Source organism: Aedes aegypti, chromosome 3 (genome assembly GCF_002204515.2).
Source record: "Aedes aegypti strain LVP_AGWG chromosome 3, AaegL5.0 Primary Assembly, whole genome shotgun sequence".
NCBI lineage: Eukaryota > Metazoa > Arthropoda > Insecta > Diptera > Culicidae > Aedes > Aedes aegypti.
The window spans coordinates 316,564,961-317,021,393 of NC_035109.1; the positions used below are offsets into that span (position 1 = coordinate 316,564,961).

The window sequence follows — 456,433 nt, forward strand, 5'->3', positions numbered from 1 at the left end:
GTGGATTCTAAAAAAGGCCCCCTTATGAAGTTTTAATATGAGTTTATGATATTTTGTTCTTTGATTATGATTTTTAATGCAGTCTAATGATTTCAGCAGCATTAAGAAGAGCGGATCTCGCCTCCCCAGTCTCCCCTACAGTGTTCACACCAAAGTTGGGTGCGGTTGATTGTTTCTCTGCGAATTATTGAAGGCTTTGTCGCCTCTTGCCATTGCTCTATGGTGTTTGTATAGCACCTCGATACCGTTCTATTTAGGATGGATGGGGAGATGAGGTGATCACACGATGATGTGAACTCTTGACGAGGTTCTGTGAATCAATTCTCCGGGCTTCATTCATCGGCTTCATCCCCTTCAGTCATCCGTATCTGCTCTGCTGCGTCCTTTGCGTCCTACCAATGATGAATGGGTCGAAATTTCAAGCTCTCGTCTCGGATCTGGCTCACTCATCATAGCAGGCAATCAGCGTTGATGTTGTTATGATGAGTGCTAGCTTTAATTTGCAATGTATGTGCTGGATATTGCTGATAAGTAGGCGAGAAGTACAGTTTTATAAGAGATGCGATGACTTGGCTTATAATTTACAAATTGATAAATCGATGAATCAAATAAAGGAAAAATATGAAAACGTTTATAACTCAGAACTGCTTGTCAATATAACTAGTCAATATAGCTAGTGCAATATAATGATAAATTTTCATGACCATTGCTTCCACAGTCGCCTCTCCATATCTCAATATCGAAGGAACCATTTTATTGAAAACTAGATTGAAAAACACTCCGTTAACAAGAAAATAATAAACAATCAGACGTCATTGCACGTTCCTTATTTACTTTGAACTCCAAAAAATCCGTCTAAAAACCTTCTATTTTGGTCATATCGACATACAGAGAGAAAATTGGGAACAAAAAATCAACAGAAACACATCAAGATATGGAGATATCGAGATAAGGAAGACATCGAGATGTGGAGAGAGATATTGTATACCAAATGAAGGGACTTATAGAGAGATATCGAGATATTGAACATCGAGATGTAGAGAGTCGACTGTATTTGAGCAAAAATCTGGTATGGAAAATGTGTAAAACCATGATGGTTGTTATCTAATATTTCTGTACAAATTTCTTTTCTAGCAGAACGCTAGAATCAATTTTCGACAAAATTCTCAATTAGATTTTCTAGAAACTGTCAACGTACACTTTGATTTTTCTTTTTACATTTTTTTGTTTACGAAATTTCTGGAATGTTTTTTTTTAAAGACACCCACACGTTAATGCTTCCAGTGGGCATTTTGCCCTTTGAAGGAAGCACCACACTAGACAACGGACTAGCATGCAACGCCCAATGGTACAGTCAGAGAACATTTCTCACGAAAAGTTTTCCGGTCTGCAGCGAGAATCGAACCCACAATCCCTAGCACGATGTGGCTTAATGCCTGGTGACACTAACCGCACGGCTACGAAGCCCACCTACTAATTATTGAAGGAAGCATCTTTAAAAGATTTCGTGAAAATTTATCAATGGATTGGATTATTTGAACTGGCATTTCTATGAAAACTCCTACAAAGGTTCCTAACGAGTCTTATTAGGGAACTAGTGCGGTACTCCTCAAGATGTCTTTCGCAGAAGAACCAAAATACTTACTTCAACACACCCACAACATGACTTTCTTTCTGCCAAAAGAAAGTGCCTAGTTCTTTCTGCTAAAAGGAAGTGCTTGGCTAAAAGGAAGATGGTCAATAAGGGTATTTTTTTTCTTTTAAATTTTAAGTAAAACAAAAAAAGGTAATTTCTAAAGTTTGTCCTAAACCCCTCGATACAACGTTTCCATTTAGCACCTAATAAAAGGCAGATTCGTACTTTCATTTAGTTGTTTTAGAAATGCTCTTGAATAAATTTCTTTTGTTTTTTTTTTTGGTTCTAGTGAAATATGCATAGGTACATGAACCAATTTTATTAGCTCCTTTTTCAAAATGTTCTTTTTTTGGTATGTTATGCTTATACCTATGCATAGTAACTTTAACATGACTAAAAAAGATTTGAAGAAAACTTTTTCATTAAATAGTGAGAGCAAAAAGGGACTGAAAAAATCAGGTCAGTGCCGCATATTTTTTTTTTTCGAGGACTCTCCTCAAGTAATTTTTAAATGAAATACCAATATTTTCTTGCATACATTTTGACGGATCTTTTTAATAAATTCCTCGTAAATTATCTGTTAACTTCTGCATCCAAATGCAGTTTTGAAATCTCTACCTTAGCATTGTTGGCAAAGCTAATGAAAGAATTTCTTGAAAATGTTTCGATGTGAATTTGTTCAAAATTCTATCAGAACTCCGAGAACAGTTTTGTTTTTAGCGATTCTTCAAATAGGTAACTTTAAAAATCTTCTCTGAGAACACTCCTGGTGAAAATATCGGTGAATATCTTGTTAGAATAGATCATTGGAGGTAAATCTTTCGACACTCACCGCATCCAAACAGCGGTGACATTAAAATTGTTAATTGTGAACGCATTGATGTTCTGTCAAACACACAAGACTACGGTGACGCTATCTGTGCTTTTTACAACGGCCATTTTGCTTTCGATGTTGATCGGTTCGATGGCAGGAATCGAGTTTATACATCCTTATTAGCTCACTTTCTGGGTTATTAGCCGATTCAAACTTTGCGAAGGTCATGCGAGCTAGAACGCATTCAAGCCCTCCAGAGAGAGAGATCACAGAGCAGAATTTAGTAAATAGAGAATTTATAGTGACGATTGCGGGATTAATACGACACACCCGATTCTCGCGTAAAAAATCTAAAGGGCCAATGATAAACAAATCTGGTGTTGATACCATTCGATAGCATCTCCCAACCTATGCAAATATTTTCAACATAATCATAAAACTTACCGATATAAACCCAATTTTCAAAACGGCCAACAACCGCTTTTTTCCAAACCATTCATTGGCCCCCTGTTGAAAAGACCAATGATCAGATCTCTCTCCATCAAGAGGGCCTACAATCGGATAATTTCGCAAACTGTCATTGGCCTTAGCATGGTGAGAGGCCAATGACTCTCTCTTGTTCATTCGTTGAAAACCAAAAGGGCCTAGCCCTGGTCCAAGGCAAGCTACCAAAATTCAAATTGGCCTATGAAAAGGCAAATGCCCGAAAGAAAATCATAAATGGGCCAAGCATTTAAACTCGTCAATTTTTCCACATGTTTGGCAATGTGCAGAATAAAATCGATTATTACGGTGTAGTAATAGTAAATCACCACTCAACGAGCAAGAAATGACATTGATTGATTTCAATAGTGAGAACTAGGAATTGAAAATGTGGCGAACAATATTCACATCTGAGGTTTGGCCCTTTTGAATTGTTACGAGAGATTTTGCAACAAGAAACATTTCAAGATTTGCTTGAAACAAAAAGTGGCTCAGTTCGCAGTACCCAGTTTCAAACTTATATCTTGAAACTTGGTTGAGGTTGGCTTCTAGTATCATAAAGGCGTATTAACTGAGCTCGATCGATCTTCTCTTTCGATTATTACACGAAATTTAATCGATAGATTTTACAGTGCAGCACGAAAATTGCCGATGAAAGCTTCCTTCTGAAACAAGAATAGCAAGAGAAAACATTTGTCTAATTGCACATTTAAATTGCCTAATTCTAGGTTATTCCAGCCTAAGAGAGTATAATTTAATAACAATTGTCTAGTTAAGTTATTAACGTAAGAGAAATCCGATACAATGAAAACGTTCACTGTAAGTACACAATTATGATACTAAACGTGAAAAAATCATAACATTTGGGAAACCGCACACTCAGAATCGAATTTGGTTCGTAACCCGTACACAACTTTTTTTGGACCCACAGTTTGCTGACTATGGCGTGAGTATTACATGAATTATTTTGTAAACGCTTTTTCTTAGGATTTCCAAAGAAATTTACAATCTGATTCGGCAATTTGTAAAGTTTATGTGGGTACACAAATCGGGGAAAACAATATTCTGTACTATTCGGGGAAATAACAATCTAGATAATGTATTTATGAGAAATTTTGCAAGTGGCAGTGTGCTGAATAAAATCGATTATTACGGTGTAGTAATAGTAAATCGTCACTCAACGAGCAAGAAATTACATTGATTGATTTCAATAGTGAGAAATAGGAATTGAAAATGTGGTGAACAATATTCACATCGATTTTTTTTTTCAGAATCAACGTTTTGAGGATTGGTCCTTTTGAATAGTTAGGCGAGAAATCGTTACATGAAGATCAAGATTTTCCTGAAAATAAAAAGGGGTTCAGTTGGCAGTACCCGGTTTCAAATGAACTCTTATCTAGAAACTTGGTCGCTTTTAGTATCATGAAGGAGTATGGACCGATGCAGCAGTTCACTAATCTGACGTTTGAGCGGTGCCAAATTCACTCGTTCCCATGGTCACGTAAATAACACTGCACCGCTCAAACGTCACTGGATGAACTCGTACACTGGTCAATGGTCCAATGCACGAGTTCACTATTTGACGTTTGAGCGGTGCCGTGTTATTTACGTGACCATGGCAACGAGTGGATTCGGCACCGCTCAAACGTCAAATAAGTAAACTCGTGCATGGATCACTGCTAAGTAGACATATTTTTGGAAAGCTAGCGGTGGTAATCCTTCTTGGACACCGTCTTGGGAAAAAAACCTCTCGAAGGTCACGTCTTTCTCGTTTATTAACTAAACATGGTATCAACAACTAACAAAAGGAAGGGTGAATCTCTGAATTCACTACTTCCTTCCAAAAAAGTGGGTTTTAAAACTGTCACTACACGTGGCAAGAATGGAAGAAAGGACGCTTCCCCGGAATGCGAAGTTTCTTCCAAGGGTGAAATGAATAATTGTATCGAAATGAGCAATCAGTTCGATGCTCTAGTCAAATTTTCCGAACACCAAATCGAAGCAGCCTCTAGCCCAGGCTCTTTGATTCAAGTGAAGAAGCAAAGAGTGCCGCCCACGGTGTACTAAAATTAAGAAGGTGATATACTCCGAAAACTGACAGCTACTTGACGACGTCATTCCTATCCACCTCGAACAAATTTGCGAAAAAAATGATCTAGTGGTCCGGAAGGTATATGGTACGATAGGAGTGACGTCACATGTTTATAATGAAACTCGATATTTACATCAGTGAAGAGACTGCCTTGTTAATTTTTATGCCGTGGTGCCGCCTATCGTGGTCAGTAGTTCCGAATTTGGGGGATTTGGGCAGGAGATCTTGAACTCCATTAGGGGAATCAAGGTCTCCTTCCAAATCACAAAGAAAGGAGACTGTCGAGTTTTGCCGGAAACTCTTAAAGATCGCGAACTTCTTCTCAAGCATCTTGAAGAGAAGAAGCACAAGTTTTTTACTTATGACGAATAAATTGAACGTTTGTTCAAAGTTGTCATGAAAGGTCTCTCAAGTGACTATAAGTCACCTGAAGAGATCAAAAATGGTATAAATGATTTACTTGGATTTCCTCCAGTCCAAGTAATCATTATGAAAAAGAGAACCCAATCTGGCATTGTTCGGAAAGGGCTTTCTCAAGAATATTATTTAGTTCACTTTAACAAAAAAGAACTAAATAATATTAAAGCTTTAGAAAAAGCAAAACTTATGTTCGATGTCCGTGTGACATGGGAACATTTCCAGAAACCTGGAGGAAATTACCAGAACCCCATTCAGTGCCGTCGGTGCCAAAAGTGGGGTCATGGTACAAAAAATTGTCGCATGGATGCTAAATGCATGATTTGTGGATGTTCTTCTCACGCGAAGGACGTCTGTCCAGTGAAGGAAGATACCACCAAGTTCATATGCTCTAATTGTGGGGCTAATCATAAGTCAAATTTTTGGAATTGCTTTTCACGCAAAAGAGTCATTGAGGCTCGTGCCAGGCAGATGAAAGATAATATCCGTTACGATAACGGTCGTTTCCGGAATTTGCCTGGTAGAGTATCGAACAATGCTCATTTTTCAGTTAACGATCGCTTGATTAGGAATCATACCCATCAGGAAGATCATAATCATGCTCATTCACAAACTAATTTTAATCCGTCGGGTAGCCGTTCGAATCTTTCAATTTCGAATGTATCTACCCACGGTAAATCCTTTGCCGATATCGTAGCAGGTAATTTGAACTCTTCCCCTATTCGTTCCATGAGAACCCATTCTACTTGTTTCAAATCAAATGAAAAAAAACCCTACCGCCACAGGTAACTCCTACTCAGATTCTTCGTCTACCGAAAATTCTAATGGGAAATCATCAAATGTACCCACTTCAAATGATATGTCTGCCTCAGATTTTAATTTTCTAACTGAACAATTGAATCTAATGATTGATGCAATGTTCAAAGCCACCACTATGACTGAAGCAGTCCAAGTTGGTGTAAAATTTACTAATCATATTATTATTGGATTAAGTTTTTCTAATGGATCCAAAAAATAATTTAAATATTTTAAATTGAAATGCTCGTTCTCTGAATGGTAAAGAGGACGAGCTGTTTAATTTTCTTACAATTAATAACGTGCATATAGCAGTTATTACCGAAACCTATTTAAAACCTGAATCTAAACTCAAAAGAGATCCTAACTTTTTTGTTTGTCGTAATGATCGACTTGATGGGGCATGTGGGGGAGTTGCAATCATCATTCATAGGCGTATAAAACATTAACTGTTTACGTCATTTGAAACTAAAGTTTTTGAAACTTTAGGTGTTTCTGTTGAAACACAGTCTGGTAAATATACTTTCATAGCTGCCTATTTGCCTTTTCAATGCTCTGGACAGCAAGTTGATTTGCTCCAAACTGACTTGCGAAAATTGACTCGCAATAAGTCAAAAATTTTTGTCATTGGTGACTTTAATGCCAAACATCGGTCATGGAATAATTCTCAAAGTGATTCCAACGGCAGAATTTTATTTGATGAGTGCTCTTCAGGATATTTCTCAATTCAATACCCTGATAGCCCTACATGTTTTTCCTCTTCTAGAAATCCATCTACGATTGATTTGGTCTTAACCGACTCTAGTCATCTTTGTAGCCAATTAGTTACTCATGCTGATTTTGATTCTGATCATGTCCCTGTTACATTTCAAATATCCCAAGAAGCGATTCTAAATCCTATCAGCTCCACTTTCAATTATTTACGAGCCGACTGGAATATATATAAAACGTATGTTGACTCTAATCTTGAAGTTAACATTTCTTTAGAAACTAAACTTGATATTGACAATGCTCTTGAAACTTTAACAAATTCCATTGTTGAAGCCAGGAGCATTGCAATTCCATAATGTGAAGTAAAATTTGAATCCATGTTTATAGACGATGATCTCAAACTCTTGATCCGTCTTAAAAACGTGAGGAAAAGGCAATTTCAACGCACTCGCGATCCGGCTATGAAAATTATATGGCAGGATTTGCAGAAAGGAATCAAAAACCGTTTTTCTCAATTAAGAAACAAAAATTTTGAAAATAAAATTTCTCTATTGAACCCTGGCTCTAAGCCCTTTTGCAAATTATCTAAAATATTGAAAAAACCTCAGAAGCCAATACCGGCATTGAAAGAGGAAAACAAATTATTACTAACTAATAACGAAAAAGCTCAAAAACTTGCTATGCAGTTTGAAAGTGCGCACAATTTTAATTTAGGACTTACTAGTCCAATTGAAAATCAAGTTACTCAGGAGTTCGAAAATATTCTCAATCAAGAGAACGTTTTCGAAAATGCCTGGGAGACTGATTTGGAAGAAGTGAGAACTATTATTAAAAAAATTCAAAAATATGAAAGCTCCTGGCGATGATGGAATTTTCTACATCCTCATCAAGAAACATCCAGAAAGTAGCTTATCATTTTTAGTTGATATATTTAACAAATGTTTTCAATTAGCATTTTTTCCTGACAAATGGAAAAATGCTAAGGTTGTTCCAATTTTAAAACCAGACAAAAATCCTGCAGAAGCTTCTAGCTATCCTCCAATCAGTTTGCTTTCCTCCATCAGTAAACTTTTTGAAAAGGTTATTTTGAACAGAATGATGGTCCACATCAACGAAAATTCAATTTTTGCCAATGAACAGTTCGTATTCCGCCATGGACATTCGACCACTCATCAACTTTTACGTGTAACAAATTTGATCCGTTCCAACAAATCTGAAGGCTACTCTACTGGTCTTGCTCTTCTAGACATAGAAAAAGCATTCGACAGTGTTTGGCATGAAGGTTTGATCGTAAAATTAAAAAAAACTTTAATTTTCCAACATACATTGTTAGAATAATTCAAAGTTATCTGTCAAATCGTACACTTCAGGTTAATTATCAGAACTCCAGATCTGAAAGACTTCCTGTAAGAGCTGGTGTTCCTCAAGGCAGCATTTTGGGACCAATATTATACAATATTTTCACATCTGACTTACCTGAGTTACCTCAGGGATGTCAAAAATCCTTGTTTGCGGATGACACAGGCCTCTCCGCGAAAGGACGAAGTCTGCGTGTCATCTGTAGTCGATTGCAAACAAGTTTGGATATTTTTTCTTCATACTTGCAGAAATGGAAGATTTCTCCTAATGCTACCAAAACTCAACTAATAATATTCCCACATAAACCAAAAGCTCTTTATTTGAAACCTTCAAGTAGATATGTTGTCACGATGAGAGGGGTTCCAATAAATTGGTCAGATGAAGTTAAGTATCTAGGGCTCATGCTAGATAAGAATTTAACTTTCAAAAATCACATTGAGGGCATTCAAGCCAAATGTATTAAATATGTAGAATGTCTCTATCCTTTTATTAATAGAAAATCAAAACTTTGTCTTAAGAACAAGCTTTTGATATTCAAATAAATTTTCAGGCCAGCCATGTTGTATGCTGTACCAATATGGACTAGCTGTTGTAATACCAGGAAGAAAGCTCTGCAGAGAATTAAAAATAAAATTTTGAAAATGATTCTGAAGCTTCCTCCCTGGTATAGTACCAATGAGTTACATAGAATATCCAATGTTGAAACATTGAAACAAATGTCAAATAAAATAATTAATAATTTCAGGCAAAAATCGTTACAATCTTCTATTACCACGATTAATGCGTTATATGTTTAGGTTAAGTTAGGTTAAGTATACAGTCAACCCTCCATGAGTCGATATTGAAGGGACCATCGACTCATGGAAATATCGAGTCATGGAACAGCAATGCAATGCAAAGCTATCTGAAGGGACCATCATAGTAACCATGAAATTTGGTTTTTAGTATGGTTCCATGAGTCGATATCGAGTAATGGAACATCGACTAATGTAGGTTTAACTGTATAAAAAACGGTTTTTTTTTCTCTTATAAGCAGGTGAAATCAACTCACCTGTAAAAAAACTGAACTGCTACGGCAAATGAAATGTAATATGTTGTTAACAAAATGTTAATAAAATCTTAGATTTGTGTTACCAAATTAGGATGATAGTGTTGTCTAATAACACAGAACACCTTGATATAAGAAATAATGAATGTAATGTTTAGAATGATACTAAAAAAAAAAAGTTAACCTCCCGATTTCTTGGCAATCTGATCGATTTCCGAATTTAAACGTATTCTAAGGATTTTTAGGAAATAAATTGGATACATTCAATCGACAGCTTATTTTTTCACCCCGAAAAAATCATTTCATGAGCAAAAAACGAAACATTTAAGGATGAAAGTTGCTCATGACAGGATTTTAAAGATTGAAAAAATGGATTTGCATTTCATGACCATCACCTTATGTTTAATACAATGTAATGAAATCACATTCAATTGGAGCTTCTATTAGATTTTTTAAATATTCGTTTAGTGGTATAATTTATAAACATAATTTCTAGATGAAATTTTACTATTTTTTTACATAAAAATCCTGATTAATATAAAATATTGAATTGCTCGAAAATATCGAAAAACCGCGTTTTGAACAAATTTTCATAGAGTGGATAGATTTTGATACCGAGTACCCCCGTTGGTTTGACCACATTTAATCTGAACACTTTTCAATTAGCACCCCGCTAATTTGCACATCGTTCAGATTAAAAATGGTTCAAACGTCATTTAGCTCATGGAACAGGGTAAAGTGAAATGGAACGTTGTTGAACGGAACGCAGAATTAGAACAAAACAGTGAAAGAGGTGACCAGAAACACGTTTCTAGGGTTACTAGATGTTCAAATTAAAAATGAACCCCGATGGTTTGCATGTGGTATTGTTCAAATAAACCGTGACCCAACACTTTTAAGGAAATCCATTGGCCTATCAGAAACTTTATATAATTGTAAAGATTTGTCAGGAAAAACAAAACAAAAAGATTTATTTAGATCGATCGATCGATCGTTGTTAGGGCCTGCAATCTAGATAAATCTGGTGCATTATTTTAAACAAAACTTGTTTTTGAATACTGAATTTTATAATCTAAAAATCTTTGAGAGACGTGTTGATTGCTTTACCACGGTTTATCAAAGGCTACTTAATTATTTGATAGTCCATGACATGAACAGTTGAGAAAATAATATTATGTTCTAGGCTACCATGATGTTATGTTTTCCATTTAATCCATTCAATCCAATAATTCCTCCCACATCAAGCGGTGACGAATTCACCGTCGTACAATCCAATTTAACTTTTTGTTTTCAGTTGTATCGACATTCCTATCAGTCACGTCTACGATGAGCTAAGACGTAGCAAAAGCAGAAGAGCACTCCGCAAAGAGATACATACTCCCGTTAGCACTGTCCACACATGATCGTCTTCAACGCTCATAATATCTAAAAATGAATATCGTACAATATAATATTATTCGTCGTTTTTTGCTTCTTGTACTCCCCATCCCTCGTTCGCTTTTGCTTGTCTTCGTCGTCGTCGCATTCCTGAGGAAACCTCAGCCAACCAAACCAACCAAGCAAAGAAGACAGAGACGCTTGGTGGAGCTTCTTTTCTCGTGAGTGAAAACATGGATGGGACAAATTCCTAACCATACCCGACCACCGTGTTCGGTTACGCTACGAATTCGAGAATAATAATGTAAATAATTACATTGTAGCCGGTTGGGGCTTCCACCTTCACTACCATCATCATGATGGCAGACAGCTTTCGACAGCTTCTCTCCGGTATCGACTCTCCGGATTGAGCTCCAGTTCGGTTGGTATTTGTACTAGCGTTCCCCCCATTTGCTCCCCCATTAAACCACCACAAGTCCAATCGGTTCTGTACATTATGCTGCGCTCGAACGAAATCTTCTCCAACTCTCCCAAAATCGGTGCGCTGTCTGGATCTAGCGGACACATCATCATTTCGGGGCATCATTTTGGGGCTACCGCATGACGGCGACTGTTTGCTTGGCACCATATCGCAGTCGACCGCGCGTCTCGCTAGAAAACATCGGCAGTTAACAAAACCATCATCTCGTAGCATGCCATGTGTTAGCTTTACTCGGGCCAACTACTGGCACCGCTTCTTGCTGGCTGCTTACTTGGATCGATGATTGCCTTTGTGTGCGAGGCTCGTTTGGGGAGACTTGGCGCCGTGTACGGATACTCAGATCCCGGCTTGGGGACTGTAGTGGTGGCAGCAAATCCTGGTCCCCCATTGGCTGATACGCACCTGCAATGCGAAAAATCGGCACCACTACAGTTGACCGAGCGAAGCATGTTCTGGGAAGGTCGCAGCTTGGGGCCTTGGTGGTTAAGGAATGGATGGTTGTGGGGGGAGGGGGAGCAGATTGGGGCACGGCTGAAGTAGTTACTTTACTGGCCTCTTTGTAAACATGTGTGCAGTTGTGCTGTTTGCCGGCTTGCTCGGTCGATTCTGAGTCAAGCACAGCTATTGAGCAACCTTCAGTAGTAAACAATACTTGCGGTACCGAAGGAGATGCTATCTCTTATTTGATTAGCGTTATTATTTCTATCGGCACACTTGATGGCATGGCCTGCTTTCTGCCCCACTTTATCCTCATTGCCCGCCTAAGAATACGCCAATCGGTGCCTTACAAAAGAAACACTTTCGAGGGTGTTCGACAACAACACCTGATCCTGATGTGATAAGACGTCAATATACGGGCAACGGTTACAAGTGGACGAGCTGGTGATAACGATTATTCAACTGTCAATTAGCCAATAAAATATGGTTTCTATTATGGTACCCGTTCTCCCCGCATAAATTGGAATCAGGAACAGAACAACGGCAATGAACTAGCGGCGGAACTGCAGCAGCAGCAATCGTGTCGAACATGTGCGGAGAAAAGTCCGCAACAGGTCGATTTCGTCGCACTACGACAGTGGTGGATTTGCGAAAAATCGACTCATGAGACCACCAATACCAGCCTGATGCGGGATGATCACAGTAACCGTTCGCGGAAAAGAATTCTCTTCATACAAAAAAAGCAGTCATGGCTAACTACGCGACGGTAGCTTGGAGCGATGACGATGATGACTCGATAACCTCGATATGTACCAGCACAGCACGCAGCATTTCCAGGGTAACCCCCAATCACCGGCCAGGCTGGACTACTGCGAGTCATCATCTGGGGCTACTGCAGCAGTGCATGCGTTATACGCATACATGTCTCATGTTACTTTTTGTCGTTTTCGACACAAATTATGTCAAACCAAATTTCAACTTTTATGAGCTCCTCTCCCCACACTTGGTCACGTTTTTTGTATGAGACCTCCAAAAATTTTGTATGGCTTGCCACGCTCGATCTTCTCCTCCCCTTTGGAGCAGGACAAAATCTGTGCGGTTAATGGACAAACAGTCGAAAAACAAAAGGTCGAAAATGATTTGCCTGGTGGGAATTTTTTCCTTCTCTGAAAAAAAAAAAAAGATTTTCGGCCTCTGGTCCCTTATTTTTTGTTCTTCGATCTTTTGTCCTTTTGACCTTTTGTCCTTTCGACCTTTTGTCTTTCGACCTTTTGTCATAGATTCATCTTCGTTACGACATTCCATGGAAAAGCTAACAAGCTTTTCAAAAAGGTTTTTTTACTGAATTTGTCGAGGATTTTATTTTGATTGAACATCAGAATCAAATAATTTCAGAATTTACATACAATCTATTGTTCGCTGAAATCAGCAAATGTTTGCTGAATCTTACAGAGATACAGAGCATTTTTCACATTTTATTTTGGGTAAACATTGTTTACGGCCCATAAAAAAATAATAATATGTCCAATTTTCCTGAAATGTAAATTTCAAATGTAAATACTACAAAAACGTATAATCATTGATGAAGAAAATAGTAACATGTTAAAAAAAATAAATCAATACTCGATTACTTTTTCAAATCGACGTAAGTGATTTTCATACGGTTTTGAGAAAATTAATTAAGAAGAAAATTAATTAAGAAGAATCACAACCTGTCTTCTAAAACTGTTTTAAAATTAATCCCCTTTTTAACATTTTTTCATCGTGTTCATCGCTTAAATTTTGCATGCAATCATCTTAAAAAAAGTTATTGGCGAAGCAATAATACTGATAGTATCATCAATGCAACAGTACTCGCTCATGTACTAGAAGCCCGTTTACGAGTTTGAACAGTAAGGCTACTCTAGTAAAAACATAAAAGATGACATGAACATGAAAGCAAACTAATATGTCGGTTCAAAATCTAGCGGCTATAGTTTACAAATTTATTTGATTCAAACTTATCTGTTTGCAGCATGAGCAATATCCCGCTCATGAGCGAGTACAGGTCGGACTCGATTATCCGGAGACTCGATTATCCGGAATTTCAGACTCGATTATCCGGAATTTGTTTTTTGATGTTCTTGTTTTTCAATTTTTATGCATAAATATGAGATAATTTCCTATTGCAATATACAATATGAATGGTTTTGCAGATTTGAACGTATTTAAGAAAAAGGGTATGAAAAAGTGGATTTTTGTGTAAGCCGATATTTTTTTTCTTGTAAAGACCCCTACTAGGGGCCCTAGGGGCCCAAATAGCCGTAGCGGTAAACGCGCAGCTATTCAGCAAGACCAAGCTGAGGGTCGTGGGTTCGAATCCCACTGGTCGAGGATCTTTTCGGGTTGGAAATTTTCTCGACTTCCCAGGGCATAGAGTATCTTCGTACCTGCCACACGACATACGCATACAAAAATGGTCATTGGTATAGCAAGCTCTCAGTTAATAACTGTGGAAGTGCTCATAAGAACACTAAGCTGAGAAGCAGGCTCTGTCCCAGTGGGGACGTAACGTCAGAAAAGAAGAAGACCCCTACTGTTTCTTAGAAATAATTTTCGTCTACGCCACCGCATCATATAAATAAAACGACGAAAAAAGATAATATTTAAGTTCGCTTATAGAAGATTACAATTTTTTCTTAGTGATTCGATTATCCGGAATGAAAAAAAAAAACGATACTCCGGATAATCGAGTCTGACCTGTACTTGTGGACTGATGGTAGTACACAGTCAGTTTTAAAGTGATTCAACGTGTAATTTGCAATAAAAATTTGAGAATTTCGAGAAATTCGAGAATTCTATAGAAAGGTGGTAAATTAGCTGCATAACCATATTTTTGAATCCGTTGTGAAAGTTCGACTGTATAAGCTAAATGATTCACTTAACTACTCTCTAAGTAGTAAGTAGTTAAATGTAGATCTAAAGTTTGTTGAAAAATTTCAAGGTTTTTATATAAATAACTGTTACTAGGTGCCATACATATAACTCTCAGAGTTTCTTCTATGCTTTTTTAGCTTCAAATAAGAGCTACATTCGTCTCCTACGCGATCTCACTAATTGTCCTATGTTTTTCTTTTCAGTGAAATATGAGACATATCACATTTTAAAATACCTTTAAAATTTGCTGCTGCCATTACCGACCTAACGTCATAAAATGGTATGGTATGGTCAGAGTCGTAGCATGACTTCATGGCACCTTAGGCGACCTACGATATGGGCGCCCCTTTTTCATTAGGGTGCGGCTTATTTTTTGAAATGTTTCAAAACCAAACATTCGTGTGCTCTTTTGAATTCAAATCACATAAAAAGGAAATCCTCAAATTTTAAGCCAAAAATATTGAGATTTAGAGGTGGCGCAAGCGAAGGTGAGTTTTCCAGTTATGAAATATGATCTTCAGTGAAGTCTTCATAACTTTGGTATTTTCCAACCAATTCTGAAACTTTGAGCAGCATTCTCTTTAAAAAAATGATGAAAAAAATAATTATTAAATTCATGAAAAGTTTGCTGAATATAAAATTTGTTTAACATCAAAACTAGTCATAGTTAAAAGTAGTTTTCTCTAAATTTTTCCACTTGTTACTAAAGAAATATTTTTTTTGGACCATAACTTTATGCATACTTAATTGATTCCATATCTATTAACATGCTTTTGAAGCTTATTTAGTTGTTTTCATATTGTGTATACAACGGTTCAAGGTAAAAACAATGTTTGACTAAGTTATTGAGCATGACCATGAGCATGATTGACCGCCCGCAGATACTACTCCGTTATTGCAAGAACAGCTGTACTTACACAGGAAACCAACAGACACTACTCGTGATCAGTAGCATCCTCAATGTGTAAGTACTGGTGCTCTCATTATTATAACAAACAATAACGGCGCCGTCTGCGTCCTAATGCAGGTCAATTTAGGGATGTGAGGGAAATGTTGACGTGTTACTTGCTTTATGGAAGCCGAGGAGTCCTCTGCACTTTCACACAGAGTTGCTTAATATCAATCGTATCAGCTGATGGCTGATGGTGTAAAACTATCACTATCACTTGCGAGCTATCAATATCACTTTGATTTGACAACCAACAGCAGTGATGCGACATGGCACTCTAGATCATAATCACTGTGGAATGAGTGATCACGTGGTAATTATCCATGCTATTACTGTTTTTCAGTGACTAACAAATAGTTTCATTCTATCTGCAACACTATCAAAAATATCGTACTGATAAATTGCCATTTTAACTACTTAATTTAAGGCTAAACTTAACCCATCAGTGATATCCATAGTCTATCGCCATCAATGCACTTGTGATGGAGTAGACAGCATGATGTTGATGTGATATAAATTGATCCGAATTGTATCGCAGTCGGCCTGTACAAATCAGCAAATTTGAAGCGAGCAACTCTGCTTTCACAAGTAGACACTGGGCGTTTGGATATGGGAAAGGTTTGGGTAAAGGATTCGTTTTGGTAAAAGATACATAAATAATTTGAAATGAATGCGCCTAACCGGATTCGCAATATTACTCGATAAAAGCATTGAACGCCGAACAAGTGTTCGTCGCTTGCCCCACAGGAGCAAGCAACCAAGTCGAAGGATCAAACACTACTCAAAAAGTTATTTAACAAAAACTATTCAAAAACATGATTTTTAATGAAAAAAAATCAAATTTCTTCGTATTAATTATTATTTTTCACCGGAAATTACATTTTTACTAATAAACTAAAGTTTATGAAGCATCTTGTTAAATCTTTAAGTTGAAAAATGCATATATTTTGGAAATTTCAAGAATACTTTTGTTCTAAAATTTATGAAAAATTGCTGTAAAGACCTTTGTGAGAATTAAACAAATGAGAAAACCCAGTTTCGACTCGTCAGCTGCGGACTACGCTTTACTAAATATGTATTTTCGAAAATAATTCTAGATGCGTAACGCATTTTGGCGCCAACTGAAGCCCGAACAAAAAAATCTTTTATATTAACCAAGCGTAAATCTTAGAAATAAGTCAAAATAATAGAACCTAACGGTCTGACCTAGACATTTTCTTGAAAAAAAAAAACAAGTAAGGTAGACAATACCCAAGTAACAATTCCACAGCAATTTGGCATTCGTGTAGATTTATTAATATTTTATGACAGTTACGTGAATGCTATGATAGCTAGAGGTGACATTTAACGTTGCTAGAAGACGCTATTTTGTAAGTCAACTCTTAGTTGTTTTCAAAACCTTTCAGAGACAAACTATAAAGTTAAAATTTTGTGGCTACAAAATCAGCTTTATTGCAGCATAAAATACCTTATTAAACTGCATATGGTGGCTGCACGACACTTATTTGTGACGGCTATGATAAAAGATTGATATAATACACCTTGTTGTCATAAAAGCTGCTTTCAAACTAATTGACTTGCAATTGAATCTTGATAACTTACCTTATTTATACCTATTTGATCAGTATTTGGGCTCTTCAGATGCATTGCGATGCATTACGAACACTTATTCCTGACGACAAAACGACAAACTAATGTTCATTTTCATTCTTTCTGCGTATATTCTTCATAATAGCATACCAACTGCAAACTTTGTTGAATGCTGCTTGGTTACCATGAAAAGCGAAAAATAGCTGCATCATTTTCAATCAGCATTTGTTATGGCAATTTGACATCCACAAATGCCGAATCATAACATTGTGCCCTTATTTGTGTATTTATGATGAAAAAATAGCATTTGTCGATGACAATCAATCAATTATGGTTCCGCCATATTAATTTCACTCCGAATGCCTCAATTTCATTTTTTCAAATCTATTTGCTCCATGAATTCGCGCATTTCATGCTATGCTGTGATGATTAAACTGATTGAATATAGTTTAATACACAATTACCGCCCAATCAAACCAAGAAATGTTGAACATGTTTTATTCTTCACCTGGCGGTTTATTTTAGCAAATGCGAAATAACTGTAAATATACCACTTTCAGAGGGGGCACCCGCAATTTCACTTCTTTTTTATCACATTTCATAGTAAATCTCACTCGGCACTAAATATTTGAGCACGATATCCAAATAAATAACTTTAAATATAAAGCACTACGAAAATAATTATCCCAGACGTGTTTTCAATCTTGTTTTGTTTTGTTTACGTTGTAATAAATCCGGCAAGATCAACATTTTGATAAAATCATTTTCAAGATGATGCGACATTCATCTAGAACAGGTGGCTTCAAAATAGCTACCATAAATGCTATTTTGCTTTATTCGTGTGACATAATTGTACACTTCATAGCCTCTTTCAGAGTGGGCCAACTAGTCACGTTCTAATCTACAAGAGGTTTTGGGGGATGCGATGAAGACCACAGTGCCTTGACCATGGTTTTATGGGCGTTTATTTATAGCACCCTGGAAGTAATTGGTAAAACTAAAATTGTTACTTGGGAATGGTATTTACTGAGCAAAAATTTGTGGGTGGAATTCGGCAAAAAGTTCTTAACGATCAACGCTCCGTCATCGTAATCATCGTCGTTATCGAAACTTCAAAAGCAGTTTTTCTGTTGAAAACTAAAATTTATTCGATGAAAATGTGTTCATTGTGTTTCGGTTGGAGAATAGAATACAGTGAATACATTTTCCTCTATATTTTCTTGATTTTGAACGAAAAAAACTGCCTTTGAAAATTCCCCCTTAAGCTCATCTGAAAAGCTGAGAAATATGTTTTCTCATTTTTTTTCGAAGTCTAATAAAAATGCAACTAAATGATGTGCTATGGTGTGATTTTGAACGTTTTCTCCTCCCTCTTTTTGTGTGGCCAAATTCTAAGTGGAATAGATTTTATTAAGGTACCCCGGTGCAAGTGGCACCTAAAAAAAACGATACTTCAAACAAATTCTCGCGGAACATTACTAAAGGACCTATGTACACATGAGAGACTCAGAAGAAGTTAATGTGGCTCAGTTATTAATGGAAGAGAAGTAAACAAAGAGAGCCTCTCAATGTTAGATAGGTCTTTTAGAAACGTTGCGCGCGAAATGTTCAATTGTTGTGTTTTTTCAAAAGTCAATATTTTGCAAATCCAACAACACGGCCACATTTTGGCAACATATTTACTGGTGAGCGTAAGAATTTGATCGAATAATTTCGAAATTGTGAAAACCTTACAAGAAAGTATTAAAATGTACCATTAGACGCAGCTATCTTGCTAAACGGGGCAAGTGGGACCTATCCAATTTCATAGGTCAATCCACATCAGTAAGTCAACCATTGCAATAATAGGATTGATAAACGGAATTTTGACAAGTTAACTATTAAAAAGTTCAATTTTCAATAATTGACGAAATTGTAAATATGTTCTGTTATTATTGTTATGCATGGCAGAAAACCACTTAATGTCATGGAATTATTGCAAAAATGTACCGGTTTTATCATATTCTGTGATGAAAAACATGGGACAATAATGCGTACAGTCTAGCAGATGAGGAAATTTCGAGCCCTGACCAAACCGAAAGCAGGAGAAAACTGGGCAAAACACACAAAAACAACCGATCAAACACACCCGCGATGTAAACAATGGGGCACACGAAAACGCAGAACAAAACCCGCTCGTGGACGAGAAAGGAAATTTTCAGAATGACCAACCGCAGTTGGAAATCGTTTATTTTTGGTCCCTTCTGCGAGATGGGGAACTCTGATCGGTCGGTGGTTGTGTGGTGTGGCCAATCTCGTGACGTGTCAGGTTTGCTTTTGACACGTTGAAATATGAGTTTTTACTCTCGTTGATAGGAAAATAATAAAAACATAGGTATTTTAAGTGGCGAGAACACGTCGACCATCATAGTGTCAGGCCCGAATAAAATTTTTTACAAAGTATTCAATAGTTGAACTTATTAAAACACCATACGCCTATGCTGTACAAAAGAGTCTATAATTAATTTATTGCTGAATTTTTCAGTAAGGTTGAAACATTTATTGTTTTTACGACAAATTCACAATTGTTTTATTGAATACAAATATTTGATTATAATTCTTCGATTCTACTTTTCTCCAGAACTGTTTTACTATTTGTTAGAAATTGGATAAAACTTCAATTCTATCTTGCAAGAAGCAAATTAGGGATGTTACGTTCAAGGTTTGATCATATTGGATGATTGGTGATAAGTGAATTGTAAAAAATACATTAAGATCTATGGTAAATCTGTTGGGAAACACTTATAGTATTGATACGATAAAACGTATTGCATTTTCACGATATTTTTTTTTATCAGGGCGACGTTGTGGTGGGTTGCTGCGGTTACTGGCCGATCGTCCTTATCACGCAAGTCACGTGGCCGCACAAACAGTAGATTGCTTGCGCCCCATTATAATGGGGTCATATTGTGCAGGGTGCTGCTTCTGACAGTGACAGCGACAGGAAATGCAATAAAGAGATGAACTTTTTAGTTGGGTTCCGGGAAGTATTCCCGGCAGCAGGAGAATTGTTGGGGATGTAAATTTGCTGGCCCACTTTTCTTGTTGAGAGGTGAGCAGCTGATGGCTTAAATTCATACGAAAAGTGGATGAGTCTTTCATTTCCTGTAAATATTATCCAATTTACTCTAGTTGATAGCGTTATTATATCCATGTCACTGGAAAACTTATAAGTACAAAAGGTGTTCTAGTTCATTCAACAATTTTCTGGAACATATACCTTCAACCTTCTGGCGTAATTAGTCATCTTTTGTTGATAAAGGGCACAGACATTTAACATTCATAAATGTCAGAGAATGGGGTAGTGGTAAGTGCGCATCTATTCAGCAAGACCAAGCTGAGGGTCGTGGGTTCGTATCCCACCGGTAGAGGATCTTTTTGGGTAGGCAATTTTTTCGACTTATCAGGGAATAGAGTATTTTCGTGCTTGTCATGCGATATACGAATCCAAAGGTGGTCAATTGGCAAATAAAACTCTCATTGAATTACTGTGGAAGTACTCATAAGGAGCATATGTTTGATTCTAAATAGTTCGCCTTATTATTCGTTCCGCACGAAATCAATTTGAATCAATACTAGAAATTATGAAATTACAAATTGATGGAGCTAGTTCAAGTTATACATAATTCTAATTATAATAATACTTCAAACTTTTTATCGAGGAGAAAATGTAGCTTTAGATCTTCTAATCTGCAAATTATCGCTATGATAGCCAGACTTCTAGATGACATTTCATTTCTTTGACATCTGTCACGTATTCATTGCAGCGTTATCCAAACGGGGGGCTTCACCGTTACAGCACAAATTTTAGGTAGTTTTTGACGCAGCATCTCAAATGCTAATTAAATATTGATGCTTGTATTTTTTTTACAACTTCTAAGACACGAAATATGATAGTTTGCGGATCAAACCACATAATTAAGATAGTTTTCTAAATAAATAGCCAATGTGGGAACGCCAAGATAAAGTTTCATCTAAAATCATTCCTAAATACTTAATTTATGTGGCTTGCCCAACTGAGATTAATATTTTCACGTCTTCTCTTGAAAATAATAATTTTATTGTTAGTTACGTTCAATGATAATATATTCTGATTAAAGTAATCATTGAGGAACTCTACATCCGATCGCATTTAATCTTGAATATGTGCTACATTGTTTCCAACGTAAAAACTAGCTGCATCATCTGCAAACAATCTCAATTTTCTTTTTAGGAGAAGCCTGCCCATGTAATTTATAAATAATATGAACAACAATTGTCAATAATGAATCTAAACTACTGCCCTGCGGTACTCCTATAGAAAACGGTTTCAGCGTGTTCGTTAAATAGCTACATATGTATGTATAACATAACATGCCATACCTCTAATAACTATTAGTTCAAGTTATTTTTTTTATTATTGTCTGTCTCAAGATAAATCCAATTTTGGCGACTATCTATCCATTCCTCCAAATATAAGCGCAGCGCTCACTGATCAAACAGAACCTTCAACCTCAAAATACAGTACAAGAACTAGACAGCAAGCACACTCGTCGTGTTCAATTGTTCCTGATCTAAGTATATTGACTACTACAGTAGCTTAGTAGCTGTCAAAATACGTTGTGTTACGGCTGCGCGCGTACGACCATCACCAGACTCTAAACAAAATAAGATGATCAATAATGTCACCAAGTATAACAGTAGGCGAACTTATATAACTTTCCATCGCATACTCAATAAATTGTTTGAATTCATAAATATCCGAAGATAGAGGGCTTTTTTAGCTTAATGCGTATTTTATTAAATTGAAAACTAATCCGTTTGTACAATTTGAAAATTCATACTCAGATCTAACAAAAAACATTAGCCCACTACCTCTCCTACTCACCCTTCTAGTAGGGATTCCTGGGGTAATAAGCACTGTCGGGGCAAACCGCACCTTGCCAATAACTCTGGAATGAGCAAGTTTTGAGTGAAAATCGCTATGCAGATTGATGAAACGTTGCAAATATTGGACACCCTGACAATTTTATACAGTTTGAATAACTTAACATGGAGATAGAACAATAAATTAAAAAAGCATGGTTCTGATCTGAGAGAGAGGAGATTGCGAGATCCTAAAAGTCACGGGAACCAGTTACCAACTGTCACTGGAAAACCGCACATTCGAAGGGCAGAACGTGAAAACCCGTCAAAATTCAAGTAGACGTAAATAAAATTTCTGGGTTTTTCGATTATTTCACATTTTAAAAAGTTAAATAACTAAATAGAGTTATGTGTTGGCAAACTGCTATTGATTTTTTTATTCATATCCTTGTTTATAGTGAACAACAAGAGGTGAATTTGCTTTGGACCAAAGTTCATCTGAACATTGTGCACAACCCAAGAATTAAACAAAGAAGTCCAAGCAGACAAGAAAACAGGCCAACCGTCAGTAGGCTGTCTCCTCTCTCTCAGGTTCTTATTACTAACTAATTGCGAAAAAGCTCAAAAACTTGCTATGCAGTTTGAAAACGCGCACAATTTCAATTTAGGACTTACTCGTCCAATACAAAATCAAGTTACTCAGGACTTCGAAAACATTCTCAATCAAGAAAACGTTTTCGAAAATTACTGGGAGACTGATTTGGAATAAGTAAGAGCTATTATTTAAAAAAAATCAAAAATAAGAAAGGTCCTGGCGATGATGGAATTTTCTACTTCCTCATCAAGAAAATTCCAGAAAGTAGCTTATCATTCTTAGTTGATATATTTAACAAATGTTTTCAGTTGGCATATTTTCCTGACCAATGGAAAAATGCTAAGGTTGTTCCAATTTTTAAACCAGACAAAAATCCTGCAGAAGTTTCTAGCTATCGCCCAATCAGTATGCTCTCCTCCATCAGTGAACTTTTTGAAATGGTCATTTTGAACAGAATGATGGTCCACTTCAATGAAAATTCATTTTTTGCCAGTGAACAGTTCGGATTTCGTCATGGACATTCAACCATTCATCAAATTTCCCGTGTAACAAATTTGATCCGTTCCAACAAATCTGAAGGCTATTCTACTGGTCTTGCTCTTCTAGACATATGAAAATATATGAAATCGACAGTGTTTGGCATGAAGGCTTGATCGTAAAATTAAAAAACTTCTATTTTCCGACATGCATTGTTAGAATATTCCAAAGTTATTTATCAAATCGCACACTTCGTCAAAATGTTAAAATTCTGAACTACTACAGCAAATGAAATGTAATATGCAGCTAACAAAATGGTTATAATAGCTTAATTTATTTTTACCAAATAATGATGATAGTGTTAGGTAACACAGATCACCTAGATATAAGCAATGATGCTAATGACCAGGTCCATAAATATATAAAGTTCTCAAGTGAAAAGAACTGTAGTGAATCTTTTAGTTCTTCTTTTTTCTTGGCATTACATCTCATTGGGACAGAGACTGCTTCTCAGCTAAGTTTTCTAAGAGCACTTATACAGTTATTAACTGAGAGGTTTCTTTATCAAAGTTGCCATTTTCATATTAGATCGATATAACGGATCGTACCTCATGTAGATTTACTTTTTAATTCTTCCTCCCAAACCGATTTTGGTTTGGCTTCACTGGCCCACGTTGTTGTGGCCATAGAAATATTGAATTCCACTTTCCCACCACCCGCAGCAACAATTTTACAAACTCCAAATTCCAGCATACCCGACCACATCGAAATGCAGTTAACATTTGTGGAATGCGTACAAAATCAGCGTCGTGCAGTCCTTTCTTGCAAAGCGCACAATGAATGGGTCTCGAATCCTTTCCTTTCCAGGGGACGGTTCTCTGAGTTGCTGTTGTAACATTGCGGTAGTTGCTACACCATAACCCATAGTCACACTCCAATGTGATACCTACTCTTTAAAACGGCAGCCGCCAGCAGTTCTCTAGAAGCCCGATCTGCACCAAAAAACCGATGAGTGTATGATGCACCAAAAAGCCAGCAGCAGAGGCCATATTCTTTGCGCGGCAGTCGCCCTTTTGTCGCTTTGCGACGGAGGCTCGGTGCCAAAAGCCATTATGGCTCGCTGTCGAATTGTTGTTGCCAAGTGGTTTTGCACTTGCTGCGGAGGCTTCTTCTGCCGCACAAGTTTCTTCTTTATCTTTCTGGCTTTACGTCCCAACAGATGTTATATATTCTTATGAGTATTTCCACAGTTATTAACTGAGAGCTTTCTTTGCTAATCGACCATTTTTGCATTTGTATATCGTGTGGCAGGTACAAAGATACTCTATGCCCTGGAAGTTAAGAAAATATCTTCGACCGGAGTCCTGCTGAATAGCTGTGCGTTTACCGCCGCGGCTATTTTGGCCCCCACATTTGGCCGCACACATTTGCCTCTGCCAATTTATGCTCGTGCCGTTTCGCGTATCTACATCCTACAAAAGGATGAGCGCAATAACTGTAGCATTGCTGGCTGGATGGAAATTGTCTTTGGAGAAAAGAAAAGAAAAACAGGCGCAGTCTGACGATTGTTCGAAGGACCCAAATGGTTGATGGCTTTTGGGGGAAGGCTGATGGCCTCCATCGCCTCGAATGACGAGCGTTTTGGATGCCGTCGTTGACTTCGAAGTCGTCTTGGGGCGTCGCGAATTCTGGTTATGAATAATGAGCTGGAATTGAATAGTTTGATGAAAATTTTGGATAAAGCATTAGAAGTATGAACCTCCCAGTGACGAGTATAAAATTCATCCATCTAATCAAGACGTTCTTAGATTTGCGATCAGTCCACGTCTAGGTTGTGAACTCTTGGCCATTCTAGAGAGCCTCAAAAATATGTATAACTCAAATTTAAAAAACAATTATAAAGTAATAACAACTTTTTTGAAATCACATCAAAGAAATGGAAAGTTCCTAGATGATTTCAAATATTCAAAAATAATTTAAACGATTCTAAATAAAATCGAAAAAATCTAAAATTCATTTGTCACCCTTAATTAAAATATGCCGAGAAGGTGGGAGAATAAAAAAAATGGAAATTTTGCAAAATCATCATTTATTTTTTTCATATGCAACAAAACCACTTTTTTTCATCCGTCAAATCAAAATGTTATGATTGATAAATCAAGTAAATTATTTATTTATTTATTTATTTACTTATTTCGTCAAGCATAAGTAATACATAAGCACATACAAAAATTACAATGATTACTTCTATTGTCGTTAAGTCATATTTTAAGTTGTTTTTTGGACATAGTAATGTCAATGAATTCGCATTGTACAGTATACTGACGCATCATACGGTTACAAGTATACCTCGATTATATGGACCCTCGATTTTAAGTACTTCGATTTTATGTACATTTTACCTCGATTTTATGGACATACAAATTTCATGTTTAATTTTATAACGTTTAATTAATTCTAATTACGCGTTCTGTAAAGTAAACATATGTAAGTGGCTTTCCATAGAGTGCTCTAAGCTAATAGAGTGGTGGTTCGGTTTCGTTACAAACATTTAATAAATATACATCAAAGCTCTTGCCACTGTGACCAGTTTTCTTCCAGCTTTTGTGGTAAGTATACCCGTGTCTTTTATTTAAGGCATGTCGTTCTACTCCATTAATATTGAGAAAAAATGAGGTAGTCGTTTTTGATACAATTATAATTCTCTATATGTAATTTTGCAAAAGCCTCTTTAGAATGAAAGGGGTTTGAAAATGCTCATATTTTCCATGCATTTATTTACAATCGAATAACCATTTGGAAAGGAGAATTTTAAAGTCACAACTAAGAGTTCTAACATTAAGTTCGTGATAGTGAAAAAAAGTACTATATGAGCTATTGGGTGGTAAATGACTGGACAATGCGTACCATTGGTACTTCGAGTACCTGCAAGTATGAAATAGACCCCATTTGTGGTCCTTAGCCTCTTGTCCAGTAACTTCTATCCCTACCTCCCCATGGTGTCGCCTGGGATACGAATAACCTTAGGGAAGATCGGGTAACCCACCCTGGTGAGACCTTGGTCGTATGCTTACAAAGAAGGGGGGCTCCTCTAAAAAAAAAGGCATCGCTAAACCTTCCACCATCCTAAAATTTAGACTTTATTTGACACGTTCCCCAAAAAAATCCACCAATTTTAAATTTTTGTTCTTTAAATTACATTATTTTTGAATGTAATCATGGTAAACGGCAGTTTAATTTCACTCAAGCTCGATGGTAGCTTAAATTTCAAATGAAAGTTGATAGATCAATAATAAACATGGTTGATGGATTTCACGCCAACTCGACAAAGGGATTGGCAGTACCCCTTCAGAATTCAATGAAACTTTCTGGATGTGAAGACTATGTGAAACTAAGATACTTTACATACCGTCGATGGGGGTGACAATGGGTCTAGGGGGTGAGATTGGGTCAAAACGGAAAAATATGTTTTGTGAAATATTTCAGCTAATAACGCTGATATTACTAAAATGAATAATTCATATGTTAGGGAACATATTATTACACAAAATTCATAACAATATACATTTTTAGAAATAGTAGTTTTTGTGTACTACATCAATAAACTTGCATGTTGAAACTAGATAAAATTTACAACATAAAATTTCTCCTGTACAAAGTATCACGCATGTACTCTAGCCTCTATCGTTGTATTAGTAGAATGTTGAAAGTCTTTTCATTACACATCACAGGTATTTTCCGGAATCTGTTTGATTTTCCCACAAAGAAAAACATTTTTTTCGGTACGATGTCTAAAACATTGAAAATGGGGGTGAGATTGGGTCAAACAAGAACGATAGTAAATGAAATTCCAAGTCCACTTTCTTGACATTTTACGGTGCCGGGTGTTCTCTTTTTTCATCAAGATGTGTTTATTCTTTCTAAATACAGCATCTCTGAAACATCAAACAAGTCTACTTGAGTATTCCGTGCATTGAATAACAATACAACGCATTTTGACAACTTCTCAAACCAGCAACTGTGTTTCGTGTGCAGCAACATCGTAATTTTTTATCAAAAGGGTGTTTTTTTTTTCTAAATTTGATTATTTATCAGTGTTTTCATATTATAGAAACATCTCACGGAAGTACAAATGAGTTGGATCGCTGAAATACTGGGATTATGACGTCAACTTCTGCCTGAAATTTATTGATCGTGGAATGTCGCACCGAAATTTAACTATTTGCGAAGGTTTAAAATAATCACTGTTTCAGTACACCTTTGGGGAAACTGAATGGGCTTTATAGCAATGGGGATGAGACTTTGAAGACAATTTGAGGGAAAAACCAAGAAAATTTATGTAAACTTGACGATAAATGTTGGGTTTACATATTTTTTCTCATAGCTCTTCAATTTTCTGTATAATCTTTCTTTTAAGTGGGTTTATCATACTTGTGAAACATCTAAGATATCTTTTTGTTTAGTTTGCATCGTTTTTTATCAATATTTTTCAGTTGTGAATGGTTTTGAAATCATATTCTCAAAAACAAGTTATTTTAATTACAGTGACCCAATGTCACCCCCTCTATGGGGTGAGATTGGGTCATTTTTTATTCATTTGTGGTGTCGCTGTGAATAAATATTTGTCTTTAATTTTTTGAACAGTTGTTAATGTACCATCAAAGTACATACACACCAAATTTGAAGTTTATTGGAGTTAAATTGCGATAGTTATTCAAAAAATAAATCGCACATATCCCTTTTTGACCCATTGTCACCCCCAACGACGGTACTTTGTTTTTTTTTTTCAAAATCGATCTAGACTATCATTTGGAAAGGGTCAAAGTTTTTTTTTTACTTTTTTTTATAAACCCGTTTAACTCGAAAACGATAAGACCTACAAAAAAGTGTTGTATGGGGAACTGTCGTAAAATTTCCTGACGTTTTAGAGAAAAAAATTGAAAAAATAAAAAACATTTTCTACACTGAAAAAAAAAATATTCAAAACTTTAAAGTCGATTTAAAAAACGGCCATTTTAGATTTAAGCAAAAAGTTTCGTAATTAAATTTACTAAAAGTCGTCCATACATTGCAAATTGGGCATATTTTAGGGAAAAAAAGTTTTTCTAACATCGAATTTTTTAAGTCCCAAAGTTTTTTTTATTTACTTTTTTTTTACAAACCCGTATAACTCGCACGGCGTGCCAGAAACCTTTATTAACGCAAAAAAATGTCCAAGGATTTGGCACCTACCATTTGAAAGATATAGTATTCAAGCATCTCGTCCGTGAATTTTAAAATATTTTAACGAGAGAATCGAAAGTTATCTTGATTTGAAGGTTTTGAGCTGTTTTGGAAGGGATTTTTACATACTTTTACAATTTTCCCCACCATCATTATTAATTTGTAAACTAGCCAAGTAACCATTAGTTTGCATTAAGCATTCAAAACATATGTTATTTAAGCATCATCTCTGAAAATTTGAGATAATTTCTTCGGGACAATAATTTGTATATTTACCATGATTTCTATGAAGTTTAAATAAGAGCTTAGTTATGAAGCTTTGCTATATTAAAGTACATCATTTACAAATAAAAATCTTTATAGGACTGACACTCGTATTCAAAATATATAGTAATCAAGCATCTTCGCAGTTAGTTTGATAAAACTTTATCAAAAGACGACATAACTAGAGTATTTTGTAGTTTTGAAGCTGTCTTTAAGATTTGTTTTTCAATCGTCTAAAATAATGTTCGCAACACGCATTCTATCATTGCAAAACAAATTAACTTAACAGATTTGTATTGAACTTGTACCTTTCATTCAAGGAAAGCAGTGCTTCGTTGCAGCATAAGCAAATGTGTTCATTTTTGAACATTTTGTTTCATTTACGGCGTTTTGCTGGGCAGTGATTCATTATGGCCCAAAAAAGCATATTGATGAACCTGAATAATTTGAAAGTGGTTCCTTGTTGATCAGTCGAGGATGGATTATCAACTGGTGAGATCGCTTTATGCTACTGTTCTGAATGGGCCAAACATGATTGTTGATAATTTATTTAGACAACGAAGGGGATATGTTTACATATTGGTTCAAATCATAGTTCGTAGTCGGTTATTGTCGAAATAAACCTTGTTTCAGATTTTCAAATATTTAAATGCAACAAGTCTCATATTCGGTTTTGTTTTACATTATAACGCAAGATTCTTGAATTGTTAGATACTATAAATATCGACTTTTCCTTTAGATACTGATAGATTAAGTTTTAGATTGATGATGCATGATTCGAATCATCAAATTTTTGAATGATTCGTCATGAACTGTGTCGTCATATTGAGTCAGTCAAGATTTGTACACATGAAATAATTACTTTTTGTATTATTTCATTTATTATTTTGTTGACATTATTATGTTTGGAGAGAGGTGTATCATATTCACTGGATGCGATGATCTCTTGGACTCTTGTAATTATGCGTTTTGTTTACCAAGACGAATCCTCTAATATAATCCCTTTCAATTTTCCAAACTCCCAATGATTTCTCGTGGAAGTGCAGATGACCCCAACAGCTTCTTCAGTGATGGCAACACGTAATACATTTATTCCATAACCCAAATCGACCTGTATTTGGACGTAGTCGGCGCCGATATTGCTTAGTACAGGGAATGAGAATTTCATCACTTACACACTGAAGGTGGTGCAACAAATCCTAAGCAGCATCCGTCGGTTCCTTGTGCAAGTATAGTTGCTTTTGTAATAACAAAGAAGCAGCAGCGGACGGTCAATCACGCTCTTTAATCACATTGATTAACATATTGACAAGAATTTGTTGGGTTTAGTAATGGTAAAAACATTGAACGTGCTAATTAAAAATATTCAATATTCGCTTCTCCAAAACTTCAAGGTACTCTTGTTATGTTGTCTTTTGATAAAGTTTTCTAAAACTAACTTCAAAGATGGTAGTCAACTAGTGTGTGTAGTCAACTTTATCTTTTGAATGCCGAGTGTCAGTCCTATGAACATTTTTATTAGTAAAATATGTAATTTTATATAGCAAAGCTTTATAAATAAGCTCTTATTTAAACTTTATAGAAACAATGGTAAATATATAAATCATTGTAACTTTTGATTTTCTTGAAGAAATTATCTCAAATTTTAAGAGACGATACTTAGATATCATATGTTTTGAATGCTTAGTGCATAGCTAATGGATATTTGTCTAGTTTACAAATTAATAATGATGCACTGATGGGGAAAATTGTGAAGTATGTAAAAATCCCTTCCCAAACAGCTCAAAACCTTCAAATCACGATAACTTTCTATTCCCTCGTTAAAATATTTTCAAATTCACGGAGAAGATGCTTGAATACTATATCTTTCAAATGGTAGGTGTCAAATTCTTGGACATTTTTTTTGCGTCAATAACGGTTTCTGGCACACCATGAATTCGAAAACGGTAAGACCTACAAAAAAGTGTTGTATGGGGGAATGTCGTGAAATTTCCTGACGTTTTAGAGAAAAATATTAAAAAAATAAAAACACATTTTCTACACTGATTTCGTTCTATACATTTCGTAATTAAATTTACTGAAAGTCGTCCATACATTGCAAATTGGGCATATTTTAGGGAAAAAAGTTTTTCTAACATCGAATTTTTTAAGTCCCAAAGTTTTTTTTTTAACTTATTTTTATAAACCCGTATAACTCAAAAACGGTAAGACCTACAAAAAAGTGTTGTATTGGGAACTGTCGTGAAATTTCCTGAAGTTTTAGAAAAAAATATTGAAAAAATAAAAACACATTTTCTACACTGAAAAAAAATATTCAAAACTTTAAAGTCGATTTAGAAAAACGGCCATTTCAGATTTTGATCATCCTTAAGCAACAAGTTTCGTAATTAAATTTACTAAAAGTCGTCCATACATTGCAAATTGGGCATATTTTAGGGAAATTTTTTTTCTAACATCGATTTTTTGTAAGCAAAGTTTTTTTTACTTATTTTTATAAACCCGGATAACTCAAAAACGGTAAGATCTACAAAAAAGTGTTGTATGGGGGACTGTCATGAAATTTCCTGAAGTTTTAGAAAAAAATATTGAAAAAATAAAAACACAATTTCTACACCGAAAAAAAAAATTCAAAACATTAAAGTCGATTTAAAAAAACGACCATTTCAAATTTTGATCATCCTTAAGCAAAAAGTTTCGTAATTAAATTTGCTAAAAGTCGTCCATACATTGCAAATTGGGCATATTTTAGGGAAACAAGTTTTTCTAACTTCAATTTTTTAAGTCCCAAACTGAAATTTATTTTTTCAAAGATTTTGTTTCAAACCGTCAAATATGATTGTATTTTCAAGTGATACATGAGTTTGAATCAGAAAATAGATTGTATTTTTTATTGAGAATAGTTAAAAAACGGAATTATATAGTGATTATGTTTTTTAAATGCAGGCAATCAATGGACTTCGCCTGTGCCTATGAGAAAATCAACTCCGTCTAACAATTCAGCGGATTTTTATGGTTTGAAAGGTATCACAATAGTATTGCAAACATTGAAAAGTAACAACCTTATCCATACCCCATTAAATTCTTTTTTAGAAAAAGTTTTGAGAAAAAAAAACTTACTAAACGTACCTGCGTTAAACGCCAGATGAATAAGAGATAATGATGAATAAGAAATCATGATTTTATTTGCAAATAACAGTCTGTTTTTCTACGAAACAAAAAAGACTCCTTAAAACAAGGTTAAATACTGGTAATTAGCGACTTTTCTGAAAATTCTAACGCTGCTCAAGGATATCACTGGAATAATTCCCAAGCAACGATACACCAATTCTAGATTTACCATAAAAAAGATAATAAATTGGAAAATGTTAGTTTTATTATAATATCAGACCCATGACACAGTAGCAGTTCAGCTATTTATTTCAAAACTGATAAATTTAGTTAAACAAATCAAAAGTTATTTTAAGTCAGATGGAGCTGCAGCTCATTATAAAAATTAAAAAAAAATGTCAGCTTATGTAATTTCAAGAAAATACATGGATTGGAAGCAGAGTGGCACTTTTTGCCACATCCCACGGCAAAGGCCCCTGTGACGCTATTGGTGGCACTGGCAAAAAGAGCAAGTCTTGCAAAATGCTATGGAAACACAATCGCAACTCCGCGAGAACTATTCGACTGGGCAGTGAAACAAACTGATACATGTATCACCAAATTAAATTTCTGTTATATATCTAATGAACAATATGCTAAAATGTCAGAGAAATTGGTAGAATTTTTTGATAAGGTTAAAACTGTCCCTGGTACCCAAAAATATCATTGTTTTATGCCTATTAGTGATACACAAATTGCAGCCAAACGGTATACCAATTCAGAGGATGAACCAAAAATATTCAATTTATTTAGTAAAGCCCAAAAATAATGTAAATATTCATGTGCAGATACTACGTTTTAGGATATACAGCAATAATAAAAATAAAAACAAACCACGACTTTTTTCATAAGCATAATATTGACCCTTTGCAGACACCTGTTAAAATTGGCTTTGACTAAATAAGAAATTAAATACTATTGTGATATCTTTCCAACCATAAAAAACCCATCAGATTGTTAGACGTAGTTGATTTTCTCATAAGCGGTTTGGTGCGAGATCAATTAAATTTAATTGAAAAAAAAAAACTCTGTATAATTCCGTTTTATTTCTTTTCACTACTCCCAGTAAAACAACTATGCTCTGTTTTGTGAATAATACTCATTTATCACTTGAAAATATGATCATACGAGACTATTTAAAGCGAAATAAAAATAAAATAAAAAAATCATTTTGGACTTAAAAATATCGATGTTAGAAAAACTTGTTTTTCTCTAAAATATGCCCAATTTGCAATGTATTTACGACTTTTAGTAAATTTAATTACGAAACTTTTTGCTTGAGGATGATCAAAATCTGAAGTGGCCGTTTTTTTAAATCGACTTTAAAATTTTTAAATCATTTTTTTTTTCAGTGTAGAAAATGTGTTTTTATTTTTTAATATTTTTTTCTAAAACGTCAGGAAATTTTACGACAGTTTCCCATACAACACTTTTGTGTAGGTCTTACCGTTTTTGAGTTATACGGGTTTATAAAAAAAAGTAAAAAAAACATTGACCCTTTCCAAATGTTAGTCTAGATCGATTTTGAAAAAACAAAATATGCAAAGTATCTTAGTTTCACATACTTTTGACATCCAGAAAGTTTCATTGAATTCTGAAGGGGTGCTGCCAATCGCGTGTCGAATTGGCGTGAAACTGCATAGCAAGTTTTAAAGCTTTTTCGCAATAAGAAATAATTTGTTTTTTTCTTTCAAGACCGGAATTGGCTTTTTTCTTTAAATAATTTCCAAAAGGGCTTAAGGCGAAGTAGACCGTCATTGGAATTTGTACGCGTCGTTGATGATTGTTGCTGATTCATCTCACGATTTCGAATCAAAGAAAATCAGTTGGTTTTGCACTGACACAGCTGAAAAAGTATCAGCATACTTTATGCATGTATGCGCGTACAGTGATACTTTTCCAAGTCAATATAAACTATCAAGATTGAGTTTTATTACTTTGAAATATAAGCTGAAAAGTCATCATTGTTGCCAGAACGAATGATGGGCTACTTAGCCTTAAAGCCAGAAACTAATTGAGGAATTTTATTTTTGCAATTCCGTTCCAAATCAGCCTACTTTTTATTGAGAGAATGAACAACATAACGGCCTACTTTTCCTACCGAAATAAACAGTGCTGAAAAGTGCTACTTTTCAGCACTAATATCAGTATCGAAAAGTAACACTTTGCAGTACTGTTTTGGGAGTTATCAAAATGACGTCGGATTGCATCCATACGTCATTTATTCAATTGTTCTTAATTCCTCAATGACTTAGTCAACTAGGTTCTGATTCTACATCCGTATGAGGAACCGAATTGAGTCGGATTCAAATTGTAGATTCGGATTTAGATTCGGAATACGGAATTGAAAGTTAGTTGACTTCCCTCACAGTTTGTTCTGAGTTGAAATATGATGTAACTATAGGAGATAGTAGAATATGTAACGACGGGAAATTTATAGGGTGATTCGTCCAGTGAACGTAGGGGCAAAATGATCAGAACTTCATGTTCCTACACGGTTTGTGTAGGAAGATTGGCATATGAGAAACAACTGTACAGAAAAGAAGAATATTTCATGCGGCGTCTTATATTGTCCGCGAATCAAGAATATAAGTAGATTTGACTTCGGATGATGGGTGAAAATTTGTGACTGTCATGTCTATAGGGCTCTGCACTGTTTTGATTCTGCCTGAAATTTTGACGTTTACTGGCCTTGTTGTTTACAAATTTTATGTAAGAGTGAAAGAGAGCGGATGTTTTTTGTGCAGAGCCCCATGGCCATACTACTGCATCACAGCCTACCTGATTGGAAAATATCGAGTCGCTTTAGCACATGAATGCCTTGAAATATGACCGTGTTCCTAAAAATGATCTAACTCAAACGGCATTTCTCGTAATTGCAAAAAATGTTGTAAGCAACGCGTGGCAAAACTCGATTTTTTCAGCACTCATTGTATTTATCCAACTCGCCAAGCCTCTTCGGAGAAATGTACGACTCGTGCTGAAAAAATAATCATTTTGCAACTTGTTGCTTAAATAACTATTTCAAAATTTGTTTTTTATGACGGATCAAAAGTTTGAGATCATAGTCCATAATCACGGTTTTGAATTTTACTTGACATTTAGGTATTGCAATGCCCCTTGCTTCAACAATGGAATTAATTAAAGTTTCGAGAACATTATCAATTTGTTTGCGTTTGATGTTTTCCATTTAAATTATCTTCATCTTTTTCAAGTCACTGCTCCTAGAACGGCAACAACAACCCCAAGATTAGCAACGCTCAATCTATTTTCGATCCCAGTGATTCTACGATCCAGCCAAATGGTTCTATAATGTTCGAATTTGGCAAAATGCTTCCATACATTCAACACGGTGGTGCACCGTGTTGCAGTTTGCTCGCACTCGGCAGGAATTTCTACTGGTGGTTGCATTTCTGCGCTAAATTGCTCTTCACGTCTTCTCTCTTAAGGGGACACGGGAGACCGTGTTATTTTTCCTATCTTTCGTCTCACTCTAACAATAATCATCAAAACTTTGAGGAAGCAAATCTCGAGTTTTAGTGAACCGATGAAGCTGAAAACTTATGGGGTTGTGCACTGCATATATAGAATCATACTGATACATTTTTGCATCGATATATGGTGTGGTTCTTGGGATTTGCTTCTTGAAATGGATAGGGTGATTATGATGACGTCCCGTGCGGCCTTAAAGCCATGGTATTTTATGTTCCACATTGCAGCCAGACCTAGTATAGGAAGTGGGTGGTAGCAAACAAATATGCAATAAAGTTCCCACGGCGAGCCGTTTTTGCGTATACGTGTCGTGTCGTCCATGGATGGATGCATGGGGTCTATTTTTGGAGCGACCAGAGTTCACAGCCATCATTTAGTCATCATAGTCATCGCCGCACCTCCCACCATCATCATCGTCATCAACGTCATCATCATCGTTGAGAAAACTCAATAAGGAAGTATTTAGCAGAACGACGGCAATTTTCTCTCGCTCTCCGGCCTAGGTCAGAATATTACGCTATGCTGTTGGGGTCATGCGCAGTTCGGATCTTGGCGCGTGGACGACACCCGACTCCCCATAGCTGCACAACTACGGGTTTCCGTCGTCGTATAGTTGCTGCGATGCGTTTGTCGCAGAGGGCCTGCTACCAGCAGGGAGGAAATGCTCCCGGAGCATTCGAGAGCGAACGGGAGCGAGCCCCAATGCAATGGCCGACCGTATCCGCAATGGGGCTATCTCTCCTGCGGCGGGTCATCGGCGTTAGACGACGACGGGTGCCCAAAAGGCCGCAACACGACGGGACTCTATCACTCCGTAAGTCTATGGTGCTCAACAAACAATGGCATTGCAGCTGAATGGAAACTAGACCACCGAAGGCTTGGCTGGGCCCTGATTGGGAAGGAACGGTGGCGGCGGAGTTTGGGTGATCCTCCTGGGACTTGTTGAATATTGACCCCCTCTTTGGTGCGTGATTTTTGTCCTTGTTGAGAATCGGTGGGAGGGCGTGGGTGTGAAGTCAGAGCCTGGCATTACCATTGGTTGGTAAAAGCGCGGACAAGGATTGAAGTCCTGTTATTTACAAACCCATCAAAGAAATGTTGCCAGTAGGTGAACCAGTTATAGGGCTGAAAATATCTTTAATAAAGATAATAATTATAATTGTATTACATCAATTAATTTGATAAAGCTTCGTTTAAATAAGATGGATCCGTTCATCCCGAAAACTTGATCGATTGGTCACTCGCTTGTGGTGATCAAATTTTCAGCATAAACGATTACCTACCTGGTTTCTCAGATTTATGTTCTTGTAAATTTTAGGGTTGACTTTGATTCTATTTTCACCTTCATAATAAAACGAAGCCAAACTTTGAATTTTCAAGTGCACAACTCTGGAGAATCTCACAACCTTTCGCGATAAAAATCGATCAAATTGTTAGCTTGCTGGTAGTGATCAATCGGATAAATTTTCAACGCGGAGCGCTGTTTGATTCTCAAGACTTGTGCTCTTGAAAATTCGAGGTGTGGCTTTGTTCTATAATCATCTTAACGATGTTGGACCGAGTACCCATGGCTGTGTTACTTCAAAAGTAATTTACGCTCTCCAGATCCTGTTACACCTGATCAAGCCATATCTCGCTCGCTGCACGCTAAATCTAAACCAGGAAATTAAAAATTTCGAATGTAAATCGGACTTTTCCTTGCTGGAGAACAATATTTGGATTATATATTCATATTCTGAAGGTTTTAAAATATTCTATAGATAAAAATATGAAATTTTCCATTTCTAAGCTAATTTTTATACTGAAATCCTTGGAAATCATGTTTTACTTATTCCGGCCCATACTAAATGTTCACTTTAAAAAAATCGATAATGAAAATATAGCGCAAATACTGATCTCTGGCGAGAAAAAAACACTCCATGATGCATCCGAAAGGAAATAAGTTAATACTTCGTAGGTATTTTGACATAAACGTTTATTGAATTATGTTTACTAAATTTTAACTGAGGGCTGTTACCTTTTTTAAAATACACGGCAAATTTTCTCAGCATTGGATCGACCAAAATTTCAAAATTATGCAAAAGTAGGTAATTTTTATATTCTTATCACTTGTAATCTTATATTCTTTGAAAAGCACTCGCAAAGTTTTGGCGGAAAAATGAAAGCCTTTTCAAAATAAATGGAACAGTCATCCAAGTCATCGTGCACAAGTTTGGGTTCACCCCTTAGTATAATAATAGTATCGTGCGAGGGTTTGAGATCCAAGCCGCATGCAAACCAGTTTTATCAATAATTCTGCCGTTTTTCAACCGACTTAAAAAGTTTATAGCTTCCCTATCTCTAACAATTTTCATCAAAACTTTGCAGAGGCAAATCTTTTGTTACAAATAAGTTATAGTGACCACAAACTGTTGCACGATTACTTGAATTACTATTTTAAATTTTCCATAAAAAATTCGCAAGTTCTTCTTAAAGAATTTAAGATAACGGTTCTATTACGTTTCACTCATTCTAAAATTTGATCGATTCAAAGCTGTATTTTCATTAGGTTTTTTGAAAAATTCTCATGTTCAAGTAAAAATTTAGCAGACAAAATTCCAAAAATGTTTTAGTCGAAATACCTATGAAGTAAGACTAACTTATTGTATTTCGAATGCGTCTTAGGGAGTTTTCATTAGTGTAATCACAGAGGTATGGACAAAACACTTTTGTATGCATTGTAGGGGGGTGAAACCAAACTTTTGCACAGGAGTGTACTTTCGATTTGGTACACGGTCAGTCAAAACCTCAAAAACTTATGCTCTCCAAACCAAACGTATCCTTTTGATAGATTTTTGTATCATTGAGTGACAAGTTTCTAAAATTTGATATTGATCAGTTTTGTTTTTGATTTTTGACAGCATCTTTAGCGTGGAAAAGTCAGCAACATTAAACTGCCTTGAATTTATCAACTCTCGCATGAAATATGATCTCGCTAGAAGCCATTGGTAACCGAGTGTGTAGCTCGTTGTTTTTAAGCAAATTGATGGACCAAGATAAAAGCTATCACCTCTGGGAGGTAGAGGATGATCTACTTTTCAAATGTATAATAGTTTTTCTTGCTAACCTTTTTACCACTAGGAAAGGAATTGCATGTATAATAGTTGAATTTGTAGTGTGTTGAAATTTAAATCGTATTTCTGTGTCCAATACCTATATATTGTGGTATTTTGCAATGTGAAGTGTTAAAACTATTCTTTATCTGAGGTATATATACTATAGTGAGGTAAAAATCGAAAATACAATTTTCATAACATAAATCTGAAGCTCTTTCTTTGTCCTATTATTGCGGTATACCAAAAATAAACATTTTATTACATTCTGTATACTTTCACACAATGTTCAAGCTTTGAAATTATGCTCCCACCATGTTAATGACACTGCACGATACTGTCAGTTTGTGTGACTTTGGACATATCTATTAACAGAATACTAATTGATTACTTTATGTCATGACTCGAAAACAAATAATCAGAATCGAATGCTTTTTTTCTGGTTTCGTCTTCTCTTCCGTCATAGCCGGACAATATAAATGTAAATAGTCTAGGTTTTTGCCTCGCTAAATGAGATAAAACAATTGTTAACTTTAGGTTACCCAACAATTTCGGTATCTTTCAAATTGATTTTTCACCAACTTTCACCAATCAAATTCAATTTTGAAAGATTGCTTCCTTGCGACCATCTTGTTTCTTAGTTTCTCAACGAATTTTTGGCAAAAGTACCAATTTTCAACCAATTTTCGTGATTTTTTCTTAAAATACTGTGTTAATTTTAATGTATTTGTAAACAAGAAAAACTACAGAGCAAATATAAACAGATATCTTTTGTTTGAGTGAATAAATGCATGAATGACACAAAATAATGTCACAAGATAGTATCATAATACTATAAAAATTATTTTTTAGCAATTACATTTAGTATGGCTATAGAAATTTCGAATTTTTGAATGTGATTTACATATACCGCAATAATAGGCAAAAAGCAATCTTCATTGTTCTGTTATTGCGGTATATGCTTTTATTTCTTTTTCTTCAAAATTCACCATCTATTATGTAACTACAACCATCGGGAACTGATATAACTGCAGCATGTAATTGTTTTGGTTCTAAACTTAGAAATTCACGCTTATGAAATCCGTTAGCTAGAGGGATTGGTTAAAAATATAGGCTTTTCTTGATGCATCACTTAAAACTGTTGTTCCACCGATTAAAATCGTTTTATTTTGAAAGCATTGATTTGGATCAGCTTGCGAATACTATAAGCTTTCATCATCAATAACATTCTATAGAGTTTTCGATTAATAATGAAGGTTAAGTTCTTATACCGCAATAATAGGGAATACCACAATAATGGGCATATTACCCTAATATCTTTTTTGCCTGATGGGATGAAAAAATCTGGATAAATTTAACAATTTGACGTTCACGACCATAGAAACCTGGTATCGAAGAAAGTCAATAGGTCATCATTTTCAATCGAATTGCGACGCATTTGAGGTTTTGTCCTAAAAATGTGTGAGAAGAATTTGACGAGAACACCAATTTTGCAAGATTGTTGACCGGTAGTCTTGCAACATGTCCTGCCTAGCGCACCCTTCCAGGCAGAAAGCTTTTTTCGCACTGGAAATCGCGTTGGCCAATTGGGGCTACCCCTACCAGTTTTGGTGACATTTTTAATTTTGACTCTAATTTGGCCAATCTCATTGATTTCTTATGACAGTTGCCACCCTGGCCAAATTATCTATCTGAGAGCTGCAATTGTATAAAAAGGGCTTGTTCTTCAAGAGCATCATCAATAAGAAGCCTTCTAAAAAACATGTTTTTAGCAAGAATTTTTATTATAATATGATATTATCATAAAAACAATTTTCAACCAACACTATTAAAGTTCGTAGGAAAAATGCATGCCTAAATGAGTACAGAATGCGAAACCGCCCCATAAATAGTAAAATTTCTAATCAAGGCAATTGATGTGTGTGATCGTGTAAATCTCTGAAATTCTAGGGTAAGCGTATATAAGCGTGTAGCTGATAATCAGTTGTCAGCAACCTTTATAGCAGTGATACCAGAATTACAGATTTATCAGGTACATATTTTCTGACACTTTTTGGTACAGATTACAGACTTCCACGAAAACGTACAGATTGGTACAAATATATGGAATTAGCGATTCTTGCAACATAAAACATTCATAAGATGCGTGAAATCCGGAACTAATTTTTACAAAACTATCATTGAAGGATACTACTTACATAGAATTTAATAATTATGATTTTATAGATGGAATAATTCCAATAAAAACTAATTTATGTTCGATGGATTACAAATTTTGGGTACAGATTTTTAGAATCTCTGGTACAGATAAAAAGATATTTGAGCCTTTGGCACAGGTACGAGTATAGCAATATTTTGTTTTATAATTTTTATATGAAAAATAACCTTCATAGAGTTTCTTATTTATTTCCCACGTTATATTCAAAGCACAATTGAGAAAAATGAGTTATTGTCAGATGCCCTTTCAAAGCATTATGAAAAAAAAAATCATGATAAATTGCAACACTGATGTACTTAAATGGAATTTATTTTCCACTAGTGGTCCCGGCAAACTTTGTCTATCCATCAAGTAGGCTGTCCTAAAACGCAGGGCATCCCATACAAATATTCACTCTCGTTTTTTTTCAACTTGCCGGTGTATACCCTGATTTATTTTAAACACACAGGAATGTCGAAACTCTTCAAGAATTTAACTGTGAAAGAATCATATAAATCTGCAGACTCTTTCTCAAGCCATTTCGTGACACACAAACACCATTACATTTTTATTTATATAGATCTATATAGATATATTACTTCCACAATTTTGTTACATTTCTAATGTACCATAAAGTTCGAAAAAAAATATATATACTCACAATTCAATAAAAACTAAAATATTTTTTAAAAAACTCGCCTATCAACACGACGTCGGAAAAACGCTAGGGAGCTCAGTATTACACGTTGCAGAAAAATTTTGATTCCTGGAAAATCGAAACACTCAGGCTATTAAGTTTCCCAGGTTAAACATCAAAGTCAGCCTTGCTTGTCGTTAGGTGTGATTGTTTTGGTTGGCGTGACAATCTGGAACAAATTTAAAGATCGCCTCTACGACAGTGATTTGTATGCTATGAACACATGAAGCATTATTAGGGGAAGGGGTGGTAAAATGAACACCTTAAGGAAATCATCTTGTTTATAATAGAAAAACGAGGAATTTATATAGTTCTATCCCACAACATCAAAACAGGGATGTTATTTATAGCAGCAACACGAATTCAGATTAAATGGCTGAATTTTCACATATTTTTGTCGCTAGCAAAAAACAATGTAAATGTTCATTTTACCTGCACTATGTGGGTGAAATGAGCAAAACTAATATTTCTGAAAACTTTTATTGCCTTACAGAAAATATATCCATTAATGATTGTAACCCATTTAAAGAGAATTTTAAAGGTATCAGATTTGACCTCATATCATAACGATATTCACCTCAAGCCTTCCGAGCTAAAAGTTACGTCAGTTCTAATTTTCAAACGTGGTTTTCTTAAATCTTAGTACAGTCGACTCTCCACATCTCGATGTTCTACATCTCGATATCTCTCCCTATGTCGATGATTGCTTCGGTCCATTCATTCTGCATACGATTTCTCTCTCAATATCTCAATATCTCCATATCTCGATGTGTTCCTATTGATTGTTTGTTCCCAATTTTCTCTCTATATGTCGATATGAACATTATCGAAGGTTACTAGACCAGATTTAAGCTATTCAGAACAATTTTGAAACTCGAAATGAAGTTTGTTTGTTTATTATTTTCCTAGTAACGGAATTATTTTCAATCTAGTGTTCATTAAATTAATGTTCTTTGTCTCGATCTCTCCCTATCTCGATGGTCCCTTCGATATCGAGATGTGGAGAGGCGACTGTATTCGTTGATATTTTCACTTCAATTGACCTACGTATCCACTCGAACACTCTGATTTATGCTATAAATCGTTCGTGCGTGATAAAAATTTACCGAAATTTGTATTTTCTCGATAAAAGGCAAGGTGTTCATTTCACCATACCAGATATGAGCCACATTTCGGTTCGGTATTTGTGTTTCACGCTCTTTAACAGGAAAGTCATTGTTAGCTTTCCTGACTAGCTAGACTTCATGACATCAATGACTTTTATCTTATATCCCATCTACGCGATTCCAATTAGTGTCCTCTGAACTAGTTTAAAATGCTCAATTTTACATGCTCACTAGCGCCACCAAGCGGCAAAATCGCGAACTAAACTGTTCGCTTTCCGGATGTCCTTGAACCCCTGAGCAACTTTGTCGAAGACCCGAACTTTCTATCTCATATGGATTACAAGCTAGAACTAGTTCAAAATGCTCAATTTTACATGCTCACTGGCGCCACCAAGCGGCAAAATCGCGAACTAAACTGTTCGCTTTCCGGATGTCCTTGAACCCCTGAGCAATTTTGCCGAAGACCCGAACTTTCTACCTCTTATGGATCACAAGCTAGAACTAGTTCAAAATACTCAATTTTACATGCTCACTAGCGCCACCTAGCGGCAAAATCGCGAACTAAACTTTCGCTTTCCGGATGTCCTTGAACCCCTGAGCAACATTGCCGAAGACCCGAACTTTCTACCTCTTATGGATCACAAGCTAGAACTAGTTCAAAATGTTCAATTTTACATGCTCACTAGCGCCACCTAGCGGCAAAATCGCGAACCAAAATGTTACCTTTCCGGATGTCCTTGATACCCTGAACAACTTTGCTGAAGATCGCTTCTTTGTAAGTCGTAAGGATCTCGAGATATAGCAATGTGAAATTACCTGTTATGAGGTGATGCTAAACTTTTCAGGGTGATTCAATATTCAGCTGAGTGTTGCAATACTTATTTTGATGAGTCCGTATTTATGACGGGTAGTGTAATTTGGAGAAATGCTGTGCGTGGCTACGACAGCCCGCTGATGGAGACGCATGGTCTTATTCAACATATCTGTGACTCTCCGTCATAGATGTATTTTATGATCCAAAACATAAGGTCGGATCACGCGATTAGTGTCCTTCGCGACGCATCCACCACCAGCAGCTAGATACTGACGCTAGCCAAAGCGTGCCTGCCGCTGTTATGGTGGCATCTGCAGTTATCCTTCCTTCTATTTCTGCAAAACTGCCCTTACCGCCTTTGCTTTGGCATGTTTCCCCTCCGATTGGGGGGGAAAAACAATCAGAGAGCGAGCCTACTTGGATTTCAAAAAAAAAAAAACGAGGCATATGGGACAAGTACACGTGGACAACGCGCCGCTTCAGAGCCTACCTCTACTACTGTTGGTAGACAGCACGACAAATGTCGACCTCGTGCTGTGCGGCAGGCAATGCGTTTTGCGAAATTTAATAGTCACAATGCGGTAATGAAGCCGTACAACAACAAACGGTGGAGGCGCATGGTTTTTGCGCTTGACGACGAGCTGGACTTTTGTGCGCGCTGCCCGACACTATGCTAGTTTTTGCCACTGCAGTTTTTTTATGTCACTACTCTCTCTTTAGTTGCTCTAAAACGTTACGTCCCTTCCGTATGCTGTTGGGGTGCACAATCACCAACAACCGGCTTGGAGCCATGCCTAACGAATCGTAGAGTAAGGTGGGGCAAAAGTTCGACCTTAGTGGAATAACCAGTAAGGTAGGTATACCGGCATACTCCACCACAGATTATATATCGTTTTACGATTATTAATATTCATTTAGTTATGATCTATCATTCATTCATAGTCAATTCATTAATACTATACCTGGGAGGAAGTTTCAGAATAATTTACAATATTTTATTTTGAATCTTCTGCAGAGCTTACTTTCTGGTATTACAGAAGCTAGTACATATTTGTACAGCATACAACATGAGGCAGCGTCCATTTATTACGTGACTCTAACATTAGAAATTTTGACCCCCGTCCCCTCCACTCCGTAACGCTTTTTGTATGAGCCGTAACGTTTGAGCATACTTTCCTCCCTCCCTTTAGAGCGTTACGTAATTTGTGGATGCCAGCTGACTGGCCTGAAAATTCCGATTCTCTTTTGATATGAACATTTTATATATTTGTTACATTTGGATAAAATTCCCTCAATGTAAGTTTTAAAAGCTATTTTTTTTTTCTAGTTTGAGCCCTAGATACTTAACTTTATCTGACCAATTTATTAGAACCCCTCTCATCGTGATAACATGTCTACTTGAAGGTTCCAAATAAAGAGCTTTGGGCTGGTTCATATATTTCATAACGCTTAAATTGGCCATTTTAGACACCCACCCACCCCCTCGTGACGCTATTTGTATTGATACTCTACAATTTTTGTATGAGCCGTAACAACGTTAAGACACCCACCCACCCCCTTGAGCGTTATGAAATTTGTGAATGAGCCCTTTTGGTTTATGCGAAAATATTAAAAGTTGGGTATCGTGCACCCCCGTTAATTTGAACAATACCTCATGCAAACCATCGGGGTTCATTTTTAATTTGAACATCTAGTAACCCTACACTCAAGATAATGTCCTCATTTGATTCATGTGCCAACCCGTATGGATTTTTGCAATGGGGGTTTGCATATGGAAAGCATGTGCGTAATCAATAGATTGTCGCCAATCTTAATTTCCATTGAAAGCATGATTATTTCATATCAAATCCATAATCCAGGCACATACTTTACATGGGCGGCCTCAATGGAGTATATTGACCGACCAAATCATTTCAATGAAGGTTTTTTTGTTTTTTCTTGTTAAATCCAATAATGAGCAATATAAATAAAGTGAATATAAATAAAGTTTATTGTATAGTCTGATAAACACATTAGAACAGTTTCAATATGTGTAGTCCGATGAAACAATGAATTAGAATGAGCAGCAGAAGAAAACAAACCAAAAATTACCAACTTTTTGGAGCGACTCGTATTGGTCTTCTACGCAATCTCTGTGGGCAGCGTGTTCATCAGTCGGAAATCTTTTTTTGCTGTTACATCTTTCTGATGAAATTCGATTTCTCCATCTGCATAAAAGTAAACATAAGTTAAAACAATATTTAAGTATTGAATTTTAGCAAATATACTTTCCGATGAAGCCAAAATATCGCTGGATAAATACAGCTCAACGAGATCACCACCGCGAAACCTTCACACGGACGCCATATTTTTTGCACAATGTGCTTCAGAAGAACGTATTACTTGCACATACTTTGAATATGTTTCAAATGCTATACATATGATACAAATAAAACTAATGCTTTTGGCAATTTGAGCAATGTATGTGCAAATTCACATGAATTGAAGGAAGCTATTTTCTTGAGTGTAGAAACGTGTTTCTGGTTACCTCTTTCACTGTTTTGTTTTGATTCTGCGTCCCGTTCCATAGCGTTCCATTTCACTTTACCCCGTTCCATGAGCTAAATGACGTTTGAACCATTTTTAATCTGAACGATGTGCAAATTAGCGGGGTACAAATTAAAAAGTGTGCAGATTAAATGTGGTCAAACCAACGGGGGTACTCGGTATTGGAAGCAATAGGAGAAATGTTCCATTTTTGCAAGTATGAAGTAAAAGTATCCAATCTTTTTTCTTGCGTTTTGAATTGAGCCAGATATCTTGAAAAGAAATGTTTGCCCCATTATACTCTACATCTTGGGGGTATCGGTTTCAAATGTGAGGGGCTGCTGGTGCGCTGGATTTTCCTTTTTTTTTTGGGTGGCCCTTTTTCCTCTCAAGCTTTCCCATGCGGCATTGGGTTATAAGAGTAACATCGGCAATGAAGTGATAATTGTATTTGCGAGAATCCTTGCAAGTCAGTATGGTGCTGGTAAAGGACGAAGGGGTGGAGGACCAAGTGAAGCAGAACGGAACAGACTTTGTGGCATGTCGTTTGTTATGTTAATTTTATTAACGCTACTGTATCGTTGGAACAATGCTTTACATGTTGGATCGGGCCGAAGCTGAATCTATTAGGAACATTTATCGTATCAATCTGATTAGAAAGTTTGTGCTTTATACGTTTTTCCTCTTCTCTTATTATAATGTGTGCTATAACATGACTCAAATTATTTGAAGAACGACGAATTTGAGGAATTGAACATATGAGCAGTTCATTTTGCAATATCTTATAGCTTGTTTTTAATCACGTGAAAATTGCGAAGTATTATAAGAAGTTAAGATTGAAAATAAAGTTTGGTTTCCATTAAAAAACCGTAACATATCACCTTGAATACCAGCCTAGTTAGTAATTCTTTTGAATATGGCAAATTAGTTCGGATCACGCAAGCAGGATTGAAAATAATACCAATTTGAAAGTACATACATTGTTGATGCCGTTCTCAAAAATATTCCAGCACGTCACAATTTTTAGCTACAGGCCGCCAAAGTTGCATAAACTACTGATTTCATGGAAGATTACATGAAATGAGGAGTACGAATTATCATAGTTTTTTGTGATCCAATACCTTTTAGTAATCTAATCTACCAAGCATGCATAACAAGACCTTAACTTTCAGAAAAAATTGGTTGGAAATGCGCGATAAAATTGAAATTAAATCTATTTTTTAACATGCTTGCAGTCTCCATACAAAATTCTTCGTTTCTTTTATATGGCAAAATACAATACTTATCTAAACCACCAAAAAATAACTTTTGCGTATCGAAAATATTTTGATCTCTGTTGATAAGTATTGTTATACACATGAAGTTCGAGTTCTGTGGCAAATTAGGCAAACAAATTGCCATACAAGCTGATAGACTTGCATGCGAGTTGGCTGAAATAGTAAAATTTTGCATTTTCCACAAACCGATATCTCAAATACTAGACATGCTATGACATTTTTGAAAACGGCAATGGATTCAGCATCCCTTAGGTAAGAAAATAACGGTATTTTGATGCTTGAGACAAAAACATGTTCCGCAGTGTAACTTAAAGAAATTTGGCTTCATAATTTTCTCCAAAAATCTTCAAATGCATTTTGGTAGTTATGGGAAGTATGCACATCAACAGAAAAGTAATCGCCTATCTCGATGCGTGGGAAATTTCTTGCAAGAAATGCTCAAGAAAAGCATTTTTCTTTTATCGCAGTACGCTGTTGAAAAGAAATGTCAATAAGGTCCTAAAGCCCTGTTCCAATTTCAGTGCCAAACGCTTAAGTTTAGGACAAAAACACATGTTTACTCAATTTTTTGATGTTTTTCGTTTGTTCAAGTACAAAAACTTTTTTATATATATTTTTTTAGATTTTGTCACACCCCTTAGCTTAAACTCAAATTTTGGGTGTATTGTGTCTTCCGTGTCCCTTCAGAAATGTCAGATAGGAACAACCCCAGTGTTAAAACTAAAACCCCTGTGGTGTTTTTGTCGACTAAGCGAACGTCAAAAATGATTTCAAGTGTCAAGGGTCATTTATGGATCCAATTTTTAAATTAAAGTTAAAATATGATATAGCCGTTATTTGAGCGGAAAAAATTGCTAAAGTAGTTGCAGTAACATGCTCTTTCGTGTTATCAAATGAAAACAAGATTTCATTAAACATTTTAGGACCCTATTCAAATGGAGCTCACTGTAGAAAATTTCTTGACCATTTCTTGAGCAGAAATTTTTACTTTTCTTAAGCTGAACTATATTTTGCTTTTATAAAAAACCTCTGCAATTCTGGGAATTCTGCGTAGTTCTCAGAGAAGTTTCTGGAAAAAGTGAGTAAACTTCAAAAAGTCTCCACAGGTTAGTAAATTATTTATCATATAAAAAGTGTGCACAATATATAAATTCTTTCATAAGTGAATAACACTCGCAGAAACAAATCGAGCATTTGCAGACATCTTTACACTGTTCCTTTTTGGTCTAATTATTCTATTGTTTTTCTATTAGAACTATGGAATACTATTTTTAAACACTGGGCAGTATGAATAAAATGTAGTAAAGTTGAGTTTACTAAATCTTCTGATTTCCTGTAGGAATTCTGGGGTTCCACTAGGCATTCTGGTATTCTTGTGGGAATATTAGAAATCAGGTAGTTTATCTGGTTATCAATCTTTTGAAATTATTTGGGTATCTTAGAGATCGTATATATTTCTGATTTCAGGGGAATTCCTGCAAATTCTGATCCGAATCATTGGAATTCTCATAAAAAAGTTTAAGATTCCGATGATTTTCTGTTCCGTTGGAATTTCAGAGGAAATCTTTAATTCTAGTATAAATCTTTTCAATGTCCGTAAATATCTATAGATTCCGATAGGATTTTTGTAATATCGGTAAGGATCTTTCTCATTTCGATGGGAGCTCTGGTATTTCAAAGGGAATCCCATAAATTTATAACTATTACTACCGAAGTCACTACAATGCCTATACAAATCTCAACATTAGTTCAACAAATCGAATGAAGTACCGTAAAACGGGGTAACTTTGATAGTTTTTTCGAAGAAAACTTGAATATTGATGCATGCTGTTTCAAAGAATTATAATTTTCATTTTTAAAACAAGTACAGTCACCCCACAGTTATGGATAGCACACAGATATGGATCAAAGTTGGATTAAAACGCAAATATCTCATCATATAGAGTTGCAACTACGCAGAACGCATTTTACCTACGTGGACCATTAATCTGTACAGCATCCTTATCAATTATAATATGCTTAAGCATATGTTTTCCGTCCGTAGGAAATAAAATGTCAACCGTATTCCCAGAAGCTTTGATTCATAACTGTGGGCATTGAAACCCATACCACAGTTATGAATCAAAGATAAGACGATTCCGAAACAAACCCCAAAACGTATGCTTTCACGAACACACCATTCGTTTACCTCGCAGATAAATTGCTGTTGTAGTGTTTTGATCCATAATATGAGTCGATTTGATTCATAATAAGGATCCTCCTCTTTCACTGATCCACATCTGTGGGGTGGACATCGTTTGAAATTTCTATCGAAAACGGTACTTTTTGGTAAATAACCGCGAGTTTTAAGGTGTAATCTCAAAAACAGGTATATTCTGCAGTGCCAGATAGGTGATTTTATTCTGTAAAGCAGTGGTCCTCAGCCTAACCGATTACACGGGCCATCTTAACTCTTTCAAAATCAGTCGCGGGCCGCAAGATTTATAATGATTAATTTTAACAACTCACTTTAAATCACTATTTCTATGAGAACGGATAATACATTTCTGGGAACTTTATGATCAAAGCAAAGGGGTTTGGAAGCAAAGATATAAGTGACAGAAAAAAAATGCCATGTTTTTAATAAACTATGTTAGCTAATACAAAAGAATTCATGATGAAAAAAATTAACATCAAAAAACTTTTTTAAAGCTAGAAACAGAGCTTTATTAATATACTCAACTCAAATACGATCAATATGTCTCTTACCGTATTGGACAATGCAATTGCAACTTTTTCGATTAATAATACAAAATGGTGTACTTTAGAGGTTTTTATCTATTTTTTTATGGATCGATTCATTTCAAATTTTGACATATCTTAAATCTTTTATTTTCTTTTACGAATTAAAAGCAATAATAAATTTCAAAATTTACACAAACCAACAAATTGATCAAATATATTGATAGTATCTTCAGCAATGTTGTACATTTAGATGAGTTTAACAATTATGCTGAAGATACTTGTGTAGGTCTCTTATATTTTGAAATGAATCGTTTGAATATTTTTCGCGAAATTCACTTTAATCGAATCCATATAATTTTTCATTTTTTTGTATTCAATTTTTAAATATCTAAAAATATATGTTGACACTTAAGTAACGTTCGACATGCTGTGTGAATTTTATTCATATCGGGCTATAAATAATTGAGATTTATCCCACAAAAGTAGACCATTTTGTATGGAAGATCAAAAAAGTTGCAGATGTGTTGTCCAATATTTTACATTTCTTTACGTTCGGGCTCCTCATCAATTCAGAAAGCAAACCATAGTAAAAAAATTTGAATAACATAATTTTCAAAGTTTTACAGAAAAAGGAAACATTTTTGAAGTCAAAATTTAAAAAAATCAGCATTCTGCGGACATCTCTGCAAGGCCAAGATCCTGGTTCAATTTTGTAAACTTTAATATGTTCAGAAGAGAGATTTTTAGAGACTTAAAGACTTTTTGCAGGCCCATAGCCGTGCCTTCAAGATTCTAAAAGAAAAATTAGGTTTTTCAGAAACTTTGAACCTTTGCATGAGTCAAAGTCAATTTCATATTACTTCTTATGCCATGAAGATGCATGAACGCAGAAAAATTTTACATGATTTCAATGACTGACTTTCCAAGAACAAAGTTGCAAAAGCAAAGGATTAAACACCAGCATTAATAAAAATTATAACATGCGGGCCGCATCACATTAACATTCAAAATCCATTCGCGGGCCGCACAAAACCTTCTAGAGGGCCGCATGCGGCCCGCGGGCCGCAGTTTGGTGACCACTGCTGTAAAGCGTCACCATGTTTTTTCATCACATTTAGCTCTGAAAAATGACCCTTCTTCTTCTTTCTGGCGTTACGTCCCCACTGGGACAGAGCCTGCTTCTCAGCTTAGTGTTCTTGTGAGCACTTCCACAGTTATTAACTGAGAGCTTACTATGCCAATGACCATTTTTGCATGCGTATATCGTGTGGCAGGTACGATGATACTTTATGCCCTGGGAAGTCGAGAAAATTTCCAACCCGAAAAGATCCTCGACCGGTGGGATTCGAACCCACGACCCTCAGCTTGGTCTAGCTGAATAGCTGCGCGTTTACCGCTACGGCTATCTGGCCCCCTAAAAATGACCCTTAGTTGATCCATAACTGTGGGGTGACTGTACTGGCATCGTAGCTATCGATTGCAGTTGATAGATTTCCAAAAAAAATATTTTCAAAGGATATATTATTTATCATACAATCGAAAGTCGGCTTTCTGTTTTGGGGTAACTTTGATAATGGAGTATAAATCGAACAAAATTGAATGAATTACGTAACATTTGTAGGGCATTGCATACCTCTAGGCGTTTAACGTTATATGGAAATTTCTCACTTAGATTATTACAAAAAATGGTCCCAGTTTGTGAAAATGCTTTTCGCTAAGAGATTTGATACTGTTTTCAAGTTCTATGATAACTAGGCTGTCAAAGATAAGTGGCCAACTATTCAAAACTACATCAAATAGTGATCGTAGAACAGATTGTTTGTAAGCGTTTCGAAAATGCTAAAATTGTGTCAATTTTTGATATTCGTTTAAAAAGCCTCAAATGTTCTTGATTCAAGTGAAAACCGCTCTTACAAGAATTGTCATACTAATATTTTTAGTTTAACATTCGTTTTGCTTAACTGATTAACAGAAATTATGATATTTCGTTTAGTATGTGGTGGGTTACGCACTATCAAAGTTACCCGCATTATCAAAGATACCCCGTTTTACGGTATATGAATTTAAGTGTCTTAACCCTTTAACGCCCAAGGTATCTCACAATTGGAATTCAGCTCCGTTTTTGTTATTCATAGTCGTATTCCCATAAATTAAACCTTAATTCACCAAAAAAATTCAAGTCTATGGTGGGGATCCAAAAAAATTCTTGAAAGTGTGTCGTCCATATCTAGCTGTTCTATAAGTTTATTTTCGAGATAAATCAAATATATTTTCATGCAGTTCGACCCATTACAATGTAAACAAGTTGGAAAAAACTGCTGGTGAGGGGTAAGGAGGGGGCTACAATGAAAAGTGACTACCCGTATAAAAATTGGAATCCATACAAAAAGTGTGAAACAGAGGAAAATTGAGGAGGATGAATATGGCAAAGCATTGCGTGGCGTAACTTATGGACGTACCTTGATAAAGAAATTGCACCATAAAGAATAAAAATTTCAGAGGCGAAAGGTTCATGCCAGAACTAAATCATTTAGTGACTTCAATTCAATTTCTGCTCTACCACGTAAGAAAGATACAGACATACATACATTTCCATACATGTACATGTACAATTATGCACACTTAAGCCATTTATACCAAAAACAAAATAAAATCTTACATCAAATATTTTGATTTAGAAAAAAAAAACCTACAGATGTTTCAGAATAGTCTTCAAAAAGATTATATAGGGTGCCGGTGCCATTAGTGAACTACCTAAGCTATAAAAAATCATAACAAAATAACGACAAGCCTTAACTGAGATCTTTTGGCGTTAACAGAAAGATTTCAACCTCTACTATATGGGAAAAATATAAAAAGAGTGATAAAACTAACTTTTTAACATAAAATCGCTTGAGCCACTATTGGTACACGTGTTCCAGTAGTTGCGCTAGTGCTCCAATAGTAGACGTTCGGGAATGATACAAGGAATTTTTAACAAAATAATAAATTTTTACATAGGTTTAACATTTTTCCCTTGGAACAGCAACAAATATCTTTCGAATGAAGCATTAAGATCATCTCTAGGACTTTTCTTTATTTTTATACATCCATTTTAAAAACTGCTTCCATCCGTTGATCCACTACTGGAACACGACGGCAACTATTGGTGCAAGGGAGCAAATTTTTTGCATAAACTTAATTATTTATAGGACTTTTTGATAAAATAAAAAGCTGAAATTTGGCAAATCGACTAAACTAGAGACGATCTATCCATTAAAAATAGCACATGTCGTATTTATCGAAAAATGTACGTTTTATTCCATAGTCCAATCTACTGGTACATTACAACCATTGGTACCGGCACCCTAAAACTTGCCAGCTGATAATGGAAACATAACTATCAAAATATTTTTTTCTGGGTCATGTTATTAGTATACAATGTGACTCGGATCTGACAGTGATTGAAATATATATTTGGCAATATCAGAATTTCGTTAGTGCTGATCAAAAGTTAGTTCTTCAGTCCAATGACAGTCAAATATTGGACTCCAACTATTACATGCTTTACAGATGTGAATACTTGAAGCCAACATTATTCGGCTATAACGTTGAAGTTACTGCATCACTGATGCATATATTCACATATTTACCGATAGAACCGAATCCACGCGGTCCAAGATTTTTGACACTAGAGCTGGCCTGAATACCATACTGAAGCGTGCTCGCTCAAATGTCACAGTTCTTGGTCTTAGTGAGTTCAGCAAGGAAGGCTCTTTACTGCTACCTCAACGCGTCGCTGGTTCTAAAAAGTAAACAACCATACAAAACTACGATCAAACAATGGTGAAGGCGTAATCAATTTTCTCGAAAACATTCATTTTGGGAATTAAGTAGAATTTTCTGATTAAATTGGCAACAACGCACTGCAGTAGCGCGTAGTAAAAAACTGCTTGTAAACAATATCTTTCAAGTGCATTTATTATCTGTAATTTTGCGAAAAATAATTTTTACTTTTCCACGTTTAAGTCATAAAACTGGTTCTGGACTTAGGTTGGCGGCTATTCAATTTTACTCTCATTTGACAGCCGCCCTTCACCCTTGGAGTTCAGTTCATGGATGGATAAGTCAATTTGTCGTTTTTTTCGTTCAATAATCCCTTCAAAAGATCAAAAGATCTAAATGGTGTCAAGGTTCATCTAAAAACGTAAGGAGCATTGCATCCGAAATAAGCGATTGTTGCTCGGATCGATAGTAAGTATCCATTGTTTTTATCTAGGCTGACCAATTTCTTATTGGTTGTTTCCTTGATGTTTCGCACATAATACAATACCCAGTTAATATGTTTTTTTGCGAAAATATCTCCTTTTATGTCGAAGATACCAATTTCGAGAGTTCGATTTTTTTCAGTCTCATCGTATTTGACCACTAGCGCCAACTTGTTAGTGTTTTCCGAACTAATATGGTTTTAGGCGAATAGGATTCATTTAATTGTTCAACATTGTCCATGACATAAACTTTGTATCTAATCACTTGACTGAGATATTAGCAAATAAAATCTTTGCCCACTAGCGCCATCTTGTGAGTGTTACTAGGTTTTATGTGACTAAGTATCATTTAGTAGTTCAACATTGTCGAAGACAACAATTTTGTATCTCATAACAAAACTTAGATGCAAGCAAATACAATATTTGCCCACTAGCGCAATCCAGTGAATGTTTTCTGAACTAATAAGTTTTTGGGCGAATAGATCTCATTTAGTTGATCAACTTTATCGAAGACACCATTTTTGTATCTCCTGACTGGGCTAAGATATAAGCAAATAAAGTTTTGGCTCACTAGCGCCATCTTGGGAGTGTTTTCCGAATTTATAAGGTTCTATGCGAATAGGTATTATTTAGTTGTTCAACATTGTCGAAGACACCATTTTTGTATCTCATCGCTAGATTGAGATATAAACGAAGCAAATATTTGTACGCTGGAAAGTTGTTTCACACGCAGAGAAATATATTGTAAATTCGAACGAAATCTATATAGATTCAACAAATTTTATTGTTGACTCACGGCTTATCGGCAATTTTTGTTGACTCAATGATAACTTCCATTTATTCCTACAAAATAAATTGTTGTTTCTAAAAATGTCCCAAAATAGCCAGCTGTCATAAACAAAAAGAAATGCAATTGAAACAAAAATATAATTTGTTGATTCTAAAAACACCCCTTATTGAAGTAACAAAGAATGTGTATTGAAACAAAAAACAATTATTGTTGTTTCTACAATTCTGTTAATTGATATTAAGCATTTCATTGATTTAAATATCATTTTTTATTAACATTCCTACTAATTCAATGCGCAAGTAGGTTTACAGATTATATTTCAACATTGAATTAGTGTTTCGAATTAATAGGTGTAACATGATATAGTCCGGTATCATCGCCGCTGCTAAACCAACCGACAAATTTAGGAAATTCTGAAATAAACAAATTTAAAATAAATAACTTGTCCTGCAATCTCATCGTTTGATTTAATTACCTACACGCAGAATAATATTGTAGGGTTGAATCTAAGAACGCGATTATTAGAACCAACAATTCTTGTTTAAATTGAATCAATCCATCTGTTGGTTTGTTTCTAATTCGGCATATTTTTGAAACAACAAAATTCTGTGTCGAATGAAATATTGATGCTCGATTTTTTTTTCAACAAATGACAATTGTTGTTTTAACAATATCATTTTGTTGAATAAACATTTTTTTTATTGTTGCCATTTTGTATTTAAGAAATAATCAGAGAGTTAGAGGCGAACAAATTTTGCTTATTGTTGAAAAATAAGTGTCGATGGGATATTCGGGTAGCTGTAATAACTTTGGTGAGTATACATTTTCCGTCGTAGTTTAATTTAAATACAATATTATTTTAGTAATCATATGACAAAATGCTGACAAAAATGATTTTACTATTCATGATAGTTTTGGCGGTGTGAATGCGAAAAGAAGGAATGCTATAGGTAATTAAATCAAACGATGAGATTGCAGGACAAGTTATTTATTTTAAATTTGTTTATTTCAGAATTTCCTAAATTTGTCGGTTGGTTTAGCAGCGGCGATGATACCGGACTATATCATGTTACACCTATTAATTCGAAACACTAATTCAATGTTGAAATATAATCTGTAAACCTACTTGCGCATTGAATTAGTAGGAATGTTAATAAAAAATGATATTTAAATCAATGAAATGCTTAATATCAATTAACAGAATTGTAGAAACAACAATAATTGTTTTTTGTTTCAATACACATTCTTTGTTACTTCAATAAGGGGTGTTTTTAGAATCAACAAATTATATTTTTGTTTCAATTGCATTTCTTTTTGTTTATGACAGCTGGCTATTTTGGGACATTTTTAGAAACAACAATTTATTTTGTAGGAATAAATGGAAGTTATCATTGAGTCAACAAAAATTGCCGATAAGCCGTGAGTCAACAATAAAATTTGTTGAATCTATATAGATTTCGTTCGAATTTACAATATATTTCTCTGCGTGTATAGCATTCCTTCTTTTCGCATTCACACCGCCAAAACTATCATGAATAGTAAAATCATTTTTGTCAGCATTTTGTCATATGATTACTAAAATAATATTGTATTTAAATTAAACTACGACGGAAAATGTATACTCACCAAAGTTATTACAGCTACCCGAATATCCCATCGACACTTATTTTTCAACAATAAGCAAAATTTGTTCGCCTCTAACTCTCTGATTATTTCTTAAATACAAAATGGCAACAATAAAAAAAATGTTTATTCAACAAAATGATATTGTTAAAACAACAATTGTCATTTGTTGAAAAAAAAATCGAGCATCAATATTTCATTCGACACAGAATTTTGTTGTTTCAAAAATATGCCGAATTAGAAACAAACCAACAGATGGATTGATTCAATTTAAACAAGAATTGTTGGTTCTAATAATCGCGTTCTTAGATTCAACCCTACAATATTATTCTGCGTGCATATGTTGCTTAAAAAAGCGACATTTGTTGGCGTCTGTGCGCCACCTGGTGAGTTAATTCTGAATTAAAATAGTTACCAAGTGGAAGTCAGTAGTCCTGGGATCAACTTTGCAGAAGACAGTTTTCTCCTAAACCTCTTTATTTTCAAGATATTTGCTCTACAAGTACTGTCCTATTTATAGGACGCTGGGCGTTCGGGGCTTCTGTCCTATTTTTAGGACGCTGGGCGGATATGGGTTAAATTGAGTTTTAACATTGTTTGATCCAAATTTGAACTCCGATGTACCCAGAAATTACAGTTTTCTCAATATACATGGTATATAAAACATGCATTGGCATTATTTTTTCAGGCCCTAGTCAACAGGAGTCAAACATAATACATTTATGAATTCATTGACCATCAACAGATTCCATGTTGCTAAAGGCAATAAATTACAATAAATGCCCAAAGATCGAGCATCGCATCGCATCCTGATGATAGTTAAATCATGCATGACACATGTACCGGAAACGAATGAATTGAACAAGTTAGCATTGCTTTTTCTTTCCGAGTGATGATTGTTTTGATCGCATTTCACTGATCATTTAGAACGATTTGAAAACAATCATCATCATCGACTGAGAAAAGGCAGTGCTAACGTGTTCATTTTTTGTATTCATTGAAGCTCACGGTGGTGCTCTTGGCTCACCCACAGTGGGTTTACAAATGTGCTTCATAATTACCTATTTTTTACAATTTATTTTCGTAAGATAAATGGTTACTTTGAACGGGATTGACTTTTAGATATGCATTGTCATCATGTCATTTCATTTATTTAGTTAACATCTACACAGATAACACTGAATCAACAATTTCACGCCACAATACTCGATTCGTGGCCGCATCTCTCCATCCTCGGTTCTGCCCCTGTAAATTTCCTTTAGGAGCTTCCTCCAGGAATTTCTTTTAAGATTTCCTCCACGAATACCTCCGAAGATTTATTCCCAAGAACTGCTCAGGGGATTCTATACAGGAATTCTTCTGGGATTTTCGTCCAGAAATTCTTCCGGAGATTCGGAGATTTCCTTTAGTAATTTCTCCGGGGATTCTTTCAGAGAATTCATCCTCCAGAAATTTCTTTGTGGATTTGCAACAGGAATTTATGCAGGAATTTCTCCGGGAATTTCATTCTTAGATTCTTCTCCATAATTATTATAGTAATTCCTCGGGAGATCCTCCAAGAATTGGGTTGTTTAGTGTTGAAAAATTTAAGGTGTTTTGCAGCTCGAAAACAAGAGCACATTTTTCTAAATAGAACACGTTTTTTTTTTGCGCTTTAAAATCTTAATTTTGATTTTATAAATGATTAAAAAGATTTCATTCTGTCGATTCAATGACATTTCAATTTACATAATGACAGCACGTCCCAAACTAAAATTTGCCGAGGGGTGATTCAAAAAATTTTTCCATACTAATTTCCCGGTCAAGGAATGTTTTGAATCTTTGGATTCCAGTTTATATTGTAATGTAGTAATGTAGATTAAGAATATGTTAGACACTGCAAGCCAATTCTTCCGGGATTCTGCAAGGAATTCTTCCGGGATTCTGCAAGGAATTCTTCCGGAATTCCTCCAGGAGTTCTCTTAGCATGCCTTCAGTTTTCCGGGAAATACTCCAGAGTTCCCACGGAAAACTCTCCTGAGTTGATCTGGGAGTTCCTCCAGGAATAGGGTTCTAAAGCCCTGTCCCAATTTTAATACCGAACGCTTAAGTTAAGGCCAAATACATATGTTTACTTATTTTTTGAATTATTTTCGTTGGTTTTATTTCAAAAAACATATTTTTACGATTTTTTTTTATTTTGTCACACCCCTTGTTTTAAACTCAAATTTTGGGTACACGAAGAAGCGAAACAACTCAAATGGAAGATACAAAGTACTTAAAATGGAGTACTTCTATAATACTCCCTGTTTGGCTATTATAATGCTCTGACTTTTGAATACTTTTAACTCAATCTTCAAGTATATTCAAATCTACTTAATTTTGAGTTATTTGCAAGTTGGCGTTTTATTTTGGTTTTGTTTTGCTTTCCGTTCTAAGAAAGTACTCAAAACCAAGTGCTGATCAGAGACTCATTTTTGGATGAAAATTTTAACTGTCCGCCATATTCATATCATATACTGTGTTATCACGAACTTGGACGCTGATTTAATGTAAGTGTTTTGCGGGTAAGTCGAATTACGTAATTTCCTAATGATTTTATAACAATTTAGTAATATCTGTATTCCAGACATTCTAAAATCGTATTCATCCCAAACAACCAAATTAATCGAAAGGTGGAACCTTGCGGGAACAAATATTGAAACCGCCACTCAGTTTTTGCTTTTATGGATCTTGATCAAATCGGTAAGTTTTGAATATTAATGTATGTGCTCAATAAATTGTCAGAGCTCCACATAACAGAATCCCGCCGAGTAAGACATCGAAGAAATCTCTGACAGGAAGGGGAAGCCCACATTCATCAAACGGATTATTGAACGGATAATTTGAATAAATTCATTATATTAACAGTGTTATGCTTAATGTTATATTTAATAATTGACTAAATGAAATAAACGTTATTATTATTTGTTACATAATGAAATCAAAGAGAACAGCTTGTATTTTTTAGTGAGAAATAAACCTCAGTATTTAAATTGCCCTTCCGGAGGGTGAAAAATGTGTCCGGCATTTCTCACACAATCTCAGGACTCTATTAGTTTAATCACAGCTATTTTTATTTATTTCCCACTGTCGAATCAAGAAGGAAAACTTTATACTCGCGAACACAGATAAAAATTGTTCCTCCGGCCATCTTGATATACCGAACTGCAACAAACAAAAAACAAAGTCCCAAGTGTAGCAACAGACAACATAAATGCATGAGAATAAATAATTTCCGTAAATGCATGCTCTAGTATAAAATAAATATTGGAAATGCATAATTAATATAATTTGTAAAAATTAAACACCTTAAATGAAATACAAGTTATAAATTTCAATCTAATTAGTATTTTGCATTTTCTCCGTGAATATGAATGTTTTTGCAGTTTTGGACATAGGTAAGAGAAGGGGGGTTTGAAAAAGAGGTTTTCTGTGTATACTGCTCAAAAAAATATATTTTCTTCTCAAGAGCCCAATGTTCCTAAAAATAAATCCTGACTACGCCACAGCATCATATAAAAAATAAAACAACGAAAATAGCTAATGTTTACTTCTTTTATCGCAGATTTTAGTGATTCGATTGTACCAAGCCCATGACAACCATAAATCGATACACATTGTTCTTCGTAGCCAGGATGTCCTGGGGGTCCTGGCCGATAAGTGAATATCGCCCACTATCAGTTGTAAGAGCTGTGAAAATAAAGACCATTGTTTTGTTTAATTGTTTGCTATGATTTGATTATCAATTTTTAATATTGTTAAGTCAGCTAATAATGTACCAAAAAGTTGAAGCACATTCAACATTTCGATGGTTTTGGAAGGAGAGCATGTGGGGTATTGAAATGACTACCTCGCCTAGATACACCATCTACTGTCAAACCTCCATCGAACTGCTGCCAACATCATCGCACCAAAACAAGCAGCAGTCGAGTCAGTGCTATTTCCTTTTTCATTCGAACTTTGTACTTGAACCGAAATACAGTTAACTTTCCTTTTGTTACGCGACGCCTAGTATCTTTTTATTTCGTGATCCGATTACTTGTCCATTTTTGATACCCACCCACCTCCTCGTAACGCATTTTATATGAATATTTTTCAAATTTTGTATGAGCTGTGACACTTTGAGGGCACCCACCCACCCCCTCCAGCGTTATGAAATTTGTGAACAGGCCTTAAAAGGCATCCTGCAAGTCTCCAAGCAAGCAATCAGTGATTTGATTGCGACACTTGCTCGATTATGGATCATAAACATTAAACAAAACTTCGCATTCTGATTGCACTCTCGACTCGAATTACCCGAAAATGAGTAAACACATGGAGATGTTGACTACGCTCAAAATCGTTCCGTGCCATGGTCCTATTGACTGTTTAACGAGAAACTTGCGACGATCGACGCGCCACCATAATTCATATAACGGAGGGTATTAGAACTAACTTGGAGGTGATGATTTCGCAATTTGGAGGTTAAAATCACCTCCAAACACTAGCGATTTTGCGGTGGGATGTTGACGTTTGATCACGAATACGGAGGATTGGATTATTTGGAGTGAAAAAAAATCGATACTCCGGATAGTCGAGTCCGACCTGTATTTTGTTTTCCGTGTCTCTTCTGAAATATCAGATAGGAACAACCCCAGGGTTGAAACTAAAACGCCAAACATGATCAAAAATGTAAAGGTTTATATTTGGAATTATTTTATTAATCAGGAGTTAAAGTTTATATGAACATTAGAGCATCTTTAACGGGGGCGACTATTTGGGTGATTAAAATGATCACCCCCAGAGTTGTCATTTTAGTTTAGTCACTCATTCTCACACCGGTGGCTACCATATTTAGTAACTCGTTTCCGTACCGGTCGTTGCTTTTTGGGTCAACATATGAGTTGTGAAAATAATGGTGATCAATTCAGGTTGGTAATTTTTGTAACTCTGCTGGAATATCTATTATATTCTGGTGCGGAATTATAAGAATTTTATCGGAAATTTTTGAGATTGTTTATGAATTCGATTGGATGCTAATTTGATTGGAACCCTTGCCAATTCTACCGGAATCCTTGTAAATCTTACAAGAAATATTGCAAATTTGACCGTAATTATGGTGAATCCGACTGGAATTCTTGGGATTCCGACTGGAATCCTTGGGATTCCGACTGGAATCCTCGGGATTCCGACTGGAATCCTCGGGATTCCGACTGGAATCCTCGGGATTCCGACTGGAATCCTCGGGATTCCGACTGGAATCCTCGGGATTCTGATCAGAGTTGGAAAGAGATTTTGATAATCCTTGGGATTTCGACTGGAATCCTCCGAATTCCGACTGGAATCCTCCGAATTCCGACTGGATTCCTTGGAATCCTCGTGATTTCGGTTGGAATCCTCGGGATTCAGACTGGAGTCCTCGGGATTCTGATCAGAATGGGAAAGATATTTTGATAAGAACACCGACTGGTATCCTTGGGATTCCGACTGGAATTATAAGAATTTTGGAACTGGAATACCAGTCAGAATCCCGAGGACTCTAGTCTGAATCCCGAGGATTCCAGACGATATCCCAAGGATTCCAGCCGGAGTCCAGTCGGAATTCGGAGGATTCCAGTCGGTATTCTTATCAAAATCTCTTTTCAATTCCATTCAGAATCCCGAGGATTCCAGCCGAAATCCCAAGGATTCCAGTCGGAATTCTAAGGATTCCAGTCGGCATCCCGAGGATTCCAGTCGGTGTTCTTATCAAAATCTCTTTCCAATTCTGATCAGAATCCCGAGGACTCCAGTCGGAATCCCGAGGATTCCAGCCGAAATCACGAGGATTCCAGTCGGAATTCTAGTTGGAATTCCAAGGATTGCAGTCGGAATCCCAAGGATTCCAGTCGGAATCCCGAGGATTCCATTCGGAATCCCGAGGATTCCAGTCGGAATCCCGAGGATTCCAGTCGGAATCCCAAAATCCCATAATTCTCCGAAATTGATAAATTCTTACGAGGATTTTCGAATATTTCATAAACTTCTATCGGATTTCCAATAATTGAATCAGATTCATAGTATTCTTATCAAAATTTTGAAGGTTTACCCGAATTCCAAAAATTTTGAAATTTCTACTTCATGCGCATCATGCATCAGATTTCCAAAACTCCAACCAGAATTTCATATCCCACACCGTATGCTTGAATTCAAATCGAATAGCAGCGCAACTATCGCGCTGCTAAATTTGCTCACCCGATGCTTTCCGAAAGCAGCGCTGTCATTTTGCTACCCTGGTTAGCAGCGCCCGGTACGGATCAGCGTAATGATACTGCGCTATGTAATTTAGTTTAGTCGCGCACCGTTACGGTTGCTCTTACTATGGAAAAGACAAGCCTTTTGTGTTCAGTCCTCTAACTGCTCGTCACATCTATGGAAAAGTGAACAAACTCTTCTGTGGTAATAATTACTATTTTAGCTGACTACGCCCATTCTTGAAACTACCATGCAATTTCAGACCAATTTACTATGTTTACGGTACATCCCACCACATTACTGGTACATTTGACGGACATAATTTACAATAATCTGATTTCGACTACAGACATGGTAAAATCAAGCGCAATCCTGGTCTGCTGAAAATTGCCGGTGTGAGCGCTTAAGTTAACCCCCTAATATGGTAGTTTTTACCGCACAATTTTTTTGCGTGTAATGTGAAATCTTCCCAGCTACACTCAGAAATAAAAATAGTCACAGAATTACTAAAGTGTATGCATTAATGACTATTTTCTATCTGCCTCTCTTTCATTCTGCTGTGAATTTTTACACTAAATGTCATTTCACCTGGGTTGAAGCTTAGCGATGCTTCAACCCAGGCGAATTGACAAATAGGAATAATATTCCTTGCAGAATGGAAGAGAGGCAGATTGAAAATAGTCATAAATTACTAAAATTTTGTTATTCTGTGACTACTCGTGTTTCTGAGTGTACAACTTTGCCGAAGACCACATTTTGATGGGACGTTTTTATCGTGTTGAACCGTTTCGCTTGAAACGGTTGCGATTGTCGCATCACCCCTCGTCCATTTGTTGATGTTTCGTAATTGCCCCCTTTTTGTCGACGCTCATGCCTGCATGCAACCGCGATCTCTCTTCTCTCTGCTCTCTCTCTGGATGTTTCTGACGTTTTGCTTTGTTGCAGAAAGGAAAACAAAACACTTTCCGCGACAAATTCGCAAAGTTTTGTGCAAATTTCCGCATTTTCTTGTGAAAATTAATTAGTTATACCGTAAAAGCAGTAATTAAACGTAGGTGAACAACCATGGGATCAAATCCGCAAGAAGAATTGGGTAAGAAACGATAAATTTCAGTATGATTCATGTCACAGGATTTCCAGACAGTGGAATGACACTGCATTATTATGTTGCCTCATCAGGAACCGAATTTAAAAGAATATAATACTCTTATTTTTCAGAACTGCTGGAGCGTGTCCTGCTGCGTTTGGGCTGTGCCGACACGGACGAGCAGCTGCAGAACACGGTGACCAAGTTCCTGACGCCGGTGCTGATCAAGATCACCTCCCCTTCGGAAGCGGTCCGCAAGAAGGTGATGGAAATCCTGACGCACATCAACAAGCGGCTCAAGTCCCGGAATCAGATCCAGCTGCCGCTGGGGCCCCTGCTGCAGCAGTACCAGCAGTCCAGTTCGACGTTTTTGATTGTAAGTTGGGTTTGCAGAGATTCTATGACAATCTCCAGAATTCCGATTTCCAAAATCTCGTTCCTCAGAAAGCAATAGCTATCCCAGGGTTTAATTCGGGGAATCCTTCCAAAATCCTTCAGCAGAACAATGCTAATACCTCCAGTAATTTTTGAAAGAATTGTTTTAATAATTCTCCTAGGATTTCCTTTGAGGATTTTTCGATTAATCCTTATAGTAATTTATGTAGTAGTTACTCCAGGAAATCTATCCAATATTCCTGAAGTAATTCCTCCACGAGCTCTCACAAGGTTTTATTCTAGGGTTTTTGGAGAATTTATTTGGGATTTTTTTAGTCTTACATAGGTAGCTTCAAAACTTCCTATGTTAGTTTTTTAAAAAATTCCTCCACCTATTTTACAGATATTCCTATAACAATTTCTTCACGAATTTTCGTAGGAATTGCATAAAAAACTCTCCCAGATAATCAAACACGATTTTTTTTTCCGGATTCTTTAAATTTATCCAGAAATTTTTCATGAAGTTCCTTCAGATATTTCTCTAAAATTTCATCCAGGAACTACTGGTAGTCTCTTTCTAAAGTTTTGATTAATTTCTCATGTGAATTCTCCAGGGATTCATTGTAAATTTCAGCGAATATTATAGAAATAATGCCACTAACTCCTCCGATTATTTTGTAGCAAATTTTCTCCAGCGACAATGGCCAATGTTCTTCAAGGATATTATTTCATTTGATGTTTAATCTGTACAGATTTGGTAAGGAGAATATACTGAACTATTCTCTTTTTTGTAGAATTTTGCAATCATCTACGTGACGATGGGATTCCCTCGGCTAACGGTGGAGGAACAAACGGAAATGGCTCCGCAGCTGATGAACTGCTTAGAGGGAAAGCCAGAGCCGCATCAAGACAAGTAAGACATCTAATCAATGAAGTTATCTTTTACAGTAAGAAATTTTGTTTTGTAGAATCTTGATGCTGGTGCTTCCCCTGTTGGGAGAGATAAAAATCCCAGAGAATCCTGAAAATCGTTCGGAATTACTAGGTCTGTCGGGAAAACCGCACACCAAGCAACAGTTACTATCCATTTTGATGGACGTTCTGCTGTTACCGTACGGAACTACTCAAGACGGTGAGGTCCCCCCTGGGATGAGTACCTATTCCTTCAAACGGGTTACGACCGAGCAACTGAAGGCGGAAGAGTTGGAACAGCTAAAGAAGGGCATCGTGCGGTTTCTGTGCGCAGGGATCTTCCCCGAGACTGAAATGTTGGCGCATTTGATTGTGGCATCGGCGGATACGCGATTCTCGGTGGCCACCCCGGCCATTGTGGAGCTGAATAAGATTTGCTCGTAAGTATTTGCTAGGGTGGGGTTAAGGTTATGGAAGCGGGCCATTTTGCATAAGGCAGGGGTAGTGGCAGGTCTCTTTTAAGATACCTGGACATTATTTCAATTCAAGCCTTTAAAAAACCATTTTTAATGGTCTCCAAAGTCACTTTTTTGCCTCTTTCTGCTTGCGCCTTGAGATTCGCTTACGCGAAAATTGCACATCTCGCGTTTATTATCATAAGGGCGTATCTGCAGTTTTGGCGGGAAATAAGATTTCGTAATATTTGAATTCTATAGGTCCAAAACTATAATCCTACCAAAAATTATTACTAAAAACATTCTAGAAATACCATATTTTCAAGAACATAATTTGACGTAACTACAGAACTGCAATGGGAAAAAGATACGTCAGGCGTAACTTTTCTGGTCATCATCTGTTAAAGTTACGCCAAGTGGGATAGTATTCCGTGTTTACAAAATGTCTAACAGAAAATATTTGCTGCTCCGTATTAGTTCTTCATTTTACACACGATATGGCGCAGTTGCTTAAATTCGATGCATTCGAGTATGTAGTATGGTTTACACCTGAAGAAATGGTGAAGAAATATACTGCAGTTGTAGGTGAGTGATGTTGAAAAACCAGTCCAAACATTTTTCAGTAAATTTGTGTTATCATCATTGGATTGGAGCACAGTGGATTCCCGTACAGGCAATGTTGTAGGAACAGAAAAGGACAATCTGGAACCAGTGTAGAATAACTCGTAGTAATTCGATCAAATTCTGGTTGAAAATTGACAAACTTTCCTTGTATATTAGCCGTAAACGATACATGAACAAAAACATAGTATTATCGAAGAAAGTTTTGTTTCATTATTTGTAAATATGTCCTAAGTGTACGTACTTGAGAAGCTGGTTCGATTCCAGTGGGCATTAAATTTTAACAAAAAGTTATTAAAGTCTCGCAGAGTCTGTTTGGTGCTATAAAAATTGTTAATTTATCAAAAACTCATGATTTTGCTTCGTGGCGTAACTTTTTCCAATGCGACATACCGGCGTAACTACAATTTATTTCATTTTCCAGCATAATTTACGTGTACTTCGTTTGGCACTGGATGCTCTAATGCCATGATAGTATTCATATAAATTTTCAGATAAATTCACTTTAAAACAAAAAAATACGTGAATTTTTTGTTTGTCGAAAACTTTAATATCGATTTTCTCAGTTTCTTCGAAACTGCAGTTACGCCCTTATGATACTGAACGCGAGACATGTTCTTCCAGAATTTCTCCACAGGTTCATCAAGGCCAAACTTTAGGAATACTTCTAGTAATTGCTCCTGTGATTTCTTTTGAAATACATTCAGGAGGGATCCCTCCCAAAAAATTCACTAGAGATTCCTTCACCAGTTCTCCCAGAAATTCATCTTACGACTTGTTATGGAATGCTCAGAGCAATTCCTCAGCAAAACATTATACATTCAAACGCTAAAACTTCCAGTAAATCCCACAGTGATTACTCCTATGTTTTTCCAAAGGCTATGCCAGGATTTTCGCTAGATATTTCTCAACTTATTCTTTCACAATTTCTGTTCATCTGTATGAGTAACAGATTTTTCAATAATTTCGACATGAGTTCTTCTAACAAAAACAACAATGATTTAGTCCAGTTGAGTTTTTGAAGAAATTTATTTAGAGCTTGTTTCTAGAAATCTGATTGTTCATTTTTTTATATTATTTTCAACAAGAATTCATCCTCGGTTACTCCTTAGAATGGGGTGCTAAAATTATTGATAAAATCTTGTTTTTATTGAACAACACGATAGAGCGATGGGGCGAGCGACGGAATCATGATCACTTCTTCTTTTTCTTGGCATTATGTCCTCATTGGGATAGAGAGCTGAGAAACAGGCAGCTCAGTGTTCTTATGAGCACTTCCGCAGTTATTAACTAAGAGCTTTCATTGCCAATGTCGTCATTTTCGCATTGGTATCCTTCTTAAGATGCCGTTTGATTATTGCCCAATATGTTTCAATGAGGCGTAGTTCTGAGCAATTTGATGGATTCGATCACTTTTCTACAAATTCGACTTATTCCTTCTTGAGCATCTCCAAAGTAGCTGAAGCATAGTGAGCCGATGCTAGGTCTGGCAAAAACAATGGAGGCATGGTATGCTCTCAGTAGATGGGCAGAAGCCATTTTTTAATGCATTCAGTTCTGTAATTTTCGCCGTTGATTGAACCCGTCGTGAAATATGTAGTACTTTCATACCGCAGGAGCAAATTGCTTGCCATACCAAATCATTTTTCCCAAATTTTTCTGTTGGGATGTATCGTACGTCGTCAGGAATATCTGTTTTGGCCACAGCGTTGAAAAAATTCAATTTGGACACTTCGCGATTTAAGCCAAATCTCGGAACGGTAGTTTTTGTGTACACCATTTGTGCAGAAAAAAATTGAGAGTCGCCATGTCAATTCGACCCATCGTTTAGAATTTATAATTTTTTTATGTCACCTTTTGTCTGCTGTCAAAATAAACACTTGAGATCACACTGAAACAAAATTTTATTTGTTTTTATGGAATTTTTACACCAAAATGCTAATATTTAGGTGTCCACTTTCTTGAATGAACAGTCCTTATTGCAAAATTTCAGACAATTTGGCCGAGAAAAACCCTCATGCCAATGTAGAAGTGCACAAGTGGATCTGTGCCTCATTTGAAAAATCTTCAATTAATTTCAGATAATCAGTTCCTCATTTGCCGGAATTCCACAAAAAATCTATCATAAGTTTGTTTTCCGAAGTTCATGGATTTGGATATACTCAGAGTGTCTTCTACCTGGAAAATCCTGGAATTATCAGGAAATTTTATTCAACCTGGAATAGTACAGGAATTCCCAGGAAAGTCCGGACAAAATCAGGATTTTTTTTTTCAATTAGTAGTACATGGTAGAATATGTTCTTTTTGTGATACAAAATCTTTTCAATAAAAAAATTTCTTTCTTCTTTCGTTATCAACACGCTACGATCAGTCTTGTCAATCGCGATGATCAGTCTTTTAATTTTTAAAAATTGTTTTATTTAGCATAAAACATGTTTAGATAATGAAGCAGAACTTAAGATGCCATGTAGATAAAGGCGAGTACAGTTCCCAGTTCCAGTTGGGTGTCATTCATGAGCTTAGAAAATATGGTTGAGAGCATTTCAAATTTTCTTACAATTTCTTGGCTATTCTACAAAAAATAAAGAAACATTGTAGGAAAGAGCAAAAATTACAACATGTGAGAAAATTAGTATATTTCTCAGGTAAGCATGTCTCTTTTGAGAGACATTTTATCTAAAGTGGTTTTTTGTCTTAATCTACTAGCAGTGAATCTTGGTTTAAGATTCTAGAGACTCCAGAGAAACATTCATAGATTATTACACGACTATTTCACTAGTTCCTCATTATTCAAGAATACTAGTATTTTCTTCATAGTAATCTTTTGGAATAATTTCAGGTATTCCTTCAGGGATACTACCAGCAATTTCTCAAGGGATGCTTGGAGCAATTTCTTTAAATTTGATCCAGTAAATCCTAGAGTACTGAAATGCTACTACCTCTAGTATTTTTTACAGAGATTATCCCTGAATTTCCTCGACAAAGGTTTATTCCAGAGTTTTTGAAAAAAAATACCGTATCGACATTTTTTTCAAAAGACCCTGCAATAATTCCTACGCCAATTGTTTTAGTTATGCCACGCATTTTCATTGGGAATATTTAAGAAATTCATCTACGTTCTGGAATTGCTCCAAAAATTCCTTCCTTGAAATCACACTCAACTCTCTCTTACTCGATATTTCCCCTAACTCGATGAATTGGACGGTCTCTTCAATCCAGCATACTTTCATCCCTCTGTAAGCCGATACCTCTCTAATTCGTTGTTCCCTAACTCGATGTGATCTGTTTTAGTTTCCTATGCAAATTTACCTCTCTGACTCGATATTTCCATGAAAAGCCATTTAGGGGTGATAAAATTTAAAATTTTATTTTTAAAAAAGTGTCAGGTTGATAAAAAAATTCCACTATTTTTTCACATTACTTCAAATTACTATTTTGAATGTACTTTTGGCAAAATAATGAAAATTTTAAAAATTGAAAAATATGTGTTCGATGGCTCAGATAGCCGTAGCGGTAAACGCGCAGCATGACCATGCTAAGGGTCGTGGGTTCGAATCCCGCTGGTCGAGGATCTTTTCGTAATGGAAATTTTCTCGATTCCCAGGGCAAGAGTATCTTCGTACCTGCCACACGATATACACATGCAAAAATGGTCAATCGGCATAGAAAGCTCTCAGTTAATAACTGTGGAAATGCTAATAAGAACACTAATCTGAGAAGCAGGCTTTGTCCTAGTTGGGACGTATCGCCAGAAAGCTTAGCTATTCCGTGATTGACCAAAGTCAGTAAAGATGCACAAAGAATCAACTAGAATTTCGGCTGGGATTGGCCATAATCTTCTTCAGTGTGCATAATTCAGTGCCTCTATTTATACATGGTCAATAACGGCGCCGGCCACGTCCTTGCAGTCAGGTGGGATTGAGGGAAGGAATGTTAGTGTGTAACCTTTGCTGTTTGGAGACCGTGTTTTCCTCTGCATCTCCACAAAGGTTACTGGGAGGGATGGTTGTTAATGGGGAGGATCGTTGGGTCACAGGATTCACTTTGATAAGCGATTAGACCATGATAAACCATTATTTATGAGATATAAACTTGCTTAGGAATATAATATTTTCAATTGACATGGAAATTTCCAAATAAAAGTAAATAATGTCGTTACTTGAAGTGACGGACCATTCAAAGTTTGTTGAACAAATAGCTAAAAGCAACATTCCTACAGCTGTTAGGACGAAAGCATGTGTAACAATATTTTACTCAAATTGAAAAACTAAAAATCGATTGGCTGGACCATCACATAATATTCTTATGCCCATACTTACAGTGGCGAACCATTCAAAGTGTTTTGCAAGTCTACACTTCTAGCACACACACTTAGATTAAATTACTGGGGTCGGTAAAATTTTACTGGGTTTTGGAACTACCGAAAAAGTCAGTAAAATGAAAACTGTCGCCACGCGTAATTAAAAAGCAAATTTCACCATGTTTTATTTTTTATCGATATATGATATGAAAAGAAAACTCTCTGCAAAATTTCAGTAAAAAATCTCTGTTTTTCGATTTCTGACATATATTTTTAGTTTACTGACTTTTTCGGTAGTTCCAAAACCCAGTTATTTTTACCGAAGAGATTGAGTGTGCAGACAAACAGACCGAACCATTCAAAGCTTTTTTTTTTATTAAAATATAGGTAAAAGGCAAAGGATTTTATATAAAAATATAAAGCAAAAAAAAAAAAGAATTGGAGTTTATGCCGACACTTACAGTGACGAACCATTCCTAGTTTGTTGAATAATTATATTTATGTCCCACCGTTGTAACGATTAAATGTGCGGTCATATATATTTTATAGATTTAAAAAAACATGAAACTAGCTCACCAATTGATCCTTCATCCTTGGTTGAGTAGCCACAATTTTCAGTTTTATTTGAAGCATGCATACTAACTGAGAAACGCGAATCTTTTTTCGCACTCGCGCCACGCGGACCGAAAACAATTGGTCTTGATTCCGTCGCTCGCCCTGCAAGAGCATGTTGGGACGTATCGTCAGAAAAAAGAAGAAGTGTTTTGATGATCTCTTCTATATCGAGTTAGAAAGAGTTAACTGTATGAACTATTCAAAAGAAAAAAACCCTCAATAAATTCGACCTGATATTTCTCCAGAAATTTCTCTATGCATTTCTCCAGCATTTCATCAAATTATTATTGCTACCATTTTTATAACTAAAATTTCCAAATCTCCATGTATTCTTTACAACTTTATTCAAGATTCCACACCTTAGGGGGGTCTGTAGCCTTGAGGTTACGCTTTCGCTTCATAAGCGGAAGGTCATGGGTTCGATTCCCAGCTCCTCCACAAAAAACCTGTCCAGCCACCAGAAGACGCCTCACGGAGGACCGTGCTTTGGGGAGCACATCCATCCTCCGTCAGTATCAGATGGTGACTGAGACAAACTGACCCTCGCAGGTAGCTAGCCTCACTAACAGCAGAGCTCTCTTCTACCTGCTCGGTGTGAGAGTAAAAGAGTAGGAGAGAGTGAAAACTAGATGTAAATATAGATAAGTTGAAAATAGATCTGTATCGGCAAAGAAGCTACAAGATCAACTGAGTCCGGCACAGTAGTGGCCACGAGCACGGAGTGCCTTAAAAAAAAAGATTCCACACCAGTTAATACTACAGCAATTTCTTCAAAAAGTCTTGCAGATCATTATGCCGAGATTCGAATTCGTTTTTTTTTTCGGATAATTTAGCAATTTATTAGGAAAATTCTAGAAAGACTTTCATCAATCAGGACTTCTTTCACTAATCATTGTAGGAATTCATCAAGGTAGTGAAATTAAAATATCGTTGGATATTTTTTTGTTTAAGAGTTTGGAAGTCAAACTGCTATCTTCTTCTTCTTCTTTCTGGCATTACGTCCCCACTGGGACAGAGCCTGCTTCTCAGCTTAGTGTTCTTATGAGCACTTCCACAGTTATTAACTGAGAGCTTACTGTGCCAATGACCATTTTTGCATGCGTATATCGTGTGGCAGGTACGAAGATACTCTATGCCCCGGGGAAGTCGAGAAAATTTCCAACCCGAAAAGATCCTCGACCGGTGGGATTCGAACCCACGACCCTCAGCTTGGTCTTGCTGAATAGCTGCGCGTTTACCGCTACGGCTATCTGGGCCCCAAACTGCTATCTACGAAAATCAATTTTTATTCATATACAGTCAACTCTCCCTTACTCGATATTGAAGGGACTATCGAGTTAGGGAGGTATCGAGTTACAGAACACAAAACCAATGCAACTCCGATCGAGTTAGCCATGAAAACCAACTTTTACTATGGTTCTCTTACTCGATATCGAGATACGGAATATCGAGTAAGGGAGAGTTAACCGCAAAATGAAAACAATCACCAATCAATGAATTTCGAAGAATTTCTTGGACCTGGAATTATTTTTAAAACCTGAAAATAGCAATGAATTTCATTCTTTCAATGAGTAGATACCCTGATCCTGATACTACGAATTTCCTACCGACTAAAATCAGGGATTATGTCAAGCTAGTATTCGTTTCCTGAATAATAGGACTTCATTCTTCAATGCGCCGTCTTATTAGCCATTTATGGCATTCTGGTTTTGTGCCGGACAGACAACTGTTAAGAAACATCACACCAAATGCAGATTGGTTGATAATCGCGATTGTAAGGAACGTTTTTCATTTATAGTATTATTTTTGACTCAAAATTGTAGTTTCGAAGTCACTAGGGTAGAAGCACCGGTTTTGCCCATACGCCAGTTGTAGCCATAGTGGATTACCGTGTACGCACCTAACTTTGCGCTGCTCCAAACTTTGCGCATTTTAAAGAAGCACGAAAAAATGATAATTAATCATTGGTTTTTTTAACAATTCAGTTTCAGCAACATGTTCATTTATGTGAAATAAGTATTTGACATACATTTGTTTACAAGGAAACCCTCGTTAATGTTAGTAAATAAACAAAAAACCTTATCGTCATACGCATAAACGTGTACTTTTACACCGTTTTAGAACAAGCGCTAAGGAGTGGATCTGCAAAAAATGAACATTTTTATAAACAAAACTGTGTTTTGAAAAGTATATTTGCTGTGTATTTGCAAGAAAGGTAATATTCTAGTAATTCCATTTATTTTCTATATAATACGTTGAATTTTTATTTGAAAAAAGCGATGCGCAATGTTAGGACCCATTTTTTACACGAGGGTCTTAATTCTTGCGCACTTCCAGCAATTCGGAATGGCACGTAAATACATGTACGTCCTTGCAAATGACAAAATCTGTCGATCTTTCCAGGAATGGTTACTCAATCCATAAGGCAGCGGCTACATGTAATATTCTTGAAAGTACCTTTTGTATGAAGCTGAAGGCAAGGTGTGCATTGAAAAATCTCGGAAAATCCACTGTATTAACACAGGAGACTATTACTGTAAACTTGGATAAATGATAGCGCAAAGGTTGGCTTCCCAGTTGAAGGACAATGATTCAAGCTCCAATTGTCTAGCAAAAAGCGTTCAATTATGGAATATCCGTACTGGCTGCAAATAGATAAAAAAATAATTAATCGCGAGAGATCAACGATCTCAGTTTAAGAATTAAAAAAAAAAACAAGAGAATAAGTTATATAAAGCAACGTACGATAACAAATAGCCATAAGCTGCGGCTGTAAACTATATTGCTCAGATTGTAATCTTGTGAATATATGTATTATAAAAAAATAAGAACTGAGTATATTACTATTCGTAGGCACTCTATGTTTGAGGTGATTGAATAAATTAAATTGAAATTCACGTGAAAAACTCTTGATGAAACTCATATTAGTTGTAACCTTTTTATTTAATACAAAACCAGTAAAAAAGTAAAATTATTTAGAGTAAACGAGCAATTTAAGGCATGCGCAAAGTTAGGCACATCATGCGCAAAGTTAGGAACAATTCAGATTTTGTGCGCAATGTTAGGCACAAGGTGTTGCATCACCTTTTGCATTTTTTTAATTTTTTGTGAATCATTTTTATTTTTTTTAAATCACGCGTTCTACTGAAGGGTTAAAAGCCTATCGTTGGCAGAAGTTTGAATAAAAAGATACATATTTTAGCCTTATTTGAAGCAAAAATACGATTATAATTTCTTAACTGCGCAAAGTTTGGTGCGTACACGGTATACACAGTTTTACATCGCTAATCGGCATGAAACCTTTTGTGTTCAGTAGATCACATTCATATGATAGAGCTACATTTATTTACTCGTCCAAATTGATTCAAAACATAAGAAAAACAATTCATTTTCCTTATAGTTTTAACTCCCATATACCAAATAAGGCCAGGGCACTCCTAATGTGGCCACTCTCATGATAAATCAATGCAATTGGCCAATTTAGGAGCCAAAGTTAAATCTCTGGCTGAAACTGGTTCCGTTGGCCTATATTGACCAACGGGATTTTCAAAGCGAAAAAATGGCTATAGCTCAGTTTTGATATTTTACACACATAATACGGATTGAAAGGTTGCATTTGACGTATTTGTAGTATAGATACGGCTTCCCATTAATATATTATTGACATTTACTTTTAGGCTGGCCAAAACCGGTGCTTTTACCCTATTTGGTTACTATTTTGATAATTTTGGTGAATAAAGTCTCTATTATTTTGCAATCTAAACTCTATCAGCCCTTTCATTAGAACTCTTTTTCAGACATGAAGTCTCTAAATTATTATTTTCCAGGGGGGGTATACGCAACGAGGTTCGTCTACCGTTCATGTTTTGTGGATGTATTCGTTTAGCTCACAACGCTGCTAGGCATCCCGCTGTTTGAGTGTTGAAATGCATCAGCATTTGCTGTCTGGCATGGCCCGCGTTTCGACCTGTGCTGTTTGGGTCGGCCCGCATGAGAGATGCTGCTGCTTGGGACGGCCCGCCCGAGAGATGATTGTTAGGCGAGCTTTGTTTGAAGTTGACAGCCGTACACCCACCCTGCTATTTTCAATACTCTCACTCGCTACCTGCCCCACACTGATACAACATTATTAGATTAATTAACAATCGAAAATATATATTACTGAATTATTCTAAATAACGATAACCTTTATTTCATAAATGGTTAGGTATTATGCCAAATAACCCTTACACGTGTTTGAGGTTATGCCAAATAACTCTTATATTTCATATATTTCAATTTTTTTCCAAACATCCATTATGCCAAATGGCTTTATGCCATATGACCCAGATTTAAGATTATTTCAATCGAATATTTCATTTCATGTCTACAGGTCACTCGATTGGACGGATCCGAAGCTGTCGGCTCCACTTTACACTTTGTTCTCGGGAAATGGTTCCAAAATTCCGGATCGCAAGACGAGTCCCGTGAGCACCAGAGTCCGGCAGAAGTTGTTCCAACATTTGCTCAAGTGTCGTGGCAATGGAATTATCACCGCCAAGGGGATCCAGGTCATCTTCGAAGCGTTGTTCGGGGAAAATACCAACCAAAAGTGCAAGGTTCTGGCTCTCCAATTTGCGGAAAAGTTGATCACCAAGTAGGTTCTTATGCAGTTCTCAAATGTTCGGATTTATATGCAATACTTCTTTCACAGTGGACAACCCGAATTGATCAACAAGCTGTCCAAGGTGCTGTTGACTGGAATTTCCAAGCTGATCGGTACATCATCGGAGGAGGTGAACGAAGTCCAAAATGCGGCCTACAACGCCTTGGCTCAACTGGCAATCGTGTGTCCAACGACGGTCAATCAGGATGTTCAGCTGGTGGCTTCCTATTTCGATCATCTCTTGCAGGCTCCGGTGGAGTTACATTCCTCTATTCGAGAAGCACTGGTAGCTGTGGCTCAAGCGTTCGACTGGCGCAAGCAACCCAAGGGTGTGGCTGGGAACTCGGAATTACCCAAAGGAGAAAATGATCACGTAATGACTGCCAATGGTAGGTTTATTCCAAACTCCAATCAAATTCTTCTATTAGGATTGCTTGGCGAGAAAGCCGAATCCAAGTTGACGATCGTGCAGAACGTGGCTTCGGTGTTCTTGATGACTTGCTTTCCGGATTATTACGTCCCCTCGCGATATCTACTACTGATCATCTGTGGCCAAAGCGCACAGCTTCGTGAAATGATGACAACCTATCTGTATGGAGTGTCAAAGAAAGATCACATCAACTACGGTTCGATCATCTCCGTAGATGATTTCAAGGAAGACACGTCCGATAACGAATCTAAGAACCCATTTTCCGCTACCAACGAGCCCAAGAAAATTGTTCTGCCCTGCTTCCGGGATATGGCCGAATACGTCGCGATGAAGTCCGATCGAAAGACCGCCACGATCATGGATCGCCCCGGATACGGAAAGATCAAACTTCCTTACAACTTTGATACCTATATTGAAGTGTTGGATTACCTCAGGATTTGTCTTCTGTTCAACGCTGGAGTGAATACTCATCCCAATGACGACAAAGAACTGATCAAGTTGACAGGATTCCTTAAACATTTCGTTACGGAACCGGGCAACATAGATGTCATTCTCAAATACAACGATCTGATCCGCAGGTTGATCATCGTTCGTAAGGGTATCACTGAATTGACCTGCCTGTACGACCTTGTGAACGGAATCCCGGAAGTCCTTGCCTCCGAAAACAAAGACCTTCTCAACACTCTCAGTGCATCACTGAAGGAAATCTCCGAGCCCACTCGAGCCCTCATCGCCAAGGTCTATGGAGTCTTGTTGGCCTATAACAGTGACGAACCCGAGCTGGAAACCCAAGTCAAGGATCTCTTAGCTCTCGCCAACAAATCTCTCGAAAACCGCCACGGCTCTATCCTGGCCGCATCGAACGCCATCCACCGCAAGCTCCTCCTCACCCCTGCTCTCCAGAACTGGCAAGTCTACAAGGACCTTGTCAATCTCCTAATATCCCTTCTGAACGATCAACAGTCCCTTCTCCAATCCGCCTCCATCAAAAGCCTCAGTCTGATCGGTTCCACCTCTCAACTTCCTCTCGCGCCAACGCCCCCGGAAAACAAAATGGACTCGGACACAGAATCCCCCACCAAATCCTCCCTGTTCAAATCCCTTATGACCCTGCTCCAAAGTGGCCACACCAAAGCCAAGATCCGCGAGGACATCGCCCACTGTCTGGGCTACCTCGCCGTAGGCGATCCGGACTTCTTCGCCAAACGTCTCCTGGAAGGTTTCCTCGGGCTGCTCAAAATGACCAAGGACCCGGCTCTGCACATCGCCATGGGCCAAGCGTTGGTCTACACCCTTCAGGGCCTGTCCAGCGGTGAACGCCAGGCGGACCAGGACTCGCAGGGCAACGTAAGTGACGAGATGCTCACCTGGTTCCTGATCGAGCTGGTCCGAAAGGTTAACGAACCGCACGCCTATCTGAAACAGGCGTGTGCCATCTGGCTGCTGGCGATCGTCAAGAACTGCAGCAAGCGCAAACCGATCGTGGACAACCGGCAGATTCTGCAGCTGGCGTTGACCGATTTGCTTTCGGAGGATAACGGTTTGTAGATTTTGTTGAAGTTTTGGGCGGAGTGAGGTGTAATCCAAGTTTTTTTTGCAGAACTGGTTCAGGATGTGGCGTCCCGTGGGTTGGGCATTGTGTTCACGTTGTCTAGCAATGACAGTCAGGAGGAACTGTCCAACTTGCTGCTAGACCAGTTGATCGGTGGCAGACGGCAAGTGCAAAAGGTGACGGAGGATACCAAGCTGTTCGAGGAAGGAATGCTGGGAAAGGCTCCGACGGGGTAAGTTATTTCAGTGCTCATATGGGAGAACTCACATCTGGTATAGCTTATTCATTCTGGTTACAATTACGTTACCCTACGTCCCGACTGGGACACAGCGTGCCTCTGACATTAGTGTTTTCTACAGTGATTATCTGAGAACTTTCTATGCCAATTGACAATCTTATTTTAATATTTTCAGCGGAAAAAAGTTGCGGAAAATAATTTTCTGTACCACTTTTAAGGTGAAGATGAATCGAAGCCAAAGTTCAAATTTTCAAGAGCACGGATCTGGAGAACCAAACATCCGTTTAAGCTGAAAACCTAATCGATTGGTCACCACCAGCTAGTGACCAATCGATTAGGTTTTCAGCTCAATCGGATGTTTGGTTCTTCAGATCCGTGCTCTTGATAATTAGAATTTTGGCTTCGATTCATCTTCACCCTAAGTTGTCCCCTCTGACAGTTTTAAACTGCAATAAAAAAAGTTTAAGAAATAATTCGACATAGACCTAAAAATAACTAAATTGAAACACCATAAATTTTCTAACCACGTAAGGCAAGTTTCTCATTAGAGATTGAATTTGTGTTTTCTCTGTAGGTAGCTATTAGTATACAAGGTTCGCAATTATCATAGAACAGCAGAACGTGCTGATAATTCAAGAAACACTAGGGTCAGGCGGGGCAAGATGAGCACCCTAAGGATAAGTGCGATTTAAGCCTACTTAAACGTTCTTTTTTTTGGTAACAGGGTGTCTACTACCTGGAAAAACATGGAAAACCTGGAATTCTCAGGGAATTTTATTCAACTTGGAAAAACCTGGAATTCTCAGGGAATTTCGACTACACTCAGGGAAATTATTTTGAAACAGTAATAGATGGTAGAATATGTGGTTTTTGTGACAAAAAATCTCCTCAACCATAAATTTTGTCGGCTGTGCCGCTATCAAAACGCCGAACATGTCAGTCCTTTTAACGATTTTTAATTAATCAGTATAAAACATGTTTAGACAAGGATTCAGAACTTAAGGTTGCTAAATTGGCAAAGGCAAGTACAGCTCCAGTTGGGTGTCGTTCATGAGCAGTTGCTAAGTTGAAAACTTAAAAAAAAAATACAAAATTGTTTTTTTCGCCTATTTTACAAAATAAAAAAAAAACATCTGGTGCAAAATTCTAGAGGCTTCAGAGAAACCTACAAAACCTATTATTCCACAAGCTTTTAATCATATTTATCTCATATATTCAGAATGCTTCAGGATTTCTAGTGATTTCTCCAGTGATTTCTTTTTGAATACTTTCATAAATTTCTTCAGGGATGCTACCTGAGATTTTTCAATAGATGCTTAGAGGAATTTCTTCAGGATTTGGTCCAAAAATCTTAGAGCGCTCTAACGATTCCACAAAAGTTTATTCGTTTCTACACTTTACCACAAAAACCTACAATAATTCCTAAGCCGATTTTTTTCATTTATTCCAGGCATTTTCATAATGATTTTTTAAACATTTAGGAGGTCTTTCAGAGATCCTCGAAGGAATTCAAGGAAGTCGTACTTAGAACTCACACAAAATTACTCCATGATTTTCTTTCAAAATTCAACGCAGATTTTTTTTTTCAAAAACAATCTAAAAATTTTGCTTGAAATTTTGATAAATGACTAGAAAATATATAAAGAATTCAATGAAAATTATTCAAAAAGAAAATTGGAGGAATTACTGTATTAGTTTTTGAAGATACTCTAAACGGAAATGCTGGAGGAAGTCCTAGAGAAATTAATGAAATAATTTTTATATGGATGATTCCTGATGTGGTTACCTTATAAAAAATCCAGATTCAATTAATGAAGGTATATAACAATTTTTTTGGAATAATTATTTAGAAAGTTCATGAAAAAATCAAAACAAACTCCTGAAGAGATCTGCGGAGTAATACGTGAAAGAAATCTATAGTAAATCAAGCTGTTATACTGGTAATGTCATAAGAAATTCCAAAAAGGCCCTCAGAATTATACATAGAAAAATGTCTGTTCAATGTAGCAATCAAACTCTCATCTCGTGCTTCCTGTTAAGTATCTCTTATTATCCATAATATATGTATGGTCTCGTTTTTTTGACTAGAAGTGTCTAAAGTAATTATTTCTAATACGATCATACTACCAGCCTTAATTTCCCTAGAGAAAACATGCAAAACGCTCTCCAGAAAAAAAATGTGGGTACGTCAATGAAGTCCATACAGGGTGTCCGCAAATTATCCGTACAAACTTTGAAGACATGGCTCTATAAAATCAAGCATAATATATTCAATATTCTTGCATGGTTTTAAACATTGGCTTATTATATTCTTAAAAAGTAAGTTTGACACATTTCCGATTTCAAATAATTGCAAAACGAATCCAAATGTATTGAGATGTCTTAAAAGGAGCTGTATTACGAGCTTTATGACGTAAAAGAAAAGTCCATAGAACTCACTGGATTTGAACCGCACAATTTTCTATTTTCAGTCTAACTTGAAGCCACTAGTAGATTACTTCAAATAATAATAGGACATTTGGATTCATCTCTTTTAGGTTTTAGGGATAACATATCTCCAGTATGACTAGCGGCCCTCATGAAAAACGTCTCCGAAAAATTTAAATTTGCCTATCTCAGTTACAGGCAATTATTTCGATGTTTTTTAAAGTTGTGTTTTGTGTTAACATATAGTTGAATTATAAATGGTACATGGACATTGACTTTTTTATTGTTTTCAATGCGTGATCATCTTTCCAATGTTTTGCTGTTCGGATAATTTGCGGACACCCTGTACATATGAATCCCATTTTAAGAGAAAGGATAGGAGAAAGGCCCTTTCAGATCATTGGATAAACATTCTTAATTTTCGTGGTAAACAACAAAAATCACCAATTTTTTTGAATTTTTTCCTAGATAAATTTATTTTTGAAGATACTTTTCATTTGATAAAAAAAGTTTTTAATCATCTTAAATTAACTATTCGTATGTTTTGGAGAATTTTTTAACCTAGAATTATTTTTTCAAAACCTGGAAAACTCAGGGAATTTCATTTCTGTAAATGAGTAGACACCCTGGGTAAAATTGGTAGCCATCCTTATCTTTTACATTATTACTTTGACCTCCAACCATTAAAAATTTTAAAAAGTGATAAATAGTTTTCCAAATAATACGTTAAAAAATAGTTTTTTTTATCATCGGTCAAAAAAACTGCGGGGCAAGATGGGCACCCACATAAAAAGATGCAATTTACTAAAGAAAACTAATATTTTTCAATGCTTGCAATATCCCAAGATATTATCTTTAATATCTGATAGTATTTATCTTCAACTAGCTTAGTTTTAAAACTTGTATCAAAAAATAAATAACTATTCATAAATTACTAAGATTTTACTTAAAAATCGATTAAATTTATTGATTGTTTATATTTTAAATGCGGTTCTATAATTTCACACTTTTACTTAATTTTGAACATGGTGCTCATCTTGCCCCAAGGGTATACATTTATTAATCTAATCAAAACAATTGAAATATTTTTTAAATTCGATAAAAGTTTTGCTCCTGATTATCTACAGAAGATTATTCTATAACTATACGGCCAAAAACGTATGAATTAAATGGTTTACGCAACAAAGATATCACTTTTAAATGAACAAATCTTATATGAAAAGTAAATTTTTGGACTTCTATGTATTTTTGACAATATTTACGTTGTGCTGTTGATTTTTTAGCTGAAATTTACGGCCATCATATCAATTCAATGATATTCATCAGAACCCTAAATAATTCATTGAAAAAAAAAAATCGGTAGGAACGACACAAACTAGGGGTGCCCATCTTGCCCCGGGTGCTCATCTTGCCCCACATTCCCCTATACTCAAAGCGTTAAAAGCTATTATCATGACCAAATCATGGAATTTCTCTAAAAAAAGGTTGCCAAATATTTCGGACAGGCGATTAAAAGGAAGACGTTAATTCTGGACAAACATTTCAAAAGGGCACATCGACATTGGTAAACATTGGCTTTGCAAGACGCTGTTGGGCCCAATTTAATTCGATCACGCTCACCAATACCACTATCACGAACAGCTAACACCAATCTTTCTAATAGTGGTGTTAGTTTGCGTGGGCGGGCTAAAATGGGCTCAACAGCAACGTTTCTGAAAAAAGGCTCAAGACTTCTTGGGCCCTTTTCAAATGTTTGTCCAGAATTGAAAAGTTCCAATATAAGAGAACGCACGGAAATCTCGTGGAATGTCTATGTAAAGCTAGTTCAAAACATAAAAAATGGGATATAGGTTTATCCACATAAAAAAGTTTCTAAATACTAACGGGATCCCCGTTTGATTTCTCTAGAAGAGTTATCCGACGTCATATCCTATTTTCTTAAAAAAAAAAAATAACGAGCGATGGAAATTCTACAGAGCAGAAATGCAATTTCTGTCCCATGATATAAGAATCAACATTGGAAATGTTGCAGTTATAATGTTGTCGATTTATTTCAACAAACATAACTGAACAGTAGAAAATACAAGTAACAATAATAAAATTCTCTTTGTTTACATGTTACTTATGTTATTGTTCATTAGGACACCTTAACAAATATTAAAGGTAATAAAAATCGTGAATATAACTGTTAGTTTTTGAATTTATTGTTCAAAACGATAAACTTTTCACTTGTCCCACTTATGGGGCAAGTGAAAAGTAAGGAGGCGTTTTTCAATATTTGTTCTGTACTTTTTTCTTCAATTTTGTATAAAAATCAATTTCAGTATACTGCTTATATTTGGTGGGAGTCAAGCGTAAAAAATATATACGACCTCATTTGTTTTAATTTAAGGTCTCCAGAATTTGAAGAATCCCAACTATGCGAAATCCATTACAAACTTGGCCCACGGTACCTTACATATATCGTGTGGTAAGCACAAAGACACGCTATGCCCTTAGAAGTCTAGAAAAGATTCTTTACCGGCAAGATTCGAACCCACGATCCTCAGCTTGGTCTAGCTAAATAGCTGTGTATTTTCAACTACGGTTATCAGGGCCTGATCTGACAAAGCTGTATCCTGTTTAGTTTTGAAAGGGTTCATTCAAAGTACGATTGAAAGTGGACATAGCAGTATACAGAGTGCTAAATCACGTTATTTCATTTGGATGTACTCACTCTAGCGTGCTCCAGGTTTTATGCATTTGTTGCTTATGCAATCTCACAAGTAAAATCCAGAAAATGAGCTTCTGTATTTCCACGTGTTTCACTGTTTCTTATGCTAAGTTTCCACGCGTTCTTCTGCAAGTGTTTTTGATATTGGCAACGCATAAATCGCATCGTGGAGTAGACTTGTTATTGAATACATTTTGCGTAAAACACTAGCACTAACAAAAGCTACAAAAGTTAAACTATTGATAGAATATTTGCTCACATTTAAAAAGGACATTTTCTTAAGTCCAAGGGAGGACGGGAGGACAAGTTGTCGAAAAGGAGGACAAGTCTAAAGGATACCATCTGGTAAGCCTACTCGTTTCGAGTAGAGCGCATCATTCTTACAATTTTCATGTACACAGCGCTTGATTCATATATTAGTTTCGACGCCCGGGAACTTCTGGAAATGCCTTTTGTATTTACATATTTGTATTCTTCAGAGAATACATCTGGATTTCTTGACAATATGTCTGAGTTTCTTCCAAAAATCCATCTGAGAATCTTCCGAACGAGTTTCTGGATTTATTCCGGAAATCCTGCAGAAATCCTTTAGGATTATTCCAAAAATCTCTCTGAGATACTTATGGAAAGGATTTTTTCGGAAATGTTTCTGACATTCTTCCACAAACCCGAAGATTTTTTCCGAAAATTCTTTAGGAATTCCGGAAATGCTGACGTTTCTCCTTTGAGATTATTAAGAAAATCTCGCGTTTAGTATCATACAGGCGTATCTGCAATGATCGATTTCTCTTCGTCAATTTCCTCTTTGATGTAGTGCACGAAATCAAATCGATTTTCCTTACATTTTACGGTGTAGAATGAACTATGACGATGATTACTACTTTAGGGGCTGTCCATTAATTACGTAAGGGTTTATGGGGGGAGGGGGGGTCTGAGATTTCTTACGCGCTATACAATTTATTTTTGATTTTCATACAAAAAATCTTACCATGGGGGGAGGGGGGGTTGAAAAACCCCGAAATTTGTCTTACGTAATTAATGGACCGCCCCTTATACTGAACGAATAAAAAAATCTATGAAGATAAATCGATCACTACAGTTAAATCTTTATGATACCGAACGCGAGGAATATCCCTTATATTTTTTTCCCAAAAAATAATCTGTGATTCTTCAATGGCACCTTCTGATATTCTTTCGAAAAAACCCTGACATTCTTTCAAATATCCATTCAGGGTTCTTTAAGATTTTTTCCGGAAATTTCCGTCGTATTCATATTCACTTATATAATTGCGCAGATTTCCTATGCAATTTTACCGTAATCTTAACAGAAAAATGTTCGATAAAAAATCACCGAACAACCCGTGAAATCATTGAACAACATTATAAACGAAAAGTCAAAAATGGTCGCTCCCTTGAGTTCTTCCTGAATCAGTGTAGGATTCTTCTTTAATCTGGGATTCTCACAAATTTCCACATGAGATTCGTAGATTCTTACAGAAATCCTTTTGACATTTTTTGTGAATACTTCTGGGAAATCTTCTTCCGGAAATTTCTCTGGGATTCTTCTAGCATTTTCTTTGGGATACTTCCGATCCGAGAACTCCTTTGTGATTCTTCCACGAATATTCCCGAGATTCTGATATTCTATATGTTGATACTCTTGCTGAAATTCTTCTGTGATTCTACCGTAAATTCCCCTGGGATTATTCCAGAGACTACTCTGGTATTCCTCCGGAAATGTCTCGGTGATTTTTTCGGAAATCCCTTTACGATTCCTCTACGATTCTTCCAAAAAATCTTCAGGGATACTTCCGTAAAACTTTCCAAGATTCTTCGGGAAATAACTGTTGAATATTCTTTCGGATGTTCTTTTGGAATTTTTATATTGTTCTTCGGGAAATAACTATGGGATTCTTCCGGCATGTTTGGGGTATTTTCCGGAAATTCTTATTCCTTTTGGATTATTGCAAAAAATCCGCTTCGATTCAAAAAACTTCCTGAAATTCTTTCGAAAATATCTTTGCGATTCCTTTGGAAACCTCTGAGATCCAGATTATCTCTTGGATTCTTCCTCAAAAATTGCTATTGCATTCTTCAAGAAAACCCTTCTATGATTTTCCCGGGCACCCCTCTGGGATTCTCTCAGAAATTCAAAAAAAAAAAAAATATCTGGAATTCTCCCGGAAATATCTCAAGGATTCTTTGGGAAATTCCTCTAGGATTCTTCTGAAAATATTGAATTTTTCGTGAAATTTCTTTGGGATTATTCGTAAATCCTCCTAAGATTCTTATAGAAGCGCCTTTTCTAATTTTTCCAAACATTATCTGGGCTTCTCCCGGAAAAACCACTGGAATTCTTCTAAGAATCGCACTTAAATTCTTCCGGATATCCCTCTGCGATTTCTCGGAAATCTCTTTGCGATTCTTTCTGAAATATTTCTTGACTTCTTTTGAATATCCCCTGAAAATTTTCAGTGGTTCTTCTAGAAACATCTTTGGGATTCTTAAAAAAATCAATCAGGATTTTTACGGAAATCGCTCTGTGATCCTACTAAAAATTCATGTAGAACTCTTCCGGAAATAATTCTGGGATTATTCCAGAAATCATTCTAGTATTTTTTTTTTTTCGAAAATCTATGTGACATTCTTGCAGAAATCCATCTGAGATTCTTCGCGACATTTTATATTCCTGAAATTGTTCCGAAAACTGCTCTTAAATTCTTTCGACTATCCCTCTGGAATGTGTATGTTTCTTCCGGAAATACCTCCGGGTTTCTTTCTAAAATCTTCTTTTTCCAGGAATCCCTCTTTGAGCTTTCCATAAATTCCTGTAGAATTTTGTAAAAAATCTTTGTGGGATTCGTTCTGGGTTTCATCCAAAATGATATTGAAGATTATTCTGGGCGTCTCTCAGGAATATTTTCGGATATCTTTCTGTTATTCTTTTGAAAATTTCGTCAGGAATTCTTCCGGAAATTCCCTACAAGACTCTTCTTAAAATACCTCCGACATTCTTCCGGAAATTCATCTAGGATTCTTTTACGATTCTTAGGGAATTCTCATTGGGATTTTTTCAATACTACCTCTGGAATCCTTCAGAAAATCGTTCCGGAATTCTCTTAGTAATTCCTCTGGGATTCTTCCAAAAATCCTTCTGCAATACTTCCGGTTTTTTTTTCCAAGATTCTTATGGAAATTGCTATTGAATTCTTCGGAATTTTCCTGAAATTCTTCCGCGAATGTCTTTGGGATTTTTCAGAAATTTTTCTAGGATTCTTGCAGGATAACCTTTGAAATTCTTTTGAAAATCGCTAGGGCATTCTTATGGAAACTTCTACGTGATTTTTCCTAAAAATCCACCTGGATTCTCCTGAATACCTCTAAATTTCCGTAAGAATTTCAGAAGTATTGGTGGGAGAATTCGCGAAAGATTTCGGAAGAATATCAAGTTTCCTGGACTTGATTGTCAAATCTCCTGGACTTTATCGTCAAATCTCCTGGACTTGTTCATCAAGTCTTCTACACTTGATCGTTAAATATGTTGGATTTGATCACTAAGTCCCTTGAACTGGCTCGTCAAGTCTCTTGCACTTGATCGTTAAATCTCCTGGACTTTATTGGTCAAATCTCATAAACATGATGGTCAAGTCCTCTGAACTTGACCGTCAACAAGTTTCCTGGACTTTATGGTAAAGTCTACTGTACTTGATGATAAAGACTCCTGGATATGATAGTCGATTCTCCTGGACTAGATTGTTTTATCTTCTGGATTTAATCGTCAAGTTTTTTGTTGTTGCAATCCTCATGTTTCCTAAACTTGTCCACCATTACAAAAGAATTCTGTGACCCGTACTCTTTCAAATCATAGTATGTTGGACTAGTCCGTCCTATACAATGATTGACCTATTGAAGTAGTGCGGGAAAATCAGCAGTGAAAAGCAGTCACCTCGACTTGATTGTCAAGTCTTCTGGATTTGATCGTCAAGACTCTTGGAGTTGATCATCAAGGCTCGTTTACATCTTCTGGACTTGATCTTCAAGTCTCCTTATCGTGATCGTAAAGTATCATGGATGTGATTATTAAATCTCCTAAATGTGTTCGTTAAGTCATATAAACTTGATCGCCAAGTTTCCTGGGTTTGATAATTGAACATCCTGGAAATGATGATAAAATTCCCCGGACTTGTCTCTTAGACTTGGTCATCGTGTCTCCAACTCAGGTGACACGTCATCTTCTTTTTATAAAATATATTGCGTTAAGGTGAAGGTTCATTGAGCACGTTAACATAATGTTGCCACCCACTCGAGCCACCCAACAAGGCGGAGCACAATGTTATGTGCGTCGGCCAAAAATAAATCATCATGTTTCATGTATACCTCCACCAACAAAATTATGTAGGTAGTGCTACTTGCACACGTTTCATACAAAGGTATTATTGTCGATATGAATTCATCAACAACTTCATAAAAACTCAAAATCACAATTTATTTCATTTGGTAGTGAAAACATGTTTTTTGACCAAAATTATAAGCATTTTTCACACCATGCGTGTGTTGTTTACTATTTTTGGCAGTTTTCTCCTCTCTTCTCTCGCTTCTCACGGACGGAGAAAGTTGCCATCAGTATGCATTTGAATTCTACAGTCAATTGTACTGTATAATATCTTATATTCATTTTTGCTGTTAAATTGCGTTGTACATTGTTTTTCTCACGCATAAAAATGTTTTGCAACACTTGTGACATTGTACACCTTTTGAGTATTATGAAATTGTAAAATACGTGGTTGAAGCAAGTGTATGAATATCCAAACCATTCTAATTGCGAACATAAAAACTGGCATCACTTCCAATCAGTGAGAGCGGCGCATCCGAATCATAAACAATGTTGGCTCAGTGAATTCGTGTTACGGTGCTGTTTTCGAGCACAAATTGACTAATATAAGTGATTTATTGCTCCCAGGAGCATCGTGCGTGAATAATCAAAGTGTTTCAAGTATCGCATTGGATTTTTGAATTGCTACGGTGAGTAGAAATACGATTAAAAGTGAGTTTTAGAACGGGCACCGAAAAGCCAGCAAACAATATCTCAGTGCGTGAAGAAGAAGTGATTCGGAAGTGCGTTGTATTTTACAACACAAATCACAGCAATAACTAGGTATTTGCATTCAAAAACTGGTGATTTGTGAAAAACATATTATGGAATGCTTTCAGTTAAGAAACCACCGCTCTACAATAAGGTTAGTAACTTCAAATAATCATTTTTTGTGATCGCTCTCCAAAACACTGTGAGAAGTGTGGAAGGAGAGAGCGGAAAGCGAAGGGGGAAGTAAGGTGCCATATTAGAGGCCATTTTGGTACTCATGGGGATATGTCATTAAACATTGGCTGTGATATTTAATTCATCTATATCCAAGACGCCGGGAGGATTTCCGGAAGAATTCTAGAGGACTTTATGAAAGAATCTAAAATAGGGATGTGATAATAACATTTGGCATTCAATAGTTACACTAAGAATGTTTATTGGCATTCGGTATAACTAACACATTTTACTATTACAGTACACTGAACCAACAAATATCATAGAAAATATTAAAAACCTCACATACCCTTGCGATAATTGAAATCCGATTCATTTTATGTGCATCTAATGATATTCATTCAAAGAACACATAAAACTCATTATGATGTTTAATACCATTCATATACCAATACTATGAATTGTATATGAACAAAAGTCATGTACGTAATCCGATGAATGTTATGTGATTACCCGATGTGAAAATTCGTTCTTATTATTTCCTTATTTTATTCGTACTTTCGTGATTGCGAGTTTCATAATTTCATTGTGGTGGATTTAAGTCGCTTTAAATTATAAGCGACATCAATTGGAATTATAACGTCAAGGTAAAAAAGGGTAAGTAAAATATTCATAACACAATTTGGATGTGAATGAATTTTGGAATTTAATTTACAGGAAACATCACTTTGATTGTAAGCTGGAGATGGCGGAACAAGGACGAAAGAAAAAAAATGCTCAGTACACCCAGCAGTGTTCAAAATCGTATGGGATGTGTTGTTTTAACTTAAAATTATACCAATCAATGTGATTGGCTATTCATTGTAATTAATAGTTTACTAAATAAACGATGTTTCAATTTTAATTATATTGTAAATTCTACTAAAATCCGAAATGAAAGCACCGACAATTTATTATACTATCATATAAAAATCACTGTCGTTACTAATATTTGTCATCTGAATTTAACATAACATTCATTGGCAACATCCAATGGTTCTTATCTTCAATATGCATGAAATGTATGTGTTTTATCAGATGAATCTAATTAAAACGAAATCGCACAAGTTCATGTGATAAATTGATGAGCGTTATGTGAAAAGCTATATGGAAAAAAACTATATGTGTTTTCAGATAAATCGGACATGATTACTTGGTTCAGTGTAATATATTCACCTTTGCGTGGTACCTCAAAATATTTTAATTAGTTCTGATGGCTATTGCTTTCAAATAACTAACTTCCTATTCTTTTCCCTCACCAGCGGTAACCTGACGACCTACAAGGAACTGTGCAGCCTGGCCTCGGACCTGAACCAACCGGAGATGATCTACCAGTTTATGCAACTGGCGAACCACAACGCCACCTGGAACAGCAAACTGGGTGCCGCCTTCGGGCTGCAGTCGATCTCGAAAACGGCAAAACTGAAGATGGAACCCTACCTGGGAAAGATCGTCCCTCGTCTATTTCGCTACAAGTACGACCCCACGCCCAAGATCCAGAACTCGATGATCAGCATCTGGGACTCGGTGGTTAGCGATTCGAAGGCCACGGTCGAGGCGTACTATTGGGACATTTTGGACGATGTGAGCAAGAATCTGACGTCGCCGGAGTGGAGGACACGAATTGCTTGTTGTTTGGCCGTGAGAGACCTGATCAAGCGCAACGCCGGGTTGAAGCTGCGATCGGATGATGCAAAGAAGAATGGAGGGGAACGGATGGAGGTGGATGATAAGGGCGTACCGGAACCAGAGTTGGCGTTTTTGTGGAGTCAGCTGTTTAGGGTGATGGATGATATCCACGAAGGAACGAGAATGGCCGCTGAAGGAACGGCAAGTGCGTTGAGTAAGGTTTGCGTGGTGGCGGCGTCCAGCGATCATAGTAAATCGGGACTGAATGTGGCCAGCTCGATCATTCCGCTGTTTTTGGAGCAAGGAGTGACTCATACGGTGGCGGAGATTAGGAAGTTGAGTATTAAGACTTTGTCGGACTTGATCGATTCGGCTGGATCGTTGATTCTGCCGCACTTGACCAGCTTGGTTCCGTGTTTGTTGCAAGCTACGGGAGAGCTAGATTCTGCCAAGTTGTCCTACCTTTCGACGATGATGGCTGGACAGTCGGGAACGCAAGAAGTGGTGGATTCGATGAGAGCGGAAGCTGCCAAGCAGCACTACACCATGGAGACGTTGTCGAAGTGCATCAGGCACATCGATTACGAAACTCTGGAGAAGATGACTCCGGCCGTTTTGGACGTCATCAAAACTGGTGTCAATTTGGGAACGAAGGTTGCCTGTGCACACTTTATCTGCTTGGTAAGCATTCACCTAGGATCGCAAATGCAACCCTTGACCGGGAAGTATTTGGGGTCGTGTTTCACTGGGCTGTCTGATCGAAATGCGACGGTTCGGAAATATTTCGCTTCAGCGATCGGTCACTTGATCGGCGCGGCCAAAGAACAGTCAATCATGCGATTGTTTGCAAAGCTTCAGGAACTGTACTTTGAACAGCAGTCGAACAGGGCAGTACCTCTGACGATCCAGGCGATCAACAAGCGACACCAGGAGGTATTGAAGGACTACTCTTCAAATATTCTACCGTTGATGTTCTTTGCCATGCACGAAGAGGTCACCGAAGATAACAAAGCAACGATAGAATTATGGCAGGAGCTGTGGCACGACATCAACACCGGAGATGCTGGATTGAGGATGAATCTGGACGTTATCCTGCAGATATTGGAGAGTAAGTTGAACGATCCATCGTGGTTGCTAAAAGCCCAGGCAGGAAACGCCATCAATACACTTGCAACGAAACTCAATACCAATCTGGATGATGCAGTGCGTTTGAAGTTGATCGATTTGATCTTGATGAATGTCTCTGGACGGACATTCAAGGGGAAAGAAAAGCTTCTCCATGCATTGGCTAGTTTATGTAAAAATCTGAAAAAAGACACGAATCACTACGTCCAGATCATCGACGCCGTTATGAAAGAATGTCGCAAAGAGGACCCTGTCTACCGAACGCACGCCTTGAAAGCTTTGGGCAATATACTGGACGAGTTGAAGGAGGACCGTTTTGAAGAGGTCTACAACATGGTCTGGCATATTCTGGACAAGCAGGATCTTTCGGACGGCGACAAAGACGACAAGGACGTTGTGTCGTCCGACGAGAAGAACAAGCAGATGTTAATCTTTGTCAATTTGAAGGAAACGGTTTGCGAAACGCTGGGCAAAGCCTGGCCGGAGCATTCGATAGAGACGCAAAAGCGCTACCAGGTGATGTTCGTCGAGAAGTGCGTTCAATGTCTGAAGCTGAACACCAGACAGGTGCAGATGTGCTTGTTGCAAGCGTTGGGCAGGTTCTTGGAGAGGTTACATCTGTTTAAGACGCAGGGAGGCAATCAGGTAGAAGAGAATAGGGAGAAGAAAGCGAAGGTCGATTCGGAGGGCGGTGAGATTCTGGAGAACATCTGCAAGACTGTCTTGTCGGCGATTGTCGATGTGGCAGGTAAATATTCCATTCTTTCAAATGATTAACTTTGATTTCAAACAATCCCGGAATTTCAGGAATCCCCCACACCGGACTGAAGAAGGAAGCGCTCAACATCATGTTGATCTTGATCAACAAGCTCAAAGCGAAGGAACCGACGACGGCGACGGCCGGCACGGAAATGGCGATGGTTCGTCAGACTTTCGAGCAGATTGCGTCCTTGTTGCAGAAGGACGCAGCCCCGGAAGTCAAGTGTAGACTGAAGGATATCGAAGATAAGCTTAAGTAATTCCTAGTAGGTGCGTTTTGAACGACGACGATTTGACGTAAGTATGGCGCAACTCTTTGGTCTGAATTATGTAGTATTCCCCCCAAGTGTGTGTGCTCTCAATTACTTAACATTTGCAAATAATCGGATGACCATTCATCTCAATAAATATAATCAAGGATTGTGAATTCTAATAGATGGATTTGTTTGCTGAGGAAGAAATAGAGAAATCATCCGATCATTCGGCACTTGAAACATAAGTTGCTGGTGTTTCCGTCCGGGTTACTATCTTTTGGGGTTGATTGTCTAGTTCCCTGGACTTGATCGTTACGCTTCCTCGGATTGGTCATCAAGTCTATCGAAATTGATGTTGAAATTGGCCTTTTTTTGAATTTCTGGACTTGATGATGATCGCCAAGCTTCCTGGACTTGATGGTTAAGTCCCCTAGACTCAATGATCAAGTCTCCTGGATTCGAATGTCAAGCCTGCTAGTCTAAGACTCGATGGTTATCTCTTGGGCTTGATGGTCAAGTCCCTTAGACTTGATGGTCAAATCTCCAGGATGGTTATGTCTCCTGGACTTGTTGGTCAATTCTCCAAGAATTGATAGTTATGTCTCCTGGACTTGATAGTCAAATCTCCTGTACTTAATCTTCAAATCTCATGATGGTCAAATCTCTTGGACTTGATGGTCAAGTTTTTTGGATATGATGATCAAGTCTCCACGACATGATAGTGAAGTCTCTTAGATTTGATGGTCAATTCTCTTGGACTTGATTACCAAGTCTCATGAACTTGGTCATCAAGTCTCCTGGACTTGGTCATCAAATCTCCTGGACTTGATAGTCAAGTCTCCTGAACATGATAGTCAACTTTCCAGGACTTGATAGTCAAGTCTCTTGGACTTAAGATCAATTTTTTTTTCATGCATCTAGGAGTTTAAAAATATTCTAATGTGGGATTCACTTGTGTGCCTACCCACAAAAAAAGCTCTTCTAGGATCCCTCTCACCTGACTTCCCCTCCAGCACCACCTTGCAGTATTACTTCGAAGGAGAGGTGTAATGTGCTGTTTGCACTGCTTTGTTAGTTTTCGACGTATTCTATCATTGTCATGTCCTTTGGATCCTATTTGTAGCTAGTAATGCTCTCATTTTCCGCCATTCAGCGACTCATCTTAAGCTATTTTCCCATCATGCTAAGCCCTTTGGCTCCTGTTAGTAGCTAGTAACGCTGAATGGCGAAAGTATAGCATGTTACAAAGATTACTAACAGAAGTTAAAGCGCTTACTCCTGTTAGTATTCTTTGTAACATGCTATACTTTCGCCATTCAGCGATCCTGTTAACATAACCAACTATGTTCAATAGTGTGGGACAAAATGTAGATTCTCGTTCCAGTCCACTTTTTGGATAGCATTTAGGTTCCATACCAACTGTGCAAAATTTCAGCTCGATCGGAGAAACTATATTTACGCGCCAGCCGTTCAAAGTTTGTATGGGATTTACTATGGGAAAACTTACTTTTGCAAAGAAAAATTGCTAGAGGCTTATTGACCTCTATAAAAATTCTGAATTCTGAAAATTTTCTCAGGATTCAATCCCTGCGTGTAAATATAGTTTCTCCGATCGAGCTGAAATTTTGCACAGTTGGTATGGGATCTAAATGAAATCCAAAAAGTGGACTGGAGCGAGAAACTAATTTTTTCATATAACCGTGTCCCAGGCTAATGTTCAACTGTCGCCATTCAGCGACCCATCTTGGAACCAGTTGATTCCCAAAGAAGAAATTTCCACGCCGTTGGAAAATCTTCCGAAAATCGATCGCGAGTCATATCGCGCTCCAGTTTTACCACGCGACACGGACTGTCTCTCAACTTGATCGTCATACAGAGCCTCTCGCGTTTATCGTGTTCTATTCCGAAGGAATTCACTGCGAAACCGGCCGTGAGCCATTTAGCCTTGACTAGCGCTGGCGGATCTACCCAACGCTGTCAGAGCTCCCCGCCGTACGGCACTCGGCCCGAATCGTACCGTCAATCACTCGTTCGCTGTTCTCTCCATTTCCGTTGGAGATACGACATTATCTTCACTACTGCTGTATTCACTGCATTCCAGATATTTTCGTCACTACACATTCTGTCCACGATGTTGCTCACTCGGACGTCTTCACCACTGACAGATTTCATCTCTGTACGCGCGGCGTTTCCTCTACATCGCCGCACTCTGGACTGAGCGGCGATCTAATGTGGCCGAACCTATGCAGGTACTGTTTAAAACAGCCATGGCCTGATAGGAACTGCGTCATATGGAACCTGACTTTTCCGTGTGTCCTGTTCACCCATTTCGACAGGTTTGGGATAAGACGGTATGTCCACCTTCCATTCGCAGCGTCATCCCACTCCTGTTGCCACTTCCTCATTGTGTCAGTTCTTGCAGTCTTCCGAACTCCTCTAGTGGCCCTTGCCTCGTAGCACTCACAAACTTCTTCCAAAACGTAACCGATAGGGAGCATGCCGGCGATGACACATACCGCCTCCGATGATATGGTGCGGTAGGCACCCGCATGGCCATCAGCCAGAACTTACTGGCAAGCCGAACTAGATTCCTCTTTGTCTTCAGCGCAGCTACCCGCAGGATGGATGAGGACACGCTAGCCAATAACCTTCTCTTGCTACTGCTTATTTCCGAATCGTTCGGCATAAACCTGGATAGATCCGTAATCACCTTCGCTGCCTTCTCGCAGGCATAATCGAAATGGCTATTAAAGTTGAGCCGATCATCGATAATAGCGCCGAGATGTTTCAGTTCACGTTTTGAGGCTATGACGTGTTCCCCAATTGTGATTTCAGCCTTTTAAACAATTTTACAGTTGCTGATGAGTAACAATTCAGTTTTCTGGTGAGCTATGGTCAACTTTTTCTCCCGCATCCAGTTTTCAACAATGTCCACTGCCTCTATGGCAATCATCTCCACTCTTTCCATTGATTCGCCAACCACCACCGTTATGTTGTCTGCAAATTCTACGATTTCGACGCCTCTTGGTTGTTTCAAGGTCATCATTCCATCGTACATTGCGTTCCACAACGTCGGACCCAAAATAGAGCCCTGTGGCACGCCCGCATTGCCCACAATATTCTTCTGTCCTTCACTAGAATTGTAGCTCAGTGTTCGATTGTCAACGTAACTTCCAAGAATCCTGCACAGATAGTCAGGAACCTTCATCTTATGCAGCGCTGCAGCAATGGCTTCCCAGCTTGCGCTGTTAAATGCATTCTTCACATCGATCGTAACGACTGCGCAAAAGCGGTTGCCTCGTCATTTTGTCGTCCTTGTTTTGTCGGCTGTGTCCACCACCCTTTTGATTGCATCTATCTTTGACTTCCCTCTCCGAAATCCGAACTGCATCGCCGACAGTCCATTTCCGCCTTCTGTGAATGCCGTCAGCCTATTGGGGATGATCCTCTCCAGTAGCTTACCGAGTGTATCTTGCAAGCATATCGGTCGGAACGACCCTGGTTCATCGGGGGGCTTACCCGATTTGGTAGCAGTACTAGTTATCGCCTTTTCCAGTGGTACGGAAAATGCCCTTCCTCTAAGCAGATCTGCAGTGATGTTCTGAACATATCTGGGTTGGCTTTTAAAGCTGCTCTCAACGCCACGTTGGGGATACCATCCGGGCCGGGCGAAGTAAACTGTGTAGACGGTGTGGTGAGGAAGCTCTTGGACTTGATGGTCAAGTTTTTTAAATCTTCTGGCCTTCCTAGAATTGATGGACTTGTCCCTAAGACTTGGTCATCGTGTGTCGTGAAAGGTCATCTTCTATTTGCAAAATGTGTTACGTTGAACATTGGCTGTGATATTTAGTTCATTTATATCCAAGATCCAATTGTATTCAACATCTTTATTACCCCCAAGTTTCTTAATCTCAATTTTATCGTTTAACGTAACTCCACGACGAGGACTTTCCATGATCCTTTATTTCTACATTGACCTCCTTCAGTCGATCGCGAATCTGATCACAGATCGCAAACAGTCTCCGATCCTTACTGTCCATGGCTTGAACTCTTATAGCACCCCTGATTTGCACCATACTCTCAATCACTTGTTCAATCGAATGGCCGTCCCCACTACCAGAACTTATTTTCCGTTCCTCATCAAACTCCAGCAGTCCAAACAGTGTCAACTTACCTCGAATATAATTCATCATTGCTTGAACCACTCCGCTTTCCGATGCCACAATTGCCGCGTCCCCACTGTTTCCCTGATTGATCGATTTATTGACCGTGGATGCCAGATCGCCCAAGCTGGTCACGACACTGGCGGTGTTGAAATCATTACGCAGAAATTCCTCAATTTTCTCATCGACCTCCTGAACCTTCCCGTGGAGTGCGCCCGAATCGATCATTCCCGCTGGTTTCACCCCTTCAACGTAAGCTCTGCAATCGCCGAAGAACGAACGGAATTTCTTCAGGACGTTCGTTGCCACCGTCATGGAATCATCGCCAAATTCTATCACGCTTCGATAGTGCGACAACAGACACAGCATCCGGAACTCGTCGGCCGAGTATTTGCCCATCAACTCCCCTATGCTTACCGTATTCTTCAACGATTTGGACATCTTGTGCGTTTGGCCTTCCAGGTGTAGCTGACCGGTGTGGATCCAATAGTGAACCCAATCGTCCACTCCATGGTAGCAGCAGCTCTGCGCTTCCTCGTTCTCGTGATGAGGGAACCTCAGGTCTAGTCCTCCGGCGTGGAAGTCCAGCTGACGGCCGAAGATCTGCGTTGCCAGGGTTGAACACTCGATGTGCCAGCCGGGTCTACCTAGGCCAAAAGGCGATGGCCACGAGGGTTCCCCAGGTTTAGCGGCCTTCCAGAGGGCAAAGTCTGCTGCGGACTTTTTGGATTCTGGTGAAGATTGTTGTTCTGTGGGGATGTTCTGCAGTTTTCCGTACTGAGGATAATTGGCAGTTTCGAAGTAGACGGAACCATCTGAAGATTTGTACGCGTAGTTTTTGGCGATCAGTTGTTCTATGAAAGCAACTATTCTAGGAATGTGATCAGTAACACGTAGTTTTATGTCTGGAGGACGGACGTTCAGTCGCTGTAGATCGGTCCAGAACTCCTGCTCGTAATGGCGTGCGATGTCGGTCCAAGGCTTGCCGACTTCGGCGGCGCGTCGAATGATTTTGTCGTCGATGTCGGTGATGTTCATCGCAGTTACCAAACGCAGGCCAAAGTGATCTTTAAGAATGCGCTGGAGGATGTCCAGCCGGACGTAGCAGCTGGCATGGCCGATGTGGGCCGAATCGTACACCGTTGGGCCACAGGTGTAGAATGACGTGATTCGAGCTGGCGATGGCAGTTGGAGAGGAACTTTTTCTCGAAAGCGGCAAGAGTAAATGCGTATGGCGGCGTCCGAATTGTGAACTTTGGTACAGAAGCGCCTTGTGAGGCGCAGATGATGCATCATCACCTGAAACTGAGAGGAGGACTGTTTAAATATGCAAAGTTTAAATTTTCACCTATATGGATTCGCATTATGCGCTTTACATAGTGCACTCTTTATCGACTTTTACTAGATACTTTTCTGTTTTTTTTCGTTGTTGGTCTTTTTCGTGCTGAGATTGCAAAAAGCTTAATCCTGACTAGTTTTGGTAGTATCTACGGTTGGGATAGCTCAGATCAATGTTCATACCCGTAATGCAGGTAGATCACCTTTACGTGGTGCTTACGAGTTACTACCTAGACAGTAGGCGCTTAAGGTGATTATAGAACGAGGCCACACCTCAAATTTTCAAGAGCACAAGACTTGAGAACCAAACAGCGCTTCGCATTGAAAATCTATCTCAATGGTCACCACCAGCAAGCAAGCAATTTGATTGGTTTTCAACGTGAACTGTACAACGAGTACCAACCAGCGCTTTCCAAGTCATACTTGTTACTTTTCCAAGTCATACTTGTTACTTACTTGGGCTTATTCTCCGAGAAGGGTGAGGTGAGAGTTGTCGGCCTCATATATTATGGATCCAACAAAAATAAAGACAAACATTTTTTTTAAATATATTTTTTCTCAATCTCCAAGCGTCGCGACTAATATTTGAATAGTGCGCTGAGTTCATAAACATCGTATGAATGCAGCGCCACACATGTCATTATGACATTTATGTCGGGAACGAGTCACACGTCACGTGTCCCACACGCGCGTTCCGATTTAGTGGGCGCGCGACAATAGCGAGGAGACAATACTCGATTCGAATGAAGTGACTTATATATGTATCGTATACAAGACCAAGAATTTTCACATTATGCCACTCGTAGAATAAACCCAACTTATTCGTATCGCTTCATTAAAGAGAGTAATATGAGAAGTATACTATTGGACGCCAGGAAGAGATATCGCTTAAATCAATGTTAATGCCACGATTTTTTCACTTAAAGTTTTAGCTTTTTGCAAATCTTAATATTTGAGGGAACAGAAATTAAGCTTGAAGAACTGCCACAGTTCTGAAGAAGAATTATTCCCAGAGAGATGCATTAATTGCAACGAAAATCATTTAATAATTCAGCCGCAGAATCAAACTATGAAATTTGTAAAAATCATGATTATTGCGATCGACATTACTTCTGTAAAATAAGAATTTGCTAGGCCCTTTCATAAAAAAATACTAGCTACGCCAAAGCTTCTTAAAGCTAGTTTTTTTTATTATATTTTTTTCTTGATATTTTTGAGATTATTCTTATGTTCCACAAAGTTATTTCTATCGATGAAATACGCATTTTTTAAGAAGACAAGACATCAAAAATTTATCTTTGATATTTTTGGAGTTATGTGGCACTTTATGCTGAAAAATCAACTAACATTCCTCTAGAATTTAAAGGGGCAACATTTTTAGCTTGCATTTGAAAGAGTAACCCAACAGCTATCAAATCCGTGGGAACTAACACTGGGCCCTATTTTCCTTGACTGCAAAATATGATCTGTTAATGATAGAAAATTAGAATTAGAATATATTATGCAAAATTGTCAAGGATGTGGATCTCAATTTGCTCCTATTTTTGCATTTTTTTTTATTTTTATGTTGTTATGAAGCGTTTTATAAATGGATTAATATAGTAACGTGAGATGAACTAATTATTGCAAAATTGGATTTCTACTTCGAGATAAAAGTATATTTCCAAGATTTGTAGATATCTTACACTCTCTCTAAAGATCTGATCTAAATCTTACCTTATTTATTATCAATTTTCAAAATGCAGCCACAAAAATCACTTAAAACTTGCAAAATTTATCAACCACTGCACCAAACTTGATCTCATTCGAGTAACGAAAATGTAAACAAAGAACCGGTGATTTTGACATCGAGAAATGTCAAAGTCAGCTGTTGCGCTTCTGCGCCGTGCGCAAGGCAAACTGTCAAAACATTGTGCAACTTTTCGGAGTGTTTGCCATCATTGTGCCACAATCGGCTGTTTTCCACAAGAAAACCGTATAATTTCGTCAAATTCATATATTTTGTTTCGTTTCATCCCACCCGAAACCGCTTTTAAAATGATGCGCTACGAGGGAACCCAGAAGCTGGCGGACGAATCGGCCTGCGCCCGAGTTCGAGCCGATTTGAAGATGTGCCTGCTGCAGAGCGATTGTTGCAAGAAGGTATGGACACAAATTTTGTTTAGGTTTAGAGTAATTATTGATTCCGAATTGCAGGAACGCAAACTTCCCCGCGAGTGCCTGTCCCGCCAGGATGGATCCGTTCCGGACGAATGCTTTGCCCTGCGGAATACATTCTTCGAGTGCAAGCGGTCACTGGTAAGTACAGTGATTCACATTCATATTCGTACCGGGCACTGTTCAAGTTGGTAAAAAACGTTTAAATGATCCATGAAATTTAAAATACATTATCAATGTTGGCCATATTTGTCAAGTGTTATTCGATAATCATTCTTCTTCTTCTTGGCATTACGTCCTCACTGGGACAGAGCATGCTACTCATCTTTTCAATGAGCACTTCTACAGTTGTTAATTGAGAGCTTTCTTTGCCATAGTTGCCATTTTCGCATTTGTAAATCGTGTGGCAGGCACGATTATACTCTATGCGATAATACTGTATGCCCAGGGCAGTCAAGGAAATTTGAGTAAATTGCCTTACATAATAAATGGACACACCTACAGTGAAAGCAGCTGACAAATGACAAAAACTACAAAATCGTTACGTTTCCTAGCGAAACTATCGTGGTCAGAGGCATTCAATTGACATTTTTCTTTCCGACATTCGTTCGATCGCTAGTGTTGTAAATGTTTAAGGGAAGTGCTGCCGAATATCAGCAACAAATGGCCAAATTGCGATTATGCCAAACGACCGTTATGCCATATGGCATTATGCCAAACGAGGTAATCCCACCTTGCAGGGACAGGGATTTTAAATTTTATCAGTGATTTTACCTTCTTTAAACTATTATGTTAAAATTTATCACATAGAAAAGTTATGGCGTCACGAGCAACTAAAGCGTCACCAGAAATCTTTTCTGAAATTGTTCCTTATTTGGAAAATATGCTGTTTTTTCATATTAAACTGGTGCACCAGGTATTTAGGCTAGTGGTACATTCGGGTTAGTGTTGCAGAACCTTAAGTATTGAAGCAAATTTTGAGCCTAATAGATTTTAGAATACCACCGATGATGACGAGACCATGATAGGTTTTTACCTGACACATTTTTACCAACTTGATGCGAAAACATTGCCCTGTACGAATATGAAATCGAGTAACTTCTTCATAGCACAACATGATTTGGTATTTTTATCAGCTTGACAACCGGCAACGATTCAGGGGACCAAAGGGATACTGAAGGGTCACCGAGCGGTTAAATGTATATTTCGCTTTTTCAGTCTTAAGTTAGAGTAAATTTTGCGTAATACCTGCTAGGTGATTGTTGTAAATTAAAAATTCAAATTAGTTCTTAAAAAAATATTGTATAAATTTTATTGTATCCGATATCCTTACAACTAGATCTAATTCCAACTGCTGTCAGACAAAGACCGCTTTCCGGTGGAAATATCTTCGAGGATGTCATTCACGCTATCGTCTCGCGCTATCGCTTGCCCATCATTCGATTGACTGTCCCCACTGACATTCAAATCGCTCAGCGAAACCTCCGATTCCAAGTTGGCCGCCAAGTCCTTTTTCGTTTCCCCAATGGGAAAGTTTCTTCTCGTGTACTCTAGCAGCTCCTTAGTGCTGTCCAAATTCACCGGTTCGTCTCGTTTGCTCAAACATCCCTCGCTCAACTCCCCATCCGATAGGCCCAGTTCCGCTCCACTTGAGAGGTCGTCCAAACTTTTTGGAGCTCCTTCAGTTTGGCCCTGCTCGATCGTTGGTTTCACGTTGTACGTACCGGTTCGCTGTTTGTCCTGCTCGCTGGAGGACGTCGATTTAGTGTAGGTTTTACTCATCTGATCGAGCTTTTGCAGGTTCTCCTCAATACTTCGCTTCAGGTTTAGGGTGTCTTTGGCTAGAAGGTCGCTTAGTTTCGAATCGGTTGGCAGCTTTTGCGGTAATATAAAGCGTGGAATATGCGAATCCACTAATTTCGGCTTAGGGATGCTTGATTGATCCACTGGAGTTGTCTTTGGGGCTTCGTGATCCAAACGGGCACTTTCCAAGAGGTCTAAGTTGGGACTGGTTGGTTTCTTGGGTTCAACCGTAGGCGGTTTCAACGTAGCAGACTCATGCGCTTCCGTTGTGGTGTTAACAGCAGCATCGGCGACTTCGTGCTGGTTCTTCAAAGATTCAAAAGGAGTTTTGGAGATCTTCGATCGTCTCAGGTACTTATGCGGATCAAAGTTCTTGAACGGATTTTCAAAGTTTCCCATCTCCGGGAACTCTTCCACATGGGGATGATAAGTCTGATTGATAACTACATCCTCCGGTTCATGTCCGTTCATCCCCATCAACTCCCGCTGATTCAGTTCCAGCTTTTCGTCATTGTATTTCTGCCAAATCTGAACCTTCTCGTCGTTCAAGCGCCGTTTGTCTTCGCGCTGTTTCTGCAAATACTGCTGAAACGAGCGGTTGATCTTGTCGCTTTCGCCTTCCAGGTGTTCTATCGTCGCCTTGGCATTCCGGATGATCGCTTGTGTCTCGTCTTCGAACGTTGCCAACAGTTGTCGCTCCACGTCCTGCAGCACCAGTAACTTCTTCTCTTTCGTCTCTGCTGCCTTCAATGAATGAAAGTATTTACTCTGACGCAGCTCGTGCTTCTGTAGATCATTCTTCAACGTCACTAATTTCTCGTCTACGTTTCGTTCGTGCTGATACAGTTGATTCAGTTTCTCGTCTATCTTCTTCATGAAATGAAGACTTTCCTCACTTTCGCTTGCTTGGTGCGCTGGTTTTGGTGATCTCTGAATCTCCCTCGGTGCTGACATTTCTCTGATTCGTTCAGATAGCACCCTTTCAAGTTTGGATTTGTACTCCAACTCAGCCTCGTGGAACTTCCTCTCGTACTTTGCTTCCAGTTGTGTCTTCTCCTTATCCAACATTTTAAGAACTTGCTTTTGCAACTTTGCAACGTACTTCTGACCATGTTCGGTTGACTTGAGCTCATTCAGAAAATCCGTATAACTCTTTTGCTCTTTCAACTCTACGGGTTTGGTCGGTTCTTCCACCTTGGTTGCGCTGGCCACTTCCCCTTTCTCCGTCTGAATTTGTAGCTTCACAATCAGATCCTCGAGTGTCTTCGAGTACACTTCCAACCGACTTACCATCCTCGTTACGCTTTCCGTGCAAAGCTTCAATGAGGTCGATTCTTCTTCATCTCTATTACCTTCCCGATGAAGTTCCTCGACTCGTTCAATGCTCCTACCTACAAGTTTCATTCTCTGCAGCAACTTCTCCACGTTTTTGTGCAGTTTGCCCATATCCAGTTCATCGACCAAGTTCTTGGTGGTCTCGCGCTCGCTTTCTTCCTTCTTTATGCGCTTGAACTTTTCATCATATGCCTTAACCGATGCCAACAATGACTTCACTATTATGTAAAGCAGAGACTTGCCACCGTCTTTACTCATCTTAGCTTCGTACTTTTCCACCAACCCTGAGAAGTGTTCCACTCCCAGGGCCTCGAAGATCTCTTTCAGCTCCATTCGGTTCAACCGAAAGTGCTTCGACTTCCCAAAATCGGGCAGCGTGTTTTTAAACGGAACTTCGTTGCTAAACACCGACAGCGAAAAATGGCAGTTTTGGGCGTACAGGAACTCTGCGACCAACGTGTTCAGAACCAGAACCAACGGTGACAGAACGATTCCTTGATGTGTCTGCATCTTCAGACTTATCTTTCGGCCTAAAGAATATAGTTTTAATTTAATTATAATGAAATATTTAATGCATCATACCCATTGCCGTTCGGCTGATTTGGTCGATCAAATCCTTCTTCATCTGCAGTTGCAAGTTCGCGTGGATGCCTTGCTCTTCGATCCAGTTTTTAATTTGCTGTCGAAACTCGGAGTTTGTGATGTTCTCCGGGTCCATGAAATCCTGAGCATCGTTCATTTTGGATTTCGGATTTGAATTGCTGACCTACCCAAGGCTTTAAGTAAGGCTTGATATCTGAAACTTTTGTTTTATGAATTAATACAGTAAACAGTGTATCCTGTTTGTTTATGCGTCCTTGGATGCAGTCGGTTGCCATGGCAACGATAGTGCTAAACCAGGAGTTCCAGCGGAACTCGCTAGCAACATCAAAGACAAGTCTTTATTCACTTGTATGCAATTATCCTTGTATCCTTGAAGCGATACTGAAGTAGGGTAAGAAGGGACAAGATGAACCAGGGGAAAAAATAGGTCGGTGTCATTTTAAAGCTTTTTTTATATGCTTTGGTAACAGGAATATTTTTATTAGATGATAAATATATAGCTACATGAAGGCTATGTATTCGTTTTATTATTTCTTACATTTCCTTTTTGTAATACAGAAGACTTCCGTTTATGGCAACACTATCGATATTTTCAGTTGCCAGAAACTTAACCGTGCCAAAATTAATTATTATTAGGGCTCATTCATTTATTTCATAACGCTGAAATTGGCCTTTTTAGACACCCACCCACCCCCTTGTAACGCTTTTTGTATGAATATTATTAAATTTTTGTATGGACCGTAACATCGTAGGGACTCCCACCCACCCCCTCTAGCGTTATGAAATTTGTGAATGGGCCCTTATGCAATTATTGACTCAGAAGAGTATCATTTAGATCAGCGGTTTTCATATCATGCTCCGCGGAACACTTGATGCTTCGCAAAGTCTTAGCTGGTGCTCCGCGACAGTTTATTTTCTAAAACAATTCATAGATAAATTTCTTGAACAACTCCAGATTTTTGTTGCCTATCAATAGCAGGAAGAACATTCTGAATATTCTCAGGAAAAATCTCCTGAACTAACACGACAGTTTCGATGACATAGTGTCCTACAGAACCTAGTAACATCATCTGCGTGAATATAGTGCCAATTTACGACATACCCGCTTTACCAGGTTAGGCGTGATTTTGTCATGGAACGCATCACCAAACATTGGTTACTCTCAGATCTCTACCTTCTTCTTCTTTCTGGCGTTACGTCCCAACTGGGACAAAGCCTGCTTCTCAGATAAGTGTTCTTATGAGTACTTCCACAGTTATTAACTGAGAGCTTTCTTTGCCGATTGACCATTTTGCATGTGTATATCGTGTGGCAGGCACGAAGATACTCTATTCCCTGGGAATCGAGAAAATTTCCTTTACGAAAAGATCCTCGACCAGCGGGATTCGAACCCACGTCCCTCAGCATAGTCATGCTGAATAGCTGCGCGTTTACCGCTACGGCTATCTGGGCCCTGTACTTCGTCTTCGACACATTGATGTGCAGTCCGATTCGCCTAGCTTCAGCCCTCAGTCGGATGTACGTATCCGCCATCGTCTCAAAGTTGCGTGCAACAAGATCAATTTCGTCGGCGAAACCAAGTAACTGGACGGACTTTCTGAAAATCGTGCCACTCGTGACTATCCCCGTTCTTCTTATCACACCCTCTGAAACAATTTTGAACAGTAAACACGAAAGGCCATCACCTTGCCGTAACCCTCTGTGAGATTCGAAGGGACTCGAGAGTGTCCCTGATACTCGGACTACGAACATTATTCGTTCCATCGTCGCCTTGATCAATCTTATCAGTTTGTCCGGGACCATAGCTGTTCTCGATCGATTGTATCATAGGCCGATTTAAAATCGATGAATAAATGATGTGTGGGTGCATTGCATTCGCGGCAGAATTTGGGAGAGTACCTTGTAGACGGCGCTCAAAATTGTGATCGCACGATAATTGGGTCCTAAATTTTTTAATGAAATCTTGTTTTTATTTAATAACACGAAAAAGCATGTTACTGTAACTACTTTAGCAATTTTTCCCGCTCAAATAATGACTATATCATGTTTAAACTTTAATTTAAAAATTTGGTCCATAAATGAAACTTGACACTTTTGATCATGTTTGACGTTCGCTTAGTCGACAAAAACACCACAGGGGTTTTAGTTCGACCACTGGGGTTGTTCTTATCTGACATTTCGTAAGGGACACGGAAAACAAAATACACCCAAAATTTGTGTTTAAGCCAAAGGATGTGACAAAATCTAAAAAAAAGGTTTTTTGGGCTTAAACCAACGGAAAACATTAGAAAATTGAGTAAACATGTGTTTTTGGCCTAAACTTAAGCGTTTGGCACTAAAATTGGGACAGGGCTTTAGGACCCTATTGGCGCAATTCAACTTGTCGCCTGTTTTTAGATGTGACACACAACACATTCCATCCACTCCTCCGGCAATACTTCCTCCTCCCAAATCTTGGAAATAACCCAGTGCAGCGCTCTTGCCACTGCATCACTATCGTATTCTAGCAACTCGCTCTGTAGTTGGTCCACTCCAGCGGCTTTGTTTTTGAACCGTCTAATCTCCGTTTCTACCTCTTGTAGTTCTGAAGGCGGGAGTATTTCGTCGTCCGCGCATGCTCCCAAAGTTATTTCCGTGCCACCTTCGCTACTGGCCACATCACCATTAAGGTCCTCGTCGTAGGGCTACCGCCACCTTTCGATCACCTCACGTTCGTTCGTGAGAAGATTTCCGTCACAGTCTTTGCATATATCGACTTGTGGCACAAAGCCTTTGCGCGAATGGATAAGCTTCTGGAGAATAAACCTCAAAATACCCGGTTATTTACGAAAAAGTGTCGATTTCGATGGAAATTGCAAACGATGTCCACCCCACAGATGTGGATCAGTGGAAGAGGAGGTTCCTTATTATGGATCAAAACACTACAACAGCAATTTATCTGCGAGGTAAACGAACGGTGTGCTAGTGAATGCATACGTTTTGGCGTTTGTTTCGGAATCGTCTTATCTTTGATTCATAACTGTGGTATGGGTTTCAATGACCCACAGTTATGAATCAACGCTTCTGGGAATACGGTAGACATTTTATTTCCTACGGTTGGAAAAAAATATGCTTAAGCATATTACAATTGATTGTGGTTCACGTAGGTAAAATGTGTTATACGTAATTGAAACTCTATTTGATGAGATATTCTCGTTTTAATCCAACTCTGATCCATATCTGTGTGCTATCCATAACTGTGGGGTGACTGTACCTCGGATGTTTTTCCGCTAGAGTTCAGTATTTGGGTTATATTTTCATAATCGGAAGGTTTGAAAATATTCCATCGGTGTAATTTTTTTCCGCTTTTAGCTATTTTTTCATATACAGCCCATGAAAATCAGCTTCATTCAAGAATTACTACTCCAAATTTCTCGAGTTTTATATCCATCGATTCTTCAAAAGTTCATGAATGTTCCACAACAGTTGATACCAGTTGAATGTTCCTCGAACATATTTTCAGAATTTATTTTTCCTATGTTAAGCATATTTATAATAACTAGAACTGGGTTTCAAAAAAGGTTTGAAGAAAAATCTTTTATGAAACGGTAAGCCAAAACATTCTCCGCAAAAAGTTTCATATGTTTGCATTTCCCAGACAACCAGAAATCGCATGAAAGTTCACGTTACAACTCGTTTATTCATACTAATTACATCAAACCCGCAAAACACCGTGGACAAACTCGTCAGATTGATGAGCTTCCTCGCATAAAACACTTCTTTTCTGAGTTCATTTGTACATTTTGTTTCGTCTCGTACACTCGTACAAAGTAAGTCGAATCAATTCGTAGCAGCTGTCAAATCATCATTTGTTATCATAAGCTAAGTCGCATAAGATCACAGGTTAGTTCTGTAGAATATTTATACACTCGCATTGTATGTTATTATTCATCACATAATATATGCACGCATATCGCCTCCACTTTTGTACGTAGAAGGCCTTTTCGCGACATCTTATAAGTGAAATGTTGCACATACAAGGCCTCCAGGTGATTTCGTTATACGTACATTTTGGTTGTCTGGGTTATTATCGCTTATGCCACTATAGGAATACATGTGCCTATAGTAGCACTATTTCTAATTTCTGTTCCTATAGTAGCACTAGCATCACGGCGTTGGCAAAATACTAATCTAAACCGTATTTTTACAAAGCTTTTATATTTTTCCTTCAAAGTGTGGATCAAAAGCTTTCGTTTGATGTAAAAAAAGTACTTAATTCATTAACTATTTCGTATAATAAAAAATAGTTTCTCTCAGTAGTGCTACTATAGGAACAATAGGTTAACTATAGGCGTAAGGGAGCTCAAATTTTAAGCAAAACTAATTATTTCGATCATTTTTTGAACAAAATCAAGCTGTGTATCAATGGTACTTAGATAAATAGCTCCTGACCTTCATGTCAAAAAATATTTTGAAAAGATTCATAGCAAAACGGCCGTAAAAAGCCACTAGTGCGACTATAGGGGACTGTCCACTAAGGGAACACTGACCCTACTGTATGTCGAGTTATGGAAAAACGAGTAATGGAGAGTCGACTATAGAGCTTGAGTTTGAGCTTGCTTGAGCTCGATTGGCCGCCCGTGGATGCTACTCCAATATCGCCAGATTAGCTGCACTTACACAAGGAATCAACCGAATGACTGCTTGGGACTAACAGGCAACCTCAGTGTATAAGTGCTGGTGATCTTCTATTTTTTAGGCGACAATGGTGCCTGCCACGTCAGAATGCAGACCAATGTGGGGAAGGGGGAGGAAATGATGTTGCACTTATACTGGCCCACTGTAGACCGTGAAGTCCGACTGCATCTACACCACTGCAGTTCATGCGGGAGTGTATGGATTGGGGGAAAGGCATGGCATAGAGGCGTAAGGAGCGTGGATAAATGGAAGCGTTAGGGAAACGGTTTCTTGTCCGTCTCTGGTTCTAGCGTTTGCTATGAACGAATAGTTTGAGTGTGATAGGTATATTTAGAATGGAAGATAGAAGCAAGTGAGAGATATATAACTACAAAGTACGAGGAAAAGGACGGGCCTGAGATTGAACCCATGACCTTCTGCTAATGAGGCAGAAGCGGTAGCCATCAGACCACCAACCCCGTCTTTGTGCTGAGTCGACTATAGAATAGAAAAAGAATCAATGCGATAATGTTCGAAAGCATTTACGTGGGATTCTGGAAATTATCACCAGGCTTCTGGATGTACCCATGTTTGACGAAGTGAACTAAATAATATTCTTGAAGAAAACCTATCCGACGAATGCCAGATTGAGTTCTCTTTTTCATTATGATTACTTGAACTTGGCAAATTCATTTAAGTTTTGTTCTCTTTTTTATAGTCATTGGAGAACTTCAAGGCGACCCACAGTGCGTTGAATGTATGGAGATGCGGGACAAAAATCAAAGCTGGAAGATCAAGCCATTTGAACACCTTGGTATGGAAGAGAAAGTGGTTTCTGGTCAAAAGAGCTACAATTTGCATAAATGACATATAATATACGCATAATCGCAAAAGTGTCCCAAACGCCAATTTCATTATTTTCCAAGAAAAACCTTGCAATTTGTTCTTTTATTGTTCATAATGATGTAAAAACTTATTTGCAAACATGTATTTTCTCACTCGTAGCTGCAAAAGTGACTTATACGCCTTTATGCAAAAAAATCGCATTTTTTTATAATTTTTAAGTTTTTGATATACAATTTGAATAAAATCTTGGAAACTACATTCCAAATATATAATTCTAAGCATAGACTTGCTCTGGTGTAATTTCTGATTGAGCCGAGACCACATAGTGTTGCAAGATTTTCGGATTTTCTATCACAAACAACTCATTTTCATACTTGTGCTTATTGAAGAGTATACCTAAAAATACTCAAAAATCTCGAAGAGTTGCAGGGAGTTGCAGCTGTATCTTTTAGACCTCTTAGAGGACACTCTAAGAAACATGTCTGTGCGTGATTTAGGGTGGAACTCGATGGAACTTTTTTTGAATCGATACCCAAAGTTACTTGTTAGTATTTCATATGTTTGATTTCATAGCCAACTCAACGTGCCAATTTCTCATATTCAAAGCTAAAATTTGTGTTCTTATCCCATCAAATATACTTTATCAACCTTCAGACATGTTCTCTTTCAAATTTTGATTGAATATATTGGTTTCAACTGTTTCCGTAGTAGTTGAAAGGAATGATGAAAACATGCGACAAAATTTAGTTTTTTTTTGCTACTCCGACGACTGTCACTTTCGACGCTTGTTGTAGTAGTTTTTGTGCTTTGTATAGCTTATCAATACTTGTTTCAATATCTGATGGTATCTATAAACAATCGTGGATGCTTATTATCGCCGGATAAAATAACTTGAAAATTGATTTTTGTCTGGAGCAACGCACTGTGCGACCTTGATAAACGTTCAGTTTCGTTGTCCTAAGTGAAGAATTTGTGTATCTTTTCTTCAAGATGTTTGAGAAGTTGTTCGCAATCATTCCGGCAATACACGACAGTCTCCTTCTTTTGTGATTTCACATCTCCTGCCTGAATCTATCAAATTAGAAAATACTAATCACGATTAACGGAAGCCTTTGATTCCTTACTTGAAGTAAAGAGGCTTCTTCTATTTGCTGCTCGGAATTTTGTCTAAAACTAAAACTGCCCTTTTCGATGCAATTTTCATATTTGGCGACAGTCCAAATCCCACTTTCTTGGAAAAGAGTTGTAAATTAGGGATTAATTCTTCATTTTGTTCTTAATAGCAATCATATGCAGTGAAAATGATGGTATACATAATGAACTATATATAATGAATTTTGAATTTCCATTATGAAAAGATTTTCGACCAGCGGGATTCGAATCCATGACCCTTAGCTTGAAAGTTCTCACTGCCTTTTCAGTCTTATCGGGGTAACATGCAATAAAAATCAACACATTATTATTTCTTAGTTTTCAGCGTATTTTATTTTAAACTTTTCGATTTCTTTCAATTAGCTATAGATACAATTTCATGAGCGAATATAGAGTTTACATACATTTTTTCTGTTTTCCCTCTGATCAAACTACTTCCCTTCAAACTGTCAGTAAGGCCTTTGGCCGAACAAACTTTCCAATGTAGATATCTACTTATTGAAAAAAAAAATCTAATTTTCATCTTATCTAGTTTGAATTTCTTCTTTGCTCTTAGCAGTAGTGGTTGAACCCTAAGACGTTTCGCTTCTCTACGAGTTGCTTAAATTTTAGAATTAGGAAAATTACTTTACTAACCTATCGTCTACCCAAGCATCTCTCTACGTCGTTTGTCTACGGTCGAAATTGGTTGAAATATGTACAGTTTAAGAGTGAGCAGTGGCGGAGCGCGTTTTATTAAAATTATGCTATTATAACTGATATATGTTTTGTTGGCTTAAATTTTTTCCTCAGCTCTTCAGGCTTTAAGCGTACTACTAATATTGATGAGCGCTACGCTTTCGGTGTGGTGTGTTTTTGTAATTGGGAAGCGTTTCGCCTTCATTTAGTAGTTATTATATATCACAGCAGTTGAAATTTTCGTCGGTTATAACATTATTTTATTTTTTAAGTTATTATTACGGCATATATTGCTGATATTGGCTTGACATGATTGCAATGATAAAGAATTTTCCAATTGCCAGTGGTGTTAAACTAAGAGCTAACTGATGTCCGGTCTAAAACGGGTGAAATGTTTTGCGATTGAGCACTTTGCGTTAAGCGTTTGCGGATTTTCAATTTGTTTCCATCTATATGTGACGAATTTATTTTTTTTTATAAAAATATGATCCTCAGGTAAATCACAATTCTGCTTTTGTTCAAGTTCAATACTCGATTAGTGGCTGTGCCCTAGTATCTACGCTAATCTAGACCGCGATCGATCGAATTGATTTAATTGCTATCCTATGCGTTTAGCGATTGGGAAATTGAAAGAAAAAGAATGGAAATTTTCTCCTTCTGATAGATGTTATTACTGTGTAATTTGGCTCAATTGGATGAGTTTTATTTTCTATTTATTAATCCAATTTTGAAGTGAAAAATGTGTGGAAAGTTTTAGAAATTTTTTGTTACCAATGGTGCTTTTTTAAATATTTTATTTATTTCTACACTTCATGTAGAAATAAGTAGCTGATGGACGTACCAATTTTGACGAAGTCAAGCTTCCTTCAAGCAAAAGAAGTTCAACAATTCGTTCATAATAAGGTTGAGATTAAGTCTCAATTTACTCTGAAAAAAATCCTTTTAATGAGCTGAAACAGTAATATTCCAATTTATTATAACTTCCATCACGCTCTTGTTGGACGAATTGCTGATCTTCTGAGTCGACTAAATTCTTTTCTAAGCAATTCAACCTACGGTGTTGGGTCTTCGTAATAGTTATTTTTTATCAATCTACAATTTGAATTTTGAATTCCGTGTGGGTATGTAGGTATCTGATGTGGTTTGTGTTGTACTGTGTGCATTACATTAGACCTGTTCAATTTTCCCATTGCTTTATTTAAAATGATGTTTATAAAAACTCATTTCAATGTGGCATATCATCGTATCAACATAAATATGGCACATATTGAAATGAGTTTTCTGTTCGATAGTTTCTTTTGGATATACTATTTTCTGGATGTCCAGTACTACTAAATCTGTTATTTCACTCGCACAACATTGTTAGTGCTCGAAAATACTATGAAGCTTTATGGAAGCGTCTTCCCTTGTAGCTCTGCTATTCATGAAAACTTATATCCTTTGGTTCAGGTAGATTTTTTTTTTCTAAACGGTAGTCAATGTTCTCTGGTAGTTATTGGAAGTACAGGTCGGACTTGATTATCCGGTGTATCGATTTTTTTCATTCCGGATCAGAGGCGCGTCCACGTTCGAAACCGTGGGTAGCACAAACGTTGGCAAATATTTTGTGCACAGGAAGCTAAGCATTTTTTAACCTTATGGATTCCTAAACTTGAAATTGAAAGTTACTTTATTTGAGGGCCTCAAACGCAAAGGATACCAGAAAAGAGACCTTAAAGGAATCAAAAAGAGGTCGCAATGAGACCAAAAGAAAACATAATAGGAGCCAAGAAATTAGACTTTAATTCTTTATGCCATCAGAGCAGATATTTCTCTAGGATCTAAGACTTTTTTGAGATTTCCTCGTGACATTAGGACAAGTATGATTGCTCGTATGTGTTTTTTCATGATTTGCTATAGGAATTTAATCTGAAATTATTTCAGGTATGTTCAGATATTACTTCGGAATTTCATAAAGGTTCTAAAGTTTTTCACGAATATTCCTAGGGAATTGGTCCAATAATTTTGCTAAGGATATCTAAAGAATTCAGTCTGAATTTTCCCAAGGAGTATCACAGAAATCATAGACATTGCTCCAAAAATGATGTGAGAAATTTTTCAAGATAGTTCGTATTCCTCCAAGATTTTATCCAGTGATTCATCCATAGATTTCTCCAAGTTTCTTGGTTAAAACATCTTCTATAATTCAATCAATAACTTCTCCTGCCTCTTAGGCAGCGTCCATTTATTACGTAACGCTAAAATTGGAAATTTTTGACCCCCTCCCCTCCTCCGTAACGCTTTTCATATGAATAACTTCAAATTTTTGTATGAGCCGTAACGCTTCAACCTACTCCCCCTCCCCCTAGAGCGTTACGTAATTTGTGGATGCCGCCTTATAAGTTCTAGGGATTTCCTTTAAAATTGTCTTTCCGAATTTACATAAGATTCAACTAGAAATTTTTTTGAAGATACTTTCAGAAATTGCTCCAGAGATTCCTTCTAATATTTCTACAGAAATTCCTGCACTAATTCTTTGAGATTTTCTAAAGTAAGTCTTGAAAGTTTTTTTGCCTTTTCTTCCAGGAATGTCTCAAAGGAAAGGCCAAGAATTTTTTTTTTCTCTGAAACATAAATCCGTGAGTTATTTTTGGAGAAAATCTTAAAGTAACCTTTGAGAAAACCTACGAATGTTTTAAAGTTATCCTTAATGAACAAGGACCTCTGAAAGAACTCCTGGACTTTTAAAGAAGTTTTGGAAGATTTCATAAATAATTTGATGTGATAATCGAAAATAAAAATCAATCATATCTCTGGATAATATTTCACAGGATTTTGTGAAGGAATTTCTCGATAAACATTGGACAGAATCACGAAATAATTTTGTGCAGGAATGATTGGAGGAAGTATTGGGAAAATAATTTCTGAAGCTTTTTTCCTCCGGGAATCTGAGACGAAATTTTTGAAGAGCCTGTTGAACCAACAATTTTGCATTAGGATTCAGTTCTTCTTCTTCTTGGCATTAACATCCTCACTGGGACAGAGCCTGCTTCTCAGCTTAGTGTTTTTAAGAGCACTTCTACAGTTATTAATTGAGAGCTTTCTTTGCCAAAGTTGCCATTTTCGCATTCGTATATCGTGTGGCAGGTACGATTATACTCTATGCCCAGGGAAGTCAATGAAAATTTCCATTACGAAAAGATCCTGGATCGACCGGGAATCGAACCCAGACACGTTCAGCATGGCTTTGCTTTGTAGCCGCGGACTCTAACCACACGGCTAAGGAAGGCCCAGGGTTCAGTGCAAACAGAATAAGGAAAAAAAAAACTTTAGAGACGATACGAGTAACTGACACTGAAGAAGACTGCAAGTGGTAGTCGAAATACGCGTATCTGTCAAAGATAAGCATTTAGGAGCGAAATTAAAAGGTATACGGTACTCCATCTACTTTTATGTTTCTCTATTGAGATTCTGCTCAGAGGATTCGAACATTAATTATAGAGAGACCATTTTGATTAAAACAGAGACTTTAGATAGTGTAAGTGTACCAGTTATGGACATAGTGGTTCCCTATTTCGCAATACATGATTACTTGAATATCTTCAAATTTTGAAATGTTTTGTGTGTTGTAGTAGTAAGATTTATGATATATCTTGATGCTAAAACATTCAAAAAGATTAAAAATGTTAAAGTTATCGAAATTTCACTTATGGCCAAATAGGGAATCACTATGGCCATAACCGGTACCTTCCCTACCTTCCATAAAAGTAGAAACTTCTTAAAGACTTGCATTGAGGCGAAGTTGGCCTTCATTGAATGAAATGTGTATGCGCCATGATTGCTGCTCATCCATATCACGGTTTGCATTCACATAGCTGGCAAGTGTACTTTTGACATTTGTGTACATTTAGTGATACTTTTTCGAATCGATATGAACTATGAGGACTAAGATTTATTACTTTGAAATTGGGAACATATACAGGGTTTGTCTGTGGAATTTTTAGGAAATCATCCATTGATTCATTCACAAATGCCATAAAGTATTGCCCCATTAGTTTTTCTAATGATTAATGAAGATTCTTGTTACAATCCTTACAGCTAATTTTCAAAGATTTTCACTAAAGGTATCCCCAATCGTTCTTCACACGAGCTAGAATTTTTTGGAGGGTCATGCACAAACCATATCTCGCTTCACTAGGCATGAGGAACAATGAAAAACCCTTGGGGTTTATTCACAAATTTAATAACGCCAAAAATGGCCATTTTCAACACCCACCCACCACCTATGTAAGAATTTTGTCAGAATATTTTACGAATTTTGTATGACTTGTGACATCTTGAAGACAACCACCCACCCCCTTCAGCGTTATGAAATATGTGAATGGGCCCTTATCGTGTCTTCCATTCTCTATAAGAATAAGTACGATGTTGATCGAGTTTGTATGCATAATGAAGGGCGAACACGAAATTATTGCGACACCGATAATATCATGCCAATTTTCTTATAAAGTTGAGAATCAAAAAGTTATAATGTTCATAATGATTAGAATCAAAAGTTAATTGATGGAGCCTTGAGTGTAAAATTGAAGGCATTTTCGCTTGATGCCCTTCATCAAAGTCTTTACTGTGTCATCCGGAACAAGTTTCTCAGTTTTTTCCCACTTTCTTAATATGTCCTTCTCGTCTTTGACTGTCTTCTTGCTCTTCCGAAGTTCCCGCTTCATTATTGCCCAGTACTGCTGCATCAAGCGCAGCTCCGGACAGTTTGGCGGATTCATGTCCTTTGCAACAAATTGGACAGAATTGGCCTCATACCACTCCAGGACACTTTTAGAATAGTGGCATGATGCCAAATCTGGCCAAAATAGAGGAGGTTCGTCGTGCTGCTGCAAGAACGGTAAAAGGCGCTTCTCGAGGCACTCAGATTTGTAGATCTCGCCATTTACTGTGCCCTTTGTCACGAAAGACTCACTCCTCAGTCCGCAAGAGCAGATGGCCTGCCAAATGAGATATTTGGAAGCGAATTTCGACATTTTCTTCTTCTTAAATTTTTCGTCCACATCGAACTTGCTCTTGCCGGTGAAAAACTCCAACCCCGGAATTTGCTTAAAATCGGCTTTTGTATACGTTTCGACGTCCATCACACAGCAGCCATATTTTGTCAGCATCTTCTCGTAGAGCTTCCGTGCCAGAGTTTTAGCCGTCGATTGTTGCCGCTCATCGCGGTTTGGGAAGTTCTGTACCTTGTATGTAGGTAGTCCAGCTCTCTTCTTTACATTTTGGACGTAGCTCTGCGACATGCCGATCTGTTTAGCCAAATCACGGCTTGAGACGTTGGGATTTGCTTTAATCATCCGCTTCACCTTTCCCTCCGTCTTTTTGTTCTCCGGTTCCGGTTTTCTTCCAGCTCCTTTGCCGTGGTCCAACGTCAACCGCTCCTGAAACCGCTTCAACACTCTGGAGACGGTTGAATGGTGAATGTACAACATTTTTCCCAACTGCCGGTCCGACAGGTCAGGGAAATTCCAGGTGTTTGGAAAGAATTTGTTCCCGACTCGCGTTGGTTCACCTCCATTTTCGTTGAATCAAAAAACACGACTTCGAGTTTGACAGCATGTATACAATACACATCAATAAGGAAGTGTGCAAAATTTGGTTGATTTTTACCCAATGGTAGAAAAGTTATGCCCTGTTGAATGTGTCGCAATAATTTCGTTTTCGCCGTTTACTTTACTGAGTATGTATATCATCATTTGTACTAATAGGAAAGTTGTTTGTTTCATTTTTATGAAAATGTTGAATAACACCATAAAAAGGGCCTAATCAATAAAAAAGCTCAGAAAAAAGTTATGTCAATATTGAGAGGCCATGTTATTATTTTGTCTATCTTAATGAATAAGATCCTTTCATATTTTGAAAAATTGCACAGGTCCAACGTTTGCTTGAGCTCATGTGTACAGGTGTTTGTGTGTTTGTGCAACATGGTTGCACGTGTGTTGCACTTCTTCTAGGTGGGTATGTGGTCATCGCGAGTTGTGTGAAAGAGTGTAAATAAAGTTAGTTCGATTCGATGATTGTATAATCGTATATGAAACCATGTTTGTCCTCCTGCAGTTTTCTCTCGCCGTCGTCAATTTGTTTTTATTCTACTACTGTTGTAGGTATATCTGATTTAGTTTTTTTTTTCGTTTCGAATTTTTCTCGTCCATCCGCACTTGTAGGTTAGTGGGGAAAGTAGAAACGACTATTCTCTGCTGTGTCTGGCAGTTGTTGAATTTATGTGTGTTGTTTTGTCCTGTTCTTCATCGTCCTATGTTTAGTAAATACTGGTAACTTATTGCTTTTTTTCTGCCGGCTGTCGATAAAAAATGTCAAGCTTATAAGTATGCACAATGTGCAGTCGTCGGTGTCAGAAGGTATGAATACGAAATAGCGCTCCCACATTCCGCAAAAGTTGTTTGCTCTTCCCATGAATTGGCTTTTCATAACTCTATGGTCTTATTTTTTACCGATTTTTTATGCATTTGTATTCACTAATGGATTATAGAAACGTTTTTTTTTGCACAACCGTCTTCTGAAAACATGCGCTTTCTTAACATTATCAATATTATAAAAATAATGCTTCACGCTTTCTTTTGCATTGGTCTAGTTCTCATTACTTGATATAAAATCGGAATCAATCTCTAACTTCATTCTATCGTTAACATAATTTACCTGGATAAAAACTCACCGAAAATATACGCTTTAATTCGATATACTTGATTACCCATCAAAAATTTACAACTTAATTTCAACATTGGTAACCGTGGCTGTAAACCCAAGAGCTTTAAAAGGCTCAAGAGGAGCAGCAGCAGCAGCAGTAGAGTTGGGGGAAGTTGAGGATGGAACCACTAATATTAGGATGTTGCCGCCGCTCACTCGTTTCACTTGTCCTAGAAGGTCTGTATGGGCCGGTAGAGACCGGTGTAGCCACAAAGCCGAGCTCGGAGGGCCGGTATCAGCAGGGCGGCAGCCGAGAGGTCCTTCAACAGATCGGCACATTCGCAAATCAGCAGATACATCTTGTCCCCTCGGGAGGATACGCTCTTGTGGAGGGTGATTCGTCGCAAGCCGGCTGTTTTCGGCAGGTACCTGGAAGGGTTGGCGAAAATGAAAGAAATTAAATCATTAGAATTCCGTATGAGACGAATCGACAGTTGAAATATTTATGTTCAAAAGAAGGCACAGATTATGAAAAATTAACAAATAAGCGTAGGAGGTGTATCGATCCGAATGACCACCGAGCTGACCCATTAACATCCAAGGTGTCCTACAATTATGCTTATGTTTCGAAATTGTTTTCAATAGTTATCTTCCCCTAACATAAACATAGATCCAGCAAAAAAAAAATAATAATAATAATAATAATAAGTAATGCAAATTAAAAAAAAGGTGTCATCGATATCTGGCAGCTCTATAGATCTAATATTGAACTTTATTCATATATCAGGCATATAAAAATACTTTTACCTACATATACCTACTTCGTATTATTTTCAAGTTACTTGTGTAATAGGTAATGTCTCCATGTGAAGACGCATGGCGCTCGAAGCATCTGTCCTTAAAATAGTACGCTGGGCGCTAACGGGTCATAGTGACCATCTTTGTCTAAGCCAGAGTGCCGGAAAACCTGACTATTTCCACTTTTTCCCAACCACCCACTCCTCTCGCCCATCACACTCACCTGTAAATCATCCTGGCACCGGTCCAGTAGAGCCAATTCCGTTCGAACCGTTCGCCGTCGTCGCCCTCGTAGACCTGCGGATTTCGGCGATAATGAGAAAAGTGATTAGCGAGTTGTTTGTCTTGGGTGATTTAATTTTCTGCTAAATCCGTGGCCGGCGTTTTACCGAAGGATTAAAAGATAAATCGTGCTTTTCGGTGGGCACGTGACCTGTTTGCGGTAGGAAGATACCTAATTGACTTGCTGGTGGTTGGAATTGATTCGATTATTGGAGAGAATCCAATAGATACGGTGTGAAAATGTTCCGGAGCTGCTAACGAAATTGGAAATAACATCATCACATCACATCACGCGTTCAATTCAATCAGTGAAGTTGGTTTCCCATGCAAGCTTCGTATTCGCTCTGCACTGCACAAAAGATTTAACTTTCAAATCGTGCACTCAGAATTGCAAAACGTATTGATGCTACAGGATTCGAATCTTTGTTTTCCCACAAACAAAGTTTCCTGCCACAGTTCCTGGCAGTTGGTTGAGCGGGAAATGATCTTATTTCTTGTGTATGAGTGCTTTGTAAGAGAAACAGTGTCGTAGTCTTATAGTTGGTAAAGAGTCTGATTTTTTTTAATGGATTATTGAAACATTCCATCTTCCATCGAAGGGCCGGAAGTCACAAGGCGGAAACTATTGTAAGCACTGTGAAATCGAAATTTAAAACTACAGTCAACCCTCCCTTACTCGATGTTCTGTATCTCGATATTTCCCCCAACTCGATGGTATGAACGGTCCCTTCAATTTAGCATACCGTAAAACGGGGTAACTTTGATAGTTTTTTCGAAGAAAACTTGAATATTTATGCATGCTGTTTCAAAGATTTACAATTTATATTTTTTAAAAAAGTACTGGCATCCTAGCTATCGATTACAGTCGATAGATTGGTAAAAGATTTATTATGAATGGATATATAATTTTTCATATAATCGAAAGTTGGTTTTCTGTTTTGGGGTAACTTTGATAATGATAATTCGATAAAAAATGAATGAATAACGAAAATTTGTAGAGCATTGCATACCTCTAGGCGTTTAAAGTTATATGGAAATTTCTGACTTAGTTTACAAAAATGGTCCCAGTTTGTGAAAATGCTTTTCTCTAAGAGATTTGAGACCGATTTCAAGTTCTATGATAACTAGGCTGTCAAAGATAAGTGTCCAACTATTCAAAACTACATCAAATAGTGATCGTAGAACATATTGTTTGTAAGCGTTGCGAAAATGCTGAAATTGTGTAATTTTTTTAAATTCGTATAAAAAGCCTAAAATGTTCTTGATTCAAATGAAAACCGCTCTTACATGAAGTGTTATACTAATGTTCTTTAGTTTTGCATTCGTTTTGCTTAACTGATTAACAGAAATTATGATATTTCGTTTAGTATGTGGTGGGTTACGCACTATCAAAGTTACCCGCATTATCAAAGTTACCCCGTTTTACGGTACTTTGATCCCTCTGGAAGTCGACACGTCTCTAGCTCGATTTGACCCCCTCCCCCCCCCCCCCTCGGAGCGTGACGTAATTTGTGCATGACCCCTAATTATGTTAATACTGATAGTAAAATGAAGGTCGACAATCCATTTCAGGGTGATACAATTTTTGAAAATTATTTTTAAAGTGTCACGTTGATAAATGTGCCTAAATTTTACTATTTTTCACATTTAAATTTCTATTTTGAATGTACTATCACAAATTACGAAAAATGAAAAATTGTGTTCTGTATCTCGATGGTCCCTTCAACATCGAGTAAGAGAGTGTTGACTGTACATATAAATTATCCAGGGAACAGCTGTTAACAAAAGCATTGATCTCCAGCAGGAGGAAATATCGCAAACTCATCATTGTTTGTCATCGCCCCAGCGCAAATCCCAACATGATTTGTGACAAAAAAAAAAACTTACCACAAATTGACGGATGAAAGCGGAATTTGTTTTTCTTTGGCAAACATCGGGGCCGGATTTGCTGCCACATGGCTTTACGACGCATGGGACGCAATGTTAAACCAACCCAGCACTGTTGATGCTTGCCGTTGATGGATTTCCTCCCTCAAGGCAATGGCAATGGCTGCGTTGTTTGTCGGGCGATGAGTGTTGGGCTTTGTGGAGATTTTTCCATTTGTTTCAATTCGCTTCCAGAGAGATTTGTGACTATATGTTGACTAGGCAATTATCAACACTTGAGGGATGAAAACAGACACGTTATAGATTTAGAAGGCAGCGCAAATACTTTTTCGAAATGTTTTCTGATTTGGGGCCGAAACAGCTGTAGCAACAAACGCGCAGCTATTCAGCAAGACCATGTTGAGGGTTGCGGGTTCGAATACCGTTGATCTTCTTGGATTAATTCATGGGTCCAGATATACTATACGTCAAAATGTCAATCAACAATCATCAAAGGAAGCTTTAACTATAGAAGTGCTCTTAACAACACTAAGCTAAGAAATATATTTCTATAGGCTCTGTCCCACATGGATAACGCCAAGAAGAAAAAGAAGAAGAAGAAGAAGAAGAAGAGAATTATATCATATGCTGGATACAAATTTAAGCGTTTTCCGCTCGGTTTTGCATGATGACCTCAGTCATAGTCATCACAACCATTACAGTCGAAGCTCGTTATAACGACAACTTTTATAGTGACAAAAGCTCTTTATAGCGACATTTTTCGATTCCTTTGAAAAATATGTTAATGCTGGGGATTTTTTTTTATTTCCGTACAAAGTGGGCCGAAGGGTCTCAGATTTTCATGAAACTTTTTCCACATGCAGGGCTCATCAATATATGAATAAAAAAAATTGAGAAGAATTCAGGGTCGCTTATTTTTCCGGAAAACTCAGTTGAAATTTTTTTGTTTTCCTCTGACACTACTTACTTTGAAAAATCATAACTCAAGAACGAAGCATCGTAGAAACAAAGTTTTTTATGAAAATGAAAGCAAATTTTCTCAGGAATAAAAAAAATATTACCTGGAAAAAGTTTTCCACAAAATTTTCCACCGTTGAGAAAATTCGTAAAGAAAAGCCGTAAAAACTAAGCTCCAACTCGTGGAAAATTTTCAAAAAAATATTTTTGAGAGGATCATTTTATAAGCTTTAATCGCTGAAATTTTTGAAATGGTATTTTTTTTCGTTTTTCGAGTTATGGCCAATTTTGTAAAAAATGTGCAAATGTGCCATTTTGAGCCTTTTCTTTGAAAAATCATAACTCAAGAAAGAAGCATCGTAGAAACAAAGTTTTTTTTATGAAAATGAAAGCAATTTTCTCAGGAATAAAAAAAAAATATTAACTGGAAACAGTTTTCCACAAAATTTTCCACCGTTGAGAAAATTCGTAAAGAAAAGCCGGAAAAACTATGTTCCAATTAGTGGAAAACTTTCAAAAATATATTTTTGAGAAGGTAATTTCATAACTTTAATCGCTGAAATTTTTGAAATGTACTTTTTTTCGTTTTTGAGTTATGGCCAATTTTGTGGAAAATGACCATATAAGCCTTTTCTTTGAAAACCATATTTCAATCGAAGCATCGGAAAAGCAATTGCAAAATTTCTAAAACATCTGAAAAAAAGATATGGGATTGGTTTTAATGAATTATAAGTAGGAATGGATGATATTTTTCATGAAAAATTACACCGCTAAGAAAAACTGAAAAAAAAAAAACTGTTTCTGCCTCAACTTTTTATTACACTGATTGCCTTATCAACCTGCGAAGCAGAGTATATGGCACTGTCTGCTATTATTCAAGAAGCTTCGTGGTGACAAGGACTCACTGCACAATTCGGAGCGACGGGTCCAATATCCATCAACTGCGACAACCAGAGCACCATTGCGATTGCTAAGAACGGTGGCTACAACCCTCGGATCAAGCACAATGATAAATATCAAATATATTAAATCGGACAATCAACTCGCCGATGGCTTCACGAAACCATTACCACGCATGAAGCTTGCAAAGAATCGTGAAGCCATAGTAGTCCTAGCTTAAAGAGGAGTGTTAGATATAAGTAAGCCATGACTTTGGTTTGAATAAAATTTTCACTTTCTGTTCACACGTTAAACGAACAAGTCGTTTTTCATTCTTATCTCAAGATACAATAATATTGTTTAACATACATCTCGTAACTAGGAGACTACTGTGACTATGCATTCAGATATTTTTTGAACGGTCCATGATACAAAATCCTAAGGTGGACCATACTGCCCCTATCTACCATATTTAAGTAAATATTAATTTTTTTGTTTGAAAAAAAAATAGACAACGTCTAGAAATTTTGAGAGTACAATAAAATTTCCAAATATGGTACTCAAAAAGACCTAGATCATATTGAATATTCCCTATCATTGGATATTGATCGTACAACAGTGCAATAGAATTGAAAAAAAAAAACTAATTACGGTTTGCATTCAAGTCACTTTTAATCACTTCTTCGAGAATCGAAAGTCACTTTTAGTCACTTCTTCGAGAATCGAAAGTCACTTCTTAGTCACTAATTTCTCAAATCCGGTCACTAAAATAACTTTTTTCGGTACCACTTTTTGCTACCAGCACTGGCCATTCTAACAAAACCCTGGACAGGATTTTCAAATGATAATAGATGAGATTCTGACAAAAATGAGAATATTTCTTTATATTCGGAAATCCAAAAAGGTTTCAGGGCAAAATTTTAAAAGAATCTTGCGCTGAACTTCAACGAATACCTGAGAAAAATCCTAACAGAATCTTCTGCAAGATTATCAGAGAATGAAGTAACCAATATCTCCCATTTTAGCAATTTGTTCCACGCTCCAACGTGCCCCGCCAATAGGGCGATATTCAAAACTTAAAAGGCAATAGATGGCTCTTTTTCAATGGTAGTAAAAACGAAATCCTGAAGCAAAGAAAGCACCACGGAAGATGAACTAAACACAAAAAGTTATGTATTCACTTTACACTTGATTTCTAATCACTACTTTTTTGATTCAGTTTCCTAATTGCGAGCAATTTACGATTTTCATTATTTTCCATACGTTTTGACAGCTCTCCGACTACCATTCTTCCATGCGCTTGTGTTGAAAGTTTGAGAAATTTGAGAATCCAGCGTAGCGTGATCAGTGGGTGACATACAAACAACAGTGTCGTCGCTCGGCGGCCGGTAAGAGAAACTGAATGTTCGAAAGGTTGTTGTCTGCAATTTTTGCCGCTGGCGCCAACTGTTAGTGGTTATGAACGAAATAAACAGTCGTTACCCTATTGCGCGAAAACTGGACAGTTACCTATGCCTATAAGATTATATAAAGTTGCATAACTACTATACTATACTAACAACTATATCACACACAAATTAGTCAGCACGCTGAATATATGCCATGTGATAGTTGAGTCGGCACACAGTGGGACGAAACTGAAAATTGACGGTCAAAACCTCTAAGAGGCGTTTTAGCCCATAGGTGCCTTCGGGACATTGTTTTGAATTAGCATCCCGAGTAATAATGGAAAATAATGTTTAGATTATACTGAATAGGGCACCCGAGTAAAAATATATATTTCTGAAAAAAGAATTTTAGGGCCATCATTACTTCAGCAAAGTTTTAGATCGTTTTATTTTCAACAACTTTGCTGAACACACTTGATATTTTTGACTTCATTTTTACGGTGATATTTTTAAATTTAACCAATTTTATCATAAATATCAGTTTTTTGACCATTTCTATGATTAATGTGCAATTTATGAACATGACATGTTCTACAACATTTTATATACTACAACAATACACAACTTTACCGAATGTACCAAAGCTGTGAAATCGTCACATCGGAAGATATAATGAAATTATGGTAAAATTTATATAATTTTCGACCATTTTTCTAGGCAAGCTTCTCTTGAATCGGCAATTTTCGGCAGCCATATTTAGTATGCTTTGATGCCTTATCATATCAGTTAAAGCCAAATGGCAATAGAACAATCGGGTCTCACAGGGCACATTGTTTTCAACCATTTTTTTGACAAGCATGGAATAATATTTTGACATCAATTAGTTTTTTGACCTTTTGTGCAATCAATAAACTTAAGATATTCTGTTATTTTTTACATCACAAAACATAGTTGAAGACATCTTTATAAGCTGACAAGCTGTAAAAGTATTGCATCGATAAAAAAATGTTTTTATTAAAATAAATATTATTTTTTGAGAATTTACTAGGTAGGTTTCTCGTGTATCAGCAAGTTCGGATTTTCACTTTTGCTTGCACAATAGCCTAAACATTTAGAGGAATTGGGCTAAACAGGCGAAATTATGTTTTACTCTCTATTATTATTTGCTTTTTATCATAAATACATATTATTATTTATTCTTAAATTCTTCACGCATTGTGACAGTAGAAGCATTAACTAATGTCGCTGCTGTTCGTGTTACCAACATCTAGTTTGACAGCGTGAGTACCGGGCCTCAAAGTGTCAGATTAATTTCAAAAACCAAAACAACTACATGGTATTGAACAAACAATGAAAAACCATAATTTAAGGTAATAATAATTAAAATTAGTTTTGTACCAACACGCCACTTGCGTTCTACTACTAATATTTCTATTATTGTGACCGAAGCCGAATTATCGCCGGCTACTACGATTTGGTGCTAAAATTGAGCAGTTTTAGTGTGTTGTTTGGCTATATAATTAATACAGACTATTCCAAGTTTATTAATAGGGTAACGACTGTTTATTTTGTTCTCAAACGCTAACAGTTGGCGCCAGCGTCAAAAATTACAGACAACAACCTTTCGAACATTCAGTTTCTCTTACCGGCCGCCGAGCGACGACACTGATGTTTGTATTCCGCTCACTGATCGCGCTACGCTGGATTCTCAAATTTCTCAAACTTTCAACACAAGCGCATGGAAGAACGGTAGTCGGAGAACTGTCAAAACGTATGGAAAATAATTAAAATCGTAAATTGCTTTCAATTAGGAAACTGAATCAAAAAAGTAGTGATTAGAAATCAAGTGTAAAGTGAATACATAACTTTTTGTGTTTAGTTCATCTTCCGTGGTGCTTTCTTTGCTTCAGGATTCCGTTTTTACTACCATTGAAAAAGAGCCATCTATTGCCTTTTGAGTTTTGAATATCGCCCTATTGCACTGTGAGCACACAAAAGGTCAAAAAACTATTTCTTAGGGTGTAATTTTTCATGAAAAATATCGGTCGGGAAAAAATTGTGTTTCGGTGGACTGTATTTTCGGGACTTCCAGAGTACGGTTCTAATCGGGCGGAATTTCGGATCGCGGTCGGAAATAAATCGGAGTCGGAATTAATCACATTAAACTTAACTTTATTAAAAAACTTGTACGAACGCGTCGCGGTGTTGCTTGTTCGGTTGGCGGGTGAACTAATAACGGCGTTCGCATTCGCTCCTCCCTCGCTTTCCCTCTTCCGTTGTGTCGGCGTTTTCGCGCGTTTCTCTACTTCCTTTCCAAACGCACATCGTTGCGTTCAGCATTGGGCGATGCGAGTCGACGCTGCTACACTGAACGCTTTTCGTTTGGAACAAAAACCAATCCCATATTTTTTCAGATGTTTTAGAAAGTTTGCAATTGCTTTGATAAAAAATCTTTGTATTTCCGATGCTTCGATTGAAATAAGGGTTTTCAAAAAAAAGGCTTATTTGGTCATTTTCCACAAAATTGGCCATAACTCAAAAACGAATAAAAGTACATTTCAAAAATTTCAGCGATTAAAGCTTATGAAAATACCTTCTCAAAAATATATCTTTGAAAGTTTTCCACTAATTGGAACATAGTTTTTTCGGATTTTCTTAACGAATTTCCTCAACGGTGGAATATTTTTTGGTTGAAAACTGATTCCAGTTATTTTTTTTTTATTCCTGAGAAAATTGCTTTAATTTTCATAAAAAAAACTTTGTTTCTTCGATGCTTCTTTCTTGAGTTATGATTTTTCAAAGAAAAGGCTCAAAATGGCACATTTGCACATTTTTTACAAAATTGGCCATAACTCAAAAACGAAAAAAATACCATTTCAAAAATTTCAGCGATTAAAGCTTATAAAATTGTCTTCTCAAAAATATTTTTTTGAAAATTTTTCACGAGTTGGAGCTTAGTTTTTACGACTTTTCTTTACGAATTTTCTCAACGGTGGTAAATTTTGTGGAAAACTTTTTCCAGTTAATATTTTTTTTATTCCTGAGAAAATTTGCTTTCATTTTCATAAAAAAAATTGTTTCTACGATGCTTCGTTCTTGAGTTATGATTTTTAAAAGTAAGTAGTGTCAGAGGAAAACAAAAAAAAATCCAACTGAGTTTTTCGGGAAAATAAGCGACCCTGAAGTTTTCTCATTTTTTTTTATTCATATATTGATGAGCCCTGCTGTGGAAAAAGTTTCATGAAAATCTGAGACCCTTCGGCCCACTTTGTACGGAAATAAAAAAAAAATCCTCATATATCACAGTATATATTTACTACAAGAATTACAATAAAACAGCTTGACCTTGAGATTAAATATATTTTCGATTTTCCTGCTCAGGAGTTCATCCAAAACATTCTCCAGCGAATTTCCGTGGGATGCGTAAAGGAATTTCTTCAGGAAATCTTGAGCACTCAAACGCTACTCTCTCTAGTAGTTTCCACAGGGATGACTCTAAAAATCTCCACTGATGTTTCCACTCAATAAAATTCACTTCTGCAGTGGGGTTATTTGAGAGCTACTGTGCTCATACTTGCTCATAATATGTATAATACTTCAGACAATAGGGTCCTAAAATTTTTCATGAAGTCTCATTTTAATTTTGTAGCGAAAAAGCTGGAGCTTTGCGCGCTCAAATAATTGCAAATTCATAACTAAACTTGGATTTGAGAAAAATGCGTTAAAATTTGAATCTTGACACGTTATATTATGACTGATTTTCTCTTCGCTGACAAAAACTCACTATGGGGTTTTGCTTTGTTTTGGTGTTGTTCCTATCAGACATTTCAGGAGGTACACGGAAAACATAATTCACCTAAAAGTTGAAATATAAAGATATGACATAAACTCAGAAAACATAACAATTAGATTTGTGGACTTAAACTAATACAAAACATTAAAATTATTGAATAAACGTGTATTTCTGACGTAAGCTCAAGCGATTGGTACAAACGTTAGGATAGGATAGGGCTCCAGGACTCAATTCGGCCGAGAAAAACACCCACTGCCAAAGAGAATCATGGAAGTGCCCGAGTAGCTCTGTACCTTATTTGTGGATTAGCAAATCGCTCAAAATGCATCCGTTTGAATTTTTATTTCAACTGCTATCACTTTCCATCCAATTTGTATGCAAATGATGACAAATTCAATTCCTATTTTGCAAAACCGCTTTGTACAAAGAACGGACGAAAACATATTGATATCCAACGACATCGAACCGCTGGCTAACCACGTGGAACGAACAGATCCGTAGAAACATTGTCTCCGAAATGGTTCAACAGAAGAAACTCGGTGATCGGTAGTCGGCGCTAAGACGCCTCTCTCTTGCTGTTTCCACCTCGAAAAGTTTGACCAGGGGAAAAACTCATTAGCATTCAAAAGCGGTAGCTTCATCTACTATAATCTTACGATGTAGAAGCGGACTAAAAACTGATAGGAAAGGAGAATTAACAAACGGTGTTTTGATCTGAAAGCCGATGAATTTTATTTGCTTCAATCCAGAAGACTCAATAGGGCGATATTCAAAACTGAAAAGGCAAAAGATGGCTCTTTTTCAATGGTAGTGAAAACGAAATCCTGAAGCAAAGAAAGCATCATGGAAGATGAACTAAACACAAAAAGTTATGTATTCACTTTACACTTGATTTCTAATCACTAGGGCAAACGCTCCCTTAGTGGAGGTAGCTCCAATAGTGGAGGTAGTGTGTTTTGGCATGTTTCGCGCTAATAAATGATTATGTGATATTTTTGTATTATGTACGATGCGAAAATGATACAAGTAATCGAATAATATTCATGAAATTTAACCGTAAAACTATTTAAAACAATTATTTTGCTTAATTTTTTTGCTCCTTTGCACCTATAGTGGTGCATCAGTACCCATAGTGGAGGGTCCCATAAGAAATCAATGGTTTGCGCCACTAAAGGAACCATCCTTAAAATATACCTCCACTAAAGGAACAGTGTTCCTATTATTGGTGCAAGGCTTTTTGCAGGGAAATTTCAAATGAATCGTGATTTTTATACATTTGAATGATAGAAGGATTTGAGATCTATAGAATGATACGTTAAAATCATATATTTCATGATCTTAACACCGTGTTTTAGCAGTTTTCCCTTAGGTGCACCACTAATGGTACACTTGCCCTATTTTCTTTATCCAGTTTCCTAATTGCAAGCAATTTACGATTTTCATTATTTTTCATACGTTTTGACAGTTCTCCGACTACCATTCTTCCATGCGCTTGTGTTGAAAGTTTGAGAAATTTGAGAATCCAGCGTAGCGCGATCAGTGGGTGACATACATACAACAGTGTCGTCGCTCGGCGGCCGGTAAGAGAAACTGAATGTTCGAAAGGTTGTTGTCTGTAATTTTTGCTGCTGGCGCCAACTGTTAGCGTTTGAGAACAAAATAAACAGTCATTACCCTATTGATCCTGGTGACACTACACGGATACATTTGTTTACCTAAATTTTGAGTTTACCTTATAATTATTATTTTAACCCGAAATCTCTCTCCACAAATATTGTCAAAAATAGAGAGAGAGCTACATCTACCCAAGTGGGGTACTTTGGCCCAATCAGCTGAATTTGCAACTTTTTGTATCAACCCGACATAGAGTATATTTTGCCAATGGAATCAAAGGCAAACTACCTAGTGGGAAACTTGGAAATTTAGCCAAAACAGTAATAATTATTCCTCAAGAAAGTTTTTTAAAAATAAATACTATTTATATATTATGCTTGCGCATAGTTTAATCAATTAATAAACAATGGAATTTTAGGAAGGAGTTTTACGCTTTAGCCAAAAATTTGTCAAAAAAATATTGGTTACATTCTGCAGTCTAGTTAAAATTTGTAGAATTTCAATTTCACACCCTCTTTACAACCATCAAGTCACACTTCCTCAGAGCATCTTCAGGCCGCGTCATTGCTCCGGGCACGTACCATCGGAAAACTGTTATCCCTCCCACTCGACTTGTGCTGTGAAAACTTGTCGGAGATTATCGCTTCCTGTCCGCACCCGGTGGACCTACCTTATACACGCTGATGATGTAGCCGGTCGTTGGAGTTTGGCCCTTCTTGACGCTACCGATTTCGTTGGGGGCCAGCGCCAACGGGGGCCGACAGATGGAAGCCACTTCGCTGTACAGGTCCAGGGTGTGGGCTGCCGTGTAGCGGGTGTTTTTCGGTTCAAACTTGGACAGGGAGGCCCCTCGGACGCCGGTGTAGAACATCGTCGGGTCCGTTTGGGTGGTGTTTATCACATAGTACGCAATGAAGGGGAATTCGGCTGGAAAGATGAAAAACGGAAAATTTGTTTGAAATTTCCCTCTTCTGGAGGTGGACTGAAAGTATAAAAGTTTAAATGGTTATTATGTTTGTTAGTCTCCGTAATCCTTCAAACAAGATTACCATCCGTACTCTCATAAGAGTACAGTTGTGTTCAGAATAATAGAAGGGTAGGTGTACCAGTATGAAAAATGACTGAAATTTCACTACAAACAGAATTTCAGGTTATATGTAGATCGTCATTCAAATTTCAACCATTGGCTTAATCAGCCAATTATGATTATCTCGTCAAGCATGGGCTAATTCTGACTACAGATCCTCAAGCTTGGGCATTTTCAACCCCAAATGCGATATATTTTGTTAAGTATCTGTCTCAGGATCAAGGCACATATGCTAACAAGGTTGGCTCAAAATGTCCTTTATATTCTACACCGCTCATTTGATTCTAAATCAAATTCTGAGTGGCCTCCTAAAATGTGCGCTCTATTGGTAGAAAAATGGGGGTGCACAAGCCTCTCAAAGTTTTTGTGGGGATTACTAAAGGACACGCAAGAAATTCATTCAATAGGTCACCTATTTGCTCTTGTTTGATAAATTAGTCAGCTACAATGAGCGGTGTGAAGCAGTAACAGTAACAGTACTTCGAACAAAACAATCTCTCTTAAAAACTTACACGAGCTTCGCTCCATATTGGCCAGCAGCATTCCGCCGACGGCGTTGTTCCCCTGCTGCACCTCATTCAGCAGTTCCGAGGCGACTGCCCTTTGCTTCGTCAGCGGGTGCGCCAGGGGTGATTCCAGCAGCGGGTCAATTGGTTCCAGTGGGCTCATCAGGTGCGCCAGAATGCAAATCTTCGGATCCGATACCTCGAGCACGCTGAGCGGTCCTGACTGGGAGGGGTCTGTCGTTTCCGGGGTGGGAAGCTGTGCGAGAAAACCAATCGAATCAAAAATGCTAAACGTAATCACTAGGGCGGTTAAAAAAGTTTAAAAATTCCTTTCTTATCTTTCTTAGTTTAGTATCCTTACGATCAAAATAGTGTTTTGTGAAATTGTCAACTTTTTCGGCGATGTTTTTTTTTTTTTTTTGTTTTTTACAAGGGGGAAATTTGCAAACAGATCCCCTGAGAAGATAACTCAGGGAATGCGGGGATGACGCACCAACGACGACCCGCTAAAACCAGCCTATGCACTGTGCATGAGCAATTCATTTAGAATTGCTCAAGTGGTGAACAGTGCATCGACATGACCCTTGGACTCAGACCCTCATCTCCCCGGAACCACCTTACGGTATTTCTTCGGGAAGGGACCAGTGCATATAGCACAACACGTGTAGCAGAAGTAGCCTAGGCAAACTGCTTCTCCTAGCCGACTTAAACAATGTTACAAGGGACCAGCTTCGGCAGGGCTAATCCTCTGCAGCCAACTCTTGGTCGGCGCGCCATAGACGCTGCAATTCTAACATAATGTGAGTGACAGCCGTAGTTACTGCATTCCAGCACTCGGCATCCGCACACATTCTCTCTATAATATTGTCGGGGGACGTGTCCCCTCCGCATGTAGTGAGCATGCGACCTCTCACAACAATGAAACGGGGGCAATCGAACACGACATGCTCCGCTGTTTCCTCTACACCAGCACAATTGGGGCACGCAGGAGATTCTGAGTGCCCGAACCTATGCAGGTACTGTCTATAGCAACCATGTCCTGACAGAAACTGCGTCAGGTGGAAGTTCACTTCCCCATGGCTTCTACCATACCAATCTGACACATTTGGTATTAGTCGATGGGTCCATCTACCCTTAGTGGAGTTATCCCATTCCTGCTGCCAGCTTCTGAGCGTTTCCTCTTTACACGTGTCGCGGACTCCTCTGGTACCCCTTTGGTTGAAGCATTGAACATCTTCCTTGATGATGAGCCCGATGGGCGTCATCCCGGCTATGATGCACACGGCCTCTTTAGATACCGTCCGGTATGCACTTGCTACTCTCAAGCACATTATCCTGTACGTGCTTTCCAACCGCTTTAGGTTTCTGTTCGTTCTAAGCGCTTTTGACCAGATTGGTCCTCCATACCTTAGTATGGATAGCGCCACGCTTGCCAGCAGCTTGCGTTTGCTGGCAATTACAGCAGAGCTGTTAGACATCATCCTCGAAAGCGCCGCTATAGCCGTAGATGCCCTTTTACAGGCATATTCAACGTGGCTAGCGAAGCTCAGCTTGTCATCGATCATTACCCCAAGATGCCTAAGGGATCGCTTGGACTCTATGGTGCAATCACCTACCGAGATAAGCGCCCGTTGCTCGGACTTGCGGTTGTTGACCACCACCACCTCAGTCTTGTGACGGGCCAGTCCTAGTTTCCTAGACTTCATCCATTCCTCAACCAGGGAAATAGAGTGCGCTGCTGTCAACTCTACTTCCTCCATCGATTCACCATAGACCACTAGGGTGATATCATCGGCGAAGCCAACAATCTTAACACCCGTTGGAAGGGGCAGCCTCAGTACGTCATCGTACATCGCATTCCATAACAGCGGGCCCAGGATTGAACCTTGAGGTACTCCCGCGGTAATTCGAACGCTTTTCTGCCCCTCCTCTGTGTCATACAGTAGAATCCTACCATCAAAATAGCTTTCTAGAAGCTTACACAACTGCACCGGTACCTTGAGGCGGTGAAGCGCGTGTGCTATTGCTTCCCAGCTTGCGCTGTTGAACGCATTCTTCACATCCAGAGTGACAACCGCGCAGTAACGGATGCCGCTCCTTTTATGCTCGATTGCCACCTCAGCTGTTTGAACGACCGACTGGATGGCGTCCAGAGTAGATTTACCTTTTCTGAATCCAAACTGGTTGTTGGACAGGCCGTCCGCACTCTCCGTATACGGTACTAGTCTGTTGAGAATCAACCTCTCCAATAACTTGCCCGTCGTATCTAGTAGACATATAGGTCTATACGCCGACGGGTCACCTGGTGGTTTCCCCGCCTTTGGTAGTAGCACCAATTTCTGTCGCTTCCATACATCCGGGAAGATTCCTTGATCAATGCAGCGTTGCATCGTGGTTCTGAACATGTCCGGATCCGTGTTCACTGCCGCTTTTAAGGCAACATTCGGGATACCATCGGGTCCCGGTGCCTTGTTTGACGCGAATGATTTTACGACTTCTGCCAGCTCTTCGTTCGTCACTCTCGCCACTTCTTCTCCTTCATCTGCCGCATACGGCGCTGGGAGCCATGGGCTTATGGGATGGTGCGGGAAGAGTACATCGATTATCGATCGCAGCAACTCGGGCGATTTCTCTTGGGGCGCTATGGCTCCTTTGGTCTTAGCCATTACCACTCTGTAGGCGTCACCCCATGGACTAGAATTGGCACTCTCGCATAGACTTTCAAAGCATGCCCGTTTTCGACTCTTGATTTCCTTTTTGAGAGCCAACTTTGCCTCTCTGAATACTGCACCGCGTTCCTCTCTTTGTGCTTCTGTGCGTGCGCGTTGCATTCTTCGTCTAGCCCGAAGGCAGATTGCTCGAAGATTTGCAATTGATTCGCACCACCAATACACTGGCGGCCTGTTCTCTCTAGGAGGGGCTTTTCTCGGCATGGAAGCATCACACGCTCGTGATATCATAGCAACTAGCTCTTCACCGTTTAGGTCTAGAGTGTTTCGTTCGCGCCTCAAGGCTTCAGTGAATACTTCGCCGTCGAAGCGCGCTGTTTTCCATCCTCGGGCTTGGGTCGAGTTACATCGCGCTGCCTTCTGCCCGCCTGGTATTATACTATAGCGAATCGATTGATGATCGCTATGAGTATAACCGTCATCAACGCGCCAGTTCATGGTACCTAAAAGGTTAGGACTACAAAACGTCACGTCGATGATCGATTCTGCACCATTTCTGCGGAAGGTACTCACTGTACCCACATTTTCTAGCTCTACATTTAATGCGGCCAGGGATTCCAACAATAGCTGGCCTCTTTGATTGGTGCAGCGGCTACCCCACTCCACTGCCCATGCATTAAAGTCGCCAGCTATCACTACTGGCTGCCGATTAGCTAGTTCGGCCATCATCCTGTCAACCATGTGGGAAAATTCCTCAATCGACCACCTTGGGGCGCGTAACAACTGCAATAGAACACGCCGTTGATTTTTGCTATCGCAAAACCGTCATTTGAGCTAGAGACTACTTCTTGGATTGGGTATCGTCCTGTCGTCCCTATAGCTGCTAGCTGTTGAGACCTATCCGCCACCCAGTTCCCGTTGTTGGCTGGTATGCGGTATGGGTCCGATAATAACACCACGTCAGTCTTGGTTTCCGAGACTGACTGCCAAAGCAGCTGCTGGGCTGCATCACAGTGGTTTAAATTTAACTGTGTTACTTCCGTTTTGGCTGCTTTGATACTCCGCTTGTGCCCGGACATTTGGGTCCGCCCGTTAAGTGTCCGTTGTCTGCTCTGTCGACACATATTAGGCACTTAGCGATTTGCTTACAATCGCTTGCCCTATGGCCTTCAGCGCCGCATTTTCTGCACATCTTACTTCTGTCGGGACCATTGCAATTCCACGACTTATGGCCCTTCCCGAAACACTTGAAGCAAACTTCAGGAGGCTGTTGTATGCTCAGCCGGCAAACCGACCAGCCTACCTTGAGTATGCCCAAGTTCTTCGCTTTGTTGGCCTCTGCGACCGGCAGCCTGATCGCCGCCACCTGGGTGCCCTGCGGGCCCTTTCTAAGGTGGATGGCCTTACTGGCTACGTCGATGTCACACTGCTCTTTGAGGGCAGCCGAGACCTCCGCTGCATCGGTGACCTCATCCAGATTTTTACACTGGAGAGTCGCTTCAGCAGTAAGGGTTCTTACATCAACCTCGTCACCAAGTACTTCTTGTGCCAGTTGCTTATAGACTGCACCCTTTTCCTTGGCGTCCTTCTTTAAGACTAGGATCATTTCACCAATCCTAGTTCGCCTTATGCTTCGCACGTCTGCGCCCAATGGCGATAGCTTCTCTGTGCTTCGCATCGCCTTCAGAACCTCGGCGTATTTTGCTTCCTCCGTTTTGATAACGAGGGCTTCGCCTAAATTCCTACGTTTTGCTGTTTTCGGTTTAGCGATCTCCTTGGGCTCCGTTTTCGGTTTCCTCTGTTTTTTCTTATTTCCAACTCGTATCCACGGGTTGCTGTTGCCTTGCGCCCGTGGTTCCTGTGGATGCACTGCCTGGTTCCGGTTAACCCGTGGCTCCTTTTTCTTGGCTTTCTTGGCCTTAGGATTGGTGTTGGCCTCTCCTTTGTTGCCATGTCCTCTTGATCGCGGGGCTTGGCTCGTGCCAGCTTTTCCGCTTTGGAGGACGGCCGCGTAGGTCACTTTTCCCTTAGCAACCATACGTCTTTTCGCCAAGTATTCATCCCCGGAAGCTTCCCTCTTCCGCATCGCGTATCGAATAATATCATCAGATATATTCGCGTTGCCTGTGAAGGAAAACACTTCGGTCTGACACGACCTAGTGTCTTTTTGGCCTTCTACCTTGCCCAGTTGTTCCTTGGCTTTCTCGTAGTCCTGCTTTGAAGCTAGGACTGATTGTCGCAATTTCAGTAGACTTGTTTTCAAGTCTTTGCTGATATTTGTTTTGCTTTTAACATATTCGATGATGACATCAAGTTGCTCAGCAGCTACCTGCATTTTAGGGAGGTACTCCCTATTGCGATCCATGGCCTCGATTAGTCCCGGGCCATCGGTCACCACACATGTTGCACTGGAGCGGCCAGTGCCTGCCGTCGTCACAGTATCTAGGCTTTTGCCCACACTGTTTTCAATAAAGTTGGTCGCCTCCTTCCTTGGCGGGAACCTTAGCCGGTTACTGATAGGTCCAGAAGCCTCTCCTTCACATTCCGCTAGATGTTTGTTTTGGTTGATCATCTCTTATGGGTCCCCCTAAGAGCCGCTATCCATCTCCGCTGGAATAGTCGCCTTTATAATCCCATGGTTATCTATGCAAGCAGGGAGGCCATGCTAGGGTTGACATAGTCCTTTATGGGGTACTATGTTCAGAGCCGGATCGGCGCAGGTCAGGTAATGGCATCTGAGCCTACTCCCGCCCAGTTGGAACAACCAAGCGACGGATTTGGAACGTACTCTAAGGCCTGCCACGGTTTTACGGGACGGGGGCAGTCTGCGCCATTAACCCACTCGCCGTTTCGGGCCAGTGTCACCCGACCCTACTAAGGGAGTAGAATGTCGCCGCTGTCAGCCTCAAAGCATATTATCCAGTACATATACCGTTACTTGTCCTTTGTCGTGCGCTGCCAGTATACATAATTGGGGCCGTACTGGCGTTGGTCCCAATGTGCTCGAAGCACTCCTACTCGTAATTCCATGCCTTGTCCGTTTGTATCGCGACCAGTATGCCATAATCAGGATCTCACTGGTATCAATCCTGATGTGCCGGTTGGCACTTCTGTTAGTTTGGGCTAGGGTACTTTAAGCGGCACCGGTCGCTGTGACAGAGTTGCATTCGGATTTTTGTGGTTTTTATGAAGGTTCATCAGAGCCCACTGCGAACTTCACCACATCCTGGGCAACTCCCCAACTCGCAGAGGTCCTGGGGGGGGGGGGGGGGGGGGGGGGGGTCCGTTAAGCCCCTGGACTGTCGTCCCTGCTGCCCCAACAAAAAAAAAAAACGCATAATGCGAAGCCATAAGGGTGAAAAATTTAAACTAATTTACAACATCCTTATAATCCCACCCTTATTTAGCCTCAGGTTTGAGACTGAAGAAGGGAAGCCGATTGTCTCGGAGAAACACAAGGTCACCTGCACCATTGCTCCGGGTAGCACAGGAAGGGCACAATACTGTAGAGGGCGCCCTGGTACTCCACAGGCTCCGTTTGCGGTTAGGTTTTTTTAGACCCCCCTAACCATTCATTCTTAGGCACGGTAAGCTTAAAGCGGCATGAATTAGGGGTCACCTATGAGATGGACTTATACCACCGGAACAGGCAGTCCGTACACGGTGTCTCTGGTAGAAAACATTAATATAAAAAAATCAGTATCGATGAAACATCCACCAAATGAAAGCTTAGGCTTTCCCCCTTCATTTGAGACCGGTTTGAAAATGTTCTATCGGGGGGTCCTGAACATTTTTTTTTAATTTAGTAAGAGATACGTACCATAGGTGATCTTCTTCCACCAATAGTATGATACAATGAATCGCTTGTACCATAAGATGACAACTCAATAGAACCGTAGAAGGCCATGACAAATATTTCTAGACAAACATTTGAAAAGGACTGGCGAGGTCTTGAGCCTTTTTTTCAGAAACGTTGCTGTTGAGCCCTTTTTAGCTCGCCCATGCAAACTAGCACCACTATCAGAAAGATTAGTGTTAGTAGTATTGGTAAGCGTGATCGTGTTGAATTGGGCTCAACAGCGTCTTACAAAGACATTGTTTACCTATGTCGATGTGCCCTTTTTAAATGTTTGTTCAGATTTCTATAAAACAAGCTTGTTTTTGTTTTGGCAGTGTTGTTGTTCAGTTGATTATAAATTCAGTAAATAGTAAAACTGTATATCTTTAATCAAAATTTATTCATTTATAAAAAACTAAAATGGTTGTAAATAGTATTTAAAATTTTGAATAAAAAAAATGTCTAGAGATTTGAAAGATTTCCAATAAATAACTATTATTTAGATTCAGTTGTATGCTACCGTCTTCAAATTCAAATATATATTCATAAGATATTGCTTTTCACGATTAGTAATAACCAAAGCATTTGAAAACATTTACTCATGGATCATTACATTACCAATGGTTTCACAGATTGCAAAAAACAACTAAATTGGCATCAATGGTAGGGAAATCGGCGCTGCGTTATAACGCTTCATTGCTTAAGTTGTCGCGTTCTAAGGTGGTATAGCAAAAAATAGGTGCTTGTGTCGCGTGATAAGTTTATAAATTCAATATTTTGGGGTCACCATTTTGGTTTGCTGATTAGAGGTACGCCTGTTAATAATTACAATAAATATATCCCAATTTCACACCTAATAATAAATACATATATTTACACTACACTCTGTCAGGAGACCTGAAACATGAAACCGAAAAGCCATAAAGACAATCGTTCGAAGATTTGCGTATTGTGTTTAAAGAATTTGTGTCTGCAACCGTTATCAGCAATAGTGTTTGATATTATTGAACAGCACATTCTTCACGACATCAGGATTACAGTCTGATATTGTCCTACAAAAATATGTCGAGCTTGCACGTTTATTCGTTCAGTAACCAGTTCAAACTTTTGAATATAGCACTGTTTAAATATAAATACCTAATAACCTAATAACCTAACACTCGAAGCATGTAATGATGTGAGAACAACAATCTCACCAAAACTAAAGAGAAAACGTGGTAGACACAGTAATGCAAAAAGTAAGTGCAAATTGGATTGGTTGGTTGTCAAATTTACACGGTTTACCACCCAACTGAGAATCTTATTCAACATCTGTGCAACCTAAAAAAAACCATTTGATCGCTGATGACTTGTTTTTAATTAAAAAAATTGATTTGAGCACCAGATAAGCGTTGCAGTTGAGCAGCTGTCTAAGGGGTTTGGATGTTGCAATCGCCCCAAACATCGCTTTCAAAATCAGCAGACCTAATCAATCAGTTCAGAGGTCTCTAAAAACCTCAAAAAACACATTTGCGCTTTGATTTGAATGATAATGCAGAAACTTTAATAACGTAAATATAAATGCATATAAATGCGTTCAGGGGCCTTCCTTAGCCGAGTGGTTAGAGTCCGCGGCAACAAGGCAAAGCCATGCTTAAGGTGTCTGGGTTCGATTCCCGGTCGGTCCAGGATCTTTTCGTAAAGGAAAGTTCCTTGACTTCCCTGGGCATAGAGTATCATCGTACCTGCCACACGAGATACGAATGCGAAAATGGCAACATTGGCAAAGAAAGCTCTCAGTTAATAACTGTGGAAGTGCTCATAAGAACACTAAGCTGAGAAACAGGCTCTGTCCCAGTGAGGACGTTAATGCCAAGAAGAAGAACGTTCAGGGGTTAGTTGATTATGTGACGTCCAAAAAGGGGGGTTGGCCTGGGCAGTTCAATCTGCAAGCGATGGAGAAGGGTCCTTTAATCATTTACCCTGTCGATTATCGAGCATAATTCCGACGTCATCGGGACTCAAGGCCGATGTAAGGATACTGGCGTAAAAATACTGTTGCTGTTTGCTGTTGCTTCTGGCGTTCCAAAAAATATGGCAATATTGAGAAAATGTAGAAGACACTGTTGCTTTTGAATAATTTAAGGTGCTCCATTGCTGGAGATTTGAAAATCGTCAATCTGTTTTTCGTAATAATGGGAGGTAGTTCAACATTTCCTTGCCCATACTGGTCATCCACGAATACTTTGTCACATACGCGTCCGCGAAATGGAAAAGTCTCGGCTCGGACCATAAACTGGCGAAGCAGTTCTTCAAATTTACTATCCACTGCTCCAAATTGATCCAAATAATGTCGAGGAATGGGTAAGCATCAGCAGTTTGATTGTGTGATTCATAAAGATGACCTTAAAATAATTCTTTTATCACAGGTGAGGATCATCAGTTGCCAACGCCACAACAAAAGTGGATTCACCAGATGAAACTGTCAGAAGCTTTTGAAAAATCGGCGTGTTTTGGAAGTGTAATGGGATCTAAGTTTGCTCGCAATTGTAATTTATCGTACTGTTCTGTAAATTTTCTTTTTTAAATGAAAAAATGTATTTCAGGCGCTTGATCATTTTGATCAGATATTTCTTGAGGTGAACCGGCCGCCAGGTTGAAAGCCTCTTTAATAAAGACAAATAAATAATTAATAAATTCTGATCAGGTACATAAAAGTTGTTTTCAAACGAGTCTGGATGATGATTTTGCAGAAAAGTTGAGAACTTTTCAAAAACGTGGATTGCTTACCCAATAGCTCGAAGTTCCATATTTCCGCTATCATATCCCGGAGTTTTGTGAAGTGGTTTGAGCAAATACGGGAACAAGCCAGTGAAACCGATTTTCAAGTTGCTTGGAATCATGTTAAGGTTCCGGAGAACTCCGAAGCATATGATTGACAGCTTGTGACAATAGTGAGCATTTGTAAGCCGTATTATCCGTATTTACTTTATCGATATGTCGTGTATATAATTGGTTTAAATAGAATGGTATAATGCTAAATCTAAATCCTTTTTATTAATTGGTTAACTATTCGTAGTACAATTTTTCATGGCTACCTAGATAAGCATGAAAGAAAATGACTGTGTGAACCATAATTAAGAAATCAGTACTGAAAAAAAGGCATTGTACTGTTTTGAAAAAAATGTTCAGGACCCCCCGATAGAACATTTCCAAACAGGTTTCAAATGAAAGGGGAAAGCCTAAGCTTTCATTTGGTGGATGTTTTAGCAGTACTGATTTTTTTTATATTAATGTTGTTCTACCAGAGACACCGTGCGTAGTGTTAATTCTTAGCCAATTGAAACAATCGCTACCGACACTACACGGTTATCTAGGCTGTTCGGGAAAAGGAAGTTAACATTGATGATTAACTCCTGACGTGCCCAAACAGCCCCCTTTCGGCGATGTTTGAAATGTAGACAATGTATGTTTATATGCAATTCACTAATGGAAAATTTTTGAAAAATTTTGATTGAATTGCTCTTTTCAGCAAATTTTTTTATCAAACTTTGAATGTGTTTTCACTATGATAAGTTTGTACTTACATTGCAGTACTAAAGTACTTTGAACAATTTTAAAATTTCTCCATGGTTATTTTCATGTAAACCTCTAAATCACCTCCGAAAAAGCTAACAATTCAACACAACATTTTTTTTCGTAAGGATGATAATCACAAATGTTACAAAGGCTGATACTTACGGGGATTCCGGCGGGCAGAAACCGATCTAAACTGTGCACCGGAATGATGAAGCAGTCCTTGTCCAGCGTCGCCAGCGAGATTGGTTCACTTCGGGAACTGACGAAACCACCGCTGCCCGGTTGACCACCAAAACTGACTGGCGGTTGGAATCCAATTTGCGCGATACAGATTGAAATTTCAGACATAGAATGGAGAAAGATAGAACAGAACAAAAAAAATGTCAATCAGAATGCCTTTGTTCGGGGGAGATGGACGAGATTGTTTTTTATATTCATAAATTATTTAAACCACTAGAGAATGACACACACAAAAAAAATGTTGCATAATAGGAAACGCTATTCATGGAATTGTTGCTTTCTACTGTTGAATGCGGTGGTATGAATTTGAATTTCAATACGGGGTTTGGAAATTGTACCCTTCTTATATTGTTCTTGTGGTGCTAATATCGGTGTTTAGGCATTTAAGGAAAAATATAACATTATTTTCGTTTATTTTTTTATCCCAGGGTCATAAGTGTTTGATATGGTTTGTTGTTATGATGCCTAATATGTGGGATTTTTAATATAAATATATAACAGATTAATCGTGGTAATCCAATGTTTCAACATTGGATATTCTATGTAACTCATTAGTACTATACCAGGGTGGAGGCTCCAGAATCATTTTCAAAATTCATTTTCTAGCATGATCCCTAGGTAGTTGATTTCATCTGACCGATTGGAACCCCTCTCATTGTGTCTACTTGAAAATTTCAAAGAAAATGCTTTCGGTTTATGCGGGGATATTACAGGTTGAGTTTTGGAAGCATTAGGAGAAAGTAGGCAGGGTTTGCAAGTATGAAGAAAATATATCCAAACTTTTTTTGCAATCGACTACAGATGACACGCAGACTTCGTCCTTTGGCGGAGAGGCCTGTGTCATCCGCAAACAAAGATTTTTGACATCCCTGAGGTAACTCAGGTAAGTCAGATGTGAAAATATTGTATAATATTGGTCCCAGAATGCTGCCTTGAGGAACACCAGCTCTTACAGGAAGTCTTTCAGACCTGGAGTTCTGATAATTAACCTGAAGTGTACGATTTGACAGATAACTTTGAATTATTCTAACAATGTATGTTGGAAAATTAAAGTTTTTTTTTTTTAATTTTACAATCAAACCTTCATGCCAAACACTGTCGAATGCTTTTTTTATGTCTAGAAGAGCAAGACCAGTAGAATAGCCTTCAGATTTGTTGGAACGGATCAAATTTGTTACACGTAAGAATTGATGAGTGGTCGAATGTCCATGGCGGAATCCGAACTGTTCATTGGCAAAAATTGAAGTTTCGTTGATGTGGGCCATCATTCTGTTCAAAATAACCTTTTCAAAAAGTTTACTGATGGAGGAAAGCAAACTGATTGGACGGTAGCTAGAAGCTTCTGCAGGACTTTTGTCTGGTTTTAAAATTGGAACAACCTTAGCCTTTTTCCATTTGTCAGGAAAATATGCTAATTGAAAACATTTGTTGAATATATCAACTAAAAATGATAAGCTACTTTCTGGAAGTTTCTTGATGAGGATGTAGAAAATTCCATCATCGCCAGGAGCTTTCATGTTTTTGATTTTTTTAATAATAGTTCTCACTTCTTCCAAATCAGTCTCCCAGGCATTTTCGAAAACGTTCTCTTGATTGAGAATATTTTCGAACTCCTGAGTAACTTGATTTTCAATTGGACTAGTAAGTCCTAAATTAAAATTGTGCGCACTTTCAAACTGCATAGCAAGTTTTTGAGCTTTTTCGCAATTAGTTAGTAATAATTTGTTTTCCTCTTTCAATGCCGGTATTGGCTTCTGAGGTTTTTTCAAGATTTTAGATAATTTCCAAAAGGGCTTAGAGCCAGGGTCCAATTCAGAAATTTTATTTTCGAAATTTTTGTTTCTTAATTGAGCAAAACGTTTCTTGATTTCTTTCTGCAAATCCTGCCATGTAATTTTCATAGCAGGATCGCGAGTGCGTTGAAATTGCCTTCTCCTCACGTTTTTAAGACGGATCAAGAGTTTAAGATCATCGTCTATAATCACGGATTCAAATTTTTCACATTTTGGAATTGCAATGCTCCGGGCTTCAACAATGGAATTTGTTAAAGTTTCAAGAGCATTGTCAATATCAAGTTTAGTTTCTAAAGAAATGTTAACATCAAGATTAGAGTCAACATACGTTTTATATATATTCCAGTCGGCTCGTAAATAATTGAAAGTGGAGCTGATAGGATTGAGAATCGCTTCATGGGATATTTGAAATGTAACAGGGACATGATCAGAATCAAAATCAGCATGAGTAATCAGTTGGCTACAAAGATGACTAGAGTCGGTTAAGACCAAATCAATCGTAGATGGATTTCTGGAAGAGGAAAAACATGTGGAGCTATCAGGATATTTAATTGAGAAATATCCTGAAGAGCACTCATCAAATAAAATTCTGCCGTTGGAATTACTTTGAGAATTATTCCAAGACAAAACATTTTGACTTATTGCGAGTAAATTTACGCAAGTCAGTTTGGAGCAAATTAACTTGCTGTCCAGAACATTGAAAAGGCAAATAGGCAGCTATGAAAGTATATTTACCAAACTGTGTTTCAACAGAAACACCTAAAGTTTCAAAAACTTTAGTTTCAAATGATGAAAACAGTTGATGTTTTATACGCCTATGAATGATGATTGCAACTCCCCCACATGCCCCATCAAGTCGATCATTACGATAAACAAAAACGTTAGGATCTCTTTTGAGTTTAGATCCAGGTTTTAAATACGTTTCGGTAATAACTGCTATATGCACGTTATTAACCGTAAGAAAATTAAACAACTCGTCCTCTTTACCATTCAGAGAACGAGCATTCCAATTTAAATTATTATTTGCATCCATTAGAAAAACGTAATCCAATAACAATTTGATTTGTAAATTTTACACCAACTTGGACTGCTTCAGTCATAGTGGTGGCTTTGAACATTGCATCAATCATTAGATTCAATTGTTCATTAGAAAATTATAATCAGAGGCAGACATGTCATCTGATGATTTCCCATTGGAATTTTCGGTAGACGATGAAGCGGAGTTACCTGTGGCGGTAAAGTTTTTTCCATTTGATTTGAAACAAGTAGAATGGGTACCCATGGATCGAACAGGGGAGGAGTTCAAATTTCCTGCAACGATATCGGCAAAGGATTTACCGTGGGTAGATACATTCGTAATTGAAAGATTCGAACGGCTACCCGATGGATTAAAATTAGTTTGTGAATGAGCATGATTATGATCTTCCTGATGGGTATGATTCATGATCAAGCGATCGTTAACTGAAAAATGAGCATTGTTCGATACTCTACCAGGCAAATTGCGGAAACGACCCACAGTATTTCGATCGGCCGAAATCGTGAACTTAATTCTGTAGCACCTTTAAACGTGATTTTTTCGGAATGGTGTCTTCGGACGAAAATTCTCTAAAAATATAGCGCATATATTGACGGTAAATGTTAGTTCGCAACTTTGCAACGGGCGGCGCTGCGAAAATATTTTTTTTGAAATGACGATCTTTAAATATGATGTCTTCGGCAAAGTTGTAGATAATTCAAATACAAACAACTTTGCCAAAGACACCTAGTGTGTATTCAGCCGCATTTCCAAAATACGGGAGTATTTTATGAACGACCCCCTAAAACAAGTTTTTCTCGTATATTTTGAAAATGTGAAGTTTCCGGTAGCAAGAATGTTCTACAAAATTGTTTAAACAGTCAAAATGAATCAATCTCTAGAAGACACTAGGTTTCTAAAGACCAAGGAAAAGCAGTTATAACCATTTAAGTGCAAAAATCAGTCATTTTTGGGGTCCGTGTATTTATTCGGGTGGCAGCTGGTGGATGAGATGAAACCTAGTAGGGTAAAAAATACACCATTATTAGTTGTAAATATCGATAGTGTCATTAGTATCCACGAGTATCCCTTTTACTTAGAGGAAGTTTCATAAATGACTATTATTACCCTGAAGTACTTAGTTATGTGATGGGTAGAGGGCTATGTGACTCTAAACTTCTTCTTTTTCATCTCCTTGACACATTTTTCATCTTTATACACACACTCAATAGGTTACTTTATACTTTTATGAAGAAAGTTCTCGATTAGTCTTTACAAAATGACTCACCATACAACTATTTTTCGCTTGCAGTTTTAGCTATTTTTCGTACATAGACACTATAGTAAGTGCAAGCTATGCAAATTTGGTGAAATATTCTGTTGAGAAAAGAATATATCATTGAATCACTATTCTGTGAATCAAATCAGTGTTTAAATGTTAACGCAGTTCTTATGGCTGCGACACTCATTTACAATATGATCTGATATTGCCTGATTTTGGATTTGAATTTGATACATCACTTAATTTTCTACTTACCGCATCGTTCTTGCACGTGTCATGTAGTAAACACTAGCCTGCTAGTTTATCTTTTTGGTCTTTTAGTGCTATTATTCGACCAATTAAGCGTGTCAGCTGTATAATGCTAGCACGCAGAGCGAATTAAAGTGCTATTTGGTTACTTGGGATGTACGAAAAAACGCAAAAATCTCAAGTGAAAAATAGTTGGGCGAGTCATTTTGTAAAGCGTCTTTTCAGGAGATTGAGAACCTTCTTCAAAAATGTATTCGGAACCTATTGGTTGTGCGTAATGATGAAGAATGTGTCAAAAAGAAGAAAAAGAAGAAGTATGGAGCCACATAGTCCTCTACCCATCATATAACTAAGTACTACAGGGTAATAAGAGTCATTTATGAAACTTCCTCTAAGTAAAAGGGATACTCGTGGATACTAATGACACTATCGACATTTACAACTACGAATGTTGTATTTTGAATCCTACTAGGTTTCATCTGCCACCAGCTGCCACCCAAATATATACACGGACCCCAAAAATGACTGATTTTTGCACTTAAACGGTTATAACTGCTTTTCCTTGATCTTTAGAAGACTAGTGTCTTCCAGAAAATGATTCATTTTGACTGTTTACATAATTTTGTAGAACATTGTTTCTACTGGAAACTTCGTATTTTCAAAATATCGAAGAAAAACTAGTTTTAGGGGGTCGTTCATAAAATACTCCCGTATTTTGGAAATGCGGCTGAATACACACTAGGTGTCTTTGGCAAAGTTGTTTGTATTTGAATTATCTACAACTTTGCCGAAGACATCATATTTAAAGATCGTCATTTCAAAAAAAATATTTTCGCAGCGCCGCCCGTGGCAAAGTTGCGAACTAACATTTACCGTCAATATATGCGCTATATTTTTAGAGAATTTTCGTCCGAAGACACCATTCCGAAAAAATCACGTTTAAAGGTGCTACAGAATTAAGTTTACGATTTCGGCCGATCGAAATACTGTGCGACCGTTGTCGTAACAGATATTATCTTTCATCTGCCTGACACGAGCCTCAATGACCCTTTTGCGTGAAGGGCATTCCCAAAAGATAGCTTTATGAGGGCCCTGGCAATTGGCGCATTCAAACTTTCTGGTATCTTCTTTCACAGGACAGACGTCCTTAGCGTGAGAAGAACCTCCGCAAATCATGCATTTAGCATCCATGCGACAATTTTTTGTACCATGACCCCACTTTTGGCACCGACGGCACTGAGTGGGGTTCTGGTAATTTCCTCCAGGTTTCTGGAAATGTTCCCACGTCACACGGACATCGAACATAAGTTTAGCTTTTTCTAAAGCTTTAATATAGCCCTTTCCGAACAATGCCAGATTGGGTTCTCTTTTTCATAATGATTACTTGGACTGGGGAAAATCCAAGTAAATCATTTATTCCATTTTTGATCTCTTCAGGTGACTTATAGTCACTTGAGAGACCTTTCAAGACAACTTTGAACAAACGTTCAGTTTTGTCGTCATAAGTAAAAAAATTGTGCTTCTTCTCTTCAAGATGTCTGAGAAGAAGTTCACGATCTTTGAGAGTTTCCGGCAAAACGCGACAGTCTCCTTTCTTTGCGATTTGGAAGGAAACCTTGATTCCCCTAATGGAGTTCAAGATCTCCTGCCTAAATCCCCCAAATTCGGAACAACTGACCACGATCGGCGGCACTCTTTGCTTCCTCACTTGAATCAAAGAGCCTGGGCTAGAGGCTGCTTCGATTTGGTGTTCGGAAAATTTGTCTAGAGCATCGAACTGATTGCTCATTTCGATACAATTATTCATTTCACCCTTGGAAGAAAGTTCGCATTCCGGGGAAGCGTCCTTTCTTCCATTCTTGCCACGAGTAGTGACAGTTTTTAAACCCACTTTTTTGGAAGGAAGTAGTGAATTCAGAGATTCACCCTTCCTTTTGTTAGTTGTTGATACCATGTTTAGTTAATAAACGAGAAAGACGTGACCTTCGAGAGTTTTTTTTTCCCAAGACGGTATCCAAGAAGGATTACCACCGCTAGCTTTCGCCAACGGGTGCAATGAAAAATCGAAGGCACGGGTCCAAACAAGGATCGTAAAGGGATCAATAGTAGAAAAAATAGTACTGAAAAGTACTGTTTTAGTAGCACTGAAAAGTACCGTTTTTTAATTTTAGCACTGAAAAGTACTGTTTATGTAGCACTGAAAAGTACTGTTTTATTGCTTTAGGTAGTTTTTAAGAAAACTTCCAGGAGCAGAGAGAATTCGTGTACGCACAGCACGAAGGTACGATGCGCACTGCACTTGGATTTCTTGCCGTTCTATTTCAAGCTTCTTCCTGCAGTTTTCGCTCTTGGATATTGTTTTTCTCCTCTGCGAGACGTCGTTTCCCTTGTAGTGTACTCTCTTCTTTAATTAATTGCCGCTTTTTGATTTCCTCCTGGTCCTGAAGCCCCAATTCCATCAGCCGTTGCTCTTCTTCTACCTTTTACACCTCTTCCAACAAATTTGCGCGAACAATGAAACTGACGCTTTTAGATGGATCAGCATCAGCCTTTCCCCTTTTCAAGACCACCTTAGAACTATCTTCCGATCCTTCCGTTTTACACCTATCATCATTTGGTACTATACCAGGGAGAAAGCTTCAGAATCATTTTCAAAATGTTATTTGTCGCCTGACATTTTTTTCAATTACATAATTCTCCCTAACTCTTCACACTATCGACGATGAAGATAGTGTTGTTATGATCAGAACTTTTCGAACGAGGGGTCTTGTCGGCATAACAACAGTTTTGTTTCTTCCAATGAATTGCCGATCTAGTAAAAAGAAACATGTCAAAACAATCGCCCCTGAAAATTTAACCGATTTGCAACCAAAAAAAAATCACGTAGGCCATTGAGGGCCCAAAAACCTCGTGTCCAACCAACTAACCACGTTCAACCATAGCGTCCTTCGGTAAAAAGCCACATTCACATTAAATTGAATCTTCCGCCTCGGGCAAAGTGCCATGAAACATCCAGCTTAAATATGTAGGAAGACGAGCATCACGCTACCCTGTATACTTTCCTGCCATATCATTCGAGGAAGTGGAAAACCAGCACTGAACGGTAGGAAATTTGTTCGTCCTTCTGCTGATTCATCCAGCGATGCAGCAATAAAAAAGATAGCATTCGCTTATTCCGTTCACCATTGCATTGCCCCATTGTGTATGTGGGCAGATTTTGATTTTTGTAAGGAAGGGGTGGGAATTTACGCTGGCGGCATACAATCATACAAGCGCACTATCAACTAACCTTGACTTGCAGCAGACAGATGGACAGACAAAAATTGTGAATAAAAAAGTTTTCAAGCGGCTTCAAGAGTAACTTAGGTTGGAAATTAAACATTAGGAAGTCGAAACGAACAACGGTGGAATCACAATCTGAAAACTTTCTGTTACAGTCTTGAAGGGAAAAGTTCTTTAAGGTAAAACCTTCCGGAATCAAATAATTACTATCATAATTGGCTACTAAAGTAAGATTAACACACTTGATATACCCATATGTTTGTATAACCGAATTTATGAATTTAAACTTTTTTGATATGATCATCAGGTTTAATTCACCTTAAAGTAAAAAAATCTGATTAGCTTGATATAACAATACGCGTAAAGAGTCAGACCTTTGCCAAAGAGTTGTCTTTCAAGAGTATGAGCATATAGCCTTGTACTAATGTACAACAAACCCTTTCCCACTCAAAAATATGACTAGATGTGACCTAGCTACTCACACTTCAATGAACATCGTATAATCTGGTGATGCTCACATGCTTGCTAGTGGAGGATTCAGCCAACCCAGCCACTTTTTTTTCTAGACCAGCCCTCTTTTGTTGAATTATTTTTTTTGATCATTTTGTGAGCATCCTTGAAAATAGCTTGAACTTTGCTACCAATACTAACCACATGACATGCAAGGTAATCTAGTTTCCAAAATTATATATTTATGTCTGACTGGAAAATACTCCATAAAGAGGTGGTAATGTTTTATTGTTGAAATGAGCCAAAAGCTTGATAGAAAACTTTGAACTTGAAATAATAAGAGGCATCTGAAATACCGTTTTGATTCATATTACGGACAGCTTCTAATTCCGGACACTCTACTTTGTATGGGAAACATTTCACACGAAATGTTTCAATTTTTGTCGTTTAAAAGTTCATACTTTGGAGGCTCATTTTAATAAGCTTTTTCCATAAATATCAATGCGAATTTATAATGCCCAACTGTCTTAAACGTCTCTTTATTGATTTGAAGAGTTCAATTGATGATTTGACCTTTCCTCAAAGGATTTTCATGAGCTGTCCGGAATTCGAATCAAAGTGTCCGGAATATGAGGCAAAAGTATGGAAGCGTCCGGAATAAGAATCATAAAAAGGCCACACATTTCGATTTATTTAAAATAAATCAAGTTGCGGTACCGTATTCTTTACTCACTATTCGAAAGTTTAGGGTTTCCGTCGCTCGAAAACGCTGAGGAATCATACAGAATGATTTATTTTGTATGCCCTATGCTGAGTTATACTTCCCAGAGGCCTTAAGTGTCCGTAATATGAATCAAAACGGTACAGTGAAATGGTGAATTAATGTTATTTGCCCTATATCCAGTGCTGGATTTGGGCCTTGGGGTGGAGTCGGGTCAGATCTCTTGAAGGGGGGGGCTCGATATAAGATAAGCCGAAACCCCAAACAAAGAGAAGTTTAGTTGTATGAAAATAAAATCTTCAAAAGCTCTAGAAAATTGTAATATTACTCGAATTTGACAACACACATCAATTTGTGAATATTGTGTGATAGAAGTACATAATAGATTATGAATTTGAAAAACAAGACTGAATCGTTCTAAATCAAGTCCAAAAGTTAAAATGTACCATTTGAAATCATGACTAGATGATTCACTGATATTTTAAATAACAATACCTTGATTATATTCATTTTTTATACATTAGGGGCACTTTTGATACAGCTTCCATTGAAATATTGTCAGGAAACCTGAACAATATTGGACAACCTGTAATATTGAATAATTTCCTGTATAATTTGTTATCAGATAAACACAAGCTTCACCCGCGGTCTACTGACAAGTTCCAGAAGTAGCTGTGGGTCTACCCCAAAGCTCATATTCAAGTCCCTTGCTTCATAATTTGTATGTCAAAGATATTGATAATTGTTTGGATAAACAGTGCACGTCTAGACAACATGCAGCATGGTACAGCCTCTGTGGATTCGGGTCAAATTTATTGTGAATTATAAGCTTTCAGTAAAAATCAATATATTTAAACAAAACCCTTAAAATATTGATATAAAAGTTTAAAAATTTAGCCCGAAAATAAAAAAATTGCAGTGGGATAAAGAAACATCGAACTTTCGATGAACGATACTTTTGATAAAATAGTAATTTCAAAATCATAAAAAAATCGTAAATTACCGAGTACCTTCTTGAACTATCATCGTTTTTACACGATCATTTCAGGGCATAGATCACTATAACTTTGGTAGTATCTTTCCAGAAAGCTGTGACAGTTTGCTATATAGATATACCTATTAACCCGAGTAGAATTTTAAAGATTTTCATTGAACCCGGGTTTCTTTGATGAATAGAAGGATGTTAATTGAAATAGAAAGATTCCGATAAAAACTGCATGGAGTTCACTACTTATTAGATCTATTATATCCATCTTCTATACAGATAAAAATGGAATGGTGTTCGTGTGTCACGCGCCTTGAAAACGGGTCAACTGATTAACAAAATTTGTTCACTGTTGCATTGTTCAAAGGCTGCGACGTGTTCATGCGTAGAAAACGTTCAAAGAAGTTTCCGGAATAGTCTGACAAAAAAGATAGAAAACTAATCTGTCATTTTGTATAGGAGACTGCATGCCATTTTTTAACAGCCTACACGACACTTTGTATTGTTTGTCTTTTCCGCGATCACTAGCATTATATAAAATAATCTATTGTCATTGTATCTGTATTGTAAACCATATCGGTTTTGGATATGTAAAATATAATTCATTAAGGTGAAGATGAGTCTGAGCCAAACCTAAAACTTTCAAGAGCACATCCCTGAAAAAAACAAAAAAAGCGTTCTTTATGAAAATTTGATCGATTACTCGCGAGTGACCAATAGATCAAGTTTTACGCTTGAACAGTACTTCTCTGGTTCGATTCATATTCACCTTAAATTGTGTTTCGTTTTCTTTCAATCCCCGGGGGCCCCTTTTCATGTCTGAGGCATTTGGCATCATGCATGAGCATTTTTTAAAAGTCAATTTACATCGTCTTCAGCCAAAGGTTGCACACACAAAAATAAATTTTGCCATCAGAATTAATTTAGATATGTTTAAAATTTTCAAGAAAAGCTGTAATTCAATTGTGATGATACCTATTTGAATGGTGTCATCATGTAGAAAAATTATACTTTCCGTTTTGTCTCAAATTCCAAACATAAATCATATTTAAAGCACTGGCAAGTCGGAGGATTTAAACTAAAATATCCAAAACTTTTCAACATGGGTGACTTGAATTGTACAATAACACAGTGTACAGGAACACGTTTTTGTTTCAAGAATCAAAATTCCATTACTTATTAAATTTAGGGTTACTTAGTTCATTGCCGTTTTCAAAAATATCATAGCAAGTCTAGTTTTTGAGATATTGGCTGTTGAAAAATGCAGAATTGGACGATTTCAATGAACTTGTATGCAAGTTTCCCAACTTGTATGGCAAATTGTTTGCTTCATTTGCCACATAATTCAAACTTCATTTGTTAAACAGTACTTATCAACAAAGTTCATAATATTTCCGATGCTCAAAAGTTATTTTTTGATGGGCTAAAAAAGTATTATATTTTGCAAAATAAGAGAAACGAAGGATTTAGTGTGGAAATCGCAAGAATGCTGAGAAAGTCGATTTAATCTAAGCTTAATGGTGCAATGTAGATCCAATTATATCTCAAATAAAATTTAAAGTCCTATTCAGCATGTTTTGTGGATCAGATTATGAAAAAATTGATGAATCATACATTAAATTTCATCTAAACATTAATGGAACCAATGTTTTATACAACTTTGGCAACCAGTACCTCAAAATTGTGACGTGCTGGAATCCCAACTCTAGTAGAGACACATAATATGATCCTTGAGACACGCAAAAATATCAATTTTGTTACGGTCATGCTGTGCACAAATTTCGAAGCGATAAATTCCATGTCAAATCGGCCATTTTCTGAACTCCATCTTCAATTTGGATTAAATGTCACTCATGTTTTCGGTACCGCAGGATAAGCGTTTTCCATAGATAAAACGATCATTTCGTAGACTCAAGAATAACTGCTGTAAATGGCCTATGAGATTTTCCATGCAATTTATTTGAAAAATCCAAGAAATTGTTCATTTTCAAGGAAGACGTTCAATGCAGAGGTCGTAGTGAGCTGTTTAGACTACAAGAAAAGAATACACTGAGATTTTTCTGATTTTTTATCACAAAAAATTCAAAAATAAACATAAATTTTAATGTACACAAAAACTTGTGTTTTATAGCTGTAGCGGTCATGCGACTCAAAGGAAAAGGGAGGTAATAGAAGCAAATGATGGAAACAAATAGGTGCATAGGCGTCGCAAGGGAGCGACAAGATTGAAATTTAATTAGGTGGTGAAAATTTGAGCAAGCCATTTTAAAGTCAATAAGCATCGAAGCGTCCTGTATTTTGCCTAGCTTCTCTACTGGAAAAGGGTTGGTTCAAAGCTTTGAGCTTTGCTACCAACACAGGCAAAATACAGGAGGCTTCAATGTGCTCTTATACTGACGGCAATCAACCGAACGGTTCTAGCGATCGATGACTGATATTGGGAATTGACACGCAGTCAGAGAATTTGTCTCTATCATGTGTGCTCATAATAATTATCATGGTCATTTCCCTAGATGTAGCCATTTTCCAATTACGCAAGTTTAACGCAAAAACTAATAATAATATAAGCCATTTTAATCAGTTAATCGCTTCAACTGTTTCATACCAAGATTATAAAATGAAAAAAACTAAAAAAAAAATTGTTTTATGTTTTATGTCGTTTAAAATAGATTTATTTTCTGAATTTTTCATAATAACAAAATAAATATTTAATCAGTATATTTTGTTTCTTATAGCCCAAACAGTTCAACAAATAAACACATATCGATTTACACAAAAAAAAGTTTTGTGAATAAAATCATATTGTTCTAAGTTGCACGTTATTCTAGAAATTTGGTGAGCTTAATTGCTCTGATTTATTATTATATTATTATTTTATCTCTTTACTTTTTCTATCCAGCAAAAATACGACATGTCGTTTTTATCGAAAAGTATACGTTTTATTCCATAGTCCAATCTACTGGTACATTACAACCTGAGACGAGACTCGCGAAGACGGTCTTCTTTTTCTGCGATTGCTGAGTTTTTTTTTCTTATTCCACTTAGTGTGTACATCAATCTTGCGCAAGCCGTTCAATCTCTCACATGACCATCTCAGCAAAAAAACTATTGTGCTTGCATCACACCAGAGCATAAACGACATTTTGAGTGAAATTTCATGTCAGAAAACGTAGCAGACATTATAAATAACAAGTCTTGTGTTTAGATTTATCAGCATTTTTGGAAAGGTTTTTAATAATAGTATATTTTTCAGCCATAAAAACGATGGGCTGCATTTGACGTTTCGTGACAGCGGAATCTGGGCTGCATATGGCGTTGATATTTTTCCTTTTCGAGAGTCTCTCTCAGATTACAACCATTGGTTCCGGCATCGTATCACAAATACAATAAGATCTTTGAAGATATGAGAAAAAGTCACACAGTGGTCCAGATTCAGAACCCAATGGAAATATTTACGCATTCTCAATATTTGACCAGTTTTGATCATAGCAAGTGTTGCGGAACATGTTTCAGGATTGCAGGCCCTGTTTTTTCACCACTTTTAGGATTTCATAAAACAAAATTTTAACAAATTTGCGGTTTTCCATACATATTGAGGACCTCAACATTCTCACAAAACAAACATTTAGGCAAACTTAAGCAAAAGCATTCTTCTCCAATCGATTCCTTAGGGTTAAAAGAGCATTTCAACAAGACGTCTTCGCGGGGAGTGGCGGGGAGCAATTTGCATGACAATTTCCCTATGATTTCTTCAAAGATTTTGTAAAAGTTTTGCCCAGAATCTACCAAGGATCCATGTAAATAGCGTGGCAAGATTTTCTCCCAGCATCAAATTAAAATTCATTACACTAAATACGAACCTTTTCATTTTATTTTCAATTGACATCCTTCAGGTTCATGTGTCGGTAAAATTTATCGAATTCACTCAATCTCAAATTACGGATGTTTGTTTTCCCGTCTTTGCCTTTTTGCTTCAACCCTTTCACAACAATAAAAGGTGCCAAGGATCGAATCATACATCTCACTTTCATCACCCTATTCCGTTCTGTGAGACAATTTTCTCCGTACTGCATTGTGCTGTTTGGGAACTAGGTGTAAAATGTGCCTTCGGGGTAATACGCGTCACCACAATATCTCCAATAAATTTAGTTCAAATTCAATCAATTCATACGATACCTTTGTCAATAACGCCAATTACGGAAATCATTTCCAATTCCCACATAAAAAAAAAATTAAAAAAAAAAAATCAAAAACCATTTGGGCAACGTTGCTCAGAAACCATCGTTGAAATTTAAATTATGCTGCAAAAATCCAAACTTAAACGAGACTTAGAACTGCACAGTATTTGCTGCATACATAAGAAATTGGAAAATATCTGGATCTTTCCACCAGACATCATGTATACGCGCTTCATATCAAGAGCTTGAGATCAGCTTGCCATGAGCGCACAAAAATAATCGCGCGCTTGAGCACGTGCTATGGTGAGACACATTTTTTAGATCTCATGTAGCAATGCACTAGCTCAAACGATCACATCTGCACTGGCTCATGCGCCGTCTCATGAGAAAATCTCAATGTGACAGTGCATTTGAGCCTCGCAGACGAAGGTTTGAGAAGCAAAGAAAAGGGATTAAACTATGGATCAATCTGCCCGTAGGCAGTTTGAAAGGACTGACGTGGTTCAACGCGGTTGAGATTTTAGCTTTTGCATTGAAAAACTTGGCCAGCATAGGCATAGACCGAAGTCGTATGCTTCCGTGGGGTTATTGTACTAGGCAAACATAACTGCATAAAAGTACTCTTGGTAAGCGCATGTGACGAGCCTCACGAGATGTCTCATGAGACTCGCCCACTAAGATATATTTTGTACGTATCCACGTCTCGTGCCTCACATAATCTGTGAGCTGCGATATGAAATATCGCATGGCACACTCGCTCATTTAGGTATACATGAGAAACACGACACTCTGCTTTCCACAAAAAAAAGGTTTGGAAGTGTGGTGACACGTTAAACCCGCTGTTTTGAAAATCTCTTGGCTAAATTTCATTTCTTAGATAAGATTGCCTCAACCCAATAACTGTTTTAAGTAATTGCGAGCTTATGTATGTGACTTCACTATGAACCCAATTAGAATAACACTTTCGGCGAAATTTTCAATTGAATTGAGTATCTCTTCATGGGCGCATATTATCCAGTATTCCCTTACTTAATTTTCCACCTCCACACAGTTTGTCATCTCGACGATGCCTCGGTTATTCGTATTTGCCGTGTTGCTTTCTAGGCAAACTGACCTTCACCTTCATCCGAAAATTCACACTTTTCAATTTACGTTTAATCTTCCTTTGGCAGAAGCAGTTTGTGGACTACGAAAAACAAGAATCGGCTTCCAAGAGAGCAGTAGGACTCCGACAGGGTCAGCTGTGGATTTCTATTTACCAAGCCAGACACCGAAACTGGAGGAAGCTCAAGACTAACCGGAGACTGAACTGAACAGATTTATTTGCCCAAGCAATCATCTCCGGCGATGGACAAACACAAATCCTTGGCACCGGTTTTTGGTGCAGTGGGAGACACCGATGAGGAAGGACTTGTTTGCCTTCGTTTTTTTGGCTTGCTGATGCTTATTGCTAGGTATTATGGAGCTAAAACAGCAACTGAAAGGAAAGCTAATTTTAATGAAAAGCATATCTAGTACATGCGTCGAAGTAGAAATTGTCAAGTCATAGGATTGGATCAAACCAATCACTACTGATTGAAATACGGAAGAGTCGAAGTAGATTATTAAAGCTTTACAGAATGCAACTCTAACGGGTCAAACACAATGTAACGGCATTACGGCAACACCGATTTGAATGACATGTCAATGTTTTGATCAATTTCGACAAAATCAGATTCAACATAAACTTGACAAGTAGAATATAGATCAAGATGGGGATTCAGTATCGCCAGATCAGCTGCACTTACACAAGGAACCAACCGAATGACTGCTTGGGACTAACAGACACCCTCAGTGTATAAGTGCTGGTGATCTTCTATTTTTAGGCGACAATGGTGCCTGCCACGTCAGAAGGTAGACCAATGTGTGAATGGGGGAGGAAATGAAGTTGCACTTATACTAGCCCCACTGTAGACCGTGGAGTCCACTGCATCTACGCCAGTTCATGCGGAAGTGTATGGATTGGGGGTAAGGTACGGCAGAGAGGTTTTCTTTTGTGGTTAGCAGACTGCCTATGTATCAGGCGTAAGGAAAGGCATGCGCGTGGAAGAATGGAAGCGTTAGGGAAACGGTTTCTTGTCCGTCTCTGGTTCTAGCGTTTGCTATGAACGAATATAGTTTGAGTGTGCTAGATTAAGAATGGAAGATAGAAGCAAAGATACAATGTACGAGGAACGGAGCAGGCCTTGGATTGAACCCATGATGTTCTGCTTATGGAGCAGAAGCGGTACCCGACTAAGGGTACATAACAAAATAATATCAGCATATGTTATTATGTTATAAATTTTTTTTCGAACATAGATTGTTTCAAACTTGATGCAGGATGTTGTTAAAATAACTAAAATTACAACAAAAAGTGTATTAATAGTAACATAAACATAACAAAATGTGTTTTAATTCTATCAAAAACATATCAAACCAAGTTATAATGTTTGATACAAAGTATCAAAATTATAATACTGTTCGATATACGATAATATTGTATATTGTTGAAATGCATTACTATCTATTTATTTTGTTATAAAGTTTTTAAAAATGAACAAAAAAATATCTTATAGGGAAATAAAACACATTATGTTATATTTATGTTTTATTATGTTCTATGGAAATGTTCTTCGAAAGACAATCATTTTTAATGAACATTAATTTTCTTCAATTCTACTAATGATTCTTGTTGATGTTGAAGATCCATCTAATCCAATTTCTCTCGCCGTTCCCTTACGGTACCTATCCATCTAGTATTCATTGCTCTCTTCTCCATGCTCCCTCTTACTTCGAGCAAAATAGACCGATATGCCGATAAACAATTTCAAATAAAATCATCACGGTCGATACCTTTGTATGACCAAAACAACTTTAACGGATCATTTTCGATTCTCCGTTGTGGAAAAAATGCATTATTTTAAATGAAAATAAATTACACCAAAAATTTGCAATTATTAAAGGAAGTTTACAATCAATCATTTTATTATAAAGTAAATCTATCAGTACAGAATCGTATGCACCAGAAACATCAAGAATTGTAGAAACTACATCTTGTTTCTTGTTCAATGATAATTCAATATATGATGATAGAAGAGCTACACAATCACGTGTGCCTCGACCTTTTCTTAACCCAAATTGAGATGAAGAAAATATATTATTTTTTTCTGCCCTCAATTCAAGACGGTTTAAAATCATCCTTTCCATTAATTTACGAAGGCATGATAATAAACTAATTGGTCTTCTACTTTCAACAAGTGAAGGATTTTTCCCAGGTTTTAAGATACTTACAACTTTTATGAAACGCCATTCCTCAGGAAAAATATTTTGAAACAAAAATGTATTATATAATGAAAGTAAATGTAACTTCTCATCGATAGGTAAATTTTTTAAAACTATAAATTTAATATCATCAATACAAGGAGTAGTATTTTTCGTAACTGATAATGCCAAATTCATTTCTTCAATAGAAAATTCAGTACAAAGATTAGAAAAAAAATTATATGTTGAATTTTTTTTAAGTTTTATATCTATAGGTGTAAAATCAGGACAAATTTTAGAAGCAAACTGGTCAATCCAATCTTCCGAATATTCCAAAACTGGTGAAGTAGAAAAAATATAATTTCTCATATTTCGAGCAACAGTCCATAATGTTGATAGTGATGTATCAGGATCAAGATTTTCAATAAAATTTCTCCAAAAAAAAGGAATTATTTTTTTAAATTTTGTAAATCTAGTAAATTGAGCTTCAGCTTTACAATATAAAATATATTGATCTCTACAACCAAGTCGACTAAATAATTTGAAAGCGTTTGATTTATTTTTCAAAGCAATGTACAATCATTATCCCACCAAAATGCTGGATTTTTTTTCTTAGATGATGAATGCATCATTTTTTTAGTTTGAGATTTTTTTAAACAATCAATTAATAATGATAATCAATCTTCGAGCTGTTTAGTAGAATACCTATAAGTAGATGAAAAAACCGAATTTAGTACTATACCATTTAATTCCACTAGAGTTTGTATCCTTTGAAGTCGAGTCTAATGCACGACACTGAAGACGGCCTTACAGTTGAGGTCGAAATACGCGTATCTGTCAAAGGATACAAACTCTAGTGGAATTAAATGGTATAGTACTAAATTCGGTTTTTTCCATCTACTTAATCAATAAATAATTTTGAAAAATATTTTTTAATTTTCAATGGTAGAAAGTGAATTGTCAAAACTAAGCAAAGCAAAGGAAACTATATCAGAAAATTTAGCCCAATCCACGTTTATTGTTAATTCAGGAACAGAAGGTTCTCGATTATATTGTATATTATTAGGATTATGAATGTTAATCAATATAGGCACATGATCACTTCCGTTTGCGTCTTCAATAGTTTTCCAAGATGAAATCATGGATAAACTATTCGAATGATGAGATAAATCAATACAAGAATGATGACCAGGAGGCCAACAATCCTGGTAAAAGAACCATCATTAAGAATATTTAAATTTAATTCATCAATAACGTCCTTAATTAATGAACCCCTACCATCAATTTTATGGCTTCTTCTTCTTCTTTCTGGCGTTACGTCCCAACTGGGACAAAGCCTGCTTCTCAGCTTAGTGTTCTTATGAGCACTTCCACAGTTATTGACTGAGAGCTTTCTTTGTCAATTGACCATTTTTGCATGTGTATATCGTGTGGCAGGTACGAAGATACTCTATGCCCTGGGAAGTCGAGAAAATTTCCAACCCGAAAAGATCTTCGATCGGTGGGATTCGAACCCACGACCCTCAGCTTGGTCTTGCTGAATAGCTGCGCGTTTACCGCTACGGCTATCTGGGCTTCCCCATGCCAAATTATGAGCATTTAAATCTCTTAGTATATAAAAAAGTGAAGGAATATTATTAAAAATAGATTTCAACTCTAACAAAGAGAATTTTGCTTGGGGAGGAATATAAATGCAAATAATTGAAAATTCCAAACCTTTATGTTTAACAGAAATTGCAACATATTCAATTTCTGAATCAATTGAAAAATTTAAATATTTGAATTCAATATTTTCACGAATTCCAATTAACACACCACCATTTGAAGTGTTGCGATCTTTACGTATAATATTGAAAGATGGAATTCGAAATGATTTAGCTTCTACTAACCAGCTCTCATTTAAACAAAATATATCCAAATCATAATTTATGACTAATGCTTTGAATTTGTCAATTTTTGGAATAATACTTCGACAGTTCCACTGTAAAATATTTAAATTATTAATTTTTGATGAAGCCATTACGAAGAAAACAAAGAACAAATGAGGGGTCCAATTGAATTCAATTTTTCAAAAATAGAGGCCAAAAATGGTAAAATTTTGTTAATTATTTTTTTCCAAAAATCGTTTTTTCCCAAAAAATCAATCAATCCTTCCAAAGTATTTAAAATAGAATTCTCTGCATCTGAACTTTCAGTTTTTTGAAAAGTTGAATTTGAATTGTCCTTATTTTCGTTTGTGTTTACTTGCGTTGTATTTTTTTTTTTTGAAAACCAGAAATAACACGAGAAGAAGTAGGAAAAGTAAGAGGGGGGAAATGAATATCAAATGATGTTGATGGTTGAGGATTTCAAAAACAATCATTATTTATAACTGGTTTAATAATTCGTTTCCTTTTATTAGGAGGTTTAAAAATGAAATTTTCAAGATCATCATTTGATACAGCATTATCAACATTATTTGAAAGAAGAGCAAACATATTCGTTGAGGATAATTCAGGAGAAGTTTTAATTGCCTCAGAATATGATAATTTGTTTCGATTTTTAATTTTCTGGTTAGATTGTTGTTGTTGCGAAATATAAACACAACAATCTTTTAAAGAATTGTGTTTTTTACGACAATAAATACAAAAATCTGAATTCTTATTGCAATCAGTAGATGAATGACTACCACCACATTTGAAACATTTAATTTTGTTAGAACAAAAATTCGATGTGTGACCAAAAAGGAGACAACGATCGCAATGCATAATCTTCGGATAATAAAGTCTAACTTTAAAAATAACATTGTCTATGTCTACATAATCGGGAAGAACAGAACCCTCAAATGTAATTTTTATGCAATAAGAATGCATGTATGAAGATTGTTTATCGGTAAATGTTTATTTCGATAAACGCATGCAATCTAAAATTTTAACTGGCTGAATTGCCTTATTTTCAAATTTACCTGAACCGTAATTTACAATATCTTCACAGTTCAAATTTTCATCGTAAATGACTCCGTTTATTTCACACGATTCACAAGGAGCGTAAACTCGATATGAATCAAAAAAAGTTTTGATTCCAATAATGAATTTGCATCATCACGGGATCCAAATATAACCCTCAATATGTCAAGTGAAACTTTTTTAATTTCCTTGACAGATTTGTATAATTAATAAATTTCCGAAGATATCAGAAGAACATTCATAGGCTTTTCCTTTTTACGAAAATAAACAACAAAAGGGCCTAAAAAAGTGGAGCGATAAGTTTAAATGCGAAAACGCTTGATGGAAGATGATTCACCAGTTTCAACAGATGTTCCATCCCCGTCAGTCTCCATATTGGAAAATTGACGGGGTGAGTGAAAATATATGAAAAAATATTGAAGTGCAATTGATAATATAACAAGTAATAATAAGAATAAGAATAACACTAATAAAATAAATAAAATTATACTTAAAGAGACTTCAATCCACACCAAAGACAACCAAGTATTTCCACTCAAATCAATCTTGATGAGTTGAAGATTGATTTTTTTAGTTCACGTCTTCTTCATCAAATCCTCGTTGATTCCAGAATGGTCGAATTTCCTCCTTCGAACTTCAATTCTCTTCAACAGTCGTTTTGTCTTGAAGTCGACAAAGCCAAATCAATTTCTTCACAATCACCAAATTGAACTCGAACAGTTGAAATTAGTCCAGTACAACTTCTAGTACCGCTTCTTCTTCAAATCTTCGATGGCCACTCGTTTGATAATCCACCTTTAAGGCGAAGTAGGCTGTCATTGACATTTGTACGCGTCGTTGATGATTGTTTCTAATTCATCTCACGATTTCGAATCAAAGAAAATCAGTTGGTTTTGCACTGACACAGCTGAAAAAGTATCAGCATACTTTATGCATGTTAGCGCGTACAGTGATACTTTTTCGTACACTGAGGAAACGGAGCGTATGAGGTACATAAGAATTTCTTATGAAATAACGACATAAGAAGTATTTTGTTCTTCATTCGAGAATCTTATAACATTCCACAACAGACTTATGAAATAACACTCATTACATAGACAGATATAATTCCATAAGAAACTCTTTTTGGATATCAAACGCATTGATCATTGACATTCATAAGACAATCTAATGGAGTACGATTTTCTTAACAATTTCATACGAAAATTTTATGAATTACGTGGAGAGATGCTAATAACAAAATATTCACGATTGAGATTCATAAGCGCGCGTATGACAATGATAAGTAACACTTGTGAAAAAGAGTCGACTTGCTATCAAAAACCACGTTAGAATTTCATACGAAATTCTTTTGGAATAAAGACATAAGAAGCATCTAATGAGACTCATAAGAAAAACTTGTGAACTTCCATCGATCATTGCGTTTATAATACAAATAGGTATAATATCATAAGATACTCTTATGAAGGATCACAGATATCATTTATGGAATTCTTTAGGACCATTATGTATTTAGAGAATCGCTCTTTGAATTTAGGAAAATAAAGATATTCATACGATCTCTAATGATAACGACAAGAATTTCTTGTGAATATCGAACGTTTTGTGTTTCATAAGAATCTTATGAAAGAGAGAAAACCAGTCAAGAAATCAATTCACAAGCGTTTTCTTATGAAATTCGTACGCAATTTCTGGCTCAGTGTAGTTCTGTTTGATCTATCGACCTTGACGCTTGCTCCTACGGGGGCGAGCGACGGAGGCAGGATCAAACATGTCGCGCGTCGGTCTAGTAAGTGAAAAAGTGGCGTGATCGGTTAGTTCGGTTAGAGTAAGTAAAAAGTGCCGCGATCGGTTAGTTCTGTTTGATCTTTCGACCTTGACGCTTGCTCCTACGGGGGCGAGCGACGAAGGCAGGATCAAACATGTCGCGCGTCGGTCTAGTAAGCGAAAAAGTGGCGTGATCAGTTAGAGTAAATGAAAAGTGCCACGATCGGTTAGTTCTGTCTGATCTTTCGACCTTGACGCTTGCTCCTACGGGGGCCAGCGACGAGGGCAGGATCAAACATGTCGCGAGTCGGTCTAGTAGAGTAAGGTGGGGCAAAAGTTCGACCTTAGTGGTATAATTAAAGTTTCCAGGAAAATAATAGCAGATGAAACAAAACAAATACCATACAGCGAACCTTCAACATATTGGCTATAACTTTGCTGAACAAACTTGTGTCAAAATATTTACCCATTTTTAGTTATAACAGTTTCAAAATTGATTGTCTTAGACGAACTTTTGCCCCACCGGTGAGTGCTTTTATATAGCCGAGCAAACGAGTGAGGCTGAGAGTGGATTGTGGCTGCACAGTGAAGGATAAAGGATCAATTGGTGAGCTCGTTTCATGCTACTATTTCTAATCTATAAAATATGTATGACTGCACATTTAATCGTTACAATTGTGGGACGTAAATATGAATTTTCAACAAACTATGAATTGTTCGTCACTGTGAGTGTTGACACAAACTCTGATTCATGAATTATTTATGTTTCACTTTTTTTTATTTTCAGAACACCCCTTTTTACCTTTATTTTTGTAATTAAAAAAAACTGAATGGTTCGACACTACAAGTGTAGACTTGCGAAAAGTTCACTTTATTCAACAAACTTTGGATGGTTCGCCACTGTAAGTGTCGGCATAAGAATAAGAGTGTTCTATGATGTTCCAACCAATCAAGTTTTTTGTTTCTTTTCAAATAAAAAAATTATAATAACACATGCTTTCGTCCTGACAGCTGTAGGAATGTTACATTTAGGTATTTGTTCAACAAACTTTGAATGGTTCGTCACCTCAAGTGTCGGCATAATTTTCCACTACATAGAAATTGTTCATATCAAATGAAAATATTATATTTACAAAAAAGCATGTATATATCTCACAAATCATTATTTATCATGGTCTAATCGCTTATCAAAGTGAATCCTGTGACCCAACGATCCTTCCCATTAACAAACATCCCTCCCAGTAACCTTTGTGGAGATGCAGAGGCAAACACGGTCTCCAAATAGCAAAGGTTACACACTAACATTCCTTCCTCCAATCCCACCTGACTGCAAGGACGTGGCCGGCGCCGTTATTGACCCTGTATAAATAGAGGCACTGAATTATGCACATTGAAGAAGAGCATGGCCAATCCCAGACAAACTTCTAGTTGATTCTTTGTGCATTTTCACTGACTTCGGTCAATCACGGAATAGCAACCATTGCACTATGGTCCAGGAATCAGTTTTACGCGGAAAGATGCATTCGAAGCTTTAGAATGAAACATTAGACAAAAACGGTCTTCTACAAAGTTGTTTGTATTAGTTGAGCCCTTTGTTTGGTTGCGTTCAAAAGACAAATCAAAATTGTATATTATATCAAAAAATTACAGATGTGTTATTTTTGTAACTCTAATAAAACGTCTTGAAAGTCAAACATTTTTTTTCACAAAAACTTTAATAACTTTTGAACTAAAATAGATATTAACAATCTTTTTGCATGAAAATTTGCGTTTTGTTTAGTTCTAAAAGTCGTTCATAGACGACTTTGACGAGAAAATAATATTAAAAAAACTAGAGTTAAAAAACTTATTTTTGTTGGACCACCCTGCGACGATTAGGAAAAAATGCTCTAGATTGGTCAAATTTTGAGCTACAGAAAAACTTTTTTTGGCAAAGTTGATCAAAATTTCAAGTTCTACCACTTTGCCTAAGAGAATATACCAGTATTTTTGCAAACAAAAAAGTTTATTCTATGATATGTGTGTTATTGTGGACCACCCTAGTTTCAAATGACACAGTATGAAAGCTTACATTTTTAGAAACAATTTTGTAGAAAATCATTTTTGTCTAAAATTTCATTTTCATGCTCAAAATGCAAAATAATAAAGAAATACATACCATGAAAATCTTCAAAATAGTTTTAGAGCCCTATCTTTCTTATTTCAGATTTCTCGTCAAAGCGGTCTATGAACGACTTTGAGAACTTAACAAAACGCAAATTTTTATGCAAAAATATTGATGATATCTATTTTAGTTCAAAAGTTATTAAAGTTTTTCTGATTAAAATCCTTTGTTTTTCAAAAGATTTTATTAGAGTTACAAAAATAACACATCTGTAATTTTTTGATATAATATACAATTTTATTTTGTCTTTTGAATGCCGTCAAAAGATATTTTTTATGTTTGCCCCAATCGGAGATATTCACAATCAAAGTAGGCATGTTTTTGAAAGAAAGACAACAATAACTCCTAAACGGAAGGAGATAGCGAGCTTCTTCACTCACCAAATTACGCATTTTTTTTTTGTGGTCCACCCTAATTTTCAATAACACCAAACAAAGGGCTTAACTAATACAAACAACTTTGTAGAAGACCGTTTTTGTCTAATGTTTCATTCTAAAGCTCAAAATGCATCTTTCCGCGTAAAACTGATTCCTGGACCACTGTGCATTGATATGTGTAGTCAGTCTAAGCTAAGCTAAGCTAAGCTAAGTTAGCGCGTACAGTGATACTTTTTCAAGTCGGTATAAACTATCAAGACTGAGTTTTATCACTTTAAAATGAAAGTTGAAAATTCATCATTGTTGCCGAAATGAATGACGGGCTACTTAGCCTTAAATCCTTTGAAACGAAATCCACCTGAAAAACCGAAAAAAATTAACAAGCGCAGAAAATCACCGGTAATCCGATCAAGGCCTACTTACCAAAGACCATTGTGCAGTTACAAGGCTTTTAAAAACGATACACTTCCGTCTATAAAAAGACGCCCTTCAGTTGGATCGTGTTCGACCTCGAAAAGTTCAAACAGCCGGTGATGATTCCTTGAATATGTTATTTCGTTGTGTTCATCGAACGTTGAGCGGAAATCGTCGACCTTTGACCTATTTGCGGTTCTTGTGCCTATTTTAACAGTTTTTTCCCTCAATCTAGATTCTAACAGTTCAAAAAGGTATAAAGGCCAATTTAGATCCCAGGTCGGGATTATCAGCATGACCCGGTGACGTAGACGGTTGTGGATGATGTGATGAACTTGTTGCTATTGTAGGGGTCGTTCTATTAGCGGTAAGTCTTTCTCGTGGTTATCCTCCTCAGCATTAAATATAGGATATTCATAAGAAGGTATAGTTATCACACAAGCGTTGAATTAATTGGAAATTAGTTCAAAGTCCGTTGATCTGTCAGGGAACATTCATAAACCACGTAGACTTTTTTTTGGAAATCAAAATCCCTCTCCCCCGTCGTAGCCTTTTGTTTATATACAAATTAAAAAAGCCACGTGGTTTATGGATAGACCCTTGATCTGAAATTCGATATTGTAAACATGAAACATAATAGCTAGCAAGGGCCCTTCATAAACCACATGGTAATATTTTTGGTATGTTTCATCCCCTTTCTCTTGTGGTCAACTCTTCAATTTTTTTATTTTTTTTATACGTATTTTATACGTAACCTTTGAACAGACCCCTCCCCTTAAAATGAACAACCAAATTTATGGACGGCTGCACAATATGATCAAGGGGTTATTCATAAACCACAATATTTCTGGAGAGATAGCTGGAGGATTGCAGTATCACTAAAATCACTTATTTTAACCATTCGTATCAAGTATTCCATCATTTGCGATACTTTAAAAATGGGAAAGGGTGCAAAAAAGGGGAGGGGGTCCATTCAAATTTTATTACAACTCTTCATAATGAATTTAAAGTTAAAAACATAATATGGAACATGAATTATTCTGTTCTGAAAATAAAACCCTGTGTCGGGTTATTGAATAGATTACATTTTTCAATAAAAAATGCAAAATGTTCAGGTATATTTTAAAAATGATCTGGGGCAGGCACGAACATTCTGAACACGCCATTATTTTTGTTTATTTTCATACTTTCAAGCCCGGGGTGTCCGGTCTCTGTGCATTCAGATCGACTTTTTTTTGTCGAACTGTGTAATAAGATCAGAAATTTTCGACAACAGTTTCTCCAGTTTAGTGCCTTTGAAATAGTGAATAGGGGCACAAGTCGGCCATTGTGATGGCCATCTTTGTACTCCAAGATGTATCACCCTAATAACTGTGGAAGTGCTCATAAGAACACTAAGCTGAGAAGCAGGCTCTGTCCCAGTGATGACGTAATGCCAAGAAGAAGAAGTTAACCAGAAACACGACTATCAAATTCAAATTAAAAATGAACCTCGATGGTTTGCATGAGGTAGCGTTCAAATTAGCGGAACTGCACGGTACATGACTAGAACACATATTTTCATAAAACACTTAACATTGATGTTTGAAAAGTATTTCGCTGGCCGATTTTTTAGCGTCGTTCCTCCATTATCGCCTAATTGTTTTAAAGTTAGCCTTCTCTCTTAGGAAAAAAAAACAAACAGTTCCTTGACGGTTCAATAAAATTTAAACTAAAATGTTAGTTTGTGTAGTTACGCGAGCTTGATAATTAAATTTATTTGAGCGTCGAGCGAGACTGTTTTTAAGCGAGATGGCTTATATTACAACCAACGCAATTGGGCGATGATGAGGAGTTTAATGGCCAAACTTCCACTCACTATTAGTAGCTTTCGTGCGGTGAGCGAGGGTTGAGTTTCCCATCGGATCTTCATCATTATCTCGGTCGTTTATAGTTCTTCGTCATCATATCCGAAGGCTGTGGCGTATGTTAGTTATTAAAATTGAGCTACATAACCTGAAAGTTGTCTCGACTGTTATTGGGAATTCGAATTCCCGGTGTTAGCAAAATCGCATTGGGCCAGAACCGTTAGCAGGGGAATTTTGGGAACTCGTGCAGGATGTTAGCCGGTGTGCGTTTATTAATCGCAATTATTCAAACCTTGCCTGGCGGTAGCGGTCGCAGCGTCATGGTCGAGCCTCCTTCCGGGGGACAACCGCACCCTAGACGGTACCGACGGCGGCAACCTCAGCCGGTGGTCTACGATGGCGCTCAGGGGTGGTTGCGGGGTGCTTGCATCCACTATCACACCATTGGGGGTCAGGGCAGCTGCCGAGGAGGTGGGAGCGGTGGTGATGGTGGTGGTGGCTAGACTCGCGGGTGGTGTTTGTGGGGGAAACTGAAAACCCGAGATGGGAGTGCAGCGAAGCTCTGCGGAAAATACACATAACAACCGAATTTGTAGTAGAGGGTCGTACACACGGACACTAGAACACACGTTTGCGTTTTACGGAGGGGAAAGGGGAGTGGGGGTAGATGATTGGAGTGACTCAAAGATTGAGGTGCTTTTCAGGGAAATCGAAAATGCACGAAATTCAATCCACTCTCAAAACTCTCAGGGGTCTGATGTGGGTAACGAGTGAAAGGGAATCAGCGCACATTGGTTTAAAATTTAAAAAAATGTTTATTTTTTATTTTTGATATCTAAAAGTTGGTTTAAAGGGGAGTTTTTTCTGGAGGGTGTCTCATAAACCTAATATTTTTACATACATATGAGTGGTCTTTTTATCTAGCAGTGCAGTGTAAAAACTATTTTTTCAAATATTTACTCAAATCGGGCAACTGTTTCTAGCAAAGTTGCAGATAACATTAAATGAAAATAGGCGCTTATATTGAGCTGTTCGGTAATCCAATCCGGATGGTTATTGAATTAATTAACTTATTAAGCGTGGTAAAGATGGATAAATTATGGTTGAAATTATGAAAAAAAAAATTGGGATCCCAGCCGAGCTCGTGGATTTTTTTTTATAATTTTACCCATAACTTATCCATCTTTACCACGCGTAATGAGTTAATTAATTTAAAATAAATGAAACTTTTTCCCTGCAGACATCAACATTGTACGAACGTTTGTTCACGAGTTACGGAGCATTTTGTACAAAATTCTCCTAAAACAGGAATTTTATTATAACTTTTTGTAACATGATTTCAGCAACAAGCTTTATTCTAGAAAGTTGTTAATAACACAGCGGAACATTTTTTTGTGTTCCAAGCACGAAAATACTTATATTTACTTAACTTGGGGTTGCTAAATCCTTTTCAGCTTCCAAAATTATCACATCTTAATTATTTTACCAACCTCAGCTAAACGAATCGCCGAGAACCCAACAGAAAAGAACTCGGTAATTTTTCATCTCGGTACCGTAAAACGGGGTAACTTTGATAATGTGGGTAACTTTGATAGTGCGAGACCCACAACATACTAAACGAAATAACAAAGTTTCTGTTAATCAGTTAAGCAAAACGTATGCAAAAGTAAAGAGTATTAGTATGACACTTCATGTTAAAGCTGTTTTCTTTGGAATCAAGTACATTTGAGGATATATATGAAAAGATTAAAAATTTATAAGATTTTAGCATTTTTGAAATGCTTACCAACAATCTGTTCTACGATCACTATTTCATGAAGTCATAATAAGTTCGTCACTTATCCTTGATAGCCCAATTGTAGTAGAACAGAATTCGGTCTCAAATCTCTTCGCGAATAGCATTTTCGCAAACTGGGACCATTTATGTAATCTAAGTCACAAATTTCCATATAGCGTTAAACGCCTAGAGGTATGCAACGCCCTATAAATGTTCCGTGATTCATTCAATTTTGTTCGATTTATACTCCATTATCAAAGTTACCCCAGAATAGAAAACTGACTTTCGATTATATGAAAAATTATAAATCCATTCAGAATAAATCTTTTGGCGATCTGTTAACTGCAATCAATAGTTAAGATACCAGTACTTGTTTTAAAAATATAAATTCTCGTATACTCTGAGATAACGCCCTAAAAGCCATTGGCAACCACGTACGTAGCTCGTTGTTTCTGACTGATTGAAAGTATAAGCATCCAAACCAACATCACGGTCAGGTAGATATTGATCCTTTCCTCGCCATAGCGTTGTTAAATAACATGATAATCCATTCAAATGTTCAGAAACAACGAGCTACACACGTGGTTACCAATGGCTTTTAGGGCGAGATCAGAAGTTATGCGAGAATTATAATTCTTTGAAACAGCATGCATAAATATTCAAATTTTCTTCGAAAAAACTATCAGAGTTACCCCGTTTTACGGTACAGGTCGGACCTGATTATCCGGAGTATCGATTTTTTTTTCACTCCGGATAATCGAATCCTCCGGATAATTGAAACACTAAGAAAACAATTGAAATCTTCGATAAGGGCATTTTTTAAAATTATCGGACAGGTTTGGGCCAGAGGTTCTCCGATTTGCATGAAATTTTCACCAGAGGTAGAGCTCGTGGATACATGACCAAAAGTGAAATTTAAAAAAATTATAGTGGCCTATTTTCCCGGAAAACTCTAGATGAATTTTCACGATTTCTCAATATACCTCAAACTTTGAAAATTCTTATCTCCTGAACTATGCATCGTAGAACAAAAGTTTTTTAGTGAAATCGAAAGGAAATTTTCTCAGCAATCTATTAAAAATATAAAAAGAAAAACATTTCTCGGAAAATTTTTCACCATGAAAAAAATTGTCGGAAAAATAGCGAAAAAACTATCGTCTGTATCATGAAAAATTTTCAAAAAAATATTTTTTGTTTTATCAATCCATATTCTAACTTTCGTCCATAGACGCCAAAATGGTATCTTTTACCGTTTAAGCAACAGAACTGAAAAACCGATGACCACCCGCACGCTTCCCATAGGAAAATGTGTTCTATTGTGGGCCTCATAACCGTGCGCTAACGGCGGCAGTAATTTACACGCATTGTAAGTGTAACACAGTAAACCATCCTTTCCTTTCCAGTCAAGAAGCTTTTCGTCAATCGGACCACTCTCCATTGGTCAGTTGGGTGTTTTGTGTGCCCTTCATCAGCAACGTTATTTAGTATTAAAGATAACAGCCTCTATGAAAGCCGCACGGGAAGTTCTTGTTACAATCAATCATTATGGTAACGTTTGAAGGATCAAATCTCAAGATCCACTTTCTTTGAAAACTTATGAATAAATTGTTAATATGTTGTTTCGGCCAGGACGTCTTTCCTACGTTGTGTCTTTTACGATACAACGGACGGCAAATCAAGCGAACGGCTTCACTTTAACAGATTTATTACAACTGAGAGGCAGCATGCCTACTCGGTGTAGAAACGAAAGAAACTTCATTCTTACAAATTCAATGGGTGCGCCTTATATAGGCGCACGATACGGCCAGACAAAACATACAATAATTATTCATTACGCACGTACACTTCTCAATACAGTTTGGCACGCTGTTGGGTTGGCGCCAACTGTAGAAGCTGCACGCTGACTGGCAGTGGAATATTCCACAGCAGCCATCAATGGAACAATAGATAGCGTCCCTGAGTGTTGATTGATATTATGCAAATACTATACTATATTCTTCCAAGGAACAATCAGAATTTATATCAAATATATCACTTTGTATAGATAACAAAACTGAAAATTTATTCGCGTGCTTTTAGTTAATTATCTAATCATTTGATAAAATGAACAAAAAATGAAAAAAGCAAGAAAATTACAAATAGCACTTTATGTATGCATAAATATCCTTTTTGCTTGGCGACTATATGATACTGAGGGTCAAGCATGGGAAACACTCACTCAGCTATTGTGTTTCCCTCACTCGATTTCACGCACAGTCGGGAGCGAGAAAGCCATTTTTTTAACCAAGCCGAACGTTTCAATTTCCAGTGCCCATTCTGCTTCTTCGGCGAACACTAAGCGAAACAAAAAACGGCATCAGATCAGTCGAATGCAATACCAAAATTCGGACAAAGGACAAACATTTGAAAAGGGCCCAAGAGGTCTTGACCCTTTTTTCAGAAACGTTGCTGTTGAGCCCTTTTTAGCCCGCCCACGCAAACTAACCCCACTATCAGAAAGATTGATGTTAGCTCTTCCTGATAGTGGTATTGGTGAGCGTGATCGAGTTGAATTGGGTTCAATAGCGGCTTGCAAAGCCAATGTTTACCAATGTCGATGTGCCCTTTTGAAATGATTGTTCAGGAATGATTGTTTACACTCGGGTTTCAGTGCTAATGAGCTTTCACTGACTGGCAGTCCACACCACGGAATGATTCAGTGAGTAGGAATCCTCTCAGTCAGTTCAATGCATTCGGCGAATGGATGCTAAGTGCATTAACTCGTGCCTCGCAGGTACAAGTGTATTGGTATTCACTTCTCTTCGCGTTCCTTCCGATTGTCGCTTTTACACAATCGGTTTCGACGCTTTCATGCTACACTCCGCCTAGAACGGTTCAGCTATCACTGAATGTTCGATAGCAGCAGATTTTTTGCTATTTTTCATCGGTGGCGTTCGGGTGAGTGAGTGAATTTTCCCATGCTTGCTGAGGGTCAGTTCCTATTACATATATTATTAAATGTTAGGATCGTTTTCAATTAATGACTGTTGGTCTCAATAGTAAAGGTTACGAATAAAGGACATACAAAACACCCAACAGACCAAAGGAGAGTGCTCCGATTGACGAAAAGCTTCTTCTGACTGGAAACGAAAAGGATGGTTTACTGCGTTACACTTATAATGCGTGTAAATTACTGCCGCCGTTAGCGCACGGTTATGAGGCCCACAATAGAACACATTTTCCTATGGGAAGCGTGCGGGTGGTCATCGGTTTTTCAGTTCTGTCGCCTAAACGGTAAAAGATACCACTTTGGCGTCTATGGACGAAAGTTAGAGTATGGATTGATGAAACAAAAAAAAAAATTTTTGAAAATTTTTCATGATACAGACGATAGTTTTTTCGCTATTTTTCCGACAATTTTCTCCATGGTGAAAAATTTTCTGAGAAATGTTTTTCTTTTTCTATTTTTAATAGATTTAATAGATAATAAATTTCCTTTCGATTTCACTAAAAAACTTTTGTTCTACGATGCATAGTTCAGGAGATACGAATTTTCAAAGTTTGAGGTATATAGAAAAATCGTGAAAATTCATCTAGAGTTTTCAGGGAAATTAGGCCACTATAATTTTTTTGAATTTCACTTTTGGTCATGTATCCACGAGCTCTACCTCTGGTGAAAATTTCATGCAAATCGGAGAACCTCCGGCCCAAATTGTCCGATAATAAAAAAAAATCCCCATAAAAGAACTTGAATATTATCTTTATTCGTTGTTTTATTTATATGATGTGGTGGCGTAGTCGGAAATTATTTCTAGGAACAGTAGGGGTCTTCACAAGAAAAAAAAAAAATATTTTGACCAGCATACCCAAAAAAACACTTTTTCAAATCCCCCTTTCCTTAAATAGGGGGAGATCCCCCAGTACCGGACACTTAAGTCACTAAATCCATAATTCGAAAACTATTGATTTTATGGGCTCGTGTTACCCATTTATGATAAATATTATCATTTTTATAGTGTACAAAAATAAATTTGATAAAATAAATATGTATTTTGACAATGCATTTTAATGATGTATTTTAGTACCAAATTGATCGATCTTGAAAGGTGGCACCCAATACCGGACACGATCTGGAAATGCCTCGATTTCTGCAAATTTGAACATCATTGAATGTGTACACTATAGGAATAGTTTATAATTATCAATTCAATGCATTTGCAACATTTACAAGAATAATTTTAGTCTTTCTTAGTTTGCAAGATGCCTATCAAAAATCTCTTCTATACGGGAATTCGGGGTAAAACCGACACCCTAAGCTTATTGATAAAATTTGTGTACTTTTGCTTGTTAAACAAACCTAAAATTGTTGTAGAATCATATTTTAGTTAAAAATATATCAATCCTTGCGATCGGTGGATGATATATTAAGGTTATATAGTGATTTAAATCAAATTGATATTTAATCATTTTTAGGTGAGACGATTGAGAGTGCGGGTAAGATCGACACCCTGTTGGGGTAAAACCGACACATGCACATTGAGTAGAACTTAAACGTTGTGAACATCACCATCACATGGCATATTAAAAAGAATGCTTTAACATGACTTTCGATTTTTATGACCCCTTCCCCTAAAGGATTATACACATATTACGTAAATTATTGAGGAGAGGCCAAAGATCCATTAAATATATGTGAAAATTTCAAATGTCCCAAGCTAAGATTATAAAGTTGGGGTGAATACACATGGATATGATTAATTTGTGTTCATGGAATGTTTACGAAGATAAAAGTTGTGGCGAATGATTGGTTTTAAAAATAAATACTGTTTTATTTTAACAAGACAGAAAAGTTTAATCATTTTTAATTATTAAAAACCGTCGAACCTCATGTAAATAAACAATAAGATTAATTTATGTAAACACATTTCGAATTCTATAAATTCTTCAATTTCAAATGAGAAATATTTCTTCAAGCTTAATTCAACAAGATTAAACGTGAAACATAGAAATATTATTTTTAATACCTCACGATAGCTTGTAGCAAGTCATATAGTGTCATATTTTACATGTTAACACGTTAGCCATTCATGAACTTCACTGGAATTTGAAAATGAAGACTCACATAAACTACAGAGGAAGTTTTCCGACAAAAAAGATTCCCTGAAGTTACATTATGAAGCGAAGAAAGGTTTCGATTTCACCCCAAATGAAAGTGTCGATCTTACCCCGAGTGGACATTTATTTTTCAATAGCGTTTTCAGCTGTCGAAAACCCAAAAAATAAATTCTCCTTCATGTTGTATGAACGTAATAATAGTAAATGATGATGTAGACGCAGAACAAATAATGGCATTTTGAAAATTTTACATTCGAAATAGTTAAAGAATAACAGCGAAATATTGCAACTGCTGTTGCTTCTATTTTATCCAATATGATTTTGTAGTTTATTTTTAAGTTTATTGGTAGCGTCAGTTGTAATGTCATCCAAAACACGACATTTCACAAGTAAAGATAGAGCGTGGTGAAAACTGAATGAAAATCTGCTCAAAACATGAAAAATCAAAGGGTGTCGATTAGACTGGCCCAGCTCAGTATGGGAGAAAACTAAAGTTGTATTATTCCATAGGGCACCCCTCAGGATTATTCCTTTGGATTAGAGGAAGACTTCCTGAAAATTTCAGCACCTTTGGTCGTTCCATGAGCTGGTGCATTTGAATTGAATTAAATATGGGATTTTAAGCTCAAACATATGGGAAACAGCACATCATCGCCTGTCTGTGTTAGGAAAATTGTTGAGAGCGTTCAATTGAACTCCGAATGTCAAAAACACTACTTGATACTATAGCGAACAATATTGTAGAAGGTTGTATCATGATTAAAATTGAAAAAGTTGGTGTTTCATCTATCTGAAGTAGATTTGCAATACTGCTTAGTATTTCTTCAACATAACTGGGTGTGTGGGTCATAGCCACCTATGACGCTGGGCGAGCTGCGGCACAAGGTGCATACGTATGTGTGATTGTAGGGGAGTGCCGATCTAAGCCTAACTTTCAACAACCGAAAAGCTAATGAAAATGAGCCTCAATCCAGATACAACCTTCTGCAACTATGTTCATTGGGGTATCAACTAGTGTATTTGTCATTCTGGGCTCAATTGAACGCGATTAACTAGTATACCGAACGAAACAGTGGCATAGGGTAAATTTTCTATATATTTGAAACGAATATTCCATACAAACTTCGAATTGAATGCGCCAGCTGGGGGAGCAACCAAACAAGTAGAAATTTTGAGAGAGCTTTTTTCTTACCCTAAGGCACTTATCTAGAGGGTGCCCCGTTGAGTTTTACTACATTTTTGTTTTAGGGCCAGTCTAGTGTCGATCTTACCCACAGTGTCGGTTTTACCCTGATTTCCCCTATATGATGAAAAAATAGCACATTTTACGATGTTGTTCTGAATAATCATTCTTCTTAATTTTATTGCATGTTTGATACCATGATTGACGGAACCCATGAAAAATGAAAGTATATTGAGACACTGACGCAATAATTACAAAGACATCATATAACAAATCAAGCTGTTCGAAACTGAGGGACAGGATGTGCTTAACGAAAATTGTAATTTGTCCATATTTAGTTCAGTTATGGTACAAAATACATTCATACTATCAAATTAGGGTTATGTTCGATGATGCTTGTGTGATCCAAAGTATTTTTTTCATATTCAAAATAGTTACTAAATAGGCTCAAAATTAAGAAAATACGTTAATTTTTTAAAGATTTTCAAACTTTTCCACTTTTTTAAAAAGGCATGCATATTTCAAGGATGTTTTATTCTACGCAAACATTTGTCTACATAATAGCTTTCTTTTCTACTAATACACCATCTTGCCCAAGTAACACCGAAAACATCTTCTCTGATACCAGGTAGCATATATTGTCATATAAGGGTTATAATAGTGAATACCATAACATCTTGTGTTATAAAACAGTTATAAAATAGTTCCCAGAAAACAAATCATTTCAAAACGGTAAATTATGCTTTATGAATCGGAGGTTATAAATTTAAGCTGAAATAATGTGTTTTAAACGTTTTTTATACAAGATTCAAACATCGATATACCGTCGAAATTGATGAATCTTGTGTGCCATTTTGATATCATTCGACTATTGCAGAAGAGTCGAAAACGCCATATTCATGCCCTCTAGAGAAAAATTAACCGGAACCGAAATGCAACGAAATCGCTAAGCGATGGTTCATGGAAATCGGTTACTTTTCATAATGACAAAAAAAAAACAACTGGTTTGAAAATATTAACGGTAAGAATGGGAAAAAATCGCAGAAAATGCTGAAGAAAATAACAGCTTTCGCGGCATAAGCGTCGGATCATAAGTGTTCACACATATCACCTCAAATAGGCATTTTTTCAAGCTGAATACAAATTCTTCCAATTTCGTTTGTCTCTTCTTCTAGAATTCGCTGTTTTAACCATGAATTTCACAAACTTTGCTATATTTGCTTTGAGAAAGAAACACAAAAAGGTGCCAATTTCTGACGGCCATGATTCACATAATCCGGAGCGTTTCCTGCACAAGGGACACCTGAAATCACCTGTCACTGAAATCAACATAATATCAAATTGCTCTGGTAGCAAAAAACACAGGTTCCTAATGATGATCTTACACGAGTATTTATTGAAATAAAGCAGCTCTTTTCCCCAGTGTTGGCTACATTCATTGTAGTCGACTACGCTCCCAAATGGATGAATAAAAAACAGCTACCGCACGAGTTTCTTCGTAAACATTACTGCAAATTTTACAACGTTTACATTTGTAAACCAATGTTTGACGTTAGACGGATAAAAATCGATTCACTAAGCAAGAAGCTATATAAAAGTTGTTTGGGTATTATTATTATTATCGAAAGAACAATAAAATAAATTCTCAAAGAGAATGTTGAAAAGATGTTCTCAAGATGTATTATAAACGTTATTATAAGTTTATCAAAAATCCTTAGTTAAGATGCTCTGAGGATGTTATTCTAACGTAATTCCAGCTTATTTCAGAATCAAAACAAAACCATTTCACATTTTGATAAATAAATTATCTAGATTACAGTACCGGTTGAAAATTTGAATCACCTTAACTCGAATCAATTGAAGCCGCATGTCGACGATATCCAGATAATTTTGTTAAAAATCTGGGTTCAATTCAGTGAATTAAGCAATCATGACAAGATATGTAAAAAAATGAGTAACAGTTAGGAGTCTGACCGATATGATCAGAGTAATATTAAAGTTGAATAAAATAATTGAATAGTTCGAACATTTTCGAACGGTGCTGTAAGAATAATTTAAATTCTGCCATATTGTGTTTTCGTTAGTATTGAAGCAAATTCATCAAAACAACACAATTTGGGTGGATTTGTATTATATTTAAGGATTATTAAAATGGCCCATGAATTATTGAAGAGTAAAACTGAAAGTTTCACCATACATTTTGAACCGCATATTAAATTTCCCAAGTATATCGATGAACATGATCCACTTTTGTTTATCTTCATTTCAGTGATAATAAAGAATTATAGATATGATAACTTGAAAAATATTTTTCAAATTGGAATAGCCATGCATAATATGACAACAAATTTGTTTTGATTTTACTGTAAGTACATTCGTTTTGTATATATCTTGACGTTGGACATTCTAATGAGATAGTGTGTAATACAAATGTGTTTTTCAAGTTATATAGCTTACAAATAATGCCACAACAACCAAAACATTTGCCAGTATCATAAATAAGAATCTTGTATCATATATACGTTATTTACACTTTGAAAAACCTAAATTACAACAAATGAACTATGTCGCTCTATACTCTTGATTTGTGAGTGTTTAGTACTGAAAAATAACATAATTAGAACAAATGATCACCGCAACTTAAATTTGCATCTTTATTATTTTGGGGGTTTGTTTATAAATTGTCGATTGCATGTGATTTTTACTAGTTGTCAGATCTATAAGATGTTATATAAGCCGCCATTTTTTGCGCTTTCTTAGCTATACAAGTGTTAGATATAAAGTAAATACTTCTTGAAGAATACAACAGAATATGTTAAAAACTTGAATTATTTACTCATATATAACTACTAGCTGTGTTACTTGGGTGATTGGACCATGATTTCTCAATGTTTCGACTTTGTCCGGTATTGGGTGCTGTCCGGCACTGGGGGATCTCCCCCTACGTTCAAAACTTCAAAACCATTCATATTGTATATTGCAATACCAAATTATCTCAGATTTAAGCATTGAAATTGAAAAACAAGAACATCAAAAAACAAATTCCGGATAATCGAGTCTAAAATTCCGGATAATCGAATCCCGGATAATCGAGTCTCCGGATAATCGAGTCCGACCTGTACTTATTTTACCGAGATTTAGGCAATCAAAATTTTTTACCAATTTATTGGATTCTCAGCGAATTCGTTCAGCAAGTTCGATTTCTGAATTTAAGTGTTTAGTCAAGTTTTTGGATTTTGCCTGCATTTTCGGAATACTAGCTTTATGACGATTTATTTGCTGACGATTAGTTATCACAAAATTAAAAATCGACAAATCACATGTTGATAACATAGAATTCTGAAAAATGCCAATCAGAGTAAAGAAACTTTATTAGAATATAAGAAATCTATTTAAAAACATTTTTTTCACCTTTTGTGTGGACAGAAATCACTGTGCAGTGTGCAGCGGAAGGATCATCGCACATATTTTGGTAAGCGCCAGCGTTTGAGAAAATGATGAAGCTTTTAGGTTATGATGTCGATTGCTCGTTGTCAGTTTAGCGCTCGAACGGAACAGCACTTTTGTGTATGTAAGAGATATGCATGTATGTAGACTAGGGCGGTTCAAAATAAAAAAAATCAATCTTCCATTTCTTTATTACATGTAGTGGTGAACTCGCCAAGGACGAAATTCCACTTTCTTACCATCTCTACGATAAAAATAATTTTGAAAAATGTTCCAAACTAATTAGTACTGTAATGTAATTATAAACTTATCATCTCATAGTGAAATCTAATTCTTCAAACCATTATAAAGAAAGTTGCTGAAGAGAGTTGTTCAATCCGATAAAATACCAAACAAAATTAGCCCAAAAGGTTTTTTTCTTCAGTAACTCTTTTTATTATGGTTTGGAGAATGAGTTTTTACTTTGAGATGATGAGTTTGTACTTACATTACAGTACTCACGGGTTTCGAACATTTTTCAAAGCTTCTCTATGGTAATTTCCTACATAACCTATAATAGTAACATATAGTTCATACATACTCATAGTCTTTGAGCCACCTTTAAATCACCACTGAATAAGCTAAATTTCACAGAACACTATTTTTATCCTAAAAATGATAAGGCACATTTGAAAGATTCGCCCTAATGTAGATCATTATCATCTGAATACGTGGACCAGGAAAGCCAGGCGGAACAAACTGTGCTTTGATCGGTTTGTGGATACAGTAATACCTCGATATAACGTAACTTGATTTTTATTTTCATTAAGTTACATCGAGGTTACGTTATATCGAAGCAAAATATTTTTTTTCTCAATTTCGTTGAACATGTATTGTTCGATGAGAAAATAAGTCTTAAATTGATGTTATTGACCTAGCAGGCATTTCAAGTCTTTCCTACATATTTTTTCGATATTTTATCGATATGAGATCTTTTAGAAACCTTTAACCTTCAAGTCGTCGCACGGCTTGCCACCGTCAGAACCACCTCGCTGCTGTTGTGAACGAAAAGCGAGATTTTTTCAACAGTGTTGTACAAAATACAACAGCGCGACGACTGAAGTGTTAAAAAAGTTAATGTTGAGCAGTTCATGAACATTTGAGGCGGGCAGTTATGAAACTTCAGGATTTTGCTATGAGAAGCTCGGGATAAAACTCTTGAAATAAATCCTTTGGTGAATTCTTGACGGAATTTTGGAATTAACGAACTCTTCAAAATGTTTTTTTTTTTCAGAATTTGTGAAGGAATCACTATTAAACTCCATTAATAACAAGAACTATCCTTGAGGGATTTTCAATGGAAAAGTTTCTGAACGAATACGTGGTGAGATTATCGGCAGAATTCTAGGACAGTTCTCTGGAAGATCTGGGGAACTTGCTCAGTTTTAGAATTACTTAAAGAACCCAATGAAAAAAGAATCATTGAAATTCCTAATGAAATCAATGAAGAATTTCGTTCCACATAGAATCCTTGAAGAAACATAAGTAGTACATAGAATGATTCTTGCATAAATATTTGGAGAAAGTTCTACAGAAATTCATAATGAAATCGCTGAATAAATTCCGAGGAAAATGTTTTTCAGGTTTTTGAACGAATGCCTGTACGATTTTTTGGAATAATTTATAGATCATTCCAAGAATTATAATTGAATTATTCTTTAAAAGGGTTGCTGGAAGAATTCATGAAAAATTCCTTGAATAGTTTATGAATCTCTAGACTCCGAAATAAATTAAGGTATCGTAGGCGGAATGGTTTGAAGAATTCATAGTTGAATCCACTTAATATCCTGGAGAAATACTTGGTGATTTTTTTTATCAAAGGCACATTTAGGCTTCGTTTCAATTGGGCTCCCGTTAGGTGGGCTATAGCCCACTTAAAACGAAGACAACCGTCCATTTTTGACATAAATCTCGATTTATCAATGTTGGTAACCCTGAATATTTATTGTATTCTCAATTGTGACTGCTGAAAACTCAGCTCGATTAGTGAAAGTCTTTCACTAGGTGGGCTACCGGTTCAGTGCAACGAATGAAAGCTGACTGTATTGGAGAAATTCAAAATAGTTAAATTTAAAATTCCTAGAATCCAGAATTCCTTCTGGAGAAATTCCTAGAGGAATGTTTGAACCATATCTTGTTGGAATTCAATGAGAACTTTCTGATAAAATTCCAAGGAATTCTTGAGACGGGAATCCATTAAGTCTATACTGACCAAATGTTCCTAGAAACTTTTGGAGGAAACTTTGAACTCGCTTTGAAAAAAAGAAAAATCTTGTTGTAATCCCTGGTACCATTTCTGAGAAAAATCTCAGAAGTTTTTAAGCATAAATATCAGAAGGGTTAACTAGTAGAATTTCTGGGAAATGCCTGTTGGTATTATTTTAAGAATTTGTTTCAAGTTTTATACATGAATTTCATGAGAGTTTAAGATGATTCTATAAAGGAATCTCTGGAAGCATCCTCAGAATGATTCTAGTTGATGATCCGTGGATAAATTCCAGGAGAAACATCTAATTCCTGGAGACATCATTTGAAGAATAGCTGTAAGAATTTCTAATGCAATAGTTAAATATTTCCTTCAGCATTGAAAAAATAAATATCAAACATACACGCAGCGAACTGGACTATCGAATGTCATACGTTTTGCCTTATGAAAGGTGGAATGATTATTGCAATACGAACGCTTTATGTATCGTTTTAGCATCACTCCACATCAAGGCGTCGATAGGCGCGTGGTGTACGCTCAGGCCTATCGATCACAAGTTTTTTGGTTCGATTCCAGGCTACAGCGAAAACGTTTTTTGTTTTCAAATTCTGGTTTCATAAGACAAATTTATGAATTTCAATCCGATTTCTTGTGGCAAATTTTCATAAGGGGTTCCTATGTTTATCGATTGTCCATTTGCCTGAGTGTACGTTAACGTATATTGCCACGTGGCAGCGTGGCTCGGCGACACATAAGTCTAATCTGAGTTTGATCTAGTCTTTTTGAATGCAATGAATGATTATTAAATTTTTCATAGATAATTGAAGTGAGTAGCAGGCTTGGTTCCAGCGGGAGCGTAAATGCAACAAAAATAATGAAGAATGATGTAAACAAATGTACAGCAATGACAAAATGTTGGTATTAACATTGAGCTTATTGCTCACTCAATATTGATTTATGAGTGTATTTAGTGAAAGTAAACGCTTGCATTGCTTTGATTCAGTATTGGTTGGTGTTTTAAACTTGAAGAATGTTTATTGTAATTCATACATCATGTTTTTATTAAAAAATGGAAAAATAAATGAGAGCCAAAAAAGTTACGTTATATCGAGATAAAAATTACGTTATATCGAGTTACGTTATAAAGAGGTTACGTTATATCGAGGTTACGTTATATCGAGGTATGACTGTAGTAATTTTGACTTGTGAAATTTGCTCACACATGAAACGACCGGAACAAATCAGACATCAAGTGCTTCCCTTCGTGTGCAGAGGCAATCACGAATGAGAATCGTTTCCTCGTTTTCCTGTGAATTTGGATAACGTCGCGGACTATGTAAAGTTGTGCAACGAAACTATATTGTATGGCAAGAGTTGAAAATGAATTACAAACATTTGAACTTTTTATTATTTAATGTCACGTTTTAATTGCTGTATTAACCTACGCAAAATATAAATCGAAACTTAGGTCTAGTATTCTCCGAATAAAACTGAATAAGTTTGAGATGGAGGGATCTTCCTTAGCCGAGTGGTTAGAGTCCGCGGTTACAAAGCAAAGCCATGCTGAAAGTGTCTGGGTTCGATTCCCGGTTGGTCCAGGATCTTTTCGTAATGGAAATTTCCTTGACTTCCCTGGGCATAGAGTATAAATCGTACCTGCCACACGATATACGAATGCGAAAATGGCAACTTTGGCAAAAAACGATCTCAGTTAATAACTGTGAAAGTGCTCATAGGAACACTAAGCTGAGAAGCAACTCTGTCCCAGTGGGGATGAAATGTCAAGAAGAAGAAGCCATTCATACGGTCATCATACAATAATGTTCCAGAAACAGGAAAGTTGAAATTGCTTTATCTGTTTGCCTGGAGTGATAGATTGAATACTACATTCCTTCGTGCCGTTAAATGACATGTAAAGGTTAAACCATTTCTGTCCATGGCGGGCGGTCCGGTACATTGTGCTACAACACGACATTCCCGACTTTTCGGACAACAGGTGCAGGTGTGGGAACCGTATATCAGTCCGAACGCCTCCCCTAACACAGCGATTGTATGACCTGATAAATCTCCAACAAACAACATAATTCAATTAGAAAAACAGCGGTCCCTGCAGGAGTAAATAAACGATATCGTGGCGGGAAAATTGCCCTCATTTTAGAGCGTGCACAGGTCAATTAGAGCACGCAATGAATTTCGACACAGCCGGCGTAATGCGCACTTTTAGACTTGGTTGCCTAACGTTGTAAATGACCACGTGTCTCCACCTTTCTCCGCTCTCTATAATTCAGTTTGATGGAACGAAGGTAAAAACAAAATGTTTACTCCAATCACGATAAGTTTGCACGCACCGCGAGGTGATGATTTTTTTTTATTCAATTCGCATAATAATCAGCTTATAGCTAATTATTAGCTTATTTAGCCCATTTCACTGCCGTTCTACGGGTCGCATGCTCTATATGATTTCCTATGTAAGACGGATCATTTTTTCCATAGAAGGGTAATGTATCGTGTGGTAAGTTGTGAACAATGGCTTTTATTAGTCTGTTGTGATGACCGTAGCCAGAAAAAAAAAATTTGGATGTGATTTATACAGTGCACTTCACCAAAATTCGGTGATGGATTACTGTTTCTTGCATTGGATGAATAAAAGCCTAAATACATATATATATAATTTTGGTGGAAAACAGATTCATTATTTATACCAAAGAAATTACAGCAATACAAATGCATAGAGAACCACCACTCTGAACATCTCACTTGTTCATCAATCAGAAATTTATTTCCCTTTTCCGTGTGAAGTGGGATTTGCATCCATTGCCACCGTACTTTAATGACAAGAAAAACCATTTTCTGGAAATATTATAAAACTAACTTCATCTATTGCTGACTAGTAGAGGAGTTAAGGTGATCCCACACAATATGGAAATATATTTTGCAACATGTTTATCATGTTAAAAATTTGAATTTTCCTATTTTCTCTGTTTTTTGCTTGAACAACCTTGCCTCTTTATGTCTATTGCGGCCCTTTCTATGGCGTTTTTAATTATTCAGATACGATACGATCATGTCGGTGAAAAATAAATGATAGCATCCATTCGTTTATGAGATATGGCCACTTTTCTTTATAAAAATAATATAGCACTTGGTGCTCCGCGAAAGCTTGGCAGGTGCTCCGCGACAATTTTGAAAATTTGTACCAATGCTTATGCTCTTAATTATATCAAACCAACCCATACATAGCCTTTGGGTAGACAGTTTGTAATTGAAAGGTTAAAAGTATTCTGTCGGCGAATATTTAATTCATGTAAGTGCAAAACTAAGTTATTTACATTAAATCATAATCGTGACACAGAAGCTTGCTCAGTTGTTCGAACTTAAAATATTTGGAAAATTTCCTAACCATAGCAGTTCTGCCATAAGCCACATTTTTTTTATATATTTGGCAAAAATCGAATAGGTATAGTTCCAATGAGGGATGGTACACAACTTTTTTTTTCGAGTTTCAGTAGGTTGTTCGAAGACTAAATTGGTAATGTAGCATTTTTTTAATTCAGTTCAAAAAACGGTTAGTTGTGAACGATTAAAAGTTATTCAAATTTACAGAACACACCAGCCACCCACAAAATACCATTTGCGAGTTAAATAAAAATATAACTCGTTTACTTACTTTGTCGTCCAATAACTCTTTGAAACTCATTGGAAAAGGACAACATTGTAATGAATTCACGAAATTTCAGGTTACTTGTAGTTTGTCATCCAAATTTCAGTCAATTCGGACTAGAGTTCTGTTTGATCTTTCGACCTTGACACTTGCTCCTTAGCAGTGCGTCAAGAAAGCCCGAGCAGTCGTCTGTTGTTTTCCCTCTCGGGTCGGGTGCCTATTTTCTCTGAGTGCCGAGCAAACGAGTTAAGCTGAAAGTGGATTGTTGCTGCTCAGTCAAGGATGACGGATCAATCGGTGAGCTCGTTTCATGCTACTATTTCTAATCTATAAAATGTGTATGACTGCACATTTAATCGATACAACGGTAGGACGTAAATATGATTTTCCAACAAACTATGATTGGTTCGTCACTGTGAGTGTCGACATAAACTCTAATTCATGAATTATTTATGTTTAACATTTTTTTGTTTTCAAAAAATCTTTTAATCTTTATTTTTGTAATTTAAAAACTTTGAATGGTTCGACACTACAAGTGTAGACTTGCGAAAGGTTCACTTTATTCAACAAACAGAGTTGCTCGCTGTCACTATCAACGCTTAAAATTTGCTGATTTGTACAGGCCGACTGCGATATATTCGGACCAATCTACATCATATCAATATCAAGCTGTCTACTCCATCACAAGTGCATTGATGGCGATAGACTATGGATATCACTGATGAGTTATGTTTAGCCTAAAACTAAGCAGTTAAAATTGAAATTTATCAGTACGATTTTTTTGACAGTGTTGCAGATAGAACGAAACTATTTGTTGGTCACTGAAAAACAGTAATTGCATGGATAATTACCACGTGATCACTCATTCCGCAGTGATTATGATCTAGAGTGCGATGTCGCATCACTGCTCTTGGTTGTCAAATCAATGTGATATTGATAGCTCGTAAGTGATAGTGATAGTTTTGAACCATCAGCCATCAGCTGATATGATTGATATTAAGCAACTCTGTCAACAAATTCTGGATGGTTCGCCACTGTAAGTGTCGGCATAAGAATAAGAGTGTTCTATGATGTTCCAGCCAATCGAGTTTTTTGTTTCTTTTCAAATAAGTAAAATATAATAACACATGCTTCCGTCCTGACAGCTGTAGGACTGTTACATTTAGGTATTTGTTCAACAAACTTTGAATGGTTCGTCACATCAAGTGTCGGCATAATTTTCCTCTACATAGAAATTGTTCATATCAAATGAAAATATTATATTTTCATAAAAGCATATTTATATTTGACAAATAACTATTTATCATGGTCTAATCACTTATCAAAGTAAATCCTTTGACCCAACGATCCTCCCCATTAACAAACATCCCTCCCAGTAACCTTTGTGGAGATGCAGAGGCAAACACGGTCTCCAAATAGCAAAGGTTACACACTAACATTCCTTCCATCAATCCCACCTGACTGCAAGGACGTGGTCGGCGCCGTTATTGACCTCGTATAAATAGAGGCACTGAATTATGCACACTGAAGAAGATTACGGCCAATCCCAGCCGAACTTCTAGTTGATTCTTTGTGCATTTTCACTGACTTCGGTCAATCACGGAATAGCAACCATTGATATGTGTAGTCAGTCTAAACTTTGCTAAAGCTAAGCAAATTTCAGTCAATTCGGACTACTTAAAGCTGAGATACAGAGCCTCAAATTTAGGCATTTTGAAAAAAAAGAGCATTTTATTTCTAACTTTTGTCACTGACTGTAAATCTTACTTCACAATTTTAGTAGGAATTACTGGGTCGATTTAAGCGTGTAAACAATCGGATTTCAATCGGAGATGAAGAACAGGTGCTCCGCGCAACTATTCAAATTCAAAAAGTGCTCCGCGAGCCAAAATGGCTGAAAACCCCTGTTGTATGGTATTATGGTATACCATAATTTCTACAAATGAGGAAATTGATAATGCTATTTATATGATAATTTGGTTCACCTTTACATACACACAATTTTGTAGTACAGTTAACTCTCCCTTACTCGATATTCCATATCTCGATATCGAGTTAGAGAACCAGGGATGGGAAATATATTGTAGCAAACATTTACCGCCTCTACATTCACATCTTTCTACACGACCATAAAAATCCAAAGCAAACCATGACAGTTCAAAACAAAAAATGTCACGGCTTTTCAAAACTGTAATCTTCTTCTTCCAAACGTTTATTCAAACCTGAATGCGAAAACACTCGAGCACAGTAGTAACACGTTTTTTCCGGTTTTCGGGGTTTTGAATTTTTGCTACGTAAAAGCGGCATAAAATTGAACTTGTATAAATGTATCGCAACAGAATTATTGAGCTCTTGCTGTTAGTACTAATAGATTTCAATTAATTGAATACACAAGCGAAATATTAGCGATTGAATTATTTAACATTTTTTCAATCATGGGCAGCAATCGCAGCCCAAAAACGATCATAGTGGAGAGACAAAAACATTCAAGCAGTGTGTGAACCGTTGGCAGCGCAACGCCTAATGGCAATAATGCTGCTGCTGCTTTGTGTTTTGGTTGACTGGCAGAATCAATGAACTGTGGTAAATTTTGGTCACAGTTCCCAAGCCTGTAGAGAACCATAGTAAAAGTTGGTTTTCATGGCTAACTCGATGGTCCCTTGGATCTCAGTTGCACTGGTTTTGTGTTCTGTTACTCCATACCTCCCTAACTCGATGGTCTTTTCAATATCGAGTTAGGGAACCGGAACTCTGAACTGGATTCCTGACCAATTTTACACTGCCTGCAATGTACGGTTTTGTATTAGTAGTTTGGGTAACAAAACGTCAAATTCTATAACGCCGAATGCCAAAACGTTGAAAGCACACAAACGTTAAAATGACAAAACGTCGAAAGGAACAAATTGGAAGCAAAATAGGAATGAAAAAAAAACCTTATCAAAATGATTAATGAAATAGTAGAATTTTTCAATTGATTCTCGCTTTCCCCACTTGAAAAAGTGAAGATGTACGATGTTTGATACAGCAAATTAAAATCTGCCAGTACAGTCCGGCTGCGGCATACATCGCTATAACCATTTTGTCTAGATTCCTATCTTTCCAACTGCGACCTGTATGCTAATTAATTTTCATTTTTGAATCGCGACGACTGAATATTTTTCATCTGCCCACTCTCACAGCTGTGTACATACCGGAATCCAGTGCAATGTTGGCTACACCGATTGTGCTTTGAATCGATGAACCGTCTGAGTAGCGGAGTTTGGCTCAAGTTTACCATAAGGGCAAGTACGCCACACCAACTTTTTACTACAACGGGTTAATTTTTTTTTATTCTTTCTTAGTTCAACAGTCTTTTAAGTCTGAGAACTATATGTCAAATATTATGAAAATTTATTATTACACGTATTTTATATCGATTTTTGTACGAAAAAAACAAATATCAGTGGATTTTTATAATATTGGCTGTTAAAATCTGTACTTTTTGGGGCAAGTGTGCCATCTGTGTTGTAATAAAAAATCGTTAGAGTTAAACTTAAAAAAATGTAAGCTTCAGCAACAGTAAAACAGGATGGGACAACGAAAGTTTTGTTTGCCGTGCTACGTCATTTATGGACGGTATCTTATGAGAACATGTAAAACTAACAATTACTTAATTGATGGATTTGAAAACAGATTGCCACCGATGCCTCAACTGCCCCAAATTCCGCTACGTTTGATTTATAGAGGGGTAAAAAGCATCATTGATTTTTTTTCTTTTGGTATTTTTTGCGTGTGATTAGAACAACTGACGGCAGCTGCGATGATTAATGGACCAGATAGCGAGTGAATGAATTTTATGATGATCCGATGGCAGCTAAAGCCGGCAAAAGTGATAACCTAAAGCTTTTTGTTTGTGCAGTAAATCTGAATCATTACATAAATCGTTAAAAAAATGGCTTTTGCAATTGTTTAATTACATTTAACTGCATTCGTCATACATTCTGAACATAATGACAAAAAATATGACGTAGAAGGTATGAAAAATGATTTTTATAATGAGACACAAGCTACACGATGATTGAATATACTATGCTCAGAATTTTTATTGCTTTTCTTCTATTTAGCGTTACGTCCAAACTGGGGCAGAACTTGCTTCTCAGCCTTGTGTTATTATGATCACTTCCACCGTTATTTACAGAGAACTTTCTTTGCCATTTGACCATTTGTCAAATTCGTATATCGTGTGGAACGAAGATTCTCTATGCCAGTGTTTCCCAACCGATGGTTCGCCAATCTCTAGTGGACCGATACATTTTATAAGTGACATAAGGCTCCATAGGTAGCTCAACAGAGCTTACTGAACGAAAGAAATAATTTCTAAACTGATGTGAATCGCAAGTCAGTCCCAAATTTAATCAGTTAGTGCTGAGAAAATTGCATGATAAATTTACAAACTCGTTTTCCATATTAAAATTTCAATGAAACATTAATGATTGGCTTTTCCTCCATTCCAAGAAAAATATAAATATGATCTGATCAGTATAAAGTTCAATTACACGGTGCAGAAATCTGTAGTGGGACTGATATGGAATTACTTTTTATTACGGGGCTATTCGACTTGGCGTTTTTATTCAAATTTTACCAAACAAATCATGTTGTCTCATTCACGCAGATTAAAGATAATTGAAAAAAAAAACACTGATTTCAATCCAATATTGAAGAAAATTTTGGCTTGTTATTCATAACAGAGAATAACTGGATATCACCGAAACTATCGAGAATCTCGCCCATTAATTTTGGAATTTTTAAAAAGAAGTTGCAGATTGAGTATAAGCATTGATATCCGTACAATTTGTAGTTATTACTCCGTGATTGGCTGGAATTATTGAAATTTCACAGGGAACCAACAGAACTAGCTTGGAAACTTCTACAACTACATACCATCTTCAATGTGTAACTTCGAGGACTCCAAACTTAGTAATGTTAATTACGACGCCGGCCACGTTACCGTCATCGGGAAAGGGAAGGAATATTAGTGACCGAAATCATCTCTGCATCTCCATGGTTTTCACAGGAAAGGGTTTTGTTAGTGAGAGGGTTTAAAAGCTACCCGACTGAAAGTAGTACAAGTAGAAGTAGTTATGATCAAGGATGGAAATCTAGTGATCATGATAAAACAAATGATGCCTCGTGGTTGTTCTTTATCATGCGATCATAGCAACAACGATAAACCCTTAGTCGTCAAGCCATCACAACAAACTCTGCTCCGCGAAAATTGATTCGCTCGGCCTGTGAGCTGACAATCAAATGTTCGCGAATCAAAGTCATAATTTTGGAAGATTTTTCTGATTGCACTCCACCATTTGTCACCTAGCTTGTCGTTTTTAATGTAAAAGTCAATCATGCATGGAATGTGAGAAAATTTATCTTTGAATTTTAAATTGATTCGCATTTTTTTTTTTTTTTTAATTTCTTTATTAGTATCATTCCAAACATTACATTCATTTCTTATATCTAGGTGTTCTGTGTTATTTGACAACCCTATCATCCTAATTTGGTACAACAAATTTAAGATTTAATTAACATTTTGTTAACAACATATTACATTTCATTTGCCGTAGCAGTTCAGTTTTTTTTACAGGTGAGTTGATTTCACCTGCTTATAAGAGAAAAAAAAAAAGTTTTTAATATACTTAACCTAACTTAACCTAAACATATAACGCATTAATCGTGGCAATAGAAGATTGTAACGATTTTTGCCTGAAATTATTAATGATTGTATTTGACATTTGTTCCAATGTTTCAACATTGGATATTCTATGTAACTCATTGGTACTATACCAGGGAGGAAGCCTCAGAATCATTTTCAAAATTTTATTTTGAATTCTCTGCAGAGCTTTCTTCCTGGTATTACAACAGCTAGTCCATATTGGTACAGCATACAACATGGCTGGCCTGAAAATTTGTTTGAATATCAACAGCTTGTTCTTAAGACAAAGTTTTGATTATCTATTAATAAGGGGATAGAGACATTTTACATATTTATTACATTTGGCTTGAATGCCCTCAATGTGATTTTTGAAAGTTAAATTCTTATCTAGCATCAGCCCTAGATACTTAACTTCATCTGACCAATTTATTGGAACCCCTCTCATCGTGACAACATGTCTACTTGAAGGTTTCAAATAAAGAGCTTTTGGTTTATGTGGGAATATTATTAGTTGAGTTTTGGAAGCATTAGGAGAAATCTTCCATTTTTGCAAGTATGAAGAAAAAATATCCAAACTTTTTTGCAATCGACTACAGATGACACGCAGGCTTCGTCCTTTGGCGGAGAGGCCTGTGTCATCCGCAAACAAAGATTTTTGACATCCCTGAGGTAGCTCAGGTAAGTCAGATGTGAAAATATTGTATAATATTGGTCCCAAAATGCTGCCTTGAGGAACTCCAGCTCTTACAGGAAGTCTTTCAGATCTGGAGTTCTGATAATTAACCTGAAGTGTACGATTTGACAGATAACTTTGAATTATTCTAACAATGTATGTTGGAAAATTAAAGTTTTTCAATTTTACAATCAAACCTTCATGCCAAACACTGTCGAATGCTTTTTCTATGTCTAGAAGAGCAAGACCAGTAGAATAGCCTTCAGATTTGTTGGAACGGATCAAATTTGTTACACGTAAAAGTTGATGAGTGGTCGAATGTCCATGGCGGAATCCGAACTGTTCATTGGCAAAAATTGAATTTTCGTTGATGTGGGCCATCATTCTGTTCAAAATAACCTTTTCAAAAAGTTTACTGATGGAGGAAAGCAAACTGATTGGACGATAGCTAGAAGCTTCTGCAGGATTTTTGTCTGGTTTTAAAATTGGAACAACCTTAGCATTTTTCCATTTGTCAGGAAAATATGCTAATTGAAAACATTTGTTAAATATATCAACTAAAAATGATAAGCTACTTTCTGGAAGTTTCTTGATGAGGATGTAGAAAATTCCATCATCGCCAGGAGCTTTCATGTTTTTGAATTTTTTAATAATAGTTCTCACTTCTTCCAAATCAGTCTCCCAGGCATTTTCGAAAACGTTCTCTTGATTGAGAATATTTTCGAACTCCTGAGTAACTTGATTTTCAATTGGACTAGTAAGTCCTAAATTAAAATTGTGCGCACTTTCAAACTGCATAGCAAGTTTTTGAGCTTTTTCGCAGTTAGTTAGTAATAATTTGTTTTCCTCTTTCAATGCCGGTATTGGCTTCTGAGGTTTTTTCAAGATTTTCGATAATTTCCAAAAGGGCTTAGAGCCAGGGTCCAATTGAGAAATTTTATTTTCAAAATTTTTGTTTCTTAATTGAGCAAAACGTTTCTTGATTTCTTTCTGCAAATCCTGCCATATAATTTTCATAGCAGGATCGCGAGTGCGTTGAAATTGCCTTCTCCTCACGTTTTTAAGACGGATCAAGAGTTTAAGATCATCGTCTATAATCACGGATTCAAATTTTACTTCACATTTTGGAATTGCAATGCTCCGGGCTTCAACAATGGAATTTGTTAAAGTTTCAAGAGCATTGTCAATATCAAGTTTAGTTTCTAAAGAAATGTTAACATCAAGATTTGAGTCAACATACGTTTTATATATATTCCAGTCGGCTCGTAAATAATTGAAAGTGGAGCTGATAGGATTGAGAATCGCTTCTTGGGATATTTGAAATGTAACAGGGACATGATCAGAATCAAAATCAGCATGAGTAATCAGTTGGCTACAAAGATGACTAGATTCGGTTAAGACCAAATCAATCGTAGATGGATTTCTAGAAGAGGAAAAACATGTGGGGCTATCAGGGTATTGAATTGAGAAATATCCTGAAGAGCACTCATCAAATAAAATTCTGCCGTTGGAATTACTTTGAGAATTATTCCATGACCGATGTTTGGCATTAAAGTCACCAATAACAAAAAATTTTGACTTATTGCGAGTCAATTTACGCAAGTCAGTTTGGAGCAAATTAACTTGCTGTCCAGAACATTGAAAAGGCAAATAGGCAGCTATGAAAGTATATTTACCAAACTGTGTTTCAACAGAAACACCTAAAGTTTCAAAAACTTTAGTTTCAAATGATGAAAACAGTTGATGTTTTATACGCCTATGAATGATGATTGCAACTCCCCCACATGCCCCATCAAGTCGATCATTACGATAAACAAAAAAGTTAGGATCTCTTTTGAGTTTAGATCCAGGTTTTATGTAAATACGTTTCGGTAATAACTGCTATATGCACGTTATTAACCGTAAGAAAATTAAACAGCTCGTCCTCTTTACCATTCAGAGAACGAGCATTCCAATTTAAAATATTTAAATTATTATTTGGATCCATTAGAAAAACGTAATCCAATAACAATTTGATTTGTAAATTTTACACCTACTTGGACTGCTTCAGTCATAGTGGTGGCTTTGAACATTGCATCAATCATTAGATTCAATTGTTCAGTTAGAAAATTAAAATCAGAGGCAGACATGTCATGTGATTTCCCATTGGAATTTTTGGTAGACGAAGAAGCGGAGTTACCTGTGGCGGTAGGGTTTTTTCCATTTGATTTGAAACTAGTAGAATGGGTACCCATGGATCCAACAGGGGAGGAGTTCGAATTTCCTGCTACGATATCAGCAAAGGATTTTCCGTGGGTAGATACATTTGAAATTGAAAGATTCGAACGGCTACCCGCCGGATTAAAATTTGTTTGTGAATGAGCATGATTATGATCTTCCTGGTCGGTATGATTCCTAATCAAGCGATCGTTAACTGAAAAATGAGCATTGATCGATACTCTACCAGGCAAATTCCGGAAACGACCGTTATCATCCTTCATCTGCCTGGCACGAGCCTCAACGACTCTCTTGCGTGAAGGACATTCCCAAAAGATAGCTTTATGAGGGCCCTTGCAATTGGCGCATTCAAACTTTCTGATATCTTCTTTCACAGGACAGACGTCCTTAGCGTGAGAAGAACCTCCGCAAATCATGCATTTAGCATCCATGCGACAATTTTTTGTACCATGACCCCACTTTTGGCACCGACGGCACTGAGTGGGGTTCTGGTAATTTCCTCCAGGTTTCTGGAAATGTTCCCATGTCACACGGACATCAAACAAAAGTTTTGCTTTTTCTAAAGCTTTAATATTATTTAGTTCTTTTTTGTTAAAGTGAACTAAATAAAATTCTTGAGAAAGCCCTTTCCGAACAATGCCAGATTGGGTTCTCTTTTTCATAATGATTACTTGGACTGGGGAAAATCCAAGTAAATCATTTATTCCATTTTTGATCTCTTCAGGTGATTTATAGTCACTTGAGAGACCTTTCAAGACAACTTTGAACAAACGTTCAGTTTTGTCGTCATAAGTAAAAAATTTGTGCTTCTTCTCTTCAAGATGTTTGAGAAGAAGCTCACGATCTTTAAGAGTTTCCGGCAAAACGCGACAGTCTCCTTTCTTTGCGATTTGGAAGGAAACCTTGATTCCCCTAATGGAGTTCAAGATCTCCTGCCTAAATCCCCCAAATTCGGAACAACTGACCACGATAGGCGGCACTCTTTGCTTCCTCACTTGAATCAAAGAGCCTGGGCTAGAGGCTGCTTCGATTTGGTGTTCGGAAAATTTGTCTAGAGCATCGAACTGATTGCTCATTTCGATACAATTATTCATTTCACCCTTGGAAGAAACTTCGCATTCCGGGGAAGCGTCCTTTCTTCCATTCTTGCCACGTGTAGTGACAGTTTTAAAACCCACTTTTTTGGAAGGAAGTAGTGAATTCAGAGATTCACCCTTCCTTTTGTTTGTTGTTGATACCATGTTTAATTAATAAACGAAAGAAGACGTGACCTTCGAAAGGTTTTTTCCCAAGACGGTGTCCAAGAAGGATTACCACCGCTAGCTTTCGCCAACGGGTCCAACGAAAAATCGAAGGCACGGGTCCAAACAAGGATCGTAAAGGGATCAATAGTAGAAAAAATAGTACTGAAAAGTACTGTTTTAGTAGCACTGAAAAATACCGTTTTTAATTTTAGCACTGAAAAGTACTGTTTTTTTTAGCACTGAAAAGTACTGTTTTATTGCTTTAGGTAGTTTTTAAGAAAACTTCCAAGAGCAGAGAGAATTCGTGTACGCACAGCACGAAGGTACGATGCGCACTGAATTGATTCGCATTAATCGCAACATGTTACTATATAATCTATGATTAGCGCGCGTGGTGAGGTGTTGAAATCATGTTGCTGCAAGAACGACGGCCCTCTTGGACCATTCAAATACCGTGTTGTTTGTCGTTAGAGCTGATTTTTTTCCATCCTTGGTTATGATTTTTTTGTTCGAGCCCTAGCTCAGATAAAGTTATTTGCGAAAATATTCATTTGAATACGATTTATTCGTTCGGAATTTAAATCAAGATGTTCGGAATATGAGACAGAATGAACACAGTGTTCGTCATTTTAAACAAAATGCTGTTCCATACTTTTACGTGAAAACAATACTGAACAAGTTTAAACAAACATTTTTTCAGCACACCCAACAGCTAACAGTTGGACTTTGCAGAGAAATTAAAATTTTCACATATATCAGCTAATGTATGCCTATCATATGCATTTAAAGTTACTGTTGGCCTTAAGTGTTCGGAATATGAGTCAAAACGGTAACTTTTTATCGCGTGGTAAAAATTAATTAAATTTTGGGTGATACTAGTTTAAGAGTGTTATGTTTATGTGTGCAAAATTTTATCTGTCAAGTAGTTTCCAAGATGCATTCGAAACAAGAAGAGCTACGCCAGTTAATCTTGGGCGCGATGATCGATAATCCTGGTCAGTCGCACAGATGGATCGGCAAAAGGCTTGGAATCCACTATTACACCGTGTCCTGAGTTGTGAAGAATTTCCACAAGACGTAGACCATCGGGCGGCGCGCTGTAAGCAGCCAATAACCGAAAACGGATACCTAGGAAAGGCGTGGATGATAAGGCAGTACTTTAAGAATGACCCGAAGCTTCCCACCCGAGACTTGGCAAAAAGGTCAATTCGTCGAAGTGGTTCGTACAGCAGACCATGAAGCGGCCTGGGCTACGTTAAATGACTTTACATACATAAATTTCGGTTTATGGTGAATATATCTTAATGAGTTGTTTTTTTATGAATACTTTGTATGAAACACTTACAGAACTTTTAATTTTGCACATTTTTGCTGAAGGCACTAAAAAGCTATCTCGATTATTTTACAAGTTATGGACGATTTTCGTTAAAAAACCTATTGTTATCAAAAAAATTTTAATCTCTTCAAACAAAAAACATCCTTACAGTATTTTCACCAAAAACAGAGAAAAAGATAATATTCCTAATGGCGTCAAAAGCTTAAGAATCCGTTTGCGCCTTTCAGAAAAACCATTTTTTTGAAGAATATCTCTGATGACTCTGTAACCATGAGAGATAGAATATTGGTTTCTTCGACTAAAAGTTGCGCAATCAAAAGTTCTAAAAGTGCTCGGAACAAAGTTTTTACGAGAAATTATCGTATAAAAAGTTTTCAAGAAAAAAGATAATTTTTTAGGACCACCCTAACTAATTAGTTTCAAAAAATCATAACTCCCGAACCATGAGAGATAGAAATTTATGTTTTTCGGCAAAGTTGCTCTAAATCAGTTGTTCTAAAATATTAAAGAACGTTGTATAAGACTAAATTCGTCAGCAAAAAATTTTGTATACTGATCTCGTAAACCACGCGGGCCACCCTAATATCACATCACCGAAAAAGAAGTCTGAAAAATATGAAGAAACTTTGCCGAAGACACCATATGTCTAAAATTGACGGTTTAGGGGCTATCATTTTTGTCTTCCTAGATATGGCTTTGGGACCAATGTGCACTGGATTTGATCATACATATGCGTTCTGTCGGTTGACGAAATGTTAAAAGATATGTATATTTAAATCATTCCATAACTAATGCAATGGTACTGAAATATGTAATCATTCAAATATATGAACAAATTATCTAAAAATAGATTAAATATGTGATGGTGATTAAAAGTTAAAAAAGGTGCTCCATTGGAACATAAAAATCTATTCAAAGATTTTTCACAAATTTATATATGGAAAGGAATTATTGTGCGTCCGGGAATCGAACCAAGGCAGCTTCAACATGGCTTTGCTTTGTAGCCACGGATCTTATTACTAGGCTAAGGAAGGCCCCATCATAATTCAATGTATACATGCTATAGTTATACTCGTTGTGTATTAACTTGTAATGTACTGAACGTTCCTAGTGTAAGTTCCTAAGTAGGTAAGTGAAATTCCATCCTCTCATTCGAACACCACCCCAAAGTACAGAGGTTCATTAGCATTAAACAAAAAAGTTCAGTGTGTCGTCTGTTCCATTGCGTGTCAGTGTCCCGTTTTTGGACTTGCCCAAATTATGGCCATAATTTATGGACCGAGTCGGAACACCATAATTCCTATTTGCCATTGGTGGCCCACCGGTGACCACGCTTGTCGAATACACGAAAATGTCATTCCACAGTCCGTGCCCACCACACAGCATCGGTATCACACGACCAGAAAGAAAAACTGGTTAAATTTATCGGTTTCGGAATCGATTTCTGACTCGAACAGCTGTGCTAGTTTATGACGAATTGATTGATACGTTTTTTTTTTCACCCGTGATTTCAACTCGACCACCTGGTGTTGATAGAGACTATTTCTGTCAAATATCAAAAGCTAGCAGCTATCGCTGCACATGAACCAGAGTGCATGGAGCATTTTGGATGAACGCGATAATGTGAGAACACCGTTCCTAAATTTTGTATGCATGTGGAGATTCTGTATGATTCTCTGGAAGATTTGTTGGAAGTGTTCGATAAATTTCATAAAGAATTAATCGAAGAAAAGTCTGAAGATTCTTTCCTTTTGACCGACCCAAGCCCAGTTGCTCCAAGAATTCCACAACAAAGATTCTATCAGCATTTCTTCCAGTATAAGCTCACAAATTTCTCTAGGCATCTCGCAAGTATCCCTCCAGTCTATGAAACAAGAAATCCTTCAGAAAATTGTCCAGAGATTACTTTAAAGATAATTAGTTTCCCCTTTCGGTAGTTCTAATTATTCAAGATATTTGTCCAGGTAACTTTCTGACAGGAAGAAAGCTCTGCAGCGGATTCAAAATAATGTCTGGCGATGTCGTGAAACTACACTATAGCCAACAAGTAACTAAGAAAAAGCAAGTCGACAAGTAACTATTTTCTTGCATCGATTGATTGTTTGAATTATCAGGCGAATTATTTAATTTTCCACGCAATTTTGTGAAGCTCTATGATAAAGGATGAAAGAGACCTACAAGAAAAGCAAAATGTGCCAAACATTTCAAAAGAAATTCATCATTTGCTATTGAATTGTAGATATGGTTGTTTCCATTCCAGTGTGAAATTTTTCTTTTGCTACCGCTTTATGATATTATTGAAGAAAAGTGAAAAAACTGAAGAATCCCCGTAAAAATATGTTCTGCAGATCTCCTCAAGTGGAAACATGATGCCAATTAGGTGCTCAATCATCTTGCATCAAGCCATTCATTCATGTCTCCGTACTTGAGCTGTCAAAATTAATTTTCCGCATGGAATGTTCTTGTCCGCCATATACTAGCCGCTACCATGAGAAACAGCTGCGTCTAAGACATCGGTTAACCGACGCGTCTGTTCCTTTGAGTGGAAGATCAAATGCCACCGAGGTGATGAAAGTTTTACGATTCATTTCACTGACGACGACTTTGGCAGTGGGGAAATTGCACAATCATTCATTTAGACCAGTCAACTGCAATGGTGACGACTGTAGGAGCCATTGCGAGTAGTTTAAGGTAAAACTATGCAAGGTAGGCCTTAGCCCAACTATGAAGCAAACAAAAATATGGTTATGCTTATGTTGCTTGAATGCAACTTTCCTCAATTTGAATTTCCATTACCATAGGGAGATTAAAGACATAATGGACACATTAAGCAAATACTTATTTTAACTCCTTTAAATTGCAATTCGTTTTAACTACACTCAATGTGTTTCGAAGTTTTATATAAGAAGCACGTCCTGCATTCATTTTGATTGGTGTAAATCAAGTCATATGTTAGAAAAAGCGTGATAAAAAATTGGGTTCAAAACGAGATTAGCAAAAAGGTATGGCATTTGTTACATTGTGATTTTTGAAAGGTTAATTATCTAGCATGAGCCCTAGATATTCATCTGACCAATTTATTTGAATCTTCCTCATAGTGACAACATGTCTAATCGATAGTTTAAAAAAAAAGATAAAGTGCCCATCTAGCGAATAAGGAGTCGTGGGTTCGATCCCCACCGGACCACGTGGTCTCAGTTCGCCGTTTCAATTTCAATTTGTTCATTTGACACGTGTTTCGTCGTGTACATGTAAACTTCACAACGTCAAAACCTTATAACAGCAAGATTCCTCAGGTGGGAATTGCATATAACTTAATCATTAATTAACTGTACAATTTGAAAGTATATTTATCAAGCTGCGTTTCAACAGAAACACCTAAGGTTTCAAATGACGAAAAATGTTGATGTTATCTACGCCTATGAATGATGATAGCAATTCTACCACATCCTCCATCCAGTCGATCATTACAATAAACAAAAAAGTTTGCATCTCTTTTGAGTTTGGATCCAGGTTTCTAATAAGTTTCAGTTTCGCCCCGTAAGTTCATTATGCCCCTAATGTCCCTACACTTTCCAAACCTAATGAAACTCCCCGAAAGTTCATCATAATTAAATAGGAAAACTAATTTCGCAACCACTGCAAAGTGACAAATTATACGATTTGTTTGGTTGTCGCAGTGCCGTGTCGACGCTGATTCATGAAAATTTGGAGTACATACGAGTGTGATCTATTTTTAACGGACTTTCACGTGTGCCACCAAAAGTACATTTAATTTTATCCGGCCCGAGGGACGAATGATTAGCCGACACCGGCCGACGACGTGCGCATTTATACACTCACTGCACGTTAATGACGTCAATATGTGGTGAAACGATCCCTCATCGCATACTTGTAGCACAGACAAACAGACGCAACACTTAGAGCAAATTGCATTCAAAATCATAGGATAGGGTCAAGATATTTTTCAATTTGTTTGCTCTTATTTAGCTCCATATGAGATTTTGGTACAGTAAACTTCTGTAAGAAGTTTTAACAAAACGACCCCAAAAGAGATTTTTTTCTTCATTTACTTTCTTCATTAAAGCTAGCAGAATAAGTTGCAACAATTCATACTAGTATCAAAATGTATATGATAGTTCTTTCAGTAATAGAAGCATGGACACATTCAACGTCTTCAAGCCCTTATATCTTGTTTATCTTGTGACAGATAGGCCTATTTCGTCCGTGATCTACACACTTCTTCAGATTCGAGTGCTGGACTTGTTAAGCCATCCTTAAATGCTCATCAAAATTTCTTAAACATTTCAATTTGAATCGTTCTAATTTACGCCCAATGCAGAAACCTCACTGAATTTTACTAAAGGACCTATGTAACAATGAGAGATACTCTCATCTCTCGCTCTCTTTCGATTATAACAGTGCAATACTTAAGCTTTTGTGAAATTTTTCACTATAGATCGAACGACAATGTCCTTGGGAAGCGTTCCATATAAAAAAAAACGCAACAGAAGAGATTAATGTGGCTTAGTAATTTATTGAAGAGAAAGTAAATAAATAGAGCCTTTCAATGTTAGATAGGAACTTTTGAAAACCCAGTCAACATTTTGGTTGGTATAACTTTTGTTATACATCATTCTATATAAACCATTTCAGTCGTATAAAATACATGAAAAGGCTATATACCTACCAAAGTGGAGGCTATATGCGTGCTTGGCACGACTTTTTCAGACTTTCTGCGACCAGATATACGATGCCACAAAATTTTGATGAATATAAAAAAAAAGTTTCAAACGTGTCTCGAACACTGGACTTCTACATCGGGAATCGGGCACTTTACCACTGTACCACCAAGGGTTACTTAACTATCAGGTGATTATTTGCAAATATCAATACATGTTTCATGTACAGCGACACATACTTAGTTGTTTTTTGAGGCCCGTCGTCAGCAGATACCAAGTTTGGGTGGCAAGTTTTGCTGAGTTATTGCGATTTCATACGATGCTTTCTGGATTGATATATGATCTGTCAGTTTATACAACTTAACGCGATTCTATGTTGCACTATTTACGACATGTTTTGTTGTCAACACAGATTGTCGTTTATGAATCGTATTGGGGATTTATATACAACTTGTGTTGACATTGATAACGTTAAATTTGACATCTTGTGCGATTCTGATTTTCGACGCATGAATATGTGATTTTGGCTGCACATTCTTATACGATACGTGGTTCACTGGGAAGTTACTCTACAGATTACTGGCGGTACTGTGTAAACTTCAAACACAAACAAAAAAGATGCGAGCGCTGTAAGTGGCAGATTGATCACCTACTATATATTTGAATCGACCGTTAAAAAGGTGATTGATAGACAGCAACGAGAATGTGACGTCTATTTCTCTGTGCTTATAATGTCATGCCCGTCTGCTCAGCAATGCACATGTCCAATTTAGCATGCGTGTCACAAACTCTTCATGATTTGCTCTCTCGGTGCTCCCGGCTCATGCAGGCCGTAGCTTCCATGTCAACAGAGGCCAACCCAAACAGTCAATTTTTGCTTTGCCACATCACCCAAGTTAACGTTGATATATCAACGTTTACATACTTTGGTACGTTGGATGGTTCACTTCACATCCAGTTTCTACAGATCGAAAAATTGAAACATAAAGTTGAACGGTTAATATTGGTTTTGGTTGACAGGGTTACCAACATAAATTTGAAAGTGATAAGATTTATTAATCCTATTTTAACAGTACATCACTTCACATGGTAGGTTATTATTTTATTTGCGAAGCGGCGCTAAGTGATGATTTTTATCCGAGTAAAGAGAAATCATAGAAAATCTGTTTGTTTTCAATGCAATATCATTATCTAAAATAAAGTAGAAACATCCGCAAAACGATGTTCCAGTTTCTTTACTCGACATCGAAACATAGAACAATACTAAATAAAAAAATCGTAACCCTAGCAACATTAAAAGTCTAATAATAGTTGATTCTTTTGGAGTACGCTTGAATGTTATTTGATCACCTCTTATTCAGAAAAAAAAATGTTTATTGGGAACTGGCGAACAGCCAGAATTGAATCAAGGACCATGAGATGTTCAAGTGCGAACGCTTATCGGGCAGCTATCAATGCTGTAAGTACGAGAAAGAACAAAACGCTCATTAAAAGTGTTCATGATTAGTCAATCATCCACTATGGGCAGTTTCCATATAGACTAACGGCCAAACATATTTTGCCATGTCATGATTTTTGATATTTTATTTCTAAAAAACAAGTTTATAAGACAACCTATTGAATAGGGACTATAGTGAAATAAAAATATTAGAACTAAATAGTAATGATGAGTAAAACATAATTTTGCAATAATAATGTTTCCCCTGAAACAATATTTAGCTGTTATGAAACAAAAATTGTTCAAAATATGGAAAATAGTAAAAAGCCCTAAATCAGGAACAAAAATACTCATTCTAACTTCGCCTAGGTATATTAACTCTCGCTCGGTAGAATCTTCGTTGATTTTTATCTGTTTCTATCCTCACCTGTGTTGTCAACAATTAGCGCTTGTCCAAAGATGGTTGGAAGGAACTTTTAACCTTTTGACCATCTTTGGCTTGTCGCAAGATTGTCAGTTTCTTTATAACCTGCTGATACTCGAACGGCCTGTAATACTCGTAAACGAAATTATAGGGTTCATTCGAGCTAGCTCAACTTTTTTGCATACCGCTTCAAAAAATTGAAATTTTCACACGAAGCACGCTGAGGACACGTCAATATTATCGATCCTGTGAATTAGATCGTTCATTTTCTGTATCACTACATCTTTTTTAATTGAGGTTCATCACTGATCCTCATCAGGAAAACTGACACTCTCTACTTCTGAAGTAGAAGCATTAGCCGTAGAACGCCAATGTCGCGAATGTTGCCACGCTCTGACAGCTTGAGTACCGGGTCTATAAGTGTCAAATTAATTTTTCCGACCAAAATAAAACATTATCTACAACATGGCACTAAACACGTAATAAAAAACTTCAACAGTAAATAATAATAAAATAGTTCTATTTTGTGATAACAGCGCCACTAGCGATCTACTACTTATATATCTATTACTTCTGATGATCGAAAACACCAAACGAGCATTATTGTTTGTTTTTTTTCGTCTTGTTTTGTGCCATCTTCAGTGGTACAATCCTGGGAGGGAGGCACAGATACTACACACGAAAAACGAAACTACGTTTTTTCCAAATTGCAAGCTTACTCCACAACGACCACGGCATTAAAATTAACAAGGCAGGCTCTTTACTGATGTACATATCAAGTTTGATTGTAAACATGTGACGTCACTCCTATCGTACCCTATACCTTTCGGACCACTACACTGAGAACAGCGTTGCGGTTGAAAATACTATATCAGAGGGTTAAATTAAATACACAACGCCACTTGATTTGTGCAGACTAAATTCGCATTTATTTAGAATATTTTGTGCATTCAATTTTACCATGGCACCATTTGTATAGTAAAAATGACTATATCATGGTTAAAAACTTGCAGCAGACCAGAATCGAACCGAGGATCTGGGGATTGTCAAGCACGAACGCTAGCCGCTCGGCTATCGTCGCGGTTGGATTGAGAGGGAACAAAACGCAAATAAAAAGCGTTCATGATAGCTCAATCGTGGTTGGAATAGTAAATTTAAAAACACGTTCATGGTTCTCATTACTGCAACGCTTGTTTCAGTGTAGATCTTTTTTTTTACAAATTTGTTCGAGATAGATAGGAATGACGTCGTCAAGTAGCTGTCAGTTTTCGGAATATATCACCTTCTTAATATAGCACACCGTTGCCAACGACAATCAAGGCAGGCTTGATGAAAATCGCCAGTTTTCTTATGTTGTGTACTTTCTTGCCTGACAAACACGAAAAAAGGGCCAATGTTGTCAATGCATTCAATTTTTCTTTTTTTAGGTAAAAAAATGCCTATTTCAATACCTTCTATTCAGAATTGAAGGTGCTCTCGTGAAACTACTTTTGAATGTGCAGGAATTGATTTTCATTCTATTATAGAATATAAATATTATAAAATTTCTGTTTAAATTACGCGCTTTTATCATGTTTGTCCATTGTTTAAGAACCCGGCTCGCAGTAACGTTTCGTGACAGCAGAATCTCGGCTCATTCTTCTTCTTGGCATTTACGTCCTCACGCGGACAGAGCCTGCTTCTCAGCTTAGTGTTCTTATGAGCACTTCCACAGTTATTAACTGAGAGCTTTCTTTGCCAAAGTTGCCATTTTCGCATTCGTATATCGTGTGGCAGATACGATGATACACTATACCCAGGGATGTCAAGGAAATTTCCTTTAGGAAAAGATCCCGGACCGACCGGGATTTGAACCCAGACACCTTCAGCATGGCTTTGCTTTATAGCCGCTGACTCTAACCACTCGGCTAAGGAAGGCCCCACGGCTCATTATGACGTACATAAATTTAGTATGGACTTATCCACGGTCTTCATTCGTTGTCGACTTTCTTTTTCTTTTCCGCTGTAAATGCGGGCCGTGTTTACATAAAATGACATCCGGACCAACATCCAGTGAATGAATGTTCACCGGATGAACATTGAGTGGATGAATGTGCAGCGAAATTGTTCATTTTTTGTAAACACGGCCTGCAGTAATGGTTTTCTTCCCGCTGGAAGTTGCGGCGTGACGTCATCGTAGATTAGTTCATTGGTTTCTCCCTCCCAGGTACAATCATATAGGTGGTGGTGCGGTTACTTTGATGGTGGCATAAATGTCAGTGAATTGAGTATTCGTGATCAAACATCAACATCCCACCGCAAAATCGCTAGTGTTTGGAGGTGATTTTAACCTCCAAATTGCCAAATAACCTCCAAAACATCACCTCCAAGTTAGTTCTAATAACTTCCGTTATATGAAATATGGTGGCGCGTCGATCGTCGCAAGTTTATCGTTAAACAGTCAACAGTGAGCATTATTTGTTTCGTCCTCGCCCTAAATAAAAATAATGCACTTTTCAGCTCTGTTTTGGGAGTTGTCAAATTTGGCCTCTATATGTCATTTATCGAATTGCTCTGATTTCGATATTATGGGAAAATTGTACGCAGTGTCTTACCTGTGGTCAGTCATGGAAAAGGAAAGTGTGAAAATATGTGTCAGTCATTGCACAGGCTACTAGATTGAGGAAAACTGAGCTGTTACTAAGCATGTAGATTTCTTGAAATATTGTAAATTTTGCGCTTTATCGATCGTCGCCGGTAAAGCAGTCGCCTAAATCCTCGCCAGACAACTAGTCACTGCTAATATGACGATTCACCAGTGTTACCAACGCAAAGGCAAATCACCTCCTAAGATTAGTTTGCTGGCGACGATTTTGACGGTCTGTTTCAAAGTTGGAGGTGCGTTTTGTTGTTCTTGAAACAGACAATATGTTTATGCTCCATGAAATAATCCAACCACAGTCAAGCAGACGTCGCACTCCAATAACGGCCGATTCAAATTTACGGTAGGTGGTCAGTCTACCAAGCGCAACGCTTTTTGTTTTTGTTCGCGTTTGACGTTTACACACTACACTTTTTTTTTATTAAATTTATGGTAGGGATTATTAGAGTATCACGGTGCCCCGACAGACCGTTATTATGTAAAAAGTTTGTCCATCAAATCTGAGTACAGGGCTCGATTTCTGAGGTCATTCTGCACCTCTGACCCAATTTAAAAAAAAATCCCTAGGAAGAATCTCAAGAAATCTTGATTTGAAGTTTTTGACTTAAAAATTCAATATAATCCTTATCAAAATTTTGCAATAGAACTGAAAAAAACTACAAAAACGCTCAAAAGTTGGCCCAACTATTCTCAACTAGAATATAACTGATTAGAAATATTTACAACTAACTTAACATACCAGAGTGGTTTAAGTACACGGGCCCTCCAAGCGTGTCAACCCCATATATATGAACCGTGGCCAACATGATTTTGACATGTTTGGGAATTTGACACTTTTGGGGAATCTGACAGTTTTGGATTGTTCACGTTAACTTATCAACTCATTAAAGTGGGTTTAAGCTAGGTAAGACGCATAATGACGAAATTGATTTTAGTGTGCTATTGCTCGAAAGTTACACGATTCCTAGAAATATGCTAGTAAATGAGTAAACAATTGTGTAAGCCACTAAATAAAGGGAGAAACTATCTTCAACGTATTTTTGTTGTAAGTTACGGTGAAATCATTTTTTGATGGTCCCCTGCTTAAGTATGTTTCTACATGGCTTAAACCAGTAAGCTTAGTTAAATAGAATGACATCTAAGAAATAAATTCTAATATTCAATTGATGATACGTTAGATAAACGTGAAACATCAATGCTGAATATTTTTAATTTTCAGCTTATTTTTCGACTTTCACACTAAGAGCCCATCAAAGTCTGCCGTATTTATTTTGCTTAATACATTAATACAATTTGTTTCTTTGTACATCTGGTACTACTCTTGATGTTTACGTCTTGTTTCCCACCGAGTATTGACCTCATCATTTTGCGTAAAAAATATCCTATTCAACATTCCAGCCACAATAGGATTATAACTACACGGGAAACATTGTCATATGTTACAAGTGTTCGAAGATTAACATAGTTTTTAACAACTTCAAATAAATCCCCAATAAGAACTACTTAAGTATCAACATCACTAGGAATTCCATTCTACATACCTACAACCATCTTCGTTTTATTTTTTTCGGGATCCATCGTCAATCTGTTTATTGATTTCTAGAACACGTTCGACTCAGTAACGAAAACCTAGCTGCTGCAGGTAATATCGAAGGCTTTAAAATAATACTTAAAGCTGATTAAGCTGGCAAATACAATGAAGTGTAAGAATTGTAGACGAGGAGCTTTTTTTTTGGAAAACCAGATGGAATGAAAAGAGATGAGTTTCCGAATTTACCGTTCAATATCGCGTTTTTTCGCATTTACTCCTTGATTCTGCAGACGATCACTTTATTGAAATCGATCGCAGTGCAGCAAAGCATGGTTTCACTATTGATTCAGATGGATAGTTAGGATAAGCTTGTAATGCCATTTACTCTACCTAAATGTATATGGTCGCATGTAGAGAAAAAAAGCAAGTTCAGATGTGTTGGTGCTAAAGCAGTGCTTTATGGAGATGTAGATGATTTTGTTGAAGAGCCATATAACACTTGTGACGTATGATAATAATGTTTCCCGTGTAGTAAACACACGTGCACTGGCTGTGAATATATCGTTTTATAGATTACGTAACGAGCTTAGGGATCCGCAACTTGCAAATTTCAATTACATTTCTTCATTGTTGCTTGATAAAAGCTTATCTGATTTCATAGATTCATTATTTCGGTAACAATTTCGCCAAAACACCTCGCGATTCTCTTTCGTACAACACTGAAAAGTGTTTTGAAAACCAAATCTGTTTTCAATAATAATGCAAAGAGAGCAACGTTAAATGCAAGCATGCCTAAAAGAAACACCATTGTCAATTTGCCCTGTATAAAACGCTTATTCTTGACTCTCTAAGCACATTTATTTGAGCGAAAACTATTGAGCGAATAAAATAGGCGAACTTCAGTGAGCTGGTCATTTAGTGAGAATGCTGGAAGAAAAAGAGCTACCAAATCATTCCAGATTTGAAACAAACGGTTGATACTAGCTCTAATCGACAATAAAAGTATTCACATGGCTTATCTTCTAACTATTATTGTGCTACATTTATTCTCAGATTATTTTTCTTCCAAAAAACAACATTGTTAATTTATTTGCTTTACATTTCAATCGGTTCAACATAGAAAACAACAATCAATAAAATTTTAACTAGTAAAGTATGAGTGAATAAAAATGTATATACTTAACTTACCACTCCGGTAAGTTAAGTCAGTTGTAATGTCTAATTTTAACAACGGTAACAATTTTATACTAGTTGAGAACAGTTTGGCCAACTTTATGAGCGTTTTTGTAGTTTTTTTTTCAGTGCTATTGCAAAATTGCGATAAGGATTATATTGAAATTATTTCTCGAGATTCCTCCTAAGGATGTTTTAAAAAATTGGCCCAGAGGTGCAGAATGACCTCAGAAATCGAGCCCTGTGCTTAGATTTGATAGACAATTTATTTTGCATAATAACGGTCTGTCGGGGCACCGTGAGTATGTTTAAGAGAAAAAACTACTAATTGAACTTTAACACTTCACTTTTGCAAAACAAAAAATTAAATACTAAAATCACTAGTAAGGCGAACAAAAATACCTTTCAACTCTAATATGCTGCTTATCTTGACAGTTTATAGGAACTTACAGATATAAGAAATTTTGAAAAAGTCGTAGGTACCGTTTTGAAGTTACGTCCTTTTGATTGTATAAGTTTTCAAATTCAAAGGAAATCTGAGAAATTAGAACGGATTTTCATTAACACGATATTAGAAGAAATACCCAATTAAAATTTGATTCAAAGTTGGTTTATTTAGTCATTTGTAACTTCTAGGTGGAGTTTTGAATGAAAAATCTACAAAATTTGAAGTTACGCCTTTTTGGAGGTGTAATTATTAAAAAAAAAACTTGTTTTAAATATAATAACTAGACATTCTAATACGCTTAACCGATGTGGAAAGCAGCAATACAAAATTGAAGGAAATAATGCAAAGTACTGTAGAATATCCGTATTTATTTGTTGGAAACGTAGCACTTACAAAGCTTAATTTCAAATCTTTGCCTTTATCACGTTGGAAAAGTTTGTATAGCTCCCCAAGTATGATTTATTTTCGTTTGTCTTCACTGATTACAGCAGCGGGCGACTCGTGACTTCACAGGAACAGTTTGCGATAGAAAAAATGAAAGTTTACAGATAATTCTTCAGTTTTTATAGGATTCAAGCTCTGCTATGGTAGATAGATCAGCAGGTAATAAACACCGCTTTATTATTAAACAATTTATGATTTTTGGTTACAACAACTTAAAGTTACGCAGGGGGGAGGGGGGTCTTGAAATCCCGAAAAACGATGGACGTCATATTTGGAGGTTGTAGGACATTTCCCAGAATGACATTCCCCAGAACGCCATTCCCCAGAATGACGTTCCCCAGAATCCCATTCCCCAGAATAAGACATTCCCCAGAAATCCATTCCCCAGAATGGGACATTACCCAGAAAATCATTCCTCAGAATAGGACATTTCCCAGAATTGTTTTAAAACATTTTTAAAGATCAAGAAAAAATAAATTTGGTTTTATTTAGTCTTTTGTCGTTAAAAAAATGTATAAAAAAACTGTATAAAATAAACTGAATTGATTTGAATTCCTAGACGCTTCGAATCCCGGACATCGACATCAATTCATCCAAAATATTATTTGGTTAAAATCATCATTATGGATCTCAAGCGAATACAAGCTAAGTCCAAAAAAAACTTTTTGAGTGTTTGCTTGTCTCAGGCAAACTATCTAAGAAGCCGCCCATAAATTACTTGGTCGTATATGGGGTGGGAAGGTTTTGGCCAAATATTACGGCCCAAAAGATCAGCGAGAATGAAGTGGTCTTGAAAATATAAAATAAATGACTACGTGATTCATGGCTAGACCGGATAAAAATCATAAGGAGAAAATGTTGTTTAAAAGCTGTTTAACATGATTGTCTCAGAATGACCCGTTTCACCAAAAGCCATTTCTCCGAATGACTCGTTGCCTCGAAAAGCGATGCAGTTTAAACAGGTACAAGAATGATAAGCAATCAAAAGAAGGAGATTCGATAGATTATACGATCATTGCCAAAAATACCAAGGACGGTTAAACTCGGAAGAATCAGCAATCAAGTAAAGAAGTGTGCATATCAGATGACCGGTTCGTTCATCACCTTGAAACACAAAAAGTTATAACAATTATGAGAGCTCAAAATTGGGGAATTGGGCTATTCGGGAAAACGGAGTATTTGGGGAACTGGCGTTCGGGGGAAACGACATTCGGGGAACCGACATTCTTGGAAAAGTAGCAAAACTTTTTAAGATAAACTGCTCTTACATATGTTATACTATGTTTCATGATCGAACTTTACCCAAGCTATTCGAAAAATTATTTGTTTTGTATTCATAGTTATTCTGCCTTCTTTTAAAATTGGCTATTCTTTCTAATTGTATTTTATGTGATTTGTATTACTGTAATGTTCTCTATATTCACGAAATAAACCGATGTGTTTTTTTTTTGCTTTCATAGAATATTCTCCCTTCTTTTTTACATTGGCTGTTCTTCCTAGGTTTATCGTCTTCGTAATTATGAAGAATAATGATTCATAAATACACTATAAAATTTCCTTTGTCTTTGATAATTCCTTTTTACAGCAAACTACTCTAATCAATTAGAGGATGGATGCGGAGCAGCATCCATCAATTCTGAGGAGGGGTTTTTACGAGCTTGAAGTTTGTAAGGAGAAAGTAATCTAAATATATGAAAATTTTCCAAACGGTTCTAATAACATTTCCGACCATAGGTGGCACTGTAATGAACTGGAATTTATTGATTTATTAATTTGAAGATTCTTCATTTCGTTAATAAAAGACTGCAACAAACAGGAAGTTTTGTCGTTAAAAAAAAATAAACAAACATTTTAGCTATGAAAACTAAAATTTGATTTTCTCTAATTTTCCTGGTATTTGTGCTTACTATTTACCATTTACCTGGATTTTAACGGCCCAAAAATTTCCTGTTTGCTGGGGAATGTCCCATTCTGGGGAATGGTTTTCTGGGGAATGTCTTATTCTAGGGAATGGATTTCTGGGGAATGTCTCATTCTGGGGAATGGCGTTCTGGGGAACGTCATTCTGGGGTATGGGTTTCTGGGAAAAGTCGTACAACCATATTTGGATTTTCTTTTTGACGGCATGTAACTGCAATGTGTCATTCAAAACATTTGAATGCTCAATGATATTAGAATGCCTAATTAATCTATTTAAAATTGGCGATTTTAATGGTTACACTTCAAAAGGGCGTTACTCAAAATTTCGACGATATTCTCACTCAAAACTCCACTCAGAGGTTACAAATATCTAAAAAAAAACAACTTTGAACAAAAATGTTGATGGTATTTTTCTCCTTTTAATCACGGCCAATATAAATCCGTTCTTAGGATAGATTTCCTTTGATCTTGTGGACTCATGCAATCAAAAGGACCTAGCTTTAAAACGGGCCCTTCGATTTTTTTTTATTTTGCCCGGACATGAAGCTTAGCTATAGAAAACGAGTGGAAAGCATCGAATTGATAGAGATTTTTTTTTCTGATATTAACGGTCAGGGGAGCACCGTGAATATTAATTCCAATTAATGGAATCAATTCCAAATTCCATTTTGTTTGACCTAATGTCACATTCCTGGATGGAGTGAGAATAGGTTAATTTTCATATTTTTATATAGCAGTGAAAAATGAGTGGAAGATAGAAGCAAGTGAAAGATTCAACTAAAAATATAAGAGGAAAGGAACGGGCCTGGGAATTGAACCCATGACCTTTTGCTTATGAAGCAGAAGCGGTTGCGTAATCAAAAAGCGATATGAAAATGAATTAAGCAAAGTTAATCATATCAGTGAAGGTATTGTCCATTGTTCGCTAAACAGAAATTTTTCCATTGGTCTTGAACCCATCTCATGTTGTTGAGATGTTCTTCGAAATACTGCTTTCACCTTTCGATCACCAATCACCATGTTTTTTTTCTGCCAAAATTCTCATCTCATTCACTGACGTTGTTCTCAGAAGTGTCTTCCACAGCAACTGTGAAAGTTAATAACACAGAGTCACAAAAATGATATTTTTGCGTGTCTCAAGGATCAAATTGGGGTTGCTGAATCTGGTGCCATTCTCAGAAATGTTCCAGCACGTCACAATTTTTAGCTACAGATCGCTAAAGTTGTATAAAACACTGGTTTTATGCATGTTTACATGAAATATAAAGTACAATCTATCAAACTTTTTTGTAATCTAATCCACCAAACATGCAAAATAGAACTTGAACTTTCATTTCAGACATAACTTGATTGAAATTGCGCGATTAAATTTCGATTAAACCGATTTTTTCAACACGCTTGCAGTCTCCATACAAAATTCTTCGTTTCTTCTATATGGCAAAATACAACAATTCTCTAAACCATCAAAAAACAACTTTTCCGTATCGAAAGTAATACAAACTTTGATGATAAGTATTGTTATACACATAAAGTTTGAATTATGTGGCAAATTAAGCCAATATATTACCTTACAAGCTGGCAAACTTGCATGCAAGTTGGCTGAAATAGTCATTTTTTGCATTTTCAACAGTCAATATCTCAATAACTAGACGTGCTATGATATTTCTGAAAACGGCAATGGATTCAGCAACCCTTAATTAAGTGAATAGCGGTATTTTGGTACTGGAGACAAAAACGTGTTCCGCAGTGTAATTAGAAGCTTTTTTTGCCAATAGGGTATTTGACTGTTTACATTGTTCTTAAATGCTAATGGTTGGCGCCAGCGGCAAAAAGAAGACAAATTTTTTTCGAACATTCGGCTTCTCTCCATGGCCACCGAGCGGCGACACTGTTGTTTGTATTGAACTAACTGATCGCGCTACGCTCAGTTCTCAAATTTCTCAAATACAAGCGCATGGATAAATGGTAGTCAAGAACTGTCAAAACATATGAAAAATAATTAGAAACGTTATTTACTTGCAATTAAGAAACTAGTTCGAAAAAGGTGTGATTAGAGATCAAGCGAAATGTGAATATATAACTTTTTTTTTTAGTTCATCTTCCGTAGTGCTTTCTATGCTTCAAAATTTTGTTTTTACTACCACTGAAAAAGAGCTATCTATTGCCTTTTCAGTTTTGAATATCACCCTATTGATAATTTCGTGTGGCAAATAAGAAGATCAAGACACCCTATGTTCTTGAAAGTTAATAAATTTCCGATTCAAAATGAAGCTCAAACAGTGGGATTTGAAACCACCACTTGGTCTAAATAACTGAGCGTTTACAGCTACACTGCCCATATTCGCATAACAGTCACATATATATAGGAAACACCATAGAACATGGGACTGTTATGCGAATATGAGCAGTACAGCCATTCTAACCCCATAAATTATAAACCTATTGAGCATCACAAGCATATGAAGATTGCTAAAATTACAAATTCGCTGACAAGTTTAGAAACATCACTGATCAACACCTCCTCGTTTTGGTAACCGTAATTTGCTTTCCAAGCATCTATCGCCCAATCGCTGGTCCAAACAATTTCTCGTTCCCACGTTGCCACGCTCTTATGGTGCTCCCAATCGCACAAAATGTAACACAAATTGCACGCCAAACTGTGGTGACAAGTAGCAAACTAGAATTGGAAATAGGTATGTGGAGTGGAGCAACATCGACGACCAGTGAACTTTGGCACTGAGTCAACTTTTTCGGCATGATACAAATGAACTTGAACAGAAAAGTTTGGAAAGTTGGATTAGAATTCGTAACCTCCTCTGGTGGATCATAAAATTTCTGGAATTGCTCAACTTAACTCGAATCAACAGTTGAAAAAATGTTTGTTTTGGCTGTAAGCAATGATTTATTTGCATTAGTTTTGCAAATCAAACAGTCCAACACTAGTCTTGCTATTTTTGCTTGCTTAAAGAGTGAATATTGGTTTACAGCTTTCGACAAATGATCTAACAGATGCATTTACTCAGAGATCGTCCCTAAAGCAAAATTCAAACTGTAAATCGATGGTTGATGCTGTGGCAACCTATAGCAGTTGGATCCTTTGAGCTTCAAACAGCGGTTAACCAACAATATCATCAGCCTTTAATGATGTGATTTTGGTCCATTTGTCTATTGGAAAGTCTTCAGTTTTCGTACGCTTCGAGCTGTTTGGACATGAGATTCAATTTATCACATTTCCCATCATAGAGGCTTGAACGACCGAAAACTTTTGTTCCGATTTGTACTTCCCAAGGGGTCGTCCATATAGCACGTAGCCCTTTTCGGGGAGGCGACTGGGGGTCTACTACGTTATAGACGAGACTGTTTGGTCATAGACCACCACCATATGTAGGACTGCATGAAGGAAAAGGGTCAAACATTGATCAAAATCCGACAACTTGGTTCATGGACGAGCCCCAACGGACAGGCAACTCAAGAGTTATTGATTCGATAAACTGTGCCAGACAACAAACACCATATTTGGATAGGGGATTCGAGGCTGAGTTTCGTCGGCAAAGATAAACCATTAATTTGCGTTGATTTTACGGCTTATCGCTCGCTGTTGGGATGTTGGGAACAGGACTCGAAACGAGAGACTTGGTCTAACTTTTGCCGAAGACCGTAAACTTTGTGGAGGATTCCGACGTTCGTTCACTGAAGTTAGTACCAGTTTCTGTACCATGTCGTTTCGCCAACCAAACACGGAGAACAAATCCCATAAATTGATGCCGCAAATAGATAAACCATAAACAGAGAGGAGGGACGGACGCGTTTAGGTATTTCGACGGTTTTGTATTCCGAGAAAGTGAAAAACTTTTCCCGATGCACAATGGTCGGAAAAATGGCTTCTACGGAAGGTATACATTGATTTGGATGGAGGAACAAATATTTTTATCGTTTTTCGGTTTATGTTAAACTATTGAAGAACTCAGATGAGCATGAGCCCCATTTGAGATAATTACATTTCGTAGAAAAGACATTCTTCAAAAGTATGATATAAAAGAGTTATAGGCCTTTTGTGGCACAAAATTGAACACATAAAGTAATGATTTTGCCAGTGGCGCATGAAGTGGATAGGACAGGTCCTATGTACATAAATATCTAGGTAGAACAGTCAAAGGATTGTCAATAAGAAATGACATCATTCCTACACAATTTCTAGTGCCAACTCTTTAGATGTTATTGGATGCATTTCATCCAAGGCATCCAATTACAAATAACTACCCAAACACGCTACGTAGAAAGTCTTGGTTGAGTTTTCTTAGGAATTTTTGGAAATAATCTTTAATTCATTCCTGGAAAATTATTAAATCGATTTACCGTGATATTTGTAGTACGATTCATGATAAAACGAGTATTATATTGAGGATTTCTAAAAAAAATCTGTATCAGAGTCACTAAAAATGCTGGCAGAATTGTTCCAGCAAAATATTTAGAGGAGATTTACAATTCAGCAAACAAAATCTTAAATCTTCTTAAAAAATGTTTACAATGAGTTACGATTAGTTCTGTAAAATTCACAAGTAAAAAGATTCTTTATCATCTTTTTAATTTCCCTGGAAATATATCGGAGTGAATAGCAAATTGTGAAAACTTCATTGAGATTTCAAAATGTTCCTATCATCCGGATTATTTAAAACAGGTATTCGAGTCGAAAATTAGTTTGTAAACTTGTTTGGTTTCGTCCAGCTATGTCAAGGGTATTTTTTTTCCGCACGGGTTTGGGCCGAAAGGTCTCAGATTTTCATGAAACTTTTTCCACAGGCAGTGCTCATCAATATATGAATAAAAAAATTGAGAAAAATTCAGGGTCGTCTATTTTCCCGGAAAACTTAGTTGGAATTTTTTTGTTTTCCCCTGACACTACTTACTTTGAAAAATCATAACTCAAGAACGAAGCATCGTAGAAACAAAGTTTTTTTTTTTATAAAAATGAAAGCAAATTTTCTCACTAATAAAAAAAAATATTAAATGGAAACAGTTTTCCCCAAAATTTTCCACCGTTGAGAAAATTCGTAAAGAAAAGCCGGAAAAAAACTATGCTCCAACTCGTGGAAAACTTTTAAAAATATATTTTTGAGAAGGTCATTTCAAAAGCTTTAATCGCTGAAATTTTTGAAATATACTTTTTTTTCGTTTTTGAGTTATGGCCAATTTTGTGGAAAATGACCATATAAGCCTTTTCTTTAAAAACCCATATTTCAATCGATGCATCGGAAAAACAAAGATTTTTTATCAAAGCAATTGCAAATTTTCTATATCAGCTTTCATTTTCAGAAAAAATATTTGTTTCTACGATGCTTCGTTCTTGAGTTATGATTTTTCAAAGTAAGTCAAGGAAAACAAAAAAATTCCAACTGAGTTTTCCGGGAAAATAAGCGACCCTGAATTTTTCTCAATTTTTTTTATTCATATATTGATGAGCCCTGCCTGTGGAAAAAGATTCATGAAAATCTGAAACGCTTCGGCCCACTTTGTACGGAAATAAAAAAAAAATCCCCTCAAGCAACATCGGAAAACTTAATTTCACTAATATAGTTTATTTTATTAATAATCATGAATCTTATCGAGACTTGTGTTAATGATGAGCATTTTCTATTTGCGGTACAGGATTTCATGGGGTTAATTTTTTCTGGAATTCTCTGGACATAAAGTTTTTACCAACGTTTGTCCCACCCATGGTTTCGAATGTGGACGGTCCTCTAGTTTCTTCATTTATGATTATTCTGGTGGAGAAGCGTTTAGCAACAGAAATAAAAAAATATGAATTATTGTTGAATTATGTAATATAAAAATCAAATAATTCCAAATTCAAGGGAAGCCGCTTTCGAATATTTTTTCTTTCGCTCTTATTTTTGTGTGGTGTGGATGTTAATAATTTTCTTAAGAACTACACGAGTTCTCCCTTTACGAAAATAATATATTGTGTTTCGTTTTGTTTGAACTACATACTATCTCTAAGGGCCCAGAGTTCAAAAATTATGCCAAATCGATTATTGGCTTTATTTCAGAAGAAGCACAACCGATTTTCAAAATTCTTGCAAAACATTGATTAAATTACTCTACACGGTGGTTTGCGAATACCCTTTAAAGGGTAAAAAAATACCCATTTTCAAATAGCAATCATTTCTGTCATAAAATGGGGAATTTCACAATCATGAAAAGGGTAAAAATATACTCTTTTTTTGAACTTGCACAAACGGGTAAATTTTTACTCATTAATGGGTGAAAAATTAGTTGAAATCGAAAAATCAATCCTGCGCGACCACCATCAGTTGTCGGAAGAGCCGCTTGTTGATCCGTTGAAATTATTGTTAATATTTTCATCTTCCAGGACGCCAAGTACCTGCAAGTAAGTACAATATTGTTGGAGAATACCATATTCATATAGAAACGTTGAAATTGTATGTTAATTATTTCAAATTTCTTTCATTTTTCCAGATCTACGACCGAAAAAAATGACGAACTTGAAAAAAAGCAGGACGCAGCATTCACAATAATAAATGTGTAACCAAAGGTAGATTATAATAAAAACGGAATAAATTAATGTTTATTATTGATTTTTTTAATTTACACGATGAAATTCCCTTGTTTGCATTATACTGAAACGCCCAGCAAAATATTTTTGACAAAAAGGGTAAATTTTTACCCATTTTGTAAAACATTCAACATCTTTACAAGGGGTAAAAAAATACCCATCCATTGACAGAAACCGCTTTTACTCTTTAAAGAGTAAACCGTGTTTACTCATTAAATGTGGAGAGGCACTTCTAGCGGAAATGGGTGAATTTTTACCCATTAAAGGGTAAACGCAAACGACCGTGTAGGGGAAATTTAAACGCCTTTTGCAACCGTGGTAGGTCATTTGACATAAAGACGTTTGGCATAAAATCGATTGACATAATGCTCGTTTGGCATAATAGTCGTTGGGCATAATGAATCTGAAACCAAGGATTTCGTAAGGTGGCATTAGTTTTTTCGTTTCTTTCGAATTCCACTCACGACATCAGACTTCTTTTGGAATTAATTGGTAATGATGAAGCTGCCGGTAGAGGGGTTAAAGCTTAACCCGTATAGGCCTGAGTGAAAGCAAAAATTCTAAAACCCTCACCGCTCAGCGAATTCTTAATGGATTCAAATGATTTTTTGTCAGTAAACTGGCACACATATCTAGATTCTAGAAGTGGCCAGAGGAACGCGGAAATATTCCTGTAGTCGCAGTTATTCCGGTAGATCACTGGGTCAGGTCGGGTGAGAAGGACGCTGTGCGTTTGTGCCCCAGGAGGTAGGCAAATTCCAAGTCACACCGTTTATGTTATCCGAACGTTAATTAATTTGGTATAAATAAACCTATTTTCAATTTAGTTAAAGCCTTCACAATTTCGAGTCACGTAATAAAAAATTATTGAATTTTAGATTGGTTTGTACTTATTTTTGATGATTCTTTTCCCTTTTTTGGTCGTCTATCGAGAGATAATTAGTAGGTAGATAGAGAGAGAATTAGTAGGAATTTCAGATTAGTAAGTACAAATTGGGTTGATTGGTTACAGACGTTTGCGAGTGTTGAAGTGCGACTTCGGTTCTTTTCGAACATTGACCTGCCCTGAGTCAGGAGGTCTCATTCGGGTAATTGAGCAGAGCTAACGGTCCTTCTTTGGAGGTGGCGCTTAAGCGTCAGCTTTAGGAACAGAACGGAACGTTACATGGGTTCGATTCCCGATTCATTCCGGAAAGCTTTTCGTCAGGCACGTATTTCGACTGTGCCACTGAGCGTTGCATGCTAGTCCGTTGTCTAGAGTGGTGCTCCCTGCAAAGGACATAATCGTCCACTGGAAGCATGAACGTGTTGGTGACTTTTTTATTTTGGTTAGGTTAAAACATTACGATGTAAACAGAACCAACATTGGGTTCGCCATTTGTTGTCACTGCATTGTGCTCTAGACTGCTGAGAACTAGTCAGAATGTTTTTTTTTTGCTATGTGCTCGGTAGAGTCAATCTCGGTAAAAAGCTTCGAAATTTGAGAAAAAAATCAGTTTGTCAATGGATCATTAAAATAACCAAAACGGCCGCTATGGAAAGCATAGATAGCGCCACCGTAGCCTTGTGTGTTTGACAGAACAGCAATGCTGTCACAATGTTAAATCCCATACACAGTGGCGCCTTTGTTTTGATGCGGTGAGCACTGACAAAAACTACCTTCAATGATCCATTTTCAATTATGCGATTAGTCAGAATTTCAGTAGTGATTTCAAATTATATATGATTTTTCTTGTGTTTGAATTTGCATATTTTAAACTCTCATTATACCAAACGAATTTATGCTAAAAGGCCTTATGCCAAAGGGGGTACAATCCTAGCAACATTCGTTTACTACCGTACTAAGCTATGAAATATAGACATGATAAACGTGAAAGAGTTTCGAAGATCGGTTGAACCATTGTTTAGATGTAGCTGATTGAAATTTTAGGTACAACTAATGTGTGATCTCGGGACCCGGAGTGTTAATATTGCTTAGAGTTCGACAGTATCTTCAATAATTGATGGAATATCGACAATGCAGTTTTTTTTAACCCGACATTTCGAAGCCTTACCTGCGTCGATACCTCGGATTAAATAATGAAACTGTTTTTTTTTTCTTACAAAAAAGACACTACGTAGCCGATATTTAAATAAGATATTAATTAAAGTTATTGTTCAAATTAGATATTTTCATAAAAAAAACGCTAAATGTTCAAAATTATCAAACGTTCTGAGGCAGACAAAACAATCTGAAATTGTCATTATTTTTCGTGTACCCTTTTGTCTCAAATGCCGAACAGACTCATATTCCGAACACTCGATTTTTGTATGGCTCTTTGGTTGAAATGTTTCGCTGAAATATGTCATCAAATTACAAGGAAATAGCAGTCAATTGCAATTTAATTTTAACGCCTTCAATCTATTTTATATCTAGGGAGTAGTGATGATTCTCTAGTTTGAGGCCAGTAGAACTAGCTCAGATGAATTTGTTTACGAAATTATTTATTGGAATACAATTTATTCATGCTGTTTGGAATTTGAATCAAGGTGTTCGGAATATGAGACAGAATGGACACAGTGTTCGGCATTTGAATTAAAATGTTGTTCCATACTTTTGCGTAAAAACAATACTAAACAAGTTTAAATAAACAATTTTATCAGCAAACCCAACAGCTAACAGTTGGGCTTTGCGAAGAAATTATAAAAAAATAAAAAAAAAAAAAAATTTACAAACATCAGCTAATTTATGGCTATTAGATGCATTTGAAATCTCTATAGGCCTTAAGTGTTCGGAATATTCGGAATAGTCAAAACGGTATGAACTTTTAAGCCCGGAGTGAGCATTCAGATCGACCTTTGTTGTCGAGTTGTGTTGGTTTAGTTCAAGAATTGTTTGCCTTTTTTGGATGTCACTGCTTTATTTTGTATGATGATGAATTCTTCATTTATATATCGGGCGTTGATTTTCTTAATTGCATGAAACTCTAAAGTGACCTTTGAAGTAAAGAGTTCACATGGAATGGCAAGTGCATTTGTCCATTTTTGTTTTGATAAATCATTAAATCTTATAGCATCTTTTCCTAGATAGCCGTAGCGGTAAACACACAGCTGTTCAGCAAGACCAAGTTAACGGTCGTGGGTTTTAATGTCACTGATCGAGGATCTTCTCTTAATGAAATTTTTCTCGACTTCCCAGAGTACAAAGTACCTTTGAACCTGCCACACGGTATGCATATGCAAAAAAGGCAAAGAAGAAGATTTATCTTTCCCAAATCTAGACGGTGTTGAAAATCATACAAAAAAGCATACTCTCTGTTATTACACTGAAAAACTTATCCTAATGTCGTAGCCGGCGCCGATATTGTTTGTTATAATAATGAGAGCACCAGTACTTACACATTGAAGGTGCTACTGATCCTGAGTAGTATCTGTTGGTTCCCTGTGTAATTACAGCTGTTCTTGTAATAACGGAGTAGCAACTGCGGGCGGTCAATCATGCTCATGCTCATGCTCATGAAAAACTTATCCTAATGTATTTTGAAACACCTACATAGGAAGCAATTTATCGTTTTATAACACTGGAAGTTTGCCGATGACCGAGTAAATAATGGTTATTCTACAGTATTTAAGTCGCTTTCCGCGGCTACAAAGTAAAGCTATGCTGAAGGTGTCTATGCTCGATTCTTGGATCTTTTCCTAATGGTATTTTTTTGACTTCCCAGTGCATAGAGTATCATCGTACCTGCCACACGATATAAGAATGCAAAACTGGCTTCTTTGGCAAAGAAAGCTCTCAGTTAATAACTGTGCTCATTGAGCACTAAGCTGAGAAGCAGACTCTGTTCCAGTGAGGACGTAATGCTAAAAAGGAGAAGAAAATCGCTTTCCATTCTTGACCAAAGATCTTCTAATGATCCAAAATGTAAGTGACTTCTCGATTTACATGAATTCACTATATTCAGTGTTTCGCCGTGTATTGCACGTTCCACTGCAGTTTAATTAAATTTGTCTTACAGCTAATAGCCTTCCTCATCCCGCTTTCAATTCTCGAACAGAATGCCCCAAGCGAAACAAAAAAATCCTCAGCGGATCGATCGATAGCTCATACATTTTTCAATGACGGTGCTTATTTGTTGTAAAATAAAGTGGATTAGGCGAGTCCTGGGTTTCTCATCGTTTGTTTTGTTTCGTGCGGTGGCTATTTCTCATGCAATGGTGCAACGTAGTTATGGAGTTATGGAGCGCCACTGGATTGGATTTATTGGCAACTGTATTAGGCGGAAGCAGAAGTTTGTGGGTAACCATTCTCCATTTGTCCCTGTCGAGGTTCTCGCAAAATCCCTTTACATCACCAAAGCTGGCATGTATCGTAATATAGTAAATCAACTTCGTTCTGACTTTTATTACCAATTTGAATTGAACGATCCATTCATTGAGCATGAGGTGCAACCTGAACTGAATTTTCGTTTGTTTTCAGATGTGAAAGTTCTCCTCACCAGAATTCATCTCGAAACATTACGGCGATAGACGAAAGTATCGCCTTTTATTTTCTTTTATTGAAAATAAGAGACAATAAGTGTTTGTCTGATGTATTTATTTACACTTTGCTTCTTATAGTGCAGAGATGGCAAGAGAACGCAAACAGTTTTATTTGTTTTGATATGCGAATTTAATGGGATAGCATTTAGCCGTTTTCCCTCGTCAACGGTGGCATTTTCTTCGCTCAACGAGGGACACGTTCTCTTGGTAACATTTATAAGCTAGCAAACTGCTTCGTGTAGTGTAGGACTGTAGGTAGAGGAACTAGGTGTAAAATGTGCCGTCGGTGCATTGGCGTAAATAAGGGGGTGGGGAGGGGTCTGACCACCTCCAAAAATGAAATTGCCCTCCCTAAAGTTTTTGAAGAAGTTATGACGAGATAGTTATACTTCACGTTGGACATATGTATTCACATATTTTGAACATTCTACAACTAGGAACCGCTATTAAGCTACAAATATTCCATACTCATATCAAGCATGTGCTAGAATAAGGGCGTAAGTCGCATGATCGATTTTCATCGATCCTCTCTTCTGTGAATAAAGGCGACAAGACGAAAGTTTGTCAGCATTTTTTCATCTCAGGACGCAAGATTGCATCGTTGCCTTGCGTCGTGAAGGGAACAAATGCTAACAAACCCGCATCTTATAGCCATTGTTCACAGAAGAGAGGATCGATGAAGAGAAACCGATCATGCAATTTACGCCCTTATTCTAGCACTATATCAGCAGTCTAGAATCAAACCGAGAATCTTGCGATTGCTAAGCGCGAACACCTACCTTACGACTAAAGATACGGTTAAATTGAGAGGGCACACAGTGCATATAGAAAGCGTTAATGAAAACTCTATCATGGTTGGAATAGTAAATTTGAAAACTTGTTCATGGTACCCATTACTTCTACGCATGTTTCAATGTAGTTATTGCGAGCTTATTTTTTTCGACTTGCCTGTAAACCCAATTCAAATTATATTTTTCGAAAAAAATAAATGTAAATTAAAATTGAGTATTCCTTAGGGGACGCAATTAACCCTTTTTTCCCTTACTTTAGATGTTGTCGCGAGTTTTGTGTTTCCTTTCGCAGCTCAGCTGGTTAGGGAAACTGAAAAGAGCAGAGAACCAGGCGATTAAAATTACGAGTTAGCTTCTGGCTCATTGCTCATGGTCGCCATCATCGTTGTCTTCACGATGATGGTCGGTTCCGCAGAACGAATGGTTGAACGAACAGTAGATAGTTCCTTGAGCATGCAAAGAAGAATCCACCCGCGAAGGTTATACAGCAACAGTAGAAGTGGGTAAAAACGACTTTTTGACGACGACATTTTACCAGAGCCCGAATGGTGCGTTTGCCGGTTCATTACGTCCGTGTCCGTGGCTGGGATTGTCTCTTCGGAGGAAATGGATTATGGTGTATACCAGCACTCTGAGAAAAACCAATTCCCATCCAAGAATATGGAACGTGACTTAACCAACGGAGCACACCAGCAGTGATGGAGTACTAAATTTTTAAGGTGCGGATTTTTCTTTACTGTAATGGACTGTTCTTTGAACAGAATGTGTGTTAATTTGACATGGTTGGGTGGATGGGTATTTTTGACTGTTTCAAACTGCTTTGAGTTGCTTTTTCATTTTGAGCACTGTGCAGACGGGGAGAAATAAACTCGTTCACCCATTCTTAGCTACAAATTGAGTGTGAGAAAATTACGATTACCGAGATGGTTGCGAATTTGCTTATGGGATTCGCACTTGACATGACAATAACTGAATCCACTAAGGTTACATCTTCCAGTGAGTGTTGAGCAAATGATAGTCTGTTTTTTATGCAATGCATAACCATTGAAAGTTAGCCTACCTCAACAGTAACACAAATCTCGTATTATTATTTCATAAGCAACAAACAATATTATCTTCGATTTTAATCCTGTCGATTATAAAGATGCACCAGAAAAACCAGAAAGATTTAGAATTGCTTCACAATTGATCTCATCTTATCGAATATATGACAAAATATCGAAGAGTAAAAAAGAAAAGACAAAAGTTCGAAAATATGTATTCAAAGAAGGAAATTTTCATTAAGCAAAACGTTTTCGCCATGTTGTCCTATCGAGGTTTTTGTCTTTCGGTCTTCTGTCATTTAGACTAGACGAGGTTGGTGGTCCAACCGCTTCTGCTTCATAACCAGAAGGCCATGGATTCAATCCCAGGCCCGTCCTTTTCCCCGTACTTTATAGTTGTAAATTTCACTTGTGTTGAATAACAAGACACTACACTTCCCTTTAGCAAATGAAAAAAAGACAATTTACACCGTCTTCAGCACATAGGCTGCACAGACTGAACGATCACTAACATTAAGCAACGGACTACACGAAACACCCAGTAGCCAAGTGATGAATTTTTCGTTTGACGAAAAGTTTTCACCGACTGGAGCGGGAATCGAACCCACACCCCGTGGCACAATACGCCTAGACGACTGACGTCGCTAACCGCAGGGCCACGAAGCCCACAACAGATTCGTTCCAGATCAGCTCAAGCTAAAAAGTATATTTTTATTAGATTTCATAAGCATATTGATATCAGAACTGTAATCATACTTACAATTTAGTGTTAGCTTGTTATATTTAAGGTAATTATAAACGGTAACGGTATCAGAGGATGTAACATATACTGAAATTACATAAGCTCATTTACTCATTCTTAGCTCGATAAATTTATCCTATTAAACTTACAAATTTATTACAATCCATTTTAGGTGAGTATCAATTTCAATTATTCCGGCAATACGATTCTTTTGACCTGTTAGGGATCAATTTTAGGTTATTTAGGGTTACAAACTTTAATTAACCCCTCTACCGTCGGCTTCATTTTTTACCGCTAAAAAAATATTCAAATCACGATAACTTTTTTGTTTCTCAATATTTCTGCACCATTTTTTCACAAGCTCTCAAAAAACTCTTCTTGTTTAAGAATATGTGTCGATACTGATCATTGGAAGTCTGGATCCGAAGATATTCCAAAATTCCTTGATACATTAATGAGAGTATATTGTGTAAAAATGAAGCAATTTGGTGCAGCCGTCGTTGAGCAATGTGCATTTATGTTTCTGGTACTACACTGGACAAATAAAGATCTTGAAAACTCTAAAAAACCTCGTATTGTAATTTACAGATATCTCCAAGAATACTGAACCGATTTGTATGATTTTGTCACAGCCGTTTCTTATTACCTGGCATTTTTAACACACATTTTAGTTTTTTGATAAATTGACCAAAAACAAAATGGCCGCCAAAGACATTATATAGGGGGAATGTCGGTCCCCCAAGGAACATCGGAATATCTCCCCTCATCCAGCTGTTCCGTTTAGTGCTTTCCGCTACGAGGACTAGATCGCCCAATTCGATAGGTTTTGTGTCGCTGAACCATTTAGTCCTTCGACATTATTATTTATTTATTTAGTTAACATCTACACAGATAACACTGAATCAACAATTTCACGCCACAATACTCGGTTCGTGGCCGCATCTCTCCATCCTCGGTTCTGCCCCACGCTCGCCAAATCGATACGCACTTGATCCGCCCACCTAGCTCGCAGCGCTCCACGCCTTCTTGTACCAACCGGATCCGAAGCGAACACCATCTTTGCAGGGTTGCTGTCCGGCATTCTTGCAACATGCCCTGCCCATCGTATCCTGCCAGCTTTGGCCACCTTCTGGATACTGGGTTCGCCGTAGAGTTGGGCGAGCTCGTGGTTCATCCTTCGCCGCCACACACCGTTCTCCTGCACACCGCCGAAGATCGTCCTAAGCACCCGACGTTCGAAGACTCCAAGTGCTTGCAGGTCCTCCTCGAGCATCGTCCACGTTTCATGCCGGTAGAGGACTACCGGCCTTATGAGCGTTTTGTACATGATACATTTGGTGCGGGCGTGAATCTTTTTTGACCGCAGCTTCTTGTGGAGGCCATAGTAGGCCCGACTTCCACTGATGATGCGCCTCCGTATTTCACGGCTAACGTTATTGTCAGCCGTCAGCAAGGATCCAAGGTAGACGAACTCGTCGACCACCTCGAACGTATCCCCGTCTATCGTAACACTGCTACCTAGGCGAGTCCTGTCGCGCTTGTCCCCACCAGCTAGCATGTACTTTGTCTTGGCCGCATTCACCACCAGTCCAACTTTTGCTGCCTCGCGTTTCAGGCGGGTGTACAGGTCTGCCACCTTTTCAAATGTTCGGCCGACGATGTCCATATCATCCGCGAAGCAAACAAATTGACTGGATCTCGTAAAAATCGTACCCCGGCTATTAAGCCCGGCTCTCCGCATAACACCTTCTAGCGCAATATTGAACAACAGGCACGAAAATCCATCACCTTGTCGTAGTCCCCGGTGGGATCCAAACGAACTGGAGTGTTCGCCTGAAACCTTCACACAATTTTGCACACCTTTCATCGTCGCTCTTATCAGTCTCGTGAGCTTCCCGGGAAAGCTGTTTTCCATAGTTCTACGCGGTCGATTTTCCATAGTTCTACGCGGTCGATACTGTCGTATGCCGCCTTGAAATCGATGAAAAGGTGATGCGTTGGGACCTGGTATTCACGACATTTTTGGAGGATTTGCCGTACAGTAAAGATCTGGTCCGGTGTCGATCGGCCGTCAACGAAGCCGGCTTGATAACTTCCCACGAACTCGTTTACTACAGGTGACAGACGACGGAAGATGATCTGGGATAATACTTTGTAGGCCGCATTTAGAATGGTGATCGCTCGAAAGTTCTCACAATCTAACTTGTCACCTTTCTTGTAGATGGGGCAGATTACCCCTTCCTTCCACTCCTCCGGTAGCTGTTCTGTTTCTCAGATTGTGCCTATCAGCCAGTGCAGACAAATGGCCAGCCTTTCCGGACCCATCTTTATGAGTTCAGCTCCGATACCATCCTTACCAGCAGCTTTATTGTTCTTGAGCTGGTGAATGGCATCCTTAACCTCCCTCAAAGTGGGGGCTGGTTGGTTTCCATCTTCCGCAGTACTAACGAAGGCATTTCCTCCGTTGTCCCGTCCTTCATTGCCTGTGCTCTCAGCACCATTCAGGTGCTCGTCGAAGTGCTGCTTCCACCTTTCGATCACCTCACGCTCGTCCGTCAGAATGCTCCCATCCTTATCCCTGCACATCTCGGCTCGCGGCACGAAGCCGTTGCGGGATGCGTTGAGCTTCTGATAGAACCTACGTGTTTCCTGAGACCGGCACAGCTTGCACTCCGTCTCCTCCAGGCGGCGTTTTTTCTCCCGAAAGAAGCGGGTCTGCTGTTGCCGTTTCCGTTTATAGCGTTCCACGTTCTGCCGGGTCCCTTGCTGCAGCATGACCGCCCGCGCTGCATTCTTCTCCTTCAAAACCTCCTGGCACTCCTCGTCGAACCAATCGTTCCGTCGACTCCGTCCCACGTACCCGACGTTGCTCTCAGCTGCATCGTTGATGGCTGCTTTTACTGTTCTCCAGCAGTCCTCAAGAGGGGCTTCGTCCAGCTCACCCTCTTCCGGTAATGCAGCCTCGAGTTGCTGCGCGTATGCCGCTGCGACATCCGGTTGCTTGAGCCGCTCTAGGTCATACCGGGGCGGCCGTCGGTACCGTACGTTGTTAACGACGGAGAGTTTTGGGCGCAGTTTGACCATCACCAGATAGTGGTCAGAGTCGATGTTAGCGCCACGATAGGTCCTGACGTCGATTATGTCGGAGAAGTGCCGACCATCAATCAGAACGTGGTCGATTTGCGATTCTGTCTGCTGTGGTGATCTCCAGGTGTATCGGTACGGAAGGCTGTGCTGGAAGTAGGTGCTACGAATGGCCATATTCTTGGAGGCGGCAAAATCAATTAGTCGATCGGCCAACATATTGTCGGCAAATACTCCTTCAACCAACGGTGCCAGAAAAGGTCTGATTGGTATCGTACCTGTTTCCAGTTGTTGAGGATTGCTTCACGATGATTGGTAGGAGTAGCAGGTGGTTGTTTAACTCCGCTGGTGCTGCCGAGCAGGAAGTGGTTCGGCGTTAGGGCTTCCTGTTCTTCTGAATCCAACGGTCGGGAGTTAACCATACTCTCAGCTTCGGCTAGGAGTGTTAGGAGAGGGTGTCCTTCATCGTGCAGCTTTCGTCCACTGTCTCTGTTCTCGATAGTGACTTTTACGGAGCGCACCATCCTCTCCCAAACTCCATCCATGTGTGGTGCAGAGGGAGGATTAAAAAACCATTTGGTATTGGCGTTAGTAAAGGTGTCCGCAAATCCGTTGCTGATTTGCTCCCTAAGCTGCTCCTCGGCACCTTGAAAATTGGTGCCATTGTCATTGTAGACTTCTAAAGGCGCTCTTCGGCGCGCAACAAACGATGAAAGCAAGTGATGCAGCTCTCTGTACTTAAACTGTACGCAACTTCTAAATGAACCGCCCTTATGGTTAGGCACGTAAAGAAAGCGACCCAGCGTTTTGCGTGACTGCGTCCGACCTTCACTAATATCGGCCCAAAGAAATCCACTCCCACGTAAGAGAATGGGCGTTTGAAGGACGCTAACCTGGTAGCTGGTAATGGTGCCATCTTCGGGGTTGACGGTTGAAGTTTGTAGATCTTGCACCATTGCACCACTTCATTCACGACAGTTTTCGACGGTGATAGTGGTCAACAAGCAGAGATGTGAGTTTAGAGGAATGTTCGGATACTTGGTGTTGAATCCAACATTAGAGGCTGAACCAATACGTCCGTTTTGACGCAGCATTCCAAATTCATCGAGGTAGGGTGACAAATTGAAGATCGGTGAGGATTTTTCGACTTCAGATTTTCCAATTTTTAGCAGAGATATTTCATTCGGAAATGCTTCTGCTTGACAGAATTTCCAGAGAACGTTTTCAGCGTTCCGTAATTCATCAGAACCTCACTGCTCTCTAGTTCTCCGACAATTGTTGATGAATCGCAACATGTAGACTGTTGCTCTTAAAAGCCGACTCCAGCAGGAAAAACGTGTAACTTGAATTGTCGATTCGCTTCGCGAGTTTCCTTGAAAGAAACAGGATCGAAGTTCTTCTTCGATGCAAACGTTCTTTGGGCGCTCCTGTAGTGGCCATTGTTGTTCTGAAGAATTCAAAAACTCTGGTCCTTGGAACCAGCTTCCGTTCGAAGATAGATGGGGACCATTGCCCCACTTCGTAGCTTCGTCTGCAGGGTTCATTTTGCAAGGTACCCATTTCCACTCGTTGCTTCCCGTAATTGTGAGGATTTCACCAACCCGACATGCAATGTATTGCCGGTACCTACGCACATCTGAATGCAAGGACAGTGCTGGAGTCTGACCAAAAAACCCTTTTTTCGATTGAAATCGTGTGGTTGTCGCCGATGAAGGAAGCTAGTCTAGTACCAAGGACTGCCGCTTGTAGCTCCAATCGCGGCACTATGGGCCAGAAATCAAAATTCGCGACAAAAGTCCAAAAACCTTTTTTCAATAAAATGAATTGTTGAGTTGAATTTCTCATTATTGAGAACATATGTGATTGTATACCAACTATCTTATTTGATTAATTACAATATTTCATTGCACTTTATGGAGGTGAATATTGTCTAAACTGAAATACTTGCATTTCAGCCTATCATAAGAAAATTTGGTTTAAGGGGAAACATGGCAAGAAACAATATTGTGTGTACTGTTTTGGAAAGCAAATTAAGTGCACTTTACATGTCTGGTGTAACAATAACGTAAATTTTAAATTTAAGCATTGATTTTACAATGTACAGGTAAAATTTACTATATTTTTACTAGCTCAATTTGAAAGTTAAGTTATTCCACCGTATTCGACTTGCAACCAGTTTCAAAGGGAAGCCTAGACTCCACTCTTTCATGTGCTACCAAAAGTTTTGCATAAATTTGCGGATAGCCGAGATACATCGGTTCAAGTACATGGGATATTTAGACGATTAACAAATCAAATAAGTTTGATTGGTATAAAAACAAGTGAAGTAGTCATAATCCACTACTTTTGAGCAAGTTTCCGTTCATGAACTATTCAAAATTCAAGTTGAGTCGGTTGAAAAATTACAAAAATTAATATTTTTTCTAATTTTCTTTGAGGCCATGACTTATATGGTATGATAAGATCATAACAGATGAATCTGTTTGAAATTTCCAATATAGGGACTTATGCGTGGTTTCTGGACAACATCCAGATGAAGATAATAGACTTTTAAAGAAATATGAAACGACTTAAATTGCTATGTTTTTGTACAAATCGCAATGGCTTCAATTAAATATAGAGATTTAAATGAAATTTTCTAAACAGAATCATACAAAATCAGCTGATTATTTTTCAACCATGGTTGAATTATTGGTATAACATTTTACAACATTTATAAAAAATCAAGTAGCAACATCAAAAATCTATCCGTTTTTGAGTTTAATGGTTTACTGAGAGTGAATTAATATTTTCTAATGGATTATAAAAGAAATAGAAACAAAAAAATATATAAATGTTGCTTAATCAACCTCCTGCACTATCTCCCTATACTACATTGGAATATCGGATAAATACAGTATAAGAAATTAAAAAGAAATAAAAATGAAAAGACAGCACTAAACGACCAGGTCAATCACCTTAATTAATGGTGATTGACCTGGTGATAATAAAAATACATTTAATCCTTAAAATTGCTGCCAGAAATGTCGGGAAAATGTAAGAAGTTTAATCATATGAGCTATTCAATTGTACATAAACGAATATTAGAAGATTCGTTGAAAGAAAATGAAGATTTGGAGGTCTACTTGATTCATTTCAGTTTGAATTAACCCTTTAATACCCAAATTTTTATTTTCGATCTAAATATTAGTTTTAGTTATTTAAAATCGTTCTAAACACGTTTTGGGCAATGATTTATTTTTCCTCGCAAATCTATGAATTTTGGTTTTTGATTTTCATAATTTTTATTTTTGAACATCCCTATTCTTTTTCATTTTTTCTTGAAGCTTCTTCTAGTTACTGATTTTTGGCAATAATAAAAATAAAAGTTTTTACGGTGTTTTTAAAAATAATATATTTTAAATATTTTTCTGGAAATATTTTTGGTTTCCGTGTAATTAACGGAAAAACAGGTTTGGAATTATTTTAATACCACCAAGCTCTTCTTCTGTTATAGGTTGATAGTAGAAAAATATAAAAAGTCCGATTGTTTATATTACACGTTAAATAAATTCTAGGCATTTGAAGGTTATATCGGAATACAATTTTTCAAACAATTTTCAAAAATACAAAAAAGTTTCAAATGTCATAAAAACTTCTCTTATATGCGTGTTATGAGTCAAGGTTCAAGCCAAAAATAAAATCATTTTGATTTCCGAGCTACGAAAAAATACACAAAATTCCAAAGTGTACCCCGTCTAAAGGCGGGGTTGGGTATTAGAGGGTTAAATCTGATTTCTCATAAAAGAATTTGCTGCACGTAATCATATAATGGATTCCATAAGCTGCTGTAAACCAGATGCTACGATGTTTTAACACATCAAGTAAGGCCCCATAACAGCTAAAATGTTCCTGACAATAATGTTTCGAAAGTGATTTTGATTGAAACGCTTAAAAAAATGTGAATTGACATCTTTAAAAACAGCATAGCATCAACACAAATGTAATTTATATTATCTTGTTCCATTTTGAACCATGTCAATATGGGTCTCTGATGATTTTATGGTTTTGTCATTGGTTATGTACAGTGAAAACAATGCGTTATAAAATGTTAATAGTGCAAATGATTAATTAAATGCAAATGTACTGTGAAAACCAATAAATACATTAAATAAACAGTTGCCAATGCATTCCAAACAACTACATTTTGGAACATTTAACATCAATCACATTGTACAGGTATTTTTCAACTATTCTGAGAATCTTTAAAGTGTATTTTCAAAATACTTTGAAATGTATGAATCATATCTTTGAAAACGTAGTATGTATTTTGTAATATGAAATATGAGCGAATTTTAATTAATAATGCCTTAATTAACATATTTTTCCAAGCATGCATAATTCTTACAAATATTCTCAATTCAATTCAAAATGCATTTTTGTCGTCCCAAACATGACTTTTTCATGCATTCTTAAATTTGAACTACTTTTAGGTTGATGTTTGTCCATTCTGAAGGTGTTTGGAATTTTGTCGCGAAATTTTGATTTCTGGCCCACAGTGCGCGGTAAAGATAGCGGCTTAAGGTGATTATAAAACGAAGCCAAACTTTGAACTTTCAAGTGCACAAGACTGGAGAATGACAACATTTCGCGTAGAAAATCAATCAAATTGCTTGCTTGCTGGTGGTGACCAATGGGATAAATTTTCTACGCGGAGCGCTTTTTGGTTCTCAAGTCTTGTGCTCTTGAAAATTTGAGGTGTGGCTTCGTTCTATAATCACCTTAAGGTGATTAGGGGAGCCACCTTTGTCTTCGTCGCAATCAGATTACACATGACAGTTCCATCTACGAGTGTGAAGCGAAAGTACGCGGCGGCAGCGTAAACTTCTTTGCTTGCATCCACAAATATGTGAAGCTGGACGGAGCTTATTGCAGAAGATACTGTTTGGCCAATGTAGCAGCGAGGAAGACGTATGCCGTCGATATGGTTCAGAACACTTATCCATTTCATCCAACGGCAAAATTCTTCATCTCCGATTTTCTCATCCCAATCCTTTTTCCGACTGCCATATGGAGTTCTGTTTGATCTTTCGACCTTGACGCTTGCTTTTGCCGGAGCGAGCGACGAGGGCAGGATCAAACATGTCGCGCGTCGATCTCGTAAGTGAAAAAGTGGCGTGATCGGGGAGTTCGGTTGGAGTAAGTTAAAAAGTGCCGCGGTCGGTTCGTTCTTTTTGATCTTTCGACGACCTTGACGCTTGCTCCTGGGCAGTGCGTCAAGAAAGCCCGAGCTGCCGTCCGTGTTTTTTTTTCGGGTCGCGCGCCTATTTTTTTTTTTTTTTTTTTTTTTTTTTTTTTTTTTTTTTTTTTTTTTTTTTTTTCTGAGTGCTAGCCGAGCAAACGAGTGGAGCTGAAAGTGGATTGTGGCTGCTCAGTCAAGGATAACGGATCAATTGGTGAGCTCGTTTCATGCTACTATTTCTAATCTATAAAATATGTATGACTGCACATTTAATCGTTACAATGGTGGGATGTAAATATGATGTTTCAACAAACTATGGATGGTTCGTCACTGTGAGTGTCGACACAAAATCTGATTCATGATTTATTTATGTTTAACATTTTTTTTTTTCAGAACACCCCTTATATACCTTTGTTTTTGTAATTAAAAAAACTTTGAATGGTTCGACACTACAAGTGTAGACTTGCGAAAGGTTCACTTTATTCAACAAACTTTGGATGGCTCGCCACTGTAAGTGTCGGCATAAGAATAAGAGTGTTCTATGATGTCCCAGCCAATTGAGTCTTTTGTTTCTTTTCAAATGAGTAAAATATAATAACACATGCTTTCGTACTGACAGCTGTAGGAATGTTACATTTAGGTATTTGTTCAACAAACTTTGAATGGTTCGTCACCTCAAGTGTCGGCATAATTTTCCTCTACATAGAAATTATATGAACAATTATATTTACGTATAAGCATGTATATATCTCACAAATCATTGTTTATCATGGTCTAATCGCTTATCAAAGTGAATCCTTTGACCCAACGATCCTCCCCATTAACAAACATCCCTCCCAGTAACCTTTGTGGAGATGCAGAGGCAAACACGGTCTCCAAATAGCAAAGGTTACACACTAACATTCCTTCCCTCAATCCCACCTGACTGCAAGGACGTGGCCGGCGCCGTTATTGACCTTGTATAAATAGAGGCACTGAATTATGCACACTGAAGAAGATTATGGCCAATCCCAGCTGAACTTCTAGTTGATTCTTTGTGCATTTTCACTGACTTCGGTCAATCACGGAATAGCAACCATTGATATGTGTAGTCAGTCTAAGCTAAGCTAAGCCAATCCTTTTCCGACCGCCATATGGATTGAATCAAGATCTTGCCATGCATTGTGTACATCGCCAGAAGTCCAAGGGGGTCGAACAAGGACATAACGCATCGCAAAACTTGTCGCTTAGTCGGCCGTTCACTATCCTCAATGATCGCAGCAATATCCTTCCGCATTTGTGTTGAAAATCCCAGAACGTCGTCGGTTGGTAGCCACAGCATTCCGAGAACTCTTTCCATATTGCCGTGGTTGTCCAGTTGTAAATCTTTGGTCGTTGGAGCCGTTGTTTCTCCTAGGTGCATAAGAACTTCAGGTGAATTGGAGCGCCATCCCCGGATTTCAATCCCGCCTTTTGCATGGATCATCTTTACTTCAGCTGCTACCCGTTGAGCGTCTTCAAACGTATCAAAACTATCCAAGTAGCCGTCCACTGCCCTTGGATAGTCTTGTCCAAAATCTTCTGCGTTCCTGTTTTCGATGAACTGCGCACTACAGGGTGAACAGCTCGAGCCAAACGTGGCGACATCCATGAGATAAATGTCTGGTTCTCGGCTTGGATTTTCCCCCATTAAAAACCTTTGTGCGTGACGGTCCTCCGATCGAATGCGAAGCTGGTGAAACATCTCACGAATAGCACCGCTTATCGCAACCTAAGATAATCGCAACAGGCTTTTCTCGGAATCAGAACAGAACGCCAGGAAGTGGATTCAGCAAATCAGGTCCTTTCAGTAGGACTGAATTGAGGGAGATCCCATCCACTTTGGTCGCCGCATCCCATATTAATCGAACCTTACCGGGCTTCTTAGGATTCTACTCCAATCGGCAGGTACCAAATTCGAGGAGGATCAGCTGCTAACAGTTCTTTTTCGGTGGCACGCTGAGCATAGCCCTTTTCCTGGTACTCGCGGATTTGTTGGAACACGCTTCCTTTTAGCAATGGTTCCCCAGACATTTTTCTCTCCAGGGTCTCCAGACGTCGGAGAGCCATGGTGTATCTTTCTGGGAATGCATTGTCAATTTCAAGTTTTGTTTGTAAAGAAATGTTAACATCAAGATTAGAGTCAATATATGTTTCATATATATTCCAGTCGGCTCGAAAATAATTGAAAGTGGAGTTAATAGGATTGAGAATCGCTTCAAGGGATATTTGAAATATAAAAGGGACATGATCAGAATCAAAATGTTAAGACCAAATCAATCGTAGAAGGGTTTCTAGAAGAGGAAAAACATGTAGGGCTATGAGTATATTGAATTGAGAAATATCCTGAAGAGCACTCATCAAATAAAATTCTGCCCTTAGAATTACTTTGTGAATTATACCATGACCGATGCTTGGCATTAAAGTCATCAATGACAAAGAATAGACTTATTGCGAGTCAATTTTTGCAAGCCAGCTTGGAGCAAATTAACTTGCTGTCCAGAGCATTGAAAAGGCAAATAGGCAGTTATGAAAGTATATTTACCAAGCTGCGTTTCAACTGAACCACCAAAGTTCCAAAAACTTTAGTTTCAAATGATGAAAACAGTTGAACACGCCTATGAATGATGATTGCAACTCAAAAAAGTTAGGATCTCTTTACATAAATGTTATTCATTAGCAGCATCTTGAGGCAGCGTTGCCGGATGAGGGCGAGCTCGATAGGGCCCCTCTTGAGGAACGGAGATCAAGAAACGATTGGTTCGACGAAGAGTGCTAACAGGTTTTGGAGGAGAAGAATGCAGCGCGGGCAGCAATGCTGCAGCATGGTAGGTACGTGACAAAACGTGGAACGATACAGACTGAAGCGGAAACAGCAAACTCGCCTATTCCGGGACAAAAAGCGCCGCCTGGAAGAGGTGGTATGCCAAGAGATGGAGTTGCTGTACCGTTCTCAAGACACGCGGAAGTTCTATCAAAAGCTCAACACATCCTGAAACCGTGCCTGTTCTTCAATATTGCGCTTGAAGGTGTCATGCGGAGAACCGGACTTAACAGTCAAGGCACGATTTTCACGAGATCCGGACAATTTATTTGCTTCGCGGACGACATGGATATTATTGGGAGAAAATTTGAAACGGTGGCAAAACACGCGGCCTAAAACGCGGGGGTGACCCATTTCGCATAAGGACGTTTCGCATAAGGCCGTTTCGCATACGGACGTTTGGCATAATGGACGTTTCGCATAAAGCAGTTTCATATATGAACAGGTAGCATTTTAAAGAAGGCATATAATTCTCTTTATGCCAAACGTCCATTATGCGAAACGTCCACTCATAAAATTATGCGAAACGTCCTTATGCGAAACGTCTTTATGCGAAACGTCCCTCCCCCCTAAAACGCGAAGCAACAAAAGTCGGGCTAATGGTGAATGCGTCGAAAACAAAGTACACGCTGGTTGGCGGAACTGAGCGCGACAGGGCCCGCCTAGGAAGCAGTGTTACGATAGACGGGGATACCTTCGAGGTGGTGGACGAGTTCGTCGACCTCGGATCCTTGTTGACGGCTGACAACAATGTTAACCGGGAAATACGAAGGCGCATCATCAGCGGAAGTCGTGCCTACTATGGGCTCCAGAAGAAACTGCGGTTAAGAAAGATTCACCCCCGCACCAAATGCACGATGTACAAAACGCTCATAAGACCGGTAGTCCTCTATGGGCATGAGGCGTGGACTATGCTCGAGGAGGACTTGCAAGCTCTTGGGGTTTTCGAACGCCGAGTGCTAAGGACGATCTTCGGCGGCGTGCAGGAGAACGGCGTGTGGCCAAGTCATTTTTCCCAACATCTGGAAGATTTCTGAAATTTAGTCTGGAAGAAGTCTGGATCTTATATGCCGTATGTGGAGAACCTTACAAAATCATTACAAATTTTTATCTTAATCTGAGTTGATATTTATTTGTAAAATTAAGCCTCAAAAATCTGAAATATTTCAGACAAATCTGGAAGATTGACAACAGTGCAGGTCGACTGGAAGCGATTGGCCCATGACTGAATCCAGTGGAGCAGAATCATCCATACAGCGTAGATTTATCGTAGCGAATTGTGGCCCGTCAAGTATTAAGAAACTACAAACTTTGTTGTACGAGGCAGCCCAATGCATAGAGATATTAACGTCCACGCAGTCAGCGGACGACATCCATCGAGATTTTTAATTGCATTATTTCACATTGCACTATACGCACAATTGGCATCATGTATCACTCTGCGCTGCCGTCGAAAGTCAACTGTAAATTTAACGAATGGATGCCGTTATAAATAACGCGAGCAAACTGAAAGGAATCCCGTATACGTGATTTCGATGGGTAACCGGCTTTGAGCGGATCTTCGAACAAAAAAATTCGAACGATAATAATAGTGCCTCTTGGCATGAACCCGGTGCCAACAATATTTTTTTCCGGTGACCTACTTTCGAGATGGTCGTCATCATTAAATCATTTTCGCGTCGAACAAACAACATGAAAAACAACTTGACATGTCGAATGGGCAAAGAATCCGTTTGTGCATCACTGGCTATGCGTAAAGTGATCCTCACAGTCGTCCAAAACGTTATACGATTTTTGTGTATAGAAGAAATAACAAACTGCAGCCCGGGTCTTGTGTCCGGCTGTCTAGTCAGAGCAGTGAAGATTAGGCTTCGTAAATTCCTTCGAGACAGATTGGCAGCACATGTGAGAGATTTGAGCTATGTGATCTGTTTTCGTTTTTCGATACACCGAACAAACAGCACTCATTCGCAACAGGTATCCATTCATATGTAAAACATCATTGAAGTGATATAATACTGTTTCTTTTCTGAGAAAAAAGATACATCTGAAGATTGTGATGTTAGGTTAAAGTGACCAAATATATGTTCCTCTAATACGGAATACTTTAGTGTTTTATGCTAACATATACAGAAGGACAAGCAATTTTTTGAAATTTTTTGTCTCACTCTACATTTCAAGAATCATGTATTATTTTTTCACGTCGTAATTGACTGTTTTTCATCACGCCGATCTGTAATGTAACGGCATATTTTGCTTTACTGAATTAAGCAGTGTCGTAATAGTCATTACATAACTGAAATCAGTTGCGTAATGATGGTTTTTGCAGCACGAATCGTAAATTTACTACGAGTGCTGTAAATGATTTTTTGCAATTTTTCATCGTAATAGGCTGTTTTTCATCACGCCAATCTGTCATGAAACGGCCTGCTTTCCTGCACTGAAGTGTGCACTGAGCAATTCTCGCTGAAACCAGGCCGCCATCGGCACCCATCGTTAGAATTCCAATTTTATGTCTCTGATCGCTAGCTTTCGATAAAACTTAAGGGTGGTCCTTTTTGTTTTCTCAAATTGGTGGACCCCTCGTACGCCAGCTAGCTAAACAGTTTGCAAAAAAGCCCATTTTTTGATAAATCTTGGGTATTTCTTCACGTGATATGTCTCATATTTCCCTTGGAACACATACCAAACTTAATGGCATCGTATAGAGAAAGGATATAGCTTTCATTTGAAGTTAAAAAAAATCCGGCGGCCATTTTGAATTTGGCCGCCATCTTGAATTGTGTTAGAAAAATCGTTTTTTCACCATTAGCGCACCGCTTGTTTTGAATTCTGAGATCACCATCAGAAAGCTGAGGAAAAATTGCGTAAGATAGGCTACAGAAACTAGGTGTGCAATGGTATTTACCCTATGAAATGAACGATTTTCTAAAACATGTTCCACGATTTTGACGTATATGGCGAGTGCAATCAATGCAAACATCATTTTTGGTACAACAAAGATACAAGTTTTCAATAGTTGGTGTATTTTTCGAGTCAGATGAAGAATAGGAGTATTATTTTGAGTGAAAAAATCTGGCGGCCATCTTGGATTTTGACGCCATCTTGGTTTTAAGTAGTAGAATGAGTTTTCACCTTGATAACACTCAACATGTTGAATTTTAATGCCACCGTTACACTTACTATTCTTCTTGTTCTTCTTTTTCCTGACGTTACGTCCCTACTGGAATAGAGCCAGCCCCTAAGCTTCAAAAATAAATTAACAAGTAGAATTTTTTAACGCTTATTTGCCACCTGAATGATTGTTCTGCATATCTGCGAGTTGAAAAATAGCATTAATTCTTTCATTTATTTGGTCTAAAACCATTGATAGAAATGAACAATCTGTTGAACAGCTAAAATAAGATAAGAAATAAAGAATCTGTTTGTTTTTTAACGGAGATCTTTAATTAATTAAACATGAAGAGCGCTGAGATGGTAAAAAATCATTCTACTGCTAAAAACTAAGATGGCGTCGAAATCCAAGATGGCCACCAGATTTTCCAAACTCAAAATGATTCACCTGAGTTTCGGCATTACGTCCACATTAGAACAAAGCCTGCTTCTCACCTTTCAATTTCGCTATTTTTCACATGCATGTTGGGTGTTAGTAAAAACAATACTTTATGATTCAGAAAATCAAGGATTTTTTTTGCTTAAAAATTTAAGATTTCCATTCTAAATTAAAGCACTTTTGGAAATGTTTTACGTTAAAACTACAGATATTACCACAAAACTTACTAATGTCCCAACGCACAATTTATAAACTTCATTCGATGACAAAAAAAGCATATGGTAAAAAAAAATTTGTTTATTTCAATCAATGTTTTTGGACGGTTTTTATTCATTAAATTAATTTATTCATAATAACTGAATTCAAAGATATGTCGAAGAAATGTTCTGTTATTAAAAATCGTATTATAAAAGAAAATTCCTATTTAATAACCTGTATTTATAACTAATAAAGCTGAGTATCAGGCTCGGTTCCACTAGGGACGTAACGTCAGGAAAATGAAGAATAATAAGAAGAAGAGTATACGTAACCTTGTTTTTATTGGTAACCTCTAAATTCGACATGCTGAGTGCTATCAAGGTGAAAAATTCATTCTACTAGTCAAAATCAAGATGGCGTCAAAATCCAAGATGGCCGCCAGATTTTATCACTCTAAATAATACTCCTATTCTTCATCTGACTCGAAAAATACACCAACTATTGAAAACTTGTATCTTTGTTGTACAAAAAATGATGTTTGCATTGATTGCACTCGCCATATACGTCAAAATCGTGGAAAATGTTTTAGAAAATCGTTCATTTCATAAGGTAAATACCATTGCACACCTAGTTTCTGTAGCCTGTCTTACGCAATTTCTCCTCAGCTTTCTGATGGTGATCTCAGAATTCAAAACGAGCGGTGCGCTAATGGTGAAAAAACGATTTTTCTAACAAAATTCAAGATGGCGGCCAAATTCAAAATGGCCGCCGGATTTTTTTTAACTTCAAATGAAAGCTATATCCTTTCTCTATACGATGCCATTAAGTTTGGTATGTGTTCCAAGGGAAATATGAGACATATCACGTGAAGAAATACCCAAGATTTATCAAAAAATGGGCTTTTTTGCAAACTGTTTAGCTAGCTGGCGTACGAGGGGCCCACCAATTTGAGAAAACAAAAAGGACCACCCTTAAGTTTTATCGAAAGCTAGCGATCAGTGACATAAAATTGGAATTCTAACGATGGGTGCCGATGGCGGCCTGGTTTCAGCGAGAATTGCTCCACTGTGGGAATAGTCATCACGCAACTGAGACCAGTGCTGTAATGATTCATTACGCAACGCTTACTCATTATGTAACTGTTTTGAATTGCGTAATGAATCATTACACAACCTTTTTTTAAGAAATTGATAAATAATGGTGAATGCATTCCGACATAATTTCTGATACCCTCAAATTTTCTTTTACAAAATTGCAAAAAATGTTTCTCGTTGCAGAACTCGATTTTTACAGCACTCGGCAAGCCTCGTAGGATAAATTTACGACTAGTGCTGTAATAATCATCATTCTGCAACTTATTCCGTAAACTACTGATAACACTACGCTTTTTCAATACGCAACTGATATGAGTTGCGTGATGAATCATTACACAATCATTCTCGGAAATTGTAAAACAATGATAAATGCATCCAGATATGATTTCAATAAACATCAAGCGATCTTCTACGAAACTGCAAACAATGTTGTACGCAACTCATTGCGAAACTCGATTTTTACAGCATCCGTCATAATTAACAATTCGGCAAGCCTCGTTGGATAAATTTACGACTCGTGCTGTAATAATCGTCATTCTGCAATTTGTTACGTAGACTACAATTCAGAAATTTCTCATCGTAATAAGCTGTTTTTCATCACATCAAATTGGCACTGTGCGACCGAGACGAATGTTTGCATTATTAGCAAGTACTTTATTCAACGAAGTGAAATTTCTGCATGCTGCACGTATTCGAGTTAAAATTGACATTGTGCCAAAGCCAGAAGAGGAGTAGGTAAGCGTTCAACGAGTGGCACATATTCGATTTATTTTTAAAGGACACATTTACGATATATTAGTTCCCAATCACTCACAAGTCGCCGGCAAAACATACTTCACAACAGGATTGCATTGCATATTCCCCGTCTGCAACCACTCGATTGATCGGAGAATTCTATTTTGGAATGTCAAATTTGGTGACGTGCGACGTTCGAATGTTTTGCAGGTAACGTTTCCTTAATAATGAACAGATGGAGAGGATATCAGAGTAAAAAAACAAAAACAATTAAAAAGTAAAAAAATGAAAACAATTTTAAAACGAAATTGGCTCCTCCCGTGCTTACTAGAATCTTTGTCACAATAGATTCAATATCTGATGACAGTATGTAATACTAGCTTGCATTTGGTAATATTTTTAAAGCTTTCTTTCAAGGGAACCCAACGGCAACGAGATGGTGAAGATAATTAGTAAATACGGCAGAGAGTGTGAAAGGGATGTTCTGAGGAAGGGGGCAAAAAGCTCATCAAACAGGCAGACAAGGAATGAAGGATTCTCAAAACTGACGCGAATTATTGGCGCGATTCTGTCGTAGTGTCACCGCGATTTCGTCACTAGCTCGCTGCATGTAGAAAATATTCCAGTGGTAACGCTTCGTTGAGATAGAAACCTAAGGGGGATGCAGGGTATAATGGACACCTTAAGCGTATGCTTATTACAAGACTATAAAATTACGTTATTTTTAGTCACTCTTGGTAAAATTCCAAGTTTTATACATTTTCAGAAAAACGAGTAAGAAAATTAAATTGAAAATTGGGCTGATGAAAAAGTATAGGGCAAAATGAACATCCTCGTGCTAAACACCACATAAATACATTTTTGAACCATAAGTAAATGATAAACAGAATTTAGTACTATACCATTTAATTCCACTAGAGTTTGTATCCTTTTCTCCGCATATTTCGACTTCAACTGTGAGGCCGTCTTCAGTGTCGTGTACTAGAGACGAATCTAGTATACGACACTGAAGACGGCCTTACAAGACGGCCAAAATGATTTTTTTGATTTCTACATGAATTTTAATGTATGATTTATCAAATAATTTAGTGATCTCAACTACCAAAATAGGACTTAAACTTTCATTTAAGATATAATTTGGTTTAAATTGCACGATTTAATTTAGATTTAATCAATTTTTTAAACATACTTGCCGTCTCAATACAAAACACCGTTTTTTTTTTGTTTTTGAGAAATGCAATTTATTTCTAAACCATAAAAAGTACCGTAAAATGGGGTGTTAAGGACTCGTGGGGTTTTAAGGGATTGAACTTCTCAACCAAGTTCGACAAATCACAGAAACCTAGAAAGTCGATATGTAAGTCATCTGAAATGCTCGATTTGTTCAGAGGATTGTAAACTGCATTATGTAATAGGAGCTGTCTATTAATATGAAGTATTGTGGTTTCTAGAAATTGAAAACCTTTCAAAACATTTTTGTTCAAATTTTATGGTCTAAAAACATTTATCTACAAAACCATGAAATATATTTGAGAAAAATTCGCGAGTAAGGTAGAAGATAAGGAAATTTAATTGAGATCATAGAACAGACAAAACGTTCTTAAAATTATGTCTGGGTTTCGAGTTTTAGAAACTTTTATAAAAAAGTCTCGTTTTGAAAATAAGTGGGGTGTTAAGGAATTATCTATTCTAACTTTTCTAAGTAACTAAACTCATTAAATTTATGCCGTAATATATTTCAATATAGTTTTGAGTTGTTCCGTGAAGTTGAACTGCAACGTAAAGTTAAGGGATCTATTTAGTAAGTCACTAAATATCACCAAAAATGACTTATTTCAAAATTTGGTAAAATTGGTAGGAAAATGTAGATAAAAACTGATTTATGTGAATATGGGTTTTTCAAGATAATATTTTCAAAAGCTGTTCACATTTGGCATATAAGAATGATTATCTTATTTGAGATGGTTTTGGAGCTATTAATTCTTTTAAGCATTACCTAGGACCTAGATAAACACTTATACTATAAGGTTACTTCCGAGCTCTTTTTGGAAAATATATAGTGTGCGGTATAGTGTGAGCGATTTCCGCTCAATATTGGAAAATTTACGTTAGGATTTTTCTCGATCATGCCACTGGGTGTTACATGCAAATCCGTTATTTGGTGCAGAGTTGCACGCTGTCACTATCAACGCTTGATTGCTGATTTGTAAAGGCCCAATGCGATACAATTCGGATCATTCTATATCACATCAACATCATGCTGTCTCTAGCTGATGGCGATAGACTATGGATATCACTGATGGGTTAAGTTTAGCCTAAAATTAGGTAAATAAAATGGCAATTTCTTAGTATGATTTTTTGACAGTGCTGCAAACAGATTGAAATTACGTGTTGGTCACTGAAAAACCTTAAAAGCATGGATAATTACCACGTGATTACTCATTCTGCAGTGATTATGATCTAAATAGCTTTTATGTCGCATCAATGCTGTTGGTTGTCAAATCAAAGAGATATTGATAGCTCACAAGTGATATTGATAATTTTAGAGCATCAGCCATCAGCTGATACTTTTGATATTAAGAAACTCTGAATTTGGTGTGGTGCTTTATTTAAAAGGCAAATTGGACACTTACCCTATTCACACTTAAAGCTTTTTGAAATTATCTTTCTTTTGACAAGTCATGACAAGATTGCTCTGCACTGATCTAGGATATTCGGCATATAAGTATAAAAATCTTTTCAAGACAATTGTGCGATGCACTGATAGCTCGCTTGAAAATAGAATCAATGGGTATGAGAGATTTAACAGTTAAAATAAAACGGTTAGCGTTTTCAGGAGTTCCAACTTGAATTATATTGAAGTAATATCATCTTTAGATTGAACAAGACCTTTAGAGTTGAAGGGACACATCAACGATGTTGACCAAAGTATTTTTGTTGCTGTTGGCAAAATATAGTTTTATATACAGGGTGTCTACTACCTGGAAAAATCTGGAAAACCTGGAATTATCAGGGAATTTTCTTCAACCTGGAAAAAACCTGGAATTCTCAGGGAATTTCGGCTACATCCAGGGAAATTATTGCGAAATAGTAATAAATAACAGAATATGTCCTTTTCGTAATACAATATTTTTTCAATGAAAAAATTTTCGGCTGCGCCGCTTTTAAAATGCTACTTTAGATGTTCAGTCTTTTAATTTTAGTGATTTATATTTATTCCGAGTAAAACTTGTATAAACAAGGAAGTAGGACCTAAGATTGCCAAGTTGGTAAAGGCAAGTACATTTCCCAGTTCCAGTTGGGTATCTTTTATGAGCATATGAAATAATATTTTTTTTGGAAAAGTGTAAATATTACAACAGGTACAATAAATAGTACATTTTCAGGTAAGCTTAGTCTTAGTCACTATTTTAATGCAAGTCTCTAAATAATCTCTGCGTTTTGTTAGGAGGTCTCTAAAGAGTCACTTTTTTTCTTAACTCCCGTTGTAGCTCCAGAGTTCCATTAATTTTCGACCAACTTGAGGCAAACCGATTCAACTATGTATTAGAATATGGTTCTATACTAGATTAATCCAAAATTTAACTAACTTAATAGTAAAACAAGTGATAAACAAACAATTTACAAATGAAAACAAAAAAAAAAGATACTGATTTAACTTATTTTACCGAACAAACATTGTTTGTTCAAGTATTTTTTTAACCTTTTTTCTAAAGAAATAGTCGATCAAAGTCGTGGGAAAAAGAGGGTTAATCTGCTTGCAGTGAATCCTAGACAACGTTCTAGAGGCTCCAGAGAAACCTTCTGATATGATTATTCGACTATTTCTGCAGAGATTCCTTCTGGAATACTTTCAGGAACTCCATCATGGATGCCACCAGTAACATTTCAATGAATGCTTAGAAGAAATTCATTCCAACGCCTACTTTCAGTAATTTTCACAGAAATTATTCTGAAAAAAAAAAATCATTATTTCCACCTTCCTTCCTACTGATTCTTTCACCAATTTCTTCAAGTGTTGCTTCTAGTCCAGGTCCTACAGAAGTTCTTCCACACAGGATCATTCCATAGTTTTCGAAAAATATCTTAACAACATTTTTCCAAGAAACTACAACATTCCACACGACTTTTTTTAAATTTAATCCAGACATTTCTATAAGGATTATTTAAAAACAAAAAAACATCCCTAATAACTCTCCGGAGTTGCTTAAAAATTATTTAAGACATTTGTGCTTATTCTGCACGGCGAGTGAGTCGAGGTGAGTCGCTTTCACCGCGAGTGACGTGAGACGACTAATTTTAGTCAAATGGGAGTGAGTCGACAATTATCACCTCATTTGACTCGTCTCATCTCACACGGCGCGCCCAATTATTTGATGAAAATAATTATAAACTTTTCCAAGAATTCTTTGATAAATTCAACCTGTGATTCCTCATTATTTTCTTCTAAAAATGTCTCCAGCATTTTATCAAAGCATTATTGCTGCGGTTCAAGCACTCCACTAATAATGTTTCAAATGCAAATTCCAAATGTCTATGGATTCTTCAAAAGTCCAGCAATTATTACAGTTATTGCTCCGATCATTTTTCGATAAATTTCTACAGGGATTCTGTCCGAATTTCTTCAAAAAGCCTTGTAGGACATTATTTCATCAAGGCATACATAGAACTCACACAAGTTTCATCAGAGATTACACGTGGATTTTCTTTTAAAACAAGTCTGAAAAATTTTCTTGACATTTTCCTAGAGACATCCCTGGATAAAGAACTGGAAAAAATCTTCTAAGAATTCCTTGAAGTTATAAAAAAATGAGTAAATCCTAGGAAAATCAATGGATAATTTTTTGAAGAACTTGGGACTTACTTGAAAAATGTCTGTCGCGATCTGTGGAGGGATTCCTGATGGAATCTTCGAAGAAATTTCTTTGCCATGATAAAAAAATAACCAATATGATGATCTTTTGGGCTAAAACAATGGTTTGTATTAAGAAAACCAGCCGTGGTAGATACCGGAGTGAAGTTTTAATGAAAAGGTGCGTTTTTTTTTAGAAAAATCCAGATTGAATTCTTGAAAGTATCTAAACTCTTCTTGTTAGAATTACATAAAAAGTTCATAAAAATCATAAACAAACTCCTGAAGAGGTCTTTGGAGTAATATGTGGAAGAAATTTACAGTAAAACGAGCAGTAATACTTGTCGTTATGTCGACAAATTCAAAAAATGTCTTAGTGAAATGTATGTTCAAATGAGGAATCAAACTCGTGATTCATGTTATTTTTTCAGGCAATGGTCAAGACTATCAGTTCCTACAAGCCCTGATTTCCCTAGGATATCAACTAGGAAAAAATAAAAAACAGCCCTCCAGAGACATATTCTGCTATGAATCGCAAGTCAGTCCCATCTACATTTTCGTCAAAATTGAGTTGATATCAGTTTCAACATATTATCCAATGATCTTCCATATGCGCTAGCGAGAAAATACTTTTTGTTCGATTAAATTTTAAAAAAATACCAAGTCAAATTGTCCCATAATTTTTCGAAAATTTAAATAGAAAACGAGTTTGAAAACTTCACATCACATTTTCTCAATGATTACTTTTTACATGTGGGACTGGCTTGCAATTTACGGCAGTATTCTGGGTACGTCGCTGGATGTCCATAAATCTGAATCCCATTTTAAGGGAAAAGTTATTTTATAGTTAAGATCAAATAGAATATTTTTTTAATGATTTTGATGATTTCAGATCATTTTATAAACATTCTTATTGTTTGTGAAAATTAATTAAAAATCACCAAATTTCTCTATATATGTTGTATATACATTCGCAAATATTTTTAAAATATTTTTAAAGTGTTTCGAAGCCAAACTTCTTATGTTTTAAAATAAATTTTTAGTCACCTTGATTAAATTTAAATCGTCATTTATGTGTATATTTAGAGCATTTCTTAAACCTGGAATTATTTTTTGTTATCTGGGAAAACCTGGAAATATCAGGGAATTTATTTCCTGTAAATGAGTAGACACCCTGTATATACAAAGCTCAAATTCCTTAACACCCCATTTTGAATTTTCGCCAAAAATCACACATTTTTATGATTATCTCAGAAATTTGCAATAGAATCGTCTTCATTGTAATTAGCTTTTGATATACACGCCGGGAGAATGGTAGGACTGTATTTTGTTCTATTATTGGCATACTAGAAGTTGCTCGAATTTGAGGTGAATTTTTTTTTTCATCCCTCAACACCCCATTTTACGGTAACTTTTGAGTACCCAAACTATTACGAACTTAGGTGACAAGTATTGTTTTACATATGAAATTTGAATTCTGTGCCAAATTAAGCAAATAAATTAACGAACAAGCTGCTAAACTTGTATGCGAGTTGGCTGAAATAGTCAAGTGTTGTATTTTCAACAGCCCTAATTACAAAACCTAGACGTGCTATGATATTTTTGAAAACGGAAATTGACTGAAAAGCGGTATTTTGGAGCTTGAGACAAAAATGTGTTCCAAAATGTTATCCCATTATGCCCATAATCAAAAATCGACTTGATCAGATTTTCTTCACTACACTTTTTTATTAAATTAAGGGGAGGGATTATAAGAGTATGTTTAAAACTACTAATTGAACTTTAACAGAAAAAGTGCAAAAAGTGAAGTTTTAAAGCAGATTTTCTTCCAAAAAAACTATCAAATCTACCCCGTTTTTCGGTAATTGTAATGTTCTGAAAATTGTGTATTATTACTTACTCAACAAATTTTCTTAAAAATACGTTTTCGAAAACAAAAAAGTTAGAACAAACTTGTTTGGGTATACCCTAAGCTTAAACTTTTAGTATCAATGTCAATCAATGCATATGCAATCTAAAGGACTACTAGAATTAGCCATGGAAACCAACTTTTACTATGGTTCTTTTAGGTGAAGATGGGTGGAAGCCAAACCTCTAATTTTCAATAAAACAAATCTAGAGAACCTGAAAATTGTTCGCACTGAAAATTTGTTCGAATGGTCACCACTAGCGAGTAACCAGTACACTATGGTCCAGGAATCAGTTTTCCGCGGAAAGATGCATTTCGAGCTTTAGAATGAAACATTAGACAAAAACGGTCTTCTACAAAGTTGTTTGTATTAGTTGAGCCCTCTGTTTGGTTTTATTGAAAATTAGGGTGGACCACATTTTCATAGAAATTGTCTAACTAACTTTCTTATTTGTAGAAATTATATTATACATGCTTCAGCAAAGTTGTATACCATTCGATTTCAAGCAACTTTGCCAAAAAAGTTTTTTTTGTATCTCTTAAATTGACCGATTTAGAGCTTTTTTCCTACGGTGACATAGGGTGGTCCGAAAAAAACTGGTTTTCTGGCTCTAGAGTTTTCAATTCAAATTTCTCATCAAAATAGTCTATGAAACACTTTTAGAGCTTTAAAAAATGCGTAATTTGGTGAGTGAAGAAACTCGATATCTCCTTCCGTTTAATAGTTATTGTTGTTTTTTTCTCAAAAACATGTCTATTTTGATTGTGAATATCTCTGATTGGGGCAAACATAAAAAATATCTTTTGACGGCATTCAAAAGACAAAATAAAATTGTATATTATAATAAAAGATAACAGATGTGTTATTTTTGTAACTCTAGTAAAATATCTTGAAAATCAAATATTTTTTATCACAAAAACTTTAATTCCTTTTGAACTAAAATAGATATCAACAATCTTTTTGCATGAAAATTTGCGTTTTGTTAAGTTCTAAAAGTCGCTAATAGACGACTTTGACGAGAAAATAATATTAAAAACTAGAGTTGAAAAACTTATTTTTGTTGGACCACCCTGCGATAATTAGGAAAAAATGCTCTAGATTGTTCAAATTTTGAGCTACAGAAAAACTTTTTTTGGCAAAGTTGATCAAAATTTCAAGTTCTACCGCTTTGCCTAAGAGCATATACCAGTATTTTTGCAAATAAAAAAGTTGATTACATGATATGTGTGATATTGTGGACCACCCTAGTTTCAAATGACACAGTATGAAAGCTTACATTTTTAGAAACAATTTTGTAGAAGATCATTTTTGTCTACAATTTCATTTTCATGCTCAAAATGCAAATTAATAAAGAAATACATACTATGAAAACCTTCAAAACAGTTTTAAAGCCCTATCTTTCTTATTTCAGACTTCTCATCAAAGCGGACTATGAGCGACTTTAAGAACTCAACAAAACGCAAATTTTCATGCAAAAATATTGATGATATCTATTTTAGTTCAAAAGTTATTAAAGTTTTTCTGCTTAAAATCCTTTGTTTTTCAAGGCATTTTATTAAAGTTACAAAAATAGCACATCTGTAATTTTTTGATATAATATACAATTTTATTTTGTCTTTTGAATGCCGTCAAAAGATATTTTTTATGTTTGCCCCAATCAGAGATATTCACAATCAAAGTAGGAATGTTTTTGAGAGAAAAATAACAATAACTCCTAAACGGAAGGAGAGAGTATCTTCACTCACCAAATTACGCATTTTTCAAAGCTCTAAAAGTGTTTCATAGACTACTTTGACGAGAAATTTGGATTGAAAACTCTAGAGCCAGAAAACCAGTTTTTTTCGGACCACCCTATGTCACCGTAGGAAAAAAGCTCTAAATCGGTGTAAGAGATACAAAAAAACTTTTTTTGGCAAAATTGCTTGAAATTGAATGGTCTATAACTTTGCTGAAGCATGTATAATATAATTTCTACAAATAAGAAAGTTAGTTACACAATTTCTATGAAAATGTGGTCCACACTAATTTTCAATAAAACCAAACAAAGGGCTTAACTAATTCAAACAACTTTGTAGAAGACCGTTTTTGTCTAATGTTTCATTCTAAAGCTCAAAATGCATCTTTCCGCGTAAAACTGATTCCTGGACCACTACTGTGCAGTGAGTTACATTTTCAGCACAGACGGTTGTCTGACTTAGAGGTCTTAAAAATTCGAAGTTCGGATTCAATGCATCTTCACCTTAACTCAATACATTTCGAGAATACAGAATACCAAGTAGGAGAAAGTTGACTGTACATCTAATTGGAATGAATAGTAAGATCAATAGTATCTTCAAAAAAAAATTCTCTATAAAAAACTTTTTCTAGAAGCTTGCTGATGTGGGCAAGTAAAAATAATCTCAGACAAAAGTTCAATTCAAAATTAAAAGTTAAACAAGGATCATCTATATGAAACAACGTATAGGAAGGTGCAAAATTTTATTACGAACATCTTTTATGGAAACATCATCTGTCTAAAATTAACTGGAATAGAGAAAATAATTTAATGCTGCTAAATTTCCGGTTTGGACTTCATAATGGTCTAATTTTTGATGAAATACATGAAATAAGGAGGTGTCCATTTCACCCAATGTTTCCATTATGCCCCTAATCCCCAAACCTAGACTTTTTTTTATAGAAACGTTGCAACGAATGAGTGGCAGAAGCGCGACAACACTGCGACAGAATCGCGGCCAAGCATCGCATTGGTTTTGTGGGAGCCCGAAAGAACGCAGGAAAAGGAATTCGTTATGCACAAGTAACCTTCGTTGTCCGTCTTGAGGTATGCTGGAGAAAAAAAGATGTGCGTCCGAAAGTGATACTCGTCCGCACCGGCTCCACCGTAGCTTTCCCGTGCCTTGCGCTGGTGTCTGTTGCTAATCTTGCTCTTGGATCCTCCGCCACCAGATCTCCCACCGCCCTCGCGGATATTTTTCCGGAACATCAGATTCATTTTGCACGGCACTTTGGCTGAAGATCACTTTACTTCCTTAAAAACACCGAACTCGATACCTCCCCAACAATTGACCCTATACGAGATTTCTTTATTTTATCACAAAATTTCACTAAAATAAGAAGCGCACGCTCTATACATCGAACCGAGCGTAAATCCGCAAATTCCGAACGTTGGTCAAATATAAATATCCCACAAAAAACGCGAACCAGCGACAACCGTGGCGGTTGGAAAATATCGCGCAGACCCGGTTTGAATCGCTGCTCAAGTGAGACTAAAATCTCCCCATCGAATTTCGTTCACCGACCAGCCAAGTGCCAATGAAACAGGAAAAATTTTCTCTTGGACATTTGGCCAGTGTTTTTAAGATTTCACTGGTTACAGCTAGCTAGCTAGATGATCTCTCAACGACACCTCCCGTAGATTTCACCTACGGCGACAACGAAGACTGTCCTTCGGGAAGATCGGTATTCACGATGAAATTTGAGGAATGTTTAGTGTGGTTGATTTATGGTTAATTTGAAGATTTTGATTTTCAACCTTACCTATTTAAAAATTATCAGGAAAACGACAACTGTATTTCATGCTTTTGACTTTCAAAGTATGGTCACCAGCTCTGAACTAGTTTTTGCTCTAAATGATCGTTTCAACTTCATTGATCGAACATAGATTTTTAAATATCCTAAAGCATTTGAAAAAAGTTACACAGGTTAAAAAATGGCCAATAAGACTTTGAATCAGTCTCGAAAATCAATTTTTGAATCGATTTTCATTCTTTTAGCCTTAATGAAAGATGTGGAACGCTGAAAACTGGTCATAGTAAACACAAGAGCACCTGGAATATACTTCAGAAATAACTAGGGGCCTCAAATTTCATAGCTTGCTTAAGGGCTTTCACTAAGGATAATTTTGTCCATCAATTCCACTAGGGATTCCTCCAATAACGCCAACAGGGATTCATCCAAAAATTCCACCAGGATTACTCCAGGAAGTTTCCTCCAGGAATTCCTCCAGTTTCTACATCAGGAAATCTAGCAGGAATTCCCCTAAGAGCTCCACCAAGAAATCCATGAGGGTTTCTACAAGATATTCTACAAGAGATTCCATCAAAACTCTAAAAAAATGATTAAGGCATAATTTCAAGTTTTATCATCCACTACTGCAAAGGATTCTATTTTCTGATAAAAAGAGTTCCTCTATGATTCAAGAATAATGATTTTTTTCATATTTCATGTAAAAAATTGCACCCTTTTAGTTCAATAATTAAGACATTTTTTCAAATTGTAAAAAGGTTTCTATTAACTAATGAAAAATGCATCCGGATGGTCCCATAACCTACTCCACAGGTCAATGTAATCTAATCAACATTGTTCCCCTATTATCCAGGAGTTATGACATTTTTTTCGCCCACTTCTTCATTAACAATCTAATGAAAATTGCGTAATTTTTTTGTCAATTCTCTATTGGTAAATTTTCCTACTTTCTTTTATGGAATACTATCATGTAAAAAAGAACGTCCCTATCATTTTATTTTTTTAATCAAATAATTGCGGCCTAATGGTTCTGGAGTTTTGACAAATTTCTGATTTGGTACTCAAAATTCTTCGTTTACATACTTATTGAATAATATCATGTAATAAAAATTGCGCCTCAAAGGGCATCAACGTTCAAAAATTGTTTCTATTCTTTCATTCACTTCTTATAAGGGTTCTATCATGTAATGAAATTTGCGCCCCTACTATTCAGGTATTATGAATTTTTTTTCTGTCAACCTTTCCATATTAACTTGTATTATAAAATGGGTGAATTACAGTTTTTAATGAAGACTCACCTTCCCAATTGAATTATATCATGTAATAAAAATTGCACCCTTATGGTTCAGGAAATTATCAACTTTTCCATTCACTTCTCATAAGTGTTCTATCATCTAATGATAATTGCACTCCTATGATCCCATACACTACTAAACAGATCACCGTCATTTAATGAGAATTGCGCTCCTATTATTCAGATATTGTTTGAGCTACTGGTATATTTTTAAGAAGTCTTCCAAAAACAAATTCACGATTCTATTCAATTATTTATCTGCAGATTGTTGCAGGAATTTCTTTAGAAGCTCCTCCTCAAATTCATTTAACAATTCCTCTAGGGATTATTCCGTATATCTTCAAATGATTCCTCCAGACATTACTTAAAGATTTTTTCCTTAGAAATGTCAAGAAGATTCTACGAAGAACAATTAATATGATTCCATATCTAGGAGATACTACGTAGAACAAGTAATGAATTCATGTTTGAATAAAATCATGCAAATCAGTTTTTGGATAAAATTTTAGAGGATTTTTTTATGTAATCTCTACAAGAAACTCTGAAGGAAATTCCTCCGCATATATGCCTCTATATCTGAACCCGGTTGTAATGAAAAGTTCCTTCTGATCGTTTTGGTTGAAAATCATCAATTTCGATCTGTCGAATGATATCTATGTGTCAAATTTCTCTAGTTTGGCAGGACCGTAACCCGAGTATCCGAAGATAAACTTTTGTATGCTTGTTGTATGCTATGGTATGGCATCTATTTGAATCTGGATAAAAAATCAAAAAATTTTGCCCTGTCGCTTGATTGTATCTAGAGGGTCTTGCCCGGGATTTCCCGGGATAAAAATCCCGGGATCTGAAAAATCCAGAATCCCGGAATATATTTCGAAAATCCCGGGAATTCCCGAAATATCAATGTAAACATGATTAGAACGCATCAATTTTTGAATTTGAGTTGTTTTCAATTTGATTTTGTAAGGCCAGTATTCTTTCCAACTTTTACACCCAATAGGGCGATATTCAAAACTTAAAAGGCAATAGATGGCTCTTTTTCAATGGTAGTAAAAACGAAATCCTGAAGCAAAGAAAGCACCACGGAAGATGAACTAAACACAAAAAGTTATGTATTCACTTTACACTTGATTTCTAATCACTACTTTTTTGATTCAGTTTCCTAATTGCGAGCAATTTACGATTTTCATTATTTTCCATACGTTTTGACAGCTCTCCGACTACCATTCTTCCATGCGCTTGTGTTGAAAGTTTGAGAAATTTGAGAATCCAGCGTAGCGTGATCAGTGGGTGACATACAAACAACAGTGTCGTCGCTCGGCGGCCGGTAAGAGAAACTGAATGTTCGAAAGGTTGTTGTCTGCAATTTTTGCCGCTGGCGCCAACTGTTAGTGGTTATGAACGAAATAAACAGTCGTTACCCTATTACAGTGATTTCGAACCATACAACTATTTGACAAGTTTTATAATTTGACATTTATAATACAAGTGTCACATATTATGTGATATTTGAGGAATGGGAAGACGTTTGGTTTTTTAATCGGCTTGCAGGGACCTTTACAATCTCTCGTATGTATTTCGAAGTTTTGGATACTGTTCATGTGAAAGTAAAGGTCATAAGATGAATGAACTGCCAGAAGTTTTGCTCGACAAATCAATCTTAATTATGTGTGATGGATTTCATTTTAATCAAAGCTCCATGAGTCAATTTTGCAGAAACTATCTTATTAAGTATCAAGTTATAGATCAAACATACCTCATCAATTTTTGTGGGTTCATAATAGTAGGACAGAAAGATTGATAGTGTAGTTGCAAAAGTTTATATCGAGTTGAGGAACATCGACGACTCATGGAATTTTTACTGCATTATCAAACATAATTTTTTATGTTCTTGAAAGAACTGAGGTCATGGAATAAAAAAAAATGTTGATAGAATGAGATGCATTATGCTGATTTAAATGCGAAAAGGGAGGAGGCATAAAAGTACGCAAAACGATCATGAAAGCTTTTAAAAAATGTGTACAATATACCCCAGAAAATGTCGCGTGATTAAAGAATGTCTTATTTACACTTTCTTATCGAATAAAGGTGTTACAACCAGACGCCAGTGAACTATGGAGATATCCAATTAGATCTTTACTTCAGCTTTTTGAAAACATTTTTGTTAAATCATAAATAGGAAAAGAGTAACCATCCGAATAAAAATTTTAAAACTTCATTCTTTGTAGTATGGGGCACTTTCAAGATTTACTTTGGCATGGCGATTTTTTCTTGGCTGAATTGTCCGAAATTTGTCAATAAGGAGAACTTCAATGAGACGCATTTTGTAGCAAAATATGAGCTTGGTAGCTTAAAAACCCTTTGCCGAAGTGAAATAACAGTACCAAAAATGTTATTCAACTCCCATATTAGAAAACATTTTTGCACAGGAATACAGGAATACAGGTTGATTTTCAACATAAAAAGAGACATAATTAAATACTTCAACACATCTTTTAGTTCATAAGTTTTCAAATACATCAAAAGTTTAAATTTCATTTGAGTTTCGACCGTTTTTTACTAGTTTTTTGATAACTCGGGTTTATCTCGGGATCCCGGGAAATCCCGGATCCCGGATTTTTTTCAAGTCCGGGAAACAAGACCCTCTAATTGTATCATATGATTTCCTGAAAATGGCCACACCATGTCCTATCGGAACCAGTTTAGAAATTCTACGGAATGGCCAAATTAAATTGTCCGTGACTCTAAACTCTGGTAACTTAGAATAGAAAAAAAAACATGGTACCGTTTTGATTCATATTACGGACAGCTTCAAATTCCGGACACTCTCGTTTGTATGGGAAACATTTCACACGAAATGTTTCAATTTTTGCCGTCCAAAAGTTCTCATTTTCGAGGCTCGTTTTATTAGGTTTTTTTCCATAAATATCATTGCAAATTTATAATGCCCAACTACCTTAGACGTCTCTTAAGTGGTTGAACGATTTCAATTGATGATTTGACTGTTCCATTAATGATTATCATGAGCTGTCCGTAATTCGAATCAAAGCCTCCGGAATATGAGGCAAAAGTGAGGGAGCGTCCGAATCATGAAAAGGCCACACGTTTTGATTTATTTAAAATTATTCAAGTTGCAGACGCGTATTCTTTACCCACCATCCGAAAGTTAAGGGCTTCCGACTCTCGATAACGTTAAAAAATCATACAGAATGATTTATTTTGTATGGTCCAAGCTGGGTTATACTTCACTGAGGCCTTAAGTGTCCGTAATATGAATCAAAACGGTATTAGAGCTGTCCTACAATAAAAACGTATGCAATTCTGATTACGGTGTGTGTTAGCTCCCTCTGAAATCAATTCCAGATGTTCTAGTTTCCACAACGTACAAATATACAAAAAAAAAAATGTTCAGGGTTCCATATTACGAACTTTTTGAGAGTTTTTCATAGTTACTGGCATTTTTTTTCTTTCACTTGGCGAACAACATATATTATTCCTAATTGTTTTTCCGATCAAATCAACAAATATTTGTTTCGGAGTCAAAAGATGTACCGTGTACCCCCGCTAATTTGTACGATACCTCATACAAATCATCGGGATTCATTTTAAATGTGAACTTCTAGTTACCCTACAAACAGGTTTCTGGTTAACTCTTTTGCTGTTTTGTTTTGATTCTGCATTTCGTTTCGCGATGTTCCATTTCACTTTACTCCGTTCCAGTATGACGTTTTAATTTGAACGGTGTGCAGATTAGCGGGGTACAAATTAAAATGTGTTCATATTATAAATGGTCAATTCAACAGGGGTACACGATAAATATTATCGGATATTTGTATCCAGTTCGCGTTGTGTGAGTGCGAAAAGATATTCGCGTTCAGTCGAGGATGGATCGCCAAGTAGTGAGCTCGTTTCATGCTGATGATAACATAATTTCTCGAAATGCCCGCTTCCCGGAATGCACGAAAATAAACTTTCGCTGAAATTTTTTTGCGATGGCAAGGCCCCATACTATCGAAATTCATTAATTTTGCTTTATGAAAGATGTAACGATTATTTTAATACCTACGCTTTATGCATGCTACAACATCGTTCAATATCAAGGCGTCGATAGGCGAGTGATGTACGCACGAGCCTGTCGATCGCAAGGTCCGTGTTCGATTCCAAGCTACCCGAAAACATTTTTTGTTGTTCAATCTTGGTTTTATAAGACAAATGTATGAATTTCAATCCGATTTCTAGTGGCGAATTTTCATAAGAGGTTTGTATGTTTTTCGATAATCCATTGTCCTGAGTGTAATATTTGTAGAGAATAACGCGCAACTTTACTGCAAGACCACAGCTAATTGTCGCGGATTCCGATTCCGCCAGTCGAGACTCTTTTGAGATTAGAAAATTCTTCTACTCTCGAGGGCATAGAGTTTCTTTGTCTGTGGGAGTACTAATATTATAACATTGATCCGAGAAGCAGACTCTGCCAGAATGAAAAAGAAGAAGATGATACTAATTGAAACCCCACATAACAGCATAAAGTTCATGATAATAACTCATTCCAAAAGTGGAAAAGATGTTATGGGAAGCGTACAAGGGCAAGCCTTATAAAATTGTTCAAATATGTCACATTTTTGCGTGAAATAATTTGTGTATAATGAAATGACTTAACAGAATAACCTTAGTTTGAAATAATATGAAATTAATGATGTCTAATTAGCATCCTACTCGCCAAACATTTTTCTGCTGATATAATTCGGATGAACGGCAAATGTTCAAAAGAAGGGCGATTCTCTATCAAAAAGAGCAGTAGCTATAAATGGAATTCATGTTGATGGACTTGTTTATCAGTTTAAACTTTGCTATTTGTTCTTATGGAATAACTTGAAAGAACGGCCTATGTATAAAAGAAGGACAATTAGCCAATGAAAATATAGACAGTATAACAATAAAAACTCTACCTGAATAACATGAAAATAGATAGTCTGAAAAGTAATAGAGGTTTAAAATGTCATGAAATTATTTAGTCTTCAAGTAAGTCTACAGTGGGATCTAGGAAATTGGTCCACATGATATATAAATAGACTAAACTTAGCTTGCAATTGAATTGTTTGGAAAAAAAATCCTACCCGTAATATTGTCGATCCAATAAAAATCTAACCTAACCCTCAATCTCGCTAACTAACTGAATATATGGTGGATAGAATCCTTATAACTGAAAATATGTTTTGAGGCTGGAGTATGGTCTTATTATTGTGTAACTAAATTATCCAGGGAACAGTTTTACAAATCAGAATATCAAATAGTAAGACAACAATGTAAATCACGTTACCTGTTGCTAAACTGATCATTTTTTAAATATTTTAATTTAACATCAAAAGTGAAGATGCAATTAAGCATGGATTTTCTAAACGATACATCAATGACTAATTACCGACGTGCGGGGTGACTTTGACCATCCTTTTCGAGCATGAACGGCAAAAAACTAAAATATGACAATCTAGTGGCTATTTACAAAGGAGGTTTGAAAAGTGCCACATTTGTTTAATGATTCTGATATTATTTTGCTGTGGAAAAAGTGGTCCAAAGGCATCCTTCTGACCCAATGTCACCATAAACGACAGAACTTCATTTGTTAAAAGTTGTCTTTGACGTTGATTATTTTTCACATAATCTGAGATAACGCCCTAAAAGCTATTGGTAATCATGTGTGTAGCTCGTTGTTTCTGAGCAAATGAATGAATAAGCATCCAAACCAACACCACTGCAATGTAGAGAATGATCCTTTCTTTACCGTAAAGTCGTTAAACAACGTGTAAATCCATTCAAAAACTCAGAAACAATGAGCTACGCACATGGTTACCAATGGCTTTTAGGGCGAGATCATAAATTATGCGAGATTTTATTTATTTTTGAATACCGTAATCCGGGGTACGGGCCCAGCTAGCCGTAACGGTAAACGCGCAGCTATTCAGCAAGACCAAGCTGAGGGTCGTGGGTTCGAATCCCACCGGTCGAGGATCTTTTCGGGTTGGAAATTTTCTCGACTTCCCAGGGCATAGAGTATCTTCGTACCTGCCACACGATATACACATGCAAAAATGGGCATTGGCATAGTAAGCTCCTCAGTTAATAACTGTGGAAGTGCTCATAAGAACACTAAGCTGAGAAGCAGGCTCTGTCCCTGTGGGGACGTAACGCCAGAAAGAAGAAGAATCCGAGGTATCATTGATCAGCGGGGGAACATTGATCGGAATGACCCTCTCGTAAAAAGTTCGTATCATCATTTATTGATGACATATTTTGAAAGCATGAATTGCACTTCTCTTTCTTATATTCATGAGCTAATGAAAATTAAGATGTTTTCGAAAATTGCATTCACTTCATGCGTAAATTTAACAACATTTTGAAACAACGATTTCAATGGTTAAGGATGATACTACCGAAAATTCATGTCTCATATAAGTAATGCAAGCGACATAAGCAAAGAAATTGTAATTCTTACTAAAAATGGCATCGCCAAAAATGATTCCGTTGTCAAAACATTCATAAGAATGTGCAATTTGGCAACATTGACGAATTACTGTTAATAATGTAGAATATCCTTAGGAAATTGCCTACCTTTAGGCGAATTCCGCGTTTCGAGGTGTTTTTATTTTTGAAATAACTCAAAAAGTAAATGATTTGTAAAAGTTTGGTTTTAATATTCGGCTTCAGGGGCGATGATTTAAGTAAGTAACGACATTTTCAAAATTACCGAACATTGTTTACATGGGGTGATGTAATGTTACCCCATATCAGCTTATTCAAAAAGTCACTTAAAACATTTATTTAAACATACTCAAATCTTTTGAAAACAAAAATACAGTATAAAGACAGGAGCAGTTGGTGCCAGTACTTGTTTTAAAAATACAAAACTTGCGACATTTGGATTTTCTTTTGAGAAATTTAGGAAATATCTCAAAAACTGATCAATGTTACCCCGGATTACGGTATCTTTCCGGGAAACTGGGTATTCCGGTAAATGATTTTCCAGGGAATGGGTCATTCGGGGAAATGTCTTTCCTGGTATTCTCGGTCTCTAGAGACAACAGTCATTACACACTAATATTCTTGTCCCATCCAAACTGACTTTGATGACTTGGCCGGCACCGTTATTGATCAATAATAAGAAAGCTGATAAAATGTACTCTTTGAAGAATAAGCGAAAATTAGCATCCCTTATTCGTTTGGATCGAAGTTTAATGCTTAACAGTTCTGATAAATAACGGAGTAGCAACTATTGACATGTACAGTCAATATATGCTATGCTTTCGCTAACATGCAATATTTAACTTTTACCGCCTAGATCACCACTCTTCTGGATATGAGCTCTTTGCGTTCATTCAGGCGCAGAGAGTCTATAAGTATCGGAGTGACGACCGTTCGACTGGTCTGACGATTTGAAAAATGATTTCCCACGTCTCAGCGGCGGCAACCTCCAACCTGCAATAGACTAGGCAACAGGTGGAAAAGGGGTGGTTAAAGACGATGATCATCTCCATCGAGGACTTTGCTGAGAAAACATGTTTCTTGACGTGGCGGGTGGATTTTCTTGCCCTCTTCGCACTTTTGTGCTCATTATTCATAGTCTTCGAAGAAGTATATTTCACGCTTCATTTCGCGCGGCTCCTTTCGGCGCGTAAGTGGCATAGGCGCATCTGAGAATTTTGCTTTGATGAATTTGTGCGGTGTGAATTGATTTGTGTGAGAGAGAGATTACCCTAGTCGATTTGTTATAAATCGCTCCGATATAGAGAAATAAGGTATGGTGGAGGATGAACCTAATCAGAGTTGAATATTTTGAAGCAATAAGTTATACGTCATTAGGCCGAATGGTCATTATGTCAAATAGAGGTTTACTGAGACGAGACTCGCGAAGACGGTCTTCTTTTTCTGTGATTGCTGAGTTTTTTTTTCTTATTCTACATTGTGTTTATACCAATTATGCGCATGCTGTTCAAATCCACACATGAACTTCTCAGCAAAAAATGATTGAGTTTGCATCACATCGAATCATAAATAGCCGTTTGAGTGAAATTTCATGCCAGCAAACGTAGCAGACATTAGAAATAATTAATCTTCTGCTTAGATTTATCAGCAATTTTGGAAAAAACTGCTCCGCCGACTGAGGTTTTTAATAACAGTTTACTTTGAACACAATACTTTTCACTTTTTCAGCCATAAAAACGGTGGGCTGCATTTGACGTTTCGTGAAAGGAGAATCTGGGCTGCATATGACGTTGATATTTTTCCTCTTCGCGAGTCTCTCTCAGGAGGTTTATATTAGAGGTGCGTATCGTATTCTCGTGCTGTACGTAATCGTATTATTTCAGCTGACGGAAGTTTTGATACTACCAGTAGTAATGAACGCAAGCAAAAATCTTTGCATTCATTACTTCCTTCCAAAAATATGGGATTTAATACTGTACCCCAACATGGCAGTAACTCTAATCGCAACTTCAACCAAAGGTGATTCGCAGATCTTTGTCCTCCCTCACTGATAAACACCCTTCCTGTGGTAATTGTGGAGATGCAGAGGTATTCTCGGTCTCTAGGAGCAACAGTCATTACAAACTAACATTCCTTCCCCATTCTAATTCTTATGATTCTTATGATCTTTTTGTTCTATTAAATAGATAGATAGATAGATAGAACAGTAGCTAACAGCGACACTAAACACTGACCGGCATGAGCTTGACTAGAATAGTTGGCGCCAGCATCGTAATTTTGGCTGAAATATTACTTCCCTGCTCCTTCCGAACATCGTTATGCTCTCTCTCACTGACGAGACAGTAAACAATAAAACGAAAATTAACTGCCAAGTGCCAGCAATAACACTAACGGACCATCATTGGAAGTTCATTGAAAACGATGTGTTTCTCGCAGTCTGTCAGTAGATACACCAATTTGTCCAGCAGCCAGCGCCACGAACAAGAACTGCGATGCCAAAGGACAGTTTACCACTCGAAAACAAGCAAATCTGTCAGCCCATCCCCTCGGTTCTGGCGCTCGTCCAGGAAGCAACAGCAGAAACAATAACTGCCAAATCTATTCGCAAATTGTCTGATGCTGACTGTGATCGTGTTTCTCCTTCGTCGAGAACACGCATTCTTGTACGCAACAGCTAAATGACATGTGAATGAGAGCAGAAATAATAATGAACTAGTGCAGCATCTGCCTAATATTGTAATCATTACATAATTTGGCCTGTTTTTTTTTATCGCTTCTGTATTGTGGTGTTTTGTTTTTTTTTTTTTTTTTTTTTCAAAATGATATGACCACCAGCGAAAATTGAGATGTTGGCAAAAATTAACAGAAATCGAAATGTTAACCTTATCTAAGTGATACAACTTCGTGTAATAATAAGTTTTACATGAGAAAATCGAGATAGAATACAAAATATTCTCAACCATTTAAAAATTTGTTTCAAAAGTTCGTCTCTTATACTTGGCAGCCTGGTTAGTATAAAAATTTTCGTATAACGTCAAACGCCTGAAGGCACACAACGCCCCAAAGAATACTAGCTTTTTTAAGTACATCTAAATCTATCAAGCTTTCATCCATAAAGCTCTAAAGTTGAAAAGCGTTGCAAGTTATTCCGTATCACGGTATTTAACATATAATTTTATGTTTCGTAAAAAAAATGATTCAACGCAAGGTTACAGTTCCTAAAAGTTATTCCATTATTCATTGGTCCATCTACGTTCCCCATCAACTGGACGCAAGCGATTGTTGGCTGGCGTTTCACAGAGGGCACTAGCCAAAAAATTAATTTAATTTACTGAAAGTAGCGTGAATATTTAATGGAGTCGCTCCGTCTGTCTTTCATTTGCTGGAAATCGTGCTGCTGATGCGGTTGACTGCGAACCCTGCCAACTAACCGGTTGATATCACTGTCACGTCTTTTCGCTCGTCCTGCTGATAGTCCAAAGTCACTTGATTACGATTGTGTGACAGCGTGGTTATAAAAATGGAATGGGATTAGGAAAATCGTGAGTCGTGATCAGTCTGTGATTGAAGGACTGAGGTCGAGGCTAAAATTGGTGACAACGTTGTCATGCAATAGAAATGGTTAAGTAGATACACAGTTTTTTTTTTCGATTTCGAGATACTAAAGGGCAACGCCTTTAGTTGCAACGGATTTCATTTTAGTATCGGTATTGTGGTACACATCGTTCCACAATTTTAATTGATAAACAGATTTTTGTCCGTTCAATATATTAAATTTAATCCATTTAAAGAGTATATGTTTTCAAAACAATCTCTAGCTTATTCCAAATTTACGGTTAGAATCTGAGATATTTTAGGGCCAAAACGGACCAATCCGGACAAATCGGATTTCTGACAGCACAAAGATCATAAAAAGAGTAGATGAAATCTAACAAGAAGCTACCGAAGCAAAGCGTGAGATCATATTGAAAACTCAAAATTAGTTGTGATGTCGCGAATTTTGATAAACCAGTTTGCTGTTATTTTGGTCGTTTTAACGGTTAATATATCAAAACTGAGAGCAGAAAAGTGTTCCCATGAAATCAAATTGAAAACTATGTTTGCTATCAGTTACAGCAAATTGAAAACTGTTTCTGCTATCATGTAGGGCAAAATCAGAACTTATTGAGTTGTACATATTTTCGATTGATATTTAAACAAGTCTGCGACAAAATAAATGATTCATTTTTATACACTCATAGTGTTTATACACGAAGCACGAATAAATTTATAATTATATAAAATTAAAACATTACCAAAAATTCAAAATGTTCGGCCGACAATGTCCATATCATCCGTGTAGCAAACAATTTGGCTGAATCTCGTAAAAATCGTACCCCGGCTGTTGAGCCCGGCTCTCCGCATGACACTTTATTGATATATCAAATATTATTTATTTATTTTTTCCTTTTTTAACTATGCAAATATTGATAAAAAAAAACTGTTGATGTCATTCTATCAATAAGAGATTTGAAACAAAAAAAAATAATTACTCTGCACGCAGTCTTATTCTACTTCTCTGACGTTCTTAAAAGATTCTGCAGTGTAAACTTAAAAGTAAAACTGAAATTTCTAGAGGTATTCATTGGAAATTTCTGGAATACTTGCGGCTTATGAGGAAATTAATCATCATCGTTTCATCATATTTTTTCTGCGTTTATAAACATAGCAAAATTCATATTAATGTATAACTGCCTTACAATTGTTTAATAATATAATAAGTTTCATAATAATAGTTTCGTTAATAAAAAAGTAAATAGTTCATAATAAAAGTTTCATAATAGTTTCGGAATAAGTTTCATACGCGTTTTTCGAATATGAACGACAAATACTGGTTTTAAATTCTGAGGCATAATGCTAATCCAATGATGGATTCTAGAATCCTGATCCTTGTCAGCTGTTGTTGCAAATTTCCTGGTGAGATTTTAGAAAATTTCCTGTGTATCCTGTCAGTTGTCAGCTGGGTAAAAAAATTGGAACACTTTACTGTTTCCATTCAAATCATTCGCAGAATCCGCTCAAAACTATCTGAAGAGTTTTAGTGTGATTTTCGGTGGATTTTTGTAATAGTGATCATTGGTAGTTTTCTGTAATTTCTTGATGGATATCTGATAAGGTTTTCAGAAAACGTTTAGAATTTATTTAACGAATTCACCCCACGACCAATAGAGTAAAGTGGGGCAAAAGTTCGAGTGGGGTAAGAGTTTCTTTTTAGGATTTCTAGCTCAGTTCAAAACAAATCTTATAAATTTCATGGTGGTTTGAATGCTATTCAAGTAAGAGACTTTCAATCCAAATATCATAAAAATCGATTGAGATTTGGAAAAGTTATGGCTATTTGTTGTTTTTCGACGTGAATTTTGTAATTTTTGGTCAAACTTTCGTTGCATGGGACCAATTGAAGATAAAATCTTTTTCAATATTTTATGTAAGGGCGTTTCCAGGCCTATCATAAGGTTGCTTTGAGGTGTATTAGTTTTTGCATAAATGCTTGAAAACAATTTTTGGCCCATAGTGGGGCAAAAGTTCGAATCAGCGGGGCAAAAGTTCGACCCATGTATAAAATCACGGAAAAATTTACAAATTGCCTAAAATCCACATATAATCTTCAAATTTAGTTAAATTTGTCTTATCGTGTGAAAACTATCACCAAAATTTTACATTTCCCTTTAGTTTTGGGAAAAACTGCTATTTTTGAGTATATTACAATTGACCCAGTTTTGGGCAATTTTTTGATGAAAATTTAGTGTGTATTTTCGTCAAACTTAAGTTTACGGCTGGTGTAAAGTATACCTGTCATAAAAGGATCGATATTTTGTGTTTTATCCAGCGAACTTTTGCTCCACACTAGATTCGAACTCTTGCCCCACCGGTGGGGCAAAAGTTCGAATAAGACAATCATTTTTGAAACTGTTATAACTAAAAATGAGTAAATATTTTGACACAAGTTTGTTCAGCAAATTTATAGCCAATATGTTGAAGGTTCACTGTATGGTATTTGTTTTGTTTTTACTGCTATTGTTTTTCTGGAAACTTTGATTATACCACTAAGGTCGAACTTTTGCCCCACCTTACTCTATGTTGCTGCTGTGGAGCCAATCAGAAAGTGATACCTGGTGCTGGTACCAAACAATATTTATAACATGAATATGTTTGGCGAGATCTTCTTGAATTTTTGATGAAACCTTTGAGTAAATCTTCCAAATCTTGTGAAACTTTTCAGATTAAAGTCGAGACAATGTGCCATGATTTCCTGTGAATATCTTTTTTAATTTCCGACACTTTAGTTTTACTTCGACAGAAGAGTGTTTGAAAGCTACGAGGTTTATATTCTGCAAAATATGTTCCGTATATAAAGACATCTTATTGCTAAGTTTTAGTCAATTTGACCGTGAAAGCTCCTAGAAAATGCCAAAAGATCATAACAGAATCTTTACATTATCTGTGGTAAATTACAGACGTGCTTTTTTTGGTGCGCCTGCAATAGGGCGATATTCAAAACTGAAAAGCCAATAGTTCAGTGGTAATAAAAACAAAATTCTGAAGCAAAAAAGCACCACGGAAGATGAACTAAACACAAAAAGTTGTGTATTCACTTAACACTTGATTTCTAATCACTACTTTTTTGATCCAGTTTCCTAATTGCAAGTAATTTACGTTTTTCATTATTTTCCATACGTTTTGACAGTTCTCCGACTACCATTCTTCCATGCGCTTGCGCTGAAAGTTTGAGATATTTGAGAATCCAGCGTAGCGCGATCAGTGGGTGGAATACAAACAACAGTGTCGTCGCTCGTCAGCCAGGAAAGGAAACTGAATGTTCGAAAGTTTGTTGTCTGTGCATTTTGCTGCAGTTAGCGTTTAAAAAAATAAAATAAACAGTCGTTACCCTATTGTTAGAAAATAATTCTGATATAAATCTCATGGCAATTACACTGCTCATAAAGGCAGTAGGCATTGAGAAAATAGCGCTCAAAGTTTAGCATCACAGCACAAATTACTCATTTTGGTTCTATTGATAAGTAAAAAATGAAAACTTGAATGCTATTCACGTTTTGCAGTTGCTATTTGGGTTGAATGTTCATATAGAGACTGTTATGCCTTCATTTTTCAATATGGGACTGCACCAAGTTCATATTTTTGCGCAACATTTTCTAAAAAAGTATGTAAATTGTGATATGCATGGTAAAGTATATATTCAACTATACATGTTGCGATGAAAAAAGATGTTGATTTGAAAATCAATATGGGACAGTTATGCTTTTATGGGCAGTACAATACTGACAACATAAGAAGAAAAAGCATACGGTTGTGCGATTTGAAAAATAATCCTGATATATTGCTCTTAATGTATAGATTTCATGGTTCTTTTCAAGATATTAAATACTTTAGTTAATTTTGGACACGGAAGGGGAGATAATTGCAAAGTCGATTTTATGCACATATAATCATTCATATAACAGAGCATTTGCATTATAATCTCCGCATACTAATCAGAATTTTTGAAGTGATATGAATTACGACATCAACCTAGACGGAGTTTTAACAGTAGAAAATAATTTATTTGGTAATTCATCATTTTCCTTTCCTTTCCTAGTTATGGAGATGATGGGCGTTACCGGCAATGGAAATTTTCATACCTTTTCATTTCTAAACTCCAATCGGATAGCTATTTCATCCCAAATAGTTTTTCATGAGTAATAGGGTAATGACTGTTTATTTTGTTCTTAAATGCTTACAGTTGGCGCCAGCGGCAAAAATTACAGACAACAACCTTTCGCACATTTAGTTTCTCTTACCGGCCGCCGAGCGGCGACACTGATGTTTGTATTCCACTCACTGAACGCGCTACGCTGGATTCTCAAATTTCTCAAACTTCCAACACAAACGCATGGAAGAATGGTAGTCGGAGAACTGTCAAAACGCATGGAAAATAATGAAAATCGTAAATTGCTTGCAATTGGAAAACTGGATCAAAAAAGTAGTGATTAGAAATCAAGTGTAAAGTGAATACATAACTTTTTGTGTTTAGTTCATCTTCTGTGGTGCTTTCTTTGCTTCAGGATTTCGTTTTTACTACCATTGAAAAAGAGCCATCTATTGCCTTTTCAGTTTTGAATATCGTCCTATTGGAATAAGAGTGGTAAAGTAACTAACATGACAGTTTTCAATATGCAATCTACGAAATACTCCGTTACCACGCAACGCAACGCAACATGGAATGTGCCTCCTAGATTCCCAATAATTATACCCCGCTGATCAATGTTACCCCGTTTTGTGCTACAAAGAGCATTTAGCACTGAAACAGAAATCACTAAATAATTCAAATATAATCTATTCTATATATTCTGCGCATCATTATAAATCAAAATACTTAAAATGTAATGTATTTTGAAATATTAAGGCTGAAATTGCCAGTTCAATTAATGAAAATCATAAAGTTTGACTCAGGACTAGACATGTTTTAAAAAGAATTATTTTTTAATTTCAATACCGATATAAATTAATATTAATAATTATTATAACTTTTACTATCTACAAATTCGTACATAAAGATGTAAGTTAAATTTTAATATTCTGCTCTAATATACCTGTTTTCTTGATGTCGCTGACTATGATAAAGCGCTTTCCTAATTATTTTTAATTGAAATTTATGAAGCCATCAGCAGCAGCAGAAAGAAGCGCGTCGCGAGAGAAGAAAGTGGCATATTGCGTTGGGATCATGCAAGTTTGCCCCAGACAGGAACGGGAAGCGGTGTGACGTGGCCAGTCGGAAGCAGCAGCATTAGCAGCAACAGCCGGGACATCAACAGTGCAGGGCATATTTTTAACAATGTCATCGTGTGGTCGTTGGCGGTCAAAAAATCGTCGTTGTCATGGCAGTCGTGGTGGTTTTTGATTTTTGTTTTCAGTTTTTTTTGTTGTTGTTTTTGTAGCAGCATGGTAAGTAGCAACAGTAGGCGCGTGGTAGTGATTAGCAACAATAACAACAGGTTAGCAGCATCAACGGCGCGCGGTGAGATGAAGGTTTGTGAAATTGTTTTATTTTTGATTTGTTTTTGCGAGGGAGAAAGAGAGAGAAAAAAAGAACAAAACGACATTTTAGTCACACTTTTTATGTGGTGAGAAGGATATTACTGGGGTACTACAAACGGTCTACGCTACCATTAGATTCGCATTCGCTGTTAGACGTCAACTAGGTTGCTATATTTTAACATCCAAGGTAAAGGCAAAGGTCAGGTAGAAAGTAGAATATATTTTAGATGTGCGAGGGATATCTAAGAGGTAATTAGTGTTGCAGCTAGTCAACTGAGATTGAAACAATCTAATTTTGAAACCCAATTCTAAGTTCATTACCATTACCACTAATGAGGTTTATCAAATTACAATAATGCGAAGCAACTCACACAGATACTTAAACGTAACACTTAAAACAACAAATTTAATAGAAATGAATACAGTCAACACTCCATAACTCGATATTGAAGGGACCATCGGCTAGGGAGATATCGAGTTATAGAACACAAAACAAGTCCAAAATCCATGAAAACTAGCTCTTTTTACATTTCTTTTACTAGATATCGAGATCTGGAATATTGAGTAAAAGAGTGTTGACTGTACTACAAAACTGTTTTTGCTTTTCCATTACTTAAACAATATTTTGCAAATAAGTTATCTTGTCAGAATTTAGATGGCAGATGGCAGTACAGGTCGGACCCGATTATCCGGAGACTCGATTATCCGGGATTCGATTATCCGGAATTTGATTTTTGATGTTCTTGTTTTTCAATTTTTATGCATAAATCTTAGATAATATGGTATTGCAATATACATTATGAATGGTTTTGCTGTTTTGAACGTATTTAAGAAAAAGGGGGTGTGAAAAAGTGGTTTTTTGTGTATGCTGATCAAAAATTTTATTTTCTTGTAAAGACCCCTACTGTTCCTAGAAATAATTTCTGATTACGCCATCACATCATATAAATAAAACAACGAAAAAGAATAATATTTAAGGTCTTTTATTGAAGATTTAAATTTTTTTCTTAGTGATTCGATTATCGGGAGTGAAAAAAATCGATACTCCGGATAATCGAGTCCGACCTGTATTCAAATTTATTGTTGAAGATGTGAAAGAGGAACTAGGAACCTTGTGTAGTTGAGTATAACGTTCATTTGTCTGTGCCGCTATCCTAAATGGCATGTAATTAAGTAGACCTAGATGAGCTATGAATTGAGCAACGGTGAATGTATGGAAACTGTATCTCATTTATGCCCATGGCTATGTGTACCGTGGCATATGCAGATGATGTTTATTGCATTACTGTGACATTAATTGCACATGGACATTTTTGCTGAAAATTATCGCTTCACTGCATGAGCTCGTGAGTGTTATTTGTTTCAATAGAGATATAAGCGCGATGCTGGGTTTGTATGGAGGAATGAGTGCAATATTTACCTTTATTTAATGTAAGTTTATTAGAATCATGCTTTCCATTGATAATTTTTATAATTTATTTACTTATAATTCGAAACGAAATTGATTCTCTTTTTCTTCAAATAATCAGCTTTTCTTCTCCGATTTTGTGTTTCCCAAATTTATGGGCTTGATGTTCGAATTCTTATATGAACCTATGTACAAACATGAACTGCATTTGCGTAGTACCGATGCATTTAGAGTAAAATCAAGATCAGAACTAAATTAGACAAGTGGACCAGCTCTGGTCTTGGGTGATTTGTCGGTTCATTATCGAACCGCCTTGAAACAGCGTGTTATTCATTACTTTAAAAAGCAATCTCAACAGATCGTAGAGTAGAATGTTTGGAGGCGTTCGCTCATAATATTTACCCAGCCTTTCGTTTTGCTTATCTAAAAATTTAGGTATTAAGTTATTTAGTTATATAAATAAAAATGGATTGGTGTTTGTATGTCACGAAATGGCATACGAACGGGTCAACGCATTTGAATGATTCTTCCTCCGTTTTGTTCGTCAAGGGTTCCGACGTGTTTCTGTGTATAAAACTCCCAGGATAATTACCGGGAAAGTTGGAAAAACGAGAGTGCACGGAACTGTCATTTTGTATAAGACGATCCATAGCGTTTTTCAACAGCCTACTTGATGGCAAGACGAAGTTTGCCGGGACCATTAGTGCCATGTTGCAGAGAATATTTTGTTTAGGTTAGAAAAATTGATTTGACACTTAAAGACCCGGTGCTCAAGCTGCTAGAGCGTGGCAAACTAGATGTTGGTCACACGAACAGTCGCGACATTAGCTTTCTAAGGCTAATGCTTCTACTGTACTGTCAGAAGTACAATGAAAGCAAGGTGAGGAAATTGTCGGTAACGTTGAGTGGAGTCGACGAAAAGGTTAGCAGAGGAGCATAGTAAGATTTTTGAGGTGAAGGACGCTTTTTCGACAGTAATGCTGCTACAAGTTATTCAGCAGAACATGGAAAAGCAAATCCGTCTGTTTGAGAAGAAGAAGTGCTGCCTAAAGGAGGCGGAGTGTAGAGAAATGGAGCTGTTTTATCGCACCTTAAAAACGATGAAGATTGGAGCTTGCTCTCAGATGGACGTGAGGTGATCGAAAATTGGAAGCTGTACTACTGCAAATATCTGAATGGCGCTGAGGACATAGGCAAGGAGGTTTCAGCTTCCACTTTGAGGGAAGTCTAGGACGTGATTCAATAGTTCAATAATAACAACGCAGACGTCATTAGAATCGAACATATTTATATAGGAACGGGAAAGTTGGTCACTTGTTGGCATCTGCTGAATGTCAAAATACGGGAGACCTGACAGAGTGTTATCCCAGATTACTTCTGTCACCTGTTACCAATAGGAAATAAGTTGGTGAGGAGTTATCATTGGTGGACGATTGCTCAACGACGGACCATATCAACCAACAAACTAGAAAGTTGCTCTCCAACACAGTCTTAAGTATGGGCCTCTTCAGTCTTATGAGAGGTTTATGATTGGGTTGGCGTAGGTTTGAAGAATTAATGGTTTTATTTCTGGTTTTATAGAATTAGTGTTAGAGAACATTTCAAGAATAGCATCAAATTAATTTTGCTACTTGGGATTAGTAGCTGAATAATAATTTATTCAGTCTAATATGCTTACAAGTAAATTATTCATCTCTTATTCCGCAAAAATGTTTTTCTGGGAATATTTCAAAAGTGCCGCGAATATCTAGTCAAAACGAATCAAACATGCATTGATTTTTAAGCTTCATTACTAGGGGAAGTGGCGGCAAAATGAACAGGGGTGGTAAAATTTACCGAGAAAAAAACAAATTTGATTGATTTTTTATCACGCACGAACGATTTGGAGCATAAATCGGAGTGTTCGGGTTGATACGGAGATCAATTGAAGTGAAAATGTCAACGAAAACGAAGATTTTAAAAAACCACGTTTGAAAATTAGAACTGACATAACTTTTAGCTCGGGAGTCTTGAGGTTTTTCAGTGAGTTCAATATCGTCATGATATGTTGTCAAATCTGATACCTTTAGATTTATTTTTGAATGGGTTACAATCATTAACCCGTATAGGCCTGAGTGAGAGCAAACATACTAAAACCTTCACCGCTCAGTGAAAACTTACCGGATTCAAATAATGTTTTGTGAGTATACTGGCCCACATATCTAGTTTGTAAAAGTTGCGGAAGGATCTCAGGAATGTTCCTGTGGTCGGAGTTATTCCGGTGGGTCACTGGGTCAGGTCGGGTAAAAAAGGCTATTTTTTGGGACACGCCAAGTTATCTTAATTTGTTTGCAATGGCAATAAGTTTAATTTGCATAAATCATTAAGATCTGCTATTCAACATTATAAATGAAGAGGTTTGCACCGATTAGAGTGTACCGGATGTGGCCACATGAACTCAATGCCCTGAAGAACTGACCATAGATTTGTTATATACTAAACCGTTTTAATTATCTAACAGTAGAGATCAAACACAATAGTTTACAAAAATGCGTTTCCATAAGCTTGACACAGATGTATAGATATAAATTGGCAACTTTATAGTAAATTTGATGCGTCCTGAGGACCCGAAAATGGTCATTTTAAGGATCAAACACATGCAGGACACATGCAGGTTATCTAATTCATTCGTTTCTCAAAAGGGGCCCCTCTGGGGGCACAGAAGTTCAGAACCCTTTCCAGCCGACCTGACCCAGTAACCCAGCAGAATAACTCCGAACACAGGAACATTCCCAAGTTCTTCTGACCACTCTTAGAAACTAGATATGTGTGCCAGTATACTGACAAAAAATAATTTAAATCCATTAAGTATTCGCTGAGTGGTGAGATTTTTAGTTATTTTTCTTTCACTCTGGCCTATACGGGTTAATGGATATATTTTCGGGAATGCAACGAAAATTTTCAAAAATATTTGTTTTACTAACGGTTTTGCATAATGTTCATTTTACCACCAGCAGCGGTTCATTTGACCAACATATTGCAGGCAAAGTGAACATTTGCATCGTTTTTTGCTAGCGATAAAAATATGTGAAAATTTAACTATTTCAGTAAGAATTTGTGTCGCTGCTGTAGAGAACATCCATATTTTTGATGTAGTGCGACATAATTATATAATTTCCTCGTTTTTTCTATCAGAAACAGGATGATATCCTTAAGGTGTTCATTTTACCACCCCTTCCCCTACATTGGAGAGAAAATTGGGAACGAAAATCACATCGAGATAGGGAGATATTGAGACGAGGAGGATATCGAGATATTGAGAGTGAAAATGTATGCGGAATGAAGGGACCGAAAATATCATAGACATAGAGAGAGATATCGAGATGTAGAACATCGAGATGTGGTGAGTCGACTGTAGATGGCTCTTTTTCAGTGGTAGTAAGATCGAAATCCTGAAGCAAAGAAAGCACCATGGCAGATGAACTAAACACAAAAAGTTATTCACATTACGCTTGATTTCTAATCACTACCTTTTCGATCCAGTTTCCTTATTGCTAGTAATTTACGTTTTTCATAATTCTCCATTCGTTTTGACAGCTCTCAACAACAATTGTTCCATGCGCGGAGTTTGAGAAATTTGAGAATCCAGCGTAGCGCGATCAGTGAGTGGAATACAAACATCAGTGTCGCTGCTAGGCGGCCAGTGAGAGAAACTGAATGTTCGAAAGGTTGTTCCCAGTGAACACAAACTCGTATACGATAGCGTATAAGAGTACAAAAGTGGAGGCGATATACGTACATGCGCCATAAGGCTGCATGCAAGATGTACGTATATCGCCTCCACCTTTGTACTCTTGTATACCATCATATACGATGATGTGTTTACTGGGTTGTCTGTACTTTCTGCCGCTGGCGTCAACTGTTAGCGTGTAAGAACGAAATAAACAGTCGTTACCCTATTGATCTCCAGTGGAGATTCTCCACTATTGATACATTTCGTCCAAGTCAGGTGTCGATGAGGGAGCCGTTGTTGGTACAATGGTAGTTACAAACAACATTAAATCAACCAAGCAAAACTCTGATTGTTCCTCCTAGAATTAAGATAAGCTTTCATAAAGTTTTAATTTAAACAAACTGTTGTTGAATTCCATAATTGACCAGACTGCCACCCTCCTTCCACGTGGTTATACTTTATGGACGAAACTTTGCCACAATAAACACATCTCTTTGATTTGGCACAAAAAATGGTTTTCGGTTTTGATGGCGGTTTTGATCATCAAATCAATTAACAACAGATCAATTAATTCGAACAATTTGCGAGAAACATATCTATGGTAAACTTTGTTTTTGACTTATTGAGTAGTTGGACATCCACATAAGAATTGTAATTGTAAATGACATATTTTTTGTAGATATCTCGCCCTTACTCCGAGAAAGAAACATAAAAATAAACAATATACCTAGTGAGACTGTTTCCGTTTGAATCGTGTGGAACCAGATCCGTTTGCATGTTTCATTCTGCATCATGACCGCTACCCGTACCTATCGTAATGATATCAACAGCAGCAGTCGAACTACAGTGAGTCTGTCCTAGCCCCTGGTCTGGCTGACGCATTGCGGATATTTTGAACTCCCCCGTCGTCGGACCTCGGCGCGGACCAAACCAAAGTCACAAACGAACGTGGCAAAACCGTGAATATTCATCACGGTCGATGTTGGGTGGCTGACTTAGTTAGCTCGGGAGCAAATGAAGCGGCAAAGTCACGGTAGGTATCGTGAGGGAATAATTTATATTGCAAAAGTTTCCTAATTTTCATCAACCGTGAAGTCACCAAAGGATCAGTGGAGTGATTTATGAAGAATGCAAGGGCATTTTTTTCCAGCATGTGACAGGCGTGTGACGGAATTTTATGCTCGCACAAGCGACATCCGGTAAAGGTCAGGCACCTCGTTCATGTGAGTGTAGGTGGGGATGTGCGTATACTATAGCTACAAAGCGGAATTGAAAACACGGTTGTTGGAGAACATGTTGCAAAATGCCCCAAAGATCAAATTACTCTTTCGTGATGTACAACTAATCGATATTAATTAAACAATACCTAATAATGCAAATAATACAAGGTGGTTTCCCTGTTCTCGAGATTTAAATCACCGCTGATATTGCATTGACCTATTGAGAATCATGCGCCTTCATCGATCCATTGTGCCGAATCGAGCCAAACCCTAGTGGACGAATTGCCATATATGAAAAGGCTTTTGCTAGGAGTTTCCGTGGATTGCTCCAGGATGGATTTGTCCATGTATGTAGACTTATACATTGCTTCAGTGTCAAAGTCGAGAACTCGACACTGAAGAAGTCTGTAAGTCGCAGACGAAATAGGCGTATCTGTCAAGATATGCAACATATTGCACGCTGATATAAAATTCACAACTAGGTACAAAGAAAATAAAAATCTATGCTGACTATGAGCGTATGCAGAAGAATTTGTTACTAGTGGCTTTCCGTACCTACTCATATTGCCTGCTCTAGAGAAGCGAGCTTGATTTTGCACACGGTGTTATCGACACATGATACCTTTAACTGATGAAAGTTTAGTGCTTGATATTAGATAAACGTTTGTTAAAAATCTATAGAACCAAACATTCATTTACACTGAAAACATAGTCGATTAAACAATTATAGACTGAGCACATTTTGATTTTTTTTTTAATTTGTGATATTAATAACTGTATGTACAACTTTGTTTTATTGTCAACTTAAAAAAGTAAAATCGTGGTTTAAGATTGTATTAGCAACTATGATAAGACATATAAATCACTAAGACTTTCCCACGACTCTGAATTGACATTAAGCCAACAAAACCACTTAATAAAAACACCCATCAATTTCACTTGCACTTGCTATCAAATCTCGCTATCTCATCATGACCTTCCTCGAACTGGTTTTTCGTGGCCCATCTAAACTTTAACCAAAGAGCAGACCACTCTTTGCCACTCTTTGAAGCACACCCCACTCCTATGCCCCCATGTACTCCATGTGTTCCACATAAGGAGTCACTCGTTTCTTGCAAATAGGGCCATCAGCAGCAGCCATCTCGATGTCATAATTTTCCCGGGCAAGAAATATTATGTTTTCCACGGAGCTTGGTGTTTGGCTTCGTACAAACAGGAGACGTGAGTACTCCTTTCACCCACTACTGTTTGCCTGACATTGTTGTTGGGTAAGCGAAACCCTTGCTGTTCGAAATCTTCGAAAGGAATATTGAACAATGTGCCTTTCTGGCGACACAATCGTGACGACATCATCAAACGGTGTCGAGTGCTCTTTGTAGAGATCTTTGTTCTCAGGTAGTGGGCCACTTTTGAGTACTACAGGAGCTTCGTTTGTGTTTACTGTCGCGGTACACATAGGTAAAGGATTTTCAAAATGCTGTCCAAAACCCAATTTTTAGTTTAAAGTTGAAAATAATTGTTTTTGCATGGAAATAATAAAATAAATTGTATGATAGCAATCTCGATACCCCCTCCTACCATAATCCCCTACGTAATTAATGGACGGTCCTATAGGATTGGTTGAAGCGCTCCTTTAACCTTCACTGTACTGGGTGCTGACATCTAAGTTTCAAAATTATATACAGCGATAAAAATGCGGAACTCTAAAACAGGAGAAAGAGTCATGATTTCGGGAGGAAGGTGTGTTTTCATGTTATGAAATTACACCATGACCAAAATTCATGCAATCATGAAGCATTTTACCCTAACGCCGGCTGTACGTTACGTTTTCAATTTTTAGCGAAGAAAAATGTCAATTGAAATCCTCAAATTATGAGGCATGTATGCCGGAACCATGAATAAAATTCATGGAAACATAAGCAGTATTCATGGATTAAGTCATCTGGAATTTATGATTCCTATTTTTGGTACGAAAAGTGGCAATTTCTGTCATGAAATCATGAAGCAGGATCTGATATCATGAACACAGGTCATGAAAACATAAGCATTTTCCATGTATTCAGATGCTTGTCATTTATGATTTCAAATTTGGTGCTGTAAAGTGACAATTTGAGTCATGAAATCATGGAGCAGGATCCCTGAATCATGAACTCATTTCATGAAAATAAACATTATACGTCAATCATGATCCCAGTTTATATTTGCCATTGCTAAGCAAATGATATTAAGTTTTAAATTGCTACTGCCGCTAGTTGTGCTGGTAGTTTCGTAATAAACCGTAAAAACATTCCACAAATATCAACCTAACGAGTGTCACATCTTTAGCAGGAACGCAAACATTCGGTGGTTAGGTTTGTCCGCAAAATGTTGGCTGGGCTGGTGGATTACATGAGTGATGGAACACTCCTTAACCTTAGTAAGGACCTTGGGTCTTTTTCGACCCATTTCAAAATTCAAATCAATGTAGCTTTTGATTGAAATAACCTAGCAATTTGAAACTTTCTGACAATTATTTTTTTGTGGGAAATTTTGTTTTTGCGGAAACAAAAGTTTTGAATGACCCCTAGGGGCAATGTGAAAGTGGGCATTCATCTAAAATTGAACTAGTAGAGTTACAGGTATCCAGAATCATGAACCGTCGCATGCCTATTTTTGGCACAAACACTTAAATGTCTCACAAAACGGGTATCTCCGGTGGCCATTCCTGGGTTATTTCGGTGGACCAGAAGAACCAAAGTGGTCATTCATCAATAATTGAACTAGAAGAGTCACAGGTATTTAAAATCATGAAGAATGAGCCGTCGCATGCCTAGTTTTGGTACAAAAACTAAAATGACCCACAATACGGGTATCTCCGGTGGCCATTCCTTGGATATTTCGGTGGGCCAGTAGAACCAAAGTGGTCATTCATCAAGAATTGAACTAGCAGAGTCACAGGGATTCAAAATCATTAAGAATAAGCCGTCGCATGCCTACTTTTGGTGCTGAAACCTAGTGGGTTTCCCGGTGGCCATTCCGGTGCTCCAAAAGGATCAGAATAACCATCCATTCATTCGTTTGGCAAAATACATCCAAACATAAAAAATCGTAAAGAATTGGTCACAATTCATTTGGTTTTGGGGTTCAAATCTTTGTAATTTAATCGAATTGTCCAGATTGGCCACCTCCCGGGACTCTAGGAACCGGTTCCGAATGGACCATACTGGACAAAATTTTTCAGGGAATGTGCGCCGGTAATGGGTTCCTTATTACAGAAAAAAAATATGCCAAAATATCCATCAACCGAATAGTACCGATGTGAATTACATATACAGAACTGCGATGGGAACTTACTTTTCGGATGTCCGGGTTTCCGGAACCGGGTATGGATAACTAAGTGATTTAAGAATCTCTATTCCCAGTCCACGTGAATACCTATTCAACAATATGAGAACGGTTCAGATTGCTTGTTTAGTTACGAAACTACAGGTCGTCAAAGTAAGGGTCTCTAAAGGGACTTTTTTCAGATGTAGCAGGTTCCCGGTAGCCACAATGACCAAATCCGGATTTCCGGGAGTGTTTCTGAAACTAGACATGTGTGCCCTTCATTTAAGCTCAACAGAACTAAATTCGGTCAACACGAAAACGACCCAAAGTTACAATTTGTCACTTTTTGTTAGGGACTAAGGAAGGTTAACGACTCTGCGGATGTGGAAAGTGGAACTGGAACATCCGGCTGCCGAAGGCCTTTTGTGAGCTGTTCTGTTATAGGACGTGGGGAATGCATCACTTCCGAACAGTTAAAATCGCCGAAGAGCTTGTCAAGCAAAATCTTCGCTCAAAGTCAAACATTGCCCGGTTCTGCATAGTCAGGATGAAGTAAGTACATTATGGAACATCCTACAGCCTAAGCAGATCAATTGTGTCGTGGAACAATGTGGAAACTCACAAGGTTCCGATGAATTTAAACTTTTTCAAAATCATTTTTTTTTCTAGAATTTTACTAGAAAACATCACCAATCGTCATGAGACACGTTGACTAAGGTGAAGAAAGTGACAGCTGGTTTTGTGTAACGCCCTGAGCATACGATTTGCTGCATAAAATATTATGAATTCATGACTTTTTGTTTATGAATCCAGAAACGGATTTTCGCAATTGTTTCATCGATTTTAATGAAATTTCAGAAAAAATCATATATGAGTAATATTTTTAATTCATGCACTGAAAATTTCGTATACGGATTTTGGACTTAGGATCAAATTTGTTTGGATACCCAAGGCATTTTTAAATGGAAATGATGTGGAAATGCAATAATATAATTGTCCAAATTCTGATTGATTTGATTTTTAAGATTTTTTCTTAAAAGTAAATCTATGGCAGATACTTCTGTGTTGATAGATTCAAAAAGTTCAACAAGAATTTTCTCATGTCAAGGCGGTGAGAATAATATAAGTACAAGATGTATATTTGTATTAGAAAAGCATTTTTTCATCAGTTCTGCCCCCTTTTGCCACCCATGCCGAAACCCTAGTTTTCAAGAAGTTAAAGTTTCCCAATCCTCCGGCAGCAGTTTCGAAATAAATTAGTTCAACAATGAGCAAACTTCAAGTGGAAATCCAATTTCGTGCGTCTTCGTTCGCGACCAAATTACTTACCCACTTCAAAGAATCGTGCTCCTTCAGGTGATTACCACGGTTCCTGCTGCTCGTGACTGGCACAAGCATTTCCCGCAAATTACATTGGGCGAATTTCCTCCCTCAATAAGCGGGTAAAGTGTTCACACATTAGAACTAAATACCACTTGCAGGCAGGTGCTCGAAACCGAACGAACAGCGCCACGCATTTACGACTGGCAAATGAAAAACGGCAATTTCCTGAATCTGGGATAATGGGAAATTTATACAGCACTATTCATCAACATTGCACCGTGACCGAGAGCGTCGCCTTTTCTGCTCGGTCAATCCAAATCACACGCTGCCAACAAAATGGAAATGGAAAGGAAAATGCCTTTCCTCACGAATTCATTAAGTTGAGCAAGGTTTTACGCGACGGTCACCCGGAATGCCCAAAGTGCACCAAGAAAAGCTTCTCATGCATTATTCATCAGCAGCAGCACACTATCGGCCCCCAGTCAGCCATGTAGGTGGCGATGCCTGTTACTCAACGAACGAGCCTCCAGCAGGTAGGGGATTCCCGCGAAAAAGGGCGTGTGTTTGTAAAGCGTGAATGTGTTTTCATTCCTTCATCATTCGGTAGCCAAATTAACAAGCACTTAAAGAAGGAAAATAGCCAAGAAACTAGTTAGACATAAGCAATAATTTGGAAATAGTTTGTATTAAATAAATCCAAGCAAGCGCTGAAAAATGTACTTCTCACCGGTAAATTGATAAACTGGTAACCAGTAATGCATAATAAATTGTATTTTCTATAAAAAACGTATATTTCCAAAAAGTTAAAAACTTGTACAAAAAACGGAGGAAAAATTGAAAGTAAAATAAAATTAGTACTACAAAAATAATCCAATGAAAAATAGCAATTAAGCATTTCAAAAACCGAGAAACACCAAAGGAAAACTGAAATAAAACACTCAATAGATTGACAATGAAAACTTAAAGTGTATTTATTGCTATATATCCGCTTTTTAGTGTTTTTCTACTATGAGAACAACAAAAGCAGCTTGGGTTTACCAATGGATTCCAACTGTTTGGCATGTTTCAATATTCAAAATGAGCGTTGCAATACACGATTATGTGATTCTTACTTTTGGCGGGAAGTGTAAACCTTATATGGTAATTTCCGAGTTGTTATTGCTGTTTTTAATTTTCTAATTTATATGGGTACACAGTAATTCCTGAAGACTGATCATATATACAAATTTCGATAAATTACTTACTGCTATTTAATATGTGATTGTCTGCTTAACCGAAATAAAAACAAAACAAAATGCTCGCGAGCTTTAGAGTGTCGATTTACTAGAATCTGTTGTGCTCGCGAGTAAACGAAGTCAAAGTGATTCATGATCATGTTCAGGGTCAATTGCACTTTCAGAAAAAAAAAAGCTTTTTCTTTTCCGAGGTTTTTGGTTCTCAAAGGGATTTTAACTGCAAACTAGTAGTTTACTGTCGTTTTGATGAATCATTGTAGGATTTATCTATCGAAACCCTAATTAATCACACTTTGTTCCTAGCCCCTCAGGTGGGTGCGAACTTACTCACATAAAGCCTGTTCGCGAGTCTATTATGTTTGTTTTGCGTTGGTTCACACTCGTGAGGTGCTTCATGATGTAAATATTTCTACCACTGTCCTCCACTTGCCCTACCAAAAATTGCTATCTTGAATTACTTTACTGACGGCTTCCGGATAAACTAATGATGATTATCATTTTCCTATAACATGAAAATATTTTTCCCTTCATCGCACCGCTCTGCCATCAGTATAGTGCCATGGACACGGGAAGGGATTCGTGTGAGCATTGTAGAGCACTTCCGGAACCATTCATAGTTAAACGAAGAAAAGGGTGCTCAAGCTCAACGGTAACGAATTAATTTATTCATCCGTTTCAAAGTGAACCTGGGAAGTTATTCGGAAGCGATTGCATTGATGGCTAATGAATGGATGCCATGGAAGAGCAAAAAGGGTGCAATTTATCATTTGCCGATGACTATGCATTGGAGAGTAGAGTGCTATTAGCACGTTTGGTAAGGTATTTTAATAAATATTCATGGAATTCGTTTTGTTATAAGTTAACCCTCTTAGTAACGAATTTCAAGGCATAACTAACATGAAACCAACCAAAGTCCACGAAACATTATCGATAATGTTTTCTTGATTGAGATTTAATTTTTTGTTTTGATTCATGATAATTGGTATTCGTAACTCAACGTCCCTTCTTAAGCGATTTTTTTTTCAAATTTCCTATTATTTACGAAAAGGTTTAAAATCAGGATTTAGTTATGAGAGATTATTCATAAAATTTGTATGTCAATTGAAAAAAAAAACAAGATGTTTTAATTTATTTTCCCAGTTAATATATTAACAGAATCATAAGTACGTTGAAATTGCCTTCTTCTTACATATTAAAGAATTTTTCAAAAGTTTATGATCATTATCTATGACAAGGTGGACGCCGTGGCGCCCATATCATTGTTTTGTAATGTAATGCTTCACCCTTGTTTTTTTTTTCTTTTTACTTTTTTCAACTATCCGTCTTCTTCATTTGACTTTCATTCATATGCATTATCTATCGCCAGGGCCGCATTTACGGGGGGCCGAGGGGGCCATGGCCCCCGGGCCCCCACAAATCTCAACAAAAATATTTATTGATAAACTTTCACGTACAGTTAACTCTCCCTTACTCGATATTCCATATCTCGATATCGAGTTAGAGAACCATAGTAAAAGTTGGTTTTCATGGCTAACTCGATGGTCCCTTGGATCGCAGTTGCACTGATTTTGTGTTCTGTAACTCGATACCTCCCTAACTCGATGGTCCCTTCAATATCGAGTTAGGGAGAGATGACTGTGTAATCAGAATCAATGCAATAGTACATACTTTTCGGAAGCGCATCATATGATTTGAAAGATTCATTTGTTTTAATAAATCCGGAATAATGGGGGAAATTTTTGGAAATCAAGAAAGATTCAAAAACGATTTTGATAAACTCAAGGAGTATCATTCTTTTGCTTGAATTCTTAACGTTTTACTAACATGATTTTTCCAACTACAACGAAAGCTTTCTCAATGAAGTTCAAGACCTAGTACGAATGCAATTTATACATCTGCAGATCAAGTAACAGGACTTAATCATTGAATTATTTATTTTGAAAATAACTCTATCGCTTACATTGCAGACCTGGTAACGTATGAGTGCCTTGAGCATAAGAACTTTAGAGAACTCTAGCTTGAAAAAAATGACCAAAAAGAGACCGAAAATGGACCATACAAGAAACAGAAAAATAAAATGTAACCTAACATGTATCAGAAGAAAGGATAATCATGCCAGATATTTCTCTTTGTTTTTTTGCAATTCTTCATTACGACATTACGGCAGTGTTACTATATTTTTCAAGATTTCGTGAGAATTTAGGTATTTTTCCAAAGATTCAGAGATAATTCAGAAGATAAAGTTATTATTTCCTGTGAAATTCCTCCAAGAATTTTGCTAAGGAATTTCTCCAAGAATTTTGTTTCGGATATCTCAAGAATATAACTTAGATTTTAACAAGAATAACTATAGAAATTACCCAAAAATTTCTACAAAGATTCTTTTAGATATCTTTCAAGGAGGGCCTTAGTCCTCCATTTTTGTATAAGGTGATTCTTCCATCGATTTCCTTAGTAACAACTGTAGAATTCGGTCAAAGGATTAGTGAAAAAATATCTTGAGGAACTCCTAGAATAGTCTTTGAAAAGAAAACACGGGGAGATCCCTGATGAAATAACTGGAGGTGAATCGTTGGAGTGCTCGAGGTTTGCATGGAGAAAGTTCTCTAAACAAACATCCTTTGCAAAATCGCTAGAAAAATTTCTGGAAGTATTGGTAGAAGAATCTCTAAAAAAATCTGAAGGGATCCCAGTATGAGTCCCTGGAAGTATTTCAGATGAAATCTCTGGAAAAATCACAAGAAAATTTCTTGATGTTTTTCCATGAGACATGTGAGGGGAAATTCTTAAAGAAACTGCTGAAAATCTGCATTAAAGTCTTTGATTTTTTTTTCTCTAGAGCCCGTAGAATTTTGCATCAGGGTTCACTGCAATCCTAATGAAGGAAAAAGAGACTCTAGAGAGAATTGTGATTAAAATAGAGACCTTAGAGATTTTTGATTAAAAATAGTGCCTGTTCAGAGACTTTCATTACAACAGAATCCTACCCAACAAATATTAGTAGCTGGATAACAATTTATTTAGCTGAAATATGTTTGAGAGTGGTAAGATCAACTCTTATTCTGTAAAAATACCTGCTACCAGCCCTACAGCAATTTCTTCAACTCAAAACTGTGAAATAAATCTGATTGTTCAACAACTTGAATATTAAACATATTAGAATAAGCATAATTTGAATTAGGGTACCTATAAGAAGAGAATCATCCGTTGTTGACGAATTAAGTTGTTGACAAATATTCCTCAAAAATGTTAAATTTTATCTGTAAACATTGAAAACCTTTAAAGATATATTAATATTAAAAATATTATGTAAATCAATTTACATTTCAATTTGGTTTACGTTCATAGGGGCTTTGAAGTATTTTTCAATGTTATAAAAAAAGTTTGACTCTGGTAATAAAAACCTTATAAAAACATTACAAATATCTAGTCTATGCTAAAGTATCAAAATGTTTTTTTTTTTTTTGGGAAGGGCCCCCACAAGATAATGGCCCCCGGGCCCCCACATTTATAAATCCGGCCCTGTCTATCGCCGTCACCCGTTTACAACTAGTATGCAAGATATGCCATTTTGCCCACACACCGTAACAGATAGAGTTACAGACAGATAGATAGACAACAGATCACGGCTTCTTTTACTATGTACATATTGTCGCACCGCCACCAAACCGGATCGCGCCAGTGAGACTCGCGACGCGCCTCAACTCGCGTGATTTTGAAATCAGTTTTTTAGTGTGGCGCTGCATTCTTACGATTTTTATGAACACAGCGCACTATTCACATATTAGCTGCGACCCACGGGGCCCGAGAAAACAATAATTATAAATAAATGTTGATCTTGATTTCTACCGGATACATAATATATTTTATTCTATGCACGTTTGTCGTCACTAGCAGAGCTTGCATACAAGCCAAAACTGTTCATTGTTTTTCGACGTGAAAATTGTAATTTTTGGTTAAACATCCATTGCATGGAACCAAATAATGATAAAATCTTATTAAATTTTTGATGTTAGGGCGCTAGGTTTATCGTTTATTTGTATTTGACCGAGTTTGATCAAAATGTGTATGACTTAGGTACTTTACTTTTGCTGGCTCTACGTCCTGCGCGACAATGTTACGCCAACTAACTCGGTCTATGGCTGCTAACCTCCAATTCCTCGATCGCCCCACACTTCCAAGATCCTGCTCCACTTGGTCAAACTACCTAGCTCGTTACGCTCCCCTTCGTCTTGCACCGGCCGGATTTGAGTTGAACACCATTTTTGCGGGATAGTTGTCCGGCATTCTCACAACGTGTTCCGCCCATCGTACTCTTCCGGCTTTGGCGACTTTCGTGATACAGGGTTCACCGTAGAGTTACGCAAGCTCGTGGTTCATTCTTCTCCTCCATAGGCCGTTCTCACGTACTTCGCCTAAGATCGTCCTAAGCACACGTCGTTCAAAAACCCCTAGCGCTTGCAGGTCCTCTTCGAGCATTGTCCACGTCTCATGCCCGTAGAGGACTACCGGTCTTATTAGCGTCTTGTACATGGTACACTTAGTACGGAAGTGAAGTTTACCAGACCGCAAGGTGTTGTGGAGTCCATAGTAAGCACGACTTCCGGCAATGATACGTCTTAGAATTTCTCTGCTGCAGTTGTTATCCGACGTTATCAATGCTCCGAGGTAGACAAATTCATCCACCACCTCGAACTCATCCCCGTCGATCGTCACGCGTCTGCCTATGCGAGCTCTATCGCGCTCGGTTCCTCCAGCCAGCAGATATTTCGTCTTCGACGTATTTACCTTCAATCCAACCCGATCTGCTTCACGTTTCAGCTTGGTATACTGTTCAGCAATCACCTGGAACGTTCTTCCGACAATGTCCACGTCGTCAGCGAAACAAATGAACTGACTGGATTTATTGAAGATCGTGCCCCGCATGTTGAAGCCCACCCGTTTCATAACACCTTCTAGCGCAATATTGAACAGGAGGCAGGAAAGACCATCGCCTTGTCGAAGTCCTTTGCGTGTTTCAATCGGGTCCGATAATGCACCCGATATCTTCACACAGCACTGTACACTATCCATCGTTGCTTTGATCAGTCTAGTCGGTTTCCCGGGAAAACCATTCTCGTCCATAATTTTCCATAGCTCTTCGCGGTCGATGGTATCATAGGCCGCTTTGAAATCGATGAATAGGTGGTGCGTAGGGACTTGATATTCGCGACACTTTTGGATGATCAGCCGCAACATAAAGATTTGGTTTGTCGTCGATCGCCCGTCCACAAAACCGGCTTGATAACTTCCCACAAATCTGCTTGCCAGTGGCGATAGACGGCGGAAGATGATCTGGGAAAGCACTTTATAGGCTACATTAAGAATGGTGATCGCTCGATAGTTCTCACATTCTAACTTGTCACCCTTTTTGTATATTGGGTATATTATTCCCTCCTTCCACTCCTCCGGTAGCTGTTCTGTATACCAGATCCTGGCTATCAATTTGTGCAGACAAGTGGCCAACCAGTCCGGGCCCATTTGAATAAGTTCCGCTCCAATACCATCCTTTCCTGTTGCTTTGTTGTTCATGAGCTGTTTGATAGCATCCTTAACTTCACCTATTGTGGGAGTTGGAACGTCTCCCTCATCCGACGTACTGATGAAGTCATTCCTCCTGCTGTCTTGATCTTCCTCCTCTGCGCCGTTTAGGTGTTCATCGTAGTGCTGCTTCCACCTTTCAATCACCTCACGTTCGTCCGTCAAGATACCTCCATCCTTATCCCGGCACATTTCGGCTCGCGGCACAAAGCCTTTGCGGTATGCATTTAGTTTCTTGTAGAACTTTCGTGTTTCTTGAGAACGATACAGCTGCTCCATCTCTTCGCACTCCAACGCCAGGCGCCTTTTATCCCGGAATAGATGGGTCTGCTGTCTTCGCTTATGTTTGTATCGTTCCACGTTTTGACGGGTGCCTTGCTGCAGCATCATCGCCCGCGCTGCATTCTTCTCGTCCCAATGGCACCTTCCGCTGCATTGTTTATGGCTGCTTTGAGACTACTCCAGCAGTCCTCAAGAGGGGCTTCGGTGAGCTCTCCCTCTTCCGGCAACGCTGCCTCAAGGCTTTGCGCGTATTCAGTTGCGACTTCGGGTAGCTTGAGTCGTTCAGATTGTACCGTGGCGGGCGTCGGTACCGAATGTTGTTCACAACGGAGAGTCGTTGGCGCACTTAAACCGTCACTAGGTAGTGTTCCGAATCGATGTTTGCGCCGCGATAGGTTCCTACGTCGATAATGTCCGAGAAGTGTCTTCCATCAATCAAAATGTGGTCGATTTGCGATTCAGTTTGTTGGGGTGATCTCCAGGTGTACTGATACGGGAGGCTGTGCTAGGTATGGCCATGTTTTTGGAGGCGGCGGAATCAATCAGTCTAAGGCCGTTTTCGTTCGTAAGCTGGTGAGCGCTGAACTTCCCTATAATCGGTCTAAAATCCTCCTCCTGGCCAACCTGAGCGTTGAGATCTCCGATAACGATATTGACATCATGGCTTGGGCAGCTGTCGTATTCACGTTCCAACTGCGCGTAGACAGCGTCCTTATCGTCATCGTCACTTGCTAGGTGAGGGCTGTGCACGTTGATTATGCTGATATTGAAGAAACGGCCTTTGATCCTCAACTTGCACATTCTGTTATCGATTGGCCACCATCCAATCACGCGCCTCTGCATTTCGCCCATCACGATAAAAGCTGTGCCCAGCTCATGTCTGTTACCGCAGCTCCCTATACGTATGTACCGTCGACCCTTTCCAGCAAACCTCCTGCAGCGCTACGATGTCGAACTTGCGGACCCTCAATAATTCGGAAAGAATGCGGGTACTTCCCAAGAAATTGAGAGACTTACAGTTCCATGATCCGAGTTTCCAATCGTTAGTCCTTTTTCGATGCCTGGGTCTATGCCGATTGTTCCGGTCCGAATTTGCATTGTATGCTTCCTGTACTGATGATTTTTACGGCTGGCTTGTAAGGACTGCCACAACCCCCTATCTCGCCGGAGGATCATCGTGCACAGCACTGTTTAGAGTCCCACGCTGGCACTAGGACGATGATCAGCCGCTCCTAACATGGAGAACATACGCTGTTTTGAGCCGCCCCTAACATGGAGAACAGACGCTCTGATAAGCTACACCCTCAGAAGGGAGGAGCCCCCCTTCCCTGTCAGCATACGACCAAGGTCCCACCAGGGTTGGTTACCCGATCTTCCCTACGGTTACTCGTACCCCAGGCGGCACCACGGGGAGGTAGGGACAAGAGGCTAAGGACCACAAATGGGATCTATTTTATACCTGCAGGTACGCGAAGTACCAATGGTACGCATTGTCCAGTCATTTACCACCCTAAATGTGTATGAACAGTGGTTAAATATATTTTAAATAAACTTTGAATGAAAAATATCATCAAAATAAATGTAAAATAGTGAATTATTAAAATATCTCTAACTTGCAAATCAGCAAATTTCTGCAAAAAATTTAAACCTTTTTGGTAAGATCTAAGGATGCTTTTTGATGTGCAATATTCGAAATGGCAGCGACATGACGCGACAAGAGTTGTTTTTCATGTTCAAAATCACCAAAATTAGTAAAGTGTAATATTGAATAGTATTAAATTTTCAACCAAATTTTTGTTCCATCCTTATGCTCGATAAAAGTGCTGAACCATATGCTTGCTATGCTTGTATCATCAGATCGTATTTATTTTGACAAAAAAAAACAAACTTTTGAAAATCGACCGAAAGTTGTTCTTAGAAAAACTTTTTTATTAAAAATTTCTCCATCATGAAACTTTGTCCCAAACATCTGTATACTACCAAGATTCTATGGTGAAAATTTAAAAAATATTAAAAATGGGGTTTTTGTGTAATATAAAATTTAAGTTTTATTTTTGATTTTTTTTATGAAAATAAATAAAATATTTATTCAGTGTACATTTTTTTCCTATAGTCCAAACGGTTCACTACAACTTCTTCATAGAACATTTTACTCTAAAATCAACATTTCGGAGTTAGAGTTTTTCAAATTAGTTACGTGCCATAATTTATGGGTCGTTTTCAAAAGTTACACTTGAGTCAAAATGATCAAATTTTCCATGGAAAACGCTTTTTCTATCATATCAAAAACATGTGCAAAATCTAATCCAATTCGAAGACTATCGAGGTCGATTTTTATTGTTTTCGATTCATTCTGGATGAAATTTGTCTTCGGGATCATACGGAAGCGTGCCCCACTTATGAGTGAATTCAGTTCATCGGAGGATTCAGTCAAATTGTCATCTTCAAATGACTATCTTCTTCATTGGATGGCCAGAAAACACGTGTTTTCTTTTTTTAGCTTTCAATATAATTCATGAGTGTGTCAAGGTTTATCTAAATATGTTAGGAGCTTTGCATTCAAAATAGCATATTGGTGCTCAACTCTATAGTTCAAACAACTATCAATTGTTTTGGCAGAAATATCTCATGTAGTTGATCAACGTTGTCAAAGACCCCATATTTATTTATCATCAATAGACTTCAATATAGGCGAACGAAATATTCGCCGGCTTGCGCCATTATGAGAGTTACTTCCGAACTATGAAGGTTTAAGGCGAATAGCTTTCTTTCGATTTCATCACTTGACTGAGATATGTTTGAGCCACAACTAGAAACAACTAGATGTTTGTGCCATATTGATGATTTCCTAACTAATAAGTTTCTAGGCAAGATGAGACCTATCATTCAGTTGTTCAACTTTGTTTAAGACACGAACTTAGCTTGCAATCACTGGTTTGAATTATTTGCAAATAATATGTTTGACTACTAGCGCCACCTTGGGAGTGTTTTCCAAACTACTACCGTTTTGATTCATATTATGGACACTTAAGGCCTCAGTGAAGTGTAACTCACCAAAAAGCAGATAATATGAATTATTCTGTATGACTCCTCCGCGTTATCGAGCTTCCGAAACACTTTTTTAAATTGTCTTTTTTTTAATAGAAATTTGTTTTCTTGATTCTTACTCCGGACGCTTCTTTACTTTTGCCTCATATTCCGGACACTTTGATTTGAATTTCGGACAGCTCATAAAAATCATAAAAGGAAAAGTCAAATCACCAAGTCAAATGACCACTGAAGAAATGGCTAAGGCAGCTGGCCAATATTTATTTTTATAGATATTCATAGAAAATGCTTATTGAAACGAGCCTCGAAAGTGAAAACTTCTGAATGGCGAAATTTGAAACATTTTGTGTGAAATGTTTCCCATAAAAAGTAGAGTGTCCAGAATTCAAAGCTGTCCGTAATATGAATCAAAACGGTATGTTTCTAGGCGAATAAATCTCATTTAGTTCAATTTTGTCGAAGACACCAATTCTGTATCTCATCACTGCACTAAGATATAAAAAAACATAAAATATTTTAACACTAGCGCCATCTTGTGGGTGTTTTCCGAGCCAAAAAGTTATTAGGCAAATAGGTCTCATTTAGTTGTTCAACTTTGTCGAAGACACCAACTTTGTATCTAATCACTTGACTGAGATACAAGCAAATACAATCTTTAAACACTAGCGCCATCTTGTGAATGTTTTCCGAACTAATTGAATCTCAGCGAATAGTGTCTCATATAGAAGCGAAAAGATCTCATATAGTTGAACACATTTGTCGAAGACACCAACTCTGTATGTCATCACTGAACTGAGATGTAAACAATTAAAATTATCGATCACTAGCACCATCTTGTGAGTGTTTTCCGAACTAATATGGTGTAAGGCGAATAGGCGAATGTATCTCATTGCTGGATTGAAATATGAACTAAACAAATAGTTGTACGCCGAAAAGTTGTTTCGTATGTTGCTTCTACAAGCTATATTTGTTGACATCTGTGTGCCACCTGATGAGTTAATTCGGAATTAAAACATTTACTTATTTCAGTAGTAAATTAAGCACAAAAATCTGCATACAAGCTGAAAAGAACATGTATGCAAATTGACCGAAATAAACAAATAATGCATTATCAACAGTCAGTATTTCAAAAACCATACGTGTTATGACACTTTTGAAAATGACAATAGATTCAGCGACCTCAAATCAAGTTAATAGCGGTAATTGTGGTATAGACAAAAACTTGTTCCTCTTTGTATTAGTTGCGTCAAATCAACACCTCGTTTCATCCTGGAGTTTCTCCAGGAATACAACCACGAATTCCCTCAAGAATTTCTCAAGCTATTCCTTTAGTTGTAACTTCATATATTTCTATTGCGGTTCCTTCATTCCATAACTACAGTGCTGGACAGAATAATGTACGCATTGGCCGTTTTTCCATACAAAATTATCAAATTTGGAGACTTGCATCTCAGCTTCTAGTGCTACGATTGACCTGAAATTTTCACCTCAACTTGGAAGTAACTTTAAATTTGCTAAGCTGAAACTTATAAATTATCACAAATTTGAAAATTTGTCAAAAGTACCTAAATTTTTATTCACTTGTTTAGAGTACCAGCTGCATTAGAAAAAGAAGATCAAGTATCACCAGTCTCCCTTGCGTTTTCTTTCGTCGAACGAGTTTGTCCATAAATCTAATATTCTTATCTTCTTATCAGCCTTGTGTATTATACACATATTTTGTCGTTTTTTCCGGATCAAAAATTGTGTCACAAAAGCACTAACATTTTCTCTGTACTTTTTTCTTTTTTAATTCGACTTATACACTAATATAGTGCTATCATACTGCTGACATGCATTATATTGGCCCAAAAGGACGAAAAAGCGTGCTAGTAGTTACTTTGGCAATACAGTCTGAATCATAATCAGCCTTATTTCATTCACGCAAGTCACTACGTCAAGATCATCATACAAGATATTCAAGTCAAGTTTGGAGAAGTTGTACTGGTCAGCAATTCAAATTTTAAGGGACTGCTTTTTTCCACAATCCGATATGGAAGTTGAGGAAATTTACACTACAAAAAGATCCCTAACCATCTGGGAATCGAATCCAGACACCTGTCTTCATCATTGTTTCATCCATGGGCATAAATATCAAAAAAGACCTCTAGTTATTTATTTTAATTCCTTTTTATCCTAATTTGGTAAAACTAAATTTTGCTCTTATTAACATTCTGTTATCAATATGTACAACCTCTGCATATGATCTCTATACATCGTGTTATGATGGAAACCTGTAGAAGTCATGTTATTTCAGCATCACTGTGTTGCGGGAAAATCCATGTTGATTCAGCTAAGCAGTTTAGTGCCAACGTAAGCAATGATGTGGATTTTCGGTTTGAGTGGACAACTGCAAAGACCACCGCAAACTGTCTGCAGAAGCTGCAGAACATCCTTTTCATGTCTCCGACTGCTAACATTTGATTCCGCACGTGCCTGCTCTATAATCGTGTGACTATATAAGGCAATATGTACGAATGGAAGGCTAATGTAGTGAGATCAGCTTCAGGACTTTGGGTTCCTTCTCCGGTTGGGGCTCTATTGTTGGCAACATTTTATAATCTAATAAACAATTTATGATACAAAGTGTCATTGGGTGCCGGAGAACGAAACAAAAAAGTTCACAAAGCCGTAATGAGGTTTGCTCCGCGGGAGGAAAACAGCACAGTGGGCTGCCATCCAAATGGAAATCTAATTTATGGTCAGTAATAAAAAGTAGCATTTTAATGGCTTTTCGCTATAGGTCGCTTGTGTTGGTGTACGATGAAAAGGAAGGCCGTTGCCTAAAGAAGACTAAATCTGCATGGCGTTCCAACGTTGTATTGCTCATCGAATATGTTGCTCTTTGTTGTGGGCTCACAAAATGTGACCGATAATGGTGGGCTCGACTTTTTCGATGATTTTTTTGAATCCTACTATAAGCTTTCAAGTTGATGTCGCGAGGCAAAAGTCGTGCAAGATGCAGCCGAAGCAGCAATGATAGGGGATCTAGACTGCTTTGGAAACATTAAATACGCGTCATATTAAAATGCTTGAAGTATTTCGATTAGAAATTTGACTGAACTATTTTTCCAAGTAACACCCAAAGAAAATATGTTTAATATTTTAAAATACGTTTTACAAGATTAGGAGTTGATACTGTAATAGTGGCTTCCCAGCCAACAAATTTGTTCACATAACTGAGATATAACTCAGTAATGTAAACGCTTATTCGAAAAGATTGTTCACAATGCAAAGGCTATGTAGGTACATTTCGGGGCCTTCCATTCAATTAGGATCTTTTCGTAATGGATATTTCCTTGATTTCCCTGGGCATAGAGTATAATCGTACCTGCCACACGATATACGAATGCGAAAATGGCTACTTTGGCAAATAAAGCTCTCAGTTATTAACTGTGGAAGTGCATATAAAGAACAGTAAGCTGAGAAGCAGCATCTGTCTGAAGAAGAAACTTATGTATATGAAATTTGAATGGAAACAAAAAATTCGATATCTGCTGTGGTCGATTTTTAGAAGGATCAAAACCAAGTCCTTGTATATCCGTTAAAATATGTAAAAGTCTGAAATTTTTGTTGTTCATCTCAAAGTATAGATATTTGACATAAGTAAATATGAAATGAATTATTTTTATTTATATTGAAAATACATGAAAGGCTTTGATTTCGTGAATTTATATTATGTGAGGAGAAAAATTATCGATTTTTTAGAATTCTATCATTTTTTTTTTTTCAAATGGCTTCTAGTAAAGCCGAATAAAACTTTGAACATAAATTCTAGTGAAACATCTTGGATACAATGTACTTGAACTCACCACATCAAAGGATTTCGATAAACACAATTATTATTAGTTAACTTCCAACAAAACACAAAAGTAGGGTCTGTGCTGGCTAGATAAAAATTGATTTTCTAATGTTCAAAATGTCAATGTAAAAGGTTATTTTATCAACTAAAATTTTCACAAGTAGCATTTGAAATGCCCAAAGGAAAAATACAAAAATATAAAAATGTTTATTTGGTTGGAAAAATATTGAGATATTTGTTATCAAAGTCGTGCCCATACTTTCTGCGACACCCTATATTGCAGTTTGTATGACTTAATTTTAACAACAAATACATGAATAAAAAATTGATACAATTGAAATTTCTGACCATCAGTTTTAAAATTAATACAGTTAGAGTTCTTATAATAAGTTAGTGAAACGGTGACGGTTTTTCCTTTGAGATTTTATATTTTTATCGATTAAAAGCACTGTGAAACTGGCGAACAAATACGGTCCTATTAGTGTAATAATTAAAGGCATTACATAGAAATGCTTATAAAGACAATTTACACCGTCTTCAGCACATAAGCTGCACAGACTGAACGATCACTAACATTAGGCAACGGACAACACGAAACACCCAGCGATGAATTTTTCGTTTGACGAAAAGTTTTCACCGATTGGAGCGGGAATCGAACCCACACAACCCGTGGCACAATACGCCTAGATGACTGACGCCGCTAACTGCAAGGCCACGAAGCCCACAATACCATTGTGTTACTGTAAAACTCTGATGTTAATTTTTTCATGAATATCTCTACACACCTAAATAATTTGATATTATCATCTTTATATTATCTCTACACCCAAAAGTTGAAACCGTCATTATAGGCGTTTTCTGCGTCTATTGATGGCGGAAAAGTGTTCTTCTGAGCGACATGACGTTTTTGAGCGTCTATTGATAGGCAGATAATCCGGTCATTGAGTCGAGCAGTTTTTACGGTACAAATGGGGAAGTTCAACTTGATATGCTTTTTGCACCACTTATACCAACAAGCGGGTTTAGTGCTGTGATATAGTATTTGGTTCTCACGCTCATGACCATGGATCGATCCTGGTTGATGTCGCATGTGTATTTTTTTTTCATGTGCGTGCATCACCAACACATGTATTAAAAAATAAAACTTCCACACATATGTCTTTTAAGTGCATGTATTGGAAGTATGGAAATACGCAAAAAACCGAAAGGGTGCAAACCAGATTCGAACCATATTTATCGGATCGACTAGCACCCTATGTATCTACTGCTCCAAACTTACAACTGAAAGTATGTGCAACCAAAGTCGATGTGGTTTTACGTTTCATATGCATGATTGCTCATGCTATTGATAAACATGTGAACATGTGTTATCCCCAGCAAAATAAAGATATACAGTCAAGTCTCCTGTAAAGCGTTAATCATCGTATGTTGAACAAGTTTAATGTATATTCATAATAATTTATCACCTACCAGAGTAGCCACATTCTCTATTGTAGAACTTACTTGAGGACTGTTCATTTTATAAAGTGGACACCTTGTGCATGCTATATCTTTATAATATATCAATAGAATCGTAACCGGTTTTCTGTATACAGTATCGTTCGACTATTATATTATTGCACGATGGTGTTATAACGAATAAGGAACAATGTTTAGAATGGTCAAAAATTGGTAGGTCTGGAGCCAAGTATAATAGTTGAGTATACCAAAACACAATTCATTCATAAAAATTCGGATTTTTGGTATGTGAAAAATATTGTTTAAGTTTTAAGAACATCTTTTCTAGGAAGTTTTTGTCGAAACTTCTTTGTTCTTCTTTGTAAGATCTCATATTTCCATTTAAGAGGAAAATAATAGTATTACGATGCACAGAAAACCGATTATGATTTCATTGATAAACTAGCTAACCCAGCGTGGCTAGTCACGTTCCATAAGAATTTTCAAGCAAAAACCTCTTTCAAAGATTAATAATGTTTATGTTCAATTGCAAAATGATAACATGGACAGAGAAATTTCTCTGTTGATAAATATGCCATTGGTGTATGAATAATAAGCTGAGACACGCATGATATTTATGAACACAAAATCGCCCAAATTTATGCTCTAACCATACTCCATTGTTATAGTGCCGTTATTCTGATCTGAATCGAATCGAACCCAGACACCTTCAGCATGGTTTTGCTTTGTAGCCGCGGACTCTAACCACTCGGCTAAGGAAGGCCCCCCCTTTATATTTTTTATTAATTTTCCTCATTGATTGGGTTGAAACAAAAAATTAGAATTCAGAAGTTCAATACAAAATTTGATATTGATTGCTGACTAAAATGTAAGGATAATCTTATCTAACTGTATGATATACAGTAGCGCTCGAAAGTAATCTGGAAAACAGTTTCAAATAAACACAGTTCCTGTTACATAATTTTGGTATCTAGTTTCATATAGGCTAAATTGTATTACTTTTGCTGTTGTTACCAAGACAAACAAGTTTACTATAGAAAATGTGAAAAAAATGATTGGATTGATGAAGCTCGTTATTGTTGAGTTAGGATACAATATATTTCTAGTTTATTTTTAGTTAGAACAGGAATTTCGTTATTAGAGGATTGTTTTTTTTTTAATTATTCTTTGTTAGGAAATAGATTTCAATGAAAATGAACAATAAAATATATTAATTCGAAATGAATTATTATCCAAATTCAAATCCATTTGGCAATCAGTGGCCAGATATAGAAAAGATTACACTTGATATATTTGGAATGTTTAGAAAATTTTAGCGATTATTTTACAAATTATTTATCTCTATTAATATTTCAGCTGAACTTCATTATCTTTCTTCATAATAAAATAAACCTACACAACCTATAATGAAACAGTTAAATAATAGAAAATTATCAAATTACCAAGTTATCAATAAAATTGAATGATAGGGCAATTTCGATATCACTCGAATCTGTTGTCCTCATTAATATTCAGGCTATTCCATCAAGAGCATTGATACATCAAAACAAATCGATGAGTTGATTGAGTGAGATCTCCTGCAACATTGAATGCATAATACACGGTATAAATATCTTGTTTCATGTAATATTTGCCGAAAAGAGCATATTTTATTGTCTTGAAAACGGCTGACTTTATGACTTGTTAACAAATGAGAAAACAATGTATTTCAAGTAGTTAAAGCATTGATTTTTAATTTATTTATTAAACTTTGATTTTGTTTGTTTATAAATTTATCAATTAAGACACGAATATAATATAATATTTACATAACCATTTAAAGCTTTGCAAAATCTGTTTGATTGCATTTATCAAGAAAATCTAAAATTTCTCAGATTTCTTTTCAATCTTGGTGAATGTTTTGAAGCTGAATCATTATTTTATGCACCAAGTTTATAAGTCAAATAAAACAGAGGACAGAGCCTGCATCTCAGCTTGCATCTCAAAGTTCTTATGAGCACTTCCACAGTTATTAACTGAGAACTTACTGTGCCAATGACCATTTTTGCTTGCGTATATCGTGTGGCAGGAACGAAGATACTCTATGCTCTGGGAAGTCGAGAAAATTTCCAACCCGAAAAGATCCTCGACCGGTGGGATTCGAACCCACGACCCTCAGCTTGGTCTTGCTGAATAGCTGCGCGTTTACCGCTACGGCTATATGGGCCCCGTAAAGATCCCCCTCCCCCCCTAAATAGCTACGTCATTTAAGGACGACCCCTAACATTTCTTCCTGACATATTTAACACAACCGCATAGCTAACTAATTTTGCTTCTAATGATCAGCAAAAAATAATAAACTTGAACACAATTCACGTTTTGCAGCTGAAATTTAAATTAAAAGTTCATATGGAGACTGGTATGCCTCTATTTTTCAATATGGGAATGCACCAACTTCATATTTCCCAATGCATTTTCAAACAATGTGTGTTTATTTTTATATGCATAATAAAATGCAGATTAAAATAAGTTTTATTGCACTCATTCGATAACTGTCAAGCAATGATACATAGTTTTGACATCATGAATGCTCTAAAGCATGACTTTAAATCGACAATGTTGAGCATTATTATTATAAGTAAATATAGAGTTGATCTGGTGGTAGGTCATTTGGCATAATAATCATTTGACATAAAGTCGTTTGGCATAATGAGTCTGAAACCAAGGACGTCTCAAGATGATATTCGTTTTTACGTTTTTATTGAATCCCTCTGACGACATCAGGCTTATTTTAAAGTCAGTTGATTTAAAAAAGGCACTTAATGCAACAATGATATGCTCTTGAATAAACTAAAACATATTGGGAAAGTTATTGCCAAAACTATTTCATTACTTATTTAGAAATTCTTTCTTTCAAATATTTATTCTTCTTTGGGCTCATTCGCTAATTTCACACAACGCTTGAGGGGGTGGGTGGGGGTCAGTAAGTTGTTACAGGTCATACAAAAATTTTATAATATTCATACAAAAAGCGTTACGAGGGGGTGGGTGGGTGTCCAAAATGACTATTTTTCGCCTTATGAAATTTATGAACAAACCTTATTGAGTTTCGTTATTGGAATAATGTTTTGCACTGAAGATTTTGATATATCAATAAATAAAATATTTAGCACAAATTTACCCTTCCTTCAAACATTTCAAAATAAAATGTAACCATAGGCTGTTCTTTCGAGCTATATTGCTTTTAGATATTGTTTTTTGTTTCCAACTAATATAAAAGCAACAATCGATAACATTGATCTGCTCAAGTTATCAGCGAAAAGAGAAATCGATTACTGCAGTTACTCCGATGATTCTGAACGCATATTTTTGATGTTCTTTCGTTTTATTATGTCACAATAATTTTTGACGTCCAATAACCTAATGTTTTAATAATAAATTTTGCCTTCTTTTAAAAATAGGTTGTTCTTCATATAAGATCATAAGATAAAATTTGGTAAAGCTATCTATCTATCTATCTATCTATCTATCTATCTATCTATCTATCTATCTATCTATCTATCTATCTATCTATCTATCTATCTATCTATCTATCTATCTAAGCGCTTGCACAACCAATATTGAAAAGCATCCTGGAAATACTGGAAATGATTCCAGTATTTTCTTGTCGACATTCATATTTGCAGCATATCGTATACAATATGACACAAACATTAAAATGGCCAAGCCCACCGTGCAGACTTGGGTTTTAAGATAATTGAAAGATTTACGACCATCAGATTATTCACGAATGAATAACATGATGAGCGAACATTTTTCAATTTTATAAGTAAAGAAATGGGGACAACCGTACCAGCCGTTTCATTAAGAGGGAAAGGTAAAATCGTTGGAAGTGGCGTAGCTAAGAAAGTTAATGCACACTTCATCGCTGTGTTCCTTTTCCTGGGATGGGACACAGGTATTTCCCCCGTATGCCCTGGCTCTAGAGCCTTGGCTTAAGCGCCATTACTCGCTCTCTGAAACGAAAAGAAATTTAAATCTGATCCCTCTCCTATTATGCTGTGAATTCAGATAAATGTGTATAAAACCCACAAAATCATCACATTAAGCATAAGCATAAGCATAAAGCATAAGCATAGATGACCGTACAATTCGTAGTTGCTACTCCGTGATTAACCAGAACAATCGAAGTTGCACATGGAATAAATGAATGGGGCTTGGGATTAGCTTACCATTCTTCAATGTGCACAAATCGAGAGCTCAAATTTAAAAGTCAATAACGGCGCCGGCCACGTCCTTACGGTCATCGGGGAAGGGAAGGAATGTTAGTGTGACTACCGTTGTTACTAGAGACCGAGATCACCTCTGCATCTCCACGGTTGTCATGGAAAGGATATTGGGTTAGCGGGATAGGGTAGAGATCTGGGAGTCACCAATGTTTGGTGATGCGATCCATGATATAATCACGCCTAACCGGATTCGCGAAATAATCCGATAATCGTATTGTACGCCGAACAAGTGCTCGTCACTCGCCCACGCAGGAGCAAGCGACGCGATCAATAGATCAAACACTACTCAAAACACACAAAATCATCACATTGAACAAAAACAAAAAGTATTTTGAAATTTCTCACCAAAACTGCAACTCTGCATCAATTCTTATGCCACAGAAACTAAATTTGGAGGCAACATGAATGACACATGAATGTTTAATTATCTTACCTGAATGTGTCTTCGATCAAACACATACAAACTCTAAGTTTTCATAAACAAAAACTTTATTACCCGTTAACGGTAGACTAAATAATGCAACGCATTAGAAAAAAATGAACATTTTCTGTTCACATCAAGTATGTAAACTGATCATACCACACTCTTTCTTCTTAGAAGTTTTGTCTTCACAAGGTTTCATATACCATGTACGTATCATAGCAGGCCATAGCATTTAAACAAAATATTCAATTCTCCTAGTAAGCCGACAAGTCATCGCAGTCAGTTTCCTTGGAAACACACGTGTTGAGCAAAATCAATTGCATCAAATTTTTCACCTTCCGGCCGACAGCGTGACACTTTTTCGATTGTCAAGGCTGTAGTAGCATACTCTGCTGAACAAAGTGATTTATTTTCACTACACATTTGTTCAATCCAATCTTCCTTAATTAGATTTCATAATTTCACTTCAATCAATTTCATACGTGACTTTTACACTTAGATAAAATTTAGTAAAGCTAATACATAAACATTTTTATATATTACTGATTTATCAATTTTTGCAAGCAACGCATTTAGAATGATCATTACTTTAGAACCTGCTAATATTTCTATATAAATAATTTTATAACAAACACATGATATCTATTTGAGATATGTTGAAAAAACATTATTTTAATCAATTTTCCATTCTTTCGATAATGTTTTTGATGTACACTTTCAAAATTTTCGCTTCTTTTACTAAGTAATTTTCTTCAAGTGTTTCGTTCCAACTGGGACAGAGCTTGATCCACGGCGGAATGTTCTATGAGCGTTCCCTTTATTATTAACTGCGAACATTCTTTGCCTTTTTACTATTTTCAAATATGTATATCACAACAAGCTCAAAGACACCCTATTTTCTGGGATGTAGAAAAAAATATTGTTCGGAAAAGATCTTCACGAGTTTTATTTAGTTATGCGGCTTGGCAAACCTCTGAACGAACACCAACACCAAAAAATCCACTTAAGGGTATAAGAAATCATTTCGTGACGCGTTCACCATTATTTTGCAATTATGTTGTGCACATAAGTTTTTTGAGAATTATTATTTATGTATATCAATTCCAAAAATATAGAAAATCTGGCTTTGGTGTAAAATGTTGGGTGCGACAATTAAACCTTATTGTAATTTCTGTAAATTCCAGTTAGGTACTATTGCATCTTCTTTACAAAAAAAAAATATATATATAACGGTAAATGTAAATGACTGCTAATAAGAGCGGTTTAAAATTTAAAAAAAGTTTGAAATCAAAATCCCCATATCTTTCTTAGGGGTCGTCCATAAACCACGTGAACATTTTTCCTGACTTTTCAGTCACCTCCTCCCCCCTCGTGCTTTTGTGTGGTTTTGACGAATAACCCCCCGCTCGCCCAATGATCATGTGTTTCTTTTGTTCATGAATGAAACAGAAATTTGAAAAATGGGAGAAGAGATATTTATGAATTGGTTTGCTATTATTAAGCGAAATGTGAGATTATAGTGTGACAAACTTCTGCAAAAATCCCTAACAAAATTAGCTCATAAAAGATTTGTTTTATACTGCAGTGTTCCTTATTATTGTTTGAGGAATTAGTTAGAGATAATTTTGTATTAACATTACAGTACTAACATGTGGGGAACATTTTTTTCAAATTTCGTCATAGTAATTTCCATAGAAATCTTAATCGTCTTCTAATCGTTGTTGGTAAAGAAGATATGAAATATTGAATTTAAATTATTTTTTTTTTAAATTTGAACCATCCGACTGCTAATGAAACCTTTCAGGTTTAGTTGATGGTGGAATTTTCTTTGAATCACAAATGGGTGGACCGTGGTCTTTGGCTAGATACCCCCTCCCCGCTAAATGATCACATGGTTTATCAACGGCCTCTATTTTGATAAGTAATTGTTAAAAGATACATAAAACATCCATGTCGTGATAATTGATCCACTTCTAATATTGCGAAAGAATTACGGTAATCCAGTTTGCTGTATGCACACTTAGATGTTTGATTACAATATTACATCGTCAAATGAATCGAATCCCACAAACCCTGGGTCTCTTACTTCGAGGAGTCTCATACCGTCCCCAACCATGCGACTAATAGGAGACCAAAATGTAAATAAAAGAAAAGTAAATCAATCAGCAAACGTCAACGATAAAATTCTGCTTATAAAGCGCCCGACTGTTATAGTCAAGTGTGTTTATTTGTTTCTCCCTAATATATTACCCAATCCAACACGCACGGCATGAAATTCTATTTCCACTGCAAATGTATAAGTCATTGCCGATAATAAAGATATACAAACATATAGATTTTGACTCTGGTATAAGTAAGAAATTCCCGCAGCACCGCGTTGGTGCTTTAAATATATTTATAGAACATATCATCTCACCCCTTCTCGCACTTGGCTGTCCAACGGGTGTTGTATTTTGCTCTTCTTGCATGTTGTCCTCCGTGACAAGATGGTTCCATCTTGTGTGATGTAGAGGCCTCCAAACATGAGAAACTATGATAGGTGTGTGGTGTGGGTTTATGTTTGAGGATCCAAAGGTTGCAGTTTCGATTCCAGTTTTCGTTATTATTTTTTTGTTTTTCATATTTTGATGTCTAAGGCAAATTTCTTGTGGCGGAGCCTTGGGGCAATCGGGTATATGGGGTAGCTAACAATGGAAGGTCACGATGGTGTTACACGGGGTTTTCAACCGGACTATTTTTGTTGGATTCAACATGTCGAAATATGTAAAACCCCAAAGCCTTTCGGGTGATGAGCCAGGGAGATGTAGTATGTTGTTAACAAAATGTTGATAAAATCTTAAATTTGTTTTACCAAATTAGGATGATAGAAGAAATGAATGTAATGTTTGGAATAATACCAATAAAGAAAATAAACAAAACATGTACATCGTAATGTTCTGAATGGCTTCAACGGATGACGCATGAGCTTGGATACTAAGTTCAAATAATGACTTATTCAGTAGGTACAATAATGTTGACACTTTAGACCGGGTTAAATCCGCTCGTTAAAGGCAATAAATTCATTATTTAGAAAAGAGATAACTTAACTTTATATAAAAAGAGTAGTAGAAAATCGGTAAAATAGAATGGTGTTTGATTTTCGATGATGTTATTACTTTTAATAAAAGTAACATTGTTGCTAAATAAATAACTTAACTCAAGAAAATTGTTTTAAAAAGAACAAAATTTTTATTATTTATGTGTGATTTTTTGTGTATTCATACACTAACAAAAGAGGCCATTTGAAATCACAGATCTGACTTTTTTTTGGTTTCAGTTCAGTCATTTAAAACGACAATATTTTCACTTGTCCCACTACACTGTGTATTATTTTCTCGATTTCATGCGTTTTTTGAATAGCGCCCAAACCGTTGATTTTAGCGATATAGTTTGTTCGGAGAAGTTTCTTGGTATATTAAAGCGCAACTTTTGACGAAAAAAGTTTTGTGATCAATCCACCTAGCAGTGAGATAGAAAAACTATTTTTTTAAAACATTTAGATAGACATATGGTGTCTTCGGCAAAGTTGTAGAATTGGCAATTTGAAACAACTTTGTCGAAGACACGATTTTTCTATCTCTTATACTTTTTGAGATATATGCCGTTGTATGTGAATGGCCCCTAAAAATCATACTTTTTATCAGAACATTTTTCCATAATTTTTAACATTTTTTGTGCTTTCTACAAAGTTGTTTGTCATGAAAAAAAACCGTATTTTTGCTGAACATATCATCACTCTATCTTTTGAAGTAACTAAGTTATTCATGAATTACTCTTTTTTCAAGGGGTAGTTTAGGCTTCTATAACTGGCTTCGGCGCAAAACGGCGCAGACAACACTTACAAATCATGAAAGTACCATATCTCCCCTTTCGGCATTTGATAAAAAATTTTGTCTATAAGCGTCTTTGCATGGGTTTTTACTATCAAACAAATAAGCTTTATTAAAACGAATTCGACTGATAAATCTTTTATTTTAAGAGATAGAGAGGTGCGATGTTCAGCAAAAACACGCGTTTTAAGATGTTGAACAACTTTGTAGCAGACATGAAATTCGTACTTTGTGTTAAAAAATTCGTAACTTTTTTACAAGATTTTTAACATTTTTCATGTTTTCTACAAAGTTGTTCAACATCTTAAAACGCGTGTTTTTGCTGAACATCGCACCTCTCTATCTCTTAAAGTAAAAGAATTATCAGTCGAATTCGTTTTAATAAAGCTTATTTGTTTGATAGTAAAAACCCATGCAAAGACGCTTATAGACGAAAGTTTTTATCAAATGCCGAAAGGGGAGATATAGTACTTTCATGATTTGTAAGTATTGTCTGCGCCATTTTGCGCCGAAGCCAGTTATAGAAGCCTAAACTACCCCTTGAAAAAAGAGTAATTCATGAATAACTTAGTTACTTCAAAAGATAGAGTGATGATATGTTCAGCAAAAACACGGGTTTTTTTTATGACAAACAACTTTGTAGAAAACACAAAAAATGTTAAAAATTATGGAAAAATGTTATGATAAAAAGTATGATTTTTAGGGGCCATTCACATACAACGGCATATATCTCAAAAAGTATAAGAGATAGAAAAATCGTGTCTTCGACAAAGTTGTTTCAAATTGCCAATTTTACAACTTTGCCGAAGACACCATATGTCTATCTATATGTTTTAAAAAAATAGTTTTTCTATCTCACTGCTGGGTGGATTGATCACAAAACTTTTTTCGTCAAAAGTTGCGCTTTAATATACCAAGAAACTTCTCCGAACAAACTATATCGCTAAAATAAACGGTTTGGGCGCTATTCAAAAAGCGCATGAAATCGAGAAAATAATACACAGTGCACTAGTTTCCAAAATTTTCAATATTTACCTTGAACTTTGGCCTAAAAATTAAATTTAAATATAGCATAGATTTAGTAGGAAACAATCTGAAAAATATAGTAGATCTTATTCATTTTATTTTTTTTTTTAAGAACCCTCTCTATACGATTTCCTTTACCCATTTGTCACACGGTACCTTATTTCGATGGTCACTCAAGCAAAATGATTTATCTAAATACAGGGACCGGAATCTATTATGATAATTCGCCACAAGAAATCGGATTGTGCGATATTTGCCAGAAAACCATTCGCCAGAAAACTATTCGCCAGAATGACATCTGCCAGAAAACCATTCGCCCGAATGTACCATTTACCAGAAAACCATTTGCCAGAATGTACCATTCGCCAGAAAGTACCATTCCCCAGAATTATTTTTCTTGTCGATTTTAATCATGAAATATCTCGGAATCCAAGGATGGCCGTCACAATATTCGACTTGTGCCACTTTTCACATGTTTAAATTGAACAAATAGTAAGGTAACTATCTCGTTCTTCTCATTTTAAGCTTTTTGCTAGTGCACAGAGCGGAGACATTATAACACTGTTATTCTACATCTCTTGCGAGATTTTTGGCTATGAGGTTTTGATACAGTATTCTAAGCTGTTTTACTTAGTTTTAAGAAAATTTCATTTCCTGTCAACGCGAGCTGTTCTTCGTCAGAATATTGTTTTGTATAAAACTTCTCGTACAACTACCAGATATTTTTTGCTTTTCAATGGACAGTTTGTTGGGGTTGTGCTACTTTCTCCCGAATATCGATACCCCGAATGTCGTTTCCATGAAAACCATTTCCCTGAATACCTCGTTTTCTCAAGTGGCCTATTTCCTCGAAAATGTTTTGGCACTCATAATCATCAGAACTTATTGATAATTTCAGGGTGATGAATGGTTCATATGATATGCACCCTTCTCTTTTGATCAGCGGTTCTTTAAAGTTTCTCTGAACTTAGCATTTTTTCTTGTTTTCTTTATCGTTCTTTCTAGTTCACCACTCTGTCTCTGATTGTTTCTTGTCCATTTTCAACTGCATCTATTTTGGGGCCGTCCATGAACCACGTGGTCGTTCAAGAGGGAGTAGAAGTGGGCGGTCCTATCATAATACCACGATCCATACAAATTTCGGGTTATTTGGGAGAATGTATTGCAGGAAAAAGTGTCATTCTTGTATCTGGCGTTCGGAGAAATGATATTCGAGGGAACAACATTCGGGTAAAAATAGAACAAAAGGTTTTTAGTAATAATGGTCACCTAAATTTCAGTACATGAAAAAGTATTCAAAAAAGAGTATTTGCTTACCGCTACTTGACATGGTTTTTGGCAAATAAGAATTCTCCATTCTTCATATATAGGATGTTCTTATTAATTTTACAACTGTCTTATTTGTCTAAAAGCTCCTGAAAGTTGTTATAGTAAATGTAACTTTGGTTTTCGAGTGGAGGCATTCATTATTTCATCGAACGGACGGCACAAATAGTTGCAACGCATATTGAAATCTTGTAAATATCTGATGAACTAGCCCCTTTGAAGCAACAAAACTTTGAAGAACAGCTTATGCTGAAAAGAAGGGCGAACCTCTTGTGAAGCCTTTCAATCCATAATACCATTTTTCAGGGATAACATATATTAAAAAAAAATTACTTTACTATCCGTCACGCTGAATATCAAATATTTACATCAGTAAGCAGTATCTTTCATAGTGAAACAGCTTTTAATGGATACAATTGTTATTCTATTGTATATTTTCTTCTTTCCATGGTCCCCCAGTATTAGGTGTTGCCTTTTCAATTCATATTTATAAAACTTCAAATATTGAAGTTGATCGTTGAATTCTCGAGAAATCGATATTTTTATAATAGTCCAACAATTAGAATATGGATATTCGAAGCTGGCTCTCTTAGTCAACGGTAGATTGTGTCCAAGAGACCCTGTACTTTTTTGAGTGTATTAACCAAAAAAATCTCACACAATTTTTTAAAGGCTCTGGCTCGTTTATTTCTCCTACAATTGCAAACTTGATTTACCTGAAATTTTTTTTTTAATTCTAGGGGATGGTCAATTCTGGGGAATGGTACATTCTGGCGAATGGATTTCTGGCGAATGGTACTTTCTGGCAAATGGTTTTCTGGCATATGGTACTTTCTGGCGAATAGTTTTCTGGCGAATGGTTTTCTGGCAAATATCACACAATCAGAAATCGGGTTGAATTTCATAAATTTGCCTGAAGAACCAAAAAATAAAAACAAAATAAAAACTCGCGCTTATTCAGATTTGAACCAAGGACCTCCCGATTCATAAACCAGTACTAACTTTACGTACCTATCGACGCCTTGTTGGGAGCAGTGACAAAAGCAATATATAAAGCGTTTTATATTGCAATATTCATTCCATTCCTCTGACATGTCCACCATCCATTTGCCGCGTGACCATTTGCCTAAGTGTGCGTTTCCGATGCCATCATTCGGCTTCGGATTGGTTGTGCAATTGTGTGGGTCGGGCGTAAACATTTAGATTGCTCGAATTTTCAAGTCCAATGTGCTCGATTTCAATTGACGGGTTTGCCCGTCTACGCTTAGGAGGCGAATCTTACCATCAATAGGTGGATTTAGCACCTAATACGCTAGGAGGGAAATCCGCCATCCGATTTATTTTGGGTGTAGTTGTTCGGAATTGACTGGATCTCGAACTCCGGCTGTTAGGGCCGGATCTCCACATGCATAAAACCTTCTAGAGCAATATTGAACAACAGGCACGAAAGCCCATCACCATGTCGTAGTCCCCGGCGGGATTCAAACGAACTTCCCGGGAAAGCTGTTCCCGTCCATGACTTTCCATAGCTCTACGTGGGTGATACTTTCGTATGCCGCCTTGAAATCGATGAAAAAGTGATGCGTTGGGACCTGGTATTCACGACATTTTTGGAGGATTTGCCGTACAGTAAAGATCTGATCCGTTGTCGATCGGCCGTCAACAAAGCCGGCCTGATAACTTCCCACGAGCTCGTTCACTACAGGTGACAGTCAACGGAAGATGATCTTGACCTTCATTTCCTGTGTTTCCAGTGCCATTCAGATGATCGTCGAAGTGCTGCTTCCCCCTTTCGATCACCTCACGTGCGTCCATCAAGATACTCCCATCCTTATCCCTGCACATCTCGGCTTGTGGTACGAAGCCGTTGCGGGATGCGTTGAGCTTTTGATAGAACTTACGTGTTTCTTGAAACCGGCACAGCTGTTCCACCTTTCCTACCTACCAGGTTACTAGCTCTCGTTACCTCTCCTTCTAACACACTTCCTGTAACGCTACGATGCCGAATCCGCGGTCGGGCTTCCAATCGCTAGTTTCTTTACATCGCTGTAGTCTTTTCTGATTGTCCCGGTTCGTATTCTCTCGTTGATTATTCGTTGCTTGATTTGTATACGTCTGGCTTGCATAGCTTGACCTGACTGCAACCCCCTAGAATTCCGGAGGACCATTCTCCCTAAATGTTCGGAGGGCCATAGTGCACAGTTTAGCTTAGAGTTCTTCTCTGGCACTCGGACGATGATCAGCCGCTCCTGCCATGCACAGTGCTTCTAAGGGCGTAAATTCGTGATCGAAAATGTTTTGCACCAGAAAAGTTGGTTTTAGAGGTATGGTGTCTTCAGAGAAGTTGTTCGGGATGTTGAAGCCCTGCTTAAGAAAGAATTATTTTTGTGATGAATCCACCTAGCAGTGAGATAGATTTTCACTTTTTTGCAAAGGTGGAGATACAGCAATGGTGTCTTCGGCAAAGTTGTAGATAATTTCACTACATGAAAATTTGCTGAAGACACTTTAGCTCTATCTATTGAATTTTAAGAGATATGGGTCATTTTTTGTGAACGACCCCTTAAGGTGAAGATAAATCGAAGCCAAACCTTAAATTTTCAAGAGCACAAATCTGGAGAACCGAACACCCGTTTGAGCTGAATACTTAATCGATTGGTCACCACCAGCTAGTGACCAATCGATTAAGTTTTCAGCTTAAACGGATGTTTGGTTCTCCAGATCCGTGCTCTTGAAAATTTGAGGTTTGGCTTCGATTCATCGTCACCTTAAAACTTTTTTTTCGTTATATCTCTTTCTGGGTATTTTTGAGATTTTTCACATGTTCTACAAAGTTGTTTGAATTGATAAAATACGCATTTCTTTAGAAGACATAAAAAATGTATCTCTTATATTTTCGGAGTTATATGATATTTTATGTTGAAAAATCGGCTATTTCAACTTCCTCTAACATTTACAGGGGCAAATTAGGGCAACATTTTTAGCTTGCACATAAAAGAGTAACGTAATAGCTATCAAATCCATGGTAACTGACGCGTGGCACAGCTTTCCTTGACTACAAAATATGTTCCGTAAAATGTTGAAAAATTAAAATTATGCAGAAGCACTGTGCCATGGGGCAAAGACGCTGTTTGGAGCCGCTCCTAACATGGAGTACAGTACAGACGCTTCAGGTTTGCAGAAGCAGTATTTGTGTGAGAATGGTAAAATGCTTGAGTTGCGTAACTTTCCATGAGAATCGCAAACCCATGCAAAATAAAATAATTTCACTCTCAAAGAAGAGTTCAAAGTTGAATTGTTCAAGTATGATTCTATGAGCACTGTTCCTCAGCGAACGTAAAAACAATCGTTTTGCTGTTTTATCGACATCATTACCACAGTCAGGATTTTCCAATAAATTATTCGATATCTATGTGGCACGTACCGCAGGAAGATCTTATTTCCACCTCAGTTTTGTTCCCGCTAAATGTTGGGCAGCGTACGATTTCTTGTCATATCAATGAAACAATGGGATTTTCTTTGCTTTTATACGGGTAAGGATCGAGCCAGACACCAGACAAAAACCTGCCGAGTAAGCTTTATAAAATAATTTATTCCCATCGGAATAATGTCCTCCGACGTAGCGATTGACCGAACACCACTTACAGACGGAGAAGTATTCGATATGGACACCTTCCACAAATGGCCCAAGAAAACACAATGAAGATTAATGGCAATGGAGAGCATCTAGGATGACCATTCATTTCCACCGGAAGCCAGCAGGTGCGCGATGCATTTGCCGAGACTAATTAATTAATGGCAGGTCGTTACGGTGGTCGGTAACTGTTATACGTCGCAGGCATTCGAAACAGATGACAATTTCCTTTTTTGAAAAGTGATCTATTCTTTTGAAGAGTTTCATTAACAAACATTAGGAACATATTTCAGAAATAGTTTATGTGACTCAAGTGAGAACTAGTCATACTATGTGAAAGTTCACATTGATGAAGTTGATCAAAAATCAATAATTCCACAATACTAGTTCCCTTACACCTCAAATAAATCAAATATTAGTCAATCTGGTTGTCACTTCTTTTCCATTTATAAGCTAAGAAACTTCTAACTCAATGTTACAGTAAATTTCAATCAAAAAAAAAACTCTTTTGCATATATTTGCATAACCACAGTTGCTTGCAACAAATTTTGCGAACAAACTGCTGGACCAATGCAATCCTCATTAAAACAATGTTGCTGGCAAGTCAAAGTTCACAGAAAGAAATTTTAAGAGTTGTGATAAACGACAACAGATATGAGACGTGCGATTAGACCGATTAGACGCCTAATTTTCCCTCAGCAACGGAACGGCGCTCTGCTATCGTTTGGATGGCCACTGTAATAGTCATTTTTGGGAAAACGGCTCGGGCTGTCGCTGTCCACTAATGGGAAGAAAATGAGCCACTTTGTTTGCCTCAAATGAGACCCGTTCGAGGATAACGGCGAAACTGGAGCTGGTGACCGTGCCAGCATACCATTATGCGTGAAAATTAATGCTTTTTCTCGTATTTATGCTTTATAACGATGCGAATCTATCTGCTTCTTGGCTACCCATTCGCACTGGAACAGTTTCATTGTAGTTCCGCTGTCATTGCGTTTGGAGCTTTAGAGAAATTTGCAGAACTACAATAAAGCTATTATAAAACATAAATAAAACAATTCAGGACTAGAGTCAGGATCTAAATTGTTACCTTTGAGTTACTTTAGTCTTTATTCTATAATTAACTAACTCTATTTCTGCAAAGCAATTATTCAATAATCATGCACCAGAATACAGCTTTTACCACAAATAATGGCTCAACTTAAGTCTTAAATAAATGTGGCTATCTTAATGTATCTCACCATTGCTGTCCCGTCCAATGCTCCAACTTGGTTCCAAACTAGTTTCTGATCTCCTGATAAGGAAGAAACATTGCAAAACCCCCACGTTATTCATGGGCGGTTTGATAACAAACGAAAACTGTGCACTTGCTAGGCAATTTTTCGGGTCCTATACATCACCGGCGCACTGACTGTTGAAAAGGACGAGGTCTGACGTTGAATTGCAGGCCTACACTTTGGCAGGATTTTATTACCGCAGTGCGGAATCCAAGTACTAACTAAAGCACGCCAATATGGAAAAGAAAAAACAGAGTCAGAAAGGAAATGAAGAGCCCAACCAGGAATGTTGGAAAAACTTTAACTCACTATGAATAAACATCAGCCGGTTGTTGAAAAGTTTTCACTGCTGAAACACAGCCTTTTCAACATTCTGATGCGGTATTGCATCAAGCTCGTTGGTTGCATTTCCTATGAAGTGGTGAAACTTTTCACTGTCGTTCGAATGAATCTACGACTACCTAGCTACAGCTATTTCACAACCTCATAAACACACAGCTGGAGTTGGACGGAGTTGTGCTACCTGTTGGACTCGTTTATCATACTGCCAGTAAATTCATAGCCTGTAGGGCTAGTAGGTACTGTAGTTCGCTTTTCTCACTTTCAGTGACCTTTTTTTAGCTTTTTTGCCTACTAGGTACTACGGGATGCTTGAAGAAGAGAAAACGAATGATTGATGGCTTAGTTTTATTTTCCATCAACATCCCGTTTGAGTGGAGGCGTGCGACAAAGCATAGGCGAAACTTTCACAGCCTCAAGCGGTAAAGCTTGAAACTGACGATTTTTCACTGCTGGTAGGAATACAAAGCCAGCCAGAGGAAACACTTGTAACTTTTCTGTGGCAGGAAGAAAACAACTTGTTGGAACAGGAATTAATTATTCTAAATAATTTTGGAATTAATTATTCTAAAATTTGCTAATCTATGTGACTCTATTAGGATGATCATGTGACTCTATTAGGATGATGATTATATGTTACCTAGCAGTTACAATGTTGAGTCCTTAAGTAACATTTTAAGTTTCATGAATTACTTCAGGGTGTTATAAATAAACGCTCATAAAACCACGGTCACGGTACTTTCGCCTTCACCGCATCCCCAGTAAGACTTTGTGTCATTTTTAGTGCCATTCCTTCAATAATTACCATACAGATTATCACAAGAATTACTGTATAAATTCTTCCAGAGATTATTTCACGAAATTTATTACAAATTATTTCAGAGATTTTACAATCAATTCAACTAGAATTTTCCCAACTTAAATTTCCTCGAAACATTTAAGTTTCACACTCCTGTTTTAAAGAGTCCGCACCGGGCCCCGAATGCCCTAGTTACGCCACAGAGGGTGCTGTTTTGATGAATATACGCAAAAACAATGAAGATATTAGTTTTGCATTTTCCCATTGGGAATAAGTTGGGATGTACAAAACATATGTTTTATGGGTAGGAGATATCAAGGATACCTTGCTGATGTGTACAACATTTAACAAAATGATAAAAAACGACATGCGTTAGCAAATACTGTAATTCAATGTGATATGTTTAATGGCCGGAAACTAACATTAGCAGCTGATGAGCCATATACCCAAAAATCAGGAGCAAGTTAGGGCAAACAGACCAGAAAATACGTACTAAAAAGCGAAGTGCCAACACGATGTGAGGAAGCGCCGAATCGTATGCAGCATGACAGCCGTGTCAGTCGTTTTGTATTTTGTGAGCATACTCGCCAGATGATGATGATGTGAACTAGACGATTTATTGAAATTTGTTCTAAGTTGTACGTCATCGACAGACAACGATGATTGATATTGTTGTATTCAACGTTTGTAGGTGCACCAAAAATAACCTGGCAGCACTGGATGCTATCAACCGCAAGAAGTTGATCCGTTGCTTAGCTGTCCGGACCTTTTTTTGGCCGAATGCCGTTTGGCCGAATTACGAGATGAAAAAATCAAATCGAATTACGAAATAAAAAAAAATCGCTGATGTGTCCTGTCCTTCTACGCCTACTTGTCCCATGTTTTATGTTAACCTTATGGACCGCGGGATAAATATGCGTAGAACGGCAGTGTTGCTTTAACAATTGTGGCCCAGTAGCTGTTCAGCTCATTAATTTGTTGATTTTTAATATGTGATAGAACTTCAGGTTTGTCGCTAAATAAGTGCTTCCAGAAAATTATAAAATCGACCCGTTTATTCAGAACGAAGATTTGAATATAGACTATTCTTTCGAGTTATACTGATTTCAATACTATCAGCAACTCCCAATTAAAATATAAGCTAAATTTTATATTTTAATTGGGAGTTTTACCTTCTTTAAATCATCGGCAATTCTTTGTAGTTATACTGATATAACGATTATTTGCATTACAGTTGCTTAAAATTTCATCAGATATTTTTCCTTCTTTTGATCATAGGCTGTTCTTTCAAGAGAAAAGTTTTTTCGTAGTTTTTGAAATTAAGGCTTGCAATGCGTTCATAAAGAATCTTATTCAAAACATACTTTTAAGTACAAAGGTTAACTTAGGTGAGATGTCATTCTCCTACAAGATTAAGATTGCAACTTGTGAACTTAATTCAGCATCGTTGATTGCGTAAAACAGTAAACCGAACGACTCGATGGATACTTACGTCAAAGAAGCTCACTGTTTCTCCGTTGTGAGAAAAATAAGCCAAGACTTGTGAGCGCTAGAACTATGAAATATTTGACTAAGCACTATTCGAGGGATCGCAGTAACCCGATCCAACAGAAGGGCGAAAGTCGTAATCCGTTTTATTGTCAAAAACTGACTACAAACGCGAAGCGAAAACGTCGACAGGCGTCTATTGCTGCTAGCAGAGAAGGGAGTAATTGCTTACATTTAGGATGATCGTCTTTTAGCACTGACAGTTTCTTGAACTAACACTAGAGGGCCAATAATTTGTATATCAATGATGACTTATTATTCTTTAAGAAAAAGCTGAAACAGTTTTTTGAAATTCAGCTTTGAAATCCGTTACAAATGCATGCAAACTGTAATTCACTTTTTTTTTCGGCCAAACGGCATTCGGCCAAATGACCCTTTCGGCCAAATGGCATTCGGCCAAATGACCCTTTCGGCCAAATGGCATACGGCCAAATGATCCGGAACCCTGAAGTTTTGAACACTAAGCTGAAAAGTAGGCTTTGTCCTAGTGAGAACATAATGTTAAGAAGAAGTTTCCACTTATTCAAGCATAACGTTTCAAAATTGCGCAATGGATGAGGAGTGTGTTGAATCGGTGGACAATTTTTTTAGGAAACCGCAGGAATCTGGTGACTTTGTTCTGAAATAATATAAATCAGAACTTCTTTTAGATGTCACGATGATTTTTGCGTCTCGGAGTGTGTCATCTTCTTCTTCTTCTTTTTGGCGTTACGTCCCAACTGGGACTAAGCCTGCTTCTCAGATTAGTGTTCTTATGAGCACTTCTACAGTTATTAACTGAGAGCTTTCTTTGTCGATTGACCATTTTTGCTTGTGTATATCGTGTGGCAGGTACGAAGATACTCTATGCCCTGGGAACCGAGAAAATTTCCTTTACGAAAAGATCCTCGACCAGCGGGATTCGAACCCACGACCCTCAGCATGGTCATGCTGAATAGCTGCGCGTTTACCGTTACGGCTATCTGGGCCCCTGCGGAGTGTGTCATATTTCGATTACAAACGGTCAGTTTACTCATTTTCACGGAATTGGCCTTCCATTGTAGGAGCTTGGGCGATTGATTTTCGGATGGTCTTGGTCTTGGTCGTACGGTTTTTTTTCTGTATTTGGAACAATCCGATGACCCTAAAGGGATCGGTTCTGATTTTGTAAGTGACAGCTGGTGAACAGGGGTAGCCGGCGGGTTTTTCACTCTACCGTTTCTATGGAGTTGTACACTCAGGCAAATACATAGGAACCCCTTACAAAAATTCGCTTCAAGAAATCGGGTTGAAATTCAAGGCTTTATCTTATGCGTTAGCGCTAGCGTAGTTAAGGTATATTTCGTAGATTGGATACTAGCAACATTCATGTATCATTTGATAATCTCATTCAGACTGCTTTCAGGGACAAGGCTGGGGAATAAACCTTGGCCCAATCATGAACAATGTTACTAAAACCATGAATATTGGTATTCCGGGCCACGCCCATCTTTACCGTAACTTGGAATAAGGGAAGGAAATATTGATGTAGCACTTACTCAATGAGAGGCCATCGACTCAGCGACACCTTCATAAGTGCTACGGAAGTGGAGATTGGGAGAGGTGTGAGGTCAGGATTCGTCTAAAAAGCTAGCGATAGATACAGAGAATTTGTGGAGTTTTAATATTTTAATCACTTGGATGCCGGCAATCAGGCGTCGATAGGCGCGTGATGTACGCACGGGCCAATCGATCGCAAGGTCCTTGGTTCGATTTCAGGTTGCGGCGAAAACATTTTTTGTTTTCAAATTTTGGTTTCATAAGACAGAGGTTTGAATTTCAACCCGATTTCTTGTGGCGAATTTTCATAAGGGGTTCCTATGTATTTCGATAGTCCATGTGCCTGAGTGTAGGAATTGAAGCAGAAGTTGTTTTCATTGAGACCAATATGTTACAAAATACGAACAGACTAAGTATGGACTATTCAGTATTCGGCTCAGTGTTGAAACAAATTGAAAGAAAATATGGAAATGTCAAACGTTTGAGTGAAAAAGAACATTTTAACTTTGCAGCGCCCTGCGCTTGTAATCAGTGATGCATAAAAAAGTGAAATTGAACCAAAAACTATTCAAGTCATGTGCCTGATAAGCGAATCTTGTCGAAGAAAATGAATGTTTCTTCTTATTCTTCTTCTTGGCATTGACGTCCTCACTGGGACAGAACCTGCTTCTCAGCTTAGTGTTCCACAGTTATTAACTGAGAGCTTTCTTTGCCAAAGTTGCCATTTTCGCATTCGTAAATCGTGTGGCAGGTACGATGATACTCTATGCCCAGAAACGATCCCAGACACCTTCATCATGACTTTGCTTTGTAACCGCGAACTCTAACCATACGACTAAGGAAGGCTAATAAAGGACATTGTTTCTGGCCAGTTCAGCAGTTTCAGGGTAAACAGGAATAATACGCCCAGCTAAAGAAAAACTGCTCTATCGCAGCAGCAAATGCATCACTTCTATAATTTTCGATGTCAAGGTGTTATTGATTTATTTGGCCGTACTCTGCATGCAACTTTCTCTTGCCAGGTAGCGTCTAAAAAGAGTACAATACGTTTGATCTAATATGCGCAACATCATTTTTTCGCCAATATTTAAGGGACCGTCCATTTATGACGTAATGGTTTATGGGGGGAAGGGTGGTTTGTGATTTCTTACGCGCCATACAATTTAGTTTTGATTTTCATACAAAAATCTTACCATGGGCGGAGGGGGTTGAAAAATCTACAAAAATGTCTTACGTAATTAATGAAAAGCCCCTAGTTAAAGCATAAGAAATCAACCAATGTGTTTAGCTGAATTCCCACCAAGTCGTTGAGTTGACACGTTTTACCCCAGAATTCATTCAAAAACCCATAATGGGGAAGATGATGACAATATACCGTTTGGTTCATTAGAAATCATGGCAGTGTCTGCCGAGTCCTATTCGAAAACGACAACGTCAATCGTTAAGGAACGAAAGACGAATCATAAAAGTGGGATAAAAATCTCGATGATTTCGTCACGTAATAAAAGAGCACACCTGTATCGAGCAATCTCTCCACGCTAGATGTTGAAATTTTTATTCATGCGCTCAGATCCAGTAGGTAGGTATTGGTAGCATTTGCGAAAAGGAATCAAAAATTTATGAACTCTTGTGGATCCTCGTGAGAGAATGGTGGTACACTGAATGATTGAGTTGTAATCGAATTTTAGTACCTACCAAGCGAGGAAAAAGCGCAATCAACTCAGTAATATTATTGGTTCCTCATATGCTAATATGTATTATCAGGGTCCAATCGCGAGAATTTATTTTCAAAATGCTCAATTCGCAATTAAGGAGTGTATCGAAAAGTAGTCGCAAACTTTCAAAACGGTCTCAAAAATAATGGGTTGAACCTACAAACAATTTTTTGATCACAAATGCTTTACAATGTATTTAAAAATGATGATGCGGTGATATTGTTTCAATAAAGTGGCATTTTGCATGATAATTTTGCAAATTACTAACAGATGTCGATGAAAATCTTGCACACCTCTGAAAAAATTGATATGATAATAAATGTGTTAAATTTTAAGAAAAAATGGTTTTTCCCAGACAACCAGAATGTACGTATAACGAAATCACCTTTTGCGTTATGCGATGCTTCTATGTGCAAAGTTTCACGTATAAGATGTCGCGAAAAGGCCTTATGCGTTCAAAAGTGGAGGCGATATACGTGCATATTTTATATGATGAAACATAACAACCAATGCTAGTGTGTTGATTTTCTTGCGAATTAGTAGGTGGGCATTTTTTTAAATTATCGGACAGGTTTGGGCCGGAGGTTCTCCGATTTGCATGAAATTTTCACCAGAGGTAGAGCTCGTGGATACATGACCAAAAGTGAAATTCAAAAAAAATATAGTGGCCTATTTTCCCGGAAAACTCTAGATGAATTTTCACGATTTCTCTATATACCTCAAACTTTGAAAATTCATATCTCCTGAACTATGCATTGTAGAACAAAAGTTTTTTAGTGAAATCGAAAGGAAATTTTCATTAAAAATATAAAAAGAAAAACATTTCTCGGAAAATTTTTCACCATGGAGAAAATTGTCGGAAAAAATGCGAAAAAACTATCGTCTGTATCATGAAAAATTTTCAAAAAAAAATATTTTTTGTTTCATCAATCCATACTCTAACTTTCGTCCATAGACGCCAAAGTGGTATCTTTTACCGTTTAGGCGACAGAACTGAAAAACCGATGACCATCCGCACGCTTCCCATATGAAAATGTGTTCTATTGTGGGCCTCATAACCGTGCGCTAACGACGGCAGTAATTTACACGCATTGTAAGTGTAACACAGTAAACCATCCTTTTCTCTACAGTCAGAAGAAGCTTTTCGTCAATCGGACCACTCTCCATTGGTCAGTTGGGTGTTTTGTGTGCCCTTCATCAGCAACGTTATTTAGTATTGAAGCTAACAGCCGCACGGGAAGTTCTTGTTACAATCAATCATTATGGTAACGTTTGAAGGATCAAATATCAAGATCCACTTTCTTTGAAAACTTATGAATATATTGTTAATATGTTGGTTCGGCCAGGACGTCTTTCCTACGTTGTGTCTTTTACGATACAACGGACGGCAAATCAAGCGAACGGCTTCACTTTAACAGATTTATTATTACAACTGAGAGGCAGCATACCTACTCGGTGGAGAAACGAAAGAAACTACATTCTTACAAATTCAATGGGTGCGCCTTATATAGGCGCACAATACGGCCAGACAAAACATACAATAACTATTCATTACGCGCGTACGCTTCTCAATACCGTTTGGCGCGCTGTTGGGTTGGCGCCAACTGACTGGCAGTGGCAGAGGCTGCACGCTGACTGGCAGTGGAATATTCCACAGCAGCCATCAATGGAACAATAGGTAGCGTCCCTGAGTGTTACACAGTTGATTGATATTATATACATGCAAATACTATACTATATTCTTCCAAGGTGCAATCAGAATTTATATCAAATATATCACTTTGTATAGAAAACGAAACTGAAAATTTATTCGCGCGCTTTTAGTTAATTATCTAATCATTTGATAAATTGAACAAAACTTGAAAAAAGCAAGAAAATTACAAGCATGGGAAACACTCACTTAGTTATTGTGCTTCCCTCACTCGCTTCCACGCACAGTCGGGAGCGAGAAAGCCGTTTTTTTAAACCATGCCGAACGTTTCAATTTCCAGTGCCCATCCTGCTTCTTCGGCGAGTACTAAGCGAAACAAAAAACGGCATCTGATCAGTCGAATACAATACCAAAATTCGGACAAAGGACAAAAATTTGAAAAGGGCCCAAGAGGTCTTGAGCCTTTTTTCAGAAACGTTGCTGTTGAGCCCTTTTTAGCCCGCCCACGCAAACTAACCCCACTATCAGAAAGATTGGTATTAGCTCTTCCTGATAGTGGTATTGGTGAGCGTGATCGAGTTGAATTGGGTTCAACAGCGGCTTGCAAAGCCAATATTTACCAATGTCGATGTGCCCTTTTGAAATGTTTGTCCAGGAATGATTGTTTACATTCTGATTCCATTCGAATGGCATTCGGGTTTGAGTGCTTATGAGCGTTCACTGAGTGGCAGTCCACACCACGGAATAGGCCAGGAGAAGTGGATGAACTTGTCATTCATTTTTCTGTCAAATCTCATACAAAATCTACTTTTTCTTTGACAGAAATTCACTCTAGGTGAACCACTTCCCCTGGCCTATGATTCAATGAGTAGGAATCCTCTCAGTCAATTCAATGCATTCGGCGAATGGATTCTAAGTGCATTAACTCGTGCCTCGCAGATACAAGTGTATTGGTATTCACTTCTCTTCGCGTTCCTTCCGATTGTCGCTTTTACATAATCGATTTCGACGCTTTCATGCTACACTCCGTCTAGGACGGTTCAGATATCACTGAATGTTCGATAGCAGCAAATTTTTTGCTATTTTTCATCGGTGGCGTTCGGGTGAGTGAGTGAATTTTCCCATGCTTGCTGAGGGTCAGTTTCTTTTACCTATATTATTAAATGTTAGGATCGTTTTCAATTAAAGACTGTTGGTCTCAATAGTGAAGGTTACGAATAAAGGACATACAAAACACCCAACAGACCAAAGGAGAGTGCTCCGATTGACGAAAAGCTTCTTTTCACTGGAAAGGAGAGGATGGTTTACTGCGTTACACTTACAATGCGTGTAAATTACTGCCGCCATTAGCGCACGGTTATGAGGCCCACAATAGAACACATTTTTCTATGGGAAGCGTGCGGGTAGTCATCGGTTTTTCAGTTCTGTCGCCTATACGGTAAAAGATACCACTTTGGCGTCTATGGACGAAAGTTAGAGTATGGATTGATGAAACGAAAAATATTTTTTTGAAAATTTTTCATGATACAGACGATAGTTTTTTTGCAATTTTTCCGACAATTTTCTCCATGGTGAAAAATTTTCCGAGAAATGTTTTTCTTTTTATATTTTTAATAGATTGCTGAGAAAATTTCCTTTCGATTTCACTATCATGCAAATCGGAGAACCTCCGGCCCAAATTGTCCGATAATAAAAAAAATCCCCAGGTACTCTTATGCGACTTAATTTGTGATAACAAAGATTATTTGACAGCTGCTACGGATTGATCCGACTTGCTTTGTACGAGTATACGGGACGAAATCAAATGTACATATGAACTCATAAAATAGCGTTTTATGCGAGAAAACTCATCGATCAAACGATTTCATCCACCATACAGTGCGGGTGTGATACAGTGAGTATGAATAAACGACTTTTTCCGTAAACTGTTATGCGACTTCTGGTTGTCTGGGTTGTTTATGCTAATATATTCTGTGCCACAACTCTCAGGACATAGTGTAAAAAATATTTTGAAAAATTCATTAACAAGCATTTGAGAGCAAATACAAAAATCGAAAAAAGTCGATTTTTAAAGACCCCGTTTTTTTTATTTTTTTTTCTCTCTACACGTTAATGGTAATATCGAACGATTGTAACGAACAAAAATTGTTTTTTGATTGGAAAAGTTTCTTTGCATATTTATGAAGTAACGTAAGCAAAAAATGTTACTCTATATAATTACCGCTGTATATGACAGAGCTTCAAAAGTCGATTAAAAAAAGTGACTTTCTAAAACCGATGTTCCAATAATTTAGCTTTTTTAGAGCAATAATTTATTTTTTTGAATTTCTTTTTACGTTCTGTGTGAAGCATACATATATCCGATAGAATAAGCTTTTCATCCTATTTTGTTTGATATACATTTTGTCCAATACAAATCATTGAATCTTCAGAAAACACTTCAAAAATGTAATTTTGTGCAAGGTTTTATTTTCCATGCTTTATGAACCTTGATGTATTTATATTAAGACCGCATATTATTCAATATTTTTTTTGCTGCTTTAATATTTGATGACATGATGAAGATTTGCCTGAAAAAAGCTTTTAAAAAGATGAACTATGCTCTGAGATATATCGTTTTGAATGTTTGCGACTACTTTTCGATACACTCTTTAGTTATAACGTTTTTAAATTTCTTTCTGTAGATTCTGCCATATTTTTCATGTTGCTGATAATAACTTACTTCCATAGCAATTGTAGGCTTGTGTACTTTTTCCCCTTCAATCCTGTTAAAATGAAAAGTTCGAACCCCGATAACCCTTCGAAATTCGAGCTTTCAAGGTTAGACAAAAGAAAATTTGTAGAAGCACTCGTAAATGGGCTGCATGACAAGTTGGCTTTATAGTGTTGATACATGACAAGCATTACGTACCTAGATTCCTACCGACACAAAAAAGAACAAGGGATTTCGCTCAATTGAATAGCACTGTCCCGGAAGGCTTTGTTCGTCATTTCACTTACCCCAGTCTTCTAGATTACTCCCCAGCTACGAAGAACATTCAGTTCCTATACGTGTTTGTCGTCAAGACCCCTCATGGTGTGTTCGAAAATCACTTATCTAGACGTACCTATCAGCGTGCCGTACTAGTAGGTGCCCCTACTCGTTCGAGATTTACGACCAATATGTGAGAAGGAAACTAGGAACTAACACAAGCACAGCAGAAACCGGGGAAAATGAATAACATGATGTTTTTCATCTTTCCCGCTGCTGTAGCTAGGGTATATGTACCAATTATGGAAGCAGTAAGTCAGCAGTATAGTTACAATCAGATTATATTCACGTTTATTAAACATAAGAATGACTTGTTGATGCAAGTTACTAGTTGGAAGTCTTAAGAAACATACGAAACAAACAGTGTAAGTTCTTCTTCTTGGCATTACGTCCTCACTGGGACAAAGCCTGCTTCTCAGCTTAGTGTTCTTATGAGCACTTCCACAGTTATTAACTGAAAGCTTTCTTCGCCAAAGTTGCCATTTTTGCATTCGTACATCGTGTGGCAGGGTACGATGGTACTCTATGCCCAGGGAAGTCAAGGAAATTTCCATTACTAAAAGATCCTGGACCGACCGGGAATCGAACCCAGACACTTTCAGCATGGCTTTGCTTTGTAGCCGCGGACTTTAATCACTCGGCTAAGGAAGGCCCCTATAAGTATAAGTATAAAAGCTAAAAAAATGTTTTAAAAATCTATGGTTTTGTATCAGTTATTGCAATAGTGTTCCCTGTGATTGCCATATAAGGGTACCTATTATAGACTATTCATTATTAGCACGAATTTAACTCAAATGGCATCCAAAGCTTTCGATAATGCAACGCTAAAGTTAAATAAATTTATTGCTTATAACATTTTTCAGAAATGTTAAGCTCAAAATCTAGCTATGCAGTTTGGAAGCGCGTACAATTTTAATTTAGGTAATACTAGTACAATTGAAAATCAAGTTACTCAGGATGTCGGAAGCATTATGAAACTAGAAAAAGTTTTTAAAAATTTCTTCTTGGCAATGATGAACTTTTCTACATCCTCATCAAGAAACTTCCAAAGAGTTGCTTATCATTCTTGGTTGATATATTTAACAAATGTTTTCAGTTGGCATATTTTCCTGACAAATATATTTCCATTTGAGAAAATTGAAAGAACTGCTACCTCAAATAAAATGTAATATGTTGTTAACAAAATGTTTATTAACGTTAATTTTTTTTTATCAAATAAGGATGATAGTATTGCCTAATAGAGAACACCTAGATATAAAAAATAATGTTATATTTAAAAAAAATACTACTAAATAAATACAAAAAAATATATATATATTTTTTGTTTCCACTATTGCCATAATTGGAACTACTACCCTACGTTTAGTGAGCTACTGCAGTTGTTATAGCAGCGTTTATAGCGGCACACTACGGGAATCAACGATAGGAAGCACCCAGTAAAAGTTATCTCATATGTCTTTATAATCTTCTTAAGAGACATTTTAGTATTGCAGGGAATGTAGGGTGCTAAGACGGAGATACCCTCCCAGATGAGTGCATCTGAGAATGTGGATAAATGCCGACTTGTGCTATCGGTGATATCGATGTCAGACGACGAAGATAAAGAATTACGCCTCTATAGAAAGCAATTCTTGTGTGTTTAATGATTGATGTTGAATTATTTCTGCTCTAAAGAGAGGTGAATAAAGGATGTGCCTACATTTTACCTCAGTGATGGCAATGTCGCAGTTGCTCCACAATGTTGAGTGCATTCTAGATCTTGAGTGGAGTTCAATCACTTCTTTTGATTTGATTGATTGACTAATGAAATTTCTTGAAGATTTTTTTTAAAAGAAAACTAGTTGCATTTCATTGGAAACAAATTGAAGATTGTGTTATATTACCGCGCTGGATCCAGCGAGAATTCTGTCACGGATTCTTCCGAAGATATCTCCTGTAATCATTTCACTAGAGTTTCTAGAGCTTGAGCTTGATTGGCCGCCCGTGGTTGCTACTCCAGTATCATCAGATCAGCTATCAATAAAAAACCAGCCCAATGACTGCTTGGCACTAACAGGCACCTTCAGTGTATAAGTCCTGGTGATCTCCTATTTTTAGGCAACAATATTGACGTTATGTTAATGACAAAGAACGAATGTTTCTGTAATTATTAACGACAAACTTCTTGTTCATGCTAAGAATGATTCAATATTTATGAATGTATTACAAAATGTTCGACTGTAATTGAATAAGAATCTTAAGAAGCTGAAAAAAATCGGTTTTCTAAGTAAAATTAAGGGATAATTCAAAACACATGTATTAGAGAAAATAAAAAAATACTACCACCAAAATTTCTTAAAATACACTTAAAGATATGCTTATTCAAGTAGCGGAAAACTTTTTTGATTTAACTTGCGCCATTTTGAAATGTTACGCTTGGAAAAGTGGATGAAAAAACGCAGAAACGCTAATATCTCTTCATATGAAAATTTTAGAGGTATGACGTCTTCAGAGAAAATATGTATTTTGCTCATACCTAAAACTCTTCAGAACATAGTAGGCCTGAAAAATTGATATTTTTGTTAGTATTGAGGAAATACTGATTTTCGACCATAAAGTTCTAACGTGACCTATATCTCTAAAACTATCAAATATAGAAAAAATGATATTCCACAAAGTTTTCATATTTTCTATAATCTTCAGTATTGTAGAACATTTTGATGCGCTATCTTATGAAATAAAAAAAATTGAGAGCGAATTTCGAAAGCTAAGAAATTTGGCGCTTAGGACACTTTTGCATATAACGCGCCTTGACCAGACAAACAAATGTTCAGAAGACACCAAACCCCTATCTCTTATATTATTCAAGTTATTAATTTATTCCACTTAATTTCGTTCCGTGAACCAATGTACAATGCACAGTGGTCCAGGAATCAGTTTTACGCGGAAAGATGCATTTTGACCTTTAGAATGAAACATTAGACAAAAACGGTCTTCTACAAACTTGTTTGTATTAGTTAAGCCCTTTGTTTGGTGTTATTAAAAATTAGGGTGGACCACATTTTCATAGAAATTATGTAACTAACTTTCTTATTTGAAGAAATTATATTATACATGCTTCAGCAAAGTTATAGACCATTCAATTTCAAGCAACTTTGTCAAAAAAAGTTTTTTTGTATCTCTTAAATTGACCGATTTAGAGCTTTTTTCCTGCAGTGACATAGGGTGGTCCGAACAAAACTGGTTTTCTGGCTCTAGAGTTTTCAATTCAAATTTCTCATCAAAGTGGTCTATGAAACACTTTTAGAGCTTTGAAAAATGCGTAATTTGGTGAGTGAAGAAACTTGCTATCTCCTTTCGTTTAGGAGTTATTGTTATTTTTCTCTCAAAAACATGCCTACTTTGATTGTGAATATCTCTGATTGGGGCAAACATAAAAAATATCTTTTGACGGCATTCAAAAGACAAAATAAAATTGTATATCATATCAAAAAATTACAGATGTGTTATTTTTGTAACTCTAATAAAATGCCTTGAAAAACAAAGGTTTTTAAGCAGAAAAACTTTAATAACTTTTGAACTAAAATAGATATCATCAATATTTTTGCATGAAAATTTGCGTTTTGTTAAGTTCTTAAAGTCGTTCATAGACAACTTTGACGAGAAATCTGAAATAAGAAGGATAGGGCTCTAAAACTATTTTGAAGATTTTCATGGTATGTATTTCTTTATTATTTTGCATTTTGAGAATGAAAATGAAATTTTAGACAAATATGATCTTCTACAAAATTGTTTCTAAAAATGTAAGCTTTCATACTGTGTCATTTGAAACTAGGGTGGTCCACAATATCACACATATCATATAATCAACTTTTTTATTTGCAAAAATACTGGTATATGCTCTTAGGCAAAGCGGTAGAACTTGAAATTTTGATCAACTTTGCCAAAAAAAGTTTTTCTGTAGCTCTAAATTTGACCAATCTAGAGCATTTTTTCCTAATCATCGCAGGGTGGTCCAACAAAAATAAGTTTTTTGGCTCTAGTTTTTTTAATATTATTTTATCGTCAAAGTCGTCTATGAACGACTTTTAGAACTTAACAAAACGCAAATTTTTATGCAAAAAGATTGTTGATATCTATTGTAGTTCAAAAGTTATTAAAGTTTTTGTGATAAAAAATGTTTGACTTTCAAGACGTTTTATTAGAGTTACAAAAATAACACATCTGTAATTTTTTGATACAATATACAACTTTATTTTGTCTTTTGAACGCCGTCAAAAGATATTTTTTATGTTTGCCCCAATCAGAGAAATTCACAATCAAAGTAGGCATGTTTTTGGAAGAAAAACAACAATAACTCCTAAACGAAAGGAGATAGCGAGTTTCTTCACTCACCAAATTACGCATTTTTTAAAGCATAGCATAGCATAGCATAGCATAAACTGACTGTACATGTCAATGGTTGCTACTCCGTGATTGATCGGAACTGGTAAGAATTGCACTACGATCCAAATGAATAAGGGATGGGAGTTTCCGCTTACTCTCGAAGTGCAATTTTAGCAGATCTAATATTATTGATCAATAACGGCGCCGGCCAAGTCCTTACAGTCAGTTGGGATGGGGAAGGAATGTTAGGGTGTAATGATTGTTGCTTCTAGAGACCGAGAATACCTCTGCATCTCCACAATCACCACGGGAAGGGTGTTTATTAGTGAGGAAGGAAAAGATCTGGGAGTCACCTCTGGTCGGTGATGCGATCCATGGACAAGGGGGAAATATACGACTTGTATTTAAAGCTAGTTTTGTATTTTTGTCTCGAGAAGTTTTTGGAAAAATTACGTCAACATCTATAATGTCGAACAATTCAAAAGACGTTTTTATTAATGACGAAAACTGAAAATTACATGTATATATTTTAACTTATATGAAACAGGAATAATGCCGACACTTGTAGTGACGAACCATACATAGTTTGTTTGAAAATTACATATGAGTATTACTGTGCATTTTGTCTCGATATGGTAGAAGTTTTAGAAAATACGTCAACATTCACAATGTCGAACAATTCAAAGGATAATTTTTAATAATGTCAAAAAGAGAAAAATATATGTATATTCAAATTGTATAAGAAAAAAGCATAATGCCGACACCTATAGTGACAAACCATACAAAGTTTGTTTTAATATTACATAAAAGTTACGCTTTCAAGAAAATATGTGTTATCATAAGCATGAAACGAACTCACCAGTTGGCCATCCATTCTCGACTGAACACAAAACTGACACTGACAGCAAAACTTCTTGGCGTCCCGAAAATAAACCGTCTTGCTTGGGCCTTCCCAAATACGTACCCAGCAAGACGCTCCAAAACAAAGGGAAAAAAAAAAAAAAAAAAATAAAAAAAAAAAAATCTCCGGCGACGAAAACACGCGCGAAACCGTCAACAAACTCTATCGGACGACGCAAAACCGAACCGTCCTGCTTGGGCTTCTCGAAGCACTACCCAGCAAGACGCTCCAAAACAGGGGGAAAAAATTCTCCGGCAACGAAAACGCGCGAATCCGTCAGCTAAATCAATCGGACGACGCAAAACCGAACTGTCCTGCTTGGGCTTCACAAAGCACTACCCAGCAAGACGCTCCAAAACAGGGGGAAAAAAATTCTCCGGCAACGAAAACGCGCGAATCCGTCAGCTAAATCAATCGGACGACGCAAAACCGAACTGTCCTGCTTGGGCTTCACAAAGCACTACCCAGCAAGACGCTCCAAAACAGGGGGAAAAAAATTCTCCGGCAACGAAAACGCGCGAATCCGTCAGCTAAATCAATCGGACGACGCAAAACCGAACTGTCCTGCTTGGGCTTCACAAAGCACTACCCAGCAAGACGCTCCAAAACAGGGGGAAAAAAATTCTCCGGCAACGAAAACGCGCGAATCCGTCAGCTAAATCAATCGGACGACGCAAAACCGAACTGTCCTGCTTGGGCTTCACAAAGCACTACCCAGCAAGACGCTCCAAAACAGGGGGAAAAAAATTCTCCGGCAACGAAAACGCGCGAATCCGTCAGCTAAATCAATCGGACGACGCAAAACCGAACTGTCCTGCTTGGGCTTCACAAAGCACTACCCAGCAAGACGCTCCAAAACAGGGGGAAAAAAATTCTCCGGCAACGAAAACGCGCGAATCCGTCAGCTAAATCAATCGGACGACGCAAAACCGAACTGTCCTGCTTGGGCTTCACAAAGCACTACCCAGCAAGACGCTCCAAAACAGGGGGAAAAAAATTCTCCGGCAACGAAAACGCGCGAATCCGTCAGCTAAATCAATCGGACGACGCAAAACCGAACTGTCCTGCTTGGGCTTCTCGAAGCACTACCCAGCAAGACGCTCCAAAACAGGGGGAAAAAATTCTCCGGCAACGAAAACGCGCGAATCCGTCAGCTAAATCAATCGGACGACGCAAAACCGAACTGTCCTGCTTGGGCTTCTCGAAGCACTACCCAGCAAGACGCTCCAAAACAGGGGGAAAAAATTCTCCGGCAACGAAAACGCGCGAATCCGTCAGCTAAATCAATCGGACGACGCAAAACCGAACTGTCCTGCTTGGGCTTCACAAAGCACTCCGGTTCGATTCCAGTAAATATTTACCAAGAACTAAAATGGAAATCTAACACTCATCTCGAAACGCACCTTGCCAAAAATCCTTAAGTACCCTTCAAGAAATGTTTCAAAGATCCTACCTACCAAAAATTATTCATAATGTGAAGTTCTAAAAACAGACGACTCAAAATTTAAACAAACCGGTAGTTTTATGTTTGAAACACATATTTTCCCGGGGTGTTTTCCAAATTCCCGGGTATTTCCCGTATTTTTCCCGGTCATTTGTAATTCCCGGGTTTTTCCCGGATTTCCCGGATGGATGGACACCCTGAGAATTGCTTTATCAGGAATTGAATAATTGTTAGTGCAGGCATTACAGCAATAAATTTTAAATGATGGTAGGAAAAACTATCATTTAAAAACATCATTTAGAGCCGGAAGAGAAATTTTAGAACTGAATTTTACGTTAAAATCTGAGAAATTCATCAGAAACTTGATACGAAATTTATGGATTTATGGATTTATGAGAAGCTTCGAAGTTTTTATCCTGAAATCCTTACAGTAGCTTTCACCGAATTATTATTCTTCCTAAATTATTATCTCTCCTTGAATAAAGCCTAGTTCTTAGCTAAGTGTTCTCATGAGCATTTCATTTATTACTTGCGAGAAGCTTTCATTGCCATATGACCGTTTTTGGGAAGATGAACGTCTTCTGCAGGAATTATGGAAAGAATACTTGAAGATTTGTTTTAGAACATTTGTTATCAAACTTCGAAACTATCTTTTATGGAACTGGAGGATTTCTTGTTTTTTGGCGTTGCGTCTCAAGTCGTCCCAGAACCTGTTTTTGTGTTCTGAGCACTTCAACAGATCTTCACTGAGAGCTTCCTTTGCTCACTAACAATTTATGCATTTGTAAATCACGTATGACTCGCACGAAAACCTCACACTCAGCACGGTCTTGCTGGGCTATTGGATCTTTCAGAATAACAGATTGATGATTTTCTGGACCCCCTTAGAAATCGGGATTTTGGAAGATATTTCAGTAAGTTAGGGTTTCCTGAGATGGATTCCTGGAAATTTTTTTTGAAGAAACTCTGGAAACTTAGAAACGGGTGATTTAGAGAAAAATAGGAAAATTGTTTCGCCACAAACATCAAACGATATGTTTGAATGGTTGTCAGGTCACTAGGCCGAAGTTTGTTAGTCCGAATGGGTTATTAGGCCGAAACTTTCAAAACTTAACAGGAACCGTTCTGTCCCCGTTCGCTGTGTTTTTGGCATTTTGTTTTTTTTATCTAGAAGAATTCCCTGATTTAAAAAAAAAGATATTTTTTTATATAGCAGGTCCTGAATGACTCACGTCACAGATGTTAATCTCCTCGCCAGACCCGTGCAAAAGAAATTGAAAATGAGGAGGATTCACCAAATTACGCATTTTTTAAAGCTCTAAAAGTGTTTCATAGACCACTTTGATGAGAAACTTGAATTGAAAACTCTAGAGCCAGAAAACCAGTTTTGTTCGGACCACCCTATGTCACTGCAGAAAAAAGCTCTAAATCGGTCAATTTAAGAGATACAAAAAAACTTTTTTTGGCAAAGTTGCTTGAAATTGAATGGTCTACAACTTTGCTGAAGCATATATAATATAATTTCTACAAATAAGAAAGTTAGTTTAATCATTTCTATGAAAATGTGGTCCACCCTAATTTTCAATAACACCAAACAAAGGGCTTAACTAATACAAACAACTTTGTAGAAGACCGTTTTTGTCTAATGTTTCATTCTAAAGCTCAGAATGCATCTTTCCGCGTAAAACTGATTCCTGGACCATAGTGCAATGGCGCCTGCCACGTCAAAATTCAGACCAATGCACTATGGGCCAGGGACACAATCTGGCGGGACAAAACTAATAACTCGGTAACGAAGCATTTCCGACAATTGATGTCTTCGTAAAGTTTTTTGTAGCAACGAGGACCATCTACTGACATAATCGGCTAGTTCGTAAACCGTGCGCATAGATGGCGCCACAATCTAACTTTTTACTGTGTCGTTCTAGTGACTTGGCGTGTTCGACAAAGCTGTTAATTTTCATAAAATGAACAACTCTCTCGAAGACGTCACAATTCCACAGCCTACTGTTTTCGAGTTATTGGCCAAATACGACCAAATTAGTGAAAAACGATATTTTTCACTGAGTTTGACAATTTTCTTAAGATTTATTTCATATAACATATTCTGCTGATGAAAATATAACAAACACAAACTCTGGTGGCAAATTTCAATAATACGACGCTTTAAAATTAAGAAATAATAAAAAAAACTTGAAAAATTAAGCAATATGGTCCTAAAGCCATGTCCCAATTTTGATACCAAACGCTTAAATTTAGGTCAAAAACAAATGTTTACTCAATTTATAAATGATTTTCGTTGGTTAAAGTCAATAAAACATTTTTTCATTGTTTTTGAAATTTTGTCACACCCCTTGGGTTAAACTCAAATTTTTGGGTATATTTTGTTTTCCTTGTCCCTTCCGAAATGTCAGACAAGAACAACCCCAGTGTTAAAGTTAAAAGCCCTGTGGCATTTATGTTGACAAAGTGAACGTCAAACATGATCAAAAGTGTCAAGGTTCATATATGAAACAAATGTTAAAATTAAATTTTGAATTTGTTATAGTCGTCATTTGAGTGGGAAAAATTGCCAAAGTAGTTACAAGAACATGCTCTTTCGTATTATTAAATAAAAAAATGAATTCATTAAACATTTTAGGACCTAATTTTTTAACTTTAAAATCTCAAAAGCGCAAACAATTGCAAGCTCAAGTTTTCAGGCAACTTAGAACAACACTAGATTGAATGGATGTCAAAATTTCAGAGAGGTATATTTTGATGTTTTTGAGTTATTTCCATTTTTGCAATGATTCTTTTTCTACTTGGCATTAACGTCCCAACTGGGATAGAGCCGGATTCTCAGCTTAGTGTTCTCATGAGCACTTTCACAGTTATTAAATGAGAGCTTTCTTTGCCAAAGTTGCCATTTTCGCATTCGTATATCGTGTGGCAGATACGATGATACTCTATGCCCAGGTAAGTCAAGGTAACTTCCATTACGAAAAGACCCTGGACCGACCGGGAATCGAACCCAGACACCTTCAGCATGGCTTTGCTTCAAAGTCGCGCACTCCAACCACTCGGCTAAGGAAGGCCTTGCATGTTAGGTTCTACATGTCGAAATATGAAAAACCCCAAAGCCTTTCGGGTGATGGACCAGTGGTGTAGCCAGGAGAGGCTCTGAAAGGGGCAATTTTGTGCGTATATAATATTATTGAGTTGATTGAAAATTTGGCGATTTTTTTTTCAGTATTTGTTGTAATGGTAGAGAACAGAATTTACAACAATGTATTTTTATAATGTATTTTTTCCATGCCCTAGGCATTAGATGGGTATGAGTATTTCTCGACATATTATACAAATAAAATAAAATTTGTATCGGTGTTCATATTCCGTGCATTCCATGGTTTACTTATTTCTTCCTTAGAACACATGCATTTTTTTAAAAGTGCAATTAGAAAGGGATTGTCAAGAATGAAGCAGTAGTGTAGCCAGTAAGGGTCCAATGTGGAAACATTTTGCCACTTTACCTTTCATTTCTTTCTGTTTTTTTTAACCTGTTATGGAACTAATTTATACTGTTTGTATGCTTGTTTATTTTAGTTATAACAAAATTGTAACGAGTTTTTACTGATCCGCCTGGAGATTCCATAGGAATCCCGCAGAAAATACGACTGACAGCAATTTTAGTACTAGCTCTCAAGAAAGGGGGAGATTACTACGCTCGCGTTACGGAGTTTATGGCTGGACTCGAAATTCTCCGGTTCCCCAAATTCAGCTACACAGAAAAAAAAAATCCGTTCTAGTATTCGTGAACAGCAGACGTGAACTCGTCAACAAGCAAAAATACACCGTGAATTAGATCATGTTTATGCGTAAACACGATGGTAGTTCATGGTGTATTTTTGACAGTTCACGTTTTCCAGAACTCTTTTTTGAGCGTGTAGCATAATGGATTAAACTGCTGTACGTTGTGTGCACAACATAAGCGTTACAACATAATAAAATTAAAAGTAAAACAAAATAAGAGACATTTATATTGCCAGAAAACTTACAGATATAGAAATACTAGTATTAGAGTTATGTAAATAATAAAATGCATAAAAATGCTATATATTAATTCAGCTGTCTCTTATTTTGTTTCAATTATTAATAATTAAAGCAAACTATAATCATCAATATATTTGAAAAAATAGAAAATAATCTGAAAAAAAAAATATACACCAAAATTTGCTTACAATTATGCCTTTACTGGTTCGTATCCCAACAAACTTTGTAATCCTACATATATCTGGAAAACAGTCCCATTTATGACCTCGGAGGATTTTCTTGGTAGTATCTTGCCAGTACTATTTGTTTCTCCATATCTTTCAACTAGCTCTTTTCCAAGCTTTTTTTTTACTACACTACTGAAAATAAACATTAAGTTTATCTCGGGTTCTATGATAGATATTAGAAAACCATGAAGTGAACGGAATATTGACACCAAAATTAACATAGTTTCATTGGAAAAGCATGACAGTTACGCCTTTGCATAAACATACATTAATGTTAATTCTTTTCGCTACTATCATAATAAATACTGAGACAAATCTTTTTGTCAAATTTTCAATTAACTCAATAATATTATATTCGTACAAAATTACCCCTTTCAGAGTCCCTCCTGGCTACACAACTGGCCCATCACCCGAAAGGCTTTGGGGTTTTTCATATTTCGACAAGTAGAATCTAATAAAAATAGTCCGGTTGAAAACCCCGTGTAACACCATCGTGACCTTCCCTTGTTAGAATTCTGCCAGAATCTGACCTCGTATTTTTTTAAATGCTGCATAGGATTTTGTTAGAATTATCGCACGGAATGTGTGATAACCCTAATCAAGCTTTTGCAAAAACCTTGATTACAAATGAATGAGAATCAGGACAAGAATCTTACAAGAATTGTGTCTAAGATTTCTTGTCCAACATTCATTTCAAAATTCTATAGGGTGCCCCAGAAAGTATGGGTACGACTTCACCATATTGCCATATCAAGATTAGTGAAAATAAAAATCTGATTTTTACACATAAGATTACTGTATCCAACAAGAGTAGTTTGTGATTTTTCAATGAATAATTTTATCATTTTATCAAAAATGTGTTGATTACGTTACATTTCTTTGAAGCGTCTTTTACCAGTCTTGCACAAATCGCGTTATTTTTAGGCGACTTTGTATTACAAAATTCGTTCTAGCGTTAGCGTTAGCGTTAGCGTTAGCGTTAGCGTAGTTACGGTATACTTCGTAGATTGGATACTAGCAACATTCATGTTTCTTTTTAATAATCTCATCCTGACTACTTTCAAGAACAAGACAGGGGAGTATACCTTGTTCAAATCATAAACAAGAATACTAAAAGCATGAATATCGCTATTCCCGGCCACGCCCATCTTTACCGTAACTTGGGATAGGGGAAGGAAATGTTGATGTAGCACTTACTTAATGAGAGGCCACCGACTCAGCGACACCCTCATAAGTGCTACGGAGTTGGAGGTTGGGGAAGGTATATTGTCAGGATTCGCCTAGAAAGCTGGCGATAGACCATAAATATTTGTTGTTTAAGCGTTTTCAAATTAATCTTTTGAATGCCGGCAATCAAAAGAGAAAACAATAGCTTATTTATAGTATAAATAGTATTTCGCGAAATGCTTGTCGATTGTGCAGTAATATTTTTGCTCAATAACCAGTAAAAAGCAAAACCGATCCCTCCAGGGTCATCGGATTGTATAAAATAACGATACGCGTAAAAAAAATCACGCCTATTGAAAAACTGTATTGTGCCCATTGAAAAACTGTACTGGGTGGTACTGTATTTTTAGATAATCGAAAAACGAAAGGAAGCGCGTTCGAACTAAATACCCTAGGATAACACAGTCGGTTTTTCTGCTCAAAATTATACGAAAAGCAGAATCGATCCCTCCAGGGTCATCGAACGGTTAAAAAGCATCCACGACCGATTGTTAGTTGCGTAACACCCGCCCGGACAGAATGCGCAATCTGAACATAATTATCAAACTCCGAAAATAACATTTTCCGTTCAAGAAACGATCAGAAGTTCCACGACGCGGACAAAAACGATCCGGAAGGCTCACAAAAGAAAAAGTATCATACTGGAACAAACTCACCGGATTGATTCTCTAAATTTATGTGCTGCCGGTCACTTCCGGATGGTTCGATGAACTTAGGGCAGCCAAAAACCAACAGTACTGAGGACACAAATCAAACAAATCACTTTTCATTTTTCACTTTTCACTATTCCATTTCTGAATGTAAAAACTGTCCTGCTTGGGCTTCACGAAGCACTACCCAGCAAGACGCTCCAAAACAGGAAAAAAAAACTCCAGCGACGAAAACACACGCGAAACTGTGAGCTAAATCTATCGGACGACGCAAAACCGAACTGTCCTGCTTGGGCTTCACGAAGCACTACCCAGCAAGACGCTCCAAAACAGAAAAAAAATCTCCAGCGACAATAACACGCGCGAAATCGTGGGCAAAATCTATCGGACGACGCAAAACCGAACTGTCCTGCTTGGGCTTCACGAAGCACTCTTTGTATTACAAAATTCGTTCTATGTCAGAAAGTGCGTATAATAAAAATCTGAAAATATATATATGATAATTGATCGGACTATCACTTATTAAAATTGAAATTTTAAACTTAAAAGCATGTAAATTTGTATTGAAACTAAAAATCCGTTTCCAGCCGTGGTCGATTTGAAAATGGTCAAAAAACAAATCCTCATATTTTCGTAAAAGCATGAATGAATCAAAAGTTAAAGTTGCCTATCCAAGAGAATAGGGATTAACCTTTCGTAGAAATGAAATATATTATTTTTGTTACTATTCAAAACGCCTAACTTCGTGATGTTGTCTTATGTGGAGAGAAAACTACGAGATTTTTCGAATTTCACCAGGCTTTGGGGTTTTTCATATTTCGACAAGTAGAATCTAATAAAAATAGTCCGGTTGAAAACCCCGTGTAACACCATCGTGACCTTCCCTTGTTAGAATTCTGCCAGAATCTGACCTCGTATTTTTTTTTCTAAGTGTTTTCTAACAAAGCCAAATAAAATTTCAAACACAAATTTATGTAAAACATCCTTGATACAATGTACTTGAACCTACCACGGCGAAAGGTTGTGATAAAAACATATTTTACTAGTTATTTTTCAACAAAAAACATAATGTACAGTCTGTGCTGACCAGATAAGAATTGATTTTCTAAAATCAAAATTTTAATGTTAGGTATTTATTTATTTATTTATTTATTTATTTTAACGAAAATTTAGAAAGAGGGAAAAGCCCCCTTTGAGTGATATCTAAAATAAGAAATCTTTCTCAAAAAGGCATAAAACCTCTTTATCTTTTGTAAAATTGTTTTAAAAAAAATATTAAATACTAAAGGCTCAAGCGGCATGGAACCATAGCAGAGCCAAAGTCTTCAAGGAGAACCAGGAATTCGAATATACTTGAAATCGTCTAAATTGGGATGGACCTGGGAAAAATTTCTAGAAAGTAAACCTGAAAAAATAACAAAAGTATCATACATGATATGAAGTATCATTTAAAAATCTATAAAGAAATTTCGAAGAAGGAAAAAATCTACTTCATAGAATGTCTTGTACAGATAGAGGAAGATGAAGATGATTTTTCTTTAAATCTCTAATAAATTTATTTGGTGGAATAATGTACCGAGTGCAATTTTTTTAATGTAAACAATTATTAAACCAAAAAAATTTATCACATATGCTGGTTGAAATAGCCTACAGAAAAAAAAATATACAAATATTTAAATATTTATATTTAAATATAATTTCAGGATTTAGTGAGCCCAGGTTTCAGTGATATTATGTTTGCAAAGTTATTCTTTTGGCAATGATATCATGAGAAATTATGATAGAAAAATTGTTGCTGTAAACTTAGGTATGGTTCAAATATTACGTAATGCAAAAATTGTCAAATTTTGACCCCCTCCCACCCCCACGTAACAGCGTAACACGTAAGAATTTTTTTTTGTATTGACCGTAACACTGCGGCAGACCCCCTCCCTCCCCTTTTGCGTTACGTAATATTTGAACGATCCCTTATCTTCTGAACAGCTTGAAAATTTGTTATCATTATTGCTTTTTTTCATAATGAGCCACAAATCAATGTTTTTAAGTCAGAACAATTCATATGTTAAGAAACTCTAATCGAGAATGATTCACATCTTGCTGCAAAACATCCAGAAAACTTTATAATTTTAAATTAGGACGTTGAATGATTTATAAAATCAATATAAGAAGAATCGAAAAAAAACAATTAAAAAAATAGTGGGCTTTAATATAAGCTTGAAACAAAATTGAAAACTAAAACAGTTAGTCTTGGTAGGTATTTTTGTCTACAAGTTGGTAGAATAGTCAACGAGCTAAATATGGAAAGAATCTTAAAATCTTTCACGGGCCGCATAATATTAAGTCGTGGGCCGGATGCGGCCTGCAATTTGTGCGTTGGGCAGTCCTGCTTTAGGGGGACCATAATACACGTGAGATTACCAAAGAATATTTCTGGTGAATCATTTGAAGGATTTAGACCAAGCGGTCACAAAAAGAGCAATCCCCCGATCTACGAGGTAGGTACATCTACGTATTTTCCATGTAGGACAAAAACGGCGTATCTGGATTACCCGTTGCTTGTGAGAATTGAGTTAATTTCTCGCTTAATTCATGATCCAGCCCTAAAAGCCATTGGTAACCAAATGAAGTTAAATGTGTAACAGTTGTTACTGAGAAAACAAATGGATTCACAATACAAGTTATGAAATAATGCTATGAAGAAGAGCGGTGACATTTTTATCTTTTTCTATTAATTTGCCTAAGAACAATGCGCTACACACTCGGTTACCAATGGCTTTAAGGGCAAGATCATGAGTTATGCAAGACTTGTTCCTTTCGTTAAAATGTGAACTACCATGCGTCCACATAGTTTTCATTGCTGTGAACAGTTGAGAGAACGTTTCATGATTGTTGTCATAAGGCACCGTGTTGGAACTAATTAACAAAAATGCCATAAAGCTAAGGGTCTCCATTTACGCGGTACCAAATACCTTCCTTCATGGGGGAAAGCTGTACATAATAAAGTTTTTGCTTTCTTTCAATATAATCATTGATTCCAAGTTTCATATTTTGTAGCCCAGCTTTTTATACGGACATCTCAAAGTATGGTACACAATGGAGAAATAATCGGAATACATTAAACGGTACATGTTGTAGGTTATGGCCTTCAGTCTATTATGCTCAAAAACGGATTTTAAGTTTTCATCCGACGTTTCGGACACATTTATTGTGCCTTTTTCAAGGAGTCTGTGGACAATGAACATTTTATGTTGTGTTTATGTTTGATTATGTTGAGTTAACTTACTAACGGAAACTCGGAAACATGATCACCAGAAAGGACTTCCTCCTCAGATGTAGGAGAACGGGGGTGTTTCCGACGCACATAACGAATGTTTTTCGGTGCGTTTTTCCGCTGATCGAAGAGAACAGTCCTTATCTTGACGAAATGGATCGACACGTGGCGCGCTTCAAGAAGGCGATCTTGAACGTGGAGATCAAACACACTTTCCACAAAGTGAAACAACTAAAACAGAACCTTTCCAACCTCAAGACGCGCATCGGCCAATCGGTTCCGGAGGACGTGAGCATCGGCTTCTTCGAGAACCAAGAATCGTTCTTCGACCGACATATCCGGACGAACTCGAGTAGGACAGATCGGAAGTATCGCACCATCATCGATCGGTCGTTGGGAACATCCGTCACACAGACGCCCAGCCACAACGTCAAATCGCTATACAACGGTACCGACGTGACAATCCCGAAGAACGTCGAGTTGCTTCTCAGTATGGGGTCAAGATTTGCGTTACCATACACGAATATGAACGAACTTCCGATCTACCACTTGATAGCGGACGTGGAGAACATCATCCAAACAAACAGCACAACCGAAGTCCAGGAACGCAACAGGTGCGCAGTTGCCAACCAAATCCAAAATTTTCTCCACGCGGAAAGAGGAAAGGGCAAGCATGATCCGACAACCAACTTCTACCGGAGTACCATCAAAGCAACGAGAACGTTTTTGAAGGAACACCCGGATCTAGTGGTTATAGAAGCGGATAAAGGAAACCGAACGGTGGTGATGAAACGGGAGGAATACGAGTGCAAAATGCAACGCATGATCGACGATGACGACACGTACCGGAAGCTCAACCGGGACCCAACAACAACGTATCAAAGACGCAACAACAATTTCGCCAAACGCTTGGCGGATCTGAAGCTCATCGATCGTGCCACCGAAATGAGATTAAAAACGTACAAAGCGACAGCACCGCGAATATATGGTGCCCCGAAAGCACACAAGGAGGGCTTACCATTGAGACCAGTGGTACCGTGTATGACGTCACCGGCATACACACTGTCGCAATACGTGGGTAAGATAATCCAAAAATCCATCACAGGGAAGTACAACGCGACGGATTCGTTCACGTTTTGTGAATACATAAACAACGTCGAACTACCGCCGGACTACGTTCTTATTTCCCTGGACGTAGTGTCGCTGTTCACTTGTATTCCCAAGGACTTGGTTCTCCGTGACATCATCAACAACTGGCACTCTATTAAGCAACACACCAATATCAACCTGGACCTGTTTCTGGAGATGACCGAATTCTGCATTGACTGCAGCTATTTCCGGTTCAAAGGACAGTTCTACCAGCAAGTGTTTGGTACAGCGATGGGGAACCCCTTGTCTCCCATAATCGCGGATCTAGTAATGGAAACGTTACTAGACAACGTTGTCGCGAGAGTCAGTTTTCCGATGCCTGTGCTGAAGAAGTATGTAGACGACTTGATCTTGGCGGTGCCCAAGGACAAAATTGAAGAGGTGAGAAGAATGTTCAATGAATACCACGACAGAATCCAGTTTACTGTAGAAGAAGAAAACGACCGGAAAATTCCGTTCCTAGACCTGCTGTTGGTTCGACAAACCGATCAAACAGTTAAGACTGAATGGTACATGAAGCCAATCGCCTCAGGAAGGTTTCTGAACTACCATTCCGCACACAGTTTCAAACTGAAAGTAAACGTGGCGACCAACTTCATTCATCGAGTCAAAACCTTCTCAACCAACATTGACCCGAACACAGCACGTGGCATCATTCGCTCCCAACTAAAATTGAACGATTATCCTCCCACAATCATCAACCGCCTCATCGATCGATCGAGAGAACGACGGGTCAACACCACCACAAACGATGACGTCACGACCCCAGAAACAACCGTTTATCGATCAATGGTACATATCGGACAATTATCCGGAAAAATTCAAAAATTCCTGAAAAAGGATTATCCGAATGTTACCATTAGTTCGAAAAATGCTAAAGCGGTAGGAAACATTTTACCGCCGGTGAAAGATGTGGAGGATAAAATGAACAAGTCAAACGTCATCTACAGCATCCCATGCGCAGACTGCCCAGCGTGTTACGTAGGTATGACGACAAACAAGCTGCAAACGAGGATCGCCAGTCACCGCTCCTGTTCCAACAAGCTACAAAGCATGTGGGAAGAAGGCAAGACGACGGAGGACCTGGAGGTAGCACAACTTCGTGAACGAACAGCGCTGCTAGATCACTCCGCTGCCAGCCATCATACTTTTGCGTTCGATCGCACACAAATAGTGGATTCTAGTTTTAAGAAACAGAATTTACACATACTGGAAACATGCCATATTATAAACACACACAACACAGTCAACAAGCGCACTGATACAGACAATTTGAGCAACACATATGCCGGCGTATTACACACACTTAAGTGTAGTAATGCCAATAGACAGACAAGACATACGACACAAACATAATCAACACAGCAAGAGTCCACACAATAAGAATAAAAGTGGCGATAAACAGGCAACTGTATCGAAGTTCAGCGACCCGGATCGTTTTTCGGATTCTACGCCCGTGTTAAGACCAGAACGGGCAAAGTAAGTAACCGAGACGGTAAAAGTGCTCCAGCACTCCCTGCTCGCCTGTTCATTATTTTTATCTGACTCTTGCTTGTAGATTCTATGTTGACTTATGCTGCCTATGCTGTGGGCAAGTTAACGAGAAAACGGAACACAGTTAGTAAGTTAACTCAACATAATCAAACATAAACACAACATAAAATGTTCATTGTCCACAGACTCCTTGAAAAAGGCACAATAAATGTGTCCGAAACGTCGGATGAAAACTTAAAATCCGTTTTTGAGCATAATAGACTGAAGGCCATAACCTACAACATAATCATCACAGTCGTATCCCTGAGAAAGTTAAACGGTACAGTTTGCAACATCCTCCCCTGAATCCACCTTTTTGGACGACGTTACCAAACGATTGCTATCGCTTCTTTTCCACCTCATCAAATCAAATGCCCAAATGGGTTGCCTGTCTGTCAGTGATAGAAATATGCCCGTATCCAAACAACCAGTGGAAGCATGCCTCGTGAGCTCAAGTCCCAGCCGTGGAGCCGTCGCGGCATGGAAGAGAATATTTTTTGGACACCTTCTTCTATTTCTGACGCTGCCGGAAATCGAAATCACACTTCAATAGAAAATGTTGCACGGAACGCTTGATTCTATTGGCGAATGTCAAACGCTAGGCAAGCGTCGATTTTATCGTTCTCACTTATCGAACGGGAAAGTTAGCACTTTGAGGAACGGTGATTTTTTTTTCGGTTTGTGTATGGTAATCGATTACTGCTATCGCCATCATAAAAGGATGATTTATGGCACGTAATATCCGGTTTCGTAAATATAGAAGTGTGCGAAATGAAATATGTGAGATTTCTTCAGATTGATGTTGCGTATGACAAATGATGATAGCATGGTTTTCACCCTAAAAATAATTGATAGCAGTTTTCTTTTGGTCATTACTCTTTCTTAATGCTGTTCTCTGCAAATTGTCAGATAAAGTCAGTCGACAGTAATTATCATTGAAGATAATTACATCATATCCGCAATGTCTGCTTTATAGACAGGTTCTGATGGACGTATCATTAAACTAATCGTCGCAGTGCGGATGTTCTGCTGGTCCCTCCATTCAAGCTTGCGGTTTGATTAATTACCCTTCTTATCAAAAGAACTTGCACTCTCTTCATCAAAGCTCGTACAAGACCCGAAGCAGTAAAGTTCTCCAATCTCACAGGGAGAGGCAACTAATTCGATTTTACTTGAAGCCCCTCGACAGGATTCCCCGTCGAACTACTAAAAGCCCCATCGGCCATTATTCACCCGTATCGTAAACCACAGAGGGAGCAGTCCCATCATGGTTAGCAGCAACAAACAGCGGACATCCGGAGGTTTTCCTTCCGCACAGCCTAAGTTGTATCCTTTTACTTAGCACGTTGTTGTTGGCACGTTTTACAGTGGCGCGCCTTCATGCAAAGGGCAGAAAAAAACTAAAATGCGTCCCAAATCGATTGAAAATGCTAAACTTGTAACTTTTCTTAGGGGAAATGTTTCAGACAATTTAATACTGTAATGTAAGTACGAACTTATCATCTCATAGTTGAAAATAATTCTTCAAACTTTAATAGAGGAAGTTGCTGAAGAAAAAAAACTTTCCGAGTCAATTTTTTGATGGATTTTTACAGAAATTTTGTTGTTACATATCGGTTCTAAAATTTGCAACTTATTAAGAACAAAACATCTTGATAACAAATTTGTAACATGCGTAATGCGTAATAATCTTGTTATTTCATTCTGGTCTCGAATTCGTCACTCAATGGTACAGAAATCTAAAAAAAATGTTAACGAATGATTTTAGAACACATTTTTTCCAATCATACGCCACTGTGTTGTCTGTTTGTAGCGCAACCCGCCGTCTAATGAATAGACTGAATTGCTGCAATCCATTAGAGGCGCATAGAAGTAGCAAGCGCAAAAAGCTACATAACATAACACTAGGTACTATCCGTTGGCTGCCTTTACTAGGTACTATGTTTGGAACAATTGTTTTATGAGCTCGAATGCGGTCTTGTACCTAGTTGTATTTGCAATTTAGCATCCAGTGAAGGCACAGGGGAAGTTGTGAATTGAAACGACCCATTATGCGACGATGACGGGAAGGAACCATCAAATGAGCATTATCGTTTTCTTCGTGTGTTCCCCGAATGGTGCTTGTATTTTCCAGTGAAGCATATAATATAAAGCTATATTTTATGAAGTTATGTTAACAAACGATCGATGTAAGTGGAAATAATAACTTCTCTAAGCGTTACGTCACTGACGAAATTTTTACGATCACATTTTGCTGATCGTTTGACTCTTATTTCCACAATTTCAAGCCGATTTCAATAAAACTATGTCACAACTCTAACAAAAATAAATAAAAAAAAAGTTCTTTGCAGTGTTACACAAAAGCACTTTTCATTCCTACATTTACAATGGATCTATTTTCAATCCTTTTTAGGACACGTACCTTCGATTCGGACCGGTTAACGGAAGTAAAATTGTGTTAGTGATGGTAACCCTTCTTGGACGTCGTTTGAAAAAAAAAAAACTGATTATAGAGGCTCGTCGCATGTATATCAGGTCTGCCCAACCTTCTCGAATCACGGGCCAAATTTCAGGAACAAAATTGTGCGGCGGGAATGCAACCATTTTAAGATTCAAAATGATAAAAAATGCTTTTGAGCAAAATTTAACAAAACATTTGTTTCGTCCTAATGTGGTAAAAGACTGGGCAATGCGTACCATTGGTACTCGCGTACCTGCAGGTATAAAATAGACCCCATTTGAGGTCCTTATCCTTTTGTCCAGTAACTCCTATCCCTACCTCCCCATGGTGCCGCCTGGGATACGACTAACCGTAGGGAAAATCGGGTAACCAACCTCGGTGGGACCTTGGTCGTATGCTGACAGTGAAGGGGGGTTCAGAGCGTCTGTTCTCCATGTTAGGGGCGGCTTAAAACAGCGTCTGTTCTCCATGTTAGGAGCGGCTGATCATCGTCCTAGTGCTAGCGTGGGACTCTGGCGATGGTCCTCCGGCGAGACAGGGGGTTGGCGCAGGCCTTACAAGCCAGCCGTAAAAATCATCAGTACAGGAAGCATAAAATGTACATTTGCACCGGAACAATCGACATAGACCTAGGTATCGAAACCGAACTAACGATTGGAAACTCGGATCATGAAACTGTAAGTCTCTCAATTTCTTGGGAAGTACCCGCATTCTTTCCGAATTATTGAGGATCTGCAAGTATGACGTCGTAGCGCTGCAGGAGGTTTGGTGGAACGGGTCGACGGTACATACGTATAGGGATGGTTATACCATCTACCAGAGCTGCGGCAACAAACATGAGCTGGGCACAACTTTTATAGTGATGGTCAAAATGCAGAGGCGCGTGATTGGGTGGTGACCTATCGACAACAGAATGTGCAATTTAAGGATCAAAGGCCGTTTCTTCAATATCAGCAAAATCAACGTGATCAGCCCTCACCTAGCAAGAGACGATGACGATAAGAACGCTTTCTACGTGCAGCTGGAACGTGAATACGACAGCTGCCCAAGCCATGATGGAGGAGGAATTTATACCGATTATAGGGAAGTTCAGCGCTCGACAGCTTACGAACGAAAACGGCCTTAGACTGATTAATTTCGCCGGCTCCAAAAACATGGCCATACGTAGTACCTACCTCCAGCACAGCCTCCCGTATCGGTACACCTGGAGATCACCCCAACATAATGAATCGCAAATCGACCACGTTCTGATTGATGGAAGACACTTCTCGGACATTATCGACGTCAGAACCTATCGCGGCGCAAACATCGATTCAGACCACTACCTTGTGACGGTTTAAGTGCGCCAAAGACTTTCTGTTGTGAACAGCATTCGGTACCGACGCCCGCCACATACCATCTGGAACGACTCAAGCTAGCCGAAGTCGCAACTGATTACATGCAAAGCCTTGAAGCAGCGTTGCCGGAAGAGGGAGAGCTCACCGAAGCCCCCCTTAAGGACTGCTGGAGTAGTGTCAAAGCAGCCATTAACAACGCAGCGGAAGGTGCCATTGGGTTTGTGGAAGCAAATCGACGGAATGGTTGGCTCGACGAGGAGTGTTAGATAGTTTTGGACGAGAAAAATGCAGCGCGGGCGATGATGCTGCAGTTAGGCACCCGTCAGAACGTGGAACGATACAAACAGGAGCGAAGACAGCAAAACCATCTATTCCGGGATCAAAAGCGCTACCTGGAAAAGTTGGAGTGCGAAGAGATGGAGCAGTTGTATCGACTCAAGAAACGCGTAAGTTCTACAAGAAACTAAATGCATCCCGCAAAGGCTTTGTGCCGCGAGCCGCAATGTGCCGGGATAAGAATGGAGGTATCTTGACGGACGAACGTGAGGTGATCGAAAGGTGGAAGCAGCACTACGATGAACACCTAAACGGCGCAGAGGAGGAAGACCAAGACAGCAGAAGGAATGGCTTCATCAGTACGGTGGATGATGGAGATGTGTCAACTCCCACTATAGGTGAAGTTAAGGATGCTATCAAACAGCTCAAGAACAACAAAGCAGCTGGAAAGGATGGCATTGGAGCGGAACTTATTAAAATGGGTCCGAACAGGTTGGCCACTTGTCTGCACCGATTGATAGCCAGGATTTGGGATACAGAACAGCTACCGGAGGAGTGGAAGGAGGGAATAATATACCCAATATACAAAAAGGGTGACAAGTTAGAATGTGAGAACTATCGAGCGATCACCATTCTTAACGCAGCCTATAAAGTGCTTTCCCAGAGCATCTTCCGCCGACTGTCGCCACTGGCAAGCAGATTTGTGGGAAGTTATCAAGCCGGTTTTGTGGACAGGCGATCAACGATAGACCAAATCTTTATGTTGCGGCTGATCCTTCAAAAGTGTCGCGAATATCAAGTCCCTACGCACCACCTATTTATCAATTTCAAAGCGGCCTATGATACCATCGACCGCGAAGAGCTATGGAAGATTATGGACGAGAATGGTTTTCCCGGGAAACTGACTAGACTGGTCAAGGCAACGATGGATAGTGTACAGTGCTGTGTGAAGAGATTGGTTTCACAAAGGTCTTCGACAAGGCGATGGTCTTTCCTGCCTCCTGTTCAATATTGCGCTAGAAGGTTTTATGAAACGGGCAGGCTTCAACATGTGATGTACGATCTTCAATAAATCCAGTCAGTTTATCTGGTTCACTGACGACGTGGACATTGTCGTAAGAACGTTCCAGGTGGTTTCTGAACAGTTTACCAGGCTGAAACGTGAAGCAGACCGGGTTGGATTGAAGGTAAATACGTTGAAAACGAAATATCTGCTGGCTAGAGGAACCGAGCGCGATAGAACTCGCATTGGCAGACGCATGATGATCGACGGGGATGAGTTCGAGGTGGTGGGCGAATTTGTCTACCTCGGATCATTGGTAACGTCGGATAACAATTGCGCTTACTTAGCTTAGCTTAGACTGACTACACATATCAATGGTTTCTATTCCGGGATTGACCGAAGTCAGTGAAAATGCACAAAGAATCAACTAGAAGTTCGGCTGGGATTGGCCATAATCTTCTTCAGTGTGCATAATTCAGTGCTTCTATTTATACAGGGTCAATAACGGCGCCGGCCACGTCCTTGCAGTCAGGTGGGATTGGGGGAAGGAATGTTAGTGTGTAACCTTTGCTATTTGGAGACAGTGTTTGCCTCTGCATCTCCACAAAGGTTACTGGGAAGGATGTTTGTTAATGGGGAGGATCGTTGGGTCAAAGGATTCACTTTGATAAGTGATTAGACCATGATAAATAGTTTTTTGTCAAATATAAATATGCTTTTATGAAAATATAATATTTTCATTTGATAAGAACAATTTCTATGAAAAGGAAAATTATGCCGACACTTGAGGTGACGAACCATTCAAAGTTTGTTGAACAAATATCTAAATGTAACATTCCTTTAGCTGTCAGGACGAAAGCATGTGTTATTATATTTTACTTATTTGAAAAGAAACAAAAACTCGATTGGCTGGAACATCATAGAACACTCTTATTCTTATGCCGACACTTACAGTGGCGAACCACCCAAAGTTTGTTGAATAAAGTGAACCTTTCGCAAATCTACACTTGTAGTGTCGAACCATTCAGTGAGTCTGGCCATATCTTTTTGTCGACAACATTTGTTTGAACTTGATATAAAAACCAGTTTTGTTCATTGATTGTAAAGGAAGTTATTTGCGAGATTTCTTGTAATTATTCCTCATAAATTTTAGCTTTTCTATTCTTATATTCAAATATAAAACAGCTTGAAATTGAAAAATCTAAAGTTGTAACAATCAGTTCAGGCATGTACTAACATCAAGTTGGTAGAGCAGCAAAAGGGGAAAATATGAGGAGGATCTTAGGCAGCGTTCATTTATAACGTAACGTAACGTGTTATTCATCATTCTTATATAAGTAAAAATATTTTATATTTTCAATGTTGTCGAACAGAATTGCATGAAACTTTAACTACCAATAATTAGGTGAATCATTTGAAAATTTCAAAATTGTTTGTTCTTCTTCTTGGCATTATCGTCCCCACTGGGACAGAGCCGGCTACTCAGCTTAGTGTTCTTATTAGCACTTCCACAGTTAATGACTGAGAGCTTTCTTTGCCTAAGTTGCCATTTTCGCATTCGTATATCGTGTAGTAGATACGATGATACTCTCTATGCCCAGGAAAGTCAAATTTCCTTTACGAAAAGATCCTGGAGCGACCGGGAATCGAACCCAGACTCCTTCAGCATGGCTTTGCTTTGTAGCCGCGGACTCTAACCACTCGGCTAAGGAAGATCCCTCTTTTTTTGAGCGGAAAATATAGATTAAATTATTAAGGAAAAACTCAATAATTTAGCATTTTAATTACAAAAAGCGAAAATAAAACACAGATGCCATACCAGCACACCCACGCTATTCCACCAAAGCTTTGCTGTTACCAGTTTCTCTGGAGAATAATTAGTTAACATTCGCCATAAAACATAAAATTGCAAACTACCGCCATAAATCAAACAAAAGGATTCGGATTTGGCTTCTCCCTTTGTGTTTCCATCGGAAGCAACTGCACTGTTCTGCGGGAAACTAAAGTCGTCCGTGAAAAGCATATTAGCTGCTGGTGGAGAAAGCCACGGAAATCATTGTGGAGTTCGCTTGGGCACATTCCATAATGCCAGAAGGAGTCCCGTACTGCGAAATTTATGGCAAGCGCAGGTGCATTCATGTGCTTGTTAAAAATTTAACTAGAAGTGAAATTTAACGAGTGAATCTCCGTGCTATTCCAACTCAGAAATTATTTTGCCACTTTCACAGTTTTTACTATGGCTCCGACAGGGAAACCGTCTGCAGTTCTTCGCCTCACGTTTTGAATAGTCTTGCCGACGACATCAAACGCAGTCATGTTTCTTACTGGATGATAAATTACCATTCCATGCGTACATCCTCATCGTCAAAATTTCGAATGGCTTTCGCTACATACCACGACGGCTGTCGGAGGTTTCGGAGCAATCCTTCCCAGCAGCCTCGATTCGGCCGAGTTCGTTGTTGATTCTGACAGCAGAGGAAAATGTATGATTAATTGTGCAGTGGATTACTTCAAAATATGAATTTTCAGACAAAAGTTTGTGCTATTCATTTTTTATTAAATTTGAAAAGATTATTTTATTGTTAAGTTTGTGCTTTGTATGAGAAAATCGATATAATTAACCCTGTAATGTATTCATACTTTATACATCTTAAATTATTTTGACCATTGAATGCCCTAAATGTAATATTGAAAATAAAATGTTTATCTAAATATGAGTCCTAAATGCTTAACTCGATTTGATCAATTGATTGGATCCTCTCTCATCGTGGCAAAATATCTACTTGAAGGTTCATATGCGATAGAATACATTCACATAGAAGATTCAACATTGGTCCCAGAATGTTGCCTTAAGATACACCAGATCATACTGGAAGACCATCAGATTTGGAGTTCTGATAATTAGCCCAATAATGTAATAGTAGTGAAAGCTGATGTCCATACATAATGTTCAACTTTGGCTTGCTGTAAATTTGTTTCTTTATAATTAATTGGTATGGAATGTTGATATAAAAGTACAAATATGCTCAATTCTCTTATCAGAATTTTGAATTTTCTTTGAATTTTCAAAGTACCGGTTATTGAGCAAAATTTATGAATAGCTTGGAAGATAAGTATATTTAATTAAGATCACAATAAATACACAAACCTTTGAAAATTTTCTCTAGGTCTAGATTTTTAATAATTTTTGTGAAAAATGTCTCTTTTTGCACATAAATGGGGTGTTTAGGGAGGGTTTCTACCTTTTCTAGGTTATTAAACTCATTCGATTTATGTCTTAATATATTAAAGGAATGGTATGTGATACATAGTGTGACTTAATCTGATCTTGGCAATATAGAAAATTTATTTTAAACAGCACATTAAATTGCAACTGAACCTTTACAGGGCTTACCACACATGAGATCCGTTTCGCACACGTGGAACGTAAAATGTCTTCTTGGGAAATTCTAATACCCCACCCAAACCTTCAGCAGTGAGGTGACGAAAATTTTAATTGAACTTCATTCCATCTGAAACGCCTACATGCCATCAGCAGTAACACACAACAGCGAAGTCATTCCTTCATTGAGTTGCCTAGGGCAGGAAATTCTTCTCCCAAATGTTCACACGTCGTTCTCGTCAGGCACTGGTGTGTGGTATCTGTCGTAGACCCAAGGCTGCTATGCAAAAGGTAGGTACCATTACCAGGAATGCTGAGCATTTGATAAACAGAGAAAATTATGTAAAACCCGGTTCATACCTTAAGGAAAGTGTCTTCTGCATGGTCTAGATATGTCTAGATAGGTGACATTCTCTTGAGTAACTTTAACAGACAGTCAGATGGAAGGCTGAACTTTGTCAGAACCCGAAGGTGTTTATTACAAACTAGAGAAAATTAAATATCAACGATGTGCTTCTGAGAAGATGATGCACAACGGTCGGAAAAATAAAGTTTGGTCAAAACTAGGGTCATCTTCGTAATCGAAGAAATAGGATAACTAAGGATCCTCTGGCCATTTTCCAACAAATTGCCCAGTTAAAATCCAAAGAACAACTCAGTTCGCATGTGATTTAGGTAGATAGGACTAGAGGTCCTGAATCCCGGGTTTTCTATTTTCAAAATCTCGGGATTTTCTGGGATCCCGGGATTTTAATAAATTCGTTTGAAACTGGCGAAAAGCTGTTGAAATGTAATGGAAATGTAAAATTTCAATGCATTCTATGATCATACATGCTTCATTGTGAATTAAGTCTTTGGGAAGTATATTGAACGTTGTCAATTTATATGAAATTGATAAACCCTTGACTTTTGATACTCACAACTTGAAGTTAGATCATAGTTCATTCTTCATTTACCCGACTCATAAGAAAAAAAAAATACTACTCTATGAAAACATATCGAAGAATATTTTTCAATTATTTGTGGTACAGGTTCTTCTTAAAATTCAATAAAATGTATGGCCAATATTATCATACGAACAAGATCCAATTATCTATAGTGCATTTAAGAGGATATAAAAGTATTTACAACACTCCCAATAAACCATCCAATTAATCATCTCCTCATTCCTCCAGTTATTACAAGAACGTGGTCATAGCAGTTTTCGACTATTTTAAAAAATGCGTAAATTTTCTCTTAGAACTAAAATGAAATTCCAAATCGCTGACTTGGAGAAGAAAAAAGTTCTTATACAAATTTCTCATGTTGTATCTCCACCTTTGATGCTTCCTTTGAAATTTCGGGAAATCCTGAGATTTTTACCTGGGAAATCTCGGGCAAGATCCTCTAGATAGGACTGTTTTACACTAGTATTAACCGCTATTTATTTTAACTAAATTTTGTAGAATTCTTTCTTTTTATCCATACATCAATCCATTCAAGCTGTAAAAAAGGTAAAATTTCTAAAGCTTTTATTGATTTATTCGTTTGATTGGGATGTTTAGGCATTATCTTCAATCGAACGGTTCAAAATACGGCTTTACTTGACCATGTGGACATTTTATCTCATAGAGGACATTTCTTCTACGACCGTTCTTCTTCTTCTTTCTTGCGTTACGTCCCCACTGGAACAGAGCCTGCATCTCAGCGTAGTGTTATTATGAGCACTTACACAGTTATTAACTGAGAGCTTACTATGCCAAAGACCATTTTTGCATGCGTATATCGTGTGGCAGGTTCGAAGATACTCTATGCCCTGAGAAGTCGAGAAAATTTCCAACCCGAAAAGATCCTCGACCGGTGGGATTCAAACTCACGACCCTCAGCATGGTCTTGCTGAATAGCTGCGCGTTTACCGCTACGGCTATCTGGGCCCACATTCTACGGCCGTTACTCTATCTTAATACGCTATTTCGTGTTTTTATAGTTGTTTTATATATTCACAAACTAATTTTTTTTAACTGTGCAATTATGTACATAATTTTATTGAAAAGGTAATGAAATTTGGTCGAATTACATATATTTTTTATCGAATTTAATAAAGAATGTGTATGAAAAGTGGATAGATATATTAACCTTCGGGCTGTCGCGCTGTTGTACTTTGTACAACAGTTGTGATTTATATGCTATCATTTTGCAACAAAGATATCTATCTGCACCAAACCAAAATGTATTACCAAAATGTACAGGAATGTTCTTAAGAACAATACTCGACAGTTTTTATTTACAGTATGGTCCTTTATAATGCGGTAAAATAAACAAATGTACATAAAAGTCGCATAATAATGAACGCAATATATACGGTTCGAGTAAACCACAGTTAAAAATCGGTATGTCTCAAAATTCAGATAATATAAAAACTTGGGTTCCTTAGTAAAGTTGTCATGGAGGTGAAGCGCTATCTGATGGTACCTCATTTAATTTTGAATTTGACTGCTAGGTGGCACTAGAGGGCATGGAAGTTTTACTTTTGCTTTGCAGATATTTCAGGATCCTGACCATCGAGAAGGATGGCGTCTTAGGCAAAGTAGTTTAGTAAGATAAGGACTATCATTGTTCGAGCTAGCTGTTTCAAAATTTTGCCGATAGGCGGTGCTAGGCGGCGCTAGTGAGCATGAAACTTTTGTTTGCAGATATCTCAGGAGCCTGAACACTTAGAAAGATAGTGTATTCGGCAAAGTAGTCAGTAGCTTAAGAGCTATCATTATTTGAGCCAAGAAATAGGATATTTTGCCACCAGGCGGCGCTAGTGATCATGAAATTTTTGTTTTGCGTACACTGCAGGATTTTGACTTTTTAGGCAGGCACCTTCGGTAAAGTTGTTCAGAAGCTCAGGGTCTATCTTTTTTCATCAAGCATTAAATAAAAAAAAATGAAGCTACTGAACAACTCTGCCGAAGACGCCATCTTTCTAAGTGATCATGCTTTTGAGATATTTGCAAAACAAATTTTTTATGCGTTACAAAAATTCGCGCGACGGCCGAAAGTTTAAGAATGAGCTCATTACAGAAATATCGTAAATTGTTGAATTTTTCAAACAACTCTAATTTCTCCACTAAATTAGACATTTATTGTTAGATCTGAAGATGCCTTTTTATGAGTGCTGCGCTGCCGTTATACGCATAATTGTCCCATGTTACTTTTTGTGCATTTTGACTTTTTGTCATTTAACAGTTTAGTTTTACGTATAGTTTTAGAAAACACACACCTAAAACTAACTTTGTACGGAAATTCAATGAAAAGCAAGCCAAGTCAATTTGTCCCATTGTTGAATTTCTACGCATAACTGTCACACTATACAATTCGCGGCGCTGATCTCGAACAAAATAGTCAGTAGGCAGTTTTGAATTAGCTGGTGTTTGGGAAAATCGTTTTGAACACCTTCTTACGTTGGCTTTACATCCCATGTGAAACACAACCTGTTTTTATTTTCGAGTCCATGGCTTGCGACAAATCAACTTCATGATTTAGCGAACCAAGTCTAAATAAAAATAGTTCGAATGTTTTTGGATGACTTGGCCACATGCTGGGTTGTTCCGAATACCGGTTCATTGGTGGAAGTGGCCATATTATATTGGCGAATCTGAAACCTGGCTTGCGACATATCAAGTTTCATGAATTTGCAAATCATGTCTAAAGGTGGTTCAAATGTATTTGAATAACTTGATCACATGTCGGATTGTTCCGAATTCCCGGTTCCCTAGGGGAAATGGCCTCTAAACCATCGGTTCAGAAACCTAGCTGGCAACATCAAACTACATAAATTCCCAAATCAGGGTAATTCAAAGGTTCTTGGATAACTTGATAACATGCCAGGTTGTTTTGGGTACCCTGTTCTCCAGAAGAGGTGGTTTTTTTTATTGGCGATTCTGAGACCTATTTTGCGACACATCAAACTTGATGAAGTAGAGAAGAAGTCAAAGTCAAAGAAGAATAGTTAAAGAAGTTTTGGGTGACCTGGCCACATACTGGGTTATTCTGGGTAATTGGTTCTTCGATGCAAGTGGCAAATATGTTGATGGTTCTGAAGCTTTATTTGCGATGTATCAAAAATCATGATTTTGCAAACCAAGTCCAAAGAAATGTCAAATCGTGTGAAGATTTGTGTCGTGAATTTTGAGTTAAATATTTACTCCGCAAAATAACCTTGAATTCGCATATGAGTTTCTGTCAAGCCTGCAGCTGGAAGAGTCGATATATTAATTTATAACATCTTTTAAACTCATACTCATTATCACACATACAGAAAACTTTGCTTTCCATCCCAAACTATAAAATCGTATTTCTTCACTTCCCCACACGTGGCTCCGTTTGGCACATGTCACTTGAGCCGTCATTAAGTGCCTTAACATAGTCTTGATGATATACGTCCGCTACACTCGGTACAATCTATACGTAAGAACGGTCATCTACAGCATTACGCTTAGCACATAATTGGTCACTAATACCAGTGGGACTGTTATGCGTAGAAATTCACCAAAAACCCCGTATTTCTAGGCATAACAGTCCCACTTCGTCAATTCGTTTTACAAATTTGAGAGGAACATTGTAGATTTATCGAGATGTTTTTTAACATATGCACAGTATTAATGTTTGACCCTTAAAATCTCGGGGCTTATCTTGAATTTTTGATAACCAGAATTCTGAGACTAGTAGATCAATTAATTAAAAATATGTTTTGTAATAAATGCAGTTAGTTGGTCTTACACTTTTCTAGGTAACGAATAAAGCGTGAGCACGAAGTTTCCAAAATTGGCCTCAAACAGACATCTCAATATCCAAATGAGCTAGAAACCTTCGCAAAGCTGTTCAGCAGATCAAGGGCTATCTGGAGGTGAAGAGGCTAGGTGGTGCTAATGAATAAACTCTTCAATCTTCTCTACATCAAGATCCTCACCAGCTAGAAGGTTGAAATCTTCGGCAAAGATATTCAGCAGATTGAGGGCTATATCTATCTGTAGGTGGAAAATCTAATTGGGCTAAACGGACGGATTCGCTAGATAATGCTAGTGACAATTTTTCTTCAATTTTCTGTATCTCAAAATCTTTATTAGTTAGAAGGTTGGGTTCCTTAGTAAAGTTGTTCTGGAGGTGAAGCGCTATCTGATGGTACCTCATTTAATTTTGAATTTGACTGCTAGGTGGCACTAGAGGGCATGGAAGTTTTACTTTTGCTTTGCAGATATTTCAGGATCCTGACCATCGAGAAGGATGGCGTCTTAGGCAAAGTAGTTTAGTAAGATAAGGACTATCATTGTTCGAGCTAGCTGTTTCAAAATTTTGCCGATAGGCGGTGCTAGGCGGCGCTAGTGAGCATGAAACTTTTGTTTGCAGATATCTCAGGAGCCTGAACACTTAGAAAGATAGTGTATTCGGCAAAGTAGTCAGTAGCTTAAGAGCTATCATTATTTGAGCCAAGAAATAGGATATTTTGCCACCAGGCGGCGCTAGTGATCATGAAATTTTTGTTTTGCGTACACTGCAGGATTTTGACTTTTTAGGCAGGCACCTTCGGTAAAGTTGTTCAGAAGCTCAGGGTCTATCTTTTTTCATCAAGCATTAAATAAAAAAAAATGAAGCTACTGAACAACTCTGCCGAAGACGCCATCTTTCTAAGTGATCATGCTTTTGAGATATTTGCAAAACAAATTTTTTATGCGTTACAAAAATTCGCGCGACGGCCGAAAGTTTAAGAATGAGCTCATTACAGAAATATCGTAAATTGTTGAATTTTTCAAACAACTCTAATTTCTCCACTAAATTAGACATTTATTGTTAGATCTGAAGATGCCTTTTTATGAGTGCTGCGCTGCCGTTATACGCATAATTGTCCCATGTTACTTTTTGTGCATTTTGACTTTTTGTCATTTAACAGTTTAGTTTTACGTAGTTTTAGAAAACACACACCTAAAACTAACTTTGTACGGAAATTCAATGAAAAGCAAGCCAAGTCAATTTGTCCCATTGTTGAATTTCTACGCATAACTGTCACACTATACAATTCGCGGCGCTGATCTCGAACAAAATAGTCAGTAGGCAGTTTTGAATTAGCTGGTGTTTGGGAAAATCGTTTTGAACACCTTCTTACGTTGGCTTTACATCCCATGTGAAACACAACCTGTTTTTATTTTCGAGTCCATGGCTTGCGACAAATCAACTTCATGATTTAGCGAACCAAGTCTAAATAAAAATAGTTCGAATGTTTTTGGATGACTTGGCCACATGCTGGGTTGTTCCGAATACCGGTTCATTGGTGGAAGTGGCCATATTATATTGGCGAATCTGAAACCTGGCTTGCGACATATCAAGTTTCATGAATTTGCAAATCATGTCTAAAGGTGGTTCAAATGTATTTGAATAACTTGATCACATGTCGGATTGTTCCGAATTCCCGGTTCCCTAGGGGAAATGGCCTCTAAACCATCGGTTCAGAAACCTAGCTGGCAACATCAAACTACATAAATTCCCAAATCAGGGTAATTCAAAGGTTCTTGGATAACTTGATAACATGCCAGGTTGTTTTGGGTACCCTGTTCTCCAGAAGAGGTGGTTTTTTTATTGGCGATTCTGAGACCTATTTTGCGACACATCAAACTTGATGAAGTAGAGAAGAAGTCAAAGTCAAAGAAGAATAGTTAAAGAAGTTTTGGGTGACCTGGCCACATACTGGGTTATTCTGGGTAATTGGTTCTTCGATGCAAGTGGCAAATATGTTGATGGTTCTGAAGCTTTATTTGCGATGTATCAAAAATCATGATTTTGCAAACCAAGTCCAAAGAAATGTCAAATCGTGTGAAGATTTGTGTCGTGAATTTTGAGTTAAATATTTACTCCGCAAAATAACCTTGAATTCGCATATGAGTTTCTGTCAAGCCTGCAGCTGGAAGAGTCGATATATTAATTTATAACATCTTTTAAACTCATACTCATTATCACACATACAGAAAACTTTGCTTTCCATCCCAAACTATAAAATCGTATTTCTTCACTTCCCCACACGTGGCTCCGTTTGGCACATGTCACTTGAGCCGTCATTAAGTGCCTTAACATAGTCTTGATGATATACGTCCGCTACACTCGGTACAATCTATACGTAAGAACGGTCATCTACAGCATTACGCTTAGCACATAATTGGTCACTAATACCAGTGGGACTGTTATGCGTAGAAATTCACCAAAAACCCCGTATTTCTAGGCATAACAGTCCCACTTCGTCAATTCGTTTTACAAATTTGAGAGGAACATTGTAGATTTATCGAGATGTTTTTTAACATATGCACAGTATTAATGTTTGACCCTTAAAATCTCGGGGCTTATCTTGAATTTTTGATAACCAGAATTCTGAGACTAGTAGATCAATTAATTAAAAATATGTTTTGTAATAAATGCAGTTAGTTGGTCTTACACTTTTCTAGGTAACGAATAAAGCGTGAGCACGAAGTTTCCAAAATTGGCCTCAAACAGACATCTCAATATCCAAATGAGCTAGAAACCTTCGCAAAGCTGTTCAGCAGATCAAGGGCTATCTGGAGGTGAAGAGGCTAGGTGGTGCTAATGAATAAACTCTTCAATCTTCTCTACATCAAGATCCTCACCAGCTAGAAGGTTGAAATCTTCGGCAAAGATATTCAGCAGATTGAGGGCTATATCTATCTGTAGGTGGAAAATCTAATTGGGCTAAACGGACGGATTCGCTAGATAATGCTAGTGACAATTTTTCTTCAATTTTCTGTATCTCAAAATCTTTATTAGTTAGAAGGTTGGGTTCCTTAGTAAAGTTGTTCTGGAGGTGAAGCGCTATCTGATGGTACCTCATTTAATTTTGAATTTGACTGCTAGGTGGCACTAGAGGGCATGGAAGTTTTACTTTTGCTTTGCAGATATTTCAGGATCCTGACCATCGAGAAGGATGGCGTCTTAGGCAAAGTAGTTTAGTAAGATAAGGACTATCATTGTTCGAGCTAGCTGTTTCAAAATTTTGCCGATAGGCGGTGCTAGGCGGCGCTAGTGAGCATGACACTTTTGTTTGCAGATATCTCAGGAGCCTGAACACTTAGAAAGATAGTGTATTCGGCAAAGTAGTCAGTAGCTTAAGAGCTATCATTATTTGAGCCAAGAAATAGGATATTTTGCCACCAGGCGGCGCTAGTGAGCATGAAATTTTTGTTTTGCGTACACTGCAGGATTTTGACTTTTTAGGCAGGCACCTTCGGTAAAGTTGTTCAGAAGCTCAGGGTCTATCTTTTTTCATCAAGCATTAAATAAAAAAAATGAAGCTACTGAACAACTCTGCAGAAGACGCCATCTTTCTAAGTGATCATGCTTTTGAGATATTTGCAAAACAAATGTTTTATGCGTTACAAAAATTCGCACGACGGCCGAAAGTTTAAGAATGAGCTCATTACAGAAATATCGTAAATTGTTGAATTTTTCAAACAACTCTAATTTCTCCACTGAATTAGACATTTATTGTTAGATCTGAAGATGCCTTTTTATGAGTGCTACGAGTTGTTTTTCAAGTTTGAAAATCATCAGAACTACTAAGATCTAATAATAACTGAAACTTAAACCAAATATTTTCTTCAATCTTATGTGCGATAAAAAAAATTAAACCATAAGCTTTCATATGGTACATAACACCTAGGAAATATTTCGTTCCTAATACAGGTATGACCGTGCCAAAATCGGAATAATTTTCTTCGTCAATTCGTTTTACAAATTTGAGAGGAACATTGTAGATTTATCGGGATGTTTTTTAACATATGCACAGTATTAATGTTTGACCCTTAAAATCTCGGGGCTCATCTTGAATTTTTGATGACCAGAATTCTGAGACTAGTATATCAATTAATTAAAAATATGTTTTGTAATAAATGCAGTTAGTTGGTCTTACACTTTTCTAGGTAACGAATAAAGCGTGGGCACGAGGTTTCCAAAATTGGCCTCAAATAGACATCTCAATATCCAAATGAGCTAGAAACCTTCGCAAAGCTGTTCAGCAGATCAAGGGCTATCTGGAGATGAAGAGGCTAGGTGGTGCTAATGAATAAACTCTTCAATCTTCTCTACATCAAGATCCTCACCAGCTAGAAGGTTGATGTCTTCGGCAAAGATGTTCAACAAATTAAGGGCTATCTGTAGGTGGAAAATCTAATTGGGAATCCGTCCGCTAGTGACAATTTTTCTTCAATTTTCTGTATCTCAAAATCTTTATTAGTAAGAAGGTTGGTGTCTTTGGCAATGCTGTTCAGCAATACAAGTGCTATCTGGCGGTAGACAATCTTACTGGGAATTCATCCACTAGATGTTCCAACATTTTTCAAACATTCTTTATCCCACGATCTTGATAAGCTAGAAGATTGGTGTCGTCGGAAAAGTTATTCAGCGCAGATCAAGGGTTTTCTAACAGGGAGAAATTTAGTTTGAAATTCATTCGTTAAGTAGCTTCCATAACAATTTCTTTCGCAATTCTGATGAGCTGATGTTCAAATGAAGGTTGACAACTCATTTTACGGCAAACAGATGATTTTATATGTTATTATTATTTGTAAGTCAAAAGCACTATGTTGAATGTACTTTGGCAAAACAATGAAAAAATCAAATATTGAAAAATATTAGTTCTGTACCTTGAAACCTACCTGACTCCATGGACCCTTAAACATCAAAGAAGGGGCCATCCCCGGGCCCAGATAGCCGTAGCGGTAAACACGCAGCTATTCAGCAAGACCATGCTGAGGGTCGTGGGTTCGAATCCCACCGGTCGAGGATCTTTTCGGATTGAAAATTTTCTAGGCTTCCCAGGGCATAGCGTATCTTCGTACATGCCAAACGATATACACATGCAAAAATGGTCATTGGCATAGTAAGCTCTCAGTTAATAACTGTGGAAGTGCTCATAAGAACACTAATCTGAGAAGCAGGCTCTGTCCCAGTGGTGACGTAACGCCAGAAAGAAGAAGAAGAAGAATACACAATCAAATGTTATACACAATTTTAGTGAATTGTTCTCGGTATCAAGTACACAAACATCATTCATGCAGGTTGTGTAACTATAAATTCAATAATTTTTATATGATTGAATAACAAAAGGAAATTGGGCAAAATTGTATTGAATTTGGTCTCTGAATGTACACAGACGACCCATACATTAACTGAAAGATCTAAATGAGTCATGAAAAAGTTGATATGGGGCCAAAAATATTCGTCGTGGGAGAAAAAAGTTATGGGTTTTGGAAGGATGTAAGCAAGGGCATTTTTTGAACAGTTTTTCATTAAAGCATGTTTTCTTGGGTACATATTTTGGATTCGTGCGTAAGGTGGCTTATATAGGTCCATATTTTTATCGTAAAATATACGAAAATGTAGTGATTTGACACTGTTTTCTGGACGTTTTGTTTTTTTTTGCCATGTGAGCACTTAGGACGAGCAGAGATAGAAAAAAAGGTATACCAATATGCGTTTGCCAAACAACTCATTTTAGGTGAGATACCTGCTTGTCCCATAAACTGTGTGCTAGCAATATGGTCGTAAAAACTGGTGTTTTACTCAGGAAGAAATTCCCAAATTATAACCGTTTTAATACTACAGTGGTTGTGTTGTATTCTGTACAACATTGGTAGAAAAACCTCGCTTATCGTACACAGCATAAACGTGCTGGTTCTTGCGATTGATATCCAGGCGACAGTTACTGAACCTCTTTCTTCTATATTAATAATGTCATACTGACATGCTATTGCTTCTTAGAAAAAGAAGTTAGTATTTTAAACTAAAAGTTACTGCAGTGTTTGCAATGAACAAACAGTCAATAATCCGAACAGAACTATTTCAGTTAGCTATTAAGTAGTGTCAGCTCCATTAGTGGTGCCAGAGCACAAGTGCTCCCAAAAATGGCTCGCTAAGATCACTAACCATTCATGAAGAATAACATGACCTAACACAGCTAATGAACGGTTAACACGATTGTTTGCTTTTACCATCTCCATGAACTCCAATGACATTTGTTAAAACCTACTTCCAAGAAAACTTCCCGTACTGATACATTAGGAAATCACCACAACAAAAGGAATCTCAAATAAATCAGTTTTTAATTGATAGATTGTACTTCTCCACCAAAATCGACGTCAGAAACTATCATGGCGCTATCATCGACTCTGACCATGTTAAAATTGCGCTCAAAACTCCCTGTCGTTAAAAACGAACAATACCGATGCCCGCCTTAGTGATTGGATGACTCTACAGCATACCTACCGCATCTTGAGCAAACATCACCGGAAGAGATTTTGCTTGCTGAAGCTCTTAAGAGGGGGCTGTTGGAGTACAGTAATAGCAATCATGGACATCGCAGGCAGGTACATTTTACCTTGGATAAAGACTACGGAACAATTGGTTCTGCAAAAAGTGTAGAATTATTCTGGAGAAGAAGAACTTGGAACATCACAGACAGAAGCGGAAGCAGCAGATTTGTTTGTTCAAAAAAGCTACGCCTGGAGAAGGTGGAGTATGAAGAAGTGGATCTGCTGTTCTATAACTGAGAAACACCGAAGTTCTATCAAAAACTTTATACAAAGGTGGAATCAGAAGTACGACGAACATTTGAATGGTGCTGATAGAATGTACGGAGTTTCAAGACAGCGGGTGAAATGACTACGTCAGAATGTTGGACAATAGCAACCAATCAGAACCCACTTTGAGGGAAGTTTAGAATGGCGTTCGAAAGCTCAAGAATAACAAGACAGTAAAGGATTGTAAATGAGTGGAACTCATTGCTTTTCTGTATTAGTTGATAGTCAGTATCTGGGAGGAATAACAGCTGCCGGAGGCGTGGAGCTAAGCGATTATATACAATATCTACAAAAAATGCTTGCATAAAGGATGTCAATGGTTTGCAGACAAGTAACTGAAGGGTGATATAAGGAAAGAAAGAAAAAAGAAAGTAAAGGGAGATAATATTATACAGGCACTGGTCAAAAAGATAATGCTATTGGGCGCCACGTTACGTTCGCATACAAACTTGTAAAATGGTAACGATTGACATTTTTTACAATTTCTCATCATAATAGGCTGTTTTTCATCACGTCAATTTGTCATAAAACGGCCTACTTTCCTGCACTGAAGTATGCAGTGCGGGAATAGTTATTAAGCAACTGAAACCAATGCTGTAATGATTACGCTTTCTTATTACGCAACTGTTTTGAGTTGCGTAATGAATCATTACACGACAATTTTTCAAAAATTGTAGAATAATGATGAATGCATTCCGATATAATTTCTGATTCCCTCAAGTGGTCTTCTACGAAATTGAAAAAAAAATGTTGTACGTAACTCGTAACAGCATTATCGCATTATCGTTCCTTTCCCTTTATGTGAAGATCAACATTTTCGGGCCTCATCGAAGTGTAAATGCCGCAAATGTAAAAAGCCTATTTTGATCGTATGTTTTTTTTTTTTCCAAAACGATCTAACGTCTATTCCAGCTGAAAATTTTGCATTCAAAAAATGCAAACTCACCCAAGGAAGTTTTCAGTTCATAATTGTTGAGGTTATGCAATGAAATAACTAAGAATAAAAGCATGCCATGTTTTGTATGAAGCTGTAAAAGTCTATGCTAATCTCTTAGATACGTATTCAGTTAATCAATTTCTTCATTGTCGCTAGGACGTGGGAAGAAGGCAATGGTATGGAAATTGATTTCTACGATATACTAGCATAATGCCGGACATTCAATTTGAAAAACATTGTATTTGTTTGAAAATAAGCCTCTACTTTATATTTTGAGTATTCATCATTCATAACTATCATATTAAGCATATTTTTTACTTTAGCTAATTCATCGACATATATGTCAAAGGAATTACAAATAATAACAATCAAGAATCTTACAAATAAAATGAATAAGATAATTATTGAATGTTATTTCAATTATAACAAAAATATAAGAGTAACATTTTTTTTGCCGCCTTTTTGTATGAAGCCCGCCCATTGTTTGATAGTCTGTTGAGTGATAAATATAATTTCACAACAGGTCTGCAGTGTATTTCTTGCAGCGTTTGAAATCTATGGTAAGGAATATAATCCGGTCGTGATAGTTAGTATTCTTCCTCCCTCTATTTGCAACTACAAAGGTAATTACCCTTTACGTGAAGCTCCGTAATTTTTACATGGCGAAGCATATGAAGTCAATGTTGAAATGCTTCCTAAAAATTTTAAACGCTATCTGATTTAATTATGCTAAGTTTGCGTAGTTAGATTTTTGATAAGCTGTAAAATCAGCTATTTATTTAGAAACAATAATTAAAATCAAAATGCAGTCAACTCTCCATAACTCGATAGTGAAGAGACTATCGAGTTAGCAAGGCATCGAGTTACAGAATGCAAAACCAGTGCAACTGCGACCATCGAGCTAGCCATGTAAACCAACTTTTACTATGGTTAATCGATATTCCGTATTGCGATATCGAGTAAGAAATTACTCGATATCGCGATACGGAATATCCATTAAGGGAAAGTTGACAGTAATATGTCCCACCAAAAATTTATCAACATATATTAAACAGATTTCAACGAACTATTGTAGTTAGTTTTATACATATGAGCATTCAAAACTTCACTTCCTATACCTTGCCATGTTAAAATTTCGAGGCTTCACACTTCGAATAAGCTTTTTCCAGATGGCAGCATCGTATCTTCGTGGACACGATATATTTGTCTATAATGATCGTAATCAAGTGCAATAATCTAGTTTGGCATCAAGATGAACATTTTATGGACAATTAGTTATTTACTCGCTCTTTCACCTTTCCGATAGAACGCTATAGTATTGACATACACTCTAGTTCCCCTTCCTATCAAACTATACACCTCAACGCTAAAACCCCATTTTATTCATAAACCCTTCACGTACGCCAAGCATGCAAGCACCCATTCTTCTCTGTCACGATTTCCATTATCTTCCACACAATCATGGGAACGCAATCTACTGCTGCTGCTACTGCTGCACTGACAGGTAGACAAGTATCGCACCATGAGAAAATGATGTTCACTTGCCGCATAATGCCCCCGGCGATTGGGTAAGTGCTGTAGCACACCTACGAATACTTCGTACCTACCTACCTTGGTAAGCCTTGCTGGATATACAAGTGTACCGAGAGGCTATTGGTGCGATATAGCTTTATGAATTTCACATTTTTTTCGACAAAGGCGTGTAGAAGAACACTCCAATAATAATTTTGCTGGAGTTTGTTAGCTATCTCAGTAAGAATGTTCCAAACGATTAATATATTCAATCAATCGATGACAAACTCGTTCAGATAATCGTATGCTCCTCTTCAGTTTTAAGCCTGAAACTAAATAAGCATGGACTGACTATATATCCTAGATAAAGGAACGCCAATGATCTTCATAGACGATTTCCAAAATAAGAACGAAAACAGCACAATTTAAAGAAGGAGAAAACGATGTTATACTTAATTAAAAGTATATAATGTCAAAAACATTCAAAATAATTGGATTGCTCAACTTCTCGAAACGTTTAGAGCTATTAATGTCATTCAGAAAGAGCATCGTAAACTGTCCACCAGGAGTTCTCCAAACTAACGTTATTAGTAGTTGTTTCGTTCACCAGTTTTATTTCGCTTTTTGTTTTAAAGATTCTCATGGCTTGGGTCTATAACATATAATAATTTGTTTTGCGTTTAGATTTTCAACCCTTTATAAAACATTTAATACAATACAAATCATCTATATCCTATGCACAGCCCTGTGGTGTCTGTTTGGCAAAGCGTTCTGTTTTATAGTGAAGCTGCTGCATAAAAGACATCGACATACCCAACAATGCGCCACAGCTGATGCATACAAATGTTCCCTCCTGTTCGCCGTCGCCGTTTGAGAAACTATATCCACCCCCAGCAAGTGTCCTTCCTTGTCCTCAATTGACATAAGCTTTTGTTGCTTGCTTCATCGCTATGCTTGTTCATGCTATATGCTTGATGCCCGTGGGAGATATCACTTTAAATATGACACCACCTCCAACTTCTCACTTTCCACGAGATTTCTGTTTCTGCTTTCTTGGCCAGGCAGACAAACAGCAAACCGGTGGCCGTAATTTGACAAAATGAAAGATGTTTGCATACTCTCCCTCGTCGCTTCCACGCGATTTGCTGCCTAGGAAAAGTCTTCCACCAGCTGATTGTGTTGTGCCCGTGTTGATCGTCCCCCGAGAAGGCATGTTACGTTTAGCACTCCAAACAGTACGGTAAAGTGGTTCAAACAGCACTGGTTGGATAAAATGGCCCAGTTGGTATGGCAATTGATTTGCTTAATTTGACAAAGAATTCAAACTTTATAAGTTAAACAATACTTATCAGTAGATGAAAAACCGAGTTTAGTACCTTTTTGCATCGAATTCCCGGACGCTTCGAAAGCTAGACACTCAGAACAATTTTAGCTATTTTTACATGCATATGTACTTAAATTTTAAATTATAATATGCGAATCGTTGCCTTATTTTAAGTTCTACATAATGTTATAATTTTTATTATAGTGACCTGGTTAAATAATTGTTAAAAATTAAAAAAATAAAAACAAGGTCGTTTCATATTGAACGTTAGTTTTTGTTGTTTCAGAGCATTGAAGAAGTTGAAGTTATTTTAGGCATAATAGAGCAATATTCTTGTTATAAGTGATATTTGCAAATAGTGAAAAGTGTAAAAAGTTGCATAAGATTTCAGTATTTTTGAAAAATACCTAGTGGCCGGGTTTTGAAGCATGAAATTCTACCGTTTCGAAAACCGGAGACACCATGCTTCAAGCATAGTGATAGTTGAAATAAGACGAAAAAAATATAATAAGAGTGTTAATTACTGTTTTATAGTGGCTGAGAACTTTACAAAGCTTGGGAAAGTTATGGACTATGAAAGAGCGAGTGTTTAATTCAAAACAAATGTATATATTAGTCCTGCTCTACTCTTAGTAATGGTGCTGTAAATATTTTACTCATATTTTTTCTTCAAAGTGAGTAAATAAATCCATGCTGAACAGGTAAGGAATGAATATTTAAAAAAGTGTTATTCAGAAATTGTATCCTCGTCCAGTGGGGGGAGACATAATAAATGTTCAACTCATGAAGTTCGATTCGTGCTTCATTTTAACTAATTCTTTTGATAACAGAAGATACCAACCTTTTCATAATCATGAATGCTCATTGCATAGAAGAAGTACTCTTTCTACTATAATCAATGTGAGTTTTGATTGAATGTTATCCATTTTTGAGCACTACCTGATTAGATTAAAAATGACTTTATTATAAAGGCTTTAAGCTTGAAGTAGGTTCACATCCTAGCGTGCACTATTTCTTCTTGTCTAAAGTTGATATATTGGATTTAACAGTACATTCATTTGCATTTTTCAATAATCGTATCAAATTTTTTTTTGTTTGTAGAACGTGCCTGAAAATTTTCTCGTAAAAGAATTTATTGATAGTTTTAGACTGTCCGGATTTCGAAACAAAATTTTCCGGGATTCGAAACATACAATATTCAGTGTCCGGATTTCGAAGCAAGACATGCCACACATTTAATATATTTTCAGTGGTTGAAATCCTATTACTCGTTATTTCCTATGCATTATTGCTATCAAAAGATAGTTGTTTTCATAATTCAATAAAACATGTTATCCTTTAATTAACTGCCCACCAGGAGTTCTCCAAACAAGCGTTATTAATAGTTGTTTCATTGACCAGTTTTATTTCTCTTTTTGTTTTCAAGATTCTCATGGCTTGGTTCTATAACATATAACAATTTATTTCGCGTTCATGTTTTCAACCCTTCATAAAACTTTTAATACAATACAAATCATCTATATACTATGCACAGCCCTGTGGTGTCTGTTTGGGATTTTTTATTTTTAAAATAATCATAACTTTTGAACAGTTCAACCGATTTCCAATCTTTTTTACGGAATAAAAGCTTAAGATTTCAATTTTTTAGAAAAACATATAAGATCGGTTTTTCATAGAATGGCTGAATAGTAAAATGTATAATAAGTTCTACAATTTTTGTTTCACATTTCTCCAAAAAGTGGTGTACGGGAAAGTTGTAGATAAAGCTAAAACTTACAACTTTGCTAAAGACAGCACGCTGTTAACTTTAAAATGTTGTGAGTTACAGGCGAATTTCGAGTTTTTCAAGTGTATTTTTGAAGTGACTTTTGTATCATTACTTTCTCTGCAACTCTTCTGAAGATCACATTCACGTAAAACTGAAAATAAAAAAATTAGACCAAAATAACTGATTTTTCAGGACCACCCTAAGTTAAAACTTTCAAAATCATTTTACTTATCTCAAATAAACAGTTAGATCAGGGGACGGACCTGGTGTAGTGGTAAGAACACACACCTCTCACGCCGAGGACCTGGGATCGAATCCCATCCCCGAGATAGTCACTAAAAATTTCAGTGACGACTTCCTTCGGAAGGGAAGTAAAGCCGTGTAAAGCCGAGATGAACTAGCCCAGGGCTAAAAATCTCGTTAATAAAGATAGAAAAAAAAGAGTTAGATCAAAAGTGTCTTCGACAAAGTTGTTCAAAATAACATTCTTTGAAAGTTTGCAGAAGAGCGCAGCTACAAATTTCATCAAACAAAAAAGCCACCCTATTCAAAAATTTTCTCAAAAGACGCACAGCTCAATTACAAATAAGTTCTCTGAAGACATCAAACGTCTAAAATTGACGAGATCAGAGAAAACACTTTTTTTCCGGCTAAATTGTCGATTCGGACCATTGTGCATTGTTCAGCTATATTGATTTGCATATATTTGTATATAATTCAATTATACCTTGGCCCTTTTCTATTATCATTCTAGACAATATGTGTACATGAAAATTTTATGCAACTTGTTAAATTAAATGAAATAAAAACAACCACAAAGGTGGATTGATTATGTGTGCACCGAACCGTTGATTATAGATGGAACGGAATTCACCATGCAATATGCTTCTCATACACTTCAAAAGGGCATATCTGCATATCCTGTCTAAGAATTATTCATACATATTTGAATGCTTTGGACAATTGCCTAATATCACTATCATGTGTTAGATTGGTAGATATAATTTTTCGTGTATTGGTTGATTAGTAATAACTAAATATAGCATTGGCCCTTTTCATATGTCGGTCTAGAAAAAGTTTTGAAAATTTATTTTTCAATATCTAAAACCTGGGAGGGAGAAACCAACACAAAATTTCTCTACGTCACAGTGAGCCGAGATTTTGCTGTCACGAACTGTCACTGTGAGCCCGGATCTTAAACAATCGTCCAACATGATAAAAGCGCGTAATTAGCCAAATCATATTTTTGCATTTCATCAAAAGTAGCAAAAATCGAATTAGAATCAATTCATGCATATTCCAAGTAACGTCGCGAGAGCACCGTTTATTCTAATTGAATACAACGTATTGGAATGAGGCTCTTTTTACTGTTTTCAATAAAACTGAAAATTAAACGCATAGAAAACTGTTCTCCTTTTTCAATGTTTGACCAGAAAGATCGAAGATATACAACAAATGAAAACGAACGATTTTCACCAAGCCTGTCTTGATTGTCGTTGGCATACTGGAGTTATCTTGCAGTTCGGAAAAAAAATGTATCAAATTTCGTGTGTAATATCTGTGCCTCCCTCCCAGTCTAAAACCAGATAAAAAAATCTACAAAATTTAATTGTAATCTGTTCGTTGAAAGTGGCATACTTCATGTGATTTCTATCATATAAACTTCAAAAGGGCGTAACTCAAAATTTTGACTAATGATTTTTTCAAATTCGGCCCAGAGGTGCAGAACAACGTAAGAAATCAACTGCCGATTGCCGTTTGGATGGTATATTTTATTTGATAATAACGGTAATTGAAGCACCGTGATAAAGAAAATACATGATTCGGTTAAGGTTCAGCCACAGACAAACAGACATAGAACTGACAAAATTTCCATCGATCCCATATACAGCGAACAATTTAAATTCGCTATGTTAGTAAACACACAACCAGACGCGCACGCATCGATTTTCTTCGTGTTTGAAGTTTCGCACTAGTACCTTCTGGTGCCCTTGTTGTACAACATGATCACCCGATAACACTATGGGCGGATTCTATATAGAATAGCGACCAAAAATATGTTTACCATCTCATGTCATGTTTATGATTTTTTTGATACAAATTTGATATTTTCTTTTCAATGAACAAGTTTTCGAGACCAACTTTTGAAAAAGGGCTTTAGTAGGTATTAAAAAAAAATAAGGCAAAAATATTGAAAAAAGGACAATGAGCCCTAACTGGAAAAAGGGCAAATATATGCAGCTAAATTTTTCACAAGTTTACATCTTTGAATAACCTAGGAAACGAATATAAGCCTGGGGCAACTTGGGACAAAAAAATATGGGATGTGTAAAGTTTCGTTAAAAAATCGAATATTTTTTTCAGTGTAGTCCCCACATTTACCTAAACTTAAGTACGATTTTTTATCTCGCTTAAATTTTCTAAGATAGTTTTTTCTTAATAAGCGAACGCAATCTGACGGGACAAAACAAAACTCGGTAACGAAGCATTTCCAGCATTTGGTGTCTTGGGCAAAGTTTTTTTCAACAACGAGAACCATCTACTGACATAAACAGATAGTTCATACATCGTCCGCATAGGTGGCGCCACAATCTAACTTTTTACTGTGACGTTCCAGAGACTTGGCATGTTCGGCAAAGTTGTTCATTTTGATAAAATTAACAACTCTCTCGAAGACGTCAAAATTCCAAAGCCTACTGTTTTCGAGTTATTGACAAAATAAGACCAAATCAGTGAAAAAATGTTTTTTTTTATGAATTTGAAATTTTTCTTAAGAATGACATGGTTCTATAATATTTATTGCTGAAAAAAAAAATAGCAAACACAAACTTTAGTGGAAGGCACGGTAAATGACTGGGCATGTCGTATCATTGGTACCTCGCCTAGTTGCAGGAATAAAATAGACCCCTTTGTGCGATCCTTATCCTCTTGCCCAGCAACTCCTAACCCTACCTCCTCGTGGTACTGGCCGGGATACTAGTAGTTTTGTGGAAGATTGGGTAATCAACCCTGGTGGGAACTTTGGTCGTATGCTGACAGGGAAGCGGGGTTTGCTTCTGCAAACCTTGAGCGTCTGTACTCCATATTAGGAGCGGCTCACAACAGCGTCTGGTCCCCATGTCAGAGGCGGCTGATCATCGTCCGAGTGCCAGAGAAGGACTTTAAGCTAAACTTCGCACTATGGTCCTCCGAACATTTAGGGGGAATGGTCCTCCGGAAATCTAGGGGGTTGGTGTCAGGCCCTACAAGCCAACCGTAAAAACACATCAGCACAAAAACGTCAATGAGAGAATACGGACCGGAACAATCGGCAAAAACCACAGCGACGGAAATGCACTAGCGATTGGAAACTCGGTACGTGGAACTGAAAATCTCTCAACTTCATCGGAAGCACTCGCATACTATCCGACGTACTGAAGATCCACGGTTTCGACATCGTAGCGCTGCAGGAGGTGTGCTGGACAGGAGCAATGGTGCGAATGTTTAGCGGTAATCATACCATCTACCAGAGCTGCGGCAACACACGCAAGCTGGGAACAGCTTTGATAGTGATGGGTGATATGCAAAGGCGCGTGATCGGGGGGAGTGATCGGGGGTGGCCGATCAATGAACGAATGTGCAAGTTAAAAATCAAAGGCCGATTCTTTAACTTCAGTATAATCAACGTGCATAGCCCACACTCCGGAAGCACTGATGATGACAAGGACGCATTTTACGCGCAGCTCGAACGCGAGTACGACCGCTGCCCAAGCCACGACGTCAAGATCATCATAGGAGACTTAAACGCTCAGGTTGGCCAGGAGGAGGAGTTCAGACCGACGATTGGAATTGGCTGACGAACGAGAACAGCCTACGACTGATAGATTTTGCCGCCTCCACAAATATGGGCATTCGTAGAACCTGATTCCAGCACAGCCGCCCGTATCGGTACACCTGGAGATCACCTCAGCAGACAGAATCGCAAATCGACCACGTTTTGATCGATAGACGGCACTTCTCCGACATAACAAACCTATCGTGGCGCTAACATTGACTCCGACCACTACCTGGTGATGGTGAAACTGCGCCCAAAACTATCCGTCATCAACGATGTAAGGTACCGACGCCCACCTCGGTACAATCTAGCGGGACTGAAACAACCGGATGTCGCTAATGCGTACGCGCAGCATCTTGAGGCAGCGTTGGCGGATGAGGGCGAGCTCGATAGAGCCCGTCGTGAGGACTGCTCGAAGACAGTCAAGCAGCCATTAACGACGCTGCTGAGGGGATTGTCGGATATGTGGAACGGAGCTCAAGAAACGATTTGTTCGACGAGGAGTGCCAGGAGGTTTTAGAGGAGAAGAATGCAGCGCGGGCTGCAATGCTGCAGCATGGTACGCGGCAAAACGTGGAACGATACAGACTGAAGCGGAAACAGCAAACACATCCCACAGAGGCTTTGTGCCGCGAGCTGAGATGTGCCGGGATAAGGATGGGAGCATCTTGACGGACGGACGCGAGGTGATCGAAAGGTGGAAATAACACTACGATGAACACCTGAATGGCGCAGAGAACACAGGCACAGAAGATCAGGACAGCAAAGGCGATGGCTACGTCAGCACAGCGGACAGTAGAAACCAACCAGCTCACACGATGGGGGAAGTTAAGGATGCCAATCAACAGCTCAAAAACAGCAAGGCCGCTGACAAGGATGGTATCGGAGCCGAACTCATCAAGATGGGCCCGGACAGGTTGGCCGCTTGTCTACATCGGCTGATAATCAGAATCTGGGAAACGGAACAGCTACCGGAGGAGTGGAAGCAAGGCGTTATACGACCTATCTACAAAAAGGGCGAAAAACTGGAGTGTGAAAAATATCGTACAATCACCACCCTAAACGCCATTTTCAAAGTGCTATCCCAGATGCTCTTCCGTCGTCTATCACCTATAGCAAACGAGTTCGTGGGAAGTTATCAAGCAGGTTTCATAGACGGCCGCTCGACAACGGACCAGATCTTTTCCGTGCGGCAAATCCTCCAGAAATGCCGTGAGTACCAGGTCCCTACGCACCATTTGTTCATCGATTTCAAGGCGGCATACGATAGTATCGACCGCGTAGAGCTATGGAAAATCATGGACGAGAGCAGCTTTCCCGGGAAGCTCACAAGATTGATCAGAGCAACGATGGACGGTGTGCAAAACTGCGAGAAGATCTCGGGCGATCACTCCAGTTTGTTCGAGTCTCGGCGGGTACTACGACAGGGCGATGGACTTTTGTGCCTGTTGTTCAAAATTGCGGTTGAAGGTGTCATGCGGAGAGCCGGACTTAACAATCGAGGCACGATTTTCACGCCAATTTGTTTGCTTCGCGGTCGACATGGGCATTATTGGGAGAAAATTTGAAACGGTGGCAGATTTTTTCATCCGCCTTAAACGCGAAGCAACAAGAGTCGGGCTAATGGTGAATGCGTCGAAAACAAAGTACATGCTGGTTGGTGGAGATGAGCGCGACAGGGCCCGCTTAGGAACAGTGTTACGATAGACGGTGATACCTTCGAGGGATCCTTGTTAACGGCTGACAACAACGTTAGTCGGGAAATACGAAGGCGCATCATCAGCGGAAGTCGTGCCTAGTAGATGTTACTATGGGCTCCAGATGAAACTGCGGTCAAGAAAGATTCACCCCCGCACCAAACGCATGATGTACAAAACGCTCATAAGACCGGTAGTCCTCTACGGGCATGAGACGTAGACTATGCTCGAGAAGGACTTGCAAGCTCTTGGGGTTTTCGAACGCCAAGTGCTAAGGACGATCTTCGGCGGCGTGCAGAAGAACGGCGTGTGGCGATGAAGGATGAACCACGGGATACGCTGGGCAGGGCATGTTGCAAGAATGCCGACCACAGCCCTGCAAAGATGGTGTTCGCTATGAATCCGGTCGAAACAAGAAAGCGTGGGGCGCAGTGAGCTAGGTGGGCGGATCAAGTGCGCATCGATTTGGCGAGTCTGGTGCAGAACGTAGCATGAAGAGATGCGGCCACGAACCGAGTATTGTGGCGTGAAATTGTTGATCCAGTGTTATCTGTTTAGATGGTAACACTAAATGATAACTAAATAAATGAAATGAAATGAACTTTATCATTTGGTTGATTCCTAATAGGCTGTTCGGGCTCTATATTTAACTGGTATTATTTTTGAAGGCTTTACAAAAATCATAAATGTGCTATTATTTCTTGAAATATATTTGATTAGGCATTAGGAAATATTGTAAACTACCGAAATACGTTGTATTGAAAAACGTATCTTGTAAAAGCTTGTAATTCCTCTTTGCAATACGATTGAACTTAAGTTGACATTTTAAACCATCTTCCCCTTCAGGCAAGAAAGCCCGCAGCCCACGCATCATCATCATCATATACCATTGAATCGACGACGCGTCTGTGCGACTTGAGAAGGGTTGTTGTCGTTCGTCCATCCACAACAAGGTGAAATGGAATCGTGTGAACAAACAAAAAAACACCCCACACCTCCACCTCCACCAATTGCAAAGCACTGCCCGGGAAGAAAAGTGTATATTTTCCGAATAAAGAATATCGATTTCACGTCATCTGTCGTGAGAGTGCTCGAGTTGTTCAAACTGGCAACACAAATGGAACAAGCATGATGACGGGTGGCTGTCTGCTTATCTATAGGGAATCAGATGTTCCAACAGCTTGGCGATAAATATGTCCAATAACGGGTTCGTCGTCGACGTGATGAAATGATCGGCGCTGGAGTGCGACTTCTTATGAGCAACCATGCTGCTCCATTATCTATTCAATTGGAGAGAATGTATTACCGAGTGCTACTTAAGTACTGTCTGTAGAAGAATGTTTCTTGATGAATTTCTCTCACAAATTTTTCGTCAGCTTAAGATCAATTTGAAATGAAACTATACAGTTGACTTAATTTTTATTCAATTCACCTAATTGTTGTATGCGTTTAAAAAAATCCCTTGTTTCGTTTCATAATTGGATTGCATATATATTTCTACGGTTAGATACATCTGGCATATTTTTATAGCTGATTACATTATACATTCACACGGGTAGACGATATTTCAACCTAAGTAATCGAACGTGCCAGGCAATGCAGGTAATTTAAATGCTTTCAAATTACATATAACCAGGACAAATGAACGGTGGAAACATGTTTCGTAATGTGTCACAAGCTCAGTCAAAGGTTTGTCGTTTCTATAGTCATTTTACGACGAATCATCCATCCATCACGGAGGATTTCATGTCACGCTAATAAGATTGCAATAATGTTTTCGCAACATCATCGAGGGTAGCACTGGCAGTTCGGTGGAGTAGCTTGTGATTGTTCGAGGTTGCTCCGACTAGCTGATATGTATACCTTTCCTTCAATAAATCAAAGTTATATGTTAAAACTGCTTTATTCTGCACTCTTACTAAGCTAACCAAACGTACCGTATTTTCATGAATCCGGGGCAAGTGAGAATTTTTAACTTGCATGGAAAATTGCGGTATGATTAACATCTTGTGTTGCCTCGAAATAAAATACTTGAGATCAATCCTTGAGAAACCCGCCACACTGCAAATTTCAACTTTATTATCTGACAAATTCAAAAAATGGTCTATTTAACAAAGTTACAAATCAATGGCATTGAAACAAAATTTGCTAAATGCATCAGAATTCAAAAAAAAAATAAAAAAGACCTTAAAAAACATTTTTTTATTCGATTTTTTCCAAAATTTGAAATTTTTGATGATAAGAATGTTTTACAAACTGATATTAATAGTCAAAATACTCAACTTTGTTGAAGTGCAAGGGATTCTAAAACGCAAACAAGAAAACATATTGTGAACCTTCAGTAAAAAAAAATGGCAACTACTCATGGTTTTGTTGTTATTAGAGAAGCAAATAGATGCAGATAAAATCTCACTGGGTTCAACTACAGTATAATCAGTTGCATATTCTAACAGTTTAACCTGTATTCATGAGTATCCAAACGAGGAAACTTGAATATCACAGGCCACAATATTGAACTGAAAAATGATCTTATCTGCGTTCTGAGTTCAATTCACACGATTATAAGCTGAACATTCTGTCAGCAGCAATGCCCTTGGATGAATCGACAGCTCGGTCATTTCATGTGAATTATTTATGATTATTTTTTCAGAGTTAAATCATGTAAAGCGAGCGATTTCACTCACATCATTTTTTGAAAGTAGACGTTTTCCGTTCAATAATTACGGTTTTGTTTGCAATTTTGGATATAATAGCTGTGTTTGTACGAATTTTTTTTTTTTTTTTAATTTCTTTATTAGTATCATTCCAAACATTACATTCATTATTTCTTATATCTAGGTGTTCTGTGTTATTAGACAACACTATCATCCTAATTTGGTAAAACAAATCTAAGATTTTATTAACATTTTGTTAACAACATATTACATTTCATTTGCCGTAGCAGTTCAGATTTTTTACAGGTGAGTTGATTTCACCTGCTTATAAGAGAAAAAAAAAAGGTTTTAATATACTTAACCTAACTTAACCTAAACATATAACGCATTAATCGTGGCAATAGAAGATTGTAACGATTTTTGCCTGAAATTATTGATTATTTTATTTGACATTTGTTCCAATGTTTCAACATTGGACATCCTATGTAACTCATTGGTACTATACCAGGGAGGAAGCCTCAGAATCATTTTCAAAATTTTATTTTGAATTCTCTGCAGAGCTTTCCTTCTGGTATTACAACAGCTAGTCCATATTGGTACAGCATACAACATGGCTGGCCTGAAAATTTGTTTGAATATCAAAAGCTTGTTCTTAAGACAAAGTTTTGATTTTCTATTAATAAGGGGATAGAGACATTTTACATATTTGTTACATTTGGCTTGAATGCCCTCAATGTGATTTTTGAAAGTTAAATTCTTATCTAGCATGAGTCCTAGATACTTAACTTCATCTGACCAATTTATTGGAACCCCTCTCATCGTGACAACATGTCTACTTGAAGGTTTCAAATAAAGAGCTTTTGGTTTATGTGGGAATATTATTAGTTGAGTTTTGGAAGCATTAGGAGAAATCTTCCATTTTTGCAAGTATGAAGAAAAAATATCCAAACTTTTTTGCAATCGACTACAGATGACACGCAGGCTTCGTCCTTTGGCGGAGAGGCCTGTGTCATCCGCAAACAAAGATTTTTGACATCCCTGAGGTAACTCAGGTAAGTCAGATGTGAAAATATTGTATAATATTGGTCCCAAAATGCTGCCTTGGGGAACACCAGCTCTTACAGGAAGTCTTTCAGATCTGGAGTTCTGATAATTAACCTGAAGTGTACGATTTGACAGATAACTTTGAATTATTCTAACAATGTATGTTGGAAAATTAAAATTTTTCAATTTTACAATCAAACCTTCATGCCAAACACTGTCGAATGCTTTTTCTATGTCTAGAAGAGCAAGACCAGTAGAGTAGCCTTCAGATTTGTTGGAACGGATCAAATTTGTTACACGTAAAAGTTGATGAGTGGTCGAATGTCCATGGCGGAATCCGAACTGTTCATTGGCAAAAATTGAATTCTCGTTGATGTGGGCCATCATTCTGTTCAAAATAACCTTTTCAAAAAGTTTACTGATGGAGGAAAGCAAACTGATTGGACGATAGCTAGAAGCTTCTGCAGGATTTTTGTCTGGTTTTAAAATTGGAACAACCTTAGCATTTTTCCATTTGTCAGGAAAATATGCTAATTGAAAACATTTGTTGAATATATCAACTAAAAATGATAAGCTACTTTCTGGAAGTTTCTTGATGAGGATGTAGAAAATTCCATCATCGCCAGGAGCTTTCATATTTTTGAATTTTTTAATAATAGTTCTCACTTCTTCCAAATCAGTCTCCCAGGCATTTTCGAAAACGTTCTAGATTAATTAGATAATTTCCAAAAGGGCTTAGAGCCGGGGTCCAATTGAGAAATTTTATTTTCAAAATTTTTGTTTCTTAAATCTGCAAAACGTTTCTTGATTTCTTTCTGCAAATCCTGCCATATAATTTTCATAGCAGGATCACGAGTGCGTTGAAATTGCCTTCTCCTCACGTTTTTAAGACGGATCAAGAGTTTAAGATCATCGTCTATAATCACGGATTCAAATTTTACTTCACATTTTGGAATTGCAATGTTTCTGGCTTCAACAATGGAATTTGTTAAAGTTTCAAGAGCATTGTCAATATCAATTTTAGTTTCTAAAGAAATGTTAACATCAAGATTAGAGTCAACATACGTTTCATATATATTCCAGTCGGCTCGTAAATAATTGAAAGTGGAGCTGATAGGATTGAGAATCGCTTCATGCGATATTTGAAATGTAACAGGGACATGATCAGAATCAAAATCAGCATGAGTAACTAATTGGCTACAAAGATGACTAGAGTCGGTTAAGACCAAGTCAATCGTAGATGGATTTCTAGAAGAGGAAAAACATGTAGGGCTATCAGGGTATTGAATTGAGAAATATCCTGAAGAGCACTCATCAAATAAAATTCTGCCGTTGGAATTACTTTGAGAATTATTCCATGACCGATGTTTGGCATTAAAGTCACCAATGACAAAAAATTTTGACTTATTGCGAGTTAATTTTCGCAAGTCAGTTTGAAGCCAATTAACTTGCTGTCCAGAGCATTGAAAAGGCAAATAGGCAGCTATGAAAGTATATTTACCAAACTGTGTTTCAACAGAAACACCTAAAGTTTCAAAAACTTTAGTTTCAAATGACGAAAACAGTTGATGTTTTATACGCCTATGAATGATGATTGCAACTCCCCCACATGCCCCATCAAGTCGATCATTACGATAAACAAAAAAGTTAGGATCTTTTTTAAATTTGGATCCAGGTTTTAAATAAGTTTCGGTAATAACTGCTATATGCACGTTATTAGCTGTAAGAAAATTAAACAGCTCGTCCTCTTTACCATTCAGAGAACGAGCATTCCAATTTAAAATATTTAAATTATTATTTGGATCCATTAGAAAAACGTAATCCAATAACAATTTTATTTGTAAATTTTACACCTACTTGGACTGCTTCAGTCATAGTGGTGGCTTTGAACATTGCATCAATCATTAGATTCAATTGTTCAGTTAGAAAATTAAAATCAGAGGCAGACATATCATCTGATGATTTCCCATTGGAATTTTCGGTAGACGAAGAAGCGGGGTAGGAGTTACCTGTGGCGGTAGGGTTTTTTCCATTTGATTTGAAACAAGTAGAATGGGTACTCATGGAACGAACAGGGGAAGAGTTCAAATTACCTGCTACGATATCGGCAAAGGATTTACCGTGGGTAGATACATTCGAAATTGAAAGATTCGAACGGCTACCCGACGGATTAAAATTTGTTTGTGAATGAGCATGATCTTCCTGGTGGGTATGATTCCTAATCAAGCGATCGTTAACTGAAAAATGAGCATTGTTCGATACTCTACCAGGCAAATTCCGGAAACGACCGTTATCGTAACGGATATTATCCTTCATCTGCTTGGCACGAGCCTCAACGACTCTTTTGCGTGAAATGCATTCCCAAAAGTTAGCTTTGTGAGGGCCCTTGCAATTGGCGCATTGAAATTTTCTGGTATCTTCTTTCACAGGACAGTCGTCCTTAGCGTGAGAAGAACCTCCGCAAATCATGCATTTAGCATCCATGCGACAATTTTTTGTACCATGACCCCACTTTTGGCACCGACGGCACTGAGTGGGGTTCTGGTAATTTCCTCCAGGTTTCTGGAAATGTTCCCACGTCACACGGACATCGAACATAAGTTTAGCTTTTTCTAAAGCTTTAATATTATTTAGTTCTTTTTTGTTAAAGTGAACTAAATAAAATTCTTGAGAAAGCCCTTTCCGAACAATGCCAGATTGGGTTCTCTTTTTCATAATGATTACTTGGACTGGGGAAAATCCAAGTAAATCATTTATTCCATTTTTGATCTCTTCAGGTGACTTATAGTCACTTGAGAGACCTTTCAAGACGACTTTGAACAAACGTTCAGTTTTGTCGTCATAAGTAAAAAAATTGTGCTTCTTCTCTTCAAGATATCTGAGAAGAAGTTCGCGATCTTTAAGAGTTTCCGGCAAAACGCGACAGTCTCCTTTCTTTGCGATTTGGAAGGAAACCTTGATTCCCCTAATGGAGTTCAAGATCTCCTGCCTAAATCCCCCAAATTCGGAACAACTGACCACGATAGGCGGCACTCTTTGCTTCCTCACTTGAATCAAAGAGCCTGGGCTAGAGGCTGCTTCGATTTGGTGTTCGGAAAATTTGTCTAGAGCATCAAACTGATTGCTCATTTCGATACAATTATTCATTTCACCCTTGGAAGAAACTTCGCATTCCGGGGAAGCGTCCTTTCTTCCATTCTTGCCACGTGTAGTGACAGTTTTAAAACCCACTTTTTTGGAAGGAAGTAGTGAATTCAGAGATTCACCCTTCCTTTTGTTAGTTGTTGATACCATGTTTAGTTAATAAACGAGAAAGACGTGACCTTCGAGAGGTTTTTTCCCTAGACGGTGTCCAAGAAGGATTACCACCGCTAGCTTTCGCCAACGGGTCCAACGAAAAATCGAAGGCACGGGTCCAAACAAGGATCGTAAAGGGATCAATAGTAGAAAAAATAGTACTGAAAAGTACTGTTTAAGTAGCACTGAAAAGTACCGTTTTTAATTTTAGCACTGAAAAGTACTGTTTATGTAGCACTGAAAAGTACTGTTTTATTGCTTTAGGTAGTTTTTAAGAAAACTTCCAAGAGCAGAGAGAATTCGTGTACGCACAGCACGAAGGTACGATGCGCACTGTGTTTGTACGAATAATACATTACAAATGGCTTGGCATGATTGATGCTAAAAATACGTGACGTGTAAATCAAAGATTTTTTGGTGTATATAAAATATTATAACATCATCTAATTTTGTTTGATAACTTTTACAATGAAGTGTAGCTAGAGCCGGCGTAATGAAATTCAATACAACACTTCTAGCAACAGTCCCCTCAAGAAGATACCATGATAGATATCCATTCTCGAATGTTGCAGGATGCAAGCAAGAAATTATCGATGATTCTTAGAGATATCGTCAAAATTTGTATGTGGTATCCTGGATGATTGGATTTATAAAGATTGGAGAAAAGCGACATTTTATTTTCAGTGTAACTTTTTAACGCGTGAAGGGGTAATATTAGGGTATAAACACTCTGTTTATGTGTGCAAAATTGTATCTGTCAAGTAGTTTTCAAGACGCATTTGAAACAAGAAGAGTTACGTCAGCAAATCTTGGGCGCGATGATCGATAATCAGATGGATCGGCAAAAGGCTTGGAATCCACCATTCCATTATGTCCTGTATTGCGAAGATGTTCCAGGAGACGAATATCACCGAGCGGCCGAAAACAAAAAACGGAATATCCAGAGAAGGCGCGGAAGATAAGGCAGTACTTTGAGAATATCCCGAACCTTTCCACCCGAGACGTGGCCAAAAAGGTCAATTCATCGAAGTGGTTCGTCCAGCAGACCATGAAGCGGGCTGGACTACGTGTTTTTAAGATCAGGGAGACGCCAAACCGGACTGACAATCAAAACACGGTGGCCAAATTGCGTGCGCGGAGGCTGTACCGTGAGTGGCTGGTCAAGCTAGGCTGTCTCGTCATGGACGACGAGACATACATCAAAACGAACACCAAACAAAACCCCGGCCTCGAGTTTTATGTCGATACGTCCCGCAGGTTCCGGAAAAGTTCCGGAAGAGAAAGAATAATTCGGGAAGAAGTACATGTTGCGGCAGGCGATCTGCGAGTGCGGACGGTACAGCAAGCCGTTCGTTTCAACCGGCACCATAAACGGGCAGATTTATCGAGAGGAATGCTTGCAGAAGCGCTTGCTGCAATTCCTCCACTCTCACCGTGGATCCACGCTGTTCTGGCCGGATCTCGCTTCGTCAAGTCTGTATTGAATTGGTACGCCTGTATTGAATTGGTACGAAGCGTAAATGTGGCCCAGAAGGAGGCGAACCCGCCATATAGACCAGAACTTCGTCCGATCGAATAGTTTTGGGCGATAATGAAGAATAAGTTGAAGAAAAGCTGAAAAACATTCAAAACCGCTTTGAAGAAAAACTGGGAGAAATTGTGTAAGGAAGATGGGCAATGCCTTGCCCAAGATCTGTTAATATAAATCTACGAGCATTCAGCTTGGGGGAGGAAATTTAATAAATAAATTATGCCAAAACATAGCTGATATATAGTTATTAAATCTCTGAATACTTGAGAAGTATCTGATGTAAATAACGATGCATTTTGAATGCACCTATAATATTTCACATGATCGAAAATTTGATTTTCGGTTTTGGGGTAACTTTAAAAATTAGCATGGATTGGCATAAACATAGAAATCTACAATCAAACTACCATCTAGACATACAGGTATATCTAGATTCAGTGGACCTTCGAATATATGGACCATCCTTTTTATGTACATTCTACCTCAACTTTATGGACAATTATATTTAATATTTTATTTCGTTGATGTTTATCTTCTGTTTTGTGTCATACTCCGTACACCCTAGTTTCGTATGGCGATGTTCTTCAAATATTTCACTGAAATAGATCACCAGATTTCTAGGAAACGGCTGGTAATCGCAACTCAATGTCCTTTAAGGGTTTTTTTTGACACTAGTGGGTTGTAATGATTCTCAAGTTCGAGGCCAATAGATCCAGCTCAGATTAATTTGTTTGCGAAATAATCGATTTGAATACGATTTTTTCGTGCTGTAAGCCCTTGAGTGTTCGGAATATTAATCAAAACGGGAATTCTAAACATGCGCTATGGCTATGTTAACTAAAAATATATAAGGCATTTGCGATATGCTTACAAAGTGGCTAGGTCCATTTTTGATAACAAAATATCAAATAAATATACAACAAATCACTTACAAGATGGGAGTGTTTGAAAACAAGAAGATTTCAGTGCCACTTCCTCGGCTTTTTTGCATTCAGTCTATTGTGAGTAATTTAGAAGATTAGAAGCTGAGGTGTGTAAGTGACGAAAGTCTGCTTTTGAAAGAAATAACGTGTTTCATGTTTTTTTTTCAGCAATTTTTAATCCCATACTAATTGTAAGGGAACCAAAAAACAGTCTTCTACGAAACATGCAATTTTGCTGTTGTAATGTAAAACCACCTAAACATAATGGTATGGTTGATAAACGTATAATTTTTCAGAATACACAACTCAAAACAGATCAAAATGTCACTTACGCCCCTCTGCGTGTGGGCCCCTCAATTGTTAATGGTCACAATTTTACTCTTTGGATTGCTCTGCAAATTTCACAATTTTGAATTTCTCTTTCGTAATTTTCAAAGAGAGTTTATCATTCGTATCTCAAGAGCTCTTCCAAAGTTTTCTCGAAGAAGAAGGAGTTGTTCAATCTAGCAAGGATTTCTAAACAGACGAACCTACTGAACTTGTTAGTTTCTTTATTTCCAAAAGTTACTAATTAATCCATGTGGAAGTGTTTTAGAAATTCCAAGAGTATTTTTTCAAAGCCATCTAGAATTGAACATCAAAATTAAATCGTTTTTGTTAACTCAAGCTAACCTTGGAACACTAAGCCTTGTATCGAAATGATGCATTCTAATGATCTTTCAACTGAAAAAAGTGAGATAAAAATTTACATCGATTCAATTCAATTCAGTATTAACCCGTATAGGCCTGAGTGAAAGCAAAAATTCTAAAACCCTCACCGCTCAGCGAATTCTTAATGGATCCAAATGATTTTTTGTCAGTATACTGGCACACATATCTAGTTTCTAGAAGTGGACAGTGGAACGCGGAAGTATTCTTGTGGTCGGAGTTATTCCGATGGATCACTGGGTCAGGTCGGGTGACAAGGGTACTGTACGTTTGTGCCCCTCAAGGTAGGCAAATTTGAAGTCACACATAATTTCCGGAATCGGCTATAATGTGGACACTACATGACGGAATTTTAAGAAAATTGCATCAGTGTAAACCTTTTGAGAAACGATTGAATTGGATAACCATGAGTTTTGCATTTGATTAATCCTACAAATGATCATTTTCGCGTTCCGGGACGCCTCGAATTTATGATAAACTGGCCAATTTGTATCTGAACATCTGTGCCAAGCTTGTGGGAATGCATTTTAGTGCAAAATTATGTTTGATTTCTACTTTTCGAGAACTGAAACGGTTTAGTATCCAACAAATCTATAGCCGGTTCTTTCGGGCATTACGTATGAATGGCCACATCTGGTATATTTTAAACGGTGCAAAACACTTCATTTATAATGTTGAATGTCAGATTTTAATGATTTATGCATATTAAAATGATTGTCATTGCAAATAAATAAAGGTAACTTGGCATGTCCCAAAAAATAGCCCTTTTTTACCCGACTTGACCCAGTAACCAACCGGAATAACTCCGGCCACAGGAATATTTCCAAGTTCTTCTGGCCACTTCTTGAAACTAGATATGTGGGCCAGTGAATTGACAAAAAATCATTTGAATCCGTTAAGAATTCGCTGAGCGGTGAAGGTTTCAGTATTTTTGTTTTCACTCAGGCCTATACGGATTAAGGACAATTTACATCGATTCAATTCAATTATGGTACAATTCGGTATCATAGACAATTTTAAAATCCAAGTCTCCAGTGTACCTGTAATTCTAGTTGGAACTTGTATGAAGAATGTTAATATCGAACGAAGATTGGATTTTGTGCAATAAAATACAGAATTTATAGAAAAAATCACCTACAAAAGTGTTCAAAGTTGAAACAAGCATGAAAATTCCATTATAAGCTTATAATAAATTATATTTCTTAATATATTATTAATATATTATATTGATTGATTTTTATGTTTTGAGATTGAATTCAAAATACATAAACTGTTTTTGGAAAACAAATAGGTATGTTTTGAACAAAATCGAATGAATTGCCTCATGGTGTAATTCTGGCGTTATATCCTGCTCTTTATGCTGGGTAGCTACAAAATTACGAATCACCCCGCTTGCCCACACTATAATTTTATTATGGTTAGATCTCAGCAATCCTAGAAGCATGAAGATATTCAATGTTGACACAAAGTTGTCAGATTTTTTTTTCAATCAAACCTTAAGGCTAAGTAGCCCGTCATTCGTATTGGCAACAATGATGACTTTTCAGCTTGCATTTCAAAATGATAAAACTCATTCTTATTAGTTTATATTGACTTGAATAAAAATCACTGTACGCGCTAACATTAATAAAGTATGTTGATACTTTTTCAGATGTGTCAGTGCAAAACCAACTGATTTTCTTTGATTCGAAATCGTGAGATGAATTAGCAACAATCATTAAGGCGAAGTAGGCCGTCATTGAAATTTGTACGGATCGTTGATGATTGTTGCTAATTCATCTCACGATTTCGACTCAAAGAAAATCAGTTGGTTTTGCACTGACACAGATGAAAAAGTATCAGCTTACTTTATGCTTGTTAGCGCGTACACTGATACTTTTTAAGTCAATATAAACTATCAAAACTGAGTTTTATCACTTTGAAATGCAAGCTGAAAAGTCATCATTTTTGCCAAAACGAATGACGGGCTACTTAGCCTTAACGATGCGTACAAATTTCAATGACGGCCTACTTCGTCTTAATTTGGTTTCACAATTCAATCAATTGAGCAGCGATTACCGTGATGAATCAAAATCCGGATGGTACCAGTATCCGGACGCTCAATCAGAATTCATGATTTTAACGATCAAAATCCACATTAATCTGATAATATTTTAACGTATCCTTAGATTTAATTTAATTTCATCATTTAACTATAATTAGCCATTTTGGCAGGGCTAACCAAAATTCATCAAAAATAAAATCGCAGCTTCATTTTGGAACTTTTTATTCGTCGCGCAAGTTTTGGTTGTGCATTTTTGGACTGACTTAACGGCATTGGTCCATTCGCGAAAGTTTAGACAACTGTTAGTTTTTTTTTTACTTGTTCTGTTCGGAATGGTGAATGTGATGACAGATTTCAAAGTTAAATTAGTTAATATGGTGATTTAATGAGTAATTTTATTAATTTAGGAGTAAATAGATGCTGTCCGGATTAATTAGCTGGACTTAAGTTATACCGTCATATGTCTGCAGTGTAAACGAATATTTGTCAAGCATACTCGTAGAAAATTCAAGATTATAGTTGAAAATCAACATAATTAGTAAAAACTCAGTAGTTCAACTAGAAAACTGATCAAAATCTGAGAGAGACTCACGAAGAGGAAAAAATATAAACGTCATTTGCAGCCCAGATTCCGCTGTCACGAAACGTCAGATGCTGCTCGTCGCTTTATTGGCTGGAAAAGTGAAAAGTATTGTATTCAAAATAAACTATTATTGAAAACCTCAGTGAGCGAAGCAGTTTTTCCAAAGATGCTGATAAATATATACACAAGATAATAATTATAATGTCTGTTACGTTTGCTGACATGAAATTTGAGTCAATATGCCGTTAGTCATGTGAGAGCTTGAACGGCTTGCGCAAGATTGATGTACACCCTGAGTGGAATAAAATAATACAGTAATCGCAGAAGAAGAGTCTTGACTCAGATCAAAATTTTTATTTCAATAATGTTATAACACAGTACCGTGATGAATCAAAACCCGGACGGTACCTGGACACTCTGATAATAATCACTGATTACCATGTAAATTTTAATACTAATGTGGTGTTCAATTATTCACATCTGTAATTTGTATCTTTACTTTCACTTGACTACAAACTTTCATCTAGTAATCATTGATTTAAAATTAATATAAATACAGTCGACTCTCCACGTCTCGATGTTCTACATCTCGATATCTCTCCCTATGTCGATGATTTCATAAGTCCCTTCAGTCTGCATACTTTTTCACTCTCCATATCTCGATATCCTCCTTGTCTCGATATCTCCATATCTCGATGTTTTTCTGTTCATTTTTCGTTCTCAATTTTTTCTCCGTATGTCGATATGACCAATATCGAAGGTTACTAGACCAAAGTTTTGGGATTCATAACAAATTAGGAGCGCAAAATGACATTTGTTTGTGTATTACTTTCTTGGCAACGGAGTTTTTTTCAATCTAGTATTCATCAAAAAAATTTTCTTTGTCTCGATGTCTCCCTATCTCGATGGTCCCTTCGATATCGAGATGTGGAGAGGCGACTGTAAAAATAAAATTAGAGCCCTGTCTGACACAGTTTTCTGTAGTGCAAGTGTTGGCTCAAGCGTATACCAGTAAGCGTGATTTAATTTGAACGACTTTGTGCGTCGTGGGTTCGAATCCCACCGGTCGAGGATCTTTTCGAGTTGGAAATTTTCTCGACTTCCCAGGGCGTAAAAGTATAATCGTACCTGCCACACGATATACGCATGCAACAATGGTCATTGGCATAGTAAGCTCTCAGTTAATAACTGTGGAAGTGGTCACAAGAACACTAAGCTGAGAAGCAGGCTCTGTCCCAGTGGGGACGTAACGCCAGAAAGAAGAAGATAACATTAATATGAGGTTTGAACCTGCTGAAGTGGCCGAATATGATATAAAAGAATGTTTTTCATGTGTTCATGTGTTCATTTTTCATGTATCAAGTCAAACAGAAATATACTTAAAATAGTAGTTGAATATTTATCACCGCTTAATCGTCCGGGTATTGATGCATCACGGTATTCGAATCCAACCGCAAGCAAGGAACGGAGGTAAGAAAAAAGGCAAGTTATATGTAAAGTTGTTTTATATAGTACATAACGTAGCTAATGTGAGTGATACGTTCTCAGAAAAGTCATGTTCTGTAGGTTGAAAAGTTGATTTGATGAGCTTCGTATAGAAATGATCAATTTCAATAAAGCTGTCCGGATTTCCTTCCATAAGTGTCTGACATATCGATTCATGTGTCCGGATTTCAGGACACGACATGCTTCATTAATTCCGAAACTTACATGCTATTTTTGCAATATTTGTTAAAATATTCGTCATTTTCATGAATATGGGAGTCTATACTAATTGTATGGAAACCACTCTCTAATTAGATGAGACAATAAAGGGGTGAAAATAGAGCTGGAACATTTGGTGCCTCTTAAGCGTGCGGATATTGATGCAGCACTTTGTTGTACAAAAAATGATGTTTGCATGGATTGCACTCGCCATATACGTCAAAATAGTATAACATTTAGAAAATCGTTCATTTGAAACCATTGCTCACCTAGTTTTTGTAGCCTATCTTACGCAATTTTTCCTCAGCTTTCTGATGGTGATCTCAGAATTCAAAACTAGCGGTGCGCTAATGGTGAAAAAACGATTTTTCTAACAAAATTCAAATTAAAAATGGCCGCCAAATTTTTTTTTAAGTTTAAATGGAAGCTGTATCCTTTCTCTATACGATGCCACTAAGTTTGCTATCTGTTCCAAGCGAAATATGAGTCATATCACATGAAGAAATACCCAAGATTTATCTAAAAATGGGCTTTTTCGCTAACTGTTCAGCTAGCGTACAAGGGGTCCACCTATTTGAGAAAACCGAAAGGACCACCCTTAAGTTTTATCGAAAATTAGCAATCAGTGATATAAAATTGGAATTCTAACGATGGGTGCCGATGGCGGCCTGGTTTCAGCGAGGATTGCTCTTATATGGAATGAAACTAGAGATTTGCTTCCTTAAATATATAGAGTAAAGATTCATGATTACAATTACTTTCCGTGTGATTATGGTTACGAAATGAACTTTTCGGACAGCGTGAGAAAGTAGATTTTTCCAAGATAATGCATGTTGAGAAATTCGATAGTAATCTATCCCGCATACATTTCATTGAAGTACTGAAGGACAATATGTGGAATATGAAATGTATGTCTGCTGAACCTGCTAAAATATCTAGTGCAAAAATGATATGTTCTAAAACATGCATTTTACAATCGTTCCTGAAACATATAGGTACAAGAACAAAAAGTATTCATTCTCTAATGGTTCGACTCATCTAGGATACAGGCGATTATATAAAAGTGCAACATTCAAAGCTAAGTTCTCTACCACTAGTTCTACGTTACCGTTGTTGTTAGGATTGTTATGACTCTGACCGGCATGTTTGTGTCCCGCCGTCGTCGTCCCATCGTGATGGCCATGGTTGTTGGCCCCATTGCCGATGAAGGTTCCCTTGCCACCAGCTCCACCCACCACGGCCAATGGGGGCATCATCGGCGGCATCGCCTTCTGGTGGTTTTGATTATTGTCGGTCTGGATGGCGGACAGTGGAATGGCCAGGCAATTGTTTCCCGGTGCCTGGAGACAATCCTGTTCGGATTTGGGCAACGGAGAATAGGCAATGATCGAACCCCGTCCTGAGGATGGACTTATACGGTTGTATCGACCGCCAGCCGCCAGCTTATCACTCATCTTCCAATTGGGGGTTGGTCCACGTGGCGCAACAATAGACAATCGAAAAGGACTCGCGATAACAATCGATAGGATACCAGGTTAAACTCCAATAAAAGCAAGAGGGTTAACCTGCTTTTCCACAACCAGCTTTTCCGATGCCAGTAGGTTACATTCTTCTCTCACTCGGTGCTGGTGACCGATCTTCCTATAATGGTGATTGGCTTTTCCTCGTAGACGAAATCAACTGTTGCACTAGGTCACCGCCACACACCGCGTGAGAGAAAAGGAACGTTGATTATGAAACTACTTCCATCACTTCTTCCGTTTTCTCTTCTTCGTTTTATTCTTCTTCAATGTTAAGCATTCACTCACGAAACGCTAATATTACGAAGATTAGTAATCTTCACGATGTTTACTGCTTCACTGAAACCGGGAAAAGGCATTCATTGTGTAAGATGACAATCAAAGGGTAAATTGCACTCGCAATCCTAGCGGCTTGGATAATGCGACTTCGTTGGGAAGCATGAAAAGCGAGGATATGCGGCAAGAAAAAAAACGAATGTAACAGATTTTGAACAGCATTTCCAGTAAAACATTACGTGAAAAAATAAAAATGCAATAGCTTAGATTTTATAATTTCAACAGTGTTGATACATTTGATTGCGTTCTACTGAACCTATGCCTTATGGGAGACCACAGAAAATTGATTTAAAGAGAAATAGATTTGTTTCATAGTTTGGGAGTAACGACAGGATTGCACCGAAAACTCTATAGTTCGTTAGGGAATTCGAATTTTTGAATAGTTTCTGTTAAATGTTATGGCTTTGAGGATTAAATATTGCTAGTATTTTACTTTCTTATGGAAAATACTTTCGTAAATGTCTGTTTTTTTTTGTGATTAATACTGAATCATGGCTGTAGTCATGCTTAAAAGCAGAAGATAATGAATTTAATTCCAGCCCCGTTCCATATATAGGGCCTAGGGAGTGACTTTGACCGCCTCTTTCGATGCATCTCATGGTTAGTAGGAACGTCAAAAAACTAATCTATGACCATTAATTGGCTATTTATAACGTATTCTTGAAACTTGACACATTGTTTTCATTATTCTGGCATTAGGTTGCTGTAAAAACATTGGCCCAAAGTCACCCTTATGGCCCAATGTCACCCCGCCTTACGGTTTTATTATATTTTGAGCGCAAATAATGGCGCGTACATGATTGGTTTGAGATTTCACAGATTTAAGTAAGTTCAGGTGAACCCAAACTTTTGCACGATAACTTGAATGACTGTTTCATTAATTTTGAATAGTTTTCAGATTTTTCCGCAAAATTTTCATGAGCGCCCTTCAAAGAATGTAAGATTGCGATTCTAATGACACCTTGTTTTAAAATATTGGTCGATACGATGCTGAGGAAATTAGCTATGTTTTTTCAGTGTGTTTTTTGAAAAATGTAACAACTTTAAGGTGAAGATGAATCGAAGTCAAAGTTCCAATTTTCAAGAGCACGGATCTGGAGAACAAAACATTCGTTTAAGTTGAAAGCTTAATCGATTGGTCACTAGCTATTAGTGACCAAACGATTAAGTTTTCAGCTCAAACGGATGTTTGGTTCTCCAGATCCGTGCTCTTGAAAATTTGAACTTTGGCTTCGATTCATCTTCACCTTAAGTAACAATTTAGTAAAGAAAATTCAAAGAATGGTTTTGGAAAAATCCATACGTAGTAAGAATAACTCTTTGCCTTTCGAATGCGGCTTAGAGAGTTTCAATTGGACGCGTAATCACAGAGATATGGACTGAACACTTTTTCATGTTTTTTAGAGGGTGAACCCAAACTTATGCACGAGAGTGTATATCAAATTACCTCTAAAAATCGTGTTTTGTTGAATAATTAGCAACGTTTTGAGTGAGACTTGTACTTTTGGCCAGCATTTGTATGGAATGCGGCCACTGTGCGATGGAAGGTGTTCCAAATTGTGTGAAGGTTTCAGGCGAACATTCCAGTTCGTTTGGATCAATAGAAGCAGTAACCTAAGAATGCTAATGTCGCTCCTGTTCGTGTTACCAACATCTAGTTTTCCACGAATTGACAGCGTGAGTAACGGGCCTCAAAGTGTCAGATTGATTTTAAAAACCAAAACAACGACTTAGTATTGAACAAACTATGAAAAACCACAATATAAGGTAATAATAACGCGAGGCAGCGAAAGTTGGACTGGTGGTGAATGCGTCCAAGGCAAAGTACATGCTAGCTGGTAAGGCCGAGCGCGACAAGGCTCGCCTAGGTAGCAGTGTTACGATAGACGAGGATACGTTCGAGGTGTTCGACGAGTTCGTCTGCTGACGTCTGACAATAATGTTAGTCGTGAAATACGGAGGCGCATCATCAGAAAAACGGTGTGTGGCGGCGAAGGATGAACCACGAGCTCGTTTAACTCTACGGCGAACCCAGTATCCAGAAGGTGGCCAAAGCTGGAAGGATACGATGGGCAGGGCATGTTGCAAGAATGCCGGACAGCAGCCCTACAAAGATGGTGTTCGCGTCGGATCCTGTTGGTACAAGAAGGCGAGAAGCGCAGCGAGCTAGGTGGGCGGATCAAGTGAGCATCGATTTGGCGAGCGTGGGGCGGAACCGAGGATGGAGAGATGCGACCATGAACCGAGTGTTGTAGCGTGAAATTGTTGATTCAGTGTTATCTGTTTAGACTTTCACTAAATAAATGAAATGAAACTGCAAAGACAAAAAGCTAATGAAGCTTGAGGTGAAGAAAATCAGTTGGTCTTACTCTGACGAAGCTGAAAAAGTCTTAATGTCTTAATGAAATAAAATACACAGTCGATTCTCTACAAGCTCACCCCTGGAACAATTTCTAGAAGAAACAAAATATCATTTCTTCTTTTCTGAAGCAATCCTTGGAGAAATTCATGCAACAAATTCTTGAGAAATCCCTGCTGAAATCCCTGTACAGATTTTCTTAGAGAAATCCTTGCAGAAGTCTCTGGAGAAACTCTTGTAGGAATCTCTGAAAGATTGTTGAAATTAATTACTGAAGGCATCTCTGGAATTTCTAGAGAATCCTTGGAGATATCCGCAAAGAATCACAATAGAGATTTTGTTGGTGGAACTGAAGAGAAATCCCTGGAAATAAACGGCTGTAGAGATTTTGCTGGAGATTCCCTGGAAGAATCCATGGAGAAATTTCTGGAGGAATCCCAGGAAAAATCTCTATATGCGATAATTTTAGAGGTTCATGCTAAAATTATGAATTTGAGGTTATTTCTCTTCTAGTCACACATCCATTATTCCTCCATCACGTTTTATGCGCAACATTTTTATGTAAAACTTCTATAGGGTTATAAACATGAAAATGAGACAGCTACTATCACGCAGCAAGAAGACTCGAGAATAACTTAAGCAATTATTAAATTTGAAAAAAAAATATATTGTATATAATCGAGATAAATGCGGTTTTCGCTAACAGCGTTACATCATTGTCAAAACATTTCTTGTACATCTCGTAAGGAAAAGAGTAACTGTTCAGCCACCTTAAGGAAAAGTTGATAAAGGTGCTGCTCTATTATAATATTATTAGATCTTCAGATTCTGCATGACTTCAACACTTCCCATTACTGCAAATCAGCCTCATTCGACATTTTTGACAATTTCGAGTTTATACCGTGGAGAGTAATCAAATGATAAATACTTTCGATGAACTTATCAAAATCTGTGATTTTGTTCTAGATAATTCGAAAGAAAACCAAGTTGTTTTGTCACATTGGTAATTGTAGCCGCATAATAGTAACATTGAGATAAGCCTCGTAATGTAGTAGCAAAGTAATGTTTATCAGAATTATTTTCTGACTATTCACCCAATATACGATATAAGCTGTACAAATTTTCAGCCGAATATTAAATAATTTCCGAAAAAAATGTCATGGTACGTGCAAAAAGACTAAACTCCAAAAGAATTTTTAACATAATTTCAAGAGAAAATTCAACATATCAGTAAAACATCGTTATACTAAAATAACGCAATCTGTAAGAGCCTTTCGGGGCAATATGAGCAGTTTTTTCGAAAATTATTCATTTATTTTCATATGAGTTAATAACATTGACTTATAACTTGTCAAAAGCTTTATTACCTTATCATAATGTGACCATATGATGTCATCCCCAATGAGGCGCTGCCTCTATTTGAAGTGAAATTTATATTCATATTCTATCTAAGACATGTACTATATACAAGGCTAATTGAAATAAAAAGTTTTGACACTGTACTGTCATGTTAGAAATTGTTCTGTCCCGGATAATCCGGGACGCCTGGTCACTTTACCTTATCAGCCATAAAGTTGCATATGGTTTCTGAGGAAAATTAAAAAATGTATGAGTAGATGAAAAACCGAATTTAGTACCCTAATTTTGGGTGAAATTGATCATATTTCACGGTTTTTCTTGCCTGTTTTCTATAATGTTGACAATGCCAAACAACTTAATGTAGGAAAACAAGTACGAAGGTGAGTCTCATTGGCTCATGCAGTGTTGCATTTGAACGCGTTCAGTGTGCGTTCCAGTTCAAATTTTTGAACGAGGGATCAAGTAGGCTTGAACATTGATCAGTTCAAAAGTTTGAACCCTTGGGAGCTGACATATGAACGCGGATTGAAAATTTTTTCCAAGGAACATTCACAACATATTTCCATGTGAAAATCATACAAAACATGGTTAGAAACATTAGAGTTATCATCAATTTTAAATTATATGACTTCAACATAATTTGATGTGTTTATTTTACGTTTTAGGCTGAAGTGAGCCTTCTGAAGTGAACGAGGCCATTCATGATCACTTTCAGAATGGTGCACGAAAGTTCAAAGTTTACTACGTTCTCGTTCAAAAAGAGAACGCGTTCAGTTCATTTTTGGCTCGCGTTCAGATCAAAATGCATCACTGGGCTCGTGTACCGACATTTTATAACAAATGTAATTTTTATGCTAAGAAATATTTCTAAAATAAAAAATCGGGGGACCTCATTCAGGGGTGAAATTCATCACATGTCAATGCGATTATTGTTAGTTTTCAAAACAACTCTACCTAATCAATTTGAGTTTCCTGAATCGGAATATGCTTGCTGAATTCTTAACAATACAATATTTATAGAAAAAATGAATAATTATATTTCAAGAATTATGCGGAAAAAATCTAAATGTATGCAATTTCCTAAGAAATTTCCTGATACCTAACAGAAATTCAAATATTTCAACAAAACCAGCAAATTGGTATGGTTTCTGGTGATTTAATCTGGTTTGGGGATATTTGTTAAGCATACTCTCAAACTTCCAAGTTTATACCATGTTTAAATCCATGTTTAGGACTAGAAGTTTATAGTTGTTTATCAATACAGCACCGTACATGATTTTGAAATGTTACACTATTTTAATAGAAATAAATATTCTTTAACGAAAAAACTTTACAACACACAATTCGACAATGATGACGACCAACAACGTTCATTCACTGCTGGTTACATTGATATATGTGCACAATCAGGAAGAAATAAGATCGTGTGACATGGTGATCAATCCCTACTGATCAATTTCACCCGAATTTACGGTACTATACGATTAAATTCCACTAGAGTTTGCATCCTTTCACAGATACGCGTATTTCGACCTCAACTTTAAGGCCGTCTTCAGTGTCGTGTACTAGACTAGACTTGAATGTGTGACTTTAGGGCGATTCAAACTGCAACGAAATTTGAAAATTCCTCCTTTCTATTCCTTTCTTGCAATTTCGTCTATTTTTCATCCGTTTTGGTGAGGATTTAGAGATTTCCCAAAGACGTTAAAGGTTTACATATATGCAAATTTTAAAAATCAACTTAAATAATATTTCTAACACCGGTTGAACATTCATATCCATGTTGATGCAAGTATGAATCATTGAAACTCATTACTGAAGTTATGATGAAGAATGTTGCAGAAATTGCAATGTTGCAGAAGAATTAATTTTTTCAACTAATTTTGTTTTGGTAGTTAGCAGAAGTAGGGTAACCAATATATTTTGGACCCCCTGGGCCATTTTCCTGCAAATTTCCAAGTTTGAATCGAAAGACCAACTCAATTTGCATGTCATTTGGAAAAAAAAGGACTATTCCGAACTTGCCTCAACCGTTTATACATAGAAAATGTGTTTATTTTATCTGAAATTAATTTCATTTAATCGGTTCATCCATGCAACCGTTTTAACACGTTACACACAGAAATTGAAGCCGTCAGAAATTTTTCAAATATAAACAAAACCTTTTTTTTTCAAATTTCTGAACTAAAAGTGTTGAATTTCTTCAGTTTTCGATTGTCAATCGATTGATTAGACTATGGGCAAGCATATTATACAACCAGTGTCGTGGGCTTTGTTGTCAAAAGATAAAAAATGCCGGGGATCCAAAATATACACTTTGAGGGTCCAAAATGCATTGGTGTGTCCAAAATAATGAAAAACAGTGCTTCACATTTAAATATTTTTTTTTTTTCAACGTTTTTTTAATTCTACATAACTGTATGGGCATTTTTATCTCGTAGAGGAAGTTTTTCTCTACATTTTTGCGTGTTCTTCGACTTGGTTTTGTTGTACAATTATTATTATTATTATCTTTATTAACGAGATTTGCAGCCCGAGGCTGGCTCATCTCGGCATACAATTAATTAATTGGAACAAAAAACTAAAATCACTTCCTTAGGGGGTCCAAAGTACGATCGTTACCCTATACTGGACTATAATCCCACACCTCAAGGAGACGAAAAAAAATAAGTTATAGCAAATTTTGACATGGATAATTTAATGATAGAGAAAGCGTACCAGCTATGGACATAGTGGTTCCCTTTTACGCATTAGGTTTAATTTCGAAAACTTTCACATTTTGAAACTTTTTGGATGTTTTGACATCAAGATATAGTTCATGTATAGATATAGATCACACAAAATAATATGGCAAAATAGAGAACCACTATGTCCAGAACTGGTACACCTATCCTTGATATAAAAGAGAAAAGATCTGGAAATGATATCAAAAATTTACTCTTGGAAAAACATTAGCATATCATATTTATCTTTTGTAAGATCAACAACAGCTGCAAGCTATTTATTAGATCCACGAACATCAAATTTTGCTATAGTTCAAAAATTCCCAATCAAAGTTTTGTTATCATCAGATCTTATATCTCATATGTTAATTAAGTCAACGTTGTGGTTGTCAGAACCTTACTACTACTAGGAAAGGACCTCAATTGCGACAAACAATTTTATGGATATTTCTTCTCTCATTCGTTGGATTGCATTGTTCTCTTCAGCAATTTCCTTTATTGAAGTTTGAAAGAGTTTTCATTTTGAGATAAAGTTGGGGCCTTCCTTAGCCTAGTGATAAGAGTCCGCGGCTACAAAGCAAAGCCATGCTGAAAATGTCTGGGTTCGATTCCCGGTCGGTCCAGGATCTTTTCATAATGAAAATTTCCTTGACCTCCTGGGGATAGAGTATCATCGTGCTTGCCACACGATATACGAATGCAAAAAAATGGCAACTTAGGCAAAGAAAGCTCTCAGTTAATAACTGTGGAAGTGCTCATAAGAACATTAAGCTGAGAAGCAGGGTCTGCCCCAGTGGGGATGAAATACAAAAGAAAAGGAAGAAGAATAAATTTTCATTCATTTCAGTAATAAAAGAACATTTTTCAATATTTCTTTCTAGTAATTTTCATATAAACCATAATTTACGACATCCCAAATAAGCAGTTGTTACACTCGATTGGTATTTGAAGCAATCCAATAACCGTCAAAATCAGAGTAGCCTAAAGCCATTCCATAGAAATGAAACCATGGATCATACTAAAACCTTCTTAATACTTCTAGCAATGCTGTTCACCGCTGCTCTGTAACAGGTCCATCTCTAACCGCATAGTCCTCCACTCTTACTCCCCCAGCTCATCGTATTTTCACTATGTGTACTTGGTAGCATTTGCTTTTCACTACGCGAGTACGCGCACTGCTTCTTGCTTCAATTGCCCTTTACCCGCCTTTGCCTTCAATCACTCGCGACAATCGCAAACGACTGTCCCCCGAATTTCCCAACCTCCTCTCGTCGATGCTCATCAAACAAAAAAAAAACACAACCAACAGCGCACACTTTTCACGCCAGGCGACCGGACGGCAATAAAGGCAGAGAAATTGCTTGATTATTTTGTGTACATTTCATTTCCCCATTTTTGCTTCTTTTTTCTCGCTAAAATTAGATGTATCACTTTCCTCACTCGAGCTATTTGCATTCGCAATCGCACTCATACATATTTTCGCCACTATTTGGTACCTTATGCTTGAGCCCTTTTTTTGCTGACCTTATCACATCACAAGCGAAAGGCAGAAGTGTGAGGACATTCCTTTTCCATTTCCAACAGGGCAAAACCGTGGCCCTCTCCTTCACTTAATTACTCCATTCTTGAACACTTCCGAATGGCAACACCAGAAACACAAAAACTGGAACCCAAAATCCGCACTCCCAGCACTTCCTCAGCTCACATTCCAGATCAGGGATCGCTCTGCCACCGCAGAAAACATCCTGCTAAACTGCATCTGTCACATCCTGGGCCCAACCTCCTCGACTCTCATCGGTCGCTGCGGTTGGGCAGAACACTGCAAAACTAGTACAGGGACCCTCCCGCACTTCCCCACACACGAAAAGATAGGTCGCGCGTGTACAAACCGAACGAATACCGGTGCTGCAGATCCTATATCCTTCTTCAAACCCCTTTTTGTCGGGCTTCCTGAAGCCTTCACTAGGACTGCAGCAAAAAAGTGCACAGATAAGCTATCGTCCTCGGGTATTCCTCGGAGCCTTACCGCAAAGCAAAACCGAACCGGTCGATGGCGTTGAATCGACTGGGCTCGGAAAGATCCGCAGCACGCCGAGGCTCCGGACCCGACCGAGCTGTGGTGCCTTCTTCGGAGCATGCCGAAAACGCGGTCGGCGGAATGAATCGCATGAATCCTCCTCTCGCTCTCTGCACAAGTTCCGACGACGGCATGCATGGTGGAACGCTACAACTACGGAACTTTATGCCTGCACGATATGTAGGTAACACCATGTGCTGAGAGAGCAGTAGTTCCGATGAGTAAGTCACTTGCGAGTGTGAGGCGAATTGTCATTTGAACCATGCATCTGTTGGACACCCAAATAGACTGTGTCGGCTTTACAGGGTAGAATTGAAAAGTATACATAAAGAAGCACACACTTCAAATAGAAGTTACAGAACAAGATTCAGAATGATGATTTTTACAACACGAATCGTAAATTTAATTACGACGAGTGCTGTAAAAATCGAGTTCTGCAACGAGTTACGTACAACATTTTTTGCACTTTCGTAGAAGACCACTTGAAGGGTATCATAAATCATACATATCGGAATGCATTAACCATCATTTTACAATTTTTGAAAAGATAAGTTGTGTAATGATTCAGTACGCAACTCAAAACAGTTGCGTAATTAGAAAGTGTTGCGTAATGAATCATTACAGCACTGGTTTCAGTTGCGTAATGACTATTTCCGCACTGCATACTTCAGTGCAGGGAAGTAGGCCGTTTCAGATTGACGTGATGAAAAACAGCCTATAACGATGAGAAATTGCAAAAATGTATTATACCACATTACCCCGAAATACTTCACCCAAATCCATCACCCCGAGTTCCATTCTATAGACCACAAAGCGGCTCAGTACCGTGATATAACGAAGCATGGGTCAACGTTATTTTTGTTTATTATTTTACAAATAAAATATGATTTTTAGGCCCAAATATTCGAAATTCTTCTCGAGTTATTTTTTAAATAAATACGACTAAACCTGTGAAGTAATGCTTATCACAAAGAGTTTATTGATTTGCTATCAAAACTCTACAATTTAACATTTCTTCTTCTTCTTCTTAGTGGCATTACATCATCACTGGGACAGAGCCTGCTTCTAGTTAATGAAGTTTTCTTTGAATTCAGTTGAAACTTAGAGTTAACATTGAATCCATAGAATATAAATACTATGTTTTTTTTTCGAAAAAATGCGGCAAACAGAGAAAACTGGAAACTTTTCCTTATGGCCCGCATTCACAAATTACATATAAAATGCGTTAAAAGGAGGATGGTGGATATAAAAATTGCCATTTTTAGAGTTATGAAATTTGTGAATGGAATCAATCAATTGTAAAAGAATTTAGATTTTTTTTTCTATTAATCGTAGATATATATAACGTGCCAATGGACAAAAAAGTTCCAGTAAAAGGATCAAAAACTAGAAAAAGAGAGAAATTTGAAGAATTGGAACTAAAAATTGATGATAATAAACCCGAGGAAAGTATAACTTGAAAGAACTCTATCAATTTCAAAATAACATTCATAACAGATCGGTTCGTTCAGCATCCAGAAACGTTTTATGTTACGATAATGATGAATGCCAGATACTCTCCTTGATTTAAAGGGTCCGGAGAAGAAAAGGGCGTTATTTGAAAGTGGTAAAAAAGAATTACCCTGCCTGAGTCAAAGTTTTTAAATTCTCGATTAAATTTTTGCTCGTGATTTAGAATTTCAATGAAAAATAAAGGATCATTACATATACCATTTAGAAAAACGTGTTAATCTTTATATCAACTAGTAGTTTTATTCTTTTTGAGGTAATTAAAAACAATAAGTTTGGAGTGTTTCAGCAATTTTTCACTCCGTACAAATTATATAGAAGACATAACAATCTTCTACGAATTATTAAATGTCTTCCATTGAAAGCAAAAATCACCTAAAAATACTATTGGCAAGTTTGAAAAAGTCCTTTTTTATCTATGTAGCAAACAACCGATCGAAATGTCACGACACATCTTTGCATTTGAGGCCCTCATATCTTTGAACCGATCATCTCATTCAATACATTAATTTGTGGCATCTCAAAACGTGTAGTATTCTAAAGGGGTCCCCCTTTATGAGATCTGACCTCGGCCCCCCAAAGTCCAAATCCGGCACTGACGAAACCGTACTATAAGATTCATATATTAGGAAAAGAATAAAATCTACTCAAACATTTAGGTTTATATGTCTAAAGCTGAAATACTAAAATACGGTCGGCGGTTGTAGAAGTTTAGATAACAAGGTGGATTCTAATTACTGAAACGACATATCAGAATGAAGATTTAATTCGATAGACAATACTTAAATTGGAAATATCATACAAATGACATGACAAAACAAAATCTTGGTCCAGCAACAACGTTGAACAAAACTTTAATACACACACTTCAGATGAATAGTTACGAAATAACAGATTACTTGCTTTACTGCTTGTTTAGCTACATAAGTAGATCCTTTTCATGGCAGCGTAACAGCCAGCCCTGTCGTCGTAAAATTTGAGCTTCTTAGTCGTCCCTTTTTGAGGGGGGCGTTACTATAGCCCAGAGGGCGCTTCTGGTTCCAGGCGTTATGATGTTTTCTCATAAGAAATATCACACATATTTTAGTATATATGGATCAACTATGACGGAGGTTATATTTGCTATGGGTTTCCGACTTTTAGTCTGTACAGATCATAAACGGAAATCCAAAAACCCTTAGCAACATAAAATATATAAAAATTTCAAATATCACAAATACTTCAATATACATTCCTAACAAACGATTTAGTTTGTATTCCATTTCTATCAAAATATGGAACGAAGATATCAAGTGCATGGGCTTAAAATGATTCAGTTGATAAATCTGCTAATGTAAAAAGTGAAAATTATTTACTCCTTGTACCAATTGAAACTACCATAACAAAAATTTGAAAAATTTAAGCAAATTGATGCAACAGTCAAAAGTCAAAAGCATAATTTTGACAATACAACTGAATAGTATGATATTTTTTATTACTTGACTTTCTTGTATTTCTTTTTGTTTGATAAATTGACTAAGAACGAAATGGCCTTGTACAAAATATGATGCTGGGATTTAATCAGAAATTCGTTCATTCGGTTTATATTATTGGACAGTTTATGCAGCTGCTCAAACTCAGTTTTTTATAAGCTTTTTGATGTTTATCTCAGAATTCAAAACGAAGCGCTAACGGTGAAACACGTTTTTCTGATAAAATTCCTAATGGAGTCGAATTCAAAATGCCCCTAAGATTGCTTTGTGTTTCAAGGAATATGTGAGAAGAAAGATACGTGAAGAAATACATAGATTTTTTTTCAAAAAACTGAGCATTTTGCAAACTGTCAAGCCTAGGGTTCAGCATTTTGAGTTATTTTTTTGTTTTTTATTTATATACATATCTGGAATGTTCCTAATTGACCACTTCCCCCAGGGCACCTGGAACGTTCTATAGAGTGGTCTGTGCATCTAATGGTTCTGAATACGCTGCAGGAAACATCATTTTTAAGGTTGGTGTCCGCTTGGATATAGCTCCGGATAATATTTACATGATTGGAAATACAAACATGACTGACCATGCTTTCCGGAACCAGTTTTACGGAAATGGTCATATTTCTGAAGATTTCCAACCAATCTTAATGCGTCCGGTGGCATTCAACTTCCTATTAGTTCTAGTTTCTAGGAAAATTGCAAACATCTATCTAACTTTACACCGCACAAAAATACAAGCGACAGAAAAAATGACATTTGGACATGACCTCAGAAAATCCGGAACATCTCCGGTGTCTAGTGGCCAATATGCATGGCCAAGGAAGTTCCTAAAACTGGACCAAATTTGCCGTCGACTACTTCCAGATGCATCCAATTTCATCCATTTTTCATAAAGTTATAAGCATTTGAATTTGGGCAAAATTTTGCCTATCTCAATCATTTTGCCTATCCCCTGTATATCGTGTGGCAGGTACGAAGATATTCTATGCCCTGGGAAGTCGAGAAAATTTCCAACCCGAAAAGATCCTCGACCGGTGGTATTCGAACCCACGACCCTCAGCTTGGTCTTGCTGAATAGCTGCGCGTTTACCGCTACGGCTGGCTTAAATTAAAATAAAATATCGCTCTTGAAGTGATATCAAAATGAAAAAAGTCAACAATTGCTCTGGATTTCAATATATTTCGCTATGGTTTTATCTTTTGTAGTTTTACGTTGGATAGATTTGTGAATCTTGGAATTGTCTTTTTGCATACTTGATTATGAAAGTTCACTTGAAAATTATTGGTCCAAAATAAACGAGGGTATGAACTGACTGTCTTAAGAACATATAAGTTGAACATTTTTTCAGCTTTAAACATTAACATATTTCATCAAACTTCGAGATTGGTCTTGGGCCTCTTAATAATCACGTGCTGTTATCGAAGGATCTCTCAAGATAATTTAACCAACAATTTCCTTAATAATACCGAAAATTTGAGATAAAGCGCATACAGCCCATTTAATAAAGGGATTGTGCTACTTTGTCCTACATATTGATTCCCCAAATGTCGTTTCCTCGAACGTCAGTCCCTTGAATGTCTGTTCTCCGAATATCCCGTTTCTCAACTTCCTACATTTCAGAGTAGTGAACGGACCAGTCATCTGGTAGCACTCTGTCACTGAGAACTATTCTTGCACCTTCATGAACTGCATCACTTCTCGAAGTGACAGGTCATTCGGAAAAAATGGGATTCAAGGAAAAGGATTATTCGGGGAACTGTCATTCGCAGAAGCGACATTCGAGGAAAAGTAGCAAAATCGTTTGACAAATAGTATGGAAATATAATATGAGAAATATAGATATTATAAACAACGTATGGGCCCATTCACAAATATCATAACGCTTGAGGGGGTGGGTGGGTGTCCTAAGGATGTTACGGCCCATACAAAAATTGAATAATGTTCATACAAAAAGCGTTACAAAAGGGTGGGTGGGTGTCCAAAATGATCAATTTTAGCGTTATGAAATAAAAGAATGAGCCCTATAAAACGGAAGGAACTCACCAATATAATAAATAAATTGCTCAGCATACACAATCAACATTGATCTTGATTGCATCGCTCGTTCTCGCAAGAGCAGACGACGCAACTAAAGAACCAAATACTACTCTCCACTTGATATACGTTAGTTAAGGTCATAGAGCAAACAAAATTGAATTGCTTTTTTTTTACAGGGCGTTAAGATGTAGCTGATCTACGTGAAACAAAGTATTATCACTTCAGGGCGTTGATACAGAATGAAAAATTTGATTGATTTTTACATGGCGTTACGATTCAATTCATTAATGTGGACTTAAGTTAAATTACTGCAGGATGTTGATAGAGCTTGGAATTTTCAAGTAATGACCTACAGAGCATTGAGATCTACCTGATCTTCACAGAATAAGGTCAAATTACTCCAGGGCAGTAATACAGTTTGGAATATTCAATTGATGTTCTAAAGGGCGTTAAGATGCACCTGAACTACATAAGATAAGCTTGAAATATTCCAGTACGTTGAACAGGCTAGAATTTCCAATTGATGGCATATAGGACGTTAAGATATACGTTGAGGAAGGAACAAATTAATCCAGGGCGTTGATATATTTTGACAATTTCGATGACATCAATCAGAGCGTTGAGATGCACCTGATCTTCAAAGGATAAAGTCAAATTACTCCAGGGCGTTACATACTACTAAGAAATTTCTATTGATTTTAAACAGGGCGTAAATATCCTCCAGATATGGCAAAGATCTATATGGAATAAAACAGAATTACTTCAGACCATTGATATAGCTTGGTCGATTGATGTTTTACAAAGTTACAAGATGTTTCTAAATTATGTGAAATAAGGCCAAATTACTCCAGGGCGTTGCAAAAGCTTGGAATTTTTAATTGATGTCCTACAGGGCGTTGCGATGTACCTGATCTACATAAAATAAGCTCAAATTACTCCAGGACATTGATACAGCTTGGAACTTTCAATGGATACAGGGCATTAGGTTGCACCTGATTTATTTAAGACAAGGTCATTGGACAAGGTCGTAAGACAAGGAAAATAGATATCGAACAGGGCGTTTATATGAATTGATTACATGACATGAGTCCAAATTACTCCAGGACGTTGATACTGCATGGAGTTTTAAATTGATGTCCTATAGGGCATTAATGTGCACCTTATCTAAGTTCTACGTGATACAAGGTCGAATTACTCCAGGGCGTCAATACAGATTGGAATTTTCAATCGATACAGGGCATTGAGGTGCACCTGATCTTCGTAAGACAAGGTCAAATAAGTGAAGGGCGTTCATACATCTTAACCTTTGTCCCACAGGGCGTTCAAATGCAGCTTATTTACATGTAACAAGGTCAATTCCCTCCAGGGCGTTGAATATTCAATTGATGTCCTACAGGGCGTAAAGATGTACTTGGTCTACGTAAAATGAGGTCACATTACTCCAGGACGCTTGAATTTTCAATTGATGTCCTACAGGGCGATGAGATGTATTTGATCGACATAGGATTAGGTCAAATTACTCCAGGGCGTTGATAGTGCTTGGAGTTTCTATTGAGGTCACACAGGGCGTCAAGATGCACTTGATTTACTTGTGATGAGGTTAAATTAGTCTAGGGCATTTAAACAGCTTGAAATTTTTTAATAATGTCCTACAGCCCTGTACGTTAAGATTTTGCTGATCTATATGAGACAAGTTCAAATCACTCTAGGACGTCAATAGATTGTAGCTTTCAATCGATGCAGGTCATTGAGGTACACCTGATCTACGTGAGACAAGGTCAAATCAGTCAAGGGCGTTTGTACATCTTGACATTTGTCCCACAGGGCGTTAAGATGCAGCTGATTTACATGGCACGAGTCCAACTTACTCCAGGGCGTTGATAATGCTTAAAATATTCAAGTGATGTGGGGCGTAAAGATGGGCGTAAGGATGCACTTGGTCTACTAAGGGAGGTCAAGTTACTCTTCGGCGTTGATAAAGCTTGAATTTTTAATTGATGTCATACATGGCGTTAGGATGCTACGGATCTATATGGGACAAAGTAAAATTACTCCAGGGCGTTGATACAGCTTGTAGTTTTCAATTTTGATCTACGTGGAATAATGTGAAATTACTCTAGGGCGTTGATACAGCTCAAAAATTTCGATGGAATTTTTACAGGGCGATAATATGTTCTAAATGAAGTTCTGAAAGAAATAGGGTAACAGAGCGTTGGTAGGTACAGGTTGGAAATTTCGATTGATATCTTATGGGGTGTTAGATTGTTGTTGATTTTGCACATTTTCTTTCTATGACTTCGGGTGAAAAAAAAAATATGAGAAAAGCTTCTTAGTCGTCGACTAAGCGCGACTAAGCAGGACGACAGGGCTGGTAATAGCCGAGAAAACGATAAGTATAACGTTTCTATAATCCTTCTTATTATAAATTGAAAGGTAAATCAGATTAACTAATTATTTAACTAATAACAAAGCTCTGTGGAAAGCTATTTACAAAACACCACACATAATCCCTTCTTTCCCAAATCCTTTGGCAAAACACTTCACTACCGCTATATGTATGACTGATTCCATGTTCTTTTGACCTTGCATCATTCATACGTGTAGTGGAAGTCTAGAGTAGAAGCAAAACTTTAAGAACCTTCCGGTCAAAGATGTTGCGTTGCCTACTTCCCAAACTCTAAAACCCCCGGTGTATTATGGAAGGTGTGAGTTTTTAAACTTATGCTAGAGACTTGGCCCCTGACCCCCTTGTACATCAATATATAGACAAATAAAATAAATAAATATTAACTACTTTCACAAAAATTGAGATCCGGCTGGTAGAAGCACTAGTTTGAGGTTGGAAAACCAGCATATGTGAGGTTAGATTCTTTGGAACTTTCGCCTGCGCGATATTTGCGTTTGAATAAAACACGTTGCGGAGCACTCTCCGCTGCCTCTAAAAAGTCCATTCAATAGAGAAATGAGTTTTCTACCATTAGATCTCATTCAATTTCATACATTACTTGACTTAAGCGGTGTAAATAAATATATTCTTCCGAATGTTTTGAAACCATGAATGAGTTTGACAATGCTTTCGAAAACCATAATCATGGCGACAGCAGCACACCCCAGCGGACGAATTAACGTTTTGGGTGCGAATAATGTGAGTGACGTTAAATAGACAAATTGCAGCCAGAGCGAATAGAGTAAGAGGTGATAAAATGGCGTGGAGGCATCAACAAGTTCTCAGCCCCATTAAGCAATAACATATGGTAGTTCCGGGGAAACATCGGACTTGTAGCTCAACCAAATAAAGGTGGCGGAATGCAAAGTTGTTTTACCCTGTTTGTTCTCTGATACTAGAGGCTAGAGACGTGTGTCCGCAATAGACCGTTGAGTGAGAACCACAGCGCCTGAACCCATCGTGAAGAAGAATGATAACTTAGCGTATCACAAAGATCTAATTAAGTGTCTCTAGTAGATTTGGGATTGCTGAATCTAATGCCTTTCCCAGAAATGTTCCAGCACGTCACAATTGTGAGCTACAGGTCGCTTAAGTTGTATAAAATACTGGTTGCATAATGCTCATGTAAACATTAAAAGTATAATTTATGACACTTTTATCAAAGGATTATTTTGAGTGGATATATTTAACGATGTTGTGTAGGTATATTTAACGATTAATACAACTTTTTAAGGATATTGAGCATATAATTTATATAAATGTCAGATAACCTTCCCAACCAAGCAATTTTATTTTCACTGAGAATACATTACCTTTCTCAACGCGCAGCCCATTAAACCATCAATCCCGACTCCGATGTCTCTTTTGTTGGCAGCTCTTTATCACCAAATGCTCATCAAACTATACCGAAGCAGTAAGTGAACGGACAGCAGCATGTTTCTATTTTTGCTCCACATTCAAAAACAGGCTAAACGCTTTCCATGCCCCCCTTACCTGGTCTATCTGCCTCCCCCTTAGGAAAACAACCACCGCCGCGGAAAAATGATGTGTGGAAGGTCAACCAACCACGTGCAGCTGTATGGGAATAGGAAACGGTGACGAGAGCGGTAATAAATTTGCTGTAAACATAAACACGAGTTCGCTCTTCCCGATGGGGGCCACTGGGACTCTCTTTCTCGCTCTCCATTCATTTTCTTTCGCTGAGAAATAAGAGAATTTTCCACATGACAATGCAGAGAAAACATTTCCCTTCGGTGATAAAAAGGGGGTTGGAAAATCAGCAAAAGTTCATCCACCCCCCAACTATGGGAATGCAGAGGGATGTTCGGGCACCGGACTTCGGCTATCGGCAATCTATCGACACCATGCGGTTGTTCGGCATGGAAAAAGCCGAATCAGCTGATTGCTGCTCTTGGGTAAGGGTATGCGACATTTTTAATGGTTCCCGTAAAAACCGGTTGAAGCTAAATTACGCAGAATTTCACGAAATTAAATTTCGATTCGTTTCGTTTGCCGTAGCAGTTCAGATTTTTTACAGGTGAGATGATTTCACCTGCTTATAAGACAAAAAATGATTGCAATCGACTTAACCTAAATATATAACGCATTTAAGGGGACACGGGAGACCGTGTTATTTTCCCTATCTTTCGTCTCACTCTAACAATAATCATCAAAACTTGGTGGAAGCAAATCTCGAGTTTTAGTGAACCGATGAAGCTGAAAATTTATCGGGTTGTGCACTACATATATAGAATCATAGTGATACATTTTCGCATCGATCTATGGAGTGGTTCTTGGGATTTGCTTCTTGAAATGGATAGGGTGATTATGATGACGTCCCGTGCGGCCTTAACGTGGCAATTGTAGATTGGGTCCATTCACAAATTTCATAACGCTAGGGTGGGTGTCCTAAGGATGTTACGGCCCATACAAAAACTGAATAATGTTCATACAAAAAGCGTTACAAGGGGGTGGGTGGGTGTCCAAAATGGTCAATTTTAGCGTTATGAAATAAATGAATGAGCCCATTACATCTATTTTTGTCTAAAACTATTTTTTTTGACATTTGGTCCAATGTTTCAACACTGGATATTCTATGTAACTCATTAGTACTATACCAAGGAGGAAGCGTCAGAATCATTTTCAAAATTTTATTTTGTATCCTCTTCAAAGCTTTCTTCTTGGTATTACAACTGCTAGTTCATATTAATACATGACTGCCTGAAGATTTGTTTGAACATCAAAAGCTTGTTCTTAAGACAAAGTTTTGATTTTCTGTTAATAAGTGGATAAATGCATTTTATATATTTGTTACATTTAGCTTGAATGCTATCAATGTGATTTTTATCGAGCATGAGCCCTAGATACTTAACTCAATCTGACCAATTTATTGGAATCCCTCTCATCGTGACAACATGTCTACCTAAAAGTTTAAAAAAAAAGAGCTTTGGAGTTATGCACAAATTACTTCACGCTCCAAGGGGGGGAGGGGTAGAGCCAAGCGTGACAAGCCATACAAAATTTTCGAAAGACTCATACAAAAAACGTGACAAGGGGGAGGGAGGGGGTCGAAAAATTCGAAACAAAGCGTGACATAATTTATGTATCATCCCTTATGGTTTATGTGGGGTTTCCATAAAACATTTATAAGCATTTGTTTTCACGTCACAAGTAACTTTCTTCACATTATTTCCGGGTGGCATAGCACTATCAGTCAATTCAATTTTTCACCGGCCTAACTTTTAAATGACACACAATCGAAATAATTTTCTGCTGAATCAACACATTCTTCTCACAATTTCATACTTTTCTTCTAAATAGCTTCGGGTGGCATAGCACCACTCTTCGTTTTGATATTTTCACCGGCCAAATAATCAGGAGCAAGAACAAATTGTACTCACCCGAAATTCACTCTATTGTAGATGGCGTCAGACCTTACGAATTGTGGGCATGCGTCGAAAAAGCCAGCTTCTATAAGTTGCTTTGAACGATTATGCTGTTCAGGCTTTGGAAAATTTAACGATCATTGACACACGAGTCATAATTTCATCCCATTTATCCGCCTGTATTTAATCGTCATGTATTCATACAACACGCATGACATTTATCGTTCGTGGAAAATAACAAGCCATGAACGAAAACAAGACGGACACACACCACCCACTGTTTGGTGCCAATTATTGTGAGTCACCACTTATAACATTCGCTGGCACACTCTCATTCTGATCAAGAAACGCTGAGGCGGCTTCAATGAGGGACCCCGAGGGAGCGTTTGGACGAGGAGACAAATCTCGGAAAGGAGGTAGAGCCTGGACGGGAGGTGGAGTCTGGACGGGAGGTGGCTTGGACGAGGTGCCCAAGAGTTGGAGGTCGAGATGCTGTTTTGGAGACGTTTAGATTTCAAACCAGAATACCGAGTAGCACACATGTTATAATTGAGCATTTTCGACTGATATATGACCAGATCTTGTCGTATATAAGTCGATAATGCTCAATTATAACATGTGTGTTGCTTGGGATCGCTCACCTGAGTTGCGAGTTTCACGAAAAATTTCTATATTTTCGTCCTTTCTTGTGCAAGGAATTTTGTGTATCGTTCCGTTACGTATCGACATAAAACAATTTCATATCGCATACCCATAATCTTGTCCGTCTCGGTATCACACGTGCAGTCGGCAATGCGAGAGAGAGAGAGAATAGCAAAAGCCGGGAGAATGAACTTTCGGTAGGTTTGAAATGAATTCTATACCATGCGTCTCCACAACCTGGGAACAATAAAATCTCGCACATTTCATGTTTCAAAAGAGTGATTGTATTTAGCTACACTTTTGTCAATACTCGGTGTACAGTTAGTACTACAAACAAAGTTGCACATCGTTGCTCAGTACATACATACATCCACACACGGCTACGTCATCGCTATAAACTATTCATAACGGCTATTGCTATCATCTTCGTTTCGTGATTTTCCTTAACTCGTAAATCGTCTCTTAAACACTATTGACTACACCACATGATTTCTCAATGTTACGACCTAGAAGTGCGATTCTACGTCAACGTAGAACCAGTCAGTTGTACAAAGTTCAGATTCATCTCTAACCCTCCTCTATCTCACTCCTACTGCCACAAGGCCTTGAACAGCATCTGCCAAAAGACCTTGGTCAGCAGTATGAAAACAAAAAGCGTCCCAACGATGTTGATACACAGTGCAATCACGTCCCGTTTGCTTTTTTGTGGCACCCGGCTAACAACCAATCCGTTCGTCAGCAGCGTACTGACAATGTGCTGCCCGTCGAATCCGAAACAGGGAATCACATTTATGACCGAGAGCCCCAGGGCAAACACGGTCACGTATTTGAGCAGCAGTTGAATGTCGTCGGCGAAACCCGGCCGGAAAATCGATGTCTTCGGAACGAACTGCGAGATTCGGACGGTGCGCGTCAGGTCCGCTGGGTGGCCAATGTAGATAACGTCCGGTTTGTGGTCCCGCCGGATTTGCAGTATGGTCGTAAAGTTGTTGATCATCGGTTTGAAACAGTGGCCTTCGGAGCAAATGGGCTTTTGATGGCAATACCCAAAGGAATTTTCAATCACCTTCCGAATGTTGAGACACATGTGCTGCGGAAGGGCCACGTCCTCCTCATTCACATCGACCATGTATTCGAAGCAGTTGGATGCTTTATTTTCAATACTGCAGCACTCGATGAGGCCGTCATTTTTGTGCGAGATGGGAACGGATTCGTCGTTAAGGTGGACAAAGTCGGGCGAAATGCAGTAGGATGGCTGAGAATGGAGAGATTCCAGGAGACAGTCATACCAGGATACCTCATTTCGGACTTCGCAGCTGTTGATTGATGTGATGATGTCTCCTATAATGAGAAAAAGAGAAACATAAAAAAATGAACGTTATTGATTTACTCACAACCGGCCCGCAGCTTAATTTTGTGCGACCCGCGAAGTTTGAAAACTCGTCTAATAGGGTGATGTGCTAGTAGCCATCGTATTAAGCATTGATCAGTAAGAACTGCAATTTCCCCAGTATTGCAGTGAATGATGCTGATACAAACCGATGCCAAACAATTCTTTCTCAAAACGGCTTTAGCATTGTACAATAACATTTTGATAAATCTTGATCTCTTTTTGGAAATAATGCAAAGAAAATGCATCCTACCGTATTCTCAATCCGTCGTATCGTTTTCAACTCCGTCACAATCAGTTTCCAGATTCGTCTCACAACTTACGGATCACTGTGTGTATTGAGTGGTTAAAACACAACATATCAACGCTATAATAAAATATTTTACTAGAATATATAGATCTACGGGCAACTCCCTCCATTCCTTCAGCATGATGGAATATACTAATTTCCTTTAAAATTAATTGTTCGTCATCAAAATTCAGCCCAAACAAATGAACACAATTCCTTTTGACCGTACAATTATGGCATTTGCTCACAGTACAGCGAAAACAACACAATCAAAGGAACCGTATTTTTACGTCGAGCGTCGCGCACACATTGATGCGCACAAGCTTTTTTTTCTCAGTACGACGGATTGAACTTTGTTTACATTCTCAATTATACGCGGCGATTGAGGTAATTTCGTAAAATGTGGTGATTTATTGAAGTTTTACGGCGTGTGATTGGAATGAAATCCTTCAGTGAAGAAGTACGAAGGTTCAGTTTATACTCGGACGCCGTTGAGTGAACACGTACTCGAGAGTGCTGGTCAAGTATTAAACAGTTGCTCACACTTTGTGTGATTTTTTTTTTGTTTATTGTTCAAGCGGAATCTATTCATCGAATAGATAAAAATGGAAACCAGAAAGAACACGTTGAAACTTGCTTTTCCGCAAGGTGCAAAGATGCCAATTCACCTGGATTAGAGTGTCCATCCCGGGACAAAAAATCCCGGGATCCGACAAATTTCGGGATTTCCCGTTTCCCGGGATTTTATTTCTGACATCCCGGGAATCTCGGGATTCCCGAAATGTACGTACATTTTGATGAAAACCACTAAATTTCAATGAAAAACAATGACATTTTTCCTCTCTATCAACATTATTTGATAAAGTATAAAAGCATAATGAAAAAGAGATTAAACGAGTAATTATTTTCATGAAAAGATCAATTTACCAAGTAAGAAACACATACTTTTATTTGTCTAGGTGCAAAGTTTTAATGCTTTTCTCTTCAACATTAGCCATTTTTATAAGCCTATGCTGAGATAACTAATTTGAAAGTACACCTAAACTGCCGCAAATCGCAAGTCAGTACCATCTGTAAAAAGTAGGCATTGAGAAAATTGACTGAGAAGTTTTCTATCTCGTATTCTATACAAATATTAAAAAAAAATTCCAGGAGATTGGAACATGTTTCGATCTCAATGAAACTTTCATTATTTGCTTTTCACTCCGTTATCCTTTCAAGAAAAAATATAAAGATGGCCAAATAACGATTTTTGTGTTACACGATGTGAAAATCTGCAGTAGGACTGACATGCGTATACTTTTCATTATGAGATTTCTCGTTAGTGCAGCTGAAAGATCATAAGAAGATATAATAAAAACTGATATCAATTCAATTTGGACCAAAATGCAAATGGGAATGACTTGCGATTCACGACACTTCAGCCAATAATTTTGAGTAATTAACTTTTGATCTACATGATCTACAATACCTTCAATAATCTTTAATCGTTTCTTTTGTTCTAAAGTTTTTATGACTTTTCAAATGTTTGAAGCAAATTTCTTTAATATTATGACTTAAGTTTTTGTCATACTTCCATTCATGAATGTTATAGAGAATTTGAAAAAATCCATAGCAAATCCGTAATTAGTCCAGCTAAATTTCGATTTTTGTCAGAATAAGAAAGTCTTATCTGAAATGTGATTTGCTATAATAAATATATATATTTGAAAAGTTACATTATCTGTTTATTTCATTGAAAACAATTGTATTGTTAAATTTGTACTTCCATTTCAACCGAAATGCTAGTTTTATTGAAAATTTGACAAATCCCGGGATCCCGAGATTTCCCGGGATAAGCATAGATTTTTGTCTCAAATCCCGGGACGAGTAAAATGGCCGGGAAATGGACACTCTAACCTGGATGTTTTACGGTTCATGATGCGAGTGCTGAAAATTCCAGCAACTGAAGTGCATTCAGTATATAAGGACGAAAATGACCAACGGTTTTACGTGAAATTTATCGACGAAACGAGCTTCAACAGATTTAGTAGTGCGATGGAGGATCAATATTGGTTCCAGTATGCGGATGGTGAAAAGATCAAGGTTCAGCTTGAGATGGCCAGCCGGCAATTCAAGTGCATACGGATTTTCCATCTACCCCCTGAAGCGGATGATAAGGACATTGCAGCGGTGCTAGGGCAATTTGGCAGAATCAGACAACACGTGCGTGAGAAGTACCCAACCGACTTTGAATACCCTGTTTTTAGCGGAGTGAGAGGTGTGCATATGGAAATAAAGAAGGAAATACCGGCAAACCTTTACATTGGCCACTTCCGTGTCCGATTATATTATGATGGATTGAAGAACAGATGCTTCTTCTGCAAAGCAGAAGGTCACAACAAGTCAGATTACCCTAAGCTAGCAGACTGCAGAGATGCCGGTTCATCGGGATCGGTCAACAGCAGACTCTACAGCCAGGTAACGGCCAATTTGAGGATCGCGAGAAGGCTCAGCGGCAGTGTAAATAACGCACCAATTCGATGACGGTGCTCAGCGTTCCACAGCATCCAAGCGCACGAGAGGATCCATCGGCAGAGGCCGAAACCGCAACAACTGAACAGCCAGCGGAGATGAGTATAGGAGAGACGAATGGTGAAACACTGGAGAGCAGCAGAGCAAACGTCGAAGACAAACGGTGTATCGTGCTCCGGCCAGGAGGAGAACAGTTTGAAACGGGGACCATTGTCCACGTCTGAAAACGATAGCTCGGGCATGGAAGTAGGGAGCAGAAAGGGACGAGGTAGGAAGAAAAAAAATTCAATGGAGGTGCCTGGTATTCGATCTCGAAGTAACTCACGCCGCAGTTCTAGGAGTAACTCACGGCAAATGAAGTAGAGTGGGAAACGGGTTTCTCCCGATGTGATTTCTGTTTGATCTTCACATTTGTTAACCTTTGCAGTATGCCTTCTCGCACTAGTACCTCTCAGTTTTTGATCTTCTCTCAGGTTTGATATTTGCCTAGCTTCCATCTGATGTGTTAGTGACCATGACATACATTAGAAAGATGGCCACTGTAAATTTGAATGCAATAAGCACTAAAGTCAAACAACATCTTTTCAAAGAGTTCGTGTGGAATAACGACTTGGACGTTATTTTCATATTCGTTTGAAAACTTCACCTTTATACCAACACACAGAGCGTTGATCAACATCAGTACAGACGGGAAAGGAACGGTTATACTAGTACGATCGAATATTGAATTTTCAAATGTAGTTATGCACACTAATGGTCGTATGATCTCCTGTGTTATGGACGGAGTGAATTTTATAAACGTATATGCGCACTCAGGCTCCAAATTTAAGAAAGAGAGGGAAACCCTGTTCACTCATGAAATTTTGATTCACTTGGGAGAGTTCAAGGAGAATATCATTCTGGGTGATTTCAATTGCATTATTGACAAAAGCGACTCATCAAGTTCTGTGGAAACCCTGTGTAATGGCTTGAAAAAGTTAGTTAACGAGTTAGATTTATTCGATGTTCAACTGTTAAAAGGAAACGGGCGAACTTTCAAATTTGTTAGAGAAGAATCAAAATCCAGATTGGATCGATTTTACGGCTCCAAGAATTTTATCGAGCAGGTTAAAAAAATTGATACGGTGGCTGTTCCATTTTCCGACCACCACAGAGTGATTTCAACAACTTCCGTGAAAGACATCAACCAGATTAACTTTTATGGCAGAGTATATTGGCGAATGAATTCAAATCTTTTAGGTGATGAAGATATAAAAGAAAAATTTGGAACTTATTATGCGAATTTGAAAAACAGAAATTCATTCCACAATCTAAGTTTTTGGTGGAACAATGATTTAAAAAATGGGATCAGAAGATTTTTTAAAAATGAATCGTTCAATTTGAATCGACAAATCAATAGCCAGAAAAGTTTTTATTATAAATGTTTCAATGATGCAGTTCAATATCAAGCATTAAACATCGACGTCACTGATGAGCTAAACATTGCAAAATCGAAATTAATGGATCTAGAGCAAAGCAGGCTTAATAGGTTTCGGAGTAAATTGAAAACTAATTCTTTGCACAATGATGAAAAGCTATCTTTTTTCCAAGTCACGTCTTTTATCAACCGATCTTCACAATCTAGATTGATAAAGTTGAACGTAAATGGTGTAAGTACTTCGAATCCCTCAATGTTGAAACAAGAGATTTTTGAATATTTCTCAAGCAGATTCCAGAAATACTCTGGACCACTTCACGAATGCCATGAGACTCTTAAGTACATTTTATCTGAAGATGATAAACGAACACTTACCGAACCAATCGAATTAAATGAGATAGAAAATGCGATTAGAGAAGCTTCAAACAATAGCTCTCCCGGACCTGATGGAATTAATTATCAATTTTATTCAACTTTCTATGATTTAATCAAAACTGAAATGCTTGCGTTGTTTAATAATTATCTCCTAAATGGAGAATATCCTCCAGCTCTTTTTACATCTGGAATAATAACGTTAATTCCAAAAAAAGGAAATAAATTCGATCTCGACAATCAACGGCCGATCAGCAGGCTGAATACGGACTACAAACTTTTTACAAAAATCCTATGCAACAGATTGAAACCTTTAATGAAAAAAATATAAGGAGCGGGACAATCGGCATGTGTAGAAGACAGTTCATGCGTTCAAAATTTGACCTTACTCCGTAATGTAATTGTGAAAGCGAACAAAAGTAAAAAGTTTAAAGGAATAATTCTCTCTGTTGACCTAGAAAAGGCCTTCGACAGAGTAGACCATGAGTTTCTGTGGATTATATTGCAAAAATTTAATTTCTTAACTGTTTTTATTGACTGTTTAAAAAGAATATACAAAAACGCAACTTCGAAAGTTTTGTTCAACGGGTTTTTAACAAACTCGTTTCCGATAGGAAAGTCTGTGAGGCAAGGATGTCCATTAAGCATGACATTGTTCTCATTATATATCGAGCCACTTTTGATGAGTTTAAGTAAAAATATCAAAGGTATACTTATCGACGATGTTTTTATTAGAGTCATAGTGCGTATGCTATGACTCAATATTTTTATAAGAAACGATGCTGAATTTAGCTCTACTCTGGAACTGATAAACTACTACAGTATTTATTCCAAAATTAAAATAAATTTCTCAAAATCACAATTTTTGCGACTGAACAATTGCCCACTTGGACCACAACAAATCCGAGAATCTCAAGGATTAAAAATTTTGGGCGTTTACTTCTATGAAAATTATCAAAAAATGATCGAAGTTAACTACGATGAATTGATTAAAAATATTAATTACAGTCTTGCATTGCACTTTACTAGAAGACTGAATTTAATTCAAAAAGTTTGGACTTTAAATACCTACATCCTATCCAAATTATGGTACGTTGCTCAACTGTTTCCCCCAGAATATTGCAATAATTAGAAAAAAGTGCGGTAGTTTCCTGTGGAAAGGATTATTCTATCGAGTTGAAAGAAAAGAGCTCTATGCACCAGAGTACAAAGGAGGTCTAGCTTTGATAGATATAGAATCTAAGACAAAGGCACTTTTTGTAAAAAATATAATCTGTAATACGAAAACTCGTACATATGACAAATTTATGATGGGACAAAACAACAACAAAAAATTATCAAGAACTACGCGTGAGTGGATAAATTTTGCAATTGTGCTAAAAGAGAGTAATATTAATACAAGTAAACAAATATATGATAAATTGATTAATGATATGAACATAACTATTAAGCAGCAAGAAAAAACGCCAAATGTCGTGTGGGAGAACATCTTTGAAAATGTTAATCATAACTTCGTTTCAACTGATTCAAGATCAACACTTTTCATGGTGCTACGAGATTTAGTACCATGCAAATCAAAACTATTCCGTCACAAAGTGAGAGGGATTGATTCACCAACTTGCGATTCTTGTGGAAGAATCGATACTGTTGATCATAGAATCAAGAATTGTGCAGGATCAGCAAGTATTTGGAGTTCTTTAAATAGAGTAATTAAAAATAAATTTAAAATTAATTTGATAGATGCAGCAGATTTGTTGTCATGCAGAATAAGTTACCGAAATTGCAAATATAAAGCAGCGCTTTGGTTGATAATAGAAACTATGAAATATTGTTTAAACAAGTATAGTGACGGAACACTCCAAGAATTGAAATCCCGAATAAGTGTAATACGGTGGAATAACAAACGACTATTTGAAAATCATTTCAAACATTACATGTATATGTTATAATCAACTCATTGTACATAGTAGATAATTTGAAACATTTTTTAAGGGCTACCACCCAAAAAAAAGGTTTTCCATAGAGCCCGGCGAAGTAAGTCACCCACGGGGGCGGGAAGAAACCTGTGTTGGAAAGTGGTGTGGCTCAGTCGATCGCTAAGCATTTCTCTCAAATCGTGTTCGTCCATGCAATTTCATAGCATAGCATAGCATAGACTGACTGTACATGTCAATGGTTGCTACTCCGTGATTGATCGGAACTGGTAAGAATTGCACTACGATCCAAATGAATAAGGGATGGGAGTTTCCGCTTACTCTCGAAGTGCAATTTTAGCAGATCTAATATTATTGATCAATAACGGCGCTGGCCAAGTCCTTACAGTCAGTTGGGATGGGGAAGGAATGTTAGGGTGTAATGATTGTTGCTTCTAGAGACCGAGAATACCTCTGCATCTCCACAATCACCACGGGAAGGGTATTTATTAGTGAGGGAGGAAAAGATCTGGGAGTCACCTCTGGTCGGTGATGCGATCCATGGAGAAGGGGAAAATATACGACTTATATTTAAAGCTAGTTTTGTATTTTTGTCTCGAGAAGTTTTTGCTTTTTGGAAACTTTAAAAAATACGTCAACATCTATACTGTCGAACAATTCAAAAGACGTTTTTATTAATGACGAAAACTGAAAATTACATGTATATATTTTAAATTATATGAAACAGGAATAATGCCGACACTTGTAGTGACGAACCATACATAGTTTATTTGAAAATGACATATGAGTATTACTGGGCATCTTGTCTCGATATGGTAGAAGTTTTAAAAAATACGTCAACATTCACAATGTCGAACAATTCAAAAGATAATTTTCAATAATGTCAAAAAGAGAAAAATATATGCATATTGAAATTGTATAAGAAAATAGCATAATGCCGACACTTATAGTGACGAACCATACAAAGTTTGTTTTAATATTACATAAAAGTTACGCTTTCAAGAAAAAATGTGTTATCATAAGCATGAAACGAACTCATCAGTTGGTAATCCATTCTCGACTGAACACAAAACTGAAACTGTCAGCGTTCCGAAAACAAACCGTCTTGCTTGGGCCTCACGAAGCACTACCCAGCAAGACGCTCCAAAACAGGGAAAAAAAATCTCCGGCGACGAAAACGCGCGAAATCGTGAGCAAAATATATCGGACGACGCAAAACCGAACTGTCCTGCTTGGGCTTCACGAAGCACTACCCAGCAAGACGCTCCAAACAGGGAAAAAAAAAATCTCCGGCGACGAAAACGCGCGAAATCGTGAACAAAATCTAACGGACGACGCAAAACCGAACTGTTCTGCTTGGGCCTCACGAAGCACTACTCTCAAATCGTGTTCGTCCATGCAATTTCGGTGAAAAAGTGCAAAGTGGATAATTAAACTGAAGTTATTACCCGAAATACAGTAGTTTTATTGCATTTTTGGTGTAGAAGTGTACAAACCATATCAGCTTTCACAAAATTACACTTGGATAATGAATCTATGTTGCAGGTAAGTTTGAATATCCGCCGTAGTGGAACATTTAAAGTTTGATACGACGAATAGCAGCGCTTACGACGAAGTAGAACAAAACCCTATCTGGATTGAAAGCTAAAACATAACATGCTCAATAGTTTTATTGGAAACTGAACTTAAAATCAAGTTTAAAATAATGATTGAAAATAAATGTAGAGTAAAGTGGGGCCTCTTCTGTGTTATTAAATAAAAACAAGGTTTCAATAAACATTTTTTGACCCTATTGGTGATACGTCCGTATATTGAATGCAGATTGTGGGTTCAAGTACCACCGGCTACCTAACATTTTAGCCTAATGGAACAATTAAGGTTGGCTAACATATATCTAACTACCGATATTGAATACTTTCTCCTAGAAACTAAAAATAGCTGCCGTTTTTTTAAAAAAAGTTTTGTTTTATGTAAATTGAATTTATAGAAATTATAGAATTTTGAGCACATAAAGTCCATCGATAGTGAAACAAAGAGCTGCTGTGAAATAATCTTATATTGTATTAAGACAAAATTTTATGCAAAGCATGTTTTTGATCCATATATGATATTTTCTTCAAACCACTATTCAGAAACAATTATATTGTGTGTTGTTTCAAAATAAGAAATTCAATGTATTACAACTAGATATACAGGTACTGAGTTGAAATACTTTGGAGTATATTTGGAACAGCAATAATTTTTTAGTTTTTTTTTAGATTTTGTCACACTTTTTTGGCTTAAACTCAAAGCCTTAAACCACAGACAAACAGACGTAACACTTAGAACAAATTTCTTCAAAATCCATCGCCCAGTTTACACCATCATCATCTGGTGAGCATGTTGTACAAAAAGGTGTTTCGTGCAACAAGACCGGCAGATGGCGGTAGTGTGAAACGTCAGATACGAAGAAAAACGATGCGTGCGCCTCTGGTTGTGAGATTTGTAACATAACGAATTTAAAATGATCGTTAAATGAGTGGTCGATGGAAATTTCGTCAGTGTTACGTCTGTTTGTCTGTGCTTAAACCCTTCCGAAATGTCGGATAGGAACAATCCCAGTGTTGAAACTTAAATCCTGTGGTGTTTTTGTCGACTAAGCGAATGTCAAACATGGTCTAAAGTGTCAAGGTTCATTTATTAGGTCAAATTTTTAAATTAAAGTTTAAATATGATATAGCCGTTATTTGAGCGGGAAAAATGCTGAAGTAGTTGCAGTAACATGCTCTTTCATGTTATTAAATAAAAACAAGATTTCATGAAACATTTTAGGACCCTATTATCGTTAGGAAGTTTAGTATACATTTCAATGCGTTTTTAACTGATTCCGAATTTTTCGATTATACCTTATGTTATTTTCAGCCTTTTGCTACACGTGATTCCTTTCGTGTTTACTCCTTTTGTAGGATCCTGATCAAAAAATTATTCATCTGCTTCTTAGCATTTCGTCCTTACTACCTTCTACTTTGAGTATTATCGCGTTCACCGCAAAAGCCAATAACATACTCATTAAAGTTATGCGGTGATTAAACTTTGGAATTAAATGGAAAAAAGAATAACTTCCACATGTGTTACCAGAGAGCATTCTTTGCCAAAGTTGTCATTTTTGTATTCATATATCGGCATCGGTGTGGCAGGCACGATACTATCATATGCCCAGGGCAGTCCAGGAAATTTCCATTACGAAAATACCCTGAACTGACCAGGAATCTAATTCAGGCACCTTCAGCATGACTGTGATTTTTAGCCGCGGACGTTACTACATACTAGGCTAAGGAAGGCACTTTAGCTTATGATACCTACGCCTAGAGATTTTCCATGACATACATATGAAGGTTTCCCCATAAGTTTGTCCAGGAATTTTTCCGAGAAAAAAAGATGAAAATTCTCTAAATATTACTACCAACTAAAAAACTACTACCAACAACTCTGAGAATACTCTTAGATTACTAGGCCATAGTACGTTAAGCCGAAGGTTGTTAGGACGAATGGGTCATCAGGTCGATTTTTTTTTTGCAGGCTTGGCCAGTTAATCTGAAAATTATACTACTTTCACTGATAATGGAACTTTTTGTTCATTTATCTCTTGATAAGCTCATAGAATGCAATTTTTCGAGTTTTTATAGTTGATTTTTGACAATGGAAATGCCTGTAATGATGATCACAGCTCCATTCAAATTAGTGCTTCAATCAGCAGTAACCTTGGACATAATTCTTTCGTATTCGTTTAGGGATGTTGACAGGAAAAACAACAGAGGAAATTTGTTGGTAGGCTTCTTCTTCTTCTTTCTGGCGTAACGTCCCAACTGGGACCGAGCCTGCTTCTCAGCTTAGTGTTCTTATGAGCACTTCCACAGTTATTAACTGAGAGTTTTCTTTGCCAATTGACCATTTTTGCATTCGTATATCGTGTGGCAAGTACGAAGATACTCCATGCCCAGGGAAGTCCCAGAAAAGATCCTCGACCGATGGGATTCGAACCAACGACCCTCAGCTTGGTCTTGCTGAATAGCTGCGCGTTTACCGCTACGGCTATCTGGGCCTCATGTGTTGTTGGTAGGCTTATTGTTGTCTTTGTTCAACGGTTGTACAAACATCAAAGATCAAGAACACTGGAATTGTCGAATGGAGCATGAATAAATTGACCAAATTTGTATTGCCTAATTAATCTGGAATCTATACTACTTTTGTTGATAATGAAGGTTTTAATGTACTTAGATTTTATATTTAGTGATTGCTGCATTCATTACGTTATAAAGTGTATGGCTCCGATAGTAGTGTTGATGCTGAGAAGATTTTTCAAGCAATGTTGCTGCTATTTTCAAAAACGTTGAACTTTCGTGTGTGAGCCCGAGTTCAGTCAGAGGAAGTGACTATGGCTTATGGACAAGAAGTGTCATACATACAATACACAAGGCTACGAGAAACGAGAAATTTGCTGACCACCGAGAAGCTACCATTGATTGTGAAAACGCAACATGCAAGCATTGCTGGGCACAAGGGAATGCAAATCCGGGAGTATAAAAACAACAAACGTTGGTACACTACATCTGGTGAGATCGTTTTAAATACTCAATATTATAGTTTAACTTTCTTAGCAACGCCACTCCCAACGATTTTACCTCTAACCCTGAATTGAAACGGTTGGTACGGTTGTCCCCGTTTCTTCTTTCTTGAATTGAAATTTTTTTGTCTATTTGTTTATTCATGCGTGAATAACCTAATCGTCATGATTTTTTTCAATTGCCTTCAACCCCAAAGTCTGCACAGTGGGCCTGGCCATTTTAATATTTGTATCATATCGCCGATATTCTGCAAATATTAATACTGACAAGAAAATATCTTAAATAATTAAGGTATTTCCAGGATGCTTTTCAATATTGGCTGTGCAAGCGCTTAGATTAGATTAGATTAGATTAATGAAGGTTTTAATGTACTTAACGTAACTTAACTGATAAAATCTGAGGCGGACAGGGCTGGGAGAAATGACCAGGACAAGGCCTTTGTGAAGAAGTCAGCTAGTTGGTTTACGCTCGCAATCGGTTCGACTAGCAACAAGCAGCAACAAGATCTCGCAGAAAATGATGCTTGATGTCTATATGCTTCACTCTCTTGCTCTCCACGTTCTTGGCCATACCGATACATCCACGGTTGTCTTCGAATATGGTCACTGGTTCGATCGTCTTCTCACCTAAATCACCGAGGATTCCGGCCTGCCATACTGCTTCCGATGCTGCAGCACTCAATGCCACATATTCTGCTTCACTTGACGAAGTGGCCACCGTCGTCTGCTTCTTGCTTGACCTTACAACCGTCGATCCATACACTTGGAGAACGAATCCGCTAACTGACTTCCGGTCCTCTGTGTCGGTAGCCCAGTCTGCATCCGCGAATCCGATCAGGGGTAGCGCTCGTTCATCTCGGTAAAACGTAAGGCAATGGTCCATCGTTCCTTTTAGGTAACGCACCACTCGTTTGAGTGTGGTCCAGTGCTGCGGTCCGGGTTGGGATTGGAACCTCCCAAAGTACCCGACAGGAAAACAGATGTCCGACCATCACGTACATCAGGTTCCCCAAAAGTTCACGGTACGGTTCGTCAAAGGCTTCGGTTACTTTACGATCGAGCTGCAAACCCTTCTCCATCGGGGTCCTTGTAGGGTTGCACTGCAGCATGCCGAACTTCTGGAAGATTTTCTCCAGACTATTTTCTTGAGATAACGTCATCTTTCCGCTTGACCGATCGTACTGTATCTTCATGCCGAGGAAATGGTTTAGCTCCCCACAGTCAGTCATGGTGAACATCCGGGACAGTTCGCGCTTCAGCTTCAAGATCGTCGACAATTTCATGCCCGCTATGAGGAGATCATCAACATACAGTACGACGAACACGGCATCTTCCCCCCTCTCGTCGGTACAGGTGTATAGGCAATAATCGTGCTTGTAACGAACAAAGCGCTTGATTGGATTTCTCGTTCCAACATCTAGGGGATTGCTTCAGTCCGTATAACGATTTCATCAGACGGCATACTTTGCCTGGTCGCACTGGCAAACCATCTGGAACCCCCATGTATATTTCTTCTTGAAATTCCCCGTGAAGAAACGCCGTCTTTACATCCATTTGGTGGAAATGAAACCCTTTTTGAACACCAACAGCCAGCACGATCCGAATTGTCGCTTGCTTCGCAACAAGTGCATAGGTGTCGTTGTAGTCCAGGCCAGGTTTCTGTAGAAAACCCTTGACGACCAGTCTCGCTTTACGGCGCACGGGGTTGCCGTTCTCATCCTCCTTGTTACGGAACAGCCACTTCGCCTGAAGGGGTTCCACACCGGCTGGGCATGGAACCAGTTTCCATACCTTGTTGGCTGCCATGGATTTGAGCTCCTCGTCCACTGCATTCAGCCACAGCTGTCGATCATCTCGCGCTTTGATTTCATCAAACGATTCCGGGGGATCTGAGGATGGTGAAAGATTCCCAGCAGACGTTGCTCAAAAAGTCAAAGAACTTACCTGGGAGCTTGCGCTCCCGTTCACTGCGCCTAGTGTTAGACTCTAAACAGTCATCACCTCTTGTTTGTGAAGGGAGCGCCCCAGGAATTTCAAGCTGTTCTTCAGGAAGTTTCTCCAGGTCAATCGAATCTTCATCATCGCTTGGAAAAGAAACTACCGCTTGCGGTTCGGCTTTCTGATCATCTTTCTCGGTTGGGTACACTGTCGGAATCATCAACGGAACCTTCAAATCTTCACTGTCTTCAACTGCATACGGCATTGATTTCTCGTCAAATTTGATGTCACGAGCTATGAAGATTTTTCTTGACGATCTGTTCCAATGGCGGTAGCCATTAGGAGCATATCCGACCATTACCGCCTCTCGACTCTTGTTGTCCAGCTTCTTTCTAAGTTGGCCTGGCACCCATGCGAAAGCCTTGCATCAAAAAATTTGCAATTTCGAGAGATCCGGTTTAACACCGGTCCAATACTCCTAGGGTAACGGTCGTATTTTGGACCCTCTAAGGAAGTGATTTTAGTTTTGTGTCCCAATTAATTATTTGCACAGCGTATAGAGAAAAACTTCCTCTACGAGATAAAAATGCCCATACGGTCATGTAGGATCCAAAAAACATCGAAAATAATTGAATTGTGAAGCACTGTTTTTCATTATTTTGGACACACCAATACATTTTGGACCGTCAAAGTACATATTTTGGACCCCGGCATTTTTTATCGTTTGGCGTCAAAGTCCATGACACTGGATGTATAATATGCTTGCCCATAGTCTAATCAATCGATCGACAAAGGAAAACCGAACAAATTCTACGCTTTCTGTTCAGAAGTTGGAAAAAAGTTTTTGTTTACATTTCAGAAATTTCTGACGGCTTCAATTTCTGTGTGTAACGGGTTGTAACGGTAGCATGGATGCACTGATTAAATTAAATTAATTTCAGATAAAATAAACACATTTTCTTTGTACAAACGGTTGACGCAAGTGCGGAATAGTCCTATCTTTCCAAATGGCATGCAAATTGAGTTGGTCTTTAAATTTAAACTGCGAAATTTGCAGGAAAATGGCCAAGGGGGTCCAAAATATATTGGTTACCCTACGTACCAGCAAGCACAGCCTCGCACCACATGTACATCGGCATATTCGAATCAATCAGCATCGTCCTTACCTTCTCAACTAGCGTACGGTTGAATCTCTCAGCAACACCGTTTTGTTGCGGGGAATATGCAACGGTAGGCTGGATGTGTATCCCCTTCCGCTTGTAGAACCCCTTTTGTTCCTTCGAACCGTACTCTCGTCCTTGGTCAACGGTAAGCTTGCTGATTCGTTTTTCAAACTGGGCAGTCACCATCGCTTCAAACTCTTGAAAAATACCAAATACTTCAGACTTCTTCTTCATTGTGTACACGCAAGCGAAATGGCTCCAATCGTCAATGAATGAGACAAGGTACTTCGATCCGTCCCAAGCCGGAGGATCGATCGGTCCACACACATCCGAGTGTATCCGCTCCAGCAGACGACTAGCTCTTTTTCGATGTCCGTCGAAGGGTTCCCTGCATTGCTTTCCAAGCGCACAGGTGTCACAGAATCCAACAGCATTCACTTTAGGACCAAACCCTTCTGCCATCTGTCAGCGCGTTCATCGTAGATTGGCTGGCGTGACCCAAACGACGATGCCAAAGGTTCCCAGTATCCGAAGCACACACATTTGCTGTGGCTCCCGTCACGTTCAAATCTAAATCAAGTTCGTACAAATTACTTCTTAGATGTGCTACTCCAATTATTGCGTCCTTTTTCTTCATCACAGCTTGATGCTTTCCATCACGGGTTGTGAACATCACGTCGATGCCACCCTGGGACATCTTCTTCACGGACAGCAGGTTACCTCTCAGCTCAGGTACGAAGATCACACTCTTCAGTTCTAACAGTACGCCTTCTTTGGAAAATCCGAAAACTTCACCTTCATATTTGCCAACAATCGGGACGCCATCTTTGGCCACATCGATCACGAACGGTTCCTTGAGCTTCCTCACCGACTGCATGCACTCCAAGCTGTTCACTAGATGGTCGTTACATCCAGAATCAACCACGAAAGTCGACTTCTTGTGGTCCATCTCCGCTGGTGTCTTGTTCACCATGAACGAAACAGCCTTACATCCAACGGCCGCATTCACCTTACCTTCGGGCTTCTTGACACAACAATCTCGTTGCATATGTCCAGGCTTTCCGCACCGATGGCACTTACCAGCAAACGGCTTCTTCGGCTTCTCGGGCTTCTTATTTCTTACACCGACAAACACTGCACTCCTATCTTCGCAAGAATCTTGCATCCGATCAGACCGCTTGGATTCCTCCGCTAACAGTCGTTGTTTCACGGCTTCCAACGTCAGGTCCTTCTCGTTTATATTCTCCAAAGCCGTAACCAGGGAGTCGTAGCTGTCGGGAAGGGTAAAAAAAAAGCTGTGATACCGTATCGTTCTCCTCCAGTTTAGCGCCGGCTGACTTGAGCTGCCGTACGATATCGTCAAACTGCTGCAAATGATGCCTCATCGATGCGCCCTCCTTCATCCGGAGTCTCGCCAGCTGCTTCCGTAGCAGGGTCTGGCTGGCCACCGACTTCTTGGCGTAGTTGTCCTCGAGAGCCTTCCACATATCACGCGCCGTCTCCTTTTCCCGTACGTTGCCAAGGCACTCATCCGAAAGAAATCGAACGATCAATGACTTCGCTTTTCGATCGGTCTGCAGGAACTTCGCTCTTCCAGGGTCCTCTTCAGCAGGAACGTCCTTCTTCAGCACCTCCGAAACTTCCACTGCTTCCAAGTAGAGTTGAACTCGGAAACGCCAGTTCTCGAAGTTCGATCCAAGAGCATCCAACAGGGGAATTACGGAGCCTTCTATCGTTGACAAGGCCATAACTGGAATCTGAGGCGGACAGGGCTGGGAACAAGGTTTATTAACAGGAAACGGTCTGTACACTTCGGTGTCTTGATGTGGAATAGGGTTGAAAAAAATGCGCGGGCGCTCACGTCAGTAAACCATTAACCCAAAATGAAGGTTTTATTTGATTTATCTATGATAAGTTCTAGGTTCGATTTCTTATGAGTCGACACTGACATAGCAGCATCATATATAGGTATTTGTTGTGGTACATTACTGCACTTTATTATTTATGCAACTGAGCTTCAAATGCTTCATTGTGTTATGACTGATTGACAATGGCTCGATAACTTTCGTCTTATCCATGCACATCTCGATCTTCACTCATACCTATAACTTGACAGATCTTTTTATTTGTATTCGGTTGAAAATATTGACGATTGATTGATAGATAATGTGTCAATTTTCTTTAGATCAGATCTGCTTTAATGATGGCCGGTATGCTGATCATAAGTACTGTGCAAAAGGATAGGACAAGAAACGGTCAAGGAATGATTCCGCTACCGAAATTACTTGAGCTGTACGCAGCTGAGAAGTAGAGCTAATTTCATAACGTCGGTAACGCCTGCCGTACAAATCAAAGGGAGCTGTCACTTTTCCGAACGGAAAAATGTGCCGCTCAATTATTCCGCAAGTAAAAGTGACATTTCGCTCATACTGAATCAGCTGTCAAAATTACTTGGGTAAAAAGGAGAAATTTTACTTGAGCGATTTACGTTTCAGGTCCGTACTTGGCTTGAATCAAGAAAGACATTCGTTTTACTTTTCGACGTTGTTGTATTGGAAACCGTATTGGGTGGTATTGGCCTTATTACAGTTGTGTTCAGAATAATAGTAGTGAAAGCCGATTTTCATACAAAATGCTCAACTACGGCATGCTGTAACTTTGTTTCCATAAGAGCAATCGGCTTGAAATTTTGACAGTGAACTACAAATATACTCAATTTCATTATCACAAGATTTGAAAATTTTCACACTACCGGCTAAAAAGTTAAGCACCAGGTAAAATCACTCAAAATAATAGTAGTTTTTCTTTTGTAAATTTTTGTTCAGCAACAATTTTGTAATAAATTTGCTTGTTTATACATTTATAGCTTGGGTGAAAATGGTTGAAACGATGAATAAAGAAAAAATCTCAAATCTCAAAATACAGCAGATATTTAAATTATTAAAACGACCTCTGAACACAATTGTAGATTCAAATACATTTTTTATGTGATATTTTTAAGTTTTGGTGTTTGATTTTTGACTACGAAAATGGATCATTGAAGTCTTTCGACATTCACCGCATTAAAACAGGCGCTATCGTACATGCATGGCATTCAACAATGTGGCAGCATTGCTGTTCTGTCAAACACACAAGACTACGTTGGCGCTATCTATGCTTTTCATATCGGCCGTTTTAGTGAATTTCAATGATGCAATTAGAGGGTCTTGTCCCGGGAATCCCGGGACAAAAATCCCGGGAAATCCCGGGATCTGAAAAATCCCGAATCCCGGGATATTTTAGAAAATCCCGGGATTTCCCGAAATTGTATATTGCACTAGAAAATACTTGTATGTAATTATCAAATTATGGTTCAAAACAAACGGCATGTTGTTCTGGTCACTGTTAATGCATGGATGTTTATTTGTTATTGCTTTTAGCTCGCTATATAAGGATTTTATTGAGGTTATGTGGGGTTTTGCGTTTGAATTTATATAATCTTTCTGGTACGCTTGTAACGTAATTTCCAATTCAATTTCAAAACCTAACAAAATAAAACTTAATAACTAGAAACAAAATTTTAGAAACGTTTTTGTTTTTAAATATAAATGTCATCTTCATGCTTTGGTGGTAAATTTTTCTACCTTATTATCCTGGTATGACATGCTGGCAGCAATTGTGTCAACTCTTAAGGTGAAACATCTCGGAGTCCAAAGATGGCCGGCACAATGGCCGACTTCTCCCCCTACTCACGTTTTCAAAGGCACAAAACTGGAGAAATAGTTGGTAAACGTCCCTGGTCTTCTTATTTTAAGCTTTCTGTTAGTGCACAAAGCCAAAATTAAAAGTGCACTGTTGTGGGATGCTTTCTTCGCGAGATTTGTGGCTTTGAAGTTTTAATGCAATCTTAGAAGTTGATTCCAAGCTGTTTCACCTTAAAAAGGCAGGAAGATTTCAATTATATTGGTAAATGAAGAATGGTGTTATTTTTTGGTGATTAAATTTCAACTGATCCATAAAAATCAGATTACGTTATTTCGAAGCTACTCTATACAGCTAAACTTTGCTTCAGAATCCTGCGCCGGCCGATTTTTGGCCATTTTAGAAAAATTTGATTTAATCCCGGGATCCCGGGATTTCCCGGGATTGTGAAAAATAAAATCCCGGATCCCGGGATTTTTTCGAGCCCGGGAAACAAGACCCTCTAGATGCAATTGTATTGTACTCCTTAGTGCCTTTGTTGTACAAGCCTCCAAGACCAAGAACATTGAGGTTGTCGAATAACCCAAGTAACCAGTAAGCACGATAATGCGGCACGGTAACAGCATTATATGCGCATATAGGGTAATCATTTGATGCTTGTCAGTTTTATATACGCATATAATGCTATTATAATGCCAGAAAAGGCGAAATAGCGTGCCATTATAATGCGAAGATATAACCGTGCTTCTCGGCACCACTAGTGCTGATATAAGACCACGTGAGAAACGTCAGTTGTTTTCGCCAGGTTTTTCGGGCGAATATTTTGTGCTTTCGCGTACGCAGCCAGAGAGCTTTCGCGTATGCGGCCAAGCAGCTGGTACACGAGGTAAATAAATAAATGAATGAAAATGGAAACCTCGAATAGTATGCAAAATGTAATAAAATGATTGAGATAGTACTTCTCCGTATCAGACTTATTCATTTTGGTGGTTTTAATCCTTTTGAGGACTTGAAATTGCCACATATTGATCCTTGTTTTATGATGATGAAATTCCTCATTTTGCGTCTCGAACCTGCGACACCTGTATTGTTGAGTTGTTGAAGTTCTGCTCCTTTGCTCCTTCGCCCACATAAGATGAATAGTATTGGAAAGAAAAGTGACCAATTTAAACCACCACTTTTCCCCGTCATAAAAGCTGCAATTGTAGTAGTGAGAAGACTTATGTTTGACTTCCTCTCACCACTATATGTAAACACAAAGCACGTGGTATATCTGTCAAAACACTGGATGGCATTTAAACAGGCCCTGTATGCGAATATAGAGCCAATATAGTGCTTATTTAATGTCCGTATGCATCAGGCTTAGAAGCATTAATGATGCTGTAATAGGGTTTCTATGCAGCGGAAGTGCTGTTATAGGGTGTGTAAGCATTTGTGGTGCTATTATAATGCATGTACGCATTTATGATGCTGATTAAGGGCTTATTATTAGTGCTTATGGTTACTTGGGAATGCTGATTACAGGCTTCATACGTAACTTGGCCTGTGTAACTCGAGTAAAATAATGCTTTGATATTCCATGTTGTTGCATTTTTTGATTATTTGTGGTTTGTTTTTGGCAATGGAAATTCATATGATGATTATTTGAACACAGCTTCACTCAAACTAATGCTTTAATCTGCCATAATAGTGGACACCTTTTTGTAATCGTCTAGAGATGTTGACACGAAGATTGATAGAAGACGTTTGTTGGTGGAATGTACTCCGGCTTCTTGGTGTCTTTGTTGTTGAGCTAGTAGAAGCTTAATTGCTCTTTTATGTGATTGATGACAATCTTCTTCTTTCTGGCATTACGTCCCCACTGGGACAGAGCCTGCTTCTCAGCTTAGTGTTCTTATGAGCACTTCCACAGTTATTCACTGAGAGCTTACTATGCCAATGACCATTTTTGCATGTGTATATCGTGTGGCAGGTACGAAGATACTCTATGCCCTGGGAAGTCGACAAAATTTCCAACCTGAAAAGATCCTCGACCGGTGGGATTCGAACCCACGACCCTCAGCTTGGTCATGCTGCGCGTTTACCGCTACGGCTATCTGGGCCCATGATTGATGACAATGGATTGATGAATTTTGTTCTTGTTCAATAAATTTTCGACCTCTGTTTTGTTTGGTATTTCACAAGAACAGATCTTTTCATTATTATTAATTCGTAATGTGATTTTGAAACGATTAATTGATGCTTTGTCGATTTTCTTAGGACTCCATATTTCAATCTATTGATGTGCATTTTGTCTTTGTTATATTGGAAGCTATATTTTTCTTGAACAGACTCAAATCCACGTTATTTCGCTATGAAATGCATTTTACTTTGTTTCTGACCTTGGAAATTTCTATAATTGTGACGTCTTGAATAATAGACAAATTTAGTTTTGCTTCTGGTTTATTTGACGTTCACTTAATAACTAATTTTCTGATCGCTATCTTTTAACAGCACTTACTATGATCGGTGTTTTGATCGGTAGCAACCGTAGTCAGGGAGTAACCACGGTATTCACGTTTGCAGTGATGCCAATACACTACAACTACTGCCCCTCTAAGTAGCGCGGAGGGCGCACTACTCGATTTGATCTAGTCACGTATGTTCCGTCTGGTTGTCGTTGACCGACTCGAGGTGGTTCTTCTACTTCGACGAAATCATCTCCGTACACCGACTCGTCGCTGGATTCAGCATTTTCACGTTCCCTCGCATTGGTTGTAGCCCCACTGTGTTCGTCGTCGAAATCGTCGTAGGGATACTTCAGCAGCTGGTGGCTTCTTCTCTTGATCAAACCTATTGACGCTGCTTCGCACTCGTACAGGACAGTACCCAGTTTCTTCACGACTGTTGCTCGCACCCAGGCTGGTTTCTTCGGATCACGGTAATCTCTTGCGTACACCACTTCACCAACTTCAAAAGTCACGGATCTTGTACGATCTTGATTAAAACTCGCTTCCTGTTGCCGCCTGGTATTATCCGCCTTCAGTACATCGAACCTTATGTGCATTTCCCTCCCGAACATGAGCTTGAAAGGGCTTTCGTTCGTAGTAGCATGTTTCGTTGCACGGTACATTTCCAAAAAGGAAAATAAACGGTGAGCGACTGTCTTTTTCTGAAATGCTGGGTCAGAAGAAAGCTTCGTCAAGGCCGATTTAACCGTCTTCACTGCATTCTCAGCCGCCCCGTTGGAGCACGGGCTATATGGTGCCGTCCGCAGATGTTTGGTTCCTCGATTCATACAGAAATTCTTGAATTCGTCCGAGGAAAACGCCGTACCGTTGTCTGAGACTAAAGTGGAAATGTGTCCAAAACGTGATTTATATTCACAGACCTTCTCAATCGTCTCCTTCGATGTCAGCGTGCGCACTGGGAACACCTCTATCCACTTGCTGTAGCTGTCCACCATAACCAGAAAATCGGCACCTCTGAACTGGAAATGGTCAATATGAACTCGATCCCCAGGGGAACTTGTAAGTCTCCACGGTGATATTGGATCCGTCCGCTCTGGTCGTAACTGAATACACAATTCGCATTTTCGTCCAAGCTCTTCAATCTCCTTGTCCATTGACGGCCACCAGAAATATGACCGCGCAAGGCTCTTCATCTTGACTATGCCCAAGTGAACCGAGTGTAACTCCATCAGGATGTTCTTCCGCAATTTGGTTGGAATTACGATGCGATAACCCCAAAGCAGGACACCTTCCTCAACGCTGAGTTCATCTCGCTTGGAATAAAACTTCTTGATCTCTTCTTCCAGGATGTTCGATGGCCAACCAGACTTCAAATACTCCACCACACGGCTTACAGTCTTGTCACGACGACTCTCGACCTTCAACTGCCTCCTTTCGACTAACGAACGAGTTTCTTGTTCCAAAAAGTTCAGAAATATTGTCGGGTCTTCTTCTGCAAAATCGTCGTTAAACTCATCTTCATCTTCGACACTGGCCAACGGAAAACGGGAAAGAAAATCTGCCGGGATATTGTCCACACCTTTCACGTGCTGGATTTCATAGTCGAAGCTTGACAAAAACACGGCCCATCGTTGAAGTCGTCTCGCTGCTGTTTCAGGAACACCCTTTGTGCTGAACAATCCAATCAGCGGCTTGTGATCGGTCATCAAAATGAAATGTCGACCGGCCAAATAACTGTAAAACTTCGTGACTCCGTAGTAAATGGCCAAAGCTTCCCGGTCTATTGTTGAATAATTGCCTTCGTGTTTCTTGAAAACTCTTGAAGCAAACGATATCGGACGCTCATTTTTATCCGGAAAAACGTGAGTAATGACAGCTCCGATTCCTGCGTTCGATGCATCGCAGTACAGCTTGATCGGAAGATCTCGATTATAGTGAACCAGCACCGTTTCTCCAGCAATGAGATTCTTAGCTTCCTCGAACGCTTGCTGTTGCTTCTTAGTCCAGGAGAAACTAACACCTTCCTTCAGCAGCTCGTACAGGGGCTTCAGACTGTGTGCCAAATGGGGACAAAACTTGGCGTAGTAATTCACGAGTCCCACAAAGGAACGGACCTCCTTAGCGTCTGTTGGTGGCTTCACGTTCAATATGGCCTTCACCTTATGTGGGTCCTTATGCAACCCTTCCTTGTCGATGTAATGGCCAAGGAAATCCACTTCTTCCTTGAAAAATTCACATTTTTCTTTATTCAACAGAAATCCAGCGTCTTCGAACCGTTGCAAAACATGATCCAGGTTCTGTAGATGTTCCTCGGTAGTGGACCCGGTGACCATAACATCGTCTAGGTAACTGACAGTTCCACGGCAGCCTTGCAACACTCTCTCCATTGTAGCTTGAAACACGGAACAAGCGGTCTTCGTTCCAAACGGCAAACGATTCATATGGAACACGCCTCGATGGGTGCTCCACGACAAAAGCTTCTTGGTTTCCTCATCGACCTCGAGCTGGTAATAAGCATTCTTGAGGTCCAGCTTGGAAAAGTGCTTACCTCCTTGCAAAGCCGCAAAAATCTCATCGATGATAGGTAACGGATGATGGTCGTCCTTCAGAAACGGATTGACTGTAACACGATAGTCAGCGCAAAGACGAATCGATGAATCCTTCTTCAGAACGGGTACTAGTGGTGTTCCCCATTCCACATCCGCCGTGGATGCTTTGGTAATGATACCTGTACGCTCCAAACGATCCAACTCGGCTTCCACCTTTTCCTTCAAAGCTAATGGCACCTTCCTTGGTTTACAAAATCTTGGTACTGCTTCGTCCTTCAGTGGCAAATGGACCTTCATATCCTTCAAACAGCCTAGCTCTCCCGTGAAAACAGCTTCATGCTTGCACAAAATCGTCTCTAGCTTCTTGATGTGGTCCTCAGCAACCGTCAATGCGCAAAAATCAATCTTCAGACCCCAGCTGGACATGGTCTGTCGTCCCAGCAATGGGTGCCGGTCACCGTCGAAAACGAAAATTTCCTCCTTGGAATCGTAGGCCTTGTACCTCATACGAGCGTAGAACTTTCCGACCGCCCGGAAACTACTGCCGTTGTAGCACACAAACTCTTCTTGGACATCCGTATTTAGCTTCACGTTGGAAAATAGCTTATGGAAGAGTCCCGTAGAAATGGCGTTCACTGGACTTCCTGTGTCCATCTCGAAGTCAATCTGTCTCTCGTTGACGCAAATTTTCAGCAGCACGGGCGGAAGGAAGTCCACCTTGTTCAAACGCAGATGGTTCACTTTCGGGCTTCTTTTTTTCCCACCGGAACTCCGATTCGCCGCCGCATCCTTCTCTCTTGATGGACAAACCTTGGCCAAATGTCCCTTTTTATCGCAGATCTTGCAAACGTAGCTCTTATACTGGCACTTCCGAAAATCATGGTCTCCCTTTCCGCAAGCAAAACACTTCACGGTTTCATTCTTCTTCCTGTTATCTCCTTGGATCCGGTGCACTTCTAGCATACCACGCTGCTGTAGAGTTGACTCTTTCTTCATAGCCAGTTTCACCAAATCTTCGTAGGCCACCGAAGGTTCCTCTTCACAAACTCTTTCAAAAATTGGGCCACGACGCAATCCTACGACGAACATATTCTTGATGAAGTCGCTCAAATTGGCACCAAAATCGCAGTCGGCTGCCAACTTTTTCAAACGGGTAGCCCATTCGACCACCGTCTCACTGTCGCCTTGACGTGCTTCGAAAAATCTGGAACGCTCTCGAAAAACCACCACCGTAGGGGTAAACCGCTGGCGCATCAATTCGCAGAGCTGGGCAAAATTCTTGGTTTCTGGCTTGTCCGGAAAACACAGATTCTTGATAATCTGGTATACCTCCATTGACACGGATGTGAGCAGGAACGCAGCTCGCCTCTCATCGTCCGCTTCATCGTTGAGTTCGTAGGCCACGAAGAATCTTTCCAGGCGTTCCTGGTAAAGTGGCCAGGAATCGCCAACGTTGAACTCCGGAGGCTTCACATTCATGACGGAATCTTGAAAATTTGATTTTTTCCTTTCGTCGCCAAACTGTGACGTCTTGAATAATAGACAAATTTAGTTTTGCTTCTGGTTTATTTGACGTTCACTTAATAACTAATTTTCTGATCGCTATCTTTTAACAGCACTTACTATGATCGGTGTTTTGATCGGTAGCAACCGTAGTCAGGGAGTAACCACGGTATTCACGTTTGCAGTGATGCCAATACACTACAATAATGATGATTCTTTGATCACAGCTTCATTCAATATGCAGTAACAGGACAGGACACTATTCTTTCGTATTCGTTTGGAGATGTTGATACGATGATTGATAGAAGAGATTCGTTGGTAGACTGTACTTTGACTTTGTTGCACAAGCCTCCAAGCTCAAATACGTTAAGGTTGTCGAATAGAACATAATAAAGCTGTTCCCCATGCTGTAACCACCTCATAAACCTACATAATTTAAGTATAACTTACCCTCTTCCAGTCCTCGTGCTCCCAACAGCGGCGAATTGTTCTTAATGCTGGTCACCATCACGGATTCATTCACTCGGTAGATCGCCGACAGCATCACCGGAGTCGTAACGAACAGTAAATATGCAAACGCACCTAACAGCAGATTGTGCCAAATTCCGGCACAGAGCACTTTCAGCCGCTTCCAAGTCTTCAACGCGTTCAACTGATCCGAATCAAGCTGTGTGTAGGCCATCGGGATAATTAACATCACGTGGAATCCGAAACCCTTGATTGGAACATCCTCCAAGACAGCAGCCAATCCGTGACCCAGCTCATGCACAACGCTGTTGATCGCCAGTGCCGCAATATAGAATCCGATCTCATTTAGTGGCAGATTAACCCCCGGAATGAGTAGATCAAGTGAAACCGTCTCAGCGACCGCACCGGAAGCTCCTGCAGCGCTATCCGTGCTCGGTTTGCCGGAACTCTTGGTGTGAAAAGCGGACACCACGATCAACAGGGATGCAAGCGGCATAAGCAAAATCGACAGGTAAACGCCTAGGCTGAAATTCAGTTCCAGCAGTTTGGGATAAGCCGTGCTCCATTTGACGATGGATCGGTTCAGCGCCGTCGTGTGCCACTGCAACCGGAGGAATTTAACCGACAAACCCGTCCCCTTTAGAAACGCCTCATACGGATAGTGCATGCAACTCTGAAATGGTAATCGATTAGTTCGTGTTGAAATCGCTTACTGAAGTTTTAGCTCTGTGGTTTTAGGTACTTACTTTGAAAAAGTTGTCGAAAAACAACAGGACTCCATAGATGGCCACCACCACGCCCAGGAGCAGTAAAAAATCCATCCTATTTTATTTGTTGCGATTTCTCTACAGAAAACTTGCACTTTAATACATCACTCGAAGTCCAGGCGTAGCAGCGAAGCAATGCACTTTCCACAAATTCAGGAACAAAAATGATGCAGTATGATGTTTTCCTGCTGACCGGTTTCTTCTTTCTTACTGCTGCGCCAGGATAATTTAATAACTTTGCCCTCAATGTGTCGGCCACTGCACCACACTGAACCAACGAATGGGATCGAGACCAAAACAAAAAAGTTTTCATTGATCCGGCTTTGGGTTGGTGTTGGTTTGTCGCATATGATGACAGTTTCGTCACCACCACAATCATGGCCGCATTACACGATTGAAAAATATTGGCAATGAAACTGTTATTGATAAACTGATATTGACGAATAAAACACGGACAAAAATGAAATTAGCTACCCAAGTATTAATAACACCAAGCATTATATTGTCGCACCGCCACCAAACCAAATCGCGCCAGTGAGACTCGCGACGCGCCTCAACTCGCGCGATTTTGATATCAGTTTTTTAGTGTGGCGCTGCATTCTTACGATTTTTATGAACACAGCGCACTATTCACACATTAGCTGCGACGCACGGGGCCCGAGAAAACAATAATTATATATCAATGTTGGTCTTGATTTCTACCGGATACATAATAACATTGCACGTATTCTACTGCATATCAACAATACTGGTGCGACATTGCTTTTATTCGACAAATTACAAGAGCTGTCAAGTAAAAGAGCCTTAACGCTACATTTCAAATGTATCAATGTACTAATATTACTTTATAAATTGCTTGGTTTCTTTATAAACATTTTTGCATTAGTTCGACTATATCAGGGCCTTTTTCCTTTTTTAAATTACTTTAATGGTAGACTTACGGCAATGCAGATGCTCCAAAGACAAATAATTGGGTCCTAACATGTTTAATAAAATCTTGTTTTTATTTAATAACACGAAAGAGCATGTTACTGCATTACTTTAGCAATTTTTGCCGTTCAAATAACGGCTATATCATGTTTAAACTTTAATTTTAAAATTAGGTCCATAAAAAATGAACACCTTGACTTTTATCTAGAAAGAACAAATTTCGATGATTTTTTATCACGCACGGACGATTTATAACATACATTAGAGTGTTTGAGATGATACGTAGGTCAATTGAAGTGAAAATATCAACGAAAATTAAGATTTTAGAAAATCACGTTTGAAAATTAGGACTGACGTAACTTTTAGCTCGGAAGACTTGAGGTTTTTCAGTGAGGTGAATATCGTTATGATATGAGGTCAAATCTGATACCTTTAGAATTCTTTTTTAATGGATTACAATCATTAATGGATATATTTTCGGTATGGCAATAAAAATTTTCAGAAATATTTGTTTTGCTCACGTTTTTTGCATGATGTTCGTTTTACCACCAACAGCTGTTCATTTTACCCACATAGTGCAGCTAAAATCAACATTTAGAGTAAAGTGGGGCAAAAGTTCGAGTGGGGCAAGAGTTTCTTTTTATGATTTCTAGCTCAATTCAAAACAAAACTTATAAATGTCATGGTGGTTCAAATGATATTCAAGTAAGAGACTTTCAAACCAAATATCATAAAAATCGATTGAGATTTGGATAAGTTATGGCTATTTGTTGTTTTTCGACGTGAATATTGTAATTTTTGGTCAAACTTTCGTTGCATGGAACCAATTGAAGGTAAAATCTTTTTCAATATTTTATATAAGGGCGTTTCTAGGCCTATCATAAGGTTGCTTTGAGGTGTATTAGTTTTTTTCATAAACGCTTGAAAACAATTTTTGACCCATAGTGGGGCAAAAGTTCGAATCAGCGGGGCAAAAGTTCGACCCATGTATAAAATCACGGAAAAATTTGCAAATTACCTAAAATCCACATATTATCTTCAAATTTAATTAAATTTGTCTGATCGAGTGAAAACTGTCACCAAAATTTTACATTTTCATTTAGTTTTGCGAAAAACTGCTATTTTTGAGTATATTACAATTAACACGGTTTTGGGCAATTTTTTGAAGAAAATTTAGTGTGTATTTTTCGTCAAACTTAAGTTTACGGCTGGTGTAAAGTATGCTTGTCATAAAAGGATCGATATTTTGTGTTTTAGCCAGCGAACTTTTGCCCCACACTAGATTCGAACTCTTACCCCACCGGTGGGGCAAAAGTTCGAATAAGACAATCAATTTTGAAACTGTTATAACGAAAAATGGGTGAATATTTTGACACAAGTTTGTTCAGCAAAATTATAGCCAATATGTTGAAGGTTCACTGTATGGTATTTGTGTTGTTTTAACTGCTATTGTTTTCCTGGAAACTTTGATTATACCACTAAGGTCGAACTTTTGCCCCACCTTACTCTACATCGATTTTTACTAACGACAAAAATATTTGTGAAAATTCAGCTATTTTAGTATGAATTCGTGTCGCTGATATAGATAACTTCCCTGTTTTTGATGATGTGGGGTAGAACTATACAACTTCCTCGTTTTTCTAACAGGAACAAGATGGTTTCCTTAAAGTGTTCATTTTACCACCCCTTCCCCTACGAGTCCTAGGAAGTTTTTCACTTCACCGATTGTCTCCGGTATTCTGAACTCCTCGATTGCTCGCATTTTCTCTTCCTCGATCTGCCATCCTTCGGGGAAGACACCGCCATCATGTTTCCCGTTTTAAGAAAGGCAAGAAAGGTGAGCGGAGGGATGAGTACAACTACCGTGCACTGAGGAAACGGAACGTATGAGGTACACAAGATTTTCTTATGGAATAACGACATAAGAAGTATTTTGTTCTTCATTCGAAAATCTTATAAAATTCCAACACAGACTCATGAAACAATACTCATTACGTAGACAGATATAATTTCATAAGAAACTCTTTTTGGTTACCATACGCATTGATCATTGGCTTTCATAAGACAATCTAATGGAGTACGATTTTCTTAAAAATTTCATTCGAAAATCTTATGAATTACGTGGAGCGATGGTAATAACATAATATATACGATAGAGAATCATAAGCGCGCGTATGACAATGATTAGTAACACTTGTGAAAAACAGTCGACTATCTATCGAAAAACACGTAAGAATTTCATACGAATTTCTTGTGGAATAAAGACATAAGAAGCATCTAATGAGACTCATAAAAAAAACTTGTGAATTTCCATCGATCATTGCGTTCATAATATAAATGGGTATAATATCATAAGATACCCTTATGAAGGATCATAGATAACAATTATGGAATTCTTCACGACCATTATGTATTTAGAGAATCGGTCTTTGAATTTAGGAAAATAAAGATATTCATAACATCTCTACCGATAACGACAAGAATTTCTTGTGAATATCGGACGTTTTGTGTTTCATAATAATCTTATGAAAGAGAGAAAACCATACACGGAGAAAAAATATGGTAAACACAACCAAATTTTAGCTGTTTTCAAACTAAAGTTTAGGTTGATTTTTACACAAACAAAATTTTAGTTTGATTCAGCCTTGTGCGGTGGTTAAAACAAACAAACATTTTAGTTGTTTTTATCTCATTTTTACATTTAAATTCAACCCAAGTTTGTTCAAAACAAACAAAATATTGGTTATTCAGTTTGACATTTCTCGATTACTTTTTCAAATCGACGTAAGTAACTTTTCTACGGTTTTGAGAAAATTAATTAGGAAAAATCACAATCTATCTTCTAAAACTGTTTTAAAATAAATCACCTTTTTAACATTTTTTTGCCGCTCAAATTTTGCATACACTCAGCTCACATTCAAAAACTAGGTAGTTTCTATTATTTCCCACGAAAATAATTATAAGAAAATGATAAGCCGTTTCATTCAGTTACTTTCGACGTTTTTCTACCAGTGTAAAATCGGCTCAAGTAGTGTTTTGTTTTGATTCGTGGTTAAGTCACTTTGTCACTCCATACAGCGGGGCGGCGAAAGTAGTGGTTAGGTTGCGAAAGTTGAAAATGTTACTTTCGTCGTTTTGTAAATCCGGAAATTAAACGTTCTAAAAGTGAAAAGTTGAGTTGGTACAGAGCGGTACGTGTAGAATTCCGCCTGCTTAACACGTAGGATCGATAAAGTGAGTTTGTATACTTTTTTGACTTGAGTCTGTATGCAGTGTTGTGAAAAACTCAATTTCTCACAACTCACGCTTGAGATTTTTCATGCGTGAGTTGTCAATCATGCAACTCAGCAGTCAAAAAATCATGGATGAGTTGGCTCACCTTTTTAACTCATTGTCTCGTATTTCCACAGTTTACTCACACACGGCAATAATTTCTTGTTAGTCTGGTAAAATTTTGTTAATCCTTTCTAACGTGAACAACAACATTCGGGTTTCACGAGTTTTTGACGGATTTTGCGACTGAATCATTTTTTACGGTTTGAGTTGATTGAGTTGATTTTGCATCAAAATCTCAAGCGTGAGATTTGCGAAGCAGATCTCTAATGAGTTTGCTCTCACGAGAGAGCGTATTGATTGATATTTTGAGTGTGAGTCTATCAACACTGTCTGTATGAATAAGTTTTCGAGATTTATTGAAACAACCAACGCTTTAGGTTGTTTGAAACAAAGAAAATAAGTTGGAAGTTACCAATCTTGAGTTTGTTGCAAACAAATTTCTTGTTTGAAATAAACAAATCGTTGGTTGCTTGTAGGTTTACTGTTTTTCGATTCATATTGATTTATCATTTTTGAAGATTAATTAATGCTGCATTTGAACAAAGCATGTATTTCTTCTTAAGATTACTGATTTTTACATATATGTAATTAAGTTGATCCACATTTTGCATCTGCATCCTGCGTTGAATTTTCTTTTATTTAAGGGTTTGTTCACAGACAAACAGACGTAACACTTAGAACAAATCTTAATCAAAATCATAGTCACGAAGACATGTACGCCCAATGCTAAAATCGGTGTGTTTGGCCGACGGCCCAACAGATGGCGGTAGTGTGTAAACGTCAAACACGAAGAAAAACGATACGAGCGCTGCGGGTGGCGGATCGGCCACCTAATATATTTTTGAATCGACCGTTAAAAAGGTGGTCGATGGACAACGATGAGAGTGTGACGTCTGTTTGTCTGTGGTTTGTTCATAAATTTTATAACGCTAAAAATGGCCATTTTCGACACCCACCCACCCCCTCGTATCGCTTTTTGTATGAATATTTTACAAATTTTGTATGAGCCGTAACAGCACGAGGACACCCACCCACCCCTTTCAGCGTAATGAAATTTGTGAATGGGCCCTAATATGGCCAGATTTCTTGATTTGCTCGCAAAGATCTTGCTTTTTAACGATGGTGAGGCAATGTCGAAGTATTTCTGTGAAAAACACATTAGTTTTAATGTCTTGCTATTGAAATTTTAATACCTGATGGATAAATACCTTTCTCTATCAAGGGTGAAGCACAGACAAACAGACGTCACACTCTCATCGTTGTCCATCGACCACCTTTTTAACGGTCGATTCAAAAATATATTAGGTGGCCGATCCGCCACCCGCAGCGCTCGTATCGTTTTTCTTCGTGTTTGACGTTTACACACTACCGCCATCTGTTGGGCCGTCGGCCAAACACACCGATTTTAGCATTGGGCGTACATGTCTTCGTGACTATGATTTTGATTAAGATTTGTTCTAAGTGTTACGTCTGTTTGTCTGTGGGTGAAGCTTAGGAGTCTTTTCAATGGATCGGAACTCATGTTGCTTGTTGATTCTGAAATCAAAATTCAAAGTATTGTTTATCTATGCGACAATAGACTACCACAGACAAAAGACGTAACACTTAGAACAAATCGCGATCAAAATCATAGTCGCGAGAACATGTACGCCCAATGCTAAAATCGCAGTGTTTGGCCGATGGGCCAACAGGTGGCAGTAGTGTGTAAACTTCAAACACGAACAAAAACGATACGAGCGCTGCGGGTGGTGGATTGGCCACCTAATATATTTTTGAATCGACCGTTAAAAATGTGGTCGATGGACATCGATGAGAGTGTGACGTCTGTTTGTGAGACTACTGTCACAGACAAACAGACGTAACACTGGCGAAATTTCCATCGACCACTCATTTAATGATCATTTCAAATTCGCTATGTTACAAATCTCACAACCAGAGGCACGCGCATCGTTTTTCTTCGCGTTTGACGTTTCACACTACCGCCATCTGCCGGTCTTGTTGCACGAAACACCTTTTCGTGCAACATGCTCACTAGATGCTGATGGTGTAAACTGGGCGATGGATTTTGAAGATATTTGTTCTAAGTGTTACGTCTGTTTGTCTGTGCTACTGTATTACAGATTTACATTACCTGGTTTCACCTCTTAACTGGAAATAGTTAATAAAATTTGTTCAAATATCAACTACATAATGAATTAAACTCCGTTGATATGAAGCAAACAAATTAATACAGAGCGTTGGTGGTACACGCAAAAAAATTGTGCGATAAAAACTACCATTTTAGGGGGTTAACTTAAGCGCTCGCACCGGCAATTTTCAGCAGACCAGAAATGCGCTTGATTTTACCATGTCTGTAGTCGGAATCAGATTGTTGTAAATTATTTCTGTCAAATGTACCAGTAATGCGGTGGGGTGTACCATAAACATAGTAAATTGGTCTGAATTTCCATGGTAGTTTCAAGAATGGATGTAGTCAGCTAAAATAGTTATTTTTACCACCGAATTTTTCCCGTGTAGTGATATATAACAACCCACATTTTGTTAAAAATTAAATGAACATTTGTTAAAAACATATAAAAGATCAGTTTGAAACAAACAAAATTTTATTGAGAACAACCTAATTTCTTAGGTTGACACCAACTATGAATCTATTTTGTTTCAATAAAAATCAGGGGTTTGCATCAACAAAACTACAGTTGAAAACAACCAAACCTCTACATTGAATTTCAACCAACGAAATGGTTGTTTCAAACTAAGGTCATTTTCTCCGTGCAGTCAAGAAATCAATAGGGTAACGACTGTTTATTTCGTTCTTAATCGCTAACAGTTGGCGCCAGCGGCAAAAAGTACAGGCAACAACCTTTCGAACATTCAGTTTCTGTCACCGGCCGCCGAGCGACGACACTGTTGTTTGTATTCCTCCCACTGATCACGCTACGCCGGATTCTCAAATTTCTCAAACTTTCAACACAAGCGCATGGAAGAATGGTAGTCGGAGAACTGTCAAAACATATGGAAAATAATGAAAAACGTAAATTACTTGCAATTTGGAAACTGGATCAAAAAAGTAGTGATTAGAAATCAAGTGTAAAGTGAATACATAACTTTTTGTGTTTATTTCATCTTCCGTAGAGCTTTCTTGGCTTCAGGATTTCGTTTTTACTACCACTGAAAAAGAGCCATCTATTGCATTTTCAGTTTTGAATATCGCCCTATTCACAAGCGTTCTCTTATGAAATCCGTACGCAATTTCTGGCTCAGTGTGGAATCATTTTATCGTGTGGGTTTTAGCTGTGGCGTGCCGCTCAAGCGCCACCTGCACGTCATTCCAACGTATTTTATTTGCTCCACATTTTTTTAACCGTGGGGTTGCACAGTTGTGAACATGTTCCAAAAGTTGTGACATATGTTCATGAGAACGTACTCCAGCTTGTTATGATTTTACTTGACTCGTAAAATTATTCAATACTGCATTAGAATGATTGAAATTAAGCTTTAAAATTACGGTAATCTTAAAATTAAATGAGAATAAATGCAAGTAACCTAAAAATGTCAAAGCTACCTAAAAGTGCACTGAGTTTAAAGCAGGTAATTATTAAATTAAATCTCAAATCAACAACCCCCAATGAGATTTCCTTGTCCACAGTTTATGCTCCGCCAAGAAGTGCTGAAGCTATACCGAACCATCTTCCGTACGATCCGCCAAGTGCCAGATGAGTCTAGCCGACAGGAACTACGCCAGTGGGCCCGTTCCGACTTCCGAGCCAACAAGCACCAAACGGAGGAACTGGCCATCAAGATGCTGATGCAGCACGCCAACCGATCCCTCAAGGAACTCCAAACCAGTCTGGGATTGAGTGGGGTCTCTTCGACGGTTGGGAATGGAACTTCTAGCAAAAGTGGATGCAAAGCTGCTTAAAACAGTTTTGAAGGGCTTTCGAAAGTCATGTAGTTAGAGACTTAGATCCTGTTTTGCGTTTGACTTCAGGTGCTCATTCTTTTTGAGCTTTGTTGTATTGAATAGTTGTTTTATAAAGTTAAGTAAGTTGATGATACGTGAATAAATAACATACCTTTGTGCTGAGAAGGACCATTAATTCCAATGGCATCATTCACTGGTTCTTGAACTTCTCGTTGATGGCGTTTTCCCCGGCGTAGATTCGCTTGGCAATCAGATAATCCCGCGCGATTTTGAACAGCGTAAAATAGTTGGCCAGCAAAAGGAACGCAATCGAAATGAGGTTGTGCCATTCGCGCGAAAGGCACAGAATTAGCAGCTGGATCGCTACCAGTGCAATCTGGATGCCAAACAGGACCAGATAGATCAGTGCTGGATTCTTGAAGATGACCTGAAATGTGAAGCAAGATTGTATAAATGATGAGAACCATTTGGATTGGTAAGAGATTTAACAGGTGTTTGAATTTAACACTATTTTTCAGAAGGATTTTATGAATTCCCAAGCTCCTAGCTCTTGGATGCACTACATTAAGTAATTTAAAAATTCGTCAAACTTGACAAATTCGATCCATGTTATTTATGGATGAACATGAAAGATGTTAAATTAAAAACATCAACTTATGTAGCGAAACAAGTAGTAAAGCAGTCAAACGCGAACAATGAATTTGATGCAGAGCCCAACCACACTCACTCTTGCGTTACGTTTGTGACATGACGGTACTAATGAGTATTTCCTAAGGAATGGTTTGACAGCATAGCTGAGCCTTTCGGTTAGTAAGAAAAATAATTTGTTTCGAAATTGTCCGCGTGGTCTTGTAATACCCCCATTAGATAAGAATCAACTGTTACCATACATACCAAACGCTCGTCAGGACCCTATGCGTAACATTTGTTTATGTATAGACTTAGCTGATGTGGCTTATTTAATAAGTAGTTCTTTCACTCATTGATTTTCTTCAAAACCTTGTCAAATTTAGATAATTGATGGATCAGATTTATTACTGCAGTCAAAGTGCTTTGTGTTGATTAAGCATGATTATTTAATTCTATTTAATTAAGTGGAAAATTAATATCAAGGCTTGAATTCCCAGAGAGTGAAATACTACAACACCATAGGAGATCACATAACATCACCTAGTCAAAGAATGGCATTTTATCTTATTATTTAAGGGTCTGTCTCATTTGCGTTGTTAAAACCTGAGACGAGACTCGCGAAGACGGTCTTCTTTTTCTGTGATTGCTGAGTTTTTTTCTTATTCCACTTTGTGTTTATACCAATTATGCGCATGCTGTTCAAATCCTCACATGAACCTCTCAGCAAAAAATGATTGAGTTTGCATCACATCGAATCATAAATAGCCTTTTGAGTGAAATTTCTTGCCAGCAAACGTAGCAAACATTAGAAATAATTAATCTTCTGCTTAGATTTATCAGCAACTTTGGAAAAAAACTGCTCCGCCGACTGAGGTTTTTAATAACAGTTTACTTTGAACACAATACTTTTCACTTTTTCAGCCATAAAAACGGTGGGCTGCATTTGACGTTTCGTGAGAGGGGAATCTGGGCTGCATATGACGTTGATATTTTTCCTCTTCGCGAGTCTCTCTCAGGTTAAAACGAGTCCGAACTTAAATTTGACAGTTCGGGAATTATTTCCCCTCTGATTTCGATCTGTCAAAAATAAGTCTGCTCCAGAGGAGACTTATTTTTGACAGATCGAGAATTATTTCTCTAGTTCGTGTTTCTTGTTATGGGTGTCGTCCACGTTTTTCGTCCTGCTTCGCTTACCGATGTGGCCATCGGTCTGACCTCCTAGCTGCACCAAGGAACGATTGTAAGTTAGAAAATGCAATTCGCCGGATTTATCTCGGTATCCATGCAAGATACCCTACTTCGGAAGCAGGGCGCATCAGAGCAAATCCGGATGCGAATCGAATGCTCCACTTCCGTATCTAGCATACATTCCGAGAGAAATCCAACTTCGAAGACCGTTTCTAACTTTTGCCGCGTTCAAAATATAAAGCTTCCGTGTGTGTTGTGTAGTTTGTTCAATCCGGATGGTCATGGTCAATCAGAAAATTTCTGTGTTGGCCAAAAGGAATAGTTGCAGGGCTGTTAGCGAGTCACTTTTGACCTGGTAACTAAAAAGTCACTATTTGCAACTAAAATTGAAAGGCCTAAAAGGTAGGGATTTTTGCCTCTTTCTGGAAAGTTTCAGGTGAATAGTTCTCAATCATTTTTGTCGAGAAGTCCGAATGTTTTGTCGGGGCTCTTTGAGGAATTTTTGATGCCAATCCGGATAAATTTTTGAAAACAATTAACATCCATTTTCGTTTTTAGGCATTCTTTTGAGTGAAAACTCGTAGTTTTGAAATCACTTATCAATCTCTATCTTGATAATTTAAGTCCAGGTCTTTGCATACCCCAAAACAAACAAAATCTAGTTTATTTCAACGAAAATTCTACGTCGAATATTACACAAACACAAAATTAGTTTGCTTTCACAATGTCACAATGGTTGAAACAAACTAAAAAACCGTTTTGATAGTTTTGCGATAATCAAATTAAATTCATTTTTTTTTTTTTGTTAGCAACAACCAATAATTTAATTATTTCATTTGACAGTTCTCTATTTTTTCATATTATTTTTGTTTCATTGGAGAGGTATCAAATGTTTATCGTTGTTCAAATATTGTATAATTACAGTGCATTTTTTGTCCAACAGAACTAGATCGTTCAAAATGTGCAGCGATCTTTGTCATCAGCATCATGAGCTTGATAGATATTTCAAACCTTGCTTTTGTCAAGAGTTGGAGTGCTTCGTGGTCTTCGATAATGTTCTTCATCATAATATTACATATCGTGGTCTGCGTTCAATTTTTTTTATAGAAATTAATGAGCGTCCTCTGACGATTATTATTTGCAAAAGTGAGTTTTGTCATAGTAAATTCCATACAAACTTTTGACGGCTTGTGCTAAATTATAGTTTCACCGATCGAGATGAAATTTTACACAGTTGTTATAGGACCCAAACGGGACCTGAAAAGTGGGCTGCATTGAGAATCAGAATTTTATCCCACACTAATAATTCATTCGAAAAAATCGTAAGGCTTTTAGGGGGAGAGGGTGTATCAAAATTCAAAATATTTCTTACGTAGGACTCCCTAGAAAATTTAAAAAAGCATTAATTTTGTTGCTCAAATTGAAAAATCCTTTGTGAAAAACTTTTCACCGTCTCCAGCAAGTGTCGTGCAGTGATAGATTTTCAAGACGTAAAACGTTGACGTTTATTTTACTCTTTAGGGTATTAACAATATTCGCCTTAAGAAATGTTGCGCTCATGCTGGCTATGCAATAGTACAAACGTAGAAAACTTTATTTCACGGTCTCTTCTTTGGTTTCACACTAATGACATTATGGTAAACCATTACGGATAAACTCTCCTTCAAACGATTTTTTTGATGATGTTGTGAATCCGGTATAAAGAAGGACAAACACGTTTTTTAATTGTTTAATTCTAATTGTCTGAGCGTCGCACTAATATGTGATTAGTGCACTGTGTTCATAAAAAATCGTTAGAATGCAGCGCCGCGCTTGAATCATTTGATTTCAAAGCGCGGCGAGTGTGAGTTGTGCGCTGTCCGGTTTGGTGTCGTTCCGACAATATTTTGTTTTGAAATTTCCTAAATCGACAACGATTGCGAATTGGAACAAATAAAAATTAAATTTGACAGTCCATTGATTAATTGGAGGGGAAATAATTCCTGAACTGTCAAATTTAAGTTCGGACTCGTATTAACAACGCAAATGAGACAGACCCATAAACAATAGAATAAAGACCTTCCATAAACAATAGAATTTTTAAAGACTTACATTAAAATGGAGACCAAGTCTCTAAAAAGATCCTGATTAAAGGAACGCCTATGAAAAGTCCAAGAAGAATTTTCGAAGCGGTTCTTGTATAGATCCTTTATCGAATTCCTAGAGAAATCTACACAAGGGATTTTTTAGGTTTCTTCGAAAATCTTATCAGGATTTCCAGGTAATTCCAGGTTTGATTACTTAAAAATTGACGCTTATATTGATATTGATGCTGTTCGGTAATCCAATCCGCATGGTTATTAAATTAATTAACTCATTACCAGGCATTGCAGAATTCACTCTCATTTGAGTATGAAGCACGACCAAAGCAAGCCAAGAAAAACATCCCATCTGTTGCGGTTCTCGATCGTCAATGTATCGCAAGTTGTAACGAGTCTGATAAATGGAAGCAGCGAACAAGAGCCCCAAAGAGAGAGAGCGATGATAAAATCCATTTTTCTCGCTTGTTTACCGTTGGGGGTAGGTGTTTTTCTTTGCTGGCACGATAAACAATCCACGAATTTCCAATAGCAATAGTGTCCCCCAGGTTTGGAGCATGTTTAGAGGGGTTTTATCATGCACTACTATCCTCCCAATCTGATCAAAGTTGTTGCAGTATACGATAAACAGTCTTTCATAATGTGCAGCATATTAGGAAAGTTACAGAGAGCGATACGTGAGAGATTCTCTTAATTTTCTCAGGATTCAATCCCTGCTTATTACGCGTGATAAAGATCGATAAATTATGGGCGAAATTATGAAAAAATCCACTTGCTCGGTTGGGATTCGAACCCAGGACTCTTGTATGCTAGACGAGCGCTTTGCCAACTAAGCTATCGAGCCACTTGGTGACCCAATAACTCAGTTGGTTACAAGTTTTAGAATTAAAATCCCCACAGACCACGTAGATCTTTTTCATAACCCACATTATCCATCTTTACCACGCGCAATGAGTTAATTAATTTAAAAATCATGCGGATTGAATTACCGAACAGCTCAATATATGCGTCAATTTATATTAGAGTGTTACTACCTCTCTGTAGTAGTAATGTCGTCACTTGAGTGAGAACGACACGTTGATAGCCTTCCCGCATCTTTACTCCTCCACAATACAGTTATTTTTGAAGCGATGTAGGTATGATATGCAAACAGTTTCAACACTAAATCAGAGGCGATTCCCTAACCTCATATCTACCTGTTCCACGCATAGAAATTCTTGAATTTCAGCAACAAATTTGCATGTAATGAGTAGAGATTTGTTAGAAAGGACGATTTCAAAAATTAACTGTTTAATTTATAATCTAATTTTGACGAAATAGTCATTTTTAGGGTTGTAGAACAGGTAGAGAGTGAGGTTACGAGTCGCCACTGCACTAAATAAATCGCTGCGCGCGTTTGTAGTAAACATGAGATGGATGGATGTGGGTTATGAAAAAGGTCTACGTGGTTTGTTGGGATTTGAATTCTGAAACATGTAACCAACTGAGTTATTGGGTCACCAAGTGTTTAGTTGGTAAAGCGCTCGTCTAGCATACAAGAGTCCTGGGTTCAAATCCCAGCCGAGCAAGTGGATTTTTTTCATAATTTCACCCATAATATATCCATCTTTACCAAGCGTAATGAGTTAATTATTTTGATTACTTGTTTGTTTTCTCAAGACAAACTGAAAGGAGGGACGAACCTGAGGTAATGGTCAGAACCAGAGCTGTTAAATGTCGTCATTAATTTCACGTGACCTTGACAATTGAATATTGCTAATATCATCCTTCCCCGTGGAAGAAGTAATCGGGAAATGATTTCCCGGTTACTTTTTCCGAATTACTATCAGTTGGCAATATTTGCCGATACGATATTTCGCATGGGAGTGTGCTATAAGCATTTTAAACTTTCTAAAATATTAACATTTAACAGCACTGGTTAGAACACACGTTTCTCACGCCGAGGACCTGGGATCGAATCCCAGCTCCGAGATAGTCACTTATGACAAAACATGTAATAGTTACTTCTTCCTTCGGAAGGTAAGTAGAGCCCGTTGGTCCCGAAATGAACTAGCCAGAGGCTAAGAATCTCGTTAATAAAGATAGAAAAAAAAACATGCTGAAAGAATCTAAATCGAAATTGCTACAAGAATTCTAGAAGAAATTCCTTGAAGAATTTATGGAGGATTTTTATTCAAAAACCTGTAGAAATACCTGAAAAATTGCCTAGAGGAATTACCGCACGAATTCTAGAGGGAATTTCATGAAGAATTCATAAATGATTTTTATCCAAAACCCGTAAAAAATGCATGAAAAATGAAGTAATAAGGGCAAAAATTCCTGATGAAAAATCTCAAACATTCTGAAGAAATCCTCGAACAAAAATTTCTTAGAAAAAGTTACTGCACAAAAATCTGATGTAATTCAATAAATATGTACCTATATTTGAATAACTTCTCAGAGGAGCCGCTAAAGGCATAGTAAAATTATGGAAGGGAATTCTGAGAGTGATCTCTGGTTAATTTCCACAAAGATTCCTCATCTTTGTAAATCTCATTGGTGGATCATCATTACTGAAGGAATACCCACAAGGCGCCGTCCATAAATAACGTAACGCTCTAGGGGGAGGGCTCAAGTGTTACGGCTCATATAAAAAAATGAAATTTTGCACACAAAAAAACGTTACGGACGGGGGGAAGGAGTCGAAATTTTCCAATTTTTGGCGTTACGTAATAAATAGACGCTGCCCAAGTGTTCATTAAGGAATTACCGGAGGGATCTCTGGAATAACTAGTAACTCATCGGCGTCGGCCAAATGCAGAAGTTATCATCAACATAGAGAGATTTATAGAACTGTGGAGTGTCGACTGTATTACGAATACTTACGAAGAATCGAATGTGACTGTTGTTAGCCGGAATGGCTGAGGTGCAGAACCCAGACGCCCGATAAACCTCTCCCATGTGCCTTACGTACGATCCGTAGGGAAAAATGGTCGACTTGGACCACGCGTACGGCGGCGGATGATGCGTTCGATGGGTCATTCGATTCCACTGTCCCAAATGCAGCGCTGTCCGATGAAACACATCGCAGTACTTGACTGGGAAGCAGTAAGCAACGCACATTGTGAATCCTCCGATGAAGATGAACCCCAGATGCTGCGTCGCCCAGAAAATGTCGTAGTACAGATGTTTTGGAACTAGCACGCAGGGAACAAATCCGGAATAGTACGCGTTTAGCACGGACGTAAATATAATCTGCTTGAATCGATTGTTGAAGTCCGTTTTAAGTGCATCGATCTCGGCCCGAACGGAAACTGCATTCGACGAACAACTGTGCACCGGCATTCCGTTGATGCAGTTCACTTCCGTGTCGACAATGGTCCTCAGGAACTGCTCCAGATTGAATCCGAAAATCGTCAGATACAGCACGAACGGATAGGACAAGCAGAACAGGTAGAGGTAGCTGTTCTTCTGGAATATCTGAACTCCACAGCCGACGAATGAGATCACAACGCATGCCAGGAACACATACTTGGCTATCTTTTTGCTTATGTCCACGTAAGCTACCGGACAGTTCAAATCGATCAGCTTAAGAATGCAGCAATACAGCAATCGTCGGCTGGCCATTACATAAATGAAGATAGCTAAATCCCAATCGATCAGGTAGAAATTCTGCAAATTGAAAACTACATTAATAAAATAAATACATAATTCTCGTTAAGACCGGCCCACCAGCAAAACTTGGTCTTTCAAAATGCTTGAGAGGAAAATAACCATAATCGTTTTACAAGTTACCTAAACCCCTTTTTTGCTCAATATCTAAGAAATGTTCATGAAAATCTATCATTCACTGCACTGCAATCTGCATTGAAATGATTTTCATTAAGATTAATTTAAATTTGAACGAAAAACTGATTTGGAATTTTTGATGATTATCAGGTACAGTGAAACCTCCATGAGTCGATATTGAAGGGACCATCGACTCATGGAAATAACGAATCATGGAACAGAAATCCTTTGGAAAGCTGTTTCAAGGGACCATCATAGTAACCATGATATTTTGTTTCCAGTATGAATCAATGCACGAGTTCACTAGTTGACGTTTGAGCAGTGCCGTGTTATTTATGGTTCCATGAGTCGATATCGAGTCATGGAACATCGACTCATGGAGGTATTACTGTATCAGGAGACCGGCTCCAAAGGCACGTTCCCCACCATTTGGGAAGATTGAAGGAAATAGTGGTGGGGTCCCTTGAATAGGGAAAATCGCCGAGGCGAAACTAGAGCATGTAGCTTTATAACACAATGGGTTAATTAATGAAAAATATGTTAATTTTTAAACCCACCATTATTTTGAACATTTTGTAAGACCAGTGTAAATAGTGGGCCGTTCTCAGCGAGAATTACCTACTCAAACCCCTTTTTCTAATCTCCAGCATTCCCAACTTACCACCGCTTGCCGGGTGTAGGAAGTCGGCAACCACCAAACCGTCCGGTACAGATGCAGGAACTGTGTCGCACTGGCAATAATCGTAAATCCAAAAATCAAAAACTCGTTCACCAGCTCGGAGCTGTGCTCAACATTCGGAAAGGGGACATGCTTGGGAAACGGTGTCCCAAAGCTGAACTGAACGTCTTCGTTGCCGTTGATAGTGGAAGGGCCATCCCCTTCTCCATCACCATTCCCACCCAGGCCGGCACCACCCCCTCCAGGGGCCGGCGGATGCTGGAAATGTTGCGGCGGCAGCAAATGGCCCCGGTGAGCCGACAATCGGGGTATTCTCCTGTTGGACACTGTCATTTTCAATTTAAGAGGGTATTTCAACTGGTTTTCAAACGATTTTAGTTCATTTTACACTGATTTTCTGCAAAAACAAGTTCAATGATAATTTTTCCGACTATTTTTACGCGTTTTGTTTTTATTTGTGGCCGCAACGTTTTGACATTTCTCTAGCACAGTGTGGGAATTAAAAATGTTACAGGGGATGACTAGACATCTAGTTGTGAAAATGTGAATTACAGCGGGGATACGCTGGTTGGAACACGACTACCTTCCATTGGATTGATACACACAGACAAACAGACGTAACACTGACGAAATTTCCATCGACCACTCATTTAACAATTTCGCTATGTTACAAATCTCACACCCAGAGGCGCGCGCATCGTTTTTCTTCGCGTTTGACGTTTCACACTACCGCCATCTGCCGGTCTTGTTGCACGAAACTCCTTTTCGCACAGAGAACAGACGTTCATCTTTTCTCGTCAGCGTGTGTAAAGCATTGTACTGGTCATTTCAAAGTATGTCGTTATGCTCCTGTTACGCGGCGCTGTCGTCAGATTGAGAACGCTACAAATTTGCCACTTTTTACACTTTGGCGCTAGTGTCGACATTATGGATCCGACAGAAATAAGGACAAACATTATTTTTAAATATTTGTTTTCTCAATCTCCAAGCGTCGCGACTAATATTTGAATAGTGCGCTGTGTTCATAAACATCGTGAGAATGCAGCGCCAAACATGTCATTATGACAGTTATGTCGGGAACGAATCACACGTCGCGTGTCCCACACGCGCGTTCCGATTTGGTGGGCGCGCGACAATATCAAAAATTGCCACTTGTCGCTAGCGTTGCTTTGTGTGCTAATGCATTTTGACGTTCACGAGTTTGTATGTCGGGCTGTCTGCGTTGGCGGCGCTGATGGTTGAGTCGAACCTTTACACATGGTTCAGATGAAATTTTGTTCGAGCCTCCATGTCTGTTCTCTGTGCTTTTCGTGTAACATGCTCACCAGATGATGATGGTGTAAACTGGGCGATGGAATTTGAAGAAATTTGTTCTAACTGTTACGTCTGTTTGTCTGTGACTGAAATATGTAATTTTAGGAAAAGCTACGTGGAATTGAAATACCTTTTTTTCAGGATGGTTGATTCGATCCCACCGGTTGAGAATATTTTCTTACACAAAATATAAAAAACATTGATGAACGATTGGCTAATCAAATTCTCAGTTAATGAGTAACCGAAGAATCTGAGAAGCTGGCTTTGTCTCCATAGGGGTGTAATTCCAGACAAAATAAAAAGAAAATTCATCTATTCTAAACATGAAAAGAAACAGTGTTATACACTAGAATCAAATACACTCTTAAATCAGAATGCCAATCTTAGTTGTTGCAAATCTCGGTTAAAGGTCGTTTGCTAACATCTTAGTAAAAGTGACGTTTGGTGACGGCATCCAAAGGTGCTGTTTTAAGTAAACTTGATTTTTGCTGACATATCAGTTAAAATTAATTTGCTGATCGCTCAGCTGTGTGGATCTCGGTAAAAGAATGAAAATTAGTTGAACTCAACTGTGTGTGTCCTTCACTGTACGAATAAGTGTCCTATGGCATATAAAATCCACAAGATCACATAGGACAGTTATGTCCATTACAACATGTAATCTTATATATCTTTGTTTTATCAACTTTCATTTGAAATTTGGGCTACCATCGAGCTTGAGAGAAAAAAAACTGCCTTTTATCATGATTATATTTGAAAATATTGTACTTCAAGGTACAAGAATTTAAAATTAAAAAAAAAATTCCAGTGGATCCCTCGGTGGTTTTTTTTGGGAAACACGTCAAATGAAAGCTAAAAACCTATATTTTTGAATGGTGAATGATTTTGCGATGCCTATTTTTTTGTGATAATATTGTTCTACCAGACCGCCGTGCAATGCGAATAACAGTATATGAGTATGCTTTTATTCAAGTAAATCATATTATGTCTTTTTATGTTATTTTCAAATGTTTCAAAGGTTTTTCAAATCAAATCTACGAAATGTAGACGACTATGGATCAACGAGGGTAAAGTTCGATTCACATTGGATTAAAAAGATCTTAATTTAAATTTTCCAAATGTAGTGATCGGGGATGAAAAATGTACTGTAGCAAACATTTACCACAGACAAACAGACGTAACACTTAGAACACATCTCGATCAAAATCATAGTCATGAGGACATGTACGCCCAATGCTAAAATCGGTTTGTTTTGCCGACAGGCCAACAGATGGCGGTAGTGTGTAAACGTCAAACGCGAACAAAAACGATGCGAGCGCTGCAGGCGGCGGATTGGCCACCTACCATATTTTTGAATCGACCGTTAAAAAGGTGGTCGATGCACAATGATGAGAGTGTTACGTCTGTTTGTCTGTGCGACCATCATAATCCAAAGCAAACCATGACCATTCAACACGAAAAAATGTCACGGCTCTTCAAAACTGTAATCTTCTTCTTCCTAACGTTCTTTCGAACCCTAATGCGAAATGACTCGACTCGACAGTGGTGACATGATTTTTCCGGTTATCGGGGTTTTGCATTTTTGCTCAATAAAGATAGCATGAAATTGAACTTGAACACATTACGTGGATTTATCTTGCAGAGCACAATAGATTTAAATTAGTTGAAAACACAAGCGAAATAGTAGCGATTGAATTATTTAACATTTTTTTCAATCATTCACCTCGAGATGGCTGCCCGAAAACGATCATAGTGGAGAGAAAAAAACATTCAAGCAGTGTGTGAACCGTTGGCAGCGCAACGCCTGATGGTATTGATGCTGCTGCTGCTTTGTGTTTTGGTTGACTGGCAGAATCGATGAACTGTGGTAAATAGTGATCACAGTTCCCAAGCCTGGTAGTGATCATCATCTGCAACGTCATTGATATCGGAAAAAGTTACTAATCATAAGAGTTTTAATGATAATCGAAGTATAAATAATAATTTAACAATAATTACATGAAAGCGATTACCTAACTTACAATCCAAAGTAACAAATAAACATACATATTTAATAGGGTCCTAAAGCCCTGTCCCAATTTTAGTGCCAATCGCTTAAGTTTAGGTCAAAAACACATGTTTACTCAATTTTCTAATGTTTTCCGTTGGTTTAAGCCCAAACAACCATTTTTTTAGATTTTGTCACATCCTTTGGCTTAAACTCAAATTTTGGGTGTATTTTGTTTTCCGTGTCCCTTACGAAATGTCAGATAGGAACAACCCCAGTGGTCGAACTAAAACCCCTGTGGTGTTTTTGTCGACTAAGCGAACGTCAAACATGATCTCAAGTGTCAAGGTACATTTATGGATCCAATTTTTAAATTCAAGTTTCAATATGATATAGCTATTATTTGAGCGGGAAAAATTGCTAAAGTAGTTAGAGTAACATGTTTTTTCGTGTTATTAAATAAAAACAAGATTTCATTAAAAATTTTAGGACCCAAATTGTTGGATAATGGTGGCAGCTGAAAAAATGCCCTACAAAGAGCTGAGAAGATGCTATTTAGATCCAAATTTGAGTCAATGTTTATCATTTTTCATTGGAATGAATAATAGTAGAATCAACACTTATTAAACTTTTCCAAAGAATCTCTGTCGACTTGTCAAGATTGTTTTACTAAAGAGTTGAACAAGTCATTTTTCCTTCTATTAAAGAGTCAATATTCCACCAAACAAATATAATTGGGTCCTAAAATTTTTAATGAAATCTTGTTTTTATTTAATAACACGAAAAAACATGTTACTCTAACTACTTTAGCAATTTTTCCCGCTCAAATAATAGCTATATCATATTGAAACTTGAATTTAAAAATTGGATCCATAAATGTACCTTGACACTTGAGATCATGTTTGACGTTCGCTTAGTCGACAAAAACACCACAGGGGTTTTAGTTCGACCACTGGGGTTGTTCCTATCTGACATTTCGTAAGGGACACGGAAAACAAAATACACCCAAAATTTGAGTTTAAGCCAAAGGATGTGACAAAATCTAAAAAAATGGTTGTTTGGGCTTAAACCAACGGAAAACATTAGAAAATTGAGTAAACATGTGTTTTTGACCTAAACTTAAGCGATTGGCACTAAAATTGGGACAGGGCTTTAGGACCCTATTGTGTAAACAGATGTACAGGAGACGAACTAACGTTTTAGTTGCTTCGCACTTTCCATGCTTAACATAAACATGATTAAAAGTTGAATAGGTATTTTATAATATCCTAATACAACATAGATATATCATCCGAGCAGTTAATCCAAAGATGGCCAAAATAACGATTAATAAACACATTGTTCAGCAACAAATAAGCCTTACAAAAGAGGCCACAGCATAGCCAAATTTTCAGCACATTGCTGAATACCTCGAAAACGTGGAAGAATCACAAAGAACATTTCTTGTGAGTTTTTTGCTGGAATTATTGAAAGATTTTTGGCTGAAGGCCGGTTTGCTACTGACAAGAAAAGGAATCACCTATATCGATGAGTGGAAAATTTCTCCCAAGAAATGGTCAAGAAAATCACTTTTTTCTGATCGCAGTACGCAGTTGAGAAGAAATGTCACTTCAAAGGGGGCTCTCTGTAGGAAATTTCTTGACCCTTTCAGTCAAGGAATTTCTTTACTTTTCTTGAGCAAAACAGCATACTTAGCTTGAATCACGAAAAAAATGAATTATTTCCGTAGCGAAAATTGAAATTTACAAATATCACTGATGTGACGTGAAATTAGTCTAAATTAACAAATAAATAAAATCAATACAAATCTGTTAAAACTACGAAATTTGTGAAAATTGTGATTATTGCGATCGACATTACATTTGTAAAACAAGTATTGGTTAGGCCCCCCCTAGGCTCCCTCCAGGAAAAAAAATCCTAGCCACGCCAATAGTCGTTGATTACTTAGTTAGTCAATGCAAATTTTATAGTAATTTCCAGAAAAATTCGCCATATTGCTATTTGGTTTAGTAGAATCGGTTTTATGAATTTTACAATAAGCATATGTTTTATAAT

At 37.5% G+C, this 456,433-nt stretch overlaps 8 protein-coding genes and 3 long non-coding RNA genes across 13 annotated transcripts; 5 read left to right on the plus strand and 6 right to left on the minus strand.

Moving 5' to 3' along the window:
* Positions 1–3,662: 3,662 nt before the first annotated feature.
* On the plus strand, positions 3,663–60,000 carry LOC110679552. The gene is made up of 3 exons (XR_002502583.1): positions 3,663–3,752; positions 3,817–3,879; positions 59,868–60,000. It is a non-coding gene; the product is annotated as an uncharacterized LOC110679552 (long non-coding RNA).
* LOC110679550 lies at positions 55,136–55,873 on the plus strand. Its single transcript, XR_002502581.1, has 2 exons — positions 55,136–55,608; positions 55,671–55,873. It is a non-coding gene; the product is annotated as an uncharacterized LOC110679550 (long non-coding RNA).
* On the minus strand, positions 55,980–56,622 carry LOC110679551. The gene is made up of 2 exons (XR_002502582.1): positions 56,285–56,622; positions 55,980–56,233 (listed from the first exon to the last, which is right to left on the minus strand). It is a non-coding gene; the product is annotated as an uncharacterized LOC110679551 (long non-coding RNA).
* Positions 60,001–63,432: 3,432 nt separating the features above from the next.
* On the plus strand, positions 63,433–92,127 carry LOC5580241 (proteasome-associated protein ECM29 homolog). The gene is made up of 9 exons (XM_001662379.2): positions 63,433–63,608; positions 63,734–63,978; positions 64,772–64,890; positions 64,946–65,329; positions 75,253–75,516; positions 75,574–77,495; positions 77,556–77,739; positions 89,444–91,683; positions 91,743–92,127. The coding sequence occupies exons 1-9, from the start codon at positions 63,581–63,583 to the stop codon at positions 91,952–91,954; spliced, it is 5,598 nt and encodes a 1,865-aa protein (XP_001662429.2). The 5' UTR covers positions 63,433–63,580; the 3' UTR covers positions 91,955–92,127.
* Positions 92,128–95,820: 3,693 nt separating this feature from the next.
* LOC5580242 (probable cysteine--tRNA ligase, mitochondrial) lies at positions 95,821–99,276 on the minus strand. Its single transcript, XM_021850493.1, has 2 exons — positions 99,166–99,276; positions 95,821–97,416 (listed from the first exon to the last, which is right to left on the minus strand). The coding sequence occupies exon 2, from the start codon at positions 97,405–97,407 to the stop codon at positions 95,866–95,868; it is 1,542 nt and encodes a 513-aa protein (XP_021706185.1). The 5' UTR covers positions 97,408–97,416; positions 99,166–99,276; the 3' UTR covers positions 95,821–95,865.
* A 70-nt stretch (positions 99,277–99,346) lies between these two features.
* LOC5580243 (cytochrome c oxidase assembly factor 5) lies at positions 99,347–100,904 on the plus strand. The gene is made up of 3 exons (XM_001662377.2): positions 99,347–99,591; positions 99,646–99,747; positions 100,743–100,904. The coding sequence occupies exons 1-3, from the start codon at positions 99,487–99,489 to the stop codon at positions 100,782–100,784; spliced, it is 249 nt and encodes an 82-aa protein (XP_001662427.1). The 5' UTR covers positions 99,347–99,486; the 3' UTR covers positions 100,785–100,904.
* On the minus strand, positions 100,905–103,877 carry LOC5580244 (oral-facial-digital syndrome 1 protein homolog). The gene is made up of 2 exons (XM_001662376.2): positions 103,327–103,877; positions 100,905–103,274 (listed from the first exon to the last, which is right to left on the minus strand). The coding sequence occupies exons 1-2, from the start codon at positions 103,481–103,483 to the stop codon at positions 100,948–100,950; spliced, it is 2,484 nt and encodes an 827-aa protein (XP_001662426.2). The 5' UTR covers positions 103,484–103,877; the 3' UTR covers positions 100,905–100,947.
* A 12,581-nt stretch (positions 103,878–116,458) lies between these two features.
* On the minus strand, positions 116,459–396,010 carry LOC5578048. 3 transcript variants are annotated; one of them, XM_021851404.1, is made up of 8 exons: positions 395,968–396,010; positions 386,783–387,503; positions 267,964–268,002; positions 140,779–140,915; positions 130,558–130,807; positions 129,629–129,885; positions 118,382–118,455; positions 116,459–117,789 (listed from the first exon to the last, which is right to left on the minus strand). In XM_021851404.1, exons 2-8 carry the CDS (start codon positions 387,096–387,098, stop codon positions 117,591–117,593), a joined length of 1,272 nt encoding a protein of 423 aa, XP_021707096.1. In that variant the 5' UTR covers positions 387,099–387,503; positions 395,968–396,010; the 3' UTR covers positions 116,459–117,590. The 3 variants fall into 3 exon arrangements, with proteins under 3 accessions (XP_021707096.1, XP_021707097.1, XP_021707095.1); XM_021851405.1 differs by lacking the exon at positions 267,964–268,002 and having other exon boundaries at positions 386,753–387,503; XM_021851403.1 differs by lacking the exons at positions 267,964–268,002; positions 386,783–387,503; positions 395,968–396,010 and adding exons at positions 167,900–168,169; positions 250,837–251,281.
* Positions 396,011–407,769: 11,759 nt separating this feature from the next.
* Positions 407,770–434,894, minus strand: LOC5580236 (membrane-bound transcription factor site-2 protease). The gene is made up of 3 exons (XM_001662372.2): positions 434,526–434,894; positions 433,762–434,452; positions 407,770–408,849 (listed from the first exon to the last, which is right to left on the minus strand). The coding sequence occupies exons 1-3, from the start codon at positions 434,598–434,600 to the stop codon at positions 408,098–408,100; spliced, it is 1,518 nt and encodes a 505-aa protein (XP_001662422.2). The 5' UTR covers positions 434,601–434,894; the 3' UTR covers positions 407,770–408,097.
* A 7,337-nt stretch (positions 434,895–442,231) lies between these two features.
* Positions 442,232–442,909, plus strand: LOC5580235 (LYR motif-containing protein 2). Its single transcript, XM_001662371.2, has 2 exons — positions 442,232–442,400; positions 442,459–442,909. The coding sequence occupies exons 1-2, from the start codon at positions 442,335–442,337 to the stop codon at positions 442,729–442,731; spliced, it is 339 nt and encodes a 112-aa protein (XP_001662421.2). The 5' UTR covers positions 442,232–442,334; the 3' UTR covers positions 442,732–442,909.
* A 6-nt stretch (positions 442,910–442,915) lies between these two features.
* On the minus strand, positions 442,916–451,555 carry LOC5578045 (transmembrane protein 39A-B). The gene is made up of 3 exons (XM_001663616.2): positions 451,060–451,555; positions 449,496–450,281; positions 442,916–443,161 (listed from the first exon to the last, which is right to left on the minus strand). The coding sequence occupies exons 1-3, from the start codon at positions 451,408–451,410 to the stop codon at positions 442,925–442,927; spliced, it is 1,374 nt and encodes a 457-aa protein (XP_001663666.2). The 5' UTR covers positions 451,411–451,555; the 3' UTR covers positions 442,916–442,924.
* Between the last annotated feature and the right edge of the window lie 4,878 nt (positions 451,556–456,433).

Bases quoted from the DNA above. Each gene is read 5' to 3' on its own strand.
- LOC5580241 (XM_001662379.2), top strand. From the start codon at position 63,581: ATGGGATCAAATCCGCAAGAAGAATTGG. The intron at 63,979-64,771 runs GTAAGTTGGGTT...TCTTTTTTGTAG, and splicing joins CCAGTTCGACGTTTTTGATT to AATTTTGCAATCATCTACGT. The intron at 64,891-64,945 runs GTAAGACATCTA...TTTGTTTTGTAG, and splicing joins CCAGAGCCGCATCAAGACAA to AATCTTGATGCTGGTGCTTC.
- LOC5580242 (XM_021850493.1), bottom strand. From the start codon at position 97,407: ATGATGCATCATCTGCGCCTCACAAGGCGCTTCTGTACCAAAGTTCAC.
- LOC5580243 (XM_001662377.2), top strand. From the start codon at position 99,487: ATGATGCGCTACGAGGGAACCCAGAAGCTGGCGGACGAATCGGCCTGC. The intron at 99,592-99,645 runs GTATGGACACAA...TCCGAATTGCAG, and splicing joins AGAGCGATTGTTGCAAGAAG to GAACGCAAACTTCCCCGCGA. The intron at 99,748-100,742 runs GTAAGTACAGTG...TATTTTTATCAG, and splicing joins TCGAGTGCAAGCGGTCACTG to CTTGACAACCGGCAACGATT.
- LOC5580244 (XM_001662376.2), bottom strand. From the start codon at position 103,483: ATGAACGATGCTCAGGATTTCATGGACCCGGAGAACATCACAAACTCC. The intron at 103,275-103,326 runs GTATGATGCATT...TATATTCTTTAG, and splicing joins AATCAGCCGAACGGCAATGG to GCCGAAAGATAAGTCTGAAG.
- LOC5578048 (XM_021851403.1), bottom strand. From the start codon at position 251,026: ATGAATCTGATGTTCCGGAAAAATATCCGCGAGGGCGGTGGGAGATCT. The intron at 130,808-140,778 runs GTAAGTATCAGC...TTTCTCGCACAG, and splicing joins TTCTGCCCGCCGGAATCCCC to CTTCCCACCCCGGAAACGAC. The intron at 117,790-118,381 runs GTGAGTGTGATG...CAACCCTTCCAG, and splicing joins GGTGCCAGGATGATTTACAG to GTACCTGCCGAAAACAGCCG.
- LOC5580236 (XM_001662372.2), bottom strand. From the start codon at position 434,600: ATGGATTTTTTACTGCTCCTGGGCGTGGTGGTGGCCATCTATGGAGTC. The intron at 434,453-434,525 runs GTAAGTACCTAA...TTACCATTTCAG, and splicing joins TTTTCGACAACTTTTTCAAA to AGTTGCATGCACTATCCGTA. The intron at 408,850-433,761 runs GTAAGTTATACT...TTCTCATTATAG, and splicing joins AGCACGAGGACTGGAAGAGG to GAGACATCATCACATCAATC.
- LOC5580235 (XM_001662371.2), top strand. From the start codon at position 442,335: ATGAGAATAAATGCAAGTAACCTAAAAATGTCAAAGCTACCTAAAAGT. The intron at 442,401-442,458 runs GTAATTATTAAA...CCTTGTCCACAG, and splicing joins GTGCACTGAGTTTAAAGCAG to TTTATGCTCCGCCAAGAAGT.
- LOC5578045 (XM_001663616.2), bottom strand. From the start codon at position 451,410: ATGACAGTGTCCAACAGGAGAATACCCCGATTGTCGGCTCACCGGGGC. The intron at 450,282-451,059 runs GTAAGTTGGGAA...TTCAATTTGCAG, and splicing joins CCTACACCCGGCAAGCGGTG to AATTTCTACCTGATCGATTG. The intron at 443,162-449,495 runs GTAAGTATTCGT...TTCACATTTCAG, and splicing joins ACAGTCACATTCGATTCTTC to GTCATCTTCAAGAATCCAGC.